Source organism: Chaetodon auriga, chromosome 6 (genome assembly GCF_051107435.1).
Source record: "Chaetodon auriga isolate fChaAug3 chromosome 6, fChaAug3.hap1, whole genome shotgun sequence".
Taxonomy (NCBI): Eukaryota; Metazoa; Chordata; class Actinopteri; order Chaetodontiformes; family Chaetodontidae; genus Chaetodon; species Chaetodon auriga.
The window spans coordinates 26,367,063-26,943,778 of record NC_135079.1 but is presented as its reverse complement, the minus strand read 5'-3'; the positions used below and the strand labels follow the sequence as shown (position 1 = coordinate 26,943,778).

The following is a 576,716-nucleotide window of genomic DNA, read 5'->3' as shown; positions in this document are numbered from 1 at the left end:
GGTTATGTGTGATGCTTGGCATCACCCCCAGGTGTGAATCTGCATCTTTATGACTGCATCAGGGGAAGGCATCCAGTCTCAGCACATCTTTGGCTAAATATGTTGACACTGCTAAAAGGCCATATTTCAAGGCCATTCATCATGAACCACATGTGCTATTTCAGCTTGACCAAGGTCAAATACACTGAACAAAAATATAAATGCAACACTTTTGTTTTTGCTCCCATTTTTCGTGAGCTGAACTCAAAGATCTAAAACATTTTCTATATACACACACAAAAAAAACATTACTCTCAAACATTGTTCACAAATCTGTCTAAATCTGTGTTAGTGAGCACTTCTCCTTTGCCGAGATAATCCATCCCACCTCACAGGTGTGGCATATCAAGATGCTGATTAGACAGCATGAATATTGCACAGGTGTGCCTTAGGCTGGCCACAATAAAAGGCCACTCTGAAATGTGCAGTTTTGCTTTACTGGGGGGGTCTGGAGGTGTCAGAAAACCAGTCAGTATCTGGTGTGACCACCATTTGCGTCACACAGTGAAACATCTCTTTTGCATACAGTTAATCAAGTTGTTGATTGTGGCCTGTGGAATGTTGGTCCACTCCTCTTCAATGGCTGTGCGAAGTTGCTGAATATTGGCAGGAACTGGAACACGCTGTCGTATACGTCGATCCAGAGCATCCCAAACATGCTCAATGGGTGACATGTCCTGTGAGTATGCTGCCATGCAAGAACTGGGATGTTTTCAGCTTCCAGGAATTGTGTACAGATCCTTGTAACATGGGGCCGTGCGTTATCATGCTGCAACATGAGGTGATGGTCGTGGATGAATGGCACAACAATGGGCCTCAGGATCTCGTCACGGTATCTCTGTCTTTCAAAATGCCATCAATAAAATGCACCTGTGTTCATTGTCCATAACATACACCTGCCCAAACCATAACCCCACTGCCACCATGGGCCACTGGATCCACAACAATGACATCAGCAAACTGCTCACCCACATGACGTCAGGGCAGATGGCAGACAGCGTCTGCCATCTGAACAGTGAAAACCGGGATTCATCCGTGAAGTAGTGATGGGAATTCCGGCTCTTGTAAGAGAGCTGGTTCTCACGGCTCGGCTCTCATAAAAGAGCCGGCTCTTTCGGCTCCCAAGTGGCTCTTCAGATTTTTTGTTGCTTAAATTTATTTATTACCAAAATAATGTAAAACTATGTGTAAAAATTAATTACTAATGTGCAAAACATAGTTTCTATCAAATTTTACTGCATTTCCTGCGGTCACTCATTTTCTCACCTTTCCAGTGTTTTGTCTGTCGCGGCTGTGTGTGTGTGTGTGTGTGTGTCGTGTCGTGTCGTGTCGTGTCTGTAACCCCCTCTCCTCCCCCTCCTGCTCAGTGCGTACACACAGAAACCACCACACAGCATGTAGTTGATCAATCACGTGCGGCTTGAACGGAAAAAAAGTCGAGAAAAAAAAACCCCAAAGCGGTTCCTGCTCCGGCTCCCAGGCAGAATCCAGCTCCGATCGTTCACTTCAAAGAGCCGGCTGAAGAGCTGTTTCGTTCGCGACCGACACATCACTACCGCGAAGAGAACTCCTCTCCAACGTGAAATGTGAGCGTTTGCCCACGCAAGTCGGTTACGACGACGAACTGCAGTCAGGTCGAGACCCCGATGAGGAGGACGAGCGTGCAGATGAGCTTCCCTGAGATGGTTTCTGACAGTTTGTGCAGAAATTCTTTGGTCATGCAAACTGATTGTTGCAGCAGCTGTCCGGGTGGCTGGTCTCAGATGATCTCGGAGGTGAAAATGCTGGATGTGGAGGTCCTGGGCTGGTGTGGGTACACGTGATCTGCGGTTGTGAGGCTGGTTGGATCTGCTGGAAATTGTCTGAAATGCCTTTGGAGACGGCTTATGATAGAGAAATGAACAGTTCACGGGCAACAGCTCCGGTGGACATTCCTGCAGTCAGCATGCCAATTGCACGCTCCCTCAAAACTTGCGACTCTGTGGCGTTGTGCTGTGTGATAAAACTGCACATTTCTGAGTGGCCTTTTATTGTGGCCAGCCTAAGGCACACCTGTACAGTATTCATGCTGTCTAATCAGCATCTTGATATGCCACACCTGTGAGGTGGAATGGATTATCTCGGCAAAGGAGAAGGGCTCACTAACATAAAATTCAAGCCCCGTTTACACGTACACGGATATTGGAAAAACGGAGACATTTCCCTTCTTTTGTGCCCTTCGTTTACACGCAAACGGAGAATTCGCCTATGAAAACGATGCATTTTAAAAATTCCGGCCAGAGTGGAGATTTTGGAAAACTTTGGTTGCATGTTTGCACGTAAACGGAGAAAAACGGAGAAAAACTGAGTTTTAGGCAGCCGACATCACATTATACACCAGAACTTGCACCTGCGCCAAAAGGTGCAAGTCCCCCCCCAACACGACAACACAGTCCGCGTCGCCGCTAGCGTCCACGGCATAAATACAGGGGTTAGTGTAAACGTTTTCTGAAAACGGACACGTGTGCACGCGGTTATTTTGAAAAGGGCGAGGGCGAAATGTCCATCTATGAAAATGGCCAGGTACATAGTGTTAGATAGATTTGTGAACAATATTTGAGAGAAATGTTTTGTGTGTGTATATAGAAAATGTTTTAGATCTTTGAGTTCAGCTCATGAAAAAACTGCGTTTATATTTTTGTTCAGTGTATATACCAATACAAGATGTTCAAATTATATTAATGTTTGATCCTGAAGTGATTTATTCTGCTGCGTGAGCAAGCATAAACTAGTCTTAAACAATATATTCAGGGAGGTTATCTCACTAAAACATGTGAGTGCTGGTAAAAGCTCTGAAGCTTGAGCTGTAAAATGCTCCCCTGTCTTCTGTGCAGCCGTTGGCCTCCCTGGTTTGTCATTGTTAAGTTACTAACAATGTTAAGGTGTTTTGACGGAGGGCAAGCAGTGTAGAATAAATGTAAAGTGTGTATGCAGAGTTTTCAATGCTCCTGCCTTTGACCACTCTTACATGTCAGAGGTTTTACAGGTATCTTCAGGGAAATTCGGCACTAAATAAAACAAGTGAAGTTGTTCTTTTCCTTGTAAAGAAAACATTGTGGCAGTTTGTCACAGAATCCTTGTACCAGCCTGTCAGTTACTGTTTCTCCAAAGTTCACCTTCGCTGCCAACAATAAAGAAACAGAAGTGAAGTGGGCCTGCAGCCAGTGCGCTAAGCATATCCCAACAGCCTCTGAGTAATTATGTTATACGTTAAGGTCCTTCACTCTCAAGAGGGGAAATGTGTTCTTGTCGTGAGAGGGGATGTTGAGTCCAGAGGTCACAGAGAGGGCATCAAAATACTGAGGTTTAAGTGAGACTGGGTGTGTCTGCAATGAACTCACTGTGACACACATACAGTGTGTCGTGTTGTGAGCAAGAAAGAGGGATATAAAAGACCATCACTACAGGTAATGTTGTGGTAAACACTAACTGGACAGCCTTTATATAACAACTTTCTAGTCTACTACCAATCACTCCAAGTGCTTTACAACACATGCCACATCAGGAACAGTTTGGGGTTCAGTATCTTGAACCAAAGCCACTTCATCATGCAGATCAGAGTTTGGTCTGTACCAGCTCTATATGGAAAGTGTCCTGAGACAACTTCTGTTGTGATATGGTGCTATACAAATAAAACTGAATTGAATTGAAAACTGGAGGAGATGGGGATCAAACCACTGCTGAGCCACAGCTGCTCTGAATGACAGTTAAATGTAATGTCAAGACATTTTCAGTGTGCACATTCACCATCTGCAGAGCTTCTTCTTCAGTTCTTACTTTTAAACAGCAGCCCCATAAGGATGAAATCATCATTACACTTAAAAATAGAAATAATTCACATTTTAAGGTGCTCAACCCATGACAAGATTGTGAAACGTGTTGTGTGCAAAGTTGACATTATGGACTTATGGTGGTACGAGGGAAATGCTCCTGGAGAGTTGCAAAAGGTTTAAACCTGAGGGGAGCATTAATGGCAAGGACAATGGAAAAGTTAGTATTTCCTGAGGGCAAATGGAGATTTTGGTGCAAGAAGGATCAGAGCATTAAAACATCAAGAAAATATTTCATTTGTATAACAAGAGTATGCAGGATGGCCTACATACTAACTGGCATAGTATAAAGTTTCTGTTGTTAATAAATAAGAGATTATGATACTAAGATGTGAGATGGTGTTCACCAAATAAACTCAGGCTTTGGAACGCTACTGCCAGCTCTCTGAATGAAGAGACATTATTTGACACTTTCAAAATTCATTCAAAGCATTCAAGCTTTTATGCTCTGAGATGCTGCTGAACCTGAACCTTCTCACCACTGACCACAGCTTTAGTTTAAGTTTTAGATTTTTCTGGTACATTTAGTCACTTTTCTGGTATGAACCTTTGAAAAAAAAAAAAAAAATAGCAATAACCTGATTGATTGTGTTTGACTGTCTCACATCATCTCTCTCATGCACGTCATCACCAAACCTGGAAGTGGCCAAGTGACATGTCTGACAGTCGAGTCACAGGCCTGTCTGATAAACAGCCTTCTGAAGGACAACTGCTCACTGTCCAAAACCAGCTATTGCAGATTTAATGTATTTTTTGCTTCTTATCAATGTAATGAGACAAATACAGACAGGGATGTATTAGGGGCACACTTGACTTTTTGTATTTTATCATTTGTAAAGATTTGATATCAATCTGTCACACTGAAGATCACTGATAAAGTGTCATTGCTGATGTTTGCAAGAAAATAGATTTCTATAATGCATACAGCCCACAGCTGTGCTTTTGATGTGTTTGGCTTTTATCTGTGCAAAATTTTCTGCTAGGGTCTGTTAATGTTTTCATGGCTGTCGAAATGTTGAAAAGAAAGACACTGCATGCTGGTGTTTCACATTACAGGGGGGGGGGGGGGGGGGGGGCTCACATCTGTGGCACAAAATTGAAACCAAGATACATGTACACCAACACACATACTGATACAATACAATTTCAGCCATCTTTAATTCAACTCTCGATGTCTCGATGTTTACAGTTATTTAATGGGACACATGCAACATGGTTTAGTATGAGATTAGATTTGTGTGGTATTTAAAAGTCATTAGTGCTACAGTTTTCAACACCACCCATCTTTCATATTAATGTGTCTGCCTGTCATTGGCACTGACCCTTGTGTTGAAATTACTTCTTTTCTGCAGGGAAGACTTAACACAGTGCTGTAAGACAGATATCATAAAGCCCTGAAGTAAAATAAAGTTAACAAACATTTGTTAACAAAAAATCGAATCCTGAAATGAAGTTAAATGCAACTCAAGGAGTCCAAAAAGAGGTGTCAGCCATAACTAAATACATAATTCAAAAAATTTGTTGGATAAATTATTGAAATCAGTCAAAAGAAATATAAAGCTTTATCCTTTTCCTTTAACCCTCAGTCAGTCAAAGTTCAATCCATGAAATCCATTCAGTTCACTAAACATTAATGGGTAAAAGAAATGTACTTTCATTTATTTTCATGACCGGACTGTTCAGCGCGCTTAGCCGAAAACATGTGTGGCTAAACTCACTGAGCTTTTCAGTTAGCCCCCTAGCTGAGGTTAACATTCATCATAATTTGAATCATTTTCAACAGTTTTCCTTTTCAAGTGCACCTAACAGAAGATAGGGGAGGCATAAAGCTTCATATCCCTTTTTACACTGCATTCCAGTAGAAACTTCAATTATTGATGATTAGAGTTATATTTAGGACTATTTTGACAACCTTTTACTGTAGTTTCTCACTTTCTTCATACAACGTAGGCTTGGCCCACAGATGCACAGGATTCTAGACATTAAATGGGTATGATTCATTGTGCCAGAAAATGGCATTTTGGATAAAGGCTGTGTCATTATAAGAATATTTGGCCAGATAAATTGTTTCCACACCACACCTGAAAAAACATCCATCAAATATCTGAAGTCAGGCTACACTGGATTACAATGTGTGATTAAATACAATCACTCAAACAGGCTGCAGGTATCCAGACCATCTCTCACACACACAAACCGTCTCAGCTGACTGCTTTGAATGTGCTTTTCAGTTTTTCAAAATGTGACAAATCAAACTAAATCAATACGTGCTCACCAATGTGTTGTGGCATTAATAAGCTCACATCCATTTAACTTGTCTATAGCAGTGCTAATATGAAGTAAATATCCAAGAAAACAGCAGCCAGTCTAGAAAAACTGAGGCTGAACCCCAAAAACACCAACATGACAACAATGATTAGTGATGTGAACTGGACTTGAAATACCTCAGCCAATGTTAGCTATAAATGGCTGCACTGTGCTAATATGAGATTAACAAAGATACCATACCAGTATAATTTGTCATCATGGAGTTGTTGTGCCCTGTCCATGTAAACTGATTTCCCCTACAGGGCTTGATCTGAATTGTAGCTTCATTTACCTCAAATTATATCTTCAATAGGAAGGTAATCCTCTAAAAATGAAAATCTCAACAGCAAAAACGAACTTAAAGAGCTATTTCCTGGAACTGAATAGGGAACTGTCAGGGAAAAGTCACTCTAAGATGTCCAAACTGACACATGACACTGTCTCCTCCATTCACCTTCTTCACTTCACATTGTTTGTGTGTGTGTATTTTCATCAGTGTGTTACAATTTGCTGGTCAGCTGAGGGTGTGGGTGGCTGCTGGCTGTCCCTGGAAATCCTCCATCAAAGGTGGTATTCAGAACCTCGTCCAGGTTTCTGGCGGTGACAAAGTCAAGGTCGGTTCGGACATTGGCTGGAAGCTCCTCGAGGTCCTTCTCATTGCGTTTAGGGAGGATGACGCACTTCACTCCTGCCCTGTGGGCCGCAAGCACCTTGTCCTTGATACCCCCCACCTGAGGTGGACAGACCAATCCAGTCTCTTAAATCTGTCAATAGACTCACATGTATTTTGTGTTGAATGTGATAACTCACCGGCAGCACAAGACCCCGTAGCGTGATCTCTCCTGTCATGGCAACATCTGATCTGACCAATCGGCCACTGAACAGCGAGGCTAGGCAGGTTACTATGGTAACACCTGCAGAGGGGCCATCCTTGGTGACAGCTCCAGCGGGGAAGTGGAGGTGGATGTCTGTCCCTTCTAGCGGATCTGGACCTCCCATCACTGTTAAGACACAGGCAAACAAAGTGTAAATGCATGTTACTTAGCCTATTTTCTGTAAAGGAATGTAACGTGTGTACATCTATGTGAACTCACTGTTGGTGAGCTGGTAGGTTTTAGCATTCGTTCTGAGCCAGCTGATAGCCAGATGGGCGGATTCTTTCATAACGTCTCCCAGCTGTCCGGTCAGAGTGAGCTGACCATCTCCCTCCATTCGACTAGCCTCCACAAACATGATCTCACCACCAAGGGGGGTCCAGGCCAGACCCAGTGCCACACCAGGCAGGGTGAGCCGCTCAGAGACCTTCCATCACACACACACACACACACACACACACACACACACACACACACACACACACATATGAAACACATCTGTAAAGATGTATTTGGTGGAATAATCAGAAGACAGGACTTCAGGGAGAGCTTGTAAGCTTCAAATATTCAGGTATGAATGTGAAACACTAGGCCAACATGACCTCATAGTGGAGGAAGAGAGCAGAGTGTGAAGAAAAGGAGGGAGAGAAAAGTGCAGGGGGAGAAGAACATAGAAAATAGAGAAATTAAAGAAGGAAAAAGAGAAGACCGCATTAGAAGAGCAACTGTACTGTACTGTGTTGCACATTGCACTGTGTGACACGTCAAGTAGCTGCGACATTATGTTTTCAACAATGCTGACTTTACGACCAGCAGCTGTTTTGGAGCTGTGAGACATCTTCACAGGCTGCCATCATGAGCTGGTCCAGAAAGTTAAGACAGGCACAGAAAAAAAAAATTATATAATAGATATATTAATAGTCAATTCAGCACAGGCTTCTGTAATTGTGGATTATGAACACTGCTAATTCTCTACAGATGCTCTGCCTCACGCAGCTCTTCTGCTTACCTCCATTTCAAACAGTGGAGGTCCGAGGATATCTTTCAGGGCAATGTGGTCGATCACTATGGGCATCTCCGGGAGGGCCGCCTTGTCTGGACACACATTAAGTGAAATGAATCCCACTGAGAACTACCTTTGGATGTTGGCATATAACTTATTCATTATGCCGCATATCAACAGCAGCTAAACACTCCTTTCTATTTACATTTAAAGAAAAAACATTTCTCATTAACGTCCATGTTTCTGGAATCAGGTGACTGCACAGTGTGAAGAATAATCCCATTACTTAAGTGCATGTAAGCTCAATGCAGGCTGTAACCATTCACACTTACATACTGTACAGAGAAACAAATCTAGAGAGAGAGAGAGATACACAACAGCTACAACTGAGACTGGAAAATCAGCTGTTACACAAACACATACACACACACACACACACACACACACACACACACACACACACACACACACATCCAGCAGCTGACATGAAATATTGTGTTAAATAATATTACTGTTTACCACACACATTAAACAGTCTATATAAACAGAGTGTATGTCAAACAGTGTTCTATGAGAAAATGGTCTGTCCAATAAATAATTCACTCATGAATATTCTAGCGGTTGAAGTTTTTTTTTTTTATTTACTATGCTATAAAAAGTCTGGTCAGTGTTGGTGATTCCCTTTGAATTGACAAGCACTACCTTCCTTCTTGACTGATATCACTAAAGGAAGGACAACTTATCATTCAGACTTCTGGAATGGAATGAGAGATATATTTTGACTACAGGAAACGCATAGGTGTAACCTCCTTCCTTCTTATACCAACTATCCCTTTTGCGGTTGCAGGGGGGCTGAAGTCTATCCCAGCCGTTAACGGGCGAGAGCCGGGGTACACCCTGAACTCGCCAGTCGATTGCAGGGCAACATAGATAGACAGACAACCATTCATGCTCACACTCACACCTAAGGACAATTATTAGAGTCACCAATTAAACTAATGAGCATGTTTTTGGTCTGTGGGAGGAAGCCGGAGTGCCCGGAGAGAACCCACGCATGCACAGGAAGAACATACAAACTTCACACAGAAAGGCCCTATTGGCGACCTTCTTGCTGTGAGGCACACGCACTACCTGCTGCACCACCGTGCTGCCCATAGGTGTAACTATTTTCATTAAAAATGTTAACGCTCTGCTCTATTCAAGTGCCCCGTTACGTCATAGCACTGAGCCAGCATTAACAACACAAGGACCCTGGAACAAAAACCCCTAAATGGAACAGACCAATCTTTTATATCATTAATTACACCCGCGCTTTCCCTACGGACATGTGAAAACATCAACCAACAAAAAAGCCTGCATGGAGTTTAGTGACCTCATTTAATTGGCAGTATACCTGGACCTGAGCACAGGTCTACAAAAATCAAGAGCATCTGTGCAGGTGTTCTAATTTATTGTTGCCCCTTTTCAGCAGGCCTTGTTTTTCAGTGTGCTAAAATTTTAAACTCTATCCATTGATTCAATTCATCTGATTAATCAGTTTATCTCACTCACACACACACACACACACGTGCACACACACAGAATTTGTGTGTGCGTGCATGTTTTGTGATATTAGGAGAGATCATCTGCTTAATTAGTGATGGTGAAAACAGGTGTGCAATGTACAACCTTGGGTTTCCATCCACCTGTTTTCATGCACATTTTTAATTTGTGTATTAAAGTGGAAAAGTGGAAATAACAGTGGAAAAGCCAGGGAAAAAAAAAATCCAGGCAATTATTGCCAAGAGGTTTTTCCATGCATCTGAGGTGGAAAAGTTGATGTACTGATAAAAGAAAAATTTGACAGAGTGCAATTGAAACAGAATAAAATGCATTAATAATATAAAGTAAAGAATAACTTATGACGCACATGAAGCATGTGACTTAAACCTTCTGCTCCACAGAACAGATGATAAAGGATTGCAGATGAAAACATGAGCTCAATCAGCAATGAGGAGACCGAACCTTCCTCACATTAATACATGAAACAAACTTTGCATCATGTTTTCTACATTTTTTGCCACTTGACTGGAAAATTGGTGCCACCTACTGCTTATCTCCATGAACCAACTCCTAATATTCACACAACAGTAGTGGATGGTGACAGGCGTTCATTCGCATTTTTTCTGGTAACCTGAGTAGATGGTGTTTCAGCTAGATGAGGCAGTATTTTCTATTTACAGCAATTACTGACTGAAAGTACTTCAATTAAGACAACATTTGATTCCTGTTGAAATCATTTTAATAAACTTTAACTTATGCTAGTATGGACACATATAAGTAGATTTATGTTATTGTGAGTGAGAGTGCAGGTAAGGATTTGACCCCCCTGCACATCCCACCAGTCCAGTCTGTCCAGAGACACACAGAAAAAGCTCAGGCTCTTACCTCCCTGCTGTGTTGGGCACTCAGTTGTCAAAGCCTCCGACTTATGGACTCTGTGACCTTCAGCAACCTTCACAGCCACAGCTCTGCAGATTGCCCCAATCTTCCTCTCTAGGGTACGCACACCTGCCTCACGGGTGTACCTAAAATAACAAACACAGATAACAGATGAATACTTTTATGTGGAGATGAGGTTTCACTGGCACTGCAGCTTCTTTTGCTATGTGGGTAACAGTGATCATTGGTGGTGGGCTTTTCTGCTTTTTTACATTGGTAAGACAGCTGGAGAGCTGGATAAATTAGTAGTTGTCAATTAAAAGGTCAAATCTAGTCAAGTTACCAGCTTGTACCCCCTGTACAGGCTATCTGTGTTGTTTGTCCAGTCCAGTTTGCTGTTGAGGTGAACACCCCAGTATTTGTAATCCCCAATGATCTCAATGTCCAAGCCCTGGATGTTCACAGGTGTAGTCTGTGGCACCTTCCTTGGGAAATCAATAACCATCTCCTTCGTCTTGCTGGTGTTTATGTGCAGGTGGTTCAGTCCACACCAATCAAAGTTGTTTATGACCTCCCTGTATTCCAGTTCATTCCCCTACACGTCCAACAATGGCTGTATCATTGGAGAGCTTCTCAATGTGACAGCTGTTGGTGTTGTGTTTGAAGTCTGATCTGTAAAGGGTGAAGAGGAAAGGAGAGAGCACTGTCCCCTGTGGAACCCCCATGCTGCAAACTACCACATTGGACACAAAGTTGCAAAGCCTCACATACTGTGGTCTGCTGGTGAGGTAGTTGATGGTCCACGCAGTCAGGTGGCAGTCTAAGCCAGCACCTTCCAGCTTCTCCCTGAGCAGTGATGGTTGGATTGTGTTGAAAGCACTGGAGAAGTCAAAAAACATGACCCTCACTTTGCTTCCAGTATGCTCCAAATGAGAAAGAGATCAATGGAGCAGGTGGATGACTGCGTCCTCCACACCAATACCTGGTCTATATGCAAACTGTAGGTGGTCCAGCTCACTGCTCATCAGGTGGTTCAGTATAATCCTCTCTAAGGTCTTCATCAGGTGGGAGGTTAGGCTACTGGCCTGAAGTGGTTGGGCTCCCTGGGATACACGGTCTTGGGGACAGGAAGTTTTCCAAAGGGCGGAGACTCTCTCCAGACTGAGGCTCCTGTTGAAATCATGCTGTATGACCACACAGAGCTGATCTATGCAGTCTCTGAGCAGTCTGGAGCTGAACCGGGCATGTAGCCTTCCTCAATCAGCTGTTATGGAGAGGCTTGGGCAGGAGATTAGGGGGTGGCTCCTGTAGAGTGACGTGGGGGGAGGTGAGTGTAGTCTGTGATGCGGAGCAGAGGGGGGTTAAGTGGTGTGAAGAGGCTACTGCTGGTGTCAGGGGTGCGGCGACGGGAGGGAGGGGTTGTGGAGATGTAGCAGCTTCGGGTCTGGTGGGGGAAGGAACTGGGGTAGAAACAAATCTGTTGAAAAACAGGTTCAGTTCATTTGCCCAGTTCTGGTCTCCAGATTCAGAGTCCCCTGCGCTGTCACTGCTGTGGCCTGAGATGGTTTTCAGGTCGCTCCAAACCTCTCTGGTGTTGTTCCCTTGAAGGCGTTCCACCAGCTTCCTCCTGTAGCTGTCCTTGCCTCTCCTTATCTCAGATCCCTCAGCATCCTCCTCAGCTCATCTTTGTCCCCTGATCTAAAGACCCTCTACTTCTCGCTCAATAGGGCTTCCGTTCTGGGAACACCCAGGGTTTGTTGTTTGGGTAAATGATGAAGAGGAGGGGGCTGAGAACTGAACCTTGGGGGAAACGTGATTAAAGTCACCAGAGATGAGAAGGAAGAGGGCCTGGGGGTGCGATGTCTACAGTTGTGAAACCACAGTGTGTAGTACCTCGCAACAGTTTGAAAGGATGTGCTACGGCTATGAGAGCCACATTTCTTTAATTCATCCAAGAAATAAAATTTGTAAGGGCAAGAACAGCACCATAATATGTGGATGTGTACCTCTTTAATTAAGTTGCGCTTATGTTTAGTTAGTTTTGTTTCCTTATTATTTATGTTTTTTGTGTCATGTGTCTTTGCGGACCTGCTGATTATATCCACCGTTGTGTCATGTGGTATATGCAGCTGTTGAGGTGTTAATCCATGCTGCTCCAGTTGGTTTGGAATCAGGTGACGGTGAGCTATCTCCACCCTCTCCTCTTGTGTGTAACCTGAAACACACACACACACACACACACAAACACACTTTAAAGAGTACTACATAGATTTGGCATTGCACTCCTATAACATCGTCAGAGTCACGATTGACAGTTTAAAAATCAAATCAAAATTGAGAAATTGTCTTTTTTTTAATCCTCATCAAAATCTGGTGCCTACATTACCCACATTGCAACGTGGGTGCCAAGCATTTGTCTGGAGATTTGAGCATGTTATACTAGTAGTGACTTGCTGCAAACAGAGATGAGGAGTAGGCTACAGAGGTCTGGTAAACTCACTTCTTTTTAACTCTACACCCCCAGATTTTTAAGGGTCCAAGCCCCCTCAAATTCCACTAAACACTCAGGCACAAAAAGTGACACTGACATCAAGGTGGCACTGTAATAAACAAGTTTATGTAGCTTTTTTCTCTAAAACGGCTTGACCTAGAGTGAAAATTCTCACATAATTTTCATCTCTATTTTCATCTGCATTTTTGTGCCAATGTCTTGTGCTCTAAAATTGTCAAATTTTTTGACTTTGTCTCAATTTTATCAGAATCCTGTTTTCGCAATCATCCATGGATTTTGATGATCTAAACTTATCAAGGAAATTTTTATATGTCAGTTTGGTTCATTTAAAATTTTGGGCTTTCTTTCATAGCATTTGTTTCATGTCTCATTATGGGGAATGCCTCCTGCGTGATCTCATCAGAACCTCAAATAACATTATCCCAGCCATAATTGGCTAGCACTTGTGACGCCTATGTCAGGAGGGGATGAGCCCTCCTCCTATATATTAGACTGACATAGCATCAGTTGTTATTCAAAAACCTTGCTTTTCACAGAGGCCTGTGGACAACAAGTTCTTGCAAGGCACCAAGGTCAAGCTCAATTGGCTTTCTAGCTTCAGCTGATTCTCTTCTTCGCTCCTTTTTGGCACAAACAGAGTGCTGTATTTAAGCCTGGAAAGTAAAACTCTCAATACTACCAGAATTAGCAACTGGAAAGTGCCCAAATTCCTGGAAGCCTTGTTCAAGAGTAACATTCAGACTCCAGGTGGAGCTTCTCATGAAGAGCTTTTCTCATTATTCACGGAAAACATCCATAACAAACAACTATCTGCAGTTTTTTCCAATTCCTCTTTTCCCAGGAATGCTACTAAGAAAAGGAAGAACCGCTTCCCCAATTCTGCTGCAGTTCCAGCTCCCATCACCTCTCTGCTGTCCAAACGAGCAGTCTCAACCCCACCAGCCATCTCCGTGGACCTGCAGGATGACCCTGTCTCGTCAGCACTGTCCAACATTCAATCATCACTTGCCAACATGAACTCCAGGATTCAAGCCCTGGAGTCCACTTCAGCACCCTCTATGAGCTATTTTTTTCCAGCCAGTCTGGTTACCTCCCTCCATACTTCTTCCTTGGCCAGGGGCCAATTCCTGCAGCGTGGAACAGTGATGTCACACCAGTGACCACCGATGGCATCACAATCCTGTGGAGATCACTGGGAACTGCAGTCCCAATTTTGACAGGGGTGCCATTCTTTCCACCTGCAGCTGCAATTTCCCCCAAACTGACAAACCAGATTATAGCAAGTAATGGCATCAATCTGGTAAAAATCTTGCGATCAGAGATAATTGACGGACGTATTGTGGATTGCGCACATGTATGAATTATGCTGAAATACAGGCTTTCTAAAACTCTAACTCTGGCTAAATTCAATGATTCAATATTCGGAGACATCATCTGTGAAGTCTATCCCAACCATAGGGCTGAGTTGGACACCTACTTGATTATCATTTCTGTCCTATGGAGGAACATTATTTTATGACTAATCATAAATCATTCTCTGCAAAAGCCACAATGTACATCCAGAGGTTCAAACATAGACTGGACTGGTCAGTAGTTGACCTAGCTCTCATAAGCAGACATTTCACAGACCATCAAGCTCTCTCCTGCACAACCTGTGGCTCGTTCTCTCACTCCTCTAATTTGTGTCTGCCTCAAGCTCCCAAACTGAAGAGACTCGCCGTCTATGACTCCTATGTGCTACGATTTTAATGAGAATGTGTGCAAGTTTGTTGATTGTAAATACATTCACGCTTGCAGCTATTGTGGGCATCCTAAATCAGTGTGCCCAAGACATGCCTCCCTGGTGAAAAACAACAAGAAATAAAGCCATCAACTCCTGTCATGTCACTCCTGTCCGTGTCATTCATCTGCAATAACTTGCAATCTGCTTTAAAGGTGCCATATTATGAAGCTTTTTCAATAAGTTACGTAAGTCTATGATTTCCATAAAACATGTTTTTGAAGCTGTTTGCTGGAAATAGCTTTTAGGAAAAGATTTTCGCCTCCCTCTATTTCCCTCTGATTCAGTCCCTTTCAGAATGTGCTGTTTTTGGTGTCTGTAGCTTTAAATGCAAATGAGCTGGTGCTGTCCCACTCATGTTACCGTGGTAACGGGGAGAGCTTAGACTCGCGTAGCACTACCCGTGTGAAAGTAGCGGCGGCAATGAACAGACCCAGTGCTTTTGTAGTTCAACCGTACATGTTCAAACCTCAATCAAATCCTGACGAGAGGGGAGGCTCCTACAGAACCTCAGACTCAGGGAATTCAGCAGGACGCTTCTGAATAGCTAGTCAAAAAATGTCTTTCTATCTTCTTCTCTTCAATACGAGCGCCGCCTGTACAGGGGGCAGGATGAGATGCCCGCAGTTCAGATGGTCAATGCTAGGAAGCACCAATCCTAACTTGTAGCATACCAGAATGGCAGGGAGAAACACAGCTGAAAGCCTCTACCAAGCACTGTCACCCAAACGAAACATAATTCATACCCCAAGAAATTATATGGTCATGTAGCGAAAACACGAAAATAGCGTATATGCACTTTAGTGCGACTGCTGATTTCACCACGTCACACAAACCACACAAGCCTGGTATCATATGAAAGCGGAGAGTCTGAAGGTCCTGGTTGTTTACATAAAGAGGAGGGGATTTCTAGCAACCACTGGGTTGCTGAGACATTAACTGTTCTAACTGCACTGTTATTTCAGCGCTCCTTCTCATGTACACATGAATGGGCAGAGCGCCCACAGAGGACACTGCTGACCAGCACTACTGGCCATTCACATCAGGCTGAGAAAAAGTAGCTAGCTAGAGCACACACATTGAAATCTAGAACATCGGTGCTATTATTGGTTGAAAATGCTGGTATGCAAGGTTTCTTAGTTCCTTAGCTTTATACGTGCATGATTTTTTTTATTTGTTTTCATCAGTGCACATGTGGAAATTGTGCAACAATGCAGTCAGAGCCTAAGAACATATGCTGCCAGGAGGTGCCACAGGTCACATTATCTTTACCTACACTTATGATCGCAGTGTATGATTGCAGATAACATGCCACTGCAGATACTCACTTTATGTTATGCATAATAGGTTACAAGACAGCTGCAGCAGCTGGATGAAAGGCCTCCATGCATGATCGACCATCCAGATTTAGAACCTGTTTGCCTAAATGTGTTCTCGCTGCAGAGCGGGTGCAACATTTACAGGGCTGACTACAGTCCTTTACAGCTACGGGGGACAGAGCAGTGCGTTTTATCTATAATAACTCACACCATAATAAACTAAATATAGTCAGCCAATGCCACAAATTCAAATCGGATTTTTTCTTGAACATATAGCCAAGTTTTTCCTAAGCAAATACTGTATATTACACATCTATTCACATGAAACATTTTACAGATGTACAATAAATATTTATTGACCACAGTCATGAATATTTGGAAATACAGTACAAGTGAAGGATTCACTGAATCAAAATTAGAAAAATGTGAATACAGATGCTGACATTATAGAACCTGTTGACTAACATATTGTTCAATTTTCTTAGTCGTTACAGGTATCTAGCCTATAGGAGTTTTGTGGGTTGGTGTTGGGGCTTCCTTGGGCAGATAATTCGTGTAGTCATCCCATCATACGTCGTACTTCAGATATGTTGGGAGTTTCCTGATGCCCAGGAAAGTGGCCTTAGTCTTCACTGGTTTGGCTCTGCACTCTCCCTTTATGGACTTTGGAGAGCTCAGTTTGAAAAGACGATCCCCTGATGATGTAGTTGCTTGTCCTCTATCAGCATTCTTGTTGTAATGCAGTGCCTTACAACATTAGTCCTTGCAGGACAGTAGCCTTGACAGCTGTAACAAGAGTATATTGTTATGATAACACGGCATACTTAGGAGTAAAACATGACAGCACTGTTACAGTATAAATTCAAGCACTAAAGGCTGCAACAGCTCACTGCTACACTTGATCAACAGCAGGTAACTGTAATGATGCGCTGGCCAATGTAAAAAAGAGAAGTGACATCAACTTTATCTTACATGTATAGCAATGCCAACAGCTACATACAGCCTTAAAAAAGAATCACTCAACTCCAAGAGAAGAAACTCATTACACAGAATGGTTGGATTGGAGTGTAAAAAGTGCTGTGATGTAGCAGTCTCAACCATACACTCGTTTTGCCCTGGGCTATGTTAACATATTCCTGTTTAGAAAATATTTCCAAACATATTTTTTTCACAAATTCCCAAAGCTAAAACCTGGCACTGGCAGGGGTCTGTGTATGTATTGCTTGACCAACTGGGTCGCTGGGTTTGCATGTGGAGACCATGCTGATTGCTAACTACAAGCTATATAGCACAAGCTTAGCGCTAGCTTGTGCTATATGGCAAAACACACCCTACAACACGCAAGAGTTCACACTAATCTACAAAATAAACACACGGCTAATTATTTGTATACTTACATGACCCTCGTCTGCAGGTATTCCACGCAAAGTTGGAAGTGGCCCCTTGTTTAGAAAAAGTCTTTTGGCTAATTCTGCCTTGTACTGACCGAGGTTGGAGAAACAGTCAGCCTCGAAGTGGTTAGCACACACCAACAGGTTTTTGCCAACTGTATCGAGGACTTCAAAAATGAATTCAATCCACACCGCTCTTCTGTCCTGGGAGCCAAATGAAATGTGCTCGACTTTACGGCCAACAACAGAACACTTCACGTGGCGCCTCAACATGATGATTCCTAACACGGTGCTTTTGATAATGAAATGGCAGATGATGGGAGGTGAGATGGGTGGTGGCTGGTGGGTGGGAATATGCAAATGTCATGGCTTCTTAGGTCAGCGTCCACACTGAATTCAATCGGCTTGTTTGGAGCTGCAGGCAGGGTGCTTTCAGAAATCCGTATCTCACTCAAAAAAAAAAAAAAGCATGGACGGTCTTATTTCAGACCCAAAATAACACCCCAAATCCCAGAAAAAGTGAGTTTTTCAAAATATGGGACCTTTAACAGTGTAGTTCCTTTGGCACCCTTCACTTTGTGTTATGCTTCTGTTGACGATGTCATTACGTTTATTTAGAAAGCAGGGAGGGGTGCATGGCTAGCCAAGGCAGACATCATAGACGCTTTCAAACTGATGCCTTTACACCATCTGCAGTGGCATCTTTTTGCCGTTAAATGGAGAGATGTTGTATTTCTCACTCCCCTTCGGCTGTCGCAGTAGCCCTAAAATATTTGATACCTTGGCAGACAGTCTTTGCTGGATCCTTCTGAACAATTGCCAACTGCCATTTATACTTCATCTCCTAGATGATTTTCAAAACCAGACAGATGCATCTCCGCTCTCAAGCATACTTTCGCAAAATTGGGTATTTCGCTATCCGTAGAGAAAAACTTAGGTCCGCTTCAATCAATACAATTTCTAGGCATCACCTTAGATCGCAACCGCATGACAGCCTCGCTACCTCTGAAAAAACTGAATTGCATCAGAGAAGTTATGAAAAAACATGCAAGAGGCAGTAGCCATTTCTTAAAAAAAAAAAAGAAAAAAAAAAGAGTTGCTCTTATTGCTTGGGCATCTTAATTTCTCCATTCGTGTAATTCCCCAAGGCCACTTCATTATATCAAAGAAGTTTCGCCAACTGTGCCCGGAGGCAATGGCATCCAGTCTGACCTGCCCACTGTTTATTCAAACTGTGCTAGATTAAACACAATGATCCTGCAAACTTAGATGCTGTCTGCAACTCACTATATGCAATCTGGCTTAGCTAAATCCACATTAAAAATGTGTCATTCTGCATGGTCTTACTTCACCTCATTTTGTGCCAGTACTTCCATTATGTGCCTTCATAGTTCACTGTTTTGAATCCCGAAAAATGCAGCCATCCTCCAGTAACGCAGGTATACAATTTCACCTGCACTGTTTGGATCCATCTATCATCTGCCTGCTCGAAAACTCATCTGTTCATCTTCTATTAAATAGCTGTAAGAGGGAGAAACCACAAGGCAATGTCATATGTCTCCCTTTCACTCTCCAACTCTTAAAAGGTATCATCACTTACTTAAGGAATGGGTGCTTTAGTCCTTATACAGATTTGCTACTAAAAACAGTTCTTCTCACAGCTTTTTATGGTTTTCTCAGAGGTGGTGAGTTCACTACAGGTACAGAATCTTTTGAAGCTTCACAAGACCTCATTATAGCAGATGTAACAATGCACACTCATTCTTAATAGGAGAGGATCATCCATTTTGATTTCTGAAAGTAATTCTGCTTTTTGTCCTCTGCTTTTTAAGAGGCTATGCAGACAACATTAGCACTTTTTCACAGGACAACATCCCTTACCTGATGACCTCTTTTGTAGTGGCGATACCACTGGGGTGCCTATATATGAGACGGATCCTGCGCTGGGTAGTTTCTCTGGGCCTGGATAATCACTGCAATGGCCACCATCATGCAGGTTTTCCACAGGCAGCTCACTTGCACTTACACAATGCAAGAGCCAAGTTTCCTGACTCAGGGTGTTTCTATGGGAACTGTCCTGGACAGGAAATTGATCACAGATGTTTCTCTGGTGGGCTGGGGTGCCATTCACGAGAGGAGAGTGGTAACTGGAAAATGGGACCCTCATATGTGTTCTGCCCATATAAATTGTGTGAAGCTGCTAGTTGCTCACTTGGCTCTGAAACATTTCCTCCCTTGGCTGAGGGGTCATCATGTTTTGGTGAGGATGTACAATTCCACTGTCATGACTTGCATCAACAGGCATGGAGGAGCTGAGGTCGCCCGGTTACATACACTGGTAGCTTGGAGCAGTGTGCACCTGCAGTTGCTGAGAGTGACTCATGCACTGGGCATTCTGAACTGTGGGCAGGATCTTTTATCCAGGGGCACCCCAGTGTATGCGGACTAGGTCTGTAAAAATTGGACGAAAGCATTTGAAAATCTACAGCCAGCTAACTCTGGTTTGGTTGAAATAAAGTCACCAAAACGGAAGAGGAGTGAGAGAGAGGGTGGACATAAGAGAAAGAGCAGGGGAGCGCGTGGAGCAGGGACATTTTCACATCTAAAATGTGAATTATTTTTATGGGACATTGTGACCGGAGAGGCTTAAATCTGTCAGATTTCAAAAGAGTTTCCCAGTAAATAAACAAAACAAACAAAGTAAAACAGAACAAAAAAAAAAACCAAAAAAAAACCCCAGTAACTAATGCACAACGGAAACTGGTTTTGTGACTCCTGTATGTCTTAAGTGCAGCTGGTCAATCGAAAAAAAAATTTCACAACCAAATGCATGGATTTTTTAGCATTCAAATTTGAATTTAAAATATTAGTTGACAGCCCTAATCTGAACCTTTCGCCCTGAGGTGGTGAAACAGATCTGGTCACAGTTCAGTCAAGCATCCATGGATGCTTATGAGACAGTGGAGAATGCTAAGTGCCCCTTGTTCTTCTCTCTACACGACCAGAGAGGCCCACTGGGGGTGGAGGTGCATCCACCCAAGTGGCCGAAGACACCACTTTATGCATTGCCCCCAGGAGCTCTCATTCTTCCCACTGTGGCCAGATTGAGGGTCCTGGTTGCCCTCTGTGGGCCAAGAAAGCACTGGCTGGTGGAGATTTTTCAACTTCTGTCAAGCCCGCCTTGGCTGTTGCCACTATGCAGGAACTTCAGGCTTGGGAGAGATATACAGTGCATTCAGAAAGTATTCACACCCCTTTTGCCACATTTTGTTATGTTCCAGCCTTTTTCCAAAATAGATTCAGTTCCTCTTTTGTCTCATCAGTCTACACACAATAGTCCATAATTACAAAGTGAAAAAGTTTTTTTTAGAAATGTTTACAAATTTATTAAAAATAAAAAACTGAAATATCGCGTGTGCATAAATATTCACACCCTATGACATTCAAAATTGAGCTCAGGTGCTTCCTGTTTCCACTGATCATCCTTGAGATGTTTCTACAACTTGATTGGAGTCCACCTGTAGTACATTCAATTGATTGGACATGATTTGGAAAGGCACACACCTGTCTATAAAAGGTCCCACTGTTGACAGTGCATGTCAGAGCAGAAACCAATCCCTGAAGTCAAAGGAATTGTCTGTAGACCTCCGAGACAGGATTATATCGAGGCACAGATATGGGAAAGGGTACAAAAAAATTTCCGCAGCATTGAAGGTCCCGAAGAGCACACTGGTCTCCATCATTCGTAAAAGGAAGAAGTTTGGAACCATTAGGACTCTTCCTAGAGCTGGCCGTATGGCCAAACTGAGCAATTGGGGGAGAAGGGCCTTGGTCAGGAAGGTGACCCAATGGTCACTCTGACAGAGCTCAAGGGACTCTAAGAATGAGAAACAAGATGCTCTGGTCTGATGAAACCAAGATTGAACTCTTTGGCCTGAATGCCAAACGTCACATCTGAAGGAAACCAAGCACGTCTCATCACCTGGCTAATATCATCCCAGCGGCAGGAACTGGAGGACTAGTCAGGATCGAGGGAAAGATGAACGGAGGAAAGTACTGAGAGATCCTTGATGAAAACCTGCTCCAGAGTGCTCAGGACCTCAGACTGGGGTGAAGGTTTACCTTCCAACAGGACAGCGACCCTAAGCACACAGCCAAGACAACAAAGGAGTGGCTTTGGGACAAGTCTGTGAATGTGTACTTGGCAGCTATTTCTTCCTGTCATGCTGACTTTGACAGAAAGACGGTGGGTTAACACCTTTTGGTGTGTCCGTTCATGAAGGATGCACACTGAGGTTTACTTCTTATAGGCCTCTGGCTCCATCCTGAGATCATCCCATTGTGCTAAGTGCTCTCTCCTGTCCCCCTTTTGAATGTTGAAAATGTTGTCCTTGGCCTCATTGCTTGCTTTGGCCTCTGCTAGGTACGTTGATAAAATCTATGTACTACCCATGCATCAGGCATGTATGCAGTTTGCCCAGAGGAATAGAATGCTTAGTATGCAGCCTAACCCAGCCTTTATTCTGAAAGTTATAGGCTTGTGCTCACCTATAATACTGGCTAACTTCTATTCCCTTACTCTGAGAGGCACCAGTGTTTGCATACTCTGTGTGCAGTTCATGCACTGTGGACCTATTCAGAAACCTGGGCTTTAATAACAAGACATACAGGCTGTATTTACCATGTGCAGATAGAAGCAAACTATTTACCATATCATAAGCAGACATAATTCAAAACCCTTCTAATAGAAATTGGAAAAAAAAATGACAATTTAGTTGAACTGAATTTTAAAGTAGTTGATTCATTTATCAAGAATGTATGCAAATAGATTCATTAAAACTTCTCAATTAGCATGCTCAATCAAGCTACATCCCACATGGTAACAGCTAGGTGGCAAAAACTAGCACAAGATTTTGATAACTTATAAACTGTGTACCTTAGGCTACTGTCTGCTGGATAACCAAAAAAATAAAAAAACAAAAAAAAATATCAATTCCAGTAATACTGTGCAGTCAAGTTTTTATTAAAAGCCTGCAGTCCTTTATCTCAGACACTGCAATAGTGTTTGCAGTATTTAAGGCTACCCTTGTGATGGGAGAATACATTGTGCATGCAGAGGGTTGTAATTTTACTAAATTCAAAATGGGATGGTGTCAAATTATCTGTACATGTGATAGAAGAGTAAGCTGCTGAAGGAAGTGTATGTTTACTCTAAATTAATTGGGCATACTTTGCTATAACACTTAGTATTGTTAAGTTAATGTTTCAGGGCAACTATTGCTAATGACAGATGACTGATGATCTAGTGGTCTGCACACAGGCCCTTGTGGGGTCTGATAGGAACAGGTTTGGGTATTAGAAGATATTAAGGATAGTTATTGATACCAGTAACTGCATTAATATTAATACAATTATTGATATGAATTAAAGAGCTCAGTTGGTGAGGGGTCATTGTGTCGCTTCATCTATGGTTTAACGGCAGGCCGGTCCTTGTAGGCAGCAGAGGAAACAGCAGAGAGTCGACATAATTGAAAGAAAGCAGGGCATACAAGCTATCCTTCTCTTTCTTGAAGAAACAGTTAATCTGTATCTTTCTTTTGCAGGCAAGTGAGATCACCAGATAGACAAACAGTGCACACAAACAGTCTGTTACTCGTCTTGTGAGTTTAAGGACTGTTGACAAGGCTGTTTGTACGTTAAGTATGTTTAATTAGGAAAGATACACCTTCTGTAGCAACTTCATGTTGCAGTGGAAAGGCGGGGTGGAGCAGGAAGCATTGATTGTTATATCCTTGATGATGTCATGGCTGTGTTGCAGGGATTCCCCTGAGGTCTCCCTGGTCTCATCCAGTGGGAAAACAGGATTTGGATTTAAGCCAGATCTTACATTCAGGTGAGAACTGCAAGGCCTGGCTGGATTTTGGCAGTACCCTGTTATTATGTTTTAGGTCTGTTATGTAATGGACCTTCAGAGAAAATCAGCCTCAATGTATTTTTCATTTCCTGTCCAAAAATGTCAATATCATCTTTTGAATATATGGCAGTATGGCAATTCCACTAGACTTAAGGCCACATACATTTGTCCAGCTTGTAAATAAAAATAAAACCAAATCTAACTACACCACTGCTTTGGTGGGCTGGAAAGTGCACAGGGATGTAGTGTTTGTGGATCCTTTTGAGTTTTTTCCAAATACTCCCGCATTGGTTTGCCAAAGGGCTTTACCAAGACCACCAAACAGAATGAGAAGGACAGGAATAATAAAGGGAACAATATTGTCATTCTTTACATTGCTGGAGTGAGGAGTGAGCTGTACTGTGAGGAGTTCAATGCAGCAAGGAATGCATAGACTTGTATACTGAGGAAACAAAACAACTGCTTCACTGGTCAAGGTCAAGGTCAAGGTCAGGTAAGGACTGAGCAGTCCAGCTGCATCTTACGGACGAGGGACAGTCATTTCAGGGCAATTATGTACACGTTTTAGCAGGTAGTTGAAAGAGAAGTGAAAAGCAAACATCTATGTCAGACTGGAACAACCATCACTGAACAGAGTAGGTGGTCTATGACACCACTTATTAGCCACTGACAATGCACTCCTGAGATCCCTCACCAGGCCGCTTAACACCCATTCACACCATGACTCGTGACCCTAGCGATTCATATGATGGCTGGGTGTGACCTCAAACAACTCTCAAGGTGTAAATGATCCTGCAAGAGGATGAATGTCTGGCACCCCCCCACCAGTCACTTAGAACTGAAGAAGCCTGTTGGGTGGAAGGTGAAATGTCTTCTAGAACCTCAAGTCCAGTTGCCTCTTTAGAACACTTACAAATGGATAAATGGAAATGGATGGTTGCAGTTGAAATTCAGGGAAAGTGAAGGAAAAACAGCGATTGTAAGCACAGCCTTTTCACTTTCCCCATCCACATTTATCCTGCTGGTCTGGGGATCATACCAGCAAGGTTCTGATCACAAGCATGCTTCTCTAACCTTAAGGGCACCAACTGCCAACACTGTTACCTCTGACTTCCCTTAATCTGTAATTAATTTTACTGTAGTGATAGCACAGGTGTTGTTCGGTTCATAAGAACAGCTTAAAGGTTTGAAGCAGTCCACGGATACAGATAAATGCACAGTAGGTGTAAACAACAACGAGTATTAATGTGAATAATAACAAACAGAATGGATTAATAATATCTACAGTATAGATACTATGTTTACATGTAACAGCCATTGGTAACCCATGAACTTCATCTGTAATAGGTATTTCAGTGCTGGCAGCAGTGACTGTGTTTGTGTGCACGTTTGTATGCATACAATTGTGTCTGGATACATAGCTGGACGTGGATTTGTCGTTTCATCTGTTTCCCCAATGCACTGCAGTAAATTCAATCACACAGCTGCACTCAATTATACAGATGCAGTCTGTATGGAATTAGTTATGTCACTAGAGCAAGAGTTGATCCTCAACATCAAATGGAAACTATGGAGATGGTTCCAGTGGTTTACCCCCCTGCACCTAAACCCACCTGGTACCTGCAGCACCTCCATCCTGTCCAACAGGGCAGGGGGAATGGTCACTGTGGTGTTCGCAGTAGCGATAAAGAGCACTTGGGAGAGGTCGAAAGCCACATTGAGGTAATGGTCTGTGAAGCTGTGGTTCTGTTCCGGGTCCAGAACCTAAAGGAACAAAGCAATTCAGAGAAAACTTGGTCAGGAAGCAGAACAAATTCTTATTAACAGTTTTAGAAAAGGTGAAGGTTAACCAGCAGGTTAGGTTAAGTGCATGTGACGGTTTGTTAAATGAAGACATCTGATACTACCTAATAAGTAATCTGAGTGAGAGACCTGACCTCTAGCAGTGCAGCTGCAGGGTCTCCTTGCAGGCTCTTCCCGAGTTTGTCCACCTCATCCAGGAGGAACACAGGATTATTGACGCCTACTGTCTTCAAACCGTTGATGATGCGGCCGGGCATGCTCCCTACATATGTACGTCTGGGGAAATGAGCAGGAATTACACCTTCTGTGTAAATATTTTCACTTAATTTCAAACAAACATACAAGTATGCATTGCATTTCCACACAACCAATAAAATTTGAAAAAAATGAAGATCACAGCACTGTTCACTGTTCACAGCAGTGGGAATTTTTGGGTCTCTGTAGATAAAAGAGCTCAGCCTGTACCAGCTCTATATGGAAAGTGTCCTGAGACAACTTTTGTTGTGATTTGGCACTATACAAATAAAATTGAATTGAATTGAACTGAAATGAAATTCTCCATGACAAATGACCAAGTATTTACAATGCGAAAGGATGAAATTTAAAGAAAGTATATTAAAAAAAAAAAGAAAAAAAAAAATACAAAACCAAAACACTGAGAACTAGAAACATCTGTCATGGTCTACTTCTCAGACAATATTTCTTAAGTTGAATACATTTTATAATCAACTGTTAAAAACCTCTCTTCTTAATCTCTTGCACTGCTGCTGTTGGTATATCAGACACATGTTTCTCATCTGGCTGAGAGATGGTATTTCAACTCTGCTCACTCTTGCTTTAAGGATCAACCCAGCAACCTGAAAGTAAATCTGCTGCCCTGTTTACCTTTGCACACACTCACACAGAGGCACAGGCACCAATACATAATTTGACAATCAAACCTTAGAGAATATACTAGTGCACACACACTAGTGTGTGTGTGTGTGTGTGTGTGTGTCTGTGTGTGTGTTTTGATACAGTTCAGACTTGTTCCAGATGGAGGCTGTTAACAGACTGATCAAAGGCGAGCTGAGGGACAAAACTACTGAACTCTAATGTTTGCTTTTTATGGACTCTGGTTACAAAACATACGGTGTATATGTGGCTGATTGCTTGATGTATGATTGTGAGAGAAACACAGTACTCTCTATTTTGACTGATGTTCTGTTTTGTAATGTCCATGTTTATAGTTGACAGATTACAGTTCACTGAATTTCATATAGATTGAAAATGGCATTAATGATGACCTCCCTGAGTATCTAAACCAAGCTAATCTGAGGTCATGTCATAAGTGAGTGATCCCAGTACGAATGCATGAATGTGGAGGTCCCATCACTGATGTGCTGTCAGAATTTATATGGGTCTTCACCTCCAAAGCTCTGCTGCCTTTTATCTACAGGAAATAACATTCACATCTGTGTTTCAATGATCAGTCAGCCAGTCAATTACACACAGCTGGATTTTTGAGCTTGCTGTAAAGATATCAGCCAGATTTTCCAAACTGAAGTCAGTGTGTTCAACTGTTGGGGTGAATGGGCTGAATAAAAAATAAATTCATTTCTCTTCTCACAGGAGCCTTTTTTTTATCAGTGTGATGATGTTTGAAATGTAATCAGAATACTTTACTCGTGATGGCTCATGTTCCATTCAGCAGCAGAGAGCTCCAACAGAGAGCCACAGAGCCAATGTAAGCTCCACCATCAAAACAATATACTCATACAGCTGTGGTACATTGTTACAGCCAATATTTCGATTATCTGTGTCCTGAAACAAGACTACAAAATGACATGCTGCTTAAGAACAAAGACCCACCTGTAAGACCAAAAGATTTCAAAAGATGAATCACCTCTAATCTAAGTCTAGAAATTCTTCTAATATATTTGAGATGTCTCAGGATCTGTGCCAGAGAAAAATAAGTGGCCTGGCATTTGGTTCTTAAGGGCAGACCCTGACAATCAGTCATTTTTTCCAGACTTTTTAATGCAACAATGGATTCATACTGAATATAGTTCAATATTATCTGTATGTAGGTTTATATGATAAAAGCCTAGCATGAAACAATATGCATATTTATTGTATGTTTTAATGGTGTTACTTAAAATTCAGTTCAGTTGAAAAGATTGTCCCTGCTAGGTGAGCTGTTAAAAAGGTTTCCTAAAATTGGATATATGTATGCTGCGTGGTATTTGCAGTCTGTGCAGTGAAGACTGCAAGGACTAAACAGGCACGCCATCAACACATCTCAACACAGCAAGCAAAATCCTAGGGATTCAGCAGTTTTCACAAAGAAACATAGATGCATATTAGGGTTGGGTGGTATCCAATTTTTGATACTGTTAAAGTTTCCCCTAATCTTCCCATGGCATATGACATTGCCAGCTAATTAGAAATCAGACTGGAGGACTCTGAGTGAGCCGCCAGCCGCTGCTATAGCATTTCCTGCCTCAAGGTGGCCACAGTGCACTTCAACTGTGATTTTCACTCTTATGCTAAATTACCATTTTTAACATGTTTTCACGTTCATTTTATGTCTACTTTTATGTGAAGCATTCAGTGCATGTAATTTCTTTGTTGCAAAGCATTTTGAGATGCATTTTAATGAAAGGTGCCATACAAATAAAGACTATTACTATTATCATTTTCACACAACAAAAATGTGATATGATTGCTCATACTTAAACCAAGTTAGGTAAACACTGGCTGAAATGAAGAAGTGTACTGACTTTAAAAAAAAAACAAAAAAAAAACAGAACTCTTGAGACACTGATGTCGCACACATTGTTCAATTCAACAACTAGTGCATCAGCAGCAGAGGGTGATCAAAAACAGAGCCAATCTGTCAGACTTTCAGCCCCCACAATAAAAACAATACATTGCACACACTAATGTTGCCAGACAGCTGAATACAAAGTAAACATTTGGAGCACATATATATCCTATCACAATAATAATGTTCACACATCACATCCAAAAAAATATATAATAGTAGGTCAGCCAAATTGTCCCCTAGGGCCACCTACAATGCCAGTTCTGTCTCTTCCTGTGAGGTCCAGTGACATATTGGGAAACTCTGCCCTCTGCTCCAGAAAACTCACTATCTATACTCTGGTCAGAAAACATGCTGTCATAGACCCCCATGAGAGTTGTTATTCTATGAGTATACCTGTGTCCGCGGATGTCAGATTGGTCACAGACGCCTCCCAAAGCGATCCGATGAAACTCTCTGCCCAGAGTCCTGGCTATGGAGCGTCCCACGCTGGTCTTACCGACCCCTGGGGGCCCCACAAAGCAGAGGATGGGGCCCTGAGGACAGCGATAAATATGGGACACATTTCAAAAATGAAAAATGGATTCTTGCTTCATAGAATACATCACTTGTTGTCTTTGTATGTTTAATGGACTGAGACATCTATAATGAGCACCTTCAGTGAAGTCTTCAGCTGCCTAACAGCCAGGTACTCAAGCACGCGCCTCTTCAGCTTGTCCATGGCATAGTGATCGTTGTCCAAAAGAGTACGAGCAGCTCGGATGTCCAAGCAGTCTGAAGAGTGAGTGGTGTTTGTTTTTGGTGGGGTGAATGTAGATGAGATGGATGGATGCAAGAAAGAAAGAAAAAACATTAAAGTTAGTAAAGGTCAAGCCAGTAAGGTGTGTGCTGCAGAAACAGGATGAGTGACTATGAGTATTTTCAGAAAGAGAGGAAGAAGAAGGGACAACAGAAGTCCCCTGGGAGGGTTGGAAAATTTGGCCTGTCTATCAACTGAAGACAATCCTCCCAAATTGTTCAATGAAAAAGTACTTCAGATTTATCTGCAGCACACACATTGTCAGACCTCTGAGCCTAACACTGAATGAACACTGTCCTCAAGACTCCACTGATCGAGGATATTTGTTATACAGGCAATCTGCTGTCATCAGTGGAGACAAAGCAAAGCAGTGGCAAAGACTGTCGTTATGTCCATCTGTGAAAACTGGTGGCAGTGCATTCTGATGGACACAACACTGATATTACCACCTTTTAAACTTGTTGCAACTAATATATTTGCCAATAGTTGCCCATTTACTCACTTCGCAGATGCAGAGCAACATTACCTTCATCTGGTGTCATGTCTTCTATTTTTTTTTTCTTGAAATTTGCAGTATTTGCTTTTTATCTGTTTTATTTTCACTTACTATGCTCATTCTTATGCATGATAATACCAAGGCAAATTACTTGCATCTGAAAACTTCATTTTGATGTTGATTGTTTAAGTCTAAAACAACTGACAGCTCAAGCAGACAAGCTTCAAAGCAAAAGCAGTGCACCAGAGAAATGATTATGCTGAAATGTCACCGCAATTTTACTGTTACCACATGTTAAGCATTGCTTAAACATGAGGCAGGGAGACTCCATTAGCTTAGCTCTATCAAAAGTGAAAAAATATGGCTACCAATAAAGCCAAAGCCATGACACATCTTTTTTACACTTGTGAAACTTGTAAGTGCTTGGCCAGGGTGCAAAGGCATATTAGAGACCTCCTACTGTATCTGAGGCATCTGAAATTGATTGCATACAGACCTAAACTCTTTATTTACCTTTGGTGCTTTTGCTCCACGGTAATTCTACCATGAGATCCAAGTAGTTTCTGGTCAGGGCATACTCAGGCATGGATTGAGGCATCTTCTTCAATCTAAACAGAGATAAATGAGATTAAATGCAACACTGGTCTGACTGTGGATCACAACACTTCACAATCACACATTTCACAGATGAAGTACGGTCACATATTGAAGACAAAACCACATCTGAGGGGTGAATTATATGGATCAAAGAATATTGAAAGGGTGTAAACATCTTTAAAATGTTAAAATTCTTCAAAAAAGAATTAAACTGTTACTAAAAGCCTTTCGTAAATTAAATTAATTTGTACATGATCTGATGTGCACTACTTCACTAAAAATATTGACTATTTTGAACTATGCGGTCAAAGGTACAGTCTGACAAAGAGTTACTGTGAAAGGGACTAAATACTTTTCATAGATAATCAGGAGCGAGACAATACAAATGACTGTAACAACATGTTGTGTTCCAAAAAGAGGAGCTGAAGGTTTAATCAGTGGGGAGATTCACCTCTTGAGCTCTTTGAGGCAAACTCTGAGTGCAGCTTCAGGCATGTTGGCCCCATGGACCTTCCTCTCCAAAGCTGTAGTGTCATCACCATCCTCATCTTCATCTTCCCCATCCAGGCTGAACTGCCGACCTGGGAACACTCCACCTTTACGCACTGTTAACACCTGAACAGATAAGACAGACAGATGAACAGGCATATACATACAGACACTGTTGAAAGGAATGAGAATGAGAAATACAAATGTTTGTTACCTTCTTTTCATTGTCAGAACTTATTTTCCTGGTTTTCTGCAGCAGTTTTAGCCCTTCTATCTGTCTGGTCAACATAGGCAGAGCTTTCTTAAATCGCTCCTCCAAGCTTACTGCATCTAGGACCTTTGGAGCACACATGGATATAGAGATATTTTATTAAAAATACATTCATTTTAGAAAAATCTTTACACTAAAACTACTCTACTGTAAATAGAGTATTTAAATTGAATGTGCTATGAGTAACAAACACACTGCACTAATTTTCACAGAGAGGGATGATTCATTTGAAAGACACTCCACAAGTAGTGCCTTTAAACTTTATTTTCTTCCAACAGTTAGTTTGAATTTTGGCATAGAACCAGCAGTCACTTTACCTGTAGTTTTTCCTTGTTTGAGGTGCGGATCATGGAGGCTACTACATCGGGTAGAGTTTCCCTGGGCAAACTGTCCAACAGACGCCTGAACTTAGCCACCACTGGAACAGACACGTCCAACATACCTAACAACTACACATACATATTAGATTAGTTTTTGGATTCAGGATTACTTTTACTGAATGTGTTACAAACATCACAGCTTACTGTTATAATGAATGAGACAGTTGACTGTTTCTTGTTATTTTGATAAATTCCAGTATTCCAGGAACTCACACAGCAAGAATGCAGCTTTGGCATAAATTGCAAATGCAAAGACAGACATGACGCCTCCAAAGCCCTGTGATGAATTGTAAGTACTTTGAGTTATAGTATACGTAACCTGCAGGTGTTCCTACAGTAAGATGAACATTATTCACCCTGGGGATTTGTGTGCCCAAGATCCTCAAAATATGTACGTATGCACACAGTATAAATATACAATTTATGCATGGATAGGAATATGAATAGGGCTGCACCGATCTGGTACAAATTACAAGCAGTGGTAAAAATCATATAAAGTATAAATGGAAAATGAGGGATGAAAACACAGTTTGAACTGCATAAAGGGATGTTTTTTTCAAGCATGGATATAGAATAAAGGTGAGGCATGTAACTGCACCAAAAGACAATTTCTGCATTTAGTGGGGAAAAAAACGACTCCTGTCTAGCACCTGGATGGCTGATCCCAGACTGACCCCTGCCTTCCCACTGCAGATTTTTCTTCACGTTCAGTGATCAAAGCACCAAGTCATGATGTTGAGGAAAAAAACAATCCTTTTATCCTTCCATATGTGTTCAGTAATGTTGAGGTGGAAACTGATGACAAAACTAGGGGAAAATCAACTGGGTATTACAATACAAGTGGACAGGAAAGATATAAGGCATATGCAAATAACCCTCTCATGCAACCATAGAAGCTAGATACAGAATAGTCTCTCCTTATCACATTTCTGTTATAAACGCCACTTTGTGTTGTTTTACCCTTGATTAAATAAAATAGTTTTACTCAATCAAGTACTTTTTGGATACTTTATTTTTCAACCTCTCCCTCTCAGTCACACATACACCAACCATAAACACACATACCTGTACAGCAGCCTGGTAAAACTTCTGGGACAGCTCCCCCAGCTCTCCATTTTCTGCGTTGACACCCTCTGTTGCTGGGGTCGTGTACTGATCCAGTTTATCCAGCTGCTCCACCTGCAATTAGAAAGGTACGTACTACACTAACATGCATCTGGGTATTTCTGAAAAACTGAATGACAGGTCTTTTTGGTCCTATGCTGCCTATTAAAAAGGAGCTGTTAGTAATGACACCCCCCAAATCAGAATTGCAACTTCAACAACATTTCACTGGAGTTTAAAGGTACCAGTTTGGAATTTTTGACCACAGGTGGAGCTATGGAGCCATGTTTTTATGCATGGGTCCAAGCAAGGAAGGAGACAACACAATACACATTCCTGCAGCTGGTTTCACACTATTCTGCTGTTGGCCACTTAGCAGCAGCAATACACAAAGAAACCTGGCAATGCACCAATAAAGGAAAGTAAGAATACAGACTAATAAACGTGAATGTAAGCAATGGACAATTTAAAATATATATTTTTTAAACTGCTTTATGAGGAAGACTCATTTGTTCAGCCTAAGGGATACAAACAGTGCATTTCAGTGAATAACAGTGTAGTGTAAACAAACTTTATAAGAAATCTGCTGGGCACGTTCGAATCAATATTAAACTATGAGACACTTTAAGAATGATTCCTGATTTTAAACTACTGCCTGATATTAAGTTTTACCTCTGCCAGGAGAAAAGGTCGCTCCTTAAGCAGACTTGACACACTAAAGCGGCACAATCCGGTGATGAGGAGGGTATAATGGGGCTTTGGCCAGTTACTGCCCACCACCTGCACTGCTATCCCTGCTGTACCAATTCTATAGAGAGACACACAGTGAGAAAGAGTGAGAGAGAAGATGAGGGTGATGACAGACATCTCAGTAGAGTAACTGGCTTCAAAGTGGCACTATCTTCTATGAAACAATAATCTACCTTGATTGTTTCAAGTTTGTAAAGATTCAATCCTCACACCTTTGATCTGGTCAGGACCTCTAGCAAATTTGGTGACTTGTGTCAAACACCTCAGTATAACAGTATGTGGCTGTGGTAATGATTGTAACTAGGCAGCTGCATCATTTTTGCTGTCTGGCTGGAGCATTGATTGGTGTCCCCTATGATTCACATTTTCATAAATAGTGCTTTCAGATTTAGTTACAAAACTGTTTTCACATCTTCATCCAGATCATTTTCCTGAAGCTCAATGCACCATGAAGCAACTGGTTAAAATACTTCCAGGAAAAGCTAGAGCTAGACTGGCAGTCCTGTGACTGTTTGGGACTATTTATATATGTGGTGCTGACACTCTGTCAAAACATGCAGTGTTTAAGCTTCAGTGATTTAAATAAATCTGGTTGAAACACTTATATGTGAGGTCTCCACAATTTACAGATGCAAAATCAGAAGATCTTTTATTTTGACTACTCCAATAGTTTCTTAACCCCTATGTGGTTTAGATTACAACTGTCAGCCTTAGGAGCATTTGCTATTTTACTGTGAGCCAAAATTTACATGAAGTAAGGAGTTGTCAAAATGTACATTAACAAGACTAATACTATCAGCATGAGATCAACACTGCCCTAAATACCAACAGATCCAGCTTTGCACTGTATACCATGGCATGAAAAATGACAGTTATCATACCATGTACATTTGCTTATCCACAGTATTGAATTCTACTGTATTAGTGTTACTAAAAACAATATACAATGTTTATATGAAGTTTCATGGTGGTGTGTGTAGTGAGGTCATGTGTTCATCACACCCCTCCTTCACACATGTAACATGTTTCTGATTATGTGCTTGCAGATGGGGGTGGTGGTGGTGAGGACATAATTTCTGGATTTTCATGCGAAGTTAAGTAGCAGCCACCACAGAGTAGATGACGGTAGTTGTCTGTGTTCTTAGTGGTTGACTGGAGATGCCTTCTAAAGATGCTGCAGCTCTTAATCAAAGACACATGTACTGTACTCAAGGAAATGCTCACTGGATAACCCAAATTTAATCCCCCTTTTCCCCCTAACATCCATGCCACATTATGGTGCTCTACCACAACACCACAAGAGACATCTGATTTTTTTTTTTTTTCTTTTAATTTGCAAATTCATCATCTGCAACCAGGATCCTTTGAAGTATTTCATCTACCTATTTAGGAGCAGTGGTGGGCTAAGATGTCAGGTTGAGTGCCTTACCCAAGGGCAATTAGTACTCCCTTAACATGCAATATTCTTTTTAATGCAATTACAGCAACCAGCAACCTCCAAAGATCTTTGAGGCCGATTAGTACAATTTCCCCCCAGCAATTGCATCTGAGAGACAAAGAATTGCTACTACGTAACCAGACTGGCATGAACTGCTGGCGAAAGGTTGAAGTCCACCTCTCTGTGCTTGGCTGACTGTTGACTGCAGGGCCATTACAAAACTGCAGAACTTTTTGAGAACAAATCACTGACTGCAACATTTATTATAGATTATGAACAGTGCATTACACAAAAATACCAAGTTGACTAAATATGACATGACATGCATAACTGCAAGTCCTTGCATAATAAAAAAAAGTCTTTTCATCAACATTATATATGATATGATATGATATGATATGATATGATATGATATGATATGATATGATGTACTCTGCCATTCCAGTTAAACGTGATAACAACTTCTAAACTGCTAAAGCTACATGTAATTTGAGTGTTGGCTAGTGTCTCCCACAGTCTGTTGCAGAAGGTCCAAGAAGGTATGTATGTGACCATACAGAAAAGGATGTCACTGTCCTCTGTGTTGTGATCATGAGCACACCTGTAGATACAGATACCTCTGTGTCTGAACAAATGTCTTTTCAAATGGGGTCTAATGGGAAATGCGGATATGAACTGGCTTTGTAAATATGTCTAAAATCAAGCTTTTAGTTGTCAAATGCTAGCTTTAGCTAGCTAGGCAAGAATACTTTAGCATGCAAAGGTCATAAGATGCACAGATTAGAGAAAAGTCTGAAAAATTATACTTTGTGTCGCCGAACTATATTTCACATTCTTCCTTATCCTGTTACCAACTCGCTAACTCAGGGTTCGTCCAGTGACTGCTTGGACTCAATTGTTGAGTGTTTATCCGGCTAACATTGTATGACAAAAATGTTATTACTTATGCAACGTCGGGAGGTCGTCGGTGTCGTGCTCGGGGTCTCTGGTGTTGGGAATCACTCCTATGATTGTGCTTTTCAGCGAAGTCCCCTTCAACAGCCGCTGGCTGACCAGGTGCATGTTCCGCGGAGAATCCACGCTGAACCTTACGGTGGAACCCGGGAGGAGCACCCCTTCATGGGTGAGCAGCAAGGGCAGACGCCTCGGTATCTGAATAGCACCGTCCGATGTCATTATCTTGTGTGTTCAGAGGCCAGATCACGGTTTAAAACACAACACTTACAAACAAACACGCACTTATCTGGCTGTCAAACGGGCAAACCTACTGAAAACGGAAGGCTTCGGGTTAGAACTTTCAAAATAAAATTCTCATTGACGATACGAACATATAATTAACTATCAATGTACATATAAATGAAGTAAGAATAACGTTTCTCAAACAAAAACGTAGATGGTTTTGTTTTCACGCGAATTTTCGCACCACTCTATCTCCTGATATTGTATTTTCAGTCTTCCCCCGCATCTCTTTACTCGACTTCCCGTGTCCCCTGGATTGGCTAGGGTAAGTGCAGAGGGACAAACTATACGTTATTGCTTAACATTAGAACCGCAGAGGTTGTGGGAGTGAGTCAGCAGCTTGTTTGTTGCTGTTTTTATCCTTTCCTTTCTGTAGCCTGCACTTAAAAAGCTGATTTGTTTTCAGTGCTGGAATTTAACTTAAAGTACTCCACAAACTTGAGGTAGGCATACTTACATTTTACTTGAGTATGCAAGAAGGGATGAATGTAGGGCAAATGCACTTGGTTGTAGAAACTTGAAAACATTTTGCCTCTAATTCAAAGGGCTTTTTCACTTTTATCTGACATGGGTGAGGAATCCCAGGTATTTAACCTCTGTGGGGACATTATGAAGGTCATTGACACTACCTAAGAGTCACTGGACTCATCTGAGGCCAAGTGTAAACAATCATAGGAGTTGCCACATAAGCCCAAATATAAATGGCTGTTAAATCTCCTGGGAAGGGATGAAAGGACAGCATTGTAGGTGGGGGATAAGTGATGTTTTAGACCTTGTCCTCTGTCGAGGGATGGTTTCTCCACTTTGACATAACTAGCCCCCTTCACTTCTCTTTTACACCATTTGGCCTCCCTGTCCAAAATACATGTTATTGTCCTCAGAAGAGTGTCCCCTATCAGGTGGAGGTAGACTGCTGAGCTATGACCTGAGGAGTTGGTCCTCATGTGTTCAGCCATGCATTTGTTTAACGGTTGTTTTGTTTTCTGTGAACTGCATACACTAGACTTGAGTATGTACATTTTCTTAGTGCTTCCACTCCTTTAAATTTTAGAGGGAATTATTGTATTTCTTTTTGTTTCATTACTTTTTTAACAGATATAGTTAAAGATTAAGACTTTAAATACCAGAAATATTAACGTGGATAGAAATTTCTGTAAATACTACCCAACAAGTATATAATACAGTTGCATTCGCTCCACCAAGTACAATGTTAAAATGTTTCGTACATGTTAATACATAATAATCTGATGTAGTAATAATAATCCAATAGTATAATATGACAATCTTCTGCATAATGAGTACAACATCTTATTCCAAATCACTAGCACATTGTTCTCTAGGTTACACGTACTGAATATTGTTTAATGTAATTTCCAGAGTTGATTTGGTATTAAAAAGAAAAAGCATGTTCATTTGCATTGTCCTACCTTTTTAACCAATTTGCCCCAAATCGTCTATACCAACGATCTATACAGGCATTTTTATGTAACTGTCTTAACAACAATGGATATGTAGGTGTTTTTAGAGACTTAATGACCAACACAAGATTGACAGATCTATATTTTATTATATGAGATAACTGCACACATTTAAATAGTAATGGCAGCATATTCAAAGACTCTCTTTGATAATCACTGGACACTGGACACAGGGTTAGTTGATAAAAATAGCAATTTAATTTTTATTTCTTTCACAAAGGTATTGTCATGTAGCATTATACGTTTCCAAAAAATAAATAAATTCAATATCTTGTGTATAAAAAAATCTGTTCCATGTGTCTGCAGACAACACATCAATGTGTTTGCAGTTATCATTTCTTTGTTGTTGCCAGTCCACTGTGGGAAGTATAAGTTTATATTCACAATGAGGGATCTGCAAATACACCTTAAAATGTTCTTACAGTTATTAAAAAAACAACCATATCGTACAGTTACATATGATTGAGTATAATAAAAATACACTTACTGCATTTATAGCAATATATGAATGATAATCATTAATCTGTTACATCATCATAAAGCATGTTGTATATTAGGACCAAGTTTAGCCTATTAAAAACTTGTGAAGGCTGTCAGTGAGCTTTATTCAGACTCAGGCTCAACCCATTGCTGTGCATATAATATAATCATTGAGCAACATCATTCTCCCTCCTGAAGAGAGACACAATTAGGCTTGCGAGGTTTGAACATACACCATATGTATGTGAAGTCAGGAGTGAACACATGAACTGCAAAAAACTTTCATGCATACAGTAAGTTTTCACAAATAGATACTTTGTGCAGTCTTCAAGTTAACTGAATGTTCTATGGGACAAATGGGATAAACCTATAAGTGAAACACCATATTATTCAAATTGCAGTGTAAATGCCATTTAATGTAACACAAAATTTGAAAATTACATTTCTGGAGTGTGACTTTGCATATTTTATTTGTTTTGGTTTTCTTACTGAAATTGCACCTTCTTTCATATTTGGTTAAACCACTTGATAAACTGAAAAACAACCAATTCTTCTACTGGTACAGGATTTCACGTGTGTTTTTGAAACCAACTTTGGTAACAACTGCATGTGAATATGCTATCATAATTAAACACAGTTAGCCCAAAGGTGTTGAAGGCAAAAGGGTATGTTACACCATAAACTGACTAAACCAGCAAGTCAGGATCTGTAAGCAATGAACCAGGTGCATTGAGATAAACATCGCCGCCACTGCAACTCACATGTAAAAACATGGCTCTTAGAAAGACAGTGAGTGCATGAAGTAGTGAATAATCTTGATCCCCTTGACTATGCGCACTATTGTAAATAACCCAAGTGGCAATGTATAGGGCTGCAAATGAAGCTAACGCAATGTGCCAAAAACTGTAGATCCTCAAATGGCTACTTGAGACTGGCTCCAAAAACAAGTCAATCCTTACAGCCCTCCCATATTAAAATGCCCAACTTTACAGCAGACAATACATGTTTACAGCCTCGTACTAAAAACTGCTTTGGTCTAAAGCTAATTTCCCCATTAATGACAACAGGTCCACGGGTGAATTGTTATTTAACTCATAATTACAGGCATTGCCGTTTTGAGTCACCAGGCCTCATTTGGCCCACCTCAGATCCACCTGCCCATTTTTGGATTAGCCAGGAATTAGATGGAGCCAGTCAGTGCCAAAATGGTGATGGCCAGAGCCACTGTCACTCAGTCTCACAACAGCTCTTCAGAAGCACACGGGGGACGTCTTAGAGACTATATCCGCTGTTTTATATAGTCTGTGTAAATAACTGACCCCACCCACCTCATTGTGACTGACTGTCTGCAGTAAATAGAAACCTGACAATGAACACATTTCAACCAATTTCAGAGAGCCTTTGGCTGAAGAGATGTCATCAGAGCTGTAAGCTGTACTGTAAAATTTTCTGAGGAGGGAATGAATGTCTACGTACTAGGAACTGTATCTGTCAAATCTATTTTCAATACACTTTCAGTAATAATGCTGAAAGAATTAAGGAACTTTATTTTACATTTACTCACATGGGGTAACATCTTAACAAGCTTATCAACACCTAACCCAAATTTAACTTCATCATCAGTGATAATCAAGTGAGGCATGCAAATTTCACCCCATTTACACCAAAAAATTAAATCTGTATCCTGAGTTAACTGGATAATAAATGATCCTATCTTGCCTTTGTGTTTACACCTGGTATTTTTTAATGCTTTCTTGTTATCCTCATCAAGATCGGATGTTTGTCCTCCACAGCAAAACCTGTGCATGAGTAATCACAAAGATTTGTGAGTCAATGAGTTAAGGGAAACTTTATAAAGTCTGCAAAACACTGCACAACAATTTCTTAATTATCTGTCCCTTCTTGTAAATTCAGCAAATGTAATACATTAAGTTATTCCTTTCTTTGTATAAGAAATGTTGTGTAAGTTTGTCCTGGCATACTACTGTACCCATGTGTAGGCTACTCAGACTAGATTAATTCTATGCCTTGTTAAAAGCAGATCAGCTGCACCAATAAGTGCAACACACAGCATCTCACGCACATGGATTTTTCTTACTGTGTATCATCACATCCACCCATATTGCTTTCATTTTTCACACATTTCTGTTGAATAGCAATAGCTCTTTTGGTGCTTTCATGCCACAGAATAGATAAAGGCGTCTCTTTCAGCATTCTCACAACAACTAACTACACTGTATATTCAATGTTACCTAATAACAAATAGCTGTATCAGTTTTATGTTGTGTATGAATGTCAACACATATGGATTGTGTTTTCATCTACCTAAGATCTGAACACAATACGAGCTAGACTAGCTCCAGAACTGGTCGCGGCAGATCTGATCATATTCCGATCACAATGCATTTACACCATTCCAGTAAAAATGGGCCCAAAACACCTATCAGAGACATACCCAAAGTAAACTGAAAGCTGTTCTTGAACCATGTGGAGTACATGCATGGTTTTGGTCTCTTTTGAAAGGTAACACTCTGAACTTTTATCACCAGCAGAATCACAATCACTAAAAGTGCTACTGGCATTGAGTAACAGAAGTTTGAACACACAGAAATGGAAAGGTTTTGTTTTACAAATACATGCTTGCAGAACCTATTAGCTGGAAAACACAATGGGACCACAACATAAAGCCTTATCCTCATCCAAGTCCAATAGAAAGTCATTACAATACCACTGAAATGTAATATTTTCATGTTTTCTCTAATGGTGTATTTAGGCATTCTTGATAAAACGGCAAATTACTATAAATACATGAATATCTATAATTCTATTTATATATTTAGAATCTAAAGTATTGCCATTTCTATGTGTAGAGGTATTTATACCTCTATATTGTCTATACATCATGATATTGAAGTCATATGCCATATTTATCACTTGTAATTTATCATAAAATACACACTTAATGTGTGTAATAGCGCTATTGTCGCTGAAATCCTTGATATGATCAGCCAGATCATGATTTGTCAGGCCAGGAGTAATTTGAAACCTGAGACTCGAGAGAGTAACTGGAGGCAAGATAATTCCCTTCTGCACAGGTTTAGGAAAGTTTTAACTAGGAAAACATCAAAAACATAATGGAATACTATATTGTTATGGACTAAATATCTTTACTGCAGTGGACCATTGTTGATATTTACAGACCATTTTTGTCAGAGTATTACTGATCTGTGAATCACAGAGAGACATTATCAGTGAGTTATATCAAGTTTGTGTTCATTTTACACACGGTTGTTATCTGTTGTTACCGTTTACTGTGCCTCCTGTTGTGATTGCATCTTGAAATGGCTTGCATCAATTGATTCATGAGAATCTAAACTTTCTAACAGTGTATAATATGAATAGAAATGTGAATGTAGACGTTGCGTTATTCCTTATATGTATAACATGTCTGGATACAGACCGCAATTTAATAAGGTGTAAATGGGGTCTATAGCTTCAGGTGATCTAATGCAGCGCTCAGCAGCCAACAACAACTGACAACAATGGCTGAGCACAGCCAACTGAATTTCCCAACTTCACAATTGCAACATCTCAACGGTACACTATTTCAACTGACCTTTTACATAATTGTGGCTCCAAGTGGATTTGACTGCTGTTGTAGTAACCAGGGAACTAGTTGCCAACTTAGTTTCAAAATGCAGAGTATGGCCAGTAAAGGAAATAAAGTTCTTAAAAGAAAGTGCTTACTTCAGTTTGTATGTGTTTGTACTGAATGACCACTGTATTCAAAATCCTTTTAAAGGACACCCTGTGCAGGATCATTTCTACCAGAGCTGACACAAATTGTAACACCACACAGCTCTTGCAAGTATGCCATCACTTTAGTTTTTGACAGGTGTCATTCAATATTTTCATAATTTTTGACATAAATTTTTCATTGAATGTTCATTTGAACTGCCTCTCTTCAAAGGTCTCTCCCATGCAAACAGATTTTTGTTTTGGTTGCGCTTGAGTCATGTTTTTCTTACTTCCCCAAAACCTCACGAGTCAATATATGTCATTTAACAGCTTGTTAAGTTGGCCTTAAGTGGAATTGCAGAAAAAAAAATGGCAGGAGAAACTGATCATGGTCAGAATTTGTTGGAAGTAAAACTAAATTTGACAGTGGAAAAGATATGAATGTTGAGAATAACTCCATAACTAACTCCATATCCGTAATGTCTGCAATGGTATGTATGAACCACAAACCAGCCTGTGATGCCCATTTTGTTTGCTGTATTAAATGTATTTTCATCAAGTTGTTTCCCATGTACACTACTGGTCAAAAGTTTTAGAACACCCCAATTTTTCCAGTTATTTATTGCAATTCAAGTCATTCAAGTCCAATGAATATCTTGAAATAGTACAAAGGTAAGTGCTGAGGTTAGGATTAGGTTACCCAAAACTGAAAAATAATGTACATATCAGAATTATACAAAAAGGCCTTTTTCAGGGAATATGAAACGAGTTAACAATTTAAAACTGTTGTGCAGCAATGGAGGTTGATAAAGCCTTGAAAGCTGGTGTGACGAATTCCTACAGGTGATCCAACTTGTCTTGATTGCTTACAACCCCCTCTGTCTGCCTAAAAGCAGTGGACTACTGAGGACTCGAAGAAGGTATTATGGACTGATGAATAAAAATCTGAAATCTTCCGTTCATCACGCAGGATCTTTGTACGCCGTTGTGTAGGCGAAAGGATGGATCCACAGTGTGTGACATCAACTGTCAAACACGGAGGAGGAAGTGTGATGGTCTGGGACTGTTTTGCTGGATCCAGGGTCAGTGACTTGTACAGAGTGAGAGGCCCCCTGAACCAAAACAGCTACCACAGCGTTCTGCAGCACCATGCAATACCCTCTGGTATGCGTCTAGTTGGTCAGGGGTTCAGCCTACAGTAAGACAATGACCCAAAGCACTAGTCCAAGCCTTGCCAGAACTACCTCAGGAAAAAAGAACAAGATGCTAAGCTTGAAAACATGGAGTGGCCAGCACAGTCTCCAAACTTAAACCCCATCGAGCTGGTTTGGGATGAACTGGACTGAAGAGGGAAAGCAAAGCAACCTACAAGTGCCACACATTTATGGGAACGTCTGCAACAGATTTGGGATAAAATATTTTTAAAGAATATTTGATTTCTATTGTAGAAAGAATGCCACGAGTGTGTTCAGCTGTTAAATCTGCTGGTGGCTACTTTGATGAGTCAAAAGTTTAGAATACATTTTGGTCTATAAATTGATTCCATGATTTTCAATTAAAAACTGGAAGAACTGGGATGTTCTAAATCTTTTGACCGGTAGTTATTTTCAGATTCTTTTTCTGTTTAAGACAATTTATTAAATTCAGAATTTTATCAAGATTTGTGGCCTGATTATAAAGAATAAACTAATTCTGACAGTAATGTTATTTCATATTTGAAATGCTGATGGTCATCAAATATTCCAAAGTTGCTTGACGAAACAGACACTTAATAACACATCTACAGTAAATATAAAAATTGCTTGGATGGAGGGAGATGATTTTTGATTTTCATTCTAACAGTCTAATGTATAGTCTCCCTTACTGTATCTTGTTGGTCTCTGAAGTGAACTATGCAGGTCCACTGGAGTCAGCCATGTCACAGGTTTTATCGGCAGAGATTTAGCAAATCCATGATGTCCTCACTTCAGGTGAAGTTAATCTTTTACTGACAGGGAATAAGAAGCATGTGGCATACTCCCCTCCTTAAAAAATTCACCTTAGATAATAATTTATCTAGGAAATGGAATGGAAGGTTGTAAAACCACCAACCATAACAACCAAAGGTTTTCTGAAACTGAAAAGTGAACTTGTTTGGTGTTTAACCAAGTGGGATGGGTTGTTATAACAAAACTGTGTTTTTGTGTTATTACAGTATAATGGAGTACCACCAAAAATGCAATTATGTTCCTCTGTAACTGACCCTGCTCTGCTGCAAATGCCAATCACCCCACCCCTTTTTGTAAATGTCTCTTTCTTTCTTTCGTTGTTTTTTTTTTTAAAGTTATGTCATGGAATATTCTGTCATGGTATGTTTTGATCTGCAAAGAAAATTTTAAAAAAATCATTAAAAAGTTCCATAAAAAGAATTAATCTACCATACTGATCATACATCAATTTAGTCAATATATGTGAACATGAACAAATCTATTCCACAATTTGAAACCCAACTATCAAAGCATTAATCCAAGATGCCATCCAGAAACAAAATCTAAGTCTGGATTGTAAAATCTGAGGAGGAGGAGCTTTTACTCCCAAATGAGCTTTATTTCATGTTAGCAGAAAGTCCATATTCTCCTAAAATGACCACGAATACTGTTACTGTACCTAAAAGATTGTCCTTTTAAGCCTCCATCATGATACCAATCCCTTATCAGTATCGACACGGACAGCTTCACCCGGCCATCTTCTGCTCAGCTTTTCTTCCTGCCTTTCCTCCAATAAGAAACACTACAGTCTGAAAGATAGAAGACAGAATTAATTTAACATTTGCACCTTCATTTCTCACCAACGGAGTGTCTGGTTGACTCAGTCTTTAATATTATTCAGTGCCTCTCGCCACATGTTTTACTGTCACATATTGAATCTGGACCACTTCTCTGTCTCTCTCCATATGGATATTTAGTATAAGCCTCGGGACCAGACCTGCTCAACTTTAGTGCACTTGTAGAATAGTGGACTGGAGGATGTAAGTAAAACTCATTTTAAGTTACTGCATGAATGAAAAACTGTTAACTGCATTTTAGTAATTTCATTATTCCCATGATTTTGGGATGTGTTGGCACAGTTTTACAATGTTTGGAATGTGGAAGTCATCATAAAAATAACAAATCCAGTTGGTATTTTGTATTTCTCATTCTGTTATAAAACAAAACGTGTGTGTGTGTGTGTGTGTGTGTGTGTGTGGGCAGTGGTGCCACCAGGATTCAATTTCACAGTATACTTTGCAAACGTGGTCGAGATTTGTAGAAGACATATGTATGCTGCTCACTATAAAATGCTGTTACTATAAATAAATAATAATAAAGTGATCCGTAAGTCCGTGCTCCCCGCTACGCTAAGCAGAGGGAGAGAGAAATTACACAGCCTAGAAGAAGAATATAGCTACCACCAGAATTCAACATCACTTAGTGACAGATGATGTAAATGACAATCATTGGCCTTTATGTTAGGCGTCAATTAATTGGCTTAAAAAATAAGTCAACTCAGCATGTTTAGCCTATTACAAACCAGCATCTTTATTATCCCCTCCCCAAAAACAATTAAAAAAAAAACCTTTAAAATATTTATTTTTTTCACACCTTCAAAAAAAAATATATGCACAGTGCATACAGGATTCCGGCTGGCGGCGCCACTGTGTGTGTATGTGTGTGTGGCCATGTATCATCTGTGTTGTGGGGACATAAAACTGATAATACAGTCATATTGTGGAGGCTCTCCTTCCTTATGGAGACAAATTGCAAGTTCCCATAATGTAAATCATTAAATTTTAGGGTGAAGATTTGGGTTAAGGTTGGGGTAAGGTTAGGTTTAGGGCTAGGTAAGTAGTGGTTATGGTTATGGTTAGTGTAAGTCTCCAGGGAATGAATGTAAATATATGTAATGTCCCCAAAAGTGACGATAACCTAATGTGCGAGTGTGTGCATGTGTGTGTGTGATGCGTGTGTGTGTGATGCGTGTGTGTGTGTGTGTGTGTGTGTGTGTGTGTCGGGATTCAACTTTTTGACGAATCACATACAAAATAGTTCCAGCTGTATTTGCTAATCAGTGAGTTTTAGAGGTGCTGGTAGGCAAATTTTGTTACCTTTGGACAAAATCAGGCAACTGTTTCTCCTGTTCCCCATCTTAATCCTATGCTGATTGGCTGCTAGCTGTATTTAAGAATTCTTATTTAATGGATGGACATAAGAGCGGTGTCAATCTTCTCATTTAACTCTCAGCAAGACAGTGAATATGTGCATTTCCCAAAGAAAATGTTGAACATTTTCTTTAATGTGAGTTATCCCACGGGGTTATCCCATGGGGTTTGGGACCCCCACGCTTTGTGGGGGTCCCAAACCTGACCAGCTTTACTGAACAGGCAGTTCCACTGGGTATAGGAAAATTTAATGTTATTGACATTTAAATTGAATTTATGTCATGGGCCAACCTAAAAAGAGACTGAAACTTAATTTGGTACATATTTTATGTATGTAATGTAATTCTGAGGTTTAACAGTGATGTGACAGAACCTCTGTGAAAGGCTCTGTGAAAATCACAAACTGATTAACCTGTGACAGCAGCTTCATATAAATGGATCAAAAGCACACTAAACACATGTTACTATAAGTAGAGCACATTATATGAGGCTTTCCTGTATGAAATGTTTTTTAACCTTGTGAGTAAGAAAATTGAGTCAATTCAGGTTAATATGTAGATTTAAGCATTTTATAACACATTTCATATACATATACACATATGGCACATTTCACATTTGGCATTCACTGCTTCTTTGTTGTGAGCACAGATCACATAAATAAAATACAGAACTGCAGTGTCCATTTTCACGGGGTTAACATAAAGAGGCAACAGGTTTGCACTGTGGTGTGTTTTGAGTATAGGGCCACCAGTTTACTCACTCAGCTGAGAAGGACACTGATGTCTTGTTACTCATTACTTCGCCATTTGCTACAGAAAGGTGTCATGTGTTGGCTGCAGTAGTGATGACAGTTTGTGCAATTTACAGCAAACAGATTCTGTGATTGTGATGCACAGTGGCAATTGGTATTTGCATGAAATGAACAATGAAACAGATAGTACAGTTAGTATATAATACTATCAAATTAAAGTTTAAAATGTTGACTGCCTTATTAAATCCCTCCTCAGAAGTTTAATAGGTATTAAGTCTACCTCAGAAACATAACAGTGTGGCATTGCTTTTGAAGTAGGCAGTCACATGTGCTCAGTCTCCATGTTACACAACTGGATGTCACAATTATGCCCCTGCTCAAGAGTCAAGAGAATATTTTAACCCAGGCTATACAGTGCAACATATATGTTGCAATTGCTATAAAAAACAGTCTGAATGACACTACTGCAGTAGCACCTGTGCATTACAGTTTGCAGTGTGTGTGTTTGTGTGTGTGTGTGTGTGTGTGTGTGTGTGTGTGTGTGTGTGTGTGTGTGTGTGTGTGTGTGTGTGTGTCTGGATGGAGTTTTCAAATGAATAGGTATTGGTTTAATTTCCAGCATCTTACTGATACATAACAAATAAAAATTGTAATCTAATATAAATTTGCCTATTTTTAGTACCTGGACAGTTATCTTAGCTTAAAATAATGATAACTTCTTGTGATACAGCAAACTCAACACATTTATAACAGCAAAATATTGTTAAATAACTTTTCATCTGTGAAATGTTATTTCCTCTTGCTTGATTTTGGCATATCTTTCATTGGAACAACCAAAAGCAGCACAAAGTCTGGCATTTTCTACTATTCAAACCAGTTAGAATCTGCTGCAACATGGTGGCAGCAGAGATGTATGTCACAAGCTCAATGTGTCATCTGCATATATCAATGAGCGACTTGAGCTAGAGATGGCAACATATGTTTTATACTCATGTTACAATTTTGTGGTTTAATATGCAGGCCTCACTTCACCCATTTGGTGTGAAATTGTTTTCTGAACTATAGTAATTGTTATATGCTTCGGGCCTCTTTTGTGTAGTTATCCTGAAAAGTATTTCTCATGTTCCTAGCAAGTTGTTTACTTGCTGTCTTTTCCCTGTGTGCCCCATGATCACCTCACATCTGTCTGCCTGCTATCACTGCACCTCTCCAGCAAGCCACTCTCACACCCTTGCCCTGTTTTTACCCAGCCACACTCTGTCATCTCCCATCACCCACTGTCCTCAGCATCTGCCAGCCATTATCTCCTCTACACTCCATCTCCATTCCCCATCATCTTAGAATACATGTTCATAACTTCACTTCACCTCTGTGTCTGTGCCCTGCACTTGGGTCCACCTTGAACGTTACTATTGTGCAACCACATCATTCAAGCTACTACAAGAATGCAACAGAAGTGCATTTTGTTGACTGCATTATAGTAATGTTATGATATGATTTTGAGGGTATGAAAGACTGTAAAAATCATCAGGATACCAAGATACCAATAGTAACATCCACTGTGATGCATATTCACACACACAGTGTATCATCCATCAGTGTGAAAAAATGCACATCCACAATAACATGCTTGCTTTGCTAAATTCCTAAACTAGAATGTCCTGCCTTTGCAGTGTAGACAAGCTCATAATTTTTATTTGCTTTAAGTTGTTCTTTACACAGCTTGTTCTGTTTATGTGTGGGTCCCTGTTATTATAGTACATTCACATTGGAAAATAGGACATGTTTTTTATTCTTTTTAATTAAGTTTTAAGTTACGGCCTGTACTATCACTGGAAGGTTTTGCACATCATACTTACAGTTCTGCTGCACTTCTGTGGTGGTAAAGCACTCACTGAAGAGGCAGTGCATGGTATGGCAGAAGTTGTCCATGAGGGATTTTGGGGAGACAAATCGCCATCTGGACTGTGGCACTCTGTCAGGCTCTTCTGTCAAATGGTCCCAAGTGTCCTGGATTGTTTCTGGAAGCTCCTGCTGGAACACCTGAACACACATGAAAACACACAGAGACACATGCATGAGTGAGAAACAGCAATGTAAAGGCTAAATGTAATAAGTGGGCCTTCTTCTGCTGAGGAAATGGATCTGCTCATATAGTGAAAAGTGAAAGCGAGTGAGCAGACCTTCTATGGGAGCAGCATAAATCCGCCAAAGCTCTCTCAGGCGAAGCAGGTGTCTGTCTTACTAATGTGCCCTTTAAGTAGCAAGAAAAAACTTGACTTTGACTTGACATTGACTTTAGACCAGGTTTCTGTTGATCAATGGCACAATTGCTTTCTGCTGCCTCAAGATAGCAATGTGCCAACAATACACTTGACCACACCTCATTATGAGACCAACACGCCCATGGGTCCACAGACACTTGCACAGTCTGAAGTACATTTACAAAAGGTCTCTGGGTCATATATGGCCAGGAAGACCTTTCAATCCAGCCCCCAAGGCAATTCATAAACACAAAAAACTGAACTTCCTGAATGCAACACTCAAGTAGCGTATCACACTGTCTTCTGGCAATAAGTTATAGCAGCTACCAACCGCTTTTCTTTGTTTTAGTGTGTTTTTGTGCTTTTTTTGATGTTTCTTCTATCACTAGTCTGGGGCGAATGTGTTCAAATACAGGTGTACAGCTGGTGAGACGAATGATATGCTTTTTACTCTTTTCTGGACTATTGAACACCACTTCAGGAGGTGCATTCAGCCACGGCTCCATTGTTTACGACAGTAACAGTTATTAGCACTGTGTAACACTAAGGTACTCCCAGTGGAAAGACTGGAGATCCCTGCCGAAATAAGGAGAAGGAAGAGGGGATGCTGTTATGATCCGCAAGCTGTCTGTTTCCTAGTATTTAATTTCCCCTTTTAAATTCAATTCAATATTCCTTTATTCGTCCCGCAAGGGCAAATTCCAAAGAACTAGAATGGATAAAAAAGACACACAAGAAAATAGAAAAAGAGAAGAAAAACTCCTAAGAGTCTAGAGAGCTGCTGTAACAGGCTGCCGCTCGTACGGAAACATCCTTATTGTTATTCGGCTGTCTGTCTATTCCCGCCTGTCTACTGGGTGTGTCTTGCACTACGTGGCTCCGCCCTCTCAGCAGTGCACCTGGCACGCATCAGCCTGATTAAGGGCACAGGAAGAAAGGGAGGTTCCCTTTGTCACCTGTTGCCAGACTGTCCTGATTCATTTGTGGCTTCCTTGTTCGATACCCAGTGTGAGTACTCAGTAGCGTTTCTCTCTAGTGCAGTTGATGTCTGTGTTGGTTTTCTTTTGTTTGGACTGCCACTTTCAGATTCAGATTCAGAAATACTTTATTGATCCCCTAGGGAAAATTGTTTTAGTTACAGGTGCTCCTTACAAGAATAGAAGAAATAGAAGAGATGAAGAAGAGATAGAAGAGATATAGAAGATATAGAAGACATAATAGAGGAGATAGAAGAGATAAATATGTAGTGCAAGTGAAAGAGAAAAAAATATATATGTAAAAAAAACAAAATATATATACTGATAACTAAACAAAATATATATACTGAGACAAAATATATATACTTAGACAAGAGCCATTCAGAGGGAGGAGTTGTACAGATTGATGGCCACAGGCAGGAATGATTTCCTGTGGTGTTCTGTCTTCAGTACTCTTGTGCCTGACCAGCACATCATGAAGTGGGTGTGAGATGTTGTCCAAGATAGCCTGTAGCTTAGTCAGCATCGTCCTCTCTGACACCACTGTCAGAGAGTCACACTCCATTTCCACAACGTCACTGGCCTTGCGGATCAGTTTGTTGAGTCTGTTGGTGTCTGCCATCCTTAGCCTGCTGCCCCAGCAAGCAACTGCATACAGAATAGCATTAGCCACCAAAGACTCATAGAACATCCTGAGCATAGTCCAACAGATGTTGAAGGACCTCAGTCGCCTCAGAAAATAGAGATGACTCTGGCCCTTCCTGTAAAGAGCATCAGTCTTCTTTGCCCAGTCCAGTTTATTGTCAATATGTACCCCCAGGTACTTGTAGTATTCCACAATGTCCACACTGACCCCCTGGATGGAAACAGGGGTCACCGGTGCCTTGGTTCTCCTCAGGTCCACTACCAGTTCCTTAGTCTTTGCTACGTTTAGTTGCAGATGGTTCTGCTCACACCATGTGACAAAGTTGTCCACAACAGCCCTGTACTCATCTTCATCACCCTTACTGATACATCCAACTATCGCACCAAATATTCGGCAGGTCTCTGTGCAATAGTTGAAGTCTGTGGTGTAGAGGGTGAAGAGGAAGGGAGAGAGAACAGTCCCCTGCGGGGCACCAGTGTTGGCTTGTTATTTGCATAACAATGGACAGTCCTGGCTGGGACAGTGGAGTCCACACAGAAAGTGATATAGTCCGTGAAGCACTCTTTGAGCCCATCGATGTCCTCCCCATGCGGCTCACAGAGTGCCTGCCACCTCACAATAATACTCACATGACTGTGAGTATTATTGTGCCTGTCACCTCAAAACAGCCCTGCAGTGTCTCGTATGTCTCCTCTGACCATCTCCTCATTGTCCTTGTTGTCACAGGCTGACTCTTCACCAGAGGCACATAACAGGGATTGAGGTGCACAAGGTTGTGGTCTGACCTACCCAGAGAGGGGAGGGGGGAGCAGCTGTATGCATCCTTGGCATTAGCATACAGCAAGTCCATGGTTCTCTCCTCTCTTGTAGGGCAGCTCACATACTGAGTGAAGTTGGGCAGTGTTGTTGCCATGGCGACGTGGTTGAAGTCACCCAAGATAGTGATGAATGCACTCGGGCATTGAGTTTGCAGACGGGCTACAGCGGAGTGAATGACGTCACATGCTGAAGGTGGGTTGGCAGAGGGGGGGATGTAAACAGCTATGATAATGGCATGTGAAAACTCCCTGGGCAAATAATATGGCCTGAGCCCAACAGCCAACAGTTCAATGTCCAGCAACAGGTACGTTCTTTGTTGGTAATATGACCAGGATTACACCATCGGTTGTTACTGTACTAAATGGCAAGCCCCCCTCCTTTACGCTTACCGCTATCGGTGCAATCTCAGTTGGCCCGAACAGTCTGAAAGCCACTGATGGAGACGTTGTTGTCGGGTATGTCCTGGTGCAACCATGTCTACGTAAAACACATCAGACTGCACTCCCAGTACTCCCTCTGACTCCTGGCAAGTGCTGTTAGCTCATCCGCCTTATTTGCCAGCGACCTCACGTTGCCCATGATGAGTGTGTGTGCTACACAGCGTGCTTTTTGTTTCAGTGCCTACCTACCCTGTCAGCGTTTGTGCCTTGCCTCAACCTGTGTTATGGGGCTCCTTTTGCTTGTTCTTTTGTCTCCACTCAGTTTGAGTGCACTTTTTGTTTCTTCATTATTGTTAAAATAAATTTGGTTTATTTGTGTTATGGAGCTCCTTTTGTTTGTTTATCCATCTACACTCAGTTTGAGTGTACTTTTTGTTTCTTGGTTATTTTCCAAACCTTAACAGATGCAGGCCTGTAAAGGAACAAGGCTGCATGAGAGACATAGAGCTGCTAGCTGCTAGCATTCAGCCATATTACCTCCAGAGGGAGTTCTCACAAGTCATCGCAATAACAGTGTACATCAGGACTTCTTCCACTTTCCATACCTGGCGGCTGTGGCTCAGGAGGTAGAGCAGTCATCCACTTATGTTAAAGTATCCTTGGGCAAGACACTGAACCCAAAATTGTCACAGATGCTGTGCCAGTGTGAATTTGTGTGACTGGACAATGCTCGTAATGAGAAGATGACTACGAACGTGTGTGCAAATGGGTGAATGCAGACTTATAAAAGCTTTGAGTGGTCGTCAGACTAGAAAAGCGCTATATAAATACAGTATGTTAATGTTAAATGCCACATCAGAGACAACAGAACCTTGGACTTACTGTATCCAAAACACAAAGGAAGTATACAGTTCTTTACTCCTCCACCCACCGGGCTACTCTGATCACAACCTGGTTCGTCTGCTCCCTGCCTACATACCTTTGGTGAATACACAACTGCCAACCATAAGGCACGTGAAGAGATGGTCTGAGGAGACCAGTATGGCCCTGGGGGACTGCTTTGACAACACTGGCTGGAAAGTGATGTGCAGTTCACACAGAGAGGATATTAACGGTTTAACAACCTGTATCACAGACAATGTAAACTTGTGTGGAGAATACTGTACCTACCAGGATGGTACGGTGTTTCCCAAATAACAAACACTAGGTGTCCACAGAACTAAAAGCCCCACTAAATGGGAAGAGAGGGGCTTTTAGATATGGGGACAAAAATGAGCTGAGGTGGGTGGAGAGGGAGTTGAAAAGGGAGATTAAGAGAGTCAAAGACAGCTACAGGAGGAAGCTGGAGGAACACCCTCCAGGGAACAATGTCAGAGAGGTCTGGAGAGGCCTGAAAACCATCTCTGGCTACACCAAAGACAGTGGGAGTGGCCCAGAATCTGGAGACGAGGAATGGGCAAATTAACTGCAATTAACAGCACCCTCCTCACACCACTTAACCCCCCTCCACTCCATCCTAAATTCACTCTTCACTCTTTCTGAATTCTTGTTGGATTAAAGGAGTCACATTTAATTTTCTAGTGATGAGGACATTCATTCTCAGTATTTAGAAATAGGATCAATATTCCCTGAGCCTTATAGTTTGAGGGAAATTCCCTTACTCACTGAACTGCTTCATTTGATGAGGCATTTAATAGAGCTGTGGTATTGATATGTGAACACTAGCTTACCTCAGTATGATGCGACAGGACAAAGACTCCCTCTGCATCCTTGAAGCGTCTTTCCAACTCAGCCATGTATGGTCGTGAAGGATGTCTCTCTGTCATAACTCGGATGATCTGAAATTTCAATTTGTCTTTGAGAGTTTTTTTTGTTTTGTTTTTTACACACAATGCTCTTTAAGCCAAAAAACAACATGCTCAACTATCTTATCCAGTCGACCTTTGATGCCTTGTACACAGACAAAAATAAATGTGTGAAATGTGTGTCAATGTTTCTCATCTAAACAACATTAATGAAAGTCACTATGGAAAAAATTGTGGGAGAAAAAGAGGTTTTCCCAATATCCACACAAAGCATTTGCAAACAGTCAAGTGTCTACTTGTCTGTAATTGTCAAACAGCATCCTAGTGCCTGTTAAGACTGTAAGCATGTGAAGGAATTTCAGAACAGTCTTTTACTTTGGTATTAGGGTGTGTGTGAGTCTCAGAACTAACTGACATGTGAGACTGGAGACATGTTCGATTTGATGTTTTGGACAAAAGAATTACATGGGCTGAAGACCCAGTCCCCGGGTTTTTGAGACATTAACAGAGAAAAGAGAGCTGGAGGGGTGTTGCTCCACAAATGCAACCTGCTGGACTGTCAGCAGCTCAGGTGAGGCACCGCCTTAAGTGTATTGACTAAACAAAAGGAAAAATCGGACTATAATGACATCTTTATTGATTTTTGCTGAAAGTTTAGTCTTATGATTTGTCACAAATACTAAATACATGGAAACATGTCAGAAGTGAGTTGCTGAAGTATGTGATGTATTTTCAACTTGCAACTTATATTTGTGAATATCCTTTGACCCAGTTTCAACAAATCACACAAATGTTTACAAGGGAAATAAAATAATTGGTTTTGGACAAAATCTGAGAAAGTGCATCTTTGAGTCTACAGTCCTACCTTTTTTAACACTCCTTGATTGACCTGGAACCACAACCTCTGGAGAACTAGCTCATCCAACCCCTCCACCTGTAACCTCTGATGGGTGGAGAAGAGAAGTGTAATTAATAGGTTTAGCAGATTACATGAATGTGACATGAGGAAGAATCATAAAGACTGACAAATTAATTCTGATATTGCATCAGCATGTACACAACAAAACATCACCATATACAGTGCATTCAGAAAGCATTCACACCACTTTCCCCACATTTTGTTATATTACAGCCTTTTCAAAATGGATTAAGTTCCTTTGCTTGTCTCATCAATCTACACACAATACCCCATAATCACAAAGTGAAAAGGTTTTTTAGAAATTTTTGCAAATTCATTAAAAGTATCCATCCATTCATTCATCTTCTCCCGCATTATCCGGGGCCGGGTCGTGGGGGCAGCAGTCTGAGCAGGGACGCCCAAACTTCCCTCTCCCCGGACACTTCCTCTAGTTCTTCCGGTGGGATCCCGAGGCATTCCCAGGTCAGCCAAGCGACATAGTCTCTCCAGCATGTCCTGGGTCTTCCTCGGGGCCTCCTCCTGGTGGGGCATGTCTGGAACACCTCCCTAGGGAGGCATCCAGAGGGCATCTGACAGAGATGCCCGAGCCACCTCAGCTGACTCCTCTCGATGTGGAGGAGCAGCAACTCTACTCTCTGACTCTATCTCTAAGGGAGCACCCTGCCACCCTGCGGAGGACACTCATTTCAGCCGCTTGTATCCAGGACCTCTTTCTTTCAGTCATGACCCAAAGTTCATGACCATAGGTGAGGGTAGGAACGTAGATTGACCGGTAAATCGAGAGCTTCGCCTTTCGGCTCAGCTCCCTCTTCACCACGACAGACCGATACAGTGACCGCATTTCTGTTGCCGCTGCACCAATCCGCCTGTCAATCTCACGCTCCATCCTTCTCTCACTCGTGAACAAGATCCCAAGATACTTAAACTCCTTCACTTGAGGCAGGAACTCTCCCCCAACCTGGAGGGAGCAAGCCACCTTTTTACGGTCGAGAACCATGGCCTCGGACTTGGAGGTGCTGACTCTCATCCCAGCTGCTTCACACTCGGCTGTGAACCGCCCCAGTGCATGCTGAAGCTCCTGGCTCAAGGGAGCCAACAAGACAACATCATCCGCAAAAAGCAGAGACGAAATCTGCCGGCTCCCGAACCAAACCCCCTCCGGCCCCTGGCTGCGCCTAGAAATTCTGTCCATAAAAATAATGAACAGAACCGGTGACAAAGGGCAGCCCTGCCAGAGTCCATCATGCACCGGGAACAGGTCCGACTTACTGCTGGCAATGCGGACCAAGCTCCTGCTCCGGTTGTACAGGGACTGTACAGCCCTCAGCAGAGGGCCTCCAACCCCATACTTTCAGAGCACCTCCCACAGAATGACGCAAGGGACACAGTCGAATGCCTTCTCCAAGTCCACAAAACACATGCTGACTGGCTGGGCAAACTCCCATGAACTCTCAAGCACCCTGTGGAGGGTACAGAGCTGGTCCAGTGTTCCACGGCCAGGACGAAAACTGCACTGTTCCTCCTGAATCTGAGGTTCGACTATTAGCCGGATTCTCCTCTCCAGTACCCTTGAATAGACTTTCCCAGGGAGGCTGAGGAGTGTGATCCCCTGATAGTTGGAACACACCCTCCGGTCCCCCTTTTTAAACAGAGGAACCACCACCCCAGTCTGCCAGTCCAGAGGCACCGTCCCCATCTGCCACGCGATGTTGCAGAGGCAAGGTAAGGCAAGGCAAATTTATTTGTATAGCACAATTCATACACCAGGCAATTCAAAGTGCTTTACAGAAGCATAAAAGTACATTAAAATCATACATTTCAAAGAAAGAAAGAAAGAGATTAGAAGAGAATAGAAAAATAAAAATAAAATACAGTCAAAGGAAAATTAAAAACAAACACCAGTAAAAGACAATAATTTAGCATTAAGAATGATTAAAGTCATTGAGCAAATATATTTACTTTAAGTAAAAGCTGTAGCAAATAATAATGTTTTCAACCCTGATTTAAATGAGCTGACAGTTGGTGCAGACCTCAGGTGTGCAGGGAGAGTGTTCCACAGGTGAGGAGCATAATAACTGAAAGCTGCTTCACTTTGTTTGGTTCTCATTCTGGGAACACGTAATAGACCTGTCCCTGATGACCTGAGAGGCCTGGATACTTCATATGGAGTTAATAAATCTAAAATATATTTCGGTCCTAGACCATTTAATGCTTTGTAGACCAACAGTAAGATTTTGAACTTTCAGGTGCAGTGGCTTGCAAAAGTATTCACCCCCCTTGGCATTTTTCATGTTTTGTTGCCTCACAACCTGGAATTAAAATGGATTGTTTGAGGGTTTCCATCATTTACAGAACATGCCTACAACTTTGAAGATGTGATTTTTTTTTTATTTTGAAGCAAACAACAAATAGGGAAAAATAACAGAAAACTTTAGCGTGCATAACTAGTCACCCCCCTAAAGTCAGTACTTTATAGAGCCACCTTTTGTGCCAATTACATCTGCAAGTCCTTTGGATAAGTCTCTATGAGCTTGCCACATCTTGCCACTGGGATTTTTGCCCATTACCCAACCCTGACTTGTACTTCTCAAGAACTTTGTCCCTGACTTGTTTGGAGAGCTCTGTGGTCTTCATGGTGTGATGCCTCTTGCTTAGTGGTGTTGCAGCCTCTGGGGCCTATCAGAAAAGGTTTGTTTATACTGACAGATCATGTGACACTTAGATTGCACTCAGGTGGACTTTGTTTCACTAATTATGCAACTTCTGAAGGTAATTGGTTGCATCAGAACTTTTTAGGGCCTTCATAGCAAAGGGGGTGAATACATATGCACGTGCCAATTTTCAGTTTTTTATTTTTTAAAATTCTTTTTTATATATATTTTTCTCATTTCACTTCACCAACTTAGACTATTTTGTGCAGATCCTTGACATAAAATTCAACCAAAAAAATATTTGAATTACAGGTCGTAATGTAACAAAATAGGTAAAAAGCTAACGGGGTGAATACTTTTGCGAGGCACTGTACATCCTGTTTCCACTGATAATCCTTGAGATGTTTCTACAAGTTGATTGAGTAGTACACCTGTAGTACATTCAATTGATTGGACATGATTTGGAAGAGGCACACACATGTCTATATAAGGTCCCACCGTTGACATTGCATGTCAGAGCTGAAACCAAGAATTGAAGTCAAAGGAATTGTCTGTAGACCTCCAAGGCAGGGTTGTATCAAGGCACAGCTCCAGAAAAGGGTACAAGGACCCGAAGAGCACAGTGGTCTCCATCTTTTGGAAATGGAAGAAGTTTGGAACTACCAGGACTCGTCCTAGAGCTGGCCGCCCGGCCAAACTGAGCAATCGAGGGAGAAGGGTCTTGGTCAGGAAGGTGACCAAGAACCTGATGGTCACTCTGACAGAACTCCAGTGTTCCTCTGTGGAGGTGGGAGAACCTACCAGAAGGACAACCATCTCTGCAGCACTCCACCAATCAGACCTTTATGGTAGAGGGGCCAGATGAAAGTCTCTACTCAGTAAAAGGCACATGGCAGCCCGCTTTGAGTTTGCCAAAAGGCACCTAAAGGACTCTCAGACCATGAGAAACGAGATTCTCTGGTCTGATGAAACCAAGATTGAACTCTTTGGCCTGAATGCCAAGCGTCACGTCTGGAGGAAACCAGGCACGTCTCATCACCGGGCTAATACCATCCCTATGGTGAAGCATGGTGGTGGCAGCATCATGCTGGGGGATGTTTTTCAGTGGCAGGAACTGGGAGACTAGTCAGGATTGAGGGAGAGATGAACAAAACAAAATACAGAGAGGTCCTTGATGAAAACCTGCTCCAGAGTGCTCAAGACCTCAGACTGGGGCGAAGGTTTACCTTCCAACAGGACAATGACCCTAAGCACACAGCCAAGACAACAAAGTAGTGGCTTCGGGACAAGTCTGTGAATGTCCTTGAGTGGCACAGCCAGAGCCCAGACTTGAACCAGATTGACTCTGGAAAGTAAAATAGCTGTGCAGTGACGCTCACATCTAACCTGACAGAGCTTGAGAGGCTCTGCAGAGAAGAATGGAAGAAATACCCCAAATAGAGGTGTGCCAAGCTTGTAGTGTCATACACAAGAAGGCTGTAATAGCTGCCAAGGGTGCCTCAACAAAGTACTGAGTAAAGGGTGTGAATACTTATGTACATGCGATATTTCAGGGTTTCATTTTTAATAAATTTTCAAAATTTTCTAAAAAACCTTCTTCACTTTGTCATTATGGGGTATTGTGTGTAGAATGATGAGACGAAAAAAGGAATTTAATCCATTTTGGAAAAAGGCTGTAATATAACAAAAAGTGAAAGTGAAGGGTATGAACAATTTCTGAATGCACTGTAGCACTTAACAGTGTGTACATAGATAGGGAAGAAACAAAGAAGAGGGGGAACAGGTGAACTACAGTTATGCAGGTTCAGATTTTGGTGGAATTGTATTATTGGTGTCTCCATACCGAAACCCTTGACTGGTGACATAAAGTCACTAAACTGAGGTCTGGCCTTGTGGAAATCGTAAGGTACACGGCAAGCATTACCTTAGGAATCTCCTACACCATGTCCCCTGACAGGAAAGGGACAGTGTTGTGACGCTTACCATTCTGCTGATGTTTGATAGTTTAAAGACTTCATTTTGATGAACCCTAATGGTGTACTTGATGGGGAAGTTGTGCTTCTGTAACACAAAGAAAAAGACAATTAGCATGTGCATTTCATGAATCAGAAAGCTATAACAATAATAACATAATTGTTTATGTGAAACTGGTTGTGATTGGGGATCTATATATGGCATATACTGTATATGGAATATGGCAGAAATTAAATATGATATTCATAAGTATGTTTTCATTAGTGAATCTGAAAATTAGATGTGTTTTCATGACCCTAGAATGAGCTCTTTATATCTACATAGGGAGTGGGTCCCCCATGTTGCATGGCCCTGTTTCTATGCAGCCTAGAACTGACCAAACACCAGCTCTAGAGTGTGCCTTTCACGTTTTCACCTTTCACCACAGGTTCTCCTCTGCACTTGGAAAGGTAGGGTTGAGGAGAGGGGTATTCAGTTGGTGGTAATCTGCATTCTTACTGCTTGTTTTCAAAACAAGATGGCAGTGCATGCACAATGCGAGGCTCAGCGTCTCACTAGAATTGACGATATAGTTATTATATTATTATTGATTTCGAGTCTGTTCGTTCACTACAGCTTTGCAAACACTTCCTAAAGCAGACAACAACTTTTGGATTTAAGATTTTGATGCACAAGCAGTGTATTTAACAAACTTCAGCTCCCCCAAGAGATCACCAGGACAGCAAGGCCGACTGACTAAGCTACGCTGACCAGTAGCAACCATCGGAGGCGGCGAGATCATAAACAAAGGAGAGGGGAGCACGGAGGTCTGCGGACTAAGCTGCTGCTAACCCCACACCGGCTATCGCTACCCAGTATCTTCCTCACCAATGTTTGTTCCTTGGTGAACAAAATGGATGAGCTACGACTTTGGATGACCTCACAGAGAATGTTTATGGACTGCAACGTCATGATTTTCACTGAAACGTGGCTTAACAACAGCATCCCAGACAACATGATAGAGCTGCAGTCTTCAGAGCGGACAGAACAGCAGAGCACTCCGGTAAGACCGGGGCGGAGGACTGTGTATCTACATGAATAAAAGTTGGTGTACAGACTCTGTTATCACCGGGAGCCACTGTTCTACTAATCTAGAATATCTGACAATCAAGTGCAGGCCTTTTTACCTGCCTAGGGAGTTTACATCCACTGCGATAACTGCAATTTATATCCCCCCGGATGCTAATGCTATACTAGCAATGAATGAACTGCATGCTGCTATCCACAAACAACAAACTGCACACCCTGATGGAGCGTTTATTGTTGCTGGAGACTTCAACCACTCAAACCTGAGGACTGTTCTCCCCAAATTTCACCAGAATGTCTCCTGCCCGACAAAAACCCAAGACCATGCTTATACAAACATTCCTGAGGCTTTCAAAGCCACCCCCTCACCCTCCTGGGACAGTCTGATCACCTCTCATTGCTCCTACTCCCCAAGTACATACCACTCATCAGACGTGTGAAGCTGTGTGAAGCCATCAGAACTGCTAAAGTATGGCCAGAGGGAGTGGATGCCATACTCCAGCACCAGTTCCAACACACAGACTGGAGTATGTTTGCCACCCAGGCCATGCTGGACTCAGGATCCATAGACATTGGCTCATATGCCTCCTCCGTTCTGGATTACATCAAAAAGTGTTGACAACATCACCACCCACAAACAGATAAGAACTTTCCCCAACCAAAAGGCTTGGATGAACAGTAAGGTCCGCCTTCTACTAAAGGAACGTGATGCTGCCCTCAGATCTGGCGACACAGCAGCCTACAGCTCATCCAGAGCTAACCTGAAGAGAGGCATCAGGGAAGCTAAACACACTCACAACCTACAGATTGAGGAGCACTTCCACAACAACGCCGACCCCTTCCGCATGTGGCAGGGCATCCAGGCCATCACAGACAATCCAAGAAAGACAGCCCCACCAACCAGCAATGCCTCCCACCCTGATGAGCTCAACTTCTGTGCTGGCTTCGACCAAGACAACACACAACCAGCCATCAAAACTGCTCCCCACCCAGATGAGCAGCCCCTCACACTCTCCCTGCACTCAGCAGGGTGAACATCTGTAAGGCTGCTGGCCCTGATGGCGTACCTGGCCGCATGCTCAAAGCCTGTGCAGTAAGCTGGCTGGGGTCTTCACTGACATCTTCAATCTGTCACTGGCCAAGGAAGTAGTCCCCACGTGCCTCAAGACCATCACCATTATACCGGTACCGAAGCAGTCAGCTGCAGTGGGCCTTAATGACTTCCACTCCATGACTGTGTGCCTGTGCATGGCTCCAACTCCATCATCAAGTTCACAGATGACACCACGGTGATAGGCCTGATTAACAACAACGACAAGTTAGCTTACAGGTATGAGGTTCAGCAGCTGAAAATGTGGTGCACTGAAAACAACCTGACCCTCAACACCAAGAAGACCAAGGAGCTCATTGTGGACTACAGGAAAACTAAAGGCTGCAGTCACATCCCCATTCACATCGATGAGGCTGAGGTTGAACGTGTCTCCAGCTTCAAGTTCCTGGGCGTCCACATCTCCGAGGACCTCCCCTGGACCCTCAACTCCTCCACCCTGATAAAGAAGGCTCAACAGCGCCTCTACTTCCTGAAGAGCCTGAAGAAAGTTAACCTGGCTCTTCAAATCCTAAATAACTTCTTTTGCTGCACCATTGAAAGCATCCTGACCAACTGCATCTCAGTATGGTACGGTAGCTTCACAGCCTTCAAGCAGAAGGCCCTGCAACGGGTGGTGAAAACCACCCAGTACATCACTGGTACCCAGCTAACTGCCATCAAGGACCTCTAGCGCAAGCGGTGTCTAAGAAGGGCACGCAGCATCAGCAGTGACAGCTCCCACCCCAACCATGGACTGATTGCCCCCCTCTCATCTGGTAGGAGGTTCAGGAGCCTCCGTTCCTGCACCAGCAGGCACAGGAGTAGCTTCTTCCTTAGATCTGTTACCATGCTGAACTCTGTCCCCCAGCAGCACCCCCTCCAACCCCTATCCCTCTCCCATTGACACTGACACCCCCTCTTGGCACCTCATGGCTCCCCCTTCAACCCCCACCATCCTCCCATTGATGGACACTGACACCCCCTCTTACAATCTTGTGCACATGCCACTTATAGCGGCTACTATCAATAAAAAGGCAGCTGAGAGGCTGAGCAGGCTCTTAACTGTGACACATACAAAAAATACACTCTGAGGTCCAGATGCGCTTTCTATTTGGCTATTTATTTGAACAAATGGTGATAAACAAAAGCGTTCTGAATAACTATATACAAAATGAATCATAATGGTCAAGAGAAAATATCGGAGCCACACTCACCCTCTTTGTCTCATAAAATCTGCCATGCCAGTGAACAGATAAATATATGAATGAAAACCACACCCCTCACCATCACCGGAAATTACATCAATCCCAAGAATGTGCGCAACCAAAACAATAAATAAATGTGCAGTCTAATACTCACTTTGGCTCCTACACCACTTGTTTACATACCTTGCTACACATGTCTTATTATTTCATCGAAATTAATTGCATTACCTGCACCTACCTCATACTGTTTATACCTCATGCCAATTGCACTACCTGTATGTATTTATATTTTGGATATTATGACTATTTCCAATTCTGGTTGGATGCTAAAATGCATTTTGTTGTCTCTGTGCTGCACTCTGACGATGACAATCAAGTTGAATCTAATCTAATCTAATCTAATCTAACAGATGCACTAAATCCTACACACTAGTCTTTTAATGACAGTGAGTTCTGGCAAAATTAGATAAGCAGTAGTTGTTTTAGTTGTTTATTTGTTTCACATGGATATATTAGACACCACAAATACTGCTGCTGTGAAATAATATTTGCCAATAAACAACAGCAGCTCATGCATGTAACATTACTGTACATGCAAAAACAGAGGTTTGTCTTCTCTCACAAACTCTACAGAATAGATCTGCTGCAAATTTTCATCTTGACTAAAAATAACATTTTATGACAACAGCCAAGATATTGTACATGATGGATAAGTTGAGGACCCCTGCCATACCTGTTTGTTTGTTTAAATCTTGTTTTCTCTGGTACACAACATCTACAACTCATGTAAATACAGTTGTAAGATATGATGTATATTAATTGATTGATTAAATGTTATTTTGTTATTGCCAATTATCCCGGGTCTCTGACCTTGAATAAAAATCAGATTTAAACCTTTCAGTAAAGTTTGAGAACCCACGGCCCTTGCCCTTATATTATTATTTTGGACAATTATCAATTTAGATGACAATTTAAAGAGTCAGACCACCAATTTTACACACCATGGTTAGTTTATTTGTCAAGGTCACTATTTAGCCTGTGAAAAGTTCTTTAATGTGGCTTTAATGCAGCTTCTTTATTGTAGCTCTGGTTGAGCTTTGTCAAGTCTGAAAAAATAATCCTTATCTATATATCACTGTTATGTCATCAGGGTTACCTCAACCTGGGGAGACAACAAATTCTTCACAGAAACCTGAGCCTGTACAGTTTCAAAGACGTGAGCATTAACTACTTGCAACTATTTACTTACTGTCATCACTGTTACTATTGTTGATTCTTGTTATTGTTAAGTTGGCTGGGCTCAGAAAGTCATTCTGGAAATGGTGGAAAATCACTAACCTCAGTTGAAGTGGATAAAGGTCTTAAAAATGACCCCTAAAATACACTGAACATCATGCACAGATGATGATATTTAGAATGGATTTATTTGTGGGTCAAATTTCCCTTCAAGATAAATTGTTTGTTTTCAGCAGTCAGGATTGTACTGCATAGTCACTTACACTGCTTGGGGCCACCAACATTTTACTAGCAAGGTAACTATACACGTGTTTCCAACATGCTTGCAAGCATGCCATCATTCTCTCACCATGTACCGCCGCCTGTGGCTGAGGCTGTCATTGAGTGTCTTCAACGGTGTGCACATGTTGGCTGGTGTCTGGGCCACTTGAACAGGCACTATCAGAAACAGGCCTGCAGAGACAGGAATGGGAGAGCATTAGATTAACTGCAAAAAAAATGGCTTTTTCATGGTGGTGCTAGAGGAAAAGTAAGGGGGTGACCAAATTCAGTATAATTAATCCTTGAGGGAACATGAATTATTGTACAAAATTGAATTGATCCAATGGCTCTTGAGATATTACAGTTTGGATGTAAGGGATGGACTGATCAATTGACCTACAACACTGAAATAACTTGTGCCACACAGTTAGCATGGCTGAAAACAGGTTGTAATACATTGTTTTTATATAAATATGCTGTCATGCTTCAGGTCAATGGTCACTGCCAACACACTCCTGTTTACATCACTCAGAACAATATCAATTGTTATCATGGGTCAAAGAAGGTCAGATTCATTCTTACTTTTCACACTGACTTTTTTTTTTTTATTTTTGGTATATAATTCTGGGCCCAATTCAAAATGATAATGTTGATAAGCTTAAAATACTGATATAGTAGTAGTATATAAGTCCAATGTCACTCAATCAACCACACAATCAAACAAGCAAGTGATCTTTCTGAGATTTGATTGACTCCACATATATTCATGCTTACTGGCATGATGGTGAAAGGTTAATCTGTTTGTACAGTTAAAGGTTACAAATCAAACAATGTGGTCCACTCCATTTTTTCCGCTTGGAAGTTTGCTGTCCTCAAACCGAGAAGCACCTGATTCAGCAGCATACTGTAGGAAGACGCATGGGGAACATTGTTTCAGGTGTTGAAATATTTCAGTCTGGAATTAAGTGACTGACCAGCCAACCAACAATGCCATTCCTAAAGCTAGTATGTCTGAGTAAGTCTCCCTGTACTTCTAAGCAGCCTAGTTGTTATGTTTGGCAGTTCAAAAAGACCCGAATGTAAGACACTCAGACAGGCAGATTGAAGAACAAGATGTTAGCTTTAATAACCAAAGCTGAATCCAGACAAACCAAACAGGCAGGCAAAAAATGCAGGAGCAGGATGGGGCCAAACACAACAAAAGAAATGCAAATTACCAAGATAACAAACTGATATGGCAGGAAACAAATGAACAAGAGAAGAAATGTAGACAACCTGACAACCAAAAGAGGGAAAATACACTAAGACACAAGAGATGGAAGACTAATGAAGGACAGGTGATTTTAATCTGCAATCAGAAGGGCTGGAAAGAGACTGAGACAGGAAGTAAAACAAATAATGACACGAGGAGAAACTCCTTCAACATAAAACAGGAAATAAACTAAAACCCAAAACCATGACAGTAATCCTCTTCTAGGGATGGCTATCAGACATCCCTTCAAAAACTAAGTCGAAAAAATTCAAAGAAAAGCTAGGTGGAGGGTGTCTGGAGGAGGGACTGAGGGCCAAGTTGCCTGGAAGCTGAAGAATGAATGACTGAACAGGGGCAGACAGGGAGGCCTCAGGCAGGTGGCCTGGGGACAAAACTGAAGGGCAGATGTGACGCTCATGAAATGTAAGGTCACATTTTATGTAATTTTGTTTTCTTTATGTTGAAAATATTATTTCTGTGAAAGAAATGTGTTAATATGTGCCAAAAGGGTCAATTAATGCCTCTTAGTGAGAGCAAAAACCTTCATTATATGATACACTTAGAGCTATTCAGTGTTGCCAGCAGGAGGCAGTGTGGCGCTTTGCTTCTCCTCTTGGACGCTCCTTGCGCACAAACTCTTGTTTACTTCCTCATTCTGCTGAGCGAAGCTACACTGAACAGAAGCAACGGTCGCCTGTCTCATTCTTTCTCCTGTTTTACAGGTTGGTGGTGTTTTAAAACTTGTATAACTACCTACACTTGTTGCTATACATTTAAATGAGATGTTAGATCAATTTTGTAAGGCTACTGAGTATGTTTGAAAGGGTTACTGAACAAGTGGCAAACACGGTTTCTCTGTGTGTCGTGTGTGGCCTAAGATGGCGCCGCAGTATATTTTTTTTGTTGTTGTGACCGAACCACATCATAGTTTCTGGCTCCAGCACATTTTATGTTGGTTTAAAAACTATTATTTGGTACAGTATTTTGTTACCTGTGTAAATAAATTGAATGTTACAGTCATATATATATATACATATTTGAATATTGTAAGCAGTTCAAATAGTTAAACTTTGCAAGTCTTCAGCTCATGCATTTCTCTTGAACCAATAGTCATTAAGAGCAATATGCTAGTTTCTTGTTATTTGCACTATGAGTGAGATTAAATAAGGGAGTATATGAGGACCGATACATTTTATATGTCATGGTATTGTTTTCAGAAGTTGTGAACTAAATGGTAGCTCAGTTAATTGACTGAATAAGGATGTATTAATGCAGTTGTATACTGAACTCAGGATTACTCTTTATGAAGAGGTGGAAAATGTGTGTTTTATTCAGAAGTAAGAGGATTGTGCTATAACGAGCCTACAGGTATTTTGGTTTTGTTTCTGCGAGTATGGACGTTGTATTGCTAAATGACATTTGAATATGGAAAAACCAAATACAGAACAAAAGGATAAAAGAGAAAAGAAAAGAGATTTTGCAAATTGGTAAATAAATTCTGCTGAGCGAAGCTACACTGAACAGAAGCAACGGTCGCCTGTCTCATTCTTTCTCCTGTTTTACAGGAACCTTATCTGTTTACAGGTACTCGGTCTGGGACCTGTTACACAGAGCAGGACTGGAGGGCAACCAGGAGGCTGTAAGATGGAACAATCCCTTAGGATGGGCAGGAGCATGACCAGGAGGTCAGGGTTGTTCTGGAAGATTCAGTTCAATTCAATTTAATTCATGTAGTGCCAAAACACAACAAAAGTTGTCTCAGGATACTTTCTATATACAGCAGGTCTAGACCATACTCTTTCCTGTACAGACACCTTATAATTCCCCCATGGGCAAGCACTTGGCGATTGCAGGAAGGAAAATCTTCTCTTTAACAAGCAGAAGGATCAATGTGGGGATTCTGTGCAATCCTCCCAGTAAGTGCTTGTTTGACCATTTAGAGATATCAGCCCATGTCAGTGTCAGAGGGGGTGCTTCCTTCTGAAGACTCAAAGTGTGACTCACCAATGCCTGAGGCCAAGTTTGACTGGATGATTGCAACCACTGTCAGTGGTAAAAGAGCTGTACATCCCAGGGTCAAACACACCAAACTGACAGTCAGGGGCCAAACACAGACTCAGCAGTTTTCCACATAGATAAGGTTGAAATAGCTTTGAAATAGCTAAGCTAGCCCACCTGATCAGCTTAAACTTATCCTTCCTAGGTCAGAGTTGTGCGTAGTTCTGTTAGGTCTGACAATAGTTGAAGTTATCAATAAAGATGCAGACAAAATTTGACATTGTGTTTGGCATCTTTGAGCACTTACCACAACTACATGAACTTGAACTACAGCAGAGACATGTAAGGAAGAGTCAATGGCGCTAACCAGACTGCAGAGGCAGTACCGGGAGTGTAGCCTTGCGTGTTTCACCGAAATTTGGTTAACGGAGATCTCGTCGGACTTGCATGATTGCACAATTTTCAACTGCTGAGAGCAGACAGAAGAACAAAGGAGAGTGGTGTGGGGAAAGGTGGTAGCGATGTTTGCAAACAACAGATGGTGTAACCAAGAGCACATCAGTGTGAAACAGCAGCACTGCACCAGAGACATTGAGCTGTTAGCATTTGGCAATATCACCTCACCTCCTCCCTGCTGCATCCAGTCTGTAAGAAAGAACGCTACTGCAGGTCCTTCATCCCAACAGATGTCAGACTGTTTAACTCCAGCATCATGTCATGTAGCACTGTCTTGACGCTGTCTTTCTCAATTCTACATCATAAACCTACCTTTTTTGCACTGCTGTTATCAATGCTACTATATGCTCACATTATCTATTTCATCTGGTGCAATTTCTAAGTTGTATACTTCTCTCTTCTCTTGTGAAACTTGCTGGCTATAACGAGTAATTTCCCCGGTTTGGGATCAATAAAGTCTTATTTTATCTGCACATGAATGCAGATGAATTTTATAAAAGCAAATAAAAAGATAAATTGTCAGACTATAGGTGATGCATTTCAGCAAAGCGTTTCGCTTGTTTACTTGCATGCAACCAAAGCCCTTTCAAAATTGACTACTACTACTACTACTTCTCAGAATACAAACAGAAACCAGAGTGCTTGCAATACTAAAAGCTGTTTTGCTATTTCTTTCTGGCATGACATAAAAGTATTCAGAGTGAAGTGCATGTAACTAAGTTGAGGATAAAATAGGATAAATCGGACTTGGTCTGGTTTGAAACCAGGACTATCTTGTTGTGAGGCAAATCTAAGTTAGCATAGTAAGATAAAGAAAGCACCAAAACCTTAAATACTGATACTTTTGGCTATATTAATTACTACAGGCTATTACACATCAGCTAAGTGTGGATACCACCTACCACAGCAGCTTCAGCTCAAGCTGCAAGCAAGAACATATTATGTTTTGTGGCTTTCTTTGTAGTTGACATTTATAGTAATTTACACTGAAGTTGACTATTCAATTTACTGTCTTCTTTAATAATTTGATTATATTTTAACTACATATTGCATCTTTGCTACAACCCTTATATATACCCTAATAATAATACTAATAAAGCCATAATGTTTCTATTATGTAAAATGAATTTCTGATGAAGTCAATCTAAACACAGTGTTAGTGATGAATGTAAAGGGCATTGCATTTATTATTTTCCAAAGTGGAAAAATAAAAAAATTCAGTGTTATGGTTGCTCATTTTAGATTCCTGTGCATTAAATGCAGATGGCCACAACCAAAATTGAAAACATATTGTATCCACAAGTGGATATTTGCATTTGTTTAGGACAAAAGCCCACAAATTCTCAACTGTCGTCACAGTCCACATTGTATACAACCACAAGGCATTCCTGAGTAACAGGATGAAGTGCCAGACCACACTGACCCTAGCACTTCACACACGTGATGACATTTGTGCCTAAATGAAGAGCTGTCAGTTATCGGTCTCTCTACCTCTACCTAGTCTCTAAAGAACACCATGTTCTACACAGAGCCTAAAATCTGAAATACTGGTATTGCATATATTTTCACATACAAAACAAGAGTGGCTAAACACGGTCATTTATTTACATTTTTAAAGTTTGCAAGGATGAAACTAGAGATAATGTGATATTTAACAGCATGTCTTTCTTTTATTTATTTATTTATTTATTTATTTATTTGATCAACTAGCCTAGAGTATATTTCTGAACAGCAAAAAAGCACCTGGGGGTATTTTAGTGTGATCAGGAAAAACATTAATACTCTCTTTGAACAGCATTGTTTGAGATATTACCGCAGGGATATTTGAAGGAAATATGTAACAGATGTCAGCTGCGTAGTAGACTTTTGTCTTGAAATTTACAACAAATCCTCAATGAAGAGATTGAATTACACTGTCTGTGCATTTTGTGCATAGAGTAAATAGTGTTCAGTAAAGAGCTTGGTCTTTAGCCTTTTCTAAAGATTGAGAGACATTGCAGATCGAATGGAGTTTGGTAACTTGTCCCACCACCAGGGAACCACAGAAGAAAAGAGGCTACAATGTGCCAATGTAGTTACATTTTGACAAGAAAAACTTTTACTTATCAATTCAAAATTATGTGTATTTGAAAAATAGTTTAGTCACAAAAATTTAAGCTGTACCTTGAAACACATAGTTTAATAGGAATATTCTGTGATTCACCTCGCGTCATAGTTAATGACCGGGCAAAGCTCTTCTCCATTAGTTTGTCTGCATTCTTTTAAAGACAGAGGATTATAACGACTGCATGTGAATCACACGACTGTCAGGAGTGAAGACAGCTTTAGATATTGCCCTTGGCTGCAGGTGTTTGACATTAAAACCAGAGGTAGCAAAGCGGGGTGCAAAATGTCAGCTGTCAACAATCTAAAGACAGAGCCAGCAGGGAATGTTTCTGAAAACAGCGACCTGTATTTAGCCAATCTGTGTTTTTCTTTGGATATGCTGATGATCGTATTATGTAGCTGAGATTTGATTTGCTTATAACTAAGGACAAGTTTCAATGCAGTTATTCAATCTTTTCAGAGTTGTGGTTTTTCTTGTGAGAATTGATGTTTCATAGCCACCCACATCCACACATGTACACATACAACACATACAACTTATGTGCTAGTTCATTGTTGTGCCCTTATGTTTAGTCCCTTCTCTCAGAAAAAAAAATTGTCAAAGATTCATGTACCTGTCCCTGTTTTTACATACAGCAGCTGTTTAGAGCCACAATACAACAACATAAGCATCACTTTCAATATTACTTTAGTGTGGACAAAGTTTTTGTAGTACAAATGTTCTGTGCAACTTTTAGCTGCTTTCACAAAAGTCAACGGTATACTAACTGACCGGCAGAAATGTTTATGTGGCTGCTGAAGAAAGTTCAACATTTGGTAAGACAGAGGATTATCAATTTCAAGTATCACCAGACAATTTATTTTTTTATAATGTTAGCTAATTAGCATGTTGTCCACTTAGCACTCTCTGTTCCACAGGGGCAGGGCTTGCAGACAGGTAAGCCTCGTAGTTGCTCGGAGCCCCCAGCCACTAGGGGGGATTTCAGGGACCTCTGTTGGTTCCTGGACCTCACTTTGAGAACCACTAATCTATTTTTTCAGCATTCATCTCAAATGTCCCAGAAATTGTGCATTTATGTGTGCAAAAAACATTTTTTTGCGGTGTGCATGGGTGGAGTGGGGGTCCCAGGGATTTCTTGCTTGGAGCCCCAAGAGACCCTAGCAACGCCACAGCTATTACATAAATGTAGGTCAACCTGAACATGAGTACACTGTAGAGTAGCGTACATTTTCTTTCTTCAGATGATCATGTAATTAAGTTGTGCTGTTCCAACTCATAGTGCTTGACTTTTATATCCAACAGTGCTATCAACTGCTGTCAAAATGGATTAAAGCAACAGTCTATTTTAGCCACTGACTAGACTGCAAGAGGATATTCTATCCTGAGGAAATTGTGGAAACAAAATTTCTGTTCCACAATATCATATCAAACCAAATCATCACTGCAGTATTTGGTATGTGTAAACTGTTTGTCAAGTGCCTTGTTACCATAGGACATGACCAGCTCCTATGCTCCTGAAAACCTACTTTATGTAGTATGATAAATAGTAGAAAAGATATATGGTGATCAAATACATTTGTTTGGTTATTTACGGCAGACCAGAAAGCTTTCCTAAATGTAATTTTGCAGAGATATACTGCAGTTGGTACAACTCCATGGCAGCTTGTGATATATACTGTTGACCTATTTGAGTATATGTACATACTTGATACCAAAACTTCAAGTTGCCACTGGATTACCAATGACCCTTCTCCAACTGGGCTTCTCCTCTATACTGGCACATGACAAGCCACCAAAACACTAGGGCCTGACAAAAAACATCACCAAAAATCAAATATGACAATAAGGACCAGTAAGTCTGAGTGAGAGAGAACAGCTCCATTCTAATTTGTAATCTGGAACACAAACAAAAACCACCTCAAAACAAATTACAGTGGCAAGGGCCAGTGCATGCACATGCAAACACAAAAGTATAGGTGTGTCTTACCCAAAAGGCCTCCCAGCAGGCAGGCTGAGGTGGACATTTGGACCATACTCTTAGGCTGAAGTGTTCGGCTCCACAGCACTTTAAACCCCCACACACACTCCTACAATACTGGTGTCTGCAATTCTTCATCGGTTGCTGAGCTTCAGGTCTTCATTGCATTGTTGGGCATCTCTGAAACATGCCAGCAGCAATAGTTCCTGGTATTTATGGCACGTGTGCTTCTGTTGCTCTCTACTGACAGTCTGAAAACAAGAAACAAAAACTAGTCAGGGAGTCAAAAAGAAAAATACGCAAACAATCAAACAGATGGGGGAAAAAACTGGCAGTCAACCCTACTCATGAACAGATGGACAGAGACAGGTTTAAGCCCAAATAGCCTTTAAAAAATGTTTCCACATATTTTGTTGTACTCAAAAACACAGAACTCCACAAGTGTTTGCACCAAATGCTTGAAATTTTGGTTGAAAAACAATTTTACAAGATTTTTTCACAAGCTTTTGATGTAAGATTCACTTGAATTAAAGTGAAAACTAGTTTTTAATAAATTAAAAATAAATAAAATTGTTGATTAGAAGTGGCATGAAAAAATTTCTTTACTCACTGTGATGGATGAAATGCATACAAACACATTTTGTTTTCATATCATAAGTGTATACCCTGCACCAAACGTCTGCTATTTGGCACCGGAATTTGCATATGTGGTATTGGTATTGCATATGTCATATTGCTGGAGTCTAATACTATCATAATATATAGTGTATTAAAATTATGTATTATTAGTTTTCCACAGAGACTGGTGTGTTGTGTGTAACATGGGTGCCCTATACTGGGCCGCCAGCAGACTTAAGGGGTGAACCCCACATACTGTTAGCAGTCTGCGGTATACTGTCCCTGTGGAAGCTAATATCAAAAGCTTATGTGATGATATATAATACTTTGTCTCACCTATAACCTGTGACATTACATGACTAACCACACTGGACCACCAGCTCTAAGGAGAGGACCTGTTACTTAAAACGAACAAGGCATGGGGAATTGTATTCACTCCCTAACACTCAAAACAGTTTCTCAGGCCAGCTGCTTGTGAATAATCACAAAACTGAAGTATATTTTAACAGTTGTTAGACAGAATACAGAGATAAATTTAAGTGGCACAACACGACCCCACCACAACCATTGCCTGTGACCATTAACAGTAAACAGTTTCACTTTGTTTCGCAGAAAAAATGGCTTGTAGACTTGTGAGGATGTCACATGAATGAGAGAATGTTGGTTAGGGGACACTTTGAATGTTTGAAGAGAGTTGAAATCACTATTGTGAGATCTGCCTCTCATCCATCATTCCAACGTGCATAAAGAAACATACCTGAAACTTGAATATCCGAATTCTACTGTGGGGTTGGAATTGTACCCCAACTTTGATCTCACTGATGAAAACAATGATGAAACAGCTGTATGTGTACATAACGATTTTGAATGGTTGTTCGACCAACATCACTGAAGGTTTTTGGAAGACATTTAATTTTACATTATTTCTTTTGGGAGGTCATGAAGTACATAACAGCTGTGCCATGAATCCTATATTTACAAATTTAATACTGTTCAGTTTCTGTTAATAGTCAGAAATGTGTAAGTTCAATTATATGTTTACTACAGAGGTCATAATTAAAGGTGGTGGTGTTATACTGAAGTACATTATACTCAGAGGTGTGTCTAATTTTCTGGCCTCCTCCCTAATTCCCTAATTGTGTGTGTGTGTGTGTGTGTGTGTGTGTGTGTGTGTGTGTGTGTGTGTGTACACACACACACACACACACACACAATTATATGTATACAAACACAGAATATTAGAAACACCTCTGAATAACAAACCTATATGACAGCATAATAAAAGCCCAGAGATGGAATCACAATATGACTTTTGATGTGTCTTTATATCCTTCAGTGTATTAACCTTAACACTGTTTCATCTTTCTTTACCTCTCCCAGTTCTCTCCAGCAGCAACAGGCTGGTAGCGGATAAGAATTTGGCTGGGTGATCCTTGTGTGTGTCTGGCGATGTTTTAATAAGCAACAATAGTAATTCTAATAAAAAAATTTTACTCATATAGCACCTCTCATACAGGAATTGCAGCTCAAAGTGCTTTATAACAAAGAAATCATATGCAACAAGTGAGTGCTTCATATGGAAAAGGCACGGAATGAATATAAAAATAGGTTTGCACATGACATCACATCACTCATCTGTTGTGGTGCAAACTGCAGATGGAGGGCCAGAAGTAATTTTCTGCATAGGAAGCAATGTAACACACACTAAAAAAGCCTATGTTTTGCATTGTTTACAATTCCTCAGATTGATCAAACCAAGAAACCACAAGGAGCTTAAATCTAGTACCAAAAGTTGTTCTTCATAAGGGTGAAAAATGCAAGAAATTGACCAAAAAATACCAGAAAAAATGGTTTGTTAACTGTCTGGGGTCGGGAACAGCCAAGTCGGCTAATGGTTGAAATGATGTAACATTAGCCACATTAGCTTTAGTTTTAAATCTATCGTGATAGATACAATGGCTACAGGCAACAGAGCTAACACGTGTCATCCCAGAGTACTTTGGTGCTGGGGTCGTACACCCAAAACTAACAAGAAACTTGTATGCCCCTATACTTTTGTCTGCTTTCATTGGTTTCTAGAGTAGAGCAACGTCTTAATGACCAGGTAGTGCTTTAATACCAGGCAAATCTTTTAGTTCAATTGGAAAATCACTCCTCTTCATAAGGACCATATCCAACATCCAACATTCTCATATCTTTCTCTCATAATTTCATCTAAACTAGCCCACTAAGAACTTCCCTTCCTCTCATCCATTGAAGTTTTCACTTCCGGCCCTCTGTCTGAATTGAACGTCAGGTGACTGCAAACTATTGATCAAAGATTAAATGAAACAATTTATGTAAATACGATAGAAAATGAAATCCACTTGATAATTATTGTAATAGTAAGAGTAAGTGAGAAAAATCATAAAATGAGATGGAAAATAAAACCACAGAATAATAGTAATAAAATATAGATAAAATAGATTACATAGAATACATAAAATCAAGTAAAATACAACTATACATAAGCCTGAGGTAAAGCACAAAAGTTTCAGACCAGTATCAGGACATCATAGCTAGTTGAAGGCTAAAGTGAAGAGATACTTTTACGTTACTTTATCTTTCTTTTAAAAACATTCAGCGAGCTAACTTCCTGATATCTATAGGAAGTCTGTTCCAGAGCTTTGGGGTATAACTGACGAAAGATGCATCCCCGATTTTCTTTCGGCTGTTGCTGGAAACCTCCAATAAACCAGCATCTGAGGACTGCAGTGTTGTTGAAGGCAAATAGTGAACATGGGATTCAGCAATGTAGCTTGGTCGTAGTCCATTAAGGACTTTGGATACGAGGAGGACCTTAAAAGCAATTCTAAATGTTACAGAAAGCCAGTGCAGATCAGCTTAAACTGAGTTTTGAATTAGCTTTTAAATAGTAAGTTACAGTAATCGAGTCAGCTTGAAATAAAGCCATGTATCAGTTTATTACCATCTTTTTGATTTAAAAATGGTCATGCTTTAGCAAAGTTTCTAAGGTGGAAAAATGACAATTACATCACCTTGTTGAAGTGGGACTTGAAGCTTAGACCTGAATCTATGATAGCACTGAGACTTGTGATCTCAGATTAATCCAGGGAGTTAATTTCCCCAGATTGTTCAACAGCATTTCTCTTTTGTTTAAGGTTCAACTAATAGAATTTCTGTTTTGTCTTCATTTGATTTCAAGAAATTATTGCTCATCCATTTATTTGTTGTGAAAAAACAAAGGAAATTAGACACTGGTATGTCTTTCCTGACCTGCTTTCTGCCATCTTTCTCTCCAATGGGAGGTCAAATAAGTTTCTTTGAAGTCTGGACCCATTCCAGGAAAAAATCTCCTCTCTCCCTGGATATAATAAGTAATAAAATGTTCTGTTGAATTGGTTGCCCTGGTTATTTTGCAGGGCTATTGACCAAAGTTCTTTCTTGACTTAAATTGAGCATTTCAGGCATTCATTAATTCACTGTTGTGCATGTTTATATGAATGTCTTAACATTAGGATGTGAGTAATTATGATCATAGAAGCTCAAGAAAAATTTGAATGTACGCACACTATATCAGTGGTGGAAGAAGCACTCAGATCTTTTGCTTAAGCAGATGTAATAATACTTATAACATATAACATCATTGTTAGAAATTCTTTTAAAAGTAAAACTCCTGCATTCAAAATCTTACTTAAGTATTAGCATCAAAATATACTTACAGTACAAAAAGTAAAAGTACTCATGCAGAATGGCCCATTTCAGAATAATGTATATGAGTATTACTGAATTATAAACACTGACGTATTAATACATACTTTAATTTAATGCTGCAGCTGGTAAAGGTGCTGCTATTTTTTTACTATATATACATATATACTGCTGGGTAGCTTATGAATTTCACCCTGGGGATCATCTTACCTTATCCATAAGATTATATCCTAATTTATTTGTTGATCATGTTTTGTATTATTAATCTGAATCTGTAATGTAACTTAAGTTATAAATGCAGTAGAGTAGAAAGTACAGTATTTAGCAAAGTATTTACCTCTCACATGTAGTGGAGCAGAAGTAGAAAGTACCAGAAAAAGGAAATACTCAAGTAAAGTACAAGTACCTCAAAACTGTAAGAAAAAAGTCAAAAAAAGTACAGCACTTGATTAGTTACTTTGCATCACCGTTATAAATGTACTCTACATTATGGGAGCAGTCCCACTTCACTTTAAAATCAACACTGAAGAACTGATTAATGCTGTCTGTCCGCATTCAACACACAGTAGGTGTAGTCATCAACACATATTAATCAATGTACATAATCATCGCACATTATGCATTAATATTGACCAAAAATTGCAGCCGCTGCTGAAATCTTTCAAACAGGTTGACAACATGGATTTCTTTGGAACTATTGAGACTTTGATGAACCATTTGACAACTTGGCAATGAGATCAAAGAGTGTTGCAATTCTCTCTGCTGGCTGACCCGACCTGTGATAGGTGTCTTCAGGCACCTGCTACCCATGCCCATATGTTTTGGTTGTGGCCTTCTTTGTACAATTGCTAGTTTTTAGCACCATATCCAAAACCACCAAAAACTCTGTAACTCCTAATCATACAGCAAACCTCTTTGTCTTTGTGAGTCTCTTAGCCAGATGCTTAATACTTGATTGATGGAAAACTCCTTCTCCCACCTCTCATTCCCCATGGACACTTCTGTTCAATTAGACAAAATGGGGTCCCTTTTTTACTCAACAAGGGTACACTGTTCATTCCCTACTGTTCCAGATTGACAGGCATTCATGTCATATTTTGAAATATGTTGTGCATTTGTGGTTTGATTTACTTACCTGTTTTTTGTCATTTGAGTGGTGGCAGTGGCTGTTGTGTATCTGTTTTTATTTACTGAGTGTGTGTGTATGTACAGTACATATTCTTGTGATACTATATTGATATGCAGACATGCAGTGACTTCTTCAAACCCAATAAATAAAGCTGAAGAGAGAAAAAATATATATATAGTCAATTCTTCCCAGTAGCTGATTATATAGAATAAAGTCTACTTGTGTATTCTGCACTCAGCAGGGTGAACGTCTGTAAGGCTGCATTCAACACAGTCATCCCCTCCAAGCTGGTCAACAAACTTAGTAACCTCGGCATCAGCACATCCCTTTGCAACTGGACCCAGGACTTCCTGACCAACAGACCCCAGTCTGTTAGGTTAGACAACCACACCTCCGCCACCCTGACCCTGAACACCGGCATCCCACAGGGCTATGTGCTGAGCCCTCTCCTCTACTCCCTCTTCACCCACAACTGTGTGCCTGTGTATGACTCCAACTCCATCATCAAGTTCACAGATGACACCTTGGTGATAACAACAATGACGAGTCAGCTTACAGGGATGAGGTTCAGCAGCTGGTGATGTGGTGCGCTGACAACAACCTGACCCTCAAAACCAAGAAGACCAAGGAGTTCATTGTGGACTACAGGAAAACTAAAGGCTGCAGTCACATCCCCATTCACATCGATGAGGCTGAGGTTGAACGTGTCTCCAGCTTCAAGTTCCTGAGCGTCCACATCTCCGAAGACCTCTCCTGGACCCTCAACTCCTCCACTCGGATAAAGAAGGCTCAACATTACCTCTACTTCCTGAGGAGACTGAAGAAAGTTAACCTGGCTCATCATATCCCAGTTAACTTCTACTGCCGCACCATTAAGAGCATCCTGACCAACTGCATCTCAGTATGGTGCGGTAGCTTCACAGCCTCCAAGCAGAAGGCCCTGCAACGGGTGGTGAAAACCACCCAGTACATCATTGGTGCCCAGCTAACTGCCATCAAGGACCTCTATCAATCAATCAAACTTTATTTGTATAGCACCTTTCATACATAAAAATGCAACACAAGGTGCTTGACAAAGGATAAAAACATGATAATAGAAAATAGAACACAACCACATAGACACACACAAATACATACACCCACCCATGATAATGCAAAATAGTATGCAACCACACAACCCCACACACACACACACACACACACACACACAACACACACACAAACACACACCCACCCCAACGTAGCTGTCGGTATAATAACATGGCAGGGCACTGAGGAATCAAGAGAGGAAAAAACCAGCCATGGGGAGCTCATCCACACTGCAAGGGGACACAGCCCACAGGGAGCGCCGCCGTAACAGAGACCCCTGACCCAGATAGACCGGGATGGACTCCACACACAGGGCAGAGTCCCCCAGTCCTCCAGTCCCAAGGAGTCCCCAGGACGATGCCCCAGCAGGCAGGCCAGACACACCTCCCAGCGTGGAGGCCCCCCATGAGGAGACACTGGAGCTAAAACGTAAAAGACAATGGAATAAAAAGACCTGAAACCTAAAAGACAATAGAATACGAGACCTAAGACCTAAAATAAAATTGAAAAAAAGAAAAACGACCGAGAGGCTAAAAACAATAGGCTAGGATAAAACAGGTCTGAATTAAAAGAGTAAAAGAAATCAATTAAAAGCCAAACTAAAAAGGTGAGTCTTGAGCCTCCTTTTAAAAACACCAATGGTCTCTGCGGTCCTGATGCCCTCCGGCAGGCTGTTCCAAAGCCTCGGACCATAATGGCTGAATGCCGCCTCCCCGTGGGTTTTGGTCCGAACCTTTGGAACAATTAAAAGGCCAGTGCCAGAGGACCTCAGGTCCCGCGAGGGCTGGTATGGTAAAAGCAGTTCAGACAGATAAGATGGCCCAAGACCGTTAAGACATTTAAAAACTAATAAAAGCACCTTAAAATCTAGCACAAGCAGTGTCTAAAGCTTGGTTTAGGCTTCTGCATCGCGTCAACGCCGTACCTACGCCGTCGACGCAGACCACGCGGACCCTACGCCGTAGCCTGACGCGCACCTCCAAAAAATCCTGACGTGAACGTCGAGGACTGTGATTGGTCCGTTCAGAACGTAATTTTCGGTTCAGTCGCAGCCCTATGGTCGCAGCACAACAACACCGCCATTTTCAAAGTTTCTGTGGTGAGAGCTACAACAAAAACTGGACCAAGCCGAAGAAAGAATTATCGAGGAGGTATGCAAGTACGACCACCTCTACAACTCCTCTTCGCGGCAGCAAGAGCCCCCCGAAACCATACAAAGACACAGCCGCACCCCCCTAGCGGCTTGGCGGTGAATTGCGGAGCAACGCGTTCCCTCGACGCAGAACTACGAATGCTCAGTGACGGCGTAGGGTGTACGCTGTAGGTACGGCGTCGCCGCGACGCCGAAGCCTAAACCAAGCTTAAGAAGGGCACGCAGCATCAGCAGTGACAGCTCCCACCCCAATCATGGACTGTTTGCCCCCCTCTCATCTGATAGGAGGTTCAGGAGCCTCCGTTCCTGCACCAGCAGGCACAGGAACAGCTTCTTCCCCAGAGACCCCATCCAACCCCCACCACACTCCCATTGACACTGACATCCCCCTCTTACCACCTTACGGCCCCCATCCAACCCCCACCACCCTCCCATTGACACTGATACCCCTCTCTTACCACCCCATGGTGGCAGATGTGTCCTAATTGTCTTGACACCAGCTAACAAACTACAAGGTCATTTTAGATGCAACTCTTGAGCTCAGAGCAATTTCACAGCAAGCAAAGGAAAGAAGATATGAGAGATAATCAAGATAAAAGGCAAGCTGAAAAAGTTCCCACTGTCAGAGAGGTGTTGAGTCAACCCGTGATCCTCTTGGAAGTTGTGGTTTGTGGTAGCAGCACACCCACCACCTGATTTTTGCTTGCTCTTCCAATCTGAAGTAAGCTCCAGCGAAGTTTAAGAATGTTTCTGATGTTTTGGTGAAACACACACAGGAATTAATCTGTATAATCACATGGGAATGTTACTGATTTGTTGTACTCACTCAAATGAAAAGTGTCTATTTTGGGACAGAAGACTTATGTTGCACATCAACACAAACAATCTGATGCTGGATCAATAATATTCTTGATATCTAACTGAAAATACATTTAAACATATCTCAGTATTTGTTTAATATCCGTATGCTCTACTTATCCAGGCAATAAACTGTCTAAATTCTGAGTTTTTTTTTGTTTTCTGCTCCCCTCCCTCACTCTTTGATTCCTCTTTTTTTTCTCTTTAAGGGTATAACTGTGATCACCTAATGTTTTCCTCACAGTAGAGGAAACTTTTATTATTTTTCATTAAGTTTCATTTTTTCATCCCAGTGAGAGTGCAGGAGAATGAACAACAACAATATCTAAGCAATTTAACAGATTATAAGAATAATGAAAGCAAGTAATGGGACAGCTGGGGGGACACAGAGATAGTCTGAGGAAGTTGACAAACGTGAGCTCATGTTAACAGCCCATTTAAAGACACCCACACCCAATTTCAGCTTTGCCCTGACAAGTTTCATTTCGAGAGACTTAACCTTGAGAGACATGTATTAGGTACAGTAAAAAAACTGAATTAGTTCTAATTCAGATATGATTGGATTTGTTTTGCAGATTCTGAGGGTTTGAATCTGAACATTTGGCAAACTTTAATAATACTTCTCTGACATTGTGTTGCAGATACAAACAAAATGTGTTATTCACTTCATCACAATATTGTCCATCACTCGAGATGTCACCAGAGCATGCACAGGACAACCAGAATTCAGTAAAAGCTGAGAACGCACTGTTGTCCAGTACTATAAATGAACATCAAAAAATTCAGGATGCTCATCCGACCAGACACAAAAGCTAAATGTTACAGTAGTACATGATAGTGCTTGTGCTGAACTTCTGGCATCCACACAGGGAATGATGCATGAAAAGCTGCATCTCTAAGGTCTGGGATTTACGTTTCCTTTCCAATTATATACTGTATGACCTTAGGCCTACAGAATAAAAAGAATAGCTTAACTTTTAGTTTATTTAGTAATCCTGGACTTGTCTACATTCCTTCCATATCCATTCACTTAACCTTAACCTTAGCATTACATGTCTAAACCTCATCCTAATTCCAAACCCCTAAAACCAAGCAATTGTAACCCTGAACCCATGATGACTGGGTGAAACTGTCCTCACACTAAACCTCAGACTGCTCCTCACAAGGATAGAAGCATAGGAGCCTGTTCACTCATGCACACACACACACACACACACACACACACACACACACACACACACACACACACACACACAGAGGGAGAGAGAGAGAGGGAGAGAGAGAGCTTGGGGCTGACTCAACGCAGCTTTCCTCTTCTTTTCTTCTTTCCCACCTCTGTTCCTGTTCTGTTCTATCTTTGGATTTTGTGATTCTACATTGTCCTATAATTCCAGCCTCTCTAGCTCACCAGTAAGAAACAACAAAACAAATAAATAAATAAAAAAACATGATCATACATATCTCAATGACCTGAGGCCAAAAGGGTTTCTTTTGTGGCCAAAGGCCTATATACTAACAGCTGCTCAAACGGTAGTATAGGCATTGATTTTGCTGTCAGATTCTGTTGCCCTGCAGAACGAATTGATTGAATAAGCAACGGTCACAGTCTAGGATCAAATAAAGCAGAAACACCCGCTGTATTTCCACATCCTGACCAAAACATATGTATTCAACTGCAGAAAAACAGAAATAAGCCATTTAGAAAAGCCTGAAATGCCAGTGGTTGCATTAACTTTTCTCATCATGTTGGTCAGGAATAATTGTTTATTCTCAGGGAGGGACGTTTATATTGAACCTATATTTAAGCACGTTGCGCACTGTGTCGCTCTGCCACGTTCTTTTGTTCCGTTCAGATTATATACTGCAAGAGTTTTTGCTCGACAGTCTTGTGTAGGTAAAAGTGAAGCAGTGTAGAATTAATTTTGTAAGTTGATCTCTCTCACTCCTGGGTTTGCTCGGTAGTGTTGAAATTGTCCGATGGCAGTGAGAAGCAAATCCCCCCCCCTTCTGGGATCTGGGTCTCACCTTATCGGTCCTGATCAGTGACAGCTGCAGTAAATTTTAAGATGCTTGCATTACCCCCTCAGCCGCAGTGTGTATTCGCCTCGCAAACCTCCTCAGCCTCATTTTGTCTTGTTCCTCTGCCACAAGTAACGCGCCGCTTGAGCAATACACAACTTACGCACCTGGCGAAAGTGAAAGTATTGCTGGACAAATAATACTTGCAGCTGGAAGCACTGACACATGCTGGGACACACACACACACACACACACACACACACACACACACGAGCACATCTGTGTATACATCCAAGAAAGCATTCATTCACTCACACACACGCGCGCGCGCACGCACACACACACACACACACAGCCATATACATACACACGCACCTCGAGAGTCCCTTCTGTCCTGCTCCGGGGCTGTGTTAAGGCTGTATCCGCTCAGAGGTGGCACGTTTAATGAACGCTTGTTGAATTAGAAAAGCCGACCCAATGACAGTCCAATCATTAAAAGTCTTTAAGGGAGGTCCATTACTGCCACCGTCCATCCATGTGGCTATGGTGCGCTCTATCCGTGTCTGCCCCTAAGTGCGCAACAGGCTGTCCTGAAGCTCCTGCCAGCCAATTTAAAGTCGCAGACACGCACCAAAATACAGTCTGCTTTCAAAATAAGTGAGTGTGCAACTCGCGTGCCTTGCAGTTCTCCCGCTCTGTGTGTCTCTCACACACGCACACCTTTTCTCTTTTATGACATACATAAGAAAAAATTCCCTCTCACATCTGCCCTTTCATTTCTTGGCATGTTGCGTCACTGTATGACACAGAGATGTCAGTCATTTACGATTTTACTTTGAAAGTTGAGTATAACCGGAAGTGTCGGTCCTGTGGCTGGCTTGACGGTGGCGTTGAAACGCGCAGGTTATGGTGCCTCCGCTCCCTTAACCAATAACAGATGGTAGCTGGACTCCTGCTGCTCGTCCACAATGTCCGTTAGTGCGTAATGCATTTGTGACCTGCCCTCCACCCACTGGGAAGACAAATACTGCTCATCATGGTAATGTTACAGATGCTGGCTGAAGCGAGGAAGACAGCGCCTGCTTATTTTACTGATTAGACTTATAGGGATCACGTGATCAGATATTATATTTATTGATTCATTTGGTTAGTTTTTTTTTATCATAAAGCCTCTACAAGAGTATCTCCAAAAACTCCCGAAATTCTTCTCAGTAAGACAAAGTGAAAATCCATCTGTGTTGTAGCCTAGATATAAGCTATAGAGCCTCAGGCAGAGGGCAAAGAACAACCCATAAGAGGACATACAGCGCCTTTCAAAGCTTTTTAGACAATTTTAGGACAAATTCAGTTAATTCAGTTAATAATATTTCAGGACTAAATCAGAACAAATATGGCATTTCCACTTCCATGAGTAATCTTGCGCTGAATTGACCGACTCTGGACTATCAGAGAGTGAATGTGATGTTTATTCATCCCCAGTTTCAATCTTGGAATCTAAAAACCTTTCATATCAAATCGTAATTCAACTTGTGTTATAATGCGACTCCAGCACTGCAACATCCATCCATCCATCCATCCATCCATCTATCTATCTATCTATCTATCTATCTATCTATCTATCAGTAAATGTATTACAGTCTATAGGTCTATTAATGGAACAGCCTGCGATGGACTGAAGGGTATATGGCTGACTCAGAGTATGCATGATGGAGGGATATTATTGCATTATTATAGCCCAGAGCCATGTCACACTAAAACACTCAGAGCCAAACCTCCACCACAACCACATGTGTCCCTCCAGACTAACTGCTGAGGTCAGACGGGAAAGCCCACAGGAGAGCACTGGTATGGATGCAGCCCGGCAGCGTTGTTGTTGTTGTTATTTTGAATATTTCCATTTAGTCATATGAGGTCAACTTTGATATGCTTTTTGGCCAGATTTTAAAGAAGTGGCATATTATTATTATTATTATTATTATTATTATTATTATTATTATTATTATTTAAAGAAGGAACTGGTCAAGTGAAGCAGGATCATGGGAGTTGCAAATAAAATACCTAATCTCTAATTAAAATAATTGAAATCATAGAGTAAACATTTTGTGGGTGCTTATAGAGGAAAATACATTGTTAGAGCAGTGGACTCAAAGGTCAAGTGGAGTCACTTTCTAATAAGTCATCTAGCCCTTTACAAAGGGGTTGTATACTGTAACCAATGGCTTAACTAACGATTAATATATCATTTATTAATGCTTTATTGACATAAGAAAAACCTTTGAGTTGCCATGTTGTGAAAACTCCTTTTAGCTATTTAGTTTATCAGTTGGATTGTTTGGCCAGCTAACCAGATTTTTCATTAACATGTTTTTCTTATAAATGACTTAGAGTTGATCTATAAAGCATTAATCAAACGGTTTATTTGCCATTAATAAAACCATTACAACTCCTTTATAAAGGTTGCCTGATTAATAAAGTGGCACGTCAAACCTATGAAATTAAACAAAAACATTTCAAGAGTCAAGTATTTAAACTGCTGTTTAATTTTGTTACTGTTGACTGGGATCAATTACAAGGGAGGAGAGAACAATCAAAGATACTTTTGCTAATCTAGGTCTGAATTCAGGAGTTGAAAATTTCAAACTTTCACCAAACTTCAAATGACTATCTGCATTCAGGAAGTAGAGCCAGAGGCCTTGCAGGCAAAGGCTGTACTGCTGATTACAGTCAATGGTCATGGCCAAGATCCAATATTTCACCCCGATTCCTAGTGACAACAAAAATACTATACCTTTTTTATTTTAATTTGGATTGTTATATTTTCTATATTAAATCTTTAGTTCAATTAGACCATGCTGCCTGTAGGTTTAAGGTCAAAATGCTGTATAAAACCTTTAAAAAGAACACCCCAACATAAAAAGCAAAACGTTGGTAAAACCTTAGAAATGCTTTACCAACAGTTGTGATTCAGCTCTGGCAGAAATTCTCAGTGGTCAACAGTACAGAATTATGTGGTGGTACTTGGATTTGTTATTGTGTCCAGCTCTGCCTTTCCATTACTCATTGTTACAAAAGGGCCAACTGAAGCTTGGTTAATGTAATGCCTGCTTGACGTGTAACATGAAGGAAGACACTTGGAACACACGTGTTTAATGAACTGCCATGTTATTGCTCCACACACCAATCTCCCTTTAATCGTTCTTTGTACCTACCTGCACATGTACCGTACCATCACTGTCATAGGAAATTACACACACTACAGTTAACAATACAAATAGTAAAAAAAATTGCACCCACAAAGAGCCGTTAGCACACTGCTGACACTTCACACATATATACTCCTGTATTTGTTTTGTATTTTTGTTGATCAAATGTCCTGCCTCACAGTCTTTGTGTTAGCTAGCTAAGGTAGTTAAGTAATTCAGGTGTGTGTTTTTAATTTTTAATTCCTTAGTCCTTCATCAATTTTAGAGAATTATGGACATACCAAAAAGGTGATGGCATGTGACTGAAATTGACAATGAAAGACTGTTTTCTCTCCATATACACCATTCTTAATTACAAAGCAGAGACACTGTCAAGAGCTCTGGACACTCACACCTCCCCCACCCATCAGTTTAGATTGATGAAAGCTCACATGAGGGACTTCTGACCTGCAAGACCAAAGTGACCAACATAAATTGTTCCTTGACATTGGTATTCTACACAGCTGGCTCACCATCACACTCCTCCCACTGCTCATCACTGGTAGGTGTAATAGAGTAATGAGGGAACTTCAAGATGCAGTGCAACATATTGAAATGGCCCCATTTCAACTCTAAAACGTTATTTACAACATGTGGCAAGTGGTCAATTTAGCACTAGTGGAATTTACTTTGAAACCACCTTCCTCTTCAGATCTGATTAGTTTTCTGTTCATCCTTAAATATAATCTCCAGTCATAAATATGTTAGTGGTCACTTTTCTTACATATTATTTATGATATTGGTGACCTGGCTCATCACTTCCCTCAGGCAGCTTCTAGGTTACAGAGGATACGCAAAATATGTCTCATCCCGGTGGACTTTGAGGGATACCTACACTGAAAATACAGAATTACACTGAATTCTCCATGTCAGTGGTTTTGGTGCATTTTTCAGCCACAGTCAGAATTGAGGTTTGTCATCTAAACCCAAAAAGAGGTATCACGTAATAATATCCCCTTAATATGAGCTGATTAGTATTAATTTTAGTACATAGATTCACCACTGGTTTTGATTAACTGAAATAAGCCTATTTCAGCCAACCACAGAGCATCCTCCCACAGGTTGAACTTTACTGTGGCTATTATCTGTGTTGGCCACAGCCCAAAGCTGCCCCTGTTACGGTGCTGTGGGGGTTAAAAAACACACACATACACCATAGTCTTTTTAAACATGAATGAATTACATAAGTTAGACAATTAAACACACTGAACAGTAGTAAAATAAAGTTTAAAATAGTGTAAAGTGTGTTTTTTTTATTTCGGACAGAGGCAGAAAAAAAGTCAAGCTTCTCATTTCTAGCAGGCACAACTGCAATTTTGCCATCTTAAATGATGTTTGCTGATTTTATTTGCTATAACTAACTCGCAAGCTAACTAATGATTTGCTCTTATACTTCGAAAGTTATTGGGCACAGTGAGTGGAGGGAAAGCCAGGTAATGTTCTTAGTTCTCCTTGTTTAACAGTCAGGGCACATCAAAGAAGACATGGCTGGTGTCCTGAGGTGACAGGTAAAGGTTTAAATCAGAGGGCGGTCTCAGTGATCTTATAGTTTACCAGACTATCTGGGACAGCTCACCTTACGGTTCCCCAATTCACAGCTAAACTCAATGAAGCAGCATTTTGTTTTGTTTGTTTGCTTTTTCACCACACATCTGGAACAAACTCACAGATACCACAAGATCTGCTCCAATTAATCCAATACATTGAGGATTGAGACTTTTTGGTTTATTACTGCCTTTTAATCAGTTAAATTTGGGACTGTGTTAGGTTTTGTACTGGAGTAAATGGGCAAAATTACTGAAACCCAGACAGTTGACGTGTAGACATGAGTCTAGGACATTCACACACTGAAACTGGCGATGGGAGTCCAGTTCCAGATTACTCATGACACAGACAGGGCGAAGACAGGGTGTGAGGTCGGCACTAGAGCACAAAGATCCAGAGTCAGGAAGGTAGACAGGTAGACAAGGAAAAATTAGCAAACGGTTCTTGGAAGAGCTCTGAAGTCTCAATTGTTACTAGTAGGATGAACAGACGATTCAACAAATATTGGCTGAAAGGCTGGTGCTTATATACTGTGTAAGCAGGTCTCGATTGAGTGATTCCTTTCAGATGTGCTCAGGAGAGGAGGGGGCCAGACCAGACTTGCTCGTCATGCCCTGCAGTAATACAGACACAACAGACAGGGGAGGGTCAGACAGGAGACAAAGGGGAAAGGAAACATAAACGCACAATGGGACAAAAAGGACAGAAAACTACAAATCCAAATGAAACTGCAAATGAAATTTTGCCCATTTCTATTGTTTATTTTTCATTATTCTTTTAAAATCTGCTTCTTTATATCTTGTCTTAATGCATCTGCAGTCTTATCTAAAGCAATTTGAATTGCGTTGTTGTTGAAAGGTGCTATGAGCTTGCCTTTCCTTATCATTTAGATTTTATTATTTTAATTATTTTGCACTCTGTTTTCTAAAATATCTATATCTATCACATATCTGTTATCTCTCTTTGCCCTCCTGTCACACTCAAGATCCCCATTTTATTGATTTACAAATGGCCCAAAACAGACTAATCAGTCCACAATTATTATATACAGATTTTAGCCGTATTCATAAAGCTGTGTCTTTAAAAAGTAATATACCACACAATTTTAGTGCATCATTATAACAAGAACAATAACTGAATGGCAAACAAGCAGTATTATTTACTGTTATAGTCATTTGAAATTAAACAGTGCCCTACAACAGGCAATTTGCAGACTGTACCTGCATAACATTATGCAGAGGTTAGATAGCACAAACAGTATTTTGCATAACTCAAAGCAATCTGCCTACTCTATGGTGAAACAGTTTTGACAGCACTCAAAATTAATGGAATTTTGTCTTCTCAATTTGAATTATGTGTTTTTACTTAGTACTTACTTTACTTTACTATCTTATTTGATGAGGTTAAGGATATGCTTGAGGATGTTTTAATTTACATCAAAACTTTAGAAATGTGTTATTTGAAATTCAGGTTTTCCACAATTAAGTCCAATAAAAAAAAAAAGGGCCAACATTTAATCAATGGACGTTATTGTAAAAAAAATGAAATTCAAATGTGAAAGTAAAAGAAATAATAACAGAATAAGCATTAGGAAACTTAATGTGTGCTCTTATTTGTCATTTGTAAGAGGTTTTTTGTTGTTGTTGTTGTTGTTGTTGTTGTTGTTAATGTCTTGATTCAAAATAATGCACTGCGCATCTTTAATTTGTACAATATAAAATAAATGGATCTGCAATTTAGTTAGTGGAGTGTGCATTGATAAGTTATGTAAATATGATTATGGGGTTGGTGACAGGGAGACCCAGTGGGCCACACTCAATCCATCATTTAATCCATGTGCCTCGGTTACTTAGACAGATGCTTGGACCTGATGGCCTGCCGATTGTTAAATCCAAAAGTTGCTGGTAGGCATTAGCAGTGGGAGATGGTGGCTGAGGCTGGCCTCTCAGGCTTGGCTACTCGGGGTACTCTTGACTCAGCAGACGGGCATCAGGCCACAGCTTCCATGGTCACAGGATTAAAATCTCAGGTGTGGGAAGAGTTCAGGAAATAGAAGGAAGATTTGAAGGCAAAACTACTGAGTACATGGGACGTACTCTCCATGGAGGAGCCAAGCTGGTGGCGGTTGAATTCACCCTTGAACACATGTGAACACCCATCCACTGTGCCAGTCCTTTGTGGACTTAGAGTAGGGCTTAGTGCACTTAGTGCATGACCCTGTCGCTTGGAATACAGCATCACAACAGATGATTCCATCTGGTCCTTGTGTGGCTGATCTGAGAGCAGTGTATACATTCAAAGCAGTAAGTCAAGTGCATTCTCACTGGGTGCTGGACAAACCCAAGGTTATGCCCTTGTCGACTTTCATGGATAGAATCTCATGATGTGGCCGAGGAGGGTCTAATTTGGTGGCCTCCGGATTACACCATGTTGTTTGCAGATTCATGAACTATTAATTGGTGGAAACAGAGTACCTAAAACAAAGAACTGTCTCAGTCATATCACTATTTGTCTTCTCACAGTACATGCCATTGATTAACTAAGATGAAATCACCCAGCACACATAGGCTCAGTAATAAAGTAATGAACTAATAAACCAAATACAGCAAATTGATTTTATATGTTTTATTTACCTATTAATGCAAACAGATGTTTGTATTTGAGATCATTTTATTTATTTTCTGTTTGTTGTTATACTGTTGCAGACCAATAAATAAACATAGGACTAAATGGCATTTTGAAAATGTGCATTATGTACTACATATATTTTGCATATGTGTTTTTTCATTAAAGTAGAATTGTTAAGCATATTTTATTGCACAGTGGGTTTTAAGCTATGTACTGGAAATCAATGATTTGCACCTAGAACACCAACTGAAAGCAATGAACTGCATTGAAAAGGCAATTCATAGATAACTAAACATGCATAATACTTTGGCAACAGAACCAGGCATTTGTTTCATTTAATGTACATTGAAAGTAAATTATGTTCAGAACCATTTCACATCAAATTTGTAGGTGTTATGAAAAGGTTGATATTTTCTGAGTGCACCTCCAGTAGTTTTATGTGACTTACCATCCAATTATGAACATGTTTCACAAGTGTAAGAACCATAGAATGGACATAAACTGCCTGTCTGCCTCTAGTTGTTAACATTATTGACCGTGTAAGGCTTTACATTTACTGCTCCTGCAGTAAAAGTAAAAGACTAGCCACTCAAAGCACTTCATCATGATGGGAGTCAGTGTTACAGGATGGTAGTCATTGAGATGCATTACAGCACTGGCATGATGGTTGTCTTTTTGAAGCTTGCGGGGATGACAGCCTGGCTCAGGGAAATCTTGTATGATGCTAACCAGTTGGAAGATGTCCATGAGCACATCTTCCAACTGGTTAGTACAGTCCAGGTAGGGCATGTCAGGTGTTTTATTTCTTCAACCTGTTTAGACTCTATTCTGCAAAACAGAGTGGGACCTCCCAAATTTCTATTTCCTTCTTTTAAGGGCATGCACTGAAGGACCATTGATGTTACAGATTGCAACCAACTGAATACCCCTCACCTCACTCTCTCTTGCCAAGTGTGTAGGAGAACCAATGGTGGCTGCTAAAAAATGAGAAAAGTCTTCTTTGGTGCTTGGCTGTTTATCATTTTGTAGGTAAGGAGAAAGATTTTAACTCTATTCTAGATTTTAAAGGGAATCAGTACAGAGAGACTAATATGAGAGAAATATGATCTCTCTTCCAAGTTTTTGTCAGTACACATATTTTCAAGCATTTGGGATAAGCTGGACAGTCTCTGACTCATGGGAGCAGCCTGATAGTAAGGAATCGAAATAATGTAGCCTGGATGTAACAAAATCTATTGACAAAGAATTGTCTCAGAATAGCTATATCATTAGATAGTGAGTCAGTAAGGTGTTTAGGGCCAAGTACTATAAGTTCAGTCTTGTCTGAGTTTATTAGTAGAAAGTTGCCTTACATTCTCTGCTTATGACGCCACGGCAAAACTCATTGGCAAGATGAGGAGTCTGCTGTCTATAATTGTGTACTCTGCTCTTATTGTTCTTTTATATTAATTGACACAGTAAAGCAAACACAATTTCTTTTGCAGGGCCGCTGCACTCACTGTCTGTGACAAGGTGGCAGAAGAAGAACATTGGCCAGCAGGATGCTGGGGCCAGGACTGTCTGGAAAGGCTGAGATCCCCCAGAAGAGGTGGAAGATGTTGCTGGAGAAAAGGACATCTGAGCACATCTCTGCCTCCCCTGTGGCCACACTGACTCTGAGCCAAATAAGCTACAACAAAATGGATCAGTGGACCAGTCACGCTGCCTTACCTGCTGATTTCTTTGTTAGTGTGTTGTGTACAGTTTATGCATGTGATTAGTTCGTCTTTGTATCTGATAAAGTCATTTTATCCTATGTTGACCATATCAATCATGGGAAGAAGCAAAATCCACTGAACTCTAACTGGCCAGCACCAAATGCACACAGACACGGTCGGCAATTAGCTTGTTGACATACTGAAGCATTCAGGAGCTAAAAAGTAAGATCCCTCAGGAGCTGGTGGAGACCAAAACACAACTAAAGAAGAGTGAATTTTGGGATTACATTTGTCACCTGAAACACAGTGACTGCTATGTTGCTACATTTCCGCATGTAAATGAGTAATTCTTTGTGAACTTGTCAGCCATGACAACTTTGTAAGGAGACAATATGTCAGTTTTTCATTTGAGTCCATTTTTAATGTGGAAAAAAAAGTAATTGTAATTTCTTGAGGACCTTCTCCGCAAAAAATCAATCATATAGAATTCAAATATAACAACACTTCTCAACATTCACATTCAGGAAGTGAATAATTCCGATTATTATTATTATTAAGTGTGATACAGTTAATGTCAATGATGACCACACAGTGAAATGAGTGTGATCCCTTCATTTCATTTCATATGTCACCCTGAAAGACATCCTGGTATTTTCACTGATTGACATGGAGGCAGAACAGCTGGGTGAGGCAGGGAAACCAGACTCTGCAGAGAATTAGCAGACTTTATAATGCACAATTACAGAAATCTGTGCAGGATTGTCTTCCGCATACTTTTTTTATGACTGTTTGAACTTTTTGGACCTCATTTTATCAAAATCTGTTGCACACCAATTGCTACAGTCGTGGCTGAGAGGCAGTCAGAGATGCCTGGTTGGGCTGTAAGGGAGAGTGAGCTGGAGTGACAAAATGGATGGAAACCAGAAGTAGAGTTCACAGTTCATGAATATAAAGGCAGCCTGTGAAGATGTCTCACAGCTCCACTTCAGTAGAATAAACATACAGTATAATGTTTTGAGCAGGCATTTTGTATTCATTATTTATTGTCCAGTCATGTCTTATATCTCTTTGTTTTCCTCTCATATTTTGTCTTTTCCATCCCTGTTGTCTTTGCTCTACTCCTCTTATTCCTTTCTAACCCTCCATCTTGTCATTCCATGTCACCTCTTGATGTCACATCCTTTCTCTCCCAGGTCAATTGCCATTTTTTCACAAAATCAGTCATGGATGTCTCGTTGATTATGCATGTGCATATGTGTGTGTAAGTGCGTGTGTGTGTGGTAATTTAGCAGCTCAATGCATCTCTTTCTGGTTGGTGGCCATGCTCCCCTTTCCTTCACATGGTTTGGTGGGTTCAACATTTCTGCCATACAGGGATCTAATGGATTATAATGGACAAGCTACCTACATTTCATCTAACAAGTAAACTTTCATGGACACCAGGTAACTCATGCAAGCTATATAACATTAGCCAGATTGTAAACTGGAATTGTGTATGTGTTGATTCATGTGGTCATCCCTAAAAAGATACCTGTCAGTGTGCTACAGCACAGTTCATTTTCACCATCACCACGAATTTTCCCTAATTTTTTTAACAAAAAGCAAAAAAAAAAAAAAAAAACTAGTGTGTTTTTTGCTGCATAACCTTAACCAGAGTGCATTTTGCCATACCTTAAACCACAGTTGCCATGCACAGATATTGTAAAGAAAAATAATCTAAAAAAAAAAAAAAAAAAAGAATTTACAGCCATGCTAGTCACTCTTTTAAAGTGTGCTTTAAGGTGCACGTTAACTTCAGTATTCTAACATGCTCACTATGACAATGATAGCATGCTGATGTTTAGATAGTATTCACCATGTTCCCTATCTTAGTTTTGCATGTCAGCATGCATTTGCTAATTAGCATTAAGCAAAACTAGAGCTAAGGTCTGGCAAACCGGACATTTTCCCATTGAGCCGACACACCTTGGGGACCAGTCTTTAGCAAAAAGAAAATTAATTATCACTAATAATCAGCCTATAATGCAGGAGCAGCAGCCCATTGTGGTAGTTTCTATAATAACAATGCCCCTCCCCCTCTGTCCTCTCTGTTTCTTGTGTCACATGACAAGGCACTGGTCCAGAGCCAAACATCTTTGGACAAAGGTGGGGCTCTGTGCCAATTATAAAGATGGATGAGTAAAAATAAAAGAAGGGGTGCAGAGAAGTTGAGGGCCAAAAAAAATGAAGACTCTAGGTGTGGATGCTGACAAAAATGTCACATATATTTTGAGCAGGGACCTGCTTCAGAGGGGACCACAGCAGAAGCAGGCATCAGAAGTGGGCATCTGACAGGGAAGCCAAGGAATAGAGTAGGATGAGAGTGTAGTTGAAGCGGTAAGCAGGAAGTAGCATTCAGGGTAACAGGGACTCTCAGGGTAACAGGGAGGTAGTGGTGCCATGCCATGTTAATGATGACTGGTGATTAATTCACTTAATGATGATGATAATAACATAATCATGACGCCACAATGAAATGAGATCATCAGCTACTGCTGGTGCTGACTCAGTCAGTCAATCCCAAGTAATGTACATTAAGCGATTTGGCATTGTTTCTGTAGCCAAGCATAGTTCCCTAATTTACCAGTGTACCAGTGTGCCTGCAAGAAATAAACTGTAGTTCAATTAAAAAAAAACAACATAAAAATTCAAACAAACAAACAAAAATATATATATTTAGATACTTGAAATCTCTTTCAACTGAACAGTTAGTGGATATCCAATGAAATAAGATGGAACATTTAACATTAACTTAACATTAATTTAAAAAACTACTTGGTCATTTCCTGTATGGTATTGTATAAATTGTACATACATTTTGCACATCTTTGTCAGGCAATTCCAAGAATTCTGGATCTGTTAAGTTAATCATGTTGATACTTCAATCAATTAATTCTAATCATCTCTCCCTCTCAAGTGTTGAGGTAGCAGAGGAGGAGAGAGATGAGGAGGAACAAGAAACTGTTGGATTCTGTATGTATGGATTCTGTGTACTCCATAGCCACCTGTGATCACCGGAGAGTCAGTCAGAAGCAAACAAGCACCCTGGTCTACTTGCACTGGTCTACTTCTCCATGGCACTTAATATTCAGTTTTGTAATGGTCTGCGGGAATAATACAGTACAGTATGAATATTTCAGCGGACCACATGGATGGTGCACAGATGGCGTTGTCTGACTCTTTTGTGACTGTCCAATTCACAGCAGACAGATGCTGAAAAGCCATGATGGATGAGATCAGTATACTGGTAAAAAGGACATTATGATGTGCTGTTAGAGTCTAGGGTCACCTGTCTTACAGGGTGCTTAACCCTGATACAGACAGCTGCAGGATTCAATAATCTGTGAGTGAAACTGTTGCTGTGAAGAAACATAATGTGTAATCTGGTAAAATGGATACTTCCCTTTCAAAACAGCCGCCAGACGGCCTTCTCAGCATCATAATGATGATTGACAGAAAACAAAAAGAATGTCAACCACATAAAACTGAGACCTCGAGGCCAGGCTCTTCCTGAGACAAGCTGTGCCAACAGAGAAGCAGGCTATAACATTGCCAGGTTTTCTGGTCATACAGATGACAGATAGCATTTTCTCAAAGTTTCAACACCCTCATTGCTTTAACTACACTATTTGTATATATTTATCTAGTGATTTAGCTTGTTTGCCCTTTTCCTCACACCAGACACTTTTATCATAACATTTGATCTAGGTTGTTTCTACCTCAGCTTGATATAGCAACACATGTATCTGTTCAAAGGAACACACACATATACACAACAACAAAGGCCTGATTCCTTCACTTGCAATATTCAGGAAGGGACAAACTAATTCATTTCTGGAAAAGAAAGACGGCAGAAAAACATTTCATGCATCAACAAGATTGATTTTTAGACTTTGGTTTTGAAAAAAGTTGTGACCACAAGTTCCTGCAGATCAGCAAATACTGGTGGTCAACCTTTCATTCCATCAACCAAAAGAAGTGAAAAAAATGCAGCAGTATTCCTTTCTCAAAGGCTGATGTGTTTTTTCAGCAACTAATTACCTGCTAAGTGCTTACTGCTGAGGGGCATTGGATTATTTAAAAAATCAGATTCTTTTGCAGCCATTCTGGGTAACATGCTCCCTCCAGAATGAAGTTAAAAATAAATTTTATTAGCTTATCCCCATGCAGAGCATATTTGGAGCCATCCAAGCACCGACACACACTATATAATGCTTAATTTGTTTGCCAGCTGAACTCGTGACCATCAGCACACAGATCCATGCGCAAAACATTAAGCAGGTCCAAGCGAAGCAAATATTGAGTTCTGTAGGGCGCAGCCATCTGAAAAAATCATTTGTCAAACAATCCTTGTGTTCGACAATCCCTCCAGCAGCTTTTGATCTTGCTTGGCCAATTTTTTGTGACAAACTGAAAACTCACACTGGCTTTACCATGCATTCACAGCCACAGCCATGTCCAAGTTTTTTTTACCTTGTGTTGACTGGTGTCTCCTGCGTTCCTGTCTGTCTCTCCCTTTGTCTGTGATGTGTGCCTGGCAATCCCCATCTCACTCTCCCAGCTCCTGGATCCATGTTGATGAAGCACACCTGCTGAGCCCCTGGCCCAACTCCAACTCATCGACAGATTGTTGTTACAGCCACAGCGGTAGTTATTCTCCAGGTCAACTCAGTTTGCTAGGTTTTTATGATTTTGTGTTTTTGTGTTCTATATGACTAAAGTGTTTTCCTCTGTGTCTCTGGATCGTCTCTCCCATGCCTGTCCTCCTGCATACCTGCCAACAACTTTTATATATATATATATATAAGTTGTTGGCAGGTATGCTATATATATATATATATATATATATATATATTATTGGAATTAATTAAAAAAATATATCCCTAAATGAATAATAATCTGTAATAGATTAAAAATTGTAGGCCTATCTAATTAAATATGAATATTTCTATAGATAATAAAAATATGTATCTCAATATTTATTATCATGCACATTTCACATTGAATGGACGATTCCACCTTGACCTTCCTTTTTTCTTCATCTAAGTCTGCCTCTTCCAATTTCTCTCTCAAGCTTGTTCAAACATAGAATAATGTCAGTATCCAGACATCCATGACCCTCTGGCAAGCCAGTGATCTGTGACTTGGGTGTGTAGCATCCCTTCAGCCTGTCTTTAAATCCTCACCCCTCCTTCAATATCCATCTATGAAGACTAATGTCACTGAACACTAGCAAGTTAAAATGTGAACAAATGTACAAATGTGGAATGCAGAATAAGCAGAAATACATAAAAGTAACTAAACAAAATTGCTGTAAAGCAAGAACCACATAACACAATCAGATCACTAACCCCCAAGTTTGATACACACACACACACACACACACACACACACACACACACACACACACACACACACACACACACACACACAGAGGATAGGTTTTCATCACTTTTGGGAAGATTACTTAGACTTACATATTAATTGCATGCAGACTTACCCTAAACATAACCATAACCACTACTTGGCTAACCCTAGCCAGAGGTTGCTCCTCCTCCTCCTCCTCTGGTAGCTGGTTTCTGTCTGGGCTCTTGATTTCCCATCTTGTTTTCTGTATTTATTTTAATTTTCCTTAAACTTGAAAGTTTTAATTTTTGGCTGAATTGGACATCTAAAGACATATTTTATGGACAAATATTTAAAAGTTGTGGATGACCCTTGCGACCTCTGATATTTCACGGATACACTCTGCTCTGGCCTACTGACAGAAAAAGCCTGCTACGGCCTACCAACAGAAAAAGCCTGCTGGCAGCTAAAGCTAACTAACTAGCACCAAGATGCCTCCTTTCTCCACAGATGACCTCTACAAACTTCTGCAGCAGGTTGCAGTGTTGGAAACTAAAGTTCAGCGTCTGGAAATAAACGCAGAAGTGAACGGACCTTGTGGAAATGACAGCACTGCCACTGACTCAAAACAGCGGACTGGAGAATGCTAACATCCAGCTAATTAGCTCTGATACAGCTCCCACGAAACTAAAGGGCTGTGTACCGGGTAATGAATCTGCCAGTACCAGTCCTCCCTGGAATGCTCTCGGGGCAAAGCCCAAGAGTAAATCAGCTGATATGGGGAGACGTCCAACAGGTAGAGCCCAGCGCCCAGAGATCTGTGATGCGACAGGCTGGCCTGCGTTATCATCCTCCTCAACACCTGTGCAGAGTAAGGCACAGCTGTGGATAAAAGCTAAAGGGAAGGTGAGCAACAAAGCTCCCAAACCAGCTAGTGTGCAGTTACAAAATTGGTTTGCTCCACTACTGCAGGACCCTGGATCTCCAACTGAAAACCTGGATAACTCCTCTGACTTACAGAGAAGGGTAAGGCCTGACAGGAAGTCAGAAGCTAGAAAGCTACACGGAAAGCTACTGACTGGTCCTGAGACTCTGGTTGTTGGTGATTCTGCTATTAAAGACGTGGGAAGCATGTACAGCAGAAACACAAAAGTGTTGTGCTTTCATGATGATACGGTCTCCAACATGACCGACAGAATCCTCAGTCTTGTTGCAGAAATTCCAACTTTGAAATACCTTGTACTGCACACAGGGGCAAATGATATTGCGAAACGACAATCTGAAGTGCTCAAACGAGATTTAGATAAACTGCTAAATGCAGTGAGCTCTCTGAATGCTGAGGTCTTCTTCAGTGGGCCTTTACCACCAGTCAGAGGAGGAGGAGAGAGATTCTGCAGATTATTGGCAGTAAACAGATGGCTTTCAACTGCATGTGATGTCCACTCAGTGCATTTTATTGACAATTTCAACTTTTTCTGGGACCGCAGACATTTTTTCAAAGGAGACAGACTTTCCCTAAACAAGTCAGGAGTAAAACTTTTTGCCTCCAACCTATCTTTCTTCCTGCGTAACACTGTTCCCACTTCCAAGGACAAGAGACAAGAGGAATCCAATCAAAAGCAGCAAACACCAAAACATGAAGGAGAACCAACTCTCCCCCCGCCTGTATGCTCTAACCATGAAGGATGCCAGAGCAAAAAGGGGGATGCCTCATGTTCTCCACCAGAGGCCACTGCTTGTGAGGATTCACTGACTCCAACCACTAAAACTCCACCTAGGTCACCATCTCCAACCACTAAAACTCCACCTAGGTCACCATCTCCAACTCCCCAAACTCCATCTAGCTCATCATCTTCACTGGGTATCCCATCACCATCCTCCCCCCTGCTGGAGTTTACTGACCAAATGAACAAACTTGTCAGCGCGGGTATCAGACTTACCCCTCACCCATCTGGGATCCTGTCCCCCCAAATTCCACCCCGCCCCCTACAACCACCCTGTCCCCCTCCACCACCACAGCGCCGACGGGCACCACCTCCACCCCCTCCATGGCTTGATCTGAACCTGCTCCAGTCCCCTAGTAAGAGCCCAGCACAGCCACCTATTTGTGTTGGTAACTGATGTGTTCCGGGTCCAGCTTTTAAGGCAAATGTTATGCCTGACTTTTCCAAGGAAAAGCCAGGGCCCATTGTGCCGGAAGCAGTGATTCATGTCTCAATAGGCAGGAGGAGAAGATCGGCCCATCTCTCCAGAAACATCACATCATCGAATTTAACATGTATTCCACGTCAGCCACAGTATGTTCTAAAACATGGGGATGTTGGACTTTTTAGCACATTTAAGTTAGCCCTTTTAAATGTTAGGTCTTTGGCAGGCAAATCGTTCTTAATCAATGACTTTATCATCAAGCACAGGCTTGATTTTATGTTTTTAACTGAAACTTGGTTAGGACAAGATAACAGCACAGCAGTTCTCAATGAGTCAGCCCCGCCAAACTTCAGTTTCATAAGTGAAGTAAGAATGCATAAGAGAGGAGGTGGAGTCGCCATTTTGTTTAATGATAGCATTCAATTCAGCAGAGTCTCTTATGGTCAGTTTGAATCTTTTGAATATGTTGCCATTCAATCTAAGTCTCCCTGTCGATCAGTCTTCGTAACCATCTACAAGCCTCCAAAATACAATGCAAAGTTTTCCGATGAGTTTGCCAATCTACTGTCTGTTGTTTGTATTGGTTTTGACTGTGTTGTGTTAGTGGGTGACTTCAACATTTATGTTGATAATCTCAAAGATGGATGTGCTAAAGAACTTCTAAACATCCTGGATCATTTTGGCCCATTTCAGCACGTAACACATTCAACACATAACAAAGGGCATATATTAGATTTGGTTATTTCCAAAGGGCTCAATATCTCTGAGGTTGTGGTGACGGATGTTGCTCTTTCTGATCATTACTGTGTGTCATTTAAAATGGCCATACCTGCTATTCTTAACAAAAGTGGAACAGAGGTAAACAAAAAGCGTTATATTAATGATAACACCTGTGCAGTCTTCACTCAGTGTTTTACACCATCACCAACACTGCCCTCAGCTTCAACTGATGACCTTGTAAATAGTTTCAGTTCCAAAGTTATGGCTATTATTGACTCCATTGCCCCAGTTAAGACAAAAGTTTTATCAGGTAGGAAAAAGACACCTTGGAGAAACACCACACTGGTCAAAGTCCAGAAAAGAGTCTGCAGACAGGCAGAGCGCAGGTGGCGAAAAACTAAACTCCAGGTTCATTATGAGATTTACAAAAACAGTCTTCACACCTACAACCAGGAACTAAAGAAGGCAAGGCAAGAATTCTTCTCAGAGATTATCAACAGAAACTGTAATAATGCCCGCACTTTGTTTTCTGTTGCGGATAGACTGACGAACCCCACAGCATCAGTCCCTCCTGAGCTGCTATCCAACAAGTCATGCAATGAATTTGCAGCCTTTTTTACAGATAAAATTTCAAGGATAAGACAAACAGTGTGCAGCTCCAGCTCAGGCAAAATGATAAGTCCATCTGTGCCTTCTTGTTCTCCAGTTAATCTAGCACACTTTAACCTTCTAGATCATACAAGGCTGACAGAAACTGTATCACAGTTAAAATCCACAACATGCTGCCTTGATACTCTGCCAACAAACTTTTTTAAAAATGTCTTTAATTGCATGGCTCCAGATGTGTTGCAGATAATAAATAATTCTCTTCAGTCTGGTCACTTTCCCCAGGCCCTGAAAACTGCAGTAATAAAACCTCTCCTAAAAAAGACTAATCTGGACGCGTCAGCGATAAGTAACTACAGGCCAATATCAAATCTTCCCTTTCTAGGAAAAATTATTGAAAGGGTTGTTTTTCAACAAATGCATGCTTTCATGATGCAGAACAATCTTTTTAATGCATTTCAGTCTGGATTTCGTCCACACCACAGCACTGAGACTGTACTTATCAAAGTTTTAAATGACATACATCTGAATAATGATGCTTCCAAAGCCTCAGTCTTAGTATTATTAGATCTCAGTGCTGCCTTTGATACAGTTGATCATGACATACTTCTTGACAGACTGGAAAAGTGGGTGGGACTTACTGGCACTGTACTACACTGGTTCAAATCTTATTTACAAGATAGAGACTACTTTGTGTCAATTGGTGAGCATGTGTCTGAACGACAAAAGATGATGTGTGGGGTGCCACAAGGGTCCATTCTCGGACCACTTCTTTTCAATATCTACATGTTGCCCCTAGCTCAGATTATGGAGCAACATAATATTTCTTATCATACTTACGCAGATGATACACAACTTTATATTTCTGTGTCATCACATGACTACAGTCCCTTACTTTCACTGAGTGTATTCATCAAATCAATGAGTGGATGTGCCAGAATTTTCTTCAGCTTAATGCAGATAAGACAGAAGTGATTGTATTTGGCCCCAAAACTGAAAGGTCAAAGATCAGTGCTCACCTTAATTCCATGTCACTGACAACAACAGATAAAGCCAGAAATCTTGGTGTAATTATTGATTCTGACCTGAATTTTAACAACCATTTAAAGCTAATTACCAAATCAGCCTACCACCTGAAAAATATAACCAGAATTAAGGGATGTCTGTCCAAAGAAGACATGGAAAAACTGGTTCATGCATTTATTTTCAGTAGGTTGGACTATTGCAATGGAGTCTTTACTGGCCTAAACAAAAAATCAATTAGGCAACTACAGCTGATTCAAAATGCTGCTGCACGAGTCCTTACAAACACCAGAAAAATGGACCATATCACACCAGGCCTCAGATCACTACATTGGCTTCCTGTGAGTCAAAGAATAGACTTTAAAATCTTACTGTTGGTCTACAAAGCATTAAATGGTCTAGGACCGAAATATATTGTAGATTTATTAACTCCATATGAAGTATCCAGACCTCTCAGGTCATCAGGGACAGGTCTATTGTGTGTTCCCAGAATGAGAACCAAACAAAGTGAAGCAGCTTTCAGTTATTATGCTCCTCACCTGTGGAACACTCTCCCTGCACACCTGAGGTCTGCACCAACTGTCAGCTCATTTAAATCAGGGTTGAAAACATTATTATTTGCTACAGCTTTTACTTAAAGTAATCATTTTAAATGCTAAATTATTGTCTTTTACTGGCTTCTGTTTTTAATGTTCCTTTAATTGTATTTTATTTTTATTTTTCTATTCTCTTCTAATCTCTCTCTTTCTTTCTTTCTTTGAAATGTATGATTTTAATGTATTTTTATGCTTATGTAAAGCACTTTGAATTGCCTGGTGTATGAATTGTGCTATACAAATAAATTTGCCTTGCCTTTGCCTTGCCTTGCCTAACCCTTACCTCAACCTTAACCTAAATCTAACCTTAGCCTAACCTTAACCCCAGCATTCACCCTAAAATTTAATGATTTACATTTTGGGGACCTGTATGTTGTCCCCAAAAGTAAGGCGTGTCCCCACAATTTGACTGTGTAAACAGATTTATGTCCCCTTATGACCCTGTAATACATGGGCATACACACACACAAACACACACACACACACACACACACACAAACGCACCTACACAGTTTCACCTAACTCTCCATCGTGACCAACCGTGGCTTGGACGTGATTACAATAACAGCCTCAACAGGAAAAGCGGAGCAAAAACTAAACAAGCAAACATACATGCTGTTAACCAGAAGCTAAGTGGTGTAAGACATTAAACTGGTTTAAAAAGTGCTGCCAAAAAAATCTCCTTTGATCCTCTCAGTGCGTAAGTTTGAGGGAAAAAAATGACATCCTAAAACCATAAGGATATAAAAGGATTTTTGGCAGAGTTCCGATTTAACACTATGATATGTATGGCTATGAGAGATGTGAATGCAATTATTTGTTCTATTTTAGTTGTAGCTTTAATAGTACCACTTAAATGTCGTGAGGGAGTTATACATTTAAGGAATGAATGCTCTGTGGTATGCATTTAAAGATCCACCAATTGTTGTTTTAGGGGAAAGGAAAACATTGAAAATGGAAAACTAGAAAAAATGGTAAGTGCAGTGTCTCATTTGAAAATATCTGAAAATATGAGATGGAGGGAATAGAACTCCTTACCAGGAATATCATTATCTACTCTTCCATTTCTTAGTCAACAGTCTCAGAAAAAAGTTAAAGTGAAAAATGTATGGATCAAACACACATCGAAGGTCTGGACTTCAGTCCAAAAGCAACTAAAGGGAGCCATAGCCCTGTCACGAGCCATGCCCATAGTAGGAAATGTAGAGTTTCTCCCATCCATGTGTGACAAAAATTATAAAAGATGGGCTGAGAGTGGACTGAATAGAATTAATCAGCTGTTTGTTGGGTTGTTGGGAATGTATTTAAGTCCCTTGCACAACTCCAACACAAGTTTGCCTTACCCTTGAGCAACCTATATAGGTATCTATAAATTCGACATTACGTCACAAAAAATACAGATTGGGATACTATTAAAAGAGAACCAACCAATAAAGAAACTTGTTTTATACATCTGTTTGAACACCCTGCATCACCAAAAAAAACCCAAATATCCCACATGTATAAAAAGCGAATGCTCGACACAATAGATAACCTACATATCAATGGACAATGGGAACTGGAGCTGAATACAAAAGTGGATGATGACATCTGGGAAAACATGTGTTCAAGATGTCACGCGGTTGGGAGTCAGCTATGGAAAGAATTTGACTGAAAGGTTAAAATGAGGTTCTTTAGGACCCCGCTGGTATCCTGCGTCTTTAAACATAATTCTTCCAATAAATACTGGAGGAACTGTGGTATGGTTGGTGACCAGACTCATATTTTTTGGGACTGCCCGAAAATTCAGACATATTGGGAAAACATCAAAGAAGAAATGGAGAGGATGCTGGAAACGGACATTCCCCTGGATCCACTAATTGTTCTTATTTTAAATACCTCCTGAACACCTGTTTACCACAGACCAGTGTTATGTACTGCATATTTCATTGATGGTTGCAAGAAAAATAATTACTATTAATTGGATGAGACGATTGATCAATGGCTACAAAAGGTCAAACAGGTTTACATGATGGAACACATGACTGCCCAGCTTCAACTAAAAGTGCCTTTTTTTTTTTTTTTTTTTTTTACAAGAAAATGAACATCAGTTATTGGTTACCTTAGTTAGGAATCTTGTGCTTTGTTTAGATGTAGAGCTTTTGTAGGCTTGTGTGTAGGTAGATTTGAATATGGTGTCATTTCTTCTATGTGTATGTACGTCAAGTGAAGTCCAGCCTCAAGGAGATCTTGCTTTGTATTGCCTGTTAATGTGTGCTAATGGAAATAAAGTTCTAAAAAAAAAAATGAGACGGAGGTAGTCCAAATGTGGACAATAAATAAGAAAAACTAGAGAATATCCCATTGACATACAAATTTGGGAAATTCCTAATAGTTAATTAATAATTAATTTGAGCATTTTAAGCAAGTTCTGAGAGAAAAATAAAGGGGTAGTTTGAATAAACAAAGAAATTTAGGTAGAATTTTCATTTTTACAACACACTCCTACCAATCAATTTAAGTGGCGGACTACTTCATCTCTGGAGGTCAGTCTAGTTAGGCAAAAAAAGACTGGGTAATTTACGAGTAGCTTTACTGCTAACAGAATTAAAGCCATATTTACAAAATTTAAAGAGCAAGCCCATGTGTTGAAGATGCATAACAGACATATTAATAGGGTGACATAGGATAACAACTTTTCATACGTTTTATTTGACATCGGACAAACAAACTAAAACTGTGCAAAATAGAAAGAACAGCAGGAACACCAGATGTGGGACTTGTTATGAACAATATTAAATCATTTGCACATTGACAACATCATTAAAAAATATGATACTCCCACCCTATCGGATGCTTTTCTCAGCATTGAGAGATTACAATTTCAGGGAATTCAGCATGTTCAAAAAATATATGCCTTCCCTTAATTAAGCATTTCTGTTCCTCCAAAATTACAAACGGGAACACTTTGTCCAAATGGGAGGCCAGTAATTTTGCCAACACGTTAACATCTACATTAACACGAGATAAAGCTCTAAAGGAGCTGCAAGCTCCTTATCTTTTTTTGTAGAAGCAGCATTATTGATGCCTGGGTTAAAGTAGGAGGCAAATTATTGCCTTCATTATACATAGACGCAAGGATCAGGGCCAACTTCTTACTGAAGTTCCTGTTCTTTTGTATTGCTTTAATCGAACAACTGATTTCAACAGTAGTAAGAGGGGCACCAAGGTCCTTAACACAGGAGGGGTCAAGTTTCAGTGTCTGAAGTGTGTTTATAAAGGGATGAATACAATTATTTGAAAATATTAAGATTGGATGGAGACCTTGTGGATATACACAGGTGTACTTAACATCTTTAAAGCTAAATGAATCAGTGGTTTGGCTACTTAGGGGATTCAGGAACCCATGTTACATTTAACCCCGTTATAATGCAGACGGGCCGTTACATTAAATTCATTGATATTTATTACATTTTGAATATGTTCTTCTTCAACCACATGATTAGACACTCTTTCTGATCACTAAATGTGCTTAAATTGTAGAGTTCAGAAAAACTGACTTGGAAAACATGGAATTTCTAAATAAAATGCAGCAGAATCTGGAAAAAATTCAAACAGATTTCGTAGGGCCATACTTAAGTTTCAGGTACAGTTCATGCTGTATTCAAAACCACCTGTTATACTAGCATTATGTACTGATTTGGACAATATGTAGCATGCTGTATTCAGTATACAAGCAAAAACAAAATCAGAAATATGTCAACAATAACCAGATGCCATACCAATTCAGCAAAAATTTCCAGTATGCATCAGACCAGTCTAATTTGCCTCCTGTGTCCCACAATGCAAAGCACTGGAATAACCAGCCAGGCCAACAATGAGATGTTTTTTCATGTGCTTTCATCACTAAATTCACTGGATTGGATTATGGGGGCACGTTGGTCTGGAAAGGAATTGCTGCATCCTCCTACCTTGGTAGAGGACTGGCCTTCATCTCTTATCTACACCTCTGGGAAGGGGAGCAAGGGTGGTTAGATGTGTATGGACTGGTTTAGGGCTGATGGGTGGCGGGGGAGCCACGGGAGGCAGACAGCAGGAAACAATGGGGGTTCATTTGTTTGGGACTGCAATGCGAGGCAGAGAGGACTGATTCTGAGAGGTGGTGAGGGTTCATGCTGTGACCTGGTGGGATGGGAAGTCGCAATTCAGGGAGGAGTGAGCCATGAAAACGCAGCAATATGCTCCGGGTCTAGAGTTCTCCAGTAAGTTCCTTGATTGTATTGCTGCAGGCGGCCAGCAGCTTGAAATGCGAAGGGAGTGTGATACATGTAAAAACCATAACTGCCGAATCACAGGGCCAGATCTAGGATCAGGGACAAGGGGGAAATGAAGAAACAGGAAGATGTTACACTGCCTGAGAGCATTCTTCAGAGGAGCTACTGTCCACTCAGATATAGTTGAAACTGGAAGACAGTTGGAGTATTGTCGAGGAGAGTGCGTATACCGGAGGCGTCGCCTGTCCCGTCCCAGGTGCTTGAGCCGGTTGGAGAGAGACGTCTGGGAAGGAAGATATTTCTAGGTCATCAGAGACGAGATCTCCTGGAGCTTATGGAAGGTGATGGGCCGAGGACATTGGAGTAGTCAGAGGCTGTGAGCCATGGGCATTGGTGAACATGGACTTCTGAGCGCAGCAGAGTTTGCTGGTGGCATTGAATTTGTGGAGATGGAGAGGACTCCAGGACTTCAGAAGTTGGCTCCTCTTCTAACGGGTCACTGTCCGAAGGATTGAGGAAGAGCTCCTGGTCCATAAATTAAGGTAAGAAATTGGTGATACGTGTTTGGTGCGGGTCATGCAAAGACCAAGTTAAATGAATGAATCAGGAGAGTTTGAATAGCAAGATAGCAAGATGGCATTGTGTTAGGTGGCAGCCTGTTGCAGTAGCTCAGTCGTTCATTCATTTTTGTTAATTTAGTGTGTTTTTTCGGTTTCTTTTACTTCTCTTTCTTAACTACGTTTTTAGTAACTGTGTCGCGATGTTCGCGTGCAGTTTTACTATTTTTTTGGTGGCCTTATAGCAACTATGGATTATAGCAACTATGGATGGCATAGTGCTGGCCTCCAGCACCACTGTAAAGAGTCTTGGAGTTATCTTTGATCAGGGCATGTCCTTTAACTCCTATGTAAAACAAATTTCAAGGGCTGCCATTTTTTCACCAATGTAACATTGCAAAAACCAGGCACATCCTGTGTCAAAACGATGCAGAAAAAGTAGTCCGTACATTCATAATTTCTAGGTTGGATTATTGCAATTCCTTACCATCAGGCTGCCCAAAAAGGTTGCTAAATACTCTCCAGTTGCTCCAGAATGCATGTGTTCTGACAAAAACGAGGAAAAGAGAGCTCATAATACCTTATTACCCCACTAGGACACAGTGTTCACAAAATACAGGCTTACCTATGTTTCTTAAAGTCTCCAAAAGCAGAATGGAAGCCAGAACCTTTAACTATCAAGTTCCTCTCCTGTGGAACCATCTTCCAGTCTTTTTTTGACGGTGTCTTTGTCCAGGCAGACACTGTCTCTACATTTAAGAGTAGGCTTAAAACTTTCCTTTTTGATAAAGCTTGTAGTTAGGGCTGACTCAGGCTTGCCTCGGACCAGTCCTTAGTTATGCTGCTATAAGATGAGACCGTTGGGGACTTCTAAGCAAAAATGATCAGACAGCACCTTGGTACCAAGGTCATGGACCCAACCGCTAACAAGGAACTTGTATACCTCCATACTTTTGTATGCTTTCATTTGGTCTCTAGAGCAGAACGATATGTGAATGACCAGGTAGGTGGTTATATCTATGGCCTCAGTAGCAGGCAAATCTTTCAGTTCAGCTGAAAAATTCCTCTTCTCCATAACATAAGGGTCACATCCAACATATGTTCTGATTTTCTGTTTATACTTTGCTCTCATAATTTCATCTACACTAGCACAGTAAGAACCTTCCTAGATCTCGTCCATTGTGTTTTTTACTTGTCCTCCATCTGTAACGTCATGTGACTGCAAACAGCCTATTCTGAATGAAAATAGCTACACAGTCACAATAACTAACTACTCCATTTATTTAACTAAACAAGGCTGCACATGCTACCTTCCTACATAGCCGGCTACCTACCTAGGTGGGATCATGACCTTACACAGCAATGAATTGAAGCAGCAGTTTGTAGGTTAATTCAAACTTCGGCAGGGTTGTGATTATGACAGTTATTCTTGACGAAAGTTATACAACTCTTTGTGGTCACTCTAGCCAATAGGATTTCGCTAGCACTGATTCTGTTATGATTAACAAATCACTACAACTTTAGTAGCACCCAAGAGGCAGACAAATCAGGCCGGGAACGAAAGGAGCAGTTTGAGCAAAACGGTTTATTTACACTAATAACGTGAATAACCAACAATTGAACAAAAACCTGACTAACAACACACAATATAAGAAAACACAAAATCAGCCCTAAAACAAAACATCAACTACACCGTGGCGAGCGGGTAGGAACAAACAAATATCTATGGTAGGAAAAACAAACTGCGGAAATCCCACTATGGAAACTAACAATCTAAATCAAAATGAGATCACGCACACAGGTGACCAGGAAACAAGATAAGATTCTAAGAATATACGAGCACAGGGAAAATGGCTGTAAAGTCTAGCATGAAGCTTGACAATCTGGCGGTGAGGCAGGACCGCCACGCTGCTTAATAGCCAGAGAGATCAGTGGAATCAGCCTCAGGTGTGCCGTCTGCTCACAGAACCGCCGGGCCACACCTCCACTGCAGAAACGGAAGGAAACACTAACACACAACAAATTACACAGAACATAACAAAATAATAACCACGCACAGTATAGAGAGATATACAGATTCTTCATATTGATTGCCAGTATCCTAATAATCTAGGCTCACAACTGCCCAGGTGGTTAGGCCAGGCTAGGTTAAGTATCATGGGCAGCCTTTTTAAGGTCAATAAAAAGAGCAAAGGGGAGAAGTAAACAGTTACTTCATCTTTGTGTTGGATCTACTTATAGAAGCAGCTAGTTGGTGGATTCAGAATTACTTTGCTGAAGCACCTTCTTATTATTGCCTCAGAACGTAACAACATTGAGCTAAGTCTGCCACATGCTAAGTGCTGCTGGGTCTTCAATTTGATGCTGTGTGATAATTCAAGCTCAGACCTCAGCCCACTGTCAAGAAAAGTGGCATTATGAAATAAAAGTGACATTCTGACATAACATCCTGAAATGAAAACGATCATTATGAAAAGTAAATTGAATGTGACATGAAATAAATGAAGAGGCTTTTGAAAAGGAACATTTTGAATTTTCTATCATGACATTTTTTTAAAAGTCCAATAAAACCTTTCCTTTTCAAATGAGGAATTGTGAAATACCATTTCACAAAAAGAGCTGAGTTTTAAAAAGGGTGATTTCTTATTCCCAAATTATTGTTTAAGCTCAATATTTTACACAAATTCTGAATGTGATTATTTATTCCATAATTATATATTTATGTATTTAATGTTGGACACATGTGGGCTCCTTATATTACTGCCACTCTTTATTTTAATTTTTATTTATTTAAGATAAAGAACAACTTTATTGTCACACAAATGTGTTTTGGCCTGTGACCTCTATCAGTGTTATCCACAGGGTGGTACTGCAGGTTTGACACCTTCAGGCTTCTTCTGTTAATGCACCATGGAAGTAGATGAAGTTGGGGTGGAAATTTCTACTCTGCCCGTTTACTGCCTCATCAGGAGTGATCAGTGACAAATTCATTGTAACTGTATGGGCATGGTGACCCGCATGGAAAATATTTGCCACAAATGAGCTCAGCCATGCCATATATCAGCTGGATGTGCCAGTGTGGCAACAGCCACATATTTCATTAAATGCTAACAGGCCTGCTGTAGGTCGTGCTGCAGCTCAGGAGTAAAAGAGTGTTGTTGGTTCACCAAATGACTGATAATTGGTAGATAATTCCAACTACCAGTTTTACATACATTTCCACAGAAAAATGTGTTTTAAACAAACTTAAGTTTAAAAGCCAGATGAAATATTATAAAGGTACTTTTTTTTACACTTTGCTACACTCTTTTGCTTCTACTGTTGACACATCTATCATGCCATGCTACCACTCACTGTTACGTGAGTCCACCAGAAAACCCAAAAATATAGAACAGAAAGTTTATTACAGACATGTACCCTTATTGTATTTCATCCTCCCCCTATCAACATAGTGGCTGGTAAATACACCACAGGGTATATGTGGATGAGACTAATTTATTCATTTAAAAAGCGGAGACAGAAAAAGTTTATATCAGGAAGTAAGTAATTATGTAATCCTGTCATCTAATTTACATAAACGTTGTTATATTTTGTAGAAATTTCATTCATTCACATAATTATTCATTCCTCCTGAAACAGAGCAGTTTGAACCCAGCATTCCAGAATTCCATCATCAGGATGAAAATAAAAAAGACAATGCATAAAACCACACAATAAAATATCAGAATCTAGGTAAAAAATAGAGCAGAATAATATATATATAATATCTCCTCTGCAGATATCCATTCACCAGGCAGACATTTCACAACTGCCTCAGAACGTCTTCTCTTGGATATAACTCAGTATTGCCCAGAGACCAGCGTGTAACAGGATGGACATAAAAACAGATAAAAAGTGAATGTAAAATAAGATGGAAAAATGACAAGGCATAAAACTAAAGGTGAAAATAGAGGGTAATAAGGCAAATCACAGCATAAAATGATGGTACAGGTAGGTTAAAATGGATTACATAGAGTGCATAAAAGTAAAATCCAGTATTTTAAAAGAAATGCAGCAGTGTGTAAGCATGAGGCAAAGCACAAAAGTTCCAGACCTGTATCAGGAAGTCATATCAAGGGAAAGGCTAAAGTGAAGAGAGAAGCCTTTAGTTTTCTTTTGAAAATATTCAGTGAGCTGGTTTCCCTGATGGTCTGGAGGTATTGTATTCCAGAGCTTTGGGGCATAACTGGCAAAGGCTGCATCCCCAATTTTAAATTCGATTTTCAATTTTCAATTTTTCCAGTAAACCTGCAGCAGATGATTGCAGTGTTATTGAAGGCAAATGACAACTGAGGGAGTTAGCGATGTACCTTGGTCCTAGTCCATTAAGGGCTTTGTATATGAGGAGTTCAAATCAATTCTGAATGTTACAGGAAGCCAGTGCAGAGCAGCTAAAACTGTACTAATGTGCTCTCTCCTCTTGGTTCTGGTTAATAGCCAAGCTACAGAGTTTTTATAATGTACTTAAAGTATTAAGAGTTAAATTACTCAATGCAGAAAAATGTCCCCCATGTCCCCTTATGACTATTATATCATTAGATTATTATTACTCATGCATGACTGTAAAAACAAGATTTCACTGTTGTAGTTGGTTGAGATGGAGTTCATCTTGAACTATTTTATACAACTATGATAGTGATTAATGATTATGATGACTAATGATTAATTTCAGAATGGATAAATCTGCTGATTATTCTGATCAACTCAACAGGTGAAAAACAGCAGCTCTCTGCAGTTGGTTTGTGGACAGTCATGGCTAAGACAAAGGAGCTCACTGAGGACCTGCGGCTGCACATTGTGGCTGCTCACAAGTCAGAAAAGGGGCTATAAGGCCATGTCTAAATGTTCCAGTGGCTACAGTGCAAAGTATTATTAAAAAATAAAAGATGTTCTGCACTGTGGAAAATCTCAGAGGATGTGGTTGAAAGGCAAAAGTGACACCTGTGCTGGCAGGGAGGATAGTGAGAGAGGGGAAAAAGAATCCAAGGATCACCACCAAGGCCATCCTGATGAATTTGGACTCTGCTGGTGACAACTTCTCAAGGCAGACAGTCCAATAGACACTGCACACTGCTGGGTTCCACGGACGCAGACCAAGGAGGACGCCACTTCTGTTGTTGTTTTTGGAGACCTGTTTTAATTTTAGTCTTAGTCTAGTCTTTGTTTCAAGCTGTCATTTTAGTTTTTATCAGTTTTAGTCACGTTCATACTCTTTTTAGTCTAGTCAAGTTTCAGTCAACTAAAAAGTCTGAGCATTTTAGTCTTACTTTAATCACAATTATCCATGACTATTTTTGTCTAGTTTTAGTTGATGAAAACTGATGACATTTTAGTCTAGTTTTAGTCAATGAAATTGTATTTTAGTCTCTTTTTAGCAATGCAATTCTATTTAACCCAGTCAATATAGTATAAGTACCTAGTAGTATAGACGAAACCAAAATTTTCTTTTAGCCAAACCCATTTCACAATTCAAACAAGGTTCATAGGGAACCTAATCACAGTAAACAGCACCATGAAAAAAGAGCAGTACATCAAGATTCTCAACAACGACATCAGGCAGTTTGCAGAGAAACCTGGCCTTGGGCACCGGTGGACATTTTCAGCACGACACACAGCAAAAGTGGTGAAGAAATGGTTGCCGAACAAAAACATTAACGTTTTGCAGTGGCCCCGACAGATTCTTGACTTGAATCCTGAAGATCAGGGTGATGGCAAGGAGAAACTCCAACCTGAAAGAGTAGTGTGTGTGTGTGTGTGTGTGTGTGTGTGTGTGTGTGTGTGTGTGTGTGTATATATATATATATATATATATATATACTCATATACATACACACATACATATATGTGTGTGTGTGTGTGTGTGTGTATATATATATACACACACTGTACATTATACATATAGTTAGATAGAACGATGGAACCATGAAATGTTCAAAGTATGCATCAGTGTATCGAAATAGCCAATTTTCTGTCAATTGAATTATCAATTGATGGTTTCTGCTTTTCTTGTATAAACTGTTGCATATTTTATAAGCTCTTTATATGTTTTGTTTGTAAAATCTTAATTTGTAAAGACACTAGTTACTAAAGTTGTCAGATAAATGTACTGGATGAAAAAACACAATATTTCCCTCTGAGATGTAGTGAAGTAGAAGTAGCATGAAAAGACAAGACTCAAATTTGTACTGTTGTGTTCTACGACAGTTTGCACATGGGAAAGCTCAAGAGGGTGACATTAGAGTGAGGGTAACTTTATGATCAAGGGTCATGTCCTGAAAGCTCAGGACTGGCTGTGGGCTCTTCTCGCATGCAAACTTCTTTGTAACAACAGAGGTGCTGCCATGTTGTAGTAAAACAGTAAAACGCTCCTCTTAGAGTGATGAATGGTTAGATGAATGATAATTTTGTAACTGTTAAATGATGCTTGCTGATTTAATAAGATGTAGAAGATCTGTGCCAGTATAGTGGTATTTCCTGCATCGTGTGTTCCATTTTAGTCATCACTTCATCATTTGAGCATACTGAAATCAGACAGCTGTATCTTTTCCGCTTCATTCGCATACATGTGAGACACTTATCACTAATGTTTGCAGTTTCTGTTCATCTCTGAGGCTGTACTTGCGGCACAGCAGTGCTTTGAGCTAAATGCTATCGTCAGCCTAACCCTAACCCTCATGAAGTTGGAATAAAGTATTTTTTTTACCTCTTTCCATGAAATGATTGTGACAATGTGATTTATTCTTGACAGATAAAGTGTATATCTTCTCAAAAACATTATTAATCAATCTCTTTTAAACATAATATCACAATAAAAATGAAATCACAATTAACCTTTACAAACTGTAGTCAGGCTTAAACAAATTTTGGAGATATTGAAACAATAAGATTAAGGCTTTGTTTAAATTCTTCAGCCTTGGTCAGTTTAACAGGAAACACATATTCGAGAAGATTTCATGCATATGAATGTCCAATATTACTCTTTCAAATGTCACACAGTCACTAATATCGAATATGGCCACCCCTGACATGGATCAGTGCATTAGGACGTCGTGGGATACTGTCCACAAGCTTGTTGATGTTGTCAGTGGGCAGGGTGTCCCACTCTTCGGTCAGAGCCTGAGCTAGCTCCTGTAGAGTTTGAGGAATATTGTCCCTCTCATTGATGGCTCGGCCTAAGGCATCCGAGGTATGCTCAATAAGGTTCATATCAGGGGAGCAAGCAGGTCATGGCATCTGCTACACCCCCTCTGCATCAGGATAACAGGCATTATACAAGAGAGAAACTGACAAATCCTTCGTCTATGGAGATGTGACTCCAATCTCATCACAAGGTTGTACACTGTATACTTGAAATTAATAGGTAAGGAAGCATGTGGAACCAGTGATTTCTCTGAATGGCCATTTTCATATATCCATGTTTCTTTACTTTGTCTTGTAGACTTTTCTCTTCAAATTAGGAGCACATGTCCTCTGGATAAAATACACCAAAGGGCACCCTTTTGTTGTCTTTTACATATTTAAAAAAAACTGCCCATGTGGTTATAGCTCTATAAAACTCCACAATGCCATTGTTCAGAGTGGGAAAGTTTGGTCTGGCCAAGTTCTTTGCCTTTCTCCCACTGCAGCAAAATACATCACATGTGCAGAAACACTGGCTCAGATGTGGGAACTTTGTTGTTGCTGAGTGTGTATCTTATTTAATAATTGTGGCAAATTATTGCCATTTTATTATGCAAGTTAAACATGCTGCTGACAATAAAGACCCAACTTCAGCAAGGCTGTCACGTACAAGACACTACAGATGGAAATAAAGAGCTGCCAGACTGGTACTCCATGTGGGACTATATTGTGTCCAACTGTAGAGGGGAAAAAACATATCACACTACCAACAGAATCATGATCACTTCAGCCTGACAATTGATTATGACTGATAACATTTTTTCTTTTGTCAGAAACCTTTATTGAACCACCTGAAGAAAAAACATTACATTCACATACATTAGTTCCTGTATATAGACAAGTGAATTCAGGTGAAGATTAGGTAGGTGGGAGGAGGCCATCTGAAGGATTACCTGCATATTAATACTATGAGAAGATAAAAATGTCTCTGAATATGTGGTATTGTTACTGGCACTTGAGTTAAGGATCTCAGTAGGCCAACTTCCTCCATCACTTACAACATGGAATGTAATTAGCAGTTATTAGTATATTACCTTTTTTTCTTGTGTTTATTTATTTGAAAACAATAACTAAATAGAATGCCTGACTTTCAAATTTTGGCCATTTCTTCACCATCACCAAATGTGGGAAATATACTTATTCAGCTGCTTGCTGAGAGTTACATGGAAGATGATAAGATGAAGATGTGACTTGAAGTTACTGTAAAATAAATTAGACATGATGTGTTAATTAGCAAGCTCTTAGAGGTACTGGTAAAGATTTAGTTAACTTTCAGCTAAGCTAACCGTGTGTCCTGGCTCCAACTTCCTGTTGAACAAACAGATATGAGACTGGTGTCAAAAAGAATGCACATGCTGAGACACTTGAGCAGTGTTGGGACATGTGAGCCTTTGGTGAACACACCTAAGTATGGGCAGCTCGGTTGAAGATATATCAGCAGTAATATAACCATTACTTATATAACCCTTGGCTATAGCCTCATGTTTTGAAAGCTTTAGATAGATAGATAGATAGATAGATAGATAGATAGATAGATAGATAGATACTTTATTCATCCCCAAGGGAAGTTCCAGCATATTCCACAAATTTTAAGTAAAAGACATGCAATAAATAATCTAAAAGCACAGCAAGCAAAGAATTAAAAGTTAAAAGTAAAAATGTCCAAACGTCCAGTGCAAACAGAATTAAAAGTAAAAGTGTCCAGTGCAACAGAATGCAAGTTTAAATGTCCAGTACAAAGAGAATGCAAGTTAAGGTGCATGTTGAACAGAGTGTTATACAGATTCCATTCAGAACATTGAGGAATGTTGACATTAATGTTTAACGTCCAGCTCCGTGTCCACAACAGAACCCGCTTTCCTCACCAGTTTGTCCAGACATGTAGCGTCCCTCTTTTTGATGCTGCCTCCCCAGCACACTGCTGCATAGAAGAGCGCACTTGCCACCACAGTCTGGTAGAACATCTGCAGCATCTTTTTGCTGATGTTGAAGGACGCCAGCCTTCTGAGGAAGTACAGTGGCTCTGTCCTTTCCTGCACAGAGCATCTGTGTTGGCAGTCCAGTCCATTTTATCATCCAGCTGCACTCCCAGGTATTTGTTGGTCCGTACAAACTCCACACATGGCTCGGAGGAGTAGCTTCATTTAGGCTCACATACTCTTCAGGACACAGCCAAGTTTCAGTCAGACAAAATAAAACAATATTATGGTCTGATATTAACTCATTTACTAAAACAGCTTTAGAGGACAAAGATCCGATGTTCAGGAGTCCACATTTAATTCTCCTATCTTGTTGTACTATTGTAGTGGTTGTTTTAATTTTTATTAGATTTTTATGTTTAACTCCTCTTCTCTGTACTTTTGGTTTACTTAGTTTACATGGCCGCGGGGCAGACACAGTCTCTATGGAGTGTTGGGTGGGTAACTGCTCTAATGGAAGTGCAGAGAAGCGTGTAGGACTGCAGCTCTGCCTCCTGGTCTCAACTCTGAGTTGGCAGGGTTTAGGTTCATAAATAAAATCGGTCAGATTTCTAGAGATGAGAGCTGCTTCCTCCAAAGTGGGATGGATGCCGTCTCTCCTAACTTCCTCACTGAAGCAGCTAAAATGTTTCCCATCTGTCCAGTTTGGCACATTTAAACTGTTTAGCTGGTACTCAACAGATTTAACACATGACTTTGGAGGATGTGGTGTTGTCACCCAATCAGTGCACAATAACTTGACTGTTCCACCTGCATGGTCTCAATCGTATTGATCAAACTTTAACGATTAAAATGAAAAACAGCATAAATATTGCCCCTTCCCTGAGCCATGACACTCAACCACAAAACTTAATATGGCCCTCTTATGTATTAATGATGGAGACAAATTATATGGCTGAGTGATGGTCCTTCACACACAGTGGCAGGAAATGACATACAAACACATGGTATTATAAAGCACAAAAAAACTTTATTTACAAAAACAGACCACTGCCCCATCCCACAAACCCATAAATTCAGTGACTACTGAGGAATGCTATGTCTGTGCCTGTGGCTGAGGTTGGGAATTTACAGGACTGAGAAGAACAACACCCAGTGCAAACCTTCAGTATTCTTCCACCCACTTATTTAGTCTGAATTCAGCTGTTGTCTAATGCCACAGTATGGCAACACTTCTTGAACTGTGGCCTGAGGCTTAGAGTGGGTTAGAGGTCGGCCTCTGTTTATTGCAAGTAAGCAATATGCGTCTATGAGCTTGGGGTGGACATGTTATCAAACTGGTATGCAAGGGGAAAGAAAGATTTAATGATACCATCTTGGACTATGGTATATGCAACAGAATGCAACAGAATGTTCCAATCAATGTACATTCAAATGAAGAATTAAAAAAACCTACAAAAACACATTTAATTTTGCTGAGATCAAAGATAGAAGAGACAAACTGAGAAACACCTTGCTAAACTGCAGACACTAAAATATTCATGTATTTTAAAGATCGTCTGTCCAAACAGCACAACATCAATGTCTTCACATTGTGTCCATGTGACTTTTCTGCTTGGCATGAGCTAAAAGGCTTTTAAATAAAATGTATTTATTCGTTCACAGATGACAACAGATGACTTGGGTTCAGTATGTGTGCACTCTGAGGATGCAGATGTCAGCGCAGATGCTCGCTACACAATCAGGTACGTGTGAATTGAGGAAACTATGGGAACAAAATCAGAGGGCTGTTGACCAAGGCTTCCTATCATGATTACATGTAATGGTGTCTTTGTGTAAATGTGTGTGTTTGTGTGTGTGTGTTTTCTGCAGATTCAAAAGCAAAGGAGAAGTGTGAAAGAATTGCAGAAAATTCTCAGCAACTTGAGGCAGTATGTATGTGGCCGAAGTCAGCAGCACTGTTGACAGCCACGTGGGAGAATGGTCACATACTTTGCTATATGCTGGTATTTGTTTTGGAATAGCTGCAGGTGAGTTGCATCATAATTGAACAATGTATGAGAATTACAAGTCTGTGACATCTTGCAGTATGTTTCCGTGTTTCCTTTGTCTGGCCACAGTCAGCCATATAACAAAGCATATATGTCTGTGAATCTGTGCCCAAAGGGGCAAACTGTGGTAGAGCAGGATTAGAGCGTATAATGGCCCTACTGAGTGCCTCTCTAACCACCCCTGCTGAAGGTGAAAATTTAGAAGGCATAGCGAGTACGAATGTCCTCCAGTTTCTTAGAGACCTCGGGTGGCGTTCTGTCCAGCTCTTCTGCCACACTTTTCTGCTTGTGAGGGTCCATACTGTTAAACTGCTCACAGAGATCTCCATCAATCACATTCTGGAGAGAAAAACAGAAAAGGAAAAAAAAAAAAACAAGACTCAGAACATGTTGCTGAATGGACATCTGGAGATGGACAGGTAAAAACAATGCAGTGGCATGCTAAGTGAGTGAAAGATGACCTGATTTCCAAACAACATAAACTTAAAGATGACACATTTCTTTGATATTTTAAGCACCATCTTATACAGTTTTGAAATAGCAAAAATGGAAAAGGGCCCAAAGAAAAAGTTTGGGCACCCTGCATGGTCAGTACTTAGCAACACCTCCTTTGGCAAGTATCACAGCTTGTACCCAGCTGAGAGTCTGTCTGTTCTTGTTTCTTCTAGCTCTGTGAGATTCTTGGACCATCTTGCATGCACTGCTCTTTTGAGGTCTATCCACAGACTTTCAATGGTGTTTAGGTTGGAGGACTGTGAGGGCCACAGCAAAACCTTCAGCTTGCCTCTTGAGGTAGTCCATTGTCAATTCTGAGATATGTTTAGGACAATTACCCTGCAGTAAAAGTCATTCCTTTTTCATCGTCCTTTTTTTTTCTTTTTTACAGACAGTCTGATGTTTGCTTCCAGTATTTGCTGGTATTTAATTAAATTCATTCTCCCCTCTACCAGTTAAATGTTCTACATGCCACTAGCTGCAACACAAGCCCAAAGCATGATGGATTCACCCTGGTCTGACAGTTGGAGAGGTGTTCTTTTCATGAAACTCTGCACCCTTTTTTTCTCCAAACATACTTGTGCTCATTGTCACCAACAAAGTTCTATTTTAACATCATCAGCTACCAATGTTCCTTTGCAAACTTCCAATGCTGAATTTTGTCTTGAGGATGCAGGTAAGATTTTCTTCTAAGGACTCTTGCATGAAAATCATGTTTGTTCGGTGTCACTGCACAGTAGAACAGTGGAACACCACTCCAGAGTCTGCTAAATCCTCCATAGGGTCTTTTGTAGTCAATTAAGGTCAGAGACGTTGGTAAAGGTTATGAAAGCTAAAATCTCTTGGGGTACCAAAACATTTGCATGGTGGTCCTTTGTTCTTCTCGTTCTTCAATCCAAAATAATTCAAAACAAAAACAATGGACTGATCTTGCTTAAGAAATAAATGTTTCATCTTTCAACAATTCACAAAAACAAATTTTAACCTGGGGTGCCCAAATGTATGCATACCACTGAAGCAACAGATACCAACCTTGACTGGGAAGTAGTAGGATCTAAAGCTGAGATGGTCCCTGCCACACAGTGGAGGGAACTCAGAGCGCATATGCATCTCTAAATGCTGGAAGAAGTCATGGTCCTGGATAAAGAGACAAAGAATAGAGGTCTTGTGAAAAAAGAGGAGCAAGAGAAATGGGAGGCCAGAAAAAGGGCAATAAAAAGTTCAATGGGACAGAAAGGGCTCAAAAAACACTTTGTGTAATCAAATGTATCATTGAATGGAACAAAGACAGTGAGTGTTTGAGGGCCACAGTGATGCATTAGCTTCTAACAGCATGAGGTGTGTGGGTGTTTATGTAATACCTCATGTGAGGTGAATGGGACCAGTATGCCAATGCCTCCAGACAGAGTGGTGTAGACCAATGACTCTGAACCTCCAGGGATCAGAGTGGTTTTCTGTAGAGATAATACCGTCTCTCCTACATGGTAGTTCACTACCACTTCGGCCTGGAGAGACAATGGGGGGAGAAAAGGACAGTTGTGTTATTGCTGACTGGTAGGACTCACCCCTTCTCCCCTCTGAGCGACACTGATGATCACTTCAGCCTTACACACATACAGAGATGGCAAGCACTGACTGCTGTAAAAGGAATTGGCCAGCACCAGCATATTGTATTTTCTTCCACACTGAATTACAGGGGAAGTAACGAGAGGTATTTAAACAACAGAAAATAATATTCAAATGTTTTAAACATGAGATCACATATGTGCTATTGGTGAAAAAATTTTGACAATCTACTTTTCTGACACAAGAATATGAAGAAGATTTAGGTGTTGAAATGGTGGTGGAGCTCATTTCAATGATCTTGACTTCTTGTCACTGATTATGATTACAGCTGGTAACTTCCATCCACACCCATTCTTCCGAAAAATTACGAGGATCTCATGTTCACACTTCAAAAATCAGATCATATAACCCTGATTTGAAGAAAGTTGAATAAAACGTAAATGAAAACAGAATGAAATCTTTTTCACCTGTGTTCACTTGAATACAGTACAAAGACAACATATTAAATGTTGATTTGAGTTGGACAAAGGACAACAAAAGACTGGGAAAGTTGTGGAACACTCAAAAAGAAAAAAGGAATCTAGGGATTTCACCATCTGCTGTCCATAATATCACCAAAAGATTGAGAAAATCCTGAGAAATCTCTACATGTAATGGAAGTGTCGAAAAACAACACTGAATCCCTGTAACCTTCGACCCCTCAGTGGCCAATGCAAGTGAAGAGTCTACCAAGCAAACTGAAAGCCATATTTCAACACCATCCAGACACGCTGCTGACCTCCTTGGTCATGGACATCATACCCAGGGCACTGAACTTGCACATCTGTGAACACAATTAATGCTAAAATGTTTCTGCATGTTTTGGAGTAACATATACTGTCACCAACGTCTTTAATCTTTTTCAGGGATGCTAATTCTTTCAGCAAGACAATGCCAAGTCACATTCTGCACGTTATATATATAAATATGTGTGTGTGTGTGTGCGCGCAATTAGTGTCCGCAGTTTCTAAATGCTTACTGAGTGTTGTTAAAAGAAAAGGTGAAGCAACATAGCGGTAAACATACCACTGCCAGCTTAATTAGAACATGTAGCGGGCATCAAATTCTGAGTGTATATTTAGAAAAAACAATAGTTTATTGATTTGAACATTAAATATGTTGTCTTTGTATTGTATCAAACTGGATATGAGTTGAAAAGAATTTGCAAATCATTGCATGATGTTTCTATTGACATTTTACTCGGTGTCCTACCTTTTTTTGGAATCTGAATTGAAACAACACATCAGACATGCCACTGAAGCCATTTCAGGCCCCAAGATCATCTGTCCTGACAACTGCACATATGCACTAAGTACATTAACAGCAGACTCTGAGACAAGGTCAGAAAGGAGACATGTACTGTCACCCACTGCTTAGAGGAAATTGGTCCAGATGGTCAGCTCTAATTTAATAATCATCAAAAAGAACGCTTTGCCAACAATTAGAGGTAATAATCAGGGTATGCCTTGGATACAAAGGCAGCATTGGGAAGGCAATAAAACTCAGTATTTGTGAGCCAACTGCATACAGGATATACATGACACTGACGCCATGAGACCAAAGGAGCGGAGGTGCATTGAAATACACTCTGTGCCCCGGACACAACTAAGCCAGTCATGTGCAGCATTCAGATTCTCTCTGATGGGAAACTACAGGTCTGAAAGAGACCAACAACGTCTCTTGAGAGGGATGACTGAGCCCCTCTCATGATTCACTATAAACCATAGAGTACAGAAGACATACAACAGAATCTGTGCTTTTGATTGCTCTGGCCATCAACTCTGACTGAATTAAAGAAATCAATTTATATACAAAAGAAACACACACACACACACACACACACACACACACACACACACACACACACACTGTTAACAACCAAGATGTCAGCGCCAAACCAGTAGGCTATGTCTTACAACACAATATGTCCATCCTTTGGACCTAATTGTCACGAAACCCTCATTTGCACATAAAAACTAAATAACTGGCATCAGCACTTTGAAATGAAATGGTTACTAGAAAAAAAAAACAAAAAAACAAAAACTCTATAGCCAAGCTAGCATCTTTGTGCGTTTGCACTTACACACAGCAGTGTGTTTAACTAAATGCTAATGTGACTGTGAAAATAGCATGTTGCAGTTACTGAGACTATGAATACGGTGGGCAAGTAACGTCAATGGTGTTACCATCTAACTGTCGTAAATGGATGCATTTATATAGTGCTTTCTAGTCTAGTCATATTTGTCCATTCACACACACTCTCACACCAATGAAACATCATCAGGATTTGGCTTGGGGAACATGCAGACTGGAAGTACCGGGTATCGACCTTCTGATTAGTGAATAACCCACTTCACCTCCTGAACCACAACTGCGCTAGTGCAGCTCAGGTAACAACTGACGACCATGGCAAGCCTAGACCAGACACAATGACTGTAGGTCCCTGCTCAGATTTTATAATTTAGGCACAATCATGAAATATTATATATTTTGTTGAGAGATTTTCAAATGGTGCAGTACTTTAAATTGCAACAGTCTAGCATGTTTACACAGTGACACCTTCTTTGTATTGGTCCCATATGACATCCCATTGATCCCTAAAAGAACCTTTAGTTCCTTGAAAAGTAGTTCATGATACTAAAAGTTCTGAGTACTTTGGGTGGAAATGCAGTTTATATGATATTTGGAGTTAAGACAGTCCATCCTTTCATTTTGCTCAAAAGACAGCTGTCCCCCCCGACATTGATCCTTTTAGGTACCCTAATTAAATCAAAGTGGAATGCATTTAATTTAATGTAAGAAAGCATTTAGCCAAGCCATGTATGGATAATTAAATTGATCCAGGCAGATGCAAACGCATGCTTGTGCACACACACACCCACACAGGACATTTTGAATAAGGTTATGTAAATCCAGGCATCCACACCCACATCTAAAAACAGACACAGTATATTTCCAAACTTGAAAAACTAAATTCTCAATCAATGTGCACAGAGGCAGAAATAGCTGACAAACACTGTGACACAAAGACAGCTGGGACCAAGTCATAATGTCTAAATTGGAGGGACTTTCCCAGTCTCTTACCTAAACAGTTTTTGACCAGAATTTAAATATGGGATGAGTGATACTCTGTGCATTTCTCCAATCTGTGCATGTGTTCATATGTGTGTCTACACATGAGAAGGTAAAACTTGTGTTATGCTGTGTGTGTGTGTGTGTGCGCATGCACGCACGCGCACATGAACATAGTGTCTGTGCATGTTGGCGGTCGGAGGTCAGAATAGTGGAGGAGGCAGATTAGTGAATCAGGCCAGAGTTCTGTACAGGCCTGACAATTTGGCCGAAGCAGGAGCTCATCTAAACTTGCCCAGCCTCACAGTACTTCTGTTTTAAAATTAAAGCTGTTGCTTTTGCTCTTGCACATATTTCTGAGGAACAGACTGGTCAAATTCTAAAAAGAAAAGGCACAAATAAAAAGGTTCCAGTCTATAATAAAAGGTACTGGTGGCCTATCTCATGCTGTTCCTGGTTGAAGTTGTGTGTGTGTGTATGTACTCTGCTTTGTATCAATGTGCCCGTACTTCATCCATCAAAATTCAGGTTTGATTTTGATGGTAATTTCTGTTTAAGGTAAAAATCCTCAGCAAAAGTCTGAAAACAGGCCTAACACTAGGCCTGGATAAAACATGTTAAGGCAGTTTGTTAAGTCACGCTTATGTAAAGCTGAAGACCTCTGCAGCGCCTGCTGGCATGACCAGTGACATAAAGAGCAAAACTCTTCCATTTGCATTCAAGTTTGTTGAAAGATGAGTTTACCTTCTGTGATGCTCCATTAAGAAGGCCTCTGTCCCATAAAGCTTTGTTCCCTGTGGGGTCTTCATCCACATCATCACTAGTGTTGGGGGGCAGACGCACCTGAGAATATCAAACAGAAAATGAAGACATACAGGTAAGATATATAGTCTCATGCAAAGGTTTTGGTGCCATTGGTCACAATTTCTGTTGCTAAGTGGGTAAAAGCTGACCTGATTTCCAAATAGCATAAAGCTAAAGACCTCTTGAGGTAGTTCATTGTGGATTTTGAGGTGTGTTTAGGATCACTGTCCTCTTGTAGAAACTATCCTCTTTTCATCTTCAGCTGTTTGACAGATGGTATAATGTTTGCTTTCAGAATTTGCTGGTATTTAATTTAATTTCAAAAATGGAAAGGTGAAATCCGGCAATCTGATTGGCTGTTACCTGTGATATAATGAGCGTAAACCACAGCTACTATTCTAAAAAGCCTTATCACAGCATATCACTCCTCTTCAGGGAAGCAACAATGTTTCCATGACAACAGCCAACTGTTGGAGTACGCAGCAAAAAGTAGCCAGTTTTGATGTTTATTTTTTTAAGGCGTTAACAACATTCAAACATGTTCACGGTCAACTTTGATCTCCGGGGGGGGGCTAACGATGGATGAATGGATTGAAGAGATGCCTGTCTCCGAAAAAAAGCCGAGCAAAAGACAACATGCGGAGCTGACGTCCGGAGAGGTTGACCAACTTTCATATTTAGTGAGGCCAGTATGGTTACACAGACCAAGTTGGCAGTGAAGTGCTTCGAAAACTTGTGTCAAGATAAAGGTGTGGCGGTGGACTCTCAGACAGTGTCTAAAAAACAATTCAATGACATTTTAAGACAATTTTACGGCACTGTCAGAAACTGTAAAGGTAAACTATACGGACTGAGCAGCTACATCGGTCTCCACGCTGGACTCAACAGACACATCAACGTCCCCCACTCAGCCTCTCCTGGTGCCTCCTCAAAGACACAGAGTTCACTGCGGAAAAACTGCGGAAATGAATGTAAATACAATCTAGGTCTAATGTTATGGAGTAAAAGCTGCAGAAATGAATGTATCAAAGTATAACATTATTTTTCATTTATTTTTTTATTTATTTGAACAACTTAAACTTTTTATTTATTCAAACAAGTTAAATTGACTAAAAGTGGGACTATTTTATGAGATAATACCTTATGTATTTCACACTGAATAAAAACTACAATAAAATGATTGTGTATTCCTCTTCAATGTTATCATTATTGTCAGCTGGGCCGTATTATTATTAGCTAGATTAGATTATAAAATCCTGCACTGTGCATCAATGAGAAATTAGGAGTCCGCGGACAGCTCTCGTATAATGACAGTCACAGGATCAGCACCTTGACAGCGACTATGACACTTAGGGCTCTATAGGGTGATCTGTCACTGCCTGGCTAAACAGCCTCATGGAAATGATATTTTACAATTCTTCACATTATTTAATAACGAAATTCGTTAAGGCAAGTAATTTGGTGCTTTTAAAGTCATGATATTCAGATGCCGCTGCTGCGTCTCCAGGTGCCTGCCGCGATGTCACATATAGTCGGCTTAATAAAGTCAGTGATCACTCAAAGCTAAAACTATTAAAAAAAAAAAAAAAAAAAAAACTCTCATTCATTGAGGTTTTGGGTGGATTCTTCCAGACCACTCACTCATAGTTAACTGCGGGGGGGCCTCGCATGTTTACGTTACGGGGCTGATTGTCAGAGAAGCAACAATGTATCCATGACAACAAACTGTTACAGTAGGTAGCAAAAAGTTGCTGCAGTGTTTTGACAACGTTAACAAATAGACCAAATTAGTTGAATTCACATGTTTAAGGTTAACTTTAACGTTAAGGTTAACGTTTTATAAAAGCAATACATCACTCTAGTCCGTGATATACGCTCATTATACCACGCTAAGGGGGTTTTCAGTTTAGAACGCCCCTTAGCTGTGGTATAATGAGCGTATATCACGGACTAGAGTGATGTATTGCTTAATCATTCTCCCCTCTACCAGTTAAATGTTCCACATGCCACTAGCTGCAACACAGGCCCAAAGCATGATGGATCCACCCTGGTGCTTGACGGTTGGAGAGGTGTTCTTTTCATGAAATTCAGGTATGTTTGGTATGTTTGGAGAAAAAAGGGTGCACCCTTTTTTCTCCAAACATACCTAACATACCTGTACTCATTGTGGCCAAAAATTTTTAACTTCATCAATGTTTCAGAGTGTTTACACGCCTCACTCAACCGAGCAGATGGCTGCGGCGGCCTACGTTCAAACCTGCCTGTGAAGCAAAGTGTGTGTAAAACACTTCATGTGTGAGGACAGTACAGCCTCTCTCAACGCTACATCCATAGTTCCTGCATTATAACGACAGCAACTGTGATGATTGTTGTTATGCTTCATGTCGAGTTCCCACTCTAGTATAGCAGACTTCAAAACCTCAGCTACGTAGAGTCCAGTGTGTGATTGGAGACGAGACTGCGTCTGTTCGACAAAACTTTTCATTTCCCATTCTTTGGTCATAACATGAACTGTGACTGTGATTTAGCTCTGAGCAGCTCGTGAAGTTCACCCATCTGTGGTTACTGAGACGCACTCTGCTTCTTTGAGGTCACTTTAGCTTTTGTCTCTTGGTAAAGAGCTGCTATCACTGTGTGACTTAAGTGTGGTCTTGGTGGAACTGTACACTTTGGCTCCAGTGTGTTTACAAACTTCCAAAATTCATCGTTGTTGACCACAGAAAACGGCCTTAAGTCTTGGGCTGTATGTTCACAGATGCATCTTGTTATTTCTTCAGCTCTTGGACTGTTATGGGGGAGCAAGGCTCCAAATGCTTCTTTCAGGCTCCTTTGGCCTGGCTGAAGCTTTGTTGTTGTTGTGATTTGAGCTTTTCTGGTAGGCAATGTGTCAAATGGCTTCTCATGTTTAATGTGATTCCCGTAGTGTAGTTGACCATTGTCAGGTAGTATTTGCAAGTTGTTTTGTGTTTCTCAGTTTCATTTTCAACATTGTCAGCTCTTGAAATGGGAAAACTGAAATGCTGCCACATATCAGCTCTAAAAGTTGATGGAGCATCTTCAATCTCTTTTTCATTATCCGTTCATCCGTAATTTTCTCTTTGAGTGTGTCCAGACCTCAACTTGACCTCCACCATTCCTGTTAACTGTCATTTCTTCATTACATTATGAACCAACTACCTGAAAACGCTATGCTGTCTTCTCTTATCCCTCTCCTGCTTTGTGGGCATTAATCATTTGAATTTTCAGAGTGCTCGGCAGCTGCTGAAGAGCCCATAACTGCTGACTTTTCAGACAGGGCTTGAAGACTCACAGTATTATAAAGCTTTGAAATGTTCATGATCTGGTCTTTCCTGATGATAACTGTGAACACGCCATAGACCTAACAAGCTGATTAAAGTCTGAGACTTTAAAAGTTATCTGAGAGCTTAAATGTCTTGGGGTGCCCAAACCTTTGTATGGGGTTCCTTTTTTTCCACCCTGCAACTGTACAGATAAAAAATAATCCACTAATCTTAAAATGTTGACAAGAATGTTGAAGAGTCCATCTTCTACTCAATGAGCTATTGATCTTCACAGAAATTTTGATCAGGGGCACCCAAACCTTTTTATCCTGCTGTACACATCCAGCCCCTGTCCCTGTTCCTGCCCCCCACTTACGATGCTGATGTTCCCAAACTTGTCAGCAGAGGCCATGGTGTCGTAGTCCAGCAGACAGGCGGTGGTCACCCAGCGGGGATATGTGTCATCAGCGAAGATGATGAGCTGGTTCTCGTTGCGTCTGTAACGAACCCAGAAAAGGCTCTCCTGAACGTCAGACACAATCACACGCTGGCCGATGGTATAGATGCCAGTCACCAGGTTGGGAACATGCTAAGGAGGAGAGCAAAAAAGTACACTGAATAAAACACAATCAATAGACACAACATGTATACTGTGGAGGAAAATATCCTTTACTAATGCGATGTAGCCCTGCTACCTGATGCGCCAATTCACAACAAAAGTTATCGCAACAATCTGAGTACATACTGTCTTCCAACTGCATCACATACACTTGTGCATGCAATCTCGATTCAAATGCAAATCATGTGTCTTATCTACAATAGAACAGTTGGACAGAAAGTCAAAGTGTACATAAACTATGGGACTGTGGGACTAATAAAGGAATATCTTATCTTAACGAGACCTTTATAGGTTCTCTGTGCAGTTTTTATTGTTAAAATTGCATTGCAGTCTTTTTTAACTGCACATTTTCAATAGCGGCTGTTGATTTGCAGTACCACACCTTTATCACACTTTGGTGCATACACATGAAACAAGATCCAAAATGGCACAGAAACCCATTGAAAACTCATCAAAACATTGTTCTTCAGCACCACAAGTAATTCTACTGTTTTTTGTTTTTTTTTCTGGCAAGTGTCAATGATATAACCAAATTCCTTAAACCACGCCTTTGCAAACAAAAGGGAGATGCTCTTATAGTCATAGACATGAATGTGTCTGGGTTGACACCAGTCATTATTCACACTGATACTTGGAAAAATAGTCTGGGAAAAAACAAACAAACAAAAAAAAAAACGCTGAAAGTTGTTTATTCTTGGTGAAAGGCAGGCACTTTGACAGGCAGACCATAACTTCTGTCCCTTTAAGACTGCTCTTTTTTTGTGATTCATTGTAAACTGACGTATTTCAGAATTATGTCTAATTTACAAAGAAAGTGGCGGAAGAGTCTTATTAGACTTATTACTTCATTAAACAATTCCAGTAATTGAAGTCACTGATGTTATGCACTGTCACAAACATTAAGTCATAGCAAGAAATTTAGGTAATACAGATTTGCGATTGAAAAGCCTTATTAGACTATAATAATCCTTAACCAGGTTTATAAAGTGTTCGTCAAGGCTGCCCTTTGTCACCTGATCTGTTCATAACTTTTATGGACAGAATTTCTAGGCACAGGGGAGTGATAGAAGGTATTGGGTTTGGGGACATGAGGATCTCATGTCTGCTTTTTGCTGATGATGTGGTCCTCTTCGTGGTCATCAAACCACGACCTCCAGCTCTTACTGACTTGGTTCCCAGCCATGTGTGAAGCGGCTGGGATGAAAATCAGCACCTCCAAGTCTGAGACCATGGTCCTCAGCTGGAAAAGGGTGGATTGCACGTTACGGGTTGGGGAGGAGGTCCTCCCCCAAGTGGAGGAGTTTAAGTATCTCGGAGGTCGGTAGGTGGATTGGGGCGGCAGCTGCAGTGATGCAGGCACTCAAACAGTCCTTTGTGGCAAAGAGGGAGCTAAGCCAGAAAGCGAAGCTCACAATTTACTGTTCGATCTACGTTCTGATCCTCACCTATGGTCATGAACTTTGGGTAATGACCGAGAGAACGAGATTGCAATTACACGCGGTCAAAATGAGTTTCCTCCGTAGGGTGTCTGGGCTCAGCCTTAGAATAAGGGTGAGGAGCTGGGACATCTGGGAGGAGCTCAGAGTTGAGCCCATGCTCCTCTGCATCGAGAGGAACCAGTTGAGGTGGTTCAGACATGTCCGTCAGGGAGGAGACTTCGGGGCCGACCCAGGACACGCTGAAAGGATTATGTCTCTCAGCTGGGCTGGGAACGCCTCAGGATCCCTCAGCAAAAGCTGGTGGAAGTGGCTGGGGAGAGGGCTGTCTGGGCTTCCTTGCTAATGCAGCTGCCCCCGCGACCCGGACCCAGATAAGGTGAAGATGACGAGTGCGACTACAAGTACTATTATATATTGTCATTTAAAATATTTGTTGACAGCCCTTGTGGAAGCTAGACCATGTGCATGGAAGACCAATCCTGAGAGAAAATGATGCATTTCTGATCTCATCCGTGTTAGTGTCGACAGTGCTGACTGCAGTTGAATGCCAACTACAGTATTTTAAAGGAAGTGGAAAACAATTGTTATCCTACCAAAAACCAGACCTACAGATTAATCATAAAAAAAAGATTCTGACTATCAAAATTTGTTGCCAGAATTATCAGCTGTCAAAATGGACACTTGGCCAAAATGTCCAGCTTGGCTTAACACACAATGTGACTGTCTAACACATTCACATCAACAGTTTATACATTGGGTGCATGGATGTGTGTGTGGGCTCGTCTTACCTTATTTTCACACTTTCGAAGCAGCTTCTTTTTGCCCAGGTCATATATTCTTAGCAATTTCCCAACTCCCACCAGGACTCGTCCCTGGAATGGTGCAATTGCCAAAGGGACATCCTCTACCGGAGTCTGCCAAACAAAACACAAAGAATAATAAACCACAGCTAATCTGATTGTTTTAAACAGCTTGTAGGAGAATTTAGGCAGAGGTGCAGCAGGTTTATCTAAACAGAAACAGCTCATACTTAATAAGAGGTAGAACAAGGGTCCAATGTCTCACTCAACACGGCTTTAGACATGAATCCTGTCACATAACTTCAAGCAAGAAAGGATGGTATGTCTGAAAAAAGGTGTAGCCGCTCCTGAACAACTCACCCTCTTTTGGACTGCTGCAATAACCTGTTAGAATAAGTTTGAACTTGGACTCAACTGTAAAGAACACATTCTTCAAGTCTGGCACATTAAACTTAGATCTTGTTTGGTCAATGGAAATGTTCTGAGTTGTCTTGAAGAGGGTTTAAAAACGGCTCTTCCATTACGCTTCCCAAATGGTGTGCAGGTGTGCTTGGGATTTTGTGACAACCATACATTATTATTGCCACTGTTATTATTCTTAGTATTTAATAATAATAATAATAATAATAATAATAATAATAATAATAATAATAATAATAATAATAACAATAATAATAATAATAATAATAATAACATACAACTCAGGGCAAAACATAGGCCTCGTCTCTAGAGTCTGAGTCAAGACAGAAAAGGGAATAATCTGGTGGATGTGTGTATTTCCCAGTCTGTAGGTATCCATGGTAAAACCTGCAGTGCAGTTTTGAGTTGTCTCTTTTTGTGGTTGTGAATTGGATTGCAACTGGACTGTTTTGGGGTTGTGGGGAGAAAAAAATTGAGTCTTTACCAAAGGAACTGCACTCTAGGACTGTGGGATGAGTCACACAGACACACACACACTTTTCTGCCTCTCCCTCTTTTCAGCTCCATAACCTAATTTTTTATTTTGTGACCTCTCTGGTTTCAAATCGATGTGTTGCTGATTTCATGTCATTTTACAAATTTTCAATTGAATTCTTGAATCATTTTGTTAATACATATTTCATGAGTAATACAATTGTTTAAAACATGTAGAAAGCGAAAAGAGTGAGCAGGTGTGCCTTGACAGTTCGCTTGTTCTTTGGTGAGCCTTGAGCACAAAAAGTTTGAAAACAAATGTTCTAATCCAACTGAAGTTAGTATCAATAAGTTAACAGGTATTTTCTATTTTAACAATATTAGCATATTGTTAAAAACATATCTACAAGTCACCAGTGTCTACTGGCAAAGTTGATGTTATAACATGCGCTCAAAATTCTTTGAACACTGGTATGCCCATGACAGTGTTTGTGGTCAGATATGGGTCAGTAGCGTAAATATGTTAATTTGGATATGCATAATCTGTCTTCCACCTGGGTATCCACATGTATGAGCATCAGTAAAAAAATGTACTTAGACCAGACAGACTCATCTAAAATATCGGATCTGTGTAAGTGGTTGGGAAATTCCTGAAAAGAACTGGCTAACACCACTGCACAATACAACACTCATGAGTCACTTCCCTTCATTTCCACATCAGGTAACAAATACATGTGGGCTGATTCACCCTGATGGCCTCCACCCTGCTTGAGTTTCTGGGGAATTGCCCAGGGAGCAATGTTTGGCGCCAGCAGCATTAACATCTATGTTTGGTGTCATTAAAACCTCACTGGAAGTTGTCCTGTCTGGTGCACTTTGAAGACTACTCCAAATCTTTGCACCCATCTCAAACTGTGACCTGCTAACACCCATTTCAATAATAGAGCAGTTTCCAAAGACATATTAGCACCCTTTGCCCCAAGAGTAAATGATCATGTAATGCGATCCCAATGACCCTAAAGAAAAATCTACATAGAGGTGGCAGACATCAGCTCCATTTCATTTTCTTTTGATTTTGTTTAGTCTAGCTTTAATTGCAAAACTGTAAATTTAACCTGACTCAGATGAAAATACCCAGCGGCAGGTTTGTAGTTCCACTCTAATCTGTACCACGTATTAGCACTTAAAGCAACAGCAGCCGCATTTTGTGAAAACATGTTGATCTTGCCACCTAAAGGAGAAGAAAAAACAGCACTTGCAATTGTTTGCACTTGCGTCTTCAGTAAATGTTGGGTTTATCTCTGCTGTTGTCTGCTATACATGACCGAGAGTGAGTAACTTGCTGAGCAAGTTCCAGTCCAATTCCTTGAAGTGCTTTGCATATGAAAATAAGTATCAAAGGAAAATAGAGAAAATGCAGCAAAAGAAGTCAGCAAACTGAAATACATTTAATTTAAGTTCAGTGAGGCGTCAAAACCACCTTATGCACAAACTCCAGCTTCTCCCCTCCGCCGATGAGCCGATAGGTGTAGATAAAGCCGCCACCCACTGATCTGGGGTTAAGAATCATGTCTCTGGCAACGCCCACAAGAACATACCAATCATCTCCTGTGTTGGGGAAGCGACACACTGCAACACTGAAATGTATCGGGAAAAGGGAAAGAGATGTGAGATAAGGGCTGTTGTGCAACTTCTTGGCAATGAGTTCAAGATAAAAAAAGAACATCAAATAAATTAATAAATAAATAAATAAATAAAAACAGGATGTCCTGCACATTAATAAAACTACAGCAACATTTCCTCAAGGCATCCATACAACTAAACATTATCCATGTGAGTCTGCTACAGGGTGCGCAAAACTATATACTACCATATGTATGCAAGGTTCATTCATTCATTCATTCATCTTCTTTACCCGCGCATCCCATTTCGGGGTTGCGGGGGGCTGGAGCCTATCCCAGCTAGCAATGGGCGAGAGGCGGGGTACACCCTGAACCGGTCGCCAGCCGATCGCAGGGCAACATACACAGACATACAGACAGACAACTCACACACTCACACCTACGGACAATTTTAGAGACCAATTAACCTAATGAGCATGTTTTTGGTCTGTGGGAGGAAGCCGGAGTGCCCGGAGAGAACCCACGCATGCACGGGAAGAACATGCAAACTTCACACTGCCCGACCCCGGGTTCGAACCAGCAACCTTCTTGCTGTGAGGCACGCGCACTACCTGCTGCGCCACCGTGCCGCCTGTATGCAAGGTTCCTGATTAAAAATATAATACATAACAATTTGGGTTAACTGAGATACACACTGTTGACCATAGATGTACAAGTCTATGTTACATAACACTTCTTGTGTTCAAAAACAGCTTTGTTATCTTAGACCCTGATGCTGGTGCTTCCTATGAATTCCACTTGTATTTTGATGATAAGTGGAGATTAAAGGGTTTGCTATCTAACAATTAACAGGTCAAGCCAAAACATGCAATTAAATAATGCACCATTGTAACTATATTCACTTGGTGTCTGTGCAAAGAGGAAGTTACTGCAGGAAAGGAAGATGATAATCCAACAGCTTTCTCTTTCTTGAAAATAGGGGCAAAACTAATTCTCTCTTCTGAGTTATGCAATAACTCAATCATTGCATAACAGAAAATGTGAAATTTTAAAGGATCTTTTGTTTTGACAGCCTATAAAATTTCGCAATGGCAGCTGTTGAATCAACTCAGTCATGTTAGAGAACACACTGAGCAGAATTTCTAAGATATGAGGAGTTCTGGAGGCCAACTGTCAATGTGAAGCGTCCAGACTGGACGCGAAGTGAATTTTTCGTGCGACGAGATTACATACAAAGTCAATGCAAAGACGCGAATACACGCGAATTTGTGCCGGCGGCGCAAATCGCAGGTTTAGCGCGATGCGAATACGCAAATTCGCGACGTGAATGACGCGGCGCAAATTCGCGCGAGTTCAAAAAATTGAACTTTGGCGAAATATTCGCATGAAGCTGTGTCGGGACAGCCTATCAGCATTGAAATTCTAGACGATGACGTCAGTGACGTCATGCGCCCCCCGGGTCCCGCCTATTCCAGAAAATGATCCTTGCACCGATCCGACCAAGCAGGTCATCAAACTGGGCCCGGGTGAGCCTGAAATACCGCTGGAAGTGGCCGTCATCCAGGCGCAGCTCCTGGACAAGCCGGTGAAATTCACTGAGCTGTGTACGCCTCCGGATGGTGTGACTGACCCAAACACGACGGCGTTTAGATTTCCGACATATCTCGGACTGCCACAGCAGGTACAGCGACGCAATCGTGGTGATATTAACCATGGTTGATGACAGAAAGAAATGGAGGGAATAATTGTTTTATTTTATATATTACGGTAGCCCCTCCCCTTCGTTTTGGGCGAATATTCACGAGTTGTTTACTCACACGATTAAATTCAACAACTACGTGGCCAAATTCGCGCGAGTGACGCAAGGCGAAAATTCGCTTCGCGTCCGGCCTGAACGCACCTTTAGGGGTATATTGCCACTTGTGTGGACAGGATTTCTTTTTAAAAAAAAAATACCTATGTGTGGACTAGACCAGAACCTGCTCACCTGAATGCAGCTTCGTTCTGTTCCAGCTGCACCTGGTCCAGTGTGGAACCCTGTATGGGGTTGACAAGACGCACCAGTGAGGCCCACTGTCCTGCTCCAGCTTTAGGTGCACCGAAAATGGCTTCTGGGAGATTCTCATTAAGGAAGGCAGCGGCCATCTCAGCAGCCAGTTCTCTTTCATCCTCACCAGCAGCCTCCACCATCTCCTGCAGAGGCAAGGACAACAAAGAACAAAGCAGGTGAACTGAAGGGATACCACAGCATTTTGACCAACGTGAGCCATCTTTTCCCCATTACCAAGCGACACATTCAGTAGGAGTGTTACCAATACAGATAGCTCAAAAAGGCAATTTGAAGAGGACACTCTAGTCTCTGACAAACGGTGATGGTCATTCTTTCACTGTCGATTAATGAATTAATAGAGAAAATTATTGGCAGCCCTAATGTTTATACACATGCTATCGTGTGACAATTTGCAAATAGCTTCCCCTCGGCCAAATCTGAATGACTTTCTTTGTAAAAATTATTTGAAAATCTGAAAGGTTCCCACACTGTGTTTCGTCAAAACTTTTAAACATATTTCACTAACATTCCGTAGCTATAGCAATATAAGGCCAAACTCAATTAAACTGACTTCCATGAAAATTCTCCGTCTATCATTGGTGGGACGCATGCCAGTTTCATCATCGTCACCAGTGTCACGTTCTGCTGCAAAATGGATTTTGCAATAGTCATTTGTGTTACAAATGTTTAAGCATATTAAAAGTAACATACTTTAATGTGGCTGCAAAAACATGCAGATAGAGAGCTAAGCACATACTCAGAACTGGAGTCAATCCCACTAACTACCATTTTCCTCCCTACAATACCAACTCTGGTGACAAAAAAATGTGAAAGGTAACATTATAAGCAACACACACGAATTTCTATGTTGTTGGCTCCAAGAACTAAGGCAAAAAGTCTTCATCTACTCCTATCACCCCAGGAAGTCAAGACCCAGAGAATTAATCTGATGGAAATGTCCCCCCAAATAATAAGATCCAAGAACAGACCAAGCTGCAACCTCCAGGGCTGAAAGGCCAACTCAGAAGTGTCGATAACTGCAATTCCTTGAATGGCCACTTGAGGCTGGGTTCAAAAGAGAGTCTGTCCCCACAGAGGCTCATATTAAGATACCCAATTTTACAGCAGAAATATACACGATAACAACCATGTAGAAAAAAAGACAAAACAGTTTGAGTTCCACCTCTTTCTCTTACTTTTTGGGATAGCCACGGCCAAGATGGCAATGACTGGAGCCAATATTCACTGAGCTACACAAAGGCTCTATGGATGATGTCACGGACACTACGTCCAGCGCTTTACACAACAGACCATCTTGCTGTATTAATGAATTTATTGTCAGGGACCAGGAGCAGATTTCAGCTTTGCAAATAGGATCATTACACCAACATCTCATTGACACTTCATTTCATACCTCAGCCATCTGTTGCTTTCTTTGAGCTTTGGTTGCCTCAGTGTAGGCGTTGTGGTCAGTCTCGATCAAAATGAGGTTGTTGGTCTCTGGATGGATTACAAATTTTCTGGGAGTGTACTGCAGAGGAAAGGCCACCTGATTGAAGACTGCACCTAATTTCTCCAAAGCCAAGATTCTGCCAGACAGATAATGAGAAGAGAAAAGAGGAGACACAGTTACAAACAATTTTTAACTTGAGTGGTACAGCAGAGCTCTAAAGGTAGGTCTTTGCCTCTCCACTGAGCTGCTCTGTATGTTCTGCCACAAGCCATCATTTACAGGTCAGTCTGGGATTTATGTGATTGTCGGACCAGAACACAATCACACCACTACATGGATAAGTCGTACGTTATTAGACAATATGAGGCATTCATTATGTAGGCTTCTTTTTATTTGCTCTATTAAAGCTATACAAAGCAACAGCCTGTATCCAACCTCCTTCTTTCATTTTTACTGTTAATAATCTTTGTCATCTTCAGAATATTACAGCAGAAAACACAAGCGGCCCAAGATGGTCAATTACATTATTCTTGTGGTGTCCATGTTATCTCCAGGCGCATACTGATATTTTTGAGATGAAAATTGGCTGAATCCACCAATTGTTTCCTGTTATTGGTAAAATTTAAATATTGAGTTGGTTCCAGACAGATGTTTACACAGTGGCTGACGAGCCTACCCTGGCAATCACAACTTTTCTTGAGACAGCAGACATACAAATAACTGTCTCATGGCTGAATAACGAAACATTTACTTTCTAGGTGCCAGATTTTGTATAGAGCTGCCTCACCGCAGTGTGTTGGTGGAAATGGCCACTATGCCTTCAGGGCACTGCTCAGAGGCAAAGCCAGAAGCATACTCCAGAGTCTCATATGACAGAGGGGTCAGATGGAAGCGAGACTGGTAAGAGTAACTGAGCCAGGAGCGACTGGACATTGCCAGTACCTGTCAGGGAGAAGAGATGCAGACAGTTCATGATTCACCTCATGATTATTTAGTCTCTAAAATGTCAAAAAATCACAAATCCCTACAGGTTCTTAGAGCTCAAAGTTTTATGTGAAGATTTCTCACTCTGATCAACAGCCACAAGACTTGATTTCATGCTTCTATGAGACCAAACAAATGTATCATTTTGTAAATAAGTTGGTGTTATATTAGCATTCTTAGTATCTTTTTTTGTGTTTTGTTTATATGGAAGTATTTGAGCCACATACAGCTTCTTGTCCCTGCATCCTGACTCTGAAGAGTTTGACAGGTCGTGATCCCAGGTAGCGTGTTCTGGTATCTGACAGGTCACCCGTCACTGGGTCCAGCACAGTCCTCAGCAGCACACCGTTCTGAGAAAGGGGACCAATCAAACACACGCACACATACACCATGATCTAAAAGCTATATCCCAATAAACTGTCACATTAACACCAACTGTAAACAGACGATAACATTTTTACATTTTACAGGTTGCTGCCGATGTTTTGTCACTTAGACATTGAAAATTTTGATATCCAGCCGTAATATTCTTCTGTTTCACTGATGTGACCGAGCGTGCTTATGTTTTATGCGTCTCTACTCATGGCATATGCAAAACGTGATATTCAGAGTTGTCCTGTTGGATCTACCACTTAGCACAAGATCAGTTCTGAGCCACAGCCAACACATACAGTAGGTATGACTTATGTGTGCGTCTACACAGGTTTAAAAGCTACATTTGTGGAATGACTTTGGTGAATGAGAGAGAACACCTGAAGCCCTATGTTGAGGTAGAGGAAGCCAATGGTTCCCTTTTCTCCAAGCTCATCCTGTTTCTCGACCCCTCCCATCTCCACAATACACAGACTCTCTGGCTGGGCTGGAAGGGCCTGCATACTCAATGGCTGCAGGCAGTCCTGAACAAGAAAAGATTCAGAGGGTTAAAGTCATTTCAACATAATGAAGGTTGCCAACATACAAAACAGTAGAAACTGTAAAATATTTAGATACAAGAGGTCCTCTTCATTTAAAGCATTAAGTGGCATGGACATTGGAAAGTAACATGCGAGCAACTTGCTTTTGGGAACAAACAATAATTAGTGATTGCAGGGTGAGAAATTAACATAGATATCTACCAGAATTAAACACAAATGTCACGAATGGAAAAAATACAACCACACTATACAGTAAATGTAAATGTCAGTAAAAACTGTACAAAAAACAGTTCTGATGCGTAAACAAAACGATTTCAGTGAAAATTGAGGAGCAATCACATTGACTGAGAGTATATTTCCTCATAATAATTAGCTTTGGCAATTTCAGATCTTCTGTACATTATTCCAGGAATGAGGGATGGCGTATTTAAAAGCTTTTTACCTAATTCTGTCCTAACTGTATGGGGACCAACATTTGGAGAGCATTGTGAGAGCATATATTGATATTGTTTTTTTTTTTTTTTACACATACATGTGCACAGATAAGAAGACACCAAGCTAAGGACAGATTTATATAAAAAAGTCAACTAACATTCAGCAGTAGCATACCGAGTACAGTGGTGTACGAGTTTTCCACAGCCAGTCATTAAACATAAAGCACAATGGCATACAGTACCCTGCTGATTTCTTCCTCAACACTTTAGACTGGGTAACGCAAACATACAGATCGTTTTAAGGTGTTGGTTTCTCTACTGAAGGGTCTATCTCCCTGACGAACTAGTGCTTCTGGTCATACCGAAGGGTCCAGGGAGATGATTCGGACAGTGTTGTCAACTAGTCCCACGGCCAGGAATCGTGAGCGTTGCTCACCAGGTGGAACATTAGCCAGGCTCATACACACCACGTCTGCAGACATCTCCTTCCGCTCCGTGTACTCATTCAGCTGGCCAGACTAGTAAGAGGAAGAGAAAGGAGACAAAGAGAGAAACAGCATTACTACATAAAAGTTGGGACGCTGTGTAAAACATGAATAAAACACAATGTGATCATTTGTTAAGTCTTTTTGACAAATACTCAATTGGATAAAGTACAAAAACAATATATTTAATGTTTTACTTCAACAACTTTATTGATTTTTCTAAATATGTTCTTATTCTGAATTTCTCATTTCTAGCTGATGACCACTGACTGTCAGCTAAATGGACCTCACTAGCAGATTTTATGTGTGTAACTATATGCTAATGTATGCTAATGCTTAAACTCTGTTAGTCAGCTGAGAAGCTTCTCTCCAGCTAATGTTTCATGTGACACATTTTAAAACGAGAACCCTGTAAAAGGGTCTTAAATATGTACTTAATGGCTACGTACATGATATAATGCTAAAAGACTGAGGCAAATGCTACATGTCCCAGGCATGACATCAGGATCCTCACCAGTAGTTGCTGATCCATGTAATGTGTATAAGGGAGCAGCATTGTTTTTTGTATTCCAGTGCAGAAGTAATTTGCCCCATAGCACGGTATTGAAAATAATAAAATAATAGAAAGTAGGCTGGTTAAAATGTTATTGATTCTATCATCCCTTGGCTTGTTTGAATGCTTAGTATAGAAGAAAAAGGTACTTGGACAAGCAATACAGTGGTTAGATTTAGGCTATGCTTTACTGTACTGCTTTCATTTTTACAAGAGAGGAGGATTACGGATATGAGAAGGAAGCCGTGAGTTTAGCAATGCAGTGGTATGCAGCACAAGTTTGGCCGCAGTTGATGGAGTGTAAACGTCCCCAAAATGAAGAGCAAGACTGAGCTGCTATCATTGCTCTAGATTCTGATATAGTTGCATCTTGGCTCACAGATAGATACAACGCAAAAAGTGTATGTGTTTTTCTTGACACAAGGGGTTTAGCAAAGGGTCATTTGGTAACAGACAATAGTACCATGGTACTGAATATGTATAAAAGGGGACATCCACAAAAGGCTAAACTATTCACAAGCAAGGATCAGGTGAGATTCACCACTTTGTGAAGCACAGTTGTAGAAAGGATATTACAACATAAGTCAAGGAACACTGTTTTGATGTTGTCTTTCTCAAATCTACATCATAAGCCCATTTTTGTTTTGCACTGCTGTTATCAATGCTAATATCTGCTCACATTATCCATTTCATCTGGTGCGATTTCTAAATTGTATATTTCTCTCAACTGTGCAATAATGCTATTTATGATCCATACTGGCAACAGTACTCTTATAAAGTATAAATTGTGCATATACATAGTCCTCAAGTGCAATAGTATTTCTCAAGTGCAATACAACACATGCCAGTTACAATCAGTCATTTGGCAGACGCTTTTATCCAAAGCAGCATACATATGAACTCACACACCGGTGACACAGCATCGGAGTCAGTTTTGGGGTTCAGTATCTTGCCCAAGGATACTTTGGCATGTGGACTGCTGAGGCCAGGGATCGAACCACCGACCTCCTAATTGGTGGACGACCACTCTACCTCCTGAACCACAGCCACCCCTGTACCAGGTCCAGTTAGATTTCTCATAAGAATATTAGCAACAGTATTTTTTTTATGCCAGTAGGATTCTTGGCATTTACTATTTTTTTCAAAATCTGTACAAATGTACATATTCATAGTTGTTTTTCTATTCTGTACCCTGTATACTTTTTTATTTTGAACTCTTTATGCCACTGTGCTTGTTCTTTGTGATACTTGCTGGCTGTAACGACTAAATTTTCTGGTGTGGGATCAATAAAGTCTTATCTTATCGCTTATCGTAAAATCATTGTCGGTAAACAGTTTGTTTGCACATGATTGCATTGTTTTTATTTACGCCTCACAGTGTCCCAACTTTTTTGGAATCACGATTTTCAGCCATCTCAGTCCCTTCCTATGTTTACTGTGGCACCTGATGATTAAGTTAGTTTTAGTTTTCAAATTAGTTTTAATCAGATTTAAATTTGTCACTTTCTCTGCAGTGAACACAAATTAGGTTAAGCTCAAAGTAATTTTTGCAAAGTTGTGCAGTCATATCTGAGGTTGGAGTTTTGAGTGCTTCATGTCTGTCACTAAATGATGTCAACATTCTCCTGACTGGTGTCAAAAAAGACGAAAACGTCTACTTTCTTACCGGGTCCATCTCAAAGTAGACCAGCTCTCCTCCAGTGAGTGCGATAACAACCTGTCTCTGGTTCACAGCACAGCGGACAATGGTTTTTTTGCCAGGAGTCTTCCACTCATTCACACGCTTGTCTGCTCGGATGTGGCGGATACCATCTGGGTACACCTGTATGGAGCAGCAGGGAGGGAGAGAGCAGAAGAAATCAGATGGAAAGAGGTTTAATTGTTGATATTACTTTGTGTTTAATTTATTCTTATTTCAATAAGATATTCTGCACACTTCAATTAAAAGTCACAGACACAGGAAGGTAAGCAACATCACATTCAAACATATAAAACTCTCACAGATAATTTGGGCAAGGGCAGGGATTTGGAAGTAAGCAACGATATTACTTTATGTAATCATGAGGTTGTAGTCCAGTATGAATGAGGATGGGGTTAAAAGGTACATCGCACCAACCTGCACCAGGGCGTCTTCACCGAGCAGTGAGCAGGAGAGAGTTGGAGTTGTTCCCAGAAATCCTGAATCTGTCACTTCTTCTACAGTCTCCCCGATGGACAGAACCAGAGTAGCGTTCACAAAAGATACAATGATGTATGCATCAAACTCATCTAATGAAAAAAAAACAATAGAAACAAAGGATTTCTGATTAGGAAAACAATGCGGGTGGATTTGTGCTAAGGCTAACCATGATAAATAAAGGACAAAAAAACGACTTGGGGAAGCAGCAATGGTGACTGATGACACACACATAGGAAAGAAACCGCAACACAGCAGGACAATGTTTATTAGCACCAATGTGTTTCCCAGAGGCAGAATGAGTCTCACAAATCTGCTGAGGCCTGTGTGTTTGTAATGAAAGCTACGTTTGCTTTAAGTAACAGAAGTAAACAGAATTTATTATTGAAACTCAGTAGCCTACTATTCGAGTGCCAGTACTTGACAGATTGGTTTTAGAAAAGAAATTCAATGTGGTGAAATTACTTGAATAAGTTGGATATTGTACAACATTCACTCTTGATCCAGCAGCATGTTATCACTCACCCAGCATTGGCAGTAAGAGGATACTTCTGTACCTTGCTCTTAATCTCAGTGGTTTACAGAAATATTTGAAGAGAATTATTTTTTCAATAGCTTCCATGTCACATGGCCCACCTGTCTGTTCACTGATCACATTAGAAAGCTTTTCTTTCATAATTCTTCTCTTTATTTTTTCCCATCAGGCTCTGTGCTGTTTTACATTATTCTGTCCCTTTTGTTTGTCTGCCCTCAATTTGGTAAGCAAATGTGAAACTGTGGCCTTTTCACTGAAGCACACTGCAAAGGTAAATGTTAAATGGACTGTATTTATAAAGCGCTTTTTCCATCTGACGACCACTCAAAGTACTTTGTACAACAGAAGTCTGGATTCACCCTGTCACCCACATTCATATGATGGCAAGGCCACCTGGTCATTATGAGCCTCTAATCATTCACACAGTCACACTCACTGATGGCACAGCATCGAGAGCAATTTGGGGTTAAGTATCTTGCCCAAGGAAACTTCAACATGTAGACTGCTGAAGCCAGGGATTGAACCACCGATCCTCTGACAGTTTAAAAGACAGTTGATGTGACTAAATCCACTTATAAATGCTTGACAAAGTCTTCCGCTACCACAACCGACAGGTGGCCACATTTTACTTGACACCATTCAGAAAAAAATAAAGGCAGCCTGTTGCTTCAGCTGACCTTATATTATTTAGACAATGGAGAGAGTAAAGATACCTTTAAACATCTCCCATCTTGATCTTATTACAATGTTGACGTGAAAATGAAATGCCCCCGACAACCTCTAACTTGGCAAAGCAAGGACTTTTGGAGGATAACAAACATCTTGAAAAAACAAGGCCGACCAATGTACCTCATCTGATATTTTTGTTTTCAACCAATGATTTGAACAAGCATTTAAACAAAAGCAGAAGGACATTGAGTGTGTTAATGTCACAAACATCACCCTGAGAGTTTTTTCCCTGTTGCATGCACACGCACACTCACACTGTCACACAACACTCATTTAAAGACTGATCTCTCTCAGCTGTGGTGGAACATTTGGCAAAATGTAAAAACCATCTGACTTCTGAGAAATGCACTGTCGCACAAAATATATTCAACTGAAGAGGAAGTACACACAAACACTAAGATACACACAAACATCAGGGTAGCTCTCAATCCCCTGTTGTCTGACCGATAGATTCACAGATTAAACACTAAACGACGACTAAACCTCACGTTTTTACAGTACCGTTGAAAGGATTTTAGACACAGCACTTCAGCCTTGTTCATACCGCCAACCCAAATCAGTTTTTGTCTGCATAACCAGATTGTATCCTGATTGATTTTAGAACATCTGGACAGCAAAATGGATGCATGCCACATTTGGAGTTGTTGGAAATGCAATTCCAATTGGACTTCTCCAGATTCCTCCAGCGCGGACACTCAAATTGGATCTGAAAGTGTCTTTTGCCACTTGCAACACGAAGCATAAAGACCAAATCCAGAGTGACAAGAGTGCGTCACAGTGGCTAAGCAGAATCCACGTTGCTACTAGCAGAGCTGTTTGATGCGGCAGAAGAGTTATGTAATGCAACTTGGCAGCCCAACTGTTTGGAGGGCAAGATGATAGATCTCCAGCTGTCCAATTGGACAGCTGTGTCACCAGCATATGTAGTTACTAATGCCTATGTCCTTACCACGGCAACCCATGCAGATACATTGGTGATGTCTGGTTACACAAACCTGTTCACTTACAAATAACAATGTGGACAGTTTGTCTTAAAGATCTGATTTGAGAAACAAATCTGATTCGCCTGCATTGTGAAGAAAGCCTTAAAGAAATCTTTACAGTGAAATTCACTCATTTTGACAGCCTTAAGGTGAACTGTCAGAAATTAAACGTCGCCAATCATCCCATAAATCCCAGTCTCTACAGGCGTCTCTCTTTTACTGACTGTGAGCTGACATTGTACATTTTGTTCATGAGAGGCTGGATAGAAGGTGTCTGGAACAGGAACTGTATTACCTTCCACATGTCTGCGTACTGTCCACACAGCGTTGGGGTTACCGGGCAGCTCAGACACAGCCATCTCTGATACCTGACAAGAGACGGATAGGGAAGAAAGTAGAGAAAGAGCAAAGGACAAAAAAAGGATTTAATGTTTATCACATATGACATTATATTAGGACAATCTGAGGGCTTGATCCAAGGATATTATTGAGTCTTGAATGTTTGAGGGAAGCACTGCCGTGGCAGCTGAATGCACCGCATGACAGACAATTATTATTATTATTTTTTTTTAATTGTATTTTACTGGTTAGTGACGATTGTTGCAACATTGAAAAGATGAACCAAGCTTTTTAGTTGGATCTTGGTGAGTTTTAGTTTGTATTAGTCTTGTTTGAATGAAGTGTGTTTTATGATGATAAAATGCCATTTGTGAATGGAGTCTGATGGCTTTGGTGAGAGCAACACGCACGCACGCACGCACGCACGCACGCACGCACGCACGCACGCACGCACGCAGGCACGCAGGCACGCTTTGGGTAGCAGTTATGTGGGGAAAGTGTGAGTAAAATGCAAGCCAGTCCACAGGCTGTGTAAAACAGCTGGATTAATTGTGTGACGTGTCAGATGACTGAAAACACACATGAAACACTTTCTGTGAAGACAAGCTGTTACATAATGCTCCGTCTCCCCATTCCACAAAACACACAGACAGACAGATTGTGCAGTGAGAGATTCTACCATTAGAATTCCATTTAATCTTCCCACAATGACTCAAGACTAAATGTGCCACACAAGACATTTCCACATTCAGTCTACATTCATATCCGATGTGAATCGATTTAGAGGTGAGCATGTGTATACGTAGTAACATTTGACAGCGTCGTCTGGACCATAAATATAACCTGACTGAAGGTTTGTATCGAGCACAGAGCACTTGTAACTGGACAAACACATCTCTGTGTTTACTTATGGGTGGGATCTCTAACCAGCATTAAACCAGTGATTGTTTGGGGTCTTGTTTATAAGCAGAGAGTGATGAAAACTCAAACTGGTGACGACATGCAATATATAAACACAACATTTAGTGGTTGTGCTGAAATGATGTGTGAGTGATTCACACACTCTTAAACTTTTATTCAGAGAAGAAACTCATCACCTCTCAGCCTGCAGTGTGTGTGTGTGTGTGTGTGTGTGTGTGTGTGCCTGTCCTGGCATGCATGTTATGTTGTTAAGTGTGTACATACCTCCAGTCCATGTCTAAGGACCCTCAGAGTAGACCGGGGTCCTCGTCCACAGGCGACATACAATTGTGGTGTATCTTCATTGGCCAAATCCGCAATCTGCCAGGAAGAGAAGTATAAGCCAGCAGTGAAATGCACTGCTCAAAGACTGTATCAGGTCCCAGGGCCTGTATTCACAAAGCTTCTTAGAGTCCTCTAAGAGAGCTCCTAACTTGAGAAGCACTGGTATGTGCATCTTGTCTGTTTCAGACACTCTTAGGCTTCTTAAAAGTCCTCCTCCCTCCTCCTAATGGTTTTTCACCTCTGGAGCTCTCTTAAGGCCTAAGATGCTTTGTGAATAACTTTTATCTTACCAAGGGAAAATTCTAAGAAAAATCTTAGAATTCAAGGAATTCTAAGATTTTTCTAAGAATGACGTCACTAAGAGCTACTTTTAGCCTTAGGATGCTTTGTGAATACGGGCCCAGGTATTTAGGAGGCTCAGTTTATGGGCACAAGTGCACACAAACGCACACTGACCTGACAGGACATGATGGGTGACAAGTTCTCCTGTTCATCCACAAGCACAAGGTTCTTTAGAGGCCGGGGCTGGAAGAAGAAGGTGTCTCCCTCCTCCAGTGGCATTGCAGAGGAGAACTCAGGCTCCTCGTCATCATCACCCAAGTGGGCGATCTGGTAAAGGTAACTAAAGGAAACGAAAGGTAGAACAACACAGGCAAAAGGTTTGGGAGGGGAAAAACAAAATGGACAAGAACTCTGGCCCCAGGCTGAGCTTTGAGAAGTTCTTCATACCAATCGGTTAGGTTTGAAGAAACGTACAAAAAGGATGAAAGTTGTATTCAGCAAAAGAGAATACAAAACATTTACTTACTGGTTTCCAAACTCTGAAGACACAAACAAGAAGCCAGTCTTCAGCACACACATGGCTGTTGCCACAGGGATCGTGTCAAAGTATTTCAGCCTGATTTCTGTGACCTGAAAAAAGGACAGACCCCTTTTAAACACACATTCTTGTGCTCGAACATTTAGCTGACGAATCAATCCACAGAAAATGAAACAAAGACGACTTGTAACTGCTTGATAATTGTTGCTTTTCTTTGTTTCACATCAGAGATTACAAGGGAAAAAGGATTTGGCTACATTATTTGTTTCACGGTAGAACTGATTTCTTCCTTCCTTCATCTTTGCTTACCATTTCGTCATCTGTTTCCAAGGTGACCTTAAAGATGTCTCCCTGCTCGGTCTGGGCCAGGAAGAAGAACATGGACTTGGTCTTGTGGGTGGCCGAGCAGACAAATATCATGCCACGCTCCGGGTCATCCAGGTCATTCTGTAGGATGGGACAGAGAAAGAAAAGGCAGCAGAATAAAAATAAATGTGCACACAGAGACAGAAAGTGACCTGACATAGACACGCATACAAAAAAGTGGAGTGGGTGTAATGACTCGGACTGTAACACAGATTCCAAGTGGGGGAGGGGGAAGAGGAATCCTTCCATTTGAAATCATAGTACTGGATTACATTACTGCTCATGAAATTATACCTTAAATCCATACAGTCAAGAGAAGAGTCAAATTTTGATGCCATACTTGGTCATATGAAGCTGTAGTAAAAGAAGATACTAAGCCAGGACATCTAGCTTAGTCTTTCATTATGTATTTAGACTCACCCTGCGCCGTGGGATGGGACAGCGAATATCAGGCTGGTCTCCAAAATTCTTGTAAGTGATGTAGTTTTCGGAGCAGATCAGTACTCCACTGGGCCCATCTGAACCACCAGGGACTAGACAGAGAGAAGCATTTAGTGAAGTTGTTTTTTTTAAATAATGGTGATTATAGTGAAAACAGTTGGAATTCAAAAAGCAGGATGGATGCTCATTTTTCCAATCCAAGGTTTGCCTTCACTCCTTCAACTTGCTCTTGTGTGTTACTGTGTTGATAAATTTGTACTGAGATCAGACACTTTAAATCTTTGTCCACTTTCTCCAGTGTTAGAAAGAGACAGGACAAACTCATCACATCTGCAACACTTTGATAATAAAAACTTTGTAATCCAACAAGCCAGTGTGTGATGTCTTACAAACATGCCTGTATACAGGTTCTTCTGAAAACAAATCCTTAAAAACTGCACATTACAGCCTCTTCTTGGTTTCACTTTTGACAGTCTCCAACCATTAGCATTAGTTAGGGCTGAATGATATGCAAAAAAAGACATCGCGATTGGAGTCACAATTTTTGTGGAAATGCTCATTTTTGCATTTCATTTTCACTGAAAAAACAGAAACAATTTTTACATTTTTTTCAGTACTGAATGAGAGCACTGCAACCAGCAGACACAAATGGTAAATGGACTACATTTTATATAACGCTTTTCTAGTCTGACGACTACTCAAACTGCTTTTACAACACAAATCAGCATTAACCCTTTCAGAGACAGACCCAGCCATTATATCACTCTCGCCAAAGCCACCAGACTCCATTCATAGAAACATCATTTTATCATTGCAAAACACAATTCATTCAAATGTGACAAAAACAAACTGAAACTCACCAAAACCCTCTTTGTTATTTTTTTTGCTGTTCCAACAATGCCCACTAAGTCTGGATTGGTTGAAATTAACTCTTAATTCACTGAATTGGGGGAGGAGTGAGAGGGCAGACATCATGGAGGCAGCAGGTGGAGTCAGAATATTTAATATTGTAGCTGCTTTACCACAATCGAATATTAATTTTCACAATCTAAGGTGTGAATTTTTTACAATTCAAATAAACATAAATACAATCAATATAAATTTCATTTTAGAGTATTTGTTGATAGCCCTCATGTCCACCAGTCCATTTGGCAACAGTTTCCACTGCAGGATCTACCATATTGTCCGGACTATAAGTCGCACTTTTTTCAAAGTTTGGCTGGTCCTGCAACTTATGGTCAGGTGCGACTTATACATCAAAATATATATAATTTAACATGTTTTTAAATGTTACTTCATACTGACTGACAAGAACCAAGGAGTAAACATTACTGTCTACAGCCGCGAGGGGGCGCTCTAGGCTTGTGACAACTATATACTGCTCCTGTTCCACTGAAAAAATTAGCTGAATGCTGAATGCCCAGTCTGACGACGGCCTTGCAGAAGATGAGACGGCGCTTTATCTTCCTCCAGAGTTCGCGGAGTTGTTCAGAAGCGACACCGAGGATGAAGAATTTAATGGACTCAGACAGCGATTCAGTGTGTTGCTCTGTGTGCTATTGTGTAGTTGAATAACTTGCCTCTCCAGATTAAATGTCTGTTCTTGGTCTTGGATTTTGTGAAATAACTTTCTAAATAAATGCAACTTATAGTCCAGTGTGACTTATGTATGTTTTTTTCCTCTTCATGACGCATTTTAAACTGATGCGACTTATACTCAGGAGCGACTTATAGTCCGTAAAATACGATACACATCAGAGTGTCTGCAGTGCTACCCTGCTACACAGCGAGTCAGTGGGCATGTTGATGATGATGCATAGAATGTAGCTGCTTTATATTCTTTTTTGCTTGCCTGTATATCTATTGTTTTCCATTCTTTTGTGACACTGCGGATAGCTCCAAATACATTTAGCATTGACATCAACGCAAAAACAGTCATCATTATAGATGATTCATCACCCTGCACGATCTACCCAGGTGCCACCCCTCCCCTAAACCAAACCATTTCCAGCGAGTGAGAACTGACACGGACATTTATGCTGCCTGTGTGAAAGGACAACTCTGGACAATTTCTGGAACTACTTCTGTGGACATTGCCCACAGTTCATATGAGAAAACAGGTTTAGTGTCTGCTACATATTCGCAGCAGTGTGATGAAGCAATCTAGCTGCATAGCAAGGTTATGTGATTTGGGCAGCAAGACTGTTGACCATGCTCTCACATGGCATGAGAGCGACAGTTGGTGACAGTAATGCACCTCTGTTGTTCTCATTTGAAACCTTAAAGCCTCTGTTTTGTAAGACTGTTTTTTTTGTTTGTTTGTTTTTGTTTATGTTCTGACACATTTTACCTGTATCAAGAAACTGAAAAACTTCCCTGGTGTGTGCAACTACTCATATCCAAATGATTACCAGTGATGAGAAAGTTCCCATGCTCTTCCAAAGCCTCACTGTACTTGCGGACCACATGATTCAAGCCGAGATCCAGCTCATAAAAGGTGAGCGTCTGTTGCGTGTTGGCGGCAGCTTCTCCTGTCGGGTCATTGTCAGCTTCCTGAAAGGAACAAATATCAACATACAGGATCAGCGGGTCTCAAAATCACTCCATTGTTAGGCACAGGACAGACAATATGGCAGTAGTGGCAACTTCAAACTAATTAAAGCTGCAGTAGACAAAACCTGTTCAAGCCTGTGCAAACCCTTCCACCTCTCTCCGCTGCCTTGCATCACTCCACAGTAGTTCCTCAGACCAAACCCACAAGTTCAAATGGCAGCAGGAGTCAGGTGCCCTGCAAAACTGCATGCCGCGTAGGACCCATTCTACAAGGCATGAGCCTCGGCAAGACTTCGGCCGGTTGCAACACATCTTCTCAAAGACGCCTCCAGCGCTTTGTGGCCCCAGGCTTCAGACACTGCTACAATGCCTTCTAATGGTCTTCTACTGACGCAGAGTGCTGCTTACCGTGTAAAAAGACCATAACTGCAGGATGAGAGGCTAGTGCACAACACACAAACACACAGCACTGGCCGCCCTCAAAAGTTATTCCCCACTGTTTGTCATCATGCCTCTTTGTCACTCGTTGATACGAGCACCATGGCATCGAACATAATGAACCTGAAGCTCCGTGTGGAGCCAGGACGAGTTCACACATATGTTTTATACTATACACTGGAGGCAAAGGAGGTATTGGAAATTTATCACAATTTGCAGGATTTTCCGCTAGTGAATCAGGCTGTCACCATCTGAAGGGACATGCACGTGCATCTGGATTTGTACAACAGCCAGCGGTAAAACCCTCTCTCTGAAATGACCTGCTGCAGACTAGATTTTATAAAACCTGAACACAGAACCAAAGGGAGGTGCAGAAGTTTTCTCTCACAGTACTTGAATTAAAATATGCTGAACAGGTTATTATGGAGGGGCTGTGTGTGAAGTTTGCACGTTCTTCCCGTGCATGCCCCCCCACAACCCCGAAAGGGATAATCGGTATACAAGAAGATGAAGGTTATTATGGAATTCTTGCCAAAACAATCACTGCCTGTCACAAGTTTATACATTAATAAAAGGGTACAAAGAGGATATTCAATCTTACTTGTTACAAATGACACTTGAAAATTAAGAGATCAGAGATGTTCCTCCAGTGACAGTCAAATAGACACTCATCACACACACACAGAAGACAAGCCACTGTGCATTATCTTAAAGGCATAACCCTAAGTTTTCTTACCTCATAGTCCATTTCAAGGCAGGCAAACATGGGATTTTCAAAGCCAACATCGACTCCTACAACATGGTAGACCAGTGTGTTTGCTTTATGGGCTTCCAGTGGAGAGGAGATCGTCAGTCTTGCAGCTGCATCTCTATTCAGAATGTAAACCAACTTCTGTTTCTCAATCGCTCCTACACAGGGAAAAGACAAAGGGGCATCCAAAATGCTTTATTTCATTCAATTTACAGTAATCCAGGTTTATAGGGCCAGTGTGTTGGATTGAGTGGCATCTTGTGATATATCAATATCCCTCGCCTCGTCCCTCTCCTTCCAAGTGTGTAGTAGAACCTACAGTGGCCGTGAAACTTGCAAAAAGTGCTCTCTAGAGCCTGTGTTTGGTTTGTCCATTGTGGGCTCCTTTAGAAACATGGCAGTGCAATGTGGTAGAATCTGTAATAGAGGACCAGCTCCCTCAATAGATATAAAGGGCACTACGTTATTGAAAAAGTACATATGGTAAATGGACTGTATTTACATAGTGCTTTTCTAGTCTGATAACCACTCAAAGTGGTTTATACAAGTCTGCATTCACTCAGTCACATACACTTTCATATGATGCTCATTACAAGCTTTAACCATTCACAAACCAATGGAACAGCATCGGTAGCAATCTAAGGTTAGGTATCTTGCCCACAGCCACTGAATATCATATTCGATTTCTGCCATACTCTGCCCTAAATCTAAATCTAACCCCAACTCTTACACACACATACTTTAATATAATCCTTTTTAAAGGCTACATGCCTATAACTACAAACACATTCTAATGAATTCCTGTTTTTGTAAATACATTATACATTACTATACATTGCAATGTAGTCCAATGTAACAGACCTGTAATTAATACTTACAAGACCTAAATACCTTTGTTAAATGTAAACTGTTTAATTGTCTTGATACTATTCATGAACAGTGCTGCACTGGATTGCAGTACATAGAGTAAATGGTTTCTAATACATGTATGCAAAAGGTGTCAGACAAAAGACAATAAAACTAATATGAAAACTACATTTTACACTGTTCTGGAGGTACACTAACCTACATCCAACTGATTCATACATACATTGTAACGCTTAGATATCACTCCATACCTATCATAACAGCTCTGCCTTTTGGGTCAACAGCCAGAAACTGTCCAGGGACAATGCGTCGGCAGCCACTCTTCCCAAATGTTTCCTGGTGGATCTTCTCAAACATGTTTTTTGATGGATGATATTCCAGGATGACAATACGACCGCTGTCACTTCCAACAACAATGTAATCTACAAACACACATGAATGTGTGTAAATACAAAAAGCAAAGGTAGTGCACAGAGTGAGACAACAATAACCCAGCCCCCCCCCCCTTTATAAATAATTGTTGTGAGGTCATAAAACTGGGTTTGAACATGTCTGTCCTCCTGCATGCACACTTGGCTACGTACCTTTGGTTCCTCCAGTGAGCCTGAAAGCCATCAGGGACCTAACAATGCCAAACACCTCCACCGTGAGCAGAGTGTGCACCTTTCCTGTGTTGGCATCTGGCCGCAGTAATTCCAAGATTTTTCCCCTGGAGACAACAATCTCCTGCATCTTGGTTCCTACCAAGATACAAACATCTCTTTTCAGCGCTCAGCTTGTGAATTCAAAAGAAACAATGCACAGTCTTTCTCTATGATAGATGTGTATTTTGGTTACTCAGCATCCTTAATATGCTTGTCTAAGTTATGAACTATCACACTTTTTATTTAATAAATAAAGTAACATCCATTTAATAAAAGAGGTATCAAAAGACTGACAACAAAAGTGAGTATATCCTTTTGAATTTTTATTTTTTTTTTTTCTGTTTTACCAATCAAACTTCAGTTACAGCCAGACCTTCAGCTTCAGTGATATTTGCAGCATGTAACTATTTCAAACACACAAGAAAGCAAGACTTCGCAACTTCACCTGAGAAGTTTCCATGAATGGCGTGAGTGATGCCTGTGGCGCGCTGTAGGGTGATGTTGTACAGGAACATGGCTCACTGTTCTGTGGCTTCCTCGCAAGGATGCAAAAGGGCTGCAAACGGAGCACGTAGCCCAGCTCAAAACTGTAGAGAAATGATGGAACAAAAATGATGGGGGGGGGGGGGTCGTATGTATGGACAGTAATATTTCTGTTAATGCTGTGAACACGACCGATCTTTTAAAATATGTCCGTGTTTGACTGTGTGTTTACTGTTTACAAGGGCCATTCAAACTGAACTGGTAGCACTGTGGTATAAGTAAATATCTTCCAAAAACGATTAAAGTCCTCCCAATCAATGATTCAGTGTAAGACGGTCAAAATGTTTCCTGGGCACACAGTTGGTCTGGATTGAACGCGTGGGGTTATGTTTACATGCCAATGACCGACGAGGACAGCTAACGCTAGCTTAGCAATTAGAAGACGAACTTTACCGTTTAGCAAGTATGAATATCCATGAATAACTTTAGTTTGCTTACTTGCTTATTTTTTGCAAAGTCAATGTAGCACAACGCTACCTATATTTTGCCTTACCAATTTTCGTTGATAAAAATTGCGCTCACAGCTAGGCTATACAGCTCAATTATTAAGTTGTATTCAACGGACTGAGAGCCCATTCATTGAAAGCGCCACTTTTGCTTGTCGATGTTTTTCCTTGCTATATTACGGAAGACCGTACATGGTCTACATTCATACAATGTCCATTTGATTGCGAAGAAGCTTTAGATTTGTAGAATAAAATATTTACCGACGTGTTGGATACGATGAGTCTGATTTCAGATGGATAACGTTTCAGTTACAAAAACAGATTTCGTACATCTCTGAGAAGCCGACGATGAGCCGCCGTTTCTGGGTCCTTCGTCAGCTAAAACGCCGTCATGTGAGGTGGCCCACACGTGCCTGACAGAAATCTTGGACATGTTGTAGTAGTGCAGAATCTACACTAGATGTCGACAAAGACCTCAAGATGAATAAAGACAACGCAGACATCACTTGCTTTGTCCTCTATCGTGCAAGGAAATCCTCCCAAATCCAATTCTTTCAATTTTCTGTGGACAAAGTCTCCAACACCAATTTAGATCATGTTCTTTTCTTTATTTTGTACCCACTGGCAATATAGTAAGCCATTTTAACCTCTTATGGTGTTTGCAATCATTCCACGTTAACACAATCAATATTTAGTCTTGAAAAGAATCCTGATATGATTTCAAATTGCATAGCCTACATATAGTCTTGAAGTCTGAAAGGTCCACCTCCGGTGGCTGCAAATATAGAAACTTATGTTGTGCAGCTGAAAAACGTGAGTTTAAATAAATAAATAAATAATATTGATTACAGAAGAACAAATTTAAGGTAAAACGTCCTTGCACATCTGGTTGTTCAACAGTGCGCTGGAATGACATATGCTGGAAGCTAAAATGTACCCAGTCAGTAATCACGTCGTGTGATTTACTCCAGAACAGAAGTGTTTTTTTCACACTGGATCATTGGGTGTCCTAAGGGTGGTGCGGGTAATCATGATGGTGCAAAACCACAGTTGATGTTGATGTCTGGAGCCCTCGCTGTGCTCTCTCTCTCTCTCTCTCTCTCTCTCTCTCTCTCTCTCTCTCTCTGGTACACACAACCACACACACACACACTCAAGAAAGTAGTGAAATATTGACTGCTGACACATTTCTTCGACTTTTTATTGCTATGCTGGCTTTGGGTTTGGATTGGTCATTCTCCGAGAAGAGAGCACCCACCCAAATTTGACAATGCTTAAAACCCCCAAATCACTCCAGCAAATCAGCCCTGGTGGATTCTCAGTTCCATGGTCCAGCTGATGTGATGTGTGAACCAGAGAATGAAAACTGAGAAGAAAGGTTTTGGGCAACCTTGTGAGTGATAGTGTCTCACACACTGAAAAATGAGCTCTGCAGCAGTGCCATGTTGAACTTTGGTGGTTTTATGGACAGAAGCGTTTTATTTAGGAACTCATTTTAGAGCATTTTAGAGTATTCGATTACAGGAAAGCAAGTGGCAATATGTACCATCAGCAGAAAGAATAACTTGTTTCTTACTCTCATTCTCTGGTAATTAGGAATCATTTCTTCTCATTATGATATTTGGAGAGACAGAGTGAGTGAGACAGAAGATGTCTTTGCATCACATTTTGAGAGGTTTTCTAACCATTAAGACATTTCCTAATATTGTAGTAATCTACTGCATGTGAAAAAAACTACAAAATACCACATGGCCCAGTGATGGGTGAAAATTTGGTGAGGATAAAGTAGGTTCATAATCTCATAATTAGTGTGGATCACATGTATCACACAAAACAGACAGAGGTTAGTTTTTCAGCCAAGGAGGTGCAACCCATAATCTGTGGATCTGTTAAGCAGATATGATAGCAAAACAATAAATGTGAATCATTTGTAATCAGTACTGAAGTACTCAGTGGTGAGTTTTCAGCCTGTTTGTGTGTGTGTTTGTGGACTTTAAATACAAAGGCAACACCCCAGAACTCTAATTTCACTCCTCTGAATATCTTTCTGAGAGATTCACTCAGTTGTTCCTGTAAAGTTGAGGGAAGGCGAGCTGTGAGTTTGCTTTCAAAGTAAAAGCAGCAAATTCATGGAAACCCTCTGGGTATTGGCTAAACGTCAACAAAGTGTATTTACTGTATGTAAACAGTTCCCTACACTATCTGTCCAGATGCTGTATTTCTGTCTGTGTCATTGTAGAATTGTATCTCCTGACTCTTTGTGTCCTCTTTAACCATACATGTGTATTTATATTATCTACAACCGTTTTGTTTTTTTTTTTTGTTTTTTTTTTTGTTTGGTTTTTAAAGCAATTAGATTAGATTAGTCTAGACTGATTCAGTTTAGTTCATACTAAATTGTTTTTTATTGAACCTCCTCTAAAATGTTTAGACTTTAGCTCAGATATAATACAGATTGTTGGAAATGTTGAGGATCTGAAGGAACATCTGTGGATGCTCAAAGAATGTTCTTTACTGATTGGTGGCTTGTCCATAAAGGTATGTCTGATTTTTCAAGGTATAATTTTGATTTCAATCTGAAATTTATGAGGTAGTCCAGCCACTTTAACAGACTAGCTTCAGATATGATCGAGTCTAGCATTCTGGTGGGGAGACAGGTTTTGTTAGGAGGCTGGAAGACTCAGAGAACCTTCTTTTCATGAATGGATTATTCAAAATGACAGATGGGGCTGATGTGACTGAACACACTGGATTTTTGAAGAACATTCTATACATATATAAAATGATCTCAATTAGGAAAATTAAATTGGAATGTTAAAAAAAACATACATATGCCATACCTATAAAACCATATAGTTGTTTTCTTTGTGATGCTTTTACCTTTCTATTTTAGGATTTATATCGCATATATGTTGGTTTATACAGCAAAAATTATTAAAATATAAATCCTAAACTAGAAAGGTAAAATTGTTTTTGAGCCCGTTTTTGAAAAAAAAAATGAAATTTCAGTTCATTTTAGTTTTCCTAATTGACATCATTTTCTAGGTTTACAACACACAATATTATAATTGTGAAAGGTGTGAAAAGGTAAAACAGGAAGTTGTAGATTTACGCTAGTTAGCATGACGGCGGTGGCCGTGAGAGGACCGTCCCTCTCAGGAAGACATCGGCCGACGCCGCCTCCTGTCGGGCTGTTCCATTGGCACTTTTGGCCGAGTCAAACCGAGTGAAGCCAGGCCGGCACATGTGCATGGAGAAGGGTCAGCGCTCCTGCTGGCTCGTCGTTGAGGGCCGCCCTGCTGAGCAGAGCCCACAGGGTCGCTGGACTCTGCCTCATCACTCTTTCTTCAGCGAGCGTGTTAGCAGGATTTAGCCTCCTCATCATCCGGCACGCACCTCTTAGGCAAAGCTACGTTGAGACCGCTAATGTATTTTTATTTTATTTTTTGTCATCCGTGGCCCATTTAAATTCCGCCGCTCGTTTGGTTTTGCATTCAGAAGGAGTGGGACAAGACGCACACATTTCGGTTCAGACAACGTGACTGCCATGAGCCACGAGAGCCGCTAGAAGCCCGATAGAAGCAGCAGAGCCCGCACAGCTGAGGAGGACCGCGCGTTGAAAGCAGCGCTGATTTAGGATCGCACGCACAAATACAACTGGCACAGCAAGGTAAGCTTTGAAAACAAATTAGTTTGCAGCTCTCCTCAGGGTGTTTGGGGGGCTCGGTTAAACAGTGCTGGGAATGATGGAGAGGCAGGCAGCAGTCTCCTCCCGTCGGAGGCCGTCGGCTGTGTGCATCGCCCGCTGCACCGCCGGAGATGCATTGTTGTCTTTGACCTGCCTGACAATGTCCGCCTCCTTTGTCGCCATGAGCATCAGTTGGGGAACAGAAAGCCTCTAGTCATGTCCTAGCCTTGTTTGAGTCGCACATTTGGATCTTTTTCTGTTATAATATGGGGGGGGAAAGTTAAATGTCTGACATCTACTTTAAAGTCAGATTCCATTTACTCGTAGCAAGTGAACCATCGGTGCATTCTATAAGCAAACTCTTTGTGAAGTGTTTTCCTAGAAATCTAGTCCGTGTACAGAAACGTGCCACTCAAATGGAATCGAATTTATGGTTTTGACATTTTGCTCCCAGATGACATCACATGCAGTGACTTTGCTCGAGCTTGATGAGCACTCCGGATTTTCTTTCCCACTGTTTCCTCCTCTGTTTCTCTCCCTTCTTTCTCACTTCCCCTCTCTTCTTCCCCTCTCTCCCTCCAGCCTTCTTTCCACCCCTCTCCTCTGTCTGTACATCTCCTCTTCAATCCACCACTCTTATTTCTTGACACCGATTTGCCCTTCTCCCCACTTCTCTCCACATTTTCCTCCACTTTGTCTGTTCACCCTCCTTCATTTGTCTCTCTGTCGCTCTCTTTCCCCCTCCATTGATTTCCCTGGAGGTACTGCTATGAGACAGCAGCAGTTGGAGTGCTGTGAACGATAGAGTAGATGTACTGGCAGTTTCTCCTGCTCAGTAAATGACATGAAGATCATGAGGGGAGACTCTCTTGTCTTCTCTCCTCTTCTCTGTTTTGATTATGTTTGTTTCAGATGGACACTAGATAACAGGATACATATTCTTGCTTTGTTTGACCAACTGTACAAAATCCAAAGGCATTCAATTTACAATGATGTGGAGCAGAAAGAATTAAGAAACAGCAAATGTTTCCTTCAAAAAGTGACTTTAATCAAAATGCTTGTTTATATTCTGTTGATTGACTGATTGATTGTACTTCACTATCAAATATACTGTAGGTAAGGCCAACCGGAACACAGTATGACCTAAAGAAATACTGTTACAGTTCCTCTTTGATTGTGTTCACCAGGTGGTTTTACAGATTCAGTTTCTATGTAAAAGGGCGCCAAAGTTTTTTTTTCATGTGACAGACCTGATTTTCTGCAGGTTTATTTGTATACCCAGATAAAGTAATATGGATAACCAGTGACAATAGGCTAGAATAAGTTGTGTGCGCAGTGGAATAGGTGCTGGAAATGAAAAACCAATAATCAATGAGAACACGAGTGGAATCAGAGCTCCATTAAAGCCCTGAAAACCCAGCTTCAAATCGGAAGCATTTCTCTGCAGTTTTGAATATTAATGACCAAATAACCAAAAGTCTAAGTTCATAAACTGAAAAAAACTGTTACGTCATGTTTTTTTTTAAAGAAAGCTTATACATTTAAAACCAGTGAACACAGAGAAAAAGGAAATGCAGAAATCTCTCAAGTGAAATATCCCAAACTGCTCTGTCAAACTAAATGTTGTGTCCATGTAGGACTCGGTCACTCAGAGTAAGAAGCTGATTGAGAAAAGAAGTGTTCAGGGCTGTTAAGGGAAATGTTTCTGTTGTATTCTTGATAACCAGTGCAGTCACTGTATGGATGCTTTGTTGGAGAAACACGACTGTCTGACACAACATCCTTTAACAACTGTGTTAAGTGTGTACCAGCCTTTACCTGCTTGGTCTTAAGGTAAATGTCAGTATATTAGCTCATGCCTCTCTCAGCCGCTTATATGGATCAGAAAGCTTGGAACAGAATCATTCCTGTACAAATGCTATGTAAATAATTAGCTTACAGTAATCAAGTAGTCTGCTTACAGTGTTCATTTTGGGTCTTTTCCCACATGACAGCACTGGGAAAAAATGTGTAATCTATGCTAATTCAGTTTTTTTCTTTACTCCCATGATGCTGTATTTTGCCTTCTGCTGCACACACATTGAAGCCATGATGGCAAAAAGAAAGTCACCAAGGCAGGAACTGTTATAAATGCAACGTACATTGCTAAAAGGTTAATTAAAGTCAAAGGCATAGCAGCTAACAACACTAGCTCCTTTTAGCTCCAGAGAGCTAGCTAGCTGCTAGACAGTCATGTCTCCAAAAAGCCTAGACTCGTTTAAGTTTAAACTTCCATTTAAATATCTCAACACCACAGTATGATCTTGTGGTACGTAGTGGATGACCTCACTCCTCCACTGCTTCTATGACCTGCCACCCCAATGCCCACAGGCTTAAACAAACAGCTTGCGTCTTGTACACCTTCTTACATAATTTCACTTTTGGTAACTATGTTTTTGATTGGGTCCAGTAGTAATGAATGAAGATATTGCCACACACCACATGCATCCAGTGCACTGAGCACAACACTCAAGTTTCCATTCTGGATTTTGTCTGGCTTTAAAAGAGGCTTAGATGCTGAAGCAACAAAGCAGGCCTGGTTTTGTAATCCTGGCCAATATAACAATAAACCCTTTCTATTCTAATTTATGCTTGTGTAAACACTGTAGAACAACATTACTCTGTCATAGTTGAGGCAGTCCTCAGCTTCTATAGCCAATGTCAAGACAATGTCATATTTACATTGCTGAGAGGACGGGAGCAGGCTCATCAGTTGTCAGAATTCATTGCTTCAAATCTACTCTTTAAATTTGAATTTTGGTATGACCCCCAAAACCTGCCTCAAGGTGGTCTTTATCAACATCTGACATTTCCTCTAACTCTTCTTTGTCATCTTTGTAATATTGTCAACAGTAAAGCTGTAAAGTCACACAGTGTTGACAACTATTTGGTAGTGCGTTGTCGCTAATTGACTCCATCTGGTCAACTCAATCTCCTTCCAAGCTGACTCTTAATTTATAATGCAGGCATGCTTCTGCAAGATACACACACACTTACAAAATTATGTAAATCAGCAAAAATACCTGCACTTACATTAAAAAACTAGATGTACTAATGAAAAATCTGTCATTTATGTAGCATATTTTGCATTGAATAATATTAAATTATCATAGCAAATAACTTTGTTTGGTTAAAAGGAAGAAGCAGATTGACACTGACTTTTGGCTATCAGAAATAGTATTTTGTATTAAATAACAGAATTTCATTTGCATTAAATATACCTTGGGCACCACTGTTTGAAAATCAGCGTTTTCTCTACCATTATACACTTTTTCACTAAGTCAAATGAAAGGAATAAACCACTGCTACTGTATTTTGTTGTAAACACACACACACACACGCACACACACACACACACACACACACACACACACACACACACACAGTCATGGCAAACAGGGTCCAGAAGATCCATTTGATAAGAAACAGAAAATTGTTGTTATACATCAAATTGATTGCTATTCAGGAAACTCCGAACATTTTTTTTTAATTGAATTTCATTCATCCAACACGTGATTAGACATTCTTATCAATGACAAAATGTGCTTAAACCATAAAACATAGAATTCAGAAACACAGAATTGGAAAAAAATGGATTTCATGAGGTCCTAATCTCAGCTGTGCTTTCACATTGATCCTGTTCCTAGATGCATGTGGTTTTAATGTGACTGATTTCCCAATGGTTGACATTGTTTCACGGCACAGGTAACAGCTCAGGAGTGTTTTGTGTTGTTGTTGCTGAGTTTACACATGAATATTATCCCAGAGAATTTGCTATCAGCTCCTAAATAGCAGATGCAGAATGTGTCTCGTTTCCTCTAGCACACAATTTCAGCATCTAGTGTAAAAGTAGTTGTAAGAATATGTCTGAGACAGAAATAAATATGGACTAACTGTCTGAGTCTTGTCTGTCTTGGTTTCATGCTGGCCTAATCACAAGAGATGTGACGTTAGTTAATTGATTAAATATTATTTTCTTATCGCCAGTCGATCCAGACCTCTGATTGTGAATCAAAATATGATGCAGACCTTTGACGGATAAATTTGAAAACTGTGCTTTAAACTATGCGCACGGACACTAACACACACACACACACACACACACACACACACACGCACGTGCACAGGTACACGTACTCGCTCCTCATTATACTCCTCAATATACTCCATTCTAAATATATGGAGAACAGATTTGAAATGTAAATCTCTCTTCTCAGTGTCTGTGACCAACCAAAAACAGTACACAGCAAACTAACCATTAATGTGTTAACTACGACAATAAAAGTGTTCCACCTGTGAGCATGGATATTACATATATAAATATTTATACTTAATGAGTGTTAGTTTGGATTAGTCCCAGCTCTGATTTGAGTGCAGAGTCAAAGCGTAGGTGCTGCTGTTTACTGCATCATGTGTTAAATATTTTCAATCACTTTTATTAGAATTGTGGTGAACTTACTATGATTACCTGCTGTTAGGGATGCGCCATTTTATATCATTCCCAGTAATATTGGTGTAAGTTTTGATATGACAAGAAATAATATGACACTAGAAATATTGTTGATGTGATGACATCATATGGTTACAGTTGGCTGGTTCAGTTGCAAATATCAGAGGGACAACAAACTAGTATGTAAGAGGTGCAGGAAGACTGTAACGACAGAAGCGAGCAATACAAACACTTCTTTCACCTCCTTTAGCAGAAGCACCTAGTTGAGTATGAGGACAGGCAAAATTCCTGCGAGGTGGGCTATTGTGAGTTCTAACCCAATCAGACAGACTGCACAGGCTCAGCATAGCATTGCTGAATCTTTAGAAAATTGTACTAATACTTTGTCGTGTTGTCAAGAAAATATTGTGATAATATTTCAGGGCTATACCCACCCATACGTACTGGGGATGTAACAATATCAAAAACTCACGGTACAATAATACCTCAATATTAAGGCCAGTCAATATTAGTGTGTACAGCATTTTTGATTCACATAAAAAGTACTTCTGCTTTCCTTCTTTCATAAAATAAAAAAAGTAGCCAGCCATGACTTAGGCATGAGCACAACTTGACATGAATTGTCTGAATGAACCATGTACAATAAAAAAAACAAAACAAAACACTGCAGCAGTCAGTAGCAGTCCATTTATAAAACAATTCAAAGAGCTGTTCCATCAGGTGACCACATCCATGATCAGTTTATGTCCTAGCAGGTCTCTGTTTGGTGGTCAGTTCAGCTGGGGTGAAAAAGCGCTGCTACGCGCCTCACTCGATCAAGCATACAGCTGCGGCGGCCTACGTTCAAACCTGCCTGTGAAGCAAAGTTTAAAGTGTGTGTAAAACACTTCATGTGTGGGGACAGTACAGCCTCTCTCAACGCTACATCCATAGTTCCTGCATTATAACGACAGCAACTGTGATGATTGTTGTTATGCTTCATGTTGAGTTCCCACTCCAGCATAGCAGATTTCAAAACCTCAGCTACGTAGGGTCCAGTGTGTGATCGGAGACGAGACTGCGGACAAAACTTTTCATTTCCCATTCTTTGGTCATAACATGAGCTGTGACTGTAATCTAGCTCTGAGCAGCTTGTGAAGTTCACCCATCTGTGGTTACTGAGACGCACTCTGCTTCTTTGAGGCAGATCTTCAGTCTTTTCTGCCTGGATCAGGATGCAGCTAAGTTCCAGGCAGGGTCATGCTGAAGTGCGTGCTTAGGAAGCCCCACTGACTAGTGGTCCAAAACCTGAGATTGAAATGAAAGAGAAAACACAAGAGAGAAGCCCAGAGAGAAGAGTCTTGGATTTCTTCTTCTTTTGCAGTCTCTTGTAACGTAAAATGTAAGTAAGAACAGAAAGCAATCATTTGCCAACAGCGGTGTTACAGAGTGTCTCTAAATTGTAATATTCTTTATACAACTGTGCATTTCACAAAGTGGGGCCTGGTGCTAAGACTCTGAATTAACCTCTTAGACTTCCTTCTTCCTCTGAACTGTTATTCTTATCTTTTGTGCAGAATGTATCATAACATTTCCAGTACTGAGTGTAGTATTGCCTTATTACCTTAAAGAATCACTTTGACATTTTGGAAGTACAGGGCTACCAACTCTCACACACTGACACTGTGAGACTCATGCAATTGACGCTTTTCATATGCTGTTATGCCACATACCCGTTTTCTCATGCAGTGAAAAATAGAAAAACAGAGGATGTACAGACAGACAAGACAGAGCAGCGCACTGTCTTGTGTATAAATGGGCTGCCTCTTCCTTCTCGCTCTGTTTGCATGCAGGAAGGACTGAGAGTAAGTTACTATGGTTATAGGGATGCTCTGTGCCTCTGTTGCTCTGACAAAGTCTTGTGATTCCCAGTAATAGGTTGTTAGGTTAGTATGTGTAGATTCTTTTTTCTTAGAACTGATCTGACAAACTTCTCTCTAGCCTGGCCTTGTACAGGACCTTCCTCTGGGCATACAACAGGCCCTGCAAAAACCCCATAAGAAGACCAATAGAGAAGAATCAGTGACAAATGGCTTGTTCACTACAGGATGGAACTCCACCAAACTGAAACTGTCAATACCCCCACACACCCAAATGTGGCTGCGGATCTCACACCACATTTGAACTCAGAAAACAAAGAACAAAGAGACAGGCGAGTCAAATGTGTATTTGGATATACTTTGTTGGGACTAGGAGAGAAACATAAAATTGTGATTTAACATGCTGATTTCATAACTAAGAAGAACAGTTTATGCATACCCTTAATCCAGAAAAAGGATTTAAGTTACTTTGGCAAACACAGAACTAACACCCATTCACACCATGAGTTGTGATCCTAGTGACTCACACAATGGCCGAATGGGCCAACGACTCGTGGCCTCAATGACTCCCAAGGTGTGAACGACCCTGAAAGAGGATAAATGCCTGGGACTCCCCACCAACCAGTCATAGAGTCAATTACAAGATATAAAATGAATGGGGGTGAGACTTTAACGCGTTAATTACGATTAAATTAATTACAAAAAAAAAATTAACGCATTTAATCGCAGTTTGCACTCCAGACAACACGGAACGTTTGTGAGTGCACGAGTTCCTGGTCCACCGATCACACTGATGCACAAGACGCGTCAGAGCTAGGGTCATTTCTCAATACCAAGTACGCCAAGTTCGGACTTACAAACTTGGCAGTTCAGACTTAGCAAGTTCGACCTGGGAGTACAGTCTCTCCAGGATGGGAGGACGCAGGATGGTCATTCTGCAATAGGGACGGCAGCGTACTTGATGACGTCACCATCGCAGCTCGTCTGCCGGTTATCTCCGAAAACTTTGGAGCAAATTTTAAACTACGCGCTATCGTGATGAATCGACCACAGATTTTAAGTTTTAACATCCACTTTCTCACATAAAATAATCTTAAAACCACATTCCGTACTACTAAAACAGTAGTATTTCGAGACTTGTAACTTTACAGTCCTCTCCTCCGCTATCGTTGCTACGAAATGCATTCTGGGATACGTGGCTGCCCCAAGTCCAAGATAAGAGCATGGTTTTGTGCAAATTGTGCAAAAAAGAATTTGCCTACCACCGAAGCACATCAAGCCTATGGTACCACCTGAATGCAAAGCATGTTGCAGCGAGCACAGAAACTGCCGGAGCTGTTAGTGCTAGCAGTCCTGGTCCGAGTACGAGCAAGCAGTGCCGGCAACCCACACTGGAGCAAATGAAGCAAAATGTGGCTTCTTGTGGCAAATAGTGTTATACCATTAAACTGCGATTAATTGAGATTAATTAATCACAAAGCCTCTAATTAATTAGATTAATTTTTTTAATCGAGTCCCACCCCTAAAAATAAAATATCCCAAGACGACGTAGCAAAGCTTGGACTAACACATGCACCGCATTATAATCGCACAGGTATAAATATTTGTAATTTCACTGAAGTATCAAAATTTCCTTCACATCGGTGAAGTCTGTAGATGATCCTGACTCACTTTCCCAGTGGCTTCGGTTTATGCTGGGGTCAGGACTTTGAGAAGCCCTGGCATACACTGTCCTTTATGAACAAACCTCCAAAGACACAGACCTCCTCGAAGATGACACCGATGACCTTGACACTAAAGTATTTGAAAAGGCCAAGATGAGGAGGAAAAAGTACCCTTGTGTATTGAAATGAAGCCTTCATTGAGATCACCTTTACCATTCCATTCACCAAGGAATCATCTTCCAAATAACAGAGAGCAAGCAGCCAAACGTCTCTTGCCTCTGTGTGGCACACAAGAAAGAAAGCCAGACAAGAAAAAACAATACATTGATTTCATACACAAGATCTTCGAGTCAGGCCAGGCATTAAAGGAGGCTCAAGAGTGCTGATACCTACCAACATTTGGCATCTACCACCCCCACGAGCCATACCAAATATGGGTGGTGTTTGATTTCAGTACTACAAAGACATCTCCCTCGATGACATCCTCTTAAAGGGACCAGACCAGAATAATACTCTTCTTGTAGTCCTTATTCAGTTCTCTAAGGAACCCATTGCACTCACAGTAGATGTTCAACAGATGTGTTACCATCTCTGACTTCCTGAGGTTCTTGTGGTAGAAGAGTTCACAAGAATTTCACTAAATCAGTGACTGAGTACCAAATGGCAGAACATGTATTTGATGAACAGCCGCTCACCAGCTGTGGCCATTTATGCCTTGATACAGACAGCGCAAGAAGGACAGACAGAAGATAGTACATGCCACATGCTGAGCAGTTCGCCATGAGAAACTCTTATGTATATGCTGAGCTTGCGTCATTCTTCACTGCAGATAAAGCCATCAGTGTTCTGAAAAGAACAAGGGAGATGTTACAAAGTCTAGCATTCTGCTGCATAAGCATCAAACAACAGCACTGTTATGGGTGCTTTCCCATTTGAAGATTGTGCCAACGGTCTTGGCATCTGAACCTCTCATCTGATCTTCTGCCTCACCAACACAGTCTAGGCTACCGATGGATGTTCGCTAGAAGGGCCATCTTTTCAATGTCACTCACGATTCAAGCAGGGCCTGTTTCTCTTCTGACCAAGAAATTTGTGTCTTCTCGAATGCATCGACAATAGCTTTCTCAGCCGTAGCTTAACTTAGGGTAGTCAATATAGAAGGACACTCTCTATCTGTGTGACATATCTCTATATGATATGTTAGGTGTCTGCTAAGCTAATCTTTACAAACCAAAACCAGAATACTGTTTCTTGTGTTGGTGCTTGTTGTTTTGTTATTGTTGGTTTGGGTTCGTTACAGAGAACACCTGGTTGCCTGTGTGACCGGAGTGCTCTGATTCATCTGGTCTCTATTTCTTCTGTCTGTTGTTCTGATGATGTTCTAATGAATCTACTGAAAGAAAACACAGCTTTTCTAAGAGTTCTTTAAAAACACTTAAAAGTTGTGAATTTGGCTGCTGAAATTTTTAAACAAAATCCCTGGTGGTTGTGGAGCAATGAATCCAACCCCTGTGGTGGCCTATGTCATGAAAGGCCTACTCATAAAATGCACCAACTTCTTTGATCTATCTGTTCATTCAGTATGAGGCTGGAGATGGTTAGCTTTGCTTAGGAGAGCTGGAGAAAGAGGCTTCAAATTGGGGGTGCCATTATGAGATGTGTCATTTTACAACATAGTCGATAAATTAATATGTACACCAATCAGGCATAACATTATGACCATCTGCGTAATATTGTGTTGGACTGTCACAGCCCTGACCCATCGAGGCATGGACTCCACTAGACACCTGAAGGTGTGCTGTGGTATCTGGCACCAAGATGTTAGCAGGAGATCCTTTAAGACCTGTAAGTTGCAAGGTGGGGCCTCCATAGATTGGACTTGTTTGTCCAGCGCATCCCACAGATGCATGACTGGATTGAGATCTGGGAAATTTGGAGGCCAAGTCAACACCTCAAACTCGTTGTTGTGCTCCTCAAACCATTCCTGAACCATTTTTGCTTTGTGGCACAGCACATTATTCTGCTGAAAGAGGCCACAGCCATCAGGGAATACAGTTTCCATGAAAGGGTGTACATGGTCTGCAACAATGCTTAGGTAGGTGGTATGTGTCAAAGTAACATCCACATGGATGGCAGGACCCAAGGTTTCCCAGCAGAACATTACCCAAAGGATTACACTGCCTCCCATAGTGCATCCTGGTGCCATTTATCCTCCAGATAAGCGACACATATGCACCCGGCCATCTACGTGATGTAAAAGAAAACGTGATTCATCAGACCAGACCATCTTCTTCAATTGCTCCGTGTTCCACTTCTGATGCTCACATGCCCATTGTTGGCGTTTTCAGCGGTGGACAGGGGTCGGCATGGGCACCCTGACTGGTCTGCGCCTATGCATCCCCATACTCAACAAACTGCAATGCACTGTGTGTTCTGAAACCTTTCTATCAGAACCAGCATTAACTTTTTTGGCAACTTGGCCAGCCTTCGCTCCCCACGTCCATCAGTGACCCTTGGCCGCCCATGACCCTGTCACCGGTTCACCACGGGTCCTTCCTTGGACCACCTTTGATAGATACTGACCACTGCAGACTGGGAACACCCCACAAGAGCTGCAGTTTTGGAGATGCTGTGACCCAGTTGTCTAGCCGTCACAATTTGGCCATTATCAAACTCACTCAGATCCTTATGCTTGCCCATTTTCCTGCGTCTAATACATCAACATTGCGGACAAAATGTTCATTTGCTGCCCAATATATCCCACCCACTAACCAGTGCCATGATGAAGAGATAATCAGTGTTATTCACTTCACCTGTCAGTGGTCATAATGTTATGCCTGATCGGTGTATATTATAATTATGTATTCACATGATACAATATCAATATTATACAATGTTCAAAAAAATTAAGGGAACACTGAAATCAAACATTGGATCATGATGAACAAATTATTCAAGTTGAAAATCTTAACTGATGTACATTGTATAATTTGTTGAGAACAAAATGAAGTAACAACGATCAGTGTAAACCAAAATCGTTAATCCATTGAGGGCAGGATTCAAAATCACACTGAAAATCAAAGTAAAAAATTGAAACCACAAGCTGATCCAACTTGCATGGATTTCAACACGTCAACTCATAATGTGACTCAGTAGTGTGTATGGTCCTTGCGTTCCTATATGCACTCCTGACAACGTCTGAGCATGCTCCTGATGAGTCAATGGTTGGTATCCTGGGGGGATCTCCTCCCAGACCCGGATCAGGGCATCGGTGAGCTCCTGGACAGTCTGTGGTGGTACTTGGTGGTGTCAGATGCACCCCCCCCCCCCCGACCACAGGCGGACCCCCACACTGAGATGGGGAACATGATATAAGATAAGTAAAATAAATGAAACAGTTAAAAGAAGAAGAATACATAAGCAATATAATAAATAAAGCATATAAAATAGGATAAGATGATGCAAAATTTAAAACAGCAAAATGAAAGGCATCAACAAGATAAAACCTGATAAGAACATAAAAAGAATTTAAAGGTCAGTTAAAAGCCTGATGAAAAGGTGTGTATTTAACCTTCTTTTAAAAATATTAACAGTCTCTGCAGTCCTGAGGCTCTCCGGCAGGCTGTTCCACAGGTGTGGGGCATCGTGGCTAAATGTTAACTCCTGTTGGCATTTGTTGTGAGGACTGTATATTTAATTCAGTTATGAGTTTCATGGAAGAGCTAATAAGCTTCGATAGCTTCCTTCATTTTAGACTCTCCAGTCCTCTGTCCCCTCAATGGTCAACGCTGTCAAGATGACTTCCTGTAGGTTAATGGAGTCAAGTAATGGGTCAGAGTTTCCCAAAGTTGAACTCCTGCCTGCACCTGCAAGTAAATCTTCAGATTGTGGCTATCCCATTGAAAGTGTAATAAGTACTTTTGTTGACTCTGCTCTCGTCCTCTGTGTCTCTCTATATGCTTTTTAAAAGCAGACTCACAACTGAAATAGTTACTGTCTGATATGTTTTATGAAACGCCAAACAGCACTGACATACTTAGCAAAACACCATGAGCATTCCAGAGTTTCCAAGTTGATGAAATCAATGCCCAAATACCAGATTAGATTTCCGGACAGTCACATGCTTTGCACTGCAGAGGGTACTTTGAAAACAGCTGAATAATATAATTATAGATCAGCATCCTGCTCACACACTCAATTCTGAGGCCAGAGCCATTGATGTACATCATATCATTAGAAATCTGCAGTAGCGAGACTCAGGAGCCCTTTCCAATCTGTCTAATTAACTCAGCAGGAAAAGCTTCAACTAGGTTAATCTCATACCTAGGGAGTTGAGTTTTAATAGAGCCACACAAAGCTAAACTGGGTTAGCCTTTTTTTCTTCTCACCTCTTCGCTTTTCTCCTCCCCCCTCTTCTGTATCTTCTTCTCTGATTTTTTTTTTTCATTATACAGACCCGCCGCTTTTGGTCGAGAGGGATTTCAAACTGTGTTAACACACAGGTCACCCTATTGATGCAACCTCATAAAGGTTGTATTCTCTCTGTCTGCCGCATGCAGGGTATAAGACAGGCTTGGTGACAGATGCACTTACTTCCAATCAAGAACAGGGAATTCATAGATGGAAATAGACAAACAAGATATTGGATATGTTGATGAAAACAGAAGTGTGGTCTACCACCTGGTAGATGTTGATGTTGAGAATGCCTCAGTGATTACTCTGTTCCATGTCCCTTTTTATGTGTTTTACCCTTGTTCCAGGAAAATGTTTATGCACATTGCTTGATCTAAATTATGCAATTTATGTGCTATGTTACAAGAACTCTCTCTGGTTTGCGAGTATTGAATGAGTGTCTTCCTTCTGGTCAAGATGTATGAAGAATTGAATAATTGTTTCAATCCTGGCAGCTGGAGTCTTACTAATAATTTTAATGTCTGTGTTGAGTAGTGATAGGGAACCATAACTACATGGACCAGTGCGATATTTACTGCGTTTTAACAATTGGGTGGTAATTGCTGTCCTCCTGGTAAAGCGAGTTTGAATATGAGAGAGAATCTTTCTATTAAATAGCGGAGATAATGTTTACCAGAAGTGTTCATAAAAGTCAGCAGGGAAAAGATAATTACACAATGTAAATACACTGAATGAGCATTACCGACAGAAATACAGATTATAAATAGTGTCAGAAATGTAGTTTAAAATCATTAAAATGTTAAGGATGATAGCTTAAATTTACATATGACAGTTACAGTGGTGTTACAAACACGACTCAGGCTTGTTACAACATAAGGAGCCCGCACACACAAAGGACTGGAACCAAATTAATTTAACCAATACAAAAATAAGGATCTATGGATGTAGTCAGTAGTGTGGAGTGTGTGTGGAAAAATTGTAGTATATATGTGAGTATTGTAACAGATTCAAACCCAAAACAAACTCAAAATGTATGGAGGTCATGAGGAGAAGTTGCCAAAAACAAGAGGAACAGTATATCTCAAGTCTCTTCATGTTTCCTTCACTTGTGTCTTTTCTTTTTGTCTTAGTCCCTCCCACCAAGGTAATGTCAGTTTCTGATGATGGCGGCAGCTGATCACAACTGGATCAGCTGTCAGTGGGCTTTAACAGCTATAGAGACTTTTGCGGAGTTTGTGTCTGCACACATGTGCAGCACATTTTGTACCAACCTGCTGCAAGGAATGTAGCTGTTTATGTAATACAGTGTAGTATGTCACTGCGCTTATATAAGAAAGCTACTCTGGCATTAGTTTGGAAAATTAAGTGTGACAGGGATCACTCTATCTGTGCACTGTGAGAGTCAATGGCAGAGGTAAAGCATGATTCTGTGAAAATGCGACATAAGTGATGCCTGTATAGGCCTTTTTCATATCTCAGTATAATGAATCAGTCAGTTATTATTTTATTTGCACAGCAGTTCATCAGTAGCACATCCCACATGATATCACATTGTCGCATATCAGTTTTCTCCCCTGTGCATGCATGTATACCTGTCTCCAAGCTCAGGTCATTCCATGAGTGCCTGCATGTCACGCCTTTTGTTCACATGGATGGTGGAATAGTAAACGGAGCCATCCATGACATCAGTTTACTGAGGGCTTTGTTGTCTCAGGATTATCGTTCCTCACCTGGGAGCACATGTTCAGACAGTCATCACAACTATGTCACCTCACTGATTATCAGATTTAGAGCTTTGAAAACACTGGAGCTCCAGCTAGCATGCATTTGACCCGTCTGTTGCTATTTTGGTAACAGCTCTGCAGTCACAATCATTACTGGTACCATGCAACTCACTGATCTGAGGCTTATGACCACACCACTTTGTCAGAACACACTGTCACCAGAAATGCTCATGTCACTGATTTTCATGCCTTCCTCTACAGTGTTTTTCAGTTAATCTGACTCATAAAGAATAAGCTCCTAGCTCAGTTCCTAAAGTTTAAAAACAAGTTTCTTTTCTCTCAGCCTGTCTGTCTGTTGTACAGCAGCACAGACAGGAGCAATTCCCTGAGCTTCTGTCTGTCAACTATTCACTTCATCTCATCTGTCTCCCAGAAATCTTCTCATCTCTTTGTCTCTTCTCACTCTCTCATCTCTCTGTAGAGCAAGAAAAGGCACCCAAGGGAGAGAGAGAGAGAGAGAGAGAGAGAGGGGAATAGCAAAGGGATCCCTCCTGCTCTCTTTTCAAGAAACGTGTTGGGCTGGGGCCTAGTTAATCGACATCCCCCTAAAATCAGAGACATCACTTGCTCTGAACCACCACCTGATTTGAATTTAGTATGTACTCAGTTGTTGACTGACTGTATGACATGAAAGCCGTAGTGATTTCAGGTTGAAACATTAGCTATTGTTTTAAATGGTGATTTTAAAGTCATGGCTACAAGCAACACAACTACCACTTGTTAAGTCAGCCTTAGTGGTTTGGCATAAGACAGCTGAACATAATTAATGTACCCTGTCTTGTTTCGCAATGATCTTTGGTGGGATTTTAGCCAACCTTTGCAAGCACTATGGCACCGAGGTCGTGGATCCAACCACTAACAAAAAGTTGCATGCCTCCATACTTTTATCTGCTTTTATTTGGTTTCTAGAGTAGAATGACATCTGAATGAGCAGGTAGTTGGTTATATCTGCTGCCTCAGTAGCAGCAAAAGTTTTAGTTCAGTTGAAAAATTACTCCTCTTCACAACATAAGGGTCACATCCAACATATATTCTCATTTTCTGTTTATACCTTTCTCTAATGATTTTGTCTAATATAGCCTGGTAAGAACTTTCCTTCATCTCTCATCCATTGCAGTTTTCACTTCTGGTTCTCCATCTGAATTTAACGTCACGCGACTGCAAACAACCTATTCTTGCAAAATTACTTCCACCAATAAATAAATTATTATTCTTATTATATTGTGGTAATTACAGCATATGGCTTTCAAATATTAAACCCCTAATGTGCACTAAAAGTGAGTTCCTTTCTTTATTACTAACTCATCTAAACAGAATTGTTAATAGAAATGCTTTGCCTGCTGAGTCATAATGTTTTTTTCTTTGCTTAAGCAAAGATCAGTGTATGTTACTGCAATTTACCTGACGTGCAGAATTTGAATGTAAACTCTGTTCAAACTCCATGTCCACTGATCAGACTTTGCATCCACATCACAAAATGTTGACTTTACTTCCTCAACTTAGGTTGAAACATATTCTCTCACAAGCTGACACTGCTGCTGGCTCACAGAGCTTATTCTTGTCAATTACAGCTGTTAATCTAAAGCTGCTTTACTCTTCTATAGTCCTATTTTCTAAAGAGTAAACTGACAGAGCAGTTTTTGTTACCTGGTGCAGCTTTTATGTTGTGGCTCTCTAACAAAGCTGATTAATGATAAACAACGGTTATCATGTGATGATAAACAATAATGTTACTGTAGTATCTTCTGTCTGTTTAGAATAAAAGAATGTCAGGGGCATGTGGTTCCATTGTTTGGACAGGATTTGCTCTATTGTTATTTGTGCGCACAGTATTGCTGCAGTATTGCTATTTATGATGAATGTGACACAAAGAACAGCTGTGCCACTGACTCTTGTCGTTGCAGCAGAGTGACAAGAATTACTGAGGCCTCCCCATACATCAACAAACAGAAATATTTTATCACCTACTTAAACAACATGGAGGTATGTTACATAGATTGCTGAGCAGTTTAGTGATGTACATTCTTCTACAGTAAATTAAAATGAACGTAGTTGATACTCAAAAATGTTAAAGGGCCATTAAACCAGATATCTCCGATGATGTCATCAGGGTTATTTCCAGTCCACAAAAATCTAGCGCAATGCCTGCGTTACAAACTGAGGGCATGGAATTGGATCATGGGAATTGCAGGAACCAGTTTTATGGAGGTAGATATGTAAAAAGCACAGTATGGGGGAAGCATAGATTAAAATTGCTTTGGATGGGCATCAGTCTATTGTTAATTGTAGTTCAGCTCTAACTTGCCTGTCATTAAATAGCAGATATTTGTTGTTGGGATGTGTGTGTGTTATGTCTGTTATACACAGTAATGTGGGTGAACGGAGGAAAGATGTATAATCTGTATTTATGCCAGATAAGGGATGGTAACATTGCTTATAGAGTGTAGACATGGGTAACTTCTGTCATCACTGTCAAGACTGAGTGTCACATATCACCCAAAAAGCCCAGGGGTTTATCGAGGCAGGCTTACCCACAGAGTTTGCATCAGGGCTGAATTCCAAACCAGTGTCATCCCTGCCTGCCTGTGTTTGGATGGATAGTCTCTGCAGCAGGAGATGCTGGCAGTGGGCCTCAGGACGAAGGACTCTCCTCCTCGTCTTCCCTTTTATATTCCTCTCGCCTCTCTCAGGACTGAAGACTAATGGAAAGAAAAGGAAGGGATGGGGGTTGGAGGAAAAGCCCAGAGACACAAGCAGAGCTGGCAGGGAGAAGAGAGGGAAGGGAGATAAGTGGTTGGTTCATGCTTTCTGTATGGCTAGAAATGAAGGAACACTGTACAAATGCAGACATGCCATCTGAGTATGGCGCCAGTCTTGTTACTTGCTCAACCTATGACTGAGTACCTGAAAACTTGAATAAATCAGTGTTGCTGTAAGTAAATTCAGTTCTAGCAACAAATTAAAATAAATCTCCCAGAATTGACCATTCAGTCAGCCCCACCCCAGTCAGCTATGGATGATGGACCTGTCAGGATTTCTCTTCTCTTACACTCAATTTTAATTTTTCGAAAAAAAAGGGGTCTTGATTGCGCACAGTTGTAGACAAAAGCAGGCTTCTCATTTTTAGTCAGTTTTTGCTTGCTGATATGATAACTGGATTTTACTAGCTGTGGTTAGTCACATAATTAAGTTAAAGTTGGCTCTATCAGTTGCTTGAAAGTGTTGTGTCTGACTGACTTAAGTCAGTATTAGTCCTTGTGCCCTGATGTTCAAACCAACAATCCAACAATAATGTATGACCCTGTAGCCGTTATGGACTCAACTGTCTGAAAGCCATTTTCACCTGTTGGTCACGCAGCACCTTGATTGTGTTTGATTTGTGTCATTTAGTGTTAGGTGTGGGTAATATGGCAAAAATCTTCTATCACCTTATATGTAATTTTATAGCATGGTAATATCAACTTTCTTTCAAAATGGAATCTATAAGGTTCCAAATGAGAACAAACAGCAGAGGTGTATTATCACCACCAACTGTCACTCTCATTTATGTGAGAACGTGGTAAACAGTCCTGCTACCCAAATCCCTTGACCTTGCTAGGCAGCTGGATACTGCATTGCACTGTCTGCTCTGAATATATAGCTAAACCTGTTGGTAGCATGGTCCTTACGCTGGATGTCATGGAGAGGTCTTCTTCGTCAACTGGCCTCTGCAAGTCCTTGTACTTTGTGTTCAGCCAGTCCTGGTTGGAGGCTTGTTTAGGTAAAGCCTTTTTTGTAATTTTTCAAGGTTCAGATGGTCCACAGTCTCAGGGGACAGCAAGTGCAAGTGCTGTTTCCATTTTCTAAATAATCCAAGACAGTTTTTCATCTGAATTCTGTTACAGCTATTTCTGTTGGACATCAGGCATGTTAAGCACTGAATGTCTCGAGTGCTTAACAGTCACATAATTTCACCAACAGATTTCACGCTCACAGTGAAATACAGGTTCTGTAATTGTAGAAAAGCTGGTCCTTGATGGCATGAAAGCCATAAACAGGTCAGTTTAAAATGAATGAAACTGATCAGTCTTTTTGTAATTTGTTTGAAAGTTGTGCAGCACTCACCTAAATGCAAATCACAGAGAAAATTACAATGTGAAGCAAAGATTAAAAGGAGAGCTAGGAGGGAGTGTGAGAAAAATCTGTGTGTGTTAGGAGCAGTTTGAATGATAAGAGGCTACAAAAATGTAGGCAGTAACGTAGATATGACAAGACTGTGTGTAAAAGAAAGCACTGACATAAGACTTGTGTGTGTGAGAGGATGTGAAAGTGACCAGTGTTAAAAAGAAATAATTGAGATTCACAGAAACTTGAAAGAGATAGAGAGGCAAGGCGTGCAAGCGTGGATCCATGCTCAAACTAAGGAGGGGGCGGGGGGCAGAATGAAAAGAAGCATCGACTCACTGTTACTTCATGTTCTCTTCAGAAGCATACTTTACAACAGTAACTCTTCTTAAACTTATGATGCATGGCTGAATTGAATTTCCATCAGTACTTTTTTACATACAAACCACTTCCACTAGGGGCATCAGTAGACTGAAAGACAACAGAAAGATGGTAATAGGAAGACAGAAATGGTTGGAAGTATGCAAAGTAGGGCAAACTGATAAAAGGAGGAAAAAGATGAGTGAGGAAAATTCGAGCAGGGAGATAAAAGCAGAAGAAAGAGGTGATTGTTTTTGGTGATAGGCCACTTCACTGCTACCTTATTCATCTGTCGGGGAAGAAATATTGTAAGTGCTTTTTAAGTGCACCAATTTTTCCAGTGATTGCTGTCTAATTCAGATACAGGGTGTAACGACTCATAAATCCAAACAAAAAAGAAAACTGAGTGAACGACTGAAGAGCCTTCTGCGTCTGTGCTCTCAGATTTAAGACAGTAAAGATGCACTTAGAGGGAGCAGAGATAGATAAAAATGAATCAAATAACAAATGATAAGGAGAGGACCGAGACAAGAGACAGGAGGAAAGGCAGTCAAACAAATTAGAGAGAGACAGAAAGATGATTATTGATCATTGGTGGCAAGAGGAGGCAGACAGTGGAAGGGAAGGGGAGGATGAGAGGGCAACACAGTGAAAAAGATGGAGCTACATTAAGTTCTTAGTATTAAAACAAAGCAAGAACTTATAATAATGTACTGGAATTTAGTAGGTCCATAGCTAACACAGTACTGATAGTTGGTCTACAAATCACATATTTTTGTTTCACTCACTGTTTTTAAGGACTTGGTACAACAGCATTGTTTCATGAATTACAGTAATAAAAAAGTAAAGTACATCAAGTGCAAAGTGCAAAGTACATCATTCCTTGAAAAGTTATTTTTACATTGAGCAGGATTTCCATTCATTTGGCCACAGCTGAACTCCCTGCCACATTTCTCAGTTTCTCTTCACTTGTTTCATTACCAGCTCTGCCTGACACTCCCACTATTCACGAGTTGGGGTTGCTTTACAATGAGACCACACAGGCTTGCATTTCCCAGTTGGCTGGTGACCACTGCTTAACAGCAAAAATGAAAGTACGGTTGCAGAGCAAAATGGTGCTGTCAAAACCCTTTTAGCCACTGTATGCACATGTTGGATTTAAAAAGAAAATATTATTCATCCTTGCTTGTAGATTCAAGGCATTACTACATGTTTATGAACAACAAAATCCCTACAGCTGGAAACCTCACATTTTAGTAGTTGGTGGTGGTACAGGGCAGAGCATTGCAACGTAGCAAGACTGGTTGCTAGCAGACATGATTCTAAACATTAACATAACTTTTACTCGTTTGTTATAAAACTACAGGTTACATTAAAATATACTCAGTGCTCTACGCTAACTTTTCCACTGGTAGCACTGGTGTGACCAACTTTCTCAGTTGGTCGCACCAGCACATGATTTTCCTATGAACTGGGCACATGCCTTGTTATTGGCATAGGTTGGGTTCACATTCAGCCCGTTTTTTTTCATCAGTGCGATCTGGGATTTGAATTGTGTGAACGGGAGTTCCTCTTTCGCTATGTTACAGGCAGTGTTAAACTTAATGACCATTTCGTTCTCTTCTGTTGAGCGATTACTCTCATCCATCCGCTGAAAAAAAGTCGGGAGGGGCTCAGTGTTTCGGGTGATGCATTGGTCCCGACAGGTTTTGTGTTTTATGCTGTCGTTGTGTAACTTCACAGTTTCCAGCTTAAATTGTGTCGACCCCGTAACAAATTTAGTGTTGCCTGCAACAGACGGGCCACACTGTCGACACCAGACACACAACATAGTTCCCCCTTCGTACCGCAACCACGGGTACTGTGTCAACCATTGTGGTTGAAAGCAGTACTTTTTTTTTTTTTTTTACCTGCTGCTCGGCCGGTCTCTCCCTGTCCTCCTCATCAACAGTAGGCCTACCGTCTGATTCGGCACCTTTTGCTGGCTCTACCTAACCACCAGTCTCCTCCTCTCTCTCCTCATTTAGTTTTTGGAAAAAATCAGCAATAGACCGCTTCATTTTTGAGAATAGCGAAACGCTGGTCTTGGTGTCTTGAAGTTCTGTGCGCTGCGCGTGTACGCGACGGCTTATGTGCACGCGACGGCGCTGTCTCAACAGGAGAGAGTGCAGGTGGAGTCTAAGCCAGTGAAAAAAAGGACGACTTTCAACCACAATGTCCAATAAAACTGATGCGCTCGCACGAACGCGACCAGATGAAATTCTTACTCGCAAACTCTGAAAAAAAGGTCGCATATGCGACCATTTTGGTCACAGTCTCGAGCCCTGCTACTGATTAATGCTACACTTTAGCTCCTACTGGGGTAGTTAATTTAGAATGTTTCTGCTACTCACCTGTGGCTATGCTCATTTTTTTTTTTAACAATCTTTTTCCTGCCTGCATACCTTAATCTTGTGATTTAGTGTGCTTAGTGTCCTATATGGTGTTAGGTTTTAGGTTCCCTGAAAAAAGAATCTTATTTGGTAGGCGTTTTCACAAGCTAGTCATCCCCAGAAAAGTGCTCATTGGGTTCTGGAAATCTAGTGTAAAAACCAGGAGGTTATGGAATATATAGACATTGTTAAGCCTGTTGATGCCAACTAACCTTCCCAGTGCCACTTCCCTTTATTTATACAGTAATGTGCTGAGCATCAAATGCTAAAAAGCAGAATTGAGAGAAAAAAAACTACTACATATGACTGACTGGTTACATGTGTTTATATGCCACCTTTGTGAATACTGCCTCCAAGGCGCTGCTTTCTTTGCTCACACAGATTTTCCATTGCCATTGTGTCCAAGGCCAGCGTACCTGTTGTCACTTTTAATAGTAGCTATATCAGCATACATGCAAAATAAGTTGGTACAACACAAACTACTCAAACAGAGGGAAGTTGGAAGCAAGATGTTTAGACCTTTTAAACATCACCCATATTTTCTTAATTAGCTCAGTAGCTCACTGTTGCTTTTATCCCCTCACACATTATTGTTTTAATAATAGTAAACTGTATAATAATGCATTAGTAAAGGAAACTGATGAGCTCCAAAACAAAGAAAACTCCATTAGCGACTGGTTTGATTCCAATTAGGCTCATTTGTTCACTGTGACTTGTTACCTTTGATGAATTAAACCAAATGAGTCATAATGCAACCATTTATAACATCCCAACAGCAAATCATTTTCAAGCAATACTTCACGTGCTAATGGGTGGATAATTTACCGTATTACTGTACTTAAATCAACAGATAATAATTAGACCTAATGAAATTTAGATGAAGGTTGCAAAAGGCATGCAAGTGCTGTGGGATGTAATGCTACATACATTGCACAGGTTAGGAGAATGCCACCACCACCACAGCTTTGTGCTGCTGTCTGTACCCAAAGTGGACTGAAGCTTGAGATGGTCAGGTTCAGCTGAAAGAATGTGGATTCAGCAGGGCCTTATCACTGCTGTCGTGTGAGAGGGTCAGCCAGTGAAACTCACAGTGGCACCGTATGTTTTTTGAGTGAACATCTGTACCTGCAAATAAAGTGCATCTTGTAATGTGCTATCCTGTGATGACTCATCTTACAGTGTGTCAACTGTTCTGGCTTTAAGGTGCAAACTCTGTTTGGTAAATGGGACATGGCTTTAGAAGAAACATTAGCCATTATTGTGGCCGAAATTAAAGCTTAGTGAGACAGCTTTTAACATTGTTGCAAAATTCCGCAATGGAACAAAAAAGTAGTGTCTGCAGCATGTACACTACTTTCTGCTAACAGTTCTACAAGCGACTCAACACCTCTCTGTGAAGAGGTGAAATGATTATGTTCAATAATTGTCTGTGAGGAAAGAATGAGGGAGTGATTTTTGGACACAGCCACTGATATATAATCATCTCAAACATTTTTAGTGTCAAATGTGTTAAGAAGCAGTTCTCTATTTACTCACCCTGCAGGCATGTTAGCAGTTTTAGCTTTCATTTGGAGTCAAGCATTCAGCCTATTCACCCTCCCTCTAGCTCTGTTTTGGTCTCCACCAACTCCTTTAGCTTTCAGTGGGTTTCTCAGAGTGATTGCGATAAAAACAGCTCCATTCTACCACTAAAATGACACTGATTAGAATGGTGAGACTGAACTAAAAACAGTAGAGAGCCAAGAAGAACTGCAGAGTTGATAATAATTTGTCACTATGAACCCCATACATAAGGTTGTTTGAGCCATTATTCAATAAGAAGTATTGATAAGTGCTTTATATTAAACTGTATTGATGCAGTTTACTTTAGCCCTGCTTTAACGGTACAGTTACCTTGATGTGGGACTTATAATCCTACACATCATAACGATGACACTGGGAGTCATACTGCATTCTTTTTTGCAGTTCCAGCAGCATATAAGTAAATAAGAACAAAGTTAGGAATCTGTCTTTGTTGGCTGCAACTTGCACATTGTCTCAGACAGTGAGATTGCTGAGTTCAGTTTCTTGGCAAGTTGATTTACCAGTCCTAGTGCTGACAAAACCCACCCTGTTCTCATTAGTGCAGTGTTTAGCACCAATTTTTCCCAACTTGTTAATGAACAGTGTCATTATTTCTGCTGAAATGTGGCTGTAATTATTTTACGTTTACTTGAAAGAAAAGCAGGGATAATAGAGCCAGTGCTGTGAACAGAAAGTTGAGCTTTGACACATTAAAACTACTCAGAACAACTCATGGTTTGGTTCGGGAATTGGCTTCTTGACAGTGGGAAAAACATATTCGTGACCTCTTTGGCATCTGCTAGGTGTGTGAGTATTCATCACTCTCAGTCACATCAAAAGTTAGATCACACATTTATTCTCACTTGCTTCGTCTTTGCCTGCAGATTCACTCTGACAAAATTACAGATAAAGCAAGCTTATATGACACAAGCACACTCACACAATATTAGAGATACACAAGCAGCCACACATTACTCATCTGAATTCCTCCAGCAGAATGTCTGATGTGTTTAATTGGCCATTGGGAGCTTGGGTGGACTCCACTGACAATACTCAGGCACAATACAATGAATTTAAATCACTTCATTCAAAATAGGTTGATATGAAAAAATTAATTGGGAGAATTTTTCTTTGACTTGCCCCATTTAAATATGTCACATGGGCTATTATTGGGCCTATTGCAATTTTTATTGCAGTCCCGTTCCCATGGACACATTAGATTGCCATTGTTTTAAGTTTGTTGAGGGAAATTGAATTTGTCTTACCAATATACAAATGGATGTATCTTCTAATAGAGGTTAATGTGGGATATTTAGGGCTTTGCTCAATGAGGCCTGGGCAATGTACCTGTTAGGGTTTACTGTTTGTGATGCTAAGGATTGTTCCAGAAACCTGGATAATAATAAGGAAATAATACATCTTTGCCAAGTAATAGTAATGTCACCAGTTCAAAGGGGAAGCACTATTTTAGCTGTTGACTTTAATCTTAGGGACCAAAGTTTACCTAATGAACCACAATGAATTGTCAATGGTGTTGCAGTATTTCCTTACCATTTTTTTAATTTCCTATTCTGGGAACATGCTGCTCCTAAGAACCTCTTGTGTTGTTCCTCTATGTAAATTCCCATCTGGCGTAATTATCTCTGTAACTCTGGGAAAACATCATCATTGGTGCTTTCATCAATGCCAATACGAAAAAGTTTCCAACTGTTACGGTTTTCACCATATGTTTTTGGTTGGACCCAAAGATGCAGACCAGAGAGAAGGTTAGAAAAAGAACACAATTTACTAACAATAAATAATGTAGAACAAAAGGCGCACTCAGAAGGAGTGGAGAAAAAACTAAGGGAGCTCTGTTGCAACGGGTCTGAGGCAAGGCACATGCTGACGCGGCAGGCAGGCAACTGAAACACATAAACACACTTTCAGTGGTAGTTCATGAGAGGGACATTTGCACACTCTCGAGCAGAGGAGACAGAGTTAGTTACTGACAATTATGGAACACACAATCATGCCAGGAGTCAGGAATTAGGACTTAGGAGAAAGGAGTCGGGAAAAATCAGGCAACAGGTAGGAGAGAGCTCTCCCCTTTTAACCTGTGCCTAATTCAGCATCATGCACATCAGGTGCGCTCCAGAGAAGGCGGAGCTGGCCAGGTGTAGAGACACACCCAGCTAGACAGACAGGGAACACAGACAGACAAAATCTACACTGGGGAAAGGGAAAGAGGAAACACAAGGAACAGACAAGTCTGCAGGATCAGAACACCAACAACTTTTGTTAACCTCTAAAAACCTGAATTAAGCAACCGTGCCAAACCGTACTAAAAGTACCAAAATTTATTGTTACTGTTATTATCCATATGTTCTTCTAGACACAGAATACTTATATTATTATTATTGGTCTGAATGCTGATTCAGCATTGACACTATTCTCACACTGTTTCATTCCCTTTCTGTCCATTTTTTGGTTGACTACTGCTGTTGCATAATTTCAGTTAACAATTTCAGGTTTTTTCAACATGTATTTTTAAAATTTAAGTAAATGGAGAAATCTTCAGATCTTCTTCAAAACTACTTCACTTTGAAATGCTACTAGTTCTGCATAGTTTCACATGTCGCAAGACTTTGAACTATTTAACTTGTATTCAAATTTTTTGAAATCTTTTAGTTCAGTGTGACATCATCGCTAGAGTGGAGAGAAGCTGTAAAACCTTCCAAAAATTTCCCTTAAACTTACTCTTATTCCCTCAAATGTCACTCTTCATACATTATTTGTACACCAAAATGTAGGAACATTTTTTAAATTGACTTTGAATTTTCTGCTTCAGAGCACCAAGAAAGCCCTGAAGCCTTTCAATCTTATTGACTGCCATATTACTTTACCTCACATATCTTTATCTACACAGATTACACTGCAAGGTCTAATGGTGTATTGACACCAACACAAAGCAAATTTTAGCCACACATTACTTGCGCAGTTTTGACTGCAGAATCACTTGTGTTTATTTGTATTACTCGTGAGGAGGGGTTTACCTCCATGTAGGTCCCAACAAGGTTTCCTTCTGTAATTTCTTTCCATCATTTGCCATGACCAAATGACTAGTATTGCTACCTTGTACCTGTTGTTGAATTCCCAGTTACTTTGGAAGGCACACAGCTTGCCGAATTTCACCACTTTCTGCAGGAACTGTCTCTGGAAGACTGCCACTTGCAGCCACAGCGACATTATTGTTTGTACACATAGATATCTACAACTATGTAACTTTAAATTTACATAAAGGCACATTTACCTTTGCATTGAAGGTGTTTATTATTGATGACAACAACTGAGGTTGAGGGCCGAGAGGGAAGAGGAATCCACCTTTTGATCTCAAAAGTTGAAAAACATGTTAAATGTAGACTGCTACCTTCTATATCTTCATTGCAAACCCAGATACCAAGCCACTGGTGACTCATTTAGGACCATTGCAAACAGCTTCCAAGTTGGGGTCTCTACTGTCTCCAGCATTGCCCCTGATGTTGCCACTGTAGTTTGGGACTGCCTCTTGGAGGAGGTCATGAGTTTGTCAACCACAGAGCAGTAGAGGTCAATTGCAGAGAGGTTTGAGGAGGAGGAATATGGAAGTGGAGTGAAATTTTCCACTCTGCTGGGGAGCACTGGACGGCAAGTATGTCGTTCTCAAAGCACCTGCTAATTCAGGACTTGAGTTCTTAAACGACAAGGAAACATTCTTGTTAGTTCTCTAAGTGGTGGATGACCAGTATTATTTGCGGATGATTGGTGTTGCAGGATATGCAAGAATAAGCGATGGTGGAATTCTGACTAACCATGCTTTTGGTCAAGTGCCTCAGTCTGGCACTCTCCAATGCCCTGCCTGCTGACATACCACTACAACAGGAGCTGACCACTGAGAACCCCAGCAGCATGTCGTCACTGTCCGATGAAAAAGACTTATGTCCAAATATTTTTTTCAGGAGAACGGAAAAATGGGTTTTCTTAGAAAGTAACTCACAAAATACAAATAAAACACTGTAAATACACACATTTAATGCCATAAATAAAAAATCTGTTTTTACAGTCATCACTGAAAAGCTTGCTACTTTAAGTGGACTTACACGGATTGTCGTGAAGAAAAGTGGATATACTTTTTTTTAATAACAAGTTCCCACCTGCACAGTTAGTTAAGAGCCTTGAATCACCTGTTCATGTCCTACTAAATGAACGTTTCTCATGTCACGTTGGCCAAATCAAAGATTTGTCTAATTTTTTGCATGTTAATCAGCAGAATCCACAGGCTTAAAGCTAATATAATTATCCGTCACTCACCTGCGTCCATTAATAATAATAATTTGGACTCCTTGCATGATTTTTTTTAATTTTTTTTTTTTTTTCAGTAAACTGCACTGTACTACTGTAAATACTACAAGAACCTACCTTTTGGCAATAACATATCCACAGGTTACTGAACTTACATGGTTTTCTTTACCGTTGTGAATGTAACCAGACAATGATGACCAAATAATGTAAAACTAGCTTATTCAACACCCAACATTGGCAAGATTCCATGTTTTTAAGTAAAAAACATTATCATATAATTATCTTTATTATGAACCACCAGGAAAGACAGAGATAATTGTCAATACTCTATAATAGAACTTAATAACTGATTTCATTATAAAAATCACAAATCTATTAATATGTAAAATCAGTAAACCCATCACAAACTTAAGTTAAAAATACAATTACACTCAATAAACAAAACCATAACCAATCTGTCTATATATATTTGTGTGTGTGTGCTTAATAAATTATTTAGTTTTTAAAAATATCATGAATCTATTAATATGTTAAATCAGTAAACCCATCACAAAATTAAGTTAAAATGCAATTACACTTTCCTCTGTCTGACTTAACCCTTGTTTTCCATATACTTTCCTAGTTGGAAATATCTTCAACATGAAGCTGTGACTTGCTGCAAACTTTCGTCAAACAGGAAGCAGGAGGGAGGGGCATTGAGTGGTACATACGTGATTTGTTTTACACAATGTAATAACACATCATTTCATTGGTCAAAGAGATGCCTAGAACTGACAGTACATGGAAGAGAATGTGCACAAGCCATTCATATAAAAACAGGAAATCACCAAAAGTGAGATACGTGGTTTTCATCGGTCAGCGAATCTATTTTTGTTGTTGATGAGGACTTTTCACTCCAGAAAAAAAACCCATGGGCCATTTCTTGGGTGCAACCTGCCAAGAGAGCACCAGATTTTCAACTACTATCTGTCCTAAGCTCATCTGGTTGAGGAAAATGTCTTTATGATCTTTCTTCCCACTGGGATATACAAGCATGGAATTGAGGTCCATCCATAAGTTGTGGAGAAGTGTGTGAAGGCTACCTGTGTTCTCCATAACTTCAGCCATTAACACAATAAAAGTAGACATCACTGTGACTGGCTGACTTAATCAAGCAAGTCTGAGTTACATTCTACCATAATATACCGTTATTATATAATAACAGATGGCTAAAACGTGTTTGTGAAACTCTCAAGACGTTAATTTTTTGGGTTACAGAGCTGCTCATAAGCCAGTAGAACAATATGACAAGCAAACGGTACTTTTGAGGTTAAAAAAAAAAAAAAAAAAAATCAAAACTGGTTTTAATTAACAACAAAATAAATTGGAAACGGCGCCGTCTGAAGCCAATGTATTATTGTTCCTTTGTGTAAATGTTTTGTCTGATGGATGTCTTTCCTCTTTTTGCTTTTTAAATGATTTTATGTTAAGAGGATGTTGTGACTCGAAGTATGAATACATTAACCATTTGTACACCCTAGATTAATGATCTGATAAACCTGGCAATGACCTGAATTTCTGGTGTGAACAAAATATCTCCTGACATAAAGAAAGGCACATAAGTTTATTTTCCTTTGTGTGTCAGCTGTTTTTTTGTAAATTAGAAAAATGAAGTCAGCTCATGGAAGCAAAGTACAAGCTAGGATAGGATGTCAGTGATGTCTAGAAAATCATTAAAGCATTAAATTTGAACTGTAACACTGTATCGTGAATGCCTGCTTTCTTGACAGTGTGTCACACGTTTGACAAATTTGAACTCACTTATTGCATTACGTTTGTATGTAATCACACCACACAAGAAATCTGCCTTGCATTTGATCTGAACACACCATTAGAATACTGACATTGAGGTCATTTCACAGATATGACCTACGGCAGGGGTCACTAACAGGCGGACCGCGGTCCGAGTCCGGACCCAGACACCGTCCTATACGGACCCGGACCTATATCCAGTAAATTATTAAGGGACTTCAAATTTTGACGGGACACTTATATTTTAACCGGCGCAACTTTTCTAGTCTTTACGGCACCGGTTTAGCGGCTCAGGAAACGCACAAACCAATTGCATGCGAGTTAAGCCATCCCACGTGATGCTACCCAGCCAGTCGCATCTCTGCATTGCGGACGATAAACATAGCAACTCTGACTGCAGTCAGATGAGGAGTGAGAAGCGAACGGAGAAACGATAGAAAATGAGAAAGTTAGAAAGAACAACAAAAAGTGTGGAGAGTGGGAAAAGCGGGAAAGAAAGAGAAACTGTGTAACTGTTCAGCTGTTATTTTCAAATTCGTTGAGACTGTTAAGATGTGAAAGTTAACAAAGAAAAAGGAATATTCAAGCTGTTGCTTCACTTTTACTTTTTCTAAAATTAAACACTTTCTTTTATAATGCACAATTTTTCAAAAAACATTTTATTTTCTCTATTTCATTTTTAAATTCAAATCTGCCTGGTTTAATGTTAAGTGACAATAAATACTGTCGAAATGTTTTTGAATTGTACTTTCTTTATTTGATCAGATGTTGATTACATGCAGATGTTGATACAACTACTAGGCTACTTCAGTATATATATCACACATATCATAACGTTATGACATTATGATGTTCCGGACCTTTGCTTTAGGAAATTTTCTCTAACCGGACCTCTTTGAATTTTAGTTGAATACCCCTGACCTACGGTATTTGAATGAGAAATTGTTCAAGTGGTACCTTAACAGCAGTCTCAGCACTTTCAGGCAACAATTACACAAAGCTGATGCTGATTTGCTAAGTATATCTCCATCAGTTTGGTCATCTGTTCTGATTGGTGGATTGATTGATTGATTGATTGATTGATTGATTGATTGATTGATTGACTGACTGAAGCTAATTTTGGCAGTCGAGACCATGTTTCCGCTTGAAGGCTTTGAAATTTATTTTAGCTGTCAGCATTCACATTGCTTATTCTGCAGTAAGTGCAAACTCAGGTTATCTTCGTTCTTAATTACTGTTATTATTAGTGTGACATTTTGTTTATTGTACTGATTGTCGTAAAAACTTTGATTCAGTGTCAAATAAATCTTCTTCAGGTGATGTATTCAATAACTTTTCTATATGCAAATTTGTTTCAGTGATTTTACATGCATTTTTAAAGTATTAAAATTTGTAATGGAAGTCTGTTAGACGAATATTTAAAAGTCAAAATCTCATCAACTACAAGTATTCATACTTAATGAATGGGTGCCCCATCTGGAAATAGTTAGCATATTACAACATGGTACCAATAGTGCCATCATGTGGTCAGTTATTGGGTGTTTTACATTTAGCTAATAACTTATGACCTGTGAGACAAAGCAAAACAATATTTGCACGGTGTATTCCTTGGATGATGCCAATGACTGATATAGGCCCATCTGGGTTTGTAAAATTCTTCTACCTTTTTTTTTGTTTTGTTTTTTTTTTTGTAAACATATTTTTTCCAATGTTCATTGCAATTACCATACTAGAATGACCCAAACAAGAAGTTGATAATTTTTGAGTACTACTTACCATTTTGGCATGGCCTGATGCACTGCATGAGTCAATTTTGGTGCCGAACTGTATTGCAACCAAATTTGGAAATGTTGTACATACAGTCACATGTGTAACATTTCATAGTATTCTACCCACAGGGGCTGCAACAGCAACATTTAAACAAGCTTTATTTATAGAACACATTTCAGTATTCAGTCAATCAATGTGCTCTCCATAAAAAGAGATGTAAAAACTTCATTGCAATGTAATGGTATAGCCATGACAATGCGGTTAAGGTAGAGTGGTTTTCCACCTATCAAAAGGTCGGTGGTTTGATCCCTGGCCTTGGCAGTCCACATGCCAAATTATCCTTGGGCAAGATAAAAATTGCCCCAGATACTGTGCCATCGGTGTGTGAGTGTATTTTTAATGATCATAATGAGCAGGTGTGTGAATGGATGAAGGCAGATTTGTGTGTAAAAGCGCTTTGAATGGTCGTCACGCTAGAAAAGTGCTATGCAAATACAGTCCATTTACCATTTACAATAATGACAAAACAACATATGCTTATACACACACACACACACACACACACACACACACACACACACAAACAAACATTGTTCATATGCTTGAGAAAACAGGTAGGTTCTGTTTAACTTTAAATGTAGATGCCATTTTTATAGATTGCAGCTCATCAGCATTCCAGAAGGCCTTTACTAGCTCCTGATCTTATTCTGGGTACAACCAAAAAGCCAGTGTCTGAAGACCTGAGACATCTGATGCAGGTATAGTCAGTGACCAGGTCAAAGATATACTGGAGAGCTGAACCATGTGGTTTCTCAAAAACCAATAGGGGGATTTTAAAGTGAACTTGAATGTGGTAGAATGATCTTGAAATATTGGTATGTAATTTTCAAAGTTAAGGCCAGCATCCAGAATAACATCCAGTTTGTTAATTGAGACTCCTAGCTGCAGAAAAATACATATTGTGCATTGAAACCTCCCAAATAGTTCTATTTCATCTTGCTGTTGTATGCAATATTAGAAAACACTGCACTTCAAGAGGGTAGTCAAGGGGTTCCTCGACAATTCAGTTTTCCAAAAGTTGAATCAACACTTCTCTGAAACAGTTTCCAGAAAAACTGAACATTATAACCTTGATTAGGAGTATTTATTGCAATACTGTTGTATTAAGCTGCATTAGTTTTAGCTAGGTTTATTTAGTAAGCTGGCAACTGTGTGCATATAGCAAATATAACGTATCACATTTACAAAACTCTAATTTTTGTTTAAGGACTGTCTTATAGTCTCATAATTCTGAAGTGATCTTTTGTCATAGGACCCAAGCTAATTATAGTCATGCTGAGAGTACCAACCTAAGAAATAGTACCCACCAAATGCAGAGATTCAAATTATTCAAAAATGCTCCTGCCAGGACCCTGGCAACTCAAAAATGAGAGACCACACAAAGCCCATCCTGTTTAACTTATAGTGGCTTCTTGTGTCAGCTAGAATTTACTTGAAAGACGTTTGAATTATCTATAAAGATTTTAATGGAATAGATTCTTGAAGGATTTTTTACTGCCTGTGATTTGAACACTTCAGCTCTCCCTCTGATTGCACCCCATGCTAAATGTAAAACCTGTACTCACCTCTCTTTTAGGTATCAAGAAATACATTACCTGGGGATCATAGGGAGGCAAACACAATTTACATTTTAAACAGGAAGCTAAAGACCAACAGTATCTCCCTTTTATCTCTGTCATGTATACTCCAGGGATATCAGGGCTCCCCGCAGATGATCACTCACTGGAAGATTAGTTATCACTTTCCTCTGTTGCATTAAACAATCCCCTAAATAAGGATTGCTTGTGAAGTTCCATGATTGAAGCAGAACACCAGGTTGGTTTGTTTGCCATTTTTTAACCATTATTACCAGTATTATCAGCCTCCATTTTTCAACAAATCTGGTTGTATACTCTTGTAGTGAGATAGCTGATTCTCTGATACCTCTGCTCCCAGGAATCATCACCCACAGATCAAATAAATTCTAGCTGACACAAGAAGCCACTATAAGTCAAACAGGATGGTGTTTGTATTTTCTCACTCTTTCAATCGTGAAAGATTTCAAGAACCATTGCAGTCCCTATCAGTCGCATGGCTATTTTAGTGTCAGTCCATTTTTGATGATAATGTTTCAGTTTCTCTGCCATCTGGTCTACACACCTCCAAATTTGAAGATTTGTCCAGTGTCCTTCAAGCTTAAATCGTAATCTAGTGTTAGTTACAATCCCAGTATTACGTTTGTTCCAGTTTTGAAAAGTCATTTATGCTAATTTACATTCCAGGATCCTCATATACCATCTTCTTCATCACTTTTTGTTTGATTATTTCCCAGCAACATAGGGCTTTGAAGTGTTGTCATTGTGCTATTGATATATTTCCTCAGCCCTGGCAGTCCATTTACTGATGGGATTTGTGTTGTTTTATGAGGATGCTGCCTTTGCATTCCTGTGGCCTCACAGGTTCTTCATGCGAGTGAGAAACATTTTCCACCCCCACCTCCTTTCCTCCCCAGGTCTATCATTGATGCCTTCAGTTGCCAGAGGGGGATTCAGTTGGCGTGCAGATAGCAATCTGACTTACAGAGTGTACATAAATCTGCATCTGGTGATATCTCTATATCTCACACAATAGTGTTGTTACGTTTTCTCCCTGGTTGAGCTGATGTGGGTTCTGGAGTTTTGACCCGTGGCATTTTTCCCCAGGATGTTAGCTCCCATTGTCCTGACCATCCTCCTGCTACAGCTGTTTGTTGGTTAACACCTGCCAGGTGTCTAATGCTGTCTTTTTCATCTTCACTTGGATCTGGTTTGTAAAGGCAAAAGTATTCACAGACTTTTGTTTGCTCCACAACAGTCCCTGTCCTGCAGTCCAGAGTGTTGTACAGTCAGCCTCAATCCAGGTCATTTTAGCCGATAATGTGAAAGTTCCAGCCAGTTCCAACAGGATTGCCCTTGCAACTCCCTCCTGGTGTTGGATTGTTGTTCCACCAGAACCTCCCTCCTACAACTGATGGTCATGTGGTAGTTCATCAAGTCGAAGAAAAGGATTGACAAATTTTCTGACTTGCCAGTCTTCAGTATAGGATGCTTTCTTCAGTCATCCTGTGTTGCCTTCCAACTCATATGTACCACATTACACATCACTGTCAGTCCAGCAACTCTGCCTATACCTGGGGAGTACACCCTCAGATCCTATTGGGTGATGATTTATACCTGTGGTAGTCTTTCCCTTTGGCATCCTGCACAAAAGAGTGTATCCATGACTTTTACTGGGTTTTTAGCTAGACTTCATTGAAGCCATAACAAGCATCTTTCTCTTGCCAGGTATCATCTGTGGTCTATCCAGGCCTTGACCCTTCCAGGCTATGAGCAGATTGATAGATCCCCCACAGTTCACACACCATACTATTGGTTCAGCTTCCCATTTGCTATCATATACCTTCTTAGAGAATTGCAACTTCTTTGCTGCACTGCCTACCCAGAGCTTTTCAAGCTCTCTCCTTGTGACAACCCCTCCTCAGATATTCACTATTTGTTTTCAAGGTGGCAGGTTCTGTGTTCTTGAAGTCATCAGTTGTTCAGTTCCTACTTACCTCTATAGATAGGTACTGGTTTTAGCTGCTCCACTCCTTCGGTGTGAGATCAAAAATGTCCCCCACCTCATCCAAGTTGTCATTTTTCAGGTATATTGCCACTCCTTCTGGGCGGACCTTTGATTTAAGGTAGGTTCGGAGTTTAAGGTGAACTTATGTCCTAAAGAGAGAGGATAGGCTAATGAAGCACCTGGGACTGCTTCAGATGCCTTCTTCCCTCTCCCTTCATCTCCATGGCTTGGTACAGCCCTTTGTTGAGATGTTGTGCAGATGCAGGTGATGGCCCCATGGAATAGTACTCTTAATGGTCTTGCCTCCTATTCTTTGCCCTCTCCTGCCTGGATTATGCATCCTGCACACTTGGCCTTGTTTCAGGACTTCTGGCAACCAAAGATGGGTGATACAACCTCTTCCATGCATCCTTTGGGATCAATTCTACCTTTTGGTAAGTCTCCCCAGCCTCCCTACATATGACCGTGCATTCCTGGAAGTATTGGTCGACTTCTGCGTTACCTTGCTAGTGAGGTCCTTGTGTGGTGTGCCCTCTCTGGTGCACCACTTCCATCCATATTCAGTCTTAACTAAGCAATTTTCTCCATAGGTCACTATGGACTACAGCCTTTCCCATAGCCCCTTCAAAAGCATTCTCCAGCCAGATATCCAAGTCCTCCTTGGAGGCTTGTGCACAGTAGCAACTGTGATTAGACTGTCTTGTCTGATTTTTGTGTTTCTGAAGTTCCAGCAGGCCCTCCATTACTGGTGTGTTTGGGCCGTGCCTTGAACTGTTCTGCGTTGTCTGTGTTCCTTGTTGCACTTCTTTCGAGGATATATCCCTAGTAGGCTTTGCCATCTCTGCCTTTCTTTGAGCCATCAGTTTACAGCTTCCACTCTTTATCTTTTATTGTGGGAGAGTAGGGCCTCTTTTCCAAGTCACTGTGACACAGAAAATAAAATAAGAGAATATGTAGACCAAAGTAAAATGATAACTAATGATTTTACTTCCACATCAGTCAGTCCCTGGAAAATGATAGAATGGATTTCAGATGTGTTATTTTGCCAGTGTTTAAGTAAACACACTGAGGTCTCTAGCCTGGCTTGGAGACATTAAGATTAAGTCAAAATAAACAATCTCTCTCTAATGGACATATTTTATCTATAAAACAGTTAATCAGGACATATGCACAAACTTATATATGCATACATATAGGAGGAACATGAATTGTGAAATTGTTTAATGAATCTGTTTTTGCCAGTTAAATTTTAAGGAGTTGATTTTTACAGTAATTTTATCTAATCAGAGTGAGGGTATGACAGAATTAACTGAAGGCAGGAATGAAAGAATAATCTCTTTCCATATGATACAGATAGTGGGTTTCCATGGCTACAGCCAAGTTGCAGGGTGAGGCTTTCAGCTTGCAGTTTATAAAAAAGGAGATGCTTGAATTTGATCATAATTAACCCATTATTTTCTTTTCAAATTGGCTGCTTTTTGATTTTGGGATTTGTTTCTTCCATTTCATGTTTTCATTTTCTCTCTTCACTTGATGCTGGTCATGACTTTCTGTGTTTCCAGATGACAAGTACCATTGAAGTCAGGGTTTTTTGTCTCAGATACTTCAACAATAAGATCCAGATTGTCGATGAGGGTGTTTTTTTAAGTGGTTTTCTTGAAGACATATCCAGAAAGGTCTTCATAGCATTTCAAACATTTACAAATGAAAAGCTGCAAAATAGTCATATAAGACAATATAGGACTAAAAGCCTTGTCACAACAGTATTTAAAACTATGTAATTTTGGGGCAAAATGTATTCTTCATTTATTGATTCACAGTGAAATTGATTCAGATCAGTTTATCAGTTAAATTGCTGCAGTTGGACTTGCTACATATTCTTTTCAAGTTCAATAGTACCAATACATCTTTTGAACTTACTGTGATCTCATTATCCTGTCATAGACCGAGCTAACAAGCTTGCTGACTGTAAGCAAGCAGTTGTTACCATTGTTACCTTGTTGCATCTTTTTTCACTCTTTAGCGACAGTACCTGTAGTTCACCACCTGGCCTTGGGAGTAGTCCCTTCATCCCTACATCACCAAGTTTTAAGAACCAAATATTTTGTGAAGATGTGGAAGAATTTTACTGTGTCACATTCAGGTGTGTGACCAGGGGATAGTTACAGCCAGTGCAAATATTGTTCATGGTTAGTACCAGCAGGCATACATAAGACCAAATTTACCAAAGAACTACACTATCCATAGAGGACCAAGGTCAAGACATGCTTTAGTTAAACACGTAAAGGAAATGATCCTGTAGCAGGGAATACTAAGATAGTGCCAATGCTTACTTTTACTCTCAGTCTTAAAAACAGGGTTTTGTTAGCACAGTCTTTTTTTGTTTGTTTGTTTCTTAGCACAGCAGTATTTCTTCTTATTCTCGGCATGCGGTGTAATCAGAAAAGAGAACAAAAGGTAATGTTGCATTACAAAAGCTTTGGACAGCAGCAGCCGTGGTATCTTCCTTCACTTTATACACAGTGTGTTGATACAAAGGAAGCAACAAGAGAGAAGGTGGTGGCAGACTAGACTGTAGACTCAGCCTAACTGCCGGCAGGCTGAAGAAGAGAGGAGGGCACAACAAAAATATAGATCACGTCATACTAAGACCATCCATTGATATTGACATCTATAATTTACAGCATGTTTGAGGACTCATTCATTGGTAGTTGAACTGCAGGTTTTATATTGAGCACGGACTGCTTACTTGGTGGAGGTCTGAGGGAATTTTCTAGTTCGGTATCAAGTTATCATTATGGATTTTCTGTGTTTTTTGGAGTCTGTTCACACTGATTTAGGCTTACAAGAATAAGGTAAATTTTGTAAGAAAGTTTTTAAAGTCCAGCCCCCAAAGAAAAGTTCTGGCCCTTGGACAAATGCAGTTAAGGTCCCCTCCCATATCTCGTATTATGAATATGCTACAGGACATTGTGAAGTGTAATGTTTTCTATTTTGAAATGAATTTTCTATTGATCAATAAATTGTGACTATTGTGGCAGTATAGCTGGAGATCATTGACAGTGATCCTGTCCTCATATGAATTTAGCTTTAATATGGCTTTTTCTCCTGGAACAGGTAACTGCTGGAGAGTGTTGTGTGTTGTTGCTGTTCAGACATTAATGTTACACCGGAGAATTTGTTCCTAAATTGCAGGTATAGATTCTGTCTCCTTTTCACAATTACACAACTTACACAACCAGTGCTGACATGTACAGGTTACATAATGGGCAACTGACTCCTATAGGACAACATAAAATAAAGTAAATTCATGCTGAATGCAAGACCACATTGTTGTTGATAAAATAATTTGATGTTAGCAGCTGTTTGCACCCGAAAATATCATGTCATGATTATCTAGTAGCAGGTGAATTGGGTGTAGCCTGCATTCAACAATAGATAACACAGGTAATGTCAAGGTGAAATGTCATGAAGGAATGCGATTAGAACAGCACCTTATGAGGCAGGACACAAACAGTGAACAGCACAAAGTTTGATCATGCATTTGATCATCTTAAATAGCTACTGCAACTTATGAATACGAAGGGAACTGCACAGGCTCTGCCTATGGCGTATGCGTTTGGTCCTATTCCCCTTGTTCCTTGTTAGCCTGCTTGCATAATCATGATGGAGACTTATCCTTTAAGTGATGTAGGACATACTGTATTCTACATTAATATGCAATCTGTGGACATTACACCCATCTCTGAAAAGACTTTTATTATTGTTCTATTATTATTCATAAAATGCAAGCCTGGGGCCTCATTTATGAAACAGACTTTAGCAGACAACCACATATAACTAGCTATTTATGAAATCTTACTTTGACGTGGAAATGACCTTAACTCTAAGCAGTCTAGACTTGATGATTTTCCTGCGGCTTATGTATCAGTATTACAGTTTGGGTTGCATATGCACCCAAACCTGTGTTAAACTTTGCCTGAGCAAGAACAGTGTGATTGGAATTGTCAGTTAAAGATGTGAGGAATTAGCAGACATACAGTCGTTATTTTTGGACACATCACATCAATTAATTTTGCTTTTTTTCCCCCTTGTACTTTAAGGTCAGACCATGTCTGTTTAATGTCAGCACTAGTTCCGTCCACCTCATTCACTGCAGCAGCGACACACTCCCAAGCATCATGTTGTCTTTTTCTGCCAACCCGCTATTTAGTGATCTTGCCTTCAAAAAAGTGTTGCTTTTCTCTTTTGGTCCATGGCAATTCTTGACTAAGCCCTCATTTGTGTTGGCTTTGTATAAGAGGAAATTGCAAGACAGGTCCTGTCAATTTAAGTTGATTTGAGATTTGTAGATCACAGATGCACAAGTTACAAATGGGATTCTTAGAACCTGCTTAAGTTTTTTATGCTCATCATATTTTATGAATCAAACAAAGGATCTTAAGACTAAGTTAAAGTATAAATCTAATAACATTTTTATAAATGAGGCCCTGAGTCCAGCACTGTCAGTTTCCCAGGGCAAGTATTCATTTTTAATAATAACAATGCTGGTGCTCACTCTTCTGTACAAGCACATCGAAGTGTGGAGTAAAACTGCTGCTAGGAAAACAGTTTTTTTTATTAGATTGCCTCACCAACAGAATAAAGAGAGGAGGTGACCGAAGGTGTCAGTTACAAGATTATTTATCAGGACGCAGAGTGAGTAAAGATTGCCATTTCCCTGCACAGTTAAGAGTCATTGTTACAAAAAGGTGGCTGGCAGAAAGGTCCTGGGTGATAATTGCTAGCTATAAAATGGCACCAAAATTCCAGGAATATGACAGGAGAATTTGTACTCCTAAAGAGAGATAGGGGAACAAGGAGGAGGTGGTGGACAGTTTGAAGTGGTGAGCTCCTGTCGAAGTTTGACTCAAATCAATTCAAGAGAAATGCTGCCGTTCAGATGGCAGAGCAGTGGACAAAAACTGGACAGAATACAAAACAGAAGCCAAGTTCACATACCCAAAACTGCTTCTAAACTATATATACTGCTTAGACAGACTCATGAAAAAGAGCTGCAGCTGCAGAACATGTAGGATTGCTAACATCAATGCAAGATAGATCAGCTGTTTTCTTGTCTTTGTTCAGTGAAAACCTGATGAGATAAATCATCTAACAGAGGATTTCATTGACAGTTGTGTGGACCCTAAAGGACAAAATGGATAATAGTGAGGAATACAGTGGAAAGTACTGACAGCTCTTCCCATGAACAGTTGCCATTGTCAACAGTGATCTGCATTTGTCCTTCAGTTTCTCAAAAATAACAAATGAATACCAGAAAGAATGCTCTCAGTTGCACTGGAAGGGGCAGAGGTGAGCTTGATTAATTGTAACCCTCAGCACCAAGGATAAATAGAAGGAATACTCAATCAGATAAATGAACCAGCTTAAGTTCATATTGTAAATGTGCAGCTTGTTGGGACTCAGAAGATAGCTGTGGTAATGCAACACGCTCTTTCAGCTCTTGTATGTGTATTTGTTCTAAGGTTCTAATAAACCACCAGGACAGCCAGGGCTGTGGCTCCATGGGGAGATGTGTGCAGAAGTATTAGTGGAAAGCAAAGTCTGTCTTTGTGCTCTAACATTGATTACATGGGCCAAGGTTGGGGACTCTGTGGTTTTTGTTGCCGTAACAACCCTGCATGGTTTGCTGGCTGCCATGGCGATGCATCAAATTTAGAGTAGTGGATTATAATAGCTGCCAGGTGGGTGGGTTGGTAGCAAGGAGAACAGGCAGACTGTCATCATAATGTAATTAGTTATTATATCCTCATAGGTGGTGGGGACAGACAGCAGGACATTCTTATACACAACTAAGTATTGTTTGATAAAGACCAACACACAAGGTCAAAAAAACCATATTGCTTTTGCCATTATTTACTAAAATACGGATCCATTGGGCTGTTAATAGCCAAGACTTTCTTTCTAACCTATATGGAATTTCTCACACAGAACAATGGATGATTTCTCAAATTGGGATTTAAAGGAGAATAATGCAACATTACTGCTGGAACAGAACCAATATTGGAACTGAGACATCAAATGTTTGTCTCAAACACACAACCTCACAGTCACTTTTGGACTCTTTCCTTTGATGAACTTTCTTGTCTTCTCTAAACAAAGGAACTCTTTTCTAAGAAGCATGGATGCTTCTACATGTTATAAGGCTCTTACTCTATTATTCCGAAATGTTTAAATGCACAAGTTCAACATGTGATAAATCATAAACTGATAAGCATCACAGATAATAATAGAGTGCTTATTGTTGTTCTCCTCTGAGCATCAAAACCCCACATATTTATTCATTGTGGTTGTTATGATGTATACTCATGGAAAGAAATTGTTTTAAAAATCAAATCAAAAAGGAGCGACACCCAGATCCCTCCCTTGGAAGTGGGCCCTGGAAATTACTTCACCGGGGAAAAGCTGCCCTGGGATTGGACTCTTTGAATCACTTTGCAACACTTAGAAGCTGTCACAGAACAGGCAAAGCGGATTCTGTTGTTTCTGTCTCCACTCTGTCATCACTCTGGTATTGACTCCAACCACTGAATCTTCACCTGCACACCTCTGCTGCTAAACTCAGGGCCACGCAAGTACCACCTGTCTATCTCTTAAGTGGGTGAATTTATTGGCTTTCATAACCAAACATAATTGTAAATTTATCATAGCTATTACCAGCTGCTTTCCAGTGACGGCTGCAGCTAATTGTAATTGATTCCTTCATATGCTGCATACTTTTCCTGGCAACCTGTCTTTGGTAGTAGTTGTAGTAATGAATGTTCTTACATATGCAGTCGGAGTCCTGGTTGTCTGTATCTTACTGTCAGTCATTTCATGTGTGTACCAATTCCTTGTTATACATTTTCATTAATGAGAAGCTGAAATTCCTTTTTTTTTTTTGGAACTTTATGACTGAAAGATCAGTCCATCCTCAAAACAGTTGTTGACCAATTAATTGGCTGGTCGTTTGAGTTCTACTTGATAGTTCAGACAAAAAACTACCAAAACATTTAATAACAGCAGTAAAGAATGTTGCAGCAAATTCAAGATGGTTTAGATATTTACGTCCAGCATCACATCAACAGGGGACAAAGGGGCAGCAGTACATTTAAGACAGATATTTTTCCACATGATTTTGACTACCTCGCTGTTTTCCTCAATGGTCTCGTGCTTGAATTTTTTTTTTTTTCTTTAAAAACCACTTATAGTAGGTCGATTCCTGAAATGAGATTAACTTCAGTTAAGCTTGTTTGTATCTGTATTCTTAATAAATGCCTGTGATGTTTTATGCGGTTCAAAAGAGACTCAAATACAGGACACCATGTAGGAAAAAATATGAACCAAAAACAAACTGGGAAAACACAAGGAACCTGTGTAGAGTCCAAACCAAGTCTCAAGTCTCATATGGTTGTAATGAGCAGTCTTTCATCTCCTGAATGCCACCTGGTCTGCTTAGGACACTGCATAGCTATATCTAAGGAATTCAAAGGATTGTATTATAATAATAATAAATCTAATAATTAAAATTATAATAGCACTGTATTATCATCACTCTTTTATCTATTAGCATAGAGTATCAGCATTGATTAGTTGTTTGGAATGTGATTGCTTTAACAAGCTAATACAATGCAACATATCTATCTTGTGTCTAAATTGTACAGTTTGTTTGGTTTACCTTGTACTCACTGCTCCATTTATGGTCTGTCTGCCATTAAGATCTGTTTGGACAGCCTCTTTCTTTTCATGGGTAGACTCGAGCTGGAGGTATTGGTGAACATTTTTATAAAAACACACCTGAGTTTCCTTAACAAAGGCAGCGATGACACTGAGTGACAGCAGACAACTTGTCAGTCATTCAAGGTATCATTCTCTTCTGCATATTGTGATTTAATACTTCTTTGCTATGTCTTGTGAAGCTCTTTTGGTTTAATTATTTCTGATGTAATTTGAGGCATGTAAGAGCATAGTGTATGCATTAGAGTAGAGTGTGCATGAAAATATACGGGGGCTTATATGGGGCTGGTAGCAACTCAAGTACGCATGATAATGAGGGAAGGATTGACATTCAGCTGTTCTGACATTTCCTTGATATTAATGCCCCTAAGAAATAAAATAAGATCATTCACAAGTCCCAAATCTCGAGTCCGAGTTCAGTCTCAAGTCTTTTTGAGGATGAGTCTCAAGTCAAGTCTCAAGTCACTGTGCAATTTAAGTGGGACTCTGAGTTTTACTTCGAGTCTCCATCTCTGACAGATGCATGAATCACAAAAACACAGCAGCTACCAGACCTGAAAGGGGTTTGTGTAGGAGGTCTATTCCTTTGCCTCATATCCCCCAACTCTTCCACTCTATATTTTGCCAGTCTGCTTCAACATCTCCAGTTTAGCTTAGTGACATTTTGAAATGGTTCAGAACCAAACAATGGACAGAATATCAGGACAAAGCAGAACTATGTTGCATATTTGCTCTTGTCCCTTGATGGACAGTCTAAAAGACAAACTGAGCAAAGAGGGAGTAGGGATGAAAAGAGGGGAAAAGGATCACATTGGAAAAAGAGATGAGGATTAAAGATGTCAGTATGGTCAATGAGGCTGTGGCAGTGAACAACTCTCTTCTCTCTTTTATCTCTTTCTCTCTCTGTGTCTCCACAGGTTTTCTATGGGAATGGACAGCCATACTTGAGGCCAGACAGTCGAATCCCTGAATGACACACAAACACACACGGACATTTGATCATGAAATAAGAAGACTGGGAGAAGTGGTTTGTGCCTCAGGGGTCCAGGTTACACAGAAACACACACCAAACTAGTTGTTATTGCAGCAGAAAGACACCAGTGTACTTTGAATCTGTGTGTGTGGGTGTGTGTGCAGGTGACTTAAGCAGGTGTTTATAGGGCATCAGATGAACATGAGCAGGGCTGACAGCTGGTATAAAGTGGGCACTGCTGGGGTTTTACCCTTGGATTACAGTTTGGCAGATTAGAGCTAAGCAGCAGTCACCTCAAGTTCACCAGCCTTATGAAATGTACGCCACCAACCAGTAGGCTGCGCACAAACAAACACACACACACACAGCAGCACAGCTGTAGAACACAATTAAATTAGTGCAGCTGGCAGACAGCGTGCAACCCTAGCTTAGCACCATACACACATTAAATCACAGGCACATACACACATACATGCACTCTGGGCTGCAGGATAGACACTGTCCCTGCCCTTCCTCCCATCGTCCTCTCAAAGCCAGCTGGAGAGAAGATGAGATTTGGGGCTGATTGGTTTTGTCTTTTTTTCCATCGCACTCTCTGCGCAACACCACTTTGGCCATTTCTTGGTGCAGCTTCTTCCCCAGATGAATCATCATCATAAAAATCTTGCCATTGGAAGAACATTGAACAATTCACTTTGCAATGCTTTGATTACTTCTTCCAAAGTAATTTTACTTTTATCTTTGTGTTTTGTTTTGCTTTTTTCATTTTTTCATGTCCCAGAACCCCTCAACGACAGAGCTGACAGCTAGAAAATCTAGAAGCAGTGAATGCTGTACTCTCATTGGAGCAGCATTCTGAAACCTTATGCTACTCTCTGAGTGTGTTGAATTTTTTTCTTCGCATTAAGATTTCATCATTCACCACAAAGAGCTGAGACTCTCTCCCAACTTTTTAAACTTAGTGTCTGAGGAAAGCATGGAGAGGGACAGCAACAGAAGAGTGCTTTAAAATTGACACAGCTGCCGTTCATGGACAAGATCTCAGAGCAACAGTGAAACAGGCAAATAGAAAATGACTGAAAGGGGTGAAAGAGGAGAGGATGGACCTTGAGACGAAGAGTAACCAGGTGAGATGAAAGAAAGAGAAAGGAAAGAAGAGGAGGAAAAAAACAGATGCGAGAATACTGAGCTGATGACAGAGGAACCAAGCAGAAAAGGAGAAGGAACAAAATAAGTATTTTTTGATCTAAGATGGCTAGAGACATGATGGAACACCCTTCAGGCCAGACCTCCTCCCTTCTGCCGCTCCTCCTCCCTCTCCTCCTCCTCCCTTCTTCCTTCTCTCTCTCTGCTGCTCTCAATTAGTCTACCAGCTATCCTTGGCTACATCACTTCAGTGCAACGTGAGAGACAGAAAAAGAGAGAAAGCAGAGAGCTGAAGCCGAGCTGAACATTCACACAGATGGCAGAGAAAACGAGGGACTGCTACATCCATTCGCACCGTGTGCTGGATTTTACTGAAAATGGACACTGCAGTTAATGCAAAAAACTGAGGCAAAAGAGAGAGGTGGACGTAAAGACAGTGGGGCCCAGAGAAGGGAAAGTTAGGTGAAGAAGGAGGGAACGAACAAAGGATAGACAGGTGGAAAAATCAGAGGCTGATCGAAGCTGAAGAAGCAAAGGACGTCCGAAGCAGTCAGGCTACAGCTGTGTGTAATTCAGCTGTGACTTCAGTCTGTGCGTGTGTGTGTGTTTGTGTGGAAACATTTCTGTGTATGAGACAAGCACATAGCTGTGAAGGAGAGAGAAAAGAGAGAGAGAGAGAGAGAGAGAGAGAGAGAGAAGGAAAATCCAGCGGGAGACGGGGAGAAAGCGTAGGAGGATCGTTGAGTGCACAGCTTGACTGTGAGACAAATTGACTCTGACACATTGTCTTCCATCAGTGTGTGTCTGTGTGTGTGTGTGTGTGTGTGTGTGTGTGTGTGTGTGTGTTTATAAGTCTTATATAGTGGGTGATCTTGTGCTAGTTAGGGGGTCATCCCAATCACGCTGACCAGGCCTTGGTCGTTGTTGCACGCCGGCAGCGGCGGAGGAAAAGGTGCTAGTGGTGGGCTGGGGACAGTGGCAGGCCTAGGGGTGGGGGCATGGCCATGGGGGGGCCGCATCCCGTCCTCCACCCTGCACCGGGACAGGAGGTGGGGCTGGGGGTCCTGGGGCGGGGGTCCATCCAGGGGAGCTCCCAGACTCTCCGAGCTCAGGCCCTGGCTGAGCACAGGGATGGTTGGAACGGCAGGAGGTAGTACCATGGGAGGAAGCGGGCCAGAGAAAGGAGGCAGGGTGAGATGTTCCCGCAGAGTCTGGGTTCTCCTTGCCTCACTGGCTCTTATCTTTCTCACCTCACTTTTCTTCTCTGTCTCGCTCCGTGGGGGCGTTAACTTCAACTACCTGGAGCCACCTGGGTGGGAGGAGTCGAGGCGGGTGAAGCTAGTGCCCAGCTATGTGGGCGCACACAAGCTGTCACCATCTGACACCCCACAGCAGAAAACATGTGCCTGCCCACGCTGTGTCGGAGACCCCGGTGTTTCTGACTGGTTTGATGAGAACTACGACCCCGATATCTCACCAGTTTGGACCAGAGACAACGTCCAGCTGCCCTCTGATGTTTACTACTGGTGGGTGGTAAGTAACAATATGATTTAACTTTATATGCTAGAATTGTGATGCAATTAGGGTCCAATAACTATTGTGACATATACTGTGAATGTATGAGTATAATGAGTCTTGTGCAAAACTATCCAATTTGAGTGATAATAGTTCACGATCATTTCAGAATTCGCACATGATATGAAGTTGAAGGAATTTTGGAAAATGCACTTTTTTTCAGGAGTTAGATGAGATTGATACCATTCTCATGTCTGTACAATAAATATGAAGCTACAGCCAGCAGCCACATGGCTTATCTTAGCACAAAGACTGGAAACAAGTGGAAACAGCTAGCCTTGTCATTTTTGCCCTTGTACTGTTTTTGAACAGGTTAAACAAATAAGGTACAACATGCTAAACTGACTGACTTGCTCCAGCTTCATACTTAATGAGCAACCATGAGAGTGGTGTTAATCTTCTCTCATCTGATCATCTAACTCTCAGAAAGAAAGTGAATAAGCAAACTAAATTAAGATTATACCAACTTCCTCAGGCACCACTACATCACTGGTCACAAGCACATCCAGCACAATGCAACCAAACAGCTCATGTCCATATTTCCAAACTGTTACGTCACATTTATCACTCAGTGTGTCTAGATATATAGTTACAGTTAGAATTATGCATTTACACTTGTGTGTAAGTGTCTTTATTCTCTCAACTGAGGACACTGACCCTTTCACATTTAAGTCAATTAAAGGCACTGCATTGTTCTTTTTATACGATCACAGCCAGTAATACAGTAATAATCTTGTTATTTCATCTCATGCCCCTGAGGTATTGACCCTTTGGGTGAAGGAGGGATGAGTGTGCATTGCTTTCTGTCACAGGGTGTCTGGGATTCGCTACACACAGACATTCCAGATCCCACACATGGAGGCTTTAACTTATTTATTTGTAATTTTTGAAATTTCATATCTGATACCTTCACTGATATTCACTGAAAACACCCAAACACTATACTGCTCCTATCGCACTATATTATCAGTATTCTGCAATACTGATCAAAATGACAACAAAAACACACTTTTTAGATATTTTAGTATTGTTTACTTTACGTCACGCACTTTGCATTTGTGTGCATGACAAGTCAGTTACATGGGAGATAAAAGTTTATTAGGACACCAACATAGGGAAAGTAATACATCATAATCACAGATCTCTCCATCCCCTTCATCCTCCTTCATAACTGAGCCAACCAATCCCCTCTTACAAGTCGTACATGCTCTTCATGTGTCCCTGCCAGTCATATGTCATGGTAGAACATTTCGTGGTCTGTCACTGGGATGAGATGTACTTAATTGAAGAACTCCTCTGTGTGTGTGTCTGTGTGTGTCTGTATGTGCATATGTCAGTGTGTGTGTGTGTGGGGCCATGTATTACTCATGTAGTGATGACAACGCAAGTCCTGATCATGTAAATCATTACATTTTAGGGTGAAGACTTGGGTTAAGGTTACTTTAAGGTTAAGGTTAGGGTCAGGCAAGTAGTATTTACGGTTATGGTTTGGGTAAGTCTCCAGGAAATGAATGTAAGTCTATGTAGTGTCCCCAAGAATGATGGAGACATGACTGTGTGTGTGTTTGTGTGTGTGTGTGTGTGTGTGTGTGTGTGTGTGTGTGTGTGTGTGTGTGTGTGTGTATTTCTATGGCTTCTGTGTCCACTGGAATCTAAGAGTAAATGTGTGTGTGTGTGTGTGTGTGTGTGTGTGTGTGCGTGTGTGCGTGTGTGTGTGTGTGTGTGTGTGTGTTTTCAGCGTTATCTTCAGTGTTGTATGGTGTCCTTTATTAGCTGGTCTAGAGTTCTATTTCAGAACTATAGCCTCAGTCCAGCTCTGAAATGGCAGAAATCTGCTAACGCAGGCCAACAGCTGCCAAGTCATTAGGTCACACTGCAAAATGGAGGTGATGAACTGGGAGAGAGAAAGAAGACAGAGAAAGGGCGATTGGATAGGAAAGAAATAGAGATGACCACATAGAACAAAGCAAACATGGACGGTAGGAAAATGGGAGTGGTGAAATTACTGAAGAGGGGAGTGAAGCATGAAGCAGACTTGCAAATAAACCAGAAAAATGGGGAGGGGAAGGAGATCAGAAAAAGGAAGGAAGGGAGAATATATAACATGTGGAAGAATACAATGAAACAAACTAGGGAACAAAGAAAAGAAAAGTACATGACCATACCAAGCACATTTGCTCAGTGTTTCTCTGTTTTCTCGTTAGGGATGCCTTTCCATTATTCTCCTTTGGACAGAACATCACGTTTAATTGCGTAGTAGTCTGGCACTTACATGCCGTGCATGCAAAAATACTGCACTCAACTATTGAGATCTCAAGCAGATTTCAGACTTTGTTTTCTGTTACTCCTAACAGATCCTGGCTGTAAATGCATTATGTCATTCCAAGGTTTTTGCAGTCGTTAGTGGAAGAATTCTGGAATATCTTTTGAAAGGTCTTGAACAAATAGCTCTAACATTGCTGTAAAAAAAAAACTGAAAGAACATCAAGTGAAATCTACAAAGGCCCATTTTTAGGAAGACCATTTTTTAAATTACCATTTTAGGGATGGTACCTGTCAACTTTGAAAGGGATTCATCTACTATAAATTCTCATAATGTAATGAACCAGGCCTTTATTTGGTCTATAGGCTTATATTAGATGCAGGCCATTATTTCTAATTAGTACAAACTCAAAAACATTGTATTAACTCAAAACAAACTCCCTGTCTACATGTTTGGATAAATTCAGTATAGTGTCCATTTCCACAGCACTAACTCCATCAATAGAGCAAGAATTACATAAGGCATTCCATTTAGCCTTTTTCCCTGAATGATAATAAACTGCCATGAGTGAAACGCAACACCTTCTCCAAAAAAAGCACTTTTTAAAGGTAGACTTTTACTTAAAAAAAAACAAAAAAAAAAACAAGTGCTGAGTTTTGCTGAAAGTGCCTCAATATTGATTAGCAGTAAAAAACAGAATGTGATAATTTGCTAATCTTTTTTGACATTGACTCAGTTGAAAACAGGTCAGAGACAATATATTTAATGTTTTACCTCGTCAGTATGATTATTGTGAATATGTGATTATTCTGAATTTGATGCCAGCAACATATTTCAAAGGAGCTGAGACAGGAGCAAGAAACAACTGGCAAAGTAGTGAAATGCTCAAAAAACAACTAAAAATGTTAATTGGTAATAGGTGATAGTATCATGATTGGGTATTAAAGGGGCATCTTTGAAAGGCTCAAGGATTCATCACCCTGTGAAACACAGTTAGCAAGGGGGCAGTTACAGCTGGCACTTACTGGGCGTAAATGGTTATATAAAAGTAATCTCTATACAATAAATTGGGCGTTTGGGCAACGCTTAAATTTAGTGAAATTTAGTAAATCTCCACTTAGTTAACACTTATTGTAATTAGACAAGGTTTGAACTTAGGCACAGCTGGTAAGTAAGTAAAGCTTTATTTCTATAGCATTTTTTTACAAACACAGTTACAAAGTGCTTTACACATACGCAAAGATAAAAATGAATAAGCAAATTAGGTAAAAAATAAAATACAATATAAAACACAGCATGAGAGCCAGACCAGACAACAAAAACAACAAAAAAACAAAGCCCAGAATGGAGATGTATAAAAAGGCTTGTGTGTTAAAATGTGTTTTTAGAAACCGCTTGAAAGAGTCCGAAGATTCAGCGAGTCTGATAGATGGGGGTAGATGATTCCTGAGGATTGGGGCTAAAGCAGCAAAGACATGATTGCCTTTTGTTTTGCAGTTGGAAAGTAAAACACAGAATTGAGACATGGGACAAGGAGATCAGAAATGTAACTGGGGCAAGGCCATGCAGAGCCTTACAAGTAATCAATGGGATCTTATAGTTTATTCTGGATTTTACCAGAAGCCAAGGGAAGGGAGCAAGAATATTGGTAATGTGGACCGTCGGCTAGCTCAGTTTAATAGCCTAGCAGCTGCATTCTGAACTAACTGTAAATTGTTTGGAGCATCTTGACTAAGACATGTGTAGAGGGAATTACAGTAATGAAAGTGGGAGAAAATAAAAGTGTGAATCAATATTTTGTTGGCAGGAATTCTATCACGTGGATAAGAGGAGAGATACGTATGAGCTACAGTGCTTACAAGGATCTGCAGAGAGATAAATGCAAATTCAGACAGTAAACTAGGATGTCTGAATGGCGTGGGGGGTAAAACAGACAATGGAAAATTGGATGACAGCCATCAATCTTGCCAACAAAAAAAAAAGATACAAATTTTTTTCAACAAAAGATAAGGTGGGACTGACAGGAAGAGGGGGATTTACAAGCTGGTTAATAGGAAACTTGGGTTGTGTTTATTACTAAAATTATTAAAGTTTCCATGTACATTCAGCCTTCCTATATTCTCCTCTTTGTTGTCTGATGTTGTTGTCGAACGGCGGGGTTGTATTAGTTATTGGGCCAACCCTGGAAGTGTGTGGAACAGCAGTATCAATAGCTGATGTACGTACACAAACCATTAAAACAACTAACTTTGTCATTAATATTAATGAAGTGGTGAGTGAGGGCAATTGGCCAAATAACTGATTACACAGCAAATAGAGATATAACACACTACTTCAAATGTTAAATTTTCAAACTGATAAAAGACCAAAACTAAAAGGAATACAGGTGAGAAAATTCTTAAAAACATCTGCAATACCTCCACATATCTCTGTCCATGTGGTAACCCTTTAGCCATATGTGGAGTTGGTGTAGGTGACATTTATGTTATTTATATTATGACAATGACTGCAGAGGCAGAGTTGGGAGTCTTAATAAGCTACGGAGTGGTTGGTCCTTCATGCAGGATCATTGAGTTATCAACAACAAGCACTGCAGATAGAGGCTGCGCTGAAATAATAGCAGGAGGCAGTCAACCAAGTAGAGCAGCAGGGTCCCGGTGAGTAACAGAAGCAGCCAAGCCCCAGGAGATCCCCCAGAGGAGGTGCAAGCATACAGTTCAAAAGGGTCTGCCTGCAGACCCCTGGCAGTGCTGAAAGCAGAGTGTGACCCATTCAAGTTGAGGTCCATGGTGGCCAGGGCATCACCAACCTCAGGAAGGAAAGCAAGGCGGAAGATGGATGGTCGATCAGTGCGTTGATGAGAGGTGCTTGTCCTGGGCAGTGGCAACACATGAAAACCCTAGAATTAGCTCTTTCCTGTCTTTGAGATCCCACTTCAGCTGATGTGTAACTGATGTGTGATGCCGTCTTGTAACCATGAGTATGCTGGCAGGCATTGGTCACAAACAGCAGTGATGAAGTTTAGCTGTTTCAGATCCAGCTACCAGTAGCAATAGCAACCAGGCTTAATACAAACCTAGTGCACACTAAGCTAGCCAAGCAAAGGAGCACTCACTCACTAGAAAACAAAGTCCACAATCAAGACTTCAGGCTATAGTAGTGTCATTGCTAGTTAGTATAGGAGTAAAGGCAAAGGTACCAGTCCGCAAGCAGCAACAAAGTCATTAAATTCAGTACAAAAGTCAAAAGCCAGTGGAGTTTCTCTTGGAAGTAGCAGTTTTCTGCCAATGTCAAATATAAGTTTAAGTGAAAAAGATGTGTTGTACTTACTTGAAAGTAGGTGCCAGCGAGCTTATACTTCAGATGTCAGAGGACAGCTGCGAGGAAGGAAGCAAGACAGCATTTGGCATGGCTGCCAAAAAACATCTGCCAAAAATTAGTAGCCCCTGAACAACAGTGATGCGGTGTGCCAAGCTGGCTCTGGCATCATGCAGCGACTCAGAGACAGGAGAAGGCGAAGGATGGAGGGATCAAGGAGACTGGAAAGACAGAGACAGGAGAATAAAAAGAGAGAAAAATGCAAAGAAGTAACAGTATGAGAAACAGTCATAGAGAGTAAAAGACTTTGTCTCTGATCAGCACTGATGGGCTGCGGGGTGCATGGGCATCCCACAGAGACGAAGAGATGGAGAAAGACAAGAGGAGGAGGAGAAACAAAGAGGGAGCAAGGGAAATTAAAGAGAAGGAATTAGACATGAGGCAAAGGAGACTGTTGGAGAGGAATGTGGGAATGAAATTGTAAGTGAATGAGATCTGTGTTGGGAAAAATGAATAAGACCATTGGTGGGTGAAAAGGAAGTGGTGACAAAGGAGTGTGAAAATGAAGATTGCGTTGTGTGGGAAAGACAGCGAAAGAGACAGGAAAAGATGGCTATGGAGAGGAACAGCCATTTAGTGGCTGCCTGGGGGAAGCTGTTGCTCAGGAGTTAGAGCGGTCGTCCACCTGTCAGAAGGTCGTGGTTCGATTCCTGGCCTCGGCCGTCCACATGCCGAAGTATCCTTGGGCAAGATACTGAACCCCAAAACTGCCCCCGATGCTGTGCCATTAGTGTGTGAGTGGATAACGCTCATAATGAGCGGTGGCTTCACTACCATATGAATGTGTTCGCAAAAGGGTGAATGCAGACTTGAGTTGTAAAAGTGCTTTGAGTGGTCTTCACACTAGAAAAGCACTATACAAATACAGTCCATTTACCATTTACAATATCCTGATGGAACTTTTTATGTCTGTGCATTTTTGTTTAGAGGGATTTTTTTCTATGTGCAGCATTTATACACATAGATGGACATTTACCTGCATGGTTTAGCAGATGCCTTTATTTTATTTTTTAATCAAAAAACTGTCTTTGTCTTTGTTGCTCTGCTACTATGTGTCATCATTCTCTTTACATCCTACAAGGAAGCAGTTCAAAACCGTAATCCAATAAAATAAAAAAAAAGAAATAAATTTAAAAAAAAAAGGGGGCAAGCTTAAATGAACAAAGCAGAAATATATTTTTACTCTTGATTGAGATCACATGGCTTCACAATATTTCATCCTAAGAAAACAACTACTTGTCAGTCAAAAGTGACTGGTCTGGTCACTCAAGACTGACCTGCTGGTCTGCCTAAGAGAGCACTGAGTTAAAGGATAATTTCACCATATGAACACTGAATGAGGTTTTGCTTGCTGTTATCATTTCTCTTGTTCATACTGGCCAATTAGATATTAATGAGGTTAAGAGATCCTACAGTACTTTGAAAGAAAGTCCACAATCCTCATTCTGTGTAAGAGTATATTCCAAAGTTCAAATGAAGCTAATATGAGGCTATAACAGTAGTAGATTGAGTTAATTAAATCAAATTAGTTTCTTTGAAAGTGAGTCTTTTTAGCATGAGAAAGAAAAATGCAGAGAGGTAACAGAGAAACAAAGTTAGGGACAATAAAAGAAGAAATGTAAAGAATAAAATATATTCCAAAGTTTATCTAAAGCTAATATGAGGCTACAAGATGTGGGCAAAATGCCCAGCAGGTGGACAAACCTGGGCATTCCAATGTTCCAATGTAACCTTTGTTGCCGGTTTCAACTTGATCTCCACTCTGCTTGTGAACACACTGTCAGCTCTTTTCCTTCTTTCTCTCAAAGGTAGCCCTCTTCCTGTGGAATAGTCAACTGATTCACAATGACTGTCCTATTACAGATCAACAAGAAGATGTTAACTGGCCTTAGGACATTGTCACGATATGTTGTGGGCCCTTTGAGCACATCTTCTGAGCTGATGTTGAGGTGATGTGACACAACTTCAGGGACGACATCAGATGTTTGTGTACAGTGAAATGGTAACAGCAGACCTTGAATTTTCCTGGTAGATTTCTTTGGTTGATCTTGCTGAGGCTGTCTCTGAGCTGTGATGTGACAGAGGCAGCCATGTGCTTGTCAGATAGGCAAGCTGTGTAAAGCTTTCCAAGGCTTTGCACAGGTTTGTTCATCAAAAGCAGAATTTTCTCACAAATGACAGAGAAGGAGATGCTGTTATTCCACTCTCCTGAGAGACTGCAGGACTTGGCTGGTTTTCCATCTAGGACCATGTTAGCAGCTCCTAAAGCCTTTTCAGGAGCATGGAGTCTGGAGGTGCATGCTGCTGTCTGTAGGGCTGGGAGTCACTGATCTGAATGGGATATGACTCCTCAGAACATCAGTCTTTCACCAGTTATGATCTCAAATATTGCTGTGAAAGGGATGGGAGAGATGGGGCAACTCCTTGCTATGTGTTCCTCTAGCTGGTGCCAGCTGATTTAGCTTTCCTGGGTGGTGTAGCAGGCACGGAAATTGTTGAAGTAGTTTGCTACAAGGCTGTGATAGAATATGGACGAAGTTGATGAGCTCATGGGTAACAGACCCATAAGTATTTGCAAGATCTAACCAAATTACATGGAAATCTGATTTGTTGCGCTTAGTTGTCTGGATTTGTCCCAGGATCATAGCTGAGTGCTCGGTGCAATCAGGAATCCCTGGGACACCTGGCCTCTGACAATGGGTGTACCAGTTTGTCAATGGTTGTTTGACAGGTGGTGGTCATGTACTTTGCTACCAGCAAGAGGGATACTTTCGCTTGGATATTTAGCAGGGTGGTGCCTCTGAACTGGTTGATGTTATGGGAGTCTTTCTCCTTCAGGATGAAGGTGGTGACAACTCTCAACTGCTCCATACTGATGGGATAATAGCTTCTGAAGCTTTTGTGGAAGCTGATGGGATAGAAGGAGTCTTCCAGGCAACACCCATCAGCTTCCACAAAAGCTTTGGAAGCTATAGGCTACGCTATTGGTCCCGGTGCTGATAAAGATCTCGTTTGCTCTATAACCTATTTGCCTTGGGATGATCTGGGGGGGTAATGTCAAACTGTGAGGAGGGTTCATGTGGGCAAGGCATGTGCCCTGGTGATCCAAGGGGGCTGTCCTTTTGGCTATCAAAGAGCTGGCCTTCGATGTACTCCTCCACTTCCTGTTGGTCTGCAGTGTCCCAGCGGTTCTGGAAAAAAGCTCACTCTTGCTTTCTCCCTGTGGCTTCTGTGTTCTCTGATTCTTTCAGCTCATCTCCAGTGTGTGAGTCTAACCTTGATCTGGTTCCACAGGTTCTTCAAGTCCTCTTTTTCCTGGTCCTTGGTTTTCCTCCATAATTTCTATAATAGCTCCTTTACCAGGATATCCTTGTCTGCCACTCCATTTGGGAATTAGCCTCCTCAGAGCCATCTCTCCAAATCTTTCTTTGCTTTCCTCGTAGATGATTTGCCAAAAACAGTTTGAGTTAATCCGATCAAATGGGTTTCTTCCAATGTTCCAGTCTTTTTAGCAGAAAAAAGTCTGTTAGTAAAAATTCCCTCTAGGATTTAAAATCCATCTTTATTATTTTATTTTAACAAGTTATTTTATGGGAGTTTGAAAAACAAATAGAAACTTCCTAAAAACAAATATACAAAATAAGTAGCTATAAAAATAACCATTAAAACAAAACTAAGAGTCCATAGCCATGCTTGCGACTATGAGAGATGCAGTAGTTCTTTGAGCAAAATGCTAATATCATCATGCTAACATGTTGATTTTCAGAGGATATAATTCTCACCACGTTCAAAGTCAAAGTCAAAGTCGGCTTTATTGTCAATTTCTTCACATGTACCAGACATACAAAGGAATCCAAATTCCGTTTCCCACTATCCCACGGTGGGACAAGACAATTTCACCATCTTAGTTCAGTGTTAACCTGCTAAGATTTGCTAGATACCAATACACACAAGGTACAGCTGAGGCTAATGGGAGTTTCAGTTCTTCAGCAAGTATATGGTCATAAACCAAAATATTGTACAAATAAAATTCGGTAGTAAGTTCCAGACAAGTGACTGTTTCTCTAGACAGTTAATACCTGCAAACTGAATTGTACTTCTGAGAACATATTTAATATCCACTTTAATTCAGTAGTTTGTGAGTTAGTAGCCACTTTATGGTGCTTTATATGTAAAAAATGAGGAGAGCCAGGTTTCCAATGCTGTTGTTACAGTGATATTTTATTGTAAAATAATAATATCATATCAAGACTTTGTTCTGTCAAATTAAGTTGATTATTTCACATTTTCTTTAATACATTAATTAAAACTTTCATAATTTTTTTTAAGATGCTGTTCAAGTAGAGCCACGTTTATGGTATTGAATGTTTCCAAACAAGAAATTCAGGATTGCATTATGGCCATTTTCAAGCAAGTCAAAGAGCAAATCATGAATAAAGTTTTTTTGCATTGAAAACTAAAAGCTTCACATTCACAGTGTTAGTCATCCATGAAGTCTTTGGCAGTGACTGGTACTTAAAGGGCAAAATCACTGACAGTGTCATCCTCTTAATGTTTCCTTCAACACCATTTACATCTTCTGTTCTTTTAACAGCCCTGCTCCTTTCTACTTCCTTCCTCTTTACATTCAACACTTAGTATTTCTTTTTTAACCAGCCCCTATTTATACCTTTGTTTGCCAGACAGGAGAGACTTATTGTCACTTTTGTTTCTCCCTCAAAGTAGAACTGCAGGACATCATGACATCTCCCTGTTGTTGGTGATGGACAGAGTAAAAGAAAACTTGCCTGGACACAAAGAAACTTTTGTGCACTTTAGCTGTAAAAACATGGTTTATGTGCAAACAACCAGATATAAGTTTTCTGAAAAAAACAAAACTATTTGGTGAGAGTGAGAAGTTTAGAGGGAGTTTGAATTCTCCCAGACTTCTTGCTTTATTTTGACTCTTTTCAGCCCTTGTTCTACTGCCATCTCTTTTTTTTTCTCAGCTTGTTTTTGAAATGTGAACAGCAATGTCTCTGCTCCTCTGACCACAGCTCGCCCAGTCTGACTGCATCCTGTCAGTCTTATACACGGCTGTTACCTAAAAACACACAGGCATAAGCACCTGCTTATTTGCACACAAACACTGGCAAGTGCATGCATACGCTTGAACATGGGCACACAGAAAGTAACTAAATATAAAGTCTGTTGTCACATTCTGTTTGTCTGCAGAGGAAAAACTACACATCCTAACCATACTTTCTCTTTCTCTCTAGATGCTACAGCCCCAGTTTAAACCCCACAGCATCCAGCAGGTGCTGCTGAGGTTGTTTCAGGTATTTCATATTATTAATTAATATTCCCATTACTCTGGTACTTTCAAATCAGCCAAGTCATTACTTCACACTCTTGGGCAAAGGCTGAGGGGAACAGATTGTCTTTATTAGACATTAGGTCTATCAGGGGCCCTGCTCATTTCTTTTTAATGTATCTGTATTTTAATTTTTTAATTTAAGTTTGTTCTCAATGTTGCACAGTACATTCACATAAGGCTGCATGTTTAGATATCTCTGTCTCGCTCTCTGAGAGCAGAAGGGGCTTTAATGACCCAGGTCAGGAAGTCACATCAGAAAAGGAGACACAGCGTGATAAAGCTTTAACAAAAAGACATTTTAGTGATTATTGATGACTGTGTGTGTGTGTGTGTGTGTGTGTGCGTGCGTGCGTGCGTGCGTGCGTGTGTGGAGGGGATGTTGGAGATGTTGTAGAGTGCCAAACAAAACATAAAGGTAACCTAAGAAACCACAACAAACAAGTGCCAGTAAGGAGAATCAACTCGGATCATTTTTATAGCACCAAATCACCAGAACTTTCCATATAGAGCAGGTTGAGACCATACTCTTTACTGTACAGACACCCATCAATTCCCCCATGAGCAAGGAGCTGGCAGCAGCGGTGAGGAAAAACTTCCTTTTAACAGGCAGAGACCTGAAATAGAATCTGGCTGTGGGTGGGTGGCCATTTGGCTTGACCAGTATGGCATAGTAATAATACAGTATATATTGTAGTGACTTGACTGTCAAAACAAAGAAACCTACAAGCCACTGAGGGGCTGATATACTGGTACTTGCCTAACTGATGTGTCTCCTTTTGCACAAGAGCACATGAATGTTTTGTATGTGTCAACACAAAATCATCACTCAGCTGCTTTAACAAAGTGGAAGGCTTCTGCACATTTGTAGAAGTAGCAGTGCGTTGAAGGATACTAGGAAGCTAAATCACGAAAAAACTCTGCATTCGCTTGTTTATCACCTATCACCTAATACTATCACCTGAACTTCTGACGATAAACTTCAGGGACCAACTTGTGTGCCTTTAATATGGCCGCTTTCATGAGACAGACTAAGTCCAAACTGTCCTCTCCACATTCAGCTGAGGACACCTCCTGGGCTCTCCCAGTGAGGACGCACTGAAGCAGAGTACTACATCCACATCTGGCCAATTTTTTTGCATTGGCAACATGTTCAAAGTAGAAAGAGTACCCTGGTGTCATGTGTTTACCTTCAGCATCAAAGGTAAATTAGCCACAACATCAGTATCACCCAGTGGAAAGCCAATAGAGGCAGAATCCTGTGTAGACTGGAGAAACCTTGAACTCTCAGTCTTCACAATTGCCACTGTGCCCTTCATAAATGCCACAGTGGTACCTGTAGTGCGTACTTATGCATGGCATTAAGAATAATAATAATAATATTGATATACAGGCAGTGATTATAGCCCGACAGCCCGGTAGAGCAACCATCAAATGGTGACCCATACTGTAGCTGCAGATGCCCCTGAGACAACTGCCCTAGCCACTTTCCCATATACTAACAGAAAAAAATCCTACCACCTGCTGGAGAAATGTCTGTCCAATAGCATCAAAACAATGACGGCCTAGTAATTAGCTCACGCCAATAGGCCCAGGTCAGAACCTAACCCTTCCTGCAGGAAAACACAATTCTCCAAAAGAACAAGAACCTGAGCTGACAAAAGTCCAACTAAACTCCATTCACACAGTACACAGTTTGACTGACTCAAATCATCAGCACGTGTAATCAACACTATGCACCTGCCACTAACCGTGGCACCAAACCATCTGACCTTTTAGATGAGCCCCCATTTGTCCTGACCTGGCTCAGGAAGTCCCAACAGAAAAAGGAGACCCACCATGATAAGGCTTCAACAAAAAGGTATTTTATTAGGCCAAATTAACAAATCAAAATGGCAACTAAAGAATGTTAAGGTGTGGGGTGTGGATGTCAGCATATTCAGTGGTATAAATGTGTAAGAGTGATGAATGTGTATGTGTGGGTGAAGTGCCAAACAAAACATAAAGGTAATCTAAGAAAACATGACCAAATCAAATGAGCGCTGGTAGGTGAACAGATAGCAAAGAGCTGCTGCAGCAGCAGCAAAAAGGCACAACTGCACTGCAGCCAGTAAATACCTTGGGATCACATTGGGACCCTCAGGTGTTCCAGGTTACACTAATGAACCGCCTACAGAGTGAGCAGAGAGAGAGGTGACTCACACAGCAAACACAAGATGACACAACAGGGGTCATCACAGGGCTCATGTATTTTTCACACAGGGTCTCATGAAGAATTTGCCCCAGTACTGAGAGCAGGATGTATTTCTACATTCAGGTCAGAGATGCAGGTTAGGTTATTTTGTCTCTCTTGCTGTTCTGCTGCTACTGTCCTGTTTAATTTCCTGTAGTAGCTTGATTCGATCATGGCTGTCTATCGCAGGTGATTCCTGGAAGGTCGCCATACGGCTCATGGGATCCAGGACGCTGCTTGCGTTGTGCTGTGGTGGGGAATTCTGGAAACCTACGTGGGGCTGGATATGGGGCGACCATTGATGGACACAACTATATCATGAGGTGAGAGGGTTGGATGCAATAGATAGATGAGACCAGAGAGCAGATGCAGGGTTGCACTAAATACAGCAAGACTGAAAGATAAGAAGATAGAGACCAAGATGATGAAGGAAACAGAGAGATGAGGAAGAGGGAGACAGCTGGAGAGATGGAGGGAAGAGAGAGTTCACGTCCGGAGAGCACTATAACATCACAACATATTCCTTCAAAGCTGCAGAATTGTGTGTGTGTACAAAAGGAGAAGTACTTAAAGAAGCAGAGAGCAGATGTGTGTTTCTAATTCTATATTTAATTTCAATGTTGAACGCTGTCCTCTATTCAGCAGAGAGGTTGCCTGACTTGTGTGAGGTCACCACAGAGCGCTTTATGTGCTAAGATTCACAAACACGGAGACTGTGTATCTCACATACACACCCATGCAGAGAGGCTCACAAATCCTTTTGTCTCCATCTATTCCCCGGTTGTTTGTATGCAGCAGTGATGAATCACAGAAGCTGATTGTTGTCAGTTGGCGTGAGCACACAGCTATATACTTTCTCTTATGTTGCAAGTGTGAATGTGTTGTGGCGACATGCTTGTGACATGAAAGCCTCTGCAGGAAAAGGCGAGTATTTTGTGTTTCTGTGTGCTGAAAGCATTAACATCGACTAATGTTACTCTCTCAGTAGACCTGTGTGGGCAGCCTTCAGCTTCCATCTCCTGTTATGCTTTCTCATCGATGTGCTTTGATTCTCATTTGTTTTTAAAATCAGCTTCAACCGCAACAATGCCACTCACCCCCACCCACCTCCTGTCTGTCTGCCTTTTCACTCCCCCTATCTAAACAAGCATCTGCTTCGCTGACATATGGGTCGGTGCACTCAGTGGCCTTTTTTTCAGGTGCACTATCCTGTTTACATAAACAGCTCACTCCTCCAGACAGTGAGTCACATCTACTGTAAATACAGCAAAAGTCTGAAGTACACAGACAGAGCTGAGTGGTTCAGTTACTGTCTGTGACTGAAGGTTACACTGGAAAAAATATACTTATTATATGATAAAATGTGCTCTGAAAAGTACTTGTCATCAAAGCCTATGGGGTGAACCACAAGTAAACAAGCGACTGTGTCATGTATGTAAGAACATATAACCTGTCCAACCATGAAGCAAAAAGTCTGCACTGCACTAGAAGAAGAAGAAACTAATGAGAGAACTTAATCACCAAATCACCAATCACATTAGCCTGTTTTGACAAAGATGGTTAAGGGGTAGGTCCAAACCACATGAATGTAAGGATCCATCCTACATAGTCACAGCAGGCTGCTGTTGTGTAATACTGTGGGGATGGGGTTTATCAGGCCCCTTGATTAACACGGAGCATCACTTAAGTCGAGACTATGTAAGTTTAGAAATAACACCACCCTCTTTCAAATGAAAGGTCAATTAATGAGCAGTGACATATGATCTTGATTTTGGATAGATAGTGCTGTGTAACTGACCTTGCTGAGTCAGTGTCATGATGTTTAACGTTTACCATCACGGTATCCCATCAGTGATCGATGTGACTACAGTGTAATCTGGATATAAAGCAATAATTTATCCTTTTTGGGCCTTAACATGAAGCTCAAAGAGAGGAGAAAAGAGGTGGCCTGACTGACTGTCCAAAGTGGAACAATCAGCCTACCAACACCTCGAAACCTTATGAACATGCTATATCTTCTTCATTTCCAAAACATAGCTATGGTAAGTGGGCATAAATTCTGTTTTTGGTCTCTCTTGCCTACTAGTTGTTTATCATCTTTTAGCTCGTAGTTTTGGTTTTGTTTTGTTTTGGTTCTCTCTCATGAGCACTGTTTCCAGAAGGCAGTGCTTTTCAGTGAAAAAAGTTCTGATTCAGTTAACCTGCTATATGATACCTGTTCAGCATCAACATATCAACACATCAACACATTAGCATAGTGAGGCATTTAGCGGCTAAGATTATAATGTCAGTTTTGTGTTTGTAGCTTCTTGCTCTGCCCTAAGTTTAGCACATTGAAATGAAAGTAGCAATCTTTTACTTTCCTAAACTACTGGTTTAAGAGCCCTTCAGTTGGTTCCAAAAACAGGAACTGCTTTTAGCATGAAAGGAGATCCCTGTGATACCGTTTTGCCACCTATTACACCACAGTCAAAGTGTGGCCTGAAGACATACAGTACACCTCTTACGCTGCTCCTCTCATGCTCCTAGAATAAACCTGGCCCCCACAGTGGGCTATGAAGAAGACGCCGGCAGCCACACCACTCATCACTTCATGTATCCAGAGAGCGCCAAGAACCTGGCGGCCAATGTCAGCTTCGTCCTGGTTCCCTTCAAAACACTGGATCTTGTCTGGATCACCAGTGCTCTGTCCAACGGCCAGATTCGATTGTAAGAAGAGACACGCATGCATGCACACGCGCGCACACACACACACATAGACACAGATATTCATAAGCATGGATTAACACGTGGGTGCACACAAACATAAAACTGAATGTATTCTGGAAATATAGCGCACGCTGTGTAGGGACACTAAAATGTTGGCATCCACCATTTGACTTTAAGGCCTACAGACACACATGTAAGTATAGTTTATGGCATAATTACACTTAATTTCACACACAGCCACACACACATTCAGTACAGCTTTGAGTCACTGGGCTGAAACAATCAGTCAGCTGTCAATCATCCAGAATTCATAGCTGCAGCAATCACATAAAGTGCTGATTCAATGTGTTTAATCAATTTCTCTCTTTCTCAGTACGTACGCTCCAGTGAAGCAGTTTCTCCGTGTAGATAAAGACAAGGTCTGTATTTTCACTGTTCACTCCAATTACTTTTGGCCGCTTACAATACTATGCCACTTTGTGAGCAATTCAACAACACATGCACATATGCAGGCACACAAGCACACTGTGTGGTCACTGAGTGACCCCGCTGACATCATCCTGTCCCCATTGTTGATGAAGGATTACAGTTAGATTATAAACCTTTCCTTTGTTTTTAATAATCTTCTGCTCACTCTTTAATCCCTGAAAATTAATAAACTCTGACTAATCCCTGCTATGTGAAGACTTTGGGAATATCTTCAGCTGGTCAGAGATTTGGTTTTTACAGTGTCTTTGGAGCTGACCCAGAAATATAGATTTATAAGATTTACTCCACCGCAGAGCTTTAAGCAGCCTAAAGCCCTGTTTGTTGGGACTGAATATCACCTGGAGGTAGATGATAAATGTGTAATTACTATTCATTTGGTTAACAGTGTTTCATATCTTTCACAACAATCACAACCTCTTGGAGTATAAAAATTTAATTTGGCAAAATCTTCTCTCATTCAGTTGGACCTTTTGAATATCCAGTGGCTGTGATTTGCGTGAGGTTATCTTTCCTATATTATTGCAGAAATCACCTGGGTGAAAGCTTTAAATCTGAATTTAGAGGAACTTGGATTTAACTGCACATAAACTAGGAATATTCAGAAGATATTGGACTGTGGGACAATGCTTTCTTTGTTTTAACCTTAACCCAGGTCCAGATCTTCAACCCAGCATTTTTTAAATACATCCACGACCACTGGACCAGACATCATGGGCGCTACCCCTCCACTGGCATGCTAGTACTGTTCTTTGCGCTGCATGTTTGTGATGAGGTTAGTTTCTTCCTCTTTGTGTCTCTCTCTGCTTTCACATAACAACTTACTGTATGTTTTTGCATCACGTTGAAACTATCATATGCATCCTGAAGAGATACACATTTGTAATCACACACTTGCTTTCAAACACCCTCTCTCCTCTTTCCTCTCCTCTAGGTGAATGTGTTTGGTTTTGGGGCAGACAGCCGGGGTAACTGGCACCACTACTGGGAGCAGAACCGCTACTCTGGAGAGTTCAGGAAGACAGGCGTCCACGACGCAGACTATGAAGCCCAGATCATCCAACGGCTGGCCAAGGCTGGCAAAATCACTGTATTCCCTGGGAAATAACCAGCAAATCACCCTGTGTATCTAATGTTCCAATGCTGATAAGACAGCAGACAGTAGAGAGGCATCTTACAGTGTGTTAGATATTCTCACTTTCACCTACCTGCACCAGTTTTGGTTCCCAGTTAAAGTAAAATCAAATGCTTACAGAAGGTGGGAAGAAATGGTGATGGGAGGGTACCAAACAATGTTGCTATATTCATTTTCCCTCATATTTGGGAGGTTGCCCACCAATCCAGGCTTTGAAAGAGAACATGGTGTTGAGAGTATTTAGGAATCAGGAACAGGGAACATCCAGATGCAAATGTAGTTCTCCTCACTGAGGACTGACCTTAAAGTGGGAGTTGAGCCTTAAATTTGGCAATGAAGAAATCACCTGTTTTCAAGATTGTACCACTAACGGCCAATGCCAGGACTGACCACATATCTCTTCCTTAGGACAGCTTCAAAAAAACAAGTGAGGCCTGGACTACAGGAAAACTCAACCCATCACCAGAAATACCAACTGTGAACAGCACAGAGACGGGATGCGCCCACCTCTGGACTCTGGTGTCTAATCCTCATTCATTAACAGAAATGCAGTGTGCTATATACTGAAAAGGCCACAGAAACCACACCATCAGCATACAGGAGACTATTGCTTTACAGCCATGTGGTGCCTGACAGTAACAAAGTGTGTATGAACGTAGACACAAGGCACTGTGCAATAGGCCTGCAGACAAGACTGACCTTCCAGATGCAGACTGTGGAGCTATCAGTAGCCATTGTGGTGTTGAACATTTTGAGACTGGAGGACTAATTTTCCATCTTTTACAGAACCCTGGGCCATGACTCCCCTCAGAAGAAATTGTTCTTCTCAAATCCTATACAAGGCAAAACCTTCCTTGTCACTTCTCACTGTCATAACTCCACTGCGTCACAAGATGGTGTTACAGGTACCTGGTCTGACTGTGACGGACTGTAAAACGGTTGGTTGTAAGATGATATGTGACTACTTTTATCGTACGACTTTCCTTATATGACTTTCCTCTAAACCTCCTGGTCCTCACCAGGCTGAGCAAGGCCTCAACACCTTGCAGACTCACAGAAACATGATCAGGATTTTTGCCTTTTGGCCATTCTGACTCACAAAGATCAATACAGCATGAGCTTCTGCTTCTGTAAGGCCAGCTAGCCTGGCCTGAAACACCACAGCAGCCGCAGGCGCCGCTTCAGTCTTCATTCACATCCAGACACGGGGAGAAATGCTCCGGGAGAGCATTGGCTTGACCGCACGAGACTCTAATGAGGCCAAAAGTCCATCTCCTGGGATTTCATGTTTGGATGGAGGCATGCTGGTATCTGGACCAGAGATTAATCCCCATGTGGCCTGTCAGGGTCTATTTTAAGAGGGGAGGGCTGAAGAGAGAGAGCTGGGGCATGAGGAACCACTCTGACAAACCAGTGTGTGAAATACATCATCTGCTCCAGTGTTTTTACGGATGCCGTGGGTTCACTGTCGATGTGCAGCACACTCATGCTTCGGGTTCACCACTGTCGTTTTGAAAAGCCTGAGATGAAAAAAGGAACCTCACTCTGGTTCTTTTCCTTTCACACACCTAAAACTCAAAGCTGTCTCCAGTATACCAGTGGAGTTGGACTGTCAGGGGTATTTTCCCCCAGATTAAGGCCCATATTCACTAAAACCCCACTGCATGTGGGAATTCTTTAACCTGTCAGCAGCGCAGCTTCATTAACCACTAGCCCTGGACTATGCTCAGCCAATTCAGACTTCAGCTACGTCTGGAGCGGGTGGAGCCACCAGAAGAAACTGCACTTCCTTTTCTGATTTCCATGATGATAGCATATCCCACTGCAGACTGCAGATTTCATTTGTTAGTTTTATGTACTGTGTAGCTTTGAGTTTACACTTTTGCTGCATTTATACTGTTGGCTCAGATTAGATTGTCTTTTCCACCCAGGTGGCATATTTATGGTTTTTATTGTGACTTGGTCTCATCAAATAATACCCATTTAAACATTTTTAGCCTCCAAACAAATATCAGCCATGGAAGTACTGTTAGACTGTCAAATATCAGTGGAAAACAGAAAATGTGTGCCACAGAGAGGAGGAAAATAAAAGTTTAGTTTGAGCTGAGGCTGTATATCCATCCAAAGATGTGTTTATCAAGAAGCAGCTGGTGGCTGACAAGGCAGAGTACTCAAGGTTCCTATGCAGGTCTGCAAAATATGTTGACTCAGTTAGCCTTTCGAGGTGTGATAAGTCATATTTTACTGCCCCTTTTTATTAAGGTAATGTACGCATGCATAGGTTTGATTGATTATGATCAATATTAATGACTCAACAGTTACCTCATGTATTGAGAGCTCTGGCTTTTAAAAGTCAAATTAGAATTTATGTCATTTACTTTGAGTGATAAATGTCAAAAGACAACTCATACATTACTTAAAGCCCCTGAAAATGTGGATTCAGCTTTTATGGATTTTTAAATAATATTAAAATATTCATGAGTAAATAAGACACACACACACACACACACACACACACACACACACACACACACACACACAAGGACGCAAATGCAATACACATTCCAACCGATGGTTTCATACTATCCCACCGATGGTGGTGGTAATGTGCCAGCAAAGGCAGGGAAGAAGAAGGCTGCTAGCAAGTAAACATGGACATAAACAATGCAGGATATCAGATTTTCATAAAGGTGACTTTGCAGGTATTATGGGGAGGGTAATACATTGAACACATTTGTTTGACCTCAAGGATACACACACTGTATTTTGGTGAGCAACACTGCGTGTAAACAGAAACTCCACAGGGCATTGGGGGGGGGGGGTCCGTAGCTGTTACTTATTTAAGAATTTAACACTTAAAACTCAGCTAATCTGTGTGGGTGTGGTCTGATCACATTTGATTGACAGTGGCCACAACTCAACCAGGTACCCCACCTAATGTTGCCAGATTTTGATTCAAATATTTAAAAGTTTGATTACTGCAAAGAAATGTGACATCACCTTTTTCCAGTTAAGCCCCACCTACATCAAAAGAGTCCAGTTTCAGGGCCTTTAACATTCCTGTAAAACTAGGAGAAAACTTTTTTGGCCTCAGGGTGAGTCAGAATATTGTTTTAGTGACTCATAAGGTGCTATACAGTGAGCTAAAAAAATAATCTGCCCCCTCCCAAATGGTACAGAAATCTAAATTTGTGAATATGAACTGTGTAGGAACTGTGAAATCAAGCTGCTGCAACAGATGGAACTTTCATATGAAATAACACCTGAGTGTGTGTGCGAACAGAAGCTCAGCCTGCTGTTAAAACCTCATGGATTTAACCACATGACATTATGAAGCTCATTCTTATTAAGTGTTTTATTTTTTTGACATGCAGTTTGCTCTTGGTCAGAAAGGTTTTAGGTAGATGCGCTCATAGATGACAATAGTCAGGGTGTCATACTGCCCCCAGCAGGCGATGTGAAGAACTGTGTGTCCCCTGCCGGTACCAGTTACTGGTACCAGATACTGTTGCTGCATTGTTGTATTATCTTTGGACGATATTGTGTAACTGCACGTGACTCATGTATCACCACTGTACTCTATCTGTTTTCAATGTTTTTATCCTCCTTTGCACATCACAGATTTTATAGTATGCTTTAGTGTTGAGCTGGGCTCATTTTAGGGGTCGATGTGGCTAAATTTGGACATATTGTTTGTGTTTTCTATCTCTGTCACCATATATATATATACACATATATGTATATGTATGTATGTGTGTGCATATATATATGTATATACACACATACACACACATACATATATACACATGCGCACACACACACACACACATTAATGCTTTTGTGCCTTGTCCTGCTCCTGGACATCTCTCGCCTACAGCTGCTCCTTCTGCAACACACACCTGCAACGCTTGCATTTTTTTTAGTCTCACATACACACAGAGACACACACGTCTTCTGGCTGAGAGCCGTGCCTTCTGAGCTTTACACACACACACACACACACACACACACACACACACACACACACACGAAAACACACACTCTGCCTTCTGCTTGGGGTACAGGCGCCTCCCGTTCTTCACTTCTTACTGCTTTGTACACTTACATTGTTTTCTAAGGATCGCTGTAGGCTAAAGGAGAGGATGTAAACTGATGCAGTGTGACTTGCCGTGAATTCATATTAGGTCAATTTGCTACTTTTTGCTACATGTAGTGTATTCCTTTGAGGCATTTCTGATTGTCTTGATAACATATAGTGAGGAATGGCAGGAAAAATGGCAGACAGAGAGGATTCTGTGCTGGACTCAAGCCCGTAAAGGTGCAGATACAAGTCTCATCTGTCTGTATCGGATTTGAACTCCAATCTTGAACAGATGGTGGAGATGACAAAGCGTCTAAAGGGTTGGACATATCAGTGTGTACAGCTGCTCTCATGATTCAGTGTTTTCTTGGAATTGTCAGCTACTGTGGGCCCATGTTATTGATGTTGGTTTCCCAAGATGTTCATTCCATCCTCAAAATGAATGTGTAAATTGTTTCAGAGATAATGTCAGAACAGCTTATGGCTCTGTGGCAGGAGGTTATCACATTGTTGCAGCCTGCAGTGCGTAGTAAAGTCTTAATAGTTGGCTGTTCCAAGGCCCTGCTCCAGCATGGAAACTGTTATCAACTTCCTCAATTTCTTGCAGTTGTAGACCAGAACATTGTGATCAGATGGTGAGGAGAGCAGGGTGATCCCTCTCTGCTGTGTGGCAGCCTAAATTAGAGTTGCGTTTTTGCTCCACCTACAGTACATGACAGATTGAAAAGCGTTCCCTGTAGCATTTCCAACCTTAAGTAGGTCTTTTCTTCTGTCGCTGACCCAGTACACCGATTCCTTTTCCTCTAGAGTTGATTCTTAAAATAACTGGAAGAAGCACCAGTTTTCAGGTAAGTGTCTGAAGAAATAAAGAGTCTTCTCAGTCAAGAGCATTTTGGGAAATGTGGCCCTTAATTGTGATGGTCAAATGTCCAGGGAGCAGCATGTGTTCTTGAGTGAAATCTGAACGTGTGCTTCAGTCCTATGAAAACAGTCAAAGGAAAGTAAAATGAAGCTGACTGGTGTGCTGAGACTGTCACAGATTAAACTGGACTGATCTTTTAGAAATTCCAGTCCAGACTCTCCAAAACACCCTGCACTAATATCAGCCTTTTTCTGCTTTGCTGTCGGAGGACTCCAGGTACCTCTCTCATCCACGACTATTTTTACACCATTTTGTCTCGCACAATGGTTTGAGGCACATTTCAGTAACGCACCCAATTACTGATTGCCTGAAAATGTGTTATCAAGCCTTGTATGACTGCACAAAGCAGCCATCACAAGCAACTGGAGTTTACCACAGTTTCCATTTTCTGGATAGAAAAAGAGTCACATTAAACTCATTACATTGAAGTTTTTATGACACAATTAAACAGAATTAGCCTGGAAATGAACACAGTCTGAAAGCACACCTGCTCAACTTGGAAAAAGTGCTAACGGATGTTTTCATGTCTCAGTATGTCTGTGGAACATCTCAATCTGTAATGTGCATCTACTTTAAAGGAATAGTTAGACATTTTGGGAAATATACTTCATTCTTTTACAAAGAGTAGGATGAGAAGATTGATGCCACAAATGTACAAATGTCTCAATATTTAATATAAGGCTTTGGCCAGGAGACAGCATAGTTTAGCAGGAAATGGCCAGCCAACCAGTCTGTCCAAACATAACGGCTCCTGGACAAGAACTGCTGTGTGGCACTCAATCCACAGCAAAACTACAAATTGTATCTGTATCTGTGATTAGATAGATAGATAGATAGATAGATAGATAGATAGATAGATAGATATCACCTTTGGAAAGGGCATAGTGAGCTGTTTCCAGTTGAAGCAAAGCTAACCATCTCCTGGCTGTCACTTCATATTTAGCATACATGCATGAGAATGTGTCAATCTTCTCATCTAAATTTTACAAAAAAGCAAAATAAGCATTTTTTCCTAAAATGTCAAACTATACTTTTTTTTTTTTTTTTTTTTTTTTTTTTTTTTCCTGGCTTTTGTACTTTAGGCTGTATTACTCTAAAATATTAATCAGAACCTTATTACTGAGCTAGTGTTAACACAAAATCAGAAAGTTGGTTCAATTAGTGGTCATCTGGCAGGAGAAAAACAATCTAGGCAGTGTCTCTAACTTTAACATCAAAAGGATGAGAGAGAAAAGGAAAACACAGCTCCCATAGCTTGAAAAATCCTTAAACCACAAAAACACCACTCAACCTGTTTCGTTCCAGTTGCTATGGTTAACATGACTGCAGCTCAGTGTCACTCAGAGGTAATGGAGAATAGGTTTCTGCAGCAGGGACAGAAATGTCTCTGACTGTTGGAGAAAGATCTGTAAGGAGCAAATATATCCTGATCAAAACACTGCTGGTCCAGGCTGTTGGCATGGTGACATTGCCTGTGACTGTTGCCAGCTTGCTGAGGTGAGGACAGCCTCAGGCAGCTCTTTCCTCACCAGTTCACTGGTCTGCATTGAGCAGAAACAGCTCTTTAGCTGCAGTCGCTGAGCTGTAGACTGCACGTAGCAGACTGTCTGTGGATCGTAATGCTAACACTCATACCTCCATCAGCTATTGTGCCAGCACTCTGCAATCAAGTGTGAAGTATTAAGTAGGATTAAAGACTGCTTAGTGAATACATCTGCCATAAGAGCAAACGTACAGGTGGCTCATATGAAACAGATACTGCAGGAAAAAGTCTCCAGGAATTTAGTGTCTCAGTGATGGTTTCCTGCTGTCTGGATCTGTCATCATCTAGTCATGGCTTTAATGTCTCATTCTTCAGTAGGACTACCTTTTGGACAAGGTGGAACGTGTATTTACTACATGGAAATATATGTATGATATGTGATCCTACTCTTTGTATCTTATTAAAAGCTTGATGAAACACAGCGTTGTGATGAGTGTGATGTTGTGTATGTGAAGTTAGGCCCTTGATTTCCAAAGAAATAACTGCAGATAAAAGATAAAAACTAGCTTCAAGTTGGCACTGATGGTATGTTGCTGAGGAGGAAATGGAGGAAAAATACTGTTCTTTGTACTTTACAACATTCCTTTCTTAGTTCAGTGTTCTTGGTTCAAGGTCAACAACATCGCTGTTTGGGTCACCTTCACTACTTTCATCAGCAAACTAGAATTATCACCTTGTGATGGTATGCCTCCGTCAACCAGCAGTTTACATCCATGTCTGTCCACACTCACATAACATATGTAGTGAAGACTGTGAAGGTATGTAAAATGTGTCCAGTGTATTTTTTTGGCTACATTTTTCTACAGAGGAGCACAGAGGACTGATGGAGAGCTTCATCACATGGTGCAACAACAATCACCTGAAGCTCAATGTCAGCAGAACCAATGAGCCAGCGGTGGACTACAATGCTTCAAATATGGATGCTGCTGCAAAGAAGCTACAAATTATAAAGCGAGAATGCTTCACGAATCTGCCCTTCTGCTCCTGAGTCAAGTCATAGAATAATGGCAAGGTTAGGATGTTACAGTGAAGCTGACCTTTGACCTTTTGGATCACATCTTTATCATAATTAGCAAATGAATTGTTGAGTTATGGCCCAAATGGGTTTCATGAAGTCACTGTGGTTTGGTGGTTGGATGGCTGTGGGTTTGACCCGAAAACCCCTGAAATAAAAATAATTTATTATTATCAATAAATTACCAATACTGCTACTGTAAGGGCAACATCTGTCCTGAACAAAGTACACACAGTCCCTCTCTTTAAACCAACAGTGTAATAATAGATGGTTCAGGAACTCGCTATGGAGCTTATACCTCAATCCTTTCTGTTCACTGATCCATAGCTGGCCACCTCTGTCTGTCTGTTCACAACAGAAGCACCACGAAATAGCCTTAAATATATCATCATAATTGAAAAGAACAAGGGAGACACATGGCATTTGCCGGTTATATTTATTTAATTTCCATAATGTGACATTTCCCTGACATGAACAGCTACAATGAAGAGAGACATTTGCAACATTCTGCATTCAATCCATATTAAATGTCAGCAAAATGAATTGACAGATTAATTCTTGGACACATTCATGACTATTTTGCACAGTTAATAAACTGTTAATTTACTAAATTAAACCTGCTGACTTATACCATGTAATGGCTTATTTGAAAAGAAAGACTATGATACACCTACTGTGTGCAAGGCTCAAGTCCAGCCAATCAAATGAGAGAACTCAGGCTTTCACTCGCACAGATGGATGGAGCCACTGCTCAGAGATCAGGTCATAAACTTTCAGCCAACAAAGGACAAACTGTGTATACTGTGCCTAAATCATTGAAGAGCTGGACTGACTTTTCCCTTTTCTTTCTGAGGCTCAGCTTAAGTGGTACGGGAAGTCAGAGGTTTCAGTTTAAAGCAGCCCTGAACCAGAGGGAAAGACAAAGTGCTTTGTATTCAAATAAACAGGACGACAGTGAGATGAAACACAGACACCTAGGAAGGATGGAAGTTTAACACCAGCCAATGTCATATTCAGAACTGGAGTCTGATGCTGAAACTACAGTTTTTGTTGCTTTATCTGAGCTGTACAGTACTTGCAGGAGGCTAAATCAAACAAAAGTTCACCCCCTTTTCCTCTGTACACAAGCATGCAATAAGGAAGCGGACACACTAAACGTAATTTCTCTAAGCATCTGCTGTACTCTCTCTTAACTGCATGACAGGATCTGTCTATATATACAAGCAATTTTCACAGAAATGATTTCCACTGGGGAAAGTCAGCTAGCATTGGTGAAATAAATATACAAGTGTCTCATTTACAGCTGGCTGAGTGTCAGTGGTCATCTGTCAACAAGGCGGGAGCGAGAAACCCGAGTTCTGTTTGTTTTCTAATCTTTTCTGATTCAAAGGGAGAAGAAAAGAGAAGAGGAAATGGAGGCGGGAAAGTTTACCGTTGGGTGATGTGTAACTTCGACTTGTCAACCAGCACCTTACTTCCACTTTACTCCCCAACTTATGTTTGCAGCTTCATTTCCTCCTCTTCCTCTCTCCTTTTAGTTTTCTCCCAGTTTAAGACGTGCAAACTCGTTAGCCATCTCTAGCGCCTCCTGCAGGCACTTTGTGTTTCTGCCCGTGGCCTGAGCTGATGTGTCCTTGCCGCCCCCTTTGCCATCCAGCAGGGGGCACAACTCCTGCACCCACTCATTGGCCTTCAGACCGCGTTTGGCCACATCCTGGAGAGAGGAGGGGTGATTAGGGTGAGATCTCTCAAAGGTGCTGCCCTGAAAGGCTTCCAGCACACTGTATGACTGAATGAATGGGCGCATTACCTGTGGGACTTGACACAGGCAGGTGATCTTGCCGGCATCTGGGTCAACAGTGAAGAGCATCGCAGCAGTCTGAGGTGAGTGCGACTTCAGGAGCTTCAGTGACTCATTCAGTGCCTGAGAAAGACGAAAGGATAGAAGAGGTGAAGGATAAATGTAAGGAGGAAAAAAAGAAGGATAGGAGGAGGGGGAGAGTAGAAACAGAATGGGAAGAAAGAAAAAATGTCTCCTAATCAGCACTATTGATGTCTCAAGGTCAGAATTAATGGGCCACGGCGCTGATTTGGTCCCATGGCATTAACAGTGAGATAACGCCCGAGACTGCCTGAGAAAATGTGCACTACTGAAGAGATAAACCACTTTTTAATACTGTTTGCACTTTTCATTTATTTTCCTTCCCAATGCATATGAAGTCGTGGGGTTTGGATTATAGATTTCCCTTGCGTGTGTAGGGTCTTACTTTAGGCAATATGTCAATTCAGATAGAACAAAAAAAATCTAAATGAGTAGAAACAAATTCAGTGACATACTTTCAGTCTGTTTTTCAATACATTTGACTTTGGAGGTTGTTATAAACCCTGATGGACTCTCACCTTAGCTGAGGCTCCCGTCTCCATCTCCATGATGAGCAGTGGTTGGTTAGGGCTGCCTTCAATAACCTCGCTGGTCTTTTCCAGGACTCTCTTCTGGATGTCACCCTTATAGGTGCGGTCCAGGTCATCCATGACCTTCTTCAGGCCCTTCAGGGTTTCCCTCATCTCGTCCTTCCACCATTGGGAGATCACAGCCGTGCCTATTGACTGCAGAGAGGACGGACATGTTAGTACCAAAGCACAGAGTTGTTCTGTTGGGACGTTTGTTGCGGCACAAAAATGGCATTTACCTCCGTCATGTCAGCGATTTCTTTCTGAATGTCCTTGTTCGGAGCAGTCTGCTGCTTCACCTTGTCTGCCAGTGCAGACAAAGACTGGTGCAGAGAGTCAGCTTTCCTCTGGGCCTGGTGAACGTGAGACACAGAGGCATGAGACAAGGGACAAGGGCAAAGAGTCGAAAGTGCAGGGAGAGAAAGAGAAGCAGAGTGGTGGAAGTGAGAAGGATAAGGAAAAGACAAAAGGAGGAGGCTCAAGCTGTAATTGTCACCTAAAAATAGTAAATGCTAATTTGTCCTCTGGGCCTGGATAAAGGGAAAAAATGCAAAATACTCCTTTCTACCTCCAAGTTCACCAGAAGTTAAGAACAAGCTTCATTAAAGTTTCATCACCAGGCTGCTTTTCTCACCAGGGACCCAAATAAGACATGTAGTCCCCCAGTCTGAGACACGTTCTCATAACCAGCTAGGTTCTTCTGTCAAGAGTGGCAAGAAAATCCCTGACTATTTGACCATCAGCACACAACAACAAGTAACCACTGAATTTCAGGCAGAGGCAAACACCACAGGAATATTAAATCAATCTTCTTTCTTTAAAAGGTTTGCTCAACTCTTTTCTATGTGAATGTGGGTGGATAACTGTGTATATGAGCATAATGCTGGAGGCAAGTGCCTGAGTTTGAGTGTGTGTGTATGTGTGTGTGTGTGTGTGTGTGTGTGTGTGTGTGTGTGTGTGTGTATCCTGACCTTCTGGGCCTCTGCTCCTGTCACAGCAACAATGCGACGGATGCCCTTAGCGATGGCCTCCTCTGAGACGATGACAAACGGCGCGGCGTGACCCGAGTTCTGCAGATGGCTGCAGATAACAGAAACCAACAGAACATTATGAACAGCATTACACGAGTGTGGGAGGCAGCTGAGACGGAGAGCGGAGAGAGGAAGAAACACAAGCAGGAGAGAAAACATTACAAAACAACAGCAGGAAGAGGGATTCTTTGAAGAGGCTGCAGATTAAAACAACATCAAAGACTATATCCGTTTACTGAAGTGGAATGTTTTCAATCCTGAAGCAGCATAAAATGTTGGGATACGCGATTAAAAAACAAGCTTCATGCAAATGTGTGCTTAAATCAGGACCTTCCACAACACCTGTACACGCACAACACAGCAAGGAAATCACTGAGACTCTGACAGGACTCAAATCTGGATTAGAGTACGGGCATCCTGGCATGTTAACGTCAGTGAAGCAAATCTAATTGCTGGATTGAGTTCTACAAAATGTTTCAAGCCTTCTCTGCCAGGGACGCGTGTCACCACAAAGACCCACAAAGTCAATTCATAGCTTCCACTTTCCACACCTCCGCTGTGGATGTAACCTTCAGCTCTAACGGTGAACAAGTACATGAGCAGGAGCTCATGTACCAAAAGTGCTAACATTTCCATTTTGTTTTTTTATTCGTTTTCACAAACATTTGTGAACCTTTACAGAAACACAATCAACAAAAACAAGCAAAATCATTATGTGCAATGACACACAGTTACTTTATGGAGCATGAGTGGAGAAGCTGTGAGGCTGAATCAGCTGATGAAGCCACATGGCAGCGAAATCCAACAGAAGCTGCAGAAGCTCAGAAGAAAAGGGTTCGCAAACTATGTGACAGAAGGGTCGTAATAATAGAAAAGTAATTCCACTTATTAGAAGAGTTAGATAAGTTGCACTCTGACGATGACGATAAAGTTGAATCTAATGATCTTTCCCTAAAAAAATAATTGCCATAAAACCAACATATTAGTTACAAAAGAAACCATGAAGATACCACATTACGCCTTTGGACAGAACACAAACTAGTTTAAGAATCAAAACATTACTTTGACTATTTCCATTGTTCATTTGTCAGTTTCCTTTTGGCCATTATCAGTTCTTGATATGGGAAAACCAAAACGTTGCCTGATGTCAGCTCTGAAAGTTGATGGAGCATCTTCAATCTCTTGTTCATTATCGACACATTCTTTCGTCATTTTACTAACTCAGTGAAAACAAGAGGACTAAGATGGTGACTCTACATGCACCATGATGGGCTGGTTTTGCTTCCTCTGTCACACCTAAGTAGAAATGCATGAGAAATAGGATCAAGCGCCACACTCACGTTCCACCACAAAACTCGATGGAGGTGAGAGAACCAGCAGCACTGTCAGGGTCCTTCAGCAGGTCCTCAACGGGGATACCAATAGACACGACTCGCACAGGGTCAGGATAGGTCTCATCAAACACGGCACGCAGACCCTGAATGGCCTTGGCTTTAGCGAGTGGGGCTTCCATGGCGTACACCGTCTGGAGAGAGCAAAGCGTGTAGAGAAAGAACTGTCAACTGATCAGTCAGATGAAACCTTTAAACTAACCGAACGTCGCTTAGTTTAAACAGCTGAGGTACATCAACATCATTCAGAGTAAAAACATATCCAAAAACGTCTCTCAGGTGTGTAATTATTCCACATGTCTTCCCCCTCTGACCTTAGCTTCTTTTATCAAGGCGCAAGCGATCTCCTCAGTGCGCCGGACTTCCCCCGTGCTCAGGGCACCTTTAGCAGTGAAGTCAAACCGCAAGCGGTCAGCTGCAACCAAGGAGCCCCTCTGGTCTGCCTCCCCCAAAACCCCCCGCAGGGCAAAGTTCAAGATGTGTGTGGCGGTGTGGTTGCTCATGATGGGCCTGCGGCGAGCCTGGGAAGCAAATACAAACAGATATTTGTCAGATAAACAAGTCAGAGCTTGAGCCACAGGAACAGATCCTGAAAATGAGTCCTAAAACTGATTTTCATGACATTTAATTGACTGATCATGAACAATATCACATATGACGGGCTACTTAATACCATGGAAAAATAGACTTCAAATCCTGCTTGTGTTCTCACCTCATCTACACGTAAGGTAACATGGTCTCCAACCTTCAGCGTGCCATAGACCGTCCCTACGTGGAGAATGTAACCTCCTCGGACCTGCGTGTTCTTGACGGTGAACTCCATCCGCTGCAAAGACAGAAAGAAAGGCAGAGAGACAGCAGGGTTAGACATGTTTGTTCTGCACGAAACACTGGAAAAATCCTGTTAGCTTAGTCCGACAGCTGGCTAATGCATTGTGTGTGTGTTCTGTTGTAGCATTTGGAGATCAAATACACACACAGAAATACAGAGCTTTTTTTGCTTTAAGAAATGGTGTTGGACACAGAAGAGGACATAAAGACGAGTCAAGGCAGAAGCAAGCCTTCACAGTTTTCGCAAAAATGACGATTATTCAGAAAAATTATCAAGACGTACAAAAGACTGACAGCTGAGTGGATTGTTGTAGATGGTCTTCTGCAAACTGTGATATGGACGTGTTTTCAGCTATTCAGGTTCTCTCTCATGAGACAGATGAGAACAATTTATCATCTTTCATCTTTTCTCCTGTCAGAGTTGTGACATTTCATTTGGCAGCCTGTGTTACCAAGCAGAGGGTCTTTTGTTCTTTCCTCCAGCTATCAGACCCATCAGTCCTGTTTAAACAAATGTTAAACACCAACTGTGACTGTTAGTGTAATTACCATTTCTCCACAAAAAAAAAAAAGTCAACAAAAGGTGATTTCATTTTAGCTCTGGCAGAAAGCTGGATTTTTGTTTTACCGGTGATGTGAGCACTGTTTAGTTTAGAAAAACAGCATCACCTTATCGAGGGCTTTCTAATGCCTCATACCTCATGGTGTTTTTACAAAACTCGCTCAAACAGCATCACTGGAGTTTGTTCCAAACCACTGAGAAACACACACACATCTGCTTTTCTTTATAGTTTTCTTGATTTTTGCCACACTTACATCCCCTGTGCTGTCGTCCTCGCGAAGCATGTAGCCCTCATCAAATGTCTGTCCGCCCTGCTCGGCGTAGAAGGACGTCTGGTCCAGCAGCACACCGCACTCCTGACCTGTGGTCACTTCATCGCAGAAGGCGCGGTCACGGCGCAGGGCCAGCACTGTGGCTGAGGCCTGCTCAAATTCTAGACATGCAAACAGGATGACAGTTAGTGCATCGATGTCCTGAAACTACAGCCTCTGGAGATGAGCTTCAGGTCTGTTTGTGAGGATGTGACTCACACACCATATTTGCCGTTTTCGTCCGCGGTGTATTTGTATTTGGGAGAGTCATCTGTTGTGGGGATGTTTTTGTTTCTCAGCTCTTCAATGGCATAAATGTCCAACATGATGTGGTCCTCGTCTCCTGCGCCCTTACCCTGGGACTTCAGCTACACACACACAAACGTGTGTTGTTATTCAGTTATAAACACAAAATCTACAACACTGAACTTGACACTTAAATAGAACACATGCTCAGTTCAGTGGACACAAACTAAAGAGAAATTAAGGAAACATTAAATGAAAAAGTGACACAACTACAGAATTACTGATAATCAAAACAAATGATAGTTTTATTTACCTAATCTGTGATTTATTTTCTTAACTGGATAAAGGTGATTTTAAACTGGGTAAATAAAGGCTAGAGAGCTTTTCTCAGTCTGAACCTGACTATATCCAATCAACAAAAATCTATATTTGCTGGTTTCCTTCAAATGCATTTTTCCTCCATGAATTGGCTTTGTTTAATCAAGTGCATACAGACAACAACACTCCAGCCTACATGCCTAATAAGAAAACTGTGCGTACTTTCACAGGAATCTGGGCTCTCTCACTTGGATGATGAGAACTGCAAGAACATTTTCACGGTGAAGTTTATTTCATTAGGCTCACCTGCACAATCTCATGTAATTCAGCACCTCAGCCCTGGAGTGCATCCTGTCTTTGTAAAACTGATAATGTTCACTTTGTGTTGATATTCAGATGTTCATTTTAATATGATGTTCATACTCTGACCTCAACAAAAAACAAATTTTACAAGCTTCACAAAGTGTATTGTATTGTATACCTTAGATTGTGCCTGATACATGGAGTGTACATTACAGGGTAGGAGGAACTATGAAGGAATAAAGCATCAAACTCCACCATCTGGCAGGGATCAGAACTGCAGAGCCAGCATGTATACAGACAGTTCACTGGGATGTGCTGGACAGCAGTCTGACAGCAGCCTGAAGCTGCAGGAAACTAAGAAAGTAATCAAATGGTTTTGTAAAATCAGCAGCAAGGGATTATTACAGGACTATGAAGTTAATGAGGGTTTACTTTAAACTGCAGATGCATAGCTCCTGATTTTGACTTACAGTGCAACGCTAGAGAACGCTGATACAAGGCAAAATAATGTACCCACAGGAATGGACATGAAACACTGTTTGGTGGAGTTTCCCCTCATAGAACAGTCAAGGAAAATTCAAAGAGTCAGTAAATATTCTTCACTCCCTAGTTTCCTTCACGTTTCCTCTGCCCTTCCTTCTGTCCCCTCACCTGCGCTGCCTTCTTCTCCTCTTCAAAGGCAGTCCTGTCCACAGCCATGCCTTTCTCCTCTGCGATGAGGGCGGTCAGGTCCAGAGGGAAGCCATATGTGTCATACAACAGCCATGCTGTATCACCTGGACACACAGGCAGTGGGAGAAAAAAGTTGCTTGATATGCTTGATATTTTGGCCAAGAATGTGTACACATACAAAGAATTTGACTCAGGTTTAAAGTTGCTACATATATAAAGTACTGAGACTGAAAGCTACTGGACGAGCATATGGGGAAAGCTTCTTTTCCCCATATGCTAGTGGCTAGTGGATCCAAGAGCAGTCCACAGCAGTCTCCCAGAACAAGAACCGGTAACCATCACAATAGCAGATAGTGTCAGGTATGAAGAGCTGGACATGATGACTCACAGTCAAAATGCCTGTTTTGCATCGTTTACAGTTGCTCAGATCAATCAAATCAAAAAAAAACAGGAGGAGCTTTTATCAGATACCAAATGTTGTTGTTCATAAGGGTGAAAAATGCAAGAAATTGACAGAAAAACGCCAGAAAAAAATGGTATGTTAACTGTCTGCGGTCAGGAGCAGCTGAGTAGGCTATTGGTGGAAGTGGTGTAACAGCTATTGTTTTAAATCTATGGTGATATAAAAAGATTTAGAATCGCACTTTGGCATTAGCAGCAGTAGCATCTCATTTTGGGTAAGAACACAACGATGCTGTCACCCCTTCAGACAAAGGACAAATAAATAAAAAGAAAATGCAGACAACAATTTTTAAATATTGACTAATAAACATTTGAAACCTGACGTGTGATGGTCAGACAGGTGGATGAAAGAAAAAAACAGAGCAATGGAAAGAGGGAGTGACGTGGGTGGTGAGCAGAGGGGATTAAAAACTGTTCTTTTGAAGCAGTTTACTTGCAAATTATATCTAGAAATAAACCTAAGATCCCTCCACTAAATGATGAGTGTAGGTGCAGTGTTAATGCTTCTTGTTAAGCCTGTCTCACCTGGGATGGTCTTGCAGTCTCCCAGACTTGTGATCTTCCTATCGAGGATACGGCGTCCCCTGCTGAGGGTTTTGAGGAACTGCCCTTCCTCCTCATTAATAATGTCCTTCACCATTTCTGGATCTTTCCTCAACTCTGGGAACGCATCACCCTAGAGCGTGAGAGTGAACAAAGAAGTGAGCGACGATGGGGCAAGAGAGGGATGGAGAGGGAGGAGCAGAGAGATTCCATTAGATTACAGAAGAAATAAAGAGGAATAGTAGAAGAGAGAAGAGTAAAAAAGAAACACAGATGTCACCATTTATGGCACCAGTTATGAACTGGATATTGGAAGTTTCTGTTGTGTTTACTAGTGACAGATGTGCACATTTTGTACAATAAATGAAAAAATACAAGGTATCTACACAAGTCTCAAATCAAATTTAAAGCAGCTCACCAGCGAATCGACCACCACATCCACCAGAGAGGCAAAAAAGCCTCTCTGAGCTCCCAGCTTCTCATGGGAATAACGAACTGCACGACGCAGAATCCTCCTCAACACATAGCTAAACATGATGGAAACAACAAAACATTAGAATGAAGTATTAACAATGAACTGCAAATCAACATGTAGTGTACAAACTCTATGGTGTATTTATCAAAGATTACGATTTTGGAAATACAAAGTACCTTCAGCACACTAGCAACTGTCAAGCATGTACAACATTTTCATTTTCTCAAACCCAAAACAGTCAAATAAAGTGTGTTGCACACACACAAATTATAGTATACCGTGCTCCACTTGCTACAGATGGGTCTACGCTGATATTTGTTTCAGCTTTGTAATTCGCTCATTTTTCAGCTCTGAAATGTTCATGTCTCACCCTCTTCCTGTGTTGTCAGGCCGACCGCCGTCTGATAGGGCAATGGTGATGGTGCGGGCGTGGTCAGCCAGCACACGGTAGGCCATGTCAATACCGTCAGCATCATCAGCACCTACTTTACCGGTGTAAGGTCGAGCACCTGTACCCTGAAAGGAAAATGATGTTTAAACTGCATATCATATCAGTGGTTCCCAGTCTTTTTTCTCTGATGTCCACCCTTTGTCACCACCTTCTGTCATTTTCCAATTGTGTTCAGCTGAGCCGTAATTAACAGTATTAATTACACAAAGACAAGACATAATGATCCTTCAATTGTTTCTGTTCAGGCTCTGTCTCAGTCTGAAGTAGCAGACATAAGGCTTAGGTCAGTGAGAGGTCTATCCTGTATTGTGTATAAATATACTAAAGATCAGCCTCACGCATTTCTAATCTGACTTGTATATGATTTGATACATTTCTTTGAGCTAAATCCTCATTTTTACACATAGCCATGGTTTGGAATCACAGTATTAGATGACTGTGTCTCTAGCATCACCTCAGGAGGGACTTTGGGGCACACTGCTGCCACACAAGTCCAGCAGGAATATTGCTTTTACCAATTTAGCATTTCAGTTCTACAAATGCTGTAGTGTACTCAGCTGTGTGCTTGTACTTGTGTGTACCTTGAATTGTAGGATAAAACCCCAAATGATTGAAAAGCTATTTGGCCGACTGGGTGTTCAATTTCTTCAGCAGTACATGAATGCTGAAAAAATATTACAGCTAAAAACTGTCTAATGGGGAAAACCAGACACAGCAGAAGTCAATACCAAATCCTACTCATCAGATTCTTGGGCCAACAATCTTGATGTTGATGTTTGTTTAATGTTACAATTATGGTTGTCAACTTCCAGTGCTGAGGAACCAGCTGCTTCAGGCAGTACAGAAAAAAAATTGGTGTGTGACCTCTGCATTAGAAGTGTACCAGCTTGTGTCTGCATTAGGTGACAAATGAGTTTTTTCTATTATGTTTCCATTCAGTTAGACAAATCTGAGGCATTTCAGTACCTTCTGGATGGCTTCGAAGTACGGGATGAAGAGGTCTGTGTCATAGTTGGACATTTTGTTCTGCAGTACGGACACCAGGCGCTCCAGACCCATCCCTGTGTCAATGCTCTTCTTCGGCAGCGGCTTCAGCTCAGTCTCAGACTCTCTAAGCAAGGCGAGACGAGAATCAATAGTTACAAACAAAGATTTATTACTCAGTAAATGAGTGCATGCACTTTTGACGAGGCAGTCTTGTAAAGGGGAGCAGAGGTTGTTCTTATTATGTGTGTTTGAATTTAACAAAATAACCCATTGTTCTGCTGAGGAAATGACTGAAATGATTCAGCAGTTTTGCTTTTCAGTTTGGTAGTTGAGAATCATACAGTTTTGTTCAATTCACATGAAAGCTTTGGACTATTTTGAATATTCTCCTTAAGGTCAAAACACCAAGAATGCTTTTTTCTCAAACCAAGGTGTGGCTATGGAAAAATAATTTCTGTTTTTCACAAATATGTTAAGCATGTGAAAACTCTCAATTTTGCAGTACACATGAAATGCCCAGCTGAGATGATGAGGCTTCAACTCAACTTCTGCCTCAACGACATGACCATGAGATGTGCGATTGTAAACAAACACAATGAATCAGAAAGACATTTTAAAAAAGAAAGAAAAAAGAAGCAGTAATACAGCTGCTCTTGCATGGCTCTGGCTGATGCACTGAATGTACTGCACAAAATAGAAAACGTGTATTTCAGTGGGTTGTATTGTGCCTTTAAAGGTATTTGAACAGGTTAAAAGGACTGGGTGGGCTATAATCTTTAATATATAACCCCATGACTGAAATTCTGTCATTTTGAGGCACAATTAATGTTTTAGTGACAAGGTACGTGCTGCAGTTGCTTTTTGTCAAATGGAGAGCTGCATGTAATTGGCTGTATTGCTGCTTTCAAGATATTTAAAAAGGTAAAAAGCACTGCGCAGTAAATCCCATTAATAAATCATGTCAATTACAGTCTAATTTCCAAATATAAAGAAGACATACGAAACACGTGTAAACAATACTACTGTATAGCATTGCCTATAATTCCATTAAATGTCATGCCTGTTGAACTGGATGAACACCAGGTTCCAGATCTCCAGGACATTGGGATCGTCCATGTTCACCAGGTGAGAGGCGTCCCTTCCTCCAATGCGGTCGTAATGGATCTCGCTGCACGGACCGCAGGGACCAGTGTCTCCCATCTCCCAGAAGTTATCCTTCATGCTTCCTGGCAGGATGCGAGCCTCGTCCAACCTGTGGGAAACACACATGAGCAGACAGGGAGGATCTAATTAAATCAACTCTGTTAGAAGGTGGGGGTGGCCGGTCAACAGTTTTCTCGTTGTCTCCTGTTGCACTACTGTCATTACTGTGACAAGTGTTGCAGCATATTAATAATGTGCTTTACTGTGGCTGCAGTAACAAACTGGTAGAGGGCTGTGCACATACTCAAAGACCACCCACTGACTACCATTTTTCTCGCTATAAAGCCAACTTTTAAAATTTATGAAAAATGTAAAAATGTATCTGTTGTTGGCCGATAAAGAACCAACACAAAAAATCTTCATCTACTCCCACCATCACCATTCATTTTATTCTGGATTGCTTTGCTGGATTGCCCTCTGCATGCACAGTGTTTTCTCCCATCACATGGGCAGCCCACATGCTGCCAACACTACTGCACTGTCGGAGCTAACGGACTGCTTTCAGTCAAAACTTGATGGTACAGTATCACTGGAATAAATGTCTTTTCCATTTCTTGTTTATCAACAAGGCCCGGAACCCCCCCCCCCCCCCCGACACTCTTCACTCACCGCCTCATCTTGTCACATTGACACAGACACAACTCTATACGTTACATTAATGCTCAGCTTGGACTTCTTTCTGAAAAAACAGACTGTACTTGTACTTCTTTAATAGCTTATTTTTAGTAGATGTGTCATACACCGATTTCACCAAAACAAATTCCTTGTATGTGTAAAATCGTACTTGGCCATAAAGCTTTTTCTGATTCTGATTCTGATTCTAACCAGCAGATAACAGCCTAAAGCAAAGTTAAGAAAGTTAACACTGCTAGTTTTTGCTAGTTTGCTGTGTGAGATGCAGCTTGATTGAGCATGCTAAGGAGTTTGAATTAATGAATTTTCATTCATTCTCGTTAAATAAGTCAAATCATTTAAGATCAATTTAACTGAAGTGTTGATTTTTTCACTTCTATGAGAAGGGTTTACGATTATGCCTTCTTATGATATGGGAAAAGGTTTGTTTCTATCTGCATATAAATGGTGAATTCAGGGTAAGTAAATAACTCCTATATTTCCATTTTATTACTGTTTCCTGTTATTTTATGTACATTACCATAAATTCCTGTTAATTCCACGGGAAAGTTTGCAGCTCGGATACTGCCAGATGGGTGCAATCCTAGTGAGGGTACAGCAATTTCATACAGAAGATGAGCGTATGTGTGCCCAAGCACATTCAACCCACGGATGTTCATATGAGACAGCTGACACTCTGTCACTTTTAACAAAGTCTCTCTGTGCCTCTGTCTCTCTCTCTCTGCCAGCAAAGATGCAGATGTTCTTGAGAAAACTGCCAGTAAGTAAACTTGTTCATTACAGCACCACCTTGAGGTCACTGGCTGTAATTCTTTGTACTATACTGGGTAGAATTTGCAACATACCCACCCATTTTGGTTAGTTTTCTTCGCATCGTTTTTGTAGCAAAAAAAACTTTTGGTGAGGTCCAAGTAGGGGTCAGGGTTATTGCCGCATTGCTGCTTGGACTTCTAAAAGTCTGACTGATTACAACAGGGTGCTGGGAGTCATGTGCTGCTTTGCATGCATGGCCCCCAGCCCCCTTGGCCTTGGACCTGGTCCTGTATCTGTCACGTAGGAGTTGCCACTGACCTGCCCATGAAGGAGACTTGGTGCAAAAAATAGTAGATAACTACACTGTTGAAACACTAAGGGGAAAATGAATTAGGCTCAAAAAGAGGTGGAGAAATGGGGAGAGAGAGAGAGGGAGAGAGAGAGAGAGAGAGAGAGAGAGAGAGAGAGAGAGAATCTTCCAGGCTGTTGTAGGCGGTGTGGTGGCTCAGTGGGACTGGGGGAGGAGAAGAGAGGCAGTTCCTCAGGGAATGATCACACGAAATCAGGTAATTACTTTAAACAGGGGCAGACAGACAGTACCTATTTTGCACCATTCATGTAGAGATACAATGCAAGATCTGTGAAAAGAGATCTGTAAGTGATTAGTGAAGGACGTATTAGGTACTCCCATGGGATAATACAGGTGATTAAAAAAAGACTGGCAGGGGCAGGGATAAATAAAAGTTGCTCAAAGAATCCCAAAAGCAAATGCTTTTATCTAATGTCTTCACTGATACATCTCCGTCCCAAGCTGCACTCACCCTAGGTCGATCCATATCTGTTTGCACTCCAGATCGGGCTCCAGGCCTGCAACGGCATTACCCCCAAAGTAGGTGACATACAGACGGTCTTTGGAAATACCAAACTCCAGGGTCAGCAGCTCCAGGGCCATCTCACAGGCCAGGTGCTGCAGAGAGAGGTGGGAAGATTCAGAATGAGTAGACGACACAGAAAGGAAAGCAGGACAGAAGAGTGACAGAAAGCAGCTCCAGAGTACGACAGAGAGTACACACCTCGGTTAAAGAGGTGCAGGCCAAATTGTGGCGAAGAAAAATGATTGGTTATGAGTCTCAATAAATTCACAAAAGAATTAACATGAATGAAGCAAGTTTCTTCATGATTTCTCCACACTGAATCAGCCATGTTGATGACTGATGTGACTTTAAATGATTTCAGGGCCATTGTTTTCAGGCTCCTACTTTTGGCTGAAGAGATTTATGTCAGACGTCAACAGATTTTTTTTACAATTCGATTATACATTCAAATTTAGAACATTCTTTGACAGCCTGTCCACTTTTAAAACTCATCTTAAGACACACTTTTATTCCTTGGCTTTCAACCCCACATGAGACTCTGCCTTGTTTTAGTGTTTTATGGGTTGCTTTTATTTATTGTTTTATTGTTTTTGATTGTTTTAAAAACAATAAAACATTCATTTTAGTGTTTATTTCTGTTTTATTTTACTTATTTTATTGTTTTTATTGTTGTACAGCACTTTGTTTCAGCTGTGGCTGCTTTTTAAAGTGCTATATAAATAAAGTTGAGTTGAGTTGAGTTGAGTTGAGCCTTAGTTACAAACGTGGACAAGCTGATATATCACAATACGTTATCCTTATTTTAAGCAAACATGATTGTCCTGGTTCTCAGAATTAGCTAACTTACATCAGATAAAGAAAAATGTTACGTATCACCAAGACGCTGAAAATGATATTTATCAATCATAAATCTTTTTTGTCATTTATGACAGGATCTAAATTTGTATTGTTCATCTGGATATATATTTTTTGTACATAATGTACGACTAAGCCACAAGTCTGGCAATCACAATGGTATCTAAGGCAAGTCTGACTGGAGTTGAGTGTGGAACTTCCCGAAAACAAAGAACAGGCCTGAGCTGTTTTCAATACTCTAAATTCAAATACAATTGCATCTCTGCACAGTGTCAGTGTGAATGTTACCAATATAACCTCTTACCCGACAAAATAATGTACAAAGCAATTAACATCCACATTGCCTTTGGACATAATGCTTTGTTACAACTGCAGGTGGTGAGCAAGTTAGCCAGACATGCTAACATTAGCAGCTTCTGCTTAAGCAGAAAAAGACAAAGTTGAATCCATTCCTCACACATTTACTCTTGATGTACTCTTCAGATGCCACCTGCCAAACTCCTGAGATACCAGGTTCATGCATAGTGCATCAAGATGTAGAAAAATACCTGACAGGCCTGCTGGTGCCTTGCTAGATATGGTAGATATGATTGGACAACAGTCAATTTTAAGGTAACAAAAAAGTGACAACTGAAAAGAACAGCGTAATACCTTAAAGTAATCTCCAAAGGACCAGGACCCCAGCATCTCGAAGAAGGTGTGGTGGTAGACATCTTTACCCACATCGTCCAGGTCGTTGTGTTTGCCTCCTGCACGAATACACTTTTGGGTGTTGGCGGCACGCTTCAGCCTGGCCATAGGATGAGACGGGTCGATGGTGTTGAGAAAGATGGGCTTGAACTAAGAGGAAAGGGTACAAGAAGCAGATTTGTAAGTTTCTATTGTCTAGTGTGTTCTATTTGAGTTTTGCTCCAAGAATTGTATAATTTCAGCTCAGAGACAGATTCTGCAAACAGGAGGGTATTTAAAACTGAGCTGGCTGAAGGAGAGAGGCACAGATACCTGGTTCATGCCAGCATTGGCAAAAAGGAGGGTGGGGTCATCCAGCGGGATGGTGGATGATGAGTGGACATACTTGTGCTCATGGCGACGGAAGAAGTCAATGAACTTCTCGCGGATTTGAGCTGCACTCAAAGAAGAGTCCATTCCGAATCAGCTCTGAACAAAAGTACACAAAGAAGAAAATGAATACTGTAACCATCAAGCATGTTTCGGCAGCCCTCAAGGGTGGCAGCCATTTTTAATTTAGCTCCGTATCCGATTAAATTGCTCTGGGTCCCTGACTGTGTTCCACAGTGACAGCATGAACATTTCCATGTAAATTAATAGTACGGCATAGTAATGGGAAAAATGAAAGTGGTCTGAACATGTGGCAACTTAAGCTCCAAGCAGCTGGGCCCAGTGAGGGGACTACTTGGTTTGATTAAAAAGAATTGCTCTATCGATTTATTAAAAAGTCAAAAAAGTTCCAGTTATTTGAAATGGTGAAATTCCTTTGACTAAAAGTGATGATTGTGTCTTTTCCACGTTCACAGCTGCACAACAGCTGTTCTGTAGTTGAATTCTTCTGTAGTTGAACTTCAAGAGCTGAGTGAGCTGCTGAGACCAGTGACTGATGTCTCTTATGTCCCAGCTCTCCGTGACATCTGAACATTACAAAGCTCGACTGTGAAGTGTCATCATAGAGAATACATTTACTGTATGTAGAGCTCTTTTTGGAAAATGTGTGATCCGTCTCCCAGGCTCACCTGGCTTTTTAACAAGGTTAACAGACACACTACGAAACTGCCAGTCTCCCATTTCTGTGAAACACTTTTTCAATTTTCACAGTGAGTAATATTACTGTAGTAAGTTGTTCGGTCATGACACTATCACCTTAAACTTTCTAGTAAGTCAGTCATTTGCACCAAGGTCTACTGCTTTACTTCAACACAACATCTTCTGAATGCACACACATAGAAATACAATAAGGGGAAAGCACAGGTCAGAGAGTGCTATTGTTGGTTGCATGATCACTAGCATACAATTAAGCTTTACACCTTATCTTAAGACGCAGGATTTTTTTGGGCGATGTGACCATCCATAGTGTAAGCGGATAGAAATTACCAACTATCACAGATTTTGTCGTACTGTTTATACAGTGGCAGCTATCATTTCATACCTGTTTGTATTAGGCCATTGTGGGAAATGGTACCAACAGAGCAGGGCTGGTTGATGGCCATGCTGCCCACAGAACGTTATATTCAACACTTATGTCTGTTTACAACTATATTATAATGTGCTAGAAACCAGTAACTGAATGTTTATATATTTCTTACAAATGCTAATTAGGGCGGTTAAAGTAAAGGATTTTCCCACAAAACTTCACGTCTTGGTTTATATGACCAAAAGTCAAAAACCCAAAGTTATTCAATTTCCAAAAAAATAACAGAAGAAAGCCTGAAGGCAGCAAACCTGAAATTGGAAGTTGAAAAGAGCAGACATTGACATTGACATTTTTGGTTTTAAACGCTTAATAGATAATAATGCAATTATCAAAGTTATTGGCAATTATTTTCCTGTCACTCAATTTATGGTCATCATTTTTTTCAATTCCATATCCCCAGCGCTACAACCTATAGTCAAGACTGCTTGCACAGTGTGTCCTAACAAGCAGTCTTAACTAAAATATTCTACTCTGTCATTTTCCTTCAACAAATTAGCCTTTGGCTCTTTTCAGAAACCACCGGCAACACAGGAATCCTGTGAGGTAGGCGAGGCTTTTCATGCTGCAGGGCGCTGCTGACAAGACTCCGAGCACATTCTGACAAAGAAGTTTTGAATCTGAATGTGTTTTACGTAGCACTGTAATATTACTGCAGTATGTCATCACTGAATTGCTCAACTTACAGACACTTTGTTGGTAAACCAAAATACATCTAAACTACAACCATAAGGGCTTGAATGCAATCAGGGCACCCCTGGCTGCAGTGGTTGCTCACGCAGGATATACAGAGCTTAATGCAGTTTGGTAAGATGAAGCTTCAGTGCTGTTTGATACTCAGAGCTGCCATGCAGTACCTGGGGGGCTTCAAGAGGCAGCTGTCAAAGAAGGCGGGAAAAAACTTGTTCCTGTTCTTTGGGTTTTAGGCTTTTTTTTCCCTCATGTGCTCAGGGAACTACTAAACGCTGCTAGTTAATTTCAGTGCAAGTTTGAGATAGAGACAAGCAAATCTGTGCAAACAAGTGAAGATCAAGACCAGTGTAATACTAATAAGGAATCACTTTTTAAAGTCTTTTGAAATTGCATGAAGCAAAAGTTAAGCCTTTAAAAGCCCTTGAAGGATCTGAATTCAATTAATCAAATCAAAAATATTTTTTAATTTATAACCATGAGCCATAACTACAGTATCACACAAAACAGTGTGTTGTCCATAATTAAAAGGCAGCACAATTGAATTCCCATTAGTGGACTCATTGGTAAACTTGCAGGCAAAGGAAACCACACAGCTGGTGCCTTCAGCTCTCTGGAGTCAGCAAGCGGACGGTAAACAGCTGCAGCCCCATCCTGACTACGAAACCACCCGGTTAGCAACCAGAGAAAGTAGAGACATTGGGGTGATGGGATGGAAATTTTATCCTCGGTGAAGAACAAACTGCTTGAAAAAAAAAACTGTTTTCTAAAGAAAGTTTAATGTGAGGCAGACTTCACTGGGGACATTGGTGAGCCAGAAAACGGGATCCGATTATTGACAACAGAAGAATACAGTGACCAAAGGGAAAACTGTGCACGTTTAAGGCCTACTTTGACTACAAAACTAGTTTCTTCATCCTTACCATTGGTGGGGCTCTTTGTATCCACAAATATAGACTAAAATAGCCGTTTCTCGTGTTCACTAAAATCAGCTCACCCATGCTACCTCCACATCTCTGCTGTGAACAGCAGCAAAGGGAGTGGTGTCATGAAATAGTGCACATCGTGTCACACATCATCAAACTGCTTCTAAAACCCGGAATGCTGCAATTTTAGATCGTCAGCTGATTGTAAACTGCTATGTTGGGCAAAGGCATGACAAGCTGACGTTAGCTAGCTAAATCTTAGCCAGACAGGTCTATATGTTCACCGTGAAAGGAATATTTCAGCACACAATTCTATCCAAAAACCGACTTTACGGAATGTTACGGTATACGTTATGTTGTTTAGCCGCACTTAAGCACACGGTAATACTTACAGAAATCTCTATTCTCGCAGAATGAATAAGTTACTGCTCCCAAACACTCCTATAGCCCACGTTGCTGCTCAACCACAAAGACGGTAAAGGCAGCACAGGCCAGTAACCACGCCCATGGCAGCTGCTCATTGGTACGGCCGCCACGTTGCGTCAGCTAGTGTCAATCTCTGTTGGACAAGTCTACTGTCAATCTTAGCCGAGCCCGCCACATCAATGGTAAGAACTTCCCTGACTTGGCTGATGCAATGGAAAAGACACCGGCGTCAGTAGATATGTATCTACTCTGCTTGATGAAGAAGCAGGTTTTGCACATATTCGTAAATTAAAGTATTTGAGTCAAATGTTGGGGTAATAATCATTTGTAGTTATATTTATTATTTTGTATTTTTAGGCTCTGGCCCAGTCATCATGAGATGTATCACCAATTATGTGATTGATTTGTGCTTTTGTGACATAATAATCATGGTGAGATAGTATTACTTATTGTTGCAACCGCACATATTCGAGATTTTCAATCACTGATGTAATTTCCTTCAGCGCCACGCAATAGCGGAACTATTTCTCTGCTTGCTGTGTTTCTAGGGGACGGATTTTGTGTTGGACCAGTTCACACATTCCTTAGTTCATTTCATTTGGCTGCACCATGCCGACTGATACCAAACGTGTACGCGGCCCAGAAGTATCCCAAAGCCCGTCTTTGTATTTGTGCAAACCGGCGGAGGTTCTTCCCTCGCACGGCCCCAGAGCGGACGGTCGAAAGCGGGATCAAGTGGACGTCCGGCCTGTTTTTGTCCGGTGCGGGCTGGTGAGCCAGGCGAAAGGGTCCGCATACATTGAGGCTGGACACACCAAGTTGATGTGCTGCGTTTATGGCCCCAGAGAAACAGAGCGGAAAGATGAGACCGATATGAAATGTGGAAGGTGTGTTGTGATTTATAAAATATATTATTTTATTTTGACTTATTTCACGATCTACAAGACATTAACACACAAACGGAATGAATGTGTAACTTAAAACTCATAAGCAGCAAAACGCAGCCTTACTTGGTCTTATATGACAGTAGCTTCTCTTATGTTAGCTCACATTTAGCAAACTTCAATAGAGAGACGGGCAGTTTAAGGCTCACTTTAAAGTGAGAACACTCATTTCCAACATTGTCCCAATATGTGAAAACACAGACTGAAACATGTCTCATAAAACTAAACAACAGGAGTTAACAGACCACCCATATAACACACCTAAACAGAAATAGATTGATGGCCCAGGTAAAATTTAAATCCTTGTTCTGTAAATTAGCCCTGATCTGAAGAAAGCTGTTTCTGTCATCATAATAGTTAAAGGCCAGAAAGAGCCTTCAGAGACATTATTTACTGAAGACACATTGTCACCACTGTTAACAAAAATGAAGTAAGAAAAGAATACACACACACACACACACACACACACGTGTGTGTGTGTGTGTGTGTGTGCGTGCGTGCGTGTGCGTGCGTGCGTGCCTGTCTGTGTGTGTTTGTCTTTTAAGAATGGTTAGAACCTGTAACATCTCTACTATGTTTAATATGCATTTGAATCTTGTGAGCCTGTAAACTCCACATCACTATTTGCTGTTCTGTGTTTAAAGTTGACGCTGATGTTTGTGTGTCTGTGATCGGTACTGAAGGAAGAGTTTATGAAGACAGTAAAACTGTCTTTTCCATCTATCCAGGTTGACTACTGACATGCGTTTTGCTCCATTTTCCTGCCCGGAGAGGGGCTCCTGGATTCAGGGCAGCCAGGACAAGGATCTTTCTCTGATGCTGCACGAGAGTCTGCAGCCAGCCGTGCGCCTCCACAAATATCCCCGCTCTCAGATCGAGATTAATGTGATGGTTCTTGAGAACAGCGGTTCAGTTCTGGCTCATGCCATCACATGCGCTTCTCTCGCTCTCGCAGATGCAGGGATTGAAATGTATGACCTGGTGCTTGGTTGTTCCATCCGTCAGGATGGCAGCTCTTATGTGGTTGACCCCTCTTACATGGAGGAAAACCACTGCAGCTCAGTCAGCAGTGAGAACCAAGGCGGTCTCACTGTTGCATTCCTCCCCAGCCTCAACCAGATTTCTGGGCTCCAGTCAGATGGAGAAATGACTGAAGAGACTCTGACAGCTGGGATCCGGACCTGCATTGAGGGATGCTATAAACTGTACCCGGTCATCCAACAAGCCCTGGCCAGGGCTGTGCGCCGGGCTGCTCCACCACCATCAGAGAGCTGAGAGACTCATTAACCAATAACTGCTTCGTTCATAGTTTTTCAAGTTCACAATTTCTAGTGGTTACTTGAACAACAATATCCCTTTTTCTGTGTTTGCTGTTGTGTTTTTGGAATGAAAATTGATAAGACTGATTTGACTGTGCTTTCTTGTTATAGCATTTAACAATGCAGTTGGGGCTTGAAACTTCAAATTTCCCTGAGATTGGAAAATGAAAGGGAAGCAGGCAAGAGCACACTTAGGTTGGATTCATCAGATTGGGTCTGTTCCTGACTGTGCTGTCATGATGCAAGCCACTAAATGCAAAATAACAAAGTAGATGCACTCTTTTGCAAATGGGCAGACCTCCTATACAGTAAACATCCCAGATGGAATTATCAGTAGAGGGCCTCCAGCTCAGTAGTGCTGTTGCTCTGTCATTAGCTTTGCTGCAGGTTAAAGTTTAAGACAGCTTTAAACTGTGTCGCCTGGAACCAAATTACATGATGTCTGAAAGCATGTTACTGCGTGTTGAAACTGCAGCTTGAATTGCACCTGGAGTATCTTACAGCTGAGTTGCTGTGTTCTATAGAAATAGCCTTAATGCCACTAGAGGTCATCAAATCTAAGGTTTTCATTAAACCTGTTTTACAGAGGTTTAAGAGAAGGTCTGTAGTACTTTGTCTCCTTATCAGATCTGGTGTTACAAAGACTATGAAAAAACTATGAAAGAATATCCTGCTAACATACCCTAAGTTAAGGCAACCTGGTGTTCCAGGGGTCTCATCAAGTCTGGCTGGTGACCTTTGTTGCATCATCCCTCAATCCCCTCTGAACACACTCAGCAGGAAAATATCATATAAACCATGAAGTGATTGGAGTAATTTTGCAGGGCCAAATTTCCGTGCATGGTTTGTTGTCATGACAGGTCAGCAGCTGTAAATCTGTTTTCTGGTTGTTGAACAAGCACATCTTGTTTTTCATTCTTTTTATGCAATTATTTACACCACAAAGGTTATGATTTCACTCTTTTAGCTGAATAAAATGGAACAAAAGTACTCTCTTGACTAATCATTTTATTTATAACAATCAGTTAAAAAGATGAAAAACACATCCTCTGCTTAATTATTTTCTAAAAACATAGAAAGCATGTGGGCTCCGTAATAAGGATAAAGTTGAAATATGAGAACATCCAGGTACATGTTTACACATTTTTATATACAAGCCTCTGTTCTGTAAACAAAAATGTGCCAGAGTTGCCAACCCTTTATCAGACAGATAAATGCCATATATATCATATTCAATGTATAACAGTAACAGAATGACAGATTTTTTTTATTATTATTATTATTGGCAATAGTATTTTTATGGACAGTGGGATTTTTTATGGCATTTAGTATTTTTATAATCTGTACATAATGTACATTTGCACAGTTGTTTTTCTAGTCTGTATCCTGTGAACTTTTTTATCTTGATCCCAGTGTGGGATTATTAAAGTCTTGTCTTATCTTATCTTATCTTATCTTAAACTGTACAGTTAACCCAAATGGTGAGCACAATAACTGCAGGACATTTGCGTAAAACAAGTGATTTGGATGAATTTTGATCAGATTATTTCCTGTGAATGTTGATCACAGATGAATTTTTCTGATACTTTTGATAATTGATAATTTTTTCTTATGCAGGACAAGGCTGTTTACTACAGCAGAGAGCAAAGGCTCTGTGAATATAGCTTACATAATATATATCTTAGATAATAATCTAATCTTTGAAAAGAAATTTAATTTAGTTTTCTTCACAGAAATGACTGAAATTCTGAGTTACTGGCCTACTGTATATTTTGAATATTGAGTTTAACTTCAGACTTGTGTGCCCATGAGAATCTGAGCAAGTGGAACCTTTGGCCTTCGGGTGGCAGTAAAGCAAACATCCTGGAGTGACCGTGACGTGTTGAGTCAAACCAAGCCCATAGATCATAAATATCCATCAGTATTTCATGATACTTTTGTACTGAAACAATACATTTTATTATGACATTTTGTGCAGACTGTTGGTACTGGAAGCATACTACAGGCTTTGGTGATATTTCACCCACTCCTTGGACAATTTGGTGTCCAAGTCAAGACGTCCATCAGCACCTGTGACAGGGTTAATGTCTTTATTAGAATATTTACTGACTGTTCTAATAATTGGATTTTTTTCTTTTAATGAAACTTTATTCAGTTTCACTCAGCTTGTGGACTTTGGAATTTTAAAACCAATTTCATTTTTAATGAACCAACTATGTGTGATGAACCAGCTGTAACCATAACTTAACTATAACTTAACTATAACTGTTGTATCCAACACATGTTTAGAAATCTCAGCCATTGGTTTCATTAGCTTTAAGGTCACAATACTCAGTATGTGCAGGACACACAAGAAAATGTCTTTTCTCCAAATTGTATTAAAAACATTCAGGCTAAAACACACACCCACCAAACTTCCTTCATGGAATGCTCCAGTTTAAATTCAAAATTTTATTTGGCTTTATTCCAGTTGAATTAAGTGAATTTTGAATTGATCTAAAATTGCTTGTCTTTGGAGTGTGGGGGGAAACCAGAGAATTACCATCCAATGAGGAACAGAAAGACAAGATGAGGAAGAGGTTTCTGTGGACTGCCATGCGGACTCAGTCTTCTGTGTGTGTCAGCAAAATGAGAATGTTGCAAAGAAACAGGGTCTTCTGCTAGATGTGTAGTTATAGTTGGACCACTGGCGGCTGTATATGGGATAGATTTGGGATAGAGGTTGATGTGTCATTTTTATGGACCTCTGCCTGGTGTCTCTCTGTAAGAAATGAATGCTGCCAAGTTTCTCTACTTTCCCAATCAGAATGCAGCATCAGTTTTAGCAGGCTCAGAAATACCTGTATGCCACTACACAGGTTCATTGTTTTTCAGATTTTGCTTCTGGGTGGTAAATAATCAGGTTATAAAGTCTGCCTGAAGCACGTCATGTTTTGTTTCAGAACTGTAGTACTCAACTGGTGTTTTCAACCTCCATTTTCCTGGTTTCTCCACTCAGCAGTCGGCTGACCCTTCAAGTCAACAACTAATCTTATTAAAAGTAATAAATTCACAGACTGTACTATCATACGGGTGCCTGTCAATATACAAACAGGTTAGGACACACCTAAGAGACTACATATACAGTATATGGCAGCAGTCATTGAGAGACCCAATACGACCTCTGGTGACCTATTAAAGATTGTATTTCCTTGATTGTTTTCTGAGATCACAATAATCATATATATATGTAGATATATTTATATTGTAGTATCTAGCTTTCTGTAGGTTTGTTACCAGTTAACAGATAAGAATGGTGAAAAGGTCAAGTTTACAATGTTGTTTGAAGAGTAACTTGTACTACTACTGCGTCACATGATTTTTGCAGTGATCCTTCAACAACATCCTGCTACATCACAGTAATCCAGTGGATGATTTTACTGTAAAGTCACCATTCAGTACAGTAATTACAGGTATATATTGCTTTATCACAGTAATTTGATGGCATAGGTGATTGTGAAGCCACACTATACAGCTGTCATTTACTGTGACAATGGCACAGTAAGTTGCTGTGAAAGCAGTGTAGCCAGTAATTTACTGTAACCATAATCAAATATTTTTTTTATAGTGCAGAGATATCTTTATTGAAAACCTGGCCTAAAGCCTTCAGGACCTGAGATCGGGCCAAAGGTTCACCTCAGCTTCAGATGAACAACCAACCAACCAAGGCAGGAGTGGCTTGTGGCCAACTCTGTGAATGTCCTTGAGTGGCCCAGCCAAAGCACAGACTTAAACCAAATTGACTGTCTCTGGAGAGACCTGACAATGGCTATCCACCTACAGTCCCCATCCAACCTGACAGGACTTGAGAGAATCGGCAGAGATGAATGGCAGAAAATGAAATCTGATGTCTAAGAGGCAGTGTGTGGAGGAATCCAAGGCCTCAACATGTGATGTGACCTTCAGCCAAGTTTCACATGGCCCAACATCAGCTGCTAATGCTGGAACTCCCTCTGCCTCTACAGATTCTGGCTCAGAGAGGATCAATAATGAGCCTGTTGAGGATTTTGTTATAGTTCAGACCAGGAGGATAACAAGATCCAATTTCTTCTCTAAGATCAAGTCAAGCAAACATCAAACAGTGTAAGGAAAAAAAGTTGAGAACTAGTTAGAATCCCCTGACACATTTCTCCCTCTCCCCCTTTCCTTTCACTTCCTCATCCTCGTGGACAGCACAGTGCCTCTTTGATGAGCACTGTGGCCTCAGCATGAAGGCCCTGGCTTACTCTCTTATACCTGATTTTTATAATGTTTTTTCTCCATATCAAGCATTTGTATGCGACACAAATTAAATGTATTTCTATGAAGTTATACTGCACAATTGAATTTGAACTAGAATGGTTACATTCGTTAGGCTGTGGTTTGTAAATATGCCTCCTTTGCCATGTTCCCCTTCTGGCACAGTCCTTCATGTAACATCTTCTAACAATGTGAGTCTGTGTCATAAACTCATCTGAGATAGGCGTCCATGAACACTGACGTGCTACAGTAAGGAACAATGGTGCTGACAATGAAGCACTTCCTCATACAGTTACATTTTTGTACGTGTGAGTATGTGCGTGTGCATGCGTGTGTGTGTGGGGGGGGACATTGCATTTTTAGTCCCTGCCCATCTCTGTGTCAATCTGTTGACACTTTGGTGTGATAGGGAGGCTGAGGTCACCTCGTTTTCCCGAAACATGACCATCCCAGCATTCCACGGCTCAGCATCAGGCTGAGTAACAAACTGATTTCCAGTCAGGCAGATACACTCTCAGAAAGGCATATATTTGAATGTTTGCTCTTCTGCTTAATGTCACAGTCTGATCAGTCAGGGTTTGTCATGGTAAGTGTCTCTACTGCATAAATGCATAAAGAAGGCATAGCACATATGGAAAGAAAGAATGTAGGATCCTTCATTTCAATGTCAGTTTACTCTTCATGGAGAGTCCCACAGACTGTGACAACAGCTATATGATGTCTTATGTCTAAGCCTCTGCTGCATTCATTTTGACCTTTTTTTTAATAATCTGTCTGCAAGACCCACAATCTTATATAGGTTCAGATTTAAATAGCTGGAGTACTAAACCATATTAAATGTACACATTAGACAAGTATAGATGAACTTCCTCTTGTGTTTGTCAGTTAGCGACAGAGATTAGTAAGTTGACATCTAAACAGAAATTTTGAAGATTGTTCTATCAATGCTGCTTTAATTAAATCATTTTGGTGTTGCCCTCAACAGCTTCTCCAAACAAAATGTTCACCTGAAGGGGACCTTTGAATGCCTCAGACAGCACATGAAGGCAGCAGGTTGCAGATGTCATCCTGTTCACAGTAGAGGATGCGGATCAGTGACAAAACAGGTGAAGGATGTCCTGTAGATGATACAGACATGTCTCATTCAATGAGAGTGCACATGAGGCTGTGTATCTTCGGCTGAGTCACTAACAGGGACATGTATATGGTACTAACTTTTTGAGTCTCAGTGTGTGAGTGCGTGGAAATAAAACACGTAATGTGCTAGTATAAGTCACCATTATAGCACAGTAGTGACAATTCTGTGTGTGTGTGTGTGTGTGTGTGTGTGTGTGTGTTTATTCTTAGTTCTTTATCAGTCAGTCACAGATTATTTTTAAGCATCAAAGCCAACATCCAAGTCATAATTGAGTTCAGTTCTTGTGTGCCCCATTCTCTTCCAGGTTACCATGGTGGAAAGGAGGTCGTGTAGCTGAGGTCCAATCTGTTTGGCGACACCTGAGGTTGCTCAAATCCTCATTTCATCCTGATTGTCCATACTGTAATTTTACTATGTTGGTCTATTCTGTACACATGACATCTGTTGCATCTTTGTTTGTCCTGAGCGAATTCTGAGAATTATTTGAACTGAGGGTCTCAGGACAGAGGGTGTCTATGCTGTACAGATTGTAAAGCCCCTTGAGACAAATTTGTGATTTGTGATTTTGGGCTGTATAAATAATGACAGTCTCAGTCTCCCTGAAAACTCTGACATATCTAATACAGAAGTGCCTGAAAACCATACAAACATGAATGCATCATGTTAGCCAAAGTCCGTCATTCAATGTAATATAACCAAAATGTATAGTGTTATAACATTAATGCAACAAGTGCAACAACAAGGGCAGTGCTGCAGTTGTTGGGTGGGACTTTGTCTCTAAGTACACCTCCTATTTTCTTCATGTACTGTATGTGCAACAGTACAAAGTGCAAAAAAGGCTGGGTGAAGTGGAATACAGATTTGAGGGTGTGGTGATTAATAAATACACTCTCAGCCAGTCACATCACTGGTCTCATTGCTCTGACAGCTGAGCCAATCACAGTGACGTGTGACAACAGCTCAACAAATGAAGAACTGGCTCTTCCAGCAAATCATATTGTCATCTGGATGGTGCAGAGCAGCATGATGTGAACCCAAACAGTACAACAATGACAGACAGAAATAAATAAAATGAAGCACTTCATGTTCACTTCAATCCAATGCCATTTCACATTGTCAGTGGTTACATCATATGTCAAAATGCGACACAGCAGTGTTACTCTTTGATGCATTTCAAGAATAAAACATACACCACTGTTTTGGACAGGAGGCTGTGATGCACAGGATGAATGAGCCCCAGCACTCACCATCTCCTCCATAAAAAGACAGAATATTGAGTTAAAACAGACTGTGTGATGTCTGTGTGTGGCTATTTTGTAGCGGCCTGGTGTCAGTTGCATGCTGCCAAATTCTGTGGTGTACTAATAACGAGAGCACTTTATTATTTATTTATTCCCCTTTTCCAACTAGCCTACCACATAGCTTTGACTGTTTACTGTTAGCAACTTAAGACATTTGGGGTGAACCATCGTTGAGTTTGTATTTCAATGCATAGTAGAGGCTGGCAAGCTAAGCTAAGCTAAGCTAAGCTCCACTCGAAAAGTGGAGGTTATGTCTAGCTTGCTGATCAACACTAATAGCACTGATTCCCATTGTAAATTACTTTTATTCAGGTGTTTTTCAAAATCCAGTTTTAATAGAGAATGGGAATGTGACATCATCAACAGCAATTCAGCTGTTTCTGTTTTTTCCATGGATAATCCATATCCTAGCAACCAAAGCATGGCGTCATTTCCAGAAGGCCAGCAGATCTTGTCTACTGGAAAAAAACACGTTTGTGGACATGGCGCCTAAGAATGCCATCTGCTGGCTGTTAACTGGAGGTGTGAAAAAGAACTGCTGAACCAACGCAATACATAGTATACAAAAAATAAGGTTTAAAACACCAGATATCGCAGTATGCAGTCAGACATGAAGGTAGGCTAACGTTATGTTTCATTCTGCTAGACACTAGTAGATTAATTATTTTTGATTTGTTTTGGGAGCATTCAGTTAGCATAACATTTTCTAACCCTAATCCTATCATTAACTAACTTCAGTGTTCTGAAATATATCCTCTTCCTCCTTTACCTCTGTGGAATGCTTCTCCTTATATGGGCACTTGTCTTTCTCATGTACTTTATACATTTCTGATGATGACCATTTAGATAACATATGACCAGCGACGGTGACAAAATGAGAGCTAGTTTGTTATCCTCAAAAAATGCTCTGCAATTTTCATTCTTTGTGTAATTTCTAATTTAAAGCTGCATCAACTGATGTTTGGCCAGTCAGTGGCAGCAAAAAAAAGCTGAAAACAATGTTGAGATATTGTAGTCATATAAAGTTGTTACAGTGAAAGTGCTTATCTACACATACAGTGGACATGGAGCAGTGTTAGCAGTAGTTAGTGATAATTTGGATTCAATTACCTAGTCTCACTTGGACAAATCTGGACTAGATAATGCATTTTGGGTCTGTATTGTAAGTGAAAATTGACAATTAGCCTCTCTGTGTCACAGTTCTTAACATGCTCACTTCCAAACATACACACATACAGCCCTACATGCACGAACACCCTCAGCACCCACCCTTCAACATACAGTGACAAAGACCCTAGTGTCTAGGAGGGGATGAGAAACTTACTTTAAACTCTCATTCACACAAGGCAAACACACACATGCACGTAGACTCATGCATACACACCCACACATGACTGTTGATTTTTCTTTGGTGATGTCAGAGGTCACTGAGGTGAGGTGAGGTGTATTGAGTGAGTGTTTTGGGGTGAGTGTGTGTGAGAGGTGGGAGGGCCAGTCTTGTGCTGTATAAATACAAGATGCTGAACACTGAAGGACACACGAAGAGTGTAAAGACACTTGAGGACACTCAGAGCAACATTTCAACAGACTTAATAGGAAGAAGATCTGTTATGGCCAACCACAAGGGTAAGTGATTTTATCTATCTATCTATCTATCTATCTATCTATCTATCTATGTAGTTCCCTTTCTCTCTGTTGTCCATATTACGAACTTTGCGAGAGATTATGACGCGGGTGAAAAATGTGCTGATGTACGACTCAGCACTTAGGTGTGATATGACCCATCTTAATTCCTAAAGGACGGGGATCAGACTGACCAAAACCAGAATTTATATTATTTGTTTCATGTATTTATTAGCAGCCTGGATATACCATAGCTTTGTTACAGTATCTTAGGCTATGTTTATGGTTCAAACACATTTAATTTCACTAAGTGGCACATTTATTCAAGTTAAAGGAAAAGTTTGACATTGTGGGAAATGCACTTTCACTTTCATTCACTTTCTTGCAGGGAGTTTGAGGAGAAGATGTGTCATGTCTGAATGGTAAATATGAAGCTTCAGTGGGGACACCAGGAGGAGGCTCATCTTAGCATAAAGACTGGAAACAGAGGGAAACTAAATTTGATTACCAGCACTTCTTAAGCGCAACAGGATATGTCTTGATGGAGTCTCTGCTAGTTGCCTGGCAACCTCATAGTGATGACAAGACTCCAGGAAGTCACTGCACCTGGCCAAAAAACCTGACATTTAAAATGTTTGTGAATTTCAGAGGTGTACCGAGCCAGGCAAAATAATTCCTCCTCCTTCCAGTCTTTATGCTAAGCTAACTGTCTCTTGGCTGTAGCTTCATATTTATTGTGCAGAGTTGTTTTGATGTTCTCATCAAACTCCTGGCAAGAAAGCGAATAAGAGTACTTCCCAAAACATTTAACTATTCCTTTGAAGAGAACACTCTTGAAGACAACAATTTGATGAAGTTCAGCGAGTGACTTTTCTGTCAACTCTGAGTATCAAGACAGCCGACCACAGACTGGGTCTCTTGCAGACTAATTGTTGAACTTTGCCTCTGTTGGTCCTGTTAGGTTTGATAATTGATGTGGACGTAAGAAGTCATGAAAACAACTTGGCTCACCACACCAGGGAGATTGATCGGGAGCGCCTGATTGTCCGCAGGGGTCAACCTTTCACCATAAGTTTGCAGTGCTCTGACCCTCTCTCCCCTGAACACCACCTGGAACTAGTCCTGCACCTTGGTGAGTTTAGCCTGACTTAGAATATATATCATGCTATATGTATTTAGTCTGGTAGTGTTCTGATGCAACTTTGCTTTTGTAATCCATGCAAACTATTTACCATTTGCAAAGACATGCTGTACCATTATAAACTGCTCTGTTTTGCCTCTATGTTGACATTCTGACAAAAAAATAAGAAGGAATTAATCACGAAAATATTTGTTATTTATTCTACAATTGCTCTTTAGCTTGTGCTTTATCCTGTGAACTATTCTCTTCCAAATAAACACCATATTTTCTGACTTTAAAAAAACTACATTAGATTAGATTGACCATGTCATTCTTTGTTGTCACTGTACAGTACAGGTACTGAGACATACAGTTTGGTATAACATACATACATATAGTACATAACAGTATGGGATAGATATGAATACACTAAGATATAGCCTATACAGTATGAACAGTACGGCTGCCAGACTGCCACCATGATGATGATGCTCCCTCCACAGACACCCTCAGTGTCGGGGAACAGAGAACTGGTGGTGCACTGAGCAGTTTTCACCACTTTTTGCGGTACTTTCCAGTCCAAAGCAGTAACTAGTAGTTTCTGTAAGATTTACTACCAACTGATAGCGACAGCAGAGCAAGGAGTCAAGCAAATATATACAGTTTTAGGTAACAAGGCTAGCCAAGACAGATAGCAGAGAGTAAGGACAGCAAATTAATCTATATTAATGGCTAACACTCAAATCCTGCTGAACATGAAAATAAAGCTAAATTCAGACCTCAAACTATAACCAACACTTCTACATGGAAAACACTACATGGTTCTACATTCGAACAGGTTAAAACTGGAGGGGCAAAACAGAGAAGTATGACTTCATTCATAGACTTCATGTTCATCATAATGTAGGAACATGTCAACTAGCCAGTGCAACAGTGTGGCACACTGAAGTGTTTTTTAGACAACAATGGAGCTCTAATCTGAAATAAGATGTAGTATATCAAGTTTTGATCACATAGACATGTTAGTTACGTAGTAAGTGTTAGTAGCATCAGTTGGGATTTGTTGACTAGAAAAGGAGTATAGCCATACTTTTTTAATAATAAACAGTTTTCATAAAATGATGTAGCCTATCACCTGGCTGAGATACCCAAGGGTGTAGCAAAATATGCTGAGCCCCATAAAAAGAATAGTGAACAAATCTATTCAAATAAAGATTAAAGCTTGCATCTAGAACCTCAGTTAGCGGGAAAAATGTTTTGTGACGAACTAAAGAAAAGGTTACAAGTGTCCTTTACTCAAACCACAGTGTTCTTCTGTAAACTAGCTTATAATAATATTCTTTGTGTTATGATTCAATCATTTCATTCACGTAAGAAAAATGTATTTCTCTCTTTTGTTACACAGAGCACTAATTTCATTCTAAGACATTGTGATTTTTTTATGCTGACTCAGATAAACAGCTAGATGAATTGAAGGCACAACAATCCATTTTCTAAATCTTTAAGCTTTTTATGTTTCTTCAGGTAAGAGAGACGAGGTGGTGATCAAGCTCCAGAAGGAGCGTGGAGCTGGAGACAAATGGTGGTTTAACCAGCAGGGAGCTCAGGATGAAATGCTGCTGACTCTGCACAGTCCAGCGAATGCTGTCATTGGCCAGTACCAGCTGGCTGTGTTGGTGATGTCACCAGATGGACACATTGTAGAGATGACAGACAAGACTGCATTTCACCTGCTCTTCAACCCGTGGTGCAAAGGTGAAACATGAAGCCGACTGGATACACTCTCTGCTAGCTGCTTTCTCCACCTGGTCAGACTGACAGCACTCAAATACTGCAGCTTTTCAATTTTATCATGCAGTTCCTGACATTTTTAGTTTGTACTCTGTGTCACAAACATGTCAGAAACAACAAACAAAACAAACTCGATGTGTTTTCTCCATGATTCAGCAGGGGCTTGTGCCCACATCCCCTCACCTGTTTGATACCCTCATGACAAACATATAAACTGTACGGCACCATATATCAACCTGACTGAACATTTATGGGAGACTCAAACATTTTCCGTCAGCATCACCAAAAAAACAAATGATGGAATTTCTCATAGAGCAATAATGTCATGTTTGTATAATTAAGGCATTCAAATGTTCAAATATATCCTATTCTGAATTTATGTTGTTGTCTCTGCTTGTTGGCTGCTTCTGTTTCCTGTGAATATGCCTCAGCCTATAGATGTTCTGATATGCAAAAAAGACTTTCTACGTTAATTTTTGATCTGTGTTGAATATATATTCATGGTCTTCTCTGTATTTGTGTGTGTGTGTGTGTGTGTGTGTGTGTGTGTGTGTGTGTGTGTGCCAGACGATGTGGTGTACCTACCTGATGAGACACAGCTCCAGGAGTATGTGATGAATGAAGATGGAGTAATTTACATGGGTACCTGGGATTACATCAGAAGTATTGCCTGGAATTATGGACAGGTAACACACGCACACACACACACACACACACACACACACACACACACACACAGACAACCATTGTGTGAATGGGTTGAACATGTCTGTGTCTGTCAGGCCAGTAGGTGGCCTGTGTGAATTGTCTCAGCAGTGTGACAGCGGAGAGTTGGGGCCTTTGGCATCAGGAAATCTTTTTGTTGGACAGGGGAAACTTGTGGATAGGAGGTGTCAGAATGTAACCAAACCACACAAACAAGGGCTTGTCCCTTCACAGCTTGCTGGGAGTGCACAGAGGAAGACAGAAGACAGATAGATGGCAGACAGATTGGCAGAACGTGGTGGAACAGACACACACTTACACACAGACTGACAAATGGTGAACAAATCTGATATGAAATCTGTTCTATCAAAGGTTGAGTCTTTTTTGTTGTTCTTGTTCCTCTCTCATGTTTCCTCTTGATCTCCCTGTTGCTCTCTCTCTCAGTTTGAGGACTATGTGATGGACATCTGTTTTGAAGTCTTGGACAACTCCAAGGGTGCCCTGAAAAACTCAGAGATGGACACTGAGCACAGATCTGATCCTGTCTATGTCAGCAGGATCATCACTGCGATGGTGACGATCTCTTCTACTCACTGTTTAACAACAGCACAAGAAATAAGCATCTGCATTTAGTTTTCTCTGTGTGAGAATATGATACTTTAGTAATCCAACCATTATGCAGTTTATGAAAGATTTATTTTCAATGTTTTAAACAGCGAGGCTTGTAGCTGAGGATATACCCTCAAATTAGAAAATGAATCTTCATCACTAGAAATGTCTTATCATGTGATTCTTACTGTTCAACAGACAAATGATCTCTGTGAAAGATCCTACACACATATGTTCATGCAGTGATTCACAGCCTTAAAGATGTCTCCTCTACATGTGTCTCCACCTGTCCAGGTGAACTCTAATGGTGACAGGGGTGTGTTGACTGGTCGCTGGAATGAACCATACTTTGGTGGAGTTGCACCATATCGATGGACAGGCAGCGTACCCATCCTCCGACAGTGGAGCAAGGCCAGGATGAGGCCAGTCAAATATGGCCAGTGCTGGGTGTTTGCTGGCGTTGCCTGCACAGGTGAGGCTTTCACAGATTCCACTGGTGCTTAATTCAAGGATCCCAAAGTTGCTCATTTAAGGAAAAAGCAAATGTATTCAGCAGTAATTGCTACTCAACGTATAAAGCTTGTTTTGAAAGGAATAGTAGAAGATTTGGGGAAATAGACTTTGCTTTTTTGCAAACACAAGAAGAAGAAGAAGGAGAGGAAGACTGACCCAACTCTCTTTCTGGTAAATGTGTGGCTGCAGCCTGTTAATTTAGCCTAGCATAAATAACATTTTGGGGAGACAAGTTTGAAAAGGAACAGAAGGAAGGAAAGGAAGTAAGAAGAAACAAAGGATTGAGTTGTACCAGTCTGATGTGTGTTATCTTGACAGTACTGCGCTGTCTGGGAATCCCAACACGCCTCATCACCAACTTCTGTTCAGCTCATGATGTTGATGGAAACCTCTCTATAGACTTCCTGCTGAATGAAAGACTGGAGAGCTTTGATGGGAGAGACAGAAAAGACAGTAGCTGGTAGGAAAACACACACACACACACACACACACACACACACACACACACATATTTTGAATACATTTATTTATTAAAAGCAAAAAAATGACATCATGCAGTATAATGAATTATCTCCTTCTCTCCTCTCTCATGATTTTAGGAACTTCCACTGTTGGGTTGAGTCCTGGATGAGGAGAGATGATCTACCCAAGGGAAATGATGGCTGGCAGGTTTTGGACCCCACACCTCAAGAGCTGAGTGATGGTACATTTAGAATTTTTAAATCTTGGTTAGTCTCTCTCCCTCTTCTACACATCTGTCTATCAATGTTTTACAAGACATGTCTCATTTTATCCACCTTCCTGTTCTTGTTCCCAGGACAGTCACTGCTGGCTTTCTTTGGTGTCATATATTTGTTACAGTTCAGGCTGGTGTTTCCCATGGGACTGATAGTCAAACTGAATGACCAACTTTAAAAAAATCAGAGGCTCACTTCATGTCATTGCATCAACTATTTAGTGAGTCAGGAAATGCCTTTACAGAATGACAGAATGAATTCTTGCTCTCCAGGTGAGTTTTGTTGTGGTCCGTGTCCAGTGACAGCCATCAAGGAGGGAAATCTGGAAGTAAAGTATGATGCTCCGTTTGTATTTGCCGAGGTGAATGCTGACATCATCTACTGGATCATCCAACAAGATGGCCAAAGGCAAAAGGTGACCCACTTCTGTTCTGAATGACTTTCATGTTTGTTTAAAAGCAGTGATGGCAATCACGATTGTTGTTATCGTTACAGATCAGAGAGGACCAGGGTAGTGTGGGGAGGAACATCAGCACCAAAAGTATTTACGGAGACAACAGAGAAGATGTCACTCTGAACTACAAATATCCTGAAGGTTAGCTGGAAAGTCATGCACAGAGGAGTAGACAGGATATGGTCAGATTACAAAAATATACAGTGGACATAATGATGAACCCTTCTTGACTTTAATCACATTGAGCTCAGTATCCAGCATTCACCAACACGAGGAGGTACTGTTTTAATCATCTCATTATAAGACTCCTGTTTCATGTGGATCAAAAGAAATCATACAGCTGATTGAAACTAATTGATGCTCTGAACCTGTAATGCTAATCCACTGCTTAATGTGTGTAATGTCTGCTCATAGTCAACTGTTCAGACTCATGTTTAGGATTAGCTGTCATGGATCATCATCATCTCCACAGGCTCCGGAAAGGAGAGGGAAGTGTACAAGAAGGCAGGACGGCGGATCACAGAGCTGACCAATGAGAACCTAGAACCAGGACAGCTGAAGCTGTCAATCAAGCATGCAAAGCCTGTGTTTGGGACAGACTTTGATGTGATTGTGGAGGTATGGAGTGCTCAGACTGTAGCTGAATGTGTGGATGGATGAAATGATAAAATGAGTAAATTAATTCACACAGTGTATCTGGGGAATTGAATTTTCTTTTTGTATTTTGCTTGATGTTTATAAATCCAGTGAATCAAGGTCTTACTGATGAATCCATTCTGTCCTCAGGTGAAGAATGAAGGAGGGAGAGACATCCTTGCTCAGCTGACAATGCTGGCCATGGCTGTTACTTACAATTCTCTCCACCGGGGGGAGTGCCAGAGACAAACAATCAATATGACTGTTCCAGCTAACAAAGGTTAGTAGCTCTAGTGCTGCACTGGAAAACAACAATGCTGCATTTTCCTGTTCATTTTATTTTGCGACAGAACTTGTGAATTATGATGCACCATTTTCCTTTTAAGTACTGTGTTTCTGGGTGTGTGACTTTCCGGGTATTACTCACATTGTGGAGACATAAATCTGTTTACCGTCACATTGTGGGGACAAAATGCAGGTCCCCATAATGTAAACCATTACATTTTAGGGTGAAGACTTGGGTTAAGGTTAGCATAAGGATTAGGTTTAGGCAAGTAGTGGTTATGGTTTATAAGTCTCTAGGAAATGAATGTAATGTGTCTATGTAATGTCACCAAAAGTGATAAGAACCTAACATTTGTGTGTGTGTGTGTGTGTGTGTGTGTGTGTGTGTGTGTGTGTGTGTGTGTGTGTTTCTAGCCCACAAGGAAGTTCTGCGTCTGCACTATGACGACTATGTCAGGTGTGTTTCTGAGCATCATCTGATCAGGGTGAAAGCGCTCATAGAGGCTCCAGGGGAGAACGAACCTATCATGACCATGGCCAACATCCCACTGAGCATGCCTGAACTCCTTGTACAGGTGAGCACACCCACAGGTCATAGTTGGGCCATGAAAGCATTTATATGGTGGAACAGTTTTGATTTTTATGGGCTATCTAAATGAAAGGCACACACATAATCTTTGGAGGTTGTTGTCCCAGTACTTAAAGGTCCAGTGTGTAAGATTTAGGGGCATCTTTTGGCAAAATACAATGTATCATTCATAATTCTGTTTTCACTGGTGTACAATCAGCTGAAAATAAAAATGATTGTGTTTTAGTTAGCTTGGCATGAACAATTTATATCTATAGAGGGAGCAGAGACCACAGTGTTGCACTGCCATGTTTCTACAGTAGCCCTGAATGGACACACCAAACACTGGCTCTAGAGAGGGCTTTTCATCTTTTTGTGAGCACCGTAGGTTTTCTGACACTTTGAAGTCGAGGGGTGAGGTGAGGAGTATTCAGTTGTTTGCAATCTATAATCTGATGCCACAAAATATCACACATGAAATTTCCGAAATTCACAGATTCAACAGTCATGGAAAACATTTGTAATTTAAATCACCACAGTTGATGGCGGTTTTGATATCTCAAATCAAAATTTTAGCTTTCAAAATGTCCCTCTATGACTATGCCTGGTTTGTGTTTATGTGTATAACCTCACCAGGCTATACAATCAGCTGAAAGCTCTTTGGATTTCTTGTGGCCAGTGTCCACAACAGGAACTTTCCCAGGAGCCTAGAAACCATTTTAGGACCTTTGCCTGCATTTTGACCAAAGGAAGATCCTGAAAGAACCTGAAATTTAGTCAAAAAGAGACTTTGATCTCACAAACTCCACTTTTCTGTCAAGTGGAAATCTTTTTATATTTTGTGTTTTGAGATCGGAAAGTGAAATTCTACACTGTGATTTGTACCCTTACATACTTCCATACAACATACAGCTATCTCCTTTTTCTCCAGGTACCTGGGAAAGCTATTGTACGGGAACATGTGACAGCCTATATCTCCTTCACCAATCCTCTTCCAGTTCCTCTGAAGGGTGGTGTATTCACTGTGGAGGGGGGCGGCCTGTTGTCGGCCACTGAGATCCACGTTGAGTAAGTAATGAGTCAGGCACATTCATTATGAAGTACATGCAGAAAGTTGACAGGCAATAGACAAACTCCCTATCTTGCTGCACAATATCATACATACTAGAATAAATGTTGGTGGTTGCCTCAATATCCAAACATCCAACATAAATTAAAAAATGAGACACTAAATGTCTACCTGGCCATTAAAAAGTGTGAAATCTATGTAAGAAGACCAGAAGCACAATGGATCACAATGGGATTTAGAGCTCAAAAACTAGCCTCTGCAGCCAACTACAAGCATTGATCAGTTGGTCAAACTATCTAGAAATGAAGCTCAATAAACTATATTGATTGATTAGCATTCATGATCCCCAGAGGATGACTATCAATGATTTTTCATACAACTGATCAAAATCTCCACGTGTTCAACTCATTCTCTCTCTTTTCCTTTTCAGTGGTGACGTAGCTCCAGGCCAGAATGTGTCTGTCAAGTTCTCATTCTCACCCATGAGGACTGGGGTGAGGAAGCTCTTGGTGGACTTTGACTCTGACAGACTGAAAGACGTGAAGGGAGTAGCCACTGTGGTTGTCCACAAGAAATGAACATCTGTAATTACTTGAGTTTATTAAAAATTTTTGAGCTGCCTGAAACCCACGTATCTTATATTGTGGGATAATGTGATATTTACTGGATGTGAGAGGAGGAGCTGGCCTGTTTTAGCATAAAAAACACAATATACAAGGTTACTGCCAAATGAAATCAACCACTGATATAACAGTGGTCTGTATATGCAAATGATAGATGAGTCTTCTGGGATGACCATGTCCCAATCTACAAGGAAATACTGAACAAAGCACAAGTTTCATTTCTCTAAAGCCACTGTATGTCAGATGTGATCATGCCTACCACTGGTTCCCCACATGGACTTCTATTTCATACTTGACTCAATTGCCAGATGTAACATGTTTCCTTCTATCTTCATTCCCTTGCCCTGGTCCACATCACCACTGGTTTTTAGTCTCTGATTATTAAATGAAGTGAAAGCCTGCAAGGACCTGTGCCATGAGGGGCAGGTTTAAAATCATTGTGCTATACAGTCTGTTATGTGTACTTGTTTGAAAGTGTCTGATTACACAAAATCTGTAGGTTTCCTTACTTCACTACCTGTTTGAACTGTTTCCTGTTAATCCTGATATTTATGCATTTGTATACTAAATCTGAGTTCAAGATGATATGAAGCATATGTACAGATCTTTCAATAAAGATTTTCATCTTATCTGACATGTCATTAACTTTGATGTCTGAGCTAAGATATGGGTTGGCTATTGATAACATTATTTTAAACTGCACAGAGCAAAGTATTCTACATAAGATATACTGTCAGTGAATTAACTAAAGAGTCAATCAGAGTCTGTTGCAAACACAGGCTTTGCATGCTTGATTGACAGCTGCAGTTGTCCTGGTTCTCACTGCTGTGACCTGGTGTCCCGCATTCTCGTACACATCCCTCTCCTTCTTGGAGCCTGGAGATGATGATGATCCATGACAACTAATCCTAAGCATGAGTCTGAACAGATGACTTTGAGCAGAGATCACTCTGCACAACAAATATTCTGTGTTTAGCTAAAAAACCCTCAGTGATTATAATCACATTTACCTCAGTTTACGGCATTCACTAACAATATACAGGAGGTACTGTTCAACCTTCTGATTGTAAGACTTTATTTCACGTGATCTCTGCACGTCCTGACTCATTAGATAGTTGATGCAGTGACAGGGAACAAGCCTAAAAACTGCTCAGAGGACAGTCATTGCTGGCTGTCTTTGATATCATATATTTGTGACATTTCAGATCACTAAAGTATCATATGTGTTAGCACTCACACGGAGAAAACTAAATGCAGATGCTTATTTCTTGTGCTGTTGTTAAACAGTGAGTAGAAGAGATCGTCACCATCGCAGTGATGATCCTGCTGACATAGACAGGATCAGATCTGTGCTCAGTGTCTATCTCTGAGTTTTTCAGGGCACCCTTGGAGTTGTCCAAGACTTCAAAGCAGATGTCCATTACATAGTCCTCAAACTGAGAGAGAGAGCAACAGGGAGATCAAGAGGAAACATAAGAGAGGAACAAGAACAACAAAAAAGACTCAACCCTTGATAGAACAGATTTCATATCAGATTTGTTCACCATTTGTCAGTCTGTGTGTATGTGTGTGTTTGTTCCACCACGTTCTGCCTGCCTGTCTGCCATCTATCCATCTTCTGTCTTCCTCTGTGCCCACCCAGTAAGCTGTGAAGGGACAAGCCCTTGTTTGTGTGGTTTGGTTACATTCTGACACCTCCTATCCACAAGTTTCCCCTGTCCAACAAAAAGATTTCCTGATGCCAAAGGCCCCGACTCTCCGCTGTCACACTGCTGAGACAACACACAGACATAATCAATCCATTGTCTGCGTTTGTTTGTCTGTGTGTGTGTGTGTGTGTGTGTGTGTGTGTGTGTGTGTGTGTGTGTGTGTGTGTGTGATTCCAGGGAATACTTTTGTTCTAATCCCAGGTTCCTATGTAAATGAGTAAATTAGTCCATCTTCATCAGAGAGGTGCACCACATCATATGGTACACACACAAACACACACACACACATACACACACACACACACACACACACACACACACACACAGGTCATGTTTCAGGAAAACAAGGTCTTTTACTGACCTCAGCCTCTCCATCACACCTAAGTGTCAGAGACTGACTCACATTCACAGGAAACAGAAGCAGCCAACAAGCAGAAACAACATCATAAATTCTGAATATAAATTATTTGATCATTTGAGGACCCTAGTCATGACAGCATTGTTCCATCATTTGTTGTTTTGATGATGCTGACAGAAAATGCTGTCTTGGAGTGATAATGTTTGAGTCTCCCATAAATGTTCAGTCAGGTTGATATGTGGTGCCATATAGTTTATGTTTGTCATGAGGGTACCAGACAGGTGAGAGGATGAGGGTACAAACCCCTGCTGAATCATGGAGAAAACACACCCAGTTTGTATTTGTCTATGCTTTTGCTGACTGGCTGAATCAAGACATGTTTGATTGTGACACAGAGTACAAACTAAAACTGTCAGGAGCTGCATGATAAAATTTAAATGTGGCCTCCTCATGGTTCCCATTTGTCTGTGGTATCCTCAGGTATTTGTAGCTGTCCTGAACATCTGCAATGCTGCCTTCAGGTAGTTCAACCCCCTCAGTTCTGACTACTTCCCTCTCTTTGATCTGCCCACATTTATCTAGTCCTAACGATATCCCGATGTTGTTGCTGTAGATCCTGCAAATGTGGATCAGGGAGTCGATGTTGCACTCATTCCTAGCATACAGCTTGATGTCATCCATGTAGAGGAGATGGCTGATGGTCGCTCTGCTTCAGAACTGGTATCCATAGCCACTCTTTGTGATGATCTGACTGAGGGGGTTCAGGCCTATGCAGAACAGTGGTGGTGATAGTGTATCACCATGGCATATGCCACACTTGATAGCCCCTAGAGTTGTTTTCCACAGCCCCATTGACTTCTTGATGAAAGCTTTTAGTGTCTTGTTGATGTTGTACAATTCCATGCATTCCAGCATCCATGTATGTAGAATTAAGTCATAGGCATTCTTGTATTCAATCCAGGTGGTGCACAGGTTGGTCTGTCTGGTCTTGCAGCTTTGGGTGACTGGTGCTTGACTCCCCTGGTATTGCTACCAATTCCTTTCTGGACCCTGCCCATGTATTGGACCATGTGTCTATTCATCTTAGCTGCTATGATGCCTGACAGGAGCTTCCATGTTGTACTGAGGCAGGTTATTAGTTAGTAGTTGGATGGGATCGCACCTTCTGGGGGTCCTTCATGATCGGCACCGTCCATCCTTAGGTCAACCACCCTGTGTGGGTCCCATTCATCAGTAGCTGGTTCATCTGTACTGCCAGGTGTTCATGGAATGCAGTTCCCTTCTTTAGCTAACAGGTGTGGAACATGCCCAGGCCTGGTGCTGTCCACCTCTTCATACCTGACACACTTTCTTGGATGTCTGCCATTGTGATGGCTACTGGTTCTTGTTCTGGGAAATCGCTGTGGTCTGTTCTTAGAATCACTTGCCACTTAGCATTGTTGTGATGCTTCTTTTTCCGTTATGCTCTTCCAGTACCTTTCAATCTCAGTTATGGGTGGATCTACTCTCGTGGTCTTACTGTGGCCACTGAGAGTACACCTTGGATGGTTTGTGGGGAACATCCTATTTATTCTCCTGGCTTCTGCTTCTCTAGTGTATCTCTTCAGGCGGGTAGCCAGAGCTGTGAATCTTTGCTTGGCAGTCTCTAGTGCCTTTGGTAAGGACAGTTGGTGGTACTTCCTGGGAGTCCCATTCATCCCCACACCTTTCTGGAGCTCTGAGAGTTGACTAACTTCTCTCCATGTTGCCTTGATCTCGGCCTCTCTCTCAGTGTTCAAATTGGGTGATAGGGTATTACGAGGTCTTTAAGATAAGATGGTGCTTTACCATTTAGAGGTTTTTAGGTAAGGCGACAGACTTTTCTAGATTTAACAGGGAGCCAATGCAGAGAGTCTAGTATGAAAGAAATATCCTTTCTTTTCTTATTTTTTTGTCAGATTACATGCTGCAGAGTCTTTAGCAATTTACTGGGGCAGACTGATAGTAAGGAATTGCAATGTGGAATTAACAAATGAGTGACTAGTTTTTGTGCATAATTTTGAGGCAAGATGTACTTGATTTTTACAACATTACATGGGTGAAAAAAAAAAAAGTCCTTCAAATTTGTTATACGTGGGAGATAAAGGACATATCCTGATCAATTACTTATCCTGATCATATACAACCAGTCAAACCAATTCCAGTTAAATTCTTCCTGATGGTTTGATTGTAGGATTTAGCTTTTTATTGTATGAAGACAAAACACTGACAAAACAATATAAAGAAGACAAGAACAGTAACAGTAAATACTGAGCAGTACATACAGGCCAGTTGATTGGATTTCACAGGGAACAGGGCTATCTCAGGTGTTATGTTGGTTAAATGTTGTCGTATACGTGTGTGTGTGTGTGTGTGTGTGTGTGTGTGTGTGTGTGTGTGTGTGTTTGTGTGTGTGTGTGTGTGTGCCCATGTATTACTCACGTTGTGGGGAGAAAAATCTGTTTACACAGTCACATATAGGGACAAAATACAGGCCCCCGCAATTTAAATCATTACATTTTAGGGTAAAGACTGAGGATAGGGTTACGGGTTAGGTAAGGTTAGGTTAGGTATAGGGTTAGGAATAGGCAAATACTGGTTAGGGTTAGGGTTAGGGTAAGTCTCCAGGAAATGAATGTAAGTCTATGTAATGTCCCCACAAGTGATGAAAACCCCCTTGTGTGTGTGTGTGTGTGTGTGTGTGTGTGTGTGTGTGTGTGTGTGTGTGTGTGTGTGCATTCTGAAGAATCAGTCTATGGGGTGGATGGGTGACAGAGAGAGAACTAAAGGAAAGTACAGCAAGAGAAGTTTTTAAAAAAAGAATTAATAACAAAAGGATTTTTCTTTTAAGTAAAAAAAAGTTACAGTATTCTATCAGGCCACATGTCATTTATTAAACTCAGTAAAGCAAAGATCCTCACCAAGAGGGCGTCACTGAGTCCATTGTTTCTTTTGCCAATTTCCTCCTCCAAGTTTTCAAACACATTAATGAGTCACTCAGGTGAGAGGCCTCTGAAAGCCATATGGGCGGTGTCAGGAGGAGATGTGTGTGTGTGTGTGTGTGTGTGTGTGAGAGAGAGAGAGAGAGAGAGAGAGAGAGAGAGAGAGAGAGAGAGAGAGAGAGAGAGAGGGCAAAGTGTAGAGACTCATACCACCTCCATTAGACACCTGTCAGTGCAGGTGGAGAGAGTGACTGTTGGATATTATTTCACTGGAGGGCTCCTCTAACTCACTGGATTTTTCTGTTCTTTATTAACAATCAAGACTTTATGTGTTTTTAATATAATATTCTATATTCAATATTTGCTTTTTAACACAGCTACACTTTAATACGAAGCTTTAGTTTTTGCTTCTGCGACCAGTGGATGTGGTCAATGGTTACTGAATCCTAACGTTCAGGTATTGTTTGAGGACTGACAACTGTTGGAGGAGGAAATTTTCATCACAGACGGTTATTCTGAGACTGAATCTTCAGTCTTAAGGAGTTTGTTTTTGCTGCTGTTTCTGAGACACCCATCTTCACATAAGCTGTGGGATCATGGCAGACTTCCCGTCCAAGGTTACCACGGAGACCAGCTCACCCCAATCTCAGCAGGGGGGCAACAGCCTTCGAGGACTGACTGGAACGGTCACCAATATGATGGACATGTCCTTTATTCGAAGCATTCCAGCCATCCTCATGATGGCAGAAATAGTATGTAACAAACTGCTTTTATTCTGTTCGACCACATCTATGTGATGATCTATCTCCAAACACTTTCCGACTTCCTTACGACCTACGTGGCTCTCTGGCGCAGGTCCATTTTTTCCTATTCAATACATAAATCTTGGGGAAAAAAAAGGGTCACAAATATATAGTTTCAATTTTTAGAAAGACTAAGTAATTTCCGAAACAGTAGTGGCTGTGTAGTTTTTAGTTACTAAAAAGTGAACAGTGGATTTGTTGGGGATACGTTTCAGTTGCACATTAATACACGTTTGGTGCTCTGGAGAGTATTTATGGAAGCAGACCAGTGTATGTGTGATAACTCAAAATAAACTACAGGGTCCATGTTCATAATGAAGGAAAGTGTCACCCAGTGCAACAGTGTGGCTCACTGACATGTTTTTATACATTAATGGAGCTCTATGGTGCAGAGGAATAAGATACAACAGGCTCTGGGTATACAGGCAATACTTTATGGAAAGACCAAAATCAACAATATATTCATCCTAGTCTTTGTTGAGAGTAAAAAATATATAGACAATTTTACACATATGAAGTTGACTTGGTCCAATTCTTGGTCCAAAAACTGCCTGTCATGTTTTGTTCATGTCTCATGTAACAGAAGCGCCAATATTATAGCTAAAGAGCCAATGTGTGGATAGAGACTGGGTAATCTGGGACCAGGCGTTAACAGCAAACTACAGTATGTGATAATCTGTGCAAATTGCTGTGAACATTGCAGCTGCTTTAGATAAATTTATTTGTATACTTTCAGTCTTTATCTGATGCCACAGGAATTTGAATACATGTCAACAAGCTTCAGTTTGTGCACCATAAATGCCACAGACTATCTTTCAACACAAAGCATGACTGTTACACATCAAAGCCTCTGCTGTTTTGCTTGGCAGTGTGCACCAGGTTAGTAACACACTTATGCCTGGTGAGGAGCTGAGAGCTGAAAATGAAACTGATAAGGATTTGTCCTTCATTTGTACATCAGTGAGATTGTGGGAGGCAGCAGGACAGCTATGTTATGGTTGCTCTAATCTTTGGTTCCAGGGTTGAATGGAGTACAGAAGCAATCAGTTTCAACTCAAACTGGTGGTCAAAGCGGTTTATGTGCACTAAGCTGTGTGCACACAGAGGACATGTGACCGGCTAGATGATGACAGGCTGAGGAGAACTTTGTCCCCTGAAGGCCCCATCCCATCCTGTCACACCCCTCTGACATCGCATTCCCAGTGGGTCAGATGTTTACAATACATCGACTTAACATTTGGTATCATTGCCTTTAAATTGTTTAGCTTCATTACACTGAACCTATAGCTTACTCTTCAGGGACAGAAGCACAATGTTCATATATGATCTGACTGACTTTTCCACCTCTCCATGCTTTATGAGTTGCAGGCTATATTGGTTATTGATGGTATTGTAGTAGTATGGCCAGTTAGGTAGTAGTCACCAGTAGTGTAAGTTTGTGAGATGTGGCAGGTAAGCCTTGAGGTAAAAATAAGGCAAATCTATACCCACTAATCTGCAATAAAAAAGTCCATTTAATTCTGTTTATGTTTTAACATCCCTCGCAAATGACATCTTTTCAGCCCAAATATTCAAGAAAATCATCAGCAGCAATAATGAGTGTTTCTGTTACTAAAGTAGTTCCAATGTGATGGCACCTTTCACTGAGGAAGGTCACAGCGTGTTTCACAAAAAAGCAATAAGACCAAAAAAAAGAAAGAAAAAAGGAACAAACATTAAAACAAAAGCAACAACTGACCTTAAAAAAGATAAAATTCCGAACACTAAACAGCATAAGACGAGACAAAAGGCCACTTTGAATAAATGAGTCTTTAGCTGCTTCTTAAAGGTGTCAACTGAACACAGATCAGTAGGAAGAGTGTTTCACAATGTCGGAGCAACCGCTTCATGAGGCACGATCACCTTATGATTTTAGTCGAGCGCGAGGGCCAAACAGTAAGCACTGGTCAGAAGACCAAAGTGACCTTCTGTTGATATAAGGATGGAGCAGGTCAGAGAGAGAAAACAGGAACCCATAGGTACCCAAATAGGAGTCCTGTCTACACCGCTGCTTTTAGTGTTACACAATTGTTACTTATGTAATGTGAGCTAATTTATTGCTAGTTGCTGCTGTGACAGATGGCATTATTCATCTTGTTTAAATGGCTACAGTTATGATGTCCAAAGGTTAATAAGCTGTGAACACAGCCTCATAATTGTGAAACCCTTTAAGCTTAAAGAGTGGAACTGCAGGGTCAGGTGCATTGATGAGAGCAGTTTTAAAGCAAGACTACCCCTGCTCACTTTTACATCTGTCTGAAATGTGACAAGTAGAGAACAGTCATGAAGTCAGAAAACTGATTCAGTACTGTGAGTCACACAGCAATCTGCAAACATTACCCACCACAAACCACTGGGCATGCCAGACCAAGCAAGACCATAGCAGCAAATGCTGAGTGTATTGAATTGAGCAAGAGTACAATTCATACTTCTGAATTAAATCTTTCAAGTCACTTTAAATGACTGATACATAATAAAGATTTGTGAAAAATATCCGATAGAAACAAATTATGTATACTTGTTAACCAGAAAGATATTATGCATATACTCATGAGGAGGGGGCAGAGGGGATGCAATATTAATAAATAGCATGCCCCATGTATATTGCATTTTAAGTCATATCTGTACAGTGTATAAATGCTGGAACTTGCTGCAGAGTGCGTAGTGTAACTTCATAGATCTTTAAACACCGGCAGTGAAAAGATAAACTTCTAGTATAAGTAATTGTGTTATAACCCTTTGTGTCATGACAGTGTAGTGATATTAAAGAGGTTTAATAGCGATAAACAAAGTTAGACAACGAACGTGCCCCCAGCTGTGGATCATGGTAATATTTTAATTTTTGTCAGAAAGTTAAGGTTATCTTCTGTTACTCTTGTTCAGAACAGGTCTTAAGTTCCGTGCTTTGTAAAGGTCAGAGTACCCATCTGTGTGTATCTATGTGTATCAGGTGTGTAAAAAGTGAAACCTGAGCCCCACACGGATAATAGACTGTCCTTTTGTGTCCTCTGTCGTGGGACCAAAGCAGAGAGATACAGAGGCAAAGAGAGGAGGCTTGTGTGGTTCTGTCTGGATGACGTCTGTGTTTTACAGATCCTATATGATGGATTTTTGGTTTAAATTTCAGATATTAACGTGCTTTAAAAAAAAACAAGATCTTTGTTTGTGATAGCGTCTGTAATATTTTATATTGACCACTTTGGTCTAGATTGAAATATCTAAACACTATATTGGACTGATTTGATGTGAAATTGTGAACAGATTTTCATGTTCCCCAGAGGATGAAACCCACTGACATTGGTGATCCCCTGACTTTTCCTCTAGAGCAACCAGTGGATTGACACGAGTGGTTTTGACAGCAATATCTCAATGGAATGTGGATGGAATGATTAAAAATAGGGTTCATACATTCATGTTCCTCTTAGGATGAACTGAAATGAACTTTTCATAAGGTCAAAATTTCACTCTGTCTTTCTCACTGCTTTATGACCAAATACTTGCACAACGAATTCCCATCAAGTTGTACTGCACTTTGTGTTTAGTGGTAGTTAGCAAATAGTAGCACATTAACACTCTGAACTAAGATGATGAACATGGTGAACCTACCTGCAAAACATTAGCATGTTAGCACTCTGTCATTGTGTCCATGTTGTCCATTTAGTTAAAAGTTAGCCTTGTTCAAGGATGGATGCACTTTATCTCTCTTCTTATTATTGGTCTGTCTTGCTTTCTCTCTGTCACTTCTCTAGTTTCTGGGGCTGCTCCACTGGGCATTGATAGCCAGCACCGTCTATGCTGTGCTGCCAGCATATGGTTGGGTGATGTTTGTGGCTGTCACTACGTGGATCCTCACCACCATCCTCTTCTTCATGATCCTGTTCGGTGCCCCCCGAAAACTCACTGCCGTCCCCTGGCAGCTAACGGTAGGCAAGGATGAGGAAAGGGAATAATGAAGATCAGTCATGAGGTGTTGCTTTAATGCTAAATTGTTGTTACAGCCGCACAAAGACAGCAATAAGTACAGATAAATAGACAAAGTAAGGGAGTGAAGAAAGTACCTTCTGGCATTAATTTCAAATTTCAAGTATTTCTTTATCGCATTAAACATTAATGACTAAAAAAGCTACAACGAAAGCCAAACTTTAAAAATAGACATCATTGGCTATTGTTTGCGGAGCATTTAAAACTCAAATCCTGCCCCCTTCCAACCAGTAAGAAGAGCACAGACATCTGTCATGTGAAATCACCGAAACTGTTGTAAATTTGGCAGAAAATATGTTTTCAGGCCCTTTAAAATGATATCATAAACACCACAGAGTCTCCCTTTGCAGCTAATATTAGCTGTATCCAGGTCTGGACTGGCCCAGAAGAAACACTCTGATGAGATGCCTTTGATCATAAAATGCTTCAGTGATGGTGCATCAACAAGAGTGAGGCAACACGATTTAGACTGAAGTGTTACTGTCAAGGATCGAGGACGGTTTGAGGTTGAGTTCAAATTAAAAGTAGCTGACAAAATAGCATAATGAAGTAGGTTATGAAATGATGCTAGGACAGTGGTTCAAGGAAACAGATAACAAAATGGGACACCAGGGCGGTCAGGAGAAGCTCTGATAAAATGTGGCTAATGTTTCTCCTCTTCTGCTAGGTGATGGTGTATTACGGCGTAGCCACTGTCCTCTATCTGACCGCCTTCCTCACCAACGCAGCATCTGTCACGCCTTTTTCATTCAGCTACTTCTATGGACATCTGGCAGCTGCCGCTGTAAGACGCCTTCCTCATTCCCTCTTACTGCCATCATTGTTTGGCTAGGTGTGTTTCTGATAGCATGTTTACTTATGAGGCTGTGGCAGGTACACACACCTGAAAGTTGAAGATGTGAGAGAGGCAGTGGGAGAAGCAGGGTGAGGCTAAGTTACCTTTGTACCACAGCTGCTGCTCACTCCTCCCCTTTGCTGTTTGATGTCAATGTTCAATGTACAAAAAGAAAAAAAAAACAGGGAGTGAGAGAGTGAGGGAGGTGGATGTAGGGCAGTAGATAAAAAGGTAATGGGTGTGTTCATGTGTGTGTGTGACACAAAACTCACAAAGCTCACCAGTGCCACGAAGTGCAAGCTGCAAATGATGTTTTATAGTCTCTTCCACAGGCTAAAGTCCCTGTTGTTTTACAGCTATGGTAGCATTTACATGATTTAACACACACATACACACACACACACACACACACACACACACACACACACACACACACACACAAGTTCTTGACTTATGTTCTTCCACAAACTCTTATCAGTTGCGTTTTACTGCCTTTGAAGCATACCAGTGGAGATAGCTCCATGTTTAAAAGGTCTAATGGTGGATTGGGGCCTTGTTAAAGCTGGTAATTCACAAGAACTTGGAATCTTTAGAGATGTGAAAAAGTAAAGATGCAAACTCGTCTTTGATTTATGTCAGATGTTGAGGAACTGAGACTTTTGCTTTGCCTCCTGAAATCATTTAAGTGGTGTAATTGTCTCTCTTTCACACCCAATGTCTCTCTGTCTGCCTGTGTGTGTGTGTGTGTGTGTGTGTGTGTGTGTGTGTGTGTGTGTGTGTGTGTCTGTCTGTCTGTCTGTCTGTCTGTCTGTCTGTCTGTCTGTTCAGTTTTTTGGTGCTGTGGTGACGGTGCTGTACGGTGTCAGTGCTTTCTTCACCTATCTGGACTGGAAGGGAGATGGAGGAAATGCTGCCACCAGCACAGTGCCGACCTAGGACTCCAACTGTGTGATGCAGATCTTGGGGAAAAAAATTCTTCACATTCTCTTTCCCTTGAATATTATGGTTATTTGAATAGTCTGGTGTTGATACTCAACTGTCAGCACAGTGTCATTTGATTATTACTGCTGACTGTGGTAACCCAAATCCTGACCTGAGCTTCACCCCAGCATTAACAATAATATGAAACCTGATTCAGACAGATGATATCTATACATTACTTTTCAGTCAAATAACTCAATCACTCAATAAACTTTTACCTTCACATTCTGAAAATGAATTACATACTGTATCAGTACTGGATTATCCACATAAAATGTGGCTCTTGATACTGTATCACTTTCATGAAGGGGATCTGGTCAACTGCACTTTGTCCACAAAACCAGGCCGCCCCAGTAATAATAATACATCAATCATACAAATACAGCCAGCTGTGTAAACAGTTGTTAATACCACGGATTCAGACAAAAACATATTTCCAAAAATCAATGAAGCTGATGAGATAAAACATTAAATATATTGTCTTTGTACTGTTCTCAGGTGAGTATATATCAAGAAGGGTTAACAAATTATCTCATTCTGTTTTATACCGACTTCTTTAAAATAGTAAACACCTCTTTACAACCTGGTATTTTTCCTAGCTCTCTCAAATCTTCAATTGTTAAATCACTTTTAAAGACGCCCACTCAAGGCCCATAATCCACAAGCAGATGATGGACCACATGGCACCCAATAAAGTACAGGATCTCTACCAATCTGGCTTTTGCCCCAATCATAGTACAGAAACAGCCCTGGTCAAGATTATCAATGATGTAAGAATAAATATTGACACTGGTAGAGTTTCTGTTTTAGTATAATTGGATAAACGTGTGGCATTTGACACTATTGATCATGATATACTTTGGAGATTTGTCTGGGCTGGCCTATCTGGTTCTGATGTTCGTGCTTGTCTTCGGAATTTCAGCTCCAGTCCAGTCAGCTAGACTACTGTAATGTGTTGCTCACAGCAATAAATATCTAAAAAGCATCGCAATCCACTGCAGCTACTCCAGAATGCAGCTGCCAGAGTTTAACTAGATAAAGGAAATATGACCATATAACACCTGTGCTGAGCTGGTTATGCTGGCTTCACATGCTAGTGAGCGATGAAGCAGCTAGAACCCTCAGGTCATCTGGAGCAGACCTTCCAGTTATTCCCTGGGTCTCCATGAAAACCGGTGAAGCTGCTTTTAGCTTTTATGCTCAGAGCCACTGGAACATCCTTCCCAATCATGTTAGGTATGCTGCATCTTTTAAAACAAAACTGAAAAGACTCCTCTTTAGCTGCACATTTCAGTAGTCTGGTTTGCAGGTCTTAAGAGTTTTTATCTAATTTTTACTTCTTTTATTGGTTTAACTCATGTGTTTTACCATCTTAATTGTCAACAGATGGTCTTAATCAATATTTTGGCATGGCTTTTAACTCACATGTATTATTTGTTTAATAGTCTTTGCTTATGTCTAATGTTCTATCTTTACACTCCACATAGTTTTTGTGGCTGAAACTGCTATGGTAGTTCACAGTCTGTGCAGTATATTGTATATGTACATGTTTGCCTGTAACCAAAACTGCAACTTGTTGCTAGCAGTTAGCGGTAAGCCAAATTAATGGCTGCTGGACGTAGCTTCAAACCTAATGTACAAATATGAGAGGGGTGTCATTCTTCACAACTAACTCTTCGGAAAGCAGATAACATTTCCCAATATGTTAAACTATTCCTTTAAAGTAAACTTATCCAACTATGCAACAAGACTTCAGACTGCAAAACAAAGCAAAAAACGTGAATTGGACTGCAGAGTAAATGCAGTTATTTGTTCATATTCTAAATAACATACTCTGTCACTGTCATGAATCTTGATAATAACCAAATATTGTAAAAGTGTTTTTGTATACCGTGGGATCAGTTTTGGTGAAATTTGTTTGAAAAAATGCCTCAAAATATCAATATCAATATTTAGTCTGAACTGCTCTAAAGTCGTGTTCTTGGTTTGTCGATGATGTAAAGATCAGATTCACAGTGTTCTGTATTTTCATCCCTGTGTGAATTCGTCTAGTGTGGAGTACTAAGTGGTCTCATCTATCAAAGAGAAACGTGGAAGCAGAATAAGTGAAAGTTTAAGATGTCTTGTTTACAGAGTGCAGTTGTTGTTGCAGTGGTTACACTGACGAGCACAGTACTGAAGCCTGCACCAGAGCAGCTCCATGTTGTGCCGTGTGTGTCTCTTGTGTTAGCTTTCTGTCTTGTCACCCTGATAACCTGACACTGCAGTGCAGAATAGACTGTATGCACAGTATCTGTCCTGTAGAAATCCACTTTGATTTCTTCTGCTGAAAATCCAGGCTCCCATAGAAACTCATGAATTCCCCATGGACCAAGCCAAAGCACTGATGACAAATTGAAAAACGTACATGGAAAAATTGACTGTTCTACTCAAACGTTCTGCAGGACATTAGCAACTCTTCAAATATCATCCCACTAAGCATCCATAAAGCTGTGGAAAAAGTGTATAACATATTTTTGATTTATGATATCATGCTCAACGCCTGTTGTATGTGCCTTAATTAAATATGTGGTGAGTGCTGGGGCTCAACCATACAAGTGTTCAAATAAAGCACTTGGTTTTTTCAATGTAAGGCTTTTACCCATTTATTTGAAAAAACCTTTTGACTAACAAATCAACAGTATTTCACCAGTGACATAAATATACTTTTTCTTTAACAGCTGTCATGTTAAGACAAGTAGAAAACACTTAAACAGCAGGCACGCACGCACGCACACAATCACCAGGTATGTTAAACATCACTTTCACAGGCACAAAACTCAATCCAATGAGCTTCAAACGGACAAAATAATTTAAAACTTCATAAAACATACATGAGTTCTGCTATATTATGAAAAAGCATTGCAGGCAAAGAGGGCAGACTGAAACATTCAGTCATATCAAATGGCTTCTCCTGCTTACTAGCTGATTTGTTGATGCCCTTCACATAAGAGCCAGTAGGGTGACCTGAAGAAGTCTAATACCAGTTCCAGAGCTTTGAGTATCTCGTCCCCAACCAGGCAGGACTAATAAACACTAAATCTTAGTAAAATCTGTGTGAATAAGAGGATGAAAGCAAGATTCGGCCACTCACCTACAAATTCCAATTTAACTAACTTGAATATTTCAAGTAGCCATAAGGTCCAGTGCACTGGATGGGGAGTAGAAAGAAGCCAAAACCCATATAGAGGCTCTTAAACACAAATACCATCCCACCACATAAAACACAGAGGAATGCATGTGTGAATTTGCCGTTTGAGGCCATTTGTGCACAGACTGTAGATTTACAGGGAATGCATCCAGCAGCTCGCCATCCAGGGGTGTTGCTAAAGGAATACAACTGCTGCCCCAACCCCCATCCCATATCCATAAGAACCATCTCAGGTGCTGCCCAATCACCAGTACTCTTGTCACCATCAGAGTACAAAACTCACAAAAACCACTGACAACTACTTTCTGAAGTCAGAACAAAATTTTACATAAGCATATTGAGGAGGACGCAATTGAAACGTTGGACTGTGAGTGTGTGAGTGTCACTGCGATTCAGTGGAGCCAGTGTGTTTGGAGCCTGCAGGGATCAGAGACGTGACCACCAGCCCTTGAGTCAGGTCCAGACCTCGTCCCTCCTTCTCCTAGAAATACACAGATTCATGCAGCTGGTATTAAAGCAAAGCATCATAAACAGGAGTCCTAATTACCTGTTTCTGATTAATCAACAGAAATCAGACAAGTCTCAAAGTGCCTGAACACAGGCTGGGGCTGACAGCAAAGAAGAGACCAGTCTCACTGAAAAGGGGTTTAAAGATGTTCTGCAGGTTGCAGACAACTCACAGCTCTGTATTCCAGAAGCATCTCCTTGAAGGCCATAAAGTCAGTGAATGTCAGCAGCATGTCAAAGATGTCACCGGGCACCTCCTCTTTGTGTTGCCTTCAGATGGAAGGGAGACATAAGGTGAATGTCATCACAGTGTAATTTTCTGTGTAACTTTGTGCCACCTAGTTGTCTGTTGCAGAATAACATGAGAAACAGGTGCATTGAACACACTGCTGTAGGAGCTGAGAGGTTGCTTTCAATGACACCATTTATGTCACCAATTGAATTAAAGTGGCTGAGTTGCTGTAGAGGAAAACACTATACACAACACAACAAAATGGCCTTAGGGGAGAGGTGTGAGGTCACATCTTACATGAGCAGCTCTATGAAAGTGTCCATGTTGAAGCCGGGCAGCCGCTCCACCAGCTGCTGCTCCAGGTATTTCTCCAGCAGGTCAACCTACACAACAGCCATGAGCATTATTATGCTGTCAAATTCAGTCAAGTCAAAGTCTGTCAAATAATACATATTAATATATTAATATTATGCCCTTCAGTTTTTCAATCTTCACTTTCATTTCTTTCTTTCTTTTCTTTTTCTTTTTGACCCTGATCAGCACAACACCAACAGGTCCAGCCTGCCAACCTGCAGCAGCATTTACAGGTACATTAGCTGCAGAGTGCAGAATGACGTGACAGGCTTTAGGCCTTGCAGCTGTTGTGAGGAACAATGTAAAAAAAAAAATCATCACACAATAATCTTGTGGTTGCTCAGATGTATTTGCACTTATTTTTGAAAGATAGGGCTTAAACCAACTCTTTCCACAACCAATGACTCACCCACCCACCCATTCTAATGTTTTCGAACTCCTTCATTACTTTGACCAAAAAAAATCCTAAGAGGAAAAAACTGAAACGCTCCAAGAGCTGAACAGCTGGGAAGGTGATGATGATGATGAGGGTTCTCCATCACAACTTTTCACTTCTGTTTTTAAAAAAAAAAAAGAAAAGAAAAGAAAAGAAAAAGCTCAGCACAGAACTTGTGAATAAAAAGAATCACAAAGTTTTCTCCAGGTTTGAAGACTGATTCATCATCTAAAGCCAGGCAGCAGTCACAACAAACTGTTCTGCTAAATTTAACCACGAAAATGACTGTAGATTGGGTTAGATATGGTGTGTAACATAACTCTATATAGTTTATTTTGGAATATTTCAGGCCATGAGAGACATGTCATTCTTCTCAACACAAACTTCAGTGATATCTGATCAAACATAGTTTTGTTAAGTTTCCCGTCCTTTTATTCTCAGTGCATGGCTGCATCAAAAATGTCAATTTATTTAAATTCTTTTGTTCTTTTTTGATTGTAGTGGCCTTGTCTGAACTTGCATTGTACAATAAGATGAGGAATAAGTTTTGTTTTTGTTTTTTTTTTAAATGCTGGAAACAATAAAATGGAGCTTTTTTCTTTTTACCGATTAACTGAAGCAATAATCGACTGATTAATTCATTCTCAAAATAGTGAGTTGTAGCCCGAAATTATGTTCAATACATAGCTATTTTCAGGAATATGATCCTCAGACAGACATGTTATATTCTTTGACAACAGGAATGGGAGTTATTTGATAACAGTGAGATTTCCAGCAACTCACATATTCATTAAAGATGGGTGTGTAGCTGAGCTTGTTCTCGTCAGAGTCCTCAAACTCCACGTAGTGTTTCTCCATGAAGCTTTGCTGAAGCTGCTGGAACTCCTCCTCTAAAAAAAAGTTATAGACATGCAGAATATCACAGAACTTCACCATTAATTGGTGAATCACTGAAGATGCAAATGCTGGCCTCTCTGATTCATTTTTAAAGTATTTTCCTACAAGTCTACGTCTTGAACTCGTGACAAAGTACTATAAAGCATTGAAAAAAGTCCTACCCATGATGATGTCCTCTATGTAGCCAATGACAGCATCAAAAGCGGCGTCTGCAGCTGAGGAACTGGAGGGAGAGAAATAAGTGAGCTCAAGTTAAAGGTAGACTTCAGGAATATGAAGCAGTAACTATGAACATGACGTTACAGTGGAGCCACAGAGGGCCTGCTGTAAATCTATCATCTATACAGTACAGTAATCAAGACGTGGTTTTGAACTTGTTCTGACAGGGTTAAGACTCGATGTGGGCTTGCCTCAGAGGGCAGAAAGCTGTGGACAACCAACCTGGACACAGCAAAGTTTTCTTCGTCCATGTCAACCATTTCTACGATGTTCTCTCCACAGCTTCGGATATCTGGAGAACGAGGGACGGCAACACCTGAATCCTTATGTTTTCGCCAAGTTAGCTGCTATGTTACACAGCTCTGGTAACAAGCACATGCCATATTTAACAACCCCCCAATCTTTATGTTCAATCACAAGGCTTATCGTCTGGCCTGATAAGTTTTGGTCGTTGCTGAACAATAACGCTCGCTGGCTAAGTAAAGGTTAGCTAACATTAGCTTAACACATGTAGCTAACAGACAGTCAAATGAATACGAACTGTCAAAGTTCGTTAACTACATTTTGTATTTTTTCCAATAAGAAGATGACTTTACACCTTCCTTGAGTTGCATTAATGTGAGTTAAGTGAATATAACATATACTTACTTCTTTCCTGGATGTCCATGTTGTTTAAATAAATCAGTAACGTGGATGGTAAATACCAAACGTAACGTCGTTCCCAAGGAAACGGCGAACATGTGTGCGCCTGTGCGTCTCGTCCGGTGGAACAAAATCTGTGAACGTTGGTTCCCGTCTGACATCATATCGGTACACATAGGTGGGATTACAATCTCTTTTCGACTGTTTTTTTTCCCTAAGAATTATTGCCTGTATAAACACATTTATATGAAGATCTACACATTTTGCTTACTGACAGATAAGGCCAAGTGTTTCTGCAAAAAATTGGCAAGACAGTGTTAAATAATCAGATTCTCACTCCTGCCTTTGAGACAAAAGGAAATTTGAGATGTAAATAAAGAACATTGAGTCATACAACAATCACATGTACATACATTTATTACAAATATCACAATCCAGGAAACAACAATTCTTCAATCAATCACATCTTTGGGAATTCTGGGGCAAAATTCCTTTACAGATGTTTTAAATACAACTCACATCTTTTTCTTTACAATCCCAAACTCCTTCTCCAACTGTAGAGACAACCATATAATTTGTCTCACCTGCATGTATAAGGTGCATCAGGAAATACAAGATAGCAGTGACCAGACCAGTCTTTTGTCATACTGAGAGATGCATGTTATCTTTTAGAAATCATTCCAGTAGTCTGAATGATGTTACAGGTCCTGTTCATGCAATTTGGTAGAGTAATAACTCTTTTCTAAACAATTTGACCAAAAATAAGTTCATTATTGAGTGTGATAATTTGAAATATTGGGGTTTTTTTAACTGTACGAATAGAATTTTTCTTGAATCTCAATCTCTCACATGTTCATTTCGTCACCAGTTTCCAAAATACAAATGTCATTCAGTCAGCTTAGAGATGCTTCAAGTAAAGGATGGACATAAAGACAGACAAACAGACAGAAAATGTGAGGTTCTTATGAAGACAGAGGGAGAAAGATGGACAAATGGCCAAATGAGAGCAGAGATGTGCTGTTATATAAAGCACAAAGAGGGAAACCACATTTTACTCAGTCTGAAGCAATCACCTGGAACATACACTTCCTGACAAACTTGTTTCAACAAGATCCATCTCGCCAGAAGGACAGCTGTGATCTGCAGCAAGTCAAACATAAATGCACATTTATTTCTGCACTGAGGCCCACACTCTCGAGGTCATGTCACTGCCCTGTGGGTAGTTTCTTTGCTAATGTATATCAAGTTTGTCACTTCCAAAAAAGGACACGATCTTAAGAGTGACCCTGGGATATTTAGTAAACTGATGGAGGAAAAATGATTCACTTAAACATTTCACATTTGTTTTAAACGATTTACTGATCGGCGAATACAACACTGTAAATCAACAAAACCTGTTGTACCTCTCAACCAAGTTTCTACATTGGTGTTCAACATCATTTATAATACAAAATTAAATCACATCTTGTGGATTGAAAATAGTCATCTTGATACAGATGCGTTTGTCATCACAAACAAAAAATAAGACATATTTAGTGATGCTGCCCCTCACACGAGCTTGACTTATGCTGGAGCTGTATTACAAGATTTTGCCAAATTGTTAGCACCAATCAAGCAATCCCAGATAAATTCAGAAGGTGGTGGTGGAATTTTAATTGTATCCAACCTCCTCACTGGCCCTTCAAACACAAGCACTTATAATTGGAGGGGAAACAAAACAAAACGTGACTTCATTTTCAGATTAACGTCCTGTAAATTCTAATCTGTGTGTATTTATTTGTTGTGGTTGTTACATACATGACCGAGACTGAGGAAATACCAACATCTCAGCAAAGACAAAAAAGCACAAATAGCAGCAGGGTCAGCCGTGCTGAAAATCAATTACATCTAATACAGATTCAAGTATTTCTTTTTACTCATTGTAAAACAAGAATTATGTCATTAACATTCTCTGCTGTGTAACAGCTGATCCGATTCTTAACATTTGCTTTTGTAAACTGAATCAGAAATCTGACCCCTAAAAATTCTGCGTCTTTTACGCTTTCTGACACCAAGGTGACCAAAGAATAGGTGTTGGTACAACCTTGAGTAAAGAGAATGAAAATGCTACCTTGAGAACACCATAATTCGCATTTATATACCCAAAAACTTGAAAGTGAGATACATCTCAAAAATATCTGCGCTTGGGTTTAATACATCACTACAGGCTGTGTTGTACTCTGCTACCCGGCCCTTTCAGATCTGCAGACATGTGCATGACAGGTGATGGGATTAAATAGTAGTAGCCTCTGGGCTGAAAGTGCAGTTGGATCCTCATATCATAGACAGGATGTCTGTTAACTCTACGCAGGGGCTTGCAGATGAGAGGTTGGTTCTGTCTGTAATCTGATTAAAATCTTTCTGCTCCTCACTTCTGCTCTTTTTGTCTGAAAAACACACTGTTGGTAGAAAGTTGACAATTCTTGGCCCAGCTTCTGCAGGGAGTTGCCAGAAGGATAGAAAAGAGGAGATGTAGGTAAATGAGGGAAAGATGGTGGCGATGTGGCTGTGGTTTGAATTCCCCTCCTCTCATCTCCTCTCTTTCTTCTCTCCACCTCATCATTGTCGCCTCCCCTTCCCAGAAGTCACAGTTCTGGTATCATCACAACACTGTGGCACCGTCCTCGCAGCCCTGTCGGGTGAGAGGGGATTAGAGGAGGAGCATGAGGCTGTAGGGCTTGTGTGTCTCTCCTTATTGGACGAGGGGCAGGAAGTGTGTCAGGAGACATGTGCAATGAGTCTGACACGCGTCTGGATGTCCTGGCGGCACAGGGGGCACGTCTCTAACTGTAAGGCACACTCCATACACATACCACTGGAGGAAGATGGGGACACACAGAGGAACATTTCATTATCCATTCACAGAAAATGCAAGACAGAAAAAAAGGTTTTGGTTTTAGTCTAAAATTATTCACTGAGACAACCTGCTCTCAAAACATATTTCTGACTTATAACAGCTGGATTTGAACAGGGGTTTTCAGGCATTGTTTGTTCACACCAGATGCACACATACCCATGTCCACACGGCCGCAGCTCCGTGTCAGCCATGACGTCACAACACAGCGTGCAGCAGTTGTCGCGGATGCTAACCTGCTTTAGTAAGGCCAGACGCCGGTGTCTGGGAAACACACAAGAGCAGATAAATGTTTCCATTTACACATGTGTTTTAAACTTTTCTCATACGTACAGTGGTGACAACTGCAGGTCGACATGATGTACCTGCACTGTGGAAAGTCCATACTTAATGAATTTTGCTGTACACATTAGACTGGCCTCTTACTTCTATTAATATATAAAAAAAAGTGTGGCAAGTAAAATAACTGCAGTACTGTTTGATTAATACATCGTATGTTTGCAACACAGTAAAAGAAAAATCACAAGGTATGTAACATATAACATAGGTTTAGCTACATTTGCTATGGCATATTTTATTAAGATGCTTATAATGTATGTATATAATTAGCATTAATTCTGTGAAGGAAATATGGGCCAAAATATGTTTGTCAGTTACCTTTTTCCATGACATTTTGTCTTCAAAGGGCTGTTTGAAGGTTAACACTTGGTGTTAATGTTAGAATTAGATTGAGATTAGGGTTAATTAAGCCAACTAAAATTACAAAAACATTATTGGTTTTGGTTTGACTGGACTGACTGAAATGTTCAATATACTAAAAAAAGACTAAAATGTCAACAGTTTTCATCGACTAAAATGGCCGGACATTTAGTCACCTAAAACCTGACTTCAAAAAAAAAGAAACAGGGTTGAAATTAAATAAAATGAAATAAAACAGTTGAGGAAATGAACACCATTATGAATGTAAAAGCCCACTGTTGGTATTTCACCAGGCCACTAACTGAGCCAGGCGTTCATTTATGCTAATTTAGGAAGCCATGCAGTGAGCCATGACTTGATGCTGCAGGTGTCAGTGGTGTGGGATGAGTGGTCAAGATGTGGGTCAGTTAGCTCTTCGATTTTGTTACTTCACTGTTTGTCCCCTCATTTGTTCTAACTGCATATTCAAGATAAAACACAAAATATGGAGTAAGTGACTACATGGTCTTTGTGGTTTGTGTCAAAAACAAGTGCGCCTGTTCCATCCAACACAAACAACCTGGCAGTAATCCATTTCTTTGTCGAGATTAGAATTTTTGTTGTCAGAGGAGTGTTGATCCAAATGTTCAAGGTCGTGTGTTGCACAGGATGTCTGTACAGATGGGTCAATAACTTTCTGACACACTCAACAAAATGGGAACATTTTATGGTTCACAAAGATGTTATCTATTGCAGGGCTATGGACCCCTTACACTCAGGTGGAATAAGTACCATTAATAGGAGCATTTCATTTTGGTGTTCCACTTCCAGAGCAGAGCCATGACTGAGTGTCATACAGCTCTGTTTCATAGAAGAACATTAGAATTGAGAAATGACCATCTCCTGTACAGACATTGTTCTGTTCATATCACCATATTCAGCTGGTGTTTTAACTAGTCATTACGACGTTTCAAGAGCTGCTGTAATGTAGCCAACAAATGAATAAGGGATGAAAATGCTCTATGTGCGCTGGAGCAAGCTCAAAACGTGCCACATTTGTATCATGCCAAACCTACGAGTTAGATGCTGTGTGCAAAGAAATGATTCAATAGTCAAGGTGGTTGGCTTTCTCAAATTCTCAGAGTGCAGAACAGCTTCATTTCTCACCTGGGTAGGATGATCTTTTCACTGGGGAGCAGTGAAGCAAAGTCGTTGAAGGTGCTGAACTTGACGGAAGGTGGGTGACGGAAAGGCTTGGACCCAAAGTTAAACTCACACTGCTGGTATGACATAAAGCTGGCTGCCGCAAAGAAACCAGACCTGATGAGGCACAGAGGTGAAGGAAAGAGAGGGGTTCATTTAAGAATAGAGGAGGGGGAAATGCACAGGAAAGAAGGGAGGAAGGAGGGGAAAAGGAAGGACAGATAGAGAGAGAAGGAGCTGTGAACTCTGGAAAGGAGGGTGAGATTGTGTGTGTGCTGACTTACGTGGCCGAGGAGAAGACCTGTTTCTCTGGCGGCAGCTGATGTCCATTTAGATAGAAGATCATCTGCTTCTTGCTGAGGTCCAACAGGAAGCCAATGGCATCTCCTAAACAGGATGCAGCAGAATAAAGTGATGGCATGCTATTATTAGTATTATCTGTCCATGTGGGAGGTAAACCACAGCCTGAATGCTGGTGGTGACAGCAGCATGTGGGCGCTAAAATCACAAAACACTCCAGAGGCACTAAAAACAATGAAGCAATTTCTAAACAAATGAGTCAGACAGTTAAAAGCATGGTGTCCCCTCTCTTCTGCTGCTCAAAGTGACAAAATTTCTTTCAAGTGTATGTCTAAGAAACACAAAAAAATAGTAGTTCTAAGTCATAACTGGGTATGTGTGTGTGTGGTAGTGCATACCCTCCTTCCAGCAGGGGTGAGAGTGAGGTTTACTGCGAGCGTTGTACCAGATGAGCTGCCTGCAGCCATCATACGCACATGAGTATTCATCGTCTCCTATCCCGTAACCCTCCTGTGACACACATACACAAAATGCTACATTGTATGACTGCAGAAAAACAGAATGTAGAAAAGTTGAACAGTGAAGACACAGAGGATGAGTACATGGTTGAGGAACTTGCTGTCCTTGGTGGCCCATCCGATTTGCATCACTCCTGATGTAATGACCGTCACCTCGTAGTACCAAATGCCTGAATCAACGCAGAATGTACAACGCACGCTCTCAAAGGATGAGGCATCACATCGTGCCTGAGGAGGGGAGCAAAAAGAAAAAACATTCAGATATCAAAACATTGATATTAGGCTAAAGAGGGGCCTGGGTCAACTTCCACAGAGCCGGTGTCTTAACTCTTGTCCAAGATGCTTAAACTGCCAAAGGACGTACGTGTGGATCAGGGTCTTACACCACTGAACCCCGGCAGTAAACCACGTGTAGTTGTAAATGAGCTACGTGACTACCAGGACTTTGTTGAAGTGCTGGGTGTGCTGGAAGCCAAGCTGTGCTCCGTTTCTTCCCAGACTACACAGCCAGTGTCACCATGGCTTGAGCTTCATTCATACAAGTCAGGAAACTACTTCATATCACTCACAACTGGATGGACAAGCAAAACATGGCTTTTATTAAGAAACATGTTGTCATAACAACAGCAGGTGGCACACAATAAGGAAAGAGCGTATCACATTTGTTTGAAATCCAGATGTGGTGGGGCCATTCAAAACCACTGACAGAGATGGTAATATTCAATACTCGGGCTGTCAATGAATATTCTAACTTCAAATAGTAAACATAATCCATACTTTCAATTGTGAAAATAAGACTGCGGAAAAAAATGAATTCAGAGTTTATTTCAATCAAACCAGAGCTGGTGGTGATTATTGGAACAGTGACAGACGAACTAAGAAGGTTTTGGTGAGTTTTATTTTGTTTTTGTCACGTTTGAATGAAGTGTGCTTTACCATGATGAAATTACTGTTTCTGTAAATGGAGTCTGGTGGTTTTTGGTTCAACAAAAAATGATCTTACTCTTTAGCTAAAAGGGATCTTTGCAGGTAGCATTTCCATAATCCAGCAGTAGTTTCCTAACTTCAATCTGACAGGCTCAGATCAGAACAGAAATATCGTTTCCATAATGATACTTCGAATAACAATCTGAGCCTGTCAGTGGCAAAAACAAAACAGTTTTAGTGGACGGACCTTCAAAAACTTCAAAAACATGGGAAAATGAGGTCCATAATCAGATAATAAGTGACCAGAATTTCTCCCGTTTGTGCAGGATATTGAAAAAAACGCTTCATTCAAACAACAAAAAAGCTATGTGCGGTTCAATATCTTGCCCAAACATACTTCTACACGCAGGCTGTCGGGCTCAGGGGCTGACCATCAACATTGTGATAAGCAGACGGCCGCTCTGCCCCATTTTTATCTTGGGAAATATTTTCAGCGGATATTATGACAGGAAAGATTTAAATATGTTGGACTTCAACAGATTTTCCTGGCAAAAAATGGTAATAGCGTAATGAAGGAAGCCCAGGCTTGCATCAAAAGCACTGCACATTATCCGCTAATTGAAATGTGTACGTTAATAAAAAAATAAGTTAAATCAACTAGTATTTCTGGTGCCAACTAGAGAGGGTAGCAATGTTTAATCAACTAGTCAACTAATCATGCTCATTCTTAGTTTATGCACCCCACTGACCGCATGTTTGTTTGTTTTAGCAATGTTTTCTAGCAATAAATGTAAATGTGACATGTAACATCATAGCCCACCCCCCTTTATATACTCATATATCATGCAAATATGAATGCTATTTTTTTCCTTTCTTTTTCGACCCTTCTAGCCATTCTACTTTTCTTGCAAGTTGGGGGGCTTTTATTTATTTATTCTATTTATTTGCTTCTATTGAATCTGTAATTTGATTACTATGTAGCCTTTCTGCATTGTTAATAAAAATGCTTTGATTAAAAATGTTAAAAAAATGTACATCCATTCTAACAAATGTGGCTATTGTCATATACACACTAACCTCTAGTCCAGAGGGGGAGATCTTAAGGTACTCGCTGACATCGTTGCTGTTGAGCATTGCATTGATATTGGTGAGGTTGACCTTCTCGTAGGTGAACTGACGACCCTCCTTTAGGACTGGACAGAGGAAACATGATCACATTTCTTTCTTCAGTGACTCACACACAACTTCCGCGTGTGATCCTACACAAACATCTCATGTTGAAAAATGCGGCTACTCACACAGGTTGTCAAGGCTCCACTGTGAGCAGAATCCAACCTGTCTCTTCAGGTAGTCAGGCTGCTCTGCCCACGACTCCAGGACAGCGAGACGATTGCTGATACACGACTGAGACACTGTCAGTTTGTTCTCACCTGAGGGAAACCAGATGCACCAGGCATGTGTGTTAAAATAGCCAAACAAATCCCCAAATAAATCTCTGTTAAAGACAGTGGCTTCAGTGAAATATGTCTTCATATTTGGGGGCGGCTGTGGCTCAGGAGGTAGAGCGGTCGTCCACGCATCAGATGGTCAGTGGTTCGATCATACCAAAGTATCATTGGGCAAGATACTGAACCCCAAAACCACCCCCAATGTGAATGGATAACACTCATAATGAGCAAGTGGCTTAGCTATGGTATGAATGTTTGTGTGAACGGGTGAATGCAGACTGGAGTTGTAAAAGTGCTTTGAGTGGTCTTCAGACTAGACAAGCACTATACAAATACAGTCCATTTACCATTTACCAAAGGCCAACTGTATGCAGAGGCAATGTTAGGATTAAGTGTAAGGGCTAGTTCAAAATTTTGAGAATTCATTTTGGTACTTTGGTATTGGTTCTTTGGTTTTAAAGGAATTCACTAGTTTTCAGCTGTCTCATCATAAATCTTTTATATGAACTATGGAACATCTTTCCAATCTCATTCAAGAGCGTCGTCTTTCAATTTCAGCACATATTAATTTCAAACATAGTGACTGAACCTACTGGTTTGGGAGAACTTCTCCAAAGCGATGAGAGCAAACAGCATGACAGTTGGGTGGGCCTCCGAGCTCTGAGGGGAGATTCACAGAGAAGACATGGACATCAGTTTGTGTTCTTTTTCAGGGTACTACTTTGACCTCAAACATTTTCCTTCATGCAAACATACAAGAAAAATTGCACATGGTCTCATATAATCATGTCAGCGAGTAACGCTGAGCATGCTTCAGATGTTAGATGAAAGAAAGGTGGTTGGGAGTTTTGGAACTGAGAGCCATGGCACAGTTTCACACTCACACAACCATCACTACATCTACTTTCAGGATGAACTTGCTTACATACATCTGCTAGCTCCACCAGGATCCAGAAGTCACTGACAGTCATGTACATACAAATTTATCCAGAAAAAATCTTCCTATCTCTAGATCTGTCTTTGGAAAGTCCTCCTCAGAACTTGCTTTAACTACTAGATTTTAAATCACTGTCAAAGGAAAAACTGAAGGGCTTTCCCTGAGAAGTAGCTACATGCTGTTTTTCCACTAAAGTTGTCAACTTTTGGATATTTTTTGTTGCTTTTTGTTGGATAAGCATGAAACACTTCAACTGCAGAACTTTACAGAAAGCTCTGACAAAACACATCAAAGAGAGTTCCTGTCTGATGAAGAATGAACAATGTGAGAAGTCACAGTAGAAGAAGAAACAGAAACTCCTGCTTGACCAGTTTTCACTGCTCTCTTCATCAAACATGTCTATGGCTGTCTGACATGCCTCAACTCTGCACTTACACATAGAGTCAGCATCTCAGCCAAATGTTCTATTCTCACTGCTATAGTTGGGTGGTATGACAATGACAGTATACTGTGCAACACTACGAATGTGTCCAGCGGTAGAGGTTTGCCAATATCGTTTCTCAAAATGTCTTTGAGTTTAGTTTTTGTTAAAACAAAGAGTTGCTGGGTTGTTCATACATCACAACATAGGTGATGACCTTCCTAATGCAACATTCATGGATAACATGCCAAAAACTAAATTAAATCTGGACATGCAGACTGCCATCACATGAGTGTGTGAGAGGAAGTGTGTGTGTGTGTGTTTGCTCACCAGACTCTCAAGAAGGTACTCGAGGGTTCCAGGACTCAACAATCCAATACTGGCCGGACCTTCAAAAGAAAAACGAAACAAAGAAAAAAAAAAAATCTTAAAGAGCCAAAATGAAAAACTGATGATGTTTCTTGTTCCCACCAAACGCGATGTCGCAAGATCGCGCGACAAGATTACATACAAAGTCAATGCAAAGACGCGATTTGAAGCGTTGGCCGCGAAAATCGCTCCCATCGCGTCGCCCCATCGCGTCATCGCTTCATCGCTCGAGTTGAAATAATTGAATTTTTGCGGCGAATTCGCGTGAAGACGCGCCGCGACAGCCTATCACAGCGTTGAGATCGCCATCGACGTGCTGACGTACGGACGTCCTGGTGTTCCCTCGCCGCGCAAACCAAACCAGGCCTGGGTGAGCGTGAGCGAGGTGTATGGACTAGGGTGGTTAGCGATGGTGGTTATCTCAGCCATGGTCGACGAGAGAATGAAATGGCGGAAGAAATGTTGTTGTTTGGGTGGGCTCGTCGCGCGACGCGATGCCGCGACAAGGCGGTTTTTTTTTTGCACATTTGACCAGCATCAAAACTGGAGCGTGTAGCGCGACGCGATTTCATTTGACGCGCGATTAAATCGCTTTCATCGCGTTTGATGGGAACACGGCGTTATGTGTTCACATTAACTGAATATTTTCTGTCTGTTCACTGAATTCTTTGATGAAAAATCTGAAGGCCATCTGACAATTCGGCAGATGACAACACTGAAGGTGATCGACTGTACACCCCCCCCATCCAGATGGTGGCGTGTGGCATGTTAATTGTCGACTCTTGTCTTTGATCTCACATGCATGACCTTGTGGCCTACCTGGCTTAAGCCATCACACTGGTTGGCTTTGTTGCTAAAATGACATGGCACCTTAGTGTCTGAAGTTTCTTTAGACAGCTTGGAGCAAGTCTGTGACCACTACTGGTCACTGAGGGGTGCAGCTCCACCCCTGATGTAGAAGAGGCACATGCGGTGGGATTTCCTCACAGTGAAGTAAAGTGAAGTGCTTGCAGGATCGGGAAATCCCACATTCAGAGAGTGTGACCGACATCTGATCACTTCCCTGAGAGAAATGTTTCCCACTTCAAAACACTGGTTTAAGTGTTGCTGGTAAATGAGTCACGAGTGTGGCAGCAGAGTGCGGGTTCAGCCTTCAGAACACTAAAACGCTCATAAGCAGTTGTCTGTCCAAGGCAAAGACACATAACCATTGACAACTGCCTCTGTAGTAATCCTCTTCGATGCATTTGATTATGCCCAAGCGAGGGCCCTGTTTAAGTGCATGCGGACCAAGAGGAAGATTTGAGTTGAGGCTAGACTACAGCAGGTCAAATGAGTTCAATTTAATGCCTTGTGAATGGTTTGCTCATATTTTAATTGCAATAGTCTACTTCTGTAAAACTGCATTGTTCATATTTGCCTGTTTAGGCACAATGGCTGCAGTTTGAGTGTCCTCAGCTGCCACTGCGGAAAAACGAAAACTTCATCTGCGTCCGCACCGTCAGTGTCTCTGATCTTTCCTCTCCATACCCCAACACATGCAGAATCTGTAAGTGTTCTACATATTAAATGTTTTTCTAATCAACTTTTTAAAAATGTAATGCTTTTTAATAGGCTATGTCTCATTTTCATTAAAAAAAATGAAAAATAAAATCATTGGTAATAAAAGATTATGACAGCATTTTTATGACCATGTGCGTCAAAATGACAGACAACAATAAAGTCTTACACAACCTCTGGGAAACTGTGCTTTCCTGACTTTGAGAGGAGCTGCTTCTTGATTCCAAGAATATTGAGTCACTGAACAAAACCAGTTTAATCTGACCATTCGGCTTTCCAATAAAATGCACACTATGACAGAAAAACAGCATCCATGACTGTCTTACTCTAGTTAAGCAGAAAAAATAATATTACCACCAAACAACAAATCTGAGCACAAGACTTTTAAAATTCAAAGCAAGCAAGTAACCATTGGAAGCAGTGAGGAGTAAGATTATTGACTCCAGGATTGATAATATCAAGTGTGTGATGTGGACTGTACCAGCCAGTTTCTCTGCCAGGCATCCGAGGACAGCTGTGGTGTTCCTGTGTTTCGCGGGGTTTAGAGCGTCCTGTCGTGCTACAGCTGAACTCAGACTCAACATGTCAGAGAGTTTCTGGAGAGCGTCCTGGAGAGAGGAGACAGTGCATTTACTCTAACGGTCACATACACACACATAGTTTCTGTCAAACAATCCAAACGCGAAGAGGATGGAGAGATGAAGTATGGATGGAAAATGCAGCAGAAGAGATTGAAATACAATAGTGACAGCACACGCACACGCACACACACACGACGGAAAGACAAAGGTGATTCTCTCGACTATGAGCTGGAGGAAAGCACACCACATCAAGTCAATGAAACTGACTTCATTAACAGGGACACACAGTGTCACTGATGCACCAGAAGCCAGGATCAGCCAAAATTATGCAGCTGCTGAGCTGCAGTGCCAGCACCCTCAGAGTCCAGCCTCTGCCACTTGTATGCAGGATGAGTAACAGCAGCAGCAGTGTGGGCATGCAGATGTCAGCATGTTGAAGATGCCATCTACAGGCAAGAAAAAGAACACTTTCTGCATTTACAAAACCTGCACCACCTGCAGCCAAGGAGTGTTACATGTGCACTTATATCCTTTTTCTAGCTGCTGTTTGTGTGCGCCTGCTTCAAGCTTCACATTTTAGATTTTAAACCTACAAAACATGATTTGTTAGATGGAGCATGTTTCTGGTAATAGAGTACAGAGTTCATACTGTTCAGGGTGTCATACTATGTCCTCTGTCCTCGGGTTACTTTGGACAAGGAAGCAGGGGGTCCTAACCAGACTGTATTTGTTCAGAGGGGAAAAAAAGTGGTGGGGTGGGAGAGGGGGGGGGGTGGACAGCAGTGGCCAAAAGTAAACAATAAAAGGAAAGTAGCTGACTAAGTTCAGTCTTTGAAGCTGAACAAGCTGATGATCTGTGTCCATAAAAGTATTTCATATCCATTGGAGGTTAGTTTAACACAGCAATGTTCAATAATTCAATAATCATTTAATTTTATGCAACAGATAGATCCCATAAATGTAAGACTTCAAAAATATATGCACACAAAGGCCTGAAGCTGGAACACTTTTTGCCTGTAAATGACTCCAATATTGCCAGCAGGTGAGAACATCACCATCGTTACACCTGCAGATCTCAGATGCTGCTGCTGTTACTTTCCATGTCCACCTGCACAAAAATGGCTTAACAATGACTGCTGCTGAGACAATCAGCAGCCGGCTAAATGTGAGGGAGCGAGTCGGTGATGAAGGTACAAGCTAGTTCCTTGAGGTGTTAAAGAATATTTGGGTCCAACAGCAGGGGGGATCATTTCTAACTATGTCCATGTATACATATACACAAACAGCAAAATGCAGAAAAAGTCATGAGGAAGAGGAAGTGTTCACTGTTTAGAGCTGCAGTCGCAAGAGGTTTTTTTTGTTTTTGTTTTTTTTCTTTTGACCCACAGCTTTGCTCCAGGTTTGGGGAAAGAACATTGTAGGTAAAGGGTCAGATCATTTTAGACTTATTACCTCAAATAAATCTCCCTTTGTGTAGCTCAGATTGTAATACACACAAAAATACACACTTTTGACTGTGAAAATGAATATCTGATTGTGGAAAAAAAGCTGCACCGCTGCAGCGGCTGCACTGAAAGCACTGCATGACAGAGAGGAGTCACAAAGACACAGTTTCTGTCATCCAGTAATTCATTTTGTTTTGTTATTATTATTTTTTTTTTACTTGGAAAATCTGTTTCAGTCTGACATATTTAAATCACTCCAGTTGTTCCATAAGGTAAAACAATTCCCGAGTTAGATGTGAAGATATTCTGGCTCTACACACTGTTTTTGCTGCTTCTCTGATGTCCGCCCTCTCTCTCGCTCCTCTCCCATTCTGTGAATTAAGAGTTTATTCCAGCCAACCCTGAGTAGGTGGTGATTGTTGCAACAATGAAAAGATGAACAAGGAGGTTTTGGTGAGCTTCTTCTTGTCTCTTTTGGGTTTGAATGAAGTGTGTTTCACAATGATAAAATTAACTTCTGTGAATGGAGGCTGGTGGCTTTGGTGAGAGTGATAGAACAGCTGTTTCTGTTTCAAAAATTGCTGTCTATATTAGTCACTTGGCAACAAAAAAACATGGGAAAATAGGGTCTATAATCAAATAATAAGTGACTGGAATTCGTCTGTTTGTCTGGGTCCAGGATACAGGCACCAACTGGAAACTCTGCACACAACATCACTTCCATTGATAGAAAATGAAAAGTAGGTCAAGCTGATATGAGCTAATAACTCAACACAGTATAGGACATTCTTTTATTTGTTTATTTTCATTTGATTTTGACACAATGCATCAAAACAGATATTCGAATGGTTCAAACCTTTTAAAGAAAGAATAAAGGAACATCATTTTCTCTGACAGCCCTAAGACACACACTACTAACCTTGGTGGGCAGAGGACACTCATCCAATAGAAGGGTGATAACTGCAGGGCCAAGTGGATCATCCAATGGGATCACTCGAATCAGAGACTGGACAACCTCCAGCCAGCCATCATCTGAGGTAGAAGAGAGGAACAGACTGAGATTCAACGAACTGAATTTATCTGACCATTCACCCTTGTAATAAATCCTACTACATCTACACTTGACAACCCTGCCTGAGTGCATTAAGCAGTTTACGAGAATATTTTACTTACTCGCTGCCTTAATAATAAATAATGTAGCATCCTTTGATGCATTTCAACATTTAAATTCCTTTCAGTCTGTTTTCTCCACTGGAATACTTTACACAGTGATTTCCAACAGGTGGAGAAATTTTTGCCTCTAATGAAAAGAAAAACACATGCCAAGACTGGATTATATTTTATATCATATGCGTCTTCTCTTCAGGCATGTTAATCTAAAGCACAGTGTCTCTCCTCCTCGGCCCAGCTTGGCTCTCTTGTGATGTTTATGTTAAGAATACACTTCCTCATGCAGAAGCACTAGAAATGCCAATCTTTGGCCCAATAAAACCAGATAACGCAAAGATAACTGAACAGCGCTGAACCCACATGATCAGACAGGTCCCTGGATTATGAGTATCAATGCAGCATAAATACTAAAACATCCATTTGTTGTTCATGAAATGGCTCAGTAAGAGGCTCTCCCTGTCTAAGACTATCACTTGTGAAAGCTCCAGCCAACTGCCTGATGAATAATTTAACATTGTAACACATGTCAAACAGAAGACGACTGGCTGGCTGACTGACTTGCTGCTTGGCTGCTTTCAGGGTTCTGTATCTGTAACTTGGCTGCTGTCAAACCCCACAACACCACGCTATGTGAGCATCAAACACCATATGTGCATGACACAAGGTCCAAACACAAGGATTCAAAGGCCACCGCGTAAACATACACACAAACACACACAGCTTGAGAGCGCCATTCACCACATGCACCAAAAGGCACAAAAAAAACACACACAAACATTGAGTGAAGCTTCAAATGTACACAAACCTTAACAAGAATCAGACCTGTCAGTTACTGTCAAACTAAAATTGTAGTGCCTATTGGGTTTTATTGGTGAGCTGCACAAACTAGCAAAAATATCCATGTGGACCACCCACACAGAAAAATATGTCACCCTTATTTTAGACATATTTAGTTCACATGATCAAGAAAATAATGTAAGTACTGGCCAACACATGATGTCTGCTGTGTAATTCCTGACTACATCTGCTCCCCATGTGATGTAGCATTACCCCTCAGTCCGTTTAAACACAATCAAATGAATAATCTGACAAAGCCCCATATTTTAGAGCATGCTGTAGTTGTCAGATCTATTTTACAAATAACCTAGCATACAAATTGCCAAAAGCTGTCACTGTACCCCAGCAGTAATAGCAGTTACTCCAGGGGCCTATATGACCCTGATGTCTGTTACTTGGATTCAGCAGGACACTTCCTCTAAAATGCCTCAGTATTTTTTTTTTTCTCTAATTTAAACAGCACCAAATCATGATAGAAAGTTGTCTCAGGACACTTCCCATGTAGCGCAGGTCAGGACTATACTTTTAATCAACAGAGACCCAACAAATCCCCAACCAGCAAGCACTTGGTGACAGTGGCAAGGAGAAACTTCCTTTTAACAGGAAAAAGAGTCGAGCTGGGACTAGGCTCTGGGTTTATTACCGAAGCATAGAGGAAAACATAGAGGAAAACCTGTTGTGTTGCATGTTGATGCTCCTAAATTTTATGCTGGTGTGCTCAAAATTCTTAGTTATGAACACCAGTCCTGCTAGTGGAAAAAGTCAGCCAGAAGCTCTGCATCACATCTCAAATCAGTGCTCGATCCATATGGGTTTTCAACGGCTGATATTTAGAGAGCAGGGCAGTCAATAGCCAATATATAATGCCAGCATCATGTTGTTGTCATTGTTTTTTTTTGCATCTGATAAAATCATAATTTAATAACAATTGAGACACAATGGCTGAACTTAAATGAAAATTTATTTAACACTATAGTTACTGTCTGCATTGTATCTGTTTCCTTAAGTAGATCTGCACTTTGTTTGCAATGCACTTATCTTAATTTTTTCAAAAAAAATGTATGAACTCAATAAATGTTCACAGGTAATTACAAAAGTAAACACATGTGAATGCAAAATAAAAAACGTCACTGGACAGAACACAATGGCTGTGTGCTGCTGAACAAAGCTACTATAATATCACTGCCTCAGCAGTTCTCAGAAACAACTCACCAGTGCTGCCTGAGGGGGATGGGGCAGCACATTCAGAACAGACCCACTGCAATTTCTGGGACTTCTTATCAATCAGCAGAAATGATATTATCCCCTGGATCACTCCTGAAAAGCCTTAACTGTCCAGCTACAGTCCAGTGGATAATTTCATTTCCACCTGAAGAAAAGCAATCTGAACTCCATGTCTGAGGAGTCGTGCACATGACTAAAGTCAGCCAAGAATCTGGTTTTGTTGATTGAGACTTTAGCCACCTTGTCAAATTACTGTTTCTGAGTAGAGGTAACCTTTGCTTTTTTATTGATCCCAATTTGGGAAATTATTTTTTGTTTATTTCCTCAGTGTGAATGTGCGTTCTCATCGTTCCTTACCTGTCTCTGCCATCTCGTGCAAAGTGATCATGGAGTATGGGGGCTCTTGGTCACTGAAAAAAACAAAAGCAGAGTTTGGTTTAGGAATGTTTATCTTTTCCACTTTACCTGAATGTCATTCATCACAACCTCTGCTCCATATTTTGTGATATGTGCATTTATTTATGTGCATGTTTTACACAAATAAAGGTGATGTGATTCAGTAAAAGCATCCAACCAGCAAATACAAGTGTTTATGACCCTGTGATCACTGCATCTGAAATATCAAAGCATGATTCATTGCATTTCTGCGACTGCATTAATGGCTACGAACGGTAAAGGAGAGGTTAGGGCAAGTTTATAATTGAGATGCATTTATGCACTTCAGTGGGTTTGTTTTTGATGATGCTTTTGATAACTGTTGCCAGCTTTGCCTCATCCCAGCCTGCAGACTGCTTTCATTTTGACAGCCATGTGTAACTTCAGTCAGCTCAATCATAAAAATTCACAACTGAGTAATACTGTAACTGAATTTTCCTTCGTTTAGATGTCAGTGTGAACCAATTCTTGGAAATGTACATGTCTGTATGATTCATAAAGGGTTTCAAGAAGTATTTCAAAGACAGTGGTCCAAGCTGTCAGTTTATCAGTATTCTAATAAAGTGGTACTTTGCTCTATCTTGCACCCACTGTTAGAGTCTAGTAGCTTGGTACACAGATGGTGTACAGCATAACAAGACCAGCTTTGAAATAATCCAGTCCTATTATTAGTAAGACAAGGACATTGCATGATTGTCACAAGACCAAAAATATACAGTACCATGCAGTTTAAATACACCAAATAGCTAAGTTCAGTTGCACACCAAAGATAATGTTAAACTTTAAGCGTTTGTGGCTTTCCCTTAGTTCACACTAATGGAGGAGCCCAGGAATTGAGGTGTTAGCGTTTAGCATGATTTCTTGTGTTCCAACACTCCTTCTCATTCCCTGAGGAGCTAACGACTAACTACAGGAACCCAGCATTGTTAGCACACCTGTGCTAGTAAGCCTGCATGTTCATGCACGCTGAAGGCCATTGAACGTACACCTTTTCCACCACATCAATGTTACAACTGCTACAAATACTGAACCTCAACTTTGAAATGGAGCTGTAAATTAACAAAGTCGAGTCAACTTTTCAGTCCACAGCAGTAATATGCAATAACCATGTTAAAAATGGTTCAGTTCATCTGTTTGGAAATACTGTGCTACAACCAGTGTCAATGAAATCAGTGAAAAGCTACAGGGGTAGGTAAGAGTTTGGATTGTCGTACACAAACAGTCATTTAGATATGGTAGAAAGGTAAATGAGGCAGCACAAAGACAAAGGTCCTGGTGGACATAAATCAGCATTATTTAAAATGAGTGCCTAATGCTGCTGAAGAGGAGGTTAGACTTTCACTTTCTACTGCATGCACTCATGAAATAGGACTCCACACTATGCCAGGACATTAGAGATGCTCTCATGGCAAGTTCATGGAAAGGAGACTGAAAATGGTTTCTGATTTAGCAACATTTTGGCATACTACTAATTTGCTGCTACTGCTACTATTAGGACCAGACTAATAACCAGACAACCAAAATAGACTAAGCTACCTTTGATGCATGTGGACCTATTTCAACATTCATGTATTCAAATTATAATGGGAATAGATATCTCCCAAACTGTGCCACACTCAAAAGTCATCGTGCCCATATTTTGTTCTCAAAGCCGACTAAACTTGTGCAATGAAAATTCCAAAGGGTCACACTGAGCAGCTTTTCTCTGAAGGGACGAATATGTCAGTGCAAGAGGAGGATAAGGAAGAAATGCTTCAGAATCTATGCAGGGAACACAAATCTTGCTATATCACTGCAGCAAGTCATTGTTACAACAAGAGAGGAAACACAGCACATGAAAGAAACTGACTATGTCTTAAGAGTTCGAAGCCACAGACAATCTGCAGCAGCTGCTTGGAGCACTTAGCACCATTCAAGTCACCTCTGTGGAGAATAAGCAGGGATTTCCAGGCTGCTGACAGAATTTCACCAATATACAGAACTAAGACTGCAGAGTGCACTTTTTGAAAAACATGAAGATACAATAATGAAGATAAGTCTTGTTCTAACAACAATTTAACTTGTTGTATTTTGTTAATTCAGATGGAAAAAGTCAGTTATTGTAGGTTAGTTGGCAGTTAAGATGATTAAGATGATTGTTTTTAATCAAAATTGTAATATTTACATTTCTTTTTTAGGCAGGCTATTATATGAAATGACTTCATTAATTCATGAATTGTCTGCAGTTGCGCATTTTAATAGTAGTTCATTTATGGTGAGAAATGCCAGTTTTCTTGAAAAAAAAAAAAGAACAATAAATTGCCAGTCACACATTTTAAAACATCAAGAAAGCAAACTTCCAACCCTAGCTTAGACTACACAGATCATGTTTGGTAAAGACACCTTGTCGCTGGTGATCTACAGTAAACATGTCAAAGAGTGACAAGATGTTATGAACGTGGATATACTGTTTGATGACACAGTGAAGTTTGATGGCGCCGGCATTGTCAACTACACAGATGTGAAGCAGCCCACACAGTAAACACTTCACCAAGTGACTGTATGGAGAGCGTCTCTAACAACATTCAATGCAGGTTTCCAACCACATTCCACAACACTATACATGAAAATATCTGCATGTGGAAAAACATTTGGTATTTCAGTTTGAATGAATTTTAAATTAAAAGACACAGAACCTTGTCATCTCAAAGGCATGACTTTACTTTATACTCACTACTCCTTCAAACATCCTTCTCGAAGTTTTTTTTTTCTTTTAAATTCTATTCAGCTCTGACTGACCTTGAGTTTCATGAGCAGCTAATGTGAGGTAAGTGATCGTAATATTTGGCCCCCACTACTCTAGTTGATAAAACGGTAACCCTCATGTTAATATATATTTCACTGTATGAAAAATGAAATACGGGATAAAGGAGGTCTAAATGTGCCAAGTCAACACACCTAGTAAACATGCTAGAACATATTAATTACTTTCCCAGTGCACCCCAGCTACCCCACTGCTGCTCCACATCAAATCACTACTATTTTGAAGGATCGGTGTGTAAGCTTTAGGAGGATCTATTGGCAGAATATGGCAGAAATTGAACATAAAATTGATAATCATGTTTTCATTTGTATGTCATCGCCTGAAAATAAGAATCACTGTCTGACTCTTCCTCTCGTCATCTTTAGCTTATCAATATCATTACTCGTATTAGACTTACTTGTCTACAAGTGTCCTGATGACAGCCAACGTGTCCAGCACCAGGCCATCCACATTCTGCTTCTTCCGCCTTGGTTCATGGGGCCCTCGCCCTCGGCGTGGCGGCCTGACCGGGTCCCTAGGTCGACTACTCCGAGCCTCACCAGCATCAACACCTGCGCCTGTACCATGATCCACTCGCCTTGCTTGTCCTCGGGTGGCCCTCGACGGCCCTTGGTGATGATCGTCCAAGTCACTATCTTCCCGGCACACACAGCTGTTACCCATGGTTCCAGTGCCAGAGACCGCACTCACAAGGGTCTCCCAGAATGGAGGAAGGGAGTTTGAGGAGGAAAGGAAGAGCAGAACCTGTGCAAGGCTCCTGCAGGCACAGAAAGTGATCCAGGCAGCTACTATCATATCATTTGGAGAGGTTGGTTTTGGGGGATTCTTATCCCAGTGGGCTGGGAGGGATTGGAGTAAATGATCATACTGTTGCCAAGCAGAGATGTGTGATTGGTTTGTGAGTAATTATATATGGCTGGTTAAATGGACAAAGAGGGGTCAGGTGACTCAAGGAAGAAAGCTCTTAACATCATAGACAACCCCAGGCTCAGGTCCACTTCTCAATCAGGGCTCACATAGCTGTGGAAGCAATGCAAACAGAAGAGAAAACGTGAAACTCTGTCCCAAATTATGTCTGTCAGAGCTTTATCTGTAACTGATTTACAGGCTATCATGTTCTGCCAGTTGAAAACTAGCTGATGTGACACACCCCATGACATGTGTCAAGTCTGAACGAAATAAAACACTGAAGACTCCAAAGAAAATCAGCATTAACCAATTAGCTGTGCATCTCAAGCAAAGGAGCAACTATACTATGTGTAACTTCGCTGTTTCAGTTAAGCTTTTTATGTAGACAGTTCCTAGTCTATCCACAATGAGCTCACCAGACATCAACTTCTTCAGACGTTTTAGTATTGTTGACAAACAAGGACTATTCAGTTAGCTGGGTAGCACGCTAGCCACCCACCGAGCAAGCACTGTAACATTAGCAGTTCCAAATGAAAACCAAGTCTCACAAACTCGCACTTATCATTTCGTCAGTAAACTATAATGGCTCAATTTTGACCTAGGCGCATACTTACGTGCCACTACTTGAGCATCAACCGCAGAATTCAAACTCAGTCGAGCCAGACCGAAGTAGTTTACAGAAACAGCTACCTAGCTAGCAACGTTGTATTGTAGCTAACTAGCTAGCTGTGAGCCCGGTTAGCAGGACACTCCTCTGATCCTACTGTCAAACTACACAAGTTAGCTAACGTGAGGAGCTGTGGACTACGAGTGGTCCTCAAACGCCGATGAAGTACAGAGACATATTTATATGACCTGCATATATTCCGTAACACACCTTTCCCGAAGTAGAGAGCACATACTACAGCGGTAAGCTAAGCCCTCGTACACATTTTAACGACGCTACACCACCAGCTGCTTGCTAAGTTCCGTAGCGTTGGCAGCTAAAAAGGTTGGCCATCATCAGCTGTGGCTGCGGAGGCGCGGCTGACGGAGGGGGAGGATTTCTCTTCAATACAACGTAAACATACAACAAAGATCGCGTTTTTTTTTCCTTTTTTTCTTTTTTATAAAATGCATTTTCCGTTTCTTTTTCTGTCATTATCCACGCTGTATTATGAAACCTATTGACTGTTTGCAAATTGCTGTTTCGTATATTTTTGTACATGTATAAAGGCAGAAAACGATCATGAGTAGCAGGAATAAAAGCAAACAAGTTACACCAATAAAATCGCATAATGCACAAAGTAAATGTGCACATAGTAGCTACATTCGACTACAATACACACCAAGCACGTGTGATGTATCAACTGTTTATTGTAAAAAAGAAACAGAATATCAACGAAAGCAACGATTGCATGCGAATGCTAGAAGGTTAGAAGATGCCATGAAGCTAAACTTTCACGGTACAAGAACGCAATCAACAAGCGTCAAAAGATTCACAGAAAAACACGAAAGATCTTTATGTTTACTAAATAAAATCATGCACAAGACAAGTATAATATATCCATTTGAAATTTAAAAGAGTACCTAAAATACATGGTGTCACAACATGGAGTGTTTGAGTTTATGCTGTCCAAGAATCCCAGGTCTCACTGATAACATACAGAGTCAATGTGAGATCTCTTGCAGTGGGAATTGTTTTGTTTTGTTTTGTTTTGTTTTTTTATAACTTTACAGCCACTGAAATTTAATGGGTGAACACACATAGATCAAGAGATTCCAGGTGAATCTGCACTGTGCCACTGATGATGAAAATGCTTTGAAAATAGGTTTACGTGTCATCTAAAAACTCACATTTATCAACACTAACTTTTTCGAGAATAGGGACAATATGATGGAGAAGAATTGAAGGTGGGCTAGGTGACTCCATGCAGTTGGGTCCAGGTTCACGTTCCAGGCTGCAGCCCATTAAAAGTCCCTCTATGGTTTCACATTGGTGGGCCTGTCTGATGTCCCAGAATTTGGGCATCTGAACTCCCAATCACATATGTGTTACTTCAGTTACTAAAAGACAGAACTGGGTAAATAAAAGAAAGCATCCACCTCAGCCAGTGTAACAAATGTGACAAGCCAGGTCAAAATAAAATCTGGCTTTGTTCCTACCCTACAGTAGGGAATAAACACTGAATCCCCCAGTATTATTGATTTAAAAAGTGGCTGTAGTCTGAAATACATCATTTCTCTTTAAGCTTAAACAAGGAACGACCTCAACCTATCTAATGCTGTAAAAAAGGATCTAAACTCATTATCAGAACGAAAGGTCGTGCATGCACTGCATAGATATTCTTTTATTTAGTTAGCTTGAAAGTAGTCTATACTAAACTTGGACTTCACACAAATTAAAAACATTATAGAATGGTCTGACATTAAGTCAACCATGTATTTAGATGGTGTGCTGTAAATTGGGACAGTCATGCACCCTGCTTCGGTCTAAGGCTGTATTGAAGGAGCTGTCACGATACATCCCACTCTTGGCCAGGTGTTCAGTGAATCTTTGTGATTTCGGGTGGAAAGTACATGGTGCGCTTTCAAAGGTTGGAGCGTGAAGACCATATTCACTGGAGGTGGTCCTGTACAGAAGATTCCGGGGCTTTGCCCACTGTGCTGGCAGGGCATCTTGAACTGCTGGAGTCTTCATGTGAGAGAAAACTGGGTTTCCAGGTTTGGCACATGTTTTTGTATTTTCTATGTGCTGTTCTTGAGAAACTGACATCATTGCAGTACCTATAAAAAGAAAATGATATCAGAATTCATGAACCTTAACTTCAGTACAAGATTCCACTAAACCAAGATCATTTTTGGTCTGCAGTAAAACTGACTGACACAGAGGTTTACCCATGAACACCAGAGGCTATGTGCATGACATACATGTTGGATGAGAGTGAAAATATTTTTAGCTATGTTAAGATCTGACAGCTTTTTAACAATGGAGGCTACAGTCATTCACAAAGACAACATTTGAGCTTCTCAGCTATCTTTGCCGTTAAGAACATCTTCTTATAAAATTTCACATCGTGATATCAGCAAAGTTAATGTTTCTAGTATGTATTTCAAAAGTATGTGATACTTCAAAAGACGCTTTTGTCACACCTAACAGGGAAGTTTCTCTCTGTGTCTGAGTGAAACGGAGGCGAGCTTGACGCGAAAATAACGTTCCGTCAACGAAGCTAACGTAAATAGTTTGCTAGCTTACTTATCAAAGTCGCCTCAACTGTGGGTATCGTCAGACCTCCAGACTGACTGAAAACTAACGCTGTCTGTATGAAAGACTGCTGCTCCCAACCTGTTATTCGCTTAACATAGTTACCTTCAAATGCAGCAAAGCAACGGTTTTCGATGTCCTGATCTGGTTGTCTCGAAGAGGAGGCACGTGGTTACCATGGAAACCACGAAACATTACGTGGTGGGGCCAAGCTGCAATATAACCACGCCCACTTCCGGAGGACGAACGCATGGACGGCTGCGTTCCCATGGAAACTGCACTCACGCAGTTCACTCCTCCTCCGGAGCAATAACGCGACACATGGTGAAGTGAATGTGATTAATTAAACATTACCTATTATCAGACTGTTGAGGAAGGGGACATTGATTCTGAAGGTTTACCATGAAGAGACATGTTTCTCAGAGGATGGAGAAGGGACTAGTGGTCATATTCCAGGAAATGCAGCAAATCTTAGAGGTCTTATTTATGATGTACCTTTGGCAATGACGATGGATGAGATGATCCATGACGTGGAAGGAGGAAAGGTGGTTGAATAACGACAAACGGAAACAAAGGGTGTGAATACCCATAGCGTGTCAGTAGTCCTTGAGTTTGAACGGTCAAGAATGGAATATTTGAGTTATGATGTCAGAGAGTTCACCCCAGCACCACTGCCATGTTTCAAGTGTCAACTAATGGGACACACGTCAGGACAATGGAGAGGAAAGCAAAGATGTGGAAGATGTTAACACGAATATGGGCAATGTGATCAAAATGAAAAAATCAGATTCTGCAACCCTGCAAGTGCACGTTGTGCAGAAACATAAAGTTCCAGACCAGGTCCCTACACTGATGATGTTAAAAACTGGAGGACAAGGAACTAGCCAGATCCAGTATTACACAGGCGGTAAATGGAACAAGAAAGTCTCAGAATTAACTGAGGTTTGTCTCCCACATCAAGTCAGAAAAAACAAACAAAACAATGTATGCAGTAAATGAGATATATGACAATACACTGATTGTGGATAAAATCACCATCCTTTGCTGCTTTCAAGCTGGTAATGTGACAATGCAATAAAAGAAAAAAGTGATAGAATCAAGACAATTGTTGAGGCAGCTTTCGAGATTGTGGGAATTAAAGAAGTTATGCTTCATGAGATTCTAATTATGATGGACTATTTCAAGGTGATTAGTTTCTTCATAGTATTTCATATCCCTCAATGGAAAGCCCAAAGTTTAATTGCCAGTGCACAAAAATTCAAGATGGTTGTCACTAATGTGGAAGTTATACATACTATTTGTTATTTGTTCACAAGAAAGACAGTTGAGACCACACTTGGACTTCGTAATGTCAGGTTACATCTGTGTTTGATGTCACAGACTTTGAAAACAAGGTGGAGGATGTGTAACATTCAGTAAGCATAACCTAGCATTTCGAAGAGTAAACGTCCCAAATGAGTGTGAATGTATAGTGATAGACATATGCATCTCCAGTGGAGGTATCATATTAGTCAATTTAACAGTCTTTGCAAGAAGTTGTCCATGCAAATGTTTCTAGAGAGCTCAGAAAGTGTTGGTAGAAGAGAAATATAGTGTGGAGGTTTTCATGCTGACAATACTCTGTGGGGAACTGATCAGCTATGGCACTGAAAATAATTAAGTCATCCAAGAAGAAAGCACGGAGGCAGTTCTGCTCCTCCGTTGGCAGAGAAATAAAATTGAGTGATATTTGGTTGATGATTAAAAAGATGAATGGGAAAAGCAAATCTGTTAAAATCCCAGTGCTGATAGATCGAGAATATCTGGCAATTACTTGAAAAGAGAAAGCAGATCTGCTGGGGACGAAGTTTGCAAGTGTACATGGTGGAAGTCATTTAGATGAAATACATAAACAATGTACAGATAGCATTTTAAGAGAAAATATGAATATAACAAAGAAAAAGGATAGTGGTGGACCAACACCTGACACGGACTTTACATAACATGGGCTTTAAAAGGAAGTGGGTATACAGCTCCAAGATGAGACTAACTATGTGATGCTATGTTTAGACAATTAACAGATAAAGCCTTGAAACTGACATGAGAAGGTGTAATGCCTGGCAGCTGGAAAATGCTCTGATACTACCTTTTGGTGTAGCCTGGTAAAGATACAAGTATAAAGCACAGGCCTATAGCCTTAACATCTCTTCTGTGACAATGGATGGAAAAAATAATTGTTCATAGTTGTTCATTGACTGACATACTATGGGTGATTGGGCTTTTACTATTAGTGCCCCCACACTATGGAACACTAAAAGCTTTTGGAAATGTCAGACATATGTTTTATTAATGCTATTTCTATTCCTATTTGATCCTATTAACTTAATTTAAAAATTTTTATTACCCTGTGCTCATGTCCTTAGACTTTTGATCATCTGCCTTATCTGAAACAACTGCTGTAACATGATGCAGGAAATTTTGCACAGTAATGTACTGTTCTTCATAAATACAGTGGAATGCTGTAAATGCCTGAGGAACAAAATATTAGCAGCAAGCTACTGTAAAAGCTTAATGGTACAATATAGTATTTTTTATTTTTCAGTCAAGTTGAGTCTGACTCTTTTGCTTGAGTTATCCATAACTCATCTGAGCAAAATCATGTATGAAATTCCACCTGCTCATTTAGCACACAGTCAGTGTAAAGATATTAAAAATAGGCATAAAACATTATAGATAATTGATTTTGTTCAAGGTAGACAGACGAATAGCAAGAAAAGAGAGAAATGAAGAAGATGATTTGCACCCTCCTCTGACGTGACATCACTGAAGTAGGCAGATATCGAGAGCTGCTCTCCTCCTGGACAACGAACACTCATTTAGGTGATAATTATTTATAATATAAAGATAGCATCGTAATGGGCATTTTTTAATGGAGATTCCAGCAGGAACACTAAAATAACAGTAGCAACCAACCAGCTGACATTATTATAGTAATGTAGTATAGCAGTAAAGCTAAATTCTTTACAGTACAGTAGTGTTTTTTTTTCTTTTTTTTTCAGTTGTAAACTGTTGTTGTAGAATACAGCTACTGTAGAATAAAGAAACAGTTTCATGGCTTCATGGAGAAAGCCAGATAATGTGCAGTAAAGTACAGAAAGGGTAAAAGAGTTCAAATATTTAGGATTATGGTTTGATGGGAAATTTATATGGATGAATCATGTTGTGAATGCAAAAAGTGAGAAAAAATCATGAGATCATTTTCTGACTAAGAATAGGGAGGAGATAAACAATCACTACTGGATATTTATAGGGCTATGATTAATTAATTGATTATAGTTGTATGTTATATGTAGCAGGAGCAAACAGTGTTTTGGAAAAACTAGACAGAATACAGTTCAGAGCTCTAAGACACAGTATTGGTGCAGTTAAAACAACTCCTACTAATGCATTAATAGTGAAAGTTGATGAATTGCTGATATATTTAAGGTGTTCAATGTTATGAGTGCCATATTGGGTTAAGTTAAAGGGACATGGAGAAGAACCACCTGCAACAATGATGCTGTGTGTACCTTTCATACAGGAATTGCAGCTCACAGTGCTTTACTAGAAAGAAATCACATGCACCAAGTCAGCACTTCACATAGAAAAGACAGAATGGACATAAGACAGATAAAAAACTAATGGATTAGACAGACGGGTATAGTTTTCCCCTTTCTTTATATTACCTGATGTAAAGTCCTGATGTTGCACACTCCGGTCCTGTTGGCGGTTTGCACCTATCTAGGTTGGTGTACGATCCGGCATTAAATCGGAGAAGAAGTGATTCAGTACTTATGCTTTCCCCTGCACGTGAACGCATCATTGGCTACATCATCACCAAGCGCCAGCTGTTACGTTCAATTTCCGCACGAACTGTGCTCAAACGGCTACAACTCAAGACGCGTATTCTCACTGTGTTTATTCCAAACATTGGCACATCGTTTGTGACTTTGCTTTTTATTGATTGGTGGCGTGACTTGGATATTTATAAGGGTATTGGTGGACTTTGTCCACCTTCTTCCACAGCGTGTTAAGTGGCGCAAGTAGCTTGAAGCTAACTCGCAACTCGGTCAGAGGAGGTCTGAGCAGCTTGACAGAGTCGAGCTCAGAGGATGGACAGTGAAATCCAACGAGATGGGAGAGTCCTGGACCTCACTGATGATGCCTGGAGGGAAGACAGGCTGCCGTATGAAGATGTCACCATCCCCCTGGTAAATGCCGTACAAACTGATGAATGTTAGCATTAGCAATAACTGTTTTTGAGAGAGTTTCTTTACTGCTGGTGCAGAAACTTGTTATCGACTTTTTAAAAAGCTATTTTGATTTCACGTAGAACATGTTTCTCAAAGACTACTTGTAATTCAGACTTCATGGAACTTATTAATGACAGTGACACCTGTGTAGTGAGCACAAAACAAACCTAATCAGTAACCGGTTTGAACAGCCTGCTGAACAGCAGAGATCCTGAGAGGACACATGCTACCTTTTTTTTGGTCCCCTGAACATTTGTGGGCGAACAGAACAGAAAGCCCCACTTTCTTGCTAAAATCTAGTGACAGCAGTCCTCTTTCAGGCTCAAAACATGTAGGACACTTGTGATTCTGTCCTTGCATATATTCATATGTTTCACTTACAAATTTGCCCGTACATACTCTCAAATACTGACATATTACCAGATTTGTTTTGTCTATGCTTTGTATTTACGCCAATAATTAACAACCATAAGCTCCTGGCTAAATATAAGACAGAAAATATTCCTGTTTAAGTTTATGTGAGGTTCATGTTTTGCTTCCCTCAAATGTACAGGTTTTGTCTTGATACCTTCATGCTTTTGACTTAGAGTAAAATGAACTGCTCCTCTTTTTCATGGCATCGTGTCCCCTGTTCTCTGTCAGAGCGAACTGCCCGAGGCTGAGCAGGACAATGGAGGATCTACAGAGTCTGTGAAAGAACAAGAGATGAAGTGGACAGACCTGGCTTTGCAGAGCCTGCATGAAAACACACCGAGCACTGGAAGCTGAAAGACTGAAGTGGAATCAGATTTTAGGACAAAAACACACATGGATTCATATACATGTAATTTGCTGTTTTCTTTGTATATTCTTGTCTTTTGAAGGATTTCCAGCTAAACAGAAATGAGACAAATGTGTATTTTGCATAGGTATTGGGTTTACATTGTAGTCTTTATAAATATAAATAAACAACTTTGTTGTATGACATATATTGTAACAATTTTACAACAAACTGTCTTAACCTTGGCAGCGTCAGACAGTCCCTGTATGTGTTAACAGTAACACTTCTTCATCTTAAACTTTTTTTTTTTATTCTGTATTGAATCCAAAAAGTCCAAATGAGGGTGAACACTCTGAAAGACATTGTGCGTGCCTGTACGACGCTCTGTGTGAAAGTATTCTGTGCTTATCGAAAGATAAAGAAGTCTGTCAGCTTTCAGTCACTCCTGTCATAAAGCAGAGAAACACTGGCCTGATTTTGTGAAGTTGTTCTCATGATTCAGAACGTCATGTTGGCAGTTAGATGAACACAGTCCTGGACCTAAATACAGCAATGATTTCCTCACAATTTTCTCTGACCTACAAATTGCTCAGAAAGTCCAAATTGCTAAGGAACAGCACTGAATATGTGAACTGTAGTTTCTGTCCATTTCTATACAAGATCACATAGTTATTCATTTTGACCAAAGAGATGGTCAAAGCTACTGAAAAAATGCTCTTCCAAGTTACTGCAAGAGGGCAGAGTGTGGCTACGAGTTTTAAAATTCACTCTATACACCTGGTTGGTGGTGTATTTGGTAACTAAAACTAATGCTGTCTAATCAACAGCTCTTCAATGAATCCTGCTTTAAAACCATCAGTTTTTGTCCAAACTGTTATCTTTAGGTGTTCTTGAGGGCATTCAAGTTTATGGTAATTCTGGACACTGTCATTTTTGGTTCTGCTATATTGTGTTACATTGAGAGAGTCTGTTAAAATAGTTTACCATCACTGATATAAACACCTGTACTTTACCTATGCTATATGGATCACACAGTCATCAGCTTAGCTGGTTTTTATCCATCTTTCAGCAGCCGGTCTAAGGGATGTCGGTAGGAGCCCCCTAGACGATCCCAGAGCGTGAAGTATTGTCCATAGTTGTAGTTGAAGAAGAGGTGATGGTCTACATGGTGAGCAGCACCATTGATCAGACATATCAGGGGGGCTGGGATGCAGTTTTCTCCATCGTGTATGGAAATAGTCCAGATATTGACAAAGACAAAAAGTGAGAGGTAAACCACCTGCAATGTAAATATTCCAAATGTCATTTAAAAACATTTTACACTTAAGTCACAGAGTTTACATCCTGTTAATAATGTACTTTTTGGGATTCATTACTTTTTAAACACAACTTGTCATCAAATGTCATCAAAATTTGTCCACATGCAGCTGCACCTGAAGTAATTCAAGTCAAATTTTAAGAACAGAATCAGGAAATATGCAGTGTAGTCATAATGCTATACGGTTATTGCTCAGATCTAACATCAAAATGTTTGGTAAAGATTTACAAGGAGAGCAGTACCTTGTGGAGGGGGAAGATGAAAGGGTAGATATGATAGGGTAAGCTCTGCAGGAAGCCGTCAAGTGGGTGGAAGGCATGACTGGCAAAAGGCGTGGGGATCTTGAATATATGGTGCTGCTTATGTAAGTACTGAGGGGGAGAAACACAAATAGTGTCATTGCTGGGACTATTTTAGTGAAAAATACACAAGACAAACGAGGTGCACAAAGCTCTACATTTTAGCCAGAATCAGAAAGTATGAAGGAAAGGACACAGCCTGTTCTGTCACTTTTAGTAATTTCAAAGTAAGTGACCCATCTAACCAATAGATGTGATAAAATATACTGTTAGAGATTTCATATGTTGAGTTGTAGTTCAGTTATTGAGCCGTGATTGGCCACACACAAAATAAGTCCTGTTTTCATATTCGCCCCACAAACACACAAACAGTGTCTAATTTACCTATCATGTTTTGTTTATGGTAACCTGATGAATGTAAGTCAGATATTCACTTCTTATCATTTTGGTCTCCACCAACTAGTGAAGGAAATATCTGCCTCTTTAACAGCTAAATACTTCACTTTTTTTCACCAGCTAGAAACTAACTTTTTTGTTGTTTGCTGCTAAACAAGTTGTGCAAAATGGGATTATCAGAGCTTTTTCACTGGAAACAGCTGCCTGCTGCAGCTGGAAACAGTCAGTAAGAGCCGAAACAGTCAGTAAGCCGAAAGATGTTAAGAGGCTCTGCAGAGCTGGGGGGGGAGTCAGGTGATAATAGTCACCTTGTTTATCACTGCATGTGACCCCTTTCACATTACACATGCTTATTTGGTTCATTGTTTAGTCAAAAGTATTGTTTGAACAGCTTTAAGCAAGCCATAAACATGCTGAAGCTCACTTTGTAAATGTTCTTATGGTGCATGGACCGGTGTATCCAGTAGATACACATGTCAGTGAAGAACAAGAAACCAGCAATGCTCAGGAACACCCCAGGCCAGCCTGAAACACAAGCAAAGGGGTCCAGAGTATTCTTTGACTGATGCATATTATGAAAAATAACTTTCATTTAAGTTTTGAGTTAATTGAAGCGAGCATGAACCTTGTTTTCAGGTAAATGTCTCACCCAGAGAAGAGTCACTGACGTTGTCATAGAGTTTGCTGTGCCCCCTGACCTCCCAGAAGAAAAGGGCCACTGTGGGGAAGCTCATCCAGAAGATGGAGGCAGTTCCTAGGTGAATCTCTTTTCTTACCTGGTCCTGTTCTCAGATCAAAGACATGCAGACATATAGTAGTAGAAGTTTGCTTTGGAATTATTACCAGTTCTGATCTGTCTTAAACAACAACAACAACAACAACAACAACAACAACAACAATAATAATAATAAATTATTCACCACTAATAGTTCACTAACCATTAACTGGTCTACAAATGTGACAACAGGACCGAGTCCATTCAACAGCTTACCTTAATGAAATGTGGATGTTTCATGAGCTTGTGGTCAAACACATAGTAGAAGCTCAGAGCACCAAAGCCCAGGTAAATCAGCTCTGCTCCCAGGCTGGTCACCACCCACAGGCTGATTATCTGACGCAGAGCCCCGTCCTCAGGCCACGAGGCCGGGTACACATGCGGAGTGAAGATGTAATTGTCGGCAATGTTCAGCACGTGATCCATGGCTCAGTCTGTGAAGAGGGTGAAATGTGCAGTATGACCAATCTTGAGCTTAACCACCGTGACTCAACTTACTGCAGATGTGTGTGAAGGAGAAGAAATGAACAGCAGAGAGCAACCAACATATGTGTGCAAAGGTAATTGATATTGTGTTATTAAGTGTTGTTAAGACACTTTTTTGATCCTTTTTTATTAGGGTTATGCTGCTGTAGATGTTTCTATTGAGACTAGCCTGGTCAGGACAAGCAGTTTATGTGATATTTCACACTGTAACCCATGAAACAGCAAAGCAGGAGAAAAAACACAAGCATAGTTACAAGACAGTCAAATTCAAGAACCTACCTGCGCAAATGACCACTGTCCTAATGCAAGCCACAATACCTGTGCCACAATAGCTCAAAACACTCTCAATTTTGGCTACACTATTCATTGAACAGTGCCTGTTAATACTTGTTAACTGGACTCTTGCTGCAAATGACACCAGCACCCCTTCACCCTGGCTGTTATGGTTGGTCTGACACAAATGCAGACAGTTTGTAAGCAACCACATCACTTTGCTGATGATTAGACCAAAGTCCTGAGCATGTTTCTGTGGTTATCAAAAGCTACATCTCTGCTGTAGAATTACCATACAGTTCTAATCAGTGTGATAACAGGAAAGCTGTAACTAACAGAGTCAGTAGTTAAGCAGCCACATACTGTATATGTGGGGTTCACAATGAGTAGATCTGCAGGAATCTGCTCACAGAAAACAAATTTGTCTAATGAATCCCATGTAGCATATAGCTTCTGTCTCAGCAAAGTAGTTGCCCATGTGACACTGTTCTAGAAATTTCTCAGCTTGGGCTTTTTACATTCTTTCTTATGGTTTATATTCTAACTGTATTAATTGTTTACGTCTGACTTGTCAGCCTTTATTTTTGCTTACTAATATGGAATAACCTAAATTATCTTAACCCCAATCTCGATTCCAGAGTAATTGCCAATAGCATGTACAATAAAACATGGCCTCAAGGAGCAGCAACAGAACAATAATGAAGTCGATATGCGCCTGCTGCAGGACATTCACTTCACTGAAAACTAAATATATCACATGCGCTAAAAGCATTTTCACCTTGTCTTAAGATTTATTAAACTGATCTGTTAAACTGTTTAACTGTTTCAGCGTCACTCTCTGAGGTCATTTTTTTATGCTTTTCAAGCATTATTTTTCAAGCTCATTGCTGAATTAATTATTGCTTCTGAACTAACCTGCTTTAGGACCAGGTCCAGATGTCAAACATATGTGAACCTTCCCAGAAAGTGGACGAGTCCTCCTTCCTCCATACACAGCGTGCCCACCAGCATATGATTTCTTTAGAAAACACGTGCTTAATGATGCAAATTGCTTGGTGGCAGATTAATCACATGCTGCTGGTATGAATTTAGCATGCATTCCAAGAAGCTTTGTACTGTTCTTTTTGCTGCTAGAGATTCAGAGGGAAACTCCTCTTTGCTTCAATTTATTGAGGCAGTAAGTATGTTGAAGGGATCCAGGAAGATGGCACACATGTCAGTCCTGGTGGAACAAGATCCCAGCATGCTCAGCAAATAACAAGGAGCTCAGTGACAGCAAGACTTGATCTTCTAATGAGATCTGCTCATTTCAGTAGAGTCCGAGTGAAAGATCTTCCCATAATGGCTTAAAAATATTTATTAGTAGTAGTAGTTAATTTGATTTCAAGTAAAGAAAATGATTCAACAGACCCACCTACATCTGTTTTAATGCAAAATGAAATCACTTGCAAGGGTAAGCATACCATTTTTTGCAAAGCATGTACCATGCTGGGCTTTAAGATCAAATTCCCCTTGAACTGTCTGTCCTTCACACACACACACACACAGACACACAGACACACAGACACACAGACACACGCACACACACACACACACACACACACACACACACACACACACACACACACACACACACAAACAGCAAAAGTGAGAGGTGTGAGTCTGATCAGAAGGAAAAAATATTTATTACCTTATGATCGTAAAACATCTCATCAGACCTATCTTGCGGCGTCTCTGACTGTATATCAACGCTTCCAACCTGTCACACACAAACATCTCACAAGCAATGACATGCGTACTGTCACTGAGCAAGAAATACAAGTGGACGATGTTATGCGATCTCTTCTCCTCAGAATAAGGTCCTTGCCTGCACAAACAATCTTAACAAGATGGTAAATGTTTTCATGCAAAGAACACAGCTGCCTCACTAAAATTATCTCTTCATTTTTACCTACTTCATTTATGTTTACACAAATGTCTCTAACGCACTGCATGGTTTAGTAGAATGTACTGTATGTGAGTGTTGATGCACATATGTGGATCATGTTTTTTCAAACTAAAAGTGCAAATTGTACTGCATATGTTGCTTTGGTATCCTTCACTTTTTCACTTGAAAACTTCAAACTTTGAAAAATTACAGTGAAGGTTGCCATTTGTGCTTACACTGTCATAAAGATTCTCGGGGGACTTTTCTATTTTCAGCAATGACCAGGCATCTAAGGGAGCCAAGCTCGTAATCTGAGGCTTAGCTGAGGCTGAATGTTGAAATTAGGGTGCACACATGTCAGGTTCATGGCTGGAAGGATCCATCCTAAATCAGGGCAAGTAATGGGTATCTGGCTCGAAGGACCACAGTGAAAAACAAGGGGTTTCTGGCTAAGAAATATTTAGGATAGTACTCGCCTTGGGGTGTTGCTCAGTTTATGGGAATTGTTCTTTATCTGGCTGACAGTTGAGTAAGCAAATTTCCCTGTACTTGGGGTTGGGAAGAGTAACCCATTTGACTGTTGAGTGCTGCTACTGCTGACATAGATACTAGATACCTTTATGTATTTAGAAACCCTGGCAGGACACATAATATGATCTGGGATGAGGTTGGTTCTGTTGGCCTTTATGGATTGCAGAGTGCACACTGAGGAGGACAGGAGCCTCAACATCAAAGTGTACAGAAAACCCATGCACACAATATTTGCTCTTTGAATCTCACCACCCTCTGGAGAACAAGCTGGGAGTTATCAGGACCCTACAACATCAGGCTCAGAAACAGGCCCACAAGGACAGAAGGCAAGAATAACGAGCAGAAACACATCAGGGAAGCTACCCAAACTGGGCCTTCATCAAGAACAACATTGTCACCCCTTTGTGGGGGCTCAGGGTTTTTTGGTATTGTTCTTTTCTGTTTCTGGCGTCTCATTATCTCTTTATTTTGTGCAGATTTCGAGGTGTGACGGGCAGGTGTGTTTAGCAGCAGGGAGTGCGGCTGATTGGCATCTGCAATTATCTCCACATGTTTTTAAGCTCTGCGGTTCTTGCTTACGGTTGTCAGATCATCTTGGTATCCTGAATTCAGCTCATGATCTCTGTTCCCTGTGTTATCATTCCTGGTGAGGCTTGCGCTGCCGCGCAGCTGCTGTTTATTGACTGTTAGTATATTAATATTCCTGCCTGCCCACCTCTGTAGTTTTGTACTATTTTGTTTTCTGGACTCTCTTTGTTATCTTGTTCTTTTGTGTTTAGTGTTTTTTCCATCTGTGGAAAGATTTTGGTTATTTGCTTCGTTGTTACTTTGTAACACCATTAAATGACTTAACTGTGTTTTGTCCTCTGTGCCTTGGTATTTGAGTCATTTTTGTTAAAGTGGTCTTCAGACCTAATACCCTTACATTGCAGAAGTATCTGAAAAGGATTTTCAGCAAACACCGCACCACTGTTCACTTCAAGCCCAATAACACCCTGAGGCAGAAGCTTGTCCACCCTAAATACAAAACATACAAGGGAAAGTAGTAGTGTATGCAGTGCAATGCAGAGAGGAATGCAAAGACAAGCGCATGGCACAACACAGGAGAGCCAATACATCAGGTCAAGACTCAGCAGTGCACCTACATCTCAAGGACAATTCAATTCAGGACAATAATGTACATATTTTTACCAGGGAAGACCGATGGTTAGAAAGAGGAGTGAAAGATGGCATCCATGTCAAACTGGAAAGACCATCACTGAACAGAGGAGGTGGTCTAAGACACCACCTATCAGCCACCTAAAATGCAGTCCTGAGATCTCCCCCTGGGCAGCTTAACAGACATTCACACCAGGACTCACGTGACCCTGTTGAGTCACATGATGGGCATGTGGGTCAACGACCCACCCATCAACACCCATTGAGCCATCAACATCATGACTTATGTGACCCTAACGACTCATGTGATAGCTGGGTGAAGCTATGATCCTGCAAGAGGACAAATGCCTGAGACTTCCCACCAGTCAGTTACAAATGAAGAAGCCTTTTGGATGACAGGCGAAACGTCTTTTAGAACCACAAGCAAATCCAGTTGCCGTTGGAAGCACTTACAAGGCAACACATCGAATAGGAGGTTATGCCTCCCATCTACGTTTTTAAAGAAGCCTTTTGTCCCTAACCATGAGTCTTGCTTTTTGTTTCCTGGATATTGTTTGCCTGAGTGTTTGGTGTTTGATACACCAAACACTTAAAGAGACTCCAAGACTTTGTATTCTGCACGTCCCAAGTCTTTGCCTGTGACTGCTGGATGTTTTATTCCCTTCCCAATACTAGAGACTGTACTTCTTGCTGCTAATCTAGTCCTGCCAATTGAAGATTAAAAGGTTGATAAAAGCTTTACCCGTGTTGTGGTGGTTCTGTACTTGGGCCCGTAACTCCCTTTGTGACAACAAACCACTTGAGTCATTTGAGGGAGTCAGTCTCCTGTTCTATTCCTTGGGGGCCTTTGCTGCTGCTTTCCCTGCTTAAAACCATTCCATGTAGGCACATGCTGCAGGCTTTTCACGTAAGCACTCTCCAATGACACAGAGCTCTGGCTCTCACAGGACAGGGTAGACATGCAGAGGCCACACTTAGCTCCTTGCTAAGCATCACCACATTTAGTTCCACTTTAATCCACTGGCAGCACCACGCTCCAGGGGAGCAATGGAACATGAGATTTGCTCTATTAATTCCACCAACCGGGCCACCACTGGGTCACAGACTCTTCAGTCTCTTGTCCATGTTATCAAGATGATTCCCGGCACTGACAGTCAGATCAGAGCAGCGGAGGGAAAGGTTTGGATAAAGTCTGCTAACGCCCTGCCGTACATCGTATCATTCTCCTGGAACTTCTGATGACAGCACCTCTGCCTAACCTTACCTCTCCGCCAACTCTTCAGAAAGCACATTTGCCAAGGAACTGTTGCCAGCTGTAATAAAGTCCAGGATTGATTAGGCAGACTTTTCCACTTGCAGTGCTTGCATGTGCATCTGACAGGAGCAAGTGCTTGCCTATTACCACTGCTGCAAGATTCTTTGCCTTTTCCTGTGTGTGAGAATGTCCAATCAGAAAGTTACATGCTCTTATCCTAATACTCAGACTGAGAACAGACAGTGGACATTCATCTGAGTTAATGGATAAACCCCTGAGGAAGTTAAGTGACACAGCTATCATGTGTAAGCCTTGGCTAGCCATACCTCTGTTTGGTTAATACTGTTCCTGGTAAATAGGAATTACTATAACCACATCAAGATACCTGATTACATGTATATATTCTGTGATCCTGTTTATGCTCATGGATATCATGAGTAGGCATTAATTGCAGTAGCCTTGGAAACTCATATTTACTGCCATATTCAAAGGTGACCCAGTCATATGGTCAGCAGGTCTTGGTTGGTATTACTGCTTTTGATGTAAGTGTTAGTACACCTATTGATGGCAGAATTTGAAGTAATAGAACTATTACATTGACTATTATCATTATTTTTAGTGTTCACATTGTTAGTAACTCTATCAGTGTCAGAACTGAGATTACTACCCGTTAAGCCCTGATGTATTAACAGCAAACCCTTGTTAACTGGTTGGTAGTTAGAATTAACTTGATGTATGTGTATTCTATTTTTGATGTGTCCCACACCACAAACCTACCTTTGATACATGCCATAATTGGGTCTAAGGTACTGCTGTACTGTGTTCAGGATAAATCACATACCAAACAGTCCTGTTTCCTGTCTAGTGTGTTCTGACCGACACCCAAGGCAAGTGCTATCCTAAACATTTCTCAATCAGTTACCACTATATGCTTCCATTGATAGCTTAGCTTTTTAATAAGGAAACTCCCAAAATAAAGTTAAATGTATTTTATCTTCCTAAATGTGCATTTGGCTCATACGTATAACAGTTCAAAACTCTCCCATAAGGAAAGCCTTCTGTATAAATGTGGGGATGTCTCCCTCTAGCGCTCTGACACACGAAGCACTCTCTATGCAGTGTGCAGTGCTCTCAAGTCTTCTCTAAAATTATTAGTTTGCCCAATTTTCATAGTTGTCATCCCCAGTGTCCCAGAACAACACACTTAATCATCATGTATTGGAGCCTGGGTGTAGAAAAGAAAAAAAAAAAAACATTCTGAGTCATGAACAAATTAAAATAAATAAATGTCTTAATCAACTAGTCACATAAGAATCACAAAGAAAGAATGAATGACAAATGAATACCTTTGTGATTAATTTTCTAAGCCAGAAACCAAACTGAGTCTTAACAGACAAAATGAGGAATCATGCAGGGCTCACTGAGCTTAATTAATATTCTGAAGTGTTTTTGCATACACTATGCTTACAATACTCCACTAATCACCTGTACTCTCCAATATCATGTTTAAATAATTCATCATAATCACTCCAGATTAATCTCTGTGAATAATCACACCATCTGTAATTGTGTCTGTTCACAAAATCAAACAGCTGGGCAATCAGAAATGACAGAAACTGAGTTCAGGCTAATCACAGGGAAGTCCAGTTACATCAGCTCTCACTTGATGTCCCCAGTTGTTGTCACCTGATGGACGCCTGAAGTTCCAGTATCTGTTGTTTTTACCCTAAATTGTTGTCAAACTTACATAGGCCAAAGGTTTCTCACTGCAGCATCACACATTCTATAAACTGCACTTAAATTAAGTGAATTCTTAAAATCCAGAGGTAAACATTTTATGGGTGTGTTTGGGACTCTTTAAAATGTAAATAAAAACAGAATGCAATCATTTACAACTGAACTGTGTTTACTGACAAAAGTTTCATGAAGTGTTCCTGAACACATGTAGTAACATCCTTTATCTAGTCATGTGTTCACAAAGCGGTGAACTTCTCTCCATCCTCGCTTGTGAATGACTGAGTATTTCCAGGATGCCCCTTTCATACCCAATCATGATAGTATCACCTGTTACCAATCAACCTGTTTACCTGTGGAATGTTCCAAACAGGTGTTTTTGGAGCATTCCACCCCTTTCCCAGTCTTTAGTTGCTCCTGTCCCAACTTGTTCAAAACGTGTTGTTTAAACGTTTACAGCAACAATGTGGAATGACATGCATGTTGTGATAACTTGCTATTTATTGCTATCCTCCGGATGCAAAGATGCACTCCGCTCTACATTTCTTTCACTTCACTTTTTCCACACGTGATTTACAGTAAGTCATTACATGTACATTCATGGTGACTCAGATCATTACGCACTTGTGGAAAAACACACCTAGACGGTGACGAGCGCAAAAAAACGGGGAAATGTCGCCGTGCATCTCTCACCACAAGCTCCTCTATTCGAGAGCTGTGCATGTAAACAGACACACAGCCGTAAACAGACGGCTCAGAGCAGAGCTCGTTTGTGCCGTGTGCACAGACCCGGAAGCACTGACAGGCATCAAGCCTCATCATCATTGTCCCAGAGCTCAAACTACTGCGTCTGCAGAGTTTACTTTGAAAAGTTGAACCTCACCATGACATTGACATTATCGAGACAAATTACCAAAGCTTTAAAACTAAGATCAGTACAGGTCACGTGGTAGATTAATTTGATAACAGGAAATTGTAAACGGATATACATATACTTTCAATGCACAGGCTCATCATTGATATTAGAAATGTGTATTGAAAAAATAATCCTCTATTATATTTTGCTGCACGTATACGCAGACAATGAGTCTGACAGTGTATATCTGATCAATTATAAACCTCTCATTGATTCTGATTAATTAAGCAGAAGTTATGTGTGAAATAATTCTACCTAAATTTTAAAAAATAAATAAATAAATAAAAAGGAAACAAACAGAACAAAAAACATCTCCCCTAATTCAGACCCATTATGTGGATTATCTTTCTATGACAGCAGTTCCAGCTGGCACAGGTTTAAGCTTTCCTTCAGTGAATAAATACCTGATTCCTTGATTTTAAATATCATGCTCCACGTTGATTATGCATTAAAACGTCCTTTTTCTCCAGTACAGCCGCCGGGGTGTCACACCATTGACCACGCATGTAAAAAGCAAATTCTATCCTCATGAGAATCACGCAGCATCTAGTGTCCCCATATACCTGAACATGAAATAGTGGATTGGAGAACTTGGGTAATGTGTTCTTTCTGCTGCCATACATAATGATGTTGGTTTCCGTGTAAAGACGTGAAATATTTCGGGTTTGATGTCTGCCAGAAATGGGGTCCGGAAGTTTTTAGTAATTTTCACACAGCACGCTCAATTGTCCTCCTCCAGCAACTTGTGTTCCCGCTCCCGTGTTAACCAACAAGTCGCGTGCACAAAGCCCTTCGTCATCGTCCACTCCATACCAGCTTGCGGCGTGACGTGCGCATTTTGCACCCGGTTCAATTGTTCAGGGCGCTATAAAGAGCCGCTCCTTCACTGCCAGTTATCACACGGAGGAATCTGAGTCAGGAAAGTCATCATCAACTCCAAAATGGACCCTTGTGACTGCTCAAAGAGTAAGTGTTACCTGTTGATGGATTTGTGTGCTCTTACTATTTGTGATGATTGCAGTGTTTTAGACTGTTTGAACAATATGAAACTGATCTGGCTGTATTTGTTTTCTAGGTGGAACCTGCAGCTGCGGAGCATCCTGCACTTGCACCAACTGCTCCTGCACCACCTGCAAGAAGAGTAAGTCAGGTCACTTCACGTCGATAACGTGTATAAGAAGAATGTGCTTAATGTTAATCCAGTTTGAGTGACTACAAATATATCCTGTCAGCACATCCTTTTTTTCTTTTCCTCTTTAAGTGTTGGCTAACTTTGCAGTTTTTGACTTTTTTTTTCTTTTTTGGGGGGGGGGAGGGGGGTCTTTGCCATGTGTTTCTAATTGACTTAATTAGCTGCAATGTAAAATGTAAATTCTAACCCACTCACCAAGTTGACCACCCTTTTTAGATATAAAGATGCTCTGACTTTAACCATCATCCATGGCACTGATAATTGGGGGAAAATATTGAGTGAAGTAAAGTTGAATGATTACAGGGAAAATCTAGTTTTACTGATGGTATAGTCCTGGCCTTTCTCTAAATTCAACAGCCTTTCGGTTACTTCCTCTACAGTCTAAATGATGGGGTGGAAGTGTGTAAACTTAAGGAGGGCACATGAAGTTTAAAACCACTTATCTTTTCTCTAATTGCAGGCTGCTGTTCATGTTGCCCACCCAGCTGCAGTAAGTGCGCCCCTGGCTGCGTGTGCAAAGGGAAGACATGCGACACCAGCTGCTGTCAGTGAGGCGCGCAACATCCGTCTACGCTCGAGTGATGGCGCCTGCGTGCAACATTCTGAATAAATTGTAGTTGCGCATATCTAGTGATTATTTGTGCGCTTCTTTCGATGTTGAAATAAACGTTATTCTCGCAGTCAAAGTGTCTTGGTTTGACTTAATGTTGTCGGAGCAGTAGGATTTCAAGCTCCATTATAAAATGAGCTGAGGTGTACTGCTGTGGTGTAAGGTCTGACAAAGCTGAAGCTAATCAGCTGTTCAGGCTGCAGGGTCATGTCAATACTGACGAGATCTGAGTCACTATAGGTGGAAGGTCAAGCTCAAGACCCTTAATGTTTCAGCATTAACAGGAAATACTGATGAAACATTTCATCAAAACAAAGCAGTGCTATTTGTTAAAGCAAAAATGTTAAACAGTACCAATCAGGTTCAGGTGCCGATGTTTGGTTCAAGTCAAAGGGAGTCCATAAAATGAAGGTATAAACCCATCACCCAAAAACCGATTTGGCTTTCTCAGACTTTTAATTTGAAGGATTTTTGTAAATTTCAAGTTTATAGCAAATTATATTTCCCATTCTTTCAATCATCTTATGACCCTTCAGGTTTATTTTCAACCATTGTACGGGGTCCCGCATGATTTTTTTTTTTCTTTAGTCCTCCGCGGAACGTTCTCACCTTTCGGAACGATAGGGAAGCCTTTAGGTTTCTGGTAGGAACAGTAACAGTGACGCACCCAGGAAGTGTGGCGTTGTTTCTGTGTTCAAAGCAAGTTGTAACCCGTGTATTCGTCGTCATGGCGTTTCAGCAGTAGGCTTTAATTCGACAATACTTTTGGAATTTCAGTGTGTAAACATGCCGAAGGTTGTGTCGAGAAGTGTTGTCTGCTCGGACACGAGAGACAGAGAGGAGTATGACGACGGAGAGAAGCCTCTGCATGTCTACTACTGCCTGTGCGGGCAGATGGTTTTGGTGTTGGACTGCCAGCTGGAGAAGCTGCCCATGAGGCCCCGGGACCGAGCCAGGGTGATCGACGGGGCCAAACATGCCCACAAGTTTTGCAACGTGGAGGTGGACGAAAACGCGTACATCAAGAGAGCCGAGGGCATCGAGAGGCAGTACCGCAAGAAGTGTGGCAAGTGCGGCCTGCTGCTCTTCTACCAGCACCAGGAGAAGAATAACCCGGCCACCTTCATCGTGGACGGAGCCGTGGTCAAGTTCGGTCAGGGCTTCGGCAACACCAGTGTCTACAGCCAGAAGCAGCCTGAGGCTCCCAAGAAAGTCCGTGTGATGATGACCAAGCGGACCAAAGACATGGGCAAGTTCAGCTCTGTCACAGTTTCTACCATCGACGAGGAGGAGGAGGAGATCGAAGCCAGGGAGGTCGCGGACTCGTATGCCCAAAACGCCAAAGTGATTGAGAAGCAGCTGGAGAGGAAGGGCATGAGCAAGCGGAGGCTGCAGGAGCTGGCTGAACTGGAGGCCAAGAAGGCGAAGATGAAGGGCACCCTGATCGATAATCAGTTCAAGTAGAGTGTCAGAGAGGGACACTGTGACACAGGTCATCCTGTGAGATCCTCAAAGTGGATCCTGAGTGATCTGTCCCGTTCACAGACATATTCATGATGTGTGGACACCAGTCCAGGACTGATTGTTTGTGCATATTAAGATGCTGGTCTTCGGTTAAGGTTGAAGACACTTAAGTTTGTTTCAAATGTTATTTTGTACAGAAATTAAAAGACAGAATCGTTTTTTTAGTATTGTAACAGTATTTTTTAAAGCATTTGTTCTTGGTTGAATAGTCACAGTGGTGTCTGCTAAAGTCTTCAGGTGATTGAAGTTGTGAGTTCAGGGTAACTGATCTTTAACACGGTCACATATGTGTTGGGGTCTTTCAAGTCTGTGTTGGTGCACAGTTCTAAGTGAGACGCTGATAGATTCAACAGTGAAACACCATTCTAATGACAAGTACACTGACTAAAGCTGAAGTCATTCATTGTCAACAACAACAATCCTGATAATTAATCATTTATCTTTTGAAATATCTTTGGCTTTGGACTTAATGATTAATCAATAAATAGAAAAAAACAATAGAATTATTTGACATTGAAAGTAATTTGTTGCAACTTTCTAGACAGGATTAACTGCCCCTGAATGTTTCTTAGTGTCAGTGAAATTCAGAATGTTCAGAAGTGAAAGCACCAAGTTCATGTTTTTCATCAGCAAGTCAAACTTCTAAAATTGGATGTGAATAAACCGCTTAACACTTTCTGCTAAGAGCATTTAAAGAGTGTGTGTGTTTTTATCATTTGATGTGAAAATATTATTTGTATTTGTGATATTTAGAGTAATAGCCTGTGTAGAGATTTCCTGTGGCAGAGAGTGAGTGGTGGCTGAGAAGGCCAGTGTCTGACCGGCCTACATTTCTCCATCAGGTCCTTAATGTGGGTCACAGGACCAGACAAATTAGGAGAACAATGTGTTTTGTAGACTGGATCACAACTTGGCTTCAGCTGATAGAAAATTCAAAGTATTTAGGGCTTTCAATCAAATTGGATACTAAAAATTAATTCAGAAAACCTATATATTTAAGTAAATGTAAAAGTTCAAACCTGTGAATACAAACTGCCCTGAAAGTACAGCCTTTATTTCTGTATTAGGATTTAAATTTGTCCAGACAGGAAAAGTCCAGATGGAACTGCTGTAATTAATGATGGCTCAGTTCCAGTTTCAATGTCCAGTAACCAGTGAGTCATCATAATGCGCAATACCAGTGGCCTGAAATGGACCTGAGCACTGGCCGTGCTTTTAACCACAGCTGTGCTCTTCTCCCTGTGACTTGTCAGAATATCTGCTGTGAGAAAAAACCGTCAGAGCAAACGTCTTCTTTCATTTTTTGATCAGCTGTGAGGTTTTCTCATTAGACATCCACAGTGAACAATGTCACTTTCAATCAGCAGGCATGTAAATCCACATATTGCTCTTTAGCAATTGTGTTCTGATTTGTTGCTTGTATTTCATTAGTGCAAATACTGACTTTGATGTTTACTGTAATGATTCGAGACCCATTCAGCTTTCAGGTTAAAGATTTTGTGGAAAACAAATTACGAGCATGGCTGTGATAGTCCATGTCCTGCGCTCTGTGTTGTATAACAGAGAAAACAGTTGCATTATATAATGAAGCAGCTCTGGGAGTTTTTACTCCACATGGCCAGATCTGTCCTAAAAACAACAGACTGCAGCCTGGAAGTCAGAGCCACCTGGGCTTTGTGATTAAAGCTACAGCCAGTGGTTTCCTGTCATGAAGCAACAACAAGCTAAAGGAAAAGAGCAAAGGATGTCAGTTTCTTAAAATTGTGTCTTGCATTGGTATGATGAGCCCTTTCTCTATTGGGAAACCCACCAGACAGTTGTTCACAAAGACACCTCAGCTAATCTGGAGATGTTTGTTTTCAGGCGGGATGCAGTGACTTAAGAGTAGAAAGCAGTGTTAAATGTGTTGATAAGGAACAAAAAGTCTTAGCATTTGGGCGGTGAGATGCCACTTTATGTACTAACTAGTCCTTAAAGTTTATTTTTTATTTAAATGTCTTAATAAAAATTGAAGCTGTAGCAATTACATCTTTCAAATGAGATACACAAGAATATGAGAAATATTTGGAGAATTTTAAGAGTTACGTCAATCTAGTCATCGATCAAAGGAAAACACTGACTGAGCTCCACAGAAACAGACAACAAGAAACATGCACCATGTTAGATGTGTTTTCCAAAGCAACAACAGTTTTAAGAACAGTATCTGTTTATTCCGTAAGACTTTTTACTCTTAATTTAGCAAAACTCAATGAACAAAAATCTGTTTTTTTTATATCTTTGTCACCAGAGTGTAAAATATAGTTTCATGGTGTAGTGGGCTATTTTAGATGAAATGACAGGAATTGTGGTATATTTAGGCTGGAAACAAATGTAAATGCTGTGGACATTATTATTTAAATGACTTATTAGTGAGAATTTGCACATGTATACTTCATTTTTGCTACTTTTCACTGCCTCAGTGATAAATTTACTGGATATTACTAAAATGATGCAAAATTCTCATGAGAAATGTGTTGAGAGAAGTACAAAAACCAACAGAGTGAAACAAACATTTGAACCCTCATGTCACTTTGCACGCTGGCAGCATTCAACAGAGATAAAGTCAGTCTATCAATTTACTAACTCCCACAAATTTCCCTTGACCCCAGTAGCTCCCTCATCAGGAAAGCACAGCAGAGGATGTTCTTCCTATGGCAGCTGAAGAAATTCAGCCTGCCAAAGACAATGATGGTGCACTTCTACACAGCCATCATTGAGTCCATCCTCACCTCCTCCATCACTGTCTGGTACGCTGCTGCCACCGCCAAGGACAAGGGCAGACTGCAGCGTGTCATTCGGTCTGCAGAGAAGGTGATTGGCTGCAATCTCCCATCTCTTCAGGACCTGTACGCCTCCAGGACCCTGAGGCGTGCAGAAAAGATTGTGGCTGATCCCTCTCACCCCGGACACAAACTCTTTGAGTCACTCCCCTCTGGCAGGAGGCTGTGGTCCATCAGGACCAAAACCTCACGCCACAAGAACAGTTTTTTCCCGTCTGCTGTCAGCCTTACCAACAAGGCCTGGAACCCCCCCGACACTCTTCACATTCCACCTCGGACTCATTTTGTCACATTGATATAAATACTACTCTATGCGTTACATTAACGCTCAACTTGGACTTCTTTCTGAAAAACAGACTGTGTTTCCGGAAAATAGCAAACAACAAAAAACAGACTTGTGTGTAAATATTTAAATTGTTATATCTTATGCTCTTATTTTAGTAGATGTGTCATGCACCAATTTCACCAGAACAAATTCCTCGTATGTGTAAAAGCGTACTTGGCAATAAAGCTTTTTCTGATTCTGATTCTGATTCTGATTCTGGGTATGTTTGCTTCTTCAGCTTACACTCCATAAAGCTGTTATTTCACATGACCTCTGACCTCAGAAGAGTAATACAGTGTTGCCTCACTGCTGACCGTGAACTTTGGGTTAAACAGTTCAACAACTTTGGGTAGCTGTGATGTGTCTGACAACTGTAATACAATATAGCTGTTATCGATCAACAACAGGCCCCAAATCTGAAAACCTGTCACCTCTTTTTCTCTATTTACAACTTTCAAAATTTGAAAACAAAAAACAGTAAACAAGAGGAGTCTTAAACACAGAAAACAGAAATTCATTGTCGTGTATCCGGTGTTAAAATATCCTGAATGGTGGCATTCGTTGTCATGGGCCTGTTCTTGTTCACTGACATGGTTTTGGGTTTGACTTCTGTTTGTCAGAGTCCTCCCGTCCAGCAGGCGGCGCGCAGGGGCTGTTACTTCTTGAAAAGGGCAAACAAGTGTGATATCCGGTACGAGTCGAAAGCGTCCAATCAGCATCGACTCCAGAAGTGCCGGGCTAAATAATGTACTTTCCTGCATGTCATTTTTCTGCTGAGCAAAACTGAGACAATAACTGTAAACACACTCGAGGGACACAGACAGGACCAGACTTCCATCTGTCCCACACAACAGGTATGAAGCTTGTCTGCCTGCAACTGTGTGTAACCATATGTTAAGATGTTAAAGTTGATACAACTGCGACCACGCGAGGAAACGTTAGCCGTTAGCCATTTAGCCTGCTGGCTAACTACGCCATTCATTTTGACATGAAGCTAACCAGTGTTCTATACTAACGGAGCTAAATGTCTAAACCCGAGGTTGTCATCATGGTTGTAACTTAGATGTCAGATTCGCCGTTCTGACAACTGAAATTACCCCTCAGACCCCCTTTTTGTTGTCACAAGTAAGGCTTGTTTCTAAACTAAATAGCCGTGATGTTAGCGTTCTGCTAGCGCTAAATTAACCTGACAACTAGGGAACTCTGCCTCCGCTGCACATTTATGTGAGCTGTCAAAAGGTGTTCTTTTACTTGCATGAGTGGAATACCTGAACGGAACGATGCACTGTCAAAATATACAGTCCATGACAAACCGCGAACTATGTGTATCTTATATTCAGTCCCTGTCAACAGAGCAAATGAGGGTGGATTAATCAATAATACATACATAATAATAATACATCCCATGTTTTTTGTCCTGTACTTACTCCAGTGTATTGCCTTTTTGAAATACAGGTGTTATCATGGTTAAAGTGCTACCTTTTGTTTGAATATGACGTTGTTTACATGGTTAGAAATCATGAATCAAGTCTTGGACCTTTTGCTAAGACATAAATCCAATTATTTGTGATCCCTTAAAGTTTGCGTTAGAATCTGTAAAACACTGTTTACCCACTACAGATCTGAGGGCCCTCAAATTGAAGCTGGAAGTTTACAATTTAACCTCATAGTCATTGTTCCATGTCACTTAAACAAGAAAGAAAGACTGCATCACTGTTTACAGACCTCACTTTGTACCGCATACTCCATTTCCCAGCTGTATTTTGATATAATCTAAACATGCTGTCTTTGTATTTACTCATTTAACACTGTCCTCTCTCTGTCTAGAGGTATGGATGCAGAGGGCTTCGGGGAGCTGCTGCAGCAGGCAGAGCAGCTAGCTGCTGAGACAGAAGCAGTGTCAGAGCTGCCACATGTTGAGAGGAATCTACAGGAGATCCAGCAGGCAGGGGAGAGGCTTCGATCCCGCACCCTGACCCGCACCTCACAAGATGCCGCTGACGTAAAAGCGTAAGAAAATATGTCCCATACACACAGAGTCATACCATACACTCAGAAAACCTCTGTTATTCGAGGAGGTTCTTGTATAGTGCTCCATACAGAACCTATACAGACTCTAATATAAATCCATCTACTTCTGCAAGATAAACAGTTGCCTGTCATTTTACATACTCCTCATCTGCAACTTTGATGTGCCCTCTTTATTCTGGTTAGATACTTAGCAACTATTAGATAGGTACCAGTTTAGATTTTATCAATGGATTGCATTCAAGACCATTTCATAGGATGCTCTCCTGACTGAATAACCCTCTTCTAGCCGTGGAAATCCAAATATTTTGGATGCCCATAGTTGTCCTGGCTTTGATTTTGACTTTTAAATCCTATATTTAGAATCTTTAAGTGGACATGAATAATATACTTTACTAGAACAATTGGCTGCCAGATTTTTGATGAAACGTAGACTGCAGCAGCACTTATCAAAGTAGGCTCCTCGTTGAAGGAAATATGTAAGGTTTCATTGAGATTCAGTCTCTTATAAGCATTTATGTTAGAATTTGTTTAATTTTCCATGAACCCTGTGTAATTTGTTTTGAACTGACTTGATATTAACTTTAAATAAATGGATAGTAGTGCAGTAGTAGCCAAGCCTCTTGTTCCCTCTGCTGGTTGTCAAGAAAAACTACATTTAATTGTCAGTCTCTATTTATTTCTTCCATTACATTCATTCATTCTCACAACTTCTCTGTCTTATTCTCAGGTCAATCCTCCTTGGTTCCAGAGGTTTAGACATCTTCCACATTTCTCAGAGGTTGGAAAGTCTAAGTGCTGCCACCACTTTTGAGCCACTGGAGCCAGTCAAAGACACTGACATACAGGTATGAATTACCTACCAGGCTGGTCTAGAGTCGGGCTAGTCTTATGACACGTATGCTTCACTAGAGAAAATCTCACCAGTTTTATTTTTGTTTTGTTTTGTTTTTTAAATGCAAAAAGACAGTCCAGTTCATATAGTTTCAGTTATCATAACAATAGAGAGTGATAGGTCTTTCTCTAAGAAACCATCTTTTGCTGAGCGTACTGTACATCAGACTCAGACATTGACTTACAGTCTGACTAATAAGATAACAACCAAGAATTAAAACATTTTTTTTTTTGGCCAACATATGGAAATTGTGTTGAATACAGATGATTAAAGCTGGTGGCATTGGTTGTCCCTGGAAAGACTGAAAATTCCCTGCAAAGTGTGTCAGAAAAAAACGGCTGTAAATTTGAACTTTGTCATGAGGGACTGGCAGGGGTGGAGGTTGAAGGAGTAACAGATACACACATAAACACACACACACACAGACACAGGCACTTCAGTGAGTTCATTGTTCCCATGGAGAAACAGACCTGCAGCTTGACCAGCAGGCTCTGTTTTTGTGCAGCAGTGGAGAAAGGTTATTGTGTCTTTAGAAGATGTACTGATGAGCAGACAGTGTTATAGACCTGCTCAGCCAAATGAAGTCAGTTTTATTTATTTAGCCATAGAGACCCTCTTGGTCAGCTGGATTTATGCTAGCCTGGATGGGTCTGGCTGATGGACTGAAAGAGCACGTGGTTACTGTCAGCCCCCAATCTCCTCCATCGCCCCCCGCCCTGTGCCTAGTGCTGGACTGACAAGTTTGTTAAGTTTGCTAATTTTTTTGGTTAGTTTTTAGAGCATGGTGGTTTACGTTGGTAAATGTTATTTTTGTACTCGTTTATAGTTTTAACCATTAGTGAGGCGGCTGTTACTTACTCCTAAGACGTGTTTGTTGTTAGCTCCCTCTATGTGGGGTAACTCCCTCCTTCCTTCGAGCAAAATGGCCCAGTATACTGCTGTTGACACATTACGTAGTGTGTGCACGTAGCTGTAATTATAGAATTGAATTGAACAGATTGTTCCCATTGTCACTGATACCTGATCCAGATATTTGCGTCAATATCAGACCAATGTCAAATATCAGTATCAGATCACTGCATCCCCACTGAAAACACAGTCATAGACTAAAGCAATAATGGGACTATAACAAAGCCTCCAACATCTCGGTTTCTACTTTTCTGGTCTGGCCAAAACAGAGATGAGTTGTCATCAAATAAGGCTGCTGCCACTGTGGGAATTCTCTTTTAATTAAGATCATGAGATTGTATACAAGTAGTTGACCGACTATTCTAACTGCTAACTGGGTGTTGACAAGGAGCCAAAAATGCATCGGACTCAGGAGGTCAGTTCAGCAAGAAATAAAGCAACATGGAAAGCTTGTGGTGAATTCTGTTTGAGAGTAGACCACTGAAAGAAAAGCGAGCCGAGTTCTGACCAACACCAAGACATAATGCAGTACACTTGTTTCCTCCTTCACATCTCCAATTAGCATCCTGCTGAGAGAGTTCCAGTCACTTTATGCCACAAAGTACACTGAGGAGAAAAGAGGTTAACTGGTGCTGAGATGTTATAAGAAGACAAACCATGGCAGCAACAGCATCACTGTCAGTAAAAACAAGCAGTGTTACAGTATTCTTGTTGCAGGATTGATTACACTTTAAAGGCATAATTCTAGTAGGTAAAATGAACTGACTTACTGTATCATACTGATAACGTTAGCTGAAAGGTAACCAGATTGAAATAGCTCAAGAAAAAATCGAGACATCTTGAATGAAATCCTTTTATTTCAAAGATGCAGCAGTACACATTCTGGTTTCAGATATTTGGGCCCCTGGACTGGAAAACAAACTTTTTCTGTGTGGATGGAGTTCCTGTATATCAGTTCACTTCTACCTTGTACAGTATCTTATCTCACAGTGTATAATTCTGAAGCTAAAGACGACAAAAATGGACAAATCTGGGAGTGTGGAGTTAGAAAGTGAGCTTGCTAGACCTTTGTAGACCGGTCTTCATCTCTGCTTGAGACTAGCTACTTGAGGCTACGTAAACCTCTTTTAGCATAACGCATATAAATATCTGACTGAACTGGTGGCCTGTTTGCGTTGTCAGTAATATAGGTTCCAGAATTTGACCAGGAAGAAAAATGTGTAGATTTAAAAAAGACGACATCTCTAGTTCTGTTGCATTCAATTTTGATGCTTTTTTAAAAAACTCTCCAACATGAGTCTGACAGTTTTATAGAAATGCAATGTACTACTCTTTTAACATTGGGTTGCTCAAATGGTTTAAGCATTTATTAATTTGTGGCGTTCATATTATTGAGTGTTTTTTTTACTGTCCATCATGACAGTGTGGCAGAAGTACTCTTTTAACATCAATTTACCCATTACTGACGGGGTTTAAGCATTTATTATTTTCTGGTGTTCTTTACCCTTTTCTTCTACCTGGTACTGCTTCGCTTTTTGCCCCCTCTCTCTTCCTCTGTCCTGCTTTATGGAATTTGCTGCATTTCTCTGAGCTCGATGTGTGTCTCTGCGTCTCCAGTTAAACTGGACTATAGAAGGACTTGACATCAGTGTGTAGCAGCTGCAGGGTGTGTCTGATGAGGAAATGACAGAAGAGACTCTCTAGTTTCTAGGTTTATGAGATGGATGTTGAGATCACCAGAATTGTTGAACTACCTAAGATCACTGAAATAATGCAAAAAATATTAGAATGGTTGAATATTGCTTTAAATGACGCAAAGCCATGGGACAGGAGGTTGATAGACAAGACACAGTTAAAATCCAAACATATTGTGTGTGTGTGTGTGTGTGTGTGTGTGTGTGTGTGTGTGTGTGTGTGTGTTTCGCATGAGTGAGCTGATACTTTCCTCTGCAGTTCCTGTGTGGAACACACACACTGAGGGAATTGGTGCGTGAATGATGTGTCTGTATGTATGGCTGAAAGCAAATTAGTGAGGATCTTACTAAAGAAGGCTATATAGACAGAGATTTAGGGCTTCATGGATGTTGGAGTAGCTAGTTATGTGCGGACCATATTTCTGGACAACTTTTTCAGTTTTAATGATGGATTCCCTTCATTACTTTCAGTTTTCATCCTGCTTCTCTCAGTGTAGCGTTAAAATGTTGATATGTTTATGTCTCAGCCTTTTATCAGATATTAATATTTTTCTGCACAATATTTGAAGAAGCAGTTTCTCCCTGAATTCCATGATACTGAAACACAATCCTTTAAAGTGAACAGAGAATATAAATGATCATTTTGTGCCTGCAGAGCTGTGATAAAATTGTAGATTTCTTTGTTGTCATACCTATGACTAGCCAAGAATGTTGATGATTAGTTCTACATCATCTACAGTTGTAATGTGATAGGATTTTTTAAGATATCTTGAATGGTACAGAATTATTACATAGTCGTTAAAATGGAAGGACATCAGCTATTCATGTTGTTGCTTATGTTGATACGGTTAGAAGGTTTTTTTCCCCATCATCCTAGTCACTATTATTTGTATAGTATTGCATAGAGGGTTTGGTACGATCATTTGAATTTGATTGATTCCAATTGTAATTGCAGCACTTTGGTTCAGATCTACAGTATTCATTCTAGTATCTCTGCACTATTTCTGTCGTAGCATGTGCAACATATGTTATATTGTGCAGCCCTGTGTGGTAATAAATTCCACTGTATTAGTGTTGTTAAAGAAAGTTAAAAAATTTCAAGTTTATATCAAGTTAAATGTCTGTCAGGACCTAATATTTTGTGAAATTATATCAAAGTGTTTGTTCAACAAACCAAAAAAACCCCAGGTTTTTGACACCCAACCCTAATGCTACCAACACATCTGCGCATAGAATTATGTCTTTACAATTAAATCCTTTTCCTACACTCCACCAGTTTTTCACTTGTACTAAATGTTCTGTGTGTTGGTAATTGTCATGGATGAATCGCCGTGCCTCGGTATGCAGCACGTCAGGGTTATTTGTCGTCTTTGTGATCAAGTAACATATAATGGTAAACAAAAGAGGATGACAAATAGACATATTAAGAAAAAAGGAGGGGAAATGATGGAATGTAGATAGCAAGCGCATGAAAAAAGGGACAGAAAAATTAAACTGGAGAAGTGGAAGGCAGAGAGCAGTGCTGGTAGAAAAATGGCGACTCTTTTTTTCTGTCTCCGTGTCCTCGTCTCACTTTTCGCTGTCTTTCTCTGCCAGGACTCTGTCGCTTTCTCTCTCTCGCTCTCTTCCTTTCCCCACCTCACTCTTTCAGCTGGTCCCTCTAATTACTCATCTTTTCTGTTTCACTTTACCTTCTTTCCTCTCTGATTTTCCTTCTTTTCCTCCCTCGCCCATTTTTACATCCTTTCTCTCCCTCCCTTTCTCTTCTTCTGCCCTCCCTAACTCCTTCCATACACACGCATATCCCTCAGCAGTGATGGCATGCTTTCAGCGGATGCAGTTGGCTAAGCTCGGAGCATCTGCTGAGATAGACGAACACTACTGACATAGCTTCACAGGATGTGTGTCTTGCACAGGCTCCTTGTGCTGTGTTTGCACGCCTGTATGTGTCAGTCGCGATCGATTGCTGGCCTATGAAGTGTCTCTGTGTATGCTTCTGAATGAATATGCGTGTCTAGCGTAGATTTGGCTGCACGTGGGCGCATTCATTTTCATCCTGTCTGTGCTGGCCTGCACATATGAATGCAGCTACATGGCATGTACCTGTGTGTGTGAATGAGTCTGTGCCATGTGCACAAGACTACGAGTGGAGGCGTGTATATTAGCATGCCTGCTTCTGCGTATGCTGTGATAGCCAGCCTGTATATAGGAATACCCCCCCACCTCCCTTCCCACATGTGCCTCCCAAACCATTCATTAACTAAACATGACCCTTAAGAGCATGATTAGCCAAATTTCAAAACAGGATGTCGGAAGCCATCAACCAAGGGGAAAAATCCATTACTGTAATTGCATTGAGCTGAGGGAGGGAGGAAAGGAAGGATGCATAGATGGATAAAAAAGGAAGAAAATGAGTGGGGCTGAGGGAGGGAGGAGGCAGAGGGCCGCCAGAGATGCTGGGATGAAGTGAAGGGGGGAGAGAGAAAGCGAGGATGAGGGCTGGGGAGGGGGGGTGTCAGCTGATAGTAGGAATTGATATTCTATATGAATCCATAGTTCCTTCTCGTGGATCCCCCCTGTGTCTGAGCACTCAGTTGGTACAGCCCTCCGACAATAAAACCACCTCCAATGAGTCTTGATGTGGCACTTCCACTCCGTACTCTGGCTCATGCTGAAGAGTCACTGGCCTGCTTTTGAACAGGCAAAGGCTGCAAGCGGACCGCCATGCCGGCTCGAAAAAGGGCACAAGGAACACGCCCCAGAATGGCGGCCACTGCTGCTGCCCTGGCACAGCGACACAGAGGGACGCAGAGGCGGAGGGGCGATGCAGGTCTCCTGAGCTGTCAAAGCCCAGATACCTGGGCACAGACAAAGAAACGAAAACTATTTTTTCCTCTTTCTTGTCTCATCCTGTCTTTTCATCTGTCAGTCTGTCTGCCAGGCAGGCAGGCGCTCAGCATGAGTGAGTATTGCCTATACACATGAATATACACATGCACACACACACTTACAGACAGGCATGTGCTTTGTCTGTCACACTTTTTTGTCACCTCTCTGTCTTTGTCCATCCCTTTCCTGGTTATGCTGCACTGTCTGTGGCTGTATGGCACCCATGGAGAGGATGCTGATTGTATAAAATGAATGGGCAAACATCACTGTCGCAGTATATCTATATATGTGTTAACAGATATGCTGTTGTACTTGAAGTATATATTATTGCTACACAGGAAGTGAAGGAGTGAAGGGTGGGGTTTCTCTCTCAGTCTCTCTCTCACGCACACACACGCACACACACACACACACACGCACACACAAGCACACACATGCACACAGGCACTGGACTGGACTGGTCGGCTCATTGTGTCATGGCAAATGAGGAAAGAAATCTTCCCACTCTTACATCCACGATGATGAGCACAGAGAGCAGGGCTCCTGGTCTTTATTTCCCCTTTAACTGCCTTTCGACTGTGTCCTTATGTAGCCTTTAGATTCCTCCAGACTGTGTATCTCTACACCACATCTCATAGTGTGTAATGAGCATGAAGCCAGATTGAAAGCGATGAAAAGTCAGACTGGCTGATTTCCCCGAACATTCTCTAAGATTCCATTCAGGCTCAGACAGTATGGCTGTCTTGACTAAGGCCAATAGAAAGAGGGCCTGTTTGGGCTGGCACAGAGAATGAGCATGTGTGTATGTTAACATGTATTTTTGAAGAGACGCATGCACACGCTCACCAAATACATGAATTTTAAAGTATTGATTTGATGTGATTACCTAAAATATGGTCACGTTTGTCCCTTGAGTTACAGTAAAAAATGTAAAATGTAATTTTAGAGACGCAATCAGATGTCCACTGATGTTTCATAATTCATGTTGTAGCAGAAATTAGAGACAAAGATTGAAACTTCAAATCTATATTTTTAACTGAAGACAGTATAGCCCTTGGTGCTACCATTTTTACCACTTCAGCTTTTATTTCTCGATGTACATCTGATATTTGTACTTCCTGATTCATCTGTAATTATTACATTTGGTTCTGTGGCTGTTTTCATGTTCCTGTAGAAGCTTCTGGGCTGTCTGGTCAGCAGGCTGTGGGTGTTCACAGTGGGTTGCAGATCTCTGAGGATATACGATACAGGGGTGGGGCAATGGAAAATGTACATCTTTAGATACACCTACTGAATTGGTCATTGAAAGTGATAAGGTGTATGTTCTCAATGTGTCAACATGGCTCTTTCATATGACACATTTTTTTCTATCTTATCTTTACTTGGGCCATTTGTGAATGAATGCACGGAGGAATTGCAATGCTGGATACAGAGTGGTCACACTAAACAACATGCCAAGGCTTTACACTGTTTAGTGCTAATCAGAATTAAAAAGCAGTTGTGATGTTAGCAACAATGATGTTGGGCCTTTCTGTGATTGAAGCTTTGAAGTCTTCTCAGAATTTAATAAATCTGGTTAGATTTTTCTTTTACTTATTCCCTAATCAAACTCGGTAGTTTGTAACGGTAACAATTTTTTTTTTTAAAAAAGTGATATCTAGTGGATTAGTGACATTTCTTGTGCAAAAGTAATATCCTGATGCTAACACAAATCCTAACAGTAGCTTTTGAATCTCAGACAAATGGGAATTTTGGCCACAGTCGTTGGTTTAGCTGTCAATTTACATTTGGCACAAAAAGTCTTGTATAAGCAAAGATATTAGCAGTACAAGTACAGCTGGCAACAGGCAGCAAAACGATAGCATTGAAAAGGTCTTTGACTCCAGTTGTACTTCATGTCCCATAAGCCTCTGCTACAATTTTTCTATTCTATTCTATTCTATTCTATTCTATTCTATTCTATTCCCTTTTCCAGTGCAGCTCTCCAGCGAGCATTGACCTGAGCTCTCCTCTGCTTAGAGTGATTAAATATAGACCTATTCTTAGCCTCTCCTAAAGTGAGATGGAGAAAGAAAGAGAGGGAGGGAGGGAGCGGGTGGAGGGATACCATGGGTATGAGGAATGGACAAGATGGGCAGAGGAGAGAGAGAAACTTAGTTCCATTCTTAATTGATTCAAGTAGACTAATAGTACTGAATATTTTACCAAGACCAAGCTGGACCTTTTAGTTTTATTTTTTCATAATGTCAGACAATGTCATGCCATGCAACAGCAAAACTTAAAATAAACTGCATTTCGTACACATGATTTCTGCCATGACGTGAGCAGTTTCCAAAGTTAAGACACCACCAGATTTGTCCCACAACATAAAACTGACTCTTTGCCCTTCTAAATCAGTAGTTCTCAAGCAAAGATGTAAAGAAGCTTGACCGGTCTTCTTGTCTTTCTCTGTCAGTGTTACTTTGTGACCTGTGAATGATTGCTGGTTCTTAAATTTCAAGCACATTATTGACCATGACATAGCTGCTGTCCACCACTATGATTGAGCAAGATGGAGTTCAAAGTTTTTCACCTTTTGTGTCATAGTTTCCTTTTTATAAAGACCTCAATAAGAAATGTGAAATAAAAAAAACTGTGTGTGTGTCCATGTACTGCTCATGCTTTGGGGACAGAAATCTATTTTCACAGTGTCATTGTGTGGACTCATCTTACTTGTGGGGACGAAATGCAGGTCCCCACAATGTAAATCATTAAATTTTGGGGTGAAGACTTGGGTTAAGATTAGGTTAGGGTAAGTGTTTGGGTAAGACTCCAGGAAATGAATGAAAGTCTATGTAATGTCCCCAAAAGTGATGAAAACCTAATGTATGTGTGTGCATGCTCTTGCAGCTGCTGGAAATGTTAAGTAAAGCCCACAATGCAGTGCAGCAGTTATTTCTATGTACAGCCACACACCTGCAGCAACAGAATACACCACTGTCCTATTTTCTCACAGCAGAATATGAGAGTTGGTTGGACTTCCTTTTTTGTGTCACATCCAGGCTACTGTACTTAGACTTCTTGTCATGTCAGATGATCTTCTGTGGTTTTGTAAATGTAACAATAGACATGCTAAAACTCCTAACTGAGAGAGAAATTGATCAGTTCCACCTATTCTCAAGCAATTTATTAAAAAGACTTTGCTGACCAACTTGTCTATTCATGCGAGGAATCAAGTGAAATAAAGCACAAAAGGCCCGGATACCACTCCACATTTACTTTATGTGCTGCACATTATGCTTAGTATTATGTCCACCAGTCCTCCCACTGCAGCAGTGGTTTGGACAAACGCATCACTTCCTGCAATTGAAAAGACGTTTATTTTTTTCTGGAAAGCACCAGGGTATTTAGAGCTGCGCCTGTAAATCATTTTGATTGCATCATCAGCTCCGGTGGCGGTGATCCAGTTTCGTTGCATATTGATAGCATACCACATTAAGGCCAGGTTAATTGGCCCAGACATATTGTCTTTATACTTTTCTAACGTGAGTAAGGTTTAGTTTTCTGCTGTGTCAATTATGAGTTATTCACTTCTGTTTTGTCGTTGACATCGCTGTTCATGCTCACAGTGAACCTTTTGCTTTCAATTTGCTCTCATTTGTTAGGACAGACAAATGCAATGACAGACAGAGGTGAAGGATGAGAGCTTGGAAAGAAAGGGAGGGGAGGAAATGAGAGCGAAGTAGGCAGAGCAATGAGCAGGTGGAGGGATAGGGATGCAAGAGAGAGGTGATGAGGAAGGAGAGACAGGAGGAGGAGGAAGCCAAAAGCACCCACATCCCTGTAGAGCAGAAGAATCTCTCATCAGCTTAGAGAAATGCTGTGTCTCTCATCAGGTGCCTGGACCTCAAGCTAAAATGATCCTACATACTTCAGACGCAAACACTGATGGTGGCAAAAACGTCACCAGTGAATTAAAATACTATTATTTGTCAGAGAAACAATTTTCCACCAACTTAGGGAGTATTATGTCAGAGGTAGAAGCCTGTGGTTATATAAACTCTGAGGATACGGCCTGTCTCTCGCTTTGTTGCATAAAAAGGAGTGGCAGTGTTTTCATTTCATTTACATCTCAGGAATGTCAATTTCAGCTGGTGTGTTGACCTCCAAGTCAACAGAGCTGGTAAAGAATCTTGGTTAAGCTCTATAATGCAAGCAGAAAGCGAAGCATCATAGACAGTTTCTCTCCTCAGTTCTGCAGTTTGTGTTAATGACCGTTAATGCTGTATATTGAAGCAAATGTACAGCAATGTAAATCAACATGGACTGTTCAAAGACTGCTTTCCTGGCACCTCACCTCACCATACGGTGTTTGGTTAGTTTGTTCTCAAATATTATGTGACTATAAGATGACAGTAAATGAAATTACAATTTTGATCATTGTTGAGTGATCGTTTTTGGATTTATTGTTTTCTCTATCTCATTGTAGATTAAATGCGTTGTGTTTTTGTACTGATAAGTAAAATATCTTTGGATTTTAGACTGTTAATTTGACAAGACAACGTTTGAAGAGCTCTGAACTTTGAAAATGTGACACCCATTCTGACCTATTTTCAGACATTTTGTCTTAATTTGATAACTCAAGAAAGAATCAGTAGTTTAATAAATAATGAAACTAATCATTAGTTGCAGTCCTAAAATAAGATGCGATGGGACTTTGTTGATCCAACACTGGGGAAATTTAGTCGTTACAGCCAGCAAGTTACAAAGAGCAAGCACAGTGGCATAAAGAGGTCAAAATAAAACTAAAAGTATGCAAGATACAGAACAGAAAAAAACAACTATGTATATGTATATTTGTACAGATTACAAAAAATGGTAAATGCCAAAGAATCCTACTGGCAATGTAAATGTCATTAAACATCATCCAGGTCTCCTGTAAATTGTGGTAGCTGTTTGTGACCTCTTGAGGTGTTGATGATCAATTGAAAAAACAAATATATTCATCAGTTTGTTTTTTTTTCTTCAGATGTCTGTCCCCAACGAAGACTGTCGTGTACCACTAATTCACTTGATAGCTCTGATCTTGTGTGTAAGAGAAGTAGTTTTTATTTAGTTGAGCAGGATGTGAATGATTACCATTTTCATAGGAAGGCTCAGAGGAGGGTTGTGTATGGGGTAGCCATCTTGAGTGCTGTCTCATAGCAAAATGGCGTGTGAAAAGCATGGACCCCTCTCTGGCCTGCTCATATACCTGTCTAGAACAGCGACCAAACGTTTCAGAAGTCCTGATGGTGTACAGAACTGCACAGGAAGGAAGGGCAGAGAAAAATAGAACGGAGAATTGAGAAGCAGCCTCTATCTCCCATAGAGTAAATGATGGTGCGTCTGCTAAATCTGTCCCCCTAGAGCTCTCTGCACACAGTTTATCTCTGCTTCATTTTGTTCTGAATGTTCAAGCTAATATCTCCTGCTCTCTTTCTCTCCTCTCTCACTCTTTCTCCCTGCGTTTTTCACGCATCACGTCCTCTCCCTCTGTCTCCTGTCTGTCTGTCTCTACCTCATCCACAGGGCTTCTTGAAGAACGAGAGGGACAACGCCCTTCTGTCAGCCATCGAGGATTCTCGCCGCAGGGTCAGTATCTGCCCAGTGTCTGACTGCTTCTCAGGTTGAAGAAGAACTACAGACTGGTGACAGAATCTGAATCTTTTAGTGTGGAAACCAGTTCAAAGGCACCTCCACGTTCAGACCGGCATACAGAGCCCACATTGCAGTTTATTTTCATTATTTTTCATTCTTTTTTTAACTGACCAGATACAGTTATTAGACTCCATAGTCAGAGACAGTAGTGGTTTGCTGTTGGCCTCATATTTAGTTTTTCAAGATCAGATGAGTTTCAGCACTGCAGTGTGTGTGAACATTAGCACATCATAATATAGGAACACTTAAAGCCTTTTTTTTTTGGAATTTCTGCTGTGATCTAAAAGTCCTTGTGGTGTGAACCTTTAGGGAATGGTTTTGAAATGGCTTCCCTGATGTGCAGAGCTAATGGGCCTTGCTTTTAATTAGCTGCCGTTCCCATTATCTCTCTCTGCTCCCTGAGAGAGGAAAAAGGGACTTATGTGCATGGGAGGAAAATTCAAATGCACTGAAGATTAAAAAGAACGCAGATGTCAAAGATGTTCCTGCAGATTTCTGTCTGTACCTTATACATCACATGAAGCATATTATTATTGGGCTGTTAAATTACATATTTAGACTGAGTTGTTCAGTCTCACAGTAACCACTTGAATATTATCTCATTTACATTTAAAGCCTGTTTACCACAGCCAATTCTCAATTTTTAAGGCAGATACTGATATCGATATTTGAGACTTGCAAAAACAATACATTGGCTGATTTTAATCTTCTTTCAGGAACACATAATATTCAAACACTGTTGATAAGAACACCATAATTATGATTATTATGTCCTGACATAACAGTTAAGATGCAGCTAAAAAATAAACCAGCTCATTTCTCTCTGGTGGACAAACTGTTTTTCTATTCGCTCGAATTCATCTTTGGTATTTTTGCTCTGCAGGCTCTTGATTCCATCATTGTCTTTGTTAAACTTGTGCTGTGCAAACAAATGATAAAAGTAAATGCTTTGACATCCTGGCAGGAGCCAAGTTAACCAAGTAAAGGATAGCTCTACATATTTCAAGCTCAAGTCTACATTTGTATTTCCCTGAGCTGGAGATTGCAAGATTCAATTATCTCACGTTCCCATTATCTCACTTTAAGTCTCTACGGAGAGTTAAAATAGACTGCACTATGTCCTGGAGGAGGAGTGCAATCTTGACCGGAATCTGCTGCTAAATCTAGTGTGTGTGTGTGTGTGTGTGTGTGTGTGTGTGTGTGTGTGTGAGTGTGAGTGCGTGCGCACACGTCATAAGTAAGACCAGTTTACATAATTTACATGTATGTTTTTGTGTGCTGCATTAGTGTCCCCTAGGTTGTGTAGCTACTGTAATGTTCTTACATGTATATAGGCAGTTAATATAAAGTTATATATGATTATCAAATTCTATAATCACCACTCAACCATCTGCTGATGCCAATACAACCACTGTGTGTGTGTGTGTGTGTGTGTGTGTCAGTGAACATTGCAAAATACTGTAGGTACATGAATGAATCACGATATTTAGCATCTAGTATGTGAGGCGGCATTAGCGTGTCTTGAGAGTCACACCTGCTGCTTCAAAGTTGTCTCAGCATTTGGAGTATCATTCCTGGTCTGACATGATTTATTTGCATGCTATATGCAAACATGCAATATGTGAGGATGTCCTAAGCTGTGTGCTGTCACACATGACAGTACGTTTGAGCACCTGTTTCCAAATGTCATATGTTTCAGACGTTCCTCTTGGCTGAAGAGTACCACCGTGAGTCCATGTTGGTCCAGTGGGAGCAGGTGAAGCAGAGAGTGTTGCACACACTACTTGGTGCAGGAGAGGATGCGCTGGACTTCAGTCAAGACGTGGAGGTACAAGTCACACAACACAGAGCTGGTTTAGGAGCAACGACCTCCACAGTTCAAGGGGAGATGACTAAAGGAAAAATGTATCTTCACCTCAAGGGACAAACCAAACCTTTACCTAATGGGAAAGCTCATTTTGAGTTTGCAGAACACTTACTGCTGGAACTATTGAGCTTTTAAATTTCTTGCAAACAAAAACAAAAAACAAAATTTAAAAAGAGCTCATTTCTAAATTATTTAAAATCAGTCTGTTTGTGTCTGAGTGTGTCTACAGTATAGTAGATTTAACAAATAATAGTGACTTCATTTTTGTGCCTGAAGTTGTGGACTGTAGAAAGCTTTAGATATTAATATTGCATCATTTAAATCAATGAGCAAATTTGTAATTTCTTTTCCTATTAAAATATTCACACAATCATACAAAAACATCTATATTGTAATACATTTAAAAATCTTGGACTGAATGTGTGTCTACTTAAAAGCCAGTCTCAGGTCTCACATACCAATTTCTTAGTTATAGTCATCTTCCCACTCATCTAAACGAACCAGAAAAGCCATTTGATCTGAGACTCAGAGATACTATTTTTGTCTTCTCCCTGAATAATGTTAAAGACTTTCATCCTGTGTCATCCTGTGGGAGCCTATCCCAGCATGCATTGGGCAACAGGCATAGAAACACTGTGGACAGGTTGTCCTTCTGTCTGGGCTGGAAATATTCTGCATGAAAAAAGAGGATTTATTTAATATGCTAATTGATGATGTTACATTAGACACAATTGACAGATTGGTACATGACTGGTGCTCCTGTTTCTTTTTTTTTTATTCATTCCTTCTGGAAATGCTGCTTGCTTGTGTGCAGTGTATTCAGTCATCTGTTGCCTCTCTGTTATTGTAGCCCAGCTTTGTGAGTGAAGTGACAGCTCCAGGAAGAAGTGCGTTGGACAGCGTGGAGGTGGCCTATGGACGGCAGGTGAGCTGCCTTCAGCATCAGTTAATGGATGAGCTATGTAATGGTGACACTATTTCTATAACATCTCTGTAGTTTTTATTTTTTTCAAAATAATTGCCTGTGATAAAATGTGGAAATTAAAGCTGCAGTATGTAACTTAGATAAAAGTAATTTTTGGTCATATTTGCTAAAGCTGTCCCAATACACAGACAGCAGTACATGAAACTGAAAATCTGTGAAAAGAAAAAAAACAAAAACAAAAAACGGCTCTGTTGGTCCCACCTACTGCTCCTACTGCGATTTGCAAGAGTCCAGCACCCGACACAAAACAACCAATCAGAGCCAGAGGAGCATCTGAGGGAGTGTCTGACATCTGTCAATCACTACTCACACACGCTGCGAACCGCCCCCTCCCTCCGCTCATGCTGCCGACTGTTGCTCAGTCAAACAGCTCTGTGAGCGGCGTCAGGAGGTTAGTGAAAGCTATGGCGGAGCAACAGCCACCCGCAAAGGAGAAACTGCCCATACCGCCGCTGCCAACAACAGCATATACGGCTAAGACAACAAATAACCAGAAAGTTAATATGGTGATTGTTACAGTAACACTCTACAGCACATATGATATGTTAGCGACTGTGATGTAGCGGCTGGGCAGAGTTGGCTTGTTTCCAATGCTAAGGCTAACGTTACTGGTTGTCACAGTAGCCACGCAGATGCCGCAGGGAGAAGGGGCTTGGAGGCAGGGCATGAGTGCAGCAGAGAGGGAGGGGGAGTGACGTGGAACTTGTGTTGGTTCAAATTTTCAGGCTAAGTCTGCTCACTTCTCGATCTTACCTACTGCAGCTTTAAGGGAAAACGTTGCCATAGTCAATGCAGCAATAGCGTCTGTTTCATCCTATTTGCTGTAAACCACCCACACATTTCATATCAATATAACTGTGTTGATTTTTAAATCTAAAGGAAATCCACCTCATGAGCTGTAGTTAAAGTGAGTTGAACACAAACACAAATGTAAACTAGCATGTCTGTGCTGTGTTCCAAGCCTGTGATGTGCTCGGCCTGATTGTTGAGTTAGAATGAGGTCACAGCAAGACAGGAAGTGGCAGATCAAACATATCGATTGATTGAGTGGTAGAGGGGACTCTGGATAATTCTCTCTCTCACTCTCTCTCTCTCTGTAATCTGCTACATAACGCAGTACGTTAAATGTAGCTTTTCCTCCGACCATGTGTCGACACATCGCGTGCGGTGTCATTTGTCTAGTTTTTGTCATCCTCTTTGATGACCTTTTGAATATTTTGATTCTCTTCTTCTTGTTTTTCGTTGTTAACCGCTTCACTCGATGGTCCTAGTGTTGGCTCTTACTTGGAGCTGAGGGTGGAGTTGTCAGTAGATTTCAGTTTCTTTTTAAACAGAAATAGAAATTGAGCATTTTACAATTTGGGCAGCTTATCAGCTATAACCTTTAATTCTTTTTTGTCTTTCTCTCCTTTTATCACCTCCTCCAGATTTACATTTTCAATGAGAAGATAGTGAATGGCCACATTCAGCCTAATCTGGGAGACTTGTGTGCGTCTGTAGCAGAAAGCCTGGATGACAAGGTGAGAACATTGTTCTTTTCACATCTCCATGAAATGAACGTGAAAGTTATTTTCAGATTGAATTCTTTTGTCCTCTGCTGAAATATCCTGGAAGTTAGTTTTACTCCCACAGCTAGTATGCATTCTATTTTCTCTATGCACATCCTTATGTAACTGTGGCTGCCACCCTCTCTCCCCTCTCCAGAATGTATTGGACATGTGGCTGATGGTGAAGCAGATGACAGATGTGTTGTTGGTTCCAGCCAAAGACACTCTCAAAAGTCGCACGTCTGTTGAAATGCAAATGGCCTTCGTACGCCAGGCGCTCAACTTCCTTGAGAACAGGTGAGTGCTTGTTTTTGTTTTTCTTAAGTACAGTGGTGGTTAGTCTTGGTTTTGAAGCAGTGAAGCTTTTAGTGTGTCTGAGTTAGCACTGGATGTACAGTAGTATACATTTATACAACTTCACCATGGAGATGACCTCAGTGTGTCAGTATATGTCTTTGTGTCTCCACTCTTCCAGTTATAAAAACTACACCATGGTGACAGTGTTTGGGAACCTCCATCAGGCCCAACTAGGAGGAGTGCCAGGAACGTACCAACTAGTCCGCAGCTTCCTCAACATTAAACTACCAGGGTCCCTGCCTGGCATGCAGGTAACATGCACAAACACAGACTTTGAATGGTTTGTGTGAATATGCCAGTTACATTACACCAGATGTGAGATTGTGAAAATGCCTGAGGGTGCCAAATATTCGTATCATAATCTACGTTCATGTCCTAGCTCGCTCATATTTGTGAGCAGGAACTAATACATGGTGTTTTTATTAGAAAAAATATAATTTATGTTCATGTCACAAACAATAAGATTAAATCTTCTTCTGCTTTCACCTCCAAAATCACTGCTTAGGGCTCGTTTAAAAGCTGATCATTGTGTAAGTGAAGATCCATATGTACACTGATAATGTCCAAAATGTATTCAACCCCTACTGCATTACAATGGATGAAATGTAGAATTCAGCAGCAGACTGTAGCAGACCAGTTTTTCACATGGCCTCATCCGGCATGTTCCGAGCCCCAGATTCAATGACTGTTTGACAGCCACTGGAAAAGGTCAGTAGGTGGCAGTGTTTTGGTGATGTGGTTGGTTTACCAAAGCATAATTTCTTGCATCTTCCTGCTGAATCCCTGTGGAGAACAGTAATTGGACAAAGTGTGTAACTAATAATCCTGCTCATACACATACAAACACACACACACATAGCCTAAAGACAGAATCTTTTTTTGAAATCCATAAAAAAGACAACTAAGAAAAGGGTCAGTGGATGGTAATCGTCACTGTATTCAATGTCTGTGTGTGCAATAGGATGGAGAGATAGAGGGCCACCCAGTGTGGGCTGTGATTTACTACTGTCTGCGTTGTGGAGACCTGAATGCAGCCATGCAGGTTGTGAACAGAGTGCAACATCAGCTAGGAGACTTCAAGACTTGGTTTCAGGAGTACATGAACAGCCCTGACAGACGGTGAGAACATCTCAGCTCCTTATCTTTGTTTATTTCTATATGTTGAGAAGCCCACATCACTCAAGGAAAGTCCGCATGTATTATAATGTCCCCCTGTCCTTTCATATGTTTTGCCTTTTCATCCCTGCACTGCAGCCTTTCCCCGACCTCAGAGAACAAGCTTCGCCTCCACTACCGCAGAGTGCTGAGGAACAGCGCTGACCCCTACAAGAGAGCTGTCTACTGCCTGATCGGGAAATGTGACATCACTGATAACCACGGAGAAGTGGCAGACAAGACTGAAGACTACCTCTGGCTTAAGGTGTCGTGTACTTCATCTTGCTGTTTTTCTTTTGGGTATATTTTGCCAAGTTCAAGCATTAGCACAGTGGGAGCAGAGGACCAGTTAATGATATTATTTTTTGATAAAACAGTCCCCCTCTGAACCGAGTTGTTGGATTTATTGTGATGATTTTTACACTCGGTGTTGTCCATGTTTTGTTCCTGTAGCTGAACCAGGTGTGTTTTGATGATGACAGCGGCAGCTCTCCTCAGGACAGACTGACCCTGCCACAGCTACAGAAACAGCTGCTGGAGGACTATGGTATGAAACTTCATTTGTGTTTCAGCTCAAGTAAAGCTCTCTAAAAGACCAGGCCTCTCTTTTTCTCAACTATAAAATCTTAGTACCTTAGTATGTGGAATCATTTTTACGTGAGGTCACATGAGGCCGGGGATTGCTGCGGCACTAGTTGGCCACAGCCATAACTGAGGCAATGCAACGGAAACACTAAATTTTATATTGACAGGAACGCAGAAACTATACTACTGTGGATCAGCCACATCGTAGCTCATAACCTGATTTATCAGGTCAATAGTGTGAGTACTGGTGGTGTGTTGGTATATCTGTTTTGCATCCTGATTTCTGACATTTTCTTCTCTAATTGTCTTTCCATATTACCAGCTTTAGACATCCTGAACTGTATTTTTTAATCCCTTCTGTTTTCACCTATGCTGTCAATATGCATAGAAAACTATTGTTCTTATCATGGTGCTAATAGTGTGTAACCATAGACTTTATGTTAAAGGAAGCTGCAGATGAAGTGAAATACATTACTCATAGAAAAACCTCAATTTGTAGATATGGCTAAGCCATCTTTGAAAACATAAATAAATGAGCTGAAAGTTGAATAGCAAAAGGAGCGAAGCATCAGGATCTCCTGGATAATTTAACAAGCAAAAAGCAAACTGCTATGAATATTTCAGCTTACCGTGTTTTTTCCTTCAGGTTGATATGGTGAACATCTTCAAACACTACAGCACCAAACCATTGCTATTGACAGCAAGCCAGCCAGAAGCAGTGATACAGACACACAATTCAAGTGAAGCCACGATCTATTAGACACACTTTGACTTTGATTTTCCACCAAACTCATTTCACAATAAAATGACTCTCTTAAACAACCACATGCCCCCCAACACACAAAAAGGGGAGTATAAGGTCATTAGGCCTTCAGTTGACAGATTGAGAGAGCTCACTTTTCTCCCCTGCGTGCTGCCTTTTCCACGGGCCGATGCTGCTGCGCTCAGATAAGGCTGCGCTCTTTCCCTCTCTCTGTAGCCCTCACCCTCACCATTTCGCTTCTCCCACTCCCTCTGCTCATTGGGAAGTACAGCCTGAAGCCTCATTCTGTTTCCTCTGTGTTGCTCGGCTCCCTTGGTTGTCTGGCACAGTCCTCCATCTTGCTTCACAGCGGGATGTAAAAGCCAAAGCCTCTCTTCATTTCTCTCACATACTGCCAGCCTAGTCAGCCTCGTCTGTTCTCTGCTTCTCTGTCCTTCATTCACTGCACCTGTCCTCTCCTGCTATCCTTTATCCCTCTCTCTCCTGTCACCTGCGCTGTTGTTTTCCCTTTTTCCTCCCACTGTTTCCTTTTCCACATGTGGTCTCCTTGCATGTGCATTTGTTCTGTCTCATTTCTTGTTTGCACACTCTGCTGCAGCCGCACTCACACTCTTATATCTCCTCCTTTTTTTCTCTTCATCACTCGCTTCCTCTCTTCATCTCTCATGCGCGTATGCTTTTTGAACTAAAGTGCTGTAAGTCTGAGATAAGGCTAGAAAATGGCTGACATGGTCCACCCTGTTCTGTTCCTCAAAATTTCAGCCAGCAAGGGGATTAAGGATTATAATTAAAAAGTAAACTTGATGACTCAGTATCTGCGCTTCACAAAATTCAACTTCAAACTCAAATTCTTACGTTAGTTACCATAGCAACTGCCAAACCTTGACTTTGCGTGTATAGATCCGGACTTAAACTGAAAGTTTAGTTTAAAACATTAAAATAAATTCAGTAATGACATTGGACATAAATACTAAATACCTGTTGAAGTTTTTTACTTTTGCTGAATTCTTGCAGGGAGTTTGGTTAGATGAGCGTGTTTAGTGTGTTAGTTTGTCGGCTCTGTCAGTGTAAGGATTTAATGTTCCACATTTATTTGACCGGTGTGGGAGGAGCTGGTGTAGCTCAAGGTCTGGTGAGCTGCTTAATGTTCTTATCATATTGTTCTTTGTTTGTTTGCCTCCACAGAGATGCATCTGTGCCAAAGTAAAACCTGGGTTTGCCACCTTCCAAGCTTAACTTTAACACTGAATATGGGCCGTATAGAACTCTCTGGTGGAACTGTCTGGAAACATATTACTCATGTTTCACACAGACATTGGAGCGTGATGATGTGACAGCGTAAAATAAGATTTGTTATTGGAGGAGTGTCCTGGTCATCTTGGGATGTTGCTGCTGACCGTGTTAACCAATGTTCCCAGTTTGAGTCTGACTGATTACCCTTGTTGGAAATCAACCCTCGTCTCCCTCCCCCTTATTTCCTGTCACTGTCCACTTCATTTGCAGTCATTTTGTGAAAATATTGAGTATTTACAGAAGTTAATGCGTAATTTGTTGCAGAATTATAGAAATATTGATGTTTTGGACTTTGTGATAGCTCGTGAGCTCACTAATCAAAGCATTCCATTCAGTTAAAGCATCAGTTCTTTTTTCTCCTGTGACTACTCACTCTCTGCTTCATCTTCCATCCAAAAAGGAGTGCTGATTTTAGTTTGCTTGTGATGGTGACATTCAAAACTGTAGACAGGAAAAGGACAAAATAAATGTTTGCACTTGGTAGTCAAAGGTTAGAAAGATGACACCAGAGTCTCAAATGACTGTCGCAAGTGAAATGTGTCAGAACACATGAACCTCTCTCCACCTGAAATAACATGCAGGTTTACGTGATACAGAAATACTTCAAAAAGTATGTATCGCGTTCTCATCTAAACCAACTCTACCTGTCATCTTCTTTCCACAGGAGAGTCCCATTTCTCCGCAAGCCAGCAGCCTTTCCTCTATTTCCAGGTGCTGTTCCTGACAGCTCAGTTTGAGGCGGCGGTGGCCTTCTTGTTTCGTGTCGAGAGACTTCGGAGTCATGCTGTGCACGTGGCATTGACCCTGTATGAGCTACGGCTGTTGCTGAAGTCTTCAGGCCAGAGCGCTCAGCTGTGTGAGTGTAAAAACCACCTTTATTTTGTAGGCTGTGTGTACTTGAGAGAGAAGTTTTAGTTTAACAAAACGTGCTCACCTGTCTGTAGTGAGTCAGGAGCCCAGTGACCCTCCCATGGCACGCCGCCTCAACTTTATCCGTCTTCTCATGCTGTACACTCGCAAGTTTGAGTCCACTGATCCACGTGAAGCCCTGCAGTACTTCTACTTCTTACGGTCAGTACATTCACTGTGTAATACAGATCGCTGGTAAAAGGAGAGGAGGTTGCTTGTGTCTAGTAATGTTCCCCATAATCCCTCTGTTTCTAATTCCTAGTGTATGTGTCTTTCTGCAGCAATGAGAAAGACAGCCAGGGAGAAAACATGTTCATGCGCTGTGTCAGTGAACTTGTTATCGAGAGTCGAGAGGTGAGTGACTCACATTTACATAGAGACCCTCAGGAGAAACACGATGCCTTTTAACTTCACAAAGGATTTCACTTGGTTAGTCACATCTGTTGTCAGCTTTTGCAAATGCACACAAAACGATCCCTTTCCCTTGGTTCTGAATATTTCAAATGGGCACAGATTACACTTCTCTCACCTCACGTGGCCACTTCATACACCTGCTGTCCACGCTTACTGGACTTCAGCTGTGCTCTCTTCTTGTTTTTGGTTGAGCAGGGTGTATGATTTTTAACCTACAGTTTATTAAAACACAGACCATAAAAGAAATAGAATATGATAAACTTGATGAAGAAGGATTTATCTCAAGGTTTGCACTATACCTGATCATGTAGGCGTACCTATTCCTCTGGTATTACAGTTCCACTTTTGATGTGGTATTTTTGTCTTTTTTACAGTTTGACATGCTGTTGGGGAGATTGGAAAAGGACGGCAGCAGGAAGGTAGGAAGATGGTGTCTTTGATCTCTCCATCTCCCTCTTTCATCTCCTCTGTGGTTGTTGTGTTTGTTTTTGTTTTGTTTTTTTGCCTCACACCTGCTCTCTTGACATGTTTTTCTCTTCTTCTTTCGCTGCGTCACATTTTTCTTCTGTCACTCTTTGTGTCTTTGTGCTCTCTGTGGGGGTTTCAGCCAGTCAGACAAGGACAGAAGCCTTCCTTCAACACATCTCCTTCATGTGCTGACACTGGTCCACTGTCATGGATCAAAACGCTCTTTACATTGCTTCATTGTAGCCTTTGCTTCCAAATTTTCTTGACATTTCTAATCTGTTACTTACATACTGTCCGATCGAGGATTGTTAGCTATGTTACCACTGGGCTAATGACATGTTACATTCATATTGTAGTGGAGGTTTATCATGCTGCACATAGAAAAACTTTTCTGGATGGATTATATTTTTCAGTATAAGATTAAGCTTGTCAAGGATCATGAAATTAGTGTTGGCAGTTAATACAAATAATTGCTATCAAAGATTATATATAAAAATAGCCTTTTTCTGTTCATGTTATGCCACTATCATAGTATATGCCTTGTAGTTTAATAATACACATACACCTTAAATATGGTCTCACATGAGATGAAACAAAAGACCCCGTCCAACAGCAGTAACGTCAAGGCAGCCAAGGTCTTCCCCCACCCCTAATATTTTTTTCCTGACACTGGAACCACATGCTCAGGTAGACAGTTTATTATTTGTGTGATTGCAAGATTGCCATGTATAAGAATACAGATGGCCATTAGCTGGATTTAAATCTTCAGAGGGCAAATCCAAGTTCTTGTATTTAGTGCATTTCGTACAAAGAATACACTGTACATGTGTCCTTTCCAAATGCTTATGCTTAAAACCAGTATGCTGGTCATGTCGCTCAGACTTGAAAGAAATTAGAACCTCACAGGGTCCAACCTAGTGTTATAATACCAGCAATCAAAATTAGTCAGAGTCAGTGTTTAGAAAAAGAGTAATATTGATAATACAAGTCTCTGGCTGTGATGAGACAGGAAGAAGTTGAGTTTAAAGCATAATTGGAAAATGACCTGGTAGAGAAAGCTTTTAACTGAGATTTTGATTAGCCAGAAAAATTCAAAAAGGCCATTTGGGTGCAGCTACTGTATGTCAGATAAAACATAGCAGCGGTACAGTTTTAGTTGTTTGATGTTGATGGTTGTTTTGACACTTTTGAATTTTCACAAAAAATGCTCTTGGCTCTTGTTGGTGGTAAGAATAACAGCACGAGGCCGTTGCTCACGTTTTCCATGAGGAGAGAGAGGCATAAGTTAGCACAATGAAAAGCACCCACAGTCTCACTCTGATCTCCTCTCCTCCGCCCTCTAGCCTGGAGTCATAGATAAGTTTGCTGGGGACACCAGAGCTATCATCAGTAAAGTGGCTCTAGAGGCTGAGAACAAGGGCTTGTTTGAGGAGGCGGTCAAACTCTACGAGCTGGCCAAGGTGAGCAGAACTTTCTCTGTCATCTCGCCATCCATATGTTGCAATGCTGCTGTCTTTTGCAGCTGTTGGCTTTGAGTCCTCTCACTGTCTCTCCATCTCTTTTCCTCTTGTCTGTGTAGAATCCAGATAAGGTGCTGGAGTTGATGAACAGGCTGCTGAGTCCGGTCATTGCCCAGGTCAGTGCTCCTCAGTCCAACAAGGAGAGGCTAAAAAACACTGCAGTGGCTATTGCAGAGAGGTAAGGACACGCACATGCACACACACACACACACACACACACACACACACACACGCATGCACACGCAGTTTTAACTAACTTAAATCTAATCAGGAGGATCATATAAATGCATAAAACTGAATAATTTCCTTTTTCCACTGCAGGTATCGTTCTCAGGGCGTAGCAGGAGAGAAGTCCATCGATAGCACTTTCTACCTGCTGTTAGACCTGACCACGTTCTTCGATGAGTACCACGCAGGTCACATTGACAGAGCTTACGATGTAAGTACAGCTCTGATAATACAGAGAGGAGTGAGCTGTCTCAGAGCCCCTCAGTTTAGAACAAGTAGTGCAGTCAGAGAATGGATCCATAGAAAGATTCATTCCATGAAGTCCGACTTTGTCACAGACTCAGTGTTATGATGGTTATTGTATTGGAGTCATAATGGATATGTGAAGCTCCTGTGTGTCCTCCTCTGTGTCTCTGTCAGGTGATGGAGCGTTTAAAGCTTCTTCCTCTCAGTCAGGACAGTGTTGAGGAGAGAGTGGCTGCCTTCAGGAACTTCAGTGATGAGGTGAGATCAAGATCTGAACACTTGAAAGGCTCTCTCACACTTTCTTCACACTTTTTTTCACACTTTAACAACACAGACATTATTCTTTCACTCTGTCTAAAAGCAAATATTTAGTGAATTTCCTCTGTGCTTCCAGGTGCGCCACAACCTGTCTGAAGTGCTGTTGGCCACCATGAACATCCTGTTCACTCAGCACAAACGCCTGAAGGGGGCGCCAGCAGGCACACCAGGACGACCGCAGAGGACCGTAGAGGACAGAGACATGGTGAGAAGAGGGACAAACTGAACGAGATAAATATTGAATTAGAGCATGATAGCTACACCTAACAGAATTATAATTCAAGAATAGTGACATTTTTAAATTAAGAAGTAAGCTTTTCATTACTAACATTGCAAAAACAAAACAAAACAAAACCTTGACATTGCAGGGCTCCAGACTGCGACCATTTTCGGAGACAGTGCTACAGTATGTTATGACTAGGAGCACCAGCGTGACTTGCAAATATGCCCTCTGTTTATTATTTTTTCATTTTCATGCCTGCACGTTGGCGAGAGCCATGGCTGGTGGCATTATGTGTTCCATGTATGTCCCACTCTCGCGAATGCAATATCTCTGGAACGCCTTGAGGGAATTTCTTCAAATTTGGCACAAATGTTGGCTTGGACTAAAGGAGGAACTGATTAGATTGATTAGACACAAAACCCACTTTTGGCTCAAGAATTCATACACCAATTATGACAAAATTCAAACAAATGCCATTATTCAGTGCCACAAGTCAGGAACAGAAGGGGAGATAGACAACCGTGAGGCGGTAATTCTGGTAATTCTATAGAAATTTTTTAGTTTTAACACAATCTAAACACAGTTTAAACTTTTTTGTGATAATATAAATCTATGTTTTTTATAGCACACCCAGTATCTAGTGTTCGGAGGTGCAGCAGCCCTCCTTTAAAAAGTCATGGAAAACCTCTTCAGGCGTGACTTCACTTCGTGACTTTTTCCTGTAAAATAAAATAGCACATTGTTATTTCTTTAAATTGTCTATTTATTACCAAAACATTTAATAATACAGTTAAGGTGGACAAAATATGAGTGCTGTGCAAGTGGTGCTCCTGAATTATTTTGTTAGTGCTCCCAAAAATTTCAGTAGGAAGCATCAGTGCTGTGAGGGGAAGAAGTTATTTTGGAGCCCTGCATTGCTTCATGAATAACTTACACTGATGTTGTCAGCATCTGTTGTCTTTATAAAGTCCATGGTACCTGAAAGTAGTCTCAAGTCCATCTGTGATGTGTAGGATAATGAAAGGCGACCTGTCCTTTGACCTGGTAGCTGGTGCTATTATTTGTAAAGTTGCAGCTCATTACACGCACCCACGCTTTTTACCATAGTGTCTCCCCTGCTCATTCTGAGGCACATTAAGCTGTGCAGAAGCCATTTCTTCTTACAGTGGCAGGATGTTAATGCTTAACAAGCCGCTGCCTTCTTTTCCAAACAGCAACTCCGCAGCCAGGCCAGAGCCCTCATCACCTTTGCTGGTATGATTCCCTACAACATGGCCGGGGACACCAACGCAAGACTGGTGCAGATGGAATTAATGATGAACTGAGACAATGTCAACACACACATGCACACACGCACACACACTTTTGTATCCTTATGAGAACCTTCATTGACATTGAACCTTCATCTCATCCCAACTTAACCCTTCAAGCCAAGTCACACACACACACACACACACACACACACACACGCACACACACAGCTACTTTCCTGATGACCAGAACCTTCATGTTTGTATCTTTGATGATTTGGAATAAAAAAAGTTTGCTTTTCAGTTGTCTTTTTATTTTGTATCACTTCATTGTCCATCACTTTTACTTTCCCTCACTTTTTCTTTTTTTCACAGTAGTTGTTGCATGTGCAGACCAGCTCGTCAAGCCTTTGATGTTAATTGTAAGATAGAGTGCTGAAGGACAACTGTCAGTGACAAATTCACTTGTTTTGTTTTCAATTCTACCCTCCTTCACACTGCTGTGCAGCTGTTGCAGCTTCTTTTCTCCATCCATGTTGTTGCATTGGTGGATTTATTCTGCCTTTCGAACACTTAATCATTAACTCTGGACAGATGTTTTGCTCCTCTACGCTGTGGACTGGCACGTGTCCAGAGAGTGAACTTCTTATACAACATCTCATGAAAAGGTTTAACTTTTCATAGACTTGAACACACAATGTGTGTCACAGCTGTTTTGAAGGGTCTTGAAAGGTCTTTGTGATTTTGCATTTGATTATTTGTACTCTGGTAAGCAACGGGGTCAAAATGATCTAACAGTAAACTCCTGCCATTGTCTGAGACCTCAGGAACTCACCTGTCCACAGAGTTAAGTGTTGAGATGTAATTGAGGATTGTCATTTTTTCATATGCCCACTTTTCCCGATCCTGAGTGTTGCAGGACGTAGCCATGTTGCTTCCACGGGCTGTAGTGCAGATCTGTGGCACGTCCTGTCCCCTGGCAGATGGTTGGTCGGCTTGAACTCGACTACAGGACTGCAGGGAAATTTCAGTCTGTCTCTGTATCAGAGGGGTGATTTCTGGGGTAACGGAAGGGAGGACCCTTTTTTTTTTTTGACACAAGTGGCAACACATTCTGATCAATCACATAGTTTTACACAATATTTTGTTGCATGAAAAAGGAGTGAGTTTTACACATTGTCTAAGAAAATCAGTCCGTTTTAGCAACAAAACCTGATTTCAGCTGAGGTTTACTCACCACCAAACTCATGCACATTTTCAGAAACAATCACCCATCATCCCCTCTGTTAGATTTGTGGCCCACACTCTGTGTCCTTCAGTCTGGCCTGAGAGAACACAGATGGAGGCTCATTCTGTCTTGGCTGCTCTGCATAACTGCAGAGATATTGAGTTCATTCACGGCCACAGACAGAGCTGAGCCATGCTGTTGTATTTCTACCCAATGCGAAAAGCAGAGACACACCACTGCCCTCCAACACTTAATATGTCTGGCAAACTGCAAATCTCCTGGCATATACAATACATATCCTAAAATCAGATCAAATCACTCGCAATGGCTGATGACGTCTTCAGGCTTAAGTAGATGGAATGAGTTGTTCCTCTTCGTGTGGTTTTTGTACAACCTTTGTGTGTGTGTCTTTTAATATGTCCAGCAGCAGAGCAGCAGCACCTTCCTCTCAGGTGTGGGTGCTGCAGCTGGTGTTGTGAATCAGGCCGATGACAGACACCTCCTATAAGCCGGCTATTTCACAACACCAGGGTAGCACCGCACCACTGCCGACGAGACAAAGAACCACCACATGATGCTGCTCAGGGAGATGATGCAAGGGCTGCGAGAACAAATGTCTTATATTTACATGAATACATGCTCCTACTATAAAACTAAGATGGGCTGTAAATGGATACTGATGCTTGGTTCTGACGTGAATGTTCTGTGCTGACTTCATGAATTTTCCACCCATGTCAGTTTCTTTTCTAAATCCATCTCCACAAGTTTGTAAAGTCTTTCTCTCTTGGTCTGTTAATAAATAATATTACTAATATCTTCTCTGTAGATTTGTTCTGTTGCTGTTTGGGTATGTGTGAACTTGAGGTTGTAGTGACACACTACAATAACAATTTATAGCTCATTTTAATTTCAAAGACAAAAAACTAGACATCAAAAGAAAATGATCTTAATGATCAGTAAAATAAAATTCACTGGGTAAGAGCAAGGTCAAATGTGTGTCTTGAGGTTTCCATGGAGCAATTTAACTGTTTGATATGCTAATTAAATCCACTCGCAGACAGTGGAGTATTTCAAACAGACACCAGATTTCTAAAGAATCAAAGATTATATTTTAAGACAGAATCTAAAGCTGGCTGATATTCAACTGCAAAGTCTTCTGTAAGTCTTCTATCGTCTGCCTCAGCATCTTACTGACCTCATGCACAGTTCAGTAGGGCAGCCATTAGGATTTAAAAAAAAAACAAAAAAAACATGACATGTCACGTGTATTTGAAAATGTTGGAAAAATTGGTCGGAAAACTTTTTGCCTTTTCCAGGTTTCACCTACTTCAGTTCACACAACTTTCAGCTTTGGCATAGATTGTTAAACTATATATGACAAATATTTAAAGTATGAAAACAGATAGCAATCATTGTCCATGACTCTTCACTGGTAGAACATCAGTCATGTCTGACTGAAGTCCCTGTTTTCAAGACAGATTTATCCCAGTTTTGAAGAAAAATACAACACATATTAGTATCTCTGGCCATCTGATCTGCCACCAGAGATGGACTGCTGCAAGCCTGCCTCATCAATCATGCTGCTTCCCTCATCAAAAACTTATTCTGGCTGTGATTTGTCCCATCAGAAACAGATGGTCTGCACCCAAATGTCTTGAGAATATGGAGTCCAGCCTCAGGCGTGCTGAGCTGGCACTGTAGGAAAATACAGTGACCCACTTGTGATTTCCCATGAGATGCTAGTTTCCTACCACAGACCCATCATGGCACAGCCTCCCACTGTTGTGACCTGCTGACACCAAAAACCTGATTTCTGTTCCTTCAATCACAAAATCTTTTAATAAGATCATCGGTTATTGATACCACAGCAGGCAAATTTGCACTGTTATAGGAGCATCAGTAAGAAAAAAAGCAAGATATAATAAATAAGTAAACAATATAATAAATTAATATAAGAAGGACAATGCAATGGTTGAGTTAACTTTTATTGCACAAAGGAATATTGATATTGCACAATTAAGTATAGAGTGATATTGTACATGAGTTGTCAGTTTTGGTGTGTGTAGTCTACTTGGAGCAGTGTTGATTGTAAAGTCTGATAGCAGCAGGAGGGAAGGGCCTGCAGTATCTCCCCTCCACACACTGCGGGTGAAGCTGCCTGTCACTGAAGGAGCTGCCCAGTGCTGTCAGTGTCGAGATGTCACTGCCACAGCAGACCACTCCATAGAAGATGGCTGGTGCCACCACAGCACATACAGTCTGCTCTGGCTTTTCTTACAGTGCATTTGCATTGTCAGTTCAGTCCATTTTGTTACTCAGATGAACACCCAGGCCCTTGTAAGACTCCACTGTCTCAGTGTCTGTTCCCTGGATGTTCACTGGTGTAGGCAAACAGTGTTTGCATCAGTGGAAATCCAACACCAGCTCTTTGGTTTTCCCTGCATTGTTCCGGAGCGAGTTCCACCAGCTGCAGTCCAAACCAAGTCCTGGTTCAGTTCTCTGTACTTCCTGTCATCCCCATCTGTGATGAGTATTGAGTTTTAGTTTTTACTGTAGTGAAGATTTGCGCTTCATAATTCCTGACAGTCACGTTGCTTGTAGAGTTATTTCACATGTTGAAAGTGGTGATGGGGTTAACTGTCACTGCACTGAACCCACTTTGTATCAACAATAGTGACATCTAGTGGAGATTTCATGTTTATTTAAGTCAAGACTTGATGAAACGAGGCAGAACAGGCTGTGTAAGTGAACTCGCTGCTGTCACCTGTGAAGATTCAGCACAGTGACTCCTTTGGGTGCACAGTGTGATGACTGAAATAGTTCCAGGTCACCAATGACCACAATTAACTGAAAGTTAATTAATTTCAGGTAGAAATAAAATGTATAAATGGAGGGATTCAATCTCCTGTGGGAGAATGGTCGAATTTTAATGCGCCTCAGCAGCACACAGCCAGCCAATCAACAGGTGTTCATAATTGGAGAGCAGTAGAGTGAAAACGACGACGACAGAGAACAGACGGAAAATATCGCATTTATAAACCAGACTTGCTTAAAGCCCATTTTGAAGCAACGCGAAACCAGTAGCCAACAGCAATGATCTTAGTGGGCTTGAAGGTGAGTGTAAAGAATGAAGAGTGTTACTGATGTGATGTGAAGCTAGATGAAGGCTAAGCTGAGGAACCAGCGCAGTTAGACGGAGAACAATCATTCAGCACTTTCCACAGTTAAACTTCATTCATGTTCTTTCTTCACCCCCAGCTGAGCCTGCTCCTCGTGCTTCTCCTCGGCGTCACGCGCCACAGTGTTCAGGGTAAAGACGTCCACTTGTATAAAAGTGTGAAGTGTATTTGGAGCTTGGGAAAGTATTAAGAGTTCTTCCTTCACTGTGCAGGAACATGCAGTGTGGGACACTGCACTGACCGCACAAGATGTGTTCTGTCCAAGGACCAAAGAAGCTGCAAGTGCGCCACTGGATATTATGGAGACCAGTGTGACAAAGGTAAGGCACATTTCTTATTTATTCTGTGCTGACGGTATGTTTCCTATTATTGACTCTACCCGTTTGAAGTATTATTATGTCACAAAAGGGGCTTTGGGACGCCCATCACCATAAAAAAAACGAAATATTCTATCAAGTAATCAAAGAGAACAGTTTTAAAAAGGATTTGTAAGGTATAGGTGAAAAATAAATGGACAAAAGTGATGCAAAAGGGTCCAGATATGTTGGTGATTAGTCCTAAGTGAGGGTCCGGCTCCAGACACATTGAATCCTACACTTCCCACAATTCAACCAGTAGTGTATCATTTCATTTAACCTTTCATGGCCACATCTTTCATGCTCCCGTTTGGAATGCAGCCTTTCTGTACAACTGTACATTTTTAGTCCCCAAACCTGGGAAATAAGATGATAAATAACATTTAGGTCATCATCGGGGTTATTTTCCCCTCCAGGGAGGCTGAGCAGCAGCACTGTGCTCCACAGGACAGGTACTGACCACCATGTGTGGAGTGCCCCTTTGGTAGATTTTGACACATGCAGTTGAATTGCCTGCAGACCATGACAGTTTGTTCACTCATCTGAGCTTGGTTGTTGTTGTTGTTGTTGTTTTCATAACTGTACATTTCCCCGCTCATGGATCTCAAACACTCCCTTAAGTTACACACCTACTTTTGTTTAACTTTTGTTTTTTTTTTCTATTTATTTTACAGATGCACACATTAAAGTTGTGTGTGGCAAAAACTACATTGCAATCAGAGTGATAGAAGATTTCTTCAAGTATCACAATGTGCCACTGGAGTCCGTGCATTTGCCCAACAAATCTTGTCGTGGTCAGAGAGCGGCCATCAATGGTGTGTCGTACTTCGTGTCCAAGATATCTAAAGACAAATATGTAACCTGTGGAGGCAAACCGCTGGAGGTACAAGAGGAGCAGCAGATACTTGAAATGCCAAGCACAGACCTGTCACTTTATGTCACCATAAAAAAGGCCATCTGAACAGTTATCCTTGTCAGTCATGCTTTTTCTTCTTTTTCCCCTTCACACAGAAAAACTTCACTCACATCGCATATTCCCTGAGTCTATTGTCAGACCCTCAGGTTATTGGAAACATCATCAGAAATCCTGTCATTAAGATGGACTACAGATGCGTGTATCCATACACCAGGACAGTCAGCCTGCCTTTCCCAGTTGTCCCCTTCTCCAGGTAAGGAGGGATGCTGAATTAAGAGACTCATGGCATGAATGCTGTTTATACTGGCAATGCCCTGATTGTTAGAGAATTTCTCCTGTCCATTTAACCATTTCAGAGAATGTACTGAAACGTGTAAAGGAGAAATGTTTTCCGTTCATGTGCATGCTTCTGTGACAAGGATTCCCAAATGATGTTCTTTAGCAAATTTGAGGGGCTGTCTCAAACCAGAAAGCTCCTTGATGACCTCCTGAAATTGATTTTACTGTGTGCACTGCAATCTGAAAACATTTAGCACAGATAGAAATTGCTGCTCCAGTGTGCTCAAAGTCACCAAACAAACTGTGTGCTGCCTTTCCTCTTCTCTGCTCACGGACAGTGAGACGGTGATGCGTGTGGATGAACTTGATGCCACGATACAGATGATGTTGTACACAGACCAGTCCTACACGCAGACCTACACTAGTGCCCCCACTATTGAACTCCGAGACAAGGTCAGTCAACGTTCATCGACCAGCTGAACCAAATATTAACCAGTTCTGTGTTTTTGTTGGTATCATTTCCAAGATTGTTTTGAAATAACTTCTGAAAATGAGTCCAGGTGTACGTGGAGGTGAGGGTCATAGAGCCTGCAGATTTCTTCCTGCTCCGCATTAATGAGTGTTGGGCCACACAGTCTCCCCAGCCGAACACTGAGGAGGGATCCTTTCACTCTCTGCTTCTGAACGGGTTGGAACAGCTCTTGATATCCACATTTCATCTCAGCTTTGTCCTTTTACTGTGAACTCCACTTTTCTCATTCCTACTCATTTCCATCTCTTTCTCCAGGTGTGTGAACGACCAAACTGTTTCCTTTCTTAACATGACCGCGGGACAGTCTGGCCGTAACGGAGAAAGCTCCACCATTCGCTACAGTTTTGACATGTTTCGCTTCACAGCTGAACCTCACGACCTCTATCTGCACTGCAGTGTACAGCTGTGTGAGCCCGACGACCACAAGTCCTGCATGCCTGTGAGCTCGTCTTACTGTTATGCTTAGTAGTCTTGAGAGACTTATGTGACATTAGGCCTCATATTTGTTTCTATATCTGTCTTAAGATCAAGTCTCAGAGAACATACAGTGAAAGTTAACAGAAAATAGCTACTTACCCATGAAAGGAATGTGTATCATTTCTAGGATTTATTGTCTTTGCTTTGATGGCTTCACTTTGCAGTCTCTCATTTCTCTTGTTTTTATTTCTGGACAGAACTGTAATTCAATCAGTAAGAGAGAAGCAGTGAGAGCAGACCCAACCCAGGGCCTGCTGTCATATGGACCCATCAGGATAGAAATGCCAGACAGACCTCAGTCCAGTAAGCTCCTGCGTCTTTGTCTCTGTCTCCTGCCCCTGTATCATCAGAGAGTTAATGCTGTGTTGGACCTTCCAGTTGTCTTTAGTTTTCCCTGCAGGCCTCACTGGAAGTGAGATTTTTTTTTTTTCTTTTTGGTGTTTGTTTCAGGCATACTGACAATGGTGGTGCTGCCTGTAGCTGCTGTCTGGACCGTGGGCTTCTTCTTCATCATCCTCATCACTGTGGCCAAGGCAGGCAGCAGGAGGCTCACACAAATGGAGGAGCACTGACAATAGCATCGCTGCTATCAGCAGGTTGAATAAAATGTCAATAGAATAAACCCATAAAACACAAGAGTTCATTTGTTTTATTCCTGTCATGAGTCCCCAAACAAGTGTTGTGTCCCAGCAGGGTCAGGGAGCTAAGGTTTAAGCTGGGCAGAAATATGACCAGTTATAGGGAAATGTGTCCTTTACCCATGACATGGTGCAGAATTCAAGTGTCAAACATAACAGCACGTTTTTTAAATTCCTTAAAGTTGCTGGGTAAGCTTCATGTTGGAATGACCCGTTTTGTTCTGGAGTGAGTGTGCTGAAGGTCTGTGATGAAGACTGCAATCCAGTTGCACTTCTGCTGTGCTGGTCATTGTACATGCTGGCTCTCTGTCACACTTCAGTAAAGTGAGCTGTGGTTCCTGGTTTCAGTTCCACCTGTGCCATGCTGTGCCGTGCCATGTCAGGTCAAAATGAAAGATCTCTGGTCTTTTTTAAACGAGCTGAAGTAAACGCTGTCATTGTTCATGCACATGTTAAAACAAAATGTTAATTTTTCTGTAGAGAAGATGCTGAATCAGCTGTCTCCGCTCATCAGATAAATCTGGCCTCTTCGTGTTTGAGTGGTCTGTGGAGCAGCAGCTGTAGTTGAGCAGCAGATGGCGCACTGACCGCTGCCTGCTCTGGGTCTGAGATGGGGTCTGGTGTATCAGCAGGGAGGAGGGCCCTCTCTTCATATGAAATCATTACGAATCTTTTATCAGATACACAGCTGTTTGATGGCGGTGTTACAAATATTTGCCCGACGCCTTTCCGTTCCGAGTTTTAAGCCGCAGAGCTCCATTGGCTCAAACAGTGCAGGTGAAATTTGAGAGCCTTGCACTTGAGTTTCTGAAGGTTGTTTTTTTTTGTGTGTGTGTGTGTGTGTGTGTGTGTAGTATTTTGCAGCAAGTTCAGAAACTGCGTAACTTCAGAGACTCTTTCCGTGTGCTAATTTCTGGACTCCGGACGCTTTTGTTCGCCGGAGGTGGACCGGGACTTGTTGCAGGACTTACACTGTGCTCCGTGCTGCTGATCAGCCATTGTGGACGTCGGGAAGGGGGCAAGGTCTAGCTGGTTTGGCCGCTGGCTGCAGTGTTCGCTGTTTGCATGAAAGAAGCTGCTGTATGAACACTTGGATGAGCCATGAGGCTGCTGGCTCCGCTCAAATCGGACTGCCTACCACCGGGAATGGATTAGCAGCTGCTCTTGATTCATGTTTGTTCCGATGCTTCGTAAATGCGCCTTTGTTTGCGTTTTATACTTTGTTATTTCTGATGTGCCAACTCCATAGTGACCAGAGAGGTCACTAGTTGCGAAGCGTTGTGATTAAATGTAAGAGAAGAGAATAAATCTTCCAGCACCTGTACTCCTGCCTGCCGGAGAAACTTGTTCGGCTGTTTTCTGTCATCTTCATCACTCCACAACTCCGTCCATTTGGGGAACACAGCAGCACACGAAGAAGAAGATGGCATCCAAACATCCCTGGACTCAGATCATCATCACGTTATCGTCGTTACTGTCCCTGATTCTGTGCAGCACAGCGGCAAATGTCCCAGAGGAAGAGGGCTTCAGTGCTGAGGTACAGTCACGACTGTGGGTCAGAGTCCACGCCAGGCTCCCCGAAGAGGGCCACACCACTCCGTCTTGGTGTTTGTAAATATGTGAATTCACAGATGTCAGAATATTGCTGTAAATTCTGAGGGGATTCTGTGTGCAGTTTAGTGTAGTTTGATAAGATCCAATCATTCTTTAACTGTTAGTACACCAGTTCCAGACAGATGGAGGTTAGAATAGTTCAGATATCCCTCCATCAGCTTACAGCTCCACAGTAGTGTTAGTAAGTGTCTCTGCTCTGCTCAGAAAAGCTTCATGGTGATGAATGTCAGTATTCTTCTTCTGGCAGCCATTTGTGTTTGTGTTCCATGCTGTGATCTATATGATAATGTCAGAATGTTGATTATCAGCCCTGCTGTGGAAGAGATTTTGCTTCTTTCATGATCTTCAGGTGCTGATGTTAACACACCTATTCTCTCATTGCATTGGATGGGATTCGTCATGTCATGCAGACATTACCTGAGGATTTCTTCCTCTGAGTGTACATCTGAGTTTGTGTGTTGCATGTGTGTGTTTCGCCCCTGGCCTGTGTTCATGCTGTACGTGCATGAAGGTGTGAGTCCCATGATCCAGCTGTGTGAGCAGGCCCTGTGGTGTTGTTTTTGAGCTGTGCTGTTGAGGCTTTTTAAAGGGCAAAACTTCAAACTTGACAGAGATTTTTCCCCCAGGACCCATCATCCTGTTTGCCTGGCTACGTGGCTTTACACGCTCAATTTCAATGTCAGCAAACATGAAAGAAAGAGGGAAAATTCAGGATGTGTCACTAGACTGTAAGCCAGATGGTGCTTTACCATCATTTGAAGTACACACATGCAGAATTTTGTGTATCTTGTGTACTACAGTAGTGCTATACAGTTTAATTATTGTCCTTTTAGTGTTCCTGTTTCCACTTCTTCCTCTCCTCTCCTCATCTTGGCTGTCAGTGAGGAGAAGGCGCAGGAATGAGAGAGCAGGAATGTTGTAATGTTAATGGAAGCCATCTGGTTTCTATCTCTACTTTCTCTTTTCTTTTAACTCCTCAGATGCTCTCTCCACTCATTAGACAGTGACTTGTTCCTGGATTAGCATAACAGTGCCTCCGTACCAGTCGAAGCTGTCATATGCATATACAGCATACACCATGCATGGCACACACAAACACAGGCACGTGTGTTCAGTAGCTTTTCCCAGGCTAGACTCAGCAAAAGTGACTCCCCTTTCTCCTCAACAGGCATGGCTTCGTAAGTTCGGCTACCTGTCCCAGGCCAGCAGACAGATGTCCACTATGCAGTCAGCTCAGATTCTGTCCAAAGCCATCAGCGACATGCAGCGCTTCTATGGCCTGGAGGTGACTGGAGAGATGAACCCTGCTACTGTCACGTAAGCTCCAGATTGTTTTGAAGCTGTGCTTTTATTCTCCAGGACGTTTTTTTTCTCAAAGACGTGCAACATTACTTCATCATTGGTGTGCACTGACTACAAGCTGAATCCCGGTGCTTGAGGGATGTTTTATAGCATGTAGGGATTATTTATTTATTAGTTATATTTTCATTTTTTGCATTGTTAAAAGTTTCACATTTTTTATGCATTCTATGGTATAGATGGAATGTTGGATGGCCACAAATCTCCGTCTGTCATTTGAGAATTCTGGACAGCAAACCTCAGCAACCACTCACCCTGAAGCAATTAGTGTCAGAGGACTGGCTTTTCCCCATCACACAATAATAATAATTACCAGTGGCTGCTGAAACAGTGCCAGCTTTTAATAACTTTTTATGGCGATAAGATTTGAATTACAGTTTCATTTCACTCATATCACATCCTGACTGATGAGGCTCATCAAGCTGTTGTGTCATATCCTCACATTAACTCTGACCTTCATGTGCATGTTCAGTGTGAGTGTATGCTGTATGTATGTAACACAAAGGTCTTAAAGAAATAGTTTGACAGTTTAAGAAATTCCCTTTCTCGCAGAGAGTTAGATGAGAAGTTTGATACCACTCCAATGTCTGTATGCTGGTATGCTTTGCTCAGCATAAATGGGGAACAGCTTGCTTGGCTCTGTGGCAAGGAAACAAAATCTGCATACCAACACCTGATAAACACACAGTGCCTCGTGTTTTTAACCTGTACAAAATCAAAAGTGCAAAAAGACATATTGACAGGTTGTTTGTACCTTTGGACAGAGACAGACTAGCTGTTTCCCTCTGTTTCCAGTGTTTGTGCTAAGCTAAGCTAAGCTAAGTAGCCTCATATTTACTGTACAGATATGAGAGTGGTATAAATCTTATGTGTGAGTATTTCCCAAAATGCAAAGTCAGCTTTTTCCTTGTGGTTAAGTTCTTTTCAGAGATTAGTCCTGAAGAGGGTGTTCAATACTGTATGCTGCACCGTTTGAGACCTAGCTCAGAAAAATCCCTTTCAACTATAGTCTAGAATTTATATATAAAAAAAAAAAGTAAAGTACAGTATAGAGGTTGAGTTGATGGCCATGAGAAAAAGGTCATTATTCAACCTGTACAAACTGCATTTTGTAGAACTGAGGAAATTCTGCAGCCACGATTTTGCAGCTTACAGTTTTAACATGCTCCGTGTGTGTGTGTGTGTGTGTGTGTGTGTGTGTGTGTGTGTGTGTGTGTGTGTGTTTGGCCGTGCAGGGCCATGCATCGACCTCGCTGTGGCCTCCCAGACAGAAAGGCGGTGGACATTGATGATGGTGCAAGGAAGAAACGTTACGCTCTCACTGGACAGCAGTGGGATAAAGACCACATCACCTACAGGTTCATAGCACTGAAATGTGAAAACTAGACAACAGTAAAGCAGAATATTGAACGTACCCGCTCTAACATGTTTTCTCTCCTGGCTGCAGTATATTGAACCAGCTCATCCCCTCCTCACTGGGCGAGGAGCGCACATTCAGTGCAATCCGCAAGGCCTTTGATGTGTGGAGACGGGTCACACCGCTCACCTTTGAGGAGTTACCTGCTCAAATCAACATCAACAGCAGCCAGGCGGTGCTTGCTGACATTCTGTTGTTGTTTGCCTCTGGTTTCCATGGTGATATGTCATTGTTTGATGGCGAGGGTGGGTCACTGGCCCATGCCTTCTACCCCGGACCGGGAGTAGGTGGGGATACACACTTTGATGCTGATGAGCCGTGGACGCTGGACAACCAAAACCCAGAAGGTGTGTGGGTTTATTTTTCTTGTGGGGATTGAACCTGTGACTTCCTGGTAGAGGGAGAATCACTCCAACCATTAGCTGGTTATGGGTGGTCTTGTCTCTCCTGGTCACCGGCTACACGTCAGTAACAAAGAATTAGATTTCTTCACTATGACGTTAATAAAATCTAGCCAGCTGATTAACTTGTTAGAATGATTTATGAGCTTGATTTAATCAAAATGTTTTCCTCTGCTTGGGCTTAGTAAACAATATCCTTATAGCGTTGCCATGACTTGAAAATGGAGTTGAAAGTTTTACTGCAACAGTACAAGAGAGTATCACATGGACAACAGATGCTCATGGATCAATGCTGCACGGTTCCCCCTTGATTCATTTAGATGGGATTTACATGGTACTTAATGTTCTAAGTATCAGTAGCTGTGGTTGTGTGATCACTTGTAATGTTTGAGTGTAGGGACTACTTTTTCAAAAGCTGCTAATGAACTCTGTCTTGGGAAGTAGACCATTCAGGTAGTTCCACAGAAGAATGAAAACTCTTAAAGTGGTTTTCAGTGAGCACTGTAGAAGATAGGTGACTGTGTGTTTCAGTATGACGAGCACAGCATGACCTCTTACAGTGTCTTTGATCAGTTTGCAGTTTCTCAAATTAAATGTGATTTTAATGTAAATGACGTTTGAAAATGATGTTATTTCACATGATCTAAGTTCCATATTGTTATGTACTGTACATACTGTATGTGTGTCACTGTCTGGCTTGTAGGTGTAGACCTCTTCCTGGTGGCGGTGCATGAGCTTGGTCATGCTTTGGGCCTGGAGCACTCAGATAACCCCAGTGCCATAATGGCTCCTTTCTACCAGTGGATCCATACACACAACTTCACACTACATGAGGATGACATCAAAGGAATACAGTACATATACGGTGAGAAGCAAACACCATACTGATACACCCGTTTAAAGCACTATGTATGTCTTCCACAGTGCAGTTATTTAAATTTACCTGCAGAATTTGGACGTAATGACTGGAGGCTGAGTGAGTAGTTTAATGGCAGTATTCTACTCATGAGCCGTTGCAAAGATCTCATTATCTGCAGACTGCAAAGAGACATGTCAGAGGTCTGTATTCGCAAAAAGAGATGATGTGAAAATATTATGACACGAAACGAATAGTGGGACTGGACTGGATTCACATAGACAGGTTTTATATTGACTTCAGTCTCTATTGCCAGTGAAACATTCATTCATTCATTCATCTTCTATACCCGCGTATCCCTTTCGGGGCCTATCCCAGCTGGCAATGGGCGAGAGGCAGGGTACACCCTGGATGGGTCGCCAGCCGATTGCAGGGCTGCCAGTGAAACAGCACTTTCTAAATACAAATACTGTGATATAAAGCTCACAGTGTGTGAGCAAAGCTAAGCTTTCATTAAGATGAAAAACAGGACACTGAAAGACAGCAGATGATATTTAGCTAATGTCCACAACTCAGCTTTGGCTATACTGATTAAAATCTAAACTGAATGTACACGTAAGGGGACACATGAACAAAACTGTGAACTCCATGCTTTTGATGTTTTGGCTTAATACTCGAACTGCTTCGGCTTTGAAGTCACTGTGGGGTTGACGTGCAGCGCATTAGCTGTAATTTGAGGTTATATCACACTCGTATCACATCTGGACCTTTGTCAAAAGAAGACAAGAAGCCTTGGAAAGAAGCTCTGTGCATATGCACACAGACACACTCAACACCAGTGAAAGTCTGCTCAAACAGCTTGTCATGCATGCCGTTATGATGCTCTCATGCTTTCCCTGCATGAATGGATTACATTGTTACTTGACAGATGACATATTTTTGTGTATGTGTGTGTGTGTGTGTGTGTGTGTGTGTGTGCGCGCGCGCATGTGTGTTAGTTACAAAAAACCTTGTGTGTGCGTTAGAGTACTGTTTGTGTGTGTTGGTGTGTTTCTACTGTAGCCCTGTAATAAGAGCTGTAATTACAGGACAAAATCCTCATTTGTCTCATACTGCAGACATAAATTCATTATAGACATTATTTACACCGAATGAGTGACTTGTGATTTTATTTTGCTTGAGACAAAAACAAGGTTCATGTTTTCCTTTTTTCGTGCATTTCTTTTTCTGTAGATTGTTTTGTCCTGGTCACTCTTCTCGTAACGCACAAGAGATACAAAAAAAAAAAAATCAGATTCAGTTTGGGAATGTTGTCTATGGTTTTAGTTTGCCCAGCAAGCCCCAAATCTTTCCATACCCACACTATTCTGGCCTATTGATACGCCTACACTAGACATCTGCACCACAGTAAACTACAGTTTTCACAAACTAGATGTGAAGAATCTTGTAGGTTTTGTGCTGTAAATACTGTATGGCAAATGTTTTGACAGAACTTATACAGGAGTTTACTTTACTAAACAGATCTTAAGGATTGAGCTCGAGGAAAGCTCTGATTGGATGAGAAAAAGGACTTGAGGAGTTTAAATAGAGATTAACACAGCATAAACTTTGTTGATAAAAATAAACATTTGGGTTTCTTTGTAGAGGATTTATGCAGGAGAGCAGCAGTTGTCTGCCTCCCGACTCAGTTTGTCCTCTCGAGCGACTCATCTGTTGACTTTATTTTATTTTGGTGACAGTCTTACCAGCTGCTGACAATGAGCAGGCTCAGTTCAAACATTCATTACTTACTTTGCCTCTTGCTGTAAAAGGTGGTCTCTTATATTACAAACTGACTGTGAAATGAAACACGAGTAATTCAAAGTGTTAAGATAGTTGATATTCAAATCCACTTAATATTACTGTAAGTCTGTGTGTTCACGTGTAGCATGAAACAAAAAGGGAAGGATAGAAGGATAAAGTAAACCTCTGTATTAGTTTACTGATCCATGCAGTAGTGATGATCCATATTTTTAGTTTTTTAACAATGGATCAAATCACTATGTGTAATTTGAAAGGTGTCACTGCAGTTCCTCTCAGCTCTACTGAGCATTTTGGCCTCTGACAGGCCGTGACTGTTCTGTTTTGGTTCACTCTCATGACATCTTTTCAAAGAAGGCTTTTAACAGCTAATGATAATAGAGCTTATTCCCCTCCCTTTGTTGAAACCCAAACAGATTTACAGCATAAAGAGGGTGAATATTGGACATACACCCATTAGGTGGCCAGAAACACAACTTCAAATGAATGCTGACGTTGCTCCATGTCTGTCCATGGTGGCTTTATAAGGTGATAATATGTCAGTATTGTGTTTACTGCTTGCTCTGCTGCTTTCAAGTGACAAAAACAAATCAATTAATGCAGCTTTAAGTTAGAACTGTAATTTGGTAACATCAACAGAACTGCCTGCCAGCGCACAGGGGCTTTCATTTTGCAAAGCTGTTCCCTTCGTAAACACAGTTGCACTCTGGGCAGCTGGTAACGGTCCCTGTTTGTCCTCTGATGCAAATAGCCGATTAACAGGCATCAGTTTGAGTTTTTCAAGGCTCTAAACTAAGAGGTCCATCATGTGTGAAAGGAAAGTAAGACACAGAATTTCAAATAAACGGATTGCATAAATTGAGAAATTACCATATAAAACTAAGAGTTAACTAACTGTCATGTAGCCTCTAGCATTGTTTTAAGACTGGTAAAAAGCAGAGCCTTAGAAACAAACAGAGACTTCGCTGGCTGCAGACTTCATTGCAGGTTAAAAGGCTGCACACGCTGAATTTCTCCACATGCTGATAGCTGAGTCACTGTCCAGCATCAGCCTTCATATATTCCTAGCAATATTTATGGCTCAGTGTAACTCAATACATCTTCAAGCCCATCAGCTGTCGTTACACATTACATAATGGCTGCATCTGTGTGTTTTCTCCTCTTAGCAACCAGCAGGACTGATTTTTCCAAAAGAGCAGCCCATCAAATGAGCTTATAGCTGCTGCACAAAATGGAAAATTACATTTCTTTGTGTGAGGGAGAATTAGAGAGGATATTGTGAAGGGAAAGAGAGAGAGTATAAAAGAAGTTATTGATGGCTGATGCCACACAGGCAGGCGGGAGGAATTTATTTAATCTCAGATGGAAGCTTCATTTGCATTTTATGTGAAAACACGAGAGGAAAAAGAAGTTTTTCTCTCTTGTTCTGAGGCCAAGCTCTTCATCTTTTCGTCAGGTCCTCCTGTCATCACTGATGCTCCACCCACCTCTCCTCCTGCCCCTGACGATGAACCCAATGATGACTTACCCACCCCCACTTCTTCTCTTGAAGATGAACCCACCTTCACTCCTCTCACCGACCCCCCACCTGCATCACCCGACCCGACAGACGCCAGCCGGGATCCACCAGCCCGGCCGGAGCCGAGCCCCAGTCCTACGTCACCTCCTGTCCTCCCCACCTCCGTCCCCACTGATTCCCAGCCTAGCCCAGAACCTGAACCTGTCACCCCAAGCATTAGAAAAGATAACCTCCCTCCTCCTCCTCCTCCTCCGCCCCCTGCTCCTCCCCGACCTCCCAAGCAGCCAGACCACCAGGCCCCAAATATCTGTGATGGAGACTTTGACACAGTGACCATGCTGAGGGGGGAGATGTTTGTTTTCAAGGTGAGAAGTTCAGAATCATTGAACCAACTGTCAGTGGTCACTGGTGTTTTTACATTAGGAAATCTATCAACTAACACAAGCCTGCTTACAGTCAAAAAGACCTTCAAGTCATGCCAGGGGAAGCCAACAGTAAATCATTTTGATGAAAGATAAGCATGATTATTTTGCTTGCTTGTTCAGGGTCGCTGGTTCTGGCGTGTGCGGAGGAACCGGGTCTTGGATAACTACCCGATGCCGATATCTGTCTTCTGGATCGGCCTGCCTAGTGACATTGATGCTGCCTATGAGCGCCATGATGGCAAATTTGTCTTCTTTAAAGGTATGTCAAGGCTGCTTATAACCAATAAAACCTGTCATTTTGTGTGCACAGCACCCACATGCTCCACAGACTGTAGTGTGTTACGTCAAAGCTTTTATGCTGAACTTGTATACAGTTTAACCAACATCTGCTTAGTTTCCTCAATTTTTCTCAGCGGCTTTTCCCCAAGCGAAGCTGAAGCCAATGTGGAGCTATTTAAGAGTGTGTTCTATAAACACAAAATGGGGAGTGAAACACAAATGTGATCTGTGCTTTGATTTGAATTCTTCAGACTGAAAGGAAACAGTGCAAAGTCAGCAGATTTTCTCTCACACAATGTGATTTACAAGGATATGGTAATAATTCAACACAGCTATAACTCTCCCTATCTGACAGACACACACACACACACACAGAAATATTTAAAATGCTAGAAGTTACGTAAGAAGTAAAGAAGTCCTCCAGCCAAACGATTTACTGTTGAAACATGGCTGCAGATAGAGTGTTGAGAATGAGTCTTTGCATGTGTGTATAACTGCCTCACAGAGTTTGTGTCTATTAATGTGTATTGCTGATTTCATTTGGTGTCTCAAAAGAGGTCTGTGCAGTGTGGCAGCCGTTGCTGGCCCAGTAAGACTCAGCTCCAGCTGAGCCCCAAAAGGCCTCATGAGAGAGGTAGAGGATTGCATCAGCCTTCTCTGCTGCGCACTGCTCCACGTGTTAACAGCTGCAGAGGTTTTACTGTTACAGTCAGGCCCTTTTATGATTTGTCATGCATTTTGAGGATTTTCTGGGCTTTTGATCACAGATTTACTGTCATTAACATCCATAGAACGTTCCTGTTAATGGTGATTTCTGTTGTTGTCATTGTTCTTGCTTTTTGTTGACATCACTGAGAGGGACGGGTGAGGGTTAGGGTTAGGGTTAGGTTAAGACAAGCTGAATAAGTTGATTCTACTCTGCTCAAACAGTCCTTGCATAGTACAGTATATGCATCCAAACCTGCAGAGATGTTGACCATATGAATCCGAAATGATTTAAGCACTGTAGTAGACAAAACATCAGTTGAAAATGTTGAAACATCATTTCAAAATAAGTGTGCACCAATTAATAAAAGCCCCAGTGCGCAAACTTAGCTGTTATAACTTAGTCTACTATGTCACACTGCAGCAGTGCCCTGGCAGTGGATGTGGAAAGTGGCTGAAAAGTGTGCCCAAAGGTTAGATTCAGAGAAGAAATTGGCTGCTGCATTGGAAATCTTGGAAAATAAGTGTTGTGCCTACCATTTCTACCTTGCCTGTCCTTTCTACTTTTCCTCTGGAATGAATAAACCCCATGAAAAATGCCATATGCTGCCACTGCTTTTCTCCCTTCTCTCCCTCAATGCTTTCCCCTCATATTTCCCTTCTCTTATCCGGGTAACAAACATTACCTGTGCTGGAAGATTGTACTGGAGATGTTACTTTCTCTTTATAGAAATACATATCGTTTTGTCCCTGCAGATGATAGATACTGGGTGTTCAGGGAGGCTGATGTACTGCCAGGTTACCCACAGCCCTTGCATGAGTATGGACAAGGAGTTCCTGCACACAAGATAGACACAGCAATCTGGTGGGAACCCAACGGATACACATACTTCTTCTCTGGAGACAGGTATAGTATATCACACACTCATGGATACATGCAGTGAGATTTGAACACATTTGATAATAATGTTCATATCTGAAAAGGGTTTTCTACATTGTATGAATCTCCCCACGTCTTTGCACGTCTTACTCTCTGTGTGCAGATACTGGCGATACAATGAGGAGACCCGGACTACAGACCGTGACTTCCCCAAGCCAAACAGCAGATGGGGCAGGATCCCTCACTCACCTAAAGGAGCCTTCCTCAGTGATGATGCTGGTAAATAATGATTTTAAATAAAGCATATACAGCCCTTATTTGAAGGTTCTGTTTGTGGGAATTATAACAGACTCCAAAAGCTGTATATACATCCTTGAAAGTGGGAGAACAGCATGAGTGAAGTGAAGTGGAAGGAAAGAAAGAATGAAAGGTTACAGGGGTGAAATGGGGTGTGTAAGAGACAGGGAGGGAAAAAAAATTACATTAGAGACTAGGTAGGCTGGAGTGAGCAGAGAGAAGAGTGAGGGGATGAGGGAGAGAGAGAGCGAGAGAGAAGGGAGAAATGAGAGCTCTGGTTTGAGGGTTGGCCCGTCCTTCCTTTGGAAATTAGATTTGTGGCAGAGCTGCTAAATGCACTCTGTAACAGTCCAATCTCATCTCCACCCAAACTGCTCTAATGTCTCTGCAAGCCTGGTTTCCCATTTCCCATGTCGAAACAAATGGTGGATGAGGGAGTCTTTACAAATGAAATGACAAATTGAAGGATCAGTACACATATATCAGTTTTTTTGGGTTTGGTTTCATACTTTCATACATCATCAAATTCAATCGAAATAACTGAAGTACTGAAAGAATCATTAACTAAACAGAGAGGCTACGCTGTTCTCCAGTTAGCGTGACACTTCTTCTCCGTAAGTGTTAAAGGAATAGTTTGACATTTTTTCAATTATACAGTGAATACAAAGCTACAACCAAGAGACAATCACCTTATCTTAGCATAAAGACTGGAAGTGGGGGAAACAGCTAGTCTGGTTGTGTCCAAATGGAACAAATATCCACCTACCACGACCTCATGTCACATCTCATTTTTTCAGTTTGTATAGAAACAAAAACATAAAAACTTCATACCTGACAAATCTCTGCTGGTTGCCTGGCAGTTGCTCAAGAAGTAGTCTGACACAGTAACACCCTATAAACTGTTAATTTTCAGTTGTAGACTTTAGCTTTTATACAAATTGACTTGTTTAAGCATTAGAGATGCTGGTAGGTAGTTTTTAACCTTTAGACAGAGCCAGACTAGCTGTTAGCACCTGTTTCCAGTCTTTATGCTGAGATAAGCTTAAAGCTGGCTGCTGGTGGTAGCATCACAATTACTGTACAGATATGAGTGGTATCAGTCTTCTCATCTAACTCTCACCAAGAAAGTGAGTAAGCTCAATTCCCAAAATGTTTAACTATTCCTTTGAAAATAGGACTGAATACATACGGGAGAGGATCAAAAGCAAAACACAATTGTATTCACTTTAGAAATAAGAAAATAAAACCTTTGTGCTGGTTCAGCTCCAGTCTGCCAGCCATACACTCACATGGCACACATATCAAATGCATCCTGTCAATCATAGTGGTGTAATTAGCAATCTACCTTCCCCTAATTGAAAGTTATTTTTGTCACTCCTCACAAGGAAATAGCTGTACAGTACAGCAGGGAGTCATGAGCCTGGGCACCAAATATCAACACTGTACCTATTCTACTCTATATTCACATAGTACTCCATTGCACATGAGTTGGCTAACTCTTACTGTCTCTCATGCAGCTTACACCTATTTCTACAAAGGCACCAATTACTGGAGGTTTGACAATCGTAAAACAGAAGCAGACAAAGGGTACCCTCGCTCCATCCTGAAGGACTTCATGGGCTGTGTGGGAGCCCCTGACCCACAGCCCGACCCAGACACTGACCAGGAACCAAAAGACAAACCAGTCAAGCCTTCAGACCGAGGCAAAGATGAGCATAAAGAGCCGGACAGGGGCCGGGACAAAGACACAAATCCAGAGGAAGACCAGACCTCTCAGCCTGACGGCACAGAGGAAGAGGAGGACAAAGAGGTGAACGTGGTCGTGACGGTGGCTGACAATGAATCAAAGGTCATGACCCTGATCATGGTGATTGTCCCTCTGGTGCTCATCCTGTGCATCCTCATCCTAATCTACGCCATCCTCAGGACTCTTCAGAACAAAGAGACACCGAGGGCCTTGGTGCACTGCAAACGTTCGCTGCAGGACTGGGTGTGAGGTACAGAATTAGAAGAGATAGAACGGGTATTCATCATTTGCCTGGCACAGTCGTTGCCCTCACAGAGTTTACTTATGGCATGGTGGAAAGAAGGTTTGACACAGTACTAGTCTAAGAAAGCCGAGGATGAGTCACCGTCTTGGGCCCCATTCATTGTGAGAACTTTTATTGCTTATGTGAAATAATACAAAAGTGGTTAAAGTCGGCGCCTGTGGAACTACAGTTTCCCTCTACTGGCCTCAAAGTCTTTCTCCTGTGCCTCCCTTTTTGAGATCCAAATATCTGTAAAAGTACCTCTAATTCTTTAAATAATCACATTTATTCCATCACAACATAAAAAAAACATTTTGCCAGCCATCAAATGTGTACTGTAGAAGACACATGACACACTAGGAATGTCCATTTCTACTAGTTTAATTCTGTACATCCACTGAGGAGTGGTAGATGATCCATTTGTAGTACAAATGCAGACAAAGTTGATAATGCACATACATTAAGTATACAAATACTGCATTCATATGAACAAGTCCTACATGTGTTTGACTATGGTGCCTTAGCCAATCTTGACATTTTTCTTTATTTGCACTTTTGATTCTGTTTATTGTTGTCTTTGTTTTGCTGAGGTTGCTTCACTGCAGATACTGTATGTGTGTGAGTAAAGCAGAGCTTCCTGTACATACTAAACACACAGACACTTGCAGAAGAAGCTGATCCTCCAGCCAGGAATGACAGCTGTGTGCATCCATGACTGTCTCCCACTGGGCCCAGTATCTCTGCTCACACACACATACACCAATGTCACAATCTCAAAAAAAATGCACTTATTTGTGCATGCATGTCCACATTCGCAGACACACACACCAAGGCATAGGGATAACCTACCCAAACAAAGGCACATAAAGGTTTTTGCACACAGACACAGGGGCTCCAGCCTCCCCTCCTCCCACCACAGCCATGATGTTTAGACTGCAACGCTAAAAACACTATCCGAGTGGACACGTATTGAGATACACTGCTGCGCTGGGATTAAATACAGATTCTGTCCATCTCAACTGGCCTTGTTAAGAGTAAAACCATAGTAGCAGTGTCTGTCTTTCTGCCTCTCCTTTTGTCATGCTAAAGCTAAAGAGGCTGATGAAGCTAATTAAGTGTACAAGGAAGCCTGCAGGCTAGAGAGGAATGGGTCAGGGTCTGGTTTCCATTAAGCCCACATGCTGCTGATTTAGTAGTGTCAGGCATTGGGGGGGAGGGCTCAAAAAGAAAGAAGTATGTAAAATGGTAGTGGGGAGTAAGGAAAAAGGGGAAATGAGAGAGAATGAGATGGTGAGGGAAAGAAAGAAAGAAACCTGGGGAGGCATAGAGTGAGGCGGGCAGAGGGAGGGCTCTGCCAGCATTTCCTCTCCAGTTTTCTCTGGGAAAGGAGGAGCGAGGGAAGGAGAGAGGAAGGATGTCGGGGAGGGGCAGCGCTGGCGTTGCGCCTCTTGACCTAGATTGGGAGACTAAGTCCACTCCTCTTCAAGTCTTGTTTTTGGTCTGCTTGTTGTGGAGAGCAGAAGATGACTTCCTCTGCGACCCCTACTCCCTCCCTCCTCTATTTTTCTCTCCACTTCCACTGTCTCTTTTTTTGTTTCATTGCTGTATTTACCCCCCTTCTGCGCTCCCAAATGTATTAATTTTCTTTCCCACTCTTCCAGAAAGTTAGCTCAAGCATTTAAAAGATAGTTAATGCACAGAAACAATTGCAGAAAATGATGCTGATCTTATTGTGTCCATTGAGCCTCCCATCATCTACGTGTCTCTGTGTAAAGCCACTATTCACATGCTGTAATCACTTAAGGTTTGTGCCTTTGCTTTGTGCCTATGTCTTACATGTTTAATTGTTTAATTGTGCCTTTTTTCTGTGAATATTGGGGGGCTTTTTTTTTTTTTTTTTAACTATAACCAGCATGAGGGAAGGGTTTTAAAAATAGAAGTCTTTTTTACTCGACTTATCATTTGTAGTTTTGTAAATTTTGTTTCTGTTCAAGTTTTCTTTAACAACAGCAGTAGATTATTCCGACAATGTTGATGCATGCAGGGCATGTTCTGTAAGGCCTGTGCACTCCTGTGTAGAGTACGTTAAGGATTTCACAATAAAACTCACAGGTAAAAGCAACACCTGTTTTTTGCTGCAATTTTTGCCTTCATGATCTTGTAACTTTGCATTTTTAACCTACTTTGCAAACGTCAAGTTCAAGGAGATGCTTCTACTTTTGGCCACAAGAGGGAATCATTACCTCAAGTATATCTTAATGATGTTGGTCTCTTTCAGGACAATACACACACACACACACACACACACACACACACACAAGTAAGCAAGCAAGACATAAAAGTAAAACCTTATTGAAAATGATGTTGTGTATTTGTGCTTATATGCAGATACAGTGCTGGAAATGAAAGAGAATGTTTAAGTATATTTACTCAATGAATGTACATTGGTGCAAGTTGGAGGTAACTACTTTTGTTTTTCATACTCATTCATACTTCATTTTAATCTTTTTATTATTATTACTTAATACACTTAATATATTTCATAGAGAAATACTGTTCCTGTTTTTACTCTGCTGCATAAGACCGTCATCAAAAACATTAAAAGCTGATGGAATATGATGCATGTTTACAGATTACATTACCAAACAGAATAAGAATTATTTAAAAGTAGACACTCAGACCAGGTACAACAATAACCACCAAAAAATATAGCTTATTTAATAAGGTCAAATTTTGCATTGTGAGAATTTTTACTTAAGTACACTTCTAATCATTTTTCTCCACTTTTTTCTGGACTTCTACTTGTAATAGAGTACTTTTACATTGTGCAATTACATAAAGGACCTTTTGCCACCCCCTATCTAAACAGATGTTTGTAAGAGTGTGTGTACTAATGTTTGTACATGAGGTCCATGTGTGAGTGAGTGAGAGCAACTTCCAGGATGTCTTTATGTCAGAGGTAATCAGGATTATCTCCCATCACAGATCATCCACTAGCTTTACCTCTGCACCTGCTTTCTCTTTCATCACATTATTCCTCTCTTTTCTCTTCCATCAATCTCTCTCTCCTTACACCATTACTAACCACTGTTCTTTTCAGTCTCTTTACAACTAATTAAACATGAACAAATTCAAACAAAAATGAATAATGTGAACAGCTATGGTTTCCTACAAAGTTTCCCCCAAATTAGTGACCCTTGTTCAGTTTGCATTCCCTCAGCCTTACACTCTTCCTCTCCCCAAGTCTTTGCCCAGACTGTCCCTTGTCCTGTGCCTTATCCAGATGTTCAAAAGAATTTAGGCCACTATGGTGCTGCTATATTCCAGCCAAGGGTCTGTGTCATTGACCTGTTCTCCTAGCTTATCCTCCGCTGAGCTGATAATGGGATCTTCTCACTGCCTCCTGCCTCATCAGCACCATAAATCAATCTGTAGTTCCCATTCTCAAACACAACAACAGGCCTTTCTTTATGTGGTGATCTATGCACCTGACCTACCTGGTGAATGTTCGTCTACTTGCCTGCAGCTTTCTAATACCTGTTTGTCTGTTAAACCTATGTCTTCATGTACAATCCACCATGACTGATACTGGTACAGGCTGTTTGTTTGGATCCCTATAAACTTGTCCATCACAGTAGTTGTTCTGTCATTGTTACAGTAAAACCCGTAACAACAAATGTGCTATGTCCTGTCAGCTACGCCCTGTGCAGCCCTGGATCCTTGCTTATCACTGTCAGCCATCATGCCATGCTTTCTCTCCTCCTCTTCATCCTCATTTCCTCTGAGCATCTTTATTTTGAGTCTCTCTTTTTTCCCCCTCCCATTTCCATACTGTTTGTGGCTCTTTAATCCACCTTACTACCTTCCATCCTCCATGTTGACTGTAAAACAGTTGTGGGAGAAATATTCAGATCTTTTACTGAATTACAAATACAACAACGTAAGAATACGTAAGTGAACTACTGCCAAATGTGCTACAAATATCAAAAGTATTTATGACCAAACACCTGTAAAAATAATGACATGCCCCTCAGCCTTAGCTGGGTCATTCCTGGCTACAGGAAGTAACATTTTATTATCGATTGAGGTCTTTTTTGATAACATTTACACAATATAATGCATTTAAAATATATCTTTAAATGTTAATTACCTATTTTTGGCACATACACTGCAGCACACACAGAGACACATTTGCAATAACATTATAAGTAAATAGAAATATACCTTTATTCTTGTATAGATTAAGTTAAAATCTCTCTTATTATTCTCTATGATGATGACCATTTACCATTTCCCAGCAACAGCCTAAAGAAAATCTCGGATGCAGTTATGCCCGAAAGCTCCGGGACAAACTACCTATAAATATCAGGGCAGCCAGCTAAAAACTTTAAAAACTCTTCACTTTACTCTGTAACTAGCTATCACTTTCCTGATACAGGACTGAAACTTTTACAACTAAGTTTTAGTTTTACAAACTAATTTAATTTAATTTACCTGCTAATTTACAGTACCTGCTAAACATTAGAATGTTAGCATCATCATTGTAAGCATGTTAGCATCTTGACATTAACATTTAGTTCAAATAAAAGTAGTCGTGTAAAAAGCACAGTAACTTATTTTCCAATGAATTGTAGTGGAGTAGAAGTACACTGTAGCAGAAAACTGAAATACCGAAGTAGAGTACCTCAAAACTGTACATACAGTACTCAAGTAACTGTAATTACTTATTCTCTACCTCTGCTGCTCAACGTCTCGGGCCATATTGGAGATGTGGTTGATTGCAAGAAAAGCGTTTTTCTGACATTTCTGATAGCGCTGTAGTCTTCATACAGCTGTAGGAGCAAGTTGGGAAGTAGATCATCAGAGTCCTGACCAGACCCTGAGACAGACTAATAAGCTTTACCTTCTTCTGTCCTCCTGACTGTCTATGACTATTTAGTCAAAAGGCTGTCTTAAATAAGATCATCGCTGAGCAGTCAGCAAGTGGCCCTGCGTCACTTGCTGGGGATAAAACTGTAATGAGGAGGGGACAGCAGATAACAGAAGAACAAAGATGACAAGGTGGAGGAAAGAGTAGGTGTCATTGCCACATCCACCAGAAGCAAAAAGAGAAATGTTTTGAAAATATTCATTTTTGATTCTAATCATGACTTGATTATACCCAAAAAGAAAATGAAAACAAATGACCTCCCTTTTGAGACAGTATTGATGACATGTTACACATCTCTTCTTTGGTACAGACGTGTCATTATGTTTAAATACAAACCTAAATCCATGATCCAGATGTGTAAACGCATAATATTGCAAATGCTTGTTTTTTTCATTTTGCACTATATGTGAATGCTTGTAGTCTGTGGACAAAGGGTGTTCTTTCTATCACAAATCCCTGGAGTCTGTGGTAAGGTGAGGCGGAAATCACCCCTTCTTGCTTGTTGCTATCTACTGTGGTGGGAGGTGGCAACAGTTTATAGGTTACAGGTACAATGTCCTCACAATGCCTTTCTCTGCCATTAATCTGCGATGGCTCACAGTCCAGGATTGTGACTTAACCTTCAGGTGGTGCTGCTTAATCCCGTTAGCCGCAGGCAGTTGCTGGGGCAATCCTAGCAGATCTGTGCCGGCTGTGCCACACTGTGGATCTCTACGCCACCGGCATGCAGAGCCACCTGTAGACACGCAGGTAAGGAAATCAAGTCTTCATTATTCTGTCCAGAGGCAGGGAAACATCCACAGTAACTAACACAGAGATAATTTGGGTGCCAAAATGAATACCTGAGAGCTGATCTGAGGTGAGTGCTGTGTGATCTGTGTATTAAAGAGACAGTGGGTGAAATTGCTGCAGAAGTGGGTGTTTAGATGAGCTGAAATGTTGATGTTGTTATTAGATGTTTCTTTAGAGCTTCCGATTTGCTATTATCTGGTATCAGAAGGCTTCAACACACAAATCCTTCCTAGATTTCAAAGACAATCACCAGACAAAGAATTATATCTTTGGGGTGTCGTCCTCTGATTTCTACTCTTTTGATGGCTAAGAATGATCTAGTGTGATGAAAGTATACGTCAATACAGGCCTTAAACAGTGAGGAAGGCTGCAGATTAGTTGTGGGGTAGAGATAAACTATTTAATCCAATGCTATGAATTTGAGATTAGGCCTGGGAGGAGGCCCCTTGATCTTTGCTGATTGCAACATTGTGTCAGGAATCACAAGCTGCAATCACAACAACATTTGTCATGATGTCATGACAGCTAAGACAGCCAACCTGGTTGCCCTCAGCCTGTCTGCTGTGGTCAGTTAGCAGGACATCTTGTAGGATCAACAGCTCTTTTGTTGCTGAAGTGGATTATCTCAACAGGCTGATAAACTGTCACTGTGGATAATACCCCCATTTGAGATTAAGTCAGACAAGTGGACCTCCTGCTCTCTCTCTCTCTCCCTCTCTCTCTCTCTCTCTCTCTCTCTCTCTCTCTCTCTCTCTCTCTCTCCCTCTCTCTCTCTCTCTCTGTCTCTCTCTCTCTCGAACCCAACCAGTCGAGGCAATGGGGCCCACCCAGAGCCTGGTTCTGTTTGAGGTTTCTGCCTGTAAAAAGGAAGTTTTTCCTTGCCACTGTGGCCAAGTGCTTGCTTGCTCATGAAGGAATTGTTGGGTCTCTGTATGGAGAGTGTCCTGAGACAACTTCTGCTGTGATTTGAATTGAATTGAATTGAATTGAATTGAATTGAATTGAACCAGTTTGCTGTACCAGTTAAAATGCCCCCCTCCTGTACGTTTGGGACTGATTCTCCCTGTCTAACTGATTTAACTGATTTAGCCCTCTGTCATCTGTGAAGGCTGTTGGCAAAGCAGCTTACTGTATGGTGCAGTGCAGCCTGAGTGAGGTTAACCTCTGCCCCTCCGCCTTTTAGTCTCCTCTGACTCTTGACTCCTGTGCATGAGTTGAAAGAGCCTGGAAGCAGCATGAAAGACAGGAGCCTGATTTCTATCTCTTCTCTTTAATTAATTGGTGGATTGAAAAGGCAAGTCTACATTGCACAGTGCAAACTCATTTATAAGATCAACTTTACTTGACTAATGTTTTAATTAAAGAAGCTAGACACAGAGATTTTCTCATTCATATTCCAAGCACCACATACCACTGTAAAAGATTGAAAATGTGTCTGAAAAGAAACTAAAGACAGTTTCAAAGATTTATGTGAAAAAAAAAAATCAAGACCAAAGAGAGAAATTTCTAGGTGGACCAAATTTTGCCTGAGATAAAAGCAAAGACGAAGCAGGCGTGTGTCCTTCATCAGACCTCGTTAGCTACAGTTGAGGGCTCTCTATCTGACAGGTGAAGTGGCTGCTTTAATGAAGGCACAAGGGATGAATTATTAGGAATTATCGTCATTATCAGCAATGTTTGATCAATGGCTTTCAAGAGGCTGACTATGAGTGTGTGTGTGTTTTCAACAGGATGTTCAATTGGGTGGTGAAAGTGGTCCCCCAACCCCCTGGTGCTCCCACAACTGATGAAACTGCTAACATCCCTGCTGCTGTATGACAACACACACACACACACACACACACACACACACACACACACACACACACACACACACACACACACACACACATACACACACATCAGCACACATACAGTGTCATTTCTGAGTATACTTCTAATTCTTTTTCTATCTCTATCTGTCTGACCTGACAGGACCACCCCAAAAGCAAAGACGGTGAGGATTGTTTTCAATTTGCTTTACACTAGTTGTCTGCTGATGTGTAACATTAACAATCTAAAACAGTTGTATACTTTGTTTTTAATTCATCCCACAGTGAAGAGTCCTCCACTGAAAAACACAGACGAAGTTTCAGAGGACAGGTAAACCTCTCTGTCCACTAGTTTCTCTGTATGAATGAGTGTGTGTGTGTGTGTGTGTGTGTGTGTGTGTGTGTGTGTGTGTGTGTGGCTGTGTAGACATACTCAAATCTTGCCATCTTTCTCCTCCTCCTCTCCAGCCAGGCCCAGACTGGAGTTTTAGGTTGGCTGTCGAATGGGTTCGTCAGCAGCCTGCCTCAACCTTCTGGCTCCCCTCGACTCAACAGGACCAACTCTGACACCAGGGTGGGCCTATAGATGTTTGAATGGACATGTCACCTCCACAGGTTGAGAAAGAAATCTATATATGCTAGTCAAGGACCAGACGGATAAATTGGTGCGATTTGATGCCAGATGTCAGCCAGTCATATCCCACTTCAAAGCAAAACTTCAACGTGACATTTTAGCGTGAACTTGTCTTTGCACAGTGCCACAGTCCTTTAACTGATGAAGTCAAAACACTAGGACCTGTTAGCCAGAGGTGACCGCATTTTGATAAAACTATTGTACGGAGCACACAGACTCACCTAATTGAGTAATTAACTGGGCTATTATATAATGCATATTTTGGCATTTGCACTCTTATTCATTACTTTAATTTACAAAGCAGCTTTTCCTGCTATTGCATAGGTGTTGGGTCATAAAGTCAGCATCATCATGCCTCATGATTGCTATAAATTCTCAGGAGAAGCCATTTTATCAAACAAACTATTGCATTGAATATAATGGACACAAAGACAAAACACGTGGAAATGAGATTTGCAGTAGACTTTTTTGACATCTAAATTTTGTTTTTCTTTCTTTGCTGTCTACCAGTCCGGAGAGGATGAAGAGAGGTACAGTACGATTAGATAGGAGTGAATATTTCATGCTGAATACATTTTTCAAAGGTAAATTCCGTTCGGTTTTCATCCCAGGTCTGGAGTGATTGGCTGGGTCACTCAGGGTCTGACCAAGGTGTTGCCTCAGCCTGATGAGAAGTACAAAGAGACTAACGACGATGACAACAATGACGAACACACTGAGGTGAGACATGAGGACTTCATTATGTTAATTTAGCTGGCAGTGGTGGCTTGCATGGACAGACACATATGCCCTATACTGTGTGGTGTTGATAGACAAGCAAATTACAGATCACCATTAACCTCTGTGGCGCTCACATTGACATAATGGATGTAAAGTAAAAGAGATCATTTATCTTAATTACATATTCATTAATAATATAATTCCTTAATGTGCTCCAAGAGTGATGTAAAAAATGTAAGAAAATCAGCCATTCTCTGATGGATGGCTTGACTTTAAATGCATTTAATCTCTTTTGTCCTAGGTGTATGAAGTGGCAGCAATGCCAGGTATGTTCCTTGATCATTTGTCTTTGTGTTTTGTAACTAAATATCAATAATTCACCACGCCAACTGCTGAGCTAATCACTGCTGTCTGATTGGTCTGTCTATCTGTCCAGATTTTGATCCCCTCCCACACATCCCAGTGGTGGAGATGGTGTCAGATGATGAGGTGTCAGAGGTAGAGAGTGTGACCAATCATTTCCCTCCCAAGTGAGTATAAACCACCCATTACCACACATTCACAGTGATTCACAGTACGAATACAACACACACACACACACACACACACACACACACACACACACACACACACACACACACAAGCACACACACACAGGCATACATCAACACAGGTAGTTAAAAGACCTAGAAACATGTGAGGGGCTGACTTTTGTCTTTTGCTGCTGCAGCATGGTGAACTGGATTAAGCAGATGGTCCCTCAGCCAGTTATACTGCCCCCTGGTGCCGTGCCTATAGAGCCATCAACCAAGTCCTCCCGCTCCTCTCTGGACAAAAGTACATACACACACTCACAAACACACGTCATAGTATAGTTGTCCCAGTGTACACCAGTGGGCATGTGTTTACCCACAGCATGAACCTAAACTGGCACAGTCCCAACACATAATTTAGCGCCTTAAAGTCTTCAAGTCTTAAGATCTCCATAACAAAAGGACATATTTTGACTTGGATTGTTGTTTTGTACAGTATTTTGAGAAGTGAGCTTCATGTATTTCTCTGCTCCCCAGTTTTGTCTCCACCACCTGAATCTCTGAGTGGAATCTCACTGGATACTGATAGCAAGTCCTCAGGGTATGTTTGGAACCTCACTGTCCTTTTTAATGAGTGATTCACTCTCGCTTCACAAGACAAGCTAAAAACTAGAATGACACTATTGATCTCTAAGGGAAAAAATGGAATTTATGTGACAGTTAGCACAATAGATGGCCCTTAAACTGACGCTAAATGGAATTCAGCCATTCTTTTTCTTACGTACACCTGTGGCTTGTACAAATCTCTGCTGTTTGACTTGCCCTTGCTCATGGACAAAGCATCAAAACATGCTGCAACATAATATTGTCAGAAACTATATGCGCAAGCCAGTTGGAGCACATGAAGCTTCAGAGACGAGAGTCTCAACTGGCTTAATTTGTCATCCATCAATCTTTCTACTGTACGTGGATATGGAGACGTCTACACTGGCAGATTTTTATTGATATCTTATTTGAAATTACCTCTACAATTGGAAAAACTGAGATTTCATACAACAGTAAAATATATAATGTAAAGTGTTAAGTGCATACAGTTCATATGTTTGTCTGTTGGCAGCATGGTTGGCTGGTTCATGTCCGGACTGGGCCTGAAGCTGCCTCAGCCTGCCATTCCACCCAAAGATGATGCTGAGGTAACTTTTGGGAATCAATAAATGCTTCTTTCTTCATTCTCCATCTTTCAATCTATCAGCCTTTCTTTTACCATCCAGCTTTTCTGATATGTATTGTCATTAACTTGTCTCAGGCTATATTGAGAGCAATGCAACTTATACAACTGTTCTTGTTTGTTTGTTTGTTTGTTTGCTTTTACTTTCTTTGCTCTTAGGGTGCAGCTGAAATTCTACAGAAAGGTGAGTTTAGGTTTTATTCAGTTAATTATGCCTTCCGGTAACCAAAAAACCCTTTGCTTGCCATTTTCTTGCCATTACCAGTGTTCCCGAGTGCCACAATTCACAGTTCAATCAAATGGATTTATATCACATAATGTTTTCCAGAGTCACCAGAGAGTAATGCCTACAACTAGCAGAAAAGATCTCTTGAATAACATGGGGTGCATTTGATTCAAGTTATTAAAAATAATAAATAAATATGCCGGTCATTTTCCCTCTGAGTAACTCCTGTAGATCTGTATATATTTGGAAAGCACGGTGATGCACTCTCCTGTTTTTCCCCACCATAGTTTTCGAAGAGGTGTTTTGGTCAGACGGCCAGAGCCTAACTCAGTACCTCTTCTCCTTCTGTTTCAGGGGGGAAGGTGCTGCGAGCCCCTTAAACAGCAGGAGGAGACGACTGGGGGACACTCTGATTCCCACACAGACAGACAGAGATATACCAATAGACATATTGTACTGTTGGCAGGAACTGTGCAGCGTGCAGCTCAGTACAAAAACTAGGCAGCTGTAAAATACTTCAAGAATATAGATATATTCAACTCACCTTACTGTACTCAATACAGTTTCATATGAATGTATTTCAACTTAAAATGTGTTCACTGATACACCTAAGACATGTACTGTATATTCATAGCTAAATAGATATGTTTTGTCTTCGTGATTTGAATTTGCACACTTTCTGTTTGACACAGAAACATTTAGTAATTGCCATTCATAAAATTCCTGTAGGTTTCAGGCACAAAAGATTGCAGACAGGATGTGTTTCTGCTATTTGATTGTGCTTTGACCTATGGCAATGTGCACTATATTCATGTTGCCATTTTCATATCCAGAAAGAGAAGTTGATGTTGTGGTCATTAATGTAAACACAAATGTTTTTCTGTTTAGTAAAATGTCAGTATATAATGTCAAATCATCCCTTCCCAATTCACAGAAATCTGGAACTAATAATTAAATGGCAGCTATATTCATTCAATATTGAGTTTTTTATGGACAAAGTAAACCTATATCTGTGTTTCTACTTGCCATTTAGAAGACATTATAATAATAGTTTATTTTTCATGTATAAGTCCTACTCCTTAAGAATTTGTTAATTATTCTCAAAGAAAGTTGAGTTCAGTTTGGGTCTTGATCGTGTTACAGTTGATGAAAGCTTTTTCACAGCATTAACTGAGGTTGCACAACACAGATGTACCAGTCCTACATACAGTGTAAGGCTGATTGTGATCCACTTGATCTATGTCTATAGCCTTGAACTGTGAAATGTGGCCTGGGGCAATGGTGTGGTGTTGCTTCAGAGGGTTTGACTTGAATTGAAGGAACCATACTTTGCTCAAGGTGGTGTTACACATAATTACATACTGTAATGTAAGGTTACTGCAGGATTAATAAAGATTCTGTGTCAAATTATTCATGTGGTGGTCTTCTGAATATAAAGTACAGTTTACGTCCACCAGGATTTTTCCAATCTGGAACATTTTTCATTACTTCCTTGCATCCTCAACTCATACAGATGAATTAAATATGGAACACTTAGTGAATGTTTTCCACCTCTCAAACCCCCCATGTTGTAACTTGAGCCATAGCTGTCCACCTGTATGATAAGCTGTCCTGCCTGAAACCCATTATAGTACAAACAGTAAATTCATTAATCCTGTCATTAGATCAGCTCCAGCTTGTGATCCGTGTCCATACTTGCACTTGCATACTTGCATATCACCAACATGTCGAATGTCAACAGCATGTTTCTTGCTTCTTACACACGAATTGGCCCTTGTTACCCCCTCACAGTTTCAGCCAAACTCAAACCTGACATGGTACTAGAAGACGTGGAGTCAGACAACGAGGGCCAGCAGAGGTGTGATGAAGCTGCACCAGCATCCACAACACTGACTCCACCATCACCAGCAGCAAAGCAACAGCAGGAAGCTTCACAGCAGACACAGTCCAATCCACTGCAGACTGAGAAGTGCAGTGATACCAACCTAAATGCACAACCCTCAGAGAGTGTGACAAAATTATCTCAAGAAGATGCTGAGACACAGACAGGCCGCTGGACGCCGTTCATTGAAAGCATCAAGAGGGAGGCTGAAGATGTAGCTTTGGCTACCATGGAGGAACGGTAAGAGAGAGGTGGAGAAGAAGAGGGTGGAAGTGGTCAGAGCTGCAGTACTCAACCATTTTTAAGTCACTTCCACTGGATGTAAATGCCCTTTATCATATCAAATAATAATTTTAACTAACTTCAAGTTAGTTATGTGTGTTTATTGAAAGTCCATAACAGTAGTCAAAATACTGGACCATGACTAACCTTAATGATTTTTCCAGTTAAGACAATGGGCTGGATGCTTATCAGCAACAAGTGCTGCAAACCTAAATAAATTTTTAGATATCCCTCCATCAAAATCATCATATTGAAGAGTTCTGTCACATAGCATCATCGATCATAGTCACCCTGAACTAAAAGACTGTGGAGACCAGGGGTCAAAGCATCCTCGCTAGTGCTAACATTTTATTATTATTTATTTTTTAGCTTTATTTTGATGTATTGTCTTGCTTTATACTCTTATAGTTTTCCTGTCTCTGTTGTTTGATTGAAGAGTGATCTGAAGTTATTCAGTTGTCTGGAGCCATAGATATGCAGCAGTACACAATGATTGAAACATAGTGATAAGGCAAAGTTAACCTAGTTTGGTGTTGGGATCTGAAGGCTCAGCAAAAAGCAAGGAAACTCTTGTCACATTCAAAATGTGGTTTACCACATTATTGACATTTACCACACCTCACAGTGATATAAGTGTGCCCTGTCTCTCTTTAGTCTCCTGCAGGAGCGTTTGGAGATGGCACGTATGGCTGAAGAGGTGGCCAGGCAGACAGCTGAGATGGCCATTAGACAGATGGCCAGTGAAGGGCAGTCCATCAAACTCTCACTGGGAAGTCAAGAGCTGCTGGAGGAGCCTGAAGCTGAGTAAGACCATGTGCTCAATTAGAGAGAGAGAGAGAGAGAGAGAGAGAGAGAGAGAGAGAGAGAGAGAGAGAGAAAGTGTGACTGTGTTTGACCATTTCTGTATTTTGGGAGCATCCTTGTGAAGTGATGTGACACTGCGTATTTACTATGGCAGGCTGCCAGTGCCACAAGAAGAGGAGAGTGACGTGGACCACAGTAAAGTCGAAGAGTAAGAATGCAGATATGGATGTTTCTCCTAGCTTGAAATCCTTTGTTGGACCATCAATCCACTTAGCCTTTCACCTAGAATTTGTGTCATGCTGCTCTTGCTGTGCCTGTTAGATCCGTGAGAGTGTTTATATTGTTCTAATATTAGGAATAAAACTCATGACTACTGCCGGTCTATTTCAAAATGAAGTTTCCACATGTCACTGTATATGGCAGCTTATTGAACTGATGATGAAACTATAGTAAGAAACTTGGGGTTGTATGTATTAAGATACTTTTAAATTGTAGCAATAGCACAATATACCACAATACCACAATATGCTTAATTACAAGTAAAACGCCTGCATTCATGTTTGATCTTATTATGCAGCAATATGGCCAATTTCAGAGCATTTTAATGCAGCATTTTAATGTTGCCTACTGGTAAAGGCAGAGCTGATTTACATCACTTTATAAACTATTGCATAGTTCAAAGCATCGTTTGGAATAATCTGTTCATAGGTTTTTATATGTTAAATCTGAACATGCAAAGTAACTCTATCAGATAAATGCAGTGGAGGAAAAAGTACAATTTTGCCCTCTGAAATGTATTGGAGTATTTCCTTTATACTTAAAATGGAAAATTAAATGAAATGGAAATATGTGAGTAAAGTACAAGTTTCTGAAATTGTACACCACAGTTCCTACGTAAATGTAAGGCGTTACTACTTTCCATCATTGAGGAGACCCCACAGCCTCAGTACCCCTTGTATGTCCAGTTTCGTCTAGGCGTGTGAGTTCTGTTCCCAGTCTCATGCTGATCCAGCACAGTCATTTGGCTGTCAGGTCCCAAATCCCGTGGGTTCTTGTTACGTGATCTTTACCAGCTCTGCCTCAGCATCACACAGCCGTGCCATAGCAACCACAGCATCCCTCAGGAAAACAGCAGACCTCCCCCCTCCTCCACCACTACCACCAACCAACCAAATACACACACACACACACACACACACACACACACACACACACCCGCCCTCTTTCTCCCCTCTTAACGGTTCCCCCGGTAACAGTGCGCACCTGCTGCTGCTGCTGCCGCCGCCGCTGTTTCACTTCTGGAGACGCTGGGAAAATAATGGACGGACGAAAAATGGAATATTTTCCGTGCTGTTTTTCAAAAATTTCTAAAATCTCCTGATCTGGTTTATTCGACCCCACAGCCGAATTCGTAATACTTGTGTCTGGATGCTCCTGGACATTTTCCGTCGGATTATTAACGATTAACGCAAGTGAACGTTGACAGATAAAGTGAGTATCATGTGGTAACATTGTGATTAGGTAATGGACTATTATATGTAATGAAATTAATAACTTTGACCTGCAACTATAACTTTATTACTATCCTGTGTATACACATAGGGAAGCCTTAAATAAGCTTGCCTGTTACAGGTGGTCACCAAGTGAGTTGTTTTATGCCAACAGAGAGAAAACACTAACTGCTAAGGTCGCTAACACTGAGTAATGTTCGTGCTTCCACATGTCGCAGTCTCAAGTGAAAAGTATGAGATGGTCAGTTAACCTGTGTTTTTTTTTTTTTTTTTTTTTTTTGTCTTCATTAATTTAAGAACAGGTGAAAAGTAGAGAACAAAATTTGAGTAATTCATAATTTACATTCTATATAGTGCCAACCAGTGAATCACAGATTCATTGTCGTTGCTATATGAGATAGTAGTTACCTAAATGTACCTCCACTTCTATGAGTATATGTGTTGTCCTCTAATGGACTTCGCTAGTGGTTTACCCACTTGAGGCTCTGCCTCAGCACCTGAGAGTGAACTTTGTACTCACTGCCCATTGAGGGGGTACCATTCTCCCCCCTATAAAACCCTTGTGCATGAGTAGCACATCTTCCTTTGAAACTTATGAACAGGCCCCAGTTCCCGCTGGGCTAGTGGGGAGAATCACATCGCAGCTACTATTTCTATTTTGTACATGCTCACTTCCCTATTGGTTAAAAGGTGAAGGCTGTAGGGATGAGGTGTACTCCCAGCAGGGCCCAAACAATGAAGTCTGAACCCTATCAACAATAGAGCATGGACAACAGCCCAATAGCCAAGCACTGCCCACCCAAGGGTCCCTAAGTCCAACCGCTGTGGTATGCAGACAGGTGCTCCTCTTCCTCAGTTTGCATATGGAGAGGAGAGAGCTCACAGCCGAATAAGCGATGACCCGATCAAAGAGGTGATCACCGTCAGCCAAAAAGATGGATTCAGATGTAGTGATCCCTTGTCATCACTGACAGACTTGCAAGAGGAGTGCATTGACAGGTCTGTCTCATCCTGCGGCTCAAACAGTGGCCCTGCAAGGCCATCCAGGACTGTTTGGAGGTCCCATGGTTGAGCGAAGTATTGAGTAGGAGACCTCAATCTGTGGACCCCCATGCAGGAGGTGCTTTTGCTTTGGCAGAATGGAGATGGCCATCAGCCCAGGTCAGGATGGAGACCACCAGCTTAAGTATGGCAGGGGATCTGACACCCCCCTGCCTGTTGAGGTAAGCCACCACTGTGGTGTTGTGTGACCTCACCATGATGTGCTTTCCACTCAACAGTTGAGTGAAGTGAGGCAACACCCTCTGCACTGCAGTGAGCTCCAGCTGATTAATGTGGCAGGGGGAGCTCAACCATATGCACAAACCAGTGCTGTAGATTTCCTATGTGCGGTTAGTGCATCACCAGGTGGGCTGTTGACATTTCGAAGAGCGACATGACGCACTGCGCTGATATTGTTGACACAGACCTAAGCCATTGAATCAGCCTGAGAATCACCTGTAGAATTGCCCACTCCTCCGACAGATATGCAATCATGGTGCAGGAGTCCAAATGCAGCCCAAGGTACAGCGTCCACTGGCTGGGCTGCATGACACTCTTGTGGTTGCTGCCAAAGCCCAACTGACATCTTGAATGGCCAGCACTATGTGGCTTTCCAACCCCTACCTGGAGGCAACGAGAAGCAACTAATAATTGATGTAGGACAAAATTCTCAAGCCCCTCCCTCTGAGTGGCACTGGACACAGAGGGAGGGCTCACTTCGAAAAATGTGCCGAGAGTATCCAAACAGAAGATGGCAGTACTGAGAGCTCTTAGACCCCACCATGAAGTTGTAAGTGTTTCCTGTGACGTGGCTGAATGGGGATATGGAAGTATATATCAGTCAGGTCTATGGATGTCATCCAGTCGCCTAGCAGGATGCACTCACCTAGAGAATTATGGGGAAAAGAAGCCCATTTGCCTCTGAATGGAGTACCGTCAATATGGCTCTCTTTTGGAGGAGCACCATTATTTCCTCCTCCAAGACTGCCCTCTCTGTGGGGAGAGAAAGAGAAGTCTGACTTATGCTGCTGAGCACAGGAGGCTGGCAGCAGAATTGCAGCATATGATCCCACTTCAACTTCCTGTCTATCCAGATGAAAAGTGAACAGAGCTGCACCCATTTTGAGTACTGGTCTGTGAGAGGCAGAGTGATGAGATCAAAAGATATCACCTTTCTGTTGAGTGTCTCACCTGGAAAGCTGCTTGACAGCTGTCATGATCTACTGATCACATCCCTCTGGAGCTGCCCGGTCGGAGGGGAGAGCCAGACCACGGCTCCTATTCTCACCATTGTCAGCAAAGACAGAAGTAGACGCTCTACCAACGAGACATGCAGAGTGAAAATACACACCCCATTAGGGTTAGTGTTAGTTTGTCTGGAAAGCAGCCCAGCAGCATCATAACTGAACAGGAATTGAGTGCAACTCTCACCTCCAACAAAGCAAGCACCCAAAATGGAGGTAGTTGAGCAGCAATTTCTAACCGAGCTAACAGTACTAAGCAGGGGTAATGGTTCAGCCTGGAGCAGCTTAGTCACCTGAGAGCATGGAGACGGGTGCTACAGTTCTGTGACAACATCGTCTCACCACTGTGGGTTGGGACAGCACCAATGGAACCACAGAATGAGTGGCACCACTTGGGTTTGGCCTGGGCTGGGCAGAGTGGCAGCAACTAGCTAACCAGTGGGATTAGCATGAAGTGTGGTGTGCCTGCAGAAGAGGCTGAGGAAGAGCCACCAGAACACACCACCTTCCCCTTATAACCTCCCCTGGGGAGGGAGGGGTAACATAGATTTAACAATTAGACAATTCCTGGTCAACAGTGCTAACACCTATGGCAACATAGCTAAAATCTAAGTGGACAAAGGAACCAGTGCTAACCACTGAACCAATCTTTGAGCCAGAGTGTGTAGTGTCTGAGAAGAAACACTCTCTGAGCCCATGGAAAAAAACTTTTATCAAAAAGAATAAGGCTGATGACACAGTTGCTGTCCCTCTCTGGAGACAGCGGAGTAAATGTGCCCCACACCCTTGCTGTGGCCAGCTTTGCAGTAGGGAGGCGGGGGCAGCTGAGCAGGTCTGGGCTGGGTAGCGACATCCACGGCTATGCTGTTGGTGTTGCTGCTGTTATGGCAAGGAGGTTGTTGCTGGGGATGAAGAGAGGCCACCTTTTCTGACAACTTCTGCATTGCCTCCGGCTGCTCAACCATTACCTGACTGTCAAGGCGACAATTAACCGAGTTGGAATGAGGTGCATTCAACAGAAAACGGTGCTCCTTCAACTTCAGGGAGAACAGGCCCAACCAGAGATGCCTGTGTCTGACGTGGAGGAGGGAGGCAGGCATCATCTGAACCTCCCTGATCTCTGTAGGTGACAGCTCTGCCCTCTGGGGTGGCTATGGCTGTGCTGAGAGTCTTTACTCTGTTTTGGTGGAATTAATGGGCGTGTTGATTCTGACTAGTTCATTGAAGTGCACCTTGTAAAATCAGAAATCTATACTCAAAGGGCCACACAGGTTGTTAAAAATAGGAGATTTCCAATTTTTTTCATCTTAACCTTTTTGAAACACATAGACTTCCATCGTCATTGCTGTCAGGTAGAGAGTTCGTCCACTTATCTGAAGGTTGGTGGTTCGATCCCTGGCCTCGGCAGTCTACATGGCAAAGTATCCTGGGTATCCTGTGCCGTCATAGCGTGCAAATGGCTACTGAAAATATTATCAAATTGTTATCTGCTTTGTGATCATTTTTAAGGTTTTACTGCAGACATTTTGAAAAGATCTTTATAGCTAATATGCACACTTTATTATTATGAAGTGTATATATTATTATTAAATACTAAAAAAGTGAATTTAGTACTAAATTATGTTTATTTATCACAAGTCAAATCATCATCACAATATTGAACAATGTTGTTGCACATCACATATTTTCCTCATATTGTGCAGGCCCAATTCTATACTCATTGCTACATGCAGTCTTTACCTCCTCTGCATGCCTACACATCATTAGCACATCACATTATCTTAATGTATTGAAACATGAAAGTGTGCTGTATACAGCAGATTCATATTGCTAAATACCAAGGAAAATCTACCCCAAAATAAAATGTGAATTATTAACATGTTATGTCTATAATGTACAACATCCACAGGCGTTGAACCCCAGCTTTACATTATTACCTGTATCATCATTTTTAGCTGGCTGTTTACATACACTTTTGAAGTGAGTCACATCTGATTTCAATGTTTACACTCAAAACTACTCTGCATTTCCAACCTGCACAAACACAGCCAAATCACTACTTTCAGAGAATGCAAACAAGATTTCATGCGCCTGTGCAAATAAACACTAATTTGTCAAATCTCACTTTAGAAATGTATGTCTTTGTAATTATTGATTTTACATTATAAAATTACTGGTAGGGTACAATTTCAATTCTGTATTAAGTTTGCTTTTCCCTAAAAATACTAGCAAGTCCATTCTAACTGTAATATTCTTTACTACAACCAACTGTCATTTCATTAACCAAGTTACACTGAGTAAACTGAACAGTGTGTTCAGCATGGGGACCCTCACATTGTCACACAGTCTCATTAAGTATATGAACTGTCCTACTATTTTTTCTCCTGTCCTGTCCTGCAGAGAGGAACAGAGCTTTGCTGAGGAGGAACACAAGGAAGAGACTGAGCAACTTACCATCCAGGAACCAGGTAGAGATGAAGCCAGAATCTAACACTGCACACAGTTTCCTTTGAATTCTCCTTGAAAGTGATTGAAGCTGGAAAGAGTCACATAAGCAGATAGCATAGATAGCATAACACACTCAAGCCCAAGTATAAACTATTTCAAAATTTCCAAAACCCCTACCACAACCCCATCATAGTATATTTCTGTAATGTGTGCACCAGGCAGATGTATGTTTATGATCTCTGTGTATTCTAATATTTAAAATCACATGAAATCTAGAGTTAAAGGAGGAAGCAGTACCACCGCAGACCTCCCCCTCTCCACCTCCATGTCCTGAACCAGTTAAGACCTCTGAACTGGAGCCGGAGCTGAAGCCACAGCCAGAGTCGGAGCCGGAGCCCAAACCAGAACCAAAGCCAGAGACCCAGGAAGCCAATGCAGAAGCAAAGCCTATAACCCAGCAGCCACAGAAAACAGAGGAGGACGGTCAAAGCACCAAAGCTGACAGAACTTCTGACAAAGTAATGTCCACAGGTTGAACGTGCACAGTGATGAATGGTTCACCTCATGGTAGCTCTAACCTTTAAGAAGGGTTCTTCTTCCCTACTTGCTGAGTTCTTTCATTAAGTTTTTCCTCTCCTCCCTGTCCTGTCTTTTCATGTCTTATTTTAAAAACAAGCTTGAAGAAACAGAATTTTCTTAGATCACAGATAAATTCTAGTCAGAAATCAGATATATGTACATTTCTGGTAAAAAAAAAAAAAAAAAAAAAAAAGTTCTTTTTTTTAACCAATCCACATCATATATCCGATCCCAACTAATGCTCACTGCTCTCCTGCCATTTGTCCATATGCTTTGTGTTTTGTGTAGGAGGAGGAAGCTACTGGGGATGGCTGTGGTGGTATGTACTATTCTATTTTGTTAGGTTTATTTTTTTTCTTTACTCTTGGGACAATCTTAAAATCCTAGACTGTATATGTGACTGTGGTTAGAACTGTTATATACTGCTCTAATTAGCCGTTTCATTCCTGTATATCTGACTGGCTGATGTTGTTGTGTTGAACTCAAAAGCTGCTAAACTGACAGTTGTTTTACGTGCTTGTCTGTGTGCAGACTGTTACTGAACATGCTGCCTGGTGACTGTAGACCTTGATCATTATCAGTCTTCTCATCAAGAAGAAGTTTAACATTATGATTCAGACTGACTACATTGCTGTTTGACTGTCTACTGAACCTATCTTCCACCTTGCTTATATACTGCCTGACAGTAAATCTGCCTATCAACCTGTGTCCTCTTTAGCTCCAGTCAGCTGTGATGCATTTAAGAGCTGCCTGATGCGCATTCCTCACACCTCCGAGTGCCTCGGCAACATCAACGCCTTCTTCAAAGAGAACGGCATCTCCCCTCCCAAAATACCTTCCATGCCTAAGCTACCCACCCAGCTCTCTGACATTACAAAGTACTTACCAACCCTACCCCCTGAATTGCGCCAAGAGCTGTCCCAAATCCGACTCACGCAGGTCCCCCGAAATATTGCCCAGACTCTGAATGAGTTTTTGCCCAAAAGCTCAGAGGGTTCAGTCGGTCCCAGTTTGTCCAGTCTTTCCCAGAGCTTTTCAGACATACCACAGAAGGTCTCCCAGTTCCCCAGCCGGACTCAGCAGTACTTCCTGAACGTCCGGAACCGCCTCAACAGCCTTATGCCTCAAGATGCCTAAGAAACAACAACAGCAAAAACAGACGCAAGACAAGAATCAGCAAGATGTTGAACTTAACCGGCTCGTCCGACACTCGCCTCTCCCTCCTCCTCACCATCCTCAGCTCCGTTCTCGCTCTCCCTCTCCATCCTCCCCCAATGGTGGTGCTCTCGAACTGCCCAATGTGCCATCCTACCCACGCCTACCACCTATTGTCAGCCCCCCATCAAAGCAGCTCAACTCACTGTCCCGCCAGCTGTCAGGTCTCTCTAATCCGGCATTCTTCATCGAAGATGACTCAGATATTTCAGCAATAAGACCCGCAGGTGAATCTGCAGCTGTGGGAAGTTATCTGTAATCCATTGTGAGATTCCTTTGTAGATACCTGAACTCATAAAATGTGGCTTCAGGATAAACCAGCCCTAAAATGAAATAAACAGCTGATTGCCTTTAACTTTGTTTATAAATAATCATAGAGTGAGAAATTTGCAAGCAGTAAATGATCAGCTGAGTTCAGGTGTCTTGGCAAATGCGCTGACAGCATGTTAAAGATCATGAACACGCGGTCAGGGAAAAAGTAGTCGTTTGTTGTTTTGGTAGTGTATTTCTGTAGGTTTATGTGTTGTATCATTCTGTCATTTGTCATGTAAGCTCAGACGTGATGTGAATAAGCAGCACAGCTAATTTTCTTGCTATGTAATAAGGTGTGTAAAGAGCACAATGTACAAGAGGAGGCACCATACTAACTGTTGACACTTCTTGTGTTTAATTAAGAAGACAGATGTATGCCAGTGCACCATAAACCAGAGTAGCCAGACTGAATGGTATGCCAAAGGAGTAAGCTATTCCTCTCAGTTGTCAGGGCACTCTTATACATGGCCTCGTTTACTGGTGGATCCTCCTACATTAGCCCTATGTAGATCCTGGTGAATCTGCTTCCTTCTCACCGTGTCCTACCCTACCTCTCTGCTTGTACTTGTGACTAGCTTTTGTAGCTTGCAATGCTGTACTGCAGCTCTATTTGTCCCATCACATTCCCATTATTTGTGGTGCTTTTCATTAATCTACAAACATTTTGTGCCTTTCAACTTCTCCAGAGAGCTCTAGTCTCAGCCTTCGTCCAGCAGTCAATGTAGAGGATGTCGACTCAGACCATGAGAGAGGAGGGGAAGGTGGAGGAGGGGAGGGACAGAGCAATATCCCCCAAATCCTCACCCCCCTGGACCCCAAACTTACAACCCTTACTGTCCCTGTGACTCCTTCCGGAGGTCGTCAAAGGTGAGAAATACTACTCTGTGGCTATCTTGCCCAAAGAAACATCGAAGCATCCTTTGGCAAGAGTCGACTTCGACTGTGCCATCGGTGTGTGTGTTAGAGCTCGTAATGAGCAGGTGGCCCAGCCACCATTGTAGGGATGTGCGTGCGAATGGGTGAATGCAGACTTGTATTGTAAAAGTTCTTTGAGTGGTTGTCAGACTAGACAAGTGCTATGTAAATGCAAAAAGTGCTATATAAATACAGTCCATTTGCCATTTACCTTTGGACTGATTTTATAACTTATATAACATGACATACTTTACTTTTACTTTTTCTTCACATCTAATGTTTTGCCAAGAGTTTGATGTTGAATAATAAGTAAACACCAGCGGTAGATAATCGATGTCATATTGTAAATGTTTTTGAAAGGCTCAGTGTAGATATTAAAATTCAATCTTATCTGGGTGTGCATTACAATATTTTTAATCTATGACTCTCCCCTCATGCTTTTCATCTGCAGTAAAGGAGATAAAGAGTAAGGAAATTGCATGGATCATTTCAGTTATAGTGCTTTTAATTTTCTTTCAGTAGTAATTGTTCTTTCTCTGAAGTGAAAGATTGCATATGCATAGGTTACATACAGTCATGGCAAAGCATTTCACAGGAGAGAAATACAAAGTGACATCACTAGGTTATGTTATTTTGGTCACACCAAGGCGCAAGTGGAGTGTTTTTGTCCAAAATGAGATCATATTAACCATTGGTAGCTGGCAAAACACAAAATTATGAAGATTCTATATTACAAAACATTTCCTTATAAAATATAGATAAGTTCATAACTTTTTTAATTAATCATTACGTGTATCATTTTGGAATGAAACTCTTCACGCGCTCTGTTAGTGCTGTTTGAAATAGATCTACTGCCCTCTACTGTCTGCTGCACAGTGACCGTTGCATAATGTTTTCTGTTTGTGTTTCAGTATCCTGCAGAAATCACGTGTGTTGCTTGGGAAAATGTGACATTTTTTTCAATTTGCTGTCAAAATGACCCATACAGCAACACACAGCGTTTATGCAGAATGCACCCAATTTGTTATAAAATAATAACAATAATTGTGAAGCCAAACTTGCTGAGAGTTTCTCGTTTTGTGTTGTTTTGTGGTGTTCTGTGTTGGTCTGTTGTTAAGTGTGAATGTACTGTTCACTTTGCATTGCTCTCACATTTTCTCACAGAGTTTGGCTACTGTATGGATACTGTCATATCATAGGATAGGTCAATAAACAAATCACAATCAATTGCTTATAAGTTATGTTTCTTGGATTAATATTGTGTTTTCCCTGGCACACACTCCACACACACCCTCTCTCTCCCCATCCCTCCCTCATAAACACACACACTCCAAACCCTGCTCTGACCATCCATGACAATAGTGGAAGGGATCGTAGCTCTATCTGGAAAAAGATGTAAGATATCCAGCCCTTATTAAATACTTTATTCAATCATCTAATATTCATCTGTATCTTTATCCACACACCTTGCTGCCTGGTCCATAACTTATCCACCACCATTCATTACTCCAGTTGACATTACCAGTCTTTGCTCATTCACTCATTGAATCATGATTGTCAGTCCTCATTCGTTTTAATTCCTCACACCCAAAAATACAGTAATCATGAAAGCAAGTAGCAACATGTCGTTTAATTTTCTGTGGACATTTTCGTTTTCAGGCAGACCATTTTGTAATGTTTTACACATACAACTGAACATGAAATACAGTAAAGCCACATCACAGTGGATTAGTTTGAAAAAAAGAAAAAATAACTGTCTGCACTGTCTCAAAGTTGAACCAGTGACGTTGCTGTGTCTCTTTTGACAGTAGGAGGCTGCACTCCCAAAGTGAAGATGATGATGATGAAGGAAACATCCCTGTCAGAGCCTGGCCCAGCCAGTCCAGCCTGCACAGCACAGATGATATGTGAGCACTGTACACACCTGCACACACCTGCACACACACAAAGATAAAAAAAAGCTTGAGAACTTAATTCATCTGCTGACATGTAATAATAATAATAATATACAGACATTCACAATAATAAAAATCAGCATCATCTAATTTTATTTCTGACTTTTCTCAAAGACTGAAAGAACGTCCGGCGTCTTCAGCCAGTCAGACCAGCACAGTGGTTAATGAGCGTCTTCAGGAGCTGGTCCGGATGTTTAAAGAGAGAACGGAGAAGGCAAAGGAGAAACTCATTGACCCTGACAGCTCAGACGAAGACAGCATCATCCCCTGTGAGGTTTTCTCTTTTTCACCTATGCACACATACAATGAGCTGGTCTTTAGTGCTACTTTTAGTGCTACAATGAACATAGAGCACAAAACCTCGCACCCTAACATACAAAATGGAACAAGCCAGAAATATACAGGCAGATAGGTCTTAGATTGGTAGCAACTGTGTGTTATAGTTTATTTTATTTCCAGGTTAAAAGACTCAGCCTTGTCGAGCCAAGAAAATGTGGACTCATTTAAGTCATACCCAAACCTTGGACTGCCATCTATAAACGAAAAGCTGCACAAGTACCATGAAACTGCCCACTGATAGACACACAGGTGAGAAGTAACAGTAGTAGCTTCTTCCCAGGTTTCAACCTCCCAGCTTTCCCCCCTTCATCCTTAATTGTACCACTAGTGCCCCTAATTCACCCCTCAGTATTTTGATCAGTGGTTCCCAAAGTGGCTGCTAGGGTGACATGAAAAAATGAAAAAAGTCATTGTGAAGGGGTGCTATGTCTTAAAAAAGTCACTGATTTAGGATCAGGATAATCATAAGTGAAGAATCTTTTGTCAAGCTACATCCCCTCTGTAGTATAATAGTACACATTTAGTTGTAGAGAATGTGGACAGGGTGCAGATCCAGGTTGGGTATGGATGCAGGACAAAATCAGCACCATACCGTTGAAAAAGGGAAGCATGGTCTGCACACTGAAACTTACAAGCTGCTGAATACTTCTTTCAGCAGCCCACATTCAGCAAGGTCTTTATGGGCAAACATTGAAAAACTGCTTTAATAAATATTTCAGAGAGTGTAACATTTAGTGTCTGTACTAATTCTCTTTTTCAACATGTATTAGTTGCACCTGAGTCTGGTTTGTCTGTGGCAGAGCTGTTGAATAAACTAGTTGCGACATGGTCACACAGTGGTTCACAGTGTTCCAAACATGTCTGTGCTGTCATCCTGTTTGAATGGTTTCAAGCAGGATAGACAACAGCAGTCAGTATTAACGCATGATGTGTGTTCATTGCTACGTGTCTTTGACTACACTTATATTCAATATAGCATTTTTTTGTGGTCAGAGACATCACAGTAATCAGTCTGTTTAATTTTGGAGTGAAATGGCACTGCAACCGTCATGTAGCATACATTTACAACATTTGTGGAAATTGGCTAATCAAATGCTGTACTTAAGTATAATTTTGAGGAACCTGTACTTTACTTGAGTATTTCCACTTTCTCTGTCTCCATTTCATTTCAGAGGGAAATGTTGCCCTTTGTACTCCACTACATTTATTTGATAACTTAAGTTACTTTGCACATTCAGATTGATAATACAAAACGTACAACAAATTCAATACATTCTTCCACCTCAGCAGTAGGAATAAAAGGAGATGTGGACACCTGACTGAGCGCTCAGTAAACTTCACTGGATGATCACTGCTCAAACGTCTCCAGACACACACAAGGATGACAAATTCTTATCCAGACAATGATAGCAAGAACGTTCAACTCCACAGTCCAGCCTGTCGCTGCTGGATGATCTGGGAGAGTTAAGAAAAGACGAAACATTGTTCAGGTTAATACAGTGAAGGACATGAATACACATTAAAAGTCAGTGTTTCCCAAACATTTTCATGAGGTTGAGATTACAGAAGTGGGTACACGCACCTACAGTACGGTCCGTATGCGTTTACACATTGGCATGACTTCTGGTATTTTGTCTCTGTACTCCAGCGCAGAATCTAAAATGAAATAATGATTATGGACTTCCAGTGCCAGTTCTCATTCTTCCAAATTTGTGGGTATTTTCAGATGTATCAATTGAACCATTTAGTGATTAGAACCATTTGATAGACTGCCAATTTCAGAGGACCACAAGTTTTTAGACAAGTGCCTATTAACCTAAATAAAATGGTCACATGTAGTTGTGAGCTTTGATTTTGATGAACAAATAAAAACACCTTCATACTAAAGCTGAACTCCTGCGCTTTAAACTCCTAATCATTGTTTCACTTCAAATTCAATGTGCTGAAGGATAGTTCCCAAATAACATAAAAAAAAGGCATTGTCCAAATACATATTGACCCATCTCAATAAATCCAAAACTAACCTCACACCTTTAAGTTAGCACCTAAACTTCCATTATTGGGCTAACGTGCCATTATAGGAGACAGGTTATCTCAGTGCTTTGAGTGAGCACATATCACAGGGGAGCATACAGAGGAATCTTTGACTTGAGTCTGCAGAGATATACACAGTGGCCACTTTATTAGGTATACCTGTACAATCTAATGTAACACAACACATCAGCTCAGCCAAAAATTCTGCTTTTATGTCGCCTGTAATGTTCAGGGTTTTTTAATGCTGTCATTATAATTTATGTTTGAGCATTGAGCTCACAGTTGGTTTGTGCTGAGCTGGATTATATTAGAGATGTTTAGAATATTTTGCTCCCCCATGTATGTAAATAGTGAGGACAAAAAATAGAAACACTTCTAATAATGTTGTTCAGTATAACACCCCCCTTTAACAATGAACTCAGTAGTAAACATACTTGAATTTACACATTTCTGACTGTCAACAAAAACAGAGCATTATAAACTTCATGAAGGCAGAATTTGTGGCAGAGCTGTTATACACTTTTCTGTCACCTCCTAAAAGAGAGAGAACAAAGTGTTATGTTGTGTGAAATGTGAAAATGAAATAATCCAAAAAACACTTAATTGTTCCAACAAGTATAGTGGCTTCATTTACATGTTGGGTAAGTTCACAACTGTCCACTAAATTCACAAGCTTCATAGCTTTGGAGTCATTCTTTTTGCTGATATGAATGTTCAGGTCTCCGTTCAGGATTAGTCTGTCATGTGTAGTGATGCCAATTGTGATCAACTCTGAGAATTCCTGCATAAACAGTGATGATCATCTTGATACATGTAATGATGAGCACTGATAATTCTGCTTTGAGCTCAAGAGCAAGATATTCAAGTGATGTAAATTCACCCAGGTCACTGCAATTACACACAAACTGTGTAGAAAAAATGGCTGCAATCCTCCTTTCCTGTTTTGTGTGACTGATACTTTTCAGTTATCAGAGCATTAACCAAAAATGGTTTGTTAGCCAATGATTTGACATTACAAAGAGCTCATTTCAGAGGTAGTAGATGTAATTTAAGATTACTGAGACAGGTTCCAAGTTAAGATCACCGGTATGTTTAAGCAAGCAGCACGGCGTCAGTCTCTGATTGATGCCTGAGTGAGGGTGTCCGTGGTCAATGTTGGTAAGTTCCCTGTGATTTGAAAGTACCCAGAATTTATTTTGTGAAACTTTTGGCAGAAAAGAAGAAGGATATCAGCAAAAGAATGTAAGCAAAGCAGGGAGCAAGCAGGAAAAGTGTCTGTCTATCACTGTTTCATCAGTCTAATCAAACTTGGGCAACAATTTTAACTCCACAGTCCAATTGTCCCATTAACCAAGAGATATTCTAATTTCAGGTGCATACATATCTTAACACAAAAGGGACTGATGGAAGAGAGAAAGACTTCACACTGGTGATTTCAACTTTTTTAGGAGACATTTTGAATGTTCGAAGCATTGTGCATGTGCTTCTTTGGAATCACCAGCATTAGATCTTCATTTCTGCTACATTCTCACAAGTCTACATGCCATGTTTTCTAAGAAATGAAATGGTTCATCTTTCAAGCAGGGACACCTTGTCCACACCATGTTGTGAGGCCGACCTTTAAACCTTTAGTAAATCTGTGCCTGTGTTTTTTAAATATGTTCTTCTGACCCTTTGTCCCTTCCCCTCTCACCCTCCTTCAGCTCCTCCTCATGCTTCAGCTGCCCAGCCTGCTCCTGGAGCTCAGCCAGTGAACAAGGGAGAGACAGAGGCAGAAGCAGGTCCATCAGGAGGAGGAGAAGGAGGAGGAGGAGTGGAGAGTGGGGCAGAGGAGGAGCAGTCTAGAAGCTGCTGCAAGGTGAAAACTCCTCGGTGGATAGGAGCCTGTATGCACTACCGCTTCCCTGCCAGCATCGATCCTTTCACCAGTGAGAACCCATCCGAATACTCCACCCACTGCCAACCACAGCACCGCCCTGTACAGTTGAATCCTCTTTACTTAAACTACTCAGAAATGAATGACAAACACCCAGAGTACTTATCTTGGGGCTCTTCATTTTCAGCCACATAGTTCTGAGCCGTTCAATGCTCAGGAAATATGGTTTGACTGATTGTGTTCATATGCAAGCAGAATGCAATGAAGTAATGAGAGGTTTTGGTAAAGGTGAATCTACTGTACTATCCGTTACAATGCAGACACCTGTCTCCTAATCATGTGATGTTTACCCTTTTCTCTTCCCTTCGTTTCATATTCATAAGGACTTTGTGTGTCAGTACATTTTTTCTTACATTCTTTCTCCTTTAGCACAAAACCAGGTTCTTAATGATGCAAATTTAGTTTAGTGACACAGATTAGATCCTGCTTTTTTGCCATGCTCTTACTCCCATCAGTCTTTGGTTAACAGCGTAATGGTAGTTGGTGCTTGCTTAGTGGCCATCACTTGTTCTGTGAATACTGAATGACTCCACTATTACTTTCTACACCTCTGTCAGTTTTCCTACTCTCTGATTCTCTAAATTTCTCGACCACCTTTCATCCTTTCATCCTCTCATCTTTGTCTCTTTTTCAGACCTAATGTATGTGTTGTGGATGTTATTGGTCTCTCTGGCATGGAACTGGAATGCATGGTTCATCCCAGTCCGTTGGGCCTTCCCCTACCAGACTCCAGACAATATTTATTACTGGTTGCTGACCGACTACCTGTGTGACCTCATTTACATTCTGGACATCACCATCTTCCAGCCGCGGCTGCAGTTTGTTCGTGGAGGGGACATAGTGGTGAGTGGGACACTGGGAGCCATTACTGTAACTGAGTGCTGTCTCATGGTGGGAATCTGAAACCACAGAAATTCTTTTGTCAGGAGACGTAAGCTGCTGAAATCACAGGAAACACTGTTTAACAGTGAACAAAAAAATAATGAATCACCATAGTTAGCAGCTGAAGTGACATTTATTACATTAGTATACTGTATATTAAGATCAACCTACTATTGTTTGTTGTTTGGTTTTTATTACAGTGTGACAAAAAAGAAATGAGAAAGAATTACATGAAAACCACCCGCTTCAAAGTAAGTAACTAGAGATGAATGAAAGTCCATTTCTGAGTGTCCTCTCTGGGCTTTGTATATTAATCATTGAATCAATCATTGAAGCAGGTCAGTCAGTGAGGTGGTACCTTCCTGTTTTTCAGTTTGACGTAGCCAGTCTTGTTCCTCTGGAGCTCTTCTATTTTAAAACTGGCATCAACCCTCTGCTTCGCTTACCCAGGCTGCTGAAGGTACGGTTTTTTACTCAAACATTTCCCTTTAGCAATCTAATACAACCTTCTACAGTATCAGCATTCTGGCAACCAACACACTAAAAATTTAATTTGCCTTAGATTTTTTTCCATTCTCTCTCAATGCCTCCCCAGATCAACTCCTTCTTTGAATTCAACGAGCGTCTAGAAGCCATCTTGACCAAAGCGTACATCTACAGGTCAGCTGCAGCCTGACAGTACCTTACTGCCCTGCAGCTCTCTCTTGTCTCTTGCTGTGTCCTTCTTCTCAGATGTCTTCCTTCCTTGAGATGCCACACAGTGACACAGATGAAGGTTTCAGGTGTTCAATTTATACAATTGTCTCTCTCTCAGAGTGATCCGTACCACCACCTATCTTCTCTACTGTCTCCACTGCAATGCCTGTCTGTACTACTGGGGCTCTGCCTTCAATGGACTTGGATCAACCAAGTGGGTGTACAATGGCGAGGGCAACAGGTTGGTGGGATAAACACACACACACACACACACACACACACACACACACACACACAAACCAAACACAGAAGATAAGATATAAGTTACAGATAAAAAAAAAACCCACAAGACAAATGAGGAAGAAAAGCTCACTCTGCCCTGTGATATTAAATCATTTCGTACTCTTTTGCTCACACAAACCTCATACAGTATGTCTCCTTTGGTCTACTCTACCTGCATCTTTCATTTTCCATATCATTTATTTTAAAACTGCTGCCCATCATGTTCATTGGAAGCCCTTTCCTTCTTCTGCCTCTTTCCAATCCCTACTGTCTTTGTCTCTGCTCAGTTACATTCGCTGTTACTACTTTGCTGTGAAGACCCTGATCACCATTGGTGGTCTGCCAGACCCCACCACCCTGTTTGAGATTGTCTTCCAACTCATCAACTACTTTGTTGGAGTCTTTGTCTTCTCTATCATGATTGGACAGGTATGTATATAAATATAATGCAAACATTTTTGCCTTCCACATATATTTCAAATCAAAAGCTCCAGCATGTTATTATCATTTCATTAAGCATTTCATCGGCAAGGACGCTAATAAATCATAAATCTCTTTGTGCAAAGGTATTAAATGAACAAACTTTTAACAAAATGTTCCAGCTGATTTTGCATATTTCTCTCTCAGATGCGTGATGTGGTTGGTGCAGCCACAGCAGGTCAGACCTACTACCGCACATGTATGGACAACACTATCAAATACATGTCCTCCTATCGCATCCCCAAAGATGTCCAGAACCGTGTCAAAACCTGGTACAACTACACCTGGCAATCACAAGGCATGCTGGGTAAGGAGAGCATTATGGGTTCATGTTCATGCGTATTTTATACATCTGACCTTTCATTCATACTGTAGTTCTTATTGTCTGCCTTCCAGATGAGCAGGAGCTCCTGACTCAGTTGCCAGATAAAATGCGCCTGGACATTGCTATAGACGTCAACTATTCTATCGTCAGCAAAGTCCCTCTTTTTCAGGTAGAAATTTCTAAACCCCCCCAAATAAAGAAGACTAGCACAGTATACTTGATAGAGACTGATTTCCTAAAACTCACAATGCAGAAAGTCAAACATTGCTCAATGAGTATCCCATCTGAATGAAAACAGTCAGTGATATACAGCTAGTGCACTCGCAACATAGAGATCACCTAGAGATCAACATCAACCATAGTTTTAGACAGTTTTTTCTTCTCCTCCCTCTTGACAGGGCTGTGACAGACAGATGATCTTTGACATGCTGAAAAGCCTACGCTCTGTTGTTTACCTACCTGGGGATTATGTCTGTAAAAAGGTACATGTGTATTCATACGTGTCTCTGGAAGTTTCAGTTTTTGCCATTGTTGTTGCTCTCTCCCTCTCATTATCTGCCTCTGCCTCTCTCCTCTGTCTTGCTCAGGGTGAGGTGGGTCGAGAGATGTACATAATAAAGGCAGGGGAGGTGCAGGTGGTTGGAGGACCAGATGGGAAGACAGTGTTTGTCACTCTCAGAGCAGGATCAGTCTTTGGAGAGATCAGGTGAAGAGATTTTTACTGGTGCTCCTGAATGACACTTAGGAACAGGAAACAGGAGAAAACATTGTTGTGTGATTTTTTGTGACTGAGGTTTGGTTCTAAATCTTTTCCATACTTTGTTGTGATTTTGCGTGAACATTCTAACTGACTGTTTCCCTGAAACTGAAATGTCAAATGTCAAATGGAAAATTTGATTTTCAACCACAATGTCTCTGATTGGCAGTTTGCTTGCAGTTGGCGGGGGTAACAGGCGGACAGCGAATGTAATTGCCCATGGATTTGCCAATCTATTCATTCTGGACAAGAAAGACTTGAATGAGATCCTGGTCCACTACCCCGAGTCCAAGAAACTGCTCCGCAAGAAGGCCAGGTTAAACATCAGTGGCACTGCACATGAGCAGATATTATCTTGAAACCATAACCACAGTTGCTGCAACCATTACTGTGCTCTCTGCTTTGTATCTGTCCAATATTAGTGATGTAACAACCAGGGTTGTAAATTAACTTTTTTGATCACCAGCCAATGTGGCTCTGACTGACATGATTGCCTAATGCATTACCGACCAAACTGGCTAGTAAGTTTTTATTTACACCTGCCAATATGAATTTTAACCCGCATTTGGCGGGTTGGCGGGTGTTAATTTAGAACCCTGGTAACAACGTCTCTGTTGTTGAACAGTACAGGTGCCATGGGGCCACCAGATCAGAAGTGGACCTATATAAGAGTTTTGCTGCTTTGTCTGCATGTAATTCTTATTTAAGTCTTACAGAAGTTGGTGTCTCAACCACAGGAAGATGCTAACTAAGGGAAAGAAACCTGAGCCCAAAGAAGAGGCGAAGGATCCCCCTCAGGTCCCATCAGCCCCTGCTAGAGCAGAGACCCCCAGACTGCTGAGAGCAGCCCTGGAGATGACAGAGAGATCCTCTGGACTGAAAGGAGTTCTGGCTAAAGTCAAAGAAAAGAGCAACAAGTCCAGTATCTCATTACAGGTAAACATACACAAAATCTGAACAAACCAAGGAATAAACATACACATGAAGCAGTGACATGTGGCTGAGGGTGTCCTTTATATTAGGTCAGTTTCCTCTCTTCACTTGTCTTCCAGCCCTCCATCTCCTCCTCCCTCCCTCCTCCATCTCCCACCTCAAGCTCTGGACCTGACAGAGACATGGACACACCATCACCCATGTCTGCCAGCTCCACAATGTTTCGCTCTGCTTCCCATTGGCGCAACAATGGCAACTCTGTGATGCCTCACTCTGCTTCACAGTGTCATGGCAACGCAGACGGAATGCCCACCATGGACCAAAGAGAGGAGGGTTTCAGTGAGGCTGAAGGGAACAAGGGTCCGAAGAGGAAGGAAAAGAAGTTGTGATAACTCTATAAAGACAAAGCAAGGAGGAGAACACGAAGAGACAAAAAGTGGTCGTTGTGAGGACTGGATGACAATCCCGAAGAGGAGAGGGGACATTGGAGTGATCAAAGGGGAATAAAGGAACTTTCCCTGAACCATGCTGTGTATATTTGCTATAAATTGACAGAATGATGGCATGAAAGAGAGAGGAGGTGTTGTGAATGAACATGTACAAAAACTGTCATGCCCTGATCTACTAAATTGTGTGGGACGGCTTCATTGCAAAAAATATAACAGTAATACTGTATTCCACTCTGACCCATGATGCACTGTCTCCATTATGCTGTGCAGCTGTACTGGACTTAAAAAGCTCTTTTATTTTGTCACTTTTGAGTCAGATATCTACATTACAAGCATGACATCTTGTGGGTGTCCATGTTTTTTTCAAAGTGGACCAGTGGAAAGTATAAGTCATGATTCTCTTTTCATTTTGCTTTGCAGTCATTCATTGTTGTTAATCTCATTATGAGACTATCTAATGTAGGAACAAGCCATTCCTCACCTAGTCACATTTTCAGAATTCAAGCACATTTCCATTATCTACACTGAGTTTACATGACTGAATTCAATGTAGTTATGAGAATGAGTGAATTCTGTGTTGGGTGGCATAGTTAAGCCATAGCAGTTAGTTAGCTTTAAAAGTTATTTCTACAGAACTGAACTTCTTGTCTTTCTGAAACAAACAAAAATGTTTTTGCTGTTGTTGTCTGCTTACTGTTTACAGATTCTTTTGCCTTACATGGTTTGTCATTTACCTTTGTGTTGTGTTGGTGTGAGTAGCTTGCACTGCAGATGTTTTTGGTTTGAAAAACAGTACAAACCAAGTACAGCTGTTTTTAAGGTTGTAACAACATGATCATCTGTCCTTCACTGATAAGATATGGTACAATTTTGACAGGTCAGTGTAAAATCATCCCAGATTACTTTATATGAGTTTTCAATCCAGCTTTGACCATCACAACTTTAAGCATAGCAAGCCCAAACATCATCTAGCCTCTTATTACCTCAACACTGCATTTTACATACTAATAGATACTGGATATGTCATCCCAACCCGATCAATACATCACTAATTACTAACTCAAATATGTTAGCCATTAACACATGTAATACCATTGCTATACATGATTTACAGCTATAATTAACGTGGTTTATGTTCATGTTTTTGTTTTGTACAATAAATATATTTGTTGTCTGAAATTTAGGTGAATCACATTTTCATCGTCCCTTTGCAGTGTCATGACATGTGAATGCATTCTAACAATGCTACTGATAATGCTGAATGTTTAATTTGTACTTTAAGTGTGTATAGAACTCAATGAGGATGTAAGAATTAAATGTTTTGTATGGATAGTTTGATTATTGATACAGCCTCAGAAGATGGGCCCACAAACCAGCTAACCATACTGCCAGACAATCTGTAGAAAGGATTATCAATGTTTTTCCTTTGTGTGTGTGTGTGTGTGTGTGTGTGTGTGTGTGTGTGTGTGTGTGTGTGTGTGTGTGTAGTGGGAGGGGAGAGATGAGTGCTTACTATGGACTCTGAACAAATGAGAGTGTATAATAATGTCCTTCCAGTCGATTCTGTCACTGATGTAACCCTGTCCTTTGTGATTTTTGTTTAAATAAATAAATAAATAAATGACTGTTTTCAGCATGTTTCGAGCTTCATGTCTGTCCTGATATGACCATGTAGAGTCAGACAAACAACACAATAAACTGAAAACTGTAAACTACAAATGAAAACAGTAAAAAATGAACAGGAGGCAAAGGAAGCGGTGAATTCTCTTCACACCAGTTGCAGTTGGATTGAGGACACAGTGTGGTTACTGGTTTAACCAGGAAACCACAGCGCTGCTTCTTTCATTCTGCTGTGTATGGACAAGGCCCATGTTTAGCAGGTGCAGGTGCAGCGTTAGTATCTTCATATGAATCAGTTTGGAATGGCGCTCTTTCATTTATATTTCTTGCACATGTTCGTGCTCATTTCTGTTTGATGGACAAGGCCAACATGAACTTTACAGTGTTACACCAACCCTACCCCATTTATTTAGGTCAAGGCTTCAGTCGCTCAGTCATAACATCACTACTACGGTGGGTGGAAACCTCATTTCCCACAATGCCCCTTCCCGTGACGTCATTTGTTATCTCTGCAGTCAGCTGATCCCACTGAAGTCAGACTGTCGACGGAAACGTACAGACTGTGGGACAGCGAAAAGTAGCTTAGTGAGAGGACAGCGGGCTGCAGAGCTCTTCATTGACTTCTGTTCACAACACTTGATTGATTACTTTAATAAGAATGATCCGATTTCAACGGCTTCTCATCACTTAGAAGCTTAACAGCAAACGTTACCAACTAACGCAACAGCTTTTTAACTTGTGCAGCCAGCGGGCTGATGGCTGGCTAGCTAGTTGATTCATTTGTGATGGTCTGGGATCCTTCATCGTAACCAAGTCGGAGCTGAGATGGAAGACTGCGATGGGGAGGACTTCGTAGAAACACCTGAGCTGCCTCTGGAGGTGAGTTAATGGAACGGTGATGTCAGAAAAAGATAAAAGATGAACCTTGCACAGATGTGTTTGACAGAAACACCCCGTTTCACATTCATCCAGTGACACACGCACACTGGAGCTGCCAGCATAGTCACAGTGAGCACGTGCTGTCACATTCTGTTCTTGTCAGAGGACATCATGTCATTCAGTTATACAGTCTGCTGTCATTTGAGTCATTAAGTGCTGTCATGAAGCCCTGGGGTGGATTTTTCCCTTCCGGGATCAATAAACTTTCACCTGATGCTGTTTTTCTGTCTCTTGCTGTAGATCATAGTTTACATCCTGAGCTTTCTTCACGCTTCAGACAGGAAGGAAGCCTCGATGGTCTGCCGCAGCTGGTATACTGCCAGTCAGGACCTGCGCTTTCAGGTGATTTGCTTCAGAGCAGAGACATTTGAATAACAAGTTCTTCAGAGGGTGTAGTAGACTCAGTGTCAAATGATGGAAAGAAAAACTTGGGAAGGAACTGCAGGAGTGTCTAAGTTGAAGGGCAGAGTTAACCCTCATTTGTCACTTGTCTGTCTCTCTCGGAGCAGAAGGAAGTCACCTTCTGCTTCCCGGCTTCAGCCTCGTCCCTGGAGCTGATCAGAGGTCTGGGCAGAAAGTCACGCTGCAGTCTGATCATCAGCCAGCTCGATGGGTTCAGTATGTCCAGATCACTGCTTCTGGAGGTGCAGTATGCTGTTACCACTAAAAACACTTCACTTGTCCACACGATTGCGGACAGATTCTCTTTTCATAGCTTGAGATGAAAGCTAGAAGATTAGTATTGACAAGATGACTGTGGAGGAATTATATATAATTATATATATTATTTATTATAAATAAATAAACAATCAGATTTTGTGACTGTCCAAGCTTCAACTCATTTTACTGAAGAACACCTGACTGACTCCCACTAAGAGCTCAAGTAAATCCCTCTTTAGGGGACATATGAGGCCAAACTAAAAGCAGAAGTGGAGGGGTGAAATATATAACTGGGGAGTTTTTCTGACGTTGGTGTTGACAAATGTTGTTACTGTACTAAAACTCTTGTTTTTGTCATAGAAATTATATTGCTGCTGTCACGTGAAGACCTAGTCAGTCTGATTGGTTTAGTTTTGTGTTACACTTCAAATGATCACACGCTTCTTTGTTGATTCAGAGAATTCTCCCACCTCAAGGGTTTCTAAAAGCCTTTTGAAAAAACTTGTTCAGCAAACCAAGTTTTGTGGATTGCCATCAGGCAAGACGTTTCTCCTTCCTGAAAGGCTAACGCTGTAGTATAAACCAGGAACAGACAGTGCTTTTTAAAAATACATTGGCTTGATTATTTGCATGGTATCACTCTTATCATTTTAATTCCCTGCCATACTCACCATGGTCCAAAGTTCAGAGTAGCTGCAGGGGTTACCTTAGAATTCATTTAATTGCTGCTTATCACAATTTTGTGTTGCTATTTGCATGTGGATATGCAAGCATGAAATTTACTTTTAAAGATTTTCTGTACTAGCAAGTTAGAAAACCTCAACCCTTGCTGGGAACGATAATGAGAGGGCCAAATCTATTCTACCAGTGTTTATACAGACTTAGATTGCCAGTGTTAGAGTTTGATTATTTTTGGACATTTGGTGGTGCTATAACCATCACAAATTGTCCTTATGTCATTTATGGAGACAGCATCAAGTGAATTAATCAGCAGTGCCCACTCTCTCTCTGTCCTCCTGCTACATTTGCTTCCCCATTGCTTCATTATTTCCTTTATTTCAACCTGTTTCATCATCTTCATCTTTGTTCTCTTGGAATTTCGTCACTTTTCTGTTTTTGTCTTTCTCCCTCCTCAGGTGGGCCTGTGCTTGGGCTCTAAGTTGGAGAGCTTGGCCCTGCCTGGTAGCAGTATAACAGAGGCCTCTCTGCTGGCCCTCCTCCCTCGACTAACCTCCCTCCGCAGGCTGGACCTCAGGGGCCTGGACAGCCTCTTCATGTCTGGGGCTTTCCTCTCCAGGGAGGAGCACAGACAACAGGTGTTTTTTCACTGTTAAGTAATAGTGGGATTACAGGCTGAGATTTGCTTTGCTTTGTTTCAATAAGACCTGAGTTGATCATCCTGTTGTGGTCAACATGTTGACCACCTGAAAATCTGTTCCTCTTGCACAGTCTTTTATGTTTACCTTTAAGTAGGTGTTTGGACACAGGAGGTGAAGTAATGTAAAATATTGACAATAAAATTAAAGTCATATTGGCCACTGAAATCTTGTAAATTTTGTACAGATGTACTCCCCAGGAAATAATGGCAGTAACTATACTAACTAAACTTTAGTTGTAAGTTGTTTTTTTTTTTTTTTTTTTAACCATATTAGAAATAAACATTCCATAGAAATGTTTGGTTTTCAGTGAAAAGAGCATGGAATATTGATTACTATAAAACTGAGCATGAAACCAAACCATGGTGCACTATCTAACTGCACTCTGGGTGTGTCATCCTGAAGATGGTGTCACGCTGACTTCACCCTAAAAAGAGCTATATCAATTGAAAGCTAGTACTACATCAGAGGCAGTGCTTAACATTGGGTGTTTTACGTTTCACACCTGTGCCTGTCAATTAATTGATATCGCAGGTAATCCGTGAAATATAGGTTGCATCGAAGAAAGAACTGACATAATGTTATGGACAGGCTCTTGCTCTTGCCAAGCTAGGCTGGTGGAGTAAGTGTCTCCCTTTGTGAGCTTTGAGATAAGTTGCACTTTTCATAGAAGCCTGTTTTAGGGTCTTCATTTAGGTTTGTTTGAATTAAGGATCGAATTGTTTAAAACAAAACAGACATTCACTTGTGAAAATTAATATTCGGTTGTGAAACAAGCAGCACTACCGCCGTGGCTGTTCTTTCATGGGCCACGGTGTCTATTGATTTTCCAGCCTAGTTTAGATAAAACCATGTTCACATGCGCATGATGAATGCATTGATGGCTGCGTTCCCATGGAAACAGCCAGCAGCAGTGCTGATTCAGCGGATTGTGAACTGTAGTTTCTGGGAAACACACCGACCTCTTTGGCTATTGTAGCTACTGTATGTCTCTGGGCCTAGGCAGAGCGGATGCCCCTCCACAGACACCAAGCTTAGAAAAGCTAGCCAGGACTAACGTTACTTGGTTTCAGTGGCTGCACGTTGTGGTTTGTTTTGAGAGCAGAACAGGGATCATTGTGACTGCAGGTCCACCAAATGGCCTGGCGGACAGTCCAATTCCGCCACGGGCAGGCCCAGGTCCAGTCCACTGATGAATGAGGCAAAGAAGTGCTTGGGGAGGGAGAAGCCCAGCAACAGCGAACCCTGCAGACACAAGGCCTGTCTGGTCTGCCAAGCTCAGAGACAGTCCGGCAGCGAAGATTAGCTTTGAAAGAGGGGTGACCCTGAGAGGAGCAGCAACAGACCAGGCAGGAGAGACTATGACAGCCCAGTAGGTCTGTGTTCACTGTACCAGCACTGCCGCTGGCTGTTTGTTTTACAAACCAACTGCAAGAAACCATAGTTGGTGGTGATTCTGGAACATTAGAAAGAAGGTTTTGATGAATGTTTGTTCCTGCCTGTGGTGGAGGTGGTGGCAGACTTTCCCACCAACCTCCCTCAGCGGAGTGGATACTCCATCTAGACGTGTTCGAGGAAATATGGCACAGCAGAGGTGGACCTGTTTGCCTCAGAGTCCTCAACCCCCCATCCCCTCTGGTTTTCCTTGAGGGTGACAATGTTGGGACAGGATGCCCTGGGGCACCCATGACCAGATTGGCTCCTCTATGCCTCCCAACTACATCCACTGACAGCAGTTATGCAACAAGGCAAGCACAACAACATCCAAGCCTAGAATGCCTGCAGCTGTGGGTATGACCCCTGAGAGGCTCCACCCACTCCTAGGGACCTGCTGCCAGGCGGTAATCCAAACCATAATGGACTCACGGACACCCTCTACCAGGGCACTTTATGCTAACACGTGGAAGAATTCTTTTGGAGTGCTGTAGAGATCACAAAGAGGTTCCCAAAAGTTCCTCTGGACCAATGATATTGTGGTTTTTGCAGTCTTCAGTCAGTCAATCTTGCTGTGATTTCAGCTATGAGTGGATAACTAGACCGTGTGGTCTCACACTCCGGTGGCCCAGTTTCTTAAGGGAGCCCAGCAGCGAAACCTCTCACAGACTTCTGCTGGAAGCCCTTCCTCCACCCCACCTTTGAGCCTCTGGAGTGGTCAGCAAAGGTTACTTTTGTTTTGGCAATGGCAGCACTATGTGTGGGTGAGTTGTTTGTCAGTGAGTACAGCTGGAACTCGTGTGGCCCAGGAGTGGAACTCTGGCCTAACCCATCATTCTTTCCCACAAAGATTGGCTTTGACCCACTTTAATCAGGTCATTGAACTGGCACAAGGTGAGAAGGGTAATTGAATTGCTCTGCCCAATGAGGGCCTTGAGGCATTTTATTATTGAATTGAATTGAACTGATAATATTAGTGTCTGCTATGGGGGTCATAGGAACTGGCATGCCCTGTCCAAGCAGAAGTTGATTTCCAAGGCAATTGAGGAGGCATACAGGTCAAGAGCCCTACCTTTGCCTCTGCACTGCACCAGTAATGTATCCACCTCCTGGGCAGCACTACACTCACTGTGAGGCATCCACTTCAGGGGGTGCCTCACAGTGAGATTTGCGCTGTGTCCACTTGGGACGCACCTTGCACCTTTGTCCATTTTTACAGGGTCAATGTCACTCCTCCTCTTGGAGTCGCAGCAGCTGCCTTTCAGTAACCCTCAGGCTGTTCCTCGTAAAGTGGAATTCTTCACGGCTATGTTGATAATTGTCATCCAGTGTTAAGCACTGCCTCTGACGGTCAGGAAGAATGATATAGAACAAGATTTACCTCTGTAACTGTGGTTCTATGAGTTGTGTATGAGAGTTCTATGTCGCTCGGAATCTTGGTGAGATGATTCTGTAGGGACATATTTCATGATGATGTGAGCTTATATATGCCACGTCCTGCGTCATCCCAGGGCACATGTGACTTTGTTAATATCAAATACTCAATGTGCGCCAGTGTGAGATGGATAACATCTTTTGTTAAGTTCTGCCTTTGGCATTCTTCCAGAATTGATAGAACCACAGTTACAAGCCTAACTCTTGTTTGTGAGGTAGAATGGCTAGCCTTATCTAAAATTAGATATATGTAATAATTTCTCGTGAACATGCAAAACCTGACCCCATATGAAATGGAGCATTAACATCTCCCCTATATTTGTAGTCCTCTGGGGAGAAGAGAGCATTTGCAGTGATTATAAATGTAATCATGAGGGTGACTGATGCATTCTGCATCAGTATTTCTGCAGGTGAATGTAACCTTTCATACTAATTCCCCACATTCTTTGTTGTCATTTTGTTTGCACAGTTTTATTGTCTTACACTTGCAGTAATGGTACAATTTCAGGTCAAACTTCATTTTCTTGTTCCAGGTCAGGTCAGCTCTGTCTGGTTTGGAGGAGCTGGATCTGTCTGACCTGCGTTATCTCTCTGATCTCACCTTCAATCGGCTCACTGGCTGTACCCCACGCCTCCGCCGCCTCTCACTGGCTGGCTGCCATATTGCTTTCGAGTTCGACCCATATAGAGGGTGCCCAGTGGGAGCTGTTGAGGATTCGTCAGCATTGCTGTCACTGAGGAACTTGCGGAGGTTGTTAACAGAGCAGAAATGCACCCTTGTAGCTCTGGACCTCAGCAGAACCTCCATCACCCCTGAGTCACTACGTGTTATTGCACAGGTCAGGATACCTTCTGTCGCTGCATCGTCTTTATTGCTTGAATAGCCAGGAATAATTCTTCACCAATTAAACTGCTCAAATCATACCTCAGTACCTATCTGGTGGTTTATGCAGACAATAATGTACTTGTATACTCGTTAAAATTTCATTTATGATTTAGAATCTTTTCATGATTTTAGCATGCTCTTGAACTCCTTTGAAAGTTACGATTAAATAAAAAACTGTTTGTCCTTACAGAAGACATATATTGTAGGATTTTGAGTTTTTTTCCCTTGATGTTCTGTTCCAGGTTCAGGATTTGGTCTTAGAGGAACTGTTTCTGCATGGGTGTAAGGAGCTGACTGACTACTCAGTGGAGGTTTTGGTGAAGCATCAGCCAAGTCTTCTGAGACTGGATATTAGTGCCTGCACTGAGCTGACCAGCAGGTCTGTAGAGGCTGTAGCACAGGGCCTGAAGACACTGACACATCTCTCCTTGTCCCGCAACTGGAGAATCACTGAAAAAGGTGCCCATAATCTATTATTGTTTTTGTGTGTATATTCTTGCTATAGACTTAAAAAAACAAAACTGAAAGTCTAACATCTTGTTTAGGAGACATTAAAAGCTTCAGTGTTCATTACACACTTCCCAACACTTCAGAGCTGAATTAACATCTAGTCTTAAGAGCCTAATCAGGCTGTAATGGGGCTATAATGCCAGTGGGTTTATTTAAAACTGCATGCTCCATCCTGTTGGGAGGATAAATGTGCTCAGAAAATGTTCCCACACTCAACCTGTTCAATTATGAAATATTGTAATGTAAAATTGACATTTTTCCTGATGGTGGCACTTAACAGAAGCTACAAAGTGATTATTTTTTGTCATCCACAGGTCTTGCTGAACTTCTGTCTGTGCCGTCCCTGAGGAGTCTGGATCTGTCTGAGTGTCTGCACGTCAGCGGAACAGAGATAGTGAAAGGCCTAACAGGAACCCGTGCTTCCAGAGCACAACTGGAGACACTCAGCCTCAAGAGCTGCACCTACATTAGGGTCAGTACATTATGTGTTTGTTCATACATTGAACTGTGTCTGTGTGAACAATGCATGGGGAAAAACACCTAGCTTCTTCCTCCTCTCTCTTCAGGATCTCGCAGTTTTCTCTCTCACTCATCTTCTTGCGGACACTCTCCGCGAGCTTGACTTGACGTCATGTGTCAATGTGACTGACCTGTCTGTGCGCTCTATAGCCACATACCTGCAGAGGCTGGTAGTTCTGCGGCTCGGCTGGTGTAAAGAAGTTACAGACTGGGGGCTGCTGGGAATGGTGGAAACAACCACATGTGAGCCTGACCAGGAAACGGTGAGATCCACTGACACATTGAGGGTGTAAGAAAACTGGGGGATAGGTTTCCTTACACTATAGAAGTTACAGTAACTGTATTTTTAGTAAAACGTGCCATAGTTGTTGCATTAATGTACTTATGCAACAGGGAGACAAGGGTCCCAGGTTTACCCGGACCTTCGGCAACATGGGCTTCTTCAAGCCTCCTCGTTTGCCATTTGAGGAGAGACCTAAGCTGGTGACACAGACTGACTTGGAGCAGTTCAAACAGCAGGCTGGAGCTTCACTTTTAGCTCTTAACAGGCTGCAGGAGCTGGACCTCTCTGCCTGCCCCAAACTCACTGACAGCAGCATCATACAGGTGGGAGGCTGAGGAGAGGCAAATGTTTCAGTTTGTGGCAGGGATAGAGAATATTTCCAAAAAACTGAAGTCAGGAGTCAGCACTATTTCTCCTCTCCACAGGTTGTGCGTTACCCAGACCTCCATCGTCTCTCACTCTCCATGCTGCCAGAGATCACTGATGCCAGCTTGACGTCGGTTGCCTGGCACTGCCGCAGCCTCACCAGCTTGGCCCTCAGCCACTGCCCGGGAATCAGTGACAGTGGAGTGGCACAGGCTGCACCGCATCTACACAGGCTGCAGCATCTCTACCTCTCGTGCTGTAATAACATCACTGACACGTGAGTGCCAAACAAACATGTGTACTGCATCTGTACCCCCAGATAAAGGATGGACTCTAAATCTCTTGACCTTTGAACCCCCCACAGATCCTTGTTCCTGCTGGTGCAGCACTGTAAACGTCTGCGAACACTCGACATCTCAAGGTGCAAAAACATCTCCCTTACAACTGTGGACCTCCTTCAAAATCAGCTGCCCTTTTTGGAAAATGTCCACTACAAATTCATTGGTGGGGCTGAGCTCACCCTTCCACTCTGACTGACTGCAGCTGGACCTTTCCAGGAACAAAACCTGCTGACCAAAGCCTGCTCCATGAGTTGAACTTTTGCATGTCAGCAATTTGCACAAGAACTGAGGGAAATGTTGTCGGTTCACACTGGGAGCTGCTGTCAAACAATTCACCTATACATCATCCTGTTCTGTAAGTGATTTTAAAAAAGTTTTTGGTATGGGGCAGGTACCAGGTACGAAAATAATGTGGAAGTACTTGTTTGTATGGTCAACATTCCCAATGTTCCTTGGATTCAAATAATCAGACATCCTGAAACCTGCAACACACAGCTGCAACAGTAAGAGGAAAATATTGTCACAGCATCTCATTATAATGAGAATGTGAATTGTTAGGGGTAAAAAAAAAACAGTCAAACAGCATGTCAGAAAATATTTGTTGCTGGTTGAGCAGAAATCATTTGTTCAAGACTGAAAGATAATTCTTAACCGTATAATAATGTAATTACATATTGATATTATATATTACAGTTTTGAACTAATGTGGCTCAAATTGAAAGATAAGATGCACATTAATTCTTACATTTAGTCGACCAATGAGAGAAATGACATTCCAATTTTCTATTGTTTTGAGCACTGTAATTTTCACGCCAAAGCTGAGGTGAATGATGGCATGGCATGATATTTTCCATATTTTTTTTTTGGACCTCATCCTTTAGAGGATGTCTGCAGTGTGCCTGCCTCTGTTTGCTGCATTAAAAGAGTCCTTAGCAGTTTTAATTAATTAAAGGTTCTTTGAAAACTACCCGTGTTATCAGGAGATGTGATAAGCATGTAGTCAAACTGAGTCTAAAATTAGAAGGAATTTATTGAAAGGGAGTAATATTCCACAAATAGCAGACAAATCATGTGAAAACATGTTTTTTTGAATGAAAATCTTGAGCAATGACATCTGCTGTTATTACTGGATACTACAATTTTACCATAACAGTACAAACTGTAGTGTCGAACTAACTTGAATTCATCTCCCCTTTTGTTGTCTTTGTCAACCACTGTAGCCTAATTAAAGAAGTATCCCTTCATACTTGTATGTACATTGTTGAATGATTTTGTACTGTTGTAACAGTGTTTGGGTCACTGTGATAGAGGGAAGCTTATACACTGCAAAGATGAAAAATCACAGACAAAGTATGTTGATTTTATAAATAAACCAAAGTTTGGCCACTACGCTACAGGAAGCACACACACACAAGCTTGTTTTTTTTCCTCTCAGGATAAATCAAACTGTTTATTCATGTGAAGTCACCCAAAGCACATGACTCAAAGTGAACATCATCACAGAGGGCTGTGTGTGAGGGAAGCACTGCAGAGGACAGTCGTGACTGTGCTGAAATAAAGTAACCTGATGCCAAGAAAGGCAGACAGCACTCAAACACACTGTGTTATACTGCAGACCTGACAGTTCTTGACTTGCTGCTTTGAGTGTCGCCGCTGACTGCTTGGTGAGCGAGAGTTGCCTCATTCATAGTATTATAAAGTACCTTGTATAAAATTCATTCAGGATTGGATATAAGACAGTTTAGAAAAAGATCACTGATTGCTGGTTGGATATAAAACTTGTTAAGTTTTTTTCCATGATCAACCTTGATTATGGATTTAAGGAACAAGTGCCTATGAATTAAAAACCAAAAGAGAAAAAAAAAGTCAGTTTGGTACCTAATGCACATCTACAGCACAGAGCCTTCAGAGCATCTCCACTCTACAGTAATCATGTTGAGCCACTGAGGTCTATACAAAGGCAAATACCTGAAGGTGTATTTAAGCAAAATGCTGAACACTGAAAACATACATCTTTCATATGTTTGAAATGAGTCCGACATGTACCACATCTTGAGAAAGCACTCTGTCCTAGTTAATGCCCAGTAAGAAAGCAATTAAACAACCAGCATTTTGAGACAGAGATCAAAGCCTTTATAGCTTCAACCAGGAATAAATGCATCACACAAAGTTTTAGATATATAAAATGATTACAAAACAAAATGAAAGTACCATTACTTGATTGGCTGTATTGTATAAGAAGAGCCTCATTGTTCTGAGTCTCTGTTGTTTTTGGAACTGTGTTGAGGCTTCAGACAGCTGTGAAGGAGGAACCATGAATGCAGAGATGGACTGAAAAAGGTGAGCAGTGATAATAAGCTGCATTAGTACAGTCAATAGCCATCTAATAGCAGTGCACACTCACAACCACTACTGCAGTTTAAAGGACCAGTGTGTGGGATTTAGTGGCATCTAGTGGTGACGTTGCAGATTGCAACCAAGTAAATACCTCACCCTCCCCGACAGTGGCTACTAAAAACACAAAAGGCCCTCTGTGGAGCCAGTGTTTGGTTTGCCTGTACAGGGCTACTGCAGAAACATGGCGGACTCTGAGGAAGAGGACCCACTCTCTGTAGATATAAAGAGCTCAATCTAAGGTCACAAAAACACAATGATTATTATTTTCACGTGATGATACACTCATGAAAACAAACTTGTTAATAAAATATTCCATTTCTGCCATATTCTGCCAACGCATCTGCCTAAATCTTCCACACTGGTCCATTTTGCAGGTTAATTTCTCCTCTTCATGGTTTCACTTGGATGTCGAAGACCACAGAAGAAGAATCTAATGTCAGGGTTATACATTTGCATTATAAGGATAAGTGCATGGATGCGCAGGTCAGCTCTCACCACACACGCCTCGTTTTTCAGACACACACACACACACACACACACACACACACACACACACACACACACACACACATATTTACACATTCACGCATCCTAGTTGTGCTCCAGTCAATCCACACACTCTACTGCTCAGTCTGGCTGAAGTCGTAGCAGAAGTTGTAGTTGCTCGGTGGTTTAGGGATGACTGGCGCACTGTCAGGGATGGGAACATTCTCAAGGTCCAGGAGGCGGAGCTTAATCTCCATAGAGAGGAGGATCTCCAGCTCGCTGCGCATGGACTCACTACTCATCTCCCGGCCCAGGAGAACACTCAATCCATCTGTCCACAGGCAAAACTGACAGAGAGAGAGGAAGCTTGTCAGCACAGTTTACATTCTCACTGTTCGTTCTAATACACACAGAGAAGAAGAAAGTATGATGAAGAAGAAAATGTGAAGAGGAAAACTGGAACGGGTTGGGGACAAGTTCAATGCAAGACTCACATCAGTTCTGGAGGGGGCGATGAAGTTCAGGCTGTACTCTTCTACATCATACGTGATGCTAAATGCCAGGTCCAGCACCTCCTGAAGCACATATACAAACGCAGTGAGCTGTCAATCAGCAGGTGAACATGAGCACATGAACAGAAGACACAGAGTGCTGCTGACCTTGTTCTGTTTGCCTTTGTTCTCCTTCATGTGAGGGCAGTCTTTTCCCGTCAGCAAGCCTTTGATATCTGCTACTGGAACTGAGGGAGGGGAAGGATAATGAGGAGTAACGAACAGAGGAGATAAAGTTCATTTCATTCAAACAAAGAAAACACAGCTCCGACTCATTTTCATGAGCAATTTTTACAAAAAAATACAGACAAGCTGTAAATCTTTCCATTTCCAGTGACTCTGCCCAGCATCAACTCACTCTTCTCTTGCAGTGTTTCGATTGGTGGATTGTCCGTGTCCTCCTCCACATCGCCGTAGTGAAGCATCTTGTGATTGGGCGACAAGCGGCAGTACCAGAGTTTATCTGAGAAAATCAGACAGAGTTAAGCCAAACAAGACGCAGTCTGCTGTTTTTAAGAGTGTGTGAGTGTGTGAGTGTGTGTGTGTGTGTGTGTGAGTGTGTGTGTGTGTGTGTGTGTGTGTGTGTGTGTGTGTGTGTGTGTGTGTGTGTGTGTGTGTACGTGCTGTTTCACCCTGTCTGCGTCGGCTGCTGATCTTCCTGAACATTGTTCCTTGACACAGCCTGTTGAGCCTCTGCTGGCGGATCAACTCGAGCAGCTCTGGCTTCAGGCGCTCTTTGAGCTCGCTGAAAACAGAAACACACACTCAACAAAATGTTTCTTCACACGGTCACAGCATCACCCTTGTTTTGCAGACATGGCTGTAAACTCACAACCAAGAAGTAAAGACATAAAAAAACTGAAAACAAGACATAAAAGGCAAAATAAAACAAGTCACTGTTGCCAGGACAATGACCAACATTCATAATACAGCTTTGTCTTTATCATTAATGTGGTGGAAAGTCAATGAGGATTCACAGTGCGGGTGGCAGACAATAACCTCAACCTGCATAGACGACCCCTTAATGTGGCAGCAACACACTGCTACACTCAGTGTTTAGTGACAAACAGCAGCATCATGAACGACAGTATGGCTGCTGAGCTTGTCAGCTGGTTCCATAGGGGTGGAAACTATCTGCAGTCATCAATAGAGCAGCTGATCAGGCTGTGCTACGGACACGCTGTGGCTTCTCTTTTTTCACATTTTAAAACGTCAATGACAAGAATCTCAACCTGTTAGTTAGTGATTTTTCTGTTGGAACATGGTGCCAAAAAAAGCTGCTGTAAGAAACTGAAACAACCAACCATCCACATGAATAACCAACCCCTGAACCACGTGCCCATCACAAGGCCAATGAAAGCGAGATGTACAGGAGCTCACTTCTACACAGCAGAAACATCCATTCCAACTACTCATCTGGTATTTCCACATTTCCACCACAAAACAGTTAGTACCAAGAATGTTTTGTTGTCTGGAGATCATTCTTTGAAGTGATCGGATTTTCTATGCCATGCCTCAAGTACTGATTTTGAAGACTCAGTATGAATCTATAGGCTGTAGAGAGGGACACCTTCTGCCATGGAACTGAATCGAAGGACTCCAATATTGCAATAAGAGGGTGCACATGTAAGCTGCAGCATCACGCTACTCACAGTACGGGCGGAGCAAGAGTCTCCTCTTGGTGCAGCCGCTCTGTCTGCCGCAGTTTGAGGATCTCGCTGTAGTTGAGAGCATTAACTTTGTTCTTGAAGAGCTCCAGGGAGGTCGGCTTACTGGACAGAGTCCTGGTGATCTGCTCCCTCACCACCTGCATCACCTGGGGATGGAGACATGGACACAGACACTTTAGTCTGGTTGACTTGTATTCACATACACAGCTCTCCCATACTAACACTTCAACTTCACATTATGAGTGAAGTTATGGCATTAAATTGCACTCAGCAACAGAAAGGAGCCATGTATAAATTCAGACACCATTTCTCTTCTATTTTATTGTCTCATCTCTTTTTAGTGAGCAGCTCTTGTGTTACACATCACATCATATACAAGTTTCATTTATCCAAGCAGCAGAGAAAGACACAGACAGAGATGTTAAAAAGTCCAACATAATGTCTTCCAAATACTGCTCCCATGAACATCATGCTCACATTTGCATCCATTCATGTGTTTTCCTGCCTACTTCTATGATCAGTTTAAACTTAACTCCCTCCAGGTCCACACTGTTAAACCACATAAGCTTGTACCTTCCTCCCCTCCTCGCTGACCCACACAGTGTACTCTTCACCAACCCATTATCTGTGACATCCACCCAGCTCCCTAACACCAACTGTGCTAAATTAGTACAATCAATGATGACAAACTGGCCGGTTATTTCACTGAGCACTTATGGGATTCATCCCTATTGATGGTTGTTAAGAAAAATCAAACAGACATTTAACTTAAAAGCTAGTTTGTGAACAAATCCGTCCAGATTGAACTGCTGCAGCACTAACTCAGCGCTTGCTATAATTGTGTGTGTGCATGTGTGTGTATTCTGCATGACTTGTTAAACTGAAGCTCACAAAGAGGGACAGGGGGTGACCCCGGCTACCCTGAAACAAGCTCAGGGCAGTTGATCAAACGGGTCACTTCCATGTGTGTAAAATCTATAGCTCCCTTCAGTATACTGTGTGTGCCTCAGTTGTAAATAGAGGAAAATCTATAGAAAAATCCATGGTGCTACAAGCCCAAAGCCAACTCCAGCACTATATGGCCTGCTCTTGTTTCTCTGACACACACTCTGCTGCCCTAGATCATTCTTCTAACACCTAATATGACTTGACTATGAACAATCAGTGAGAAGGGAGTCTAACTGTCTGGCTGCAGTGGAGGTGAAATCCACTGAAATCCAGACTGTCATTCCAGATTGTGTGAACATGCAGGGACACAAAACAAGCCGCGGGTTTCACACCTGCTCAAGCTCCCCAAGCCAAAATAACCTCACTGTCCAGAGACTTTCACGACACAGGCGTCAGACCGCCACTTCATCCTGTTATGTCATCTTAACCCTCTATAAATCATGTCGATCATGTCGTTGTGTCACCTTTTTTAGGAGTATTGCTGAAAAATCCACTTTTTGTCATTTGATATCAACTTAAGCTAATCAGCAACAAACAAATATCAAACTACTGAACTATTAACATTCCAACCAAGAAATAATACTAAAGCTGACCTTACCTCCATCTTTCTTCCTTCAAGCTGACTACTTGGACAAATATTTCAATCCCAACCTTGAATTCCACTCGTTGACAACAACCAGAGAAAAGTGACGGGATGAAGAGAGGTGAACGTGAGGGAGAGAGAGAGACAGAGATCACCTACATGACAGCAGAGGTGTAGGTCTGTGGGTGTTTTGTAAACAGACACTGACTCCCACACACACATGCAACCCCACCCACCCCCTACCCCACCCCTGTCCAGCCCTGCTGTTATTTAGCTGAACTGGCCAATAGGAGCAATGACTGGCAGCTGTCCCTGTTCCCTAAAACCCTGCTGCATGTGCATGTATGCTAAATGCGTCCTGTGTGTGTGCGCTTGTGGAGGATGACCGTTATCACGGGGGGTGAATGGGGCCACAAATACATTCACATGATTGGATGGAAGGAGTGTGTGTGTTTGTGAAGTAGTCTCACACATACTTTGATTTCAAGAGAAAACCTAAATTTGTGATATCGCGAATCCTTTTTTCCTCTGGGTTCCCTTCCTCACCGTTCTCGCCCGTCCAGCCTTTTCATTTTCTCCCTCTCGTATTGTTTCCAGAGATTTTAGGTTCCCTTTGTTATTATGTAATTACTGCTCGTGCCCCGAGCGCTTTGTTTTTGTCGTTTCCTTCTCCCTCTGTTTCTGCCGCCCACCACGCTTCTCTTTGTCCACCTAATGCCCCTTTGTCCTTGCCCCAAAGCACCCTGGGTAGGGGGCCGTGGGGGGGAACAAAAGGCTGGTCGGCTGGCCTGGCACTCAGGACACTGGTCCTATCCTGAGAGGTCAAAAGGTCACTGAGTTTTATGACTGTCAGGAGAGCACTTTGTCGTGTGATGTGGAAATGAGGCTCAGGACAGATGCTCTACCTCTCTGCTTTTCAGGACAGCTTGATTCTTAATAATTTCTCCCAGACAAGACCACACTGCTAAAGGCTTGGCTCAACCTATTACCAGAGTACAAATCCAACATTGTGGTTGCACGGTCGCTCTGTTTTCCTGAATGCAGGGTCAGCTCTATCTGTGGGGGTCGCGGATGGTTAGCATAAGAATGAACCTTTACAAATTCACAAAAGTACAAACTTCCACATTTTCACCACAAAAACTTTTTAAAAGCCTCCTTTATCTCCTTTAAGATAAACTGTGTATGTCTAGAGGAGCTTGTCCTTTAGCTAAACTTTGATTTATTTGAAGACCTTCACAGTTCATTAACAAAACTCTGGTTGAGCTTGATTTCTCTTGTTAAATGTTTAAACACCAGCAAAGGTGCATGAAAAATGAGAGAAATTTCACTCAGGGCTGCTGAGGCTCAGCTTTTATACATATGAATCCAAGTACTCAACGGGAAGCAAAGTGTTGCTTTGTCACAGGATCTGTTTGTAAGATGTGCTGTAAACAGGCCTGTGCTTGCCATGCTAAGCTTGGATCTGAAATACCCTGCGTCATCTTTCTACACAAACACAGCAGCAATCACCGCACCATTGACCCATGCTAGACCAGTGACCGTGGAAACTACAGGGCAGAAAATCATTCCCTTAGTAAAGCCATAGTCTTTCCCATCTCTGGAAAGACCTTGATGCAATGGTTGTCTTGTCACAAGGAAAAAAAAAATCCTAACTAGACACACTTAAAGCATTGAGTCATTTGGCTTTTAACACAGTATTCCTCCTGCAGGGTGTTTACTAGATTTTCCTGAGTGGACAATAGAACAGATATCGGGACACTGCTGCAGTACAACTGGGATGTAGTCAACCCTTTCAGAGCACTGACAGCATGAACTGAAATGTGCCCATACATATACAGGAGTTGAGATGGTGGTGGGGTCTAAAAGTGCAACTCTGGATCTTTTAATCATTTTCCTTAGTTGTGCCTATCTCATGATACCTAACATTTACACGTACTCCTTTAAGAAACAGTTTGTCATTTTTAGGAAATATGCTTTTTTTTTGCTTTCTTACTGTGAGTAAAATGAGGTGTTTAATGCCACTCTAATGTTTGCATGTTAAAATATGACGCTAGAGCACTCAGGTAGCTTAGCCTAGCACAAAGACTGGAAACAGGGAAGTGCCTAGCCTGGCTCTGTCCAAAGGTCACAGAGCTGCTGGCTCAAGCAGCATATTTATGGTACAGGTGTGAGAGTTGTATTGAGCTACTCATCAAACTCAAGAAACCAAACGAACGCATTTTCTAAAAAGGTTGAACTATTCCTTTAAAGTGAAAAGAAAGCTGGATTCATCAAAGTCCTCCTGCATGGCACAATAGCTCTTGCTAGGCCTTTGATGACAGGCATGCCATGCCATGCTATGCCATGCTATTGCACCTTGTCAAAGTCCTCCTGTGTGGCTCTCATCTCTTTCCAGGTCTTGTTGAGCAGCTGAATGCAGACACAGAAAAGCTCCTCCATCAACCGATCCTGACTGAAGAAGATGGGGTGGTAGTCAGATCCTGTCTCTGAGGCTGTTAACAGAGAAAGGGATGGAGAAGATGGAGGACAAAAGCAACACAATGCAGCATTAGCAGTTTTAGACTCGGCTTGATTAGCGGGTACAGACAGAGGGATGGTACTTAATAGACTGGAGGTCAACTTACGGGGCTCTCCGATACGAAGGATTTCACACAGGATGAGTGTGAGCTGGATGCTGCTCCTGGCAAATGGACACTCATGTTTGTCTTCCCTACTGCTGTTCTCCAGGACAAACTGGGAGAGGGAAACAATTCGACAACGTACTGTGAACAGTACAACTTCAACTGAGGATGATCAAGTGAAGCCTCGGTCATAGAGTTTACACAGAAAAATAGAACATGAAATTATTCAGTTCTGCAACAGTTACTTTACATGTGTCCTTTTTTTCATGTATTAGACATAGATGTATAAGCTACATGAATACCAGATCAGATGATCAGAATGTATCTTCATGTAGTTATTTTTCTATAAATATGGGACAGTTCATGTTAATGACGTACTGCTGAAGCACGTTGACAAGATGCTCGCTATGATATTGTCAAAGTCAAAAGAAACATTTTACGGTGCCATTAATATGACTTTAAAGGGAGAACTCTTCAGACTGAACAGCAGATAAATCACGCTCACCCTGCTGTAGGCATCAGGATAGCGGACAGCAAAATAAAACATGGTGTCCAAAGCCAGAAGACCAGGAGGCGTTCGCACCAAGTCCTGACCAGGGTTACTATTGTTCTGAAAGGAAATGACCAAAGACAACATGAACCACAGCAATATGAAGATAAACGTACAACAGAAAGGAGTATTTCTAACAGAGATGATAGTGAACAGAATAACTTTTGACTGCAGTCGCTTACCGAGAAGCCTAGCTTCTTGAACTCTTTGGCGCAGAGCGAGCGTCGTCTCTCGTGGCTCAGACTGTTCTCACTTTCCGTCTCAAACGCTGCCTGACGCAAACCATGAAGGATGTCTCTCTGCTCCTGGAGTGACAGAAGAAGAAGCAGATAAAGTAGATATACAAATGATTAATTAAACACCTAAATTGTAAAAAGGAAGGAAATCAGAAAAGTGTTCAGCAGCAGAGTCTGTCTGCCTCATCGTGTTATTGTTCACCTGGCTGTAACAGTCCAGAGGCGTCCTCATGCGAGGCTCCAGGTGATTCAAGGTAACTGATTGTAGGACATAGAGGTAGTGAGCCATCTCGTCCTGGACTGAGCCAGAACTGTGGATGATGTTCTGCAACAAAACACACAGTTTTCTTTAATAGGCCAGAGTATTTACTTCTATTCCTCTGTAACAGTGAGGTCTTCATTCATCATATCATCACTGAGTCAGAGCAAATGATGTGAAATGTAAATGTTAATAAGGTCAGTAAAGATCACTTACTTTATAAATGTACTGACGGAGATTCTTCTTATTCAGGAACGCAAACATATCCTGGAAAACAGAAGACAAGAAACAAGAGAACAAAGTGAGTGCAAGCAGAATGCGTCACTGTGGTGCAAAGACATGTTTCTAACATGGGGTGGTGATATAGTGCCACTAACTGATCAGTGCACTGAGTGCTGGCTTGGAGTGTTACTGTGTGAGACTTTGACCACTGTGACGAAGCCATCGCTTGCTGGTACATGGATCTCTAACCCCACCTCCTTTTGTTCAGGACTCATTTGCTGATAAGAAGGGTGGGTTTGTTGACCTACTGTAAAAGTGACAGAGCGTGTGTGTGTGTGTGTGTGTGTGTGTGTGTGTGTGTGTGTGTGTGTGTGTGTGTGAGTAACAAAGAGAGCCTGAGAGAAAGGAGGCGGAGGACTGAATGAAGGAACTGTGTCCGTACAATGAGAGAGGAGCAGGAGCAGAACAGAGGGAGAGAAAGCCTCAACTGTCTGCAGAAAAGCTGAGATGAGCAGACAAAGTGAGACAGATGGGTCATTTCCAGCTGTCTGTAAGAAGTGGCGCCTGCAGGATTCTGACTCCCATCTACAATAATGGCCTGCTGGTCCAAATGACCACCCTCCACCCCAAGTCACATGCACACCAGCCTCAGCTCCCATCAGTGCATGAATGCACTGCAGTGAAGATAACTGAAGAAGAAAAACATTGGCTAAGCTTAAGTATGCATGACGCATACCCATTTACAGCTGCAGGCACCTCTGTCTGGAAGAAACAGACAGGAGGGCCCTGAAACAAACTAAACACATACTTGTCTGCATTCTTAGATGTTTGAATAGCTTCAAAAAGAGGAAGATGAAAAGTGTGTTACAAAGTGAGAAACTGTCAGCAGCAGCACCTGTCTGTCTGCGTCCCCGGCTGTTTGTAGTAGTGCCATAAGTAGAGCCATGGCTTTAGTCTGTATCTGCTGGTTCGTCCTGAAGCAGGTCAGAGAGGACAAAGACAAGTGTGAGACAAACACACTATTTAAAAGTTCCACAGCGGCACATTCAGGAAGGACAGGAGGCTGACATTTAAGGATGTTTCATTTGTCAAATCAATAGATTATGTCTAGCTGGGACATTCTGGTATTGTCGGCACTAGTGGTTTAAATACTTCCTGTTACAGAGACAATGCGGTGACTTATCCTCCTCAGCCTACCTGCCCACAGAGATATCACTCTGTCAGGGTTTGTTTTGGCTTTCTCTTTCACTGAACATGAGTAGATCATCCTCTCCGTCATCTCAATTTTCACATTAGTTAAATTTATGTTTTAAAAAAGAACACATTTGAAGAAAAATATATTCTTCAAACAAATGTGGCAACACACACTTGGGGTATTCAACAAATGCATGAGTCTATCTGTTACTTACACCTGGAGGTGAGCGATGAGCCTCTCCATCGTGACTTCCTGTTTGACCTGCAGGAAGAGGCTGTGGCTGCTCAGCACCATGCTCTCCAGGATGTCCAAGGACACCTGCTGTATTGATGCATCAGTCGGCTTAGCGTTGACAAAGCTGGCAATCTGGAAGGAGAGGAAGAAGGAAGAGAAAGAGAGAAAGGAGGTGGGAGTCATAAACAGGACTAAAAAATAAAAACCCACAGACAAACTGACAGACAGGCAGAGAACAGCAGATACAGAACCTTCTTAATGAAGACAGATGAGAGGTTCTCCCAGGAAACTATCCCATGATCCATCAGTTCCATGAAGGCTGTCAGTGTGTGGGTCATGATCACATTACTCCTGAATGACACACACAGAAATATGTTATGCATATACACACATACACATACACACTGACAAACAGCATTCAGATGGACTGCTCGTACGGAATTCTTTCAGTAATTTGGTTACTGCTTTGAAGTGTAAATATTTATACTAATCCAGTCTAAAACATTTTCATCCTGTAACACAGGACAGATTTAGCTCACTGTATTACCCATACACGTGACAGGGAAGTTGATCAGTTATCTCTGATCATGTAAGCCGCTCAGAATAAATAAACTGCTGCTATGCTGCTACATGTGAGATCCACTTGACCCTCCAGTGCAACTGACATCTGTCTGAGGAACAGTATTCCATGCCAGGGAAGGAAAATGAGCAAGCACAGACACACACAAACAGTACTAACTCATTAGAGTCCTCTACTATCTTGACCAACAAGAGGTGTCCATCTCGACTGATAAACTCCTGAGCGAAGGTCACGTCTGTGGAAACGCCCGCCAGCTCCTTCAGCGAATCACAGCGCACACCCGCATCCGCACTCTGGATGCCTTTGTACAAGTCTTCTGCACAGCGGCCCTGTGTCAACCAGCATCAACAAAACACACAACTAGAAGTATGTTCACACACACCAGACTCAACAAGTTGCTCATTTTCTCATTATATTACATTTCTTTGAAACCAAGCTACTTGTAACTGTAAATGAAAAAGTGATGAGTCAGTGACAGAGTGAGAGACAGAGGATGGGAAAATGTGAGAGTAGGGAGGTGAAGGGGCAGCGTAGCTGGCTGATGCAGACTCACGGGTGCCTTGGTCAGACGCAGAATGCAGCCGTTCTTAATGTCCAGACGATTCTACAACACACAAACAAATAGACACAAATGAACACAAAGGAAAGGTATTTCAAAACTGTTGGAAGTAAAACACACTAACATATAGAGTGAACACACACACACACACACACACACACACATACACACACAGTTTTTATATAAAAGGTACAAAGACCTACACAAAGACACATAAACAGCACAGTGACCCTCACACAAACTCACATTTGGACAAACACATTCATCCATAAACTGCTATAAAGGCTATGGCTAGTAGTTAGTGCTGCCAGTCTACTTATAAACGAGAGAGACGGGAGTGTTTGATGGCATAAATATTTAGTGGTTGAGTCTATCTTGGAACATTTATAGGGTAAAACTGTTGTTTTGTGTGTGGGCTGCAGAAAGGTAACAAGCTCTGCAGCTCCTGGCCAAGAGGAGTTGTCTCTGAGGAGCAGCTGCCCTGGACTCTCCTCTCAGGCCACTGGCAAAATGTTTTGTGCTCATAAAGGGGGTGAGGGGTGCCTGCAGATGTATTTGAAAGTACATATACGTGACCAGTGGATACATTCAAAATGGATTCACATCTTTGTTGGTGAACTTGAACTTCTGGTCACCAAAATGGCAAAAGTTAGAATATTTGCTGCCCAAGACAGCACTCACATTTGAACTTTGGTCCACTTTGAAAAAGACAGAGGCCAACGTCTCAGACTGGCATACAAGTCACACATAAGACAAGCTCATTTGAGCTGTACGTATATGTGAATCCACAATGTCTCGTTACTGATCTGACAACATTTGAGAGTCAGCACTGGTGTCAAATCATACTGAAACACTGAGTTGAGGAATCAGAATCAGTATCGAGAGAGAACATGTTTTCAGGGATATTTCGGAACTCAGATTACTGTTGAAAGCAGGAAATAACCAAATTATTACACCGCATGCAATCAAGCCAAGTCAGCTCATCAAGAAGCTGCTGTTAAACTGAAACATCTGCATTCAACTACACACTCACTCACTTCAAAGTCTGAAAATTAGCATCTGTGTACCAACTGTTACAGTGCTAAAGGTAACAGCCTGCTGAGTGTTTCACACTCTAAACAGCCGCCAACTCATGACAGCAGTTATTTATTACAATAAATAAAGCGTCTTTCTCTGCATAACTGATGGATCTGTAATGACTTTTGCAGACCTGTCTTCAGCCCAAAGAGGGGGAGGGCCTTCAGTAGCAACCTTTTCATAAGGTCACTCAACACCAACAAGCTGAGTGTAGTTCCAGCTGCCTCTCTTTTTTTCTTTCTGTCTCCTTATACTTTGATTTTTCAGTCTGTCTCACACTCATTCTAAAGAGCAGTAATGACATAACGTGACCTGGGTTTCATCTTATAATAAGAAATTTCATGTACTGATTGACTCAAGGAAAATACTCACAAAAGCAGACAGAGGTCCCAAACTGCCGACAATGCTGTGATTCACCAATTCATTGCTGCACTTTTATATCTCAAGTAGAGATTTACTACATTCTTGTCCTAAACATAGAAACATCTCAATGGCTGACTCAGGTCTGTTGCTCAGTGTCTTCAAACCGCGCTCAGACATTGACCGGACCGATTCCCTGTTCGAGATAAGTACTTATTTTGACTTGTTCTTAGGTGTGACTCACTGATTCGGTGATGTACGTCTGTACTCCATCAGCATACTGCAGAGCGTAGTTGTCAGGGCCTGGGAGATTCCAGCTACACACACATACAAACTGATATTAACTATCACGGTAATACATACAGTTAAACGATGTCAAACATTCCAAAAATAGACGACATAGAGGCAGTCCATTATCATTGACTTACCCATCACACACCTCCTTTATTACAGCAGACAGGGGCTTTTTCTGCACAGAGACAAAGCAAAACAGCATGTAAGCCAGATCCATATACACACAAATATATATACACACACATTATACAAAACACACACCTGCTGCATACATGTGTGTTATATCAACAGGACTTAGCAGACTCTACTATCAAAGTATTTTCTCTGTCAGGGAGCTGTACACATGCTTCAGTAATAACATGCTGTTATGGGATCACGGTACCACAGCTATTCCTGCTGGCTGCAAACTTTGTTTGCTGAGAAGAGGAAATCCTAGAGCTCCCCAACGCTTTCTGGACAATGTTACCATCAGTGCCAAGAGCCTTCTTTGTACATAAATAGAAGCCAGACTACTTCCATGTCTGACTCTCAGCTATCCTGCTATTAGTGGTCAGCCTGGTGGTCAACCAATCAAAATGTCTTCGGGTTCTGTGGTAGACCCAGTGGCTGCTCTGTTATTAGTGGCAGTCAAGAAGGTCGACCAATCAGATGTGTTTAGTGGAGGCAACTGGGCTTGGATTGGTTGTGATCTGAAATAAACATATTTTGAGCAGAGCATGGGCATTCACATCCAAATCAACACCCCTGAAGGCTCAATGCTGTTGTGCTGCTGTACGGATGATTACAACAAAAAGTCTTGAAAATGGCTGGTTAAGGTATCAGGGCTTCAATCTGATTAAATCCAGTTAAATCCACTCTCTTAGTCAAACCTTCTCAAGGGGTGTTCAATATGTATATAGGCATACACCCCTGCTGTCTGGAATACAGTTTAAACTCATGTGGAGCTCCTCAAGGTTTATAAGACAGACATGGAAAACTTTCCCTTAATCACATAAGATATGATAAGATAATCCTTTATTAATCTCACAGCAGGGGAATTTGCAGTGTTACAGCAGCAGAGGGGATGGTGCAGTGGTAAAAAGAAAAAAGCAAGGAATGAGAAAATATATAAACAATACAATAAGGAAAACAGACAAGGGTTGAATTTAAAATTAACATTTCACATGAGAAATATTGATAGTGCACAGTCAAGAAAGCACTGTACTACACATACACATGCATAAATTGTCGGTTTGGGTTTGTATGGTCGACTCGCAGCAGGGTTGATTGTAAAGTCTGACAGCAACAGGAAGGATGGACCTGCGGTATCTCCCCTTCACACACTGCAAGTGAGGCAGCCCGGTGCTGTCAGACTGTCCAGCATGGGTGGGGTATGTTTTCTATCAGGATAGTTAAGCCATGATCCTCCTTTCACTGCAGAAATGAAAACTGAAGTGTGGAGGGTGAAGAGGAATGGAGCCCCTGTGCTGCAGAGAACCATGTCGCACTCACAGTCCTGTATCCTCACATACTGTGGTCGGTTGGTGAGGCAGTCCATGATCCACGCTCTGCGGTGACACTGCACCCTTTGCACTACAACTTGACCCTCAGAAGCATGGGATTTATGATATTGATGGATTAGAGAAATCAAAAAAACATGATTCTCACAGTGCTCCCAGCCTTTTGCAGGTGAGAGAGGGATCTATGTAAGACGAGGGTGGGAACCTCCAGCCGATTCCGGCCTGCCAGGCAATTCACGAATACAGAAATCTTGAGTGTCATTACAGAGTTGCAAGGACAAATGTACTTGGATAAAGTTAATGTTTGTGTCCAACAAAACTGCATTCTGACAGAGACAGTGTTATGCAGACAATTTTTGTGGAAGGTGAACGAATAGCTAAGAAACTGAAATCTTGTTCAAAAGGAGAGTTTGTGAAGGAGCGCCTTGTTGCTGCTGCAGAGCTGGAAAAACAGTCATGGACGTCAGTGATAGCAGGTGTCTGTGTGATTTGGCCTTCATGGTGGACATTACAAAGGACTCAGAACTGAACCTCAAGCTCCAGCAGCTTCTCAGCTCTCTGCTTTCAGATGTGAAATCATTTGCATCCAAATTAAAGCTGTGAGAAGTGCAACTGGAAAGAGGAAACACTGCATTTTCCTACTCTGCAAGAACAAAAGCTGCTACATCTGAATATGCTGAATATGACATGAAAAGTAAACAAAAGGAAGTGAACATATTTGCTGATAGTTATAAAAAACTGAAATGGCCCATGATAACAGTTTCCCATTCCTGATGTAGGAGGCAGATGACGGTGTCATCCACCCCAGTGCCAGGCAGGTAGACAAACTGTAGTGGGTCCACTGATGGCCTCACGAGGCAGAAGAGATGGACAAATAGTGCACAGGGGCTGTAGACAATGGGGGTTGCAGCAGGGAAGAATAGACAGGGGAGGTGCAGAAGACGAAATCTACTGAAGAAGAGGTGCCGATCATTCACCCTCTTTGGGTCCTCCACAGGCTGGGAGTCTGGTTTCTTGTAGCCAGAGAGGTTTTAATGCCCCTTATTGATACTGTTCTGCTCCAGCTAATCCTCCATTTTACCCCATACCTGTTTTTCCCTCTCTGATCCTCCTCCTCAGTCACCTCTGCACGTTCTTCAGCTCCTCTATATTAGCTGACCTAGAGACCCTCTTTCTCCCTTGGAGAGAGCCTTTATGTCAGGAGTAATCCAGGGTTTGTTTCTGGAAAACGCTGTACTGTCCTGGTGGGGATGTCATTCTCCACACAGACGTTGATATAGTCCGTTATACAGTGTGTGAGACTGTCAATGTCCTTCCCATGAGCATCACAAAGCACTTCCCACACAGTTGTATCAAAACAGTCCATCAAAGCCTCATCAGCCTTGTTGGACTATCTTTTTCTGTGAATGCCAGCTGACAGCCTGTGTATGAAATGGTTTGTACACAGGCAGAAGGTGAACCAGGGTGTGATCAGATCTTCCCTTTGGAGGGAGAGGTGATGAGTCAGTCCTGGCATGGTTACCCAGTCTCTTCCTCATCAGCTTGCAGGGAACATTGGGTCTCTCTCTGGGAAACACCACTGTGTCAAGGAGCACCATCTGACCCTGGTGTAAACGCTCAGGGTCCCCAGATGAGATTGTAAACAATGCAAATTAAGTAGAAATACCAGGGTTAACTCGACAAGTTTAATGTCCAGAACACATACGTGCCAGACGAGTTGAATTTGTGACCATGACCAGTTTTTTCTTGCCAGTCGCCAAGTGCCTGCTCATGAGGGAATTGTTGGGTCTGTGTAGATAAAAGAGCTCAGCCTGTACCAGCTCTGTGTGGAAAGTGTCCTGAGACAACTCCTGTTGTGACTGGGCGCTATACAGATTGAATTGAATTGAACTGAACTGAAATGAATTGAATTCAGAATTGTTTTGATGATGTTGTAGTGTCAGTTGACTGGCTAGCTAAAGGGCTAACTCAGCTAGCAGTGGTCAAAATAACTCTTATCCGTTATTATGAAAATTAGAACGTCAAAATAACAATTTAGGATGAATTGAGTTTAAATAATTTCTCAATTATTTTTCAACATGTTTCATTTTTACATTTTACACAGTTTATTCAGAAGTATTTTACAATTATTATCCATGTAAGAATGAGCACTGAGCTGGGTAAGGAAGAGGCAGCAGGGAGACAGAACATTTAGAAAGTGTTGAAAAGCTGACCTGAGGGTCTAACTATCAGTCAATGTCGTTTGTTACACTGGCAGTGACTTTGTAAAGAAACTTTAAATATTGTGTGCTGCAGAAGCTCTGTCAAACCACACAAGGAAGTGGGGATAATCAACTTCTGCAGGCACACACACCACAAGCCTTTCAAACATTTTATAGCACCAATATAATTTCACTCATCTTCCGGTTTTCAGCAACAGCAATTATCTCAGCATCTGAGTTGTAACGTTTGTGTTGATGTTTTTCTACGCACAGACACATTTTGTCTCTATTGTTCTCATGACAGAAACATTTGAAAGAAAAGTATGAGCGAGGCAAAGAGAGGGTGAAGCAAAAGAACCATTCAAATCAAAACATCCTTGAACCCAATTCGACCAACTTTTTTCTACTTTTTGTCGATGCCTCAGCTATTCCAATATAAAACCTTATGTGAATGTGTATCTATGTGGTTGCATATGATAGAATTTCAATGTGTGTACGTCCAAAAATGCCAAAGGCTGCTGAACTAAATTACAATCTGTCTGCAAAAATATATATCACCCAGTGTGCAGTGTATGCCAGTGGATGAACAGAGCCAGAGTCATCACTTTAATCTGACGGGTTCATAGAGCCTCTCAGTTACCACTGCTTCCCAGATTTTGAACCACTTCCAATAAAGTATTTACGGTTAGATTTAGATGGTTCATTTCGGCAGGCAGTGTTCAGACGTCAGGTGGCAGCTTGAGCAGCAGCAACCGTGATCAGCAAACAAAAATCTACACACACAAATAAGCGCGTGACAGAATGTAAAATGATTTTCAGCTTGATGTTAACTGATTGCTGTTTGTACACCCTCTTCCCTGGTTCAACACTACAAGAAGCACTCGACCTGTACGTACACTGCACACTACTACAGTGTGAGCGTGACATCTGTTGTAATGGAGACGTTGATACTGTCGCAAGCCAAGCACCAGCAACAGAAAGCAGGCCAACGCTGCATCTATCTCCACCTCTGTCCTCTCCTCTCTCCTGTGCCTCATCTTCTCGTAGCTTCGTCTTGTATGTGTGCAGCTTGCATTCTGGCACCTGGTTGCTACCTTTTTAGAAAGTCCCAACCTATCCTCCACACTATTATTCATAACAGACACAGATAAACACACTGCCACACAATTCCAGTGGGTCACAAGTAATGACTGAGAGGGACTACTTTTATATTAGTCTACACATCGGCTTTTCACAAAAACTTGCATAGTATACCTCTAAAGGTTAGAGACACGGTCACTGTAGCATTGGGTGCACCAGGGTCAGCAAATGAAACAGCCTGAGAGCAAATGCTGCCTGAAAACGCAGTGGTTCAGTGTCAGAGCAGCCAGCGCGAGCAAAGTCTCACAACAGGCAGATATATATATATGTGTGTGTGTGTGGGTGTGTGTGTGTGTATAATGATAGTAAGATGACATATTTTCAAATAGTACCAACCAGAGTAACAATGGCCTAATTCATCCACCTTAAGAGCACATGTCATTTGAAATGGAGGATATTTGAATGTGTGTGTGCACATTACCTGGTCCAGTTGTATGAGCTGGGGGTAGGCCCCAGGCATCTGGATGGCTATCTTCACTATGTCCTTCTGTTGTGGCATGTTGGCATCTCCAGACTCCACTCCCTATCTGTTCGTAATAAAAAAGAGAAGAAAGCGTCAAAACAAGGTACAGTGGAACTACAAATCCTAAGACTGAATTTTACACTGAAATGTTGTGGCTGGGCAAAAAATCCGAGCTCTAAACTGGTGAGTACTGATCTGACCATAAAACTGCAAAAACGTGGGCCTCGTCTATACTAGAAAGGTTCGGAAGCACTGGAGAATCATTCGGCTCAGGTCCATCGTTTGACAGCAGGGACAGAAGCTGTGTTGCTGTGTCAAACTGAACAATAATCAGTGATTTTAAACCACGATCAAGTGGAGAGAGAACTTTAATGAAGACGCGTTTCGGTCACCAGGTAAACCCTGATGGAGGTAGAACATTTCCTCCTGTCCCTGTCGACAAGACACTGAAGGTGAGCTTTTACAGTTAAGATTAAAACGCGATACGGTGAAAGTTAACAGCTGCCTGAAAGGAGAACTGCCCAGCCCAGTCGTACCATGAATGACTCAAGACACTCATCAACTATCACTTTCAGTATGAAGCATTCGGTATGACACTGTTCCTCTTTTACTGGGCGTTTATGGTGCACTGAATAAAGCTGAGAGGGCTAAATACTGCCTGTGCTCATACTGCGGGTTGTTCAGTCTTTCTTCTTCCCTTTCCGACACACTGATCATACACACTTCCTCCACAGTCTTCAGACAGCATTCCCAGAGGATACAGAAGAAGCTGTTGTTGCGCTTCCACCTCCTCCCCCTCTCCGTCCCTCTCTGTCCCTCTCCATCTCTACCTTACTCTCAGCACATGGAAACAACACAGCTGGATCCAAACTCTTCTGTGCACTCACAGTGAAAGAAAAGAGGTCGAGCTTGTGTCTGCTTGTGTTCGCTGTGATTAATAACCCCCACCCTCTGCTAAATCTCTTGGATAGTTCACATACCATCACTCCCATCTGAGACAGAAAGCTCTCACAGTTTATGGCAGGTTTCAAAGCATTACCCCTGTCAAAACAACCACACACCTTCACTGCCTTTTCACCTCACTTGGCCTGAGGCAGAGTCTTTCCTGATAAAGAACACCTTCAAAGCAAAGAAGAAAAATGGGGAGAGCCACCATACAGCACGATCGACTAAGGCTGGAGTCCTGCTCATTTCTTACAATAGCATGCAAACACAGTCACATCAGATCATTTACATGGGCCAGACAGCAAGGACGTAACATCAGTGTTGGTGCTGAAGGTCAACTTCCCTCCAACAATAAACAACAAGAGCTTGCAGCCTTAATCTTAAAGAGATTTGGTGGAATGCAGGTTTGTTCTCGGGCAGCTTATGAGGCAGCAAATTCAAGCCCAAGCTCCACATGTCGTGCTTTTGCAACAACAACCACCTGTGGGTTTTTAGATGAGCATCTGTCTAAGCTGTGTGATGATGGATATGAAACTGAGGTCATGTGTCCATCAGCTGAAACCCTAATTGTTGCTTTGGTTGCACTACAAGGAACGAAGGAGAGGAGGAGAGGAGGAGAGGTAGCTTTGTTTTGTCAACTCCTCACAGGTGGGTATTAATAGTGAAAGGAACACTGGAACCACTGGGCCTTCCACTGGGAAAGACAGGATTTATTTGATCTGTTTGACAAGCCAAACTGTGCCACTCTGACCCTGACAGTCAGTGTGCTTATAATTACTAAAACTTGCCGTTTGAAAGCTAATTCTATTGGTCAGTCCACCACTTGGATTGGCGTAAACTTTTGTAGACGTTCATAGCTGGCAGATAATAAATCCTCATGACTTACCTGCAGTGACATTTTAATTTGCACAAAACGTTGGTTAATGGCATGCTACTAATTAGTGAAGTGTTATCATGCTAACACTTTTTGTGCTTTCAGATGATTTATACAAATGTGATCATACCATAATCAATACTATAATCAAAAGTCTAGATCATTTCTTGACTCATACCACAGCACTATTAATATCAATCAATGTTCCATTTATTTCCTGCTGTGTTGTAGTGTATTGTAAGACACTCGTCTAATCACATAAGTGGTCAAATATAAATGTGCTTGGGCTTCCTGAATTGCAGACTAAACTGTAGCTGAGTGTATCTGCACCAGACACACCTTCCACTGAAAGAAATACTAACAATGTAGCCAGTCACACTCATGAACAAAGCATTTCCAGAGAGTTTGGTCTAGAAGCGCAATTCTCAAAGTCAGATCAGTCAGAAAAGAGAGTTAAAACAGTCTGTTAAGTCCAGAAGACTTCCACGACTTTGGGTTAACCACAGCTGATGACAAAGCACTATTAGTCTACATTCATCTTGACCTGTCCCAGCATGCTTCAGGCCTCATCCAACACTGCTCACAGCTCAGGATGCAGCACTGACATTCCCTTCGTTACAACAAGACGAAGCTCGTTTCCTCAACTGCGAAGCAAGACAAGCTTAGTAAGAGTTGGAACCTGTATTCTGACTCATCAAGCGTATTACACACTATTCTAAATCTGGTATGATGTCCTGTTGAAGAAGATATCAAAAACATGTGAGATAATTTCACTGAAGTGACTTTTCCTCCAGCGGCCGTCACATTTCCTCAGCCTGAACAGGCCTGTGTGCTACATACAGACCCTCTTCAAACAGAGTTCAGCACTTGTGAATACTGTCAAACCATCCCTGAGTTTGCTGCACACTTCAGCTGGCGAGTCTCAACAGAAAAGACGCTGATCAGAGAAATGTTGAAGCTATTCGATATTTCCCTTTCTGAACTTGGCAGAAGCGTGAGGGCAGGTTTTCACTTCTGTCCATAGAGGTTAACCAGAAGTGAGTGTCTCCGTTAGGGTCGGGCAGTATGGCCACGTCTTCTATCCCCGTATATGTCATTTTATGTGACTGTAACGGAATATATCAGGGTATAGTAACTGTTCTGTAAATTCAATTAAGAAATAGTTTAAAGTACCCACACTGTGCCACACTTCATCATGTTTGATTGTTTTCTTCTTTTATTTGGAACTTCTATACAAACAAAAACTGTCTCACATGAGACAACACTTGCTTTAAAAACAGAAGACTCAAAGCAGTAAAACTAACAGTCTTACAAAACAGAAGCTTTAAGGTTTCAAATGAGAACAACAGAGGTGCATTATCGCCATCAACTGTCTCATGAGAACCTGGTCAACAGTCCTGCTGAACCAATAACACTGCGAGGCAGCTGGATGCTACACTGTGCTGCTGCCCTGAATAAACTGCAGCAACACTACAGTCCTTTTCTCATATGAACTCCAGACAGTGTCCACAGAATCAGGTCCATCAGGCCTGGATAAAGCATACAGGAGGGGGGCTCATCCCTGGTGACTGTTTGATATCAGTACATCATATATTTGGACATACCTGCAATATTAACGAAAGAGTGAAAAACGATATGCAGGCAGTCAGACAAGAGTATGAAGCAGCTACACTCTGTGCAGTGTCATCAACATGGCCATCCACTTGCTGTAGCAGCGTAACACTGCAGACACTGTGAATGACAGTGTGTAAATACAGTATATTCCATCATACCGACCAACCCTAGTGTGAGTGTCTGTGCCTGTTTGTGATGTCCCTTGAATTAAGTGGAAGCAGTAACTGCACCTTCTGTACGTGTCTGTCTGCTCTTAAACAGAAGTGAAGGTTTTAGTGTACTATTCTCAGTGCACTGACTCCACCTCACTTCTAACTTATGATTTACACAGTTTATTTAAGGTTATCTATGATGTAATGTCAGTTCCATTCACTTCCCATTAATGTGACAATTGGGATGTTTAGCTGACACAACTGGTCAATTAGATGATCAACTTAAATAAATCCAGTGGCAACAATTTCAAACTTATAAATTACATATTGATAACCAGTTGGAATTGTTTTCATGTTATTGTCAGTAATGGGAAGTTACAGCAGAGGGAAAATACATCTGGGCATACATGTTATAGTGTACTGTAAACAAATCCATTGTTTCCCCTTCATGAAAGAATGCCCTCTGTCACACACATCTGCAAACCACACACTACAAAGAGGGGAGTGAATAAAAAACAACAGAGGTGTAAAGATGAAAATGTCCACCGTGTTCAGCAGCTGTCACTGTCTGTATTCTGTGATGAGCACTTTGCTCCATTAAGCTTCAACCCACAGACGCCCAGACCTTTTGTCAGCCTGCAGACCCCCTGAGAGTCTCAGACCCCCTGGACGCTGTTCCGTGGAAGTGTGTGTGTGTGTGTGTGTGTGTGTGTGTGTGTGTGTGTGAGAGAGAGAGAGAGAGAGAGAGAGAGAGAGAGGCACACAGTATATCTAAAATACAAGGCACACTTCAGGCTTCCTCTAGGATTTAGTGGATTCTGACTTTCTAACAAGAAAGATATACATATGTGAATTGTAAACAAGTCTGTAAACTATTTATTACAATAATGAAGTTCCGTTTTACACATGTTAATGTAACTTCAGTGTAGCTGAACAGTGTAAGCTACTTCACTGAAGTCATGTGCTGCTTGTTCACGGTTTAAGCTGTAATTACAAGTAAACGCACAGATGCAAATTCAGGTGAAACAGCACCTAAACTGTCAGTAACTTACCTCTTTAAATCTGATCTGAGTGCTGCCAGAGTTTTGTGCAAACATACAGTACAAGGTTGTGAAAGAAGTGTGAGTCAGCTGCAGAGCTTTTTCCCTGACTGCGTCCTACCTGGTTTGAAAAGACAAGTCGAGGGCTACTGTCCGGCAGGAACCGCCGCAGTCGGAGCCAGAAACATTTGCGACTGTCCCTTTTCCCCTGAGAAGGACCAAACTGAGTCCACAGAGGAGCCTGTTCTCACAGAAACATCTGGACTGTTCACAAACAGGACCGAACTCCTTCCAATAAATTCTCAGGAATGATTAGTTGGCTTAAAAGTTCCGGGTTGGTTGGAGTCGTTCACTCGACTGTTTGACTAAAGCTAGCTAGTTAGACAATTAGTTTCCGGTCAAGACCTTCAAAATAAACCTCTTCCTGTTCGCTGTGTTTTAATATCGGGTTAGGCATGAAAATAATATCAGTGACAAAGAGACTGTCGCTGTTTATTTATTTCATGGCATTTGATTCCATTCATAGGCATTCACTTAAGATTTTCCCCTCAGCTCTTTCGATGTGCTACTTTTAAGCTCGTCAATAATTGTATTCTTCCAGCGAGACAGCACTTTTACTTTGAAAGGAAAAGAATAAGAATTGTGGAAATGCTGCTGATGCTTGTCCTGAGCTAGACCAGCTTTTCTTTCAAATTTTCAAGGAGTGGAAGATGAACTAATTCGAAGTTCCGGGTCGGGCACAGCTGATTACAGCCGCCCCCTGCTGTTCCTCCTGTTTGCACCACTTGTGCCATCCTGTCCCCAGTCTTCACTGATTTTGACCACGCGGGCGTCTGGGAGCCCAACGCAGCGCTACGTCTGTCTTCTTTACAGAGACCGACAAATGTATGTCTTTGAAGGCGATGCCTTTAACACAGTAAACAGACGGTTTTGAGCTGACTGGAAACGAGGGGAAGAGAAAAAGAATGTAACAGTAGTCTCCAGCTGGAGTCAGACCGGAGGAGTTACTACAGTCAAGAGACCGTGTCACTAATATGCTGTGATGTAGTATTTATTTTCTGAGTGTGTATATGCATGTATATGTATGTGTGTGTATATATATATATATAAACCCCCTGACACACAAAAACGCGACACCTTATACTAGAAACCGAGACCAGACAATACACCAAGAATACCAAGTGTTTATTTTGTTTCATTTGATGCAACTACAGCTTAGAAATATCGAGTCTGTTAAAAAGTCTGCAGGGCACGCACGCTCGCGCGCACACTCTCTCACACACACACTCTCTCTCTCTCTCTCACACACACACACACACACACACGAACTCCCTGGGTGCTCTATGAAGGATTAGGCAAACTCACAACACTGTCCAAACACAATGACTGACTGAGGATCTGTCCACAGTGATGTAAAGTGCAACAATGAGACAGGAAGCTTTGATAAAGCTGACGGGTTTGTGGATAAATTCCTTTAACTATGAGGTTTAGCCAATTTTAGCCCAAATTAGTAGCAGTAATAATATATCAGGTATAAAAAAATAAAAGCTATTCTATACAAGCGGTAGAGAGGGAAACAGACAATACACACAGTTCACACATACACATCATCCAGAGCAAAACAGCACATTATTATACAAAAAGAAGAAAGCGCTGTAGAAATATGGATATTGTTGATCTTGTACTTTAACAGTCTGATTCGTAACAACTCATCCTGACCTGCTACTCACCAGTCCCAGCACAGACAGAGGGGTTAGGAGGTGAAAAATGACATTTAAAGTGATCGGCAGTAATTCATTTACCAGAAACAGACAGAAAACTGTGAAAAAAAACCCTGCTGAATAGGGATCTGTGCCAAATATACAAAAACAAGCAAAAAGAGGAGCATTTTTCATGGCATGGTGACTATTTTCATTCCAGAAGTAAAAATACACATATGTCCTTTTACATACAAATGAACTCAATACAATGGTATTCATATACATACATTATAATTGAAAGACAATCGTCACAGAGGTTATTTTGGAGGGTGGGGAAAAAAAAGCTATTCCTTTGATGTACACCACTTAAAATATATATATATATATATCATTAGAGCCAATAAAAATGTCCAAGGTCCAAAAGTCCAGAGGCAAATTGAGACTCACAGCAAGCCTACGTTTATAATCAAACACCTCAGTGTAGAAGTGCCAGGTAAAGAAGGTAGACATAATGAGGAGCTTAGAGGAGAAGCACCTTACTGACCTAAAACGTGTCCATGTAAAATGGCAGCGCTCTAAAACTTCCCCCAATCAATTACATTGTTTTGGTGCTTGGCTTGTTATGTCACAAAGATTATGGGTTTCAGTAACTCAACATTAAGATCCTCTTTCTCTAACTGCACACAAAAACACTTCCAACACTGAAATGTTTAATTACAACAAACTCCTATTCTTCAAAACGAAGCTCTCCATACATACAGTATGATGATTTGAGTATGGTACCTTTGTTTATTTGCAAACTATTGCTCTGCCTGTGTTACAACTGTAGTTCAGTAATACACCATAGTTTTGTGTGCTGGTAATACAAAATATATATTCTCTATGTACATGAGGACAGTGCATATTTAACCAGGTGTGTTTGGACTCAAGCCATGCGTGAGCAGCTGCCGAGTGATAAAGGCTGTGCTCTGTTAGTCTGCCATGACTCTTTACCTGATAGGAATAGGTTTTCTCTTTTTTTCTTTCCAGGAGACATCTGACTCAAGTTAAGAGAGTGTTGAATGCAAAATTCAAGCACACAGACACACAAGCACACTCATGTAACGTATGCCCACACACGTTCCCTCACAAGCACACGGGAAAGCTGATACACAAACATAGTGCTTTATCATACATAACAATCCAAAAATATAATTATTTCTCTTGTTCTCACTATGTTTCCTTTGAAAAGCAGTAAGTAAAATGTTTTGTTCTCGTCTGTATTTCACCACAGGCCTGTACATTGAGCCGCTGTCTGACTGAGCTCAGCTTGAGCTCATCATATCAGTGCAGAGGTGTCCTTGAACGTTCATCAGATCATACTGGCTTTCCTGCACCTCTTCTCACCTTCACTGTCAATGAGGGGGGGGATCTTGGAGAAAATGAAGGTAGATTGAGCAGGTTTAGGGAAGCTGCTTCCCAATTTCACAACAATCTCAGGGGTCAGAGGTTGAGAATAGGGACGTCAAAGAGGTCACACAGGCCTTCTGTCTCATCCAGATTGTATATGTAGTCGTGGTCACTGGGTGGAGGGGAGAGGCGGAGGAGAGGCGAGAACACTGGAGGAGACACAGAGAGAGAGAGATGAGAAGTGCAGGACGCTAAAGAGAGGCCACAAGTCAAAGTGCTGAAATGTGTTCAACAGTGTCTGTTGCACACATTACACACAATCAATTCACGCTTCTGTAAACAAACTCACCTTCTGATGACATCAAATCCTCCAACAGGTCTCCACTCATCATCTCTGTCAAAGAAATGAAAAAGAAGTGAGAGACATTCACAAAACCTTCAGTCTGCAGGACACTGAAAAAGTGGGATTTAAGGAGAAATATATGCTATTTGTGTAATACTTGAGAGGAGTTTACCTTTTGTTGGATCAAACATGTCAGAGAGCTCTTTGGGAAAGTCCAGCACTAGAGGGAAATCACAGCAAACATTTAAGCTGTACAGTCACTACTTTACACCTAAAGGGCAAGTATGTAGGATTAAGGGGGATCTATAGACAGAAATCGAATACAATATTCATCATTATGTTTTCATTAGTCTGTAATCACTGGAAAATAGAACCATTCTGTTTTTTTATTTACCTTACAATGAGCTCTCCATGTTGCGTTGCCATGTTTCTACAGTAACCACGCAGGCACAAACCAAACACTGGCTCTACAGAGGGCCTTTCTCAAGGGTGGGGTTAAGTGAGGGGTATTAAGTTGGTTGCAATCTGTAACCTGACTGCTAGATTCCACTAAATCCTATATACTGGTCAATTAAGTGTATGATCTGAGTATTGAAATTTTCCTTTTACTCTGTCTCATGGTCCTGAATGGAAAAGGGGGGGGGGGGGGGGGGTGTCAGCTACACACAAAACTCACATTCAGAGGGATCCGACTTAATTGGTTCAAACACTGCAGGGGCAGAAGAGGACGCAGTTCCATCCAATGAGGCAGACGACTGTAGTTGCTGAGTGACTGTAGCAGGTGTGTCTGTTGTTGGGGTGAGTGGCGTGGTGGTCGTCACTTCTGAAATAAGGGTGAGGAGACAAAATAACGTTGGTTCTTGGTCAGGGATGTGCATGATTAGGTGACTAGTCGATTAATGTTGCTACCCTCACTACTTGGCATCAGAAATACTGGTTGCTTCAGTGTATTATTATTTTATCAATGTGCACATTTAAATGGCAGGATAATGTGTTCATAATGCATGGCAGGGTTTCCCTTATCCAGAAATGACTGTTTTTTTTACTGGGAAAATCTCTTGAAGTCTAACATATTTAAATCTCTTCTGTCATCACATTCAGTGAAAGAAATCCCCCAGTTAGATGTGAAAATATTCTCCCCGCTGCCTCTCTGATGCTGATGATCTCAATCATCTCCCTGTATGGTGAATCAAGGGTTTATTTCAACCAACTAGAGTTTGTGGTCATTGTTGGAACAGTACAAAGACAAACCACGACAGTTTTGATGAGTTTCATTTTCTGTTGACTTTGAATGATGGGGTTTTTATGGTGATTAAATGACTGTTTCTGTAAATGGAGTCTGGTGGCTTTGGAGAGAATGATAATGGCTATTTCTAGTTAAACAAAAGGGATCTTCGTCTTTAATGTAAAGGTCTATCTCTGTAGGGCTCCTTTCCATAATGTTGGCCGACACATAGAATAACAATTTGAGTCTGTCAGTGGCAAAAACACTTTCAGTTGATGAACATTGACGGTGCGCGAACACCCGTACAGATTACATTGCAGCTGATGCACAGCCCAAAGTGCCACAAATTTAAGCAGCATTTAAAATGCAATTTAGTTACTGAAAAATGTGGTTAACTGTTTAAAATGGCTTTTATAATATACACAATATTGTTTTCAGCAATGTTTAACCTTAAAAATTGAATCATGCTCAATTTTAACTGTTTTCTGAGTGTTCAAAGTTCTAAGCTCCATTTAATCAGGAGGGAAATTATTTGTTATGAATATCCCTATTCTCTGCATTACATTACAGCACCTCACAAATGGCAATAAAAAGGAAAAATTCAGTTCATTTTGTGAATTGTTTTTAGACAGTAGGGAAGTCCAAGTTTTGTACATAAAAACATTTGTTGGGGGGTTTTAACGGTTCCTGTATTTGTGCTGAACCGTCACGGTACTGGGACAGGGTCCACCCAGAAACTTTTAGCCATATGTCATTAGCAACATGTGCTGGTGCACACAAATGAAATGCCAGAAGGCCTGTCTGCATCCTTTAAAATTAGGTTGTTTTTTTTTTGGAACCACTCAGGGTCCCAATCATTGGTATGTTGTCCCTCTCTACCTGTCACTGATGCTGTTTGGTTGGCTGCTGTAGCTGACGTTGTGGCAGGACCAGGTTTTGTAGAAGCCGCTAGAGCTGGTTTGGGGATCTGGAGGGTGGAAAGAAAAGAAGAGGAAAGTCATAGCATTGCATGATGAAAAATCTTTGCATGATAAATCATTTTTTAATGACGATTAAGCATTTATCTATTTCAAACAACACAACTGTCATATGAATGGAGAAAAACTGTGAAAAATATTGCTGCCTTGGGATCAATGCCAATGAACACCCAGTCTACTGCTTTAAAAAGATCAACACATAAATAGAAGTAATTGCAGAGAGAAAGCTGAAAGAACTGTGTGGACCTGGGAGGCAGCAGTGGGTGGCTGAGAGGTAGGCGTCGGTGCTGAGAGGCTTTGAAGGACATCATCTGGAGGAGGGACGGGCAAGACAACAGGAGAGGCACTGGACGGGTCCTTGTTGACCAACAAAACCTCGATAGGACCAGATGAACTCTTGAGACGGATCTGGTATTTCCTCTGTCCATTGAGGACCTGGAAAAGAAGACATACACCCAGTCTGAGACCTGAGACATATACTAGCTGAACAAACGCAGCATACAAAATGCACAAACCACACACATACTGTAACTTACAGCTTCTGGTATGGGGACCTCTAGTTGTGTCCCAATGGGAGCACGGATTGCTAGGAGTGTGTCACCTGAGGACAAAAGACAGGCAGGTGATGAGTGATGGAAACTGTATTTGAGACCCTCAATGTGAGTGTGGCAGACAAAGAAAAATGTCTGTTAAGACTGAGCACCTGAAACAATTACCTTTGAAAGCTCCACAGAGGTCTTCATGTTTTACATATGCCATAGTATTCATGTGTTAAGGGTCCAATTCCAATGACAATCATGTTTACCACTTAAACGAGTAAACATCATCAGCAAAAGCAATTTCATCCTCAGGATGGCTGGTTAACCAAGGGCATGATGCTTTACTGACTACTTTTAATTTATTAATTAGGGTACTCCAAGATATGTAGTATTGCACTTCCATAAAATGGGACTCCAAAGAAACTAGAGGCAGCAGAGAATGAGATATCTTGACTTTCAGAGGAAGCCGTGGCCTAAAGGTCCCCTCTTTCAACACTCCACAACTGACCTTGAGCAAGGCACTTATGCTTTTAGAGGCTAAGTAATACTGACCTTTATGTAGAAACTCAGGGGAGTGGCCCTTTAAGTGACCAGGACAGACAATATGAGCTATGTGGCGGACAGAGCTGGCAGAATCTGTGGGGATGCATGCCCAGGATTATCCCCTATGAGATGGCAGATGGTGTTGAGATTGGATATGTTTCATTGTTCTGTCAATGTGTCTCCTGTTGCTCTGTGTCATCGAGATCCACAAACACAACACCTAAGCACTGACCATGCACAGGCGACTACTTTTTGAGAGTGTGTGAGTTAAAATTTTAAGTGGTTGCAATCGTGCGAGATGCAATCTGGGAGAAATGTTGCCCTGCAGAGCCAGAGAGCCCTCGCAGATCTAGATGCAGCAGTTCCAGAGGTGAACTCTCACTTTCTCAATGCTTATACCTAACGAGGTACCAGCTAATTGGAGTTAACTTGGAGTGAACTTAATGTTATTAAGCTAACTTTAGCTGGGGAAGCTTCATTGCATCACATGTTATGTCTCATCGACCACGTGAGCACACCTTGCAAGAATGCTAGCAGCCAAGCTGTTGAAGATCTTTTTCCCATCCTAAAATTACTAAGCCAAATGAAGAACATTGGGAAATTATATTATGGAAAGTCCTCAGACAGAAGACGTGCCAGGCGTGTTGGATAACAACTGCTCAACAACAACCAGGGGATTGTGCTCCTTTGAAAACAGGGTCGATTTGGAAACTGCGTTGACTCACATTTTGTGTGGTCTCACATTCTGTGTTTCATGCGCTTGCTCACTCTGGTCTTAGGAGCCCAAGTAGCATATTTGATCTGCTGCTGATGTGTTTTGACTTTTAAACTGTTGTGGTCTGGGTGGACTAATGTGCCATTACAGGACAACCCATTTCATGTGCAGTTTCTGGGTGTTCTGTCTGTCAAGTTTGGCTTTGCCCATCCTGGTCACAACGTTATACTGGACTCATTGCCTACTGTATGCTGTGTTTTTCAGGTGGTATGTATTATCAACTCAAGGCATGACGAGTGTGACACATAATGTGCCATGCTTCATAGTAGTTACCGTTCTCGTCGGTTGGTCTCGTGAAAAAACAAGTCAGTGCAATCATCTAACCCATAGTAGCTTAATGTGTGGTATTTGTAGCTGTTGGGATGGTGTGTTCTATTGTATATGAAATTGAAATATTGACATTGATTTGAGCCCCACTGTAGAAAAAAAAAAAAAACACTACTGCCTGTACAGTGCTCGTTACCTTCGATGACTAATGACAGCCTGTCTTGTCCTTTGTAACAATCTGGTTACCAGCTATAACTTAGCTGACTGGCTTCAGCAAGAATTCTTGAATTTTATCAATGGTAATGATATAGTGGAATAGATTTTATTCATTCACTGTTATGTCTGGATGAAAAACTTCTTGAGTTAGACTTCAGTGGCAGGATTTTCTTTCACCATCTTTCACAAATGCTGATAATGTATATCTAATTTTCTAATTGCATAATTTGCCATTTTTAACACATAAAACAAGCAGATATTTTACTTTTCATGCGTGCCGTGTGTCTTTGGTCTATAGTCGATCATGTTATTTAACAAAAAAGCAGAACATGGTATATGGTAATATTACTGTGTTGTTCAATTTTAAGGGAAGAAACTGGTGACATGCGTACGTCTAAAATGGAAGGGCGCGACCAAATCATGTGTTGGTGCAACCAACAGTGGAAAAGTGAGTTTGGAGCCCTAAGCACCAATGAGAAAAAAAAACTTTTTAGGAACAGTCATCATTAGTGACTCAGAATGCAACTGAGCAAATTCAAAACTGATGGGCTGAGCAGAAAAACTATTTCTATTTGTAACATACACAAACACAGTGAGCAGTAAAGGATATGGGCTGTTGTTGGAGTCGTCTGTGACATTCTTAATGCTTTGTTGGACCCAGACTCTCTGCTGGTCCAGCTCGTGTTCCCTGAGAGCCAGGTCATCCAGCTCGGCCTTCAGATCGATCAGCTTATCGGCTATCTCTCTGGTATTACAGCCTGGACCTACACCCCTAAAACATAAAGGCATGGTCATGGACAGACAGCAGGCAAACAAAACTTCACACACTCATGAGCAAACATGCTGTTTCTCCTTACCATGCTTTATCATTTATACAGCCATTGATCAGTCTGCCTCATATGAGAGCTTAGACAAAACAGGTGTATCAGGACTACAGCTGCATTCACAGGTAACATATTTCATGACAGATGTTGTGATTACCACACAACTTGAAATAATGCTTTCTTTATTCTTATATCACACTGTTACATTTATTAATAAAGCGGTTCAAGTCCCACAACATTATGTTCTGTTTAGTAGTGATGAATAGCATTGAACAGTATTCTGAATAGTACTAAACACACCTGCCCAAAAATCATCCAAACCTTTTCAGCCACCTAAATAGGGCTGTTTTGACAGGCCAGATACACAGCTGCATCTCATAGAATGCAGAATATCATGGAAAAGGTCAATATTTTTTGTCAGTTATTTCAGAAAGTGAAAACTGCATATACTATAGACTCATTACATTAGGGTCTACAGCTAAAAAATAGAAACAATGTATCTCAAAATATTAGACCATTTCATTTCAAGTATGAGTAAATCACTGTTTCTGCAGTATAAATACCCTGAATCTTTCAGTCAGGTTCAGTACACACTACTGCAATCATGGGGAAGACTGCCGACAGTTGTCCAGAAGACACTCATTGACACCCTCCACAAGGAAGGTAAGCCACAGAAGATCACTGCTGAAAGGGCAGGCTGTTCAGAGAGTGCTGTATCAAAGCATATTCATGGAAAGTTGACTGGAAGGGTGAAGTGTGGTAGGAAAATGTGCAGAAGCAACAGGGATGACCGCAGCCTTGAGAAGATTGTTGAGCAAAGACGATTCAAGAATGTGAGGGAGCTTCACAAAGAGTGGACTGAGGCTGGAGCCACCACACACAGACGTGTCCTTGAAATGGGCTACAAGTGTTGCATACCTAGTGTCAAGCCACTCCTGAATCAGAGATGACGTCAGAAGCATCTTACTTGGACTATCTTACTGCTCAGTGGTCTGAAGTCTTCTTTTTAGATTAAAGTAAATTTTGTATTCCATTTGGAAATCAAGGACCTAGAGTCTGGAGGAAGAGTGGAGAGGCATAGAATCCAAGTTGCCTGAAGTCCAGTGTGAAGTGTCCACAGTCAGTGATGATTTGGTGCCATGTAATCTGCTGCTGTTGTTCCACTGTGTTTTGTCAAGTGCAAAGTCAACATAGCCATGTACCAGGACGCTTTAGAGCACTTCATGCTTCCGTCTGCTGACAAGCTTTATGGAGATCCTGATTTCCTTTTCCAGCAGGACTTGGCACCTGCCCACAGTGCCAAAACTACTCAGAACTGGTTTGCTGACCATGGCATTACTGTGCTTGATAGGCTGGCTAACTCGCCTGACCTGAACCCTATAGAGAATTTATGGGGTACTGTCAAGGGGAAGATGAAAGACGCCAGACCCCACAATACAGACGAGCTAAAGGCCCCTATCAAAGCAACCCAGACTTCCATAACACCTCAGCAGTGCCACAGGCTGATCGCCCCCATGCCACACCACATTGATGCAGTACTTTGTGCAAAAAGGAGCTCTGACCAAGTATTGAGTGCATAAATCAACATACTTTTCAGAAGTTTGACTTTATTATTTTGTAAATCCTATTTTTTGAGATGCACCTGTATGTGTGCACAGCAGAAGATGTCCCTTATTAATTTCAAGAATATTGCGGGTGAGGAGCTGTTTATGTTCAGTGCCAGTGCTCTTGTAACGTATTTAATATTCAACAAGTTTGTGAGACAGTTATGTTTTTCGTGATCCACTTGAATCAGAAACACTCATCAACAGAGTCTATGAAAGACAGACGTAGTCCTCTACATGCTGTCCCTGTATTTACAACACAGCTGACATTGGTGGAAGGTGGGAAATTGATTTCCCTGAATATCGATCTATGCTTCTATTCACACAAGACCCCACGTAGGAAATGTTTCTGAACATTTCAGGAACAGACTGCCTGTGTGAAAGGTGTTACTGTATCAAATACAGTATAAGTACAGTGATTTTGAGTACAGAGACAAAACAGCAAAGAAATGTCACTGCTTGTTCTAACACTCAGTCGCTGAAATGTAAATGCACAGCATTGAGTAGCATTTTCATATGTATTTATGACTCTCGTTATATACAGGTCTCAAGAAGGTTATGGCAGCACACCTGCTACAGTCAGGTGTTTTCTATTATTCAGACAATTTTGTTATCGTGTCAATTAGGGTACAGCGCAGCACAGCAAGCCAGCAGCTGCACTGAATGCACTGTATGATGGATAGGAGTCACAAAAAAGTTTTCTGTCAGTCAGTAATTAATGTCATTATTGTTTGTTTGTTTGTCTTTTTTCATGTCTGGTGGCTGGAGTGCTCTTGTTCAATATTGGAAAAATCGTAACAATGTTCACTCCATGAGTCACTTGTACAAAAAAAAAAAAAAAAACATGGGGAAATTGGTTTCATAACCAGATAATAAGTGAAATCTTCCAGGACATGTGGACAGAGACCAATTGCAAACTCTGCACACAATGTCACTTTCATTGATTGAAAACAAAATATAGGTCAAGATGAAATGAGCGAATAAACGAACAACATGGTATAGGAGCCTGTTTAATTTTTTATTTTGTAATGTGTAGGCATGTAGATCTTTTAACAGACATGTTTATGTTGAAAATATATAGTTGGATGTCTCTTGTTGTATTGGTTTTCCGTTTTATGGACATTTTGCACAAAAACAGATATTATATATCAAAACCTGTGTTTAAAAAAACAACACAAAAGTCTTCATCTACTCCCACCATCTGAAGAAGTGAAGTCGCAGCAGATTAACTAACAACAACAACAACCGGAAAACTATTTGGCTTTATTTGCAGGCTAATCATTCCTACATAATTTTACTTTAGACTGCTTTGAGGGCCAAAACAAAGCAGGATTCACTTCAAACTGAAGCTCAAGGATGGATCAATACCAACTTCAAAATCTGAACCTTCAAGTTTTGCCATTTTTATGATGCTTTATTGTTTACTTTGCTGGTTATTCTGTTGAAATTGGAGTTAGCATGTGCCACAGCTAATGTGGCTAATAGCATCTACTGATGACCCACATACTGTATTCAATATTGAGGGACTGTCAAGAGAACGTTAAGCCTCATTTGAAGCCAATTAACAAACCAGAGAAGCCAATTAACAAACCAGAGTCGTAGGTTGGATGTGGGAAAGCCCTCTGCTGCATGCTGCATCAGTATGTGTGTCTGTTGCGACTGTATGTTAATTTAGTTGATAGACATGGCCCATATTGTACTTACATAATATATTAATAAATGTTGTCCAGTTACCTAATCCTCCCGCTTCTCCAACTCACAGAATGAATCACATTTACTAATTAAACTACATTATGGGGCAGATTACTCTGTCCAAAATAAATGGAGGCCTAAACCTCATTTTCATTCCTATTTGGAGCCAATAAACACATCTGTTGCTTTCATCATTTTTTCTTTCTTGAGATATTTTTCCTTACATTGCCAATAGAGTGAAAGTAGATGTTTTGAGTGAAGTACCTATTTAGATTTTTCTATACTGTAATATAATACTGTTACCAAAAATGAAAATAATGCCGTGTTGAAATCTAAGGTCATATTGTAGTATTGTTTCAGATACACATGTCAGGTCAGGACAAAACTCAAAGATATAAATGAATACAAAACGCAGTAAATTATTTTAGAGAACACATTTGGTACTTATTTAGTTTAGTTTTTTTTTTCTTAAATCAAGAGAGAGACTTTCCATCTTTGGGGAATAAAAACAAAAAAACTGCGGACTTACTTCCACTGGATGCTGTTCTTGGACTTCTTCTCTATCAGTCCAATTCCCTCCAACACATTAGTGATATCGTAGATTCGTCGTTTCTGCCGCACTGCCAAGGTGTCTGCTGCCTGAATGACAGGACAAAAGCATTGAAAAATATAAAAGAGATCACTGGTATCAGGTAGGTTCATAGCTAAAAAAGAGACAAAGAGAGACTACAGTATCTGTGCTGTTTAATGCGCTGCACCCAAAAACCATGAAGTTTTACCACCCATCATATGACAGTGTCACTTAAACTTCCTTCCCCTCCCAAACTCCTTCTGTTTAACTAATATACTAATGATAACCATATGGCTGGTACTGATAAGCTTAGCTTTTGTCACCAGGCCCTGTGGGTGCAATGGTGTCACAGACCTGCTGAATGGCAGCTAATAAACCATAAGGCTTTTGTTGAAACAGTTCATATGACATAATTTCATTATTCACTAACGCAAAACATTCAAGATGTGTTATGACAGATAAATTACAATTACAATCAATTGCCAACGATTTAAGATAGCACGTGAATAGGAGAAAAAGCCACAGAAAATATTCTTTTTCTGTCAAGGAGACAATGCTTCATTGATTCACTGTTTAAAGTCTAATGATTTCATTATTCACAAAAGCTGTGTGTTTTTAATGGACAGGTGAGAATGAAAGAGAAACTACCTCTGGGTATTTTAGTTTTAGTCTAGAGCAAAGTGTCAACATGAGTGTCAGTGGCTATGAAGACACCATCGACTCACTGAGGTCTCTGTGAAATGGAAACTGTTCTATTATACAAACTCATGCTTGGCTGGTCAAGCTGTCTTTTGGTTCATTGGTTTTGGTTGCGAAAAAACATCCATGGCAGCAAATGTTTCCATTTATACTTCAGCTCTGAAAAGTATATTGACGTGTTTTGATAAGTCAACTTTAAGGTATGTAAGTTAAAGGCTTATTAAGGTTAGTAGCACTGTGTAAAAACTGTGCAAAGTTAAATTTACTCACAACACCTTTAACTTCGTATAAGCAAACGCCAACTATTTATTCAAGCAAATTAGTATGTGACTGATACCAACAGGCTGCTCATCAAATTGTTTTCTGAGAGTGTTCCTATTAAATCTGAACAGCTCATCAAGAGGATGAAGGCCTAAACTGTGGTGAACACAGCTAACGTTAGTTAATATACGTATAATTGAAAAGCTAATGCTAAAAGCACATGCTGTTTGAGTTGCAACTGCAAGCTAGCTCAGTTAATGCATACCGTTAAGTGACAAAGACATTATCAGAAAAAGGTTGTTCATGTGTGAAGATGCAATAGTGTTAGCTCAGAAGGGAACGACAAAAGCTGACCCACTTTTCCAACTTTGAATCTGCAGGGGGCAGAGTCTGAAAAGTTGACCAGTTTTCTCAAAGTTCAGCTTCTAACCTTACTTTGCTCCCCTTTCAGGAATGCCAAAATAACATGACACGGGGTTTAAGCCGAGGTTTAAAAGTAACCGAAGTGTTTTAAAAACTACATACCCACATGAGCTATAACCATTCAAATTAGCTTGTCACACGGCTAGGCTAGGCTAACAGGCAGGCTAGCGAAAGTGCATGTAACCTAACGACAGCGGGCAGGCTCAAAATGACAAGCGCTAGCTAACAACAAAGACTCCGGGCTGCATGCTCACCGCTTTCAAATCCAGCACTCCATCCTTTGCCTCTTGTAGTAAAGTCACAAACTTAGTCGTGAGCAGTCCTAGGCTCTTTTCGTGCCTACTGGGGGTCTGTGGCTGCAGCGAGTCGCCCACAGCACCCAGTTCGCCTCTATTACCGGCCGCCTCCAGCTCCATCATCGCTCGGGACCAGCTCCGTACTTCCCCTGCCTCCCCGACCAAACCTAGCCAGCGAGCCCAGGAAAGCTCGCCCCAAAGTCGCAGTAAGATAAACAGAAGGCCAGGAAAGTGTGTACCAGATAACAGGTGTTTAATGAGCTAGTCCGACCTGGTTTGCCCAAAATTTGTTCACTAAACTGGTCTACACAGACTGAGTTATAGCAATTCAATGGGCGAGCACACGGTGGAGAGAGCCGTTGGCCACGCGAGGTATGACGGGACGGTTCAATCGTCGGAGGGAGCGTCTGCAAATACTCACATCGATTGAAAGGCCTGTTTCAAAACAGAGTTTGTTTATAAAAACGTATGAAGTCAATAAATACTTTCTTACCCACAAATTTTTTTGAATCATGATCAAACGTTAATAATCTACAAGGAAAGTGAGTTGTTCTTTCTTTAGGGGTATAAAAAGATGTTTTTTTCCGGATATATCTACGAGTGCCACTTTCACACAATCCCTTACATACTCAAACTTGAAGAAAACACGCGTTCCCGAAAGTGCACGCGTACACGCACACCATTCACACGCGCGGGCGGACAGGAACGTTCTCCAGACATTTCCAATAAAAAAAAAAAAAAAAACATTTGAAAACCCTAAGCATTGAGTTTAGAGTCTTTGTGCTAGACTGAATATAATTTTCACACAATATTGACTGGATCCAAAAGTCATAGTTTCATTTTTTTCTTCCATATTTATATGGAGCTATATGTACTACACTAAGTATACATTAGCATTTGATGTTTATTGTCCGTGACAACCGCAGATGAAAGCCCTTGTAGAGGCATTTATTTTATTTCATTTTATTATTATTGTGCATGTTTACAGTCTATTAGGTAGTCAGTTATCTGAGAGACTGTGGCTTATCACTAAAACATCAAGCATCTAGTGCACAGCCCATGTGTAAACTTACTTCAGTCTCTTCCAGTTGCTGTTTGTAGAATTATTAGATTATATAATGTCAAGACAAATAAATAAATCTAAATAAAAATAATATGAGGCAAATAAAATGTTTCATCTATGTAGTATAAACTTTAAAAGATAAGATGAGGTAACACCTTATTTATCCTACATGCCAGGGAAATTCACCTGTTACAGTGAAAGAATAAAAAAGTGAGGTAAAAACAGAAAAGTAGAACAATAAAAAGATACAAAATAAAATCAACAATAGATAAAAAAAAAGATACAGTATAAAATTCAACTACAGAAGGAAGAATATTGCCAAAGGGTGTTAGCAGGTGTAACTTAAATCAAACGGAAAGCAGAGAATTGAAGAGACACATATGAGGAAAAGCAACTTGACTAACTCCCTGCTCACTACAGGCCCTCAAAAGGAGCCTAATAGAATTGAATATGAGTGTATTAGTTTAATTCTCAAAGATTCAATTTAATTGCTTTGGCAAACATAGATCCCTTTTCCTGTGTTTTCTCATTTGATTCCTATTTCATCAGTGTTTCCTTATGATTAATTAATTATGATTAATGATTTTGTGTTTGTGTGTGGTATATTAAGTCATGATCATTCATAAACCATCGCCAAACAATCCTCTGAGGCCAGCAGGGGGAGGCAGCGCGCAGGGGAAAATGCCCCCGTAAATTATGCTTTGGGATGAGTAGATTCGTGCCTCTGTAAATCTGCTTTGTACGTGAAAGAAAAAAAATGCAACCCTATATAAATATATATATGTATATATATGGAGGGTTGCACTTCTTTCATTGCAGTTCTGCTCACAAACGGAAACAGAACCAGCAGCTGAGCCTCAGTGTGACGAAAGTGCGCTTACCGATACACTGCTACACTCTGCTGCAGCTGACAGACGCAAATTGAAGAACCATCTCCGCTACAGGAAGCACCACATTTAATGTATGTATTCATACTCAGGTAAATCTGCCTCTTATAACAAATGTATGTTCACCATATAAAAGAGAATAGCGGCGCCGAGTTCGACACGTCCACGGCAGAGTGTCTCTCCGTGACTGGTTTAAGCTGCGGACCTAAACGTTAGCGGCTCTCCAGGCTAACATGGAGCTAATCCTGCATGTTTACTGACAGGGTTCACATCTCTGACACTGCCTGCAATCATATCAAACATACTGATTTTAGTGATTGCAATTGCTTTACCTTTGCTAGTTATGTTTCAGTTCAGTGGTAATGAAGAAGTCTTGCTTCTGCTTTATGGGAACGTTGTTTTCCCTTTGGTTGGTTAACATTGATTATTACACACATTTTTTTTTATTACACATTGAAAAAAAAAACCCGTACAGCTCAACATGGACAAAAAGACAAAGAAAACAAAAGACTGAACCATATGTGAAGATATGACAGAGAAAGGTGATGGTAGACATGTCAGATGATGATAGACTTATGATTTTTACTATTGTTATTATTATGAGACCCTCAAATTTAAAGTATAATACATTTATGTTTTATTGTCGCCTTCGTTGTATTTTTCAGCCGCAGCCATGAAGAAAAACAAATGCAAAGCTAATGCTACAGCTGAGAAGGAGTTTGTGTTTGAGTTCAAGGCAGGAAAACACAACTGTGTGCTCAAAGTCCCGCTGCAGTTTCCTGTGCAGGAGAACATCAGTGACCTTCACGGCCGCCTGATGCTGCTGCATAAAATACCCTGCTACATAGAAAATGGTGAGTTCGCCTCTCTTGGTGAATTACAGACAATCCATTTCGGGACAGGTTACAGAACTCCTGTGTTCGTGGTGTTGTGCCACTTGCAGGTGATGTTGACTTTGTCAAATGAAGTTCTGATGTTCTTTTCCCTTTTGCATTTCTGAATGTTATTGATGGCTTCATGAAGGACAGCAGTACAGACACCAGGCAAATTCAGTCCTTTCTGATCCTTTTACGTCCCGCTGAGGCCTTTGTTTTCATTCTTAGCTGCCAGCTAACGATAGCTTTCCTAATGTCAATCTTGCTGCCAATGCTAACATTAAGAGGCAGGCACTAAAGGCTAGGTTGGGCCTTGTGAAGTCTATTCCTTTGTTCCACTCATGGGTCAATGATGTCATGTGATGGAGGTCATGTTTTTGCTTTCATCCATTCCATGGACTTGTGTTGAGCTGCAGTCGTGAGGCTCTCTGGTTTGGCTTACTGGACAGCAGCATTACTTGGCTAGCATGGAAGCTGAAAATGAGAAACTCCTCAGCTCGATCTAAAATAACTAAAAGACAGACTGAACCTGTTTGGCATTTGTACTGTTTTCCTTCACAAGACCATCAACAAAATCCTCAATATGTCTTGAAGTGACTTGTGACAATGTCTAAGTAGATAAAACTGTGTGAAACACGTTGCTGAAGCACGTCTTCTTCAGTTCATTAAACAGTCATAATGACTTAAATTGTATAAATATTCAGCCTTAAAGGTCATTAACATTTGAACTGATGGGTAAAACAAACCAATTCCACACAGCTGGATAAGAAACATCAGATTCTGTTTGTTTGAGATGAGTCTATTCAAATAATTAGTCTCTGCATGCCTTCTTGGGAACAAGATGGTATTGTCAGCATGCACACTGTGGGTTTGAAACCTAAACGGGTGGAATTGATCCAGCCCATTCATTGTGCAGTGCACTACTTGGCTTGCACAGGAATGACAACATTTTTGAAATGACGGGCTTTTGCTGTGTGTGTATCTCACTCCCCGCAGAGTTAAAAAACTCGCTTTTCGCCTTCATTGAGAAGGAGACCATCCTGGATTTTGACAGAGAGGCCGAGCTGGCCCTGCAGAGACTTACAACAGGAGCCGTAGACGTGAATCAGCTCACCAGCGCATGGACCAGGTCTTATCTGGAGGTGATGACACATGTGTCAGCATGTTATTGTGCCTGAAAACTGACATCAGGGTTTTTAATAGCTGTTTTAGAGCTCATGCACTCTTATCAATATAATCAATGGTGGCCTTCGACAGATAAAGTGTCTTGATGTGTTTTTGGATTCATTTGAATTGATATACATTTTTACATTTGTGACTGAGAAGGTGGCCGTGCTGCCTGTTGTGATGAGCTGCTGCTCATAACTTGTTTGTATGCAGTTACTCTGGCTTTACACAAAGTCGTGCCTGTTTTGCACTCAAGTACAGTGATTATGATTTTAATGGTAAGATATCTTTACGTTGGAGGTTGGAGTTTTTTTTTTTTTTGGTGCCCCTGTGACTATTCAGTGACCTGACATGGTACCTAAACATCTCTGCACTTCCCCTCATGTTTGCCACCTGGATGAATATTTAAACTTCAGTACAGCATGTGTGAATCTATGCACAATTGCTAAAGAACTTTGTTTCTTTAGAATAATATTTACAGTGCGTTTTATTCTTGGCAGGTGTTGTCAGAAAGTCCATTTCAGACACTGGCTGCTCAACGCACCCTGACTGCACTGTCTATCCACTGCTCCACGTGCCTGTAGTCACACAGCAGAGTTTCAGAAGTGTCCTCAGTGCCCTGTCTAACTGTGGGGGAGTCATGGATCGTTGAAGTAATTTAGATGGTAGAGCATGTACCGTTTATCGAGTCCTTACCACAGTGGCCTGGGTTTGATTGCAGTTCAAGGTTATCCCCTCCCCTAGCTGTCACAAGCAGCTCAAAAAATCATCTTAAAAAAAAAGTAATTTAAACAGAAGTGCAAATTAATTTCCTGACAAATGTCATTGCATAAGCCTGCGTGCTGTGTTCACTGTCTCTGCACTGCACGTGGTTGCACTTTGTTTCCTCACAGAGATCCAATATGTGCTGGTGGTTGCACACATCACATTATGTGTCCATACAAAACAAACAGTCTAGTGACACACTGGAGTTTTTAAATGACTTTAGGTATGGTCCTCTCACACATTTCTTTGAAAGTGAATGTCTCTTATTTCCTCAGTAAGCTCAGTAAGATCATTTGGTTTTAGGAGTCTCGACTCTCTGCCATCACGTGCCCAGACTTTTATAAAAAGACAAGGGCTCGTGTTGTCAAGGCCCTCTGACCCACTGCACTCACACATTTAGGACTGGCTACCCGTTAACTTTTTACTGCCATCACACAGAAATACACATGGAAGCCTTCCAGTGTCCAGTGTTTGTGGCCTGAGGATTCCTGACCCTGTATAAATAGAGGAGTTTCAGATTCTGATTAATGCTCTGCTGCTTTTCTAATTATGGGTGGAGTACATCAACTGCCCTGGTTTATTAAGCAGAGCAAGCCATTTGAAATGTGTGGATATTGCATTTTGCCTTCCTCTTTTGTCTTCCTCTTTTGTCTTCCTCTGAGCCCAGAAAATTAAATTTGTACACTTTGTGCTGAAAATCAGCATCTCACTGGTCCACTCTGCATGTACAGCACACCGCCACACACAAGTGATTAGTTTCAAACAGTGAAACAACCCTGGAATGTGGAGCATAAAGCACGGTGTACTTTGCCTTTGTGTGACCATTTGCAATTGCCACTTTGAAATAGTTCTTTTCTTCTTCTGTCGCTGCTTCAGACTACGCTGGAGCATGCTCGGCCTGAAGAGCCCAGCTGGGATGAGGATTTTGCCGATGTTTACCATGAGCTGATTCACTCCCCGGCCTCAGATACCCTTCTCAACCTGGAGCACAACTACTTTGTTAGCATCTCTGAGCTCATCAGTGAGAGAGACATGGAGATTAAGAAACTGCAGGAGAGGTTGGTGTTAGGGATTATTGCTTGGAAGCGGGATCCTTGGATTTCCCGCACGTACTGTATTTTCCCCGTCTTTCTTTGTAAATTCATGTGGTGCATGGCTAAAGCTGTATTCTTTTTTGTGCTTACGAATCCTAAAAAGTTTATTTTATTTGGTTTGGACCCAGATAAGAAATCATATATTGTGTTGTGTGTTAGCTGTGGTCTGGTTCTTGTTCACACACACATTTTAGGGGGATAGTTACTGTGTGGTCCTCATTTTTATTTGGGTTCTGCAGAAATAGAATATGACATAAGCTCAGTACCCTCCCGTTCGAGTCTTTTTAACTTTTTGATGTGTCAGGGGAAATTCCTGTACTCACATGCTGTGTAGATAGCTATGCAGGTGGGAATATCAATTTGTTTGTGATCACATTTAAAATCATGAAATCTGTTGGTCTGTTTTGCTTTCACACCACAAATGCTCCCCACTCGAGCCCCACTGGAAGGGGACTGGGGCCAACCATTCAGATGGTCTCAGTACAGATGTTTCATCCGCATCAGTTTGATTGACAGCTTCAAGACTAGCCCAAAACAAACCAAACCAAATGGGCAAAAGCACAGGACTTTTTTGGAATCAACCAAAGCAATTAGGTGTGAAAGCACCCAGAAAACCCAGAGAACACCAACACATTAACTCATTTATTCAACACTGGAGCCATTCTATTGTATTCTCACATTACCTCACCTCTCAGTGCCGTCAGGGCCTTGACACTGGAACTTTTTCTTTTTTTTCTCTTTAAAGATACTTCCTTGTACTTGCTGATCTCCACGTTGTTTACTCATGATGTGGAATCACTGGGTATCAGTTTACACTGAAAGCTAAATAGAAAACCCTCCCACCTTGTTACAGCAAATCAGTTATTATCTTTCTTTGTCTTAAGCCATCCAACCTACAGTTTTCTTAATTGTTGTTATTCAGTCACCTGTCATGAATATAGAAGACTGAAATAACATGTCTCGGCTTTTATGTTGTCGTAGAGATCATGATGCATTTCCCAGTCAGCCTAATCAAATCATTAAATATGTTTGTGTCTGGCAGGCAAGCTGCTGAAATGGACAAGGTGATGCATGAACTGGGGAATACTTTGAGTGACCAGGATGTAAATGCAGTCGCCTCTCAACACTTTGATGCACAGCAGGTAAAAAGAAGTTGGGTCGATCTGTTAGCAGCTGGTGTACCTTGATCCCAGTACAAAGTCATCATTTCACCACAGACCTTTCAGAGAATTGATTTAATGAATTTTCCGTTTACTGGTTCAAATTTGCCCCAGCCTGATGAAAATATGTTGTCGTCATATTAAATACCCTGTATAATAAGGTGCTGGAGAACAAGTGGGCCAGTGAGCTGAAGCAAGTTACCGGCATTCAGAAGCAGGAGTATCAGGAATGGGTCATCAAACTGCACCAGGACCTGCAGAAATCCAGCAACAGCAGCATAATTAAGTGAGTTTGTCTGCACGTGTTTGTGCAAACACTCAGACTAACACTCTGTTAATATGTTGTATTTTTATGTACGCTGAAGCACAATCTTTGTGTACACACATCTGGGATCTGTAGGCCTACTTAACACACACATGCTCCTGAACAGGCGCTTTCAGCTCTGTAACTTTTACTTTTTTCAAATCTCAGGGTAAAACTGAAAGAACTGAGCCATGACAGTGACCGCTGCAGTCAGGCGCTTTGCTGCTTACTCTTGCTCAGTAGAAAACAAAAAGCTGCAGTGCAGGCATGGATGAATGCAATGTGCAGATGCAGCAGCTTAGAGTGACACTGTTAAAAGACAATAACAGAGCGGCTCTTCATGATCTGTGTTCACTCACAGTGAGCCATTGATGCAGTCCATTGATATCACGATTAGGCATGGAAATAGAGTTAATGGTAAACTTTAAAGCTACAATGGAACCTCTGAATCTTGACTAGAGGTCAAACTGACCCTTAACTAACAGGATCTCAGTTCTAATCCAAAACATGACATGTCTGCTGGCCCTTTGAAGCACAGGCTCCATTTGCATTGGAACTGAAATGATTACAAGAGGTCAAAAACCCATCTTAGTTTGACTGATACTCAGCTGTGCAGTGTCAGTTATGACCAGAATCATGGGATAAGAACAGCAAAACAACAGTGTGGTCCTGAAGAGTGGTGCTTAATACTCACGTCCTACACCCTTTGCATATATTGGATATTCATCAAAACACAGATACCACCAGACCCTCTGTGCGAGGAGCTGATCAGACAATGTGCTGACCCTGCATCAGTTTATCTTAATGATGAATATCATTATATTACTGTACGTGGGAGGAACTTGATACTTCTACATCAGCACTTTGAGTACTTTGTGAATATGCATTTTTAAAGCTGAAACCCATAAAGGAAACCTAACGTAGAAACAGAATTCAGGTTGATTCTTTGATATTTGTTCTTATTTTTTTGTAATTGAATTGCTGATACAAAACATGGAAACTTTGTATATATGTGGACAAAAACTATTATTAGTATTATTATTTTGTTGTTGTTGTTATAAGTGAGACTTGTATAATCATATTGTGTACTAAATAATTTCCAGTTTTATTGTATTTATTGTCCAAGAAGTAGCCCCAAACAGCTGATGCTGAATGGGTGGCTTGTTCTGGCCAGTATAAACATTGATTCATATTGGGATGAAACGCTTCAGGTTCTGTCAGTTCTTTCCTTCAGTCAAACATGCGTCTGCCATTTACTGTTTATGATGAATATCTTTACTGACGGCTTTGTTTGCATGGTTGATTTTCAGTGAGGAGATTAAGGTGCAGTCCAGCCAGTTGTCAGAGCTTGCAGATTCTGGGGCCAGGATGTTTGAGGAGCAGCCTCAGCTGGAGGAGAGTTTCACCATTCACTTAGGTACTTGACTTACAACGTGTTGGTGCATGGTTTATAAAGTATTGGTGCAGAGGTTTGTGTCAGCTGGCCTGTCAGACTAAAGCAGATGTGAACTGCAGTATAATGTGGAATCATTTTCTGGTTCAAGTGTATTTGTGCTCTAACTCATCCATTGTTTTTACATTTTATCCTTGGTGTTTTATTCTTTATGCTGGCCCATTATTGAGTGTTTTATTGCAGCGTTTATGTGATTGTTGTTAAGCACGTTGCATATACTGTATGTGTATGCAGACACACATTCATATACTCACATTTCTTTCAGGAGCACAGCTGAAGACGATGCACAACCTGCGGCTGGTCCGGGCCGACGTGCTGGACTTCTGTAAGCACCGGCGGCACGGCAGCGGTGGAGCGAAGCTACGGCGGCTGCAGACGGCCCTTTCGCTCTACTCCTCCTCACTCTGTGGTCTGGTGTTGTTGGTCGACAACAGGGTCAACTCATACAGTGGCATCAAGAGAGGTCAGGGGACATGTTTTGGTGATCCTCATCAATATGTTTACATTTGCCACAGTAATTCAGTGCTTTATTACATTTTAGCACCAGTGAATGGTAACATTTTTATTTTGGTCCTACTCATGACTCTCACTACTGTGACAATAGCATTATTCTTATACGCCCCTTCAAATGATTTGTTTAAAGACCAGGCACTCCATTCACCTTTAAGCCTGGATCCTTTTTTTTTTTTTTAGAGTGGTAGTAGAGTGTGGAGACACAATTACAGAGATAAGCTCTGGTTAACTTGAACCTTTCATGCATCATTTCATTCCTGACCTATTTCTTGTTGACCCCGCAGACTTTGCAACGGTGGCGAAGGAGTGTACAGACTTCCACTTTCCCTGTCTGGAGGAGCAGCTGGATGAGGTGCAGCAGGTGGTGCTCTATGCCAGAGCTCAGCGGAGCAGCAAGCAGAAAGAACAGCCTGGTTAGACTTTTGGTCACTGCTTGGGTCTCACTGTTAGCACAGCTGTGATGTAGACAGAACATTCAAAGAAGGCCAGACAGAGAGAGGCCAGGCCAGTGACGTGGACACACACGTCACTGAAGAAAACTGATCATTCGAGACAGCCGGGGTGCCTTTTTTTAGCCAGCTATGCACTATAAAATGCTTAACTTACATTTATATTCATGGCGAGTGCCACAGAGACAGAGAAGTGTTCCTCCAAGTCTCAGAGTATACTCACTTTGAGGTTGATCTCTAATTTATCTGATTTGAAGCTAAGAAAGAGAAGAAAGAGCATCTTTATAAAACACAGAGGAATGAACTGAAGGGGAGTATAATTACAGATATGACTGGAACAGTGCTGCAGTACAGATATGTTACACTTCAAAGATTCTCACAGAATTGGAGAATGTCAGTGATGGCAGCAGTGAGAGGGGGATTAAATAGTCAGGAAGTAGAAGACACTTTACATGGCTGCTGTTTTGACAGGAACAGCGTCGACGTCCTCATCACAGCACAGGTTGAGTGACTCATAAAGTAGAGCTGGATCAGAAATACTCTTTCTTGCTTCTAAGCCTTTCAAGGAGAGCCCAGCTGCGATTGCCATGAAGCGTCCTGAGGAGATGTATCGATCAGTCTTTCTGCTCACTGATTTTCATTGTTATTTCTGATTCTGTCCCTGCAGAGATCCCAAGGAATGGAGGAGATGATAAGAGCAAAAATGTTGAAAGAAATCCATCTAATATCTTACCAGGTGATGGATCAGTATATATTTTCAGATTAGCAGAGCAAGAAATCACTGATTTATTCATCATTTTAGACGACACTAGTTCTGCACAGCACTTTAAACTTTTTTCTGCACTGCATTGCTGCGTCTCCTCTTCAAGGTGAATTTTACATCTCGCGGCACTCCAACCTGTCAGAGGTCCATGTTGTCTTCCACCTGTGTGTGGATGACAACGTGCGTTCAGGGAACATCACGGCCCGTGACCCGGCCATCATGGGCTTGAGAAACATCCTGAAGGTCTGCTGCACACATGACGTCACCACTGTCACTGTACCTCTACTGCTGGTCCACGACATGTCAGAGGTACGAGCCGCTGAGACTGCTGTGAACACTTGTATGTATGGATGACATTTTCATACGTCAGACTCCACACACAACACACACTTTGTTAGCATTATGATAATGTAGTCCTGTGTTCCTAAAGTGAATAATTAAGCCCAAATTTAAAATTCAGTTGGGTGTTTGTTCAAACATTGTTCAGGTTTGTAGCACCAGCAAACATACAGTGAGTTTGGTCCCACACACAAACCATATAGTGCTATGTGCAGTTCCACAGCATTGGAAGAGGTTGAGGAGGTTTCTCCAAAATCAGATTTGGCTACAGAACACCAGCCTAGGAGCTGATATGGATTCAGTGTTGCTCAGATTCAGCTCTTCAACTGTCTTCATTAACCCTGTTATCATAATCCTCTGTCTTTGGATCTTGTTTTTTTGTGTTAAGCCTCAGTAGTTTGTGATTGTCTGTTGTCAAAGGTGGAAAAAAATCTGCTTGCCACGCAGGTTTCCATGGTCCGAACTGATGACAGGGTCATAATTCCTTCCCTTTCGTTCTGCCTCCACTTGTTTATGCATTGCGTCCTCAGCTGCAGTCTGGCCTGTCAGCCACTGGCTGTGAGTTCAGCCTACAACTTCACTTTTCACAGGTTTGAAACCAGGAGAGCAAAGGACAGAGTCATGAACTCCTTTGTGTACTTAGGACCTCAGTGTGTACATCAGCAGTGTGTACTTGCACAGTAGGAAAGAGTAACAGGGAAAGCTTTCAGTGACTGATGAACTGAGCCTGAATCAAGCAGACTTATGGCCACAATAAGGACTTTTCTTTTATATCTGGAAACTGGAAAATCTTTTTAATAATTTGGTCTGCTGATGATGGAATTGGGATTTTCTTTTAACCTGAGTAGTGGCTCCTTCTTAGTTCTTCAATAGCAAAGATGAAAACCCATACAATGCAAAGTAAAGCGTCTGTCTGGAGTGGACCCGTGCCACAACATGCCCAGTGCACTTTCTTCTCATGTCTAATCAGGAGTCTTTGTTTACATAACCAAGACTGAAAACTTTTGAAGCTGCGGGAACCAGAGGAACTTTAATTGATAGCTTCTGGTTTCTCATCAAGACTTTCCATCTGTCATCTCCTTCTCTGTCTTGTTTGCCATGTCGTGAAGATGTTTGCCTGTTTGTACAAGCCTATTCTTGTATTTTGGCATTTAATCAACTGACATACTGCAGCTTGTCTAGATAAACTGCAGACTCTAATCATAATACAATGAGGCTGTGCCTCTTATTGTCATTTTTTTTCCTTGAGCATTTACAGTGTGAGAAAAAAGGAACACAGGTATTTTTCAGTAACACTGTAATACATTTTAAAACGTTTGCAGAGAGGAAATTAGTTCCAGTTTGTACACAATGACTCACAATTTCATAATTGTTATATTCATTTTTCTGGCTGTAAGAAACGTCTCCCCTTGCCTCAGTTGCTACCAGCCTCAGTCATAATGAGACACTCAAGTATAATATCCTATTGTTAATGCGCCAAAGACCCATTGCTCAAGCCTCTGCAGTTTATCTGGAGACGCAGTTGACACGGGCCTGAACATGGGCCAATGTGTGGGAGAGACTACCTGTCTGACACTCACTGAAAGCAGTTTGACTGCAGAGATGACTGCCTGCTGAGGTCAGTGTGTGCAGCCAGCAGCCTGCAGCCAAACCACTCAAGACTGAAGGCACACGAAAAGGGACATATGTCATAAATGCAGTCAGCGTTTGCAGGGGCATTACTACAGTTGGACTTGCCAATCATGCACAAGTAGATAAGCAATGTATCACACTTTTAACTGTCAATATACACAGAGAACACAGCTCGACACACAAAGCACGAACATAGATACGTGTGATGTGATACAGTCATTATTGATTATGCACAGAATAAGGTTTTAAAAGCACAAGAAAGACATTTAAATTAGTGAATAGCTTCTATTTAAGAAGCAGAGAAGAAAATAAATGGAGGATGAGGTTCACCACTACAGAGGCAAACCTCTGACCCATAAATAAAAAAGAAGTAAATAAACAAATAGAAGTAATAGAAATAATGATGATTACCATACCTTATTTCCTGGTCTAATTAAGCAGATCTACAACCTTTCCACAACTGCCCCAGTCTGTAGTTTCCCTTGTCCCAACTTGCACCTACACGTATACCTACATGCTGCTGCATCACATTCAAAATAGCTTATATTCACAACAGTCAATGCAGTTGATGAGGTGAAACATTAGATATATTGTCTTTGTGTTAAGTATTGCCCTCTTCCAGTAAAGCAGAATGGATCTTTATGCCAACAAACTAACACGTATTATCATGTTATACTCTGAGCTGCTTTTGCTGCACGTTTTTTTAAAAACAAACAAACTAAAAAAGATTGTTGTCATCTCTGGTCTCTCTGCAGGAAATGACCATACCGTGGTGTCTTAAGAGAGCAGAGCTGGTTTTCAAATGCGTCAAAGGTAAGGAGAATTCTTTTAAGTGATACAAGTATTTTGAACTATCCCACACACACTGACAGCGGTAAAAGAGCAGTTTACATTTCACCTTGTTGTGCCCATTTTGCTGTTTATTGCTGTGTTCTTTATATCTTCATAGATAACTACTCAAATATGAACAACATGACTTGATGAGATGAAGTATTTCCAACTGAAGTTTGACAGTGGAGACCTGTCAAACGTTTACAGCTCAGGGCTTTTTAAAACATGACACACGAGGTCTTGTTTTCATTCAGTCAAAGAGCTTCTTTTTTGAGCTGAAATCCATCTTTCAAGAGGAAAAACGTATCTTTGTTTTCACTGACATTATTGTAAATTTGCCATAATACAGAATTGGTCAAAAATGTAATCTGTTGAGGCACAATGCTTACTGCCTCTTGATTGGTACAACAGTTGCTGTCTTGCTTGAGAGAAAGACAATGCAGGTTTAGGGAAGGTAGATACAGAAAGTAATGGCATGATAAAACAAAGTAATGCCTGTTGTGTTGTTTAAAAAGATGATTTTTGTTCAATGTGAATTACTGTCCATCTGTTTTATTTGCAGGCTTCATGATGGAGATGGCTTCGTGGGATGGAGGTATATCACGCACAGTCCAGTTTCTGGTGCCAAAGGTGAGAGATAAATGTACTGCCTGTATTTTTGGTTTGGTAATGGCTTGCCATCAAATCTCGATGTTAAATGAACAGGAATGTATGTTAAAGGCTTCATGTGTACACAGCATCACAAACCGCACACCTGGTCTGAACAGCATGCCATGACTCATAGAATACAGAGGTTTAGCTTCTCTTGACCAGTATTTACACTGCTGTGATAAATGAAAGCTCATCCATATCATTGTATGGTGAGCAGCAGGATTAACGTGGATCTTTCCAGCGCTGAGGCATTATCTTGAATTTACTTGGATATTCAGGTCCAACTTTACATCTTTATGAATAATTTAAATAAGTTACGAGTAAAAGAGGAAAAACATTCAGATTCAGCTCAAGTAATTGTGACCTCAGTGCTGTATGATACATAACTTATATCATATTGGGCTTAGCTGGGTGTTGTATGCCTATAGCTTTTGGGATTTTCAGGAAGGCAGTAGAGCCTATAGCATGATCCCATGTTGACAGATTAAGATGGTAAAAGCAGTAGCATCAAAGGACTGACTGCACTGGCTTCCTGTCAGCTACATGCTCAGACACCATTTAAAATAGCTCTTCTTGTTTTTTATGCCTCAAACAGATGTGCTGGCTAAATATACGCCTTGTCCTTGTGTGTAGTTGAATGATGCATGTGTGACTGTGTTTCTGCTTAAAGATTAATACTTAACATTCTTATTTGACGGGTGGCGATGCTTAGAGGGACACGGTATGTTCCCCTGTTAAAGTCCCAGCTGCCGGAACTCGCATCACTTGAGCGCCTTGACTTCTGTTCCCTCAGGAAAAAAAAAGACCCTGAGATGTAGAACTCAGGGGCACCACAGGGGCTGCTAACACTTGGCTGGAAGCAAACAGTCTAGACGTATTTTTGTTTGCATGGGCACAATTTCAGCTGTGTTTAAAAAGAGGTTTCATTGGTTTTTTTCTGTTGTTGCAGTGTGTGGACTGAAAATGTGCGTGTTCTTTCTGTCCCTTGTCACTAATCCGGGTTGCCTTTGTGTCTCTTTTGTATTGACAGAGTATCTCAGAGGAGATGTTCTACCAGTTGAGCAACATGCTGCCTCAGATCTTCCGTGTCTCCTCCACCCTAACGCTAACCTCAAAGCACTGAGGGACTGCGAATGCACCACATTGCATCCTCAAGACTTCAGGACCACCACAGACATTTCATTGTATTTCTTGTTTTTTTTATTCAGGACCTGTAGGGCGTGGAGATGTGATACAGGAGAGCATAAGTCCCATTCATTTCAGTGGGGTCAACATGTGGTGGCATTAAAGCAGTTATAGTGAAGGTGCAAAAAAAGTATTTTAAATGAGACAAGACGTTTTTAAGCAGTTGGTGAGCCTTGTTAGTTTTGCACCTTCCAAAGCTTCACGCGCAGCAAAGACTTCCCTCTGAAAGAGCTCTGAATTCCGTGGCTCACCAAAGCAGCTGCTGAAATGATCGTTTCAAGCCTCCAGGATGCGGTTCTGGTGACAGAGTTTTATGACATCATGACATCAACCGTCAGTGCTGCAAGTGTTCAAGTGTTCCAGTTTTCCTTTAAAGCCATGTGTCATGTGCAACTTTCTGCATGTTCCAGCTACAGCACAACAGAGAATCTGGTGAAGGTGAAGCTGTTTGAACTCGCTGGTACTGAGAGAAAATGCCATAAACACAGCAGATAAAGACAATGTCAAAACACAACATTGTTTCTCCAAGTGCTGAATCTGGATGGAACCAGCACTGGCATTCGTGACATAACAAACCCTATTAACATTTATCAACAGCACAGTTAGCAACCACAATAAATGTGACTTTTGTAGAATTCTCACCACACATTAGCTAATAGATTCATATATTAACAGTGTGTTGATTATAAAAAAAAATACCACAGATATCAGCTTTAAATGTATTTCGTTTTGTTTTGATGTGTTTGAGTATGAGACATCATGTTTCATCTGTTGAATGCTCACAGATTCATCTCGATGTAGAGTGTAGTCAGACAGGTCAGCCATCATGAGATTATCGGTCTAAATCAGTGGGCCATTGGCTTCATGTTTGAGGACTGATTTGTCCAGAAGGAAGTGACATAATCTGTCCTCTTCTAGTCCTAAAGACGAATGGCGTTGCTACTGTGTTGAGCAGCATGCAGGTGTTTTTATGCTGCATTGCAGTGAGATACAGTGAGGATGACTCCTGGTGTGAATGTGCGTTCGCTTGTGGTCCCTTCCCTCTACCTCTGTAGCAGCAGATGGCACTGTTCTGAGAGACAAAGCGGTGGAAGGGGTGACTGTACACACTCTTACTAAAAGGGATCAAGTTTAAATGACTGTCCACTGCCTGTTGAAATTAATGGGGAACTGCTCTGAAAAGTTCAGCCTCATTAGTAAATGTTTCTCATATACATTCTGTATATTTACTGTTTACATTTTTATGTTTTAATAAAAAAAGTAACACATGCACCACACTGATTTGATGTAAATTCTTCATGAAAGCATTTATAAGCTCATGACAGTTTCCCATTTTGGTTGATTGAAGTTTTTCTCCCCCTCTGCCCACAGTGATGCATTTGGTTCAGGGTTTTATTCAGTGTTGATGGGTTATCCAAAGGCACATAATCTCTGAAGTTAATAATCCATGTCATTCATTGGAATTACATTCCTGCACATGTAATGGTGGCCTGTAAGCTATTTCAGATAGACCAAAATCAGTTCAGCTTGTCAGATAGTTTGCTACAGCCACGTTCAGTTGTGGTATTAGGATGATTAAAAGAGTTAAGAGTGTGGCAATCAAAGCAAGTTTCCTTCTTTCAAGATAAACAAGATGGCTTGCGGCCTTGAGAGACTTATTAGATTTCTTAGTAGTTTCGTGTTGAAACCTGCAACTGTTTATATCACACTGCCATGCTGAGAACCCACAAAATTGTAAGAATATGCATTGCTGAGTGTTTGGCATTCTTGGGATTGGTCTCAGTGACTGCAGTGTTGAGTTTCCTTGGCTGGAGGAGGGTGTCGATTTGGCAAGACAGTCCACCTCGCCCTCCTCTCTCAGATCTGTACATAGGCTTGAAAAATGAGCATGGTAACATTCACAAACGACATGAAAAGTGTTCATTCATATAAAGGTTTTTCCTTAAAGGACAGCACACAAGGTTATGTGTGGAAGACAAGTACCATGAGGCGCCTGTTACAAGCTGTTTTGACAGTTGTGAGACTGGAGGTCCTGTTCAGTCAAACCGGCGTGGGCTGAAGCGTTCATTGGATGAGGATGTCCAGGCACTCATAGGCACAGAAAAATGACCAGGGAAATGTCACCTACATGCACATGATGGTCCATAAATCACACTGTCTTGAAGGGAACATTATTTCAAGTCAGGTCAAGTGGAAAGTCAGCAAAAGAAACTTTAGTTTACATTCATCTGATTGATCTGTATGGACCAACTGAGGAAACCATAGTTATTAATAAACGAAGAACACACACACATATATTTACTGTTTCATTCCATCTTTTAGAGTAAGTGGAAGCTTTGTCCTTCCATGGGATGAAGTTAAATTTTCTGTGCCTTGTTTTACTAATACAGAGTAGAATTATTCAGTGATCACTGAGTTCCACACCTGATTTCACTTGCCTGGGAATTAAAACATTCCTCACGAATGGCATGTTGGCACTTGCTGGACAGCAACAATTAAAGGATAGTTTGAATGAAGAAAAAAACATTGTGGTTGATAATGACTTGACTAAAAGGAGACACAGGAAACGCTGCAGGTACAGTCATGACGCTTAAGGTTACAAAGATAACATGAATGCAGAATATGATGTGAGCCCTAATGGAAAGCAAGTTATTCTGAAACATAAAGCTAACAAATAAAGGAATAGCAATGCTTTAAAAGAATCCACAACTTTTGACAGTCTCCTCACTTGTCAAACCATAGTTGTTACAAGCATATTCACTTACCAACTTTTAAGATAATTAAGAGCCTAATTGATGCACTGTTACATGACTTGATGATGTGGAAAGTTGTAATATTTCTGTGCAGGCCTTTCTTTAACTCTGATAATGGTCAGAAGATGTCTGGCTATGCTATGTGCAATGAGCCAAGGTCATGATGATTAAATAAGCAAACTAAGCTGGGAAGAGTGGTGACTGTTGAGAGCACAAATGTATGTGTACAAGTATGTAAATGTAAAGAGAAGACAACGAAGCGTTAGCAAAGTTCGTTTAAATGGTAGTCACAATAAAAATAACAGTAATATTTGAAAAAGCATGACTGCGTGAAAATACATTTGTTGATCTGTTTATTTATTAATCCGTGTACAGACGTTGTCTTCTCACGTCACAGGTACTGCTACCGGAACTTGATGTTTTGGGGGTTTTTTTTGCTCTCATAAAAAGAATCACTGTGTGTCACTTAACTTTCATAAGACATTTTGAAAATAACTTTACAACATGTGCATAGTTGTTTAATCTGTATACTTCTTAAATTACATATAGCATTATGTTTGGGATATTTGTTTCGTATGGAGTATTTAATTTTTCATTCTGTTAAAAGTGCCACTTGCGAGTGTTTTCGGACCGTTTACTTCGAAATTTTAGACCGGAAGTTGTAGCTCCTAGAAGTCATTGGTCCTAGCTTGACGGCGGTTGTCACAGCTGGGTATCTGGCTCTCTACAAGTTGAGCAACAGCGGTACGTCGGGAGCGAGCAACTTGCTGTATGGATTTCCCGGAGCTACACATAACTTCAGGTGAAATTTACACTTAAGAGTGTCCTTGACTGGAATAATATCTTTATTCTACTAACACCGCACTTATTTCGCCTTGTTTCTTAGACAGAAATCGAACGCGGTACTTTGTAACTTAACGGTCTTCGTGTGGGTTAAAACTTGTTCATTGCATGTGGCTGCTTCACAGCGGCTGACCGCGTAGAAAGCCCAGACAACGGGTTTACATTTCGACCCAACCGTCGGCGTGTATCGCCGCTTGTGAGCCTATTTCATATGACGCCAGAAACCGTGATGAAGCTGAGCTGGGAATGGAAGTGTTTGGTTGTGTTTGGTGTGAGTCCGCGGCTGGAAGGTGTGTGATTAGCCATGGTCCAGCAGCCGCAGCAGCAGCATGGTGCTTTCTGGAAGTTTTTCCACTGAGCGTCGGTGACTGCAGCTTCACCACCGGGCTCCCTGCTCGCTGATGTGCTGCCAAGTGCCATGGTGGCAATAACTTTACAGCCTTTCCCACCGATATAACCCTCTCTGTCCACACGAAAGCCTTGGTCTAATTCGCTGGAAACATTTTGCTGTGTTGGCGAGCACCCCGCTGTTTTGACACATGGATTTATGGGGGATGAGGCGTTTAAGGACACCCTGTTTGAAAAATTGCTCCCAGACTCTGATTGATTGAAACAACGCCTTCAGTGATCCCGTTGATTGTTGTTGTTTTTGTGGTGTTTTGGAGCAGGAGAGCCAGCTTAGGTCAGAAGTGCTGATGCAGCTGTAAACACTATTCTTGGCAAATGAACAGCATGATGAACTGTACTGAGTTTAGGAAAGCTTAATGAGAAGACAGTCTTTGCTGTGAGCCTTCACAAACCGAGCAGCGCTAAAGCAGTAGCTGGTGAGGATGAAGACTGAGTCATGACTGCTCCTGGAATATTTCCAAGTAGTTTTGGAAACTCTTAAGTTCCTTCTTACACTGATTACTCACAGACGGAGTATCTACCTGTTGTAATATTCTGTGGAAACAAACACCAGAAATGTTATTCACCAACTGTTCATGAGTGACTCAGTCATTTTAAACTCACACCTTAATCCTGTAATAAGAAATAAATGTAAAGATTTTTTAAAAGTCTGCTACTAATTGCTTGTTATTGCCTCTACATTATCGAGTTTGTAAATGATGTGTGATGTCTCATTTTTATTAAACGCATGGCATCTTATTTGATGGGATGATTTGACTTGCTAATAGTTAGAATATGAAAGGAATGTCTGGAAAAGACAACACTACACTACATTGCTTTTGTTATTTGCACTCCACTGTGGACAAGAGGGGACATTTCAGCATTATGGATCCTCCATGTTTACTTCTCGTCCCGCTTTCTGAAGTCTCTTTCTAAATGTGATTTCTTTATCTAGACAATACAATGTGAGGAATGTAAACTACATTTTCTGCTAAGTAAACTCCTCCAGCAAAGCTGAAGTTAAAAGCTAAAAGTTTCCATGTTGTGTGTGTGTGTGAGTGTGTGTGAGTGTGAGAGAGAGAGTGACAGAGAGAATGTGGTTCTTTGGCTTCTACTGGAACCTTTAAGATTCAAAAACCACATTAAGAGGGAAGAGGATCAAAAGGTTAAATGGCTCTAACCCATGACAGAGGGACTTTTATTGTCACCATGACCGTGACTCTGCCATTACACAAAGACGTCTGTCCTCTCTCCATGGACCACTCAAGTGTGTTATTCATCCTGCCCTGGAAAATAGACTATTCTCTTTAGTCCTGTTGGCCCCGGCAGTTCCTTTCTTCACATCTCTACCCTTGACAGTATTTACTTTGACTTACGACAATCCTAAAACTAACTTTTCCTTTCATAATTATGCAGCCTGTAATTGTGTCCTCTGCTCACATGTGTAAAACTAGTGTTTGTGCGAGATCCCTTGGGTGCACTGCTTTAACATTATCCAAACTCATGAATACTGATGATCGGTGACTAAACAGTCATTATGATCAAACTGGCAGTGCTGATCTGAGAGCAGCCACATTCTCAGTACTCACTACTTTCTATGTGTTGCCCCAGGAGGGGTTTGCGCAGCTCTCTGTGGAACTCATCTGCTTCACAGTGATAGAAATGCTTCTTCACCCAGGATGCTGTGGCTAGACCAGCTGGCTGTTCTCTAACTGCTTTCTGACAGTCTAATATACCCCCAAGCCAAGCTCAGGATAATCACCCACCCCGTTGAGGACACCAAGCTACTTAGGCAGACTGAAGACTTTGCAGTTTTAATCAGTCGTAGGCTGTTTATCTCCAGCCTGGAGAGCTCTCTGTGCTTTCCATGTGTACCTGGATTCTCAATGAATTACACTCAGCTTCTGCATATGCTTTTTTGAAGACAGGTGGTGGATTATGTGGTGGGTGTGACTGATTTTTTTTTTTTTTTTTTTTTTTTTTGTGTTAAGCTACGTCTTCCTAATGGGGAGGGCACAAAGAGCATTTGCTGGCCGGCTTTTTTTTTTTTTTCTTTTCTGGAGGGGGGTCTTTCTCCTCAGCTCTGTGTCCTCTTCAAAGCACCATGTGCTGCTTTTGCTCTAGTATCATGTGTAGCCGTGAACAGTCACAGGTATGCAATGTATACAATGGTTGTCCCCCACATCAGAGAAGTGCAGCAGACACTCACTTCAGTGGGAAAGCACTGCTTTCTGGCTCTCAGGGTGATCCTGCTTCTTTCAATTGATTTCAGGTAGTCAAGTTGTGGTGCTTTCATGGTCTAAACAGTTTTTTTGTAGTTGTTCTGTATGTATGGGAGATTTAGCATAGTTGTCGCAGTGCCTCTATTTGATGCATTATAAAAATTAATATTTCGTTTTTGGATGTTCTGTTTGTAGGAAATTAGATGAAACCCTGTCTGGACGATTGCCTTGGGGTTCTGTATAATTTGAGCTGTTGGCGTCATATTGACAGAATCCATGCTTGCTGCCTCCACTTCTTTGTCTCTGTATGAACTCCACTTCTTTGTCTCTGCATGAACTCGGCTTCTTTGTCTCTGTATGAACTCCGCTGTAGCAAGAGTTCATCGTTCTGATCTGCACGGTGTGTTTTGTTGTAATCTTTAGGCAAACATTCAAACCATTTGGGCCTTGTACATTTACTGCTGAAGTGAATATGTCCCTCAAGTGCTAATCATTGTAAAAACATTGAGCTCATTTGTTGAAACGGGAGGGGGGAAAGAAATGGTAATGGTGAAAGAAAGTTGAGGGAAGGGGGGCTTTTTCATTCTGTATGTTTTTCCCCCAGAGGAAAACAACCACCTATCAAAAGCAGCACCAAACCTGCTCCCAGACCGGGAAAATAAAGTGCTGGAATGACCATTATTAAGAGCACCATAACTCACTAACAGCGAGGAAAACGGCTGAATATTAAGCAACCTGTCTAGTTCTTGGATGTCTCATTGACAGGAAGCAGAGGAGTGCAAAAGTTTTTCTCAGCTAACTGCAGGCTGTGGGGTCAAAGTCCAAACAGTTTCCCTGTAATAGTGCTCTGCAGCCAGCTGGACCAGAGAGAAAAGGCTGCTTACAGGCTCCCCTAATGGGCCGAAGCTAAAAGAAAAGATGTCAGCCATCCGACCACCAAGGAATGTCACCTCCGTGCCATTGGTATTATTCAGCGTTTTCTTTGTTTTTGACATTATGTCCACTCACAGTGGTTGCTGGGAATCTTACCAGCCAGTTGCTTTTTGTTTCGTGGAGGATTTTGCTTTAAGAGGGATATGACTGAAGCTTAAGTTAAGCCATTTGTTCCATGTTGATTTCATTCATCATTTGTGAAATATCTGATCTGTTTGTGTTTTAAATATGGAACAACACCTCTCCCTGTGGCATCATGAAAACGAGACTCACACAATAAAGTCCTCTGACAGCACGGCTGAGCTTCTGTCAGGACCAGAGTCTTTTTGGACCATGGCTAACTTTTAATTGGTGTGAGAGAGTGACACATATTCAGTTTGGGCATCTAGGTTGTCTGTGTCATTTGAATGTCTGGTCTGATGAAAGACATGAATATTCCTATCTTCTCTTGGTTTTGCTTTGAAATCGCTCCGTGCCAGAGTGTGTGGGTGCATTGGCACTGCTTCACTTCTCCAGTGGCTTGCTTGGCCAACTGCTTTTCTCTTTAATCCTAATTTGCTGCTCTGTATTTTTGTCATTCAAACTTAAATGCACTGTAACACAATGGGTGAAGTACTCCAACTGTGCAGTGGTTTCTAAAAACAGAATCATTTAGTAAATTATGGGAACATATAAATGGGTTTCACTTGGTTTTGCTGGCAGAGGTAACGGTCCACTGATGCATATCTTTCTCCTGTCATTGTGAAGCACGAGAATAAATGATGGAAGGATGCTTTATGCCTCCATGTGCACTCAGACAATTCCATTAAAAGCATGTAAGAATCAGTATCTAAAATGTTTCCAGAGAGAATCTGAAGAAAATGTTTGTCTGCTCTATTCATGCAGTTCTGACCACTGAACCTCTGACTGATCTCAGAACTCACCAGAACTCCAGCTCTGTTTCATCGCTCCAGTTGATCTTTCCTTTTCCTCTCATCTCCATACATTTATAGATTGGCGCCATAAATCCTCAGGAGCTTGAACATTTCAGCTTGCACGGCTGTGCCTTCACCTCATTTTGTGTTGCACGGGTGAACTGGTTACTGTTTGTGTTCACTCAGGTCTTTCACATTGAGTTCTTGTGGAATTGAAAAAAATCATCTTGCATTCTGTCTGAATACATGAGTATAGGTCTCTCCTGGGCCTTTTGCCTCTTTAAACCCTCATATCACCAGTGTGTTGGCTCCACCTTACATAGAACCAGGACTACCTGTGGACTGCAGAGAGTATAGTTGCCACTGTGTCCCTTTAAAGCAGAACTCTCACCTATTTTACACATCAATTTGTGTTTGTAGGCCATGTATAGTACTCCTGCATGTGTGAAAAAGGTTGTGTTAAGCCTATTTTGGCTCCTGAGGGAGTTGAGCAAATGCTGATAAATTGTGTAAAGTGATGTCATAAGACTATAAGTTTGAAAATGGAGTTAGAAAGAAGTAAGCTTTGTTTCTTCCTTGGCCTATACTAGCCACCAGTAGCATAACACACCTGAATCCCTGACCAACCAGGTTGCATTGTGGGTAATGTGGGTACCAGGTTTTAACAAGGAAGAAGCAGATGTGGAATAAAACGATGATTTGTCTTCTATTTTGATCCAAGTTTTTGAAATGACTGCCTGTTCTCTTCATATCAGCACCTTTCCTCTGGTTAATTGAGGTGCTGTTGAATGTAAGCCTGGATCCTCCCTTGTCAATTTTGTTGGAGTGTGTTTGACTAAGACCAAGTTGCTCATAGTTAACATGGCAGCACTCCCTTTTTGGCAACAAAACAACAGACCTAACAGTCAGTTGAAGCGTTGGTTTGCATTGTTTCACTCTCACAGCCCCTCTGCTAGCCTAATTCAATTTGCTGATGGAACTTATTTCTGCCCACATGGTTCAAGTTGAAGGCAAAACAGCCTCCGGTCCAGCAGCTCTCATGAAAAGGTGGGGAACAGATTGCAAATGAGCCTATCGCTTTTCCATAATTCCCCATAAATGAGAAGCACTACTTTGAGAGTTTGTAATGACTGCGAGTTGAAGTCCAGATGAGACAAGTACCAGCACTGGAACAGGAATAACACACACTCGTCCTTAGACATTTTCTCACAGTGATAAGGACTCAGCCAGATGTTTGCAATACATATTCACACCCAGTCCTCTTTCACTCTCTCTGCAAGTCAGAGACGCCCCAGAGAGTGTGTAAAGTGGCCAATCAAAAAAGAGCAAACTTTCATGAGCCAAATTATGAATGGCGCTGCCACCTCCTGATAGCTTCTTACTGAAACTACCAGAAAACATGCAGCCAATGGCATAGTGAAGGTTTCCAACTTGATTTAGCTGTCTTTGAAGTTTGGCTCTGTGAATGGGGAAAATGGCACATTATGAGACACCACCGTGCTCTCTTTCATGTAGTAAGCTGAAAGGGATGCTATTGAGTGTTTGAGGGAGTCCTTTGATATGTGAGATGCTCTGTGCCTTGTGAAAGGATCAAGCTTATGATTTGAGTCAATATGTGTGTTAGTGCTTTGATGCTTGCTCCTGCTAGTTCAGTGTTTTGTCAGAAATGTTTCGTACAGCAGGCTTAGGGGATCAGCCATGATGGGTCCCTGATGGTCCCTATAGCTCACTTATGAGTGAAAAGGCACCATGCATGTGTGTAGGCCCACACAGACTGAGGCGTTAATAGAACTGCTGTTCCACCCGAGCTGACGGTGAACAATATCCCATTTGTGAACTTGTTTTGGTAGTTTGACATTGAATGTCCCATCCAGGGTTTAGAGGACATGAAGGAAAGGAATGATTTGTCTTGATTACATGGTCCTTTTGTTAGCAAGCTTTTCATCTTGTAGAGCTGATGATTGACATTTCTTATTTTCCCACAAGGCCCAGAGTAGCCTTCCGCCTTTTAGTCAGTAGTTATGGGTTGGGCACACAAAGATAGTAATGTTATGAAACCCTTTTGTGTAATTGTGTCTTTAGGCTGCTGTTTTTAGGAAAGTCTACATTAAATATGATTACAACCTTACTACAGAGCACTTTGAATGACTTTGATTTTGGGCTTGATGTTTATTAAAATGATTTCAATTTGTGTGTGCTCAAGGTTAAGCATATGTGAAGGGTCATTTTGTGTGTGTGTGTGTGTGTGTGTGTGTGTGTGTGTAGGTTCATGTCTTTCTGTGTATGCTACTAGTTAGAGGGGGAGAGAGAAGCTTTTTTCCTTCTCTTCCATCTTTACCATCTGGTTTGTGTAGCATTTGACTGAGGTGTTAATCATTGGGCTTCGGGGCCACTCCTGCTCTGACAACAGCTGGAAAAGGGAGATGGATCGGTTGATGTCCATCTGTCCTTATGTCTGTCAGTTCTCTATGCACTACTGTATTAACTGTGTCCATGCAGCTGGAAGGATTATGACCTTGGCGTTTCTAGTTTCTTGAAAAACAGCTGTAAGGGCCTCCCTGGCACTATTTCCTCCCTCTTTCAGTCCCCAGCTTCCTCTGAGTCACCCAATGTTTCTATGCTGCTATTTTAAGTATTTTGAAAAATTAAGCATGGGTACAATACAAATACAATACTTTACCCTTGTATTGTAAGTCCATGCCATCCAACAGGACAAAGGTATTTTCCATCATTTGGACAGTGTGGACCACATGCAGAAGGCTCAGTACGTCAAGAGTTCTGTAACTTGAGAAAACACGGTACACCTTCTTGTTTTTTACCGAATAGGGTTTCAAAAAGATCCATCAGAAAATATGGCAAGTGTAAATATTCATAATATCACAGTTTATGTAAATATAAAATTCACTGTAGTAGCTACAAGATGTCACTGATGGGTGTTAGCAACTGTAACATGGCCTCTTTTGATGCATGTCTTCTTTCTGCTAACACCTGGGGGGAAACTGTACAAATGAGAGTTCCTCCTAATGTTTCTAATGCAACAGATTATGTTCCTCAATGGACACTTAGAAGCATCTCTGTCTAACCTCAATGAGTGATTCCTGTTTGTTCTAAACAGCCCAAGTGTGTTTCTGTAAGGACATCCCTTTTCTTAGTGGCTTAACATATGTCCTCCTTTTCAAGACGAAGAAGAACAGATGAGACCAGCATGAGACAATTCTATTTTTCTATGAAAGCAATATACTTCTCTTGCTGTTACTGATGTTAGGGTTCAGCTTTTAGTCCATCAAATGGATCAAGATGGAAGTAAAGCAAGATGATGTAATGAATGATGCGATTTTTTTTTTTATTGATATGTAAACGGCTCATATAAATGTTGCCAGGAAAAGAAAACCATAGCTTTTTTCACATGGTGTGTTCTGGTTTTTGCCTGTTGGTTTGATTTGGTCCAAAAGTGGTGGTACTTCATCTCCTGTGGCAGACTTTACATTACATTAAAGGCAGAGTAAAATGACATTTGTTCCAGGAAAGGCTATTTTCATGGTCTGTGTAGTGTTGTAGACATTGTCGTTAGTAAGAAATTTAAACAAAATTATACATTTGCAACAGAATTGTATCAAGAGTTATTGGACAGAGCAAAGGTTTTTTGCGCCTGTGTTGTGGACTTGTTTTTTTTTTTATGTTGTTAATATGTTAATAAAGCATGTGATAGTACCAGTGGTGATATTACCAGGGTTTGGGGAAAACCCTGCATGTCTTGCCAGCACATGTCAAAATGTTCTGAAAGGTATACTATGCAGGATTTCCCCCCCAAAAAACAATAGATAGACTCATACAAAAGTAGTCCCTCTCAGTCCTCTCTTATGACCCATTGGAAGTGTGTGGTGGTGCATTTGTCTGTAGAGACCCTGCCCTCTGCATTTTCATGTTTTCTTCTTGTTTTGTTGTGTTTGTGGGCTGCAACATTTGGGCAGTGGCTGTGGAGCCCCCAGCCAATAACTGTGTGCAGGTGAAGTCGGGACTTCATAAAAAGGTAGCGACCAGGTCCGAGACCATAAGCAGGATGCATTCATGAGGAAGCTACAAAAATGGGGGACACAGTGCAGGAAAAACGCCAGTATAGCAAGACGACTCGCCAAGCAGACAAGACTCATTCCAAAATGGAAGTGAGTCTGGGGTTGGTTTTCAACCACAGGCGAACTGAAGTAAACTTGTTGCTTTGAGCTCATCTTCTCTTCTCAGCCACAAACACAAACCTGTAAAACAGTCTTGTGCAAACGGGGATTGATCCTGAAGGGGGTCTAACAGCTTTATGGATTGATTCATAGTTGCATTTTCATTATTTATGACACTGTGACAGTTCTGTGGCAGTGTGCAACAGATGGCCCTGTGTAACTAAAACGCTGATGATTCTTAAACCTTACGGGACCATGTAGAAGAGTCTTATACCATCTATGTTCTGTCCTACTATAGATAACTCCTGAAGAATGTGAACTGTCTGGTGCTTTTAGATGGTCATTGGAGTAGTGCTAATCCTCAGGGCACTACGTGTGAAAAGCTGTTATGTATGTATAGAAGCTCTGTGTTTAAGCATCAGCGTCACGTATTTACTTAAAGGTTAATTTGCCATGGAACTGCACAATGAGTGATTGATCGTTTCCATCCTTCGTGCTATGTATAATGTGGGTGACATTTAGACTTTATTGGGACCCTGCTGCTATGCCAAGAGTAGTGGCCATGGAGTTCTATTTCTGACATACTGTTTTGGTTTCCTGGTTTATCAAAGTAGGGAGCAGTGTGTCGTAGCTTATTATGGGCATGCTGGGTTTGGCCAGCTCTGGAGAGGCAGGGTTTGTTGAGAAGGCTACCATGGAATTAAAACCTTCTTTGCCTGCCCAGAGTGCTTCTACATCTTTAGCCAAAGTTGTAGTCAAGCACACACCCCATGTAAATAATAGAAACATCATAGCTGGGTGTGAGCCAGTTGGGGAAAGTAAATGTCTGGTATGTGTGGAACTTGTGTGGGGGGGGTTCCGCTGTATACCTCACTATTCTTACTTCTATATGGTTCTCTTGGACCCAATTTTTGCATTTCTATTCCTAGTTAATAATTAGACTGCTAGGGGTGTGTGTGTATTTAAGACATGCATGTTTGTAGTTGGGGTGGGTAATTGCACAATAATGAGAAAATATACCTCTGCCAGCTATTTTAAAGAAAGGCATTGTTAGTTTTGTGTGTGTTTGTTGTGCTCCAGATTTATGTGAACAAAAGATTAGTGAGTGGTAAGTTTGCTAAGTAAGTCAGGACACTCTGACTGTGACTGTGTCAGGTCCAAGCTGAGTGAGTGAGGCTCAGGATTTTCAGAATTCTCTTAATTCCAGGCAAGCTGCTCCTGTTGCAGAGTGGAAGTGCTGCCAGCAGCCATTCTCTGCTCTATGTCTTCCTATTGATCTGTCTCTGGGCTCCAGAAAGGGAGATTCCTTAAAGCCGTAGTCTAATGATATTACTCAACACCCCCCACCCCCACCCACCACTAACCACCCTCCCCATTTTAGATCTCTCTCCACTCTACTTTTTTTTTTCTTCCTCTCACTGTTATCTAATTAAAAGCTTTTCTATAGAGGGCTGGTCTTGGCCTCCAGGCGTGGGGTACAGACATGGCAGCCGGCCGGGGGTGGACTGATAGTGTGAATGTGCATGCGTGTGTGTGTGCGCTTGTGTGCATGTGTGAATGTGTGCATATGTGCAAGCAAGCAATTGTCTGTGCATGTGTGCATGTACGTGTCTACTCAAATAGGCTTATTGCTGGCTGAGCTGGTGAACCAGGAAAAGGGTTAAAGCAGTCCATGGACAAGCGGTCATGCAGGAGTATGAGCTTAACTACGATTGGGCTGCAAGAAGGGGGGTAATGAGAGAGGGTGGAAGAGCTGCCCTGATGGGTAGCTGAACGTGGTACAGGGTCAGGGGTATAATATAGAACGTTTAGGGAGTAGTTATACATGGGAAGAAAGTGAGGGGAGTGGCCTCAGTATGGGGTTGTTAGATGATATCAATTCATTCTTTGTTTCCTAACTGCTTGTTGTGCTCTTATTGTACAGCAGAGGCGAGTGTGTCTCTGTACCATATTTCAGGTCAAGGTGTCAGCTTTGGTCTGAATGTTGTCTTTAAGACAACACCTTGAGGGTAAAACAGAAACAAGTAATATTTGGAGAGACAGAATGCGACAGGATTCCTGTAATGCTTTGGGATTTTCCCAATTCCCACCTTACAGGCTGAGGCACAGAAGGGAGGGAGGGAGAATAATGGGAGGGATGCAAAGGAGGTGGGCCAAATAAGAGAGGAGGGAACAGGGGACACAAAAAGCAGCAGGATAAAAAAAAGAGTCAGACTCTTGAGCATAGAGTTGAAGCAGGTGGTCAAAAGAGTTAGTGATGAGATATGCAGATATGCTGCAAGTGAGTGGAGTGTGTTGATCGGATAAAGAGTGTGAGTAACCTTTAAAATACATCAGATGCTCATTTTTCAGCAATGCAAGTCTGTAGATGGACCTTAGAGCTTCACTTCTTTGGCTGTGAGTATCATTTTGCCAAATAACTCCACTCCTTTGTGGCTTGTCATGTCATTTTGCTATTATCACATCTTCTCTAACATTATCTTCCCTCATTGTGGGAAAGGCCAGAGGTGTAAGTAGTTAACGCTCACGATACAATAAGCAGAATGAAGATGCACACTTTTCCTCCTGCATGTGGGATTTCAAGATGCTGTCATTCAGCCAAGCATGATGAATTTCCTCTGAATGTGATGAGCTCACTGTAGCGGATGAAATGAATCTATACCTCGCTATTGTGTGCGCTAATGGAAGTGAAAGGTCAGCTGTATCCTAAAAGTCTAATTTGAGCCATGTTTTTGACAAAGAAGTTATGATGTGACCTTTTTAATCATTTTTACTTTTAGATAGATTTGAAATACAAATACAATTTTTTAAAGAGGCCATACTAGTGTTGTTTTCAGGTTCAAACTTACATGTAAGGTGTCTGCTAGAATAATTCACATGGTTTGTTTAATGTTCAAAAAAACACATTTTTCTCATGCTGTCCACTGTTGCAGTACCGATATTCTCTCTGTATGAAACGCCCCATTTTAGCTCCAGTCCTCCTTCAGGTACCCTCTTGAAAAGTCCAGTCTGTTCTGAGCTCACCTTTGTCCAACATCGCTCACAGTCTGTGAGCAGCCACATTAGCCATGCAACAAGCTAGCGCCCAGTTAAACAGGCTGACTGACAAAATAGAAAATAAAACAACAGAAATCCTGACAAAATTAACAATTTTCATGTTTGAATTCGGTCACGGACAGCTATTATTGATCCCTCCTTGTTCTTGTGGCGTGACAGTTCCAAAGTAGTCTGGTGGAGTAACGGTAAAATGCAAACAGTTTTCTAGTTGATGTGAGTCATTTACATCATATTTTCTTCTCATTTACAATATTTACTATTTCCACCACTGCTTTGCACTGCCATGCAAAGCAGTGGTGGCCACACACGACAGTTTTCCAGTCGTTGTTGGGACGTAAAGTTTATCCGCTGCATCTGTCCTCACATGGTGACAGCTGATGAAGACTTGTGTTGAATCTTGGAGCCAACAACAGAGAAATTGGCTGCTTTGCTCGTAATGTTACCTTCCACGTCTTCACGTAACAACAGCAGGCAGTTCAGTTTGTTTTCTTGAGAGGAGAATAACTCGCTTTGGCATGGACCTAGTAACTTTGCCGACATTTTACATTCACAAAAAAGGTATATAACACACTAAAGGAAAGGGAAGAACCCACAAAGCACAATATGGTTATGTTTAAATAATGTTAAGAAGTTCATAAACATCTGCTGAGAGTAACTGAGCAACCTGATGTCACAAGTGGAGTTTGATTATGAAAGGGAACACAAAATGGCAGCATAAAGATGAAGTGATGATGATGAAGCTGTCTTCTTGAAAACTGAATCATCAAATGTCATTATATATTTTTCCTGCAGCTTGATTTCATGCTTGCATGTTAGAGCATAGTGTTGATCAGAAATAGCATCTTACAACAGTTAAGCGGTTTTGATTAAACCCAATTAAAATTTTGACTGCTCTATTAACTAAATGTAAACACACCTGATCATGGTTGAATGAAAACTCATTAGCGTTTGCATTCCCTCTTATTAGTCCTTTCACCTTGACACAATAGGTTCAGTGGCTGGAAAGCCCAGTCTGTGGGGAGGCATGTTATCAGCCACATTAGACTCACAAGAGGCTACACGGCTGAACTCTGCTGCTCTCCATTGTTATGCTATTTGCATGGACAGAGATAACAGTCACCTCCCTGAGCTGTAGCTGGCTTCATTCTCTGGTGTGGACAGAGGCACAGGCTTTCCTCAGTTCACCCTCAGACACACACACACACCCACACACCCTAATCCCATACCAGGGCAGGCCAACCTAGCCTGCATTCCTCTCATGTTCACCTGATAAGTGTGGTTTGTGTGATGTGTGTGATGTGTGTGATGTGTGTGTGTGTGTGTGTGTGTGTGTGTGTGTGTGTGTGTGTGTGTGTGTTAGTTAATCTGCCTGTGTGTCCCCCTCAGACAAGCACCAATACTTTTCTCCACTTTCTTTTCAAAGGTTGGTGTAGAGATGCTGTTTAAAACAATACTGAGATATTCATGTGTTGTGACTGAATGAAGTATTGAATTTGAATGATTTCATTGATAATAGATTTTCCCTTACAACATGCTAAAATGATAATAGAGACTCTGACAGATTATGCGATAGGAGTCATGATTGATTGCATTTCGTTTTCACTGAAAAAGAAAATGTGGGGTCCGTACCAAACAACCATGTTCCCTTATGTCTAGAGAATATGATTTGCAGGCTGTAGCCTTGCTGTGGCACCACAATGCTTCATTTTTAATGGTATGTTGTCTCATTTTACCCTTATCAAAAATGGCAGTTCCTGCGATTTGGATATTACACTTAGCCATACTGCCATTTTGATAGTATTTCCATTAATTGTTCAGTCCTACCAAAAACTCCAAATTGTATTCTCTTACTGATATAATTCTTGAAAACACTGATAGCATTGCTGTCTCAGGTGCCTCGAACTGTTAGTTTCTTGTCATGTTTTTGGTCTTTGAAACTTATCCTGAGTCATCGTCCTCATCAGGTGCAGAGATGGAAAGAGCTCTTCACATTTTGGCAATGTGTGTCATTAACCCCCCGAAATACGACAAGGTAGCCTTTCCTGCCCCATTATAACATGTATGTCCATCCATCGTATCTTGTCTCAGAAGGTCTACTTTTCATGTAGCTAGGCAGCACAGTACAGGAGGAGAACATTAGCAGCAGGCAGCTATGCTTTGCTTTGAGTTAGGTTGGTCACATGATTTGCGGTGAAAGGCAGGGTCAGGGGTCACAGTGACGGATGTGGGTTTAAGATTACTGGCGGGGGGGTGGGGTCAGCGTGGTCAGGGCTGCCTTTCAAGTGAGCAGAGGCTGAACACAAATCAAACATCGAACTTTTTCTTGAAGTAGGTTAAACAAGTTCCATGTTATTATTCAGTTGTCAGTAATAGAGGGAAACAGTGTGTCTGGAAAAAGAGTGCTAGAGGTCTGATGATGTCCTCATGGAACTACGTCCAACACCTGGTAGAAATGGACAAAACAGTGGCAGAGGGACTGATAGTGAAGTGAAGAATGGGAAAATATCTGTAAATTAGGAAAGGGTAGATTTTCATAAGAGAATTGAAATTCATAAGAAAAACGTGCTCTCTCTCATGCTGAAAATGTAATGTGCAAACAGGTTAAAATGATGGTTCCTTGCATATGAACTGGGTTGTATGAGAGTTGCAGTTTAAGTTTTGGCAGTTGAATTATCAGCTGAATTTGAAGAACTGAAAAGGTTTGAAGTGGTGATTGAAGAGCAAGTATTAAAAATGATTGATGTGTCCTTTGAAGTCTGTGTTCAGACAGAGTGTAAAGCTGTGTTTTAGAAGTGGCACAAATGCTTATAAAGTGATTAGATGCAGATTTCCCTGCGGTGGTACAAAATGAGTTTAAAATGTGTAAACTTGATAGAAGAATTTGCCAAAATCCTCAGATGTGAATCTTCTGGTGAGTTCTGAGTTCAATCAGAGGCTGAGCTGAATGGAAGCACTCACACACATGGTCAGCATCCATTGCTACCTAGCATACAGCGAACATACATACGTTTGCTGTTTGGGCAGATGCACATAAACAGTCCAGCGGTCAAATTTGCTCAAATGACTCCCTTCACTTTCCTCCTGAACACAGTTTAAACCGCTTGAAATGTGAACTATAAATGATAATGGTAAATATAAATTTTAGGTGGGGAGGGGGACTGAAAGAGGTAATAACAATGAAGACGTGTAGAAATTAATCTCAGGCATCCAGCTATAAAATGTCAAATGTCTGTGCACAGGCCTGTTTATTCAGGAGTATGTTGTTCCTCAGTTCTGACATCAGGTAGAACCCCTGGCATTTATCTCTGAGGTCATGTTGAGGACTGTCTACAGAAGGAACCTGTCTGAAGCCATCATTTAATGATGCCAGGCTCTTCCTATGACCTCCACAACAATGCCAAACTGCACCGTTCAGAAATGCTGAGCTAGTAATAATATGACGGCATTGTAAGCAGTGTTCATTTGGCGTTGCTCCATTTGAACTTGTTTGTGTTATTCAGAGAGCAGACAGAGAACAGTTTGATGGGAGTGAGCCAGGGAAGCAGTCAGCATAAAAGCTGGTGCTACTGTCCCTCCGTGGAGATGGCTCGGCCCCTTAATGTGCAGGAACTCAGAGGGAGGAAGGCCACAGCGCTGCAGCCATTCAGCTTGAGCCAAACACACAGCCCAGACCCTCCTGCAGTGGTTTCTGCATCCACAGCCTCAACTGTGTTTGTGGGTCTGATGTCATCTCAGAACAATTCCTTCCCCTCCAAACCCTGCTGTCTGCTGGGAGACCCAATGCCACACGCGCACACACACACACACACACACACACGCACACACACACACAAACACACACTTTCTCCATCCTAGCATCTATATGACCAGTGTGTTAAAAGACTTGGAAATAGACTTGATAACCTCACTATATCACATTACTCTCCCTGGCACAATGTATACAAAGCCTGTTTTGTATTGTAAGAATACCGCTCACAGTCATTAGGACCGATTTTTTTGGGGGGCCTGTAGCTGAATAGGGCTTGGTAATGGAGCAGTGGGAGAACTGACAAAAGCAGCCCCCACCATCACCACCCCACCCCCCCTCTCAGCAGCCTGGCTCATATTGTAGTGTTTAAACACGTAAGGTGACAAGGAGAGCTGTGTGGCTAACAGTGTGTACGTGTGTTTTTGTCTCTGAGACTATGGGAAGATGATGAAGGGCATGACTAGAATACTCTGTGGAGTCAGAGGTGTCATTAAGCCAGTGGTGGAATGACAGTGTGGACTGCCAGTATGCATGACTGTTTCTCCCTTCTGTCCCTGAAATGCAAACTTGAGTTCGTGAGAGCTCCATTCTGCTTTGCACCCATGCCACAAACATTGCATTGGCTCAGCAGCACCATATTTAAAACAAGCAAATGGATTTTATTTTTATGTTTGACTTTGAGGTGGATAAATGGCCGATAAATGCTTCTCTGCACTGCTTTCACGGTTTACCTCTGTCCGTGCTACAGTCATTACAGTCCTTCCAACCTTCTTCCTTGCCACTGTCCTAACTCTTTCCAACACCGCTTGGGTCAAGACTTGAGCAAGCATTCAATTTACAAAACCCTGGAATCTGACTTGGATTCGGGCAGGCATCCACATAAGCCGCGGCTGCTTGGGTGGACAAATCAGATTTCTCTATTCTTGCCACAGGGGGCCCTTATGTTTTCAGTGAGAAAGTCTGACAGAGAGTCAGCTGGGGCTGCAATAGAGAGCATTCACACTGGTTATGCCTTTATGGTTCTGAATCTCAGTCATGGGTAGATATGTCAAAAGGGTTCCTCTTAGAATGCAGGTCAGAGACGAAGCTGACCTCAGGGGTTGAGGAAGGGTAAGGAAGAAGGGAAGGGGGGAAGTGTACATATACACACAGAGAATATGTTGGTAGGGGGGTTGTAGTGGTAAGACAGGCCGTAAGGCAGAGGCTGGTCCTCTGATGGATGTTTTTCAGTGTGCCCAAGCTGGGTGGAAATGAGATCTGACGGGTGTGAAATGGTCCTCTCTCTCAGTGGCCAAGGCCCCTGCTAGGTCCAGCCTGCTAACACTGTCGCTTTGTTCTTCACATTCTCAAAGAGGCTGATTAACAAAGGACTCATAATGACTGAGCTGGGAATGTATGAAAGCTGTAGGAGCTCTGATGGCATCATTGATGACATTCAGTGAACATTTTTGATAACAATGATATAAAGAGGCTTCAGATGGCCTTGTAAGTCTGGGATGCCTGATGACAGTGGTGTTAAAGTAGGATGTTTAAGGACATGAAACTCCTGAGAGAGGTGGAAACTACTTGTAATGGCCAAAGGGTTTCTTGAGAAAACAGTATGTCATCTATTCATTCTCTTATCGGCTTGTTCAGTACTGTACTTAAACCTAACAGAAGAGACTTTTTTAACCCTGCAATGTACATTTCCTTGGAATGCTGTATGAATCTGATTAGATCACTTAACAAAGCTGAGCACATTACTGTGATGAACAGAGTCTTGTTGGAGATGATGACATCAGTTTTGTTTGCTGGGAGAGAACAGATGGGAAGCATTGGCAGAGAAATGTCACACCAAATGCAAATATAGCACCTTGTTGTTTCTGTATTTGCGGCTGTTCTGACTGTTCCTGCTCTTTCCCTCTGCTTCAAAAGTTCACACACCTCATCGGTGGATGATGACGGTAATATCTTGCTTATACTTTTTGTTTTTGCTTGCTAGGAAGCAGACAGATCTGTGCATGAATGTGCGCAGATTGGAGACAGTCTCATATATTAACTGAAGATTCGTTGCCTCAGTCTGTTTCACTACGTCTTAAATTTCAGTTTGACTGAAGAGGTTTTTTTTTTCTCTGTAGAATTAAAATCACAACTCATTCCTTCAAATAAATATCCATCATTTCGAGACTAGAATCACTTCAAAACCTCAAATGCAGGACTGATTTTCAGAGTGAACAGGTAGAGGATGAACACATGGTATCTTGACAATAAAGCATGTAATGGAGAATGTCAGCTATTATCAGTGGAAAAGTGATCCTTCAGGGCGTGATGTCAGTGCAGGACAGTCTGCAGAAGTGAACAAGGTTGTTGTAGTTCATGCTAACATTTGACTTCAACACAAGTGAGGACTGTGTTGTCACTTTCCCGGCGTCTGGCACAACATGACTCTGTAAAGCTCGCACGGCAAAGCATGCTATGTAATATCATTGCTCTCACATGAGACTTAATCTACCTCCTCTTAAACAGTCTCTTTCTAGTGACCCGTCTTCAGGTGCTAAAGACCAGTTGAATGATGGTAGTAATCTGCTGAACAGTCCTGGGAGGAGTACTCGTGTACGTGACTAAAACTGCAATTGGAGCTTAATAATGCAGATAATGACAGGGTCAGCCAAGGAAAGGCTGGATTTTAGATCCTCCCAATAATACTAGAGGTATTATGGAGAAGGGAAAGGGAGTCATGGTAAGAAGAGTCATGGGAAATTAGAACTCTGTTTTTAAAGGTTGACGTTCCAACCCTGTACTGCGCATGTTTTGACACTTAAAAAAGAAAGACAGGCGAGCAAAGCAGCAGCAGGAGGAGAAAGAATTCTCTTTGCAAATGGTTTGATGTGCCACGTTGCTCCAGCTGACTCATCTCCTCTGTCTGCCTGTTGTTGTTCCTGCTGTCCTGAAGCTGTTGCTGAGGAGCTCTGAGAATACATCAATATCATATCCTTTTGACGGTTGTTTCTGGGTCTGCATTCTGTTGTGAGAAAGTCATCACTCTGACATTCCCCTTGCAACCTGAGGCAACCAACAACCAGGTGTAGTAACCTGGGTGTGACCCGTCTAAGCTGACATGCCTTTAGCCCTCACTCACATTTTCTAAATGACATGCTGGATGACATGCTTTGCAGAGACTGTGTGAAAGCTCACGTTGCTAAATCTTTCTTTCCGTTTCTCACTGCTCTCCTTTCCTCTCCTCCTGCCCCTCAGATCCAGAATGCTGAGAAGAGGATGAATCCCACAGGTCATCTGAGACATTCACGTGTCTTTGCCGCTGTCCCTCCCCGACAGCCCTCTCGTCCCACCGGGGCACCATCTGCCTCCACACTCTCCCCCCATTGCCCCTGCCCGGGTCCCTCCCCCCTCCCCTGCCCCCAGTAGTGGCCATCCCAGAGGAGACGAAAGGCGAGCCAGCCCGTGTAAATATGCCTGGATGGAGGTCTCAGTGGCGTCTCGTCCTGCTGAACTCCCTGACCTGTGGCCTGGAGATCTGTGTGGCAGCTGGGATCACATACGTGCCCCCACTGCTGCTGGAGGCTGGAGTGGAGGAGCGTTACATGACTATGGTGCTAGGTAAGGTCTTGGTAAAAACTGACAGAGGGTGGATCTGGTTACCTAGTTTTAGTTCTGCCTCGTTCTTTCTCACACATATTAATAGTCTCATCATTTCCCCGTCTTCTCCTCTCTGACATGAAACACGAAAGGCGCTCGCACACTCTCAAGGATAGACGTCTTCATGTATACAATTGTCTCCTTTGTGGCTTGTTTACTGACCACATGAGTGATTGTTTTTTGTCCTAGTGTTTCAAACGATGTATTTGCATATCCCTTGAGTGCCATTTGTTCGGTTTGCAATACTTTGTGTGTTGTCATAGGGCTGAAAAGAAATGGGACTTAATTTGAATCAGTCTGAATGCTTTGTTTGCTGTGGTCACATTACAGCCGTAATACAAATGGAAAACGATTTCATTAGCTGCTTTTGACGTCATGAGAAATGTTGTAAATCAGAATTGGCCGTACCCTTCAAGGAATATATGCTTTGTAAATGAGTTTGTTACTAAAAGATGTGACCTTGTCCAGTGGAAGCGAAGTGTATGTGTTGCACACAGGCATGACTGTGCCACAGGGCCCCTGTCTTCTTTCCCATTCAGGTCATAAAGACATAATTGGGGCCGTTACACAAATCAGTGGCCACATCACCTGTTGTTTTGTGGAGGTGGTAATCGAGCACTAATTTAAAAGCAGCAGGAGGGCTAACTGCCGGAGGAAGAGCCACAATGACAGACTGACAGAGTGCCGCTCACTGCAGTTCATGGACTCCACATTATAAAACAAGAAGCAGCTATGAGTTCACTGACTGCTTGGTATTTGCTTTTTCTATTAAGATCACACAATCAATGTCATGATCTTAGTAAATAAAGGAATTATGAGATGTTCATTTTTGTTTGTTTTACAGGGCACATACATAAACATGTTCACCGAATAGATGATTGGTCCATGTTATATTCACAGCCGAAGCTAATTTGCAGTGCTTATCCTCCTGATTTTTATTTAAACATACATTGATCTTTGAGTTGTCCGACACATTACAGCTGCACAAAGCACAGTGCTTGACCACTGAGAAGCTCTGTTCTGTATCACAGCTTTCATATGGTGTACTGAAGTATTTTATGGAATGTCTTTAGAGCAGATCTGAACTGGAACTGGTGGAAAACATTGGCACAGGATTTGGACAACCGAACACTGAAATTCAAAAGCACTATAGCAGCACTTTAGAGGCATTTTTACACAACACCACTCCCTGGTAAAAGGTGCAGGAGGTTAGAATGATGAGCCATAAAGTCTGTGTTCCTCTGACATTCCACTTAAGATGAAAAGCACAGATAACAAGAAACAGGAAAATACAAAGCTTTTTTTTTGCTGGTTGAAAGATGGAGACAATTAGAGCTGCCAATAATATTTTGTTAATCTAGATTTTTATCATATATTCGAAAAAATCTCAATTCAATTAAGCTCAATTTTATTGTTTCCAGCATTTCAAAAAACAAACTCACTCCTCGTCTCAGACAAGGCCACTGCAATACAAAAGACAGAAGAATTTAACTAAGTTGACATTTGTGATGCAGCCATGCACTGAGAATAAAAGAGAAACTTAGCTCAAATATATGAAATATTCCAAAATAAACACACCACAGCAGCGTCTCTTTAACATAATGTCAGCTAATAAGTGTTCACTTAACCTGCCGTCTCCTGCAGATTTTGTTTGTGTTTGTTTGGACAAACACATGATTATAGGTTAATTTAAAAACACACGTAATGGACAGAAATACCTTCTGTCTGGTTTATCTCTGTGTTGTGATGGATCAAGCTTTATCAGCGGTGTTAGCTTTATTAAGCACTACCTTTTGAAGTAGTTTTATCAGGAGAGCTAGCTTTATCAAAACAGCTGATGTTATATCAGGAATGTTCACTTTATCAAGCAGAAGCTTAAAAATAGCTTTATCAAGGGCCTGGAAGAGGTGTTTAATGAGTATTATTGTTCACTTTTAACATGCGAACCGTTTTACTGATATCCGTTTTACGTCTGTCATATGGCATCATGTGTTTGGGTTGTCTGTCCATCTGTTCTGTCTCATGAAAGATATCTCAGGAACGCTTTCAGGAAATTTCTTCAAATTTGCCACAAATGTTCACTCGGGCTCAAGGATGAGCTTAATAGATTTTGATGGTCAAAGGTCACAGTGACCTCACAAAACCCATTTGGGCCATAACTCAACAATTGATTTGCTAATTATGATAAAGATGTGATCCAAAAGGTCAAAGGTCAGCTTCACTGTAATATCCTAACCTTGTGCATTCTTGCCATTATTCTATGACTTGACTCAGGAGCAGAAGGGCAGATTTGTGAAGCATTCACGCTTTATAATTTGTAGCTTCTTTGCAGCAGCATCCATATTTGAAGCATTGTAGTCCACCACTGGCTCATTGGTTCTGCTGACATTGAGCTGCAGGTGTTTGGTGTTGCACCATGTGATGAAGCTCTCCATCAGTCCTCTGTGCTCCTCTGTAGAAAAATGTAGCCAAAAAAATACACTGGACACATTTTACATACCTTCACAGTCTTCACTACATATGTTATATGAGTGTGGACAGACATGGATGTAAACTGCTGGTTGATGGAGGCATACCATCACAAGGTGATAATTCCAGTTTGCAATTAAGTGCACTATCACATCCAGGAATTGTGGGAAGAGCTGTGAAAAGTGGCCTGCTTTGCTCTGTGTGCAGTGCACTGTTTTGTGCGCGAGCGAACACACACCATGAACACTGGACGTTGAGCTGATGACTCAGTTCTGCCTGGACTGGACCTTTGGATCTTCAGTAGTCCGTAAGGATTAACTCAAAGTATTTGGAATCCTTCCTAATGTAAACATTAAGACAGAGAGGTATGTTTTTTGAGAACAGCCAGTCATGTTGGCGCTCACAAATCAGTGGCATGTGTGTACTGTACATACACACTTTTAGCATCACCCATATGGTATATATTTGTGATATGAATAGTTGCCTTTTCCTGTCAGGGTCAGCCCAAATGGTGTTCACATGGTCCTCACTGAAGGCGTCTCTTTGAGACATTGTCTTGTGACTATGATGATAGATACAGTTCCACCTAACCAAAGGCTCTGTGTGGATGACAGAAGTGACTATTCAAGTATAAAGATGGAACAATATACATTTGTGCTCCTCCATCTCTGTAACAGCTGCTGGTGATATGCAGAGAAAGGATTTTCAATGTTGGGTTCCTCTCAAACAGGCTCCACTGTAAGTCAATCTGGAAATGGCACTCAACCTAATTCTCATCTCCCAGTATTATAATGGAGTGCCTGAGTGTTATTTGAATGAAGATAGATATTGTGTCTTGGGAGACTTAAAGCTTATTTCCCCAAGCAGTAGTGTCAGGTTCTCAGATGGCTGCTTTCTATTTTATCTAATAGCCATTTGTTGGCTGCCTCATCCTCCAGTTGTTACTTTCTTTCTCTCGTTTCCTCTCTGTAGATGGAGAAGATACTGACGTGTCTATTGTTGTTATTTTAAGCATATTTAAGTGTTGGTGGTTTAATAAAGTAACAAAGCAAATCGTGCAATGTGATACGTTTTATGTTAGATAGGATCATATGTGATGTGTGTGGGCTAGGTTAGATGCCACTCTGGTGCGTGCGTGCGTGCGTGCGCGCACATCTGTTAACAGAGCTGGACAGCAGCATGCATTGTATTTTGAGGCTGTGTTTATGTGTAATATAGTATATTGCAGGGAGCACAGAGTGGGGGGAGAGTGATGTGTGAGATAGTAAGTCTTACAGCTGTAGATGGCGAGGATATGATGGCCTTCCACAGCTGCAGCAACGAGAATTGTGGTGCAGCTGGAGTGGCTGACTGCTTGCTGTAATCTCCTTGTCTGTCTGCCTGTCTCTGTCTGAGCTCGTCCATTTCCCCGCTTACCTGCCCGGTGTTTGGGTCTGTCTGCCTCTTGAAGTGTTTTGGAGTACACTTCAGACCCCAGAAACACAGATATTGTCTCCTCTTCTCTGTGTTTCAAGTTCCTGTCAAACTGTAGAAGGACTACAACTGGATCTTGGTGAAATTGTGTGCACCAGTCGTTCTTCTTTGCTGTGGAGTTTTTGACCCCTAGTGGCCCTGTAGAGCAATGTTTAGATGATTTGTTTGTATTTTATGTGTTAATAGCATGTGCATGAGGACAGACATGACATCACAATATGGCTGTCACAAAGTGCCTTGTAATGAGAAACATTGAATGTAAACAAATTGGTGCTCAGCTGTAATGAAAACTCCACAGGGTACCTTTACATGTCAAACTGTAGCCCCAAGATTGGGTCCATTTTAGATACTGTGTCTGAACAAAGTGTGTTCTAATTAGCCCGAGCCGACCACATGTGGAGGATGAGCTGAGGGTGGGTTCCCTTCAGGCAGCAGGCCATCTGCAGGAACCACCACCACAGTCAGACATGAGGGCAGAGGGGCACATGCAATTCACCCCCTGGTACAGCAGCAGTAAGAAGGACTTGACAGGACTGGTAGAAGGCACAATGAAGCCCAGTCAAGAAGCTGTTGTAAGCCACTGAAGCTGAACAGAGATTTTACAGACACTTGAGTTTTTGCCATGGGATATTGTGAAAATCTGCTTTCACAATCTGAGTGGAAATGTGATGTGTTGTGTGATTAAAGGATTTCATACCAAACTGATGAGTATGGCAGTGTTTCAGAAGGAAAATACCTTGTTCTTCTTGTGCAGTCTGTTTCAAACATAATGTTTTGTGAACTCTGTGTTTGCTGTTTCTTCTCTACATATTCAGTTAGCATTGCCTCTGACCTCCTCTGTGTCTGTGCTTCTGTCACAGGTATTGGTCCAGTGCTTGGTCTCCTGTTCATACCTTTGATTGGCTCAGCCAGTGACCACTGCAACAGCAGTTATGGCAGACGACGGCCTTTCATTTGGCTGCTGTCTTTAGGAGTCCTTCTCGCGCTTGTCATCATTCCCCATGCTGACGTGCTGGCTGCACGCCTTGCCTGGGGTGGGCGCACTCTCCAGGTGGGACACCTATTTATTGTTTGTGGTTGTCATCTTCATGAATTCTACCTACAAAGCACACTGACAAGAAATGAGTGTAACATGTAACTCGCAATGATATTGCTTTGTTACAGGTGGCCTTCCTTATCATTGGGGTTGGGCTTCTTGATTTTTGTGGACAGGTGTGCTTCACACCTCTGGAGGCTCTTTTGTCGGACCTGTATCGGGACGAGGAGGACTGTGGCCAAGCCTTCGCCATGTTCTCCTTCATGGTCAGCTTGGGAGGTTGTGTGGGTTATTTGCTACCCGCGCTGGACTGGAGTCGTGGCCTCCTCTCTGTTTACCTGGGAGGTCAGGCAGAGTGCCTCTTCTCCCTACTCATCCTCATCTTCATCTCCAGTGTGCTCATCACCATGAAGGTGTCTGAGGAACCCTTGTGTGCTAGCAGTGGCTTGGCAGGGTCCGGATCGTTACTGGAGTCGGGGGCTGGTGTGATGGAGGCTGGCCGATGCGGCGTGCCGCGCTCATGCTGCTACCTGCTGAAGTGCAAGCTGAGGCTGCTGAAGTCCGGACCCCTGCTGTGTCTGCTGAGAACATGCTGGTCCATGACCCCGGCCATCTACAGGAGCTACTGCCATGTCCCGCGGGTGATGAGGCAGCTGTGTGTGGCTCAGCTCTGCAGCTGGATGGCTGTCATGTCATTTATGCTTTTCTACACAGACTTTGTGGGGGAAGGCCTGTACGAGGGCGTGCCGAGTGCATTACCAGGAAGTTTGTCCAGGCAAAGATACGATGAAGGTCAGTTCTTATCTTTTTACAGTATGTTGAAGATTTCTGCATGATGTATTCTTATTGTTTTATCATCATACAGTATCTCTCTACATGTGTAAGGCACTCATTATGGTATACACACAAGATATTATGAGGTGGTGCCTTGAAGTAAAGTTTCATTGCACTACTCCCTTATGTCATCGTGGCTTTACCTCCACCACCTGTCCACATTAACTGGATTAGGATCCATCTTGGCTGTTCTTTCTGCTCTGTCACAGCTGGGCAGGATGCACTCACATTCCTCAGGCACAGGTGGAGGACAGAGACCGAGCCTGTGTTCCTGCATGCCTACATGTACAGTTTGTACACAAGGTTTTACAAGAGATAATGAACATTTTGTGTAGTTATGCCTCTGAACAAGAAACAAATCCTTTGGGTACGTGTACTTAAATCCGTATCAAGCCAATCCAAGGAATTCCAGGTATTACTTTCCACCCCTGCACTTTGGAAGTTGTATACAAATACACACAGTATTTATCTGTTCCTGTTGCTGCTCTGTAAATCACAAAGTTGTCACTAATCCTACCAGACAGTTGTTTGGCTATATTCTGTAGCCATGCAAATGCTTAGCTGTATAATTCTACCTAAATATAAACTTCAGATGGACGGTGTGCAGGCAGATAAACCTGAACAAATCTGTTGTGTCAGTGGTGGAAGAGGGCAAAACATGCCAGGAAGGCTTCTTTCTTTGGCATATTTTACCAGACAGTGTTTGAGAAGGAAGCTGAAGTACAGATGTGTGAGGGAGACCATCTTGTCCATGTTGAGAAATTGGGGATTTCTGAACACAGTGAGCTATGTCTGAGTTTTAAGTCTCCCTTTGTCTACTGTTCAGCCAGACTTCATATCGTGCATCATATTTCTCTCCCTTCTTTTCCATTATCTCTCTTTTTACTTAACTATGCACTTTTTAGCTTCCCTTCTCCTTTCATCAGTCCTTTCCTTCCACCACACACCTGTTTTCTCATCCTGTAATCCTTCCTCTGAACCTCTCCTCTCCCTCTACATTCTCCGTTGTCTTGTTTGTCATTTTCATCCAGCCATTTACATTTTTTTCTTCTCCCTCTATCTCTCACCGTACTTTGTTTACTTTTTCCTTTTCCTCTATGTCTCCTCCCTATGCTTGCTGGACCACGAGGAATGTCACACTCACAAAGAATTAATGTCAAGGAATCAGCGCAAAAAGAACATGTTCATTCAAGTCAGGTAGACAGCCAAGCACAAATCTGAGGTCTGTCTGAGCGGGTTTCTTTTAATCTGAAACACAGCGGATGTTATTAAGCCACATCATTCAGTCCACAGATGTTCCTCTGCATCAGGGTTAGCAGTTTTTTCTGTAGGACTTCTCAACTTAACAGTAACCGCTTTTCTTTCGTGATCAACTATCCTACTGGGAAGAGTTGCAATTCAAAGTAGTCATTTATGAAGCTTGTACTTCAGAAAGAGCCATTTTCACACACTGCAGCAGTTTTCCTGTCCATAGATTCAGTAGCATCCTGGCTAGGTCCCATATCTCTAAGGGCTTAAATTTCAGTGCTCATTAGCTCCTGTTGCTCTAGTGTTTGTAGAGTGGGCTTGGTAGCTTTGCTTTCCAAGAGTAACATGATCTACATACACCTTTCACATAAGTGATTCTTTGCTCTGCTTGTGAACTTCTGACCCACAGTGTTCATGGAGAGCAAGGTGAGGGATCAGGCTGAATGCAGGTTGGAATAAATAACAGTCTAAACAGGTTGGCAGTCCAGCTTCCATGGATTGGTACTGAGATAAAAAAAATCTGTGAAATAAATAGGTGGGGAACATTGCTGAAAATGGGACAATTTTCTCAAAAAAATCCCATGGTTGAGTACAACTACTGAAAAGTCAGTCTGTGATTCAGTCAAATGGAAATGTCATTCTTGGTGAAAGGCTGAGTTCAACGGAAAAATGCAAATGCTGTTATGGCTGTACTGTAGTGGAGAGCTTAGCAAAACATGTACAACCTCGATTCCAAAAAAGGTGGGAGCTGCAAAAACAGAACAGGATGGAATCATTTGCAAATGAACCGTGTTCACCAGCATTTCTTATGAAGTGTTCCTGAGCCCATGTAGTAATATCAGTTATACAATCATGTGTTCACAAAGTGGTGAACCTCTCTTCATCCTTGCTTGAGAACGACTGAACCTTTCCAGGATGCCCCTTTCATACCCAGTCATGATACTATCACCTGTTACCAATCAACCTGTTTACCTGTGGAATGATCCAAACAGGTGTTTTTGGAACATTCCACCGCTTTCTCAGTGTTTTGTTCCTCCTGTCCCAACGTGTTAGAAACGTCTTCATCAACTTCAGAATAAACATATATTTATATACATAAATGAAGCTGTCAAATATTAAATATACTGTCTTTGTGCTTTTTCAAGTGAGTATATGTCACAAATTTTAGAAGTTACCACATTTGGTTTTATTTGTTTTACACAGTGTCCCTAATGTTTGCAATCAGAGTTGTAGTTTGTTTCTTAAGAAATCACAGATGCAGTCATCATAAGAACATTGTTTTAAGCTCTTTTTGTGCTGGCCTTTTCACATATTGTCACATACACATACATACAGTAGGTTCACCCAGTGTCGAAGGACAGGATTACACAGGGACAAGAAGATCGCCTAAATTGCTCTGATTGTCCTGTAACAAGCTGTTCTTGCACCAGTTCAAGATAATGTGCACCTCACTCCATTTCCCTGACCTTGGCGTCCTCACTGTGTATAAAACACTACATCTCCTAAAACATCTCCTATGTCCAGGCTCATTTGCTCAGCTCATTCATTTGACTGCGCTGTCAGTCTATCTGCAGATGTCAAATTAAACTTGCAGAAAGACAAGCCTCTACTTTGTGCTTTATTCAACAGCAACTGCCACCACAATGTTCATTCAGACCATAACTGTTGGTCTGTACTTAGTTTGGAGTTAAAAATGTTTTGACATCCTTCAGCATCAACATAACATGAACAAATCAAATTTGGGAGTCTGCAGATCTTCCTCTGTTGTTTTGAACTCAAAATTCCCCCTCGGTCAGCTGGTGAATGCTTCTCCTCTGGCTGACTGACTGTTCCAGGAGGCACATCGCCTCAGTAAACAAGGACCGGCCTATGTGTGTCGCCCTGTCAGGCGATTTATTTAAGGTTAATGCTATCTGTGATGGTCCAAGTCAGTCACCCCAAACAGTGTCTGTGCTGCGGAGCTCTGTGAATGTCTCCCCAACGGATTTGTGTCTTTGTGGGCTTGAGGGAACATCAGGATTTCTAGCTCACCGAAAGAGCAGTTAATGCACCACAGTTAAAGTTAACATAAGGTATGGCAGCTGATGCATTAATCAGATAGTTTCTATACTGACAACAAAATAGGACAGTGTTTTATAACAAGGTAGACATCATGACAGCTGAGTGTCCCACAGAGGATGCCTGAGAGATGCTATGAGTGTACTGGGCTCAGCTGGTTGTTATAGAAATGGCATTTTTCTTTCAGGCATCCGTATGGGCAGTCTGGGCCTGTTCCTGCAGTGTGCTACCTCAACCTTCTTCTCCCTGGTCATGAGTCGTTTGGTTCGCCATTTTGGCTCACGGTGGGTCTACCTGAGCAGCATGGTGAGCTTCACTGCCTCTGCTTTGGTCATCTGCCTGTCCAAAAGTGTGGTCTTGGTCACTGTTATGGCAGCCCTCACTGGCTATGCATATGCCACACTGCAGACTCTGCCCTACACACTCACCTGCCACTACCACAAAGAGAAAGAGGCAAGTATAGCTCAAACAGCTTTGTACACAAGAATAATGTGTTGACAAAATATGCATAATTGATAAGCTGACTCTTGTCTCATTTCAGGTGTATATGCCAAAAAAGAAAACCAAAAGCATTCATAAAAATGGTATTACAACCAAGTCGGACTCTGTGTATTTGACCCCTGTGGAAGAGGAAGGCGGACTGAACCACAAAACGGGGGCTCCCTACGGGAATGCTTTTATTGGCCAGGACAATTATGAGTGCTACTCCAGTCCACACAGCCAGAATGGCTCCTCTCACAGCTCTGGCGGCACCAAACAGGAGGAGACGGAGTCAGGCTTTGAGAAACGTGGTGTGGGTTTGGACTTTGCCATCTTAGACAGCACTTTCCTCCTCTCTCAGGTTTTCCCCACCCTCTTCATGGGCATGATCGTTCAGTTCGCACAGTCCGTCACTGCCTATATCGCCTCTTCTGCCATCTTCGGTGCTGTTGCCATCTACTTGGCCAGTCAAATCATCTTTGACCAAAAGGACCTCAAAAGCTGAGACTTAAATGCAAAAGATGTGGGATGTCAGGTTCCTTGTGTGCAACTCAAAAGTGCGCCACTATTTCCCAAATACCTTGTGCTAGAACCATGTGTTTCCTCTGCGGGGTAAGTGTGTGGCTGTCAATGTATGGCAGGTTCTGAGAGAAAGTGGCTAACAAAAGAAAATGTCACAAGAGACATGTTATCTGCCAACAAGGTGCACTTTCTCTGTTAGAGCAGAGGTTGTTACCTGCCATCTAAACAGTCAACACCAACTGTGTGCTCATGTCAGGTCTGATACTGTCTGTACTGAATGCAATTGAATTCTATAGTAATCGCTCTCAAAACCTTTTGTTGTGACATCTTTTTTGTCCATCATGTTTTTCCTCAGGTACCACAAACAGATTTACTGTAGAACTCATCAACCTCAGATACACAGCTACTAACCTTTTATGCTGTCCACCATTTTTTAAAGTGCAGTCTGTTTTGTACTCAAAACAACATGTCAAACCCAGTATTGGAGCAGCATCACTCAGCCAGTCTGGAGACTGGTCGTGATTTTATTGTAGACAGGCCTGTCTTTATTCACAATGGCAGCATGGATAGATCAATGCATTGTTTCTAACCCTTTAGAAAATACAATTGGGACCATTGAACTTGTACATCTTGGATGAGAAACGAAACACAAAAAAAAAAACACTTAAAGGGGCGCTCCCGTGGTTTAGTATTGCAACTCCATTAAGTTTGGGGACTTGCAAAAGACAGATTTTTAAAATAATGTTTTTATTCCTTTCAATGGGTCAGGCCCCAAGAATGCTGGATTCTACATTTACCATAATACACCTGCATCACCTCTCATTAGACATCTCTACCTGTTAAGTGCCATCGTCTTTGTAACTCCCTGCCCTCAGTTTGTAAAGCAGTTTTTTCCCCCAGATATTGAAAGTCTCAAACCTAACTCAAGATAATCCTGGTGACATCACTGTGACAACATCAGGGTTATTTTCTCAGACTTGACAAAACTTCTCTAGTGCCACAGAGGACGCTATACAAACAGTTAACACCGGCTGTTATTGCAGGCGTTAATGTCTGAAATTGGTGTGGAATTTCAAATTGGAGTGCTCCTTTAAAGGTTCATCTGTACTCTGATGTTGATCCCATCTCATGTGTTCACCCCTGTCTAGTGTCATGTATTAGGTTTTACTGTAAATAGTTTTATACAAATTTACTGTATATCCCTATGGGAATGCTGTCATGCAACCTGCTGAGGTGAGGTTATTGACTGAGGTGGTGTAAGAATGAAGCGGTTTACTGGAACTGGAAATATTGCATCAAACGACCTCTGTCTAGATCACACATGTCAAACTCATCCCACAAAGGGCTGAGTGGCTGAAGGTTTTCTTTCCAACCAAGCAGCAGCACACCAGACTTGACTCATTTCATTAGCTGATCTCAGTCTTCAGACAGCTGATTGGTCAGACTGCGTGCTCTTGATTGGTTGGAGGAAAAACCTGCAGCAATACCGCCCTTTGTGGAATGAGTTTGAAATGCATGGTCTGGATAAACCAGAGCAGTCTAGTTGAGCGGACTGCTCATCCTGCCCCACTAAGTTTCTGATCAGGACAGTCGTCTCAGGTTAGTACTGTTAGATTAGAAAAAACCTTCATGTTTTAGTCTATTCTCAAATGACAATCTAGGACATCAAGATGGGCTCGTTATTCAGTGTAAACATGTAGGGTGATGTGCTGAAGCGCACTTCATAGCACCCATTCCTGAAAGACCAAAAAACAAGAAGTTATGCAGCAAATGCATATATTTGGTTAATGAAAATTCTGCGAGTCTATGGATGGGCTGAAGGACTAGGTTTATTGATGAATGAATGGGTGAATGAATGAATGATTGAGCGAGTGAGTGACACACTTGCGTATGTGCAGTTTTGTCTCATTGGTTATGATAAACTGTACTGACTTTAGCCTGGCCCACATGATACTGTATGTTACAGAGTATTGTGGCCTTCAGTTAAGCTTTTGAAATTGGCCAGTTGGTGTAAACACCATGCTTGTTTTGCAGCCGGTGAGTGAGTTCACCTGAGTGTTCTGTATCCGGGTCGTCTGATCCTGCACGAGGGGTGAAGAATTAGGTTCAGCAGACGTAAATAGCCCTTGTGGGATCTTATTGCCTGAGCTACGCTCAGCATGGGAGAAGTGAAAACGGCAGAGGATTTGTTTGTCATTGCTGACACTGCTGCAAAGTCACTCAAGCAGCTGAATTCTCCTTTTCAGTCCGGTGTGCACAGGAACATATTGTCTAGCAGTAGCTGAAGTGTTAGAGAAGAAGTTGTTTTACAAGTGCCTGTACATTTTTCAGACATATTTTTTTGTACATATGTATTTATTTATGCTTTTATTACAAAATACCACATATTAAACTATTGGCCTCTTTCGTAGGTGCAAGGATGAAGGCCATGTCTGTGAAAAAGATAAATTATTTGTATAGATGTGGTATAGAAGCATCATTAAAACTATAATTTATTTTAACATGACCAACTTTATTCTGTAGCTTTGATAACATCACAGAGCCCATAGCTGGTGTCTGCTATGGTGAGAAGAGTGAAAGTTGCCCGTGTGGTCACCATCCATGGAAGTCCGTGTCAGCTGAAAACTTTACCCCTGTCGCACAGCTGAGATGCTTTGTGTGTTTGTTTGATCTGGTGCAGTTGGTGCAAATGGGAAACAGCATCATTTTGTCAATACTGCTTTCGTCTTATGTAACCACTTGTTTGTTCCTGTCAGAGATTTGTTACGTTGTTAAACTCAGCAGATAAACTCTACGGATCGAACTGGAGTTGTTTTCAGTCTCTGTTGCTCTCAACCAAATGTCCTGTGTAATTTCAAAAAAAGAAGTGCCAATGGGCCAACTGTGTTAAGGCCAGACGTCGCTGTGTTCTGATGTGATTGATCAGGTTTTTTAAATCTCCTTTTTTTTTTGTCAAATGATTTCAGTCACTTGTTTCTTCATCTTAAATGCATTCAGCCATAATCAAAAGTTGCATTTCATTTTCCTTATACATCCATCAGACTGTGTATAAATATGCAGTTACCAAATAGATTTTATACAAAATAAAAGAACTGCATTGTTAATGAGATGTTGTCCTTCAGTGATTTTATCAAACACACTCTCCTTCTCAGTCTGAAGAAAAACTAAAAATAATAAATAAAAACTGAAATTATTCATATATGTATATTTTACTAAGTGTATATACTGCATACAGTATATACACTTAATATGACAAAATATTGGTCAGTTAATTTGATATGTTGAGTATTTGAATTCATTTACTCTCCGGTACATTTTGATCATATTTTTCATTTTAATTGAGTGTTTTGTGGCGTTAAAGTGTCTAAAGATCTCTCTGCAGTTTGGTGTACAGACACTGAACACCTAAAGGTTTGGGAGTGATAAAAATTAACTTGGAAATGGTGCCATCCTTTGGAAATCTTGAGGAACTGATGTGTGCAAGAGAGAATGCTGGTGCGCAACTGCACTGGCCTCACTGACGCATGGGCATGCTGCTGGTGGCATTATCTATTACATGGAAAAGACGATAGGCTTTCATGTTGCAGGGAATGGCATGCTGGCAATGTGTGCCATTTGACAGGCCTCTCCAGTTTGCTCCTCATAGTTCTCACGAATGCACCATGGGAAATGCACAGGTCATGACGCACTTATAAAAATGTGATACTTTATTAAAATGCCACTGTGGTCCTGTTACCCAACCGCGCTGTGGAGCTGACAGGATGTCGGTGTCTTGCTCAAGGACACGTCAGCAGAGCAGATGCTGGCCGACACTGAGGTCTTGAACCCTGATCTTGGTGGCTGGGGGGCGGTGGGCACCCTCCCGGCTCTCTGGTCCAGTTGATCTGTCATTTCTAGGCCCAGAAAATACAGATTTTGCTGAGGAAAGTTCTTGAACGGCGTGGCAGAAGAAGCGGGACCACGAGAGCCCTGTCATTGCTCTCCGGTGACAAGTGGGCCTGTTTTTACACCTTCCTTCTAAATAAGGAAGCGGTCTGACAGACATATGACCACCGACCCAAATTGGGAGCAGCCCGAGTGGCCCATCGCGTCCCACGGCCGCTGAACGCCACCAATAAGCTTTCTCCCTGTCTAGTCCAGCAGTGATAGTAGGCCCCTCAACTCTCAACAGAGTTTGTATTTTTCCTGCTGTCAGCACCCTCTCTACCCTTGTGTCGTCCCAGCGGTGAAGTCAGCATGATGTCATCCAGGGATGCGATAGCCATGGCAAGGTTGAAACAGGGCTTTTGGTGAGTGGTAGAGGATTTATTCTGAACTCTTAGCAAGAGGGAGACAGAGGGGGAAGAGAGAGAGAGAAAGAGTGAGCGTGTGTGAGAGAGAGAGGCGCGGAGGAGCTGCAAAACATGGTAATCACCACCACCAACATCACCATCACCATCACCTCCAGCTCTGCCGCGCACTCTCCCGTCTCCTCTCCTCCTCTGCACCGGGGCTTGCGTTTCATGCCCAAAGCCCTGATCTGCGCTCCAAAAATATCCCTCAGCCAGCATGCCGAAGGAAGCAAAACAAGAAGAGCGGTATTTTTAGGGTCATTAATTTTGACCACGTGGCCCGAAGGTAAACCGGATGGCCGTTGCGCAAAGGCTCCTCGTCAGTATGTCCTGCGAGGCCGGCACGCCGCACTGGACGCTGACCGCGGTGGTTCTCCTAGGCTTTCTGCTGGGGATCGTGTCAGCGTACCCTTTACCGAGCAGCAGGACAAATGCAACTTTACTGGAGAAAAGATGGGAGACCCTCTTCTCCCGCTCTGTACTGGGGATCTCCGGGGAGAAACCAGAGCTGAACTGGGAGAGTGACTATCTGCTGGGCATCAAAAGAGTCCGGAGGCTCTACTGCAACGTGGGCATCGGGTTTCACCTTCAGATCCTCCCCGACGGCAGGATAAACGGTGTACATAATGAAAACCAGTACAGTGAGTTCTACTTCCACCAATGTAATGCAATAGACATAAAAGCGAGGCAGAGTCAATAAGCATGGATCTGTGATGAGCAGGCTAGTCTATCCCCTCTGTTAATGTGCATGATCATATGTCATCCGACTCTGAGGGAAAATTGAATTTCTTCCACGCAAAGACAAATCTATTAAAAATAAGTATCCATCAGTCCTGAACACCCCCTTCCCCCCCTCCTCCCAAAGCTCAACCATGACATGAATGTATGGACGCTTTTAGACAGAACTTATTTTTACGCAGCCCTGTGAGGGCGGTCCAGAGACCAATAGCCGTGCACGTCAATGCAATTACTGCAATTATTGCAATAGCCAGAATGCGCTTAATTGACACGCGCCAGGATGCAAATGTAAGATGGGGTGAAAGATGCAGAACAAAGGCACGGCATGCTGCGCAGCAATCTGCAAGGTTACACCCATAGACGCAGAGAGAGCACAATGCTTCAGTCACCATGATAAAATACTGAATCAGCCAGAATGATCGCGTGGTGTTTTAGTCTCATTTTTGCTCTAATGTCATAATTCTTTGTTTTGCATCAGGTCTAATAGAGATCTCTACGGTGGAGAGAGGAGTGGTTAGCCTGTATGGGGTGAAGAGTGAGTTGTTTGTCGCAATGAACAGCCGTGGAAGGTTATACGGAACGGTAGGTATGCACAGTAGGCCTATTTCAATTATTGTCCGGCAGTGTTAGTTAATGGGATCCTGAAAATAGGACGCACTTGCAGCTCCATCAGAATCATATTTTTGGTATGGGACTCCTGCCCTGTCTCTGCCAACAGGGGGGCTGCACATTCTGCGTTGCGAAATCCATATATTTTAATTTCATCAGGAATTTATAAAGCTCTATTTAAAGCGTGCTAGGCTTGGTGGCCTATGGGTAAATAATGATGAGGTTAACAGATGCAGGGTTGAGTCCACACGCCTGTAATGTGGTCGTGCTGTGTGTGTGTGTGTGTGTGTGTGTGTGTGTGTGTGTGTGTGTGTGAGGAGGAGGGAAAACCCCCTGACGCAAAGAAACCTGTCAGCGCAGGAAATCGATTTTAATGGCAAAGCGCTTATTTTGCAGGGCAGTGCACATCACACACATCTTGGGAGGCAAAGGCCCAACTCACCACCTCACCAGCAGCAGCAGCAGCAGTAGCGGCAGCTTTTCCCACCTCTAACCTCTAAAAAAGAAGAAAAAGAAAAAAATCTGAAACGCTCTTTGATTTCTAGTTAATGGGAAATTAATTAAAAGTCCGTCTGAAAATGTGAATGTTTGACTGAACATCGGCTTCCTAAGAGGTGTTTCCCGGACACCATTGCTCAAAGCCTTATGAACCTTTCCTGTTTCCACCAAACTGCAGTTGTGCTCGTTACATTTCTGAGAAGCATTCAATACTACAAACTATGCTGCTGTGCATGCTGCCACTGTCTGAGGTGTCCTGGGCTCCCCAAAGAGACCTCAATGCACAGCACCATTTGGATCTTTCATGTATTGAATCTTTGAGGCATCCTCAAAGAACACGTGAATCTGGAACATTAAACCCTGATAACTTACTGTGATTTGCACCTGATGGGAGGTTATAGCACTATCGCCTAATATGAGTGATGGAGCACCAGTGAAAATATACTGTATGTATGTCTCATAATTGTTAAAGAGCTGGCTTTTTTTCTTCTTTCACATTGAAGTACAGACAGCAGCCTCTTAACAATTGGGAGCATTTTCAGAGGTGTAATAATGGCAATCAGGGCAAAAATGTAAAATACTAAAATGTAGTATCCCATAAACATATGGTATACTTTGCCGATGGTTTTTATGGGTGTGTGTGAATTATTCTGCTGCTGAATGTGTTGGGTGTTTTGTGTAGTCCCTTGAAATATGAAAAGCAGTTTTCAAGAGAAAGAAGACTGTAAGTGAGGTTAAGATGACAGTCAATCAAAAAAGTTCATCCTCTTACATTTACAAACATGTAAAGCTCATCACCTCACCATATATGTATGTTAATCTTACTTTTAACTCTCACTTAATGTATTGGTTCTTAGTTTTACAGTTTAGTGCAACTTGAACTTGAACTATTTTTCTCCACCACACACGGAATTTATTTGTAGAATTACTGGAGATAACCTTTAAAAGAAATCATTTGTTTGCTTCTAGAGCAATGCCAGCTATCAATAAAGGAATGTTCCCTGTGGTGGGGGAGGAAACATTGTGTTTAGTAGAGCCCCGCTGACACATGGCTGCTGGTTTGCCTGCTGTGGCCAACATATTTGACAGACAGAATGCGAGGCGGTTATCTGGTCATGAGTGATGAAGCGTTAGCTTGTGAGCAGGCTGATGATCTGATAAGAGATTGAATTAGGCTGCATGGTTTCTGATGGGGAGTATTTGCTCTGCTGCTGTACAGTCATGCACTGTCAGCTCATTCATACTGTATTTAGATATTAGTTTAGATAGAGGGACTTTATTGGGAAATAGTAATCAGTGTTTTTCTTGTGTCTAAAATCTCCTTGATATTGTTTATTTTAGAAATGATTTCAGTACTTTATTGTATGGTTTCATTATTTCATCAAGGTGTTAGGTTTTTCCATTTTAAATGAATAGCTTGACATGTTGCTAAAAAGGTTTTATTGGCAAGAGTTAGATGTGAAAATTGATAGCTCTGTCATTATTTGTTAAATATGAAGCTGCAGCCAGGGAGCAATTACCTTATCTTGGATAAAAAATGAAACAGAGGGAAACAGCTTGTCTTGCTCAGTCCAAAGGTAACCTAAAAAATGCAGATATACAGTCAACAGTTGACACATTATGTCTTGTTAGTTCAATCTGTGCAAAAACAAAACAGTGAAGAATGTGAAGTTGTGGTTTTTACCTGGGCTTATTCATGGGGCATGGATGAAACAAACAAGATGTAAGGTGTATTTTAATGAACTTTAGATTTTGTTAGCTTTGAAGACAGCCAGGCTAGGTGTTTCACTGTTTCCAGCCTTAATGCTAAGCTAGGCTAACTGTCTCCTGACAGTAGATTCATGTCTGCTGCACACATGAGGGTGGTATCGATCTTCTCATCTATCTCTTGTCAAGAGGTTGAACGAGCAAATCTCCCCAAAAATGTGAAACTATTCCTTTAAGTAGTTCAGTTGGATTTAAATTTGTTTTTTTTTTTTTTGTTTTCTTTCTGTGAATAGATCATCACTGATAGAAGTTTCTTGTGTGTGTAAAATGCCAGCTGATTTAATGGATGATCTGGCTCACTGGGCACAGTTAAATTAAATTAGATTAATAGACCCACTCACATCACCTTTGAGGGTGGTTGCTGTGGCTGCTGGCAGGCTGCACAGACAACTCTAAACAAAATGTGAATTCATTGTTCCCATTGCTGTGTGTAATCTAAATTTAGCTTTATATTTTTGTGCATTGCTCAGAATCTTTTTAAAGAGCTTTTAATGTTCTGCTATGATAGCTTCAAACTACAAACTGTCTATTGCGTGGCAGTTGATTAAAATGTGCGCTGTGTGTGTCTTTGTCCTCTCCAGACAGTCTTCCTTGATGAGTGCAAGTTCAAGGAGAGCTTGCTCCCAAACAACTACAACGCCTACGAGTCTCTGGTTTACAGAGGCTCCTACATAGCGCTCAGCAAGCATGGCCGTGTGAAGAGGGGCAACAAGGCCACCACTGCCATGACCGTAACGCACTTCCTACCCCGAATATGATGAGCAAAAACTGGCAATAACAAACTTATTTGCACATGTGGATTATTTTCCAGGTAACATAAATACTGTATACGTACGTACAAACACAAAAGACAAAATGGACAGCAAAAGAAAGAAATACCACTATATCTGATAGTATTTATTCAAACTTTATATGTATATTTGGGTAGCTTACTTTGTATTAGAACTGATGGGAATGCCATTCTTTGCTGCTTTTATGATTTTCATCATTTTGTGATATGAAGGGGATGGAGAGCGTCATTTATCCCCTCAGTTTATATGGGTGCTTGCTGGAATTGGTTGAGTCCTTGCCCTGTCAGTAGATGACAGTTCATCCTTTTGGAAATGAAATGGATACGTTATTACCTCAAAGCACCATATCCTGAGAAGAAGAGGAAGAAGAAAAAGAGAAGTGTGTGCATGAAATTTCTACAGAGAAGAATGCCTGTTTACTTCAAATGTTTTTGTTGTCATCCATCAAGGACTTGGACATTTCCCATCCTCCATGTTTGATTGTCTCTGTCACTGTCAGGGCAACTAGAGCACTTGCAAACATGGTGGTGGTTTTTCTTGCTTCGTCATGAGGTGGCGGTGCCTTGAATTCCTTTTTGCGGCCCCCCTTACCCTAGCATGCGAGAAGCGTGGTGCTCAAGTCAGAAATAGGAATGAAATGCAAGTCATCACTCCCTCAGACACCACCGGGGTGCTTTACCCCAATTCCTAGAGGGCCAGAGGTTTCTCCACTTTATTTTCTTTCCACAATTAGATCAATTAAGTAATTGAGACTCTATGCTGCACAGGACCCAGAGGAGCCTCATGTTAATATGGAAAACCAGATTTAGAGTCAGCACCCCCCATCATGTCCAAGGGAGCTTTGACAATCCCAGGTTTCACTTCCACAAATTTTGAAGCCGGATCATCAGGCCAGACTGAATGTGAGTCGCTACTACATTTGTGGACATGCATTTATTTTTAGTATTTCTGTGGAACTGGTTGGTTTGAGAGCTGCTTCATTTCTCATTGTGGGAGGTCAAGGGGGCATCTAACAGGGCATCATAGACCTGACACTATGAAGCAAAATGACCTCCATTTCTTTCTGCTCTGTGTTGTATTTCCCTCCAGTTCAAACTGAGTCGGTGCAATCTGTTGCATCTGGTCTGTAGCCTTGGTATTTTGTTTGGGGATGACTCCCACTAATTTATTCAATTTTGTTTTGGAAATGCTGAGTTTAGAGCAAAAGTGATGATGGGAGCTGTTTGATTTTCACACTAGTTTGATGATATCTGGCACTTAGAGTAATGTGTTTAAGCAGAAATGAGCGAAGTTACCGTGGATGTCACTGAGTAGTCAGTTCACTGTAAATATGTTGATCTGCTGCATTCATTTGAAGTTTAGAGAGAGAACTGGATTTGTGAACAAAACTTCAGGGAATGATGTGGATTGATCCCAGATTTTTATGCTATTTCTACATTATTCAGATTGGTCAGTCAGTCACGTTATGGCTTCTTGTGCAAAAAACAAATAAGAGCAATGTTTAAAAAGCAGTGAACCAAAGGGTTATGTTAGCGATGTTCATTCAGGCTTCATGTATGCAGCATACCATACTTGAATTCAACAACTGCTCATGCTCCTCTTTCAGATAGTTTTCCATTGTGGAGACAAGGGGGAGGGGGAGGACAGAGAGCAAGCAAAGTTGAAGGTAACAGTGAAGTACAGAGGACTTACATGAGATTCTGTATGTGGCTCTGGTTGTTTGTTTAACTTGGTGAGGATATGGATAATGTGGGGTAAATATCTGAGCGTCAGACGAGTGGGCTCCTCGTCTGTTGATGTCACGCTGGACAGTCAGTGCAGGGCCCTGGGATTCCTGTCCCACTCATCTGAGCCATTTTTGTACCAAGGTCAAGGATGTGGGCTTTCTGTACTTTGTGGCAGTGATGCAGGCATGTTTTCTGGTCCATCTCAATGACTTCTACCTTGTTGCTTTGCGGCACTCTGCACCTGTTAAGCTATTTCTTCATCAAGACACAAATGGTCGTCTTGTATTGTGCAATGAAGATATTAACGATTCTGCACCTTTCACGTACTTCTGGGCAGAGTCTATATAATGTTGACATAAGATATGACTGAGCTCGTTTTTTATTGACCTTGAATTCAGTTACTATATTTTGGTACTTGACCTGCAATATTCTGTTAGTATCAAACCACCAGTCAGGCCAGTTTGGTGAAATATGATTAAAGAAAGTACCAAGGCTCCTATACATACTGTATATGTTATCATATTTTACCTCATGCCCTTTCTAACATTACTGTAACGCACTGACAAAATGTCTGTGAGCGATGGTTTACGAGCCCTTTAAGCTCCAGCTTATGTCTAGTAGCAGAGACGAATGTGCAGTGTCTTGCATGTCTAAGTGTGTTTGAGTGTGTGTGTGTGTGTGTGTGTGTGTGTGTGTGCGTGCGTGTGTGCGTGCATGCGTGCATGTGTCCAACTGAGCACGCTCCTGTCATGTTCTGTTTCCTCCAAAGCAACAGTAGAGATGGTATCAGATCAATTTACCTTGAGTCAGGTCATTGTCTGACTGTGCAGGCTGATGTACTGGACTCTCCTCACAGAGAGGATGAGGACAGGAGGGATGGAAAAAGGCAACACAGAGGCTACTGAGGGATGTCTGTCAAGAGCAAGCACTGACTGTGGTTTTAGCAGGTAGTTATGTAGCAAAAGGCCACTTAAAAAGAATCTAATGCTTCCAGGAAAGGAAAGGGACACTTGAGGTTGAACCTGTGAACAGGTTGTCTGGTGGACTGAATACTGTGATCCAAGAGAGCAACTTGACACTCCCAGGATGTCATGTTTAATGTTTTTGAATATTGACACCATTGATAATTGTGTTTGGGGGATTTTGCCTTGAGCATCTGACTACTCATTTTTACTGATAAGCCTTTATCACATCACTATGATCAGAAAACGATCACTTGTAGCTTTTTCAGGACTGATTTTGTGACAGTGAGGGTTGGGTGGAGAGGCATTTTGACTAGTTTGTCAAAATATACAAATGGTGCAAATCTGTTTTTTGTATGGAGTGCAATTTATTGAGCAGGGTATAGATATTATTTTTCCTTGCAATGCTTTCACTGAAACAAGCTGACATGCAAGATCATAACTACTTGTTTTGATGACAATGTTGTTTTAATTACTGTATGTCATTTATGATTTATTCTGGTATGTTTCAGAGGACACTGCAACAAGCCATGAATTGAATGGCAGAATGGGAATTGTAAAGTTACAATGCTCTTGAAGTGGTAAGGGACACCTGCTAAGTTGACCTTGTTTACACCAAAAGCAAGTTAGCTTGGTGTCAGATTTTGAAAGCTTGAGAACTGAAAGTTTAAAGGAAAAATGACTTTGTTACACTTTCTACAACTTTTGCATGATGTTGTTTTGAGGCAGAAAAGGTTGTATGATATAGCAGTAACTGAGAGAGGGTAGTTAATGTCATGAAGCATATCACCTTTCAACATTAACCCTTACATCCTAAATTCCTTTATTATGCATATAGAGTTCTGAATGGACGAGGCATGTGTTCCCCCTTTGATTAAGGATCCAGCGTCTGGATTTTGCCATTGTGTTTATCATACCTGTTCAGCTGGTTTATAAATGTGTTGGTTCACAGGGAACTGGAGACTGGAGGTCTGTGGGAGGATCTGGGATCAGACTTGTGTGTGTGTGTGTGTGTGTGTGTGTGTGTGTGTGTGCGTGCGTGCGTGTGCGTGCGTGTGTCCCTGTGTGCCAGCAGCCTTTGTGTTTCTCAGTTTTCTATTCCTGCACTGAGGGGAGAGTGCTCCCTCTGAGTCCCCCTCCTCTTTTTTAACATATACCTCACCTTCTGCCTTAGTTCCGATTATTGAAATGATTGTAAATTAGTTTGAAACAACAGACTGCTCAAATCATTTGTTTCTGAAAAATACGAGTGAGTAAAATACTATATTACAAATGGTTTTCCTTTTATTTTTGTACGTATGTGCTGTGCACAGCAGTCAACTGTATTCCTGAGATAATAATAAAAGATGTTTTGTAAAAGCTGTTGTATTGAGTGCTTTGCATGTTTCCTTTGTCATGCTTCTTCCCCCTGAATGACGGTCATCTATGAGTGCCGGGGAAATGTTAAACCTCAAGCCAAAGTCATGGTCAATGCATGACCAAGAATCAGTATGTGGCGCCCTCTTCTGGTGAAGCATGACAATGGGGAGGAGGGGTTCTAAATAAACTTCTTGTAATTTCCCAGTGGGTTTCCTGGACATGCCTTTGTCATTTGGCACTAAAATAGAAGTAAAATAAAGACAGCGTTCAGTTGTTTCCACAGAAATGAATTTATTTGAATGAAAAGTTAAATCTGCATCACATAAAGAATCTTTTCAACAGTGCACAGCACACCAGCTACATGTAATGTTTCCAATGATAAATGAGTGATTAATGAATATTTACTTCAAATGGAGCAGTTCTTTCAAGGAAATAACTGTGAAAAGGTGCACATGCTCTTCTCACTCAACACAGCAAAGTGAAATAACTAAGCTCTTTATATTTATTTCAGCTGTTAGTATTGAATTAGTTCTTTGCAAGAAAGTTACAAGAAATGTTTGGACATAACTGGCCTGTGAAATAGGGGGTGATAAGTGGTTTCCTACATCCCTGTTTCTGTTTATTATCCTCATCAATATGAAAAGTGATTATTACTGCCCTCTGGAGTACTACTTTGAACATTTCTCTGTAGTGTAATATTCTTCTAGGGAGCTCAAAATGATCATGCTCATTATTTTGATAGTTGCTCTAAATACTGTTTACAGCTCAGACTGTGAATATAGTCATCTTATGACATGTTGACTGCACTTTTTCCATCTAACATTGAGAATGAACGCTGGCACGAGTCCAGCATATTGTTTCTTTTGGGTGAAAACCTTCCAACTCTAAAATCTGAACAGGCTGCAAAGCTGTCTAACAACAGAAATGTGAACTCAAGTGAAAGGAAGTGAGAAGCAGGGAGGTATGCAGTTAAGCAAGGCCTGTGAATGTCAGTCAACATACTGTGACACAACAGAATCTAATTACTGTCTAATTATATATAATCAATCATTTGCATCAGTAATGCATACCTAGGCAGTAAAGGTATAATTTACTCACTTCGGCCGGTGGTCATGAACAGGTAAGAGAACAGATATGTTCCTGACACTATAGGTTTTGCTGAATTTTTTATCCTTTCAGAATTCCTTACTCTACCTGTACTGTTATTCTGACCAGAAGAAATACTGAAATACAGAGTTTCCAACTCCGATTTAAACAACCTTCAATCAATAAAAGTCAAACAATAAAGTTTATAGAATAGTTTGGAAGCCTGATATTCTTATCTCCCTTTCTTTCTTGATCAGCGACATGGATGAGACGAGTCCATCTTCCTTTCACATCTTCTGCTTTCTCTTCTCTGCTCCAGCCTCTGCAGGAATCTCTGTGTCCACGTTTTTAGGTTTGAACAGAGTAGAGTAACCTGTGCTTCCATCCACGGCAGGGAAATCTGTATTTTACACAGATATCTGTATCTTAAACAGATAAAACAGCGGTTTACCAGTTAGAGCATGCAGGAATCCCACCTCAACAACCTACAACAACTTAATCATGGAAAAACAGGCAGGCCTTGAGTCATTTTGGTAAATGAGTTAGCCAGATTATCGACCCTCTGTTTAAATAGACCTGTTGGACTTTCTCCTCCTCCAGTAGCTGCCCACACACCAACCTGAACATTTGTGCTGTAAAGAGAGCAAGGCATCCCCATTGATCATGCAACCAGCTTTCCTCTCACTCATCCTCATTGCTGTACATGTGTCTGTACCGGTGGTTTATACAATGAGGCTGCAGGACCCACAGCAACTTTTACATCAGCAGAGCGGCGTCAGCACAGGAGCACACGCAGACACATCCAGCGGAGCAGGACGTCTCTACTTGGAGCTGAGTGGGTCACTGCAAAAAGGTGTTCACAGACACTTTCTGGGTGAGTCTGCCAAAATTTTTTATATAGATTAACTTCACTACAATTTACTTTTAATTCCAGGAAATATAAACCTTTTTAATACTAAATGCAACTCTTTCTTTTTCCAGCATTGTTCATTTGTCAGAGGGCAATAGCATGCTTTACATTATGTCCTAAATTGATTCAAAAATACAAAACAAAATGTATTTGTTCACAAAGGTAAAAGATGCACTGCTAAAATTACAAATATATAATTTTGGGGTATATTTTGCAAATACAAACGAACATGATTTCTGGCAGCCAGTAATGTTCATGTTGAGAAGATGTTTCTAAAACTATTCTAAATATACTCTATATGAATTTCTTTTTCAATCTGGTATTTTTTTCCCATTTAAAACTGATGATGGAATGTTTGAACCTGTTCTCTTACAGTTATTTTGCCAGTAAGGACAGATACAAGCAACTTTGTGTCAATATTTGATTTGAGAAGAAGACGGTTCCTCTGTATGGACGTAAAGGGAAGGCTGTACAACTCTGTGAGTACTTTCTACATGCACTGAACTTGAGTGAAGTCAGGAGCACAGGAAAAACATTTAACTTTATATTTGTTTGCTTTTTTTTCTGTAAAACAGAGGCAAAAGGACAGAGAAGATTGTCTCTTCCAGCGCATTTGGTTTGATTTGGCGAACCATCATGATGTGCTTTATTCTGTGAGTGGGGCCCGGCTACTTAAACTGGAGCGAGCTGAGCTGCGAGTTGCTCACCAGGAGCCACCTGAGCCCTCCTCGGCCCTGATGGAGAGGTTCCTGGGTCCCTTGGTAAAGAGACAGAGGAGGAGTGAGGAGGTGAACCCCTCTGATCCATTAAGATCACAGTCACACCCCTCACATTCTGCCAAGGATCACAAGGATGCAGCTCAAGGGCAGCCTGAACAGGACCAGGCCGGCGCTGTGTCCAAAGAGACCATCACGTCCTGTGATGACCCCCTGCGCGTCTTACAGCCCAATGGGCCTGTCAGTCCTGTCAAGACGAATATTGTAGACCGGGCAGAACAAGACTAAGATATGTGAAAAAGGGCTGCAAGTCTTTATGTTTGTTTTGAAAACTGTCTTTTTGTTTGACTGCATGGTGGGAGCAGATACTGTACTTGTAGACACCTTGTCCTGCATCTGTGGACTGCAGGACCAGTGAGAGCCGCAGAATGACTTCCAAACGGCTGGTAGAGTCAAACTGACACTCAAGGGTGCCATGTTGTTTTCTGAAACCACATGAGAGCATTAACTATCTTACAGCTTCTGAGAAAAAAGCATTTCATCCCTACAATTCTTCCATACAATTACATTTTTTCAGAATTAGTTTTATGGCGCTATTATGCTCGGTAACGTTCTCATAAACTGTGTTACATCACAGCAGCCTGCACAGACCCTCTGTTTGAACAGCAGACGAAGGATACGTTTGGCAACATTTGACATGATCATGCAGCGAGTTTGATGCAGCGTCCTGCTGTCCTTTCACCTCTTTTGTCAGTTAAATTTTAAACCTTGAGCCAGATGTGGCAATGTTTGTTTTGCATATGTACAAATGTGTAATCTGTAAGTAATTATGAATATTTATACATACATGTGTTGATACAGTTGTCCTTCATTACAGGAGTTTAAAAACTTAAGAAGAAATTGAACAGTGCAGTCTTTTGTTACTGATAAAATATCATGCTATTTGCAGTCATACATAAACAGGATCCAATGATGTCAGGTGCTGGACACCAATAGTAACAGCAATGAAAAGGAATTTATTTATTGAAATGTGTTAAATGACTTCCTTCCTAGCCTACTGTTTATTATTTATATATTTCACCTTGTGTTATTTCTAATGTGGATAAATAAATGGTGACTATTCCGTGGATTGTCTGTCTGTTCAAAGTCCAAAAAGTGGATTTCTGCTTTGCATTTTTGACGGCAGTGATTTCACAGAAGTGTGTGAAACCTGTTCTGGGATAACTGCATGAGTGTGAACCGTCATGAAAGAACATCCTGTGACACACACAAATATAAAGTGCACCCATTAGTTGCACCACTCAACAACAGCTCCATGCGAGACTCTTTCTGTAGTCCTTAATCTAACGATCACTTATATAGCTACAGAACATAAAGTAACATCATTACGAGCAAGTTGTTGCATTTTGAGGAAAAAAGAAAAACTGGGAATGAAAATACTTGAGTCAAGAATGTGAGCCACATACATGACAACTGCACAAAACATATCAGAACAACAAATAAACCTCTGCACCAACCAATCCAAATAAAGGCCACAACAACCATGTGGTTATTATGCACACAACCAATTGGTTATGTAACCAGAAAATATTTGACCTGGACAAACAATGTCCAAATGAAGTGATATCAAAAAGAGAAAACAGAAACTTTCATTTGATATCAGCATATCAAATAAATGTAGACCACCATGTAAATGAAGAAGCATGCTGACTGAAACGAACACATTATGTCCATAAATCACAATGCAACATCTAAGTGATATATCATGCAAAGATAAACACACGAGACCCAACATAGACTCAATGTGGATTTTAGGGAGTTTAGGTAGTTTTATTCATTTAGATTTAGTAAAATAAATATAACAGCCAACAGTAGTAACAGCTTCATTTTCCTATCATGAAATACACGCTCAAGTTTGACTGCATTCCTGCATGAAGTGTTTTCAATCGAAGGATCCCAGTGACCAAAGGTACTGAAGGTGTTTTCATATAATCCAGAAGTCACACACTGCACATTTTTTTTTTAATTATCATATTGAAAAAGTAATGTTTAATCACTCTAAAGTTTTACACTGAGAGTGGAGTGAAAAGTCGAGAATTAGAGGAGTATAGTGCATTAACAGTACAGCACGTAGCATGTGCGCTCTTTCTTGGCATGCATTTGTCCCTCTTGACTGAAGTGTTAATTCACAACAATGAAAAAGTCACTGATTTCCAAAAAGTCAACACTGTCACATTTCTGCTCTCTGCTCCCACGCAAAGTCTGTGAACTTCCGGAGAGTAAATATAGAAGCACAGACTCATTAGAGCACAATGCTGCCCACATTTACAGTAATGAATAACCAGAAAGTAACAAAGTGATGATGACATTGCCCTGCAACACAAACCATCTCTCTGACCTTAAATTCAACAGCATTCAAACCTGAAAATGTCTGTATTTTACATGTAGGTAGTAGGTTATTATTATATGAAATAAAAGGCTGTATTATGTGCATTATTACTCCATATTTTGGTGACGTTAAACTGAATTTCTGCATTCAATTAAATAAAGTATGTTTTTAAACAGCACCTAAATGCTTGACTTAAGATTTTCTCTTTGATAATTCCATTGTCAAAAAATACTTAGATTGAACAACCAGGAAAACATTATCCATCCATCAGTTCACAATTGAGTAAATAAAATGAACATGTGACTGAGCAGAACCTACAAATAAATCTAATTTGTAAACTTTCAGTATTGAGACTCTGGAGCTTTTTCCTAAAATGTACAAAACGAACATTTCCTCTTACTCCTACTGTTTAACATGGTCCCCTCTGTGGACAAACACACAGCGGATCCCTGACAGTTTGAACCTGTCGTCCTCTTTTCTCACGGTGAGTATAAACCGGCACAGACCTGTGTTGGGACTTAAAGAGAACATATGTGCCCTGTCGGAACCCAGAGGCAAGGAGCAATGTAACTCCTCCACAAAGTAGCGCACTGCCACGCACATGTAGGCCCCGTGGGTGACGACCAAAGCATGGACGAGGACGCCCCTGAGCCCGTCGTCTGCCTTTCCCTCCACAAGAGAAGTTTCTGGTGGGGCACATAAGGGAGTTTTGTCCTCACCTCTGTCATGCCAGTGCTTGGCCCCAATTTGCTGGAGCATTTTCTCCAAGAACTCTTTAACCCGCTCCTTCACCTAAACGGAGGAAGAATCTGTTAGACACTGCGTATTTTCTTTCTACACTACAAGCAGATGTCATGGAAATATAACTACCTGCAACTGTGAAGGATTACAGTTACAGCTCATTTTATTAACAGCATGGCCACAGCCTTTCCCATCAAAAACACACACCAAGTCCAGTTTCATCTTGAAACAACAGCCTGTAAATCGTTTAGGAAAGCTGGGAGGGAGGCCTCGAGCCGACACTGATTGGGGCGCTCGGCGCTTACGTCAATTCTATCTTTGTATATCTGCATCATCATCATGACGTGCTGGTCATGTGCTGAGTTGGACCAGAGTTAACGTCCAAACCGAGATCTAATTGATGAAGCCTGACGTTGTACCTTTGAAATAGAACATCCTTCCTTCCGACGGCCTCACGCACACTGTCCTCTCACACGGCCTCTTACACAAATAACACAAAGCTAAGTGGTGACTTTTTAATCAGGGCCAGTGACGTTGTTTGACAGTGGAAGGGCATGTACTTTGATCCTCCTGATTCACACCAAGCTCTGGCAGATACAAAAGAAACAGAACCATGTGGATGCAAAGAGGCCCTGACAAGCATGTTGCATCCATGCAGAGAGAGCAGCTGACTGAGGAAATGTGTGTTTTCTGCCACCTAGTGGTAAGCGTTAATTGTAGCAGAGCATTCAGGTTGAGCCATATTTGGAGTTAAATATGGATAAAGACTTGATTGTTGTAGGGGCAACAGATGAGTGTCCCATTTTCTTATGGCCAAGACAATCTTTCCAACTGCAAGTCTTAATATTTTAAGTTTGGACAGAGTGCCAAATGTAAGTAATTACAGAATGCGATCACCTTTTCATGAAGTGTTCCTGAGCCCATGTAGTAACATCCTTTATTCAATCATGTGTTCACAAAGTGGTGAACCTCTCTCCATCCTCGCTTGTGAATGACTGAGCCTTTCTAGGATGCTCCTTTCATACCCAATCATGATACTATCACCTGTTACCAAATTCAGAATAAGAATATATTTACAGAAATCAATGAAGCTGATGAGGTCAAACATTGAACAGTGTCGTTATACTGTTTTCGCTTCAGTATCTGTCAAAATGGAGTAGCAAGTTATCACATTCTGTTTTTATTTGTCTTACATGGCATCCTAACTTTTTTGGACTCGGAGTTGTACCTTAAGCCAAGCAATTCTGTGCCAATGTCACAACTAACTGAGCTGCCAAGAAGAGAGAGAGAGAGAGAGAGAGAGAGAGAGAGAGAGAGAGAGAGAGAGAGAGAGCAAAGAGAGAGACAGACAAATATAAAAGGTAAACAAAATGGAGGAGGACACAGAGAGAATAAATACTGCTGATTCAAAATGAAAAAAACAAATAATGAAATAACAGAAATGAGACTGGACCCTTCTAGCCTCACCTGCTCCTGCGTCTCCCCCTCTGGAGGGGTGAAGCCTGGAAATGACTGACCGGCTGCCTTGGCCATGTCTCTCAAGTCCTGCACCCGTCCACCTTCTGCTATCCCAAAGCTCTGAAAAACAAGTCACTGGCTCAAGGGTACTCATTAATAAGTAAATATATCTCAAGTAAATGTTTAAGTGAGAAAATGCTTTCGCTATAAAGTTGTAAAATCCCACAAAAGAAATGCTACTCACTATCTCTTTAAGTAAAGGGTCACATGCCATCTGTAGGCCAGAACAGCTGCTGTTGTGTTTCATTATTTTTTCAGCAGTCTGGAAAAAATGACATAATCATCCCATCACATAGTGGCAGACTGTGACATGCTGTCGTTCTCTGTAGAGAAGAAGCTCAGTTTTTCCCCGATGAGTTCCTGATCAGTTCCACTGATATCCTTTGTGATTTATCCTCTTGCCCCTGCTAAATACCGCTCTCACAAGTGAGATGGTGTGAAAATAAAACCAAAAAGTGTGGACTAAAGTATACAGTCTAATGTAAACCATGTAGTATATTTCTATTACATCTAATAACACAGTAAAATTATTTTTTTGTCTTAAAATTCATGCTCCCACTGTGAAAATTTATGCATCGCACCTGCTGGGCCCGAAGCATATCACTGACAAACACATTGGTGAACTTGACATCCTTCAGGTAACGGCCTGCAGCCTCGGCCTGCTGCAGCCCCATCTCAGACAAGGGTGAATCTATAGCCTGACCTGTGTGGAGGAAGAGGGCAAGATAAAAGCAGGACACAGAAAGAGCATGAGAGAGAGATGGAGAGAAGGAGAGCGAGATAGAGAGAGAGTTCTTGATGTCGTATCCTCAGACATACTCTACCTTGTAGCAGGCCTTCTTTGTTGTACTGTGTTTCCCCACTGCATAAAAAAAGGTTTGGTCAGTGTCAGAGTGCCATCATTAGTATCAAGGTATCATTAACAGATTAGGTAGAGAAGCTCAGAGGCTGTGGGTCATATATTTGATTTCATGTCTATTGTTTAGTTTATCTCGAGGACCTTTCAGCAGAGCAGGCGGTCAAACCTGACTGCTGTTGTTGCAGGGCTGTAGTCCCTGCTGCACTCTGCTTAAATGGCAGTGGCCCATATACTTTTTATTAGAAGTTAGATATACTTCTGTCTGTTTGTCTGTCTGACAGCTTCTGTGGCAGTGCCAACCAGGGATGCAACTAACGATTATTTTCATCAATGATTCTTTTCTCTTTTTTTTTTGTGATGAACTGTTTAGTCTATAAACATCGGAAAATAGTTAAAATACCTTTCACAATTTCCCAGAGCCCAAAAAACAGTTATTTAATCAATCATTGGCTAATTTTTACCTGCAATGTCTTATGGATTCTAGTTTTATTTACATAATTTCTCTTGACACCATTGTGCTGATGTCAAACAATCTATGATAGATTTGATTTTCTGGGATTCCACATGCTTATAATAACATTTATGTTATTATAATATCGAAACCATAAATTCCAATTTGGTTTTACAGAATTATTGTGCCAGATAATGACAGCATTGTGCTTGATGAGGGGGAACGGAGCCAGTTCATTCATTCATTCAGTCTGACCTCTGGTGGCTGAAGGCTGAAGTGGACGTGAACGTGCGGGGAGGTGGACTGGGACAGCTGGACACGGGTTATAAATTCTTGCTGGCTGTTGAACTCATGAGACTGTCCTTGTTTACAGTCAGCTATGGCGCTCCAATAACTGCCCTGTATGTGCTGAAGTTATTGTTAAAAATAGAGGCTAACACTGTCCGGACACCGCCGAAGTCTCTGTCTGTCAGTGCGCACATTACGCGCGCTGTGGCACGTGCTGCGGTTAACTTTACATCTATCCAGATAGAGTAAATAAATGCAGACTCCGGCCTACAGTCAGTACAGGATCTAATTTTACATTACATTACAAGTACAGTAAGTGGGAACACAAGGAAGTATGGCATGTCACTATACATACGAATATATAACTATATTATTACTTTACTATAAATAGCTCACAGTCAGGTCCACAGACTGTAGTCCTTCATAAATGGCAGCAACAAGCAGCGCTACTCGGAGCGTGTGTGTGAAAAACAGAAAGACATTTATCATAAACATTGAACATCAATGGCAACTGCACTTACTGTCGAACAAGGGTTAGTCCAAACGTTAGCGCTTTCATGCTTCGGAAGGTGACGACGGAGTAATGTCGCATGAACTGAGGACGAGTGGAGTGTCGCGTCTGCAGAGGAGCTGAGGAGCAGACATGAGGGAGCACACAGAGCTGGAAAGGTCATTACCCACTGATCAGGAGCCCGACACAACACCTCACTCTGAACCCAATGCTCGCTAGCAGGACGCACATTTCACAAACAATTAACAGGTATGATGCTGACTACCTGTAACCTGTGAAGAGTCACTGAACCGTCAGAAGTTCAGCAACTAGCTCAACACATCAACACACACACACACACACACACACATACACACACACACACACACACACGTCTGTACTGAGTTTCTTATAATCTACTGCATCAACATTTGTGAATATCTATCTGTTTATAGTCTGTTGTTCAGGGTCTTTTCTGTGGATCAAATAACTGTTTGAATGAATGCAGCCACTTCAGGCTGACCCTTTCCCTGCTCACACAAGTCTTCTGACTTCATTTGTCTGTGGTTACTTGAGAGCGTAGCTTTCTTGTAAGTTCTAAACATTGTTCTATCTCACCCCTCCTCTGTCTGAACATGCAGAACATACAGTACATGTGTCAGTGTAATACTTAAATTCTATAAATTTGACTGCCTGTACTCCATCTCATTTCTGTTTCTAAACAGACATCAGGGACTTAAAGGAGTGTGATGAGGGGGTCAAGAGTCCTTTTCTTCTGACCAGTATATTTTTCTTAGCTTTTTGTGGCAGATTCACTGGACTGAGCTGAAATATCACCTCTTTTTTCTGGCATCTGCACATTAGCAGGGAGTCTTTCTAACTTGTCTTTCTTCTGCTCTGGTCAGGGGAACACATACTGTCCCACATTTTTCATCAGTGTTTTGTGTTGCTTTCAAGTGATTAAATGGAGCAGCTGATCTCTGTCGTATCATTGGTGACTTACACAAATACAGACATGCAAACTGGCCTCTCGATCATGAAGTAATCAGCCACTGAGCTCTAAAGGAACACAGGCATGGGAAATAGTGAGCTGATGTGGTGTCACACCCTTTAAAGCAGAAGTTTATTGAACAGAGGTTGTGCAACAGACATTTGAGGTACATGATATGAGTTATTGGGTGGGGGGGTGGGGGTTGGGGGGGGTGGGGGTCTCAAAGGGAAATCTGCACCATTGAAACTTCCAGATATCAGAATATTTATGGTTGGACATGACACAGGTGTAGCTCAGCCCATTATTATGTGGCAGTTACAATGGTGTGCAGACACAATATTTCAGACCAAAACATATTTTTGTCACATACAAAATCCATATTTACTGACATCCAGAGTGATTGTGGTTGTATAAAGCAAGAACTGTACTTTGGCCATCATAAGAATGCTGTTTTTCCCCTCTCTCACACACAAGTCAGATGTAGCACCAACATGAACAGAAATGAACATGCTTGAACTATCTACAGAATACCCCCCAAGAAAAATGCAATGTTGCTGTGTCCCCCCTCCAATATAGGTTAAATCCAAGTGGAAGCCTTGCATGTTTCCCATCTCACAGAGCAAGTTGTTTCCCCACTGAAACAGTGGGAATTATCCACAAAAATGCTAATTTGTCATTGCTTTTTCTCCACCCCCACTGTATTCTCTCTCCTCTGTTCCAGGCTCCCTTACTGCAGAGGTATAGGTGATGTTTTGTTTCTGTTTGATTTTGTCCAGTAATCCTGAGGTATAGGAAATACCACTGATGCAGAATGTGACTGAGGAAGGACAGTAAAATAGATAAAAAGGGGGAAAGGAGACATGCTATCTAAGCAAACTGTCAAACTGTACAAAGAACATTTCCAGTCGAATACTCATTTCATGTTCTTCTATCACCATCTACTTCGTTTTTCTGAATGTATCTCTTAAGCAGTAAAATAATTATATTATAATACAAATGTTTATAAAATAGCAGCACACTCAAGTGACACATCACAACTAGGTAATGTTATTTTTTGTATAAATGAAACAAATTCATAGCTTTTAGCAGCGCAAAAAGACAACAATAACTCAATAAAAATATTGACACTTTTTCTTGACGTCTTCACACCTCCTCCTCTGTCCTCTCTTCACTTTGGAATACAGTATCTCTAAATCTTAGAAAAACCCTTTTGCGGGTCTGGTCACCCCATAAAATATATCAAACACAAATTGAAAAGGTGGTCTCAATATATAACACATGCAACAATAAATTGCAGGAAAGAAAATCACAACCATTAAGTTTAGGAGAGAGCTTACATCAGGAAAACCAAGGCAAAATGAAGGGGCCAAATCAAATATTCTGACGGGGATGTTTTGGCAAACGTGTCATTAAATTGCCCAGTTTTACTGAAAAACATCACTAAAACATTAGATCCCTACATTTTTCTTCAGTCTGACGAACATACACACAGCAAAGTCACATACCGTCATGAAAAAACTCAAGCATTAAGTCAAAGACACCTTGCTGTGGCAAAGCCACGTGTCCCATTAAAACAAAACCAAAAAAAAAGAAAAAAAAAAAAAAGAAAAAAGAAAAAAAAAAAATCATCTGTCTCTTGTTTTGTGCTGATGTCTGTCTGGCTGATGAACCCCCTTGCCAATGATTTGAAGCAGCAAAGCTCACAGGGGACAGATGTGTTCAGTGACAGACAATTGGCCTGAACTACACAAGCCAGCACCATAGAAAACTGACCAACCACTGCAACACACATCAGTTAAGGTGGTTTTGAACAAAGACTCTGCTCTGTCTCATAAATGCAAACCTCATTGCCCTCAGAAGAACATGTGCAAATATTGGATGTTACGACCACCTTTTCTCGCTACCCTGTGTGACTATCTGTGGCTGTGATGCAGATAAATATGAAGAAAAATTCAAGTAAAAACAAATATTTCTTGACAATATAAAAGAAAATCAAACAGAACCCATGGATCAGTGAACTCTGCGTGTAGGCCTTTTTCGATTCATATTGGCGTTTTCTATTTGCTCAAATTTTCTGAAACAGTCAGACTCCCCATCAACTGCTTGAATAGGAATGTTTTTGATCGGAATGTCCTCTCGTTTTAAGGTTTAAAAAGCCCTTTTAATTTGACTCTTGCTTGACAAGGGTATGTCTGATTGGGAAACCAGCCCTACAAAGTAAACCAAAGAAAAGGCTAACAAGGAAATAAGAAAACATCCATTCACCTCCAATCACCACCCAATTCATTTCATGTATCTCCTGGGGAGCATGTTCTCAAAGTGCTTTGCCATTGAAATCATATAGGGGAGCTGAAAACAACCCTATGTGGGACTCCAGATGCATTGACAGTATATCATCATATCCCTGACCCCACCCCCCACCCCCCTCAAAAAGACAATTCAAGCTCATACGATCTGGCACTGTACAGTCGTAGTTTCTTAGTTCCTCATTTATTTTCCATGAAAATGGAAACCCGGGACATTTTTGTTCACTTAGCTATGTCATTGTAGACATCCATTTTGAGAAATTACTGTTGATTCCATCCAAATATGCAGATATCAAAATATTATCATGAGGCCCTTGGGCGTCTTTAGTTGGTCATCATCATCCAGCCACTGGCTGTAAATCCTCTCCGTCTCCTACACAGCAGCATGCTCCTGCAACACACAACTCCTGTCTGTCCTCCCACCCTGCGCTGTGCACTCAGGTGCCTTCCACAGTTCCACAGTGACTCCTTAGTATCAAACTGTCCCTGTCTTCTTTCTCATTCTTTCTACGCCACACCCTGTTCCCCCCTGTGAATTAACACAGAGCAGTCTGATGTCCTCTAGACTTTAAAAAGCATAGCCTTACTTTCTCTGAGACATCATTCTCTCCTGTTTTCACATGTGCCACACACATTTGCACACGTGAGAGGTCACTACTCTGCCCGCACTCAAAGCACCCTTTCACGACTAAGGAAACACCATATCGTAACAAAGTGAAAAACAATGAAGTATCTGTAATATTTCATTAACAGAATGGCAGTAATAAACAAACACCTCATGTAACCTCTGAGTCTGAGGTGTAACACCTCAGGAAAAATGCTCTTACAAAGATAAGGGGCTCTAAGTGAAAGTCCCTTTGCCCATATCCTCCTTTGATAAATCTTTTTCTGTCTCACTCATAGTCCATGCACATGAGTTTATTGTTGGCCAACAATGAGCCATGGTACAATGTTAATGCATGGAGGCAGTGATATAGCATAGATGCCCTGTTATACTGATGGACAAAGTACTATATGTGTAGCCTTGGCTTGCTCCATAGTTTTTTAACATAGAGCGTCAAAGTCTGTGACTTTGCTCAAGTGCCTCACGCCATAGAATGCACACTGCTAATATAGATTCAGGATCACATGTAGCATTCACAGCACGCACACACACACACACACACACACACACACGCACACGTGCGCAAACTGGTATACTCACGTACAACGACACACATACACACACTTACACACTGCACCCACAAACTGACACACACAAGCAGCCTGACAAAAGGAGCTTATTGATCTCTACTACTCAGTTCCAAAATATGTCCAATAATAATATTAATAAGAATAATAATTACTAATACCACTAATAATTATTATCATTCCATCTCTTCCCTGGAATTCAGACCCACCAACTTTTAGCATAATGTTCTCAGGGCTTCCTCTGTCTGTCTCCTCCTCAACACACATGTGGACCTTGTGATGGTCGAGGAGCTTGAACATGTTTCCTCTCTTACATCAGCCTCAAATGTAATAGTGATAATACTCATATAAAACAAAACAGAGGAATAAAAACTGAAGCCCCACTGTGATCCCACATAAGCAATTTTCTGAATGGTTTCCACAATTTCTACCATAACAGTCTCATTATCAAGCTATGGTTAAAATTAACTTAAAGATCATACTATACAATCAGAGGCAGAATGCAAATAACGTTTGGCTTCCCTTCTGTATATCCAAGGCACCACAGAGCTTCATTATATGTCAAATTTGTTGCTTTTAGACTAGAACATCATAGAAAATCTATTTTGTGGGCAGATGTTTTTGACTTGAAGAACAGAAAATCTACAAAAAAAACTAGCAAGCATTGTTCTTTTTCTTTTAAAGGGCTTGTGTTTTTAACAATTTTTGTTCTTTTGTTCTTTTTTTCTGCTTTTAAGGAAATTGAGGTTTTTTTCATGATGCTTTTTTTTTTTGTAAATCCTGTGCAATGATGCCCTCTGGTGGTTCACAAGTTGACATCGCGGACGTCTGTTGGGGTGGAGGATTGATCCAGCTCGTCCAGGCCTTTCCCGCTGGGGCCTCTCTGCGTCTGCTGCTGCTGCTGTTGCTGCTGTCGCCCCTCGCGTAGGCTGCTCACCAACACACGCTCAATCTGCTCCTGGCACTCTTTGAGAACATCCTGCAATGTAACGAGAGAGAGAGAGGACAAACTGTAAGAATACATCCGTACATATTAATCTAACGAAGGGGGTTTCTCTCATTTCCAAATCAAGCTAAACTTTGTTGAATGCTTGATTCAAAAGTCTAATCTACGGTTTAGGATTTCACATGAAGGTAAGGTAAACACACGATTTATACAAATATTCTCAGATATATTCTCGTTTTTCCACAGGTGAGTGGAACAGTTGTCTGCTCAGTATATAATGCAGTGAGAGGGTTGTTCATCTTGCCATTCATCAGGAAGCCTGAATCAAAGGATATACTGCAGTACCATGCTCACTCAGTGGGGAAATAGGTTTTTGCAACTGTCATCTCAAGTAACAAGAGGAATCTGAAAAAACTTGTCAGTGCATGACTGGTGTGGCAGCAGAGGTGTCCCTGGGCAGTGTAGGCCAGGGGATTAAAATGACCACCAACTTTCTAGCAGCTTCAACTACTGCCATGGCTAAGCACAGAAACGGGTCAGACCCAAACATTACATCAGCCCACCGGGGTTGTTCACTGAACACCACCCCTGTAGGGCTCATGTGCACATGTATGCATTACCGCACACACACCGTGCATGCACACCACTGCCTCCCCCATCCAACCACCCACCTATCCCACCATCCATTCCCAAACACACACAAACCCAAACAGAAGTAGCCTTGACAACGGCGACTGAAAACACAGGTAGTACTAAAGCTATGTTAATTATATCCACCTCCTGTGGGAACACAAAGGTGGTGCTTTTCTAACGAGAGCCAGTCTATGTGCCTGCCTGCCTGCAGGGGATCCATCTGAGACCTGGCTGGCTCGCCTTTCACCATCAAAGGCTGCAACGGCAATCTGAGAATCCACCTGGGAGAGGAGCCTCTCAACAGCACTGAGCCTTCATATCCCTGACGGAGGGTTGACAGAGGGGACAGTGCAGCGCATGAACAGAGAGCAAGTCAAGGAGGGGGGAGAGGTGGGGGAGGGTAGTGCTAAACGGGTTGTTAGCAAGACTGTCTGAGAGAGGTTTAACTGTTTTTAAGTGAGGAACAGCAATGACAATAATGGATGATACTCACAAGAAAGAGCAGACTGATGCAACACAACAATCTAATAGGAAAGTTCCTGTCTGAAAGGGCTGATGAAGAGCAAGCACTGCTCTCTGGTGGTGAAACATGATAACACAACTGAAGCTGAGTTGCTTGCATTCAGCTCTACACACGCACATACACGCATAACTCCCTGCCTGAAAGCACCAGCCGTTTGTGGGAAACATGACAGAGCGCCCCATGGCCAGAGGGATGGGTGAAAGTGTACCGCTTGTGGAGTGCGGAAACATTCTTTAGAAATTTACAGCTAATTCAAACCTGATGGGCCACAGTTCGAGCCTGTGTTACAGCCTCTGGTGCCGCTGGGCCTTGATGTAATGAGACCTGAGACCTCACTCACATCGGAATTGCTCTTCGGGAACTGCGAACGCTTGAGTGACAAAAGGTCACAGTGTCAAAGGTCAAACAGCAAGACATATTACAGGGTGAGACATGCACTGTGTTGTCAACAGGAAGCTACACACGTTTTTGACTTTTTGACTTTCAAAACTGGCAATTTGTTGAAATTCTGTACATGTGGACAATGTTATGGAGGATTTCTTTACAAGTGGAATCTCTTTAAAAGAGGACTAAGAAATCTATTACAGTACATGACCACTGACAAAATGACTCAGCCAAGAGGGGTTTTGCTGATATCTGAAGTCTGCATGGAGTAATTCCTGCATTGACATCTCTTTTATTTTGAGGTCTCTAGCATCTACCGATGATTAACTCAAGATAGTTTTTTGGATCACAATCCATGAAAAAGGATTTGATGTTGATGAAGTTGGACTGATCTGGGCTGGGTGCCTCTGGAAGAGCGTTTCCCTCAGCAATGGGTCTGACGTGGAGGAAACCCGACCAGCGTCTGTCCCTTAATCTCCTCCAGAGGTTGGCCGCTAACATGGACGTGTGCACACACACAAACACAAAATCTTCCCACCAACATGTGCCCCATTGGTCATAAAATCTCAATTCCTGTGAGAAAATTAAGAAAAGCAACGAACATGTAAAGGAACTGCCTGTGTCTTACCGCAAGAATGCACGCCTTCATTTCTTAAAAGACAGACTCCCCCCATCTCTGCTGGTCTTTAGAGCAGCAGTTCAGATCCTATGCCAAGCCCCATGGGCTTTATTCAAGAAACTTTAATGACTTCAATGTGTGACTACTGGAAACACCAATACTGTTTTCAAAGAAGCTCAAGGTACGTGGATACTGAGGGGGCCAACAGCAGTGAATAAGTTGGTCATGGGAGGTAGTGCTATACTGAAGCATCTTATTTTGTAGCCTCAACCCGGAAAACACATAACCACCTCAGATCCTCCCTTGTCGTTATGGTCCTCCATCTGCCCTACCCCAAACATACATCATACTGCAACAATATCTTTCTGAGAAATCCAGGCATGTACATTATCCCCTGGGCGGCCTTTGTGACACTGGCAGTAGGGGGGAAGTTGTGCAGACAGACAAAACCAAAAGGAAGAAATGTGTGAAGCCATGGAATGTGTTTTAACTGCTGACTGTACCACACAAGACAGTGTTAAGCTCCTCTGGGAGGACTTGGTGGCCAGACAACTGAAACAAACACACAGGCAGACACACACTATGGATCTCAGGGAACGTTAAGACAAAATATCCGGCGGCTAACACTGGAAATAAGAAGTCATCACATGACTTCAATTTCCACAAGTTACAGTAGGAAATGTGACCTTTCTCTTTTTTTAGCCTGCTTGCTGAAACACCACAAGTGGTGATGCCATAGGCTGTGTTAATAGAGATAATCTTTGCTAATAAATGCATCTTTGTTGCAAGCACTTTGGCTCCAACAAATTACTGCTGACTTCTCACCCAATAAAATCCCATTTCAATTTCACATCCTTCCATCATGCAACTTATGAGGCCGTCTCAGTGACAGTTAGCCACAATGGAAACCAGAGTGATTAAAAAAGAGGAATGAAAACAGGAGGGCAGGGAGAAATGGGAAAATGTGTTTCCGGTGTCTTAGTGGGTGACCCTGACCAAAAAAAAAAAAAAAAAGAAAAAAGAAAAAAAAAAAAAGGTGAATGAAAGACTGAGAGAAAATGAGTGTCAAAATGATCAAATGTAGGAAGTGGTGGTCTTTAGTCTTTGCACTTCTCTAACCTCTATTTCCTGTTTTAACCATTCAAGAATTAAGGGACGCTTGCACACTCACGTACTAACTATTACTGTCCTAAATGTTGCATTGTATTTCTACTTTCTTACCATCACTACAGATAACCTACGCAGTTCAGGGGAGTGACAACTGAATAGTTTCCCTCTATAAACTCAAAGCATTCTCACAATTTTCTGATTTTCTCTCTACAAACTATGACTTGGCTCTCAGAACTGGAGTGTCTGCCGTCCCTAACAGGGAGCCCCTCTTGGCTACACCAGGTGCCTGTGAGGCTATACACATTCTTCCACCGGCCCAAGATGGTGACTTGGCCCTATCACATTTCCACTGGAAAACCACAGCTTCTGGATACCACAGATGCCAGCAGAGTGCCAGGGGGGTGGCGTTGGCCATGATGCTGTTGGCAGCAGCAGCTGCAGAGGTTGGCGAAACTTGCTTTGCCTTCATATTTTGCCTGGCTCTTTGGCTGGCTGGCAATGGGACTCTGCTCTACCATCTTGCCGAGCCTCTACACTGCTAGCCAAAACCGAAGACAGTATGTTATGTGTACACATTTAGACTTGGGTTCATACCACCACCCTGATGACTGTAGTCGAAATTGAGGTTGAGGTGGGCCTTGGGTGTTGAACTGATGTATAAAGTGATTCAGCTTTTGGGAAAACACGGGAGGGCAAGTGTTCAAATTCGACACGGTCAATGATCACCATTTCCTCTTTTTTGTGTGTGGAAGCCTGAATGCTCAAACAGTGACCAATGGCATAAATAGCACTGACGCCACTTATTAATGCTGACAACTACTCCTCGGTATTTGTCATGAGGCTGTGTTTTTTGTGTTGTATCACAAGTGGTGCACAAGTCTGATTTAAGTTCTTAAATAACTTTTTAAACCTAAAGTAAACTCTGTGTGTTTAGTTTTGGCTGCTTCTTAGCAGTTTATACTAAAGCCTCTTATATATGTTGAATTAGGAAGGGTGCCCTCTGCTTTGCCCCCTGTGTTTACTGTGAGCCATGGCTTGTCTGAATCCTGGAATGTGAAGAGTTGATCAGAGACACAGAGCGACTTAATTCCCTCAAGTCTAAGACCTTGCAGCCTAAACACACTGAGGCCCTGTGCTGCTGAGGTCAGCTATTTGTTTTTCCTCAGCTGCCGAGCGAGCCTTCACACAGCTTGCACCAGAGGGAGCCATGCTTTCCAGCAGTGACGCATTATGGACCATAGGAGAAGACGAGACAGGGCTGATTGTCGCGAGGGAGGCATGACACCCCCCCAGTGTCCTTTTCACACTTCAACAGCTTTCTTCCACCCCCTCCTCCTATTTTGGCTCTTTTAGGGACAGAACTTAAGATACCGGGGCTGAAGCTTGGGATCTGTGTCGTGCCCTGTAGTGAGCACACATGAACTCTAAATTTTCATGTTTAAATCAAAGAATAACTAAATAAATGACCTTCTAATCTCACAGTCTCAGACTCCTGCTGTTTTGTCCACCCACTCACCCTTACAGTCTGCTATAGCAAGCTGAAGCCCTCTCCCATCTGCGTGATGAAAGCCAGACATCTCAGAGTCGGTAGAGGCCCTGCCTGTGTTTGGACTCAACTCACCCACCACCGCAACATTCACTGTACCCAGACAGCCACACAACGGCCTGGCCAGAATTCTTCAGTCAGTGACAGACCATACTGTATATGCTCTCAATCTGGCTTGATTTAGAGGATTCTTTGTAGGAGGATGCCCTGAACAGCCTGACCAGACTGATGGAGACGAAAGAAACCTGCCGCATGCTACCTTTCAGTCCAGTCAAGTGTATGACAGAGGAGACTTAAAATAAACTGATGCAGTTCATAATTTCCTTTAATGAAGACCTTTTGGGTCCTAATCTGATGCTCAGTTTTTATTTTTTTTCTTCTCATGACAGATATTGGCAGTAAAATCCTCCAAAAAGCAGTTTGTGGAAAGCTGAATCCAAACTAACCTAAGAGTGACATTTCAACATTTCAACTTCTGTCTGTCGCAAACACACAACCTCGATAAACATGTGGCATTTCTTAACTTTGATATAAATAACAGGGATATTTTCCCTCTGAGAAGCAGCAAGTCTGGTAGAAAAAAAAAGAATTTTCTTAATAACACGAGCAGATTGTAAAACAGTGTTTCAGTGGTAATAACATGAGTTAACTGTGGCATTTCACTGGAGCTGTAAACTGACTGAAGACATGAAAAGCTTCCAGTAGCAGCTGATTCAACTTTGAATCACAAAGTAATAATTGTACTTTGCTAAATACCAGAGAACACCTCGCTGATGTCAGCAGAGATACTAACATTTCCTCCTCCTCATTCAAATCTTACTCAGAAACATCCCCTAAAAGTTTCCAGACACAAGTATCAACCTCTTAGCTAAAGCATGACTGACAAGACCACATTGGAATGTAGTGTTTTAAAGTTGTTTTAGAAAAAAATGTAAAAAGTATGTGTCCAGCCCAAATAAGCTGCAACGAGTGTTCTGGATGTGACAGAGGAGTATAAAACAAACTCACCACTTCTGTGTTTGTGATTTTGGCCAGCAGGTCTGTCAGGCTGTCGCCCCACTGTGACTGGTCAGCTGAATCCAGCTGTAGGCCGCAGATCGCTGCCCCCACACTTCCTGTGGCAATCATGGAGGGAGGGTACATGGCGAATCTGAAATCTGGTGGAGGAAGAAATACAGATTGAGTTAAATGCGTCTTCAGTGCTTGCTAATGTTAAGAAAGTATTTATTGTTTTGTTATGTAAGGAGCTACAATCTTTATTACTGGATAGATTAATAAAACTGTTTTTTTTTTTACACTTTATTTACCTGGTGCAGTTTCTAAATTGCACTTTTCAATTCATATGCTCCACAAACAGGCTACAGACACGTCTCTACCAGAGACAATATGATTTAGTTATCTAGCAGTCAGCTAATAAATAATCCTTCTATTGCACCAGGTCTGAACGCACTGCTCACTAATGACCAGGGGCCTGGATAATGAGGGTTCACTTGGCTTGTAAAGGAGCAGAAAAGCAACCACCCTCACCCGCTCCCCACCCCAGTCCCCCTTTCCCCAGCCCAGCCCCTTTTCTTCCATCTCCTGAGTAAATCGTGTGCTTGCTGAAAAAAGCCCCATAGCGCTTGGAAAGGGAGGAATAAAGAGGCTCAGTGCCTCTGCCAATGCTCACTGCTGTAGGTCCTTTTTCCACGTGTGGTCACAGGCGTGCGTCTCAAAGACCAATAACCTTGTTAGCTCCCCTCACTGTCATTCATAATGCAAATGAGACAGCTTGTGAACGGGCCAGAAGCCCGAAAAGGCAAGGCAACTGGCATACAGGGAAAGAGAGAGAGAGAGAGCGAGGAAGACAGATAGACAGGGAGAGAGAGGGAGTTTTTCTCTTCACAAACACACACACGCACGCACACACACACACACACACACACACACACTCCTTTCTCTATTCTATCTTTATGTCTTGCTCAACTTCTACCTTTCTTTTTGGACAACACATGGCCTGCTTAGATGAGGCCAGTGAATGGCACACATGCCCCAGTCTTTGTTGCTACAACAGGCGGTGGTTTGCGTTGGCGGCCCTCCTATCTTTTAGCATATTAATAGAGTGGCGGGCCAGCGAGAGGGAAGGCAGAAGAGTGTGACTCCATTGTCCAGAGTCATCACCTCATTTCACCCAATTGAGAGACACAGCATCCATCCCCTCTCTGCTGATACCAATTCAGTGAGACAGGCTGGACAAAGAGAGTGGCTGGACAGGGGAACAGGGGGTCGATGGGGGGAGGAAGATGAAGAAGGAGGGATGAACGGTATGGCGACAAGGAAACAAGGAGAAAAGAAGGGGAAGTTTGTGGGCTTTGTGGGAGAGGAGAGGGGGTAGACAACTCCGATGCACATCACTCTCAAGCTTGTGTCCAGACTCTTGTGAGGTTTTGGAAGAAGAAAAGAGTCGCCCTCCAGCGACCCTCACCTCCTGCCTCCCATCCAACCCCCCACCCCACAAGTATGCCTCTGTTCCTGGGCCACCTATGGGCTAGAGGAGTGGGCAGTGGGGGCATAGAAACAGCATGCACATTAACATATTGCCATATTGAATTGCAAAGCAAACTGCGCGCGATGGCTCTGAAGGAGATTTTTCTTCCTTCTTTTTTTTAATCTGGAATCAAAGAGGTAGGCCCTTTGATAGCTGTAAAGGCAGCCCCTCACTGCCTTTTTAACATGCACAGCCAGGCGCTTTCTCATCTTGTGGGCTCAGCGTTGACAAATAAATGAACTTATTATACACCCCTGTGTTAGCTGCTGGGCCTCTGCCAAGGGGCGATTTATTAAAGGATACCTCGAGCCAAGAGGAAAGAGCACACAAAGCCCCTCAGCATTACATCACTGCTGTAAGAGCACAACTTTCTATAGAGGGGTAAAAGGACAAAGGCATTTACTGTACGTGTGTAGTGAGCACAGACTGACAGGCAAGGAGGCAGACACCTAAGAGACACAGGCAAGAAACAATGCACTGATGCCTGCATGCTTTAAGATGTGCAGATACACACACACACACACACACACACACACACACACAGCACAGATGTAGGTTTGTGTGAGAGCTGAGTGGCGGGCAGTGGGCAGCAAGCTGATTTTTCGCACTCAAGACAAGACAGGTCTGTAGCAGAACAAGGACGCGCGCGTGCAGCCGATGCAGGCTGACACTCCGGCATGGTGGCTGCTGCATGTGGGGGGAAGAATGGCTGTATTTTAGGAGGCCCTCATTGATATTCATGTTGAGGATAAACAGTGTATGTAGCTGAGTGGGGACGCCTGCGATGGAAAGCTCCCTGTGAGCAGCGGCTGGCTGGCCTGGCCTACACGCCTCTCATCCCCTTCAATGGCCCTTTCTCCTCCTTGTGGCCCCTCATCTCCATTCCTCCGTATTCCTACCCCCTGAAACTTCATCCTCAGACCTCTGGTCACACAGTCTTCTGCCCTACATGGCCCACTCGTCCTGGGTGGCTGCAATGCACAGTATGCGCATTAAACTTGTAAATTAATTAAAGTTGGAAAGTTGAACAACAGCCAAAAGAAGAAAGAAAAAAAAGCCCAAACTTAACTTTCCACCCTCTCCTCTCTTTCCAGTGCTATAAATCAGGGTCTTGTGTTCTATACGTGTAGAGCTTGACCTTGTTTATTAAAGCAGTAGCATTACGTGGACCCAGGGCCTGTTGACTGATTAAGGCTGAAAACAAACATCATTTTGGGATTGGCATGACAGTATGTTTCACCACTAATGCAACACAGCCTGGTAGTCAAAACAAGGTCTACAGAGAGCTACTCAGACGGTACACCTAGTGTAGCTTTTTGAGACACGCAAACAACAACAACAACTTCCCAATTGGGCTTGAGGAGTTCTTCCATATGTAACAAGGGGAGAAATCACAGATTAGGATATGATAACTTGATACTGTTATCTGTCAGTATTTTAATACCATCTACTCCAGACTGTCACTCTGGAAACAAACAGAAAACAGAACTTGGGGGAGTCTGAGTCACACAACCCGCTCAAACTGTGATTTCGACTCATTTGCCAGAAAACAGAATTCCTCTTTAATTGTAGCTTCCTCTGACAGCTCTCTTCTGTCTTGCACCATCATCTCCACACTTACAGCTGCAGCCTGGAGGTGTAACATCAGTGATGAGGCACGTACATATTTCACTCTGGTCAAAAGGTGAGATGCAGCAGAGTTCACTTTTCTCAACAATGGAACAGCACAAATTGGTCACTGTATTTGTACCTGGTTGCAGTATCTCTCTCTCCCTCCATCTTTACTCTGTAGCTGATATGATTTGGACAAAATTAGGAGCTTAGCAGAAGTAATTAAAGCCTGGTGTCATGATAAAAATGTTCAGGTCAAAGTAACTTCCACCAATATTTACTTTACTTCAAATCACAAATATTAGTCTTTGTGGTTGGCGTGACCTCCAAGGTAAACATGTAAGCTTAAGAACATGTTGATTTCTAACCCTTTCTGGGGGAATAACTGCAGCATCCAAAGCAAAAATCTCTGTCTTTGTGTTTGGTGTGACTCAGCTGGCCTCAATATTTATAGCGTGGTGCTGATTACAACAGCGAGGTGAAGGGGGGAACTCAGGACATGCCACTTGATGATTCAATCTGTGTCACATTCTTGGGCGCATACTGTCAGGAAGCTTCTTCCAGCTCCATGTGTTGACGGTGCGGCCGGACCGGACATGACTCGTCACATCAGTGGAACTTGTGGAGAGAAGATAATTCGTTGGGGAAGGTGGCTAATTTGTTGGGTTTCTGAATCATCAAACATGAAGGGGGTTTTATGTAAACAAACACCAGCAAAGACCATTTCATTGACCACATGTGAGATGAATCATTCATCTCTAGAATGCGGAGCTGAGCCTGGAGGGGATTCTCCATGCAGCAGCCACTTGGAGAGGAAGCTACTGAGAACATTCCTGCCTCTGGACCAGTGAGACATAACAGCTCAGATGAAAAGAGAACTTATGAATCATTTAAAAATATTTGACTGTTGCATAAAAAATGGGCACATTTGCAGATAGTTCCTCTCTTCCTGTATGGACAAAAAGCCTCCATTTGAGGCACACAGCTTGGAGAAAAATCTGATAATCTAAATCTGTCAGCTTTGGATAGCTTTACCAATCGTCTTTGCATATCTTTATTACTTTAAAATAAAAGTGAAATATAGTGGAGTAACTATATATAAGCATGTCATCCAAACCTCTTTAGCTTAGAAGCTGTACTGAAACTGAACAGTAGAATATAGTGCATACTGAACACAAATGTGAGTAAAATCTATAAGTGCAGAGTTTACAGAAACTCCATTGGTAAATTGCTAAAAATACCATGACTTACTTTTGTAATGTTGTACAAGAGGACAAGAAGAGGACAAGAAGTGAACTCATGCAGCACGACTTGTCATGTCATGTCTGCTAGCTAGTGAATCATTAGTCTGTCTTGGAGAAACTAACCAGTTAATCATCAAGTTACTTCACACAGTCCAACACACTTCTGCACATCAGAAAAAAGTAATCAAATACCATTCTGAGATAAAAGAGCGAGTACTCAGTTACTTAGATCACTTGTTATTTACATCCCAACTTGTAGCAAAATCATCACTGTGTCCTCCAGGACATCTGACTCTCTCTTGGACAGCACTGCTGGCCCTGATCCAGAATTTTCTTTTGATCCACTTCTATGACTATTGTCACCATTCCATCCATACCATTACAGAGAGGGCTTTTGGAGTCGGTCTAAAAAAATAGACCATAATGGCCTGCCAATATGGCAAGAAGACGGAGCTCAATAACTGCAGCAGACAGGTTGGGGTGCATCTGTCTGCCCCATGCACCCCGTCCATTCTCCCACTTTACCTCAATTGAATAAGAATAGAAGAGGAAGCTTGGAGTGCTTGGTGTCTGTGTGTAGGAATGGAGGTTCATAATCTCCCTTAATGAGCTTGTTTCTGGGCTATTATCCGGCGGCCTGCCTGAGGGAAACGGTGGTGTTTCCTATCAAGTGGCCCCGCAGCGCTGACCCTTGCATGGCTCTGCATATGAAATGTAAGGGCCAAGCCTTTTGTCTCCTTTCTCCCAGCCTCTAGCTGAGCTCCTGAGCCATTTGCATAGTCCTGAAAGGACCAGCCAATGTTATTAATTAATACAGAGCCAGCCTGCGCCACCTGACAAAATCCCACCGAGTGGCCCGAACGGAACTGTTTCATCAAAAGAGAGGAGCCATTAGGAATGAGAGGCCTTATTCTCCACTTCTCCTCTTCTCTCTCTTGTTCCCTTGAAAACAGAGAGCCGTGGTTTCATGCATGTTTTCTTTTTCAGTATGGGGGCAGCAGTGGTGGGAGTAGTGGTGGGTGGTGGGCTGAATGAGACTGTATGAAATAGGAAGGCCACAGGTGACCCGTTGTCAACTGTCTTGCAAATGTAAATCCTCCTGAGAGATCTCCTCCTTCTGCTGTGTCTTTACCTTCTCAGCTCTGCACAGAGGATGTCTCAAGGAGGATTCTCACCAGATAACTCAAAGATTTACGGCTGGGAACGTTCCACAAATGGGGTTTCAAATTCCCAGAGATCTTCAGATGCACCAAATTGTTGACTCACTCGTGCTCTCTCCTTCCCTGTTTTGCCCTCACTCTGTTTGCCTGGATACAAGTCTGAGGAGAACATACACAGATAAATGGCCTGTTGCTAATCCAGAGCAATCTCCAGAAAGTCTCTCTCGCAAAACACAATGTCAGGAGGACGACTCCAGGAGGCTCGTAAATTTATTTCCACTGCCTCATTGAAGCAATTAAGGACAAAGTGCATGCTGAGTCTTTCACAATGTTGCTTTGGGAATAGGTCCGATCACTGACACGCTGTCATTCCACACATTAATCCGCTGGCACAAAATAAGGGGTGAGAGATGTAGGCTGAGACAAGGAGAGGAAGAGAGAAACAGATAGTAAGAGAGAGAAGGAAAGGGAGAGAGACAGAGAGAAAACAGGCATTTCTTCTTCAAAACTTTGCAAGCATGAACTTTTGTTGCAAACTTCTCTCTCCCAATCATATCCATTGCACAATCAGTGCAGGGAATGCCATCACTGTATGTTCTAAATACCCATCACCTCCCTTGTATCTATTCATCTGACTACACACACACGCACACTCTGAATTATGTCAGCACAAGGAGCTATTTCCCATGGGGGGGTGAAGTTGGCATTCCTGTTGGAGGCCTGCAGAAAAGGATGCTGGTGGTGGTGGTTCGGGTCACCCACAAAGTGAGAAAGAAAAGAATGTCAAACAGCCTTATTGTGGGTGAAGTGTGTCATTTTCTGCAATATTGCGAAGATGAATCCTTAAGCATGTAAAAACTTGTGAAAATGCTGGCTTCCTGTCACTGCCGCTGCCTTGTTCGTAGCTTTGAAAGTGGTGTTGGAGGAGATGCAAACAGGAGAAACCTGCCCTATAGAGAATCTCAACATGGGAAAGCTATCATGTCCTCCAGCTGTAGGGTGGGGAGGCGTGAGAAGTTAGGGGGGAGAGAAAGAGGGAAGAAAGGCGGCAGGGGAAAGAGATATGAAAACAAGACATGCCTTAGAATTGGCAGCGCAAAAACAATACACTCCTCTGACTTTCCCTAACTCCCCCATTCCCTCCTGCATCTTCTCCATCTTGACCTCGCCGTCTCTTCAGATCATGTTAGAGGCTCCCTGTCCCTCCTGTGACTCGCTGGATGTTTGATCTTTAGGGAACAATTCACCTCAGGAGCAGAGAGACAATGGCCTGCCTACCTCCACCCCTGTCCATTCCCCTTCTCGACCCTGTGCGACATGGGAATGCCCCTCAACCAGGCTGAATCTGCTTTGAAGTGTTACTGGATGCTCTGGAAGCCACTGATACGCCTCTAAAACATGACCACATACCAGCCTGGGAGAAGACAAATGGAGGACGTCAGACCTAAGAGTCTAACGCTGAAATGTCTTCCATGACACATGGTTTTCTTAGGCGGAATATTTTCCCATTGGAGGTAATGCATCTCACTACAGTTACAGCGGGCCATGACTGGCCCACAGCACACCCCTGAACAGAGTTGTTGCCGCATGTTATTGAGAGAAGAGGGCTTTGATATGCTGCTGAAAGAAGAATGTGCAGATAAAGATATTTTGTAACATGAGAAAGTATGTTGACGCAAGTCATTATCGCTGAGTTTGACTTGGCAGCTTATCCATGATCAGTGTCACTTGCAACACCAAAGGGAAAAAAAAGAGAAGAAAAAGATGACATAGCACTCTGTATGGACATCTTTGGATCCCTTTTTCCACTTACACATCACACCTCATTAAAACCAACATCTGTTCATAACACAAGACATCAAATGTGTCTGACGTAAGCTCTCATTATGTCCTACCTGTGGCACAAAGGGCAATGAAGGTCTGGACATGTTTGCGTATAAGTGCCAGCTTATCCTCGGGCAGCGGCAGCCTCCTCACAATGTGCTCGATGAAGTCGTTCGGCGTTACTGCCGCCAAGTTCCACTTCAACTTCCCCAACACCACCAGTTCCCATTCCTGGAGAGAGTGAGGCAAGATGGAGTAGAGAGCAGAGAAAGATAACAGAGAATGAACCAGAATGACAACGATAAAGTGACACAAAGTATGACCACATCTTTACATGCTGCAGCAGTTTACACAACACTGCAACTTATTGCATCTGTTCAGCTGTTCCACTGCAGCCTGAAGTGAGTGAGTGCGCCTCTGTATGCCCCTGGCCCCATACATCAGTACAGTATGTGTGGAGGTTAAGTATGTTATTAGTATGTTATTGTTATTACGTTAGCCTCTGCTTGGTTGGGCCTGGGACAGAGAAACACCAGCAGCGCCACCAACCCAGGTGACCTCACAACATTGTCTCCCTCCCCGTCTGTCTGTCTGGCATCTGGGGACTTTCCTAAAGAGGCCTACCAGAGGTTCTACTGTGTGTGTGTGTGTGTGTGTGTGTGTGTGTGTGTGTGTGTGTGTGTGTGCGTATGTAAATGGATAGGAAGACTGTGCTTGTTGAGCAGGATAACCAATAAATCTGCTTTCTGTTAAAAAGTTAAACAGACTTTCATTATTTAATCTTATCTCATTTTAACATCAAAACCCTTCATTGTGTTTCAACAGGTCATGCAGTTATTTTCTTACTTGATACTTCCCAGTGAATTACCTTTCAGCCCATGTGATTCTTCATACGAACAACATTAAGTGCAAAATATAGTTTGGATTTTCTATTAAATAATGTTTTGGCTCACAGGAAACATGTTCATGTTTGGCAGAGTCTGCCTTGAACAACTTTGAGTCAGTTCACTGCTCTGAACTTCACTAATCGTTTGTGTGTGTTTGTGTGTAAGTGTAGCAGGGGGACACTAGGTGTGGTGTTCTCTTCTCTTAGAGTGTATTGTTACTTTCACTTCCTAGAGGAGGAGGTGATTAACGGAAGAGTTGGTGACTAATTTGGGAAAAAATTTTGTGGTTTGGTTCCGGACTGCAGCCTTGTGACTGAGACCATGGATGCTCTTCATTTTCCCTGAGACCACATGGACTCAGTCATGAGACAATTCAACATGGCCGCCAACGACCCTGCTACCAGCCTGCAATTATCTAATCAAACTGACCTTTTTCAGCCTTGTAATGTTCTGATTTCCTTGATGCCACAGACATGTATCGAGGAGATGCCTGTTTCAAACAGGCGTGTTGCTTATTTCCACAGTTAATCATGTGGGAGGAAGTGAGAAAATAAAAGCACCTCTGATTCACAGGTGAAAGCCATCTTCCCCTGCTTGCCTGGAGATGTGTAACCAGTTTTTCAGAGATTCAATTATTTGATCATATGCAAATCAGAATGGACCAGCAGTGGCTTGTTGACTGTGGCTGCTTTAATGTTAGCATGGCTGCCACCTGCTCTCAAATGCCTTTGCCATCAGTGCCAGCAAGCAAGAGTAAAGCCTACAGTGTGTTCTATGACAAACCTTGCAACACAGGCTCTATGCTGACAGAGTGGCAGGCAGGCAGGCAAGCACCCACTTCCTTCTGCTACTGCCTTCCTCTGGTCACACCTTCTTTGTAAAATTGCGGTTCTCTTTACAAGAAATTGTTACCAAAGACGAGGACAAAAAAACGATCACATGCACTGAGCAGCTGATCTCTGTTTCCTGTATCTGCATGTCAGCCAAAATAATGCCTTATACAGAAACACTGAGAAGAGGCCCCTGCAAACCAGTTCAAGGACTGAGGGCTTTGTCTCCAGACTGCACATTAAGGTAGGGTGGACTGAGTTTTCTTGTAAAAATGCAGCATGACATAGTGTTTTACATGAGTCCAGTGCAGCACTTTTTCTTTTTAATGCACGTTCTCTTTACTTGTCAAGCCTATAACCATGCTGACGATTGAAACCCTCACTGAAGACTGGGGGAATTCATCTGACAAGCAGAAAAACATTCCAGAAAATGACCAGGAACGAACAAAACCAGCTCATCAGGGATTGAATATTCTGCAGCAATCAGCTCAGCGAGTAGAGCAGCGAGGCAGGCCTACAACCATCAGCCACGTCTGAATCATAATATGTGGCCTCTTTCACAACATGGGTGGGAATGTCTGTTGTTTACTGAGGAATGTTTATGTAGCGCCACAGAGCAGTGGGGAAATGCTTATCTGATGTGAAACTGACTTAATTAATTGGTTTGCACTGGTGAAGGCAGCTGGTATTATCAGTCCAAGGAGGCCTTATCAAACACAGGACACAGAGGACAGACATTTTTGTACTCCAAATGACACACAACATACCCCGAATCATCAGTTATACATGTCATTTTGACTGTAAGCCACATTTCAGCTTTGAAAAATGTGTGAGCCTCTGAAATAGCGCAGCATGACATAATATCAGAAATGTGTGCATCCATGGTTATTTTTGGATGGAAGCTAAACTGTAAAAGGCAAACTTGAATTTCTCTGTGTCTCTCCCTCTCTAGCTGACAGGAACAGAGTCAGAACTTTGGCTGGAGTTCAAGCTGACCTCGTTGCTCTGTGCAAATATCTGCCACTAGATGGCGATGGAGACCATTACATACACTGGATGGCCACTGTAAAGCCCGGAGGGTCCCGCACACTAAAGAGAGCCCTTGTGGAACAATTCACTGTGAAGCTTTCACCTTCATGCACCTTTGATGACAGCACAGTTCAGACTGGAGACTGGACAACAGATTCAGTGAAATGACAACAGCCCCTATGTGGTGTTTTAAGCTGAATGATTAAAATGAATATATTTTAAGGAAACTGATGCCTTTAAACGAGTGAAATAAAACCCTGGTTTCCAAAAGCAAACATGTTGTGGAAAAAAAAGACATTAATATATGATGAAACTATCTTTGGCTTTTACCAGCTGATGATGACAGCATGAATGCTCAAGTGTCACTGTGAATTTTGTGAAATGTGTCGAACCAACTGTTGCTTACCAGCAGCTCTTGTGGTCTGATGGAGTTATCTGTGTAGATGCAAAGCTTTTCAGCGGTTAATGGACGAGTCTCTTTCAATTTGGATGCAAGAAACATGCACACTGCTCCCAGCAGCTGCAGGTTACACTTTTTGGTGGGTACCACGGCTAAAAATCTGTCTAAGTAGTTCATGGCCAAGGGAAAAACTTCTTCCTCGCACTTCTGCTCCTCACAAACCTGAATAAAGAGAGAGCAGACAATGCAGTAATGTTCAACATTTGGAATCAGTAACCCACCCTGCAGTGACCTGACTTATTTTCCAGCACTTGAAATGTATATAAAACTTTTATGAGATAACGAAACAAAAGTCTAATCACATACAGAGCTCATATAAATTCAATGACACACATAGTTGGGGCCCGGCCAAGAATCTGCGCCCAGCCCTAATCGGTTGCGACATCATAAATTAATTCGAAATCGATCATTTTGCAAAGAATGAAATAAGTCTCAGACAAAAACTGTCAATAGAGTCGCATTCCTGCAGTTCATTCACGAACAAATGAATTCAAGTCACAATCAGCCGAGCCAAAAAACACCCCGACAGCGCAGCACACGGAAACACACTTTTTTTCATTCGTCATATTTTCATAAAATAATTAAAAATATAAATAAATTGTCTAGACCGATTTTCTTCGCATCATAATGTTCAGAAGGGCCTTCCACATCATATCCGACAATTCAGATCCAAATCCGCGCACGATAAATATGAATAAAATGTCAAAATAAAAAGCAAGTAAGTAGAGGTTGGTCTGATGTGCGTCACCGCCGACCCGATATATTTATTTCAAAAATTAATTAAAAATCTCCAGTGGGTCGAACCCTGACAATATTTACATGAAAATAAAGCTCAAGGGCTCAAAATTGTTTACAGGCGGACGTTGACCAGAAATATTTGACGAAGTGTCAAAAATCGAACATAATTCCAGAGTGAGGCATCGCGACGGGGTGAAGACCCAAAGGACAGATAAGGCCCTCGCCCCTTCCGACATTTAAAATAGATACCTAAAATGTTTGCAATGCTTTTTGTGATCGTTTCAATATTCAGTGGACACCCAAGAACCTCCTCTGTCATTGCCGATGGCTTTTAAGCGCTGTTATTGCGTTTATGACACTGTAAAGTCCTCTTAAAAGCACAAGCGCTCCTGTAAAAACCAACATGGCGATAGAACAACGCAGGGCAGCATTGCATTTGGGAGTGCATACGTGTGCATGGAAATACTCAGGCTATCTAAAATAATAACATTAAAGAATCAACGGGCAGCTTGTGCGGACAACATATGAAGCATACAAGAGAAATTCTCTAGTGTCACTGATAGCATAGCTCGAAGTTTCAGAAACAGTCTTCATGACCGGACTTTAAAAATGGTAAGAAACGAGCGTACGGAAAACGACACGTTCGACTAATATGAGGAATAAGCGTCGGAAATGAGAGCGATTAGTCTTATCTACTGTCTACAATATGCCAACAACGTTCAAGAAAGCAGCAATGAAACAAATGAAGAAGCTTTAAAGTCGAGCACAGAAATAATAGGCTTGTCAGCACTCGATGTTTCGCTATACCTCCAACATCCAAGTAGCAACCATCCTCCTCATAAACGGCTGAATATCTTTCTGGACGCCTTTGAAATAGGAATATTGGGGTAGAAACCTCTCCTCTATGGTCAACAAGCTCTGCAGGACTCTGTCATCGCACAGGAGGTTCGGATCGGGACGAGCTCGTATGGTGTCCATTTCGAGGCAGAGCAGCTCCATGGTCCTGGCGCTTTCACTTAAGTTAAAAAGTAGGATTTCGCTCTCGAAAACGTAAAAGCGGTGTTGCAGAGCAAAAACGTAAAAGGGTGGCAGGGAAAGTCTTTTAGAGGCATAAAAAAGTGAGACTGCAGGGGCTCCGTAAGAGTAGTCCTGCCTCTCCTTGTTGAGAACTTTTTCCTCACTCCCCACAGTGCTCCTCTACTTTCATCCGCCTGGCCAGATCAGGCGCATTTCAAGCCTGCCCTGCATGCGCCACTGACGCAATTCACTTCATTACCTCTGTATAGACCAGACGCAACATGCTGCACTCCCGTCCCTCTTTCTTTTCGCATGCCGCGCAAGACAACTTTCAGCAAACTTGTTTCATTTCAAAATTAAAAGGCTGCCACTATCTTTAAAGTAAATGCACAACAATACAGTTAAAGGTGCAGAGTAAATCCATCTTAACTCGAGTTTATCTGCTTTTTTCCACATTTACCGACTCTTCTCATCTGAAATAAAGCAATTCTATACATTCTTTGGAAATATTCAAGTATGTGACTGATTAACGTTCAATTAGAATGCAGTGCATCAGATACAATCCATTATTGTTTTAAAGAGGTGTACACTTTCACTTTGGTCCTTGGTTGCCTTATGATGATAGCTGTCGCGTGGAAGACATAATGATGTCGTCACGTTACATAGATACATGAATTAATGTCTTATTCAATGATGCGTTATTACGCATCGTTATTACGCACATTTACAGCTTCAAAAAGCCTTCAGGACACTAACTTTCCTTGTTTAAGTGCAGCAAGTGCCCCCTTGTGAAAGTCATTTGAAAATTAGTTTGGATTAGAAAGAGAAAACCTCCAAAAAGCGACTAATTGGCATTTCTTTCTCCTCAAACCGACTTGTCTGCCTGCTTTTACAACTGGACTTAGTGAACCTGAGCGCAAAGCATGACGCATGTAGATACTGTATGTATGTGGCCATAAACACTCTGCTAATTTACAGAGACGTGTGCGTGCGCACAGACACGCGCACAGGACAGACCCACCCACCGACACACACACACACACACACACACACGGTCTTACTATTTTTTTTATTGCAGCCACAAACAGCTTGTGGTTTATGAGATAGCTTTCTAGGAAATTCGAAGCAGCGTTGAATTTTTTATTTATTTATTTTTTTTGCAGTATCTTCTGTTAAAGATAACACCAAGATGAGAGTCACTGGCTTGGCTCAGTCCAAGTAATATCAACCAACTTAACAATTCCTGCCATACATGACCATTTTTTGAGCAGACTTCTGTAATCATTTACATGGAAAAACAAGCAGGTGGAAACGAAGCTGAGAGTGTAAGTCATTGAGCAGATAATTAAAAAATGACTGCCAAATGATTTAGCCTCACATACAGTCACAAAGAGAATCTGCATGGGTAAATATGTTAATCCCCCTCCTATTCTTAGTCAACTTCAAAGACGGAGCCTTGAATGAAACGAGACTTCAGTGCGTCAGGGGAAGACTGGGGACTGTAAAGTCCGCAGAGCTTTAGAGCTGTTAATTTCCATCCGAAGCTTGTTGGCTATATGGCAACGCTTGTGAGAAAGTGGGGGAAATGTCTCTTTAAAGTTTTTTTTTCAGTCTAAGTTGTTTCCTCCTCCCCGTGTGTCTATTTGCATAGCCAATAGTTCTCAGCGCTCGACCGAGTCTGTGCGATTGTTACTGGGCAGACTTCTTCTATACCTTCCTCCCTCTCCCTCTCTCTCTCTCTCTCTCTCTCTCTCTCTCTCTCTCTCTCTCTCTCCCCCCCCCCCCCCCCCCACCCCCTCTCTCTCTCTGCTGTGGTCATTTAGCAGCCTCACTCCTTAAGAAATGTCGCTGCTGCCTGATCAGCCTATGTGACGCGCACAAGGCTTGAGTAGCATCATGTAGGTTTGAAGTTTAATGAATTCATGTGCCGTCGGAAAGTGTCTGAGAGTCGGTGTTTGCGTTCATTCAGTCTCATGTGCAGTGTTGAAACACTTACTTAAAAACTTGACTAGTGTCACATCTCAGTGCATACTGGATAGTTGATGACATTTGCGTCCGTATCTTGACGCAAGGAACAGTGCAGAATGGGATCACCCTCTGACCTCAACATCCCCAACTCAAGAAACTAAATCAAACTTCTAATTTAGGAGGAGAAAAAAAAATCAAACTTATGTCATCTTAATGAAAAATGCTCACTCTGTAATGGTTTAAAATCTTTATTAAAATGAATGTTTTTCATTTCATTGAGGCATCGGAACGTGTAATCCTCTCTTGATGAGGCTTCACTTGAAATGATCATGTTTCTACTTTGATGCACAGTAGGCTTAGATGAGAAATGAATATTGTGGATTAACCGAAACTATGAGATGTGCTGTTTCTGATTAAACCTACGACCCTACTTGATAAGAGTTTTAAAGCAGCCAAATCGAATCGTACCTGGCTAAACGGGGAGCTGCGGTGGAGAGACAGGTGCTCCAAATCCTCCTTCACATCCTGCTCCATCAGCTGCCTCCAGCTCACCAGGATGCGCAATTACGCATCTCAGAGCCTCCATCTCCAACATTTCATTTCACAAGCTTGTCAGCAATGGCCACTGGTGCTTTATTACAGGCAGGTGAGTAACTACAGTGATGAGAAACACTGAGGATATGCAGCAGATCTATTCAACATCAACATCAGCAGCATGCACTGCAGAATGTCCATATGGACAGACTCCATGTTGCTTCCTCAAAGTGAAACAAAGTGAGTAGTGATGAGTTACGTGGCAGCTTGTTAAAATAGTAGCATAGATTGAGTTTTAAAAAGCATATTAAAAATCTTAAAAAAACAAAACAAAAAAACATGTTAAAGAAGATTCAGTTCCCTTTATCAAACGCTTTAATAGAATCACGTGTCCAGACATACCAGCCAACATTAACACACTTGTCAAGACGCTTTTTCTCTGCAGCTCCTGCAGCGGAACAGTGACGCCAGCGGCTCCTCTGAGACAGATCACAAGCAGCAGCGGCGCGTTTTGTCCCCGGAAGTGTTCAATTACCATATCAGAATAAAATCGGAACACACCCTAAAGGTTAGAGACGTTAACACGTCGTGACATTATACATTCAGCTGTATACTGGGAGGAAAAGAGTCAAGAAATACTGAAGTCTGAAAAGTTTAGTGAAAATTCTGCGCTGCACACTGCAAGAAATATCCGTCGGGTCAAATTATTTGATACAGCTTTGGGTCTTGAAATCTCTCTTTTTTTTCCTCCACAATTTATTTATTACTATCTTTTTGTTAATCAGCCAGAGAGCATTGGATAAGTCGTCTTGTTTGCAGCTTATCAAATGGTTTAATTTTCTAGAAACCAGGGTAGGATCTAGTCATCATGCTTTGTTTTAAAGACAGATGGTTCGAGAAAATGCCCGAAATGAGTGCATTAAAAACAAGCAAAATTAGTAACCCTTATCAGTGCATTCCCCCCTGAAACTGTTATTATAAATAGGATTTAACGACGTGAGTAAAAGTATGGGTGGTCACTTCTTGCAGTGAGGACCGACCACAGCGACTCATCACCACCGCACCTTTCATAGTTTAAATCCCCGTTCCGACCACCGGTGACACGCAGGCAGCAGCCTGACGTGCGTGCCGACGCTGAGCACGGCTCTGCGCGCTCTCTGCGCCTTTTACCGACATCAACATGGAATCAGAACGCTGAGAATAATGTCCCACATGAGACAAGAAAAGTGTCGGAGGGGAATTTGGCAGGCTCCTATCAAAGCAGCAGCAGTTGTGAAATGACAGCAGCTCAGGTCTGAGTGTGTTTGTTTGGAAGCAAAACGCACAGGATGACACACTGAACAGCTCTGCCTGTCAAATGAAGTTTGAAAAGGCTATTTAGTATGAATTTGAACCTGTAATTTGTAAGCAAAGTGAAACTGAGGAAATCTTCATTTTTATTCCCCCACATAATGCAGAAACAGTGAATTTTTCTGTAATCATTTTACACACACTAAATGTTAAAATCTGTTTTAAAAAGAACAACCATCACATGAGGCAGTTTTTCGGGTTTTCCACTCGGGCTACATGTCCATCAACCTAAAAGTGAAAGTAAAATGAGAAAGAATGCACTATGATGACTGCATTTTCAAAAAAAGCTCTTCCAAACGGTGGCTAAACTTGTTTAAATAGATAAGATCTCTGCAGGTATGAGAGCAGAAAACAACTCAAAAACGACACACCTGTACAAGCAGGTCAGCAGCTGTCATTCAGGAAATGCTCCTCTTCATAAAAGAAAAGAAAATGAAAAGATTACTAACATGCTATCTGAATCTGACATGATCAACTCTTCCCCCTGTTTCTTTCAAGCATTCAGAGAATCACAAATATTACAAACATCTGATGGAACAAAGATACTGGCAGATTTATGTGAAAATCCACAGTTCTCTTCAGTTTGAATTATGCATTAATTGTTTATACATCCATTTCAAACTGTTTGTAGAAATTATCCTCATTTTTATCATGATTCATTTTAGGAATAATTTTTGGAAGATTTTTGATAAAGGTATTAACATTCCAATTCTAATAAATTACTGTTGAATGGTTGAAGAACTGACTTCCTAACTGAAATTAATTCAGAGATTTAATTATTTGGAAGAAAACAACATCAACAAAATGAAACATTTCATTCTTAAAATTCAAATGAGCTCATTTCTTAATTTTCTGGTTAACAAATCTGCTTGATTTCTGTGTTGTTTAGACTCTATGAACAAATAAAATATATTGCTATTGAATAAAAAAACAGAACACACAGGGAGCTAATGTTTATGATGGTGGAAATCAGAGAAAGAAAAACAAACTTGGTAGATTAATGGTTGAAATCTTTACTTCAGAAATACTTTACATGTACAGTCATAATAGAGGTGTTTACCCTGTCACAAAAGGCATGAGCTTAACAAGAAAACAGTTCATTCCAACAACCAAGCAGCAGGTGAGACGTCCACAGCAGCCCTGACATGAACATCCAGCAGCTGCCTCTTTCTCCACCTCATCGAAGACTTTTTTGGATTCATTGCTAACTACACCACTTGAGTGACTTTTTGCCAGGTGAATAAAGAGCAGGATACAGAGGAGCATGGAGACATCTCAGAGAGCAACATCCAACAGCAGCAACATGTTCAAGCACCCATGGTTTCTCCAAGCAGCTTTATAAGGAGTGCTGTGACATCTAATAAAAATATAAAAGGAGAAAATAGCTTTCAGATGCTGTACATGTTTCTAAACTGACCTTGATGAGCAGTGTGGGAAAGCTACTGATAAATCATAATTGAATTCACATGAAAACATCACTCCTACATACAGATCATTTGTTTATCATGCCCACATTTCCCCATTTCTACAGTATTTTTCTGTGGTTGAGTAACTGCAGATGTGTGCGCCAAACAACAATACAGAGAAAACCTGCTCATCCATGAAAACACACACACACACACACACACACACACACACACACACACACACAAAAAAAAAAACAACAAAAACACCAGACTTCATGCAGAATTTCATTGGAAAACAAACAAACTGTAAAATGTTGACATGTAGAAACATTTTGCACGTTGTGTTTTAGAATGCTTCATTGCCTCCTGCTGCATATCACTGATCCATGAAACACAAAGTGTTTAAGTCGTTAAACACAAAATCAAGTGTGCTGCACTTTCCTAGTCGATTTTTTAAATGTTACAAACTGTTTTTGCATCCTGGATGAGTCGAAACCCAATTACATGCCGAACAAACTGAAAGCATTCAAAATTCTGTTTTTACACAGAATTTCTGTATTAAATGCGGTTTAGACGTGGCACCAAGAGGATCAGTCAAGCATGGATATCGTGTCATCACATCCAGGATGGAAACAAATCAATTTGTCCCACATTAACACACACAAAGACTTCAGAAATGGTTCGGATCATGATTGAGTGGTGAACCTGTGAGTATGTGATTAGCTGTGATGCAGCTGATTCTAGAAATTCCAGACAAATATGTGGCCGGCAATCAGCAGAGGTGATAAATGATACTTTCTCCAGCATCGCCCCTGTTTTGATGTTTCGATGCAAGTGTTTCCAGCAGTGGTGTGAAGCTTCCCCCTGACATCTCCACTAACCACCTGTGGGATTTCTTTGATTCGCCTCCATGACTGATGTTACAACAATGCAGTTTGGCATTGAGCGCTCGCCCTGCAGACTTCCCTCAGACTCCCTCAGAAATTCTTTACGCAAACACGTCCTCCCGAATTCTTTTTAGAAATGCCCTTATCTCATTAACTGGAAACTAAAAAAGGAGCCCAAAACGTAAAGAACAAATTCTTTATTGTTGTCTGTTGATGTCTTTGGGACAAGATGTTGACCGCATGATGCTGGGGGAACTGCGGAAGGAAGACATCTAAGACAAGTAGATACCTTTCAGAGCCTCTGCTCAAAATTCATCTGCTGCATGCTGGTGCTACAATGTGAATATGTGTGAGGGATATCTCTACCAATCCTCATTACACAGCATAAAAATGATCAGCTGTGTGCAGAGTAATGCCTTGTTTATGCGTTGGGCGTGCATGCTGAAATCGATGGGAATGCAGCTCTTGCACAGGTGGGCTGGCTCTGCAAAACACCCTGATGAATGGCTGCGTCACCTCCCAATTTTTGTGACTACACATCTATCATGTGTAGTGTGAAGATCCTCGAGAGAAAAGGTCCGGACACTGGACAAGAGAGAGTTAGTAAGAAATTTATATGCTGTACTTTCAGAGGCAGAGATGAACTGAAAAGATGGATGTATGAAGAAGTTGCCATGTTATTATGGTTGTAGTTGTATTCTTCTCTTTGGAATGACTCTGATAGCTTTTATGTTTTGTAACAAAATGGAGAAGTTCGTGTAAAATAACATTTAAAAGAAAAATGAAAAATGTCTACAGTTTTTGAAATGGAGATGGGCATTGCCTTTGCACAAAGTGTTGATAAGAAGAGTCACAGCACGTTGGCTCTGTTTTACATTCTGTCACCTGCTGGTACTCTTGTATAATATATAGCAAGCAGGGCAACAGTTCAAACAAGTATAGTCTCCATTGTTACGTCCCTATGCATGGACCGGGCAGACAGACCATTTCCTCTTGCCTCCGTCTCCATATCAACCAAAAACTCTTGTCTTACTGCTCCACATCAGAATTTGTCTGCTGTGCCTCCTGGCATTAGGGACATGACTGTCAAAGACAATACATCCACAAAACAAGCCTCTGTGGCCAATGAGTGAGTGCAGCAGCGGAGCCTTACTGAAAAGTGCTCTTTGGAGGTGAACGTCTTCTGTTACCTACTGAAACATCCCTCGTCTGAGAGTTTGAATAAATGATATTCTCATTAAACATGGCCGCTTTCAACTTTTTCTGCCACTCATAAGCAACTAAGAGAGTGCTCTCAGTAGAGTGCAGAGGTGTGTGCCAGGTGTGTCGGAGGCATGTGGATGAGGAGCAGGGAGATCAGGGCAGGCTGTGTGTCATGAGAGTTGTGGAATGAAGGGGAGACAATATAGAGGTGACTTTATCACGGTGTAAACAGAGTAAACAGGCTGTATGGAGACAAACCTTGGTCACAATGTCCATATAAAGCAGATAGCATTATTGCTCTGCTTTACACTGTCACAACAAAAACAAGATTCCAAACTGTAGCAACTGTTGATCACTTGCTGCCTCTACCAACCAGTTAAGAGGAATGAGGAGTCAGCAGTGAATGACAGAATGAAACTGAGCAGTCAATAAAGTAGGTTTTTCAAAAAAAAATGTGAATCAACAAAGCAAGAGAGGTCCTTGAGCATATAGTTATAAATAAGCACAAAATGTATCAGGCTGAGATACACACGGACACAGGCACACGCACACACACGACGAAACGCATGAGAGATAATGAGACAAAGCTACAGCAGATAAAATGAAATAACCACAATTGTCTGTGTTGGTTTCGATACTGTGTTACACTCGGCTTGGTTTTCTCCACAGTGGAGTGCTGCAGGTGCACCTGGCTGTGGGAAAACAGACTTCAATCATTTGTTGCACTTTGCTCTTGGCTGTCAAACAAAAGGTCCAAGCCTCTAAGCATAGTGAAATGCTTTTCCTTACGCCCTTGACAAAGACGGTGCTCATCTTTTCACACACAATCAGCCCTTCAGGAGAGCTGAAAATGCAAAGTGAAAGCACCATTAATAACTAAAAGCAGCTTGGTCTTACGGCTCAATCCATCACACATGTTAGCGACAGTTTGTTGAGAGACAGATGAGTCTCTTCACAGATTGTGTGTTGTGGAAGGTGCGTCACTGGAACAATAAGGTCTGGTAGCTCTGTCCAAACCTTCAGTTAACACAAGAAACAAGCCGTCTGGTATTCATTTACCTTTCCTCTAACCCTCCACCCCATTCCTTCATCCCTGCCTTCCTCCCTGTTTCCATCCCTCCCCTCTTTCACATGCTTGACCCAGTCTTTTGAACTCCACCAACAACCTTTCATGCAGTCATCAAATCTGAGGGCCAAATGAGCCAAATAGAGAGGTGGGTTTGGAGCACTGACTGCTAAATAATGTCAATATTTCCCTGCCCTAACAGAGGATAAACTGCTTTCTTTTCTGTTTCTCACACTTTTTTCCCCACATAACAGCAACAGTGAAGGCAGAGCAGTACAGAGTGGCTCAGCTGCTGCTGCTGTCTCTTCCCCTCCAGCTCCTCCAGGATTTTCCCATGTTCATATCACTAGCCCTTGACTTTGTCACTCATGCAACAGCTGCTTGCTGATACCACACCACAGTTCCAGCCTATTGCTCTCCTTTCTTTCACTACGCACACCAAGAACAAAGGCATTGTTAATCCATGGGAGTCCTTGGTGCAGAATGCAAGGACTTCTAGGGAGAGGCTGTGTACGTCAAGACAATAACTACATTTTTGCACAAAAAAACTCTCCAGATTATTTGAAAATTGTGTCTCTTGGTGCTTTGGGAGGATCAACATCCTGAGGACTTCCACCTGGAATCCCAACAAGCTCAGACTAAAACATGCTGAACTTGAGGTCAAAGAAATCTCACAGCTGGGTAAAAAAGCTTACTGGCATTCAAACAATGGCAACAATCAGAAAATCAACTAAGATCACCTGTTATTACAGCCATTCAAAGGGATACAGGTTGATATGAGGAACACAGTCGCATAGTGCACTGCATGCCGAGTGACTGAGTTGTTGAATAACCCAATAAGTGGAGCCATCCATACAAATTTTGTTTAATCTATGAGTTATATATCATTCCCAATAATGAGCAAATGAAACAGTGCCTGTTTACCTTGAGTCTGTCAAACAAATGGAGAGGTATGCAAACATGAAGAAAGTTAATCATGTATTTCCCAAAATAACCCAAGTCATTAAAAATAAACCCAAACAATTGAACACCTGAGTGTGTAAAACCCTCACATGCGCACATGCATGCAAATGGTTCTACTGTTGCTGGTTTTCCCTATCTGTCCTGCCGATGGTAACATATGATACGTACAATGTCAGAGCATGCAGAGAAGAGATGAGAACAAGATTACTTCAACATTTATAGAGGGTTTCCCTCCTGCTGCAACCGCATCAGGTGCTCACCTATCTGCTGTTGCCAATAATAAACACCGAGTGCGCTGCTTCAGGATGAAAAGCTGAAAATAAAGAAATCACACACGTGTCAGAGGAAGGAGAAGACGCAGGTGTAGTGACAGAAAGCAGAAACACCTGATCTGAAAGCAGAAAATATGACACACATTAAAATAGAGGAGCAAAGAAAACACATGCACACCCGCTCACAAACACATACACTGTCTGATCCTCTTAGTGATCAGTGATAGAGACAAACGAGGGGGGCCCACCACAGTGGCTCCCCTGGCAGACATGTAGCTTCATTACAGCACCACACATGAATGTGCACCATCCTCCCCACCACTCTGGACCATGCTGCAATAATCTGATCCTTTTGGGAAACTGAGGTGTTGGACTGTAATTTATAGGCCGTATCTTTCAAGTCTTTCCCTCGGCTCTGCTGGTGGCGTCAGCCCCTGAGCCACTGTGTGTGTTTAACGGCTACATGTGTCGCTCCCTATCTTGCCCTCTGAGTGGCACAAAGGTAAAAGGAAGCTTAACAGCCTGGGAAAAAGTTGAACAGTGTGAAATTACCTTGATCCAAAGATTCCTGCCACATACCAGCCCAATGAACCCATAACAGCGCAGGCACTCAGTCAGAGAGCCCTGCCTGCAGGGAACAGCTGAGACATTACAGAGGGAGAAGGAGGGAGGGGGGAAGCGGGTGGGGGGTATAGGGAGGTTAAAGAAAGATAAATGGGAGCAGGAAAGAGGCCCACCTCCACTAATCTCCACTTTACACACAGTGGTAGGGGTCAGAGTATCTATATCTAATGTACATCCTATGATAACGCTGAACAACTGGTAGGTGGGGTACCACTGACTTGGTCAAGTCAGCTTTTGCACTCAGAGGCCCTTTTGGGAAGTTGTAGCGGCAGCTGTAGGACTGTATGACTTTGATAATGCATTGTGGAAAAATCAGATGATGATACTTCGAACTGATTCAAATATTTTTGAAATTTCAGTGTCTCATTTTCATTGAGCAATATTTATTCAACTTCTTGGTCGGCCTGGAGTAAAACATTGTTGAGGAAACTTCAATTGAAAGTGAAATCCTCATATTGCAAATTGTAATGACTTTTATTCCAAACAAAAAAACTATTTAAGACAAAAATCCATTCTGCAAACAAACAAGGCAGGGTTCTGTGACGTGGGAGCATTTAAAAGAGTTTATGGCTTTAGATGCTTGTTGACCTACTTGCCTTGGCCAGAGAGCGGTGCTTTGATACCCTGGTAAAGGCATGTGAGCCAAAATGTGATGGTAAATCATCTACAGTAAATAGATTCTTTGAATAAGTTTCACTTCAGAAACCTGAGGCTTGTCGTGTCAAGAAAGACTCTTACTTGCTGCTTTATTTTCTGCTCTTTGCAAACTCTGGTCGCTGTAATCTGCTTCACAAACAGATCTTTCATTCTATAAAAAGTTTACATGCTGCAACATTTCCAGCAGAATTTTCCTGCATCAGATGTGTCTCATATTAATAAAAAATATTAGTCATGCTTAGTTGCAACCTATTAAACTGCAAAAAATTCATACACATTATTGGTTATTTAAAACAACAAAATCTTCAAGCAATTATTAGCTCCCATGTCAAATGCCTGAATAAATAGGGCAATATATTCAAGTATTTGCCGAAAAGTTTCTATGTAATATGTTAATGAGACTTTAAATGACAACCTGTGGCTTTTGTTTAACATACTTGATCATCTTTATTTGAGAAGAACACAATTTAATGTAAGAATCAGACTATAGAATATATAGCAGGGAATACAAAAATCAGTGAATGCTGCATCACAGAAAATGGGCAAGGAAGATATTTATCGATCATATTTAATTTTACTCATTTTCATTCAATTATGGCAACTTTTAAGTTTCTTTATTGACTGATGCATTTGTCATTATCAAGCATTTAAACAGATATTTATTTTTTATATTCATTTGTATTTTTATTATTTATTTGAATGAATGACATGAAATATGAAGTTATTTTTATGTCCCGCACAATAACAGGAACCAGTGGTCAGACAGTCATGCCAGTCAATTAGCCAAATGAAAACAAACAAATAAACAGAGGACCCAAAACTCCTTGCTTGCTTCCCTGCATTTCAGTCCCTGACCTATATTTACATTTAACTGCATGTTTTCTGACATGGAAGACAAATATAAAAATGATTTATTAGGCTCTAATTAACAATCTGTGCCCAACAGAGAAAAATCCCCCAAATCCTACGATGTGTTTTTTCATGTGGTAAAAGAAAAATTCCATGTTGATTTCCAAGGGAAATCCCCTTTTAATATTGCAGTTTGGAGTCATGAAGGAAGAGAAGATGTCTCGGTTAATTGAGATTAAATGCAGCTGAGATAAAGAGAGGAAGGAAAACAGCACTAATAAATAATTTATTTGGCTCTGAAGTCATACACCGCTAAACAGTTTCACAGCTATTTCAAGTATTTAAACATTCTGATGTATCTATTGAAATATTGGGGATTTTTTTTTACATCCTGAGGGGATTCCACTCGAGGTAAATTACTCTAACTTGCACAGTGGCATTTACTCATCAAAACAGTGATGACAGCTGGAGGAGGCGAACTTGTTTCAGGGTAATTCAGAAACGACCAGTTCCTGTGTTTGTTGGTTGCACCTGTTTGTTGTGTCCCAGCTTGTGATGAGTTTATTCTTATCAGAATATCTGCAGTGCCTCTGCAGATGTGCTCTCTTTGGGTTTGGAAGTCTGACAATTGTTCATACCCAATTAGAGAAACCTGCTACAAATGTCTGCTGGGGGCACCAAATGTAACAGCACCAGATATGAGCAAAGGTGCATTTTGTGCCGCATCCACAGCATTGTAACCTGAGTGCTGATGGGGAGGCTGCCATCAGGTCAATCTGATGCAACTCTTACACTTCAGAACTGGAAGGCATCAAATTGAGAACCGACTCCCTGTCTGTCCCACACATGCACACACGACAAAAAATTGTTGACTATAGTTTTGATACCATGTTATTGAAATCAAGTTGACATTCATAAAAGCCTGAACCTGCAGTCTGCACAACAATGTGCTTTCACATTTAATACAGTGGTTAGGTGAGATGAAGCTTCCTCGTAATTCAGAAAACTGACATCATCCACCTCAAAACAAACAAACAAACAAACATGATTTCAAAAACAATACAGATAATTTGTTTGTGTTCCAGCTAATTGAATTAGATTCAGTCAAGACATTTCTCAGAATTCAATCTGCCTCTGGCAGCAGTGTATCAGTGAATTGAACTCTGTCTTTTCTTTAATCTCTACTTAGTGATCTATGAGTGTCTGGAGACCCACAAACCTCGTTATACTCCCATCAACTAAGAGAAACGCAGGGGTGCTTTCACCAGTAATTTAACTTTTTTGATTCGATAGTTCCACTGACTTCTTCATGTTAAATGTTTTTCCATTTTCCCTGCTTTGTCTGTGACTGGTATGTCGAGGATTTTTCACTGCAAATGAAGACTACTTTGTTTACATTAATTTTTTCCTACCAAAATGTATTGTGTATATCATTGAGGGCTTTTCCTACCTCATAAGACATTTTGCAAAGCCAGTTGTTGTGCATTTTGAAATCTGAACTGTTGAAATCTCATGCAGTCTTCTTCTTTTCCTCTTTTATTGTAAAAGTTTTCTTTTTTGTGGTGCATTACCGCTACTGCCATTTATGCCCTCTGCAATCAATTGAAATCCTGTCCTACTGGCATACATGTGCACACAAACAATGCAGGGATGCAAAGATATTTCTCTTTTTGGGATACATCGCGCAACATCTGATAAGTAGTAGCTAATTCCAGTGTGTGTTCAAGCATGGAAACAATAATAACTGCAATTATTTTTATCCTGTTTTGTTTTCATCCTGTGAACTCACTGAGGTATGCCCATAGTCTTTCATGCCAACCAATGATGAATCTTGCTGATGGATATTCAACTGACCCTATACAACATATGTTTGGTTATTGTATTGCAACCTGTGTTATCACTGCATCACCCCAGCAACTGTAGTGTCCAGGCTCTGAACTGATTGCAGTTTCTAAACCGGGGCCATTTATGACTCATGATACGGTTTGACCCAGCCCAGGAGACAATTCAGAAGTACAAAAAAAAAAAAAAAATCAACAAAAGAATCGTCTAGACAGCAATTATCTTTTCTCAGCAATGAAAGAACATAACCTCCTTCTAAGTGGTCCCTGAATAAGAAAGACATCCCTTTATTTGTCACACCACATAGTACATGCACACACCCCATGCTTGGCAAAATTCTTCTCCGCTTTTGACCCATCCTGGTAGTCCCTCCTCCACGGCAGACCAGGAGTGGTGGGCTGCCAGCCGACCGGTGCCCGGGGACCCATTTTCTTTTCCGTCACCATTGGTCAGGTGGGGATCTTCATGCATGTTTTTTAGAGGTTGGGTTTCTTTTTTTTTTTTTATGGAGGAGCCCCCAGGTGAACACAGGGAGAACATGCAAACTGCACACAGAAAGATCCCTTTACTCAAGATAAGGGGCAGCAGGCACCGAAGGCATGGTGGAGGACACGCCCTCAGCGCCCACAGTGCCCCAGGTGGGAAACGAACCCAGGACCTTCTAGCTGTGAGGCGACAGTGTTGCCACTGTTCCACCGTGCCACAATGCAATACGAACATGTAAACAAAAGTAAAAGTGGGGTGTTGCACTTTCTGAGAGAAATAGACAAGTGGTTATTTTTTGTTGAAGTAAAAGGCAAGCCAGCACAGTGTGCATATGGGGACATACTCGTAGTGATGAAGAAGGGTAATCTCAAGCATCATACGGCTGGAAACTGAGAATAAAGTTAATGCTCTTCAGTGGAGATGAGTGAGATAACAGTTGAAAAGCTGAAACCTGCTGCTGCACCAGATGAAATAAAATTGTTCAATTGCCAGTTTGTCTGGAATAATTCATAGAGATGAAGGAAAACCTGTTGCAGAAACTCAGTGATAGCAGGTGTCTGTGTGATTTGGCCTTCCTGGTGGACATTACCAAGAAGCTCTCAGAGCTGAACCTCAAGCTTCAGCAGCTTCTCAGCTCTCTGCTTTCAAATGTGAAATCATTTGAAGCCAAATTAAAGCTGTGGCAAGTGCAACTGGAAAGAGGAAACACTGCATTTTCCTACTCTGCAAGAACAAAAGCTGCTACATCTGAATATGGTGCTGAGTGTGAGAACTCCTTGAGGCATTTGGGGGTTCAGGACATGAAAAGTAAACCAAATCAACTGAACATATTTGCTGTTAAATATGGAACCAACTGATCTTTTTTAACAACCAACAACATTAAACCACTGAGTTGCAAAGCAACAACCTACTACTCCGAGCAGTTCTTTTCAAAACTGACTCTTGCAAAGACTTGGTTCCTCTCAAGGCTGACTCATCCAAGGTCCAAAATGTCGGTTCTCAGATGAACCTGCCAAAAAGGTGCCAACCTGTTCCCATTCCCAGAGTGTCAAAACAAAAGATAAGTGAAGTTGATTCAATAAATTCCCAAATACAACATATGATAATATTCAAGAGACAAACACCTCTTGCTGGAATTATGAGTATAGTCGGTCAGGAGCAAAGAAGGAAGTTGTGTGATGGACAGATACCACAAACTCAACACAGGAGTGGATCGGGGTGTGTGGATGGTCAACAAAACCTCACACTATGACACGGGAAAATGTTGGTCGCTTCCCATTTCCCACCAAGAGTTAATGTTGTTTTCTTGACCATGACTGTGATCATCGTCGTAATCTAAGATCATTAAAGCAGTTATGTGCCTTCACCTAACCAAACTTTGACCACAGCAGCGTCAGGTCAGAATAGACTTTCATTTTATCAACAGTGACTTGTAGCATTTTTGGAAGGCACAGAGACAATGGATCCTTCTAACGGGGGCTTCAATTTGAAAATGCTTACATTCTGGAGGGCAATTAGAAACAAAATATTTTATTGCTTCATTTAGAGGACTGGCAGAAGCAAAAGGAGTAGCAATACCTGCCATTTTTAATTTCATTTCACAGTTCACACACTCCATCTCCTACAATGATTATAATGCCACATGAGATCAGAGCTGACAACAGATACACAGGTCCATGCAGGCAGCAATACAACAGGACCCTACCCGCACGCTAGACCTGGACTTAATGGCAACCTGGATTTAGGTTGGGTTTTGGTCAGTGGGAGAAGTGAAGACCTCTATTTTCAGGAAGCAAGCTCTACTTTTTGCCATTCCCCATCAGCATGAAGGCGGCGGCCTCATTCATGTTCCATTACCTCTGGAATGTCTACTGTGGAATAAGGAAGCAGCCACACATCACAGGCTGGTATTCACCTTTCAATCACCCCCCTCCTCCAGCCCCTCACCCCTGTAATCATGTTAGCTCATACATAATTGCATTTCAATTACTGACAGGAGTGTGACCCTTGCCTCCCAACATGCCTAATCTAATACATGTGTTTCCTAAAAGACAGAAGCATGCCTTGTTTTGGTAGAAGGAGCAGAAAAAAAGAAGCACGCATCAACATGCTGTGTCATGCTGAAGCTATAAAAAGGGATGTCGCAGTTTTCTTCTGATCCAGTCTGGGAAGTCAGCAGCTATTTTTAGCAGGACATATACGGTAGATGGCACCTGGAAGTGATGTAAACACCTTGTTGGATTTGGATTGGAGAGGAGAGGAGAAGAAAAAAGTTATGGAGAGACAAACAGGATACAGCAGAGGACATGTGCAGCATGAACACAAAGCTAACAATCCCACAGACCAACTGTGCGTGTGTCTCTATCAGCCTCTCAGTCTGCATGTGTGTGTGTGTGTGTGTGTGTGTGTGTGTCAGGGGCCCTCTCAACTCCAAGTCTTTCTGCAATCTCACTGTTCAGGAGAGTGGAGAGAAAACACCAAAGACACCCTCAGTTATAAATCTACCTCTCCCCCCTCTCTGTCTGTCCCACTGGGTAAGGTAATGCTTTCCTTAAGACTTTTTCATCTCTCCCTCTCTTCTTCTTTTCCTTCTCTTTCTATCTGTCTGGTCTTTCACTCTGCAATTCCCACTCTTTCACTCTGTGTCTGTGTGCTTAGCAGCCTTGTGTCATTATTATGGGCCAATTTGTGTCAATGCTAACATCCCATTCATCATGGGGGAATGGTTTCCGCCAGGGCTCGGGGGGCTCACATACCTCACCTCTCACATTTTCACCATGGTGGCATCCGCTCCGCTATGGGGTCAGAGGTCAGAGTTCCAGACCTCCTGAGTGATCACTGACTTCTCTGCAAACCCCCTCCCTGCTCTCCCACCACCCCACCCATTCCTGCTCCCAGTCCCACCAGCTCTCTTATATTTCCAGGTCTTCCCTCTTCCTTCACTCAGTTGCTCTTGGTATTTTTCTTGCCCTCCTGCAGTGATACTCACCAGTTCTTCTTTGTCTTAAATCTCTTTCCATTTCCAATTCTGACATTGCCTCATTTCTTCCTTCTTTTTTCTCACTAACACTGTCATGTTATCATTGACAACACAAACCCTTACCCCTTGAGGAGTACGTCACTAAAAAGCAAAATAGAGTTTGATCAACTTTTCTCATTAACCTTATGTTTCTACAGAGAGGTCTGCACCATGCTCCATACCTTATGCTCCTTTTCTCAAGCCTTATCCCACTGACCCACCCACCAACCCTTTGCAACCCAACACCCCTATCGCATCAATGGCTGACAGCCCTTACTCTCACTAAAACCCCTGCATGCGGGTCGATGGTTTATTTCTTATGAATGAAGGGCCCAAATGAAAGTGCATTCCTGTCTCAGCTCTGAGAGGAAGCAGCTGGCTGTTTGGTGAGTTCATGTCAGACACTGGTGTTTTACATTTATGGTCTACACACAAGCATAAGACGACGATAACCGTATATGATGGAGAGTGAAGAGAATAAGGACAAGAAGAAAAACACGACAACAAAAAATGAGGCCCATGAGGATGATGTGCTGTGGAAATGCACCACCAGAGATTGGTCCCCCTGTGAATTGTAGGCTGGGACAAAGGAGAAACTGAAGCTGATCTCAAAGCGAAGGGTCAGAACGTTTTATTTTAATGTCTGCTGTGATCGTTTTTTTTTTTTTTTTTTTCCATCTCATGCAAGTTTCACATGTCTGTATTAAAGCCATCTCAGGGACAATTTACTTTCTTGTTTGTGTGTGTGGCAAACAAATGAAGACGTGTGCAGCTGACCCTCATGATTACGTGATGCAGAGAGTGATTGAAGAAAAAGTCTGCGAGTGAGACTTTTCCTGCTATAGCCTGAAAAAGCAAGTGAGCTGAAAGGATCCTTGTTGTTGTGAAGTTTCTCTTGCTTGTTTAGAGATGGTATTTGCTGTAAATCTGCAGTGAGAGCTTGGCTCCGGTGTGTTGCTGAGGAAGGCATGTGGGGCATGCAAGTCCGTCTCCATTTCTCTCTCTGCCAGCTCCTAATTATGCTCAATTACACCTTTAACAGAAGTGGCCGCTGTGGACATTTCTCAGGGTGTGAGGTCAAGCATTTCCTGTGTCTGTGAATGACCCAACGTCAGGGGAATTGTCTTGCATGGGCCTCCCTCTCTCCTTCCCTCCATCATTCACTCTCTCCGTCTTTTTGACCCCTCCTCCACTAAGCCCCAATCCCAGACCTCCACCATTCACCAATGACTCAGATCACTGGGGCTTAACCTCTGTGACTTGCTTGGGCTCTCTTCTCTCAAATACAAACAAACAGGAAAAAGCATGCATACCCTGACTACCTCACGTACACACATGCATGAACATAAACGCACACTAATGTATGTGTGCATGCAAATGGAGCTTGCATAACAATTCATATTAGCACCCTGAAACTCAAGATTAAGATTTCTTTGTAAGTTTCTGGCCAATGCACCACATTTTAAGTATTTGCATCATGTTCATAATTTTTTATCCCTCTATTGTCAACAAAACATCTAAAGGTGGCTTTCAGTGTGGGTCTAAGTGTTAATTACATATCTGATCTAATCTTATC

At 41.4% G+C, this 576,716-nt stretch overlaps 26 protein-coding genes across 33 annotated transcripts; 15 read left to right on the top strand and 11 right to left on the bottom strand.

Moving 5' to 3' along the window:
- Nucleotides 1–5,049: 5,049 nt before the first annotated feature.
- lonp2 (lon peptidase 2, peroxisomal) lies at nucleotides 5,050–35,875 on the bottom strand. The gene is made up of 17 exons (XM_076732580.1): nucleotides 35,307–35,875; nucleotides 32,848–32,983; nucleotides 32,137–32,250; nucleotides 31,009–31,140; nucleotides 30,635–30,757; nucleotides 30,383–30,546; nucleotides 29,848–29,942; nucleotides 28,695–28,813; nucleotides 28,436–28,575; nucleotides 25,368–25,509; nucleotides 25,044–25,194; nucleotides 12,603–12,729; nucleotides 10,521–10,660; nucleotides 8,100–8,185; nucleotides 7,310–7,517; nucleotides 7,026–7,216; nucleotides 5,050–6,946 (listed from the first exon to the last, which is right to left on the bottom strand). Exons 1-17 carry the CDS (start codon nucleotides 35,537–35,539, stop codon nucleotides 6,716–6,718), a joined length of 2,532 nt encoding a protein of 843 aa, XP_076588695.1. The 5' UTR covers nucleotides 35,540–35,875; the 3' UTR covers nucleotides 5,050–6,715.
- Nucleotides 35,876–38,329: 2,454 nt separating this feature from the next.
- On the bottom strand, nucleotides 38,330–82,494 carry il34 (interleukin 34). 2 transcript variants are annotated; one of them, XR_013077251.1, is made up of 9 exons: nucleotides 82,262–82,494; nucleotides 71,319–71,560; nucleotides 63,607–63,710; nucleotides 58,671–58,748; nucleotides 53,983–54,060; nucleotides 53,043–53,150; nucleotides 48,086–48,269; nucleotides 43,945–44,074; nucleotides 38,330–43,658 (listed from the first exon to the last, which is right to left on the bottom strand). XR_013077251.1 is itself a non-coding variant. In XM_076732578.1 (8 exons), exons 2-8 carry the CDS (start codon nucleotides 71,362–71,364, stop codon nucleotides 44,031–44,033), a joined length of 642 nt encoding a protein of 213 aa, XP_076588693.1. In that variant the 5' UTR covers nucleotides 71,365–71,560; nucleotides 82,262–82,494; the 3' UTR covers nucleotides 38,330–44,030. The 2 variants fall into 2 exon arrangements, 1 of the variants encoding a protein (XP_076588693.1); XM_076732578.1 differs by having other exon boundaries at nucleotides 38,330–44,074.
- A 33,937-nt stretch (nucleotides 82,495–116,431) lies between these two features.
- On the bottom strand, nucleotides 116,432–153,239 carry sf3b3 (splicing factor 3b, subunit 3). Its single transcript, XM_076732955.1, has 27 exons — nucleotides 153,116–153,239; nucleotides 152,311–152,452; nucleotides 151,806–151,961; nucleotides 151,473–151,643; nucleotides 150,340–150,512; nucleotides 149,024–149,165; nucleotides 146,592–146,704; nucleotides 146,115–146,252; nucleotides 145,794–145,897; nucleotides 145,442–145,607; nucleotides 144,926–145,021; nucleotides 143,697–143,769; nucleotides 141,095–141,246; nucleotides 140,645–140,800; nucleotides 138,303–138,458; nucleotides 137,345–137,488; nucleotides 136,820–136,942; nucleotides 136,396–136,550; nucleotides 135,570–135,744; nucleotides 134,093–134,298; nucleotides 131,964–132,120; nucleotides 129,578–129,703; nucleotides 127,108–127,320; nucleotides 123,391–123,489; nucleotides 119,331–119,474; nucleotides 119,002–119,106; nucleotides 116,432–117,813 (listed from the first exon to the last, which is right to left on the bottom strand). The coding sequence occupies exons 2-27, from the start codon at nucleotides 152,378–152,380 to the stop codon at nucleotides 117,673–117,675; spliced, it is 3,654 nt and encodes a 1,217-aa protein (XP_076589070.1). The 5' UTR covers nucleotides 152,381–152,452; nucleotides 153,116–153,239; the 3' UTR covers nucleotides 116,432–117,672.
- Nucleotides 153,240–155,969: 2,730 nt separating this feature from the next.
- On the top strand, nucleotides 155,970–226,727 carry st3gal2 (ST3 beta-galactoside alpha-2,3-sialyltransferase 2). The gene is made up of 8 exons (XM_076733678.1): nucleotides 155,970–156,524; nucleotides 199,427–202,161; nucleotides 213,103–213,162; nucleotides 215,620–215,753; nucleotides 217,960–218,139; nucleotides 218,513–218,558; nucleotides 219,281–219,400; nucleotides 219,560–226,727. The coding sequence occupies exons 2-8, from the start codon at nucleotides 201,760–201,762 to the stop codon at nucleotides 219,731–219,733; spliced, it is 1,116 nt and encodes a 371-aa protein (XP_076589793.1). The 5' UTR covers nucleotides 155,970–156,524; nucleotides 199,427–201,759; the 3' UTR covers nucleotides 219,734–226,727.
- A 1,013-nt stretch (nucleotides 226,728–227,740) lies between these two features.
- LOC143322465 (alanine--tRNA ligase, cytoplasmic-like) lies at nucleotides 227,741–246,981 on the bottom strand. The gene is made up of 20 exons (XM_076733677.1): nucleotides 246,886–246,981; nucleotides 243,677–243,832; nucleotides 243,326–243,514; nucleotides 241,766–241,911; nucleotides 239,416–239,607; nucleotides 238,335–238,479; nucleotides 237,288–237,433; nucleotides 236,861–236,969; nucleotides 236,425–236,575; nucleotides 235,417–235,541; nucleotides 234,122–234,266; nucleotides 233,842–234,020; nucleotides 232,907–233,020; nucleotides 232,509–232,715; nucleotides 232,144–232,328; nucleotides 230,744–230,852; nucleotides 230,012–230,125; nucleotides 229,722–229,928; nucleotides 229,132–229,245; nucleotides 227,741–229,035 (listed from the first exon to the last, which is right to left on the bottom strand). Exons 2-20 carry the CDS (start codon nucleotides 243,818–243,820, stop codon nucleotides 228,856–228,858), a joined length of 2,901 nt encoding a protein of 966 aa, XP_076589792.1. The 5' UTR covers nucleotides 243,821–243,832; nucleotides 246,886–246,981; the 3' UTR covers nucleotides 227,741–228,855.
- A 233-nt stretch (nucleotides 246,982–247,214) lies between these two features.
- Nucleotides 247,215–250,172, top strand: exosc6 (exosome component 6). Its single transcript, XM_076732260.1, has 3 exons — nucleotides 247,215–247,350; nucleotides 247,468–247,806; nucleotides 248,592–250,172. The coding sequence occupies exons 2-3, from the start codon at nucleotides 247,529–247,531 to the stop codon at nucleotides 249,136–249,138; spliced, it is 825 nt and encodes a 274-aa protein (XP_076588375.1). The 5' UTR covers nucleotides 247,215–247,350; nucleotides 247,468–247,528; the 3' UTR covers nucleotides 249,139–250,172.
- A 7,337-nt stretch (nucleotides 250,173–257,509) lies between these two features.
- Nucleotides 257,510–266,587, top strand: tgm2l (transglutaminase 2, like). Its single transcript, XM_076733711.1, has 15 exons — nucleotides 257,510–257,525; nucleotides 258,484–258,654; nucleotides 260,167–260,397; nucleotides 261,001–261,119; nucleotides 261,583–261,711; nucleotides 262,042–262,219; nucleotides 262,579–262,720; nucleotides 262,860–262,963; nucleotides 263,270–263,412; nucleotides 263,493–263,592; nucleotides 263,924–264,069; nucleotides 264,238–264,367; nucleotides 264,787–264,947; nucleotides 265,872–266,008; nucleotides 266,440–266,587. The coding sequence occupies exons 1-15, from the start codon at nucleotides 257,510–257,512 to the stop codon at nucleotides 266,585–266,587; spliced, it is 2,055 nt and encodes a 684-aa protein (XP_076589826.1).
- A 5,668-nt stretch (nucleotides 266,588–272,255) lies between these two features.
- pllp (plasmolipin) lies at nucleotides 272,256–278,253 on the top strand. The gene is made up of 4 exons (XM_076732049.1): nucleotides 272,256–272,411; nucleotides 276,251–276,424; nucleotides 277,150–277,266; nucleotides 278,146–278,253. The coding sequence occupies exons 1-4, from the start codon at nucleotides 272,256–272,258 to the stop codon at nucleotides 278,251–278,253; spliced, it is 555 nt and encodes a 184-aa protein (XP_076588164.1).
- Nucleotides 278,254–280,916: 2,663 nt separating this feature from the next.
- On the bottom strand, nucleotides 280,917–284,873 carry arl2bp (ADP-ribosylation factor-like 2 binding protein). Its single transcript, XM_076733288.1, has 7 exons — nucleotides 284,782–284,873; nucleotides 284,356–284,425; nucleotides 284,076–284,137; nucleotides 283,801–283,907; nucleotides 282,525–282,610; nucleotides 282,169–282,265; nucleotides 280,917–281,969 (listed from the first exon to the last, which is right to left on the bottom strand). Exons 1-7 carry the CDS (start codon nucleotides 284,798–284,800, stop codon nucleotides 281,871–281,873), a joined length of 540 nt encoding a protein of 179 aa, XP_076589403.1. The 5' UTR covers nucleotides 284,801–284,873; the 3' UTR covers nucleotides 280,917–281,870.
- Nucleotides 284,874–285,174: 301 nt separating this feature from the next.
- Nucleotides 285,175–306,470, bottom strand: rspry1 (ring finger and SPRY domain containing 1). Of its 2 annotated transcripts, none has more exons than XM_076733248.1 (15): nucleotides 306,048–306,470; nucleotides 304,922–305,544; nucleotides 301,644–301,696; nucleotides 298,975–299,087; nucleotides 296,511–296,637; nucleotides 294,431–294,489; nucleotides 293,336–293,402; nucleotides 292,593–292,724; nucleotides 292,372–292,487; nucleotides 290,452–290,595; nucleotides 290,248–290,359; nucleotides 289,834–289,936; nucleotides 289,514–289,666; nucleotides 287,828–287,932; nucleotides 285,175–287,629 (listed from the first exon to the last, which is right to left on the bottom strand). In XM_076733248.1, the coding sequence occupies exons 2-15, from the start codon at nucleotides 305,317–305,319 to the stop codon at nucleotides 287,533–287,535; spliced, it is 1,779 nt and encodes a 592-aa protein (XP_076589363.1). In that variant the 5' UTR covers nucleotides 305,320–305,544; nucleotides 306,048–306,470; the 3' UTR covers nucleotides 285,175–287,532. The 2 variants fall into 2 exon arrangements, with proteins under 2 accessions (XP_076589363.1, XP_076589364.1); XM_076733249.1 differs by having other exon boundaries at nucleotides 306,311–306,461.
- Nucleotides 306,471–312,533: 6,063 nt separating this feature from the next.
- Nucleotides 312,534–314,183, top strand: anapc13 (anaphase promoting complex subunit 13). Its single transcript, XM_076733247.1, has 2 exons — nucleotides 312,534–312,906; nucleotides 313,591–314,183. The coding sequence occupies exons 1-2, from the start codon at nucleotides 312,808–312,810 to the stop codon at nucleotides 313,714–313,716; spliced, it is 225 nt and encodes a 74-aa protein (XP_076589362.1). The 5' UTR covers nucleotides 312,534–312,807; the 3' UTR covers nucleotides 313,717–314,183.
- A 430-nt stretch (nucleotides 314,184–314,613) lies between these two features.
- On the bottom strand, nucleotides 314,614–325,267 carry LOC143322211 (lathosterol oxidase-like). Its single transcript, XM_076733245.1, has 6 exons — nucleotides 325,181–325,267; nucleotides 316,713–316,930; nucleotides 316,371–316,503; nucleotides 316,146–316,246; nucleotides 315,269–315,397; nucleotides 314,614–314,987 (listed from the first exon to the last, which is right to left on the bottom strand). The coding sequence occupies exons 2-6, from the start codon at nucleotides 316,920–316,922 to the stop codon at nucleotides 314,763–314,765; spliced, it is 798 nt and encodes a 265-aa protein (XP_076589360.1). The 5' UTR covers nucleotides 316,923–316,930; nucleotides 325,181–325,267; the 3' UTR covers nucleotides 314,614–314,762.
- Nucleotides 325,268–327,238: 1,971 nt separating this feature from the next.
- Nucleotides 327,239–328,873, top strand: steep1 (STING1 ER exit protein 1). Its single transcript, XM_076734168.1, has one exon. The coding sequence runs from the start codon at nucleotides 327,365–327,367 to the stop codon at nucleotides 328,040–328,042; it is 678 nt and encodes a 225-aa protein (XP_076590283.1). The 5' UTR covers nucleotides 327,239–327,364; the 3' UTR covers nucleotides 328,043–328,873.
- A 3,100-nt stretch (nucleotides 328,874–331,973) lies between these two features.
- On the top strand, nucleotides 331,974–359,772 carry nup93 (nucleoporin 93). Of its 2 annotated transcripts, XM_076733703.1 has the most exons (22): nucleotides 331,974–332,100; nucleotides 333,076–333,256; nucleotides 334,005–334,122; nucleotides 345,212–345,274; nucleotides 347,040–347,168; nucleotides 348,058–348,132; nucleotides 349,620–349,712; nucleotides 349,897–350,036; nucleotides 350,215–350,347; nucleotides 351,058–351,215; nucleotides 351,351–351,516; nucleotides 351,705–351,798; nucleotides 354,557–354,748; nucleotides 354,837–354,963; nucleotides 355,083–355,155; nucleotides 355,590–355,634; nucleotides 357,027–357,143; nucleotides 357,263–357,381; nucleotides 357,525–357,642; nucleotides 357,852–357,935; nucleotides 358,072–358,200; nucleotides 359,433–359,772. In XM_076733703.1, exons 2-22 carry the CDS (start codon nucleotides 333,078–333,080, stop codon nucleotides 359,541–359,543), a joined length of 2,463 nt encoding a protein of 820 aa, XP_076589818.1. In that variant the 5' UTR covers nucleotides 331,974–332,100; nucleotides 333,076–333,077; the 3' UTR covers nucleotides 359,544–359,772. The 2 variants fall into 2 exon arrangements, with proteins under 2 accessions (XP_076589818.1, XP_076589819.1); XM_076733704.1 differs by lacking the exons at nucleotides 331,974–332,100; nucleotides 333,076–333,256; nucleotides 334,005–334,122 and adding an exon at nucleotides 339,382–339,734.
- A 3,878-nt stretch (nucleotides 359,773–363,650) lies between these two features.
- On the top strand, nucleotides 363,651–367,062 carry zpd (zona pellucida glycoprotein d). The gene is made up of 10 exons (XM_076733846.1): nucleotides 363,651–363,810; nucleotides 363,955–364,006; nucleotides 364,088–364,195; nucleotides 364,906–365,114; nucleotides 365,243–365,400; nucleotides 365,765–365,879; nucleotides 365,987–366,114; nucleotides 366,214–366,397; nucleotides 366,633–366,738; nucleotides 366,886–367,062. Exons 1-10 carry the CDS (start codon nucleotides 363,790–363,792, stop codon nucleotides 367,005–367,007), a joined length of 1,203 nt encoding a protein of 400 aa, XP_076589961.1. The 5' UTR covers nucleotides 363,651–363,789; the 3' UTR covers nucleotides 367,008–367,062.
- A 1,247-nt stretch (nucleotides 367,063–368,309) lies between these two features.
- mmp15a (matrix metallopeptidase 15a) lies at nucleotides 368,310–380,957 on the top strand. Its single transcript, XM_076733864.1, has 10 exons — nucleotides 368,310–368,610; nucleotides 369,856–370,004; nucleotides 371,282–371,404; nucleotides 371,494–371,810; nucleotides 372,568–372,729; nucleotides 375,977–376,404; nucleotides 376,585–376,723; nucleotides 378,205–378,355; nucleotides 378,492–378,607; nucleotides 380,143–380,957. The coding sequence occupies exons 1-10, from the start codon at nucleotides 368,497–368,499 to the stop codon at nucleotides 380,619–380,621; spliced, it is 2,178 nt and encodes a 725-aa protein (XP_076589979.1). The 5' UTR covers nucleotides 368,310–368,496; the 3' UTR covers nucleotides 380,622–380,957.
- A 5,303-nt stretch (nucleotides 380,958–386,260) lies between these two features.
- On the top strand, nucleotides 386,261–416,434 carry LOC143322365 (uncharacterized). 3 transcript variants are annotated; one of them, XM_076733512.1, is made up of 38 exons: nucleotides 386,261–386,335; nucleotides 388,108–388,189; nucleotides 388,352–388,373; nucleotides 388,474–388,519; nucleotides 388,657–388,762; nucleotides 389,333–389,352; nucleotides 389,434–389,542; nucleotides 389,844–389,868; nucleotides 389,979–390,072; nucleotides 390,273–390,379; nucleotides 390,613–390,676; nucleotides 391,193–391,268; nucleotides 391,463–391,487; nucleotides 393,321–393,651; nucleotides 394,348–394,497; nucleotides 394,652–394,705; nucleotides 400,694–400,761; nucleotides 401,018–401,259; nucleotides 401,609–401,639; nucleotides 403,534–403,714; nucleotides 404,214–404,228; nucleotides 405,125–405,157; nucleotides 405,571–405,669; nucleotides 405,832–405,986; nucleotides 409,794–410,018; nucleotides 410,661–410,869; nucleotides 411,109–411,159; nucleotides 411,282–411,368; nucleotides 411,504–411,568; nucleotides 411,723–411,845; nucleotides 412,174–412,315; nucleotides 412,514–412,673; nucleotides 412,763–412,860; nucleotides 413,090–413,173; nucleotides 413,279–413,397; nucleotides 413,618–413,764; nucleotides 414,186–414,384; nucleotides 414,501–416,434. In XM_076733512.1, exons 2-38 carry the CDS (start codon nucleotides 388,109–388,111, stop codon nucleotides 414,768–414,770), a joined length of 4,113 nt encoding a protein of 1,370 aa, XP_076589627.1. In that variant the 5' UTR covers nucleotides 386,261–386,335; nucleotide 388,108; the 3' UTR covers nucleotides 414,771–416,434. The 3 variants fall into 3 exon arrangements, with proteins under 3 accessions (XP_076589627.1, XP_076589628.1, XP_076589629.1); XM_076733513.1 differs by lacking the exon at nucleotides 405,125–405,157; XM_076733514.1 differs by lacking the exons at nucleotides 404,214–404,228; nucleotides 405,125–405,157.
- A 546-nt stretch (nucleotides 416,435–416,980) lies between these two features.
- Nucleotides 416,981–426,607, top strand: fbxl9 (F-box and leucine rich repeat protein). Its single transcript, XM_076733136.1, has 11 exons — nucleotides 416,981–417,329; nucleotides 417,630–417,731; nucleotides 417,899–418,033; nucleotides 419,186–419,365; nucleotides 422,827–423,132; nucleotides 423,422–423,638; nucleotides 424,004–424,161; nucleotides 424,256–424,471; nucleotides 424,602–424,814; nucleotides 424,917–425,134; nucleotides 425,222–426,607. The coding sequence occupies exons 1-11, from the start codon at nucleotides 417,276–417,278 to the stop codon at nucleotides 425,388–425,390; spliced, it is 1,968 nt and encodes a 655-aa protein (XP_076589251.1). The 5' UTR covers nucleotides 416,981–417,275; the 3' UTR covers nucleotides 425,391–426,607.
- Nucleotides 426,608–428,148: 1,541 nt separating this feature from the next.
- On the bottom strand, nucleotides 428,149–450,211 carry elmo3 (engulfment and cell motility 3). 2 transcript variants are annotated; one of them, XM_076733134.1, is made up of 21 exons: nucleotides 450,070–450,211; nucleotides 445,282–445,387; nucleotides 440,155–440,195; nucleotides 439,971–440,043; nucleotides 438,284–438,334; nucleotides 437,890–438,059; nucleotides 437,402–437,501; nucleotides 437,131–437,282; nucleotides 436,617–436,695; nucleotides 435,716–435,766; nucleotides 435,443–435,565; nucleotides 435,187–435,309; nucleotides 434,960–435,064; nucleotides 434,458–434,566; nucleotides 434,189–434,325; nucleotides 430,285–430,448; nucleotides 429,265–429,377; nucleotides 428,991–429,095; nucleotides 428,741–428,820; nucleotides 428,576–428,656; nucleotides 428,149–428,428 (listed from the first exon to the last, which is right to left on the bottom strand). In XM_076733134.1, the coding sequence occupies exons 2-21, from the start codon at nucleotides 445,357–445,359 to the stop codon at nucleotides 428,216–428,218; spliced, it is 2,148 nt and encodes a 715-aa protein (XP_076589249.1). In that variant the 5' UTR covers nucleotides 445,360–445,387; nucleotides 450,070–450,211; the 3' UTR covers nucleotides 428,149–428,215. The 2 variants fall into 2 exon arrangements, with proteins under 2 accessions (XP_076589249.1, XP_076589250.1); XM_076733135.1 differs by lacking the exons at nucleotides 434,189–434,325; nucleotides 434,458–434,566; nucleotides 434,960–435,064; ... (10 more) ...; nucleotides 445,282–445,387; nucleotides 450,070–450,211 and adding an exon at nucleotides 431,849–431,960.
- Nucleotides 450,212–451,118: 907 nt separating this feature from the next.
- Nucleotides 451,119–464,676, bottom strand: e2f4 (E2F transcription factor 4). Its single transcript, XM_076732810.1, has 11 exons — nucleotides 464,251–464,676; nucleotides 462,572–462,681; nucleotides 458,533–458,694; nucleotides 456,299–456,342; nucleotides 456,119–456,183; nucleotides 455,829–456,017; nucleotides 455,485–455,572; nucleotides 454,057–454,203; nucleotides 453,553–453,600; nucleotides 453,387–453,431; nucleotides 451,119–453,246 (listed from the first exon to the last, which is right to left on the bottom strand). The coding sequence occupies exons 1-11, from the start codon at nucleotides 464,413–464,415 to the stop codon at nucleotides 453,131–453,133; spliced, it is 1,179 nt and encodes a 392-aa protein (XP_076588925.1). The 5' UTR covers nucleotides 464,416–464,676; the 3' UTR covers nucleotides 451,119–453,130.
- Nucleotides 464,677–466,244: 1,568 nt separating this feature from the next.
- On the top strand, nucleotides 466,245–480,699 carry ferry3 (FERRY endosomal RAB5 effector complex subunit 3). Its single transcript, XM_076733826.1, has 14 exons — nucleotides 466,245–466,316; nucleotides 466,908–467,096; nucleotides 468,114–468,259; nucleotides 469,926–470,107; nucleotides 471,186–471,285; nucleotides 471,465–471,589; nucleotides 472,918–473,024; nucleotides 473,326–473,523; nucleotides 473,858–473,986; nucleotides 474,690–474,758; nucleotides 474,892–475,094; nucleotides 477,512–477,569; nucleotides 478,150–478,217; nucleotides 479,269–480,699. Exons 2-14 carry the CDS (start codon nucleotides 466,916–466,918, stop codon nucleotides 479,359–479,361), a joined length of 1,659 nt encoding a protein of 552 aa, XP_076589941.1. The 5' UTR covers nucleotides 466,245–466,316; nucleotides 466,908–466,915; the 3' UTR covers nucleotides 479,362–480,699.
- A 2,181-nt stretch (nucleotides 480,700–482,880) lies between these two features.
- LOC143322722 (solute carrier family 45 member 3) lies at nucleotides 482,881–515,308 on the top strand. 2 transcript variants are annotated; one of them, XM_076734109.1, is made up of 6 exons: nucleotides 482,881–482,978; nucleotides 501,687–502,049; nucleotides 506,891–507,081; nucleotides 507,195–507,858; nucleotides 511,394–511,659; nucleotides 511,748–515,308. In XM_076734109.1, exons 2-6 carry the CDS (start codon nucleotides 501,902–501,904, stop codon nucleotides 512,189–512,191), a joined length of 1,713 nt encoding a protein of 570 aa, XP_076590224.1. In that variant the 5' UTR covers nucleotides 482,881–482,978; nucleotides 501,687–501,901; the 3' UTR covers nucleotides 512,192–515,308. The 2 variants fall into 2 exon arrangements, with proteins under 2 accessions (XP_076590224.1, XP_076590225.1); XM_076734110.1 differs by lacking the exon at nucleotides 482,881–482,978 and adding an exon at nucleotides 483,970–485,349.
- Nucleotides 515,309–516,485: 1,177 nt separating this feature from the next.
- Nucleotides 516,486–524,990, top strand: LOC143321590 (fibroblast growth factor 4B-like). The gene is made up of 3 exons (XM_076732017.1): nucleotides 516,486–517,180; nucleotides 517,756–517,859; nucleotides 520,733–524,990. The coding sequence occupies exons 1-3, from the start codon at nucleotides 516,835–516,837 to the stop codon at nucleotides 520,907–520,909; spliced, it is 627 nt and encodes a 208-aa protein (XP_076588132.1). The 5' UTR covers nucleotides 516,486–516,834; the 3' UTR covers nucleotides 520,910–524,990.
- A 1,749-nt stretch (nucleotides 524,991–526,739) lies between these two features.
- Nucleotides 526,740–527,990, top strand: LOC143321864 (fibroblast growth factor 23-like). The gene is made up of 3 exons (XM_076732552.1): nucleotides 526,740–526,950; nucleotides 527,362–527,465; nucleotides 527,562–527,990. Exons 1-3 carry the CDS (start codon nucleotides 526,740–526,742, stop codon nucleotides 527,988–527,990), a joined length of 744 nt encoding a protein of 247 aa, XP_076588667.1.
- A 2,401-nt stretch (nucleotides 527,991–530,391) lies between these two features.
- Nucleotides 530,392–534,540, bottom strand: tigara (TP53 induced glycolysis regulatory phosphatase a). The gene is made up of 6 exons (XM_076732811.1): nucleotides 534,470–534,540; nucleotides 533,175–533,212; nucleotides 532,932–533,053; nucleotides 532,535–532,612; nucleotides 532,300–532,410; nucleotides 530,392–530,883 (listed from the first exon to the last, which is right to left on the bottom strand). The coding sequence occupies exons 1-6, from the start codon at nucleotides 534,538–534,540 to the stop codon at nucleotides 530,494–530,496; spliced, it is 810 nt and encodes a 269-aa protein (XP_076588926.1). The 3' UTR covers nucleotides 530,392–530,493.
- Nucleotides 534,541–535,534: 994 nt separating this feature from the next.
- On the bottom strand, nucleotides 535,535–558,366 carry ccnd2a (cyclin D2, a). Its single transcript, XM_076733076.1, has 5 exons — nucleotides 557,805–558,366; nucleotides 556,206–556,421; nucleotides 553,125–553,284; nucleotides 545,696–545,844; nucleotides 535,535–539,905 (listed from the first exon to the last, which is right to left on the bottom strand). Exons 1-5 carry the CDS (start codon nucleotides 557,994–557,996, stop codon nucleotides 539,732–539,734), a joined length of 891 nt encoding a protein of 296 aa, XP_076589191.1. The 5' UTR covers nucleotides 557,997–558,366; the 3' UTR covers nucleotides 535,535–539,731.
- Nucleotides 558,367–576,716: the final 18,350 nt, after the last annotated feature.

Coding starts and splice junctions, on each gene's coding strand:
- lonp2 (XM_076732580.1), bottom strand. CDS start 35,539: ATGACATCGGACGGTGCTATTCAGATACCGAGGCGTCTGCCCTTGCTG. Junction 12,730..25,043: donor GGAGGTGCTGCAGGTACCAG/GTGGGTTTAGGT, acceptor TGTGTGTTTCAG/GTTACACACAAGAGGAGAGG. Junction 7,518..8,099: donor CTCCACTGTTTGAAATGGAG/GTAAGCAGAAGA, acceptor GTGTGATGGAAG/GTCTCTGAGCGGCTCACCCT.
- il34 (XM_076732578.1), bottom strand. CDS start 71,364: ATGGTCCAAATGTCCACCTCAGCCTGCCTGCTGGGAGGCCTTTTGG. Junction 54,061..58,670: donor TATCAAACATCAGCAGAATG/GTAAGCGTCACA, acceptor TCCACCCATCAG/AGGTTACAGGTGGAGGGGTT. Junction 48,270..53,042: donor TCCTGTCGCATCATACTGAG/GTAAGCTAGTGT, acceptor ATGTGTGTTCAG/GTGTTCCAGCAGGAGCTTCC.
- sf3b3 (XM_076732955.1), bottom strand. CDS start 152,380: ATGTTCCTGTACAACATCACCCTACAGCGCGCCACAGGCATCACTCAC. Junction 151,644..151,805: donor GCTCACTGGAGGAACCAAAG/GTACGTAGCCAA, acceptor GTGTGTTTGTAG/ATTACATTGTTGTTGGAAGT. Junction 123,490..127,107: donor AGTTTGGGAACATCAGCATC/GTAAGTGGGGGG, acceptor TGATATTCTCAG/GTGCGTCTGCCCCCCAACAC.
- st3gal2 (XM_076733678.1), top strand. CDS start 201,760: ATGGTTGGAACGGCAGGAGGTAGTACCATGGGAGGAAGCGGGCCAGAG. Junction 218,140..218,512: donor TCCAACGGCCAGATTCGATT/GTAAGAAGAGAC, acceptor TCTCTTTCTCAG/TACGTACGCTCCAGTGAAGC. Junction 219,401..219,559: donor CGCTGCATGTTTGTGATGAG/GTTAGTTTCTTC, acceptor CCTCTCCTCTAG/GTGAATGTGTTTGGTTTTGG.
- LOC143322465 (XM_076733677.1), bottom strand. CDS start 243,820: ATGGACTCTTCTTTGAGTGCAGCTCAAATCCGCGAGAAGTTCATTGAC. Junction 233,021..233,841: donor AGGACGACAGCACAGGGGAT/GTAAGTGTGGCA, acceptor CTGTCTTTGCAG/CGGATGGAGTTCACCGTCAA. Junction 229,929..230,011: donor AAATCGCTGACATGACGGAG/GTAAATGCCATT, acceptor TCCTCTCTGCAG/TCAATAGGCACGGCTGTGAT.
- exosc6 (XM_076732260.1), top strand. CDS start 247,529: ATGCCGACTGATACCAAACGTGTACGCGGCCCAGAAGTATCCCAAAGC. Junction 247,807..248,591: donor ACCGATATGAAATGTGGAAG/GTGTGTTGTGAT, acceptor CCATCTATCCAG/GTTGACTACTGACATGCGTT.
- tgm2l (XM_076733711.1), top strand. Junction 261,120..261,582: donor TTGCCTGGAATTATGGACAG/GTAACACACGCA, acceptor TCTCTCTCTCAG/TTTGAGGACTATGTGATGGA. Junction 262,964..263,269: donor ACCTCAAGAGCTGAGTGATG/GTACATTTAGAA, acceptor CTTGCTCTCCAG/GTGAGTTTTGTTGTGGTCCG.
- pllp (XM_076732049.1), top strand. CDS start 272,256: ATGGCAGACTTCCCGTCCAAGGTTACCACGGAGACCAGCTCACCCCAA. Junction 272,412..276,250: donor TCCTCATGATGGCAGAAATA/GTATGTAACAAA, acceptor TCACTTCTCTAG/TTTCTGGGGCTGCTCCACTG. Junction 277,267..278,145: donor GACATCTGGCAGCTGCCGCT/GTAAGACGCCTT, acceptor CTGTCTGTTCAG/TTTTTTGGTGCTGTGGTGAC.
- arl2bp (XM_076733288.1), bottom strand. Junction 282,611..283,800: donor CACCCATCTTTAATGAATAT/GTGAGTTGCTGG, acceptor GCTGTTGTGTAG/GTTGACCTGCTGGAGAAATA. Junction 281,970..282,168: donor TGCTTCTGGAATACAGAGCT/GTGAGTTGTCTG, acceptor GTGTATTTCTAG/GAGAAGGAGGGACGAGGTCT.
- rspry1 (XM_076733248.1), bottom strand. CDS start 305,319: ATGATAGTAGCTGCCTGGATCACTTTCTGTGCCTGCAGGAGCCTTGCA. Junction 294,490..296,510: donor CCTGGCAGAGAAACTGGCTG/GTACAGTCCACA, acceptor TTTCTTTTGAAG/GTCCGGCCAGTATTGGATTG. Junction 290,596..292,371: donor TCTCCCCCTCTGGACTAGAG/GTTAGTGTGTAT, acceptor TCCCCTCCTCAG/GCACGATGTGATGCCTCATC.
- anapc13 (XM_076733247.1), top strand. CDS start 312,808: ATGGACAGTGAAATCCAACGAGATGGGAGAGTCCTGGACCTCACTGAT. Junction 312,907..313,590: donor AAGATGTCACCATCCCCCTG/GTAAATGCCGTA, acceptor GTTCTCTGTCAG/AGCGAACTGCCCGAGGCTGA.
- LOC143322211 (XM_076733245.1), bottom strand. CDS start 316,922: ATGGATCACGTGCTGAACATTGCCGACAATTACATCTTCACTCCGCAT. Junction 316,247..316,370: donor CGTCAGTGACTCTTCTCTGG/GTGAGACATTTA, acceptor CTTGTGTTTCAG/GCTGGCCTGGGGTGTTCCTG. Junction 314,988..315,268: donor TCATCTTCCCCCTCCACAAG/GTACTGCTCTCC, acceptor TTTACATTGCAG/GTGGTTTACCTCTCACTTTT.
- steep1 (XM_076734168.1), top strand. CDS start 327,365: ATGCCGAAGGTTGTGTCGAGAAGTGTTGTCTGCTCGGACACGAGAGAC.
- nup93 (XM_076733703.1), top strand. CDS start 333,078: ATGGATGCAGAGGGCTTCGGGGAGCTGCTGCAGCAGGCAGAGCAGCTA. Junction 355,635..357,026: donor AAAAGGACGGCAGCAGGAAG/GTAGGAAGATGG, acceptor TCCGCCCTCTAG/CCTGGAGTCATAGATAAGTT. Junction 357,936..358,071: donor TCAGGAACTTCAGTGATGAG/GTGAGATCAAGA, acceptor CTGTGCTTCCAG/GTGCGCCACAACCTGTCTGA.
- zpd (XM_076733846.1), top strand. CDS start 363,790: ATGATCTTAGTGGGCTTGAAG. Junction 364,196..364,905: donor TGGAGACCAGTGTGACAAAG/GTAAGGCACATT, acceptor TTTATTTTACAG/ATGCACACATTAAAGTTGTG. Junction 366,739..366,885: donor GCCAGACAGACCTCAGTCCA/GTAAGCTCCTGC, acceptor TGTTTGTTTCAG/GCATACTGACAATGGTGGTG.
- mmp15a (XM_076733864.1), top strand. CDS start 368,497: ATGGCATCCAAACATCCCTGGACTCAGATCATCATCACGTTATCGTCG. Junction 371,811..372,567: donor GGACAACCAAAACCCAGAAG/GTGTGTGGGTTT, acceptor TCTGGCTTGTAG/GTGTAGACCTCTTCCTGGTG. Junction 372,730..375,976: donor AGGAATACAGTACATATACG/GTGAGAAGCAAA, acceptor TCTTTTCGTCAG/GTCCTCCTGTCATCACTGAT.
- LOC143322365 (XM_076733512.1), top strand. CDS start 388,109: ATGTTCAATTGGGTGGTGAAAGTGGTCCCCCAACCCCCTGGTGCTCCC. Junction 390,073..390,272: donor ACCAATCATTTCCCTCCCAA/GTGAGTATAAAC, acceptor TTGCTGCTGCAG/CATGGTGAACTGGATTAAGC. Junction 412,861..413,089: donor GCAAAGTCCCTCTTTTTCAG/GTAGAAATTTCT, acceptor CCCTCTTGACAG/GGCTGTGACAGACAGATGAT.
- fbxl9 (XM_076733136.1), top strand. CDS start 417,276: ATGGAAGACTGCGATGGGGAGGACTTCGTAGAAACACCTGAGCTGCCT. Junction 417,330..417,629: donor CACCTGAGCTGCCTCTGGAG/GTGAGTTAATGG, acceptor CTCTTGCTGTAG/ATCATAGTTTACATCCTGAG. Junction 417,732..417,898: donor GTCAGGACCTGCGCTTTCAG/GTGATTTGCTTC, acceptor CTCTCGGAGCAG/AAGGAAGTCACCTTCTGCTT.
- elmo3 (XM_076733134.1), bottom strand. CDS start 445,359: ATGCCACAACAGAAGGACATAGTGAAGATAGCCATCCAGATGCCTGGG. Junction 429,378..430,284: donor ACTCTTGCTCCGCCCGTACT/GTGAGTAGCGTG, acceptor TTCTGTTTTCAG/CGAGCTCAAAGAGCGCCTGA. Junction 428,429..428,575: donor TCGCCCCCTCCAGAACTGAT/GTGAGTCTTGCA, acceptor TCTCTCTGTCAG/TTTTGCCTGTGGACAGATGG.
- e2f4 (XM_076732810.1), bottom strand. CDS start 464,415: ATGATGGAGCTGGAGGCGGCCGGTAATAGAGGCGAACTGGGTGCTGTG. Junction 453,601..454,056: donor TAAGTCGGATCCCTCTGAAT/GTGAGTTTTGTG, acceptor ATTTCCCTCTAG/TGCTGGACTTTCCCAAAGAG. Junction 453,432..453,552: donor CATGTTTGATCCAACAAAAG/GTAAACTCCTCT, acceptor TTTCTTTGACAG/AGATGATGAGTGGAGACCTG.
- ferry3 (XM_076733826.1), top strand. CDS start 466,916: ATGAAGAAAAACAAATGCAAAGCTAATGCTACAGCTGAGAAGGAGTTT. Junction 473,987..474,689: donor CAAGCAGAAAGAACAGCCTG/GTTAGACTTTTG, acceptor CTGTCCCTGCAG/AGATCCCAAGGAATGGAGGA. Junction 474,759..474,891: donor TCCATCTAATATCTTACCAG/GTGATGGATCAG, acceptor CTCCTCTTCAAG/GTGAATTTTACATCTCGCGG.
- LOC143322722 (XM_076734109.1), top strand. CDS start 501,902: ATGCCTGGATGGAGGTCTCAGTGGCGTCTCGTCCTGCTGAACTCCCTG. Junction 502,050..506,890: donor TTACATGACTATGGTGCTAG/GTAAGGTCTTGG, acceptor CTTCTGTCACAG/GTATTGGTCCAGTGCTTGGT. Junction 507,859..511,393: donor CAGGCAAAGATACGATGAAG/GTCAGTTCTTAT, acceptor TTTTTCTTTCAG/GCATCCGTATGGGCAGTCTG.
- LOC143321590 (XM_076732017.1), top strand. CDS start 516,835: ATGGCCGTTGCGCAAAGGCTCCTCGTCAGTATGTCCTGCGAGGCCGGC. Junction 517,181..517,755: donor ACATAATGAAAACCAGTACA/GTGAGTTCTACT, acceptor GTTTTGCATCAG/GTCTAATAGAGATCTCTACG. Junction 517,860..520,732: donor GTGGAAGGTTATACGGAACG/GTAGGTATGCAC, acceptor TGTCCTCTCCAG/ACAGTCTTCCTTGATGAGTG.
- LOC143321864 (XM_076732552.1), top strand. CDS start 526,740: ATGCAACCAGCTTTCCTCTCACTCATCCTCATTGCTGTACATGTGTCT. Junction 526,951..527,361: donor TGTTCACAGACACTTTCTGG/GTGAGTCTGCCA, acceptor GTTCTCTTACAG/TTATTTTGCCAGTAAGGACA. Junction 527,466..527,561: donor AGGGAAGGCTGTACAACTCT/GTGAGTACTTTC, acceptor TCTGTAAAACAG/AGGCAAAAGGACAGAGAAGA.
- tigara (XM_076732811.1), bottom strand. CDS start 534,540: ATGCGACATTACTCCGTCGTCACCTTCCGAAGCATGAAAGCGCTAACG. Junction 533,054..533,174: donor CAAAGAAGGCCTGCTACAAG/GTAGAGTATGTC, acceptor TCCTCCACACAG/GTCAGGCTATAGATTCACCC. Junction 532,613..532,931: donor ATATGCTTCGGGCCCAGCAG/GTGCGATGCATA, acceptor CATTTTTTCCAG/ACTGCTGAAAAAATAATGAA.
- ccnd2a (XM_076733076.1), bottom strand. CDS start 557,996: ATGGAGCTGCTCTGCCTCGAAATGGACACCATACGAGCTCGTCCCGAT. Junction 553,285..556,205: donor TCAGACCACAAGAGCTGCTG/GTAAGCAACAGT, acceptor CACTCTCTCCAG/GAATGGGAACTGGTGGTGTT. Junction 539,906..545,695: donor AAATCACAAACACAGAAGTG/GTGAGTTTGTTT, acceptor GTTACATTGCAG/GATGTTCTCAAAGAGTGCCA.